General features: G+C 40.7%; 11 protein-coding genes and 1 long non-coding RNA gene across 31 annotated transcripts; 8 read left to right on the top strand and 4 right to left on the bottom strand.

Moving 5' to 3' along the window:
* The first annotated feature begins 34,342 nt into the window (after window positions 1–34,342).
* On the top strand, window positions 34,343–91,786 carry SHISA5 (shisa family member 5). 2 transcript variants are annotated; one of them, XM_020796666.3, is made up of 6 exons: window positions 34,343–34,592; window positions 60,425–60,596; window positions 62,077–62,154; window positions 86,083–86,198; window positions 86,374–86,592; window positions 87,584–91,786. In XM_020796666.3, exons 1-6 carry the CDS (start codon window positions 34,514–34,516, stop codon window positions 87,655–87,657), a joined length of 738 nt encoding a protein of 245 aa, XP_020652325.3. In that variant the 5' UTR covers window positions 34,343–34,513; the 3' UTR covers window positions 87,658–91,786. The 2 variants fall into 2 exon arrangements, with proteins under 2 accessions (XP_020652325.3, XP_072845852.1); XM_072989751.2 differs by lacking the exons at window positions 34,343–34,592; window positions 60,425–60,596; window positions 62,077–62,154 and adding an exon at window positions 78,086–78,254.
* Window positions 91,787–99,102: 7,316 nt separating this feature from the next.
* Window positions 99,103–104,377, bottom strand: LOC110080645 (three prime repair exonuclease 2). Of its 4 annotated transcripts, none has more exons than XM_020796707.3 (2): window positions 104,112–104,377; window positions 99,103–101,001 (listed from the first exon to the last, which is right to left on the bottom strand). In XM_020796707.3, exons 1-2 carry the CDS (start codon window positions 104,364–104,366, stop codon window positions 100,009–100,011), a joined length of 1,248 nt encoding a protein of 415 aa, XP_020652366.3. In that variant the 5' UTR covers window positions 104,367–104,377; the 3' UTR covers window positions 99,103–100,008. The 4 variants fall into 4 exon arrangements, with proteins under 4 accessions (XP_020652366.3, XP_020652368.3, XP_020652367.3 ...); XM_020796709.3 differs by having other exon boundaries at window positions 104,124–104,377; XM_020796708.3 differs by having other exon boundaries at window positions 99,103–100,979; window positions 104,112–104,269.
* A 4,951-nt stretch (window positions 104,378–109,328) lies between these two features.
* Window positions 109,329–134,137, bottom strand: ATRIP (ATR interacting protein). 4 transcript variants are annotated; one of them, XM_072989748.2, is made up of 14 exons: window positions 134,042–134,137; window positions 131,436–131,877; window positions 129,847–129,929; window positions 127,637–127,807; window positions 126,237–126,352; window positions 124,532–124,689; window positions 121,608–121,679; window positions 118,398–118,527; window positions 115,330–116,037; window positions 114,343–114,491; window positions 112,833–112,924; window positions 112,402–112,485; window positions 111,849–112,101; window positions 109,329–109,767 (listed from the first exon to the last, which is right to left on the bottom strand). In XM_072989748.2, exons 2-14 carry the CDS (start codon window positions 131,857–131,859, stop codon window positions 109,700–109,702), a joined length of 2,508 nt encoding a protein of 835 aa, XP_072845849.2. In that variant the 5' UTR covers window positions 131,860–131,877; window positions 134,042–134,137; the 3' UTR covers window positions 109,329–109,699. The 4 variants fall into 4 exon arrangements, with proteins under 4 accessions (XP_072845849.2, XP_072845848.2, XP_072845847.2 ...); XM_072989747.2 differs by lacking the exon at window positions 134,042–134,137 and adding an exon at window positions 133,735–133,872; XM_072989746.2 differs by lacking the exon at window positions 134,042–134,137 and adding an exon at window positions 133,710–133,849.
* A 13,169-nt stretch (window positions 134,138–147,306) lies between these two features.
* Window positions 147,307–149,169, top strand: LOC110085968 (protein BTG1-like). Its single transcript, XM_020806610.3, has 2 exons — window positions 147,307–147,607; window positions 148,533–149,169. The coding sequence occupies exons 1-2, from the start codon at window positions 147,490–147,492 to the stop codon at window positions 148,883–148,885; spliced, it is 471 nt and encodes a 156-aa protein (XP_020662269.1). The 5' UTR covers window positions 147,307–147,489; the 3' UTR covers window positions 148,886–149,169.
* A 48,023-nt stretch (window positions 149,170–197,192) lies between these two features.
* On the top strand, window positions 197,193–256,026 carry IPPK (inositol-pentakisphosphate 2-kinase). 4 transcript variants are annotated; one of them, XM_078385446.1, is made up of 14 exons: window positions 197,201–197,416; window positions 209,802–209,849; window positions 214,028–214,123; window positions 217,470–217,539; window positions 218,339–218,405; window positions 224,076–224,188; window positions 225,232–225,321; window positions 226,540–226,598; window positions 233,249–233,321; window positions 235,294–235,573; window positions 237,631–237,778; window positions 246,350–246,452; window positions 249,739–249,818; window positions 252,683–256,026. In XM_078385446.1, the coding sequence occupies exons 3-14, from the start codon at window positions 214,110–214,112 to the stop codon at window positions 252,906–252,908; spliced, it is 1,323 nt and encodes a 440-aa protein (XP_078241572.1). In that variant the 5' UTR covers window positions 197,201–197,416; window positions 209,802–209,849; window positions 214,028–214,109; the 3' UTR covers window positions 252,909–256,026. The 4 variants fall into 4 exon arrangements, with proteins under 4 accessions (XP_020662279.3, XP_078241572.1, XP_020662280.3 ...); XM_078385447.1 differs by having other exon boundaries at window positions 197,319–197,412; XM_020806620.3 differs by lacking the exon at window positions 217,470–217,539 and having other exon boundaries at window positions 197,193–197,416.
* On the bottom strand, window positions 253,033–478,198 carry CENPP (centromere protein P). Of its 2 annotated transcripts, none has more exons than XM_020806629.3 (9): window positions 477,909–478,198; window positions 476,670–476,825; window positions 475,131–475,288; window positions 472,606–472,697; window positions 470,455–470,543; window positions 451,793–451,889; window positions 263,391–263,470; window positions 259,544–259,635; window positions 253,033–256,156 (listed from the first exon to the last, which is right to left on the bottom strand). In XM_020806629.3, exons 2-9 carry the CDS (start codon window positions 476,804–476,806, stop codon window positions 256,038–256,040), a joined length of 864 nt encoding a protein of 287 aa, XP_020662288.3. In that variant the 5' UTR covers window positions 476,807–476,825; window positions 477,909–478,198; the 3' UTR covers window positions 253,033–256,037. The 2 variants fall into 2 exon arrangements, with proteins under 2 accessions (XP_020662288.3, XP_020662289.3); XM_020806630.3 differs by having other exon boundaries at window positions 477,990–478,113.
* Window positions 313,212–334,510, top strand: ECM2 (extracellular matrix protein 2). 6 transcript variants are annotated; one of them, XM_078385444.1, is made up of 11 exons: window positions 313,212–313,402; window positions 313,799–313,847; window positions 316,615–316,928; window positions 319,801–319,989; window positions 322,500–323,063; window positions 323,602–323,717; window positions 326,188–326,323; window positions 328,363–328,520; window positions 329,740–329,879; window positions 333,086–333,412; window positions 333,533–334,510. In XM_078385444.1, exons 3-11 carry the CDS (start codon window positions 316,637–316,639, stop codon window positions 333,753–333,755), a joined length of 2,145 nt encoding a protein of 714 aa, XP_078241570.1. In that variant the 5' UTR covers window positions 313,212–313,402; window positions 313,799–313,847; window positions 316,615–316,636; the 3' UTR covers window positions 333,756–334,510. The 6 variants fall into 6 exon arrangements, with proteins under 6 accessions (XP_078241570.1, XP_020662275.2, XP_020662277.2 ...); XM_020806616.3 differs by lacking the exon at window positions 313,799–313,847 and having other exon boundaries at window positions 313,244–313,402; XM_020806618.3 differs by lacking the exon at window positions 313,212–313,402 and having other exon boundaries at window positions 313,599–313,847; window positions 322,554–323,063.
* Window positions 349,934–373,898, top strand: ASPN (asporin). Of its 2 annotated transcripts, none has more exons than XM_020806625.3 (8): window positions 349,934–350,072; window positions 356,028–356,293; window positions 358,544–358,656; window positions 361,109–361,322; window positions 363,594–363,704; window positions 366,450–366,543; window positions 369,677–369,815; window positions 372,543–373,898. In XM_020806625.3, the coding sequence occupies exons 2-8, from the start codon at window positions 356,047–356,049 to the stop codon at window positions 372,738–372,740; spliced, it is 1,116 nt and encodes a 371-aa protein (XP_020662284.3). In that variant the 5' UTR covers window positions 349,934–350,072; window positions 356,028–356,046; the 3' UTR covers window positions 372,741–373,898. The 2 variants fall into 2 exon arrangements, with proteins under 2 accessions (XP_020662284.3, XP_020662286.3); XM_020806627.3 differs by having other exon boundaries at window positions 349,969–350,072; window positions 356,004–356,293.
* On the top strand, window positions 402,934–415,799 carry OMD (osteomodulin). 2 transcript variants are annotated; one of them, XM_020806623.3, is made up of 3 exons: window positions 402,934–403,022; window positions 410,930–411,888; window positions 414,582–414,985. In XM_020806623.3, the coding sequence occupies exons 2-3, from the start codon at window positions 410,952–410,954 to the stop codon at window positions 414,899–414,901; spliced, it is 1,257 nt and encodes a 418-aa protein (XP_020662282.3). In that variant the 5' UTR covers window positions 402,934–403,022; window positions 410,930–410,951; the 3' UTR covers window positions 414,902–414,985. The 2 variants fall into 2 exon arrangements, with proteins under 2 accessions (XP_020662282.3, XP_020662283.3); XM_020806624.3 differs by lacking the exon at window positions 402,934–403,022 and adding an exon at window positions 404,369–404,451 and having other exon boundaries at window positions 414,582–415,799.
* Window positions 429,113–450,216, top strand: OGN (osteoglycin). Of its 2 annotated transcripts, XM_020806628.3 has the most exons (7): window positions 429,113–429,498; window positions 430,030–430,264; window positions 435,774–435,864; window positions 441,811–441,969; window positions 444,770–444,972; window positions 447,596–447,691; window positions 448,660–450,216. In XM_020806628.3, exons 2-7 carry the CDS (start codon window positions 430,064–430,066, stop codon window positions 448,831–448,833), a joined length of 924 nt encoding a protein of 307 aa, XP_020662287.1. In that variant the 5' UTR covers window positions 429,113–429,498; window positions 430,030–430,063; the 3' UTR covers window positions 448,834–450,216. The 2 variants fall into 2 exon arrangements, with proteins under 2 accessions (XP_020662287.1, XP_078241575.1); XM_078385449.1 differs by lacking the exon at window positions 429,113–429,498 and having other exon boundaries at window positions 429,926–430,264.
* A 728-nt stretch (window positions 478,199–478,926) lies between the features above and the next one.
* On the top strand, window positions 478,927–502,363 carry NOL8 (nucleolar protein 8). Its single transcript, XM_072989743.2, has 17 exons — window positions 478,927–479,255; window positions 481,350–481,546; window positions 481,767–481,829; window positions 482,903–482,981; window positions 483,642–483,789; window positions 484,848–484,918; window positions 485,769–487,512; window positions 489,088–489,198; window positions 489,950–490,072; window positions 492,136–492,223; window positions 494,260–494,404; window positions 494,946–495,029; window positions 495,748–496,028; window positions 497,444–497,576; window positions 499,535–499,602; window positions 500,306–500,388; window positions 501,472–502,363. Exons 2-17 carry the CDS (start codon window positions 481,408–481,410, stop codon window positions 501,520–501,522), a joined length of 3,411 nt encoding a protein of 1,136 aa, XP_072845844.2. The 5' UTR covers window positions 478,927–479,255; window positions 481,350–481,407; the 3' UTR covers window positions 501,523–502,363.
* Window positions 499,032–504,617, bottom strand: LOC144586721 (uncharacterized). The gene is made up of 2 exons (XR_013541725.1): window positions 503,078–504,617; window positions 499,032–503,039 (listed from the first exon to the last, which is right to left on the bottom strand). It is a non-coding gene; the product is annotated as an uncharacterized LOC144586721 (long non-coding RNA).
* Between the last annotated feature and the right edge of the window lie 19,237 nt (window positions 504,618–523,854).

The following is a 523,854-nucleotide window of genomic DNA, read 5'->3' as shown; positions in this document are numbered from 1 at the left end:
AAACATTGTTTTGATGGAATAAACCTGGAATCTTGGCAAGAGAATTAAATTTACAGTGTAGATTAAAGAAAACACAATATTGGATAATTAAAATTACAATTACAATAAGATTGCATAACAAGAGTAATAACAATTTTCAGGAAAAGAAAGCATATTGAAAACATATTATTCAAATATATAAGCACAACATACTGCTAAGAGGCAAAAGCAAAAAACTTTAAGGTATACAGAACTTTTGCATAGAAATATGTGACACAGACAACTTCCCCACTGAAGACACACACACCATGGATTTCTTGTATGACACTTGACTGGAGAGATACATATAGAGCTTGGCAACAAAACAGAAACTTATTTTGAGGGATGAGTAGTAAAGAATGGTGCTTGTATGCATCTGCCTGGCTCTGGGATAAAGTTCTTAAACTGTACAACTGACTGAATTAAAAAAGTTGCCTGCTAGTGCCCTTAAATTTCCCCTGGACTGAAAATGTGTTTTTACAAGCATGTCAGATGGATTAGCATCACAGTGTTCAAAATTGCCTACTGTGGGACCTACTTGTAGGGAATAATATGTTTCTCTGTCTCAGGGATAAACAGACAAATTTTTCATATTACATTAGAAAATAATTTTCAAGGAAAACTGTGACATGTAAAAGAATAAACATACAGTGTCTACAACAAAATTAACTTCACTATTAGGAAAAGCTCAAAGGCTAAAACACTACAGTTAATTCTGAGCATAAAACTAAGAATTGCTTCTCTAAAATTCTTATCAACCTTATCCTGCAGAAAGAAAAACAAACATTTTTGACAATTTACAGCATTTGCAACAAACATTTTCTCAGGGATGTGACACTGTTACTCCTGGAAGGCAGAGACAGGAATGCAGGCTTGTATGAAGTCCCATGAGTGTGCAGGACATCATTTGGATCCTTACAAGTGGCTTGAGTGTAAACAATGCTTTCTCCAGATTGGAAGGTGATGGGGAAAAACTTTCTGGTTCGCCTCCTCCCACCCCAATATGCAGCATTAGTCTCTCTACTGTCCAGGTGGGAGGCATTCTTTGGTGATCTGTATAACTGCCATGTCTGGCTGAGTAGGATTTTTCACCCAAACAGGATTAGCACATGGAAAAAGCAGTTCAAAACAAGCTTCATGTTGGGTGTAGCAGTTACCCCCCTTAGATTCGCTTCCTCCTCCCCTTCCTTATATGATGCATCTAATGCTTGTAAAGCTGTTTTTGTACCTCAGTTCATGATATCAAAGAAATCTGGGCCTGGGTCCCAATTCGCTGGGACATAATGCAACTTTGGCTGAACCGGCGGAGATACTGAGGTAGCTGCTGATTCTTTCAGACCAGCAAGGAAGGGAGTCAGGCATGCAGTTTGATTTGCTGATTGGAATGCGTTTAAAGCTACTTCTGCTGCTTGAGTTAGAGCTGTGGTTGTGAAGCTTTGCTGAACAGCAGTAGCAAATGCAGCTCCTCCCATAAACATTAGAGGACTATCAGGGGATGCACCAGCATTAATTTTTGTTTGCTTAAATGCTAAATCTTGCCATTCTGGAAGGCAAGTGAGTCCTTCTGCTGGTGGAAAGGAATCTTTTATCAAGGCCTTGCAGTCATTAAGCCATGGGGCAGATAAAGAGTCCATCCCATTGTCCTGTTTACTGCTTTGCAGTTTGCGGATGCCTTGAGATGGGGGCAGTTCACAACTAGCAGAAACAGCTGGCACATCTCTCTGTGTTTCTGCTGCTCCCTCAATGACAGGAGGGGCAGAAATGACACCAGTTTCTGCACAAGCACCTGTTGTATCCATTGAAGGATGGTTATCAATCCCAGTTGCCTGAGGGACGGCAGAACTGGGAGGCAACTGAGTTTTCCAGGAGGTGTTCTCATGCTGCTCCAGGCAAGCCAAAGAGGCTAAAGGGAGCGGAGGCAGAATTTGAGGGAGTTGTTTGATTAGATTAGCCTCGAATTCTGGATCGAAAAAAATGTTACGTGTGTCTTGAAGGCAAGTACACACTACAAATTGTTCCTGAAGATTTGATAAAGAAGTTCCCATGTTGCTAAACGTGTAGGTGTCTTACTTGACAAATTCCACTCACCCGAGGGATCCTTGCGGATGATTGACGCGTCTTGGGGCCTGTGCCAGGCGAGATGAGTGCGAATTGTCGAAAGTTGACCTCAGTCCTACTCATCGGGATCCAGAGGATGCATGCGCGCGCTGTAGCCCTTCCACACCGGGCGTGATGAGTAGGATGATAGGTGAATTACCTCAGAGAGGGCACCATTTTGTCGGGATCTGCAAGAAGAGAGGAAGTAGGGGTCTTGCAGATGAAGCCTCAGGGCAGGGATCTTTCTCCTCAACCAGCAAGGAGAAAGGAAAAGACGGGACACTCGAGTGTGGTTTTCAGGGTGGGATCCGGATGAATACAGAACAGCCTGCCGTGAGGCACCTGTTCAGTGTCAGTTCTCCCTTTCGATCCAGCCTCCCCTCAGTTTATTGTATCCCCTACCTTTGAACAAGTTAATCAATACAGAGGTAACTAATTTCTTGAATACACAAAAGAATAACCAGAGTTAGAGGCAGCTAATTTCCTTGAATACACAGGCATCAGTAAACAGAGTGGTTGGTAAACAGACAGGCTGGTAAACAGACAGTTAATAGTAAACAGACACAGATAATGGTCAACAGATAATTTCCTGAGTACATAGACAAGTTAGACAAGTTCTTGAATACACAACAGTGTAGAGACTGTAACTACATTATCCAGAGACAATAGACAGCAGGTTAATGATCATCCTTACTGGAAACTAGTGACTTGCAGTTTTAGCATGAGGCCTGCCATTGTCATAGATATACATTTGCTACTGCCACAGACATATACATTGTAACAGCATAGCAGCATAAATTTTCCCCACAGTTCTGTGTGAACCAAACTGTGTGTATGTATGATTGAGACTAAGCCACGTTACTGTATCTTATTCACTTGATCCTTTTATTTTTCCCTGTGTGTTATTTAATAAACCTTGTTCTTTTATTTGTTAAAAATCCATCCCTGGTCTGTGTGACTTCTTATAGGGAATGGTTGGTGGCAGCTTAGTGAAACTGTGGCATATCCCAGTAGGTCTGGGTTTGTCACATTGATTGGTGTCCAGCGTGTGGGATACGACTGGTCCAGTTGTCCAGTGGTACAGCAAAGCCTTGGCAAGTGTGCCCAGAGCAAGGGGGGTCTAGTCAGGGACAATCTGAGAGCGCGTAGGTAATCTTCTAGGTGTACCTCACGGGGAGGTGCGCTAGTAGAAGAACGTGTAACCTCAGATTGGGGACTAGATTAGGGAGCTCTGAGGCAGCCTGTTTTGGCGGGAAAAAAGCTGAGGCAAAACTGTGTAGTAGCAGTGATCTAGCCTGCCTGCTGAGAGGCCTAGCAGAGGGGGGTAGACTCTGGCTCGCAACTGTTGCAAGTTAGTGCTGAAGAACAGCAGTAATCTATAGAAAGCTGGTTCTGAGGCAAAAGAAAAAAAAAAGTGGTCGCTTTATTTTGAGGCTTGACTTTTGAAAGCAGCCTGTTCTGGGGGGGGGATTATGCCCTTGACTCGAAGCCAAATGGCAGAAATGGGTGAAGTGAAAGACCCCCAGGTTGACCAAGGTTCTGAGGATGAATTTGGCTCAGTGCAAGGTGACAGCACGGGAGAGCAGAACCCAGAACTCAGGAAAATGCTCATAGCCCAACAGCATGAACTGAGGGTGAGGGAGATGGAGCAAAGGGAAAGGGAGAAACAACGACAATTTGAATGGGAGAGAGAGAAAATTGCTCTGGAAAAAGAAAGGATGGCATTTGAGTTACGAAAATTGGAACTGATGAACCAGAACAATAATAACAATAGGGATTCTGAGGGAGGCCAATTGTCTAAAGCTGACCTGAAGAAATTCCCTGTATACCACAAGGGAGATTGCCCTGAGGTGTTCTTTTCCTTAGTGGAAAGAGCGTTTGTGGACTTCTCAGTGAGGGAAACTGAGAAGATGACCATCATGCGATCTTTAATCAGTGGCAGCCTTGCAGAAGTCTATGCAGAGATGCCAGAGGAACTGATGAAAGATTTTGCAGAGTTTAAAAAACTGGTGTTTGCCAGACATGGGATAAATGCGGAACAGCTGAGGCAAAGATTCAGGTCAATCACCAAGAAACCAGAGCAGACTTTTACCCAAGTGGGGGCCCAATTGGTGAGGCTGCTAGAGAAATGGCTATCTCAGGAGGGGACAGAGACCTTTCAGCAGCTCAAAGACTTGATAGCGCTGGAACAGTTCTATTCAGTCCTGCATGGGGAACTGAAATTCCAGGTGAGGGAAAGGAAACCGAAATCTGTGGCAGAAGCAGCCGAGATCGCAGATTTTATTTACCAGATAAGAAAGCCCTTAGGTGAGGAGAAATCTGTAGGGAAACCTAAAGAAACCTACAGCAAGTACTCTCAGGGACCAGGGAAAAGCCAGCAAGGGGGAGGGGCCCATGGTGAAGGGAAGCCCTCAGACGTGAAACCAAGACCTCAGATTTTGGAGGGAAAACCAAAACAAGATGAGAAAGACTCCAAATATAGCAGAAAATGTTATTTCTGTCAGGGAAAGGGCCATCTAATCTCAGAGTGTGAGAAATTAAAGCAGCTAAAAGGAATTGTGCCTCAGGATTCGAGTGGAACCAAGCCAAAAGCTGTGTTCTGTGTCCAGAAAGAGCAAAGCCCCTTGTCACTGAGGGAGCCTGTTGCCATGGCTACTCAATCTGGAACAGTTACATCTGCTGATCAGGCTGAGGAAAATGGTCCTCTTGTGGAGGTCAAGCGCTGCTTGCTCGTGAGAACAGATTCTCAGTTGTTTGAAACCGCAGGGGTGGACGTAGGAATACTTGACCATCAGTATCGGGGGCTGAGGGACACTTGTTCCCAGGTGACCCTGTGCCATCCAGATATTATTCCTAGGGAATATATAATCCCAAATGAGAGCATGAAGGTGGCAGGGATTGAGGGGCAGGTGATCTCACTGCCAGTAGCGGAGGTACCTGTGAACTTTCAAGGCTGGAGGGGAGTTTGGCGGCTAGCGATTTCATCGACTCTGCCAGCAGCCGTGCTCGTGGGAAATGACCTGGCTGAACATGTGAAACGGGTGCTAGTGATTACACGTTCACAAGCCACCACGGGGACAGTTCAGGGGGGTACTGATGAGCCAGAGACGGAAGCAGAGGGGAGTTCAGAAGCTGTGGTGGAAACCTTAACCACAGACAGCCGATTTGGCCAAGAGCAAAAGGCAGACGCCACTCTCCAAAAGTGTTTTGAACAGGTGACTGACGCCCAGCTAACACCTGAAACCCCAGTGAGATTTCTAGAGAAAAAGGGGATTTTGTATAGAGAGACCCTGAGGAATATCTCAAAAGGGGGAGATGGGATCCGAAGTCAGCTAGTGGTACCTGAAAAGTATCGCCCCATGATCTTACAAAGGGGGCACTCTGACATGTTTGCTGCGCACTTAGGGGTGAACAAAACACAGCAGAGAATCACACAGAATTTTTACTGGCCTGACATAGGGAAGCAGATCAGGGAGTTCTGTAAACAATGTGATGTGTGTCAAAGGCAGGGGAATAACCGTGACAGGACCAAAGCAAAGTTGTGCCCTTTGCCTGTGATTGACACTCCGTTCAAATGCATAGGGGTGGATATTGTGGGACCTTTGCCCAAGGCCACAAAGAGGGGGAACAGGTTCATTCTCACCATTGTGGACCATGCCACGAGGTACCCTGAAGCCATTCCCTTGACTAACATTGAAACTAACACAGTGGCAGATGCCTTGGTGGGGTATATGTCCAGGATGGGATTTGCCTCAGAAATAATCACAGATTTGGGCGCATCGTTCACATCGAAGCTCATGAAACGCTTATGGCAAATCTGTGGAATTAAGCACAAGGAAACCACTGCCTATCACCCTGAAAGTAATGGGTTAACTGAGAAGTTCAATGGGACTCTAATGCGCATGATTAGGGCTTACTTGGCAGAGAATCCAAACAATTGGGACCAGAAGCTGCAATCCCTTTTGTTTGCTTATCGATCAGTGCCACAAGCCAGTACCGGGTTCAGTCCGTTTGAACTTTTATTTGGGAGAAGGGTGAAAGGGCCCCTTGATTTGATCAAACAAAATTGGGAGCAGATCACCCAGGATGACCCACAAGACGTTGTGACATACATAGACACCTTGATGAATGACCTAAAGAGAAACCTAGAGCTGGCAGCAGAAAACCTGCAAGCTCAGAAGGTCAGACAGAAAACATGGTATGACCACAAAGCTAGAGAGAGGCACTTTGACCCAGGGGAGGAAGTGCTTTGGCTTAGGCCCTGCAGAGAGAACAAACTGCAGCTCAAATGGGCAGGACCATATAGGGTCATTTCCAAGATGTCAGACCTGAACTACCTTATAGAGCAGGAGGAGAACCAAGCAAGGAGGGTGGTTCATGTGAATGCCCTAAAACCCTACTACAGAGGGGAACAGAGGGTTTTATTTGCGATAAAAGCAGCTGAGAGTGAGGAAGCTGAATTACCCTTCTGGGAGGGTAGAGGGGAAGTAAAATACAACCCAGAGGAGGTAAAGATCAGTCCTGCACTCACCCAAGACCAGCAGCAAGAACTAAAAATGCTGCTCATTAAATATCAACAGGTGTTTTCCAACAAGCCGGGGATAGTGAAGGGAGTGATGCATCGGATCCACACAGGGGATGCACCCCCGCAGGCAGTATCCCCATACCGAGTAACGGGACCCTATAGGGACAAGGTGCGGAAGGAGCTGGACGAGATGCTTCGGGAGAACATAATCGTCCCCTCTTCTAGTCCTTGGTCCTCTCCGATAGTCCTAGTGGACAAGCCTGATGGGAGCATTAGGTTTTGTGTAGATTACAGGAAATTAAACCGCGTAACCACTCCTGATGCCTACCCAATGCCCAGGCTAGACAACCTGATTGAAACCATAGGGGGTTGTCGGTTCATCTCATCATTGGTCCTGGTAAAGGGATATTGGCAATTAAGAATTGATCCCAGGGATCAAGAAAAGACCGCCTTTTGCAGCCCTTTTGGTCTCTATGAGTTTCGAGTCCTGAGCTTTGGTCTCAGAAATGCACCAGCCACATTCCAAAGGCTGATGGACCAGACCTTGGCAGGGCTCAGTGACTTTACTGTGGCCTACATTGACGACATAGGGATCTTCAGTAATACCTGGGAAGATCACCTGAAACACCTGGAGTTAGTGCTGCAGAGGTTAAGTGCAGCAGGGCTAACAGTAAAGGCGAGCAAGTGTCAGCTGGGTAGCCCAGAAATAAAATACTTGGGTCACATAGTAGGGGGAGGAGTGATAAAACCCCTCGAGGCCAAGATAGAAGCAGTTCGTGATTGGCCCAGACCCAACACCAAGAAAAAAGTCAAATCATTTCTTGGGTTGGTGGGCTACTACAGAAAGTTCATCCCGAGGTTTAGCGAGATTGCGGCTCCGCTGACCGATCTGACGAGGAAGAAGGCTGATGACTGCATCCCGTGGACCAGCGACTGTGAGGAGGCGTTCCGGAGGTTGAAGGAGGCGCTCATCAAGTATCCAGTGCTGCGTGCTCCAGACTTCGACCGGGAGTTCATCATCTACACCGATGCATCTAACAGCGGGGTAGGAGCAGTTCTTTGCCAGGAGGATGAGAATGGTGACCAGCATCCAGTGTCCTACCTGAGTAGGAAACTCCAGAAAGGTGAGAGACATTTGGCAACCGTGGAGAAGGAGTGCCTGGCCATAGTCTACGCGATCCAGAAGGCCAAGCCTTACATCTGGGGAAGACATTTTATTCTGTGCACTGACCATTCACCACTGCAATGGTTAAAGACAATGAAAACCCACAATAGTAAACTTATGAGGTGGGCTTTAAATCTGCAAGACTATGACTTTGAAGTGAAGGTGGTCAGAGGGTCAGTGAACTGTGTTGCTGACGCCTTGTCAAGAAGACCTGAAGAATGAAGACGGCGAAAGAAACATGGACTATGTATATATTTTGATGACAAAAAGTCAAATGTGTCTGTTTATTAAACATGTTGGTTTGTATGAATAAAGGTAACTTGATGTATTGTTAATGGTAAATGTTTAAATGCCTAATAGAGTGTAAGTATAAGTAAGTATGGTATTGTATGTTATTATATGACTGTTTTTGTTTGTTTTGGGTCCAGGTTGTTTTTTGGTGAAAAGCACCTTAGCTTTCCCCCTACAAAACAACTTATAAAGAGGGGAGGTGTTACATACAGCACTGATGTTACCTGTCTGTCATGTGTTTGGAGGGAAAGTTCCAGCCTATGGGGAGTGGAAGGCGGGACATCAGGAGGAGGGGCTGTACTGTATATATATGTGAAGCCTGTGTGGAGAAGTTTGGAAGAAGCTGGAGAAGAGCTGAGAGAAGAAGCTTGAGTGGGAGTCTGTGTGTCAGACAGGGTACTACTGTGTGTCAGTCAGTACCAACCTGATAGGTTCAGGTGTCTGTATGGTTAGCCAGAACTGATAGGTTCAGGGTCTGTGCTTCAAGTTAAGTGTTCTGTGTGAACCAAACTGTGTGTATGTATGATTGAGACTAAGCCACGTTACTGTATCTTATTCACTTGATCCTTTTATTTTTCCCTGTGTGTTATTTAATAAACCTTGTTCTTTTATTTGTTAAAAATCCATCCCTGGTCTGTGTGACTTCTTATAGGGAATGGTTGGTGGCAGCTTAGTGAAACTGTGGCATATCCCAGTAGGCTCAAAGAGCAAAATGGCATTCAAAAGTAACTTAATAACCCAAAACATATATGTATTTACATTTTGTTCTCCAGTGGATTCATACACTGCTGCGACTATAACAAAGCATAGTTTAAATCATGTATTGCAGGAAAAGAACATTACTTTATTTCAAGCAGTTATTGGAGGGGGAAGTTCCCTCTTTCTTTTGTTAAACTGCTCTCTGTACTCCTATAAATAAATAATCTGCTTGTGAAGGGCATTTTATAGATTGGTGCATACAAGTTATTTATAGAGCTGCCCCTTTCTAAGAGTCTCTTGTACTCTACCTTTAACAGCTGCTTAGAAGATGGAATCTCAGAAGGTTGTGTCCCCATCACTACCTTTTTATGTTATTCATCACCAAACAATTAAGGGAGCTGCTTTAAACAAGAATGCCATGGTATTCCCTTGTTATCAGACTGTCAGATATTGTCAAACACATCCCCATTCTCTAAGACTGTGCAGTGCTTTGTTTCCAATCAAATCTTGAATGTAATATAGGTAAGATATAGTGTTATATATACCTTATAGATAGATCTATCTATATCTATATGTATATCCATATATATCTCAAATCAAACAGATATATATAGATATATGTGTCTGTGTGTGTGTAATATTAATAGACAGATAGATCTATCTATCTTTAATAGATCTATCTATTAATATTAATATAATATCTATAATATATCTCTTAAAATGCACCTTGCAACACACTCTGAGCTTGTTTACTAATACCCAAGTAAAACAAATTTCAAACAGGGCCCCTAAGTGTTTTTAGTACATTAGACTTTCTTTACCTAGAGAACACTGGCGGCCCCTGTTCTGATATGTTGTTATGTGCCATCTTGTCACTTCTGACTTATGGTGACTACAATAGATGTTTTGAAGCATGACTGATGTTCAGGGAGTGATTTATTGTCACTGCCCCCCAGGGGGGTTTCATGACTGACTGAGGATCTGATCCATTCAGATTCCTGAATCCTAGTCCCACACTCTACCCACTACACCACGCTAGAGTTTTCTCACCCTAAAATATGGTGAAACCAATCTCTGCAAAAACAGCAGTAAGCAATGTCAGTGGGTCCATTGTGTCATTAGACACCATCATGGGCTACCATGTCCATCACAAATCATGTCTTATAACCCTGGGGAAAGGAAGAACTTGGTTAATTTTTACCTTGGTTAATTTTTACAACAGCCTGAGAATACATCTACTGTGGATGATGGCAGAGCACAAGCAGTGAGGGCAAAGGAATCATCCTGGGCATGCTTGGAGCCCATTCACAGACATTTCATATAAATTGCCACAAAGTTGCACCGTCCACTAATACTGCCTACCTGTCTGTTTCTATATTTTGCCTGTGAGAGGGTTTGAACCAACAGCCTCCTGAATATGTCTGTGGCAGTTGAAAAGAGTCGAGGCATCATGCTGGTTTGGTGTGCTTGCACCTGTTACCTAGTTCTATGCATCTTTTGTACTCTGGCATTATGCCAATGTGATGGAGGTGCTTCCTCCCTGCCTGCACTAGGATTCCAGATTCATGGGCTGGGACTTCTTTCCCTGAACTTCTGGTGTCCACCCAGGTCATGAATATTAATGTGCTATCTGCATGGACCAATGAGAGTGCTGGAGAGGCTTAATCACAAGATATAAGAGTCTCTTCAGCAGGAGGAAGAGTTCAGATTGATAGTTTAGTGTGGGAGATTGGAGTTTTAGGGTTTGAGAGTGGGAGAGTTTTGGCGTTTGGGGTGGATAGAGGAAGGGTTGGCGGTTGAGGGTGGATGAAGTGGGATGTTTTGTTAAGAGTTAAAGACATTGATTGTACCTTAATCACCTGTAACAATTAACAACTTCTGTTTGATTCTTTTTAAAATGACACACGGCCTGGACCTCTGTGATTAATAATAAACAGTGTTGATGTAATCAGCTGGTGTCAGTAACACGACACATAGCTTGTATCCTTTGACTGGTGGAATAACCAAGGGACAGGCGGGAACATGGCAATTTTGTTTTGTTTGTTTTGTTTTTTGGGGTGGCATATTCTCTCTGTCTTCCCAGGCTGACATGCACTAGGTTGGGAGACTGGCACAGTAGTGGCATATGTCTTATCCTGGCATAAGAACATGAGTATCAATAGTAGTGGCTTGCTAGAGCTCATTGTGTCACTGCCTCCAATAGTAGTGGAGCCAGGGGCAAATGTAGGCACGCATAAGCACAAAACAACTGGCCTGGCCATTAACTAAACCCGAAGAGACTGCCTCAGGTAGCAGAACACAGGGGTACTGTATGTGTGGCACAGCCGCTGCCACCACCTCTGCTACCTGAACTGGCTGCTGCCACCAGTCTCTATTCCACATAGCCCTGCAACGTCTCAGAGGAGGAGGGTGGCAGCAGCACTGCAGCTTGCAGAGATACACAGGGACCTTTACCACCACCACCACTACCACACAGGCAGGCGGGCAAACAACCAGGCATTCACCCCAATAATGTCCCCTTCCCCCTGTATTCATTCAACACAACTGGGATGCAGAAGAATACACTCTTGTCACCAAAGGGGAAATATCTGCTACCTCCTGCTGCTTCCCTCTGGGCAGTTGGCTTGGTCATGAACACTCTAGGGATGGAGACTCAAAGTCGTACAACTTGCTATCGAGTCACACTTAAGTCACACCACTGACTCCTCTTGAATTTGACTTCCGTGTGGTTTTAAAATGATTTGGACTCGACTCACGACCCCAAGTCTTTTTTCGAGTCCCAGTCCTTTTAGTTTTAATAAGATCTTGTTTCACTTCCCTTTTAAACTGCTCTGTTTTTCATCTGGAACCCTCTTGTTTAATGGGCTACACTGTAGAAGCCTCTGGGACTTCTCCTCCCAAGCAAAGGCCCAGGCTCCTGTGTGTATGTGACTGACGGGGGGGGGGGGGGGGGGGAGAGAAGCAGGCTGCTTCTCCGGGATGGTTGGGCAGAAGTGTTATTAAACTTGCTGCCAGAGCTCCTATCTGCAAGTTTTTGCATCGTTTTGCAAAGAGAGAGTGAGAGAGAGCGCATACACACAGGTGACTTATTTTCTTCCTGGGTTGCAAGAGACACACAGACTCCCTTCTCTGCAAAAAAATGCAAAAACGTTTCCTCATTTTGCAGAGAGACACACAGTGTGTGTGTCTTGCAAGAAGGCAGCTGAAGAAAATAACCCACACTCCCTGCAAAATGATGACAATGCTCAGACAGCAAGTTTAGCAGCAGCTCTGCTCACCCAGCCCCAGAGGGAAGCCTGGGCAAAGGGAGGAGGAGTCTCCCGCAAGCCACAAGAAGTTCATGCAATGCAATTTCCCTCTGTTTGCAGCCTGTTAAGAGAGAGGGTATCTGCCTGACAACTGAGCTGTTTAAAAGATAAGTGAAGCAAGATTTCTTACACATTTGAAAATTTATTTTTAAAGTTTTCAGGGGAAGGAAAGAGAGGAACAAATGTGGATGGTTCACAAGCCTCAGACCTCCCCACACACATCCCATGCAGATCCCACCCCTCCTTTTTTCTGTGGAAAAAACTTATTTTTAATAGTGACTTGAGACTCAGACTTGGGGTTTGGGGCTTGGACCCAAAGACTTGCAAAATCCCTGGTACACTCATTCTCTCATTTCCTTTCTACTCTTCCTTCTCTTATACACACCCACACAAAGTGGGAGGCTGAAAGTTTGATAGAAGGGAAATGCAAGCAGGTATAAGGTGGGGGAGGGAGTGGACCAAAACAATGTGCTGCCTGGCTCACTTCCATGCCCACAGCTGGCAAGTGGCATATTTATTTATTTATTTATTTATTTATTTATTTATTTATTTATTTATTTATTTATTCGATTTATATCCCACCCATTTGGTATATTTTGCCACTCTGGGTGGCTTATGTGGTAAAATATACTGTACCAGATTATGGGTCCAGATTCATGGTCTGTCTCTTCTTTCTCTGTCTTTTTTGCAGGTATATTTTCTCTTTCTCTTCCTAGGGTGACATGCACTGCATCCCACACCTTAGTGGATGAACCGCTGCTGAGTATTAGATTCCTCGCTTGGTTGTGCTCCTGTATCGGTCCATTCCTCACCCCCTTAGCCCTGTGGAATACAACTGATTTCCAAATAAATATGAAAATGAAGGTTTTGCAATGTGTATGAGTTACATTTCATACTCTGGTGGATGTATGCATTTGTTAGGAATTAGGGAGGCAGATTCTACATACAGCCATCCACTGCTTTTGACATTGAGAAACACATCACCTGCTTAATTCCTGCTTCTCGTGTTGTTGTTATAAATACAGGTGCCCAGGTCCATCCTAGATGGTAACTTGGTGTATAGTGGGAAACATAATGACACATAATTGTGTAAAGTACCAACAAAAATGTGATCCTAAGCCTGTACATTTAAAAAAGGATACTCTAAATAAACTTCATATAAAGAAACACAAAACAAAACACACAAAGGTGATATGTAATAAATGTTCTTTTTTCAAGAAAATGCATTCTTCCTCTGCCTCCTTTTTTTTTTTTTGGCAACTGTAATTTTGCACCGCTGTGTGCCTGCATTATTGATATGTACACTTGCTTTAGAGTCCAGGCACCTATTCATCTCAGCTAGTGTTTCAAACTCAGTGAAAGTTATCTCAAATTCATGTCCATTCTGTGAGCATATCCTCCGGTTAGTCTTGAGAGGGATGTGTAAAGATATGACAATATGATTTCACTCTTGTGCCATCATCTAATGTCTTAGATACGGTAGCAAAACATATCTCTCTCTCACTCCTTCCCTCACACACAGACATTTCTTTAGTCAAGAAATATGTTTAGCCTCATCCAGGTAGGACCAGTCACTTACAGATAATGAGTCTCCTTATCAGGAGAAATACAGCTTATACGTAAAATAAAATAAATGTTGAAATCTGCATTGCCACACTTTCACCTTTATCTCTAGCTAAGTAATCCATTTATAATAGAAATGCCGTAATCACTTGGAGGGTGCATGATGATTAGCACATTGCAGGCTATTGATTGGTCAATATGAATCCCCTCTCTCTAAAAACTAATGCTTCCATCAGTTATAGCTCTGATTGCAAATTGTGTGTGTGTGTGCACATACACACTGGAGCTGCTGAAAGCTCAAATTAAATTATCCCATACTTCCAAGAGTCCTGCCAGGACTCCTCCCTCTCATCCTTGACCAGAATGTGCTTTGGAGTTATTTTTATGGTCTCGACAAGTGAAATCTTAGCTAATTGATTAGATGTTTCATGTTGCTTTAAAAATAAAACAGCTAAGCCAGTGTCAACACATTAGTGTAAGGTCTGTCCTTCCTTCTTCCCCCTTCCCTCTGTTTCCCCTTTCTTTGCAGTAGGGCAGTCTGCTGGCCTTTGTACAATTGCTAGAAGAACACCTTTGAAAGTAAGTTTGCAGACCATGTCTCCAAAATCTATGGTTCATAATTATATTTAATTGTTCCAGAAATGCACAAATAATGTTACTGACCTAGCCAAGGACCATTTTGGAAAGTTACTGAAAGGGTACAGTCAGGATCAGCCCTGATCTGTGTGCTCTTTACTCAACCACAGATTGGGTCAGTGGGGACTGTATACATCCCTGTAACAACCTCCTTCTCTATTTCACCAAAGAGGCCTGTTACACTATATCAACACTGTCTCACACTTCAGGTAGACTGCCACCAACCATTCCCTATAATGAGTCACACAGACAGGAATGGATTTCAAAAACAAGAGAACTAAAATTTATTGATTGGTACACACTTGGATTGGTAAACAAATAAAACAAGAGACTATTTAAATCAAGGCACTAGCATAAACAGATTCGAAATGTTTGTTCATACAGAACACAGAGCTCACACAGAACTCCACAAAACTCAATACAGAACTGCTCCAGCAGAACTTAAAACAGAACTCCCTCATGACACACTTTCCCCAATATATATCCATCCCAGCTCCACCCACTGATGTCCCGCCTTCCTCCCACTATTGGATGTTAAACTCCCTCCAAAACCTTGAAGGACAGGAGACATCATAGCTGGCTGTAACACCTCCCCCTTATATGTTGTTTTTGCGGGGGAAAGCTAAATTGCTTTTCTCCCAAAAACAACCAGGAGCAAAATCAACAGATTAACATTGCAATACAAACATACTTACTTCCATAAATCACTTATTATTACAAAACATAAAAAACACATTACCAGCTTACCTCTATTTCAATTCACTTACCAAGACTATGCAACCTATATTTAAGTTATTCATTTCATATGCAAACACATAACAACATTTTAAACAACACATGTTTAGAAACATTTCAACCATTTTTGCCAAGTTGCACAGTCCATTGTCCATCCGGTGTCTTCATTCTTCTGGTCTTCGGGATAAGGCGTCAGCCACACAGTTCGCTGTCCCTTTGACGACCTTAACCTCAAAGTCGAACTCCTGCAACATCAGAGCCCACCTCATCAGTTTGCTGTTGTGGGTTTTCATTGTCTTTAACCAACTCAGTGGGGAGTGATCAGTGCAAAGAACAAAATGTCTTCCCCAGATGTAAGGCGATAATTTCCGAACTGCAAAAACAATCGCAAGACACTCCTTTTCCACGGTCGCCAAGTGTCTCTCTCCTTTCTGCAGCCTTTTGCTAAGGTAGGACACTGGATGATGGTCTCCGATGTCATCTGCTTGGCACAAGACAGCTCCTACCCCGACATTGGATGCGTCGGTGTACACGATGAACTCCCGGTCGAAGTCTGGAGCACGCAGCACTGGATGGTTGATTAGCGCCTCCTTCAACTTCTGGAACGCCTCCTCACAGTCGCTGGTCCACGGGATGCGGTCATCGGTTTTCTTCCTCGTCAGCTCGGTCAGCGGTGCCGCCATCTCGCTGAACCTAGGAATAAATTTCCTATAGTAGCCTATCAGACCAAGGAATGATCTGACTCTTTTCTTTGTATTGGGTCTAGGCCAATCACGTATAGCCTCTACCTTTGCTTCTAGGGGCTTGATTACTCCTCCCCCTACAACATGACCCAAATACTTGATCTCTGGGCTACCCAGCTGGCACTTGTTTGCTTTCACTGTCAGCCCTACTGCACCTAACCTCTGCAGTACTACTTCTAGGTGTCTTAGGTGATCTTCCCAGGTGTTGCTGAAGACCCCTATGTCATCGATATAGGCTACTGTAACCTCGCTAAGCCCTTCTAAGGTTTGGTCCATCAGCCTTTGGAATGTAGCTGGTGAATTTCTGAGGCCAAAACTAAGGACACGGAACTCAAACAAACCAAAAGGGCTGCAAAAAGCGGTCTTCTCTTGATCCCTAGGATCAATCTTCACCTGCCAAAATCCTTTAACCAGGTCTAATGAAGAGATATAGCGACAACCCCCTATGGTCTCAATCAGGTTGTCCAGCCGGGGCATTGGGTAGGCATCAGGTTTGGTCACCAGGTTCAGCTTCCTATAGTCAACACAAAACCTGACACTCCCATCCGGTTTATCTACCAAAACTATTGGAGCGGACCAAGGGCTTGAAGATGGAACTATAATCTTCTCTTTGAGCATCTCATCCAGCTCCTTACGCACTTTGTCCCTATAGGGTCCCGTCACCCTGTATGGGGATACTGCCTGCGGGGGTGCATTTCCAGTATCAATCCTATGCATCACTCCCTTAGCCTCCCCAGGTTTATTTGAAAAGACTTTATAGTATTTGGTGATTAACGATCTCAGTTCTCTCTGCTGATCCAGGGTGAGTGCAGGGCTGATCTTCACCTCTTCTGAGTTGTATTTAACTTCACCCCTCCCTTCCCAGAAAGGCAAGTCATGCTCCTCCCTATCAGCTGCTTTCATGGCAAATAAAACTCTCTGTTTCTCCCTATAGTAAGGTTTCAAAGAGTTAACATGCACCACCCTCCTGCCTTGGTGTTCCTCATTCTCTATAATGTAGTTCAGGTCATTCATTTTTGAGATGACCCTATATGGTCCTGCCCAATTTAATTGTAACTTGTTCCCTTTGAGAGGCTTTAACCACAACACCTCCTCTCCAGGGCTAAAGTGTCTTTCTCTCGCCTTTTTGTCGTACCAGGCTTTCTGTCTAGCTTTCTGAATATGTAGATTTTCTGAAGCTAGCTCTAAGTTCCTTTTCAGGTCATTCATCAGCGTGTCTATGTAGGTAACTACATCCTGGGGATCATCCTCTATGATCTGTTCCCAATTCTGTTTGATTAACTCAAGTGGTCCCTTCACTTTCCTCCCAAACAGAAGTTCAAATGGGCTAAAACCAGTACTGGCTTGTGGTACAGATCTGTACGCGAATAACAGTGACTGCAATTTCTGATCCCAATTGTTTGGATTCTCTGCTAAGTAAGCCCTGATCATTCTCATCAGGGTCCCATTAAACTTTTCAGTTAACCCATTACTTTGCGGATGATAGGCGGTGGTTTCTGTATGCCTGACCCCACAGATTTGCCATAGACGTTTCATGAGCTTTGAGGTAAACGTTGTTCCTAAATCTGTAATTATTTCTGAAGCAAATCCCATCCTTGACATATAATTTACTAGGGCATCAGCTACTGTGTTGGTCTCTATGTTACTCAAGGGAATAGCTTCTGGATACCTCGTGGCATGGTCCACAATAGTGAGAATAAATCTGTTCCCCCTCTTTGTGGCCTTGGGCAATGGCCCTACAATGTCCACACCTATGCACTTAAATGGAGTTGAGATCACGGGTAAAGGGCATAACTTTGCTTTGGTTCTGTTGCGGTTATTTCCCTGTCTCTGACAAACATCGCATCTTCTGCAGAACTCTTTAATTTGCTTCCCTATTTCAGGCCAATAAAAATTCTGTATGATCCTATGCTTAGTCTTGTTTACTCCTAAGTGTGCAGCAAATATGTCAGCATGTCCCCTCTCCAAGATCATCTGGCGATATTTTGCTGGCACCACTATCTGTCTTCTAATCCCATCTCCTCCTTTTGAGATATTCATCAGTGTCTCTCTGTACAATATTCCCTGTTTGATGTGGAACCTCTCTGAAGTTTCAGGTGATAACTGTGCTTCTGTCACGTTCTCAAAGCAATTTTTAAGTGTAATATCTTCTTTCTGTTCATTTGAAAAGGTACTGCTCTTGGGCAAATCAATTGTAACTGCTGCTGCCCCTTGTCTACCCTCATTTGCTTTCTCCTCATTCACCTCAGCAACTCCCCTGTCTGTCTCTGTGGTGTCTTGGGAACGTGTAAGAACTAACACCCTCTTAACATGTTCAGCCAGGTCAGTCCCCACGAGCACGGCTGCCGGCACCTCCGATGAAATTCCGACCCGCCAATTACCCATCCAGCCTTTATAACGCACTAATATTTCAGCCATTGGCAGGGTAATCAACTCTTCTCCTATACCTTTAATCTTCAGGGTTTCATGGGGGAGTATACACTCCGTAGGAATAATATCCGGATGACACAAAGTCACCTGAGAGCAGGGGTCCCTTAAGGCCAGATATTCATGATCTAAAATCCCAATCTGATCTCCAGCTGTCTCAAAAAGTTGGGAATTAGTCCTAACCAGAAGACAATGTTTGATTTCAGCTAGGGGGCCATCTTCCTCAGAGCAGCCCTCAGCGGATGTATCAAGTTTTGCTGGGGATGCTATGGCAACAGTCTCTTTCAGAGGAGAAGCTCCCTTATCCCTTTGTACACAATACACAGCTTTTGGCTTATTTCCACTCAAATTTTGAGGCAAATTTCCCTTTATGTGTTTTAGTTTATCACAGTTTGAGATTACATGCCCCTTTTCTTGGCAAAAATAACATTTTCGGTTATTCACAGCATATTTATCATCAAATTTTACTTTTCCCTCCAAAACTTGAGATCTCTGCTGCTTTTGTTCAGAGGACTTCCCTTCAACCTGGCCACCTCCACACTGCTGGCTCTTAACCTGTCCCTGAAAGAATCTACCATAACTTTCCCCTGCCTTCTTCCCATATTTTCCCTCAGAATATATGGGCTTTCTGATCTGGGTTATAAAATCAGCAATTTCTGAGGCTTCTTTAAGGATTTTCGGCTTCTTTTCTTTAACTTGAAATTTTAAGTCCCCATGTAGGATAGAATAAAACTGTTCTAAAGCTAAAAGATCCTTCAATTGCTGGTATGTCTCTACCCCCTCCTGAGACAACCATTTATCCAAATATCTAACCAAGTTGGCACCCAACTGTGTAAAGGTTTCATCAGGTTTCCTGGTGAGAGATCTGAACTTCTGTCTCAGCTGTTCAGCGTTGATGCCATGACGGGCAAACACAAGCTTTTTAAATTCTGGGTAATTTTTTAATAATTCGACTGGCATCTCAGCATAGACTTCCGCCAGGCTACCACTAATTAGTGACCTCACAATGGTCATTTTTTTCCGACTCTTCCACGGAGAAATCTATAAATGTTCTATCCAGCAGAGAAAAGAAAACCTCAGGACAATCTCCCTTTTTATAGACTGGGAATTTCTTCAGGTCAGCCTTTGACAGGCGTCCCTCAGAACCATCTGGACTCAAGTTATTATTGTTATTTCGATTCAACAACTCAAGTTTTCTGATCTCATATGCCATCTTTTCTTTTTCCAGAGCAATTTTCTCACTCTCTATTTGTCTTTGCCTTTCTCTCTCTCTCTCCTTTAAGTCTAATTCCCTCATCCTAAGTTCATGTTGATACGCTAAGTGCATTTTCCTATATTCTGCTGTCTGTTCACCACCAATATCCCCTTGCACAGAGCCAAAATCATCCTCAGACCCATTATCCACTAGTGTTGGGTCTTCCTGGTCCCCCATTTCCACAACCTGACTGCGGGTTAGAGGCATAATTTTCCCTCAGGCTTTTGTTCCAACTTACAGGCCTTGATTTTAAAAGGTACACTTTTTTCCTGTCAGTGGGTCTGTTCTACAGTTACTGCTCTATCAGCACTGGCAAACTAGCTACTGTTGCCAGGCTTCAGCCTCCAGCTAGGCCTCTTAATAAACAGAGTAAAATTTCTTTTTCTCTGTCTGTGGTACCAATCGTAAAATATACAGCTCTGCCTCTCTTTTTTAGGCTTGCTGTCCAAAATGGAAAGTTCCCTCAGCGTAGCTGTCTCCTGGCTTCTGCTCTGCCCCCTCAGAGTTACACAAACTCAGAACAGGCCAGCCACACCACAGCCTCTGCCCTTTTGGGACGCTTTTCCCGCCAAAATGTCTCCTCAGAGCTTCCCTATCTTTAGTCCCCAGTCTGAGTTTCAGCGCGCCTCTACTAGACGTTCTCCCCGTGAGACACGTCCTAGAAGGTAACCCACACCTTCACTCAGACTTCCCTGACTAAAACCCCTGCTCTGGGCACAACACAGCCAAGGCTTCACTGGATCTTTTCGAATCCCACAACGCTGGCACCACTTTATCATGTAACAACCTCCTTCTCTATTTCACCAAAGAGGCCTGTTACACTATATCAACACTGTCTCACACTTCAGGTAGACTGCCACCAACCATTCCCTATAATGAGTCACACAGACAGGAATGGATTTCAAAAACAAGAGAACTAAAATTTATTGATTGGTACACACTTGGATTGGTAAACAAATAAAACAAGAGACTATTTAAATCAAGGCACTAGCATAAACAGATTCAAAATGTTTGTTCATACAGAACACAGAGCTCACACAGAACTCCACAAAACTCAATACAGAACTGCTCCAGCAGAACTTAAAACAGAACTCCCTCATGACACACTTTCCCCAATATATATCCATCCCAGCTCCACCCACTGATGTCCCGCCTTCCTCCCACTATTGGATGTTAAACTCCCTCCAAAACCTTGAAGGACAGGAGACATCATAGCTGGCTGTAACAATCCCTATTCTGTAACAATCAGAAAGTCTGGTGGTAGCAGACATGGCTTTATTGCAGTCTTTTTCCAGCCAGACAAAATAGGTTCCAACTGTATGCTATCATCTGAGCAGGGGTCATGGGAACTAGAAATAAAATATAACTAAGGCAGAGCTTGGAAATATCATGTTACAAAATAGGAATGTTATGTTAAGTGCCTTACTTTGGAGTTAATGAGGCCATAGCAGTATTGTTTATGCAAAATGACATGGAGGGATGATGACAGTACCTTTTAAAAAAATGCAACATATGTTTATAGGTGACTTTGATTGTGTTCATTTTGGGGTGTTATGTGTATTTTGCAATTTCCCCCAATGCTTCTGTGTTATTTTGTTTAATACTTTTTGAAAAGCTAAAATGTGCCACTCTTTAAATAAGGTAACCAATTGCTTTTTAAAATAATACTCCAAGCTCTGCGTTGGGCACCGGGACCAATGGGATGCTGTTGTTTTTTGGAAGCTCAGAGTAATTTGAAACAGAAAAAAACAAGCACAGAAGTCGTCTCACCCCAACCTCACCCCGACATCTCCATTAAAAAATTCACCTCTTTTATTTTACATTTTTGTGTGAAAAATATATATGTATTAGTATCATGTATTAACTACTGCCTCTTCTCTGTTGATTTTTCAGTGCTAAGCACTGGAAGGCAAGAACAAATCTCACTGTAAATGTCACCAAATACAATTCTTCATTTGCCTTCTCCTACAGAGAAAGAATGACTAGTCAATCCCTTCTGTAACAGAAAATAAAGGAGGATTCCTTCACAGCAATGCTAAATTGTGCTGTGGGCCTCATAAGCCAAGCCACTGAGAACAGAGAGCTGTAGCATATGTAACACTTCAGACAACATGTGCTGCAGAAATGGCATTCATACCAACCTTCCACACAAGGCAACCATAGGTAAAGGTAAAGGTTCCCCTTGACCATTTTTGTCCAGTCGTGTTTGACTCTAGGGGGCGGTGCTCATCCCTGTTTCCAAGCCATAGAGCCAGCGTTTTGTCCGAAGACAATCTTCCGTGGTCACATGGCCAGTGCAACTTAGATACGGAACGCTGTTACCTTCCCACCGAGGTGGTCCCTATTTATCTACTCACATTTACATGCTTTCGAACCGCTAGGTTGCACTAGCTCAATTATAAATACTGGGTCTTGCACCAATCTTAATGGAAATTCCCCCAATAGCCAGACATGTATCTTTTGTTTTTTTTGTTTGTTTGTTTGTTTTTATTTACGTTTCTGCTGTAAAGTCTTAAAGTTACATTGTTGTTTTTACTGTAAGCCGCCTAGAGTGGTCTAATATGATCAGATAGGCGGGATAGAAATAAAATAAATAAATAAATAAATAAATAAAATTGTTGTTTTATACCACTTTTTTTTACAAGTTCCCAAACCTTTTTTCCTCCTCAAAAACTTTGTGGGTTTTAAAAAAAATTGTATGTTGGTTGATGGGACATTGTTTTGCATGAAGGAGAGAGTTTGGTATTATAGAACTTCCTAAGCATTGGGTGGCAACCAAAATGAATTTGACTCAACTCCAGGAGGCAGTGGAAGATAGGAGGGCCTGGCGTGCTCTGGTCCATGGGGTCACGAAGAGTCGGACACGACTAAACAACGACGATGAAGCAATGGGTCACATATCACCACCACCATCATCCTCTTTCTCTTTCCTTCTTTTCTTCACAGCTTCTTTCTGGTTTGTTCCCATGGAAAGGATTTAATGAACACACTGTAGGACCCAAAAATAGGAAATAGCAAAAAAGACAGCTAGAGCAACCAAGTTAGACCAGAGAGACTGGCATGCCCTTTCCTTGCCTTCCTGCATATAGGGCCTGTGTGTGGGCTGGGTGAGTGGCTCCTTTTTCACGGGGCATGTTCAGTGAGCAAAGAGGTGGGGAAAATCAAGCCACAGACCTCTGCTTGGGGCAAAGGGAGGCAGCCAGGTAAGTCCAGCAAATCCCGTGATCTATCAGAAGCAACTGAAGAAGGCAGCACACGTGCTCGGTCTCAAAGAACACTGTATCTTTTCTTCTTCACTGCATTTGATGGAATGCTACTTCCATTAATGAGAAATTAAGAAAAAGAAGAAAAGTGCAACTAAAAGCTTACTGTGATTAAATTTCAGAATCGGATCTGGTGTATGCATGTGTACAATGGACCACAGCTTAGAATCATAGAATAATTGAGGTGGAAGGGACCTATATGGCCATCAAATCCAATCCACTGTCCAATGCAGGAATCCAAATCAAAGTAGATCTGACAGATGGTTGTGCCATTTTCTCTTGAATACTTCCAGTGTTGGAGCATTCACCACCTTCCAAGGTAATTGGTTCCATTGTTGTACTGCTCTAATAGTTAATAGTTCTCTCCCCCCACCCCGATATTCTGCCTCAATCTGGTTTCCTTTAGTTTAAGACCATTATTATGTGTCTTTCCAGTCTTTCCTCATAGGGCTTGGGACCCAGGGTTCAGAAACACTGCTCTATACCAATGAAAAGAGGATGAGAACTTCCTGACAGTAATAGCTGTTCGACAGCTGGAATGGACTGTCTTGGAAGCCGGTGGACTCCATTTCATTAAAGATTTACAAGCAGAGATCAAATGGCTATAAATTGAGAATGCTACAGATGTTCATTCCTGGCTTAAGCAGCGAGTCAGAGTCAATGACCACTGGGGTCATTTCTAGCCCTACAATACAATTCAATATGAATTTTAATAGGGCTCAAACATTATTTCTGGCAAAAGAAGCAAATTGTCTTTGGCCAAAATCCTGTTGCCTAGCTGTGCTGGTGGGAAAGCATCAATGTAATTCATAGCAACAAATTATTAATAATTAATGAGTCCCTGCTTGCATTCCTCATAATAATAATAATAATTTATTGTCATTGCAAGTATATACACATACAACGAAATTCACAGTACCTTGGTGCACTACCAGGAATTCATTAATTAGGGGCAGTTTGGTCCTGCAAGCTGCACCATTGCCCTTCCACCGATGAAACTATGCAACAGGATTTTGGCCTTTGTTTTTGGATGATATATCCAAGTGTCATAGCAGGCACTACTTTAGAAAATGTATTCACTATTATGAGATAGAAAATGCTTCTGAAATGTCTATAGGTGCAGTACATAAAGATGTGGTGCAACAAAAGGGAGCTGGCTCAACCTTCCCCTGTGCTGGCAGGATCAGGCCCTGCTGCTCCCGGCTGCCTCATCCCCTACCAACACCGGCCACCTGGCCCAGGGGGAGAAAAAGGTTTTAACCGGAGCTTCCTTCGGGACCTGACCGGACGAGCGTGCCTGCTGACAGAGGGAACAAGAGACCATCTGCCGGCCACAGCCCACTGGGTGAGAGGCAGTGGAACTGTGGTCGGGCCCCTGTTGGATGCCAGCTCTTTCTCAAGGGAGCTGGCTCAACCTTCCCCTGTGCTGGCAGGATCAGGCCCTGCTGCTCCCGGCTGCCTCATCCCCTACCAACACCGGCCACCTGGCCCAGGGGGAGAGAAAGGTTTTAACCAGAGCTTCCTTTGGGACCTGACCGGACGAGCGTGCCTGCTGACAGAGGGAACAAGAGACCATCTGCCGGCCACAGCCCACTGGGTGAGAGGCAGTGGAACTGTGGTCGGGCCCCTGTTGGATGCCAGCTCTTTCTCAAGGGAGCTGGCTCAACCTTCCCCTGTGCCTGCAGGATCAGGCCCTGCTGCTCCTGGCTGCCTCATCCCCCTCTCAACATGAGCTACATGGCTGGGAGGGAGAGAAGGGGCTTTAGAAAAGTTTTATTTTATATATGTTTTAAATGTTTTTAAATTGTTATTAATTGCCATCAATGAAGAAGAGACCCACAGTGGATCTAATGGAACAGGAAGGGGGGAGGGTGTTGGAGGGGGCAGCCATTGAGGTGGTGCTGGGTAGGGGAAGGAATGGCGGTGGGGGTAGGACATGCCCGCGTAGGAGAAGAGAGGTTAGATATCTTACATCTATCCCCTCTTCTAGTCCTGCCCCCAACCAGATGGTATCAGGCGACCATATCAGCAAACCCTCGAGCCACACGGTGCTGTTGATGAACGCCAGGTCAGTACAAAATAAAACTGCCCTCATCCATGATGTAATTCTGGATGAGGGGTCTGACCTGGCGTGCATTACTGAGACCTGGGTGGGAGAGGAGGGTGGTGTTCCCCTCTCCCAGCTATGTCTGCCTGGGTACTCAGTCCAGCACCAGGGTCGCTCGGAGGGTCGGGGAGGGGGAGTTGCTATAGTCTATAGGAGTTCTATCTCCTTGACCGGGCTTCCTGTCCCTTTGAGAGGAGGTCTCGAGGGCCTGTATTGTGTGTTGGGCTCGCGAGACAGGTTAGGGATTCTGTTGGTGTACCGCCCACCCTGCTGCGTACCAACAGTCTCCCTGCCTGAGCTGACAGAGGTAGTCTCGGACCTGATGTTGAGGACTCCCAGGCTGTTGGTGCTGGGGGACTTCAACATCCATGCCGAGGCTGCCTTGACTGGGGCGGCTCAGGACTTCATGGCCACCATGACAACCATGGGGCTGTCTCAATGTGTCATCGGTCCGACACATGAGAAGGGCCACACCTTGGACCTGGTTTTCTCAACGGGACTGGAAGATGGTGGTTTGGATGTGGAGGGGCTGGTTGTGACCCCATTGTCATGGTCAGACCACTTCCTGGTCAAGTTCAGTCTATTAGCGTCTTCTTCCCTCTGCAAGGGTGGGGGATCTATTAAGATGATCCGCCCTCGGAGACTAATGGATCCAGATGGATTCCTGAATGCTCTGGGGGATTATCCGTCTGATATGGTCGGCGCTCCTGTCGAAGCTCAGGTCACCCTATGGAATAGGGAGATGACCCGGGCGGTTGACACGATTGCGCCTAAGCGTCCTCTCCCTGCTCGCCGAGCCCAGACAGCTCCTTGGTATACTTCTGAACTGCGGGCGATGAAGCGAGAGGGGAGACGGCTGGAGCGCAGGTGGAGGAAATCCCGCTGGGAGTCCGATCGAACACGACTTAGAGCCCATTATCGGGCCTATTTCGTGGCAATACGGCTGGCGAAACGGCAATATTTCTCCAGCTGTATTGCTTCCTCAGAATGTCGTCCAGCAGAGCTGTTTCGGGTGGTCCGGGATCTTCTTCAACCGGGAAATCCGGTGGAGGTCTCGGACTGCTCATCAGCTCGCTGTGATGAGTTTGCCATACATTTTGAGGGAAAAATCGCTCAGATTCGCAGTGGGTTGGACTCCACAGTTACTGCAGAATCAGAGGATGTGTCCAGTGCGCTGTGCTTAGGTCCAGTATTAATGGATGAGTTTCAATTGTTGAGACCTGATGATGTGGACAGAGTGCTTGGATCTGTCCGTTCTACCACCACTCCGCTCGACCCTTGCCCATCCTGGCTAATTGGAAGATCAGCCAGGGGGGTTCGCACCTGGGTCCAGGAGGCCGTGAATGCCTCTCTGAGAGAGGGAGTGGTCCCTACCACCTTGAAAGAGGCAGTAATTCGACCACTCCTTAAAAAGCCTAACCTGGACCCAAGGCTGGTGGTCAACTACCGACCAGTGGCGAACCTCCCTTATTTGGGCAAGGTGTTGGAGCGGGTTGTGGCCGGGCAACTCCAGGCGCTGCTGGATGAAACGGATTTTCTGGATCCATTTCAATCGGGTTTCAGGCCGGGTTTTGGTACAGAGACTGCCTTGGTCGCCCTGTACGATGACCTTTGCCGGGAGAGAGACAGGGGGAGTGTGACCCTGTTGATACTCCTGGACCTCTCAGCGGCTTTTGACACCATCGACCATGGTGTCCTTCTGGATAGGCTGGCTGGGTTGGGAGTTGGGGGCACTGTTTTACAGTGGTTCCGCTCCTTCCTGGCTGACCGTGTCCAGAGGGTGGTGCTGGGGAACAGTTGCTCTGCCCCATGGCAGTTATGTCATGGGGTTCCTCAGGGCTCAATACTGTCCCCCATGCTGTTCAACATCTACATGAAACCGCTGGGAGAGGTCATCAGGAGGTTTGGGCTGAGGAGTCAGCAATATGCTGACGATACTCAGCTCTACCTCTCGTTTTCCACCAATCCAGGTGAGGCAGTTTCTGTGCTGAACTCGTGTCTGGACCTGATAATGGACTGGATGAGGGTTAATAAATTGAAACTCAATCCAGACAAGACGGAAGTGCTGTTAGTGGGTGCTTCACCGGACAGGCTGGAGGGCCATTTTCCCGCCCTGAATGGGGTTACACTCCCCCTAAGGGACAGGGTCCGCAGCTTGGGGGTGCTCCTGGACCCCAGTCTAACACTGGAAGCCCAGGTGGACTCGGTGGCCAGGGGCGCCTTCCTTCAGCTGCGGAAATTATACCAGCTACGGCCCTACCTGGACGAGCGGAGTCTCATGACAGTCACACATGCACTGGTAACATCCCGCATAGATTACTGCAATGCGCTTTACGTGGGGCTGCCTTTGAAGACGGTCCGGCGATTGCAACTGGTCCAGAATCGAGCTGCGCGGCTGGTGAGTGGTGCAGCTGCCACGGAACATATCAAGCCGATTCTGTATAAGTTACATTGGCTACCAGTTGCTGCCCGGGCCCAATTCAAAGTGCTTGTTTTGACATATAAAGCCCTAAACGGCTTGGGCCCTGGATACCTGAAGGACCGCCTCCTTCCATATGAACCTACCCGGCAGTTAAGATCTAGCCAGGGGGCCCTTTTGAAAGAGCCGTCCCTTAAGGAGGTAAGAGGGACGGCTTGTAGACAAAGGGCCTTTTCGGCAGCTGCCCCCAGACTATGGAATGCCCTCCCGACTGAGATTCGTCTGGCGCCGACGCTGATGACATTTCGGCGCCAGGTCAAAACCTTCCTGTTCCAGAAGGCTTTTAATTGAAATAATATTAGCTGTGGGTCTGATGGCAATTTTAATTGTATTTTAATTGTATTTTAATTATTTTATCTTTTACTGTATTGAATTTTAATTATTGTAAGCCGCCCAGAGACCTCTGGGTAGTTTGGGCGGCATATAAATTGAATAAATAAATAAATAAATAAATAAATAAAATAAAATCAGATGCCTGTTTTTTAGATTGGAAAGGACTTCTTCCTAGGTAGAAACAAAAGGAAAAATATAAGTTACAAAACTGTATAAGACTACTCAGAAGTAAATGCAATTGACTTTTGTCAAGCTCAGCCTTGACAAGGTAAATTTAATGTCTATTCAGAAGAAGGTGCCGGTTACCGTTGAACAGTAACAAAACATCAACTTCCACCACGTCTAACTTGAAACTAGTCTAAACAAAGCAAGACTGCAAACTGATGTTTATAAATTCCAATAAGGAGAAAAACAACAGGAAATTGCAGAATTCGCTGTTCACAAATGCCTACAGCTCAGTGCGAGCACATGTGCTTCAAGCATACCATTTCACAATAAAAGAAAAATTCCTTGCAGGGTAGAAAAGGATTCTGCTTGAAGAATCAAAAGCGGCTAGTGACCACAATTCATCATACTGGGCAGGATGGACTCATTGTCTGACACTGAATAATATTGTTTTCTATGTTTCTTTTACTCTGGTCTGGATCCAGACTCAGGGTTCAGTTGAAATCGCAATTAGTGCTCACACCAGGACTATGGGTTGATTCGGGTGTTCACCATTCAGATTGGGTGTAATGTGAGTCACATCCAGCCCACAGCTCCCCTTCTTTTTTCCTTCCTCTGGTCTCACCTCTGCAGAATGTTTTATGGTTTGATGTGAAGAGCATTCTAATTTAAAGCTTCAAGCTACAATATTTCTCAAAAACGTTTCTCTAGAAAAATAAAATGGAAAAGTACTTAATAGTGTAAGAGTACAAAACATCAACAGTCTGAACAGTAATTTTGCAAAATGCATCATAATTTACATGTCATTATTATTCCATAGCAAGGATCACCGCTTTCCCTTTCCCACTCTTTTCTCATACTTTCAAGTAATGTATGCAGGTATTACCTCATCTTTGGCCACAGTTTATCATCCTAATAGTTTAAGGCATATGTGACCAGAGATGAAGTAATTTCTGCATGCCTTACCTTAAAATTTTATTTATTTATTAGATTTTAATACTGCCAATATAGAACATGTCTACTCTGGGCGGTTTACATATAATATTAAAATAAAATCCAAATTAATCCAAGATGGGAAAGAGAAAAGAAGAAAAAGAAGGAGGAGAAGGAGGGAGAAAAGAAAAGGGGAGAAAGGTTAGGTAATGGTTGTAGGGAAGGCCTGCCTGTATAGCCATGTCTTCAGGTTAGTCTTGAAGGCCCTCAGCGAGGGAGCCAGGAGATCTCTACAGGTAAGTTGTTCCAAAGGAGAGGGACCACTGCCTTCACCTTCCCATCTGTTTCTTTCAGACCTGTCAATTAAGTAATTAACAGCACTAAGCTTGTGCTTTATGACAAAAGGACTTTCACCAGAGTATTTATTTTTAGTCTAGGTCTGTCCTGTATTTCTAACTACAATAAGTTCTCATTTGTTTAACCAAAATCAGTATAATATAGAAATTAATTACATTCATTTGGGGGAAGACACCTGTACTTCAGTTGTACACCACATGTTTTGCATAGGCATCCTTCAGTCTCAAGAGACTATGGTAACATGCTCTAAATCGAGGAGTGTCCTCTCCAGAGCATGAAGCCCGGGTAAGGTAATATGGAGGATAGGCTGTTACCCAAGCAGCAGATCCCCCCTTCTCCACATTGCTGAAATGATCCAATGGAAAGGCAAGAGCCAATACAACTGGTTCCAGCAATGTTGCAGGAGTTGGCAGAACGACACATGCTGCCTTCGGGACTCCAGCTCCGGATTTTGCCTCGAGGTTAACTCCTGAAGCCTTTTCCATGAATGGATATAGCCACAAGGCAGTGGAGGTTTGAAATCGGAGTTTTCCTTCTCCTAGATGGGCTGCCTTCCATGGCTGACGAGCCCCACCTACCCGGCAGAGGGGATAGATGTAAGATATCTAACCTCTCTTCTCCTACGCGGGCATGTCCTACCCCCACCGCCATTCCTTCCCCTACCCAGCACCACCTGAATGGCTGCCCCCTCCAACGCCCTCCCCCCTTCCTGTTCCATTAGATCCGCTGTGGGTCTCTTCTTAATTGATGGCAATTAATAACAATTTAAAAACATTTAAAACATAAATAAAATAAAACTTTTCTAAAGCCCCTTCTCTCCCTCCCAGCCATGTAGCTCATGTTGAGAGGGGGATGAGGCAGCCGGGAGCAGCAGGGCCTAATCCTGCAGGCACAGGGGAAGGCTGAGCCAGCTCCCTTGAGAAAGAGCTGGCATCCAACAGGGGCCCAACCACAGTTCCACTGCCTCTCACCCAGTGGGCTGTGGCCGGCAGATGGTCTCTGGTTCCCTCTGTAAGCAGGCACACTCGTTATGTTGTTCTTGAGGATTTTTCTGCTCTTTGGCCTCTCTGTGGCCGGCTTCTTCAGAGGACTGGAGTAGCACTCTGTGCTCTGGTGCAGACTGTTTTGTAGGTGGACATTTGCTGCTTTAATAATCTCTGTTCAACGAATGATCTCAGTACTGAGAACTCTTGAGTTGTTGCCAGTCAGTACTTAGCGGGGCAGAGTCTGTCTAGTAGAGAAATACTCAACTCCCAAGCAAACTGCACCAGAGCACAGAGTGCTACTCCTGTTCCTCTGAAGATGCCGGCCACGGAGACTGGTGAAACATTAGGAAGAACAACCTTCAGAACATGGCCAAAGAACCTGAAAAACCCACAATAACCCTGTCTAGTAGCGTCACCTGTTCATCTTTCTAAATTTGGGCAAGTGGGCCATGGTATTTTAAGCATCAATGAAATTAAAGAAGGTTCCACCAACGAAGTGGATTCTAAATTATACTTGCTAAATTGTAATCCTACTTGAACACAGTAGGCCTTAATTAAGCATATATAGGATTGTGCCCGTATTTCCTTAGCTCACCTGGATCTCACTGAATGATTCAATAACTGGGTGATTCAGTAGAACTGACTTCTAATTTCAACAAGGCCATGCCCATAATGCCCATAATCGTTACACCCTGTTGGACTAAAGCCATACCGTGGCTCCAGTTCTTCAATCAGGTCAGAATGTTCTGAGCAATACATTCACATTGGATTGTTTCTTTCTTTAAGTGTAAAGCTAAGAGAATGTGCTAATTTAGGAAATAGACAGCAAGGACATCAGATAAAGGCAAGGCACTTGGCAAATATCTGCCAATTTAAATTCATGACATTAACAACAGAATTTGGACAGGTCTACTTGGAAGTAGGGATGACTAAATTCTCTTAGACTTACTTGGTCCTAAATACAGTGGTACCTTGACTTACGAACGTCTCCACTTGCAAACATTCAAGTTATGAATGGCTCCGTTCACAAAAAATTGCTTTGACTTGTGAACGGAGCCTCGACTTATGAACGAAAAAAAAAATTCCTGCCCTTTTTTTTAACCTAAGTTCATTTTTGGTGAAAAGAAGAAAAAATAAAAAATAAAAATTCACCCCTAGTGATAGAGTACAGATTAACCAGATTTGCATTAGTTCCTATGGGAACTAATGCCTGTACCTACGAGCAGCGCCTTGACATACCAACGAAAAACAGCCTGAATGGATTAAATGGTTTTCAATGCATTCCCATGGAAAAGTTTGCCTCAACTTATGAACTTTTTGACCTGCGAACGCCATTCCAATACAGATTAAATTCGTAAGTCGAGGTGCTACTGTAAGTGGGTCTACTGATTACTTTTTTATGCTCACTTTTATTAGGTATAATATTAACTCTGAGCCCTTCGATAGAAACCTCAACCAATGTTAAGCACAGCCCCACTGGTTGCACTAGGCTTAAGGGCACTTAATGGGATATTCAATGGCAGTGCTCAGTTCCCTTTCTTGTACTGAATTATGGAAAAATGGAAAGAGGGAGGGGGGAAAGAAGGGAGTAGAAAAAATGCAAAGGACAAAATATTGTGACACCTTAAAGACTACCAGATTTGTTTCAGTGTGAGCTTTTATGGAACAAAAGCCACTTCCTCAGACAACTAGATTTTGATCCATGAAACAAATGTTTCCTAATATGAACTCTTGTATTAGGAGACCGCAGTATGGAAGAAGTTAAAAGAAGACAATTAACTGAAGATATGGAAGAACAACTCCAATATGTTATTGCACCTGGTTTCCATCACATATCTACAGTATGTTGTGCCTATGCTCTGGCTTTACGTGTGATTAGGTGCAGCAGACAAACACTGCAAAGAGAAGGTGGTTAAAAAGTGAGATCTGTGGAATAGTCTGCAGCAAACATCCTTATCACCATTCTCTTATTAGAGGGATCTCAGGTGGCTGAGTGTCTGTCAGTTTAGAGTGAAGGTACAATTTCTACCATTTATGGCCTGTTTGGAAGTCAGCAGGACCAGCCCTTCTAAACAAACAGATTGCCTAGAGAAAAGTACACACGTTAGTGAACTGGGAGACCACAATGTTTAAAACCAAGACAACCAAATCATCTGATTCAAAGCTCTGAACCAACAAAACTGTGGATGAGTTTAGAGCCTCTCCCTACATCAGGGGTGGACAAAATGCACCATCCCCAGCTATTAATGGGCTCCACCTTCTGTCTGCCTTTGTTGGCACTGTCAATTGTGAGGATGGGTGGGAGCTGAAATAGAACAACATGTGAAAGGCAACACTTTGACCACTTCTTTATGTGGAGGAGAAAGGAGGGGCTGAAATAAACAAAAGCAGAGAGACTATTGCACTATTATTGGAGCAAGTAGGTATCTCACCATTTGAGGCTGAGCTGGGTAACTCCATCTGCTCCTATACAGTACTATGAATATCTGAGTGTGGGAGACTGTATGCAATATTTATTTATTTATTTATTTATTTATTTATTTATTTATTTATTTATTTATTTATTTATTTATTTATTTATTTATTTATTTATTTATTTATTTATTTATTTATACTCCACCCATCTAGTCAACTGACTACTCTGGGCGACTGTGAATAGAAACCTCACATTCACATGGTTTGCTGCACTTCAGATGGGAATCCAAACATTAACCCAACTACAGTAGACTTCTTGAACTGATGGATCTTCAACTTACATAACAATTGAATCAGCAACAACTGACTCAATGGATCTATTCTAATTTTCAGCTATTATGTGGAGGCAAACAGAACTATTACGTTAGTCACTTAAAAGAAATAGAAGACAATAGGCATAGAGGAAAAATGAGAGATCCCTCCCACAGGATCTAAGAAATGAAATAGAAATTTATTAACTACATTAGCAGAGCTGAAAGATCAACAAAGGAATACTATGTGAGTAGGATAAAATAAAGAGAGGGTGAAAACAATATAATGAAGAGATGCAAGGATGACAGATTATTTCCAAGAATAATGTGAAGTTTTAGAAAAAAAGTGAAAGCTGCTCTCAAAGTGCTTTAATACAATGATTTCAAGCTACAGGGAATGAATCTGTTCAAATTCTACAAAGAATATGGAAACAAATATGGAGAATAAAACAACAACCCACAGACTGGTAATATTCATAATATACTCCGCAGTATATACACCACAGAATATAGTAGCAATAGGACCATCATGTTTATTTCCCATGCAAGCAAAGTTATGTTCAAGGTGTTACAACAAAGACTTTTACTGTAAAGGGATTCTAAGAAATGACAGGTGTTCGGGCTAGATTCTGAAAAGGAAGAGACATTAGAGATTGTATTGCAAGTATATGTTGGCTTCTGGAGTGTACAAAAATTATAGAATAAAATAATTTTTGTTTGATAGATTCAGAAAAACTTAACTGTGTGAATTATGAAAATCTATGGACTGTTCTAAATAAAATGGGTGTGCCTCAACACTTGGTTGTCCTGGTGCAAAATGTGTACTCTGGACAAGAAGCTAGTGTTAGAATATGAACAAACACTGATTTTCCACAGGTATTGGAGTCAGACAATTTTTTATTCTTTTCTGTGCAATCTGCACAGAGAACAAATCTTACAAAAAATGGACTAGATGAAAGATGAATGAAAATTAGCGGATATGCAGATTACCCCATCCTACTGGTAGAAAGCAGAGACAACTTGAAATAAGGTCTGGTGAAGCTGAAAGAAGTACAAAAGAAAAGCTGCAGCTGAACATTCATTCAGAAGACAAAAATAACGGTACAGAAAAAAAGCGCCTATATTTAATGTGGACCATCAAGAAATTTGCCTCTGGATAGAAGCAAAAAAAGTGAAAAGCAAAGTTCTTAGATTTTTGGAGAGATCCTCAGAAGATAAAACTCGTGGGAAGAAACAGTAATCCTAGGGGGGAAAAATAAAAAACAAGAGGAAAAGAGGAAGGCCAAACAGGCGATGGATTGATTCCATAAAGGAATCCAGGATTTGGAAGAGCTGAGCAGGGTCGGACGGTTCGTAAGTCACTAATGTGGAAGCCCATTGCCCTGAGGGGGCGCTCCCTCGGCCTTCTGGCCCACCTCGGCCGCCTCGAGGGGCGCCTTGCAACGGGCAGCGCCAGCCCTGAGGCGGAGAAGGGAACCGCGGTCTGCCGCAGCACGGAACTCCCAGCCCGCGGTTTTTCCCTCGGTGTCCTCGGCTACGAGGGGAGGGCACGGGAGGCGAGGCGGGGCGGGGCGCTGCCTCTTCGCTGACGGGCAAGGGGAGCCACCCCTTTCCGAAGACGCGGAGCCGGGGACCAAGGCAGCGGCGGCCGCCACTTTTTTTCTTTTCGCCCCGTGGTCTTGTCTGGGGAAAGACGTCCACGATGGCCTTCGCCCCCGGGCCCCTCCTCCTCCTCCGCCTGGGCGTCTTTCTGGGGGTCTTGTCGCTGCTGCCGTCTCGGGGTGAGTGGCGCGGCACCAGAGTTGCGGGGCAAGTTCGCGGAGCGGGGTCGCCTTCTCGGTCACCCCTGGCGGGTGGGGTTGGAGGGGAATCGGCTGCGGACTCCTCGGCCGGCGGCGGCGGGAAAGGGGGGCGGGCGGCTTGCTGTCCAGCCGCCCCTTGAGACTTTCGTCCGAGGATCGGCCTGAGTAGCCAGAGTCGGGGGTTATTCTTGGACCGGTCGCGGCTGCGGCGTGTTTGGAGACGAGGGGCCGCCGCTCGCGGGGCGGCAACAAAGCGGGGTGACTTTGGCAGGGACTTTACGGTTGCACCCTCGGAGGAAAGCAAAGGCGGGGCGACTTTCTCGGAAGGTGCCGGGGATCGCCTCGCGCGCCCCGCGTTGTCTAGAAAGGGGCCCTGAAACGCAGGGAGACTCACTCGGGCCGGGGCCCCCTTTGCCACAAAGACCTCCCTTCTTCCCTTCTCTCTCTCTCGTCGGGATGTTTTACCAAGGGGGCGTTCTTTGCCTCTTCAGTCTTTGCGGAGGCCTCACTTGTGGCTCCTCAGCACCAGGCATTTCTTCTCCGAGGGCGCGCTTCTGAGGTTTTTCTCAACTGTCACTACTCTTATTGTTGTTGTTATGCGCGGAATCAAGTCGGAACCGACTTATAGCGACCCTAATAAGGGTTTCAAGGTAAGTGAGATACCGAAAGCGTGGGTTTACCGCTGCCACTCCCCCCCAGTGAGTTTCCATGGCTGTGTGGGGATTCGAATCCAGGTCTCTCGAGTCTTAGTCATTCAGTACCCGCACTGAGTATCTATTGTTATTAGCCTCGTCGAAATCAGTGTCTCCAAGGTTTGTGGGTAAAGGAGGCATAAGGAGATGTGGGGTCAATGTAGGTTTTGGTCATTTCAGGTATGTCCAAACGTGTCTGCTATATTTCCGTCTGTCTGCATTTTGGCATTTTGTGGGGTTAAAAAATATCCATTTTGATAAAGCCAGTGGTAGTGATATGATTTATGGGTTGGCCAGCAGCTACATTGCAATCATTGCAATACTTTCTTTGGTTTATGTTATTGTGAAACAAGTGGCCTTAAATGTCCCCTGATTTAAAACAGGTGAAATAAACTGGAATGACCAATCTTGTTTATCTTGAAAGAGAATTGTTGGCTCCACATACTTTTTTGTTGTTTAAAACAGCGGTCCCAATATTTTTGGAACTGAGGACCGGCTGAGCCTGACGAAGGCACTGGCACGCTCTCAGGTGCATGCAAAAAGTGGGGGGAGCACCCGTGTGCCCACCAGCACTGGCGTGAGCGCTCCCCCAGCCCTTCACGCATGTGCAGAAGTGCCTGCACACATACACGCTTGCACGCCCACTACTTCATGCAGGCGCTCAGGCACATGCATGAAGGGGTGGGGGAGCACTCATGCCGGTGCTGGCACGCGCACATATGCACAAAGCAGCTGTGGGGGGGGAGTGTGTGGGGGGGTGGGAGGTCTATCTCTGTGGTCTGGTCCAGCTCAGGCCACAGACTGGCACCTGGCCGTGGTCCAGGGGGGTTGACGACCTCTGGTTTAAAAAGAATCCAGGCTGCCTGGGCTGAAATATTGATCCTCCAAAGAGGCCTTTCAAAAGAGAAAAATAGTGACTTTGTTATAAACTGAGCATGTATGACACAGACTTGTCAAACGGGTGATACATGCTAAGGGAGAAATGCAGGTCAACAAAGGTCCACAGTTATTATACAATGAGTTTAAAAAAAACTGGTTTGCTTTAAAGAAAGTAATGACAGTCTTCCAGGAAGGGAGACATTTTGCCATATCTCTGGGAAATTGGCATACAGTTCTCTACGGTATATTCAAAGTATTTCTGCATTACAAAAGCATAGAGCAGTTATGTTTGTACCAGCTCTAAGTGCTTTTCAGTAGATATGGATAGCCAGTCCTTGCTTCTATCCTCCCCCAGCAACCATAGTACAGATCATGTGCTCATCTTCTGAGAACCTCTAGCACAGAGTTAATTCTGCATGAGGGAATGTTCGTTGGAATTTGTATGTAGTGCGTTATATTTCCGTTTTTAAAAGCCAGAAAATTCAGTTCTTTAAAAAAACAAACCTTCTGTTTATGAATATGGGATACATTATTGTTTTTCTGTATCCATGATTTGTAATTCCAGGAAAAGACCTGATATTGTTGCACAATACAGTGGTGCCTCGCATAACGTTTGCTTCGTTTAACGTTTTTTTCGCTTAACGTTTATTTTTTCAGAGTCAGATTGAGCTTCGTATAACGTTTTCCCCTATGGGCGATTTTCACATAGCGATTTCGGGACCATGCTTCGCTTAACGTTTTTTTTAGGTCCCCTGCTTCACTTAACGATGTTCATTTTTTCAATTACAAAAGTGTCTTAACATGTTGAAAAACGGTTTTAAATGCTTGGAATCGTTAGTGCACCTTCTAAAATGTGTGCATACTTAATTTGGCGTTGATCTGACTTTTCGTTAATTTTTTGTGAATTTTTTTCTCCCCCATAGGAAACAATGGAGCTCTCAGATTTTGACAGCTGTCAAAAGTTGGGGGGAAAAATTCACCATAAATTAACGAAAAGTCAGATCAAAGCCAAATTAACTTTTGCATCCGTTTTAGAGGGTGCAGAAGCTAATCCAAGCATTTAAAACCATTTTTGACCCTTTTATGATGCACTTAAATTTGCAAAAATTGACTTCGCAAAGCCATTGAAATGTATTGAGTCGGCTTCAATACATTCCAATGGAGGAAACATTGTATCGTTTAACAATGTTTCCTATGGGTTTTTTCGCTTAAGGATGCCAATCCGTGCCTATTGGAACGGATTAACCGGTTTCCAATGCATTCCTATGGGAAATGGTGTTTCGCATAAAGTTTTTTTCGCATAAGGTGTTTTTTTTTGGAACCAATTAAAAACGTTATGCAAGGCACCACTGTATAACCCTCGCACTGCAACAGGAAAAGGATGCTAACCTTTACGTAGGAAATGGAAGCATGAATATTGACACCACCAACAGTACCAGTCAAGATGATCTACAGAATACCCTCTTCTGCTCACTACCATCCACACTTGTTGAAAAACAACCCTGACAATTGCTTTGTGTTTGGGTGAGAGGTGGTTAACAGATGAAAAAAGGAGCAATTTCCGTTGCTTAGTGTCACTAAACTAATTACAGTATTTAAAACAAGTGAAACTGGAGGTTAAACTAAATGTTCCAAAAACAGTTTCCATATCTCATTCAATCTGAATGTCTTTAGAAAACATGTAGGAAAAAACAAAGAGTGAAAATGTTTCTGCATAAGGCTTTTCTCCTGCTGTCACTCAGGCCTTCATTCATGAAATTCCCCCATTTAGACCATCATTTTGCGATTCCAATTGTGGTCGCAAAAAGATCATCGTAATGCGGTTTCGTCGTAATGCAGGGCAATCGTAAAGCAAGGCACCACTGTGTAGGGATAGAACACTTATCAGAGATCTGGAGCTGTCTTTGAATTCAAAGGCTGGAAGGAACAATTGTTTAGTACTGGACAGATAAACAATCACCCCAGCCCAGAAAACAACCTCCCAGTCATTCAAATTACATGTGAGGTAGTGAATAAAACTCCAACATTGGCAGCATGCAATTATTGTAGTAATACAGGAAAAGATGTAGTAACTTATCTTACTTTAAAATTTTAAAATATTTAAAAAAATTTTTAAAAAATTAAAATAATTTCTGGAGTATAATTTCATGCCTTTGTTTGGCCTAGAAATTCAGGTATAAATGAGTGTTTCCTGCAGGAAGGACATTTGTCAGCCATGTTATTCTCTGGACTGGTATTATCAGAAATAGACCCTGATGTCAGCTACTTGATCTTCAGTGGCTACAAATGAATGTGGTTATCTGCTAATGATAATGGAAATAAACAAGCAATAAGGGAACAAATGCTATTTTTAACACACTGAACTAAATAGCTGGAAAAAGTAGGGGAAAAATTGAGCGAACACAAAGAGGTGTTCTCTGTTGTAACTGAACCTGACCGAAAAGTCCTGGTGTTTTGTCATAAACTATATTCTTATTGTGCATGTTATGTCCCACCTTTAGGCGCTACTCATGTTCCTCTGTCTCTGGGAGGTGTTGGATTATGAGTCACCTATTTTTAGAGAAGAAGAGTTAGAGAGCAATACGGTTTTCAGAAGTCCAGCCTGCTGTGGAACTAGTGTAGATAAAAGAAATCAAATACATGGTTCTTTTTAGGAGGTTGATTAGATCCGTATCAGGTGCCTTGTGTTTTCCCTTCTTGTCCTTATTTTCCAAATCCTCCACAGCCTTTCTCCGCTTCCCCACCATCTTTTTTATTTTGAAATAATCCAGGCTGAAATATTGATCCTCAAAAGAGACCTTTCAAAAGGGAAAATGGATAACTTTGTTATAAACTGAGCCTGTGTGACAGACTTGCCAGGCAGATGACACATCCTAAGGGAGAATTACAGGTGAGTACAATATAAGCTTCTGGGCTGCAAGGTTGAAAGACCAGCAGTTCAAATCCACGTGACGGAGTGAGCTCCCGTCGCTTGTCCCTGCTCCTCCCAACCTAGCAGTTCTAAAGCATGTAAAAATTGCGAGTAGATAAATAGGTACCATCATGGTGGGAAGGTAACGATGCTCCGTGTCTAGTTGCACTGGCCACGTGACTACAGAAACCGTCTACAGACAAACGCTGGCTCTACGGCAGAGGTCCCCAACCCCCAGTCAATGGGCCGGGCTGGGGCCTGCATCAGACCGGGGCTCGGAGACAGATCTCCCGCACCCATCCTGCACACACTCTCCCTGCACAGCCCATTTGCACCTGCGCGTTAGCACGCCCGCACGAGAGCTGCACCGTCCATTGAGCATACATACGATTGTGCACATGCCCACATGAGCACCCCTGCTCCTTTGCACATGCGCACGAGCACCCCGCATGATAGCATGCACACTACTTTGCACACGTATGCACGTGCAGGGAGGTGCCCCACCTTCCCCAGCCAGTCTGTGGGGCTAAAAAGTTTGGGAAAAACAGGCTTGCTTCAAAGAAAGTAATGGAGTGACAGTCCTTGAGAAAGGGAGACATTTTGCCATGGAGCTCCATGGAATTAGCATTCAATTTTGCAAGGTATATTTAAAGTATTTCTGCATTACAAAAACTTCAATGAGTTATTTATTTTACCAGCCCCAATTGCTTTTAGTAAACATTCTCTCAGGGTTTCTGAGACCAGGTTCCTGACACCAGTCTTTGAAAGAGAAATCACCTCCAAGTCTGGAGCAATCTGAACCTTTGACCCTGTCAGTCAAGGCTCAGTTAGCAGTTTGCCTAGGTGTATGTTGTGTAGCTGGTGATTTCAAGTGTGCCGAACCTAACACAAAAATAGCCCTCAGTGTCTTCCAACCTGGGAGTCTCATCTTCTAGCACTATGACTTGAATTGTTTTGGATTGTCTCACCATCATAGGATTTCAAGATGTAAAATATTCCAAAGCAGTTGATAATTGCTTTGTTCTGTTCAGTACAAGTAGGATTCAGTTTGAGTGTCACTACTATTGTCTACAACAAATCTCCACCAGGGTCACTTCCCATTGCTGCCACTGCTCAATAGCAGGAGTTTCCCTGCCCTAGCATCATTGGAACTCTGAATTCCCTTCCCCTGATGTGACTGTTAATTCCAGAAGAGGATGCATGTATTTTAGTCTGATGTCTCAGCTTTAATGATTCCGCCTTTGGTGACCCTGCTAGGTGTACCCAAATCTAGCCTTCTGACAATATTGCTCTCAGCCTCCCAGATGTATTCAAACCCTCTTACAGTCTTAAGGTATGCACCCTACAGAGGGAAGGTTCTTTTAGTTTCTACTGTATCGTTTCACTGCCAAAGGAATGTATTCTTTTGATAACACTGTATTTGTGGGCAGACATCTATGTAGCTGGGCAGGAGAACAGCCTGTTAATTTTCTGACACAGTGTCAGCAACTAGATTTCCTGTTATCTTGAAATTACAGTGTGCATTGTCTTGTGGCATTTTAGTAATCTTATTGAGATCATATTATTGGGGGAAAGTGTGGGTTTGAGTCTGACACATCTGCTTCAGGGGCCCATCTAGGTCATGATATAATCTAATCTGACTGCCAGTTGCACTATGGCCCAGTGTAGCTACACCATGTTGATAGGTTAACAGTGTTTAGCAGATAAAGAGTGTGGCTTTTTTAAAAAAATCTTTTTTATGTTACAGAATAACCAAAATGTTACAGAGTAACCAAAACAAACCAAAAACAAACATTAACAAATAAATCTGAAAAGAACTTATAAAAAAAAGCAAAGCGTGCTGCTTATATACCGCCCCATAGCGCTTCAAGCACTCTCTGGGCGGTTTACAATTTAATTATGCAGGCTACACATTGCCCCCCCAGCGAGCTGGGTACTTATTTCACCGACCTCGGAAGGATAGAAGGCTGAGTCAACCTTGAGCTGGCTACCTGGGATTTGAACCCCAGGTCATGAGCACAGTTTTAGCTGCAGTACAGCGATTTAACCACTGCACCACGAGGCTCCTTACCGTATTTTTCTGTGTATAAGATGTCCCCATGTATAAGACACCGCCATTTTTCTAATCCAAAATTAAGAAATCTAAGTGGGGTTTAGCAAGTGTAGGGGGAAAGGGATCAAAGTACTGCAGGATCACTTTGATCCTTGCTTTCCCCTCCACTTCTTTTTGTTCTCTTATCAGCTTACTTCCATGTATAAGACGACCCTCAATTTTAGTCTAAAGATTTTAGACAAAAGTATAGTCTTATACATGGAAATCTATGGTAATCCACACATTAATAGCCCAGTTTGCTCCTTCTGGGACCATTGGAGATATTCATTTTCCCTCCGTTTACAAACCCCTTTTCCCCTTCAAAAAATACATGCTGCTTGAAGAAATATACAGCCCTACCCTCTTTCAATACAAAATCAGTAAATTCCCCACTTTCACTTGAATTTGTGTCTCCTTTACTTGTTCGCATTCAGCATTACGCCGTTCTGTGCCTGTATTCATGCATATATTAGTCACAGTCTGAAAGCAGAGTCTAGAAGTGGCTTGTTAATCATGATAAGTATCTGTGCAGAAATAACATTCCCCCAAAGTTGATCCTGAAGTGGGAAGAGAAGTCTGCCCAAGACAGCAGAAGAAATGGGGCACGTGGCAGACTAGCTGTTCCTTTACCTGTGTTAAACTGTGTCCTCCATTGCAGTAGTGGTGTTTAATTTCCTATCATCATTTCCAGGCTGATCTTAAACATGTTTACTCTGAGGTAAATCTCACTATGGCCAGTGGAGTATACTCTTCAGTAGGTTCTGCCTGGAGATAATGATATCTAATGTTCCCAGCAATGGAACATTTTTTTACGCTTCTCTATTTGAAGCACACACCCGTTGCATCGGTAAATAAACCAGGATGAACTGCCGAACCAGCGGTTCCTGCCCATTTCTAGATCAGACCATTTATATACTTAGTCCAGTGTTGACACTGACACACAGCGGCTGTGCAAGATTTCAAGTGCAGTTCTCTCCCAGCCTTACTGGAAGACTCTGGAGACTAAACCTGGAAACATCTAGTTAGAAAGCATACGTATGTTCTGCTTTTCAGCTACCAGCCTTTCCTCCACCTGGCTGGAATCCATGACTGCAATGTCTAGAAAACTCATTTTTCTAGATGTGTCGTTTGGGCCTTGGGCTTTTCACAAACTGAGCAGAGTCAAAATGAAAGCACTTTGTAATCAATACGTATCTGTTATAAAAGCTTGTAAATTCCATATTGAATATTGTTGTATCTAGTTTATTTGCAGCTCTGTCATTTGGCTAGGGGCTGGAGCAATCAAAAAACATCTGAGTAAAAACGTCAGATTTTCAGATGGGGAGGAAGAAGGAAAATAGCTGTGTGGGTTGTTTTGGTTTCTTCCTCCTTGAGTACAGGAAATATTATATGGGCTAAAGAGGCAGAAATGAGGTGAAATAAGATCTTCAGTTGTAGAAAGCATACACATTAGACAAACTTTTAAAGACAAAAATCTTCCTCTGTTTTCCCTGCTATGAAAAAAAGAAGCATGGATTAGCCTAGGGATTTATTAAAAGGCCTTTGAATATCAGAAGAAATTAGAGGATCAAGATTGAGGTCTCCATCTTGTTTCAAGGTTATTTTTCTTTAAAAAACAGTTCTTTGTTTGTTTGTTTGCTTGTTTGTTTATACCCTGCCTATCTGGTCATTGCGACCACTCTAGGCTGTTTCCTCCTTGAGTTTCTGTATCAGTAGAACATTTTTATTAATAGAATCTTTTCTTTTAAAACAGAAGCATTTTTAGTCCTCCCAGTGGAGTCTAGTGGTTTGTAAAGCAAGTCCTGCTTTGGGAAATATTAAATTTCACGAGTCCAAATAATAAACTGTTTGTAAAAGCCAAACACAGACATTATGTCTCTTTGAAATAACTATACAGTAAAGGTGAAAGGGTGTGTTGGAGTTTCTTCTAGTACTGTATACTGTATTTAAAAAGCCTGATTTCAGCTACCTTTCTTGGCTTCTTGAAGCTCCATGGAATTCATATTAGAGCTTAGTATGTATACCTTGCACTGTGGTTTTGTTCCTGTCTGGTGTTAAACCAGACACTCCAGAGGACAAAATGGACTAAGGCTGCAGTTTTATATCATATGAGGGAACTGCTCCTTATCATTGGTTAGCAAACCATGATAATACGGTAGGACCTGATGGTGCAGACTATTCCAAAGTTTTCAGCTCATGGCCAGATGAGATCCAATGTTATATATGTGTGTCATCGTGTGTTGCACTGCTATAGGCCCACTGAATCAATGGTTATTTGCTGAGACATTTCCTCCTTGAGTTCCATCTAACTTTAGTGTAATAATTCATAGTTAGAGTAGGCCCATTTGAATCAATGGAGCTTATACAGTGGGGTCTTGACTTGAGAACTTAATCCGTATTGGAAGGCAGTTCTCAAGTCAAAAAATCTGTAAGTCAAGTCTCCATTGACCTACAGTGCATTGAAAACCGATTAATCCCGTAACAGGCCGTTTTTGTTCCATTTTGGTTTTTTTCTGGTCTGTAAGTCAAATCTCAGTCTGCAAGTCAAACCTAAATTTTGCGGCCAGAGAAGTCTGTAACTCAAAAAGTCTGTAAGTCAAGCCGTCTGTAAGTCAAGGGTCCACTGCAGAGGAATTGACTCACTGAAAGCCCATTGATTAAATGGGTCTACTGTAGTCTGATTTACCTCACTATGCAGCAGGATTTGGGCCAGTTTGTCTAATTGTGTCCCTATAGATAAAATTTAGCCTTCAAAATATGGAGGCACAATGACTGTAAACTACACAAAGATAGGCGTGTCTAAAGGCCACACACATTATTAGAAGTAGTGGACAGATGCCTATGTAGTACATACACCTATTGTGTTACCTTAAAAAAGGAAACAATACAGTGTTTCAAATCAAAATTGTAAACTGTTTAGATCCTACTTCAGCTGTTGTTCAAAGCAGCTCACACAGTTAATACAAAATCATTTGATAAACCAAAGATGGGAAGACTGCTAAATCTGAAAGTCTAATTGGTTTGAAATCTGAAAGTCTAATGCTGATGGCAGAAAGTGAGGAGGAATTAAGGAACCTCTTGATAAGACCTACTGGGATCTGCCACACGTTAACTAAGCTGCCACCAACCATTCCCTATAAGAAGTCACACAGACCAGGGATGGGTTTTTAACAAATAAAAGAATAAGGTTTATTTAAATACAACACACAGGGAAAATAAAATGATCAGGTGAATAAGATAAAGTAACGTGGCTTATTCTCATTCATACATGCATACAGTTTGGTTCACACAGAACCCTTAACTTGAAGCACAGACCCTGAACCTATCAGTTCTGGCTAACCAACAGACACCTGAACCTATCAGGTTGGTACTCTGACACACAGTAGTACCCTGTCTGACACACAGACTCCCACACCAGCTTCTTCTTCCCAGCTGCTGCTTCTTCTCCCAGAGTCTGCTAACTTCTCCACACACGCATCACATATATATACAGTACAGCCCCTCCTCCTGATGTCCCGCCTTCCACTCCCCATAGGATGGAACTTTCCCTCCAAACCCATGACAGACAGGTAACATCAGTGCTGTATGTAACACCTCCCCTCTTTATAAGTTGTTTTGTAGGGGGAAAGCTAAGGTGCTTTTTCCCAAAAAACAACCTGAATCCAAAACATACAAAAACATTTATACATACAATATCATACTTACTTATACTTACATTCTAAGTTAACCATAGCAATTAGGCATTTAAACATTTACCATATACATTACATCAATTTACCTTTATTCATACAAACCAAGTTCAAAAAATAGGTACATTTAACTTTTTGTCATCAATATATACACATAGTCCATGTTCTTTCGCCGTCTTCAATCTTCAGGTCTTCTTGACAAGGCGTCAGCAACACAGTTCACTGACCCTCTGACCACCTTCACTTCAAAGTCATAGTCCTGTAGGTTTAAAGCCCACCTCATAAGTTTGCTATTGTGGGTTTTCATTGTCTTTAACCATTGCAATGGTGAATGGTCAGTGCACAGAATAAAATGTCTTCCCCAGATGTAAGGCTTGGCCTTCTGGATCGCGTAGACTATGGCCAAACACTCCTTCTCCACGGTTGCCAAATGTCTCTCACCTTTTTGAAGTTTCCTACTCAGGTAGGACACTGGATGCTGGTCACCATTCTCATCCTCCTGGCACAGAACTGCTCCTACCCCGCTGTTAGACGCATCGGTGTAGATGATGAACTCCCGGTCGAAGTCTGGAGCACGCAGCACAGGATAGTTGATTAATGCCTCCTTCAACCTCTGGAACGCCGCCTCACAGTCGCTGGTCCACGGGATGCGGTCATCAGCCTTCTTCCTCGTCAGATCGGTCAGCGGAGCCGCAATCTCGCTAAATCTCGGGATGAACTTTCTGTAGTAGCCCACCAACCCAAGAAATGATTTGACTTTTTTCTTGGTGTTGGGTCTGGGCCAATCACGAACAGCTTCTATTTTGGCCTCCAGGGGTTTTATCACTCCTCCCCCTACCATGTGACCCAAGTATTTTATTTCTGGGCTACCCAGCTGACACTTGCTGGCCTTTACTGTTAGCCCTGCTGCACTTAACCTCTGCAGCACTAACTCCAGGTGTATCAGGTGATCTTCCCAGGTATTACTGAAGATCCCTATGTCGTCAATGTAGGCCACTGTAAAGTCACTGAGCCCTGCCAAGGTCTGGTCCATCAGCCTTTGGAATGTGGCTGGTGCATTTCTGAGACCAAAGCTCAGGACTCGAAACTCATAGAGACCAAAAGGGCTGCAAAAGGCAGTCTTTTCTTGATCCCTGGGATCAATTCTTAATTGCCAATATCCCTTTACCAGGTCCAATGATGAGATGAACCGACAACCCCCTATGGTTTCAATCAGGTTGTCTAGCCTGGGCATTGGGTAGGCATCAGGAGTGGTTACACGGTTTAATTTCCTGTAATCGACACAAAACCTAATGCTCCCATCAGGCTTGTCCACAAGGACTATCGGAGAGGACCAAGGACTAGAAGAGGGGACGATTATGTTCTCCCTAAGCATCTCGTCCAGCTCCTTCCGCACCTTGTCCCTATAGGGTCCCGTTACTCGGTATGGGGATACTGCCTGCGGGGGTGCATCCCCTGTGTGGATCCGATGCATCACTCCCTTCACTACCCCCGGCTTGTTGGAAAACACCTGTTGATATTTACTAAGCAGCATTTTTAGTTCTTGCTGCTGGTCTTGGGTGAGTGCAGGACTGATCTTTACCTCCTCTGGGTTGTATTTTACTTCCCCTCTACCCTCCCAGAAGGGTAATTCAGCTTCCTCACTCTCAGCTGCTTTTATCGCGAATAAAACCCTCTGTTCCCCTCGGTAGTAGGGTTTTAGGGCATTCACATGAACCACCCTCCTTGCTTGGTTCTCCTCCTGCTCTATAAGGTAGTTCAGGTCTGACATCTTGGAAATGACCCTATATGGTCCTGCCCATTTGAGCTGCAGTTTATTCTCCCTGCAGGGCCTAAGCCAAAGCACTTCCTCCCCTGGGTCAAAGTGCCTCTCTCTAGCTTTGTGGTCATACCATGTTTTCTGTCTGACCTTCTGAGCTTGCAGGTTTTCTGCTGCCAGCTCTAGATTTCTCTTTAGGTCATTCATCAGGGTGTCTATGTATGTCACAACGTCTTGTGGGTCATCCTGGGTGATCTGCTCCCAATTTTGTTTGATCAAATCAAGGGGCCCTTTCACCCTTCTCCCAAATAAAAGTTCAAATGGACTGAACCCGGTACTGGCTTGTGGCACTGATCGATAAGCAAACAAAAGGGATTGCAGCTTCTGGTCCCAATTGTTTGGATTCTCTGCCAAGTAAGCCCTAATCATGCGCATTAGAGTCCCATTGAACTTCTCAGTTAACCCATTACTTTCAGGATGATAAGCAGTGGTTTCCTTGTGCTTAATTCCACAGATTTGCCATAAGCGTTTCATGAGCTTTGATGTGAACGATGCGCCCAAATCTGTGATTATTTCTGAGGCAAATCCCATCCTGGACATATACCCCACCAAGGCATCTGCCACTGTGTTAGTTTCAATGTTAGTCAAGGGTATGGCTTCAGGGTACCTTGTGGCATGGTCCACAATGGTGAGAATGAACCTGTTCCCCCTCTTTGTGGCCTTGGGCAAAGGTCCCACAATATCCACCCCTATGCATTTGAACGGAGTGTCAATCACAGGCAAAGGGCACAACTTTGCTTTGGTCCTGTCACGGCTATTCCCCTGCCTTTGACACACATCACATTGTTTACAGAACTCCCTGATCTGCTTCCCTATGTCAGGCCAGTAGAAATTCTGTGTGATTCTCTGCTGTGTTTTGTTCACCCCTAAGTGTGCAGCAAACATGTCAGAGTGCCCCCTTTGTAAGATCATGGGGCGATACTTTTCAGGCACCACTAGCTGACTTCTGATCCCATCTCCCCCTTTTGAGATATTCCTCAGGGTCTCTCTATATAAAATCCCCTTTTTCTCCAGAAATCTCACTGGGGTTTCAGGTGTTAGCTGGGCGTCAGTCACCTGTTCAAAACACTTTTGGAGAGTGGCGTCTGCCTTTTGCTCCTGTCCAAATCTGCTGTCTGTGGTTAAGGTTTCCACCACAGCTTCTGAACTCCCCTCTGCTTCCGTCTCTGGCTCATCATTACCCCCTTGAACTGTCCCCGTGGTGGCTTGTGAACGTGTAATCACTAGCACTCTTTTCACATGTTCAGCCAGGTCATTTCCCACGAGCACGGCTGCTGGCAGAGTCGATGAAATCGATAGCCGCCAAACTCCCCTCCAGCCTTGAAAGTTGACAGGTACCTCCGCGACTGGGAGTGAGATTATCTGCCCCTCAATCCCTGCTACCTTTATGCTCTCATTCGGGATTATATATTCCCTAGGAATAATATCTGGATGGCACAGGGTCACCTGAGAACAAGTGTCCCGCAGCCCCCGATACTGACGGCCAAGTATTCCTACGTCCACCCCTGCTGTCTCAAACAACTGAGAATCTGTTCTCACGAGCAAGCATCGCTTGACCTCCACAAGAGGACCACCTTCCTCAGCCTGATCAGCAGATGCAGCCGTTCCAGACTGAGCAGCCATGGCAACAGGCTCCCTCAGTGACAATGAGCCTTGCTCTCTCTGGACACAGAACACAGCTTTTGGCTTGGTTCCACTAGAATCCTGAGGCACAATTCCTTTTAGCTGCTTTAATTTCTCACACTCTGAGATTAGATGGCCCTTTCCCTGACAGAAATAACATTTTCTGGTGTATTTTGAGTCTTTCTCATCTTGTTTTGGTTTTCCCTCCAAAACCTGAGGTCTTGGTTTCATGTCTGAGGGCTTCCCTTCACCATGGGCCCCTCCCCCTTGCTGGTTTTTCCCTGGTCCCTGAGAGTACTTGCTGTAGGTTTCTTTGGGTTTACCTACAGATTTCCCCTCACCCAAGGGCTTTCTTATTTGGGAAATAAAATCTGCAATCTCGGCGGCTTCTACCACAGATTTTGGTTTCCTTTCCCTCACCTGGAATTTCAGTTCCCCATGCAGGACTGAATAGAACTGTTCCAGTGCTATCAAATCTTTAAGCTGCTCGTAGGTCTCTGTCCCCTCCTGAGATAGCCATTTCTCAAGCAGCCTCACCAATTGGGCCCCCACTTGGGTAAAAGTCTGCTCTGGCTTTTTGGTGATTGACCTAAATCTTTGTCTCAACTGTTCCGCATTTATCCCATGTCTTGCAAACACCAGTTTTTTAAACTCTGCAAAATCTTTCATCAGTTCCTCAGGCATCTCGGCATAGACCTCAGCCAGGCTACCACTGATTAAAGATCGCATGATGGTCATCTTCTCAGTTTCCCTCACTGAGAAGTCCACAAACGCTCTTTCCACTAGGGAAAAGAACACCTCAGGACAATCTCCCTTGTGGTACACAGGGAATTTCTTCAGGTCAGCCTTAGACAATTGGCCTCCCTCAGAATCCCTATTGTTATTATTGTTCTGGTTCATCAGTTCCAATTTTTTTAATTCAAACGCCATCCTTTCTTTTTCCAGAGCAATTCTCTCTCTCTCTAGTTCGAAATGTCTCTGTTTCTCTCTTTCCCTTTCCTCCATTTCCCTCACCCTCAGTTCATACTGTTGGGCTATGAGCAATTTTCTGAGTTCTGGGTTCTGCTCTCCTGTGCTGTCACCCTGCACTGAGCCAAATTCATCCTCAGAACCTTGGTCAACCTGGGGGTCTTTCACTTCACCCATTTCTGCCATTTGGCTTCGAGTCAAGGGCATAATCCCCCCTCAGAACAGGCTGCTTTAAAAAGTCAAGCCTCAAAATAAAACGACCACTTTTTTTTTTTTTTTGCCTCAGAACCAGCCCTCTAGAGCTTGCTGCTGTTCCTTCAGCACTAACTTGCAACTGTTGCAAGCCAGAGTCTACCCCCCTCTGCTAGGCCTCTCAGCAGGCAGGCTAGATCACTGTTACTATACAGTTTTGCCTCAGCTTTTTTCCCGCCAAAACAGGCTGCCTCAGAGCACTCTAATCTAGTCTCCCCAGTTGGCACGTTCTTCCACTAGCGCACCTCCCCGTGAGGTACACCTAGAAGATTACCTACGCGCCTCAGATTGTCCCTGACTAGACCCCCCTTGCTCTGGGCACACTTGCCAAGGCTTTGCTGGACCGCTGGACAACTGGACCAGTCGTATCCCACACGCTGGACACCAATCAATGTGACAAACCCAGACCTACTGGGATCTGCCACACGTTAACTAAGCTGCCACCAACCATTCCCTATAAGAAGTCACACAGACCAGGGATGGGTTTTTAACAAATAAAAGAATAAGGTTTATTTAAATACAACACACAGGGAAAATAAAATGATCAGGTGAATAAGATAAAGTAACGTGGCTTATTCTCATTCATACATGCATACAGTTTGGTTCACACAGAACCCTTAACTTGAAGCACAGACCCTGAACCTATCAGTTCTGGCTAACCAACAGACACCTGAACCTATCAGGTTGGTACTCTGACACACAGTAGTACCCTGTCTGACACACAGACTCCCACACCAGCTTCTTCTTCCCAGCTGCTGCTTCTTCTCCCAGAGTCTGCTAACTTCTCCACACACGCATCACATATATATACAGTACAGCCCCTCCTCCTGATGTCCCGCCTTCCACTCCCCATAGGATGGAACTTTCCCTCCAAACCCATGACAGACAGGTAACATCAGTGCTGTATGTAACAGGCGTGTCTAAAGGCCACACACATTATTAGAAGTAGTGGACAGATGCCTATGTAGTACATACACCTATTGTGTTACCTTAAAAAAGGAAACAATACAGTGTTTCAAATCAAAATTGTAAACTGTTTAGATCCTACTTCAGCTGTTGTTCAAAGCAGCTCACACAGTTAATACAAAATCATTTGATAAACCAAAGATGGGAAGACTGCTAAATCTGAAAGTCTAATTGGTTTGAAATCTGAAAGTCTAATGCTGATGGCAGAAAGTGAGGAGGAATTAAGGAACCTCTTGATAAGGGTGAAAGACGAGAGCGCAAAAATGGTCTGAAGCTCAACATAAAAAAAAAACTAAGGTTGTGGCCACTGGCCCCATCACCTTTTGGCAAATAGAAGAGGAAGATATGGAGGCAGTGGCAGATTTTACTTTCTTGGGCTCCATGATCACTGCAGATGGAGACAGCAGCCACGAAATTAAGAGATGCCTACTTCTCAGAAGGAAAGCAATTACAAACCTAGACAGCATCTTAAAAAGCAGGGACATCACCTTGCCGACAAAGGTCCGCATAGTCAAAGCTATGGTTTTTCCAGTAGTGATGTATGGAAGTGAGAGCTGGACCATAAAGAAAGCTGACCTCTGAAGAATTGATGCTTTTGAATTGTGGTGCTGGAGGAGACTCTTGAGAATCCCCTTGACTGCAAGGACAACAAACCTATCAGTTCTGAAGGAAATCAACCCTGAGTGCTCACTGGAAGGACAGATTCTGAAACTGAGGCTACAATACTTTGGCCATCTCACAAGAAGAGAAATTCTTTGGAAAAGGCCCTGATGTTGGGCAAGTGTGACGGCAAGAGGAGATGGGGACGAGAGAGGACAAGATGGTTGGACAGTGTCATAGAAGCTACCAACATGAATTTGACCCAACTCCCGGAAGCAGTGGAAGACAGGAGGGCCTGGCATGCTCTGGTCCATGGGGTCATGAAGAGCTGGACATGACTTAATGACTGAACAACAACAACAATTGGTTTTGCTTACTCAGAAGAATGTTCACTGAGTCCATTGTAATGTACGCCTCACAAATACACGTAGGTTGCAACCTAAAAAGAGCATATAATAAATAATACGTGGTGGCGCTGCGGGCTAAACCGCAGAAGCCTGTGCTGCATAGTCAGAAGACCAAGCAGTCGTAAGATTGAATCCACACAACGGAATGAGCTCCCGCCAACCTAGCAGTTCGAAAGCATGCAAATGCAAGTAGATAAATAGGGACCACTTCAGTGGGAAGGTAACAGCGTTCCGTGTCTAAGTCGCACTGGCCATGTGACCACAGAAGATTGTCTTTGGACAAAACGCTGGCTCTATGGCTTGGAAACGGGGATGAGCACTGCCCCCTAGAGTCGAACACGACTGGACAAAAATTGTCAAGGGGAACCTTTACCTTTATCTTTACAATTGCTTTAGTATCAACCACAAACTGAGCCAGGATTCTCTAATTTCAGGTATAGTTCAGAAACTTTGGGTGACTTACAAAGTCAAGTTTCCCTTCATTGTAATTCTTATTGCTCTAGAACAGTGTTCCCAACCTTGGTTTCCCAGATGTTCTTGGAGTTGTAGTCCAAGAAAATCTTGACAAACACAACTAGTGATGAAGGCTTCTGGGTGTTTTATTCCAATTAAATAATGATTGTTCTTGTATTTGTGTATATGTGTGATTTATTTTTTAAGATTTTATTTGTGATCTATTTTATGTTTATGCTATTTATTGTGTTTCTGGAGAGAAACCAGGCAATAATATAATAACTAAAAATAAAAAAGTAATTAATTATAACATTTGATATGTGAATAGAAAATCTGTCTCAGAGGATGAAGGAAGCAATGAATAGAGTATATAATTTTATGTTTTTTTCTTTAGTTTTTTTAATTTTATTTTTCCTTTATTATTCATTTAATGTAATTGTAGTAAATGTCTTGTGTCTTTCGCTTAATAAATAAAATAATATTTTAAAAGTGTTGTTATGGTTCTGAGATGCTAGGTGGTACAGGCCTGTTATAGGGACAACCTTTGAAGACCAAATCAAATGTGACAATGTTTGTCAGATGCGCACAGATTAGGTTATAAATTGGGGGTGAAAGCAACAGCTTTTCTTCTTCAAGTTTAGAAATCAACTGAGTTAATTAAAAACTAAACTTATGGAGACTGTTGGGCTGGGCCTTGGAAGATGCAGAGCTTGGTTGCCACTGAGCCACAAAACTTGCTGGGCATCCTTGAACTGATCAACCTCTCTCTGCTTAATCCACCTTACAGTTTTATTGTAAGGAGTCTGGTAATTCTGCCCATTTGAGGACTGTTACGTTTTAGGTTATGTAGGTTCTATACTGTATATCAGGTTTGTGTATACACAGTTTTGATGCCTGCTTTGTGGATGGTCCTAGGTGTGATTTGCAGTTGAACAGCTGAATGAATGGTGATTGGTTAGTGTGATTGGAATGTTGTCGTCTGGAGGTCTGATGAGGGTTGAGATATGACTGTCTAAGAGGGCAACTGCATGGTCAAATTCTGCAGATATGAGTGAATTTTAACTAATTTTTACTGTCTACATCAGGCTTGTCCAACCTGTGGCCCGAGGGCCGCATGCGGCCCAGGTCAGCTCGTAATGCGGCCCAGTGCAATTTTTTATTTTTAAAGAAATTCCAAAGTTTCAAGTTACACTACTGGCGCTTGCGGCCGGAATATGGCCGGGGCATGTCACAACAGTAGAGGGGGAGAGAGGGAAGGAAGGAGTGGGAGGGGAGGGGACAGGGGGGCTGCATGACTGCATTGCGCCGTCCCCGTCAATAGGTGGACCCCCTCCCAGCCCCATAAAGCTGCCAGAGTCGAAGCTGGCAGCCTCTGCTGTCTGAGATCACAGCTGCCAGTAAGCGTGCTTGGAGCGAGGCTGCGGAGGACGGCTAGGGCTGCCCCCCATGCGGCCCAAACCAAATTTTCATCTTCTAATGTGGCCCAGGAAAGGTGAAAGGTTGGACACCCCTGGTCTACATAATGTATAAGGTTGATTAGAATTTTGATTCAAACTAGCTTCAAATTAGATGTCATCAGAGATCAGTAATTCCTTGAAAGTAAGGGAAGGGAGCAGTGGATGAGTGGTAGGAATGGGGTGATTCCGGATGAAATCATTCTGAGTTGTGGATCACGATGTATTTTGTAAAATTACTGTTCAAACTTTTGATGATCTATATTCTGAGACTGTGAAGTATCTTTTCCACATTTTTTTTCCACATCTATAGAATAGTTTTTCAGAAATTTTGTGGTGTGAAGTTTGAGTGGGGAGGATTCCTAGAGAGGATATTTGGCTAACAGCCAGGGAAGGTCTACCTAGCTTGAGTGCAAACAATGACTGGTGTACAGTATTCATGCTGACGTTCCTCCCCTCGAGTCCTCCTGAATCAGGTGAGGGGACGCTTGAAACTCTTCTCCCCACCCACCCAGCATACAACCAACACATCCACAAATCCCTCCTGTGCCTCTTTCCTGGCTGAATATATAAGAATCCTACTCTCACCTGGAGGATTTCCAGTTGGAGTTTCAGCTATTTCACCCTGATCCTCAGGCAAAGTCTCACTGCGCTTTGCAGGTGTCCCTGTGGAATAAACGTTTTCCTGTGGCGGCAACATTTTCAGTCCACAAGGGACCTGGGAGGGGGGAGCTTTGGGCTGGAATGTGACTTGCCTTGCAACCAGTATGAATAGTGAACTCTCAAATCAGTTTGCACCCCCTGTGTGAACCCTGTTTGCGATTTCATATGTAATACAAGTTGTGAATCAAATCACAGGAAAGCTGGATCATTTCAATTTGGCTCTCCAGTGTAGCCACACCCTACTCTAGGAAGAGACATAAGAAAGTTAGAGCAGAGAGCTGAAGGGAATTAGTAATCTATGCTAGAGTTTATGAAGAGAATTCCATCTACAGTAGTCAGAGTTTGAGTGCAAGGAAAGCTATGGATCTGTATCATATTGTTTTGAATTTTAAACTATTAACAAATACATTTAGATCTTACTATTGTTTTACCCCTATTGCTAACATCCAATCAGCTACCTTTCGGTTCATAGCTATTACCTATAGTATCTAAATAACAAGTCATATTAATTGTTTGAAGCAGTTTATCCTCATTATTTGTTTTATATGGAACTAAGAACAGGGAGCCTAGACTGCTAACAAAAGGAAATACACCAATGTCATATGCAGCTGTGCTTTCCCGCTAGGAACAAAGAGTTTTATAACTCTTTTACACAACACCTGAATTATCTGGAATACCAGCTTGGAGTGAAAGAGACTCTGGCTGGGCCAGTAATTGCAAAATACCTGGGAGGAGATTTTGAGGATACTTATTCTTGGAATTTAATGTATTTCTTAGGGGCACTACCTCCCCCACCTTTATTTTGCTGGGGTGGAGAACTTAATACAGTTCTCTTATCTTCAGGAAAGGAAACCAAAATAATAGCATTATAACATTATATGATGTACATATTGCAAACCTTCCAACAATACATACACTGCACTTTTTATATACTTGTCTTTTATAATTCTATCCCACATTTCACCTATCTTATTAAACTACAAAATAAATGTTAACATGTTAACTTATACTTGCTCACATTTTACAATTAAGGATTCACATTACATGACTTATTACACGTTTTCTCTTTAATTAAGTTACATTTGGATTACATCGTGTTACATTTTCCATCTTTACATTTTTCCTTGTTTAATAAAATTGTTTTATATCTATATAACATATCTATATGCATATGGAAGTTGAATCATGGCAACTGTACTTATTAGGTTGAAACATTTTGCTACCCTGTTTCCCCAAAAATAAGACAGGGTCTTATATTAATTTTTGCTCCAAAAAAACCACATGGGTTTTCCAAACTTGCTGGCATATTGAATGTAGCACCTTAACAGCGTCATCTTTTAAAATTTTAAATAGTTCAACTGGAATGCCATCATCTCCACTGGCCTTGTTGTTAGCCAGGCTTTCTAAGGCCCACTTGACTTCACTCTCCAGGATGTCCGGCTTAAGGTCAGCAGCCACACTATCTGGGTTGTCTGGGACATCCAGATCTTTCTGGTATAATTCCTCTTTCTGGTATTCTTGCCACCTCTTCTTGATGTCTTCTGCTTCTGTTAGGTCCCTACCATTTTTGGCCTTTATCATGTCCATCTTTGCACAAAAGGTTCCTTTAATATCTCCAATTTTCTTGAACAAATCTCTGGTTTTTCCCTTTCTTTTATTTTCCTCTATATCTTTGCACTGTTCATTTAAGAAGGCCCTCTTGTCTCTCCTTACTATTCTTTGGAAGTCTGCATTCAATTTTCTGTAACTTTCCCTATCTCCCTTGCATTTTGTTTCCCTTCTCTTCTCTGCTGTTTATAAGGCCTCGTTGGACAGCCACTTTGCTTTCTTGCATTTCCTTTTCTTCGGGATGGATTTTGTTGCTGCCTCCAGTACAATGTTACGAGCCTCTATCCAAAGTTCTTCAGGCACTCTGTCCACCAAATATAGTTCCTTAAATCTGTTCTTCACTTCCACTGGGTACTCATAAGGGATTTGGTTTACATTATACCTGACTAGCCCAGTGGTTTTTCCTACTTCCTTCAGTTTAAGCTTGAATTTTGCTATAAGAAGCTGATGATCAGAACCACAATCAGTTCCAGGTCTTGTTTTTGCTGACTGTATAGAGATTCTCCATCTTTGGCTGCAGGGAGCAAGTGTGTGTTCAGTCGTTTAGTCGTGTCCGACTCTTCGTGACCCCATGGACCAGAGCACGCCAGGCCCTCCTATCTTCCACCGCCTCCCAGAGTTGTGTCAGATTCATGTTGGTTGCTTCGATGACACTGTCCAACCATCTCATCCTCGGTCGTCCCCTTCTCCTCTTGCCTTCACACTTTCCCAACATCAAAGTCTTTTCCAAGGAGTCTTCTCTTCTCATGAGATGGCCAAAGTACTGGAGCCTCAGCTTCAGGATCTGTCCTTCCAATGAGCACTCGGGGTTGATTTCCTTTAGAATAGATAGGTTTGTTCTCTTTGCAGTCCAGGGAACTCTCAAGAGTCTCCTCCAGCACCACAATTCAAAGCATCAATTCTTCGGCAGTCAGCTTTCTTTATGGTCCAGCTCTCACTTCCATACAACACTACAGGAAAAACCATAGCTTTGACTATTCGGACTTTTGTTGGCAAGGTGATGTCTCTGCTTTTTAAGATGCTGTCAAGGTTTGTCATTATGCAGGAAGCATAATCAATCTGATTTTGGTATTGCCCATCTGGTGATGTCCATGTGTAGAGTCGCCTCTTGTGTTGCTGGAAAAGAGTGTTTGTGATGACCAGCTTGTTCTCTTGACAAAACTCTATTAGCCTTTGCCCTGCTTAATTTTGAACTCCAAGGCCAAACTTCCCTGTTGTTCCTTTTATCTCTTGACTCCCTACTTTAGCATTCCAGTCCCCTATAATTACAAGAACATCTTTCTTTGGTGTCAGTTCTAGTTGTAAGTCTTCATAGAACTGGTCAATTTCAGCCTCTTCAGCATCAATGGTTGGTGCATAAACTTGGATGACTGTGATGTTGAAAGGTCTGGCTTGGATTTATATTGAAATCATTCTATCATTTTTGAGATTGTTTCCCAGTACAGCTTTTCCCACTCTTTTGTTGACTATTTCTTCTATGGGATTCGTGCCCACAATAGTTGAGATGATAATCGTCTGAATTGAATTTGCCAATTCCCATCCATTTTAGTTCATGATGTCAATGTTTATTCTTGCCATTTGACCACCTCCAGCTTCCCAAGGCTCATAGATCTTACATTCCAGGTTCCTATGCAGTATTTTTCTTTGCAGCATTGGACTTTCCTTTCACTTCCAGGTGCGTCCGCAGCTGAGCATCCTTTCAGCTTTGGCCCAACCACTTCATTAGCTCTGGAGCTACTTGTACTTGTCCTCTGCTCTTCCTCAGTAGCATGTTGGATGCCTTCCATCCTGAGGGGTTCATCTTCCAGCTTCATATCTTTTAGCCTTTTGTTTCTGTCCATGGAGTTTTCATGGCAAAGATCCTGGAGTGGCTTGCCACTGCCTGCTCCAGGTGGATCACGTTCAGTCAGAACTCTCCACTGTGACCTGTCCATATTGGGTGTCCCTGCATGGCTTAGCCCATAGCTTCTCTGAATTACTCAATACCCTTCACCACAACAAGGCAGCAATCCGTGAAGGAGAATACGAGACCAAAGCTGATAGACCAAATCTTTTTTTTTTTTTGCTCCGGTTTTAAACAGTTTGTTATCCTGAGCTGTTTCCATTCTCATCTCCCTATAAATTTCTGCTTAGTCCACCATTGATTTGTGATCTAAGGTATCATGTTCTGTCTCCATCCTTAATATGAAATTCAGCACAAGTCCTCATAAAGCTTGTGGGGAAAGATTCAATGTTATCTTCCTTTTACTATCTAGGGAATATCTATCTCCTTATGTTACCCAGAAGGTTTACCTCAGGAGAATACTGCTTAATTAACTTGATCTTCCCCCAACGTTCCACTGATTCTCCTACCATTTGCTTTAAAATTATACCTCAGAGAATCGTATTAGCCGAGAGGGCAACTGACCTTTCTGAAATGATTCCTAACTCTACCAGAGTTAAAATTTCTAGCCATCAAGTCTACAGATCCACCTAGGATCTGCCTGAGACCACTTCAAGTGCTCCAAAATCTTCCCCAAATTCTTTGATCCTGCTCCTCTACCTGGTCTCTAAATCTTCTACTTTCGATTTTTCTCAAACCTCTCCTGGCTTTTAAAACAAAACAAACCCTCTACTAGATACTGAGGGGTTCATCTTCCAGCTTCATATCACTGCCACCAAAATATGTGACCAGCCCAACTGGCTAATCACTTTTCCAACGCTCTGGTCCCTTTGCTGGGCCATCACAGTCCAAGATATCCCAGGCATCCCCTTACCAGGAGCAAGGGCACCAGGACCCAGTCCACTACGCAGAGTACCAAGTCCAAAGCCCAGAGGCAGGAGCACAAGGCTGGGAACACGGAGCCAGAACAAGGCGCCGAGGTGCAGGAGGTAAGAGCAGGCGCTAAGGCAGGAACAGATGCAGGAATATTTGAACACGGGTCTCTGGAGCTCAAAAGCAGCAAAAAGCTCCACCAAAGACCTTTGTTGCTGAGGCAAGGTCTGGGAGGCAAAACCACTCCTTCAATAGGCCTTCCCTCCATGTTTCCAGGGGAGCCTCATGAGTGGCCCAGCAGCTGCTGCACAGGCCAGGGACCGAGACTTGCAAAAACCAGGCCATTCCTGGGTCAGGCTTGCCCCGATCCTGCATGATCTGTACTTAAGTCCAAAACATAAGACGCAAAGTGATTCAAATTTAAAACAAACAATAATGTATTTTATTTTATGAAGTGTAATCGTTATGTGGCACAATTCGTAGTCATGCAGTTTCTTGTATCTTACAGAACTAACCTTCTAACTATAACAAGTTCTTTCTTAACGATATAACTATGACAGACAATTCTCTTTTGGAAACCCACACTACTGTGCTGACAAACTATGCCTCAGCCTTCCTCCTGCTCTCTCTGTTAACTTTCTCTCCACTTAACTCTCTCCTTCCCAGACTCCTTTTTTCTCCCCTTGAACCCACTTGGGGAGTTTTGATTGGCTCAACCCCTGCCAATCAGCTTCTCTTTCCTGACACCGAGCGAGCGAGGTTGCCTGTCACAACTGGTATCTAAGGGTTTAGCTGTTAAAAGATATTAAAAGGTGGCAGAGTGGTTCTTGTGACAGCCTCAGGAGCGTGTGGTCCAGCTAGTGGGAAAATTGAGGGAGAAATCAGTGCCTCTTCAAGACAGAACATCATAAGAACTCTGGGCTTGAACTCATTGTCAGAAAGATAGTATAGAACAAATTGATTGAAATGTGGTTTCCCCTTACCAGCCCCCCAAAATATTCTGGACTGGAATGTGAAGTAGTGCTTCAGGACTCAGGGCTAAGGGAAAATCAGTGAGCATTTCCTATACTCATTACATTAAGAGCCTGTACTGGTGCTTAAGCAGAATGAGGGGCTCAGTTTGTGCAATAGCAAGTCTGGATCAAAACCCCAAATCATTAAAATGTTCTCTGCCCCTCTTCTGGTAGCAACCAGGGAGTAATGGTATGTGGAGTGCGGGGAGAGTTACCACTATCGCTGGCACCACTGCTTTGAAACTTCATGAAAACTTTTAAAGGGTTGGGGAGATTATTTTGTTTTCTTTTTTTGGTTAAGAAATGTGCTCACTGATCTCCTGCCTTATAGGTGGCATGCAGTTGTTTTGTCCCTGACTCTGATGGCTCCATCAGATAAAAGGCATTGCTGACGTATATACTGGCAGAAAAAAGTCAAGAAATATATCACTTGACCTTTTCTTTGGCAAAGAGTATAGCAATAAATTAGGTGTCACTTCTCTAGTTAAGAAATCAAAGGCCCAGAGGAAAATATTCGGTGAACAATACATGCAGGAATTCAGGTCAGGAAATTATGATAGCTATTGAAAGACAAATAGCAGCTATTTTAAAAATGCATTCAAGGAAATGACAGTAGTTCCCGATTGATTATTTCTGTCAAATAAAATCGGTAACATAATAGTACTGCACTGAAACAAATGGAAAGTAAATACTTCCAGTTGATATCAACCCTCACTGTGTTTTACTAAATGGTTTTCAAAAGATCATCCCATCTCTTAAAAGATATGCATTTTATACAAAGGTATAATATGCATTTTATACAAAGGTATAATTATGCAGCAGTCATACAATGTAGTTGTGCATAAAAGCAGATAATGATTCCAAGATGGGATGAGAAAAGATGCAGATAAGTGAGGTTGGTGGGAAATAATATACTGAGAGTTTGAGATGTAATGTATGTGGTGCAATGACTTCCTTCTTTTGCAGGTTTATGTGAGAACTGTAAAACATACAAGTATACCAATGGACGAATATATTTGGATACAACTTGTGAGGTGTTCTGCTGTGGAAACTGCAACGACCAATACTGTTGCTCAGACCCATCAAAAGAATTTAATGCATATGACCAGCTTATGTGTCATTTCCAACCATCAGAAAGGTATGTTTAGATAAGAGTCCTGCTACTGTGGTACAATATTTTTTTATATAAAATTGCTCAGATCCACTCTGACATAAACGCTACAGTTAAAACTGAATCCAAGTAATGCAGCCAAAGCATATGACTATGTCTTTTTCTTATAGAGGCTTTATTTGTGCAGCTTGTGAATGCAGACGGTATCATGTGTGTGCTTCACTCTTTGCCCATTTTGTTATATAAACTGGTTGCATCTGCTCTGTCGGATTGCTGTTAAGAATTATGAAAAGCTCAGTAGAGCAGGAGTGCATATCTCTGTAGCTGTGTAAACCAGTGATAAGGACTGATGGGAGTTGTAGTTCAGGAGTATATACAGGACCATACTGCCCATTCTTGCCATTTTGGAAGGTATGGTTCCTTCTACAGTTATGATGGAATTAAGCAGCCCCCTTTGTTTTTTAAAACATGGATCAAGGTCCTCCAGATGTTGTTGAATTCAAGCTCCCATCAGCCTTATCTGACATTGCCAATATTCAGTGATTGTGGAACCATCTAGTCCAGGCTTGTCCAACCCGCGGCCCCTGGGCTGCATGCAGCCCAGGTCGGCTTGTAATGTGGCCCAATGCAATTTTTTATTTTTTAAAGAAATTCCAAAGTTTCAAGTTACCGTGCCGGCGCTTGCGGCCAGAATGCGGCCGGGGCACGTCACAACGGTAGGGGGGAGAGAGGGAAGGAAGGAGTGGGAGGGGAGGGGAGAGGGGGGCTGCGTGATTGCATTGCGCCATCTCCATCAATAGGTGGACCCCCTCCCAGCCCCATAAAGCTGCCAGAGTTGAAGCTGGCAGCCTCTGCTGTCTGAGATCGCAGCTGCCGGTAAGCGCGCTTAGAGCGGGGCTGCGGAGGATGGCTAGGGCTGCCTCCCCATGTGGCTCAAACCAAATTTATGTGCGGCCCAAACCAAATTTTCATCTTTTAATGTGGCCCAGGGAAGGTGAAAGGTTGGACACCCCTGGTCTAGTCTAATAGGTTGTGGAAAGAAAGTGGCCCTTTCCAGTGTGCTTGAAAAGAAAAGTCCCATTATGCTTCCAGAGTCTTTTCCTAGCAATTCTAAGATCAGTTTTAAGATTTTAATTAACGTTATGGAATGGCTAAGAACTTGGACCAAACAGTAGTATGGCTTGTTACCGGCATCATTTAACGGAGCTAAACCTTTGTGCAAGGGAATGGGTGGTCCAAATAATGTCTGGTAATAAGATTCCTGCCTTTGGAGATGTCTTCCTCACATTATGTGCTCCTTTTCTAGCTTTAGCAAGTTCAGTTTGCTCAGATTTGATAGACAGAAGCATTGTTTTCTCGGACACAGTAATAAGAACATAAATGTTATGAAGCCAGGCTGTTCATTGTAATAAAATACATTATTTTGGCAACTGGAGATTATTCTTGCGGGGTGTGACATGATTATTTAACAATCTAATGCAGAGCTCATGTTTGCTTTTTCATACAGCAGCACATATCCACCGATTTTGGGAAAGCCAATGAAGTTTGGGACATACGTGGATGACTGGCGTCCTCCTGGGCCCAGGTAATGAAATGGATTTATGTATAGAGTTAACTAGAACAAAGAGTCTGGTGGCATCTTAAAGATTAACAAGTGTTCTTTGGCATAAGCTTCTGTGGTCTGCAAGCCACCAGCTGCCAGCACACTTTATGTTAAATAAAATACAGTACGTTAGCCTTTAAGGTGCGAAAAGAGCTTTGACTCTTTTCACAGCGAGTGCAGGAACACTCCTTTGAATTGTTTACACATAACCAGGTACAGTGCATTTCTTAGAATGTTAGAGTCTATAGTATTTAATTTTACTGGTGTTAGATGCTATCTCCACTATATTTTGTCGTCGTTTAGTCGTGCCTGACTCTTCATGACCCCATGGACCAGAGCACGCCAGGCCCTCCTATCTTCCACTGCCTCCCGTAGTTGTGTCAATTTCATGTCCGTTGTTTCGCAGATACTGTCCAGCCATCTCATCCTCTGTCGTTCCCTTCTCCTCTTGCCTTCACACTTTCCTAACATCAAGGTCTTTTCCAGGGAGTCTTCTCTTCTCATGAGATGGCCAAAGTATTGGAGCCTCAGCTTCAGGATCTGTCCTTCCAGTGAACACTCAGGGTTGATTTCCTTTAGAATTGATAGGTTTGTTCTCCTTGCAGTCCAGGGGATTCTCAAGAGCCTCCTCCAGCACCACAGTTCAAAGGCATCAGTTCTTTGGCGGTCTGCTTTCTTTATGGTCCAGCTCTCACTTCCGTACATCACTACAGGAAAAACCATAGCTTTGACTATTTGGACTTTTGTTGGCAAGGTGATGTCTTTGCTTTTTAAGATGCTGTCAAGGTTTGTCATCGCTTTCCTCCCAAGAAGCAGGTGTCTTTTAATTTTGTGGCTCCTGTCTCCATCTGCAGTGATCATGGAGCCCAAGAAAGTAAAGTCTGTCACTGCCTCCATATCTTTCCCTTCAGTTTCCCAGGAGGTGATGGGACCAGTGGCCATGATCTTAGTCTTTTTGATGTTGAGCTTCAGACCGTGTTTTTTTTTGCACTCTCCTCTTTCACCCTCATTACAAGGTTCTTTAATTCCTCCTCACTTTCTGCCATCAGAGTGGTATCATCTGCATATCGGAGGTTGTTAATATTTTTTCCAGCAATCTTAATTCTAGTTTGGGATTCCTCCAGTCCAGCTTTCCGCATTATGTATTCTGCATATAGGTTAAATAAGCCGGGGGACAATATACAGCCTTGTCGTACTCCTTTCCCAATTTTGAACCAATCAGTTGTTCCATGTCCCGTTCTAACTGTTGCTTCCTGTCCCACATATAGGTTTCTAAGGAGACGGATAAGGTGGTCAGGCACTCCCATTTCTTTAAGGACTTGCCATGGTTTGCTGTGGTCCACACAGTCAAAGGCTTTTGCATAGTCAATGAAGCAGAAGTAAATATTTTTCTGGAATTCTCTGGCTTTCTCCATAATCCAGCGCATGTTAGCAATTTGGTCTCAAGTTCCTCTGCCCCTTCGAAATCCAGCTTGTATTTCTGGGAGTTCTCGGTCCAAATACTGCTGAAGCCTACCTTGTATGATTTTGAGCATAACCTTGCTAGCGTGTGAAATGAGTGCAATTGTACGGTAGTTGGAGCATTCTTTGGCACTGCCCTTCTTTGGGATTGGGATGTAGACTGATCTTTTCCAATCCTCTGGCCACTGTTGAATTTTCCAAACTTGCTGGCATATTGAATGTAGCACCTTAACAGCATCATCTTTCAAGATTTTAAATAATTCAACTGGAATGTCATCACCTCCACTGGTCTTGTTGTTAGCCAGGCTTTCTAAGGCCCACTTGACTTCACTCTCCAGGATGTCTGGCTCAAGGTCAGGAACTATATTGTCTGGGTTGTCCGGGATATCCAAATCTTTCTGATATAATTCCTCTGTGTATTCTTGCCACCTCTTGTTGATGTCTTCTGCTTCTGTTAGGTCCCTCCCATTTTTGTCCTTTATCATGTTCATCTTTGCACAAAATATTCCTCTAATATCTCCAATTTTCCTGAACAGATCTCTGGTTTTTCCTTTTCTGTTATTTTCTTCTATTTCTTTGCATTGTTCATTTAAAAGGCTCTCTTGTCTCTCCTTTCTATTCTTTGGAAGTCTGCATTCAATTTTCTGTAGCTTTTCCTATCTCCCTTGCATTTTGTTTCCCTTCTCCTCTGCTATTTCTAAGGCCTCGTTGGACAGCCACTTTGCTTTCTTGCCTTTTCTTTGGGATGGTTTTTGTTGCTGCCTCCTGGACAATGTTACGAGCCTCTATCCAAAGTTCTTCAGGCACTCTGTCCACCAAATCTAGTTCCTTAAATCTGTTCTTTACTTCCACTGTGTATTCATAAGGGATTTGGTTTAGATTATACCTGAGTAGCTCCAGGTCTTGTTTTTTCTACTCTCTTCATTTTAAGCTTGAATTTTGCTATGAGAAGCTGATGATCAGCTCCATGTCTTGTTTTTGCTGACTGTATAGAGCTTCTCCATCTTTGGCTGCAGAGAATATAATCAATCTGATTTCGATATTGCCCATATGGTGATTTCCATGTGTAGAGTCGCCTCTTGTGTTGTTGGAAAAGAGTGTTTGTGATGACCAGCTTGTTCTCTTGACAAAACTCTACAGTGGTGCCTCGCTTAACGAGTGCCTCGCTGAGCGATGAAATCGCTTAACGAGGCACTCTGGGCCATCGCTGGAGCATTCGCTCAGCGATGGCCCCTATGGCGATTTTTCGCTGTGCGATGATCGCTAAGCGATTCGCTTAGCGATTTTCGCACAACGAAGCGGGGGAGAACAGCTGATCGGCGGTTCCAAAATGGCCGCCGGAAGGTCCGCGCCGCATTTTCGCGCCCTGCCCTCGCTTACCGAGGGCGCGAAAATGGCGGCGCTATGGAGAAACATCGCTTAACGGTGAGTTTTCAAGCCATAGGAACGCATTGAACAAAGTTCAATGCGTTTCTATGGCTTTTTTTATTCTGTTTAGCGATGTTTCGCTATAGCAAAGGTTAATCCGGAACGGATTAACCTCGCTATGCGAGGACCACTGTATTAGCCTTTGTCCTGCTTCGTTCTGAACTCCAAGGTCAAACTTCCCTGTTGTTCCTTTTATCTCTTGGCTCCCTACTTTAGCATTCCAGTCCCCTAGAATGAGAAGAACATCTTTCTTTGGTGTCAGTTCTAGAAGGTGTTGTAAATCTTCATAAAATTGTTCAATTTCAGTCTCCTCAGCACTGGTGGTTGGTGCATAAACTTGGATTATTGTGATGTTGAAAGGTCTGCCTTGGATTCGTATTGACATCGTTCTATCATTTTTGAGATTGTATCCCATTACAGCTTTTCCCACTCTTTTGTTGACTATGAAGGCTACTCCATTCCTTCTACGGGATTCTTGCCCACAATAGTAGATATGATAATCATCTGAGCTGAATTCGCCCATTCCTGTCCGTTTTAGTTCACAGATGCCCAGGATGTCGATGTTTATTCTTGCCATCTCCTGTTTGACCACCTCCAGCTTCCCAAGGTTCATAGATCTTACATTCCAGGTTCCTATGCAGTATTTTTCTTTGCAGCATTGGACTTTCCTTTCACTTCCAGGCACGTCCACAGCTGAGCGTCCTTTCGGCTTTGGCCCAACCACTTCATTAGCTCTGGAGCTACTTGTCCTTGTCCTCCGCTCTTCCTCAGTAGCATGTTGGACGCCTTTCGACCTGAGGGGCCCATCTTCCAGCGTCATATCTTTTAGCCTTTTGTTTCTGATCATGGGGCATTCTTGGCAAAGACACTGGAGTGGTATTGCCATTTCCTATTCCAGGTGGATTGCGTTTGGTCGGAACTCTCCACTATGTCCTGTCCGTCTTGGGTGTCCCTGCATGGCATAGCCCATAGTTTCTCTGAGTTACTCAAGCCCCTTCACCACGACAAGGCAGCAATCCATGAAGGGTTTTGTAACCACGTTCTTTTATTCTAATTTATGTATTTTTAGAAACTCCTCTATTCCAAATGTTTTCCAGTCCTCTTTATCTATCTTCCTTGTATCTGTCTCCCATAGTTTTTAAAAATCCTAACTATTCTCCTGATCTATCAAAATTTTATAAATTACCCATATTCTTCTTTTCTTTTCTTTTTTCATCTATCCCTGTCTTCCATGTTCTTTAGGATATCTTCAAACTTGGTCAATTTTCTATCCATTGTTGAATTTTTCTCTATTACTCACTGCTCCAGTTGCATTGAATTTAACCAATTTAATATTTCTTCTGCAAAATTAGTTCTTATTTGTTCTTTAGATTTATTTTTTTCTTTCTATTCTTCCCATTTATATATCTGTTTTGTTTTTAAAACACTAGTCAATTCCTTTATCCCATATCTTAGGAAATTTTCAAACTCTTGTACAGGAGTTAAAGGAGATATTCCAGAAGTTAATATCTGTCTCCATTTATTCCAAATCTCCATTACGTTATTTGTAAAAGTATTCTGGATCTTTTAAATTATTTTAAAAATATTTTTAATACCAAGAATGTTCTTCTACTTCTCCAATTTCATATAATTCTTGTAATTCAATATCATTCCACATAATCTTGTTGTCTGTTATAATTTCTAGGATAATTCTTAATTGCTTTGCAACATAATATTTACTAATACAGTATTTGACATTCCGAATCCTCCCTTTTTACGTGTGATAAATACCACAGGTTCTTATTTATCTTGGTTTTCTTTCCTTCATTACAATATTCATTTATTATTTGTTATATTTCCTTTATTTCTTGCTCTGAGAACTGATGGGATCATCCAATACAAAAAATTAAATTTTGGTAATATTTTGATTTTGGACAGTGCAATTATACCAAACCAAGATAATTTCAACCTTTTATATTTCTGTAGCTTATCTTTTACTTCTTTCCTTATTCTTCTCATATTTGTTTTATTTAAGTCTTGATTTTTTTGTAAAATGTTTACCCAAATGTATGCTCTCTGTCTCTTTAAATGTAATTTTATTTTTCAGTTTTTGTATTTATTTTCTACAATATTTATAAAACATCATTTCAGTTTTGTTCCAGTTTATTGTTAATCCACTTAATTCCACAAAATCCTTTAAATGTTTTTGTATCTTATCTATAACTCCTATTGGGTTTTTTCCTTAAACAAATTGTCATCTGCAAATCAACTTATTTTAATTTTCTGCTGAAATTCAGTCCCTTTAATTGTATCATCTGTTTTTACTACATTGGCCAATCATTGCATTATCAAAGCAAACAACATCAGAGATAGGGAGCATCCTTGTCTTGTTCCCCAACTTAGATTTATAATATCTGTGACACCATAATTTACTATCACCATTGCTTTATTTCCAGAATATAATTGTTGTATCATATTACAAAGGCTAATAGAGTTTTGTCAAGAGAATAAGCTGGTCATCACAAACACTCTTTTCCAACGACACAAGAGGCGACTCTATACATGGAAATCACCAGATGGGCAATATCGAAATCAGATTGATTATATTCTCTGCAGCCAAAGATGGAGAAGCTCTATACAGTCAGCAAAAACAAGACCTGGAGCTGACTGCGGTTCTGATCATCAGCTTCTCATAGCAAAATTCAAGCTTAGACTGAAGAGATTAGGAAAAACCACTGGGCCACTCAGGTATAATCTAAACCAAATCCCTTATGAATACACAGTGGAAGTAAAGAACAGATTTAAGGAACTAGATTTGGTGGACAGAGTGCCTGAAGAACTTTGGATAGAGGCTCGTAACATTGTCCAGGAGGCAGCAACGAAAACCATCCCAAAGAAAAGGAAATGCAAGAAAGCAAAGTGGCTGTCCAACGAGGCCTTAGAAATAGCAGAGAGGAGAAGGGAAGCAAAATGCAAGGGAGATAGGGAAAGTTACAGAAACTTGAATTCAGACTTCCAAAGAATAGCAAGGAGAGACAAGAGGGCCTTCTTAAATGAACAATGCAAAGAAATAGAGGAAGATAACAGAAAAGGAAAGACCAGAGATCTGTTCAGGAAAATTGGACATATTAGAGGAACATTTTGCGCAAAGATGAACATGATAAAAGACAAAAATGGGAGGGACCTAACAGAAGCAGAAGACGTCAAGAAGAGGTGGCAAGAATACACAGAGGAATTATATCAGAAAGATGTGGATATCCCGGACAACCCAGACAATGTAGTTGCTGACCTTGAGCCAGACATCCTGGAGAGCGAAGTCAAGTGGGCCTTAGAAAGCCTGGCTAACAACAAGGGCAGTGGAGGTGATGGCATTCCAGTTGAACTATTTAAAATCTTGAAAGATGATGCTGTTAAGGTGCTACATTCAATATGCCAGCAAGTTTGGAAAACTCAACAGTGGCCAGAGGATTGGAAAAGATCAGTCTACATCCCAATCCCAAAGAAAGGCAGTGCGAAAGAATGCTCCAACTACCGTACAATTGCACTCATTTCACACGCTAGCAAGGTTATGCTCAAAATCCTGCAAGGTAGGCTTCAGCAGTATGTGGACCGAGAACTCCCAGAAGTACAAGCTGGATTCCGAAGAGGCAGAGGAACTCGAGACCAAATTGCTAACTTGCGCTGGATTATGGAGAAAGCCAGACAGTTCCAGAAAAATATCTACTTCTGCTTCATTGACTATGCGAAAGCCTTTGACTGTGTGGACCACAGCAAACTATGGCAAGTTCTTAAAGAAATGGGAGTGCCTGACCACTTTATCTGTCTCCTGAGAAACCTATATGTAGGACAGGAAGCAACAGTTAGAACTGGTCATGGAACAACTGAGTGGTTCAAAATTGGGAAAGGAGTACGGCAAGGCTGTATATTGTCCCCCAGCTTATTTAACTTATATGCAGAATACATCATGCGGAAGGCTGGACTGGAAGAAACCCAAGCCGGAATTAAGATTGCCGGAAGAAATATCAACAACCTCCGATATGCAGATGATACCACTCTGATGGCAGAAAGTGAGGAGGAATTAAAGAACCTTGTAATGAGAGTGAAAGAGGAGAGTGCAAAAAACGGTCTGAAACTCAACATCAAAAAAACTAAGATCATGGCCACTGGTCCCATCACCTCCTGGGAAATAGAAGGGGAAGATATGGAGGCAGTGTCAAATTTTATCTTCCTGGGCTCCATGATCACTGCAGATGGAGACAGCAGCCCTGAAATTAAAAGGCGCCTTCTTCTTGGGAGGAAAGCGATGACAAATCTGGACAGCATCTTGAAAAGCAGAGACATCACCTTGCCAACAAAAGTCCGAATAGTCAAAGCTATGGTTTTTCCTGTCGTGATGTATGGAAGTGAGAGCTGGACCATAAAGAAAGCAGACCGCCGAAGAATTGATGCCTTTGAATTGTGGTGCTGGAGGAGGCTCTTGAGAATCCCCTGGACTGCAAGGAGAACAAACCTATCAGTTCTAAAGGAAATCAACCCTGAGTGCTCACTGGAAGGACAGATCCTGAAGCTGAGGCTCCAGTACTTTGGCCATCTCATGAGAAGAAAAGACTCCCTGGAAAAGACCCTGATGTTGGGAAAGTGTGATGGCAAGAGGAGAAGGGGACGACCGAGGATGAGATGGCTGGACAGTGTCTGCGAAGCAACCAACATGAACCTGACACAACTCCGGGAGGCAGTAGAAGATAGGAGGGCCTGGCGTGCTCTGGTCCATGGGGTCACGAAGAGTCGGACACGACTAAACGACTAAACACACACACACATCATATTATTAAATCTTGTTCCAAACCCCATTTCTTTTATTAATACCTTCAGTGTTGGCCATTGCACAAAGGATTTGAAGAGTACAAACTGTGGTATTTTGTTTAATTTGTCCACTCATAGTAGAACACTTTTTAAAAATCCGTGGAAGTAATATGTTGACATGAATTCATACTGTTAGCTTTCAGAACTGCATACCTGACATTCCTGTGACTCAGTGCATAGGAGTTTAATTAGATGGCATTTCTCCATCTAACCATGATGGTCTGCATTATTTCTTATTGTCACTCTTTTTATAATAAAGAAGTCAGAGTCACTGTCCTTGGATGAGGAATACACTTACAACAATTCATGTCTCATGCTGGTAAATACTTCCCACCCCTACCACAATATAATTATTACTGCTTGTAAGTTTATTTTCATGCTTGCTAAGAAACATGACAGATTAATTCAAGAGCAAGAAAATGCTAGGAGTTCTCTTTGTCCATCAAGTTAAACAGAAAGTATGACATCATAAATATTTGTCTTAACCTAGATATGCATTAAAATGATATTCATCCTCTTTGGTTCTTTTTAAATATTTCATTTGACCTTTTCCTCTAAGACAGCATATAGAGATAAATATTATAAACTATATCCACTCATAAAATCTAATAGAACTAATAATAAAATGGTAAAACTGCAAATCTAATTGAACAGTTTTGCCCCGAACAGCCACATTGTCAAGCTTAGTAAAATGCATGAGGGAATAAAAAAGCAAAGTGTGCTGCTTCTATACCGTCCCATAGTCCTTAAAGCACTCTCTGACCGGTTCACAATTTTTAAAATTACACAAGTTACACATTCCTCTAGCTTCTCCTTGCTGGAAGCTGGGTACCCGTTTTACCAATCTCGGAAGGATGGAAGGCTAAATGAACCTCAAACCGGCTGCCAGAATCCACTGGTGTCAAATACTGACCGTGAGCAGAGTTTTGGCTGCAGTATAGAGATGGGGGCATTCATATACGAATATCTGTAAGGGTTTGGGTTCAGGCTCCTGTTTTTCTTCAAATAAATTGACAGACCTCTTTGGTTTAGAAATCGGAGTAACATTTATTGAATTGTTTAACAAATAACCTGTGTCAACAAAGGTATTCCAACCATTTCCTCCCTGTAACAACTGGTTAGAGGGGGGCTTCCACTCTTCAATTTTAAAGGGGTTGCACCCCTGGGTGTTCCAGGGTCCCGGCCAGTCCAGCATAAAGTCCAAGTTCAGTAATTGATCTGTCTCCCCTTCCAGTAAGGGGACTGTGTCTTCATTCTGGTCATCTGTCCAGGCCTGGTCTCACGCGGGGGAATCCTCCAGCCATAGTCTTCTGAGGGACCCCTCCGCTGTAGCTCCATCATCCACCATTCTAATCTTTCTCGCCACCTTTTCCTTCTCTTCCCTTAACTTCCTCCTCCACTCCTTTGTCTCTCGCTCTCCCCAATAAGAGGGTTTAGGGGTGCTCTCACTTCTCCTTCTTGCATCCGCCTCCTCCATTAATATGTAAACAGACTCTTAGTTTTTCTACCTTCCCCATCCATTGATCTTCCAACCAAATCCACTCCCAACCACGAGGCAGGTCCCCATCCCCCCTTTTTATATCTACAAGCCCCGCATCTACCTCTACCTGGGGCTGTCACTCCACTCCTGCCAAAACATTCCCGCTTTCTTTAACAGTCATGCCTTTCCACTTTTCTTCTACGATCCCCGGGTCTGTTCCGGGTGGTCTTATCTTCCTGGGAGGGGGAATAGGTGGCGTTTGCACCTCCTTGTCAGCAGAGGGTGGGAGAGATGGCACTTCTGTGAGAGGAATCTTGCTCTCACCGTCAGTCTTCCAATACCTCCCACACAGTTGGACCTAATGAGCCTGATCCTCCCTCCCACTGCCTGGAGTTGGCTAGATGAGCGGAAAGAGAGCGTTGCTCCGAGAGTGATTGGAAGGCTGACTGAGGCTGCCGGCGGCAGCAGATGCATGAGTGGATGGGCCAGTCCCAGAGGCTGGACCCTCGTTAAGTCCAGCTGTGCGGGGGTACTTGTATTCGAGTAGAAATTACTCCATCTGTACTGCAGTACTACAGTTTAAACCACTGTGCCTTGAGCTTCCTAATAAGCAGATTTGTAATTGTTTGATAAACGTTAGTGAATATAAAATGTGTTGCCACATGGGAATGGCTATAAAGTGAAGCATTCCACTTCAAGTGGGCACCTAGCAAGGAGCCTCACGACACAGTGGTTAAACTGCAGCATTGCAGTTAAGACTGTGCTCACGACCTGAGTTTGATCCAGGGCTCAGAGAGCTGGTTGAGTGTTGAGTCAGCCTTCCATCGTTCCGAGGTTCGTTTGATTACACTGTAAGCCACCCAGCAAGTGCTTTAAGCGATATGGCGTAATATATAAGCAGAACACTTTGCTTTGCTTTTTATCACTGGGAAGCAGGGGATGAATGTGGTGCCCTGTGCTGCTTATTTCTACTGTCCCGTTTATAAAGGGAAACATAGAAGCTTCCACTTAATGGAAGCAAGAAGCAGCCCTTGGAGTTGATTTCAATAGTTGAAAGATGTATCTTCCATACATTTGTGTACCTGTCCTCACATCTTAAAGATATAATCCCTGGTTCAAGTCATGATGAATACAGTGATGAATTCCACAGATTTGCATTGTCCCCTGACATGTTTCCTGCCAGAAGGTTTTCTGCTTTCATCACAACTACATTGGTTATGTTGGTTGCAGCCTTGCGCTTTCCTGGGAGCAATTCCTGTTGTTCAAAGTAGAAGTGCACAGAATTATGTCATTCATATGACATTTTAATATGTAAACAGACTCTCAATTATAGCATTGTTTTTGCTGACCCTCCGAGGCAAGTCATTTCACATATTTATGTGTCTGCATTACTGCTGATAATATTGGTGAACTGCAATTTAAAGCTTAATTTTCAAGAAGAGTATGCATAAACACCAGCAATTAGCTCACTAAAATAGACATACATTTTAAAGTTAGTAGGATATATGTACATCTGTGTTTTGTACAGTATTCAGGATATAGCAGATGACTAAAAACTTCAGTGTAGGAAAAAGGGCAGCAGAAAAACCATATGCTGAATTGTCATTAGTAATGTAGGAGCTGATTTAGATTTTCAGAAACACAAATGTTGCCCACTGCCTTTACTGGTGAGAAACCTTTGGAAGTAGGGACCCGTCAGCCCTTGTCAAGAATGTGGTTTACAGAATTCCTCTCATTATTAGAACATTTGTTTTTTTTACATAACAATGCTTAGTAAGTAACAGGAGCACATCAGGGAAACCTGGGGCATAAAAAGTTGCAATGGCTGAACCTCCCCCCCCCCCTTGAAGGATGGGATTTGTTTCTGAAGGATGGGATTTGTTTCTGGTCTGCATTTCCAAAATTGCAAGTCTAAAGATGTGAGAAGCCTTTGCCTCCTGTCTCCAGCTCAGAGCTAGAACCACGAGGGCCAGTATGTTGCAGCCAAATTGTTGACTGGGGCTAGTTACAGGAACATCAGCAGCTGCACTGGCTGCCAATCTATTTCCGGGCACAATTCAAAGGGCAGGTTTTAACCTAAAGGTAAAGGTAAAGGTTCCCCTTGACAATTTTTGTCCAGTCGTGTTCGACTCTAGGGGGCGGTGCTCATCCCCGTTTCCAAGCCATAGAGCCAGCGTTTGTCCGAAGACAATCTTCCGTGGTCACATGGCCAGTGCGACTTAGACACGGAACGCTGTTACCTTCCCACCGAAGTGGTTCCTATTGATCTACTTGCATTTACATGCTTTCGCACCGCTAGGTTGGCAGGAGCTGGGACAAGCGACGGGAGCTCACTCCGTCATGTGGATTCGATCTTACGACTGCTTGGTCTTCTGACCCTGCAGCACAGGCTTCTGCGGTTTAGCCCACAGCGCCACCACGTCCCACTGTGTTTAGCCCACAGCGCCACCACCTTTAACCTATAAAGCCATAAACAGTTTGGATCCAAGCTCCCTCTGTGAGCCTGCCCAAGCATTAAGATAATCTGGGGAGGCCTTTCTCTCACTCCCACCACCCTCACAGGTGCACTTGGTGGGGACGCAGGAGAGGGCCTTCTCTGTTGCTCCTCCTGGGGTCTGGGAACAGCAACTCCCTCCCACAGGAAACCAGGCTATCCCCATCTTTGCTGTCCTTCCACAAGCAGGCGAAGACATTTCTCTTCAGGCAGGATTTTCCTGGCTGTCGGAGAAGGTGTTTCAAATGGATTCTTGTGCTCTTTTGTTTTAAATGTGTTTTAATATGGATTTTATTTACCATTTTACTATATTATGTGTTTAATTTTTTAAAAAATATTTGTATAGTTACTATTTTTAGCTTTTAAAGACTGTTTTTAATGATGTAAGCCACTTTGGGTCCTTTTAAAGAGAAAGGTGGGATATAAACAAACAAACAAACAACCATCGGGTACTCTCAGTTTGGACTTACTTGTCATAGGCAGGGGTAGAAGAGCTTTCCCCCCCTTGCTGTAGTTCTGATCTGTTAAGGGAGGGAAACTTGATTTTTTTCTCTCTCTCACTGATACCTACCAGCATGTATCCAGTTCAAATCCAGGGCAATTTTCTCTTAACATCTCATTGCATTGCCAAGTATGAAGGTAGTGACATTTGTTCCTTGGGAGGTGAAGATGATCCTGGCAATAACAGACTTTTGCTGTGTTAAGAAAGCCAACCAAAATTTATTTTACCCCATTGATCATGTTTGTGAAATGCTTACCAAGAAACAATCACTTGATCTATACCAAGAGGGTTTAACATTATTAGTGAGTGAAAGAGTTAATATGTACACATGCTTCCAAGTTTATAAAGGTGAATTATAGGTATCCACAGGGTCGTACGGCCCAAACCTCCCCTTGCCAAGGTAGAAATTCATATTCCTGACACATATACAAACATTTGAGTTATTACATTAGAGAGAGAGAGAGAGAGAGTTTCCAGATCAACAATGCACCATTCCCTGAGATTCAAGGCCAAAACTTGAGAGTAGGCCCTTGCCATTCTGCAAGGGTGGGTCCTTGAAGGTGAGGGTTGAAGGGAAGTACCTGAAACTGTTTTTAGGCTAGCTGATTACGGAGGTGGGCATGAAGGTCATTCAGGTGCATAGGTCCAGAATCAAGTTTTTGTTGTTTAGTCATTAAGTCATGTCCAACTCTTCATGACCCCATGAACCAGAGCACTCCATGCCCTCCTGTCTTCCACTGCCTCCTGGAGTTTGGTCAATTTCATGTTGGTAGCTTCGATGACATTGTCCAACCATCTTGTCCTCTGTTTCCTCCTTCTCTTGCCTTCAATCTTTCCCAACATCAGGGTCTTTTCCAGGGAGTCTTCTCTTCTCATGAGATGGCCAAAGTATTGGAGCCTCAGCTTCAGGATCTGTCCTTCCAGGGAGCACTCAGGGTTGATTTTCTTTTGAATGGATAGGTTTCTTCTCTTTGCAGTCCAGGGAACTCTCAAGAGTCTCCTCCAGCACCACAATTCAAAAGCATCAATTCTTCGGCAGTCAGCCTTCTTTATGGTCCAGCTCTCACTTCCATACATCACTACTGGAAAACCATAGCTTTGACTGTGCGGGCCTTTGTTGGCAAGGTGATGTCTCTGCTTTTTAAGATGCTGTCTAGATTTGTCATCGCTTTCCTCCCAAGAAGCAGGAGTCTTTTAATTTCGTGGCTGCTGCCACCATCTGCAATGATTATGGACCCCAAGAAAGTAAAATCTGTCACTACCTCCATATCTTCCCCTTCTATTTGGCAGGAGATGATGGGACCAGTGGCCATGATCTTAGTTTTTTTGATGTTGAGCTTCAGATCATTTTTGCACTCTCCTCTTTCACCCTCATTAAGAGGTTCTTTAAGTCCTGCTCATTTTCTGCCATCAAAGTGGTATCATCTGCATATCTGAGGTTGTTGATATTTCTTCCGGCAATCACCTCCACTGGCCTTGTTGTTGGCCATGCTTTCTAAGGCCCACTTGACTCCATTCTCCAGGATGTCTGGGTCAAGGTCATCAACTGCACTATCTGGGTTGTCCGTGACATCTTTCTGGTTTAATTCCTCTTTCTTGTATTCTTGCCACCTCTTCTTGATGTCTTCTGCTTCTGTGAGGTCCCTCCCATTTTTGTCCTTTATCATGTCCATCTTTGCACAAAAGGTTCCTTTAATATCTCTAATTTTCTTGAACAGATCTCTGGATTTTCCCTTATATTTTCCTCTATTTCTTTGCACTGTTCATTTAAGAAGACCCTCTTGTCTCTCCTTATTATTCTTTGGAACTCTGCATTCAATTTTCTGTAACTTTCCTCATCTCCCTTGCATTTTGTTTCCTGTCTCTTCACTGCTGTTTGTAAGGACTCGTTGGACAGCCACTTTGCTTTCTTGCAATTCTTTTTCTTTGGGATGCTGCCTCCTGTACAATGTTGCTGCCTCCTGTACAGTGTTACGAGCCTCCATCCATAGTTTTTCAGCAGTCTGTCCACCAAATCTAGTTCCTTAAATCTATTCTTCACTTCCACTGTGTATTCATAAGGGATTTGGTTTACATTGTACCTGAGGAGCCTAGTGCTTTTTCCTATTCTCTTCAGTTTAAGCTTGAATTTTGCTATGAGAAGCTGATGATCAGAGCCACAATCAGCTCCAGGTCTTGTTTTTGCTGACTGCATAGAGCTTCTCCATCTTTGGCTGCAGAGAATATAATCAGTCTAAGGTAAAATGTAGCTAATCAGGAAAAATGGCAACCCAAACCCAGATGTTAAAACCCCAACATTTTTAATAACTGCTGGCAAATATGCCCAGGAGCTGCAGCAGTCATTTCCGTCCCCCGCTGAGGCTCACATCTTGTGCTTCCTTACCATAACTTGTAGCGGAGAGGAAGTGTCCAGCAATATGATCTTTCTGGGGCCGGTGAAAGGCTCACTGCCAGTCCCAGGGGAGTTACCTCCACTCAGCAGTTCGTTGCTGCTACAAGGGCTTGTGCAAGAGGGTGCATGGCTAAGGCTATTGGTGTTCCAACAACATTGCACACTTAAATACATGAAGCACAAGTAAACATTCCAGTAAACCACAGCTAGGAGTCGGTGGATACAGGTGCACAAGTCTTAAAGTCATCTTAGACAGACAAGTCTTAAAGTCATCTTAGACAGAAAAATAAAACTTTCTGATACCGTAGCACAATTCACCATGAGATCTCTCTAGAGACGCAGGGAAGGAAAGCCATTACTGAGACTTTAAGTAGGACTCTGAGACTTGGCAACTGCAGTCACAAATTTAATTTCAACAAAATTAATTTCTAAAAGTGTTTTCCATCCCATACCAAGGGACAAAATTCATCTTTACTCATTTGGAGAAGACCTGTTTAATAATAGAACTTAAACTAGTATTGATCAGGCCCAAAATGGATGTAACTCTCTGTCTTATACACATGTACACATGGCCTATGATCAATGATCACTTGAGTTCGTGCGATTGTTGAAAAACCAGAGAAAAATAAACATGAGCAGAAAAATTTCAAAGAAACCAAAACTTTCCTTATGTTCTGTGGAAGGATCTCTCTTTAGTTTTTAGTAAAGCTCCACCCAAGCAGGTCCACATTATAAGCTTCTAACTTTGTTGGGTTGCAGCTGCCCTCTATAAATGCTGACCAACACGTGCTATGCTTTCTCATTCAAGGGACAATGCTCAGGTGGGCTCACTTTTGAGTAGACTAGGCCAGTGGTTCTTAACCTTGGGTTAGTCAGGTGTTTTTGAACTGCAACTCCCAGAAACCCCAGCCAGCACAGCTGGTGGTGAAGGCTTCTGGGAGTTGCAGTCCAAAAACACCAGAGTAACCCAAGGTTAAGAACCAGTGGACTAGGCTAGGATGGCACTGTCAACAAATCTTGCATGATCTCCCTGGAAGGATTCTTATGTGCTTTCATTGTACTCTATTTATGGCTACTTCAAAATATTTCCTGTGCAATAATCTTAAATTATATGGCAGTATTCAAAATGCTTCTCTTTTTTACATTTTTGGCACAAGATTGTGCAGAAAAAGGACAGCTGTACAACAACTCAGGGTATAGTTTTTGTCTTTCCTGCTGTAGTAGGGAAATTCATTGTGGTTCAGCAGAGCTCTGTGCCTTTAAGAAAGAAGTTTTGAGCATGAGGTGTGCCAAAGAAGCCTCCCCTATTTTCCTGTTGATGTCACCACAAACCAAACAGCACATAGACTCTTCAGCATATCACCAGAGATGCAGTTAGTTTCGTTTCTCAGTGGAAAGGAGATACGTAGTCAGAAAGAGAGCATTTTAAAAATACCATCTGTGGGTCTGCATTATAAAAGCATTTGTTAGAAACAAAGATGAGGTAAGCTTTCCTTGTTCTTCTTGAAAGCATGTTTTCTCTCATGCTGTAAACCGTGAGGCTTCCTCCTTTTTTTAACATAGCTTTAGGTTCACCATAAGTCATAATTGACTTGACGGCACACAATTATTATTATTATTAGGTTGTGTAACTGCAGAGTACATAGTATAGTTTTTATTTAATATTTTTATTTTATTTTTTTAACTAGTTAGCCAAATACAGGGACATGTTTCTGAGGAAACAGATGATTTCCTTGGATAGGCACAATAACAGCGGAAGGAGAGAAGCTGTTAAATCTCCATAATGTTTATTCTTATTCATTGGCTCACTGTTTAGTAACTAATCCACCACTGACCCTTAATTCCATCTGAAATTAATTCTCTTAAGCCTTTCAGTGAAGCTGACTTTGCTGAAATAGAACCATTTTAAGCCTGGAAAAGGTAGAATTTTATAACTTCAAGCTAGAAAGAGTTTTATTGTCTAGAGATTGCAATATTCTGGCTACAGTCTAGTTTGGTTTGACTTATGTTGAACTAAAAATATGCCAAATGTCAATCTATTTATTTGGAAATGGTGATTTTAAATAGCGATACATATTTATTTGAAATGGTTTATCCACAATAAAAGAGATGAATAATATGGGCAGCGCATATTCCTAGAAGTATTTTTAGGAATATAATTGAATAGAAAGCACTCTCCACTTGATTCTATTAGAGCCTCCAGTTTCCTGTTGCACTCCACTCATTTGTGTAGATAGCAAGAAATAATGGGATTTTGTAGGAAGGCACCCTATAGGTGGATCTGTGTATAACACACTAAATGTATGTAACAAAATAACATTTGCTTATCACAGGCAAAAAGCAGGTAGAGATGGCATACTTAATCTTTCCACTACCAGAGTCTAGCAATCTCCTGCAATTTCTTTAACCCTAGAAACTTTTTTCATACAAGGATGAAGATCCTGCATGTACACTTCACAAACTTGGGACTCGGAGCTCATAGAAAAACAATTGAAGAGAGAGACTGCAGAGAGATGCAGTTGAAATAGTATTTCTGTTTTGCAAGTTATCCTCTGATCCAGATGTTTTGTAGTAGAAAGCAACTGGGAAGCTAATGTTACATGGGGCTGCGTTGTAACGTGCAGTTGGGCTCGGAAGACAATGAATTCATTTTCCAAAGTGGAAGAGAAGAGGGGAAAAGGTAGCTATTTTTCTTAAAGAAACATTCCTAATACAAGGATATGATAGTGTGCTTGCGCTTTTCCCTCTATGCTAATCCCTGTCGGGCATGTGATAAGAGCAGTGATAGGAGCTGAGGCAGCTTTGATTAAATACTAGTCATCTGCAGAGTAATACTGGCAGAAATGCAGCATCTGGGCTCAGCAAAGGGTATGGTAAACTACAAAAATCTCTGTGAATGGGACTAGAAGGGGGTCTGTCATATTCTTTGTACTCATCTCCTGTTTTGAAGGACAGGCATATTCATGGAACCATTCAGTTGCCGAACAGCTGTACACATACGTGTCAGTGGTGCGGACCAAAGTTCAACCCAGGCAAGGTGTCCCTTCCATGTCCCCTAGTTAGAACCTTGTGTCTGTTCTTGCACACATACCTTACTTCTGCTTGAAGTACAGAGAGAGGTTAGCCAAATACTGTATAGGGGAAGAGGCGCTATTATGTGCATCCATAGTGTCCAAGGACTGCAGGAGCCCACATGTTCGTCTTGTGAACTAGGGAAGATCAACACCCTGGTTCGCTTTGAGATCTAAGCATGTAATGATTTGCTATGGATTTTGTGAGACATATTGGCCACTAAGGCATGCTGAAGAACCTCTGGGCCTGTATTGTGCCCAGCAGCTGAAAATACACTCAGTAAGTACCTGATAACTGTGGAGCCTGTTATAGTATAAATACTATTAATTGAGATAATTTTATAAAATGTTATAGAATTCTTTTGTGTTATAACAATTCTTAAGCCAACATTATAAAAATTATAAGAATTCAAATCCTTGTTTGGCCATGGAAATGTTTTGGAAGCTAGTAATAGTTAACTGCTCTTTGAGCGTCTTACATACCTCAGAAATCATATTAGATTTATGGTAAGTTGAAAACAACTTGACAACATATAACAGAATATTATGCAGATTGGAAATGAGGATGAGTCATAAGAGGCTACCTTTAGAATATATGATGGTTAAATCTTAGTTTATACCTTATGGAAAGCTAGCCAGGGGCCAAGCAGTATTTGTTCATTTATTTAGGAAAATTATGTTTCTTCAGGGGTACCATTGTTTTCAATAGGATTTCCAGGCACAAGTGCTTAAGATTTCAGCCAAAACTAATACATATGGCTATTATTTGATATACATAGTTGTTTATCTAAGTGAAGAACATGAAAAACCTAAATATAATTGAGATCTGTTGTATCAAAAATGTTTTTTGGAAGATACTCCAATGATTGTGTGACTAGGGTCATAAAAAATAGTGTGGACTAGGGGATTTTTCAGGACAATAAGTTGGGCCTCTCAAGAGCCATTCATGCCTCAATAAGTATGCAAACAAGGATTATTAAGGAAGCTTTAAGTCCATTTTTGTTTTTATTACCCAAAGTAATTTTGAAGCATATTTTTCAAAGTAGTCTTGAATCATAAACTTTTGTCTGTAGCAGCACTTCCTTCCTTATTGCAGTTTATCCTTTATTTGGCTAGATAACAGCATAGCAGAACAGCTTATTTATCGTTTCACTCTGTACTTTGAGAATTAAAATAGTTGTTCACTCCATAAAATGGAGCTCACATCAATGACTAGAGTCTGCCACTACAGTGGTGCCTCGACTTACAAACGTCCCAACATACGACCATTTTGAGTTACGGCCAGCCCCGGCCGCAAAATTTTGCTTCGACTTGCGGCGGGGGGTTCAAGTTACGATCAAAAAAGGCAGGGGAAAAAGGTGGAATTCAAATTGCTAACAGTTGGTAGGCGAAGCGGCTGCTTCTTTGTAGCTCTTTCACCCCAACAGTAGAGTGAGTGTGATTGGAGGAGGCTTGGGACTGCCTGTTAGGTAAGGTGCTGCTTTCTGCTTTTAATGGAACCCGCCCTGAGTAGACTTTGTCTAGGGGGGTGGGATAGAAATCTAATAAATAAATAAAAAATTTAAAACTGTTCTGGGTGGGTTTTGCAGCATGGTTTTGGGCTGGGTGGTGGGATTATGTTTCTATGCTGTGAAGGGTCTTGCAGTGTTTGTTTTTTTGGTGGTTTCCCCCCCCCCCCATTTCCGATGGGTCTTGCAGGGTTTGTTTTCTTTTGGGTCCCCCCCATTTCCGATGGGTCTTGCAGGGTTTGTTTGCTTTTGGGTTTTTCCCCATTTCCAATAGGTCTTGCGGGGTTTGTTTGCTTTCTACTTTGCCTTTTTTTCATTTCCGAAGGGTCTTGCATGGTTTATTTGCTTTCTTCTTGTTTTTTTCTTTTTGTTTGTTTGTTTTTTCATTTCTGAATGGTCTTGCACGGTTTGTTTGCTTTCTGCTTTGCTTTTTTTGCATTTCCGAAGGGTCTTGCACAGTTTGTATGCTTTTCTCCCCCCCCCCCCCTTAGGCCGGAACGGATTAATCGCGTTTCCGATGGGTCTTGCAATGTTTTTTGTGGAGTTTTTTGGTTATTTTTTTCTTTGGCTGGAATGGATTAATTGCATTTCAATGCATTCCTAAAAAAAAGAAAGAAAGAAAGAAAAGAAAATGGTGCTTCGACTTATGACCATTTTGAATTATGACTGGAGTTCTGGAACCAATTAAGTTCATAAGTCGAGGCACCACAGTATAGGATTCAAGACTACTTTGAAATAGTTGTTCACTACAGGAATCTCCTTCAGATAGTTTGAATACTGGGCCAGCACTGCTTTGAAGGCACTTATGAAGTCCCCCCCTTTTTTTTAAAATGCTGGGAAAATTTTACACACTTTGACCTGTCTGCATTTAACACACTCAGAAGAAAGAGGAGCTGAAATTGTCAGGATGCAGTTGGACTCTCTTCATATATTCATTAGGAGAAAAAGAGGCAAACTTACTAAGGCCTCACATTCTTCTAATAAAATCTAATCATGGAGGGAAATGATGAATAATGTTGCATACGAATCAAATGGTTCTCATTTCTGGCACCAGAATATGTCCCTGTTTAGGAATATATTAATTGGTTTTCAAGTTAAAATGGCATTTCTGCACTTGCAGGAGGCATTCAGTTCAGCAGATAAATTCATCTGATTAGTCTGTTCTTCAGCATGATCCGTACAGGCCCCATGCTGATCAGATTATTTTTAGATTAGAACTAGGTCTGTTACCAAACTAAATGAATTTTGTAAATTGACCTGACTAACATTAATCCATCACATCTTTACATTTTCATATCATTCTGACAATAATGCAGAAAGGGAGAAAACATTATTTTGTTTTATGTAAAGTGAGGAATCACTGGTCACCCAGGTATTTTTCACAGTGTTTCCCACACTGTCTCTTATCGGAGAGACTAGATACTGGATAGACTTTTTGAATTTGACATCCAAAACATCTGGAGGGCCAGTTCCCCACCCCTTTTTCAGACTTGTGTGCTTTTGTCTGGCAGCTGGCACCATCCCAGAGATGTTGCTTTTGATATGAGAATGGATTGGGTTTGACATTTCAAAGATTGCATCAGTCTTCTACAGTTTTTTACAGTCGTTTAAAAATCAGTCAAGGTTGTATGTCTAAGTATTCCTTCGATTTTTAGTTTATTAAAGTTGTAATCTTCTAGAAGTAAAGCCCATTTTGCTCAATAGTGTCACTTCTGTGTAGAGATGTATAGGATTACATTGCAAATAAATTAATCTAATTGTCAATTGTGTTTGTGTAGGCTACAGTGCCTGAACTACATTTAAATGAAAAATTTATATCTTTTTTTGTTGGGAAAATAATCCCCAAGGAACTTTTTAATATATAGAGTTAAATACAGAGCTACTAACTTGTCTCATCATGGTTGGCCAGCTAAGAATGATGCGGATGTAACATGATATTGAAGATTTTCCCGAGATATTCTACTTCCAATGATCATAAGGGAAATATTCCTTTCCACGGGAAGTTGGTGCCAGGTGGATCATAGGCAATACCCTTCTTCATTATGCATAAAAGAAAATGATCATGCAGGAACCGTATATAGCATGCACAGGATCTTTAGAAGAAAATGTCAGTAAAGGGTGCCAATTGGGATGTCCCCACACACCAGCAAATGCTAGCTTCAGAACAACTGTGGCAGGGAGAAGATGGTTAAATTCCCTCCTACAACTGCTTTGATCTTACTAATTATTCCTCCCCTCTGTGCCATTTGTGTTTTTTTTTAAATCTTGTGCTCAGATGGAAGTAAACATTTAGCGTTAACATCCATATAATTTGACTCTAATCTGCTACTGTCAAACTCAATTCTGTAGGATTTTGTATGGAGCTTTTACTAGTCCTTATAACTAGAGATGACTTCTTATCAAGTCTCAGTAACAAAAAGAAGAGCAACATAGATTATTACTGAGCTGTAGAATAAACAAATAAATAGGTAGTGGCCACGGAATCTTTGACAGATGTATTAATCCGGTCTTTCCCAATGTGACCATCGTTCACTCTCCCTAGGAACAATAGAGGTCACAGTCGAATACATCTGAAGGGAACCAGATTGGGAAAAGCTATGTTACCATCTGAAATCAGCATTCATTTGAATAAGATATGAAGAGACATGATTATAGCTTGCATCACAATGGACTTTATAATGGCCATATTTAATATTGCAACAAATAAGCACATCATCAGCCACAAATCTTTTTTCCCCATCCCCAGCTGCACTAGGCTTCTTATTTCTTGGTAGGATGACTAATGTAACACAGACTGCAAATAATTATGTTGTAGAACTTGGCTGTTTTGCAGTGTGCAATGTTCCTGAATAACAAAAGTAAGCATTGATTTATCATATTAAAAGAACAGTCAATGAATTCAAGCTGTATGTGGGTGTGGGTGTGTTCCCCCACTCCAAAATACTTTGGTAAAGTTTGAGAAATTATAAGCCCGTACTGACACAGTCCAAGTGGGTTGCTGCAGTGTGAAAGACTTACTATCTTATTTTCATGAGTAATTTTTTTAGTTTAGAGTTCAGAAGGTTAAAGTGCTTTCCGTTGCTCTGCTGTATAATAGAAATAGTATCATTGCAATGGAACATTAATTTTTAGTTTGCCTCCAGTGTATAAACTAAATTGAACATAGTGATTTGCTGGACGTGCTTGAATACAGTCTGCAGTTCTTGTTTTAACCTATTCAGCCCTAAAATTCAAGACACCAGTAGACACCACTGTGATATCCTTGAAGATTTTCTTTGTCTTCCTGTTTCTCTGCATAAATTGATTGATTGATTGCATTTGTGGATAATAATCCTGAGTTTTTAGTTCCTTGCCTTTTTAAAAAACAAATCAGCCCAGTTCATGTGATCAATGTGTTATGGAAAATTCTGCATGGTTATTTTTATCTCCATGTTTGCTGTTGATGTGCGGAGAAGTCTTTTTAACTTATATTGACTCTGTGAATCAGTGACTTCGAAAAGTTCCTATCATCTACAGTTCTTCTCAGCTGTTGCAAATTCAAGCTGTGTAAATAGGAAGACTAAATAAGAGGTGCAGTGACTCAGTAAAGGAATTTACTGAGTCACTGCACCTCTTATTTGGTCTTCTTATTTTTCTAGTCCCTTCGACTTTATTGCCTTTTCAAGTGAGTACTGTTTTCTCATGATGTACCCAAAGTACATTAACTAGGGAGAGTTTATTTCATTCTAGAACTTATCTGGTAGTATATGGTATCTGTTAAGCTCTCCATCAACACTATATTTCAAATAAATCATTTTTCCTATTAGCTTTCTCCACTGTACATCCTTCATATCTATATATATAGTAATCTGAATACATTAGCATAGAGGATGTTCAGTGACATATCCTTGCACCTGAGAATATTTTCTAGTTTCTTCACATAGCTGCCCCGCAGCATCTCCATTTTCTAATTTCTTGGCTGCAGTCTTCATTTGGATTTGATAATTTAACCAAGATATTAAAAATCTTTTAAAATTTTAATTTCTTCATTGTCAACATTAAAGTTGCATATGTCTTTTATGGACATGATTTTTGTTGTCTTAATGGTCAACTATGGTGCTTCGTTTGTATTTTCTTCTTTCATTGTCATCAGGAGTCCTTTCAAGTCACTGCTGCCTTTAGCCTATACAGTACTGTATATAGATGACTGATATTTCTTTCACCTATTTTCACTCCTCCATCAGATATAATACACTCTTGTCTGACACTTTTGCTTATGGGAAAGCATTCTGGTTTTGCATATTCTGTCATAACAGTAGCATTTTGTCCAGAGTGTAAGTCACACAGGAGGACAATCTAGTGTTGCGACGTGCCTGTTTCTTTTTGAACTAGCCATAGCTTTTAATGATCTACGTAGTCAACAGTTTTGTTGTAATATATAAAGCACAAAATTGTTTTCTTCTAAAATTCACTAAAATTCAGTCCAGTACCCAACATAACAAAGACTCCCCACACAGCATTCCGAGGCTCCCAAATGTTTTCTGAAGGCAAAATGGAGCCCTAGGGAGCCTCGGAACCTGAAAGAGGAAGATAGGAAACTTTCCATGAGCTTGCATTAATTATTTCCAGCTCCTGATCCAGGTTGCATTCGGGCAAAGTTATGCCAACAGGATTTTGCCTGCTGAATAGTAAAAGGGTGTTGTCTTTTGAAAATATTAGAACTTAATTCTCAAATAAATCTTTTCTCCTTTAGTGGGACTATTATAGCAGTTGGAGTTTCCATTTTCATCTTATTTATCGTGACCATTGTCGTCTGCTTCACCTGTTCATGTTGCTGCTTATATAATGCATGCCGGAGGTCACCACGGCGTAAGTACCACCTATAGTTTACCTTTTTGCAGTGTTCCCCTGGAAAGATAAATGTCATCAAACCTAAAAGAGAAAAAAATATATCCAATGGCAAGATACTTTTCCATGGATTACATGATAATGTTTCTTCCTTTTTTGCTTTCCTCCCTGACTCTGTTTTTGTGGTTTTTTGCAGCTGTTGTGACCACAACTTCATCCACTACGGTTGTGCAGGTGCCATATCCTCAGCAGCCAGGTGTCCCTGCAGCTTATCCTGTGGGAGGATATCAAGGATATAATCCTCTGCCAGTGCAGCCCCAGCCTGGAATACCCGCAGCCCCATACCCAACACAGTATCCTCCACCTTACGTTGCACAACCCTCAGGGCCACCAGCCTATCATGAAACAATGGCAGGTAAGACACTGGGCTCTTCTAGAAGAGAGCATCTGAAACCATTGATTTTCTTTCTTTGTGTTGCTTAGAAATTGTTCGATTGCCGTTATGCAAGCCCCCCTTCTTATAGAAGCTCTCTTGGCACTCACAGCAGTCTTCCTCTTGCAAATATGCTCAGAGAAAAACGAAATAGATTGTGCAATTAGTGCCTGTCTATGTAATTAATGTAAGTGGAAAGGTCTTCTGTGGTCATGATAAGTATACATTTCTCTCTTCAGAAATACTGGGGTTAGGAATGTCAGACTCCTATGTAGTTCAGAATCCATGTATAACATCCATCAACCACAATTCCCCCCCCACACACACGCGCGTGTATACACTCCTCTGCCAGAAACAGGTCTTTGTGCTCACGTCCAACTCCAGTGGCAGCACCAAGTGGGAACAAGTGCATCTTCCATCTGTTGCAGTGCATCTAACAAAACACACACACGAAGCATGCACAAGCAGTGGAAATGGGGCACTCTGTGTGCATGTGTCAATTTTGAACTGATTTCTTTTCTTCTTCCTTCTCCTCACTTTGCTTTGAATCACCCCGCCCTGCCCCTTTCCAGTGCAAGAGGGGGTTGCTGGCTGCCACGTGGAGCTGCCATGCCAGGAGATGGGAGGAAAAAACCCACATATAACCAAAACCATGCTCCTTGGAGCCGTGCAATCCAAGAAATAAGTGTAGCATTATTATTGTTAATATATATGATCTGTTAGCCTCTAGTCTCTGTGTGCCCCTGTGTCACCCTGGTACTGTGTGTTGAAATAATGCTGTACACAAGTCACGTTGCCTTTGGCTAGTGCTTAGGAGACTGTTGGCTTTAAATACATATAGAATAGGATCCTCTTGCCCAGGCTAGTGATTCTTCCAAGAGCATGGCAGGTGGTGCCACATTGAAATAGGCCAGAATATTATGAAATAAGCCTGGAAAAAAGTGTATGTTTAAAGTGTTATCTTGTTTTACAGCTGGTGCTGGAGCTCCCACAACTCAGCCACCTTATAATCCTGCATATATGGATCCTACGAAGCATTCTTATTAAATGGACTGACTTGCGTGTCTCTTTGTAACAGAGTCTTATCACATTACTTTCTTTAAATACCGCTCTTGTCTTTTGCTGGAAAGGTTTGAAAACCCAGACACAACGGGTTCTGCCCATGCCTTCATTACTACAAGGGGTGGGAAAAGCATCCTTGATGTGGATTTGTTTTTCTTTACTTCAGGGAATTAAGCTAGTTGAAAATTGGAAAATAAAATAAAATAGCAAAGGCTGAAGAAACTGCTTTACCACAGGGATCATGGATAAGTTGTACAAATTTTTGATGGTTATTAGAATTGTTATGATGAGGCAAGTAGTAACAAGCATCTTCTGCCATAAATTTGCCAGGAATTGTTACTCTTTAGAAAATGGGAAGAATACATTTCAAAAAAAAAAAATCTAAAATTGGAGATTCTGCTTCCAGTTTACTATTTTGACATGAGATTTATTATATTCATAAATGAGGGAAATACTCTTAGGTTGAATGTTGTTCAGTCTTTAGCAAGAAGTACTGCAAGTTGTTGAATTACATTTCAGTATTTATCCATTGTGCTGCAGTCATATAAGCATTCAGTTCACCTGTAGTTTCTCCATTTTAATTTCAACCTTGCTCATTTTTTCAGTATTTCATAGTATCCGAGAGAGAGAGAGAGAGAGTATCCATGCTACCACTGCATAGGTACTGTTGAACGAGTAATCTTAATTAGTGCAACAGAATGTGAAAGTGACTTAGGTATTTCCAGTAGAAGATAAAGTGTAAATAAGTATTTTTATATTATTTTCATGTTGTGATATGAGAGTTCTGTCTAGTGCTAGCTAGCCAGTGAACGATATCCTCCTTGGGGCTATTATAAGCATTTTAGTCCTGCCCATATTTTGGTTTTCCATTTGTTGTATTCCAGCAAACACTCAGCATTCCACAAGGAATATGTCCTGTTGTCATTGAGCTATTTGGGTGCATGTGTATGGTGACCTTTTTTTTGTTCTGCAACCTTTAGGGTAAACCACCCTCTAGTTTCTTCAGAGGCCTTGGTTTGTTTCTGGACCACCTCAATTTTCTTGTTAGATGAAGGGATTGTATCTCTTGCATTGGGTGCTGTTTCAAAATAGTTGTCTTTTTCTTCATCTACAAGATAATATTGCAGGCTGTTTCTGCCCATTCCCTTGAATTCTTCAGCAAGTAACCATGAACATTAATTGGAGCTCTGTCCTGTAATATTAAAATTATACTTGATACATGCAATGACCTTCATAGAAAATATAGAAACATTAAATGTGCTGTCTCAACAGTTGTGCATGGGAAGAATCTCTGAACAATAATCATATCAGACTTAAAATAACACCTACCCATTAATCAATAATATGTTATTATATTAACTGTAAGTGGGAACCTTGACTAATGGAAAGAATAGAATTGTTCTCATGAAAATAAGCAAATTCTGATGTGTCTGTAAAACTGTAGCTTTGGTTACCGTGGTGCTTGCAGTACTTCAGAATGGGAATGCCAACAAAATTGTATTATGAATGTATGAAACTGGAATTTGCAAAGCAAACTTAAACATTTAGTTTGAAAAAAATGTTTTGCTATCTATGAGTTTAAATACTTCCAAAGCACGCTTTTCATCTGGTTTTAAATGGTTTTCAAGTTCTTTAAAAATCTGTACTTGGATCCATGTATACTGTACTTTGTATAGCACTGTTACTATGTTGTATCATATGGCAGGTAAATGAAATTTTCTTCGTGTAATCTGTGTGATACCATTATACTGTATATAAAGGTAAATGACATGTAGCCTCCTAGGTATTTTTACTCTGCCAGGTCATGCAGTTGTACCACTGAAGTTTGGCAGTAAATCCGTGTTGCTGAAATTTATCAGAAAAACTACAAAAAGGTGTTGTTATCTTAAAGGTTTGGGGGTTTGTTTTTTAGGGTTGCCACTAATATTTGGTGGCAAATTGGGATATCACCTTTTAAAAAGCCACTTGAATTTTGAGCACGATTTGCTGGTAATTTGGGGAGTTGGGCTGGATGTAATCAACAGCCTGTCCCATGTGGTATAAAATTGCTTTTGTTGATTTATGTGTTTACTCAGAAATAAGACACACTGAGTTCATTGTGGTCTATGTACCATGGCACCTTAAATAGATTAACAGGAGTCTGAATTCCATACTTGACATTATAGACATGGAAGTCTGTGCTCAGTTGTGTTTGCTCTCTTTTATTTGTCATAATGATGTCTTACAAAAATCTGAACCATGTTTCTGCACTTAAAATATGTAATTTAGGGTATATAATTGTTTGAGGAAGCCTTTTGTCATCCCGTGTTTTTCTTGTATACATAGATGTACAGTTTTAGATTCTGTTTAGCATGCACAGTTAACACACAAGAAGAGTATGCAAAACAGAAACTGTGCTTTAAAAAAGCCTACATGAAATCAGGAATGCAGTTGGTATGAACTGAGATAGAGACTGGGCTATAGAATAACAGATTTTCCTCATTGTATCTGTCACAAATTGTTTTGTGTTTCATGGGAGTCTAGTCAGAAAATTTAAGAGTTACAGAGCTGTAAAAGGACGCATACCAGGAACATAACACAACTTATCCTCCACTGTGGCAGACTTCTTTCTTGTGGAAGACGATGATGAAAAGGAGGCATATTGTCCTAGTATATCCCTATTTTAAAAGCCAAACATTTTCATAGCACATTGCTTCTATATAGTTGTGAGAGATGGTAGTCTTGGCATTTTTTCTACAGGAATAACTTTTTTTTAAATGCTGTTACTGAGACTTTTGTGAATCCTTTCAAGTCTCTAGAATGTATATTGCATTTTTGTACTTGGGATGTTACTTGTAAAATGACTAAGGCCACAATCCACACTTACCTGAGAATAAGCCCTACTGAGATTTATTTCTGAGTACACACGTATAGGACTGTACTGTAAATTTTGTTGTGTGGGCATCTTTTTTTTCTTATAAAGCTGCAGTACCTTATCTGTACATCTAGGGTATTTAATATAAAGTGAAAAATTTCTAAAATTTAAGGTAGCATATATTTCCATCATATTTGAAATGATAAATGTGGAGAGAAGATCCATGATGGAATCAGATATGGTATTTCTTGTTGACATAGGCATCATGGTATACTAACCTATGCTTTGCTTTCTTGGCATCAAATAGAACTGAACTACCAAATGATTCCCAGAAAAAAAAACTTCATGAAAAGCATCAGTGGAACTTATTTCAGCAAGGTTTAAATTGTACCATTGTACCTGAAACCTTAGCTATACCCCTACACAAAATTACTGCACCGCATAGTTTGCAGAATTACACTGAAATCACTGTGCCCCTGTAATGATCCAGTTGGGTGGTATCTCTTGTGGCCTTCTTACTTACCTTGACTTTGCCCTTCATTTCCAGTTCTATGTAGAGGAATTGAAGACTGGCACCTCTTACAAGTAATGTACCTCATGGCCTATGAAATCATAATTCATATGGATATGATACTTAGGGAGAATAAATATTAATACAGGCCTAATGATAGAACTTCTCTGATAGGATTTGCTTTTTTATAGAAGATTTTTTTTCCTCTTGGCAGTCCTACTGTTACATATGAGATGTGTTTAGAGCAATGGTGTTTATATGCAAGTATAAGCAGGAAGGATGGTGACTAGTTACAAATTCTTCATGTGTCTGCTATATATAGCAATTCAGAATGTCAGTTATCTCCTAAACCAATTCCATGGTTTGCCCTATGGTCACTTCAGAAATGGAGAAATTACTGATACAGTTCAGTTTTTATATGTTTGTCCAAAAACAGTCACATCCCTCATGACAAGATATAATGGCTACTTTATTGAAAAACAAAAGAAATCTAATTTTGGATTTAAATTGTAGATGTTCCGTTTTTATTTTTGTATTGTGAACATTGGAAGTGCCTTTTACAGACTTTTCTAACTGCATTAGTAATAGAATCAGTGTTCTCATTTCCACGTACCATGCAATTTCAGTTGACTGTGTTGGCTTTGTTTTTTTGATAATTCTGCTTTGTATACTGTTGCTCATAGTTAAAAAAGATTTATCCAAAAGTACTGGTATGTTTGCAGCTCTTTGTAATAAAACATTAAAATGCACACTCATTTTATGTGATCAGTTGAATTATATCAAAATTAAAACAATGTTTATGTTATTGTACATAACAGACATTAGTCCTGGCCAAAAGAAAGTTGATTCCATAAATTGCAGTGGGACTCTAAGGCTTTTCTAGATTAGAGCTTTGGACATGCAGTTGGTGGTGACAGAGTCTTAAGATCAATACCTGCTAGTATTAGGCATTAATGGCCCTTCCTCCATACATTGTAAATGTGGTCTTACTTGTCACTAAAACCACCAGCTTTAAAGTTTTAAAACACTTTCCATGAACTAAGTTTTCAGCACACTTAATAAAACTGGAAGGCATTAGTTTCTTCATGTGCTGAGAACAGCTGTATCTTTCTAAATACTGAATGGCATCTGGTTCATGCATTGCTACATATTTTTAAATCTATTCAAGATACACTATTAAAACTCTGGAGATCTGGTGCATAGTTTATGTCATGCAAAGCTCAAGTATTCTCATGGCTATGTCCTTCCATGCTACTTATTTTCTAATGAGACAACTGGGATTTGGAATGTCTTAATGATGGAGCCATAATAATGGAGAGATTGATATTGAAGTGTTTTACAAGTAAAATGAGCCCCAAAATTCTGGTGATATTGGGCAGAATCCAGTACTGTCACTGTGATAATGGAGCTATTTCTGTAAGAGGTAGGAGGTAATTCTGCACACCACCACCATGGGATTTCCCATAAATTGTCTATCACCTACATGTAGAGATCTACTTTAGTGTGTTGGTTTGACTTACATTTAGTAAGCAAGTCTTTAAAGAGAGTCGTTTAAGTTTATGTGGCATGTAAATAATCTGTAAATATTTTCCAGACGTTTAAGGAGAAAAAATTCAAGCTGTTAAAACATTAATTCCAGAAGGCCTGAAAAGCCACATGTATAAATAAACAGATTTTACTGAGGTTGTCCCCTGGAGAAAGTTCCTTATAATTTTTATGCCCCCAAATATCTGGTATTCTGTCCATTCCAGCTGCCCAGTTTATCATGTGTCATTGAAAATACTACCAGTTACAGATTATTTTCATGAAATAATTTATCAAAGTGGGGAAAAAATTACCTGACAACATTGTCTGCAAATGAGCTGTGGACATTTTAGTGTGATTGCTGAAATGCCAGAAAACTAAAAATTATCACAAGAACTTCAAAGAAACCAAAAGAGCTGCTGTTTCTTTTCCTCTGGAAAGATACCTTCATAATTTTTAATAAGGTGACATCCAGAGAGCACTGTGCTGTGAGCTGCTCACCTTCTTGGGGTTTTGAAGACACCGAATCTGGACCGACTGCATAGTTATCACTGATGATTCAATGACTTCTCTTGTGAAAAGATAGGACAGCCATGTTCTCTAACATTGCACCACCAACAGCTGGAGGAAGATATGCTTCTCTTCATTGTGAAAAATACAGATTTCCAAATATTTTGAAGGAGAAGAGTGCATCTTTCTATATGGCTGGAAAGATTAGATTCTGTGGTTTCCCCTTTCCTTTCTTCACACTTGAGTAAACAACAGCAATTTGCAGAGGCAGATACGGGTAGACCTGCTGAAAACATTACATCAGTGCAGAGGTGGTGGTGGGGTGATGGGACGTCTAACCTTTTTCCTGCCACCTGCTTTTCCCCTACACATTTCTTCTCCTCAACTACTATTCTAGATGAAGATCCAAGGATGAACTGTATTTACTTCACAAACTTGGATCTCGAACTCAATAGAAGAAAAAGACAGGAAGAAATGCCATGGAAAATCTTCACTCCATTGCCAGTTATGTTCTCCTGCAGATGTTTTGCAATGGAGAAACAGCTGGTGGGTGAATGTTATGAGTGGTGGTTTTGTGATGTACAATTTTATTTTCTCATCACTGGCATGCCAGTAAAGAGGCGGCACCGGCAGCGGAATCGTGAGTAGTCATTTTCTGTACATTTTCTCTTGTTTTCTTCTGACTTTTGGAAAAATGTGTTATGGAAAAAAGATTGGCTAGCTATACAATTGTCTCTTCGTTGTGGACAACAGAAACACTCTGGCTGGAACCATTGTTTCTATTGTTTGATCCAGCACAGAATTACCAAGGACAATGGCCAGAAATCTACTGAGACCAATGATGTGTTTCCACTACAGCCAGTGACAATTTGGAGTGGCTGCAGGTGTGAGAAATGTGTTGCAGAGTTTTGAATGTTTAAATTCTTCTAGCTATGCAGCAGAAGTGAAAGGATTCACAAAACAGAATAGCTCCAAATTCCTCAGATTAGTCCATCCATTTTCTCTTTAACTGGCACTTACAGTCTCAATAACTGAGAGATTTGTAAGAGAAAGAATAAAATGTTTCAATTACTTATAGTTGAACAGCTTAAACAGCAAATGAACAAACATTATTGTATTGCCTTCAACAAGACTTCAAAAGACTTTAAAGCAAAACAAAAGCAATATATATCACCCCTTATAGCTCGTTCTGGGTGGTTTGCAATTTTCATTATGCAGGCTATACATTGGTCTCCCAGTAAGCTGGGTACTCAGTTTACCAACCTCAGAAGGATGGAAGGTTGAGTCAACCCTGAGCAGCTACCTGAGCCCGGGAATAAAACCAGGTCATGAGCAGAATCTTCACTGCTGTACCGTAGTTTAACAATTGTGCCATGAGACTCAATTCAGAGGCAGTGAAGGGACGATTGGCAGTCACCCCAGACCAGAAGGATCCCTCCCAGTCAAACCTACTGAAGGCGATGTTGCAAAAACTTCAAGTGAGGGATAGGATTTTTTTAAAAGCTTGGCAAACTTGTGGTGCTGGAGGAGACTCTTGAGAGTCCCCTGGACTGCAAGGAGAACAAACCTATCAATTCTGAAAGAAATCAACCCTGAGTGCTCACTGGAAGGACAGATCCATGAGAAGAGAAGACTCCCTGGAATAGACCCTGATTTGGGGAAAATGTGAAGGCAAGAGGAGAAGGGGACGGCAGAGGACGAGACGGTTGGACAGTGTCATCAAAGCTGCCAACATGACTTTGACCCAACTCCAGGAGGCAGTGGAAGACAGGAGGGCCTGGCGTGCTCTGGTCCATGGGGTCACGAAGAGTCGGACACGACTTAACGACTAAATAACAACAAAACTTGTCATGATTCGGAAACAGGTAAAATTAGAAAACTAGGATATTTGCATTGTACTTTGTGGCTCTTGGTAGGCCTTGTTTTCTCAAGTGAGAAAGTGCCTTGTAGAAATGCGGGTTTAGAAGGACAAATGCTTTCTGCTTACTTATTCCTATGTGGTGGGAGGCAAATCTTTGTTCAGGAATTCTATTGAAAATGTTTGGTAAGCATAAGATACGAAGGATACCCAGTGTGGTGTAGTAGAGTGGCTGACTAGGACTCAGGAGGGCTAGATTTAAATCCCTGCTCAGTCATGGAAACTCACTGGTCGTGTGGAGCTGGTAATATCTCACTTACTCTGAAGGCCCTATTAAGGTCAGTATAAGTCGGTTCTGACTTTATGACACACAGACTGGTGTAGTGGGGGGTTCTCCCACCCTACTGCTGTGCCCCACCCCACCAACGCATTCCATCACAAAGCTGGCACTTGACTCGTGCCCCCCAATACCTGCCTTGCCCTGTATGCTGGCAACCCACCCACTACACCACTGGGCATATAACAAATCAGATGTTACCCATTAGTGCATCTTGGGCAACTCTTTCCTTGCATTGTTGTCTGCCTGTATAGATTCTAAAAGCCATTACTGTATCTACCATAAGGTTTTGATTCTATTACTGGCAGCAGCTCACATGGATATTGTGAAACACTGGAAAGCTAGCTCCAGTTGCACAGTCCAGAGTTATACAGTCCAGGGCTGACCTGACAGAATCTGGCAGAGACACTGGCATATCCCACCAAGGGCCAGGGCCATTTCAGGACAACTTCACTTAAAATGGCTGTCGTTCTGTGATATGTGAACAATGAGGAGCCACCAATAATCCAGAACTCATTTTAGAAAAAAGTGTTGTCATAGATGTTTCAGTGTACATAAGGGAAACAAATTGCTGGCTTACCGTAAACTACGACAGCTGGGACTTTAAATGTCAGAAGAATGAAACAAAGGAAGTTCATAATTGTAAATAAATAAACTGCAAATAAACCGTAAAGAAAGAAATGGGATGCACGAACTGAAACAGACTGGAATAGAATGTTATCAATTTCAGCCATTCTCAGTGGAGGCCACACAGCCCCCCTGGGGGCCCCTGACAGGTCTGAAGCAAGCCACAGACTGGAAACAATTCTTCAAACATCATCTTATAAGGATCATTATGCAACTTATAAAAATTCTGATTTGGCCCATAATTCTTTCATATTGTATTTATGACCTGGGCCAAAAAAAGGTTGAGAATGGCTGAATTAGATCATCAGAAAGTGTTTTACTCTGAAAGTCATGTACTCAAAAGAAACGAGGTGGCTCTAAAAGCAAAGTATAACATAGCACAAGCAGTGTACCACAAGCATATATGACTAATAACAATAACTGCACGCCATCAAGTTGATTCCAACTCATGGCAACCCTTTCCAAGGTTTTCTATGTAGAGAATACTCAGAAGTGGTTTACCATTCCCTTATTTGGGGGCGCCCTGGGACTATGCAGCTTGCCTATGGCTACAAAGGATGCTTCTCTGTAGGCACAGTGGGGAATCAAACTACCAGCTTCTAGCTCCGCAGCCAGATACCTAAACCATTTAGCTATCTGACAAGCATAACATTACAATGCAAATCAGTTCTTTATGTGATTTTACAATTTTTCAAGAATTCTTCAAGAATCTAAAATTACAGTGGTGCCCCGCATAGCGACGATAATCCGTGCAGCAAAAATTGTCGCTATGCGGATTCATCGCTATGCAAAATTAAAAAGCCCATAGGAATGCATTGAAACCCCTTCAATGCGTTCCTATGGGCTTAAAACTTACCTTTTAAGCGAAAATCCTCCATACAGTGGCCATTTTAGCTGCCGGGTAAGTGAGGAATCTGTCCCTGTTTTACGGGGCGGCCATTTTGGAGCCGCCGATCAGCTGGGGAAAAATCATCACTATGCGAAAATTGGTAAGCGAAACAGCTTACCGATCATCGCAAAGCGATTTCTCCCCCATAGGAAACATTGTTATGCGATCGCAAAAGCGATCGCAAATTCTTCATCGCTATGTGGATTTGTCGTTAAACGGAGCGCTCATTATGTGAGGCACCACTGTATATTTTGGCACTAGTATTGTTTTATTGTGCTTTTTAAGTTTTACTCCATTTTTAATATTAACTATTCATTGTTTCTAACATTCATATTTTGTTCCTTGTCCTGTTTTGGTAGAAAGAATACAGCTTCTCCATCTTCTGCTTTCATTTATATAGTCTATCTGATCTGTGTACTGGCCATCAGATGACTCCATGTGTATAGTTGCTTGTACAATTCCTTCAAACATGAAGTTTGCTGCCTTTACAGAATTCTGTGTGCCACTATCCTTGCTTCCTTTCGAGTTTCCATACAAAATCTTCCAATGATGTTTGATTCTGCTATATTTCCTGCTTTTAATTTCTGTAATTATCAGCCCATCCTGTTTGGTGTGTAATTAATTTTTCAAATTAATTACACACACCAAAGCTTAAGCTTTCAATTTCTTCTTCTTCACTATCTGTAATAAAAACATAGATTTGAATAATAGCTACCTTGATAACCTTTCAATGAAGTCTGATCAGTATCAATTGGCCATATATGGTTATATACAGTATTTAAAAAATACATGCCTAAAGCAATTGAACAGACATGGAATCACCAGATGGCCACCTTTGCCCTTTCTTTTTTAACATTCATCAGGAGTCGCTTCGCTGCTTTCTTTCAGTAATATAGGACTATCTGCATACCTTAATCAATCAATGCTTCTTCCACCAATTGTCACTCCTCCTCATTTGAGTGTAACCCAAACTGCTACAAGAGCCTAGCCTCCTAAGGGTATACCATATTTTTCCGTGTATAAAACAACACTTTTTTCCTTAAATAATTGAGAAAATGTTTTGCCAAGGCAGGGTGGTTAGCAAAAAGGGAGCCCTTTGATCCTTGCTTTTTCTAATTTGGGGTTAGAAAAGGGGGGTGTTGTCTTATACTTTAGGTTGTCTTATAAACAGAAAAATACAGTACTGTACATATATTGTATTCTCGAAGGCTTTCACGGCTGGGTACATATATTGCTCTCGACTTTCCTGACACACTCAACCTGTCCAGCCCCATCATGTTAAGGTCTGCATCCAGGAGAGCATGCTTAGTTAACCCCATCTCCCAAGATGACTTCCACTGAATGTGTTCTGAAGCATTTTCCAAGCCCATAAGGATTTCAGTATATTGAGGGTTCACAGTAGGGTTATGGTTAGAGTTACCTTTGTATTTACCTTTGCATTTCTTGACCCCAGTGGGAATTCCAATGTCCTCATGAATACAGTGGTGCCTCACACAACGATGTTAATTGGTTCCAAAAAAATCAACGTTGTGTGAAACATCGTTCTGTGAAACACCATTTCTCATAGGAATGCATTGAAAACCGGTTAATCCGTTCCAATTGGAATGGATTGCCATCGTTCAGTGAAAATCCCCATAGGAAACATCGTTGAGTGAAACAATGTTTCCTATATTGGAATGTATTGAAGCCGACTCAATACATTTCAATGCCTTTGCGAAGTCCTTTTTCGCTTCTGTAAAAGTGTCTTACAATGTTTGGACGCTGTTTTAAATGATTGCAATGGTTAGTCCACCTCCTGAAACCTATGCAAACTGATTTTGGTGTTGTTCTGACACTTCGTTAATTTATGATGATTTTTTGTTTTTTCCATTGGAAACCATTAGACAGACCATCCAATGGTTTCCAATGGAGAAAATTCAAAAAATCATCATAAATTAACGAAGTGTCAGAACAACACCAAAATCAGTCTGCATAGGTTTCAGGAGGTGGACTAACCATTGCAATCATTTAAAACAGCGTCCAAACATTGTAAGACACTTTTACAGGAGCAAAAAGGGAGATCGTTGTGTGAAAATCCCCCATAGGAAACATCGCTGTGTGAGGCAGCAAATTTAACACAAAAAGGCATCGTTGTGTGAATTCATCGTTGTGTGAGGCACTCGTTGTGCGAGGCACCACTGTACTGAGAACCAGAGTACATCAATTTTGCTTCCTAGCATTGTCGTTCACAAAACAAAACAAAATCAGCATGGCACTTTTTGTTTGTTTGTTCCAATACATTACACTGTTGAGGAAGGAAAAAATTAGTCTGATAACAAGATTTAGGCAGTATTTTTAATTATGTAAATTTTGTAATTAATTATGTAATTTTAATTAATTTTAAAATGTACATGGCAAATAGATCAAACTTGGAGACATTGGTAACATTTCTGGCACCAATGTCACAGAATGCCTCCATTGCAGGTGCAGCACTGCAAAGATTCTGCAACAAAACAGTGTGTGGTTGCTTCTGTTTCTCCTGGTGAACTGCACTGGTGTAGTGGAGTCAGCTCTGCAAGAGCCAAAACCTGGGGACTTGGTGATTAGCAGGAACTACAACATCATCAGCCATCCCTGCCAGGCTTTCATGGTTCCTCTGAGCTAAACTGTAATTTTCAACACTAGTTGGTACAGAAAAGGGTTTTTCCCTGGTCTAGCATATTGTAAGCTATTCCTGCTTGATGCAAAACATTTTGAGGCTGGTGTAGTTTTGAAATCACAGATTTGCTATTTAGTTTTTGATACAGATTGAGCTGACTGCTTACATTTTTCAACTCACTTTATGAAGTCAAAGGGCAAGCTAAGGGGACTTACAATAAGCACCTGTGCTTTTAAACTTTTTACTGGCCTGTTCACTGTAATAACCTATCCTTTGCTTTACTAGTCCTGGTGTTGTGCTGCCTGCTTCGTACAAATGCCAGCGTATTCCAGACCTTACATTTTCTACAGATTTTCATTTTTCTATTTTTACATTCTGCTTTTTGATATTTGTATTGATTAGTTAACAAAAATTAGGCAAAATCCACTACCTTTACAATGCCAGTTAAAGAAAAAAACCTGTCAGAATCATGAGTTAAATTCAAATACATACATACAACAGAACTGTGAGTCAATTATATAAGAATGAACGCTGAAAAAAATATGATTTTGCAGCTTTTAACTTCCTGTGCAACTGTATCTTCCTAGATCACACAGGAGTTTTGAGTGCAATCCACGTAACTATTATTAACCCAAGAAACAAAAGCAACACATTCTTAATTTCATCAGGAAGGTCAGTAATTTTGTTGTGGAGTGGGATAAATTTACTATCCACTAGTTTAGTATCACCAGAATTGAATGAACTGATTGTTACTCCTCTTTGCTGCGGCTGCATCTGTAAGGAACTGGGAAGTATTTGGGGAAAGGAAGTGTACTTCTCGTTTTCTTCATACATGGCTCTAATAGTATTAAAAGGCCTTGCGTTTGAATCCATCCAACATATAAGATCTGTGGCACATTGCTGAAAGACACTTATGAGTGTCATGACATCTCCTTCTGCGCTGTGACTGTTCAGAGGATAGACGTTGTAGAACCTATAATATAAATCACGAAGGCTATATTTTTTCTTGCTGCGCAATGGGCTAGCTTGGTACAGAAGCTGGTGAAGTTGGTTGTTCTTGCTGTCCAGAGCCTTCATAGCTTTCAGAGTGTCCGCACAATAGATGTCATCAAGGCCTGAGATACCCAGGGCAGAGAGTTCAACTTTCAGCAAAGGGAAGTCATAACCACAGCCATTGTGTGCTACCAAACAGATTGGCGGGGACTGCCGATTGAAAAAGGCTGTAATCATGTGCAAAACATGTATGTTGAAGCTTTGCTTTTTGTTCCAGGCAAGCTCTTCATTACTCAGTCCTGTAATGGAACTTGCTGCTGGGGTGAAGGGCTTACCTGGATTAATGCAGAAACATAGCTTATCTACTAAACGAGGGAAGAGAGGCATTCGTTTAGAATCAAGGTTGTCGTACTGAGGATTCTCGAAAGCATGTCTAGCCACAGCAAAGAGGCACAGTTCTGTGATTTTAGGTCGCGAGGGTGGTAAACCAGTTGCCTCTAGGTCCAGAAAGACAAACGTCTCTATTGGTCTGGAGGGAGACTCAGAAGCAGCACACATGTTGAGGCCTAGGTGAAAGAACAATGAAAACTGTAAAAAATGCAGAGAGCATCCATCAAAAGCAGATTCTCAATCCTACTCACTAATATGACTGATAACAAAAATATGTGACATTAATAATTAGAAGTAGGATTAAAAAATACATAGGACAGAAGCATAGCTCCGAACATGTTTGCCCCTTTTAACACCAGCTCTCTACTCTCATATATACATCTTCAATATACTGTCAAAACATGAGGGGGAGGAATCTGAAGGATAAAATATTGTGGCACTTTAAAAGACTGAAGTGGGAGCCTTCAGGGATCAAAATCTACTTCTTCAAACAGAACAAAGGGAAAAAAACACAAGTTCTCATCCCCGCCTCCTTTATTTTGCCAACAAACTGAGACAGACTAATATTTCTCTGGAAACTGCTAAATGCATATACCTTCAGCCACTTTCCAGCTGCTTTAAGCATGCCATACACATGATAAGAGGAAACTCTTTTAGAATGAGTGATTTATTCCACTCATTAGTGTCTGCAGGGATTAGCAGCAGCTCTCCAGGTTTGCAGAAAGTACTCTGTCCCAATTCTGTCTGTCACCACAAACTACACAATCTTTGCCGAGAAGATATATGGCAATTGGATGGGAAGATAATACCACAATCTCTCTTTACTCTCCGTAATTGTGGTATGAGGTCTCTGTCCCCACTGTTTTATGGATATCGCCCACAACCAATTTCTTGCAGTACGATCCCTTCCTTCTGTGTAGGAAGCTGCATTTACATTAACTATGTGATAAATGCATCCAACGATCTTGTGTGTACACACAGCAACACTGACAGTAAAGGAGGCGGCACCCCTCTTCAGTCAGGATATTTGGCACTCTTGAAGTGCATGAAGACCAAATATTGCTGCTACATTTGTAAGAGAGGCAGCAATATTCTTAGAATTTCACGTACGATGTAGCAGAAAATACATTTCTTCAAACTATAAATCCACATAGCTGTTCAAACTATGCTGGACTCTGACAGAGATAAGCTTGACCACAGGTCAAGGGAGAATTTTAGATACCCCTGCGAGTACAGAAGAATGTGGCATGGGCGCTCCACCCACTTGAAGGGCACCCAATTGAGGAACTGGTGACAACAAAGAGCCGGGACCTGCTGTCAGTATGAAAGAAACCACTATGTGAACGCAACCAAACGTACATTGCTTCCCCACAAAAGTGGCTCCCTGAGGGTACAGAAAACATGTTGTCAAGCTACTTCCACAGCAGTGATCTTTGAGTTGGCCATACTAGATAGATGAGGATCATAGAATGATGGAGCTGGAAGGAGTTATCGAGTCCAACCCTTTGCTCAGTGCAGGAATCTGTATACCTGACAGATGATTGTCTAATTTTCTCTTGAATGCCTTCAGCAATGGAGTGCTCCCCACATCTCGAGGTAATAGGTTCCATTGTTGTACTGTTCTAACAGTTAATAACTTTTTGCTGATATTCAGTTGAGATCTGGCTTCCTGTAACTTGAGCCCATTATTAAGTGCCCTGCACTCTGGGATGACCAAGAAGAGATCCTGCCCCTCCATATATAGATAACCTGTCAAGTATTTGAAGAGTACTATCCCATCTTCCCTCAGTCTTCTTTTCTCAAGGCTAAACACGCCCGGTTCTTCCCAACTTTCCTCACAGGGTTTTGTTTCTTGTCCCCCCCCCCCCATCATCCCTGTTCTGGGAGTTGTAATTTTAAAAGAAAGAAAAAAGTGCCTTCTCTACATTTCAGAGATAGGGAGAGCATGCGTGTGTTGCCAGCGCCATAACCAGCCATTTGGGCATCTTGGTTAAGAGCGGCACCGTCTCCCCTCCACTTCATCCAAGGTATGGTTGTGAAGGAGGAGGAGAATGTCGTGTGTCTCCAAAAGAAAAAAAAAGTTATACTTAAAAAGGGGGGGGGAGAGAGAGAAAGGAAAGTGAATAGGGCTTGGACGTTTTGCTGGTTATCTTCCTACCACTCGTCAGCAAACTCTGCCTTTTGATTTCAGCACCCTATGAAATGGGGTGCCCTGGGGCAAGGCCCACAGTTGCTCCAACCTCGTTACATCACGCAAGTATATCTAAAAAGCCACTTCGCCGTCCCATCCTGGGGTAAGCAGGATTTTACCACACCGTGGGCCCCTGTCTCTTATGACCTCGCCTTACGGAGTGGGCGGGAAGGCCGGCCGCTCCCTCAGAGAAAACAAAGACGGAGTTTTCCCCCCCTTAGGGGGGAAGGGGAAGATATGGAGGCAGTGTCAAATTTTATCTTCCTGGGCTCCATGATCACTGCAGATGGAGACAGCAGCCCTGAAATTAAAAGGCGCCTTCTTCTTGGGAGGAAAGCGATGACAAATCTTGACAGTATCTTGAAAAGCAGAGACATCACCTTGCCAACAAAAGTCCGAATAGTCAAAGCTATGGTTTTTTCTGTCGTGATGTATGGAAGTGAGAGCTGGACCATAAAGAAAGCAGACCGCCGAAGAATTGATGCCTTTGAATTGTGGTGCTGGAGGAGGCTCTTGAGAATCCCCTGGACTGCAAGGAGAACAAACCTATCAGTTCTAAAGGAAATCAACCCTGAATGCTCACTTGAAGGACAGATCCTGAAGCTGAGGCTCCAGTACTTTGGCCATCTCATGAGAAGAAAAGAGTCCTTGGAAAAAACCTTGATGTTAGGAAGGTGTGATGGCAAGAGGAGAAGGGGACGACCGAGGATGAGATGGCTGGACAGTGTCTGCGAAGCAACCAACATGAACCTGACACAACTCCGGGAGGCAGTAGAAAACAGGAGGGCCTGGCGTGCTCTGGTCCATGGGGTCACGAAGAGTCGGACACGACTAAACACACAGGGCTGCCTCCCTCCTCGCCCTCCAAGCCGGAGCCCGCCTCCTCCGGCTGGGCGCTGCCCGGAGAGTGGAAACAAGGCCGGCTCTCTGGGCTCCCTTCCCTTTCCCAGACGGCCGAAAGCCGAGGCGGCGACGCGCTGCCCCAGCAGAAGGCTGGAGGCCGGCGATCCTGTGCCCGCTTCGAGGCGCCCTCTTCTCTTTGCCTGGGCAAAAAAAAAAAAGAAGCGGGCTGGGCGCGGGGGGGGGGGAGACGGCGGGATTAGGACCTTTTACTCACCCACTCCCTTACTTTCTGTGGCCCCAGGCGGGGGAAAAGCACGAGCAGAGATGTGCGCCCAAGGGCCCAGCGACTCCCGCGACTCCCAGGCGTCTTTCTAGCGAGGGCTCGGGTTCCCGCTCTTCTCTCCTCCTCCTCCTCCTCACTAGACCCGGAGTGCTGCAGCCGTGTGGATGCGGGTGTGTTCGTTTCTCTCACCCGCCCAGCCAGCCGCTCCCTCCGGCTGTTCAGCTCGCTCGCTTCTTGTTTCTGCATCTGCAGTTCGGCATTGGGTCGAGCCACGCCGGCTTCTCCAGGAGGAAATCGAAAGCGTAGCCCCACCGCGCCCAGGCAAAGCCGGATCGCGCCCCGTTGGCCGGGTCATCGCTTGGAAATGCGCGGTGCGCCTTAGAGTAATGCTGGGAGACGCCTCAGAAAGAGGCATCGGCAACAGTAGAAGCTCCTGCCGGTTCCGACACGTCGTTGACGCTCGAATTTTATGTAGAATTTTTTTTAGACTTAATGAATACGAGCGATATTTCAATGTGTTGCTCTCTTTGGCATGTCACAGGAAAGCCCAGAAAACGACAACGATGGAGTTCTCCGTCGCGCACAGTACAAAACAGTGTATAGATTAAGCTAAATCTTGATTCATAAAGCAGTACAGTAGAAGCAACTGTCCAACCGCCTTAATATAAGCAGCCACAGCTGTGTTGATTTTTAATGTCTATACTTTTAGACACAGGACGGAAAACATCTTTCAAGTTGATGGAGGCAGGGCACTAGCTAATGTAAGAGATAGACCTAGCCAGAATGTATGGTGCATACGTGGCACTGCATTTGATATTTAAGCCACACACTTGAAATCAGTGGGCAAATCTGAAACACAGGCACCCAAAGCGAGTCCAAAATTGTGGAGTCTCAAATGCATAACTTCAGTTTACTGAGGGATCGGTTTTTTTGAACCTAATGCATCTTAATTGCCCGTTCAGTACTTTGTACAGTATTACAATAAAGAGATCCTGGAAGAATCCACACATCCCTCATTGCAATGACGGCAGTGCATATAAGAGTGCCATTGATTTCAAAGTGTTAATGATGACATATAAAGTCCTAAACTGTTTATTTAGGACCTCGATATCTAGCAGAACGCCTCCTCCCACCTAGATCTACCCAAATCACTCATTCTAGGCAGGAAGGGTGGCTGAGGGGCCTGACGCTGAGAGAGGCCCGGAAAGAAAGAACTAGAAACCGGGCCTTCTCGGCAGTGGCTCCTCGACTTTGGAACAGCCTGCCGTCAGAGATCTGCCTGGCACCCTGGCTGGGTGTTTTTAAGAGCCAATTAAAGACTTGGCTCTTTAGGCAGGCCTTCCCTCCTGTCAAAACTTGACTTTTATTTCTTACTTAGTCTTTTGTTTATATTTTCCCATCATGATTAATACTTTATTGTCGATTTAATTGTTGTTTTAACTGTTTTATGAATAATTTCATTGCAAGCCACCCTGAGTAGACATTGTCTAGAAGGGCGGGATAAAAATACAGTATAATAAATAAAATAAATAAGCTACATTGCAGCTTGATTCGCAGTCTCTTTTATATTTGGTATAGGTGATCACATAAAGCTTTTGAGTTGTTTCAGTGTCCCCACTGGCTCTCAATCTGATGCAATTTGATACATGCCCTTCCTTTGATACCACCCACTTGCTAATTTCCTGGGTCTTCCTTCTCCTCCTCCTCCTCCTCCTCCTCTCTTTTGCAGAAGTGAACTAGTGCTAAACTTAGTTGTTTGTTTTTAAAAACATTTTTAAAAATACTTTGTCAGGACCAGAGAAAAGATTGTGGGGCTGGGTATTCCCACTGTCCCACGACATCACACCCTAGCTTAAGATGTCACCCTAACAACATCCGAGGTCACACACATACCCCATCCTTTTGTAGAATGAAACAAATAATCACACAGAGAGAACAGTTTGAATAATCCATGCCTTTAAAAAAGTAGAAGTCCCTAGAGGTGGGGGGGGACTTTAGGTTAGAAAGAAAAATGGTCTGGGCTGATTCACACTGGCTTTTGTATTGTGTAATAACTGAAAAATGGTTCAAATTCACCCATGTTAATTGTAGACCAAATCCCAAAGTAACTTCGTTACCAATGTAACTGTAGTGAAAGAACAGGGAAACCTGAGTGTGTGTGTGTGTGTGTGTGTGTGTGTGTACCAGATGATCTCATAGTCCATGTTAATTTTTAAAAAATCTTGAAATCCACAGGTTAAAGGAGGGATAATAGTGGTTTATTTGTATAACTTACATACCTAGTGCACATCTCAATATATCTGGATTTCACTTATCTGCGCATGCATGTTCTGAGCCTTACTTCCAGATTCAACAGCATTTAATTTGGGAGGATTAACTCCAACAGGAGAAAAATCTTCTGAATTTGGAATTAGACAGTGTTAACATTTAACACTGGGGTATAATCAATGGCAATAAAATTCGCGAAGGCTTTCACGGCCGGGATCTGATGGTTGTTGTGGGTTTTTTGGGCTCTTTGGCCATGTTCTGAAGGTTGTTCTTACTAACGTTTCGCCAGTCTCTGTGGCCGGCATCTTCAGAGAGACCAGAGCCAAAGTGCCCGAAAAACCCACAACCACCAATGGCAATAAAAGTTTACATGCAATGAGGTGGGGAGGGGGAAGGAGGGCAAAAAACTGGATGAATAAAATAACTAAGAATGTAATGGGAATTTTTTGGCATCATTGCCTTTATACCAACACTGACAATTTGACACAGCTGATCAGGAAAAGGACCACCATGATTTGGAATGAATTCCTTAACAGTAATAGCAGCAGTATGATGTGGATGCAGTACCTCTCGTAGGAAGAGGGGAGTGAGAAATAGCTTACTTGATCAGGTCTGGAAGTTCTGATTACACTTAATTTCCACATTGTAATCACTCACTATTTTACATCAGCCAACTTTGGATTTAACTGTGCTATAATATAGAGGAGCAGCATGTTTCTTACAAAAAGCAACCCCTAATACTCTAATAGAATGACTCCAACTGGGTGAACATCTGAGTACATTAAAAATATATACATTTAGGAGCCAGAGGGGGCAAGGTTCTGTCCCCTCCTCCCACAGACAAATAATGGGAAAAAATGAAAATAAATTTAGGCTGTCTTTATGAAAACACTTAGAATGTACACCTCATTTGCAAAGGTACTAGAAACCAATCAGTAACTCATTCCATTTTTGGGCACAGGCTTGCTATATAAGCATGGCAGAGTCCACACATTTCACTGCGACTCGTGTATACAGACAGGAGTGTATGAAAAGTTACATAGGAGGTCTACTTTAGTTGAGAAGTTATGAAAATCTATTTTTTCAGCCTCTCAAAATCTTCATTGAAGTTTAGACAGTGACATCCTTGTGGCTACATTGCTTTACTAATGATGATAAATTTTTTTAGCTTACTGACTTTAGTGAACGACTAAGGAATTTACAGATGTTCCCTTGCATTAAAGCAATATGGGTTATATGCTTTTATCTGTTTGAAGTAGAATTCGAAGGCTATTTGTTCTCACACTAGAGTTTTAGAACAATTAACTGGGAAAATGAGAAATAAAACAGGCAACATAGCAGCAAATGAGCACCTATAATTCACATGGGTATAATCTTGTCAACCAGGCTCCAGTAGCAATGTTTTTCAATTTTAATTAGAACTATATGAAACATCAATAAAACTGATCTTACTACAAGGTGCTTGCTCATAGCAGTAATTAAAATATACATGTAAGGTCCTGTTCTCAGTGACTCAGTTCCTAGCTCAGCATATTACTGTACTGGGAAAATGTAACACTCTTAATCCCTACAGATATGTCTCCCTTTACAGCTAGACAATTCTTATGTAAGCTGCCCATCTGGAAAGTCAAAGCAGTTCACTGGTACACTGTCTCAACCTTGAAATTCTATCTCTCTCTCCTTAGATATTCTGTTTTGCTTGGAAGGGAGAAATATGAGAACTAGTCCTGCAGGACATATGAATAGATGAAGAAAGATCCACATTGAAAGAAACCTGGGTAGGCTACTTCTAGCAAAAACATGTAGAGGCATAAAACAAACTGGTGCATGAAAGGGAGACCATTTTTTAGTGATTGGAAAGAGAGGCAGAGGGGGTGCTTCCCTAGCATGTGAGGCAATAGAAGAAGAATGAACAGCGGCAATTCTAAATCATGTCTGAATTCCACCTTCTACTCTTCTATTGACTTTAAAACATCAGCTTATACAAAGAATCTTTGGGGAGGGGAATGCACTGATCTTAACACCAAAACATTGTACTGTAGATTGTGCAAAGATTTTCCCCTGGCTTTCCTGGCAGCATTTCTAAGATGCATAAAAAGAGGAAAGATAGGTTTATTTTAAAAAAAATCTGCATGCATGAACAATCCCCTCCTTCTGATAACACTTTCTTCTCAGATGTCCCCAAAGAACAGAGAGACGTTGCCTACTTTGCTTCCTGAACAGCTCTCTGGCCATACTGGACTATAAACCCCAGAATAACCTAGCCTTGCTGTTGTAACCCAAGGGAGCAAGAGATCAGGCTGAGGGCAGGTTTTCCAGAACATCACAGAAAGGTGACATGCTGAGCCCTGTTCTTGATATCAGATCTCTATCCATCAACCTTTCTTCTGTCTAAATGAAGTCCCCAGATACACCAAGCTTTCACTTCATTCTACTTGAAAGAAGGTCTACTTCGTTTTTATGAAAGATAGTGGACAGAGTGATAGACTGGAGCTCAGGAGAACTGGGCTCAAATTCCTGCTTGGTCATGGAATCTCATTGGAATGGGACTAGCAAAATAATAATAATCTTCCACCAAACTACTCATTAAATATCTCACATACCTTCAAAACCCTATTAGGATCACTACAAGTTGCATGCCGCATGTAACTTACCTAATTTTTACACAACCCCACAGAGGTGAATCTTCTATATAAAATCTCTAGTTTTTCATTGATAAAGTGATTTCTAAACATAAAATAGTTGGGAATATGCTGCCTTTTTGCACATACGTTATTAACAGTACTACACATACTATGCAATTGTATGTACCGTAGTTCAAACTTAAAGGAACCTACTCCCACTTAAGTGGGAGCCTGACACATGAAGCTGATCATGTTTTTCAAAAACAAGTATTATTCTGAAAATAATTCAGTAAAAGACATACTTGGAATAACAATGTTCTTTTAAAAAACTGATCTCTATTAAAGAATGAAACTATTGCAAATTACACTTATGCCAGTAACAGTCAATGATCTAGAGAGAATAGCATTGCAAGCTCTTTGAAAAGTTTCCCTTCATGTAAATATAACAATTGAAATGTTTCAGATATCATTATTTTTAATATCATATTCTTCAGATAACTAGTATTTTATTTTTCTGTACTGGGCACAACATTCATTAATGATTTTTTTAAAAAAAAATACTGATTTTACTGTGATAGCTTCTGACAACTGATCTGGCCACATTTTCAGTTTAAACTGCTAATTTAAGAAACTATTCAGTTAAATTATAAAACTAGCCTCTTCTGCATATATATCATTGATCCAAGGTTAGCTGCATTCCATTTCTTGATCATCAGCTTCTTGCTCCAAAGGATATAGTTCATCCAATGCAAGTTCTGAAATAAAGTACATACATTTTTATGAGTGCAAAAATATTTAAATAATTGATGTATTAGTTCAGCATGACTTAAATGTGGATTATCAAGAGCAGTGGTTTCTACGGGTCCCCAGATGTTTTTGGAGTAAAACTCTCAGAAGCCTTCATCGCTATCTGGGCTGACCAGGAATTCTGGGAGTTGCCAAGAACATCTGGGGACCTGAGGTTACGAACCACTGATCTAAAGTGAAATCCTTGTGCATCTATGAAGCCAGATCATGAACATTTAAAGATAACTGAATGTGGTTACAAAGACAATAGAAGAAAAAATGTTACATTCACTGAAAAAATCCTACAACAGGGTGAAATAATAAAAAGAAACTAAGAATTAAAAACTGCACACAATTGATTGGGCAGCATGAATATATTAAGGCAAGGACGCACACACATATATTCAAATACTGATTATCAATGTATATTTTCACGAGTTTCACAATAAACTCTAAGACCTGATTTTTATTTCAAAGGCTGATACAAAGGTGAGAATGCACCTAAAACCACACTGTTCTCAGACAGCTCCTGATAGGGAAAGTCTATAGATCAGGACCACAGCCCGTTGTTTAAAGGCAAAAGATCCCAGGGTTTGTGCGCTTAAACCCTTTCTAACTTACTGCTACAAGAATGAAAAACAATGACACAAAGTGCCATGCAACTCCAGGTTAAAGATGTAGTGCTGTTACTTAAATGTGGCATGTGTTTAAATTCTTATGTTTTAATAAGGAAGAAAGAAATTTACCTTTGCTGTGCATGGACATTAGATTGGCACGAAACCAGCATGCAAGATTAACAAGTGTTACCGTCATAAGGTAAAAGGTAAAGGTTCCCCTTGATATTTTTTAGTCCAGTCGTGTCCAACTCTAGGGGGTGGTGCTCAAGCCGTAGAGCCAGCGCTTGTCCGAAGACAGTTTCCATTGCCACGTGGCCAGCATAACTAGGGAACACCGTTTTTACCTTCCCACCAAGGTGGTACCTATTTATCTATTCGCATTTTTACATGCTTTCGAACTGCTAGGTTGGTGAGGAGCTGGGACAAAGCGACGGGAGCTCACTCCGTCGTGTGGATTCAATCTTACACCTGCTGGTCTTCTGACCTTGCAACCCAGAGGCTTCTGCAGTTTACCCCACAGCGCCACCACGTACCATCATGATCAGTGCTAAAGAGAGCCTCCTTCCTCTGTTGTCATTCTCCCTTCTGATTCAGGGAGGCTTCTGGCACATGGCCAGCTGCTACTCCTCTACTTGTCAAAGTTAAAGTGTTTTTAAACTGCTTTTTAATTCACAAAAGCTGAACAAAATAGTCATCACCAAAACAGACCCACTAAATGAATGGGACCTTTGGCAATTCAACACATTAAAGTCCCATTGACTCAATAAGTCTAATTTTGGTTGGAACAAAAAACTGGATGTTGCCAATGGACAGAATCCTGTATGTCACTGCCTAACATGAAGTCCACAGGCACAACATTGCCAGGCACTGCACCTGGGCGACAGGAGTTGTGCAAGCTGACTGTACAATTGGCTGTGCTGTGCTGTTTTCCTTTGCTATCAGTTGTGCAATGCACCTGTGCAGGTGTCTCATGAAAAGCACTTCTCCCTGGATGCCATAACAGCTGCTTCTGGTGTAACACCAAGTTACACAGGCACAGCTACTCAGCAGGATTTCAGCCAGTGCTTTCATTTATAGTTTAATTGTGTCTTGCCAATATAATATTTTGTTTTATCTGTATCTATTTTTAATTGCCTAAGCAGGCTTGAGACCCAGTGCCTAGATAAGGGTAAGACAAAAATCAAATCAATCAAATTGACAGGATTAGAACTGCAACTCCTTGTACACCTACTGGGAAATAAATCCAACCAAGATCAGTACTCAATTATTTATTATTATTTATTTTATTTGTATGCCACCTTTCTCCTGATAAGGGGACTCAGTTGTTTTTCTCATCAAACACACAAAGAACAGGGTTGCAAGTTGTTTCAATAAAACATTCATTTCATGCAAGCAGCTTCACTAGAACACACGTTTCAGACAATTAGCCTCACCTTCACATGCTTTCAGATTTTCTGTTTTTCGGAGTATTGCTCTGAGGCCAGGCATGACATGATCATATTGATGGAGCACTTCCAGGCAATGTTCATGAAAGAGTTTGTCCCTTTGAGACAAACTGTGCAAGAGCAAAACAGTGCTCTGTAAAAACTGAATTATTTGCTTTGCTTGCACATCAAACAGCTTTCCTTCCACCTTTCTGACTGTCAGCCATTGTCTGTGTAACATTATGATTAGAGCCTTCACTACCTGCAGGAGAAAACACAGTTGAGTTCTCACATGGATTTGGAAGGGTTTCAATTTTTATTCCTGTCATTTTGTAAATGGTGGCGTTACAATACTGATTTATAGAATATCGAAGAAAAGAAGGAATATTCAAAACCCACAATGCAAAATATTGAAGTGTTTTCTGATGGCAAAACTACACTGACAACACATCATGGAGACACTTATTTTCCAGTTTTAAATTTTTCAAAAAGCACTTGCGATCTTAATTATGCATAATGAGGATCCTTCTAGCTATGTGAACCCTTTACATCCATAACTTACCTCAGAGTTGCACTGGCAATCTGTTCCAACAAGTACAACAGAGAGACTGCAACACTGTACACACTTGGTCAGGAAGCGAACAGTCTAATATCATAAAAATTGCAAAGACAAAACAATGTAACATATAACAAAATAAAGGAAAGTTCTTGAAATTTGAGGCTAAAATGGTAATCCTATCCACATTTATTACATGTCAGCAACCCTTTTAAAAGCGTCCCACCCCACCTAAAAGAGCTGAAACCTCGGCTGCATAATTCATGCAGGGAAAGGCTGGCTCAAGTTACATGCAATTCATGTGAACTTTTGTTTTGTATGAATGTTCTAGTACAATGTTTTATTTTAAAAGGATAATCAATTGTTTGCCTTTTAGATTGGAAACTAAACAACTTGCTAAACTGATTCAAAAACAAAGAAATAAATATACGCTTCACCTCTTGTTCCAATTGTAGCCAAAGCATCTCAGATGCGGATTTATCTGGTCTTGATGTAATATACATGTATACCGCCAAAAGGAGACACGTTTCTGTAAAATAATTATATAAAGCATTGCACGTCGTCAGTTACTAATCTTACTGTAATACTTCAAAAATGACAGTAACATTATTTTGAAAAACACTATACTGTATTTCATTCGTTCCCTGGGCACTTCCTATGAACACTTAAAATGTTAAAAACAACATTTCAAATTCAGTTCAGAAATGGCAAAAATTCTGTTGCAGTTACATCTGCAAAAAAAATAGTGGCCTAATTTGCACGGATAAATTGCTGCTGATTATCAAGTCCCCCTTGGATTCTTCATTATGTGCCTGTCAGGTTGCTTGTTTTATGAGCAGGTTGCTTCTTTTATGAGCATTAAGATTCTTTGACTAAAATCCTGTTGCTTAGCCTAATAAATCGCACTAGAGAAGAACCATTGAATCAACAGAGATATTATGAGTCATCTCCTTCCAACATCCTGCAAAGCATACTATGGCAGAAAATGGAAGCTTCTAATAGCTATCTCTCTATGTGGACAAAAGTGAGCACTTCTGGTCTCCACAGTCTACTTAATTGTCAAGAGGACTCAAAACAATAGAAGTTCCGCCATTCTCCTTAGAATTGTTTGTACATCCTGGATTGACAACAGAGTAGGGTACGCCAGCCATTGGTAAGTAAGATGAAGTGCTGTCATACCAGTACATGTACACCCGTTGTACAAACTGTTAGCTTCCCTTTAGAGTCCTGAAAAAGGCCCTGAAGTGAAACAAATGTTGGCAATGGCTCATGCTTCAAACTATGCTTCTCATGAAAAGTGTTGCCGCACAAAGGATTTCACTGTTCATCCACATTCCTGGAATTCATATCAGTTTCTTCCCACCTGACAGGTAAGAGGCCCACTTGTCAAGGCACTGTGTAACATTCACATACAGCAATCTTTTTTAAAAAAACAGGTTGGGCTTCTTAAAATTTATTTGATATCTTGCCTTGACTTGGATGTTAAGAGACAGAAGATGACTTTAAAACAAATGTCAAGTTGCCTTGAAGAAGAGAATGGCTAAAATACTGTTGCATAAATTACACTATGTAAGGGCCAAGGAAGTGATTCGCTGTGGCTAATAAGATAAAAAGCATTAGGGGAACAGGTAGTTTCCCGAGAAGCATCCCCTACAGAGCCTAATGAACAGAGACCCTACCGTCCCTTCATGCTTGACAGTTCTCGTGAAGTTCAGAAAGCTCCACCCAGGTCCTTCTCCATGCTTAACTGCCATCTCTGCAGTGAGAACTTGGGTAAGGACCGAATGTGAATCCTGAAACTCCTTTGAGGGTGTGGATCGTTTTGGCTGAAGTTACCAGAATGCCTGCTGACTTCTGGTTGCAGGGAAAAATAGTCTGAACGTTGCATGCTCAGAATTCAGTGTTTTGCAAAAGCAGTAAGATAGCAGACATTTTAATTTTTCTCACCTGAACTTGAACAAAACTTAGCAGCAAGCTCCTGGCGTTCAGCAAGCAAAGTTAACAGGCGAACAGTCAGGTGGACAGCAAACAAAGGGTTTTCAGAAGACAGGCAGCGGAGCAGGGTCGGTGTTTGGGTATTCAATAAATGCTGAAAGCTTTTTAGAATAATAATATAAATTAGAATTTTGAAAAGGCTATGATTTTTGATAGTTTACTACTATGAGGTGCACAAAAATAATAAAAGCACACACAGCAATCCTATGTAAGTTAACTTAGAAGGACATCCTACTCTGTGTAATTGAACTTACTCCCTAGTAAGTTCATTCATGAATGCAACCTCAGTATCTCCACAAAGACAAGCACATTGTTAAAGAGTCTGACAACAGCACACAGAATGTAATTTTCTCTTATACATTAAAACTCCACACAAGGAGAAAACATACTGGGAATTGTGCTAGGATTCGTATGTAAGTGTGAAATGACTTCAGTGCGGTGGACGGGACATAAAGGCAAACCAGGAAATTTTCCTGCATAAGTCCAAGTGCAAGGAATAGATAAAACCTTAACCTTTATTTTAGTGACATATAATTCTTTTTTATTTCTAAAAATCTCATTAATTTTGAGGGGGAGTATGGTTTAGTAGCCACTGTTAAAATTACTCATCCTGCCCACATGTGTGCAAACAACTGACAACCAACCTCACACCAAATGAAACGTTAACATTCTTGAAGACATCATAAGATTCGTTGCCCTAAATTTCTATGTGCTCCAGAAACAACTGTTCCTCTAACCTCTAGTACTTTGCAGCTGTTACAGTGGATTACTTAACAAAACGAGCTTTTCTATTCTCAGACTGGATCAAATTCAGAATTCCAGTTAACACTGCTAACCATGTTGTTCAACTGAGTTATGGTGACTATTTTAAATGAGGACACGAAGCAAACAGTTACTTTGAACTCAAAGGTAACTTGAACTCTTCAAGCTGTATTTTACCTTAATAATAAGTCAACTGTTGACCTTTCGGCTAACTTCACCAAAACTCTGAGGCACTGATTCATGATGCCACCCCTCTGGCATCCTGTGGCACAGGAAGCTAAGAGCTGCAGCAGCTTTTTAAACAAAGGTTGTTGGGAACAGTCAACATTAACTATGTCCAGTTCGGGGTTGGGCTCCTGAGGATTAGCACTGCACTGCTTACTACAAGCAACAGTGGTGTCCTTCTCAGGAACTTCTGTGCATCCCGAACCACAATCCTGTTTCATTTTAGGGGAGAGTAGTGTACAAACAACTTCCCAGCTATAAAATACCAAATAATAAAGAATGCCCAGAGATGCAAGTGCAAATTCTTCCAGAGTAGGTAAAAAGTCATCTATGCTTGATGCTGCACTTGAGGAACTTCTAGAAGAATAAACAGATTGGTTTCCTGAGGAAGTGTTCCCAGCCTTCGCCATTAACAAGAGGGCTTCATGGTATGAAGTAATGTGATGTTCCATAAGAGGAAGAAGGTATACTGCCCCTGGAATTTTATAGTATTTTGTGTGGGACGCTCCTCTCTTGCTTTCTTCTGAGCTTTCTTCCAATGAACCTTCATCTACAGCAATCAAATTCAGTCCAGTCAGGGCAAGTTTTTGAGCAATTCTCATCGAAACCTCCTCTTCTTGACAGCTTGCAATCCTGTCACCGAAGTTTCTGGTAGATCCTCTAGGAAAAGAAGAGCAGAAAAATGGTACCATTTGCGTGACATCATGTGCATCTCCTGAAACTCTGAACATATATTGTATGCCAAGTAAATGATTTCAAAAATAATCTTATCCTTACTTTTTATTTAATCGAATCTGAGTCAATGCCTTCACCAACCTTGGTTGTCAAGGTTTGCAAAGAGTAGCTCTCTTGGCTTATCTTACGGTTTCCTCTAGTGTAGAGGAAATCTGACTGACCAGTTTGGGAAACAAGAGTGTTACACCGGGTAGGATTCTGGTCTGATCAAAAAGAGCTCTTTTTGTGATTGAATTTGAGAGAAAATGTGTTTTGATTTGTAAAACAGATTTTGAGTTATAATCCTAGGTTCCAATGATGCCAACTAAAATAGTGCCTGGATATATGCCTTTGCCAGGATTCCAACACCACATTAATGTTAGAGATATCAAGTGGCCAGTATATTGGTGCAAGTCTCCCAGTGGAAAGGCTAAACATGAGATAAGGTATGTTGGGGATGAAGGGGATTAATCTGAATCTTGAATTCCCTCAAATCCTCTTCTTGGCTACTATGGCAATTGAAAACTGCACAAATAAAAAAAGGCAGAACAAGTGAAAACATTCCCATTGAATTCAGCGCAGACTGGATAGCCCAGGTACATAAACTGTATATGGGGTTATAGCTAGTTTCAGTACTGAGCTGCACTCAGCTCTGAGCCTGAACCCCTAGGTTTGGATTTTATACAGTTAAAGCTAATTACACCTGTTCCTGAGACGTCTGGTCTGGCCACCATGAGGGAGGCATCAATAAACCTGTTTAGATTATTATCATGTGCTCTGTGTAAGCTGCCTGCAAAAAGTGGAAACTTTAGGTAGCCCGAAGGTCTGTGGCCACACTATGAACTGTGCCCAGCTGATATGTGACACATTTATTACAACACTTATTGGTCTTTTTCTGGGTACAGTTCGAAGTGTGGCTTATGATCTATAGAAAGCCGTACACTATGCATCCTTTTGAAATTATGTGCTTCAATTAAACTCCTTTATGATTTCCATCATATTTGTTTTATTCATGTTACTGTTAAGTCACCTTTTGTCCTATTCTGAGAGGCAAAGTAGACTAGACAATACATTTTTATCTCAACCAAGACCAGTGTTCACAAAGAAAAACCCTTAAAACTATGTTGGCTATCCTAATTTGCATCACATGCTAAAAATAAGTGAAGAAGCATGCCATGCTTACCAAATAACAATTAAGTAAGAAAAAATTACAGTGAAACTTTAAAATCTTTTGCTTCATTCATTCAAAATAAAAGGCAAAACATAAATATTCCAGGTTTCTTTCTGTAGGTCATACAAATTTTACCTAACGTTGTAAATAATTTTTCATTTTTTCTCTGGCAATCAGTAAGAGGCAGAAATTTAAAAAAAATACTTCCATAAAATGTTTTTAACACATGTTTCTCTCAAAGTATTTCATCCTTATTCCATCTAACAACAAACTCAGATGGTAGAGTGGCTGCAACTTTGGAAGTAATGCAGATCCACCCAAAATAAGGTCAATATTCCTACATACAAGAGACCTCCCAAGGTAGAGGGACATTTGTAAACTGAAAGGGGAAAAAATCCTCCAAATTAAACTCTGAGACATTCCAAAAATTTAGAATTATGGTAGTTTTTTTAAAAAATGTAATTAAAAGGTAGGGAGAAAGGTTTGAAAGAACCAGCAATCAGCTGCAAGTCTATTCTTTACATCTTTGGGTGATAGTCGTGACAACAGAACCTTGTCAACTGAGGTGGAAAAAAGAAGGAAGATAGGGTTGGTTAAACACACAGTATTAATATTTACTATATATTTCATAACTGAGTACAAAGGTCTTAGCTGTTTAAACCCTGAGCAACATATTGTGAAAATCCTGTAAGGAGGCTTTGTATTTACAGAAGCAAGAGCATGTAATGGGAGTTTAAAAAGCTCCTTCTACCTATATTAGTTTCCTACTACCATAAAGCACAGTAAAGGGAAAGATGAGCGGGGGGGGGGGAGGTGAGGCATCTTTTCTCCCTTGCTGCCCCTCCTAAAACTCTCCAGTCTCCACAGGGGGACAGCTGAACAGGAGTAGCACAAGGCTCATTTTCTAGACTGTTCAGAGTATGGAACAAAATGAGTCCTCAGACCAAGAAATCTACAGATCCCACTTGATTCTTCCAAGGCCAATATTCTACTGAGAAGAGCGCTAACTTTTTTTTTCCAACTGCATTGCAAAAGCACAAGTTTATAATAAAAGATTACCACATTTCTCCAAAAGAGTATATTGTTTTGTTTGGAGTATGTTAAATATACATGAATTTGGTTGGTTAAAACCTACATATTGAAAGAAGTTGACTGTGTGACAGGAGCAGGCCATTCTTCAATGTTACGGCTAAGAAGGTGACAGAGTCCTAGAGATGATCCCGGAATAACAGGTTGCTTCATCAGGGCACTTATCAAAAGGGAGCCTGCAACAATAGAGGAATCCGGTGTTCAACACATGCATTGAAACAGGAACTGGAATGTGAGGGAAAGAGAAAACCCACAAGTTCCAAATTTGCTATATATTCCATGACTGAATACTAATGCTTCAAGTATTAGAAGAGTCTCATCTGCACATATCCATAAGCAGAGCAGTGTAGACAAGGCATACACACTTTCCCTCTTCTAGAGCTATTTGACGGGGAGGGGGGAAGGAACCAAGCCCATTAAGACCCACTTCATTTTGAAAGGTGCTTTTGTGGAATGATGCCTACCTAGTTCATTCATCGGATTGAACACTACGTTGCCATTTTGTCTTACTATTGGTGTTCAACAGGGGTGGGGAGATTTTAGACCTAAAAAAGTCATCCACAGCCATGCATGCTTTCTGGGGCTAATGGGACTGAAGAGTCCAGCAAAAATTTGAAGGCCATAAATTCTCCATCCCTTCTGTAAGGAAATGTGATAGGTCTCAAACTTGATGTGGCAATTTTGAGACTGTTTCGGCTGTCTTCAAAACATGAAACAGGTTCCATGTAAAAGAGAAGCAGACTCATATGCTGTCATACTTATTTAGTGAAACTTTAAGCCAAACTAAAAAAAATGCATCTATACTTAGAAAACGCCAGGTGCAACACAGAAAAGATGACTCATTATAGACAGTCATTACCTTGTCTGCTCTAAGCACAATCAGCCACAAATTACAGAAAATTAACAAACTAACAAAATTGGCTTGGGGAGAGTTAGGGGAGAGTTAAAATCAATTTCAGACTACCTCATTCAAAATGCTAACTTTTTAATTCAGGTTTTCAATTCACCCTTTAGAAGGGGAACTGGTCAAGCAGTTGGTTTTTAATCAATCCTCAGATGTCACTAATATGTCTATTCATCAGCTATAACAACCTTAGTTAGCTTGGTCTGAAACCAATAAAATAATATTATCAATATTCAATGTGCCTGGAAGTTGTATTGTGAATATTAGACCAAATATGTCATTAATCTATCCTGTTAAGAGGTCAGCTCTGGTTAATTCATTCATATCCCCCCCCCCCCCCCGAATTAAACTTTTAAGGCTTAGTCATAACACTACTTCAGCACAATCATTCTCCTCCTCTCTTCTTTTTCCAAACGAACAAGCCATAAACGGCTTATTCAGACACAGTAAAGTACAGCAAGTGTCCTGCTTCATTTATTTATTTATTTATTTATTTTTATTTAATTTATATGCCGCCCATTCTACCCAGAGGTCTCTGGGCAGCTTACAATAATTAAAATTCAATACAATAAAATGATTAAAATACAATTAAAATACAATTAAAATTGCCATCATCAGGACCCACAGTTGTTATTTCAATTAAAAGCCTTTAAAAGCCTTCTGGATTTATGAATCAGAGTTTGGGAAGCAGCTGACATTCTGAGAAATGGGTACACTTAGGCACACGTCTCCAAGAGTCTCTACCCTCTGACTAACTGAAACAATATTTGAGTGCTACTTTGAACCCAACAGCAAGGATGAGAAGATTATAAATAATTATTGGATTATGGAAAAAGAAATAGAGGTCCAACTCCCGTTCTTAGATGTCATGGTCATAATCAAAACTGACCTCCTATTGGGACACAAGGTCTACAGAAAACCCACCCACACAGACCAGTACCTACACAAAAACTCCAACCACCACCCACAGCAAAAAAGAGGCATAATCAAAACACTGGTAGACCATGCAAATCAGAACTGTGAAGCTCAATGATCAGCACCAAACTCAATCATCTGAATTGGGCCCTACAGGCAAATGGCTACTCCAAAAATGAAATCACAAGAGCCATCAAACCAAGAAAACAACACCAAACTGAAAAGGAAAAATAGCCACCCACAGATAAAGGATTTCTGCCATACATCAAAAGGGTCACAGACCGTATAGGGAAACTTTTGAAAAAACACAACCTACAAACAGTATTCAAGCCCACCACAAAAATACAACAAATGTTACAGTCAGCAAAGGACAAAAGTGATCCGCTCACTATTGCAGGAGGAGTATACCGGATACCTTGCAGTTGTGGACAGGTATATACTGGAACCACAAAACGCAGCAAGCACATGAGAGACACTGCAGACTAAAACAACCGGAAAAATCAGCAGTAGCTGAACATACCCTAAAACAAGCTGGACATGAAATTCTATTTCAAAATACTGAAGTACTGGACAACACCAGCAATCATTATGTCAGACTGCACAGGGAAGCCAATGAAATCCATAAATATCAACGGAACTTCAACAAAAAGGAAGAAGGCCTAAAACTAAACATGGCCTGGCTCCCAATATTGAAAAATACAGCCCGCAAAAGGTTAACGAACTCTACCCAGCCACAAGGACCAGGGATCATTGCACAAAAAAGACCAGCTAACAATACTCATCAATCACAGTGACAGATAATCTCTCCCCCTTATCACAACAAAAACAGCCTGATCACCCTATCTCCTGAAAAGGACAAAAGCTCTTCCCATAGCTATAAATACTCAGCTATCCAACAAACAGCAACAGAGCATGGACAGAGACTGGCGAAACGTCAGGAAGAACAACTTTCAGAACACAGCCCAAGAGCCCGAAAAACCCACAACAACAATCAATTATTGTATTATTTGCAATAAACTAGCAGGATCTACCTTCCAATTGCTCAAAAACACCACCAACAAAATGGATCCTACTTCTACCACACCCTAAATTATGTTGCTGAAATTGAGAAAGCTTAGGGTAAGCAGGAATAATTTTTACATGGACAGACTGTAAGCTTTGTTCACTACTGATAAATAAAGTAAGTTCACAATTCTTTAATTCTGAGTATACACCAGATTTTATGCCATGTTCTGATTTGTGGATGTTCAAAGACAAAGAAAAATAGATACCACAAGCCCTTGTTTGTTTTAGTGTGACACATTTTATGCTTCCCAATGAATATTCTAATTTTAATACTGATACTGAATACCACTACAAGGGATGGACTCAATGATCCATAGGGCCCTGTACAACTCTTCCTTTCTAAAATGATGATGATTTCATAGCTGGAATTACCTGGCCTTTGAACACAGATGTAGCGCATTTCTGGCTTCAGAGGCTCAGTTTCAAGGTCTGGCATTTTGCAATCTGGAAAACAAATAAAAATACCTGTTTTCCTTTGTGGTTTATGACATTTTCCTAATTTCTTTGTTTCAAATCAAAGTTAAATTCTCATGTTTCAGATTGGATACAAGTAGCTATGCAGCTGTTATGCCATCAAGTCAGAACTGACTTACAGTGACTCTAATAGGGCTTTCGAATTAAGAGAGAGATTTAAGGAGCGGCCATAACCAGTTCCACAGCCCCACTGAGTTTTCATGGCTGAGCAAGAATTTGAACTCAAGCCTCCTGAATCCTAGTTTGTCACTCACTCTATCCACGACAGCACACTGGTTATATAAAAGTCGTATTGATGGTTAAATAGTTTACATAAGAAGGCTACTCAACACATATTTTGACATCATATAATAATAGGTTAGAATACTGTAGAATACACATGATTTTATATACGTAAACATATATTTGGACAGAGAACATTTTATACACTGGATCAAGAAAATATTCCAGAATTCACCCAATACTGGGGGTTTTCATCCCAGCACATAAGGGATAACTGCTAAAAGTATTTATCTACAGTACCATCTAATACAGAGACTTCTCAAGATAGTTTACAGGACTCTTTTTAAAACAACAGAACTTAAAAATACAATGAATAATGGAGAATACTGGCTGTTGTTCACCAAATGTCTGCATTATACTGCTATGCTAACATCATAATACATTTGAAATATTAGGAGCAGAAAAACTCAAGACTTCAGAAACAAAGAAACATGCCAATTCATTTAAAAGCAGACATAATTATCTGGATCTTTAAATTCTGTTTAACTTTAGTCTAGGAATGCCATGTATACACCCCATTGTAGTATAATGCTACCGCTTGCCACCACACAAAAAGCACGCTCATCCTGATCAATCTTAGCAGTAGGCACATAAGCTAAGCACCTAAGATCCAGTCTGAGGACCCAGGCAGGTGCATGTGGGTACAGACAGTCCATCAGATAATCTGGTCTCATGAGCAATATGGTGATAAAAAAAATCAATGATTTTTTTTTCAAATAAATCAAATGTATTTAAACCCACAATTTAAATCAAATCCTCTCTGAGCAACCAGGTAGGTTACATTTTACATCAGTTGATGTAAAACTGATGTAAAACCATCTTTGCAGAGGGCATTATGCTAATCTAGCTTTAGCACAGACCTACTTTCTCCACACAAAGATACAGCTCGACCAAGTTTCACCATCCATGGGCCTTCTATCTCATTTGGATAAGGTTTTAGTTTGCTCTCACCCTAACCAATATAGCTCCAGATACCTGCCTGTGGTCACAGTTCCCACAGCCTTACTGAAACCAACTGGAGGAAGAAAAAGAATAGAGCTACGTATCACCTGCATACACTTTAGTCTAAACAGCTGTACAACTTGATCTATTGCGATTTCATGTAGATGTAAAAAGAATAAATAAATAGGGAATTAGATGGAACCCTTAGGCACCTCGAAGGAGATGGAGTAGAAGAGGAGTCTCTAGAATCATCTGTACACCCCCTTCCAGAAAGAGTTACTGCAACGACATGTCAAATACCCTTGGGAGTGACTGTATGGACGTGCCTGGATAACTCTGCACTCCCAAGAAGAGACCTAGTCTGAGAAAAATATCCAGCTACAACCACAGGAGACAGTGTCTTCAAGAAGCTATCAAGATCTATCTGTCTCTAGAAACACATCACTAAAATTGGCCAACCACCTATCTCTGCAAGGGCTAACAGGTCAAACTGTTTTTATTTTATATCTTCAGACCACAAGCAAAGCCCAAAGTGCAGTGCATAATGCCAAGGAAACCATAGTTAATACAGATGCCAGACTTGATATTAAACGAGACATGCCCATACATGTCACAGGAGCATGAAATCCTGAGCTGCCCCATTCAAGGTGGCCTCAGCATGTATTTGCTGAGTTTACTCTAGGCCTTATCAGTCTTTCTTTCTTTTTTTTTACACATCAGGTTTGTATACGTTGCATAATGACCCTTATAAGATGGTGTGTGAAGAATTGTTTCCAGTCCGCCCCCCCCCTTCAAATGGGCTCAGGGCCCCCATTGAGAATGGTTGCTCTACTAGACCATAAGCATACTTTTTCCCCCAGAAGTGTACCTATTTGGTTTCAATGGAACTTCCTTTTCAGAAAGCATATGTTCAGTAATGGGTTCAGTTTCATAAGTCATTACTGCCACTGCTGTACTGTATCCCCTTCTAATTGGGAATCTGGGTAGGTGTGGTCCACTTGCCTACCACAATCAAAGCCACTCCTGTTCTCTTCCCCAAATATAATGTGACAGTCAAGAGCCATTTTTAAAAGACCCACAATATGTTGGACCAGATGTCCAGTGTATTCCACTTTAGAAAACAGAGATGGCAGCTGCAACCAGACTGGAGAATTATCGTATTTTCCATGTATAAGACGCCCCCATGTATAAGACATCCCCACTCTTCTAATCCAAAATTAAGAAATCTAAGTGGGGCTTAGCAAGTGTAGGGGGAAAAGGATAAAAGCACTGCAGAATCGCTTTGATCCCTGCTTTCCCCTCCACTTGTTTTTGTTCTCTCCTCAGCTTACTTCTGTGTATAAGACGACCCTCAATTTTTAGTCTAAAGATTTTAGACAAAGGTGTAGTCTTATACATGGAAAAATATGGTAATAGGCAGCAATGGACATCAGTGTCATCAGAGACACTGGGCCCAGCACTTGCCTGATCATGCCACACTGGGATGCCAGAGCTGGCTATTATAGTGTATGCAAACACCAGCAATATTTACTTTTCTGTTTTATCAGTGTATCATCACTGTAGAAGAGTCAAATACGACTGACTAAAAATTAACCTACCCTTATTAACCAAAGGAGCGTCACCAGGCAATGCTGTTCTAGAGCTGGATGATTTAGGTAGTATCTGAGATTGAAAAGAACCTTTTGTGGGAAAACTGTTTTTTTCACTCTGGGTACATCCTTCAACTTTTGGAGTTTTTGGAGGACTCTTCTGAGGACTGGAAAATGAAATCAGATTCTTTAATTAGCCATGCAGAAGCATTTTTCTTCAAGTTTTTCTTCAACAGTTTCCATCACAAAAACATAATCCAATCAAATTATTTTGGTAGACTGTGCCACCAAATGAGTGAACATATATCACTATTGCAGTGGTTCAACGAAAAAGAACAAGTGAAACTAGACTGCTAGACTGCGTTACATATTAACATGTTCTCTCACTGAAGGAACAGCAAATTGGGCAATAAAAATCTAATTTGTTACAGAGGTTTGAAAATTAGAAGACATTCATCTATGAAGAGCTGTGCTATGTTTTTGTGAATGTATCCACACTACAGCTTGCAAGAGGAAACAGTAATGCAATGCCTTATAACCAGCTATGAAAATAGGGGTGTGAATAATGTGGCCCAGTTTCTTTAACTCACACATTCTGCTGTACTCTCACACTTCCTCACCATCTTGAAAAAATGTTTTGAAAGCCTCAAGAAGAGATGGACTAGGATGCAAGAAAAACTCTTTTCAAAGCCCAGCTTAACCATGGAAACTCACTGGGGGATGGCACTGAAAAATAACAGTCATGTGCCATCAAGCTGATTCTGACTTATGGCAACCCTTTCCAGGGTTTTCTAGGTACAGTGGTACCTCGACGTACGAACTTAATCCGTCTTGGAACGACGTTCATATGTCAAAAGATTCCTAAGTTGAAGTACCATTTCCCACTGAAATGCATGGGGACGGAATTAATCCGTTGCAGCATTTCAAAAGGCACAAAGGCAGGGGGAAAGGGGTGGAAATTCAAATTCCCTGTCTTTTTGCAGGGAGCTATTTACGAACAGCTGCGTTGGCAAAAAAATGGCATTGACTTGCGAACAGAGCCTCGATCTCGTTCGTAGTCGAGGCTCCGTTCACAAGTTGATGCCAATTTTTGCCAACAGCCGTTTGTAAATCGAAAAGTTAGTATGTAGGGATGTTCATAAGTCGAGGGTTGACTGTACAGAATACAGCAAAGTGGTTTCCCAGTCCCTTCCTCTAGGGGGCACACTGGAACTGTGCAATTTGCCCAAGGCTCCACAGGCTGGCTTTTCTCCCAAAAGGCACCGGGGGGGGGGGAACTGAACTCTCAACCTCTGGCTCAGCAGCCAGGCGTCTAATCCGCTGAGCTAGCCTGGTAAAACTCCTCCTTAAATATCTCATGTATCTCAGAAACTCCACTGGGGTTGTTGTAGGTCTGAATGGACTTGACACCATATAATACTAGGACCAAAATGCTTCTTCTAAACAAGGTGTGCCTACCCATTCAGTTTTTGAAAGTGAAAAACCACATTTTCGGAAATACAGAACTGGACTTCTGACTACTTCCAGTTTTGTCTTCTCCATTTTAAGCTAGCTGGGTGGTTAGTGTGGCCGCCAGCTCATACCAGGCGTAGGAGTTTGGCCATCAGACTATGACCTAACCTGTATCAAGAGGACAGACACTCAAATTAAAGGTCGATCCAGTTGCCTGAAGCATCATGGACTAGTATAGTAGCTGCTTTTAAAATCTTTTTACCTGTTATTTGAAACTGAAGGGCTAACTGGTTTAATTTTTTCAAAGTTCAGAAGCTTTGTTCTCAGCTCATTCATTTCAGCCTCTTTGAACTGTAGCTCAGACTGCAATGACTGTAACTGAAAGAAATTGTTTAATATTAGAATATGAATGAAAAAAATAAAACAATATCCAATGTCACGAAATTAAAAAGCATGCTTCTTTATTTGATTTTACAGTTCCCAATTACATCGAAATCACTGTGCTAGCTACTTAGTTGTGGTAGCTGGACAAAAACAGGTATGATTTTTGTATGATACAGAGATGCAACAGACAAATGACATAAGTTTTCCAGACAGCAGATATATTGCAGTTCTAAATATCCTAGTAACACATTTTTACTACTGTATTCAGAAAAGCAATGACAGTTCAAAAGCAAAGACTAAATAGAAAATATATACTATGAAACATTTAAAAAAATCTACAGATCGTTAACTTCAATTTGAAAATGCAGATGCTTGTTTAACAATACAGTCCCAAGACTTTCTTTGCAACAGTCTTAATGAAATGAACCACTATGGTTGTTTTGTATTAGCATCAGACTAGAACCTATAACAGTTCCTATCTGGGCTATAACTCCCCAGAAGCCAGTGAATCATGACTATGTTAGTGAATCATGACTATGCTGGGTGGGGGATTCTGGGAGCTATCTTCCAAGAAATAAATTTCCCCATGCTTTCCATCACATCAGCTGGAGGAGAATTTGCCTTGAAAGATACAAGCTAAAATCCAGTAGTCACAGTACTCTAGTCACAAGTAGAGTAGGCCTACTGAGTCAGTGGAAATAAGGTGAGTCAACAAACTTATTTTTTCTCTTTATTTTAAATGATTTCATTATTCAGTAAATCCAGTAATTGCCAACTAGAATAGGCCCACTGATTCAGTGGGCCTACTCTAGTCAGTAATTACTGGATTTCACCCAATGAAATAGTTTAAGGTAAAGGGGGGGGGAATCTACATTTAAGTAAGTCACCTGCAGGAATTCAGAAGTGTGCTATTTAATCTGCACTATGGAGCATCATTGTTACTTCTCTATTTGCATACTGTGATTAAGACTGCATTAGATGTGTTTTCCTTTTTTCAAAAATTGCTTTGAATAAACACACAAAATAATAGAAGAAACAGAAAGGAATAGGTTTGCTCCATACCTAAAAAGTCATTAATAATTTTCACTCCAATTAAAAATATAAAAATTGAAATCAACAATATCTAACAACTCCTTAATGCAGCTAAATATGCTTTCAATACATGGTTAGTGTTTGCTAAAAGGAAAAGAAGCAATAGATTTAGAAGAATTTTAAAACAAAGTACTTTTTCAAACAATAGGGTTTTGATTATTTTATTAAAACCGAAACAAACAGTACCTTCCTTGAGAACTCTTTTTCTTTTTCATTTAGACTCTGAGCATTCTCGTTTTCCAGAAGCATGCGTGCTTTCCGCTGTTCCTCCAGAGCAGATTCCATCTGCTGCATTGAATCCCGTAGAATTTTGATTTCTCCATTTTTCATGAGGACTTCATCCTGCATCTTCTTCAACTGCAAATTCATAGAAAATAATTGAAGCAGAGTTTGTGATCCAGTTCTTTTATAAGCTTTAGTAACCTTCTTGTTTCCATCACTGCTGTTTTAGGCTTCAATCTTATGTACATTACTCTACACTCAATGGGCCTTACTTTTGAGTTAACATGTACTGTATAGGACTGAACTGATCTATTTTTGCCCAGTGCCTTCTTTGTTTCATAAAGAGGCCAACCAGAGGACAACCTTTCCCGCTTTTGTTCCCCAGCAGCTGGCATTCATGCACCCACCATGGGTAGTAGCCATTGATAGCTTTATGCTCCAGGAATGTGTCTGGTTCCATTTTAAAATGGTTGCTGAGAAGCTCATCTATGTATTATGTGAACGCCGTGGTGTTCTTCAACACCTTGCCTAATGTTATGTAAGAGATATTTTATTTTGGAAAAAGCAACATCAGCAAGGGACCCAGGACAGCATGGTGCAAGATCTGTGATTCCCCCACTCCATTCTTTTATCTTCTTTCATTATAAGGAACAGTCTGCCAGGAGGGGCAAATTGATGATAAATAATATTTTGTTTCTGTAAATATCTGAATCATTGATTTTTGGCCACTTCCAAAGAAGTTGGCAGCCAAAAATGTTATTACTTAGACAGGCTGACATAGCAGTACTTCTGTTTTGCAATTCCTTCCCAAGAGAAGTCAGACTAGCTCCATCTCTGCTCAACTCTTAAAGGGCGGCTAAAACTGTATTCTCCCAAAAGGCTTCAGGTCTTCTGGACTATTCAAAAACTAATTTTCACAGACTGCCTACATGCTTTAAATCTATTTTTTTCAATGCTTTGCATATATTTTTTAGCAATTTCAAAGGCCAAAATCAAATCTAATAATTATACCAGCATTAAGTGCAACAACATAATTCAGAGAAGTAGACAGCTCCCGATTAACAAATCCCTGATTAAATTCCTAGTTATATTCCAGTATCAAGACTCAGCTCTGCAAAAGATCCGAGCATTGTGTAGTCCTTTCATAAAGGAGTCCAAAATCAAATTCACCAGCACATGTGAAACAAGGAGCAGTCCCAGTAGCAAAATAATCTTGGTAGGTAATCATCACTGTGTCATATAGCTTTGGATCCCTTAATTAAATAATACACTCTTTGAGATAATTTACACATTCAACTTCAAAGAAGGGGGGAAAAAACAGCAAGGCTAACTCAGATTATTCCATTTCCTGCTTTAGTTGAAAGAGTGGGAACAAAATACATTCATTTTTTAGTGAGTGCCATGAGCCCCAACAAAATTCTAAACTTGGAAATGCAATAGTACACTTTTCTAAATAAGTATGGGTGGAAAGCACATCTCTGAGGCCATCATCAAAAGAGGAAAACAAAGAAAAAGTAAACCTCTGTCCATATGATCTGTTTTCACAGTACATGCATGAAGAGTACACTATTTCCAGAAGCCTGAGGGCTTTGATCCAAGACTGCTTAACATCCTCCACCACTTGAAGAAAGAAGTTCCTCCTGATTTCGCTAGATGCTCCTCCCAAGGACCCTCAATAGCAGGCTGGTAGGAAAACTCCAGCTTTCCTCAGTGCAGCCAAGCTACCCTTGTCCTCATCTTCTCTGGAAGAAGGTGTGGGGCAGCACCATGCAGCTGTGTCACACTACCAACAACACCTCTGCTCTTTAAGGTTTCAGACACCCCACCATCACTCTTCCTTGATATGGGTGGGTACCACTTCATTTTCTCTTTCAGGTAGCAGGAGACAGTCCTTTTCAGACAGGAGGCACCTCTTCAGACAGGATAGTCCTCTTTCTCTTTAAGAGGCAGCTGCTTCTGCACTGCTGTGAGCAGCAATTGCAGCTCTGGAGAGTAGATAGGGCTTTGCTAGGATGCACCAAATCTATTGCCATCACCACTGTACTGCTTGAGCAGACCACCTGGTTCTGACAGGGACAACCTTGCTTGGATGAAGAACTTAACCACTGCAGACGTTGAAGGAGATGCCTTCATTAAACCCCACAAATTATTTAAAAAAACAACAACACCCTAACCTTTTCTGTAGCTTCCTCATATTGTGCTTGAAGTGTTTCAAGTCTAAATTTATCTTTCGATGGGGCTTCTTCTTTGCTACTTCCTGTTGACAAAAAGACACTGAGTAATGTGATCTTAATATAAGGCATAAGCAATGCACATATTAGCGACATGCAATGAGAAATTAGCAGTCCATTCTTGTGTCAGCCCAACTGCCTGCACATCCCAAAACAAACTGCAATAAGCAGTTAAGTACCCTTATCATTTAAAACAATTAACAATCTTTATCGCAGAGCAGAGAGTGTCAAAGCAATAATCAACTGTACCTAGGATTAATACCTTAATTCAGCCTCCTTGAAAGCAGTGCTGTATGGCTGCAGTCCTCCACACAACCCTACACAATGAAGCTATACTAAAATCTCAGGGATTCAACTGTGCTACAACTATGACCTGCAACAACAAACAGAAATGGCTGGGGCTCACCAGTCATGCCACATATCTGGGGCATCACAAGTGACTTAACAACTCAACAGGAAAGCAATACGTGCCACCTCTATATGCCACATTTAAGAAAACCTCTGGCTTTTGTCCCTGTCATGTGGTACACCACGGCACTTCAAGGGGAGTTCCATGAACCACAGGACAAGGACAGGACAATGCCCCACAAAATGATCATTGGTGGGGACACCTGTCAAGATTACAAGTGTTGCATGAACAATTGTACTGAAATGACAAAAGGGCTCTTAGGGAAATGTTCAAATGTCACACTTTCTCACCTGACATCTTTGGTGAACCAGCCAGGAGGTTAGTGGATTGATGCACCTAATTTCTGGGCTTGGTCAACCTGGAAAGATGTTACCTCACCGCCTGTGGGTTAATTCTAGGCCAAAAAAGGTCCCTCACTCCGTCTTACAGTGTTTTGTGCCAGGTTGGCTGAATAACAACCTGCACTCCATATCAAATTACCAACCCTTACAGACAGGAAAAAGAAGGGCTTATTGGTTGCTCTGATTCAGGAACGTTCCCTTTGCTAGAGGTGCCCCTGCTGCAGAAATGCATGACTAGAAGATACTACCAGGGGACGATCCCAAGTTCTATCCATATAAGCCTCTGGGACTTTTTTGTTTTCCTTGAGCATCTTTCATTGCATTCTAAAGGGACTGCTGAGGATTTTGGATGTTGTCGTTTTTGGTTTTAGTATTAATAGGTGGTTATGTCTGCTTTATTACTTTCAGTGCTGTTAGCGTTACCTGTAGTCAAGTCGGCTCTAAAGGGTTTTTAAGGTCTGAGAGATATCAAGGAGGATATACTACTGACACTGCCTGTGAATTTCCATGGCTGAAGAAGGATTTGAAACTAGGTCTCCTGAGATCTAGTCCAATGCTCTCCCCTCTACACCAACATGGTTTTCATTACTGTCAGCAGATTTTATTAATTTGGATCTTTACTGCTGCATTATTTTTATCTTGTACAAACTGTCTTGAGAGGGACTTGCACCCCAAAGGGTAGCTTTAAGATGTTTCAACAGGAACAGCAACACCAATCAGAAAGATGAAAACCACAGTCTCTTACTGATGCACATTCCAAACTGAATTTAAATTGCACCTACCAAACTGGCCCACAGATGCCGTCTCCATTCTGGGGGGAATATTCCATTGCTTAATTTGATCCAGTGTTTTGAAGGTGTTGTTTGGAAGGAAAGACACCTCTGCATTGCGGTCAGATCTCAGCGCCTTTGCTTTTAAAGAAGCGTCCTGCGTCAATGCCTGGGAGGCAATGATATCTATCTCCTCCAAATCATCTGCTGTAAAATCATCATTATCCTCAAAAGGATCATCCGTTTCCTCGGGTTCAGTTGCAGTGTGACTTTTGTACCGCTTGTTTGGTGGAAAGCCATCTCCAGGGTTTCCAACGTGACTTTGGCTTGTATCTCTCTGGAACACTGAAGATGCCGTAGTAACTTTTGCCTGATCCACACCATATAATATTGAGCTATTTCTTTTCTTATACCCAAAGAAATCATTCCTGGACATTCTGTGTTAACAAGTACTCTGGAAGATAAGAATAAAGTAGAAGTGACCCAAAAGAACCATGCTACTCTCCAAGTAGCAAAAGGTAGGATTTCAGCCCAATCACAGGGATATGAATGTGGAATTAAGTTCCAATCTGCATAAGTAGAACACATAAGTGGAACTGTGTATAGATTCTTACTCACATCTAAACATGAACAGGATTGAGATTTTGGGAAACTTAGTAGTAAGTCCAGTGAGCTGCCTAGTTCAAAAGAAATACTGGAATTTAAACGCAGGAGCAGAATTAGCACCGCTACTAACATTTGAAAACAACTACCCATCTCTCTATCAGGCTGATTTTTTTGGTCACAAACCTTATGAATTGATTTTTTTAGAACATTTTTTAATCAAGAGAGGAAATAAATAGCAATTATGTCCCAAAGTTTGAAATGACAAGATTTATACAAGACATTGTCAGCATTTGTTTAAGAATGTTTAGCAGGGCATATTCTGCAGGGCAAAGCAAAAGCTTGGGAGACAAAACCAACACACAAGCTTATTACAGAATGTGTCCAAATTGAGAGAGTCACCAACATGTAGTAGAGACGTTGTGCACACGAGCTGTTAGAAGATTAAAAATCTGCTTCTTTTGACATTTTATAATCCAATCCTATCCACTGAAATATATTTACCAAATTCAACAGGCCAGACTTCAGAGTAAAGATTACCAGGAGTCTTTTTAGTATTATTATAGCATGAAAATTCATATGCAACAGTCAATTTGTAACATATCTACCTGTGTTTGATTACAAGATCATAGTCCCTCGTTAGCAAAGAAACTGTTCTTCCCACATTGTCTTTGGCCTCTCACCAAGCAAATATAATTCCAGGGGCAAGACAAACAATATAAACCAATTTACATATATTTTACTGTTCCCTCCCCAAGTATGTTGATATTTCCTCATTCTTCTATAACATCATAAACCATTCAAAAACCCTATTTAAAATTTTTTTAAAACTCTCTTTTTCTACAATCAAAAGCATACACACCTGCTCTTCTGCAGTTTGTTTAACAGCTGAATGGGTACACACCACTTTCCCTACTGCTAAAAACAAGACATGGGGTGTGTGATGAGCTACAGGTCTAATTAGGACTGTCAAGTTCACTGAGATTTCTACTCATAATCTGAGATCAAAGAGAAGGGACCTTGTGATGTCACAAAGCTAGGGCAAGCAAGTGTTGGAGAAGAACAGAACCACCTGTGGGCCAACTAATTGTGGAAATAGGCATGAGGAAAATCCAGGTGAATAGTCCCAGAAGCTAAATAAAACCTGGCTAAACAGAGCCCTGGGAGACCCCCTTTTTTCCTTTTAGGGCTCAGACTGGCTGTAAAGTGTGGCTGCCACTGCCACTAGGGCTCACACTCTGAACAGCTTTACTTACAGAACACATGGCACAGTGGTGCCAAGGAGCTTTTCCCTGCTCTGTACTGCTTAAGGTTCACTACCAGCTGTTTTTAAGGAGAGTCACAGTGCTGGTGCTCCACTCTCCGCTTTGTGCCAAATGACATGATGGACCCAAGTGCATGCACCCCCCCAGCTCTCCCCCCCTTTTTTTCACTATTGGGGTTACCACAACTAACAACTTCTGTGTGCTGTGCTGGCAACAAGTGTGGACGGATAGCAAACTTGCAAAACTGATCAACACACAAAAACCAAACTTTTTTCTCCCCTGTAGCCTCTCTGTCCCTGGGATCCGTCTCCTTCCCGTGAGACCCAAAGTAGCACAGCCATTTCTTCGCGCTTCCAGCTGTGCCTTGGCGATCTCACTCCCTGAAGCTTGACACCCTCCTCCCCACAAGCAACGTTACCTTCGGCCTGTTGTGCTTCCTTCACCTGGGGAAGCAGGCTAGCCACGCCGGCTCTCTCCTCCGGAACAAGAGGAGGTGCCGTTCTTGTCCCGGCGTTGGACCCAAAGCCCCGGCTGCTGCCGCCGCCGCTTCACCTGCTGCTCAGCAAGCAGCTTTCCCTCGCTGCTCTCCCGCCGCCTAGCATCGCCAGCCCTGCCAGACGAGCGGGCCAGCCGGCGACCCCCGAGAGCTCCTCTGAGAGGACGCCACCGAGCCCCCGGCATCACCACCCGAACTAGCGCGCGGAAATCTCGATCGCCACCCCAAACCCTAACCAACCAATCGTTGGCTACCTTTCTCTCAGTGACGGCAAAGTCCGGTCAGTCCTACACAGGAAGATCGTAACCTTCAGCGGGAAGGAAGTAGACAAAGGCTGTAAGGCTCTCCCTGATTGGTCGGTCTGGTTTTCCTTTTCTTCTTTCTTCCTATTAATGGCTCGCGCGGGAGGGCGGGGGGGGGGACTTGTGCTTTTAGCCAAGAGTCTCCAGGCGAAAAATGCCGGGGGAGGTTTTTGCTCCTGCCCAGAAGGTGCTATTTTGTTTCAGGCTTTTTTTACTCTCTTGGAGCTCTCTAGATAAAAGATTGTTTTCTCTAATATCAAAGAGGTAGCCGTGGTAGGCTACTGTTAGGGCAGAATATGAAGCGACACAATTATTTCCTATAGGCAAACGTGTCAGACAAAGGTGCATTTTATCCCCTTATCTGTTCAATCTGTTAGCAGAACATATCATATAGAAAGCCAGAGATTCAGATGAAAGAGGAGTGATAACTGGTGGACGAAACATCAATAATTTAAGATATACTGTACCATTTTTCTGACAGAAAGCAGTAATGCCTTCAAAGGACTTTTACTGAAAGTGAAAGTGCCAAAGCAGGGCTGCAGTTGATCAGCTAAGAAGATAAAAATCGTGATTACAGAAGAACTACTACACCATTTTAGTTTTGACAATTAAGAAATATTTCTTGGTTCAGTCATCAATCCAAGCGGAGATTGCAGCCAAGAAATCAGAAGAAGACTGAGACTTGGAAGGGCAGCAATCAGGAATTAGAAAAGATAATAAAGTGTAATGACGTATCACCACAAGCCAAGACCACCCAAACTCTTGTACAGTATTCCTGATCGCTGCCTATGGGAGCGGAAGCTGGACAGTAGAGAAAGCTGACAGGAAAAAATTGATTTGTTTGAAGTGTGCTGGAGGAGAGCTTTATAAATACCCTGGACCAGAGGTCATCAACCCCCAGTCTGCGGCCTGGTGCCGGTCTGTGGCCTGAGCCAGACCAGGTCGCAGAGACAGACCTCCCGGGCCCCCTTCACGCACTCCCCACAGCTGCTTTGTGCACGCAAGCACGTGCCAGCACCAAGGTGAGCACTCCCCCACCCCTTCAAGCATGCGCCCAAGCGCTTCTGCACATGCACAGTGGGGGAGCACTCATGCTGGTGGGTGTGCGCGCACGCTCCCCCACCACTTCACGCATGCGCCCGAGAACTCTTTTCCCACTGCCCTTCTCATAGACAAAACATATAAATGCTGATCTCTGACCAGTTACTAAGCAGCATGTAGGTGAGTTGGATCACAGTAATGATATTTTTGTGAAATCTATTCTTCTCAATGCAAAAATGTCAAAGTAGCCACACAACTACTTTGGGGTTGCAAAGTAGAGGAGTCAATATCCTGTGACTTAGCACCATATCTTGTACTGTACTAGAGTAAGCCCACTTAATCAATGGGGATACTGTATACTGAAACAGCTTCTTTATAAGCTCTGTTGATTTAAATGGGCCCATTTGTATCAAGGCAGCTTATGAAAGAGTTGAATCACCAAATTCCCATTGATTCTGTGGGCCTACTCTAGAGCAATATACTATACCAAACAAGAAGATTTTAGCCTGTGCAAGATAGAGATACACTTGTGATTCTTGTTACAGAAACTGCATATCACTTCTAATATGGCTCATATTAAGCAATCTGTAGCTATCAGATACATTTTGGAGTCCCATGAAACCCACCTTACGTGCCTTGCAGAAATCTGAATAACCCATGAGAATCCAATTTACTTCTGAAGAATATTCACTTCCTTCCATAAATGAATTTGGATTGATGAGGAAAGCTATCCAGTCTCTGAAGGCTAAATAAAGAGTAGAGTCTCTGCTGTATATGTATGTATTCTAATAAACGGAAGAGTTCCAAGAGTTCCCATAGCCTGGGGCCTAGCAATGGAGTTGCAAATGAGACAGAGGAGGGAAACATGGGCGAGGAAACATATTGATCAAAACCAAAATTAAATAAAAAATAAAGAAGACAACAATGTTGTGGCAACCTTAAATACTAAATGCTATATTTTGATGTGAGCTTTTGTGGACAACTTCACTTCCTCAAAGTGTGGGACTACATGGGTGAGGAAGGATAGTATTGTTATACACTGTGACAAATTGCTCAGATTAAGGAAACAAACTAGAGGAATACAGGGCCAGCCTCTGTTCTTTCCATAGATAATTTACCCAGTTATGTTGGTAGGTTTTACTACCTTTTTTTTTTTTTGCAATATACAGAAGCCACTGCAAGATAGGAAAAGGGAACTCATAGTCCTCAAGATGTCTTTGAAACTACAAGTTTCATAATTTCTCATCATTGGCTATATGGCTAGGCTTGGTTAAAGCTTGGTGGTGGTGAATAGGTGACACATCTCCTATTCACCTATTCACCACCATTGTGCAAATCACGGCTTCACACCATGAACTGCCTTGATAGTGCAGGAATCCTTGCTGTTTTAGAGTGTTATATTAGCAGGAATAACCTGCTAAATACTAGGTTCAAATCTTGCAGGCAATATTTAGAGTGGATATTTGCAGAGTATGAAATACAGTAAATTTCAGTGATTTTGGAGCTGATGCTCCAGTTTCTAAAAGTGCACTAGGTCTTCCAAAACCAGAGGCTTAGGATCATTTAAATGTATAATCTTCCAAACTGAATGAAGATTATAAAATGGAGGGACCATTGTGTGGGTCTAATCACACTCTATTACTTGTGCAGTTTTAATTTACAAAGATCCAAATGACTCTGTAGTTTCTGTGCAAGTACCATTTGCCTTCTTCCTGCTACCCCTTTGTTCTGTGTAGGGTTTTTTGTGTGTGTTTTTTGCAACAGGACATAATGCAGTAGCCCAATAGGTTGCAGAATAAGGAGGGGGTAAACTGAATCAACACCCACTTCCTCAAATGAATGGATGTGATTTCCTCACACATGTGGAATACTTTGGATCCGAGCCATCATTTCTTCAGCTGCATAACAAATGTTTCACACTGAGCTGCAGAAAATACTGTAACAGATGTTTTAAAATTCCACTCCATATTTGTGTCTTCAATATGAAGTGCCAGTGGCATTATCAATCTGAATAATAACATAAATTGTGGATATGGCATTCTTGAATCATCCAGGATAAATAGTAAGATGGCCCATATTCTCCAACCAGTCATAATTGTCCAAAGTGACATTTGTGGCTATGGAAGTAACATCGTCCTCTTCTGACTGCTAATAAAATCTTAGCTCTGTCTCTTCCGTTCTGTTATTACTGACACAATGAACCAATCTTTTTAAAACATCAATACTTTTTTCTACTTCCAGTAACACTATTTATAGCTGTCCTAAGATGAAGAGGCATTGTAGGCCTCCCTCTTCCATTAGTAACTGGATATAACCATCATAAAAGAATTATTTCATCTTTTGTCCTGTGACTTTAGATGATACTCATTTGGGCAATGTTGCATGTTGGCGGCAACACCATGTCTGACATCTGCCCTGAATTTCTCTGCGTTACATCCACCCTTTTGCAAAAAGCAACAAATGCGTATCCTATAGCACTGTCAGGGTGAACATGTGTCTGTTTCTGAGATACCAGTGATATTATGCCTTCTTAGCCTGATCAATGGCTCTTCTGTCCTGGGCTGGTGGAAGATGCAGGCCAACATACCTGGAGACACTAGGCTCAAGTCAGTTTTCTCATGCTTTTTCACTAAATGTAAATACATTATTTGGATAAACAATAGGAAAACCAGGCTTGAGCAGGAGTGAAATGTTAGAAGAGCTGTGTGGCAAGTGGAATGTTGTTTCTTGTTTATTCATTCAATTTGTACCCCACTGGTATAAGCACAACACATTGTGGCTTTCAAGATTAAAACTTGCAACCCTCAAATTCCACAGTAACAAAAAATAAATTAAAAATGATACAGCAATACAACATACATACATACATACATACATACATACATACATACATACATAGAACCACATAAAATCTATAGTTTTTTTAAAAAAGATAGCATTAAGAGTTTTAGTTATTAAATCTGTATTTCTAAACATAAGGAGGAAAGGAGCCTAGCATATCTCTGTCAGCATTTTATTCCAGACACTAAAAGCCAAAACTGAAAGGGCACAATTCCTTGTACAGTATTCACCTTTTTGTCCTCTCTCAGTGTGTCCACTTATAACAACATGGAAGGGGTGGATGGAATGGATAGCTGCTTTCTGAGAGAGACACTCCAACAAGATTGAGGTCCTAACCCACCAAGGGCTTTATAGGTCTTAGGCCGCACCTTGAATTGAGCATGGAAACTGACATGAAGCCAACGAAGGCATACCAGGACTGCCAATATATGATGAAATTTACTAGACTCAATAATCAGTCTGGGAGCTGCATTTTGGACCTGCTGAAGATTCTGTACTGTTCTCAAGGGCAGCCCTAGGTAGAAAGCGTTGCAAAAGTCTATTTTTGAGATTACCAGTGCATGAACCACAGTTGCTAAGCATTTCTTATCTAAGTAGGGGCAGAGGTATCATATAAAAGACATATTAAATAAATACCTGTCATATTGTGCCAGACCCCAAAATTTAAATATTCTGCCAGTTTAAAAAATTCCCATTGTAATCATATTTTTGGCCTGTTAATAAATACCAAGAGGAGAGCAGAATTGAATTATCTTATTTATTTGGCTGTTTGACTCTTAATCCTGTTCACCAGATAATTAATTAACCTGTGTTTGTGTGCCCACAACCTAAGTGAGCAGTTCTGAGGGACAATGATGTAAAATGTCTGCTTGCCAGGCCTTTAATCTCCTTTCTAATGCTGCTATTCTGAACATTGTTATTCAAAGGTTCTAAAGATGAACATAATGGAGAACAGCTCCATTCTTACTTCCCTCTTCGAAACAGTAGATATTTTGGGTGACAAGTATTCTGGGCACTTGGGTTTTCTCAATGACTAGCAAATGCTTGGTAGCAGAAACGTAAAATATCCACTCCTGTTCCAACTGTGTGCCACTGAGAAACACTGCTAACCAAAGGAGTCAACAAAACAGTTCTTACATGTTTTGAGGCATTTGAAATGTAGTTCTTTAGGTGTTGCTGGACTATAATTTCCATCATCATTCTCCATTGGTAATGTTGACTGCGGCTGATGGGAACTGGACTCTAAAAACATCTGGAGGGCCACAAGTTCACAGTCTCGTCTTAGAAAATATAGGAACATGACTTCACTAAAGAAATGGATTGAGATAATAGGCTACTTGAAAGCCCCTAGTTAAAACAGTTTATCTGGTGGGAATGTAGTCTCTTATTTCAGAACACTCCAGCCCCTCAAGGGAAGCATCAAAGCACAAAGTTATGAAACTCAGGCTGATCAGATTTATTCCCCTTAACAGCCCCTAGCAATTTATGAAATATTTCTCTGCATTAGTCTTGCTTTTCCCCCCTAAGCCTTGTATGCCTGTGCTAGTTTCTCGTGTAACACTAAAACGAAGTCCATTGAATTACTAGAGCAACATATATTAGAACAAGATGTATTAGTGAATCAGTCTTGTTAATCACGTGTGACGTGGTGGCGCTGCTGGCTAAACCGCAGAAGCCTGTGCTGCAGGGTCAGAAGACCAGCAGTTGTAAGATCGAATCCACGCGACGGAGTGGATTCCCAGCTCCTGCCAACCTAGCGGTTCGAAAGCATGCAAATGCAAGTAGATAAATAGGGACCACCTCGGTGGGAAGGTAACAGCGTTCCATGTCTAAGTCGCACTGGCCATGTGACCACGGAAGATTGTCTTCGGACAAAAACGCTGGCTCTATGGCTTGGAAACAGGGATGAGCACTGCCCCCTAGAGTCAAACACGACTGGACAAAAATTGTCAAGGGGAACCTTTACCTTTACCTTGTTAATCACACTTCTTTTTATAAATGTTCACAACATTTATACAATTCTGTTTCCTTGTACTGTAGTTTGCAGCAACATCAATAGCAAGTATTTATGAATGCAGAAACTAGAAGACATGACAAAATATCATTCAAAAATATTTAAATACATTTCCTAAATGTTGTGCTTTATTTACATTGTATCAGCAATCCTTAACAGTCATAAGTACCCTCTGTTACATACAGCACTGATGTTACCTGTCTGTCATGGGTTTGGAGGGAAAGTTCCATCCTATGGGGAGTGGAAGGCGGGACATCAGGAGGAGGGGCTGTACTGTATAAATATGTGATGCCTGGGTGGTGAAGATAGGAGAGATGCTGAGAGACACTGGGATGTGACGAAGCAGCAGCTGGGAAGAAGAAGCTGTTGTGGGAGTCTGTGTGTCAGACAGGGTACTACTGTGTGTCAGAGTACCAACCTGATAGGTTCAGGTGTCTGTTGGTTAGCCAGAACTGATAGGTTCAGGGTCTGTGCTTCAAGTTAAGGGTTCTGGGTGAACCAAACTGTGTGTATGTATGAGTGAGAATAAGCCACGTTACTTTATTTTATTCACCTGATTGTTTTATTTTCCCTGTGTGTATTTAAATAAACCTTATTCTTTTTATTGTTCAAAAATCCATCCCTGGTCTGTGTGACTTCTTACAGGGAATGGTTGGTGGCAGCTTAGTGTAACTGTGTGACATATCCCAGTAGGTCTGGGTTTGTCACATTGATTGGTGTCCAGCGTGTGGGATACGACTGGTCCAGTTGTCCAGCGGTCCAGCAAAGCCTTGGCAAGTGTGCCCAGAGCAAGGGGGGTCTAGTCAGGGACAGTCTGAGGCGCGTAGGTAATCTTCTAGGTGTACCTCACGGGGAGGTGCGCTAGTAGAAGAACGTGCCAACTGGGGAGACTTAGATTAAGGTGCTCTGAGGCAGCCTAGTTTTGGCGGGAAAAAGCTGAGGCAAAACTGCGTAGCAACAGTGATCTAGCTTGCCAGCTGAGAGGCCCAGCAGAGGGGGTAGGCTCTGACTCGATACTGTTGCAAGTTAGTGCTGAAGAACAGCAGCAATCTCTAGGGAGAGCTGGTTCTGAGGCAAGAGGGAAAAAAGTGGTCGTTTTATTTTGAGGCTTGACTTTTAAAGCAGCCTGTTCTGAGGGGGGATTATGCCCTTGACTCGAAGCCAGATGGCAGAAATGAGTGGAGTGAAAGACCCCCAGATTGACCAAGGTTCTGAGGATGAATTTGGCTCAGTGCAAGGTGACAGCACAGGAGAGCAGGACCCAGAACTCAGAAAAATACTCCTAGCCCAACAGCATGAACTGAGGGTGAGGGAAATGGAGGAAAGATTAGAGAGAGAAAGAAGGCAATTTGAAATACAGAGAATTGAATTGGAATTGCAGAGAGAGAAAATGGCGTTTGAATTAAAAAAATTGGAACTGATGAATCAGAACAATAATAATAATAGGGATTCTGAGGGAGGCCAACTGTCTAAAGCTGACCTGAAGAAATTCCCTGTGTACCACAAGGGAGATTGTCCTGAGGTGTTCTTTTCCTTAGTGGAAAGAGCGTTTGTGGACTTCTCAGTGAGGGAAACTGAGAAGATGACCATCATGCGATCTTTAATCAGTGGTAGCCTGGCTGAGGTTTATGCCGAGATGCCTGAGGAACTGATGAAAGATTTTGCAGAGTTTAAAAAACTGGTGTTTGCCAGACATGGGATAAATGCGGAGCAGCTGAGACAAAGATTTAGGTCCCTCACCAAGAAGCCAGAACAGACTTTTACCCAAGTGGGAGCCCAATTGGTGAGGCTGCTTGAGAAATGGCTATCTCAGGAGGGGACAGAGACCTATGAGCAGCTTAAAGATTTGATAGCACTGGAACAGTTCTATTCAGTCCTGCATGGGGAATTGAAATTCCAGGTGAGGGAAAGGAAACCGAAATCTGTGGCAGCAGCCGCAGAGATCGCAGATTTTATTTCCCAAATAAGAAAGCCCTTGGGTGAGGGGAAATCTGTAGGTAAACCCAAAGAAACCTACAGCAAGTACTCTCAGGGACCAGGGAAAAGCCAGCAAGGGGGAGGGGCCCATGGTGAAGGGAAGCCCTCAGACATGAAACTAAGACCTCAGATTTTGGAGGGAAAACCAAAACAAGATGAGAGAGAATCAAAATACACCAGAAAATGTTATTTCTGTCAGGGAAAGGGTCATCTAATCTCAGAGTGTGAGAAATTAAAGCAGCTAAAAGGAATGGTGCCTCAGAATTCTAGTGGGACCAAGCCAAAAGCTGTGTTCTGTGTCCAGAAAGAGCAAGGCTCAGTGTCACTGAGGGAGCCTGTTGCCATGACTACTCAGTCTGGAACAGCTACCGCTGCTGATCAGGCTGAGGAAAATGGTCCTCTTGTGGAGGTAAAGCGCTGCTTGCTGATAAAAACAGATTCTCAGTTGTTTGAGACAGCAGGGGTGGACGTAGGAATACTTGACCGTCAGTATAGGGGGCTGCGGGACACTTGTTCCCAGGTAACCCTGTGCCATCCAGATATTATTCCTAGGGAGTTTATAATCCCAAATGAGAGCATAAAGGTGGCAGGGATTGAGGGGCAGGTAATCTCTCTGCCAGTAGCAGAGGTACCTGTCAACTTTCAAGGCTGGAGGGGAGATTGGCGGCTAGCGATTTCATCGACTCTGCCAGCAGCCGTGCTCGTGGGAAATGACCTGGCTGAACATGTGAAACGGGTGCTAGTGATTACACGCTCACAAGCCACCACAGGGACAGTTCAGGGGGGTAATGATGAGCCAGAGACGGAAGCAGAGGGGAGTTCAGAAGCTGTGGTGGAAACCTTAACCACAGACAGCAGATTTGGACAGGAGCAAAAGGCAGACGCCACTCTCCAAAAGTGTTTTGAACAGGTGACTGACGCCCAGCTAACACCTGAAACCCCAGTGAGATTTCTGGAGAAAAAGGGGATTTTATATAGAGAAACCCTGAGGAATATCTCAAAAGGGGGAGATGGGATCAGAAGTCAGCTGGTGGTACCTGAAAAGTATCGCCCCATGATCTTACAAAAGGGTCACTCTGACATGTCTGCTGCACACTTAGGGGTGAAAGGGCCCCTTGATTTGATCAAACAAAATTGGGAGCAGATCACCCAGGATGACCCACAAGACGTTGTGACATACATAGACACCTTGATGAATGACCTAAGGAGAAATCTAGAGCTGGCAGCAGAAAACCTGCAAGCTCAGAAGGTCAGACAGAAAACATGGTATGACCACAAAGCTAGAGAGAGGCACTTTGACCCAGGGGAGGAAGTGCTTTGGCTTAGGCCCTGCAGAGAGAATAAACTGCAGCTCAAATGGGCAGGACCATACAGGGTCATTTCCAAGATGTCAGACCTGAACTACCTAATAGAGCAGGAGGAGAACCAAGCAAGGAGGGTGGTTCATGTGAATGCCCTAAAACCCTACTACAGAGGGGAACAGAGGGTTTTATTCGCGGTAAAAGCAGCTGAGAGTGAGGAAGCGGAATTACCCTTCTGGGAGGGTAGAGGGGAAGTAAAATACAACCCAGAGGAGGTAAAGATCAGTCCTGCACTCACCCAAGACCAGCAGCAAGAACTAAAAATGCTGCTTAGTAAATATCAACAGGTGTTTTCCAACAAGCCGGGGATAGTGAAGGGAGTGATGCATCGGATCCGCACAGGGGATGCACCCCCGCAGGCAGTATCCCCATACCGAGTAACGGGACCCTATAGGGACAAGGTGCGGAAGGAGCTGGACGAGATGCTTAGGGAGAACATAATCGTCCCCTCTTCTAGTCCTTGGTCCTCTCCGATAGTCCTTGTGGACAAGCCTGATGGGAGCATTAGGTTTTGTGTCGATTACAGGAAATTAAACCGTGTAACCACTCCTGATGCCTACCCAATGCCCAGGCTAGACAACCTGATTGAAACCATAGGGGGTTGTCGGTTCATCTCATCATTGGACCTGGTAAAGGGATATTGGCAATTAAGAATTGATCCCAGGGATCAAGAAAAGACTGCCTTTTGCAGCCCTTTTGGTCTCTATGAGTTTCGAGTCCTGAGCTTTGGTCTCAGAAATGCACCAGCCACCTTCCAAAGGCTGATGGACCAGACCTTGGCAGGGCTCAGTGACTTTACAGTGGCCTACATTGACGACATAGGGATCTTCAGTAATACCTGGGAAGATCACCTGATACACCTGGAGTTAGTGCTGCAGAGGTTAAGTGCAGCAGGGCTAACAGTAAAGGCCAGCAAGTGTCAGCTGGGTAGCCCAGAAATAAAATACTTGGGTCACATGGTAGGGGGAGGAGTGATAAAACCCCTGGAGGCCAAAATAGAAGCTGTTCGTGATTGGCCTAGACCCAACACCAAGAAAAAAGTCAAATCATTTCTTGGGTTGGTGGGCTACTACAGAAAGTTCATCCCGAGGTTTAGCGAGATTGCGGCTCCGCTGACCGATCTGACGAGGAAGAAGGCTGATGACCGCATCCCGTGGACCAGCGACTGTGAGGCGGCGTTCCAGAGGTTGAAGGAGGCGTTAATCAACTATCCCGTGCTGCGTGCTCCAGACTTCGACCGGGAGTTCATCATCTACACCGATGCGTCTAACAGCGGGGTAGGAGCAGTTCTGTGCCAGGAGGATGAGAATGGTGACCAGCATCCAGTATCCTACCTGAGTAGGAAACTTCAAAAAGGTGAGAGACATTTGGCAACCGTGGAGAAGGAGTGTTTGGCCATAGTCTACGCGATCCAGAAGGCCAAGCCTTACATCTGGGGAAGACATTTTATTCTGTGTACTGACCATTCACCATTGCAATGGTTAAAGACAATGAAAACCCACAATAGCAAACTTATGAGGTGGGCTTTAAACCTACAGGACTATGACTTTGAAGTGAAGGTGGTCAGAGGGTCAGTGAACTGTGTTGCTGACGCCTTATCAAGAAGACCTGAAGAATGAAGACGGCGAAAGAACATGGACTATGTGTATATAATGATGACAAAAGGTTAAATGTACCTGGTTTTGAAATTGGTTTGTATGAGTAAAGGTAAATTGATGTAATGTATATGGTAAATGTTTAAATGCCTAATTGCTATGGTTAACTTAGAATGTAAGTATGAGTAAGTATAATATGGTATGTATAAATGTTGTTGTGTGTTTTATCAAGGTTGTTTTTTGGTGAAAAGCACGTTAGCTTTCCCCCTACAAAACAACTTATAAAGAGGGGAGGTGTTACATACAGCACTGATGTTACCTGTCTGTCATGGGTTTGGAGGGAAAGTTCCATCCTATGGGGAGTGGAAGGCGGGACATCAGGAGGAGGGGCTGTACTGTATAAATATGTGATGCCTGGGTGGTGAAGATAGGAGAGATGCTGAGAGACACTGGGATGTGACGAAGCAGCAGCTGGGAAGAAGCTGTTGTGGGAGTCTGTGTGTCAGACAGGGTACTACTGTGTGTCAGAGTACCAACCTGATAGGTTCAGGTGTCTGTTGGTTAGCCAGAACTGATAGGTTCAGGGTCTGTGCTTCAAGTTAAGGGTTCTGGGTGAACCAAACTGTGTGTATGTATGAGTGAGAATAAGCCACGTTACTTTATTTTATTCACCTGATTGTTTTATTTTCCCTGTGTGTATTTAAATAAACCTTATTCTTTTTATTGTTCAAAAATCCATCCCTGGTCTGTGTGACTTCTTACAGGGAATGGTTGGTGGCAGCTTAGTGTAACTGTGTGACATATCCCAGTAGGTCTGGGTTTGTCACACCCTCGTAATTAGCTATGCTGGCTAGAAGTGATGGGAGTTGTAGTTCAACATATCTGGAGGGCAGTAAACCTTTATTCATCCCAATACGCTTATGATTGTTATGATTTTGCTGTTTAATGATCTGTGTGCTTAGCCACATTGAATATCGTTTTACAGGTGCAAAGGTGAGAATAAAATATGATGAGCTAATAAAAATATTACAAATTATATGGAAGGGGCATGGGAAAGTTTGGCTTCCTTAAGGCCATTCAATGAAATTTTAGTCAGAAACCTAATATGGATAATTGTCTTATAATTTCTTTTTGAAAAATCAGTAGTAAGAGGATTACGTTGTACTCCATGCATCTGAAAAAGTGGGCCATGTCCAAAGAAGCTCGTACTAAATAAAACTTCTGAAAGGTGCCACAAGTAAACTTGTTGGTTTTGCTGCCAGAGATTAATACAGGCACCAGCTTGGCTGCCTCTACAATAACCTCACTGTAGGCCACACGAAAATAATAATGGTCGGCTGACAATGGTGGTTGGAAATAAAAAGTCCAGAAGTACTTTTAAGGCTAGGGGAAAAAAGGGATTATAGGGTGCATTTTCGTGAACTATCGTCAGATGCAACAGATGACGGGAGGGCTACAATCCATGAACTCTCCCTACTATAAAGCACTGAGTTGTTCTTCTCTCTCACGGCTCTCTCTCTCTCCTTCTCTCTCATGGCAATTACAAGCAGCGGCCACCGTATGCCTTGTCTTCCCAGCCTTGGCGTGACGCGCCTCCGGGTCCCCGGAGTCATCTCGCTGCCCATTTTCATTCGCCTGGCCCTTCGTGCTCCGCGGGAGCCTCGGCTTGCTTGCTAGCCCGTCCGGCCCCGCCCCTCTCGCCGCCTGCGCGCTTCTGATAACCGCCGGTTCTCTCAGGCACGTCCACACAATGAGGGGCTTCTGGTCTCCCTATCGGCGCGAGAGACTCGTGCCCCTCCCTCTCTTGCCATTCTTTGATCAACAAGACGGAAAAAACACTCCAGCCTCACCTCCAGTGACGTCTCTATGGCCACGAGCACGCCCCGCCCCCCGAAGTGTTCACTGGGGCTTTTTCTTCCCCCAAAGCCCCGCCCCGTCGCCTCCTCCCACGACTACTGGCTTCAACAGCCTTCTTTGGCCGGGACAGAAAACAAATACACGGACAGTCCTCTCTTGCCCCACCTCTCCGGCGCCTTCTTTCTTTCCATTGGTAGAAATCCACGTCCCGCTTCTTCCTGGCTTTTTTTTTTTTTTTTGCGGTGGAATGGAAAAATAGGCGGGGCATGAGAAACCCCTTCAACGGACTTTTCCTCGACCGCTTCCTACTGTTGCTAGCGGATCACGAGGGGCGTGTGTCATTTCTCGCCCAATGGGGAGGGGCGGTGTGGCGTCCTCGGAGGGAACGCCCAGTTTCTGTGATGCAGAGGCTAGGGGCGGTGTCATTGGCTGTCGTCGGCTCCGCCCCGTCCCCCTAACTGTGGTTGTGCTGGGTGGGGGGGGAGGAGAAGCCACCCCTTGTCTGTGGGGGCTCTCGGTCTGTTTACTCCTCTCGCGGCGGCTGCGGCAGCGGGAGCTGGACCGTCGGCGCGGATCGGCCCCTCTCTGCGCCCCCGCCCCCCCTCAAACTGCTTCGCCAGGGCCAGCCTTCGGCCACGCAGCCGCAGCCCAACTGAGGGACCCCGGGCAGGGACCGAGCAGAGCCAGGCAAAGTTTTGTGACTCGGCGAGGACGATGAAGACGGAGATCTCCACGGCCGCGGGCTTCATCGCCCGCCTCCTCAAGACGCCCGGCGGCATCGGCGACGAAGAGCTGCGCTGCTTCAGCGAGTCCCTCCAGGAGGCGCTACGAGGTGAGGCGGCTTCGGCGGGAAGGGGTGGCGAGAGGATCCTCGTCAGGGACGCCCCGCCGCCGCCACCCCTTCCAGCCATCCCCGCCGAAAGTGAGGGGCGCGGGGGTGGCGAAAGAAGAGGCCGTCTCGCCCGTGGCGTCGTGTGTGGGGAGGGAGTCGATGCCGCCACAAAGAGGAAGCAGACGCACACGCGCGCTCTCTCTCTCTCTCTTTCACACACGCACGCACACACACTCTCTCTCTCTCTCTCTCTCTCTCACACACACACACACACACACACACACACACACACTCCGTACACGGAAGGTGCCACTGCCCCCCCCCCGTCCTCCTTGCGTCGGGTCGGGTTCCTCCTAAGTTCCTCTCCCAACTCCTACCGTCGCCTCTCTGCCCTTCTCCGCGGGCCCCGTGACAGGACGGCGTCGGTCGGCCGCTTGGCCCCCCCTCCTTTTCGCCCCTTACCCACTCTGTTCAAATGCCTGAGGGGATCAAAACAACGACGACAACCGCCCGTCGCCGCCGTTGGAGCACCCTTTCAGTGTTAGGGAGGAGAGGGCGGATGCACGAGACCCCCTCCCCGCCCCTTTACCTTGGAGGGAGAGGAGTGGCCCCTTTCCTCAGCAAACCTCCCCCCCTTTGCCTTTCGACGTAATGAAGGTCCCATCCTCCTGCTCTTCGCCCCGTCTCCCCAACCAACCCTTCTCCCATCACCCCCCCCCCCGTTTCTGTTGTTCTCCTCTCCAGCCTTGCTTTCCCCTCCCCAAAATGTACACACACACACACACCCCTGTTTGTGTTTGGGGTCCCTGTAGGGATGGAGGGGCAGCTGAAGGACAGGGATATGGCGATGTACTGGAGCTCCTGAGCTCACGTCCAGAGGCTGTAACTCTTTCCCCCCCACCACCCCCTTTGTTCTCTTTCACAGACCACTATAAGCACCACTGGTTCCCCCTGATGCCCTCCAAAGGCTCAGGGTACCGCTGCATTCGGATCAATCACAAGATGGACCCCTTGATAGGAAAAGCAGCAGGCACCATCGGACTGAGCCACCAGAGACTCTTCCAGCTCCTGCCCAGCGAATTAACTCTTTGGGTCGACCCCTTCGAGGTGTCCTATCGCATAGGGGAAGATGGGTCGATCTGTGTCCTCTACGAAGGCCCTCAGCCAGCAGGGAAGAATGCCAAGACCCTTGAGAGCAGGAGCAGCTGTAAAGAGGAGTGGAGCATTGGCAGAGCCAGCCCTTCCAAGAACTACAACATGATGACAGTTTCCAGTTAAAAAAAAAGATTAACATTCCCTGTACAATGATGTATGTATCCCACTTTGATAATGAGGTTAGATGATGTAATTGATATGTTGATTTTCACCCCATAGTCATTAAAGTTGTAGTAGTACTGCCAAACTCTTTGTTTCGTGGCCAAGGGCTAATGTATAAACAACTTTTTTATTGTATGCTGTAAATGAAATTGTACAGTCAAGATGATTGTTTTACAGATTTATATTTTGGGGAAAAATCTTTGGCGATTTGTAATAAAAATGGAATTAACTCTTTTAAACAGTTACTTGTGGTCCACAGAAGCTTTCGACTTATCACCTCTGCACTTATTGGGCAATAATTTGAGAGTACAAGTAGGCCAGGCAGAGGGGTGGGAATTAGACACTGACCAACTGAAATTTTTAAATCTCTCCAGTGACTTGGCTGCATAGACTTATTTCAGGGTCATAAACACAGCTGCAAAGAACAAATACAATTTGTCTAAATATCCAGGCCAGGTTTCTCTATTTCTAAACAGCTATCAAACATGGAATCAGATTTTTCGGAAGTGAAACTAGAAGGTTATTCAATACTTCATTTCCATTTGTTCACTGAAATACTTTTTAACATGGTGTAAAACTGATGATTGTTGGTTGAAAATCTTTTAGTTGAAACATAACCATATTTCACAGTGAAATTGGGTGACTTAAGCCTTTCAACCATAATTGTTAAAGCTTTCCTGTAATTAGCTGTCTCGTCCTGATTTAACTGTATAGCTAGGTGCTATTTTGTTCCATTAATTCACAGGAATTATTTTCATTCCATTTCGGATAAACTACCTTGAAGCAGAATGCAACTTAAATATTAAAGCAATTGCTGGTTCACATTTTAGAAATACTTGGCTATGTTTAATAATCGTACATATTATTTGTTTATGGGCTATTCAGAATGCTTGCTACTAAATATGAAAACCCACTCAATACTAAGGTGTTGTTTCTTTTTGAAAGAGAGATTCAAATCCAATTAATGCTTTAGGACCCAAATAATTTCCTTAAGTGCATCCAAAATGTTGACTATGCCAAGTGGAATTCTGATTTTATGCAGTGAAGAAGGATATTGTAGTGTCAACACATCACCAGCAAGTCTTGCTAAATGTCACATTAACATAGTTAAGGATACTACAGTATTAAGGGGCAAGTCTGGACATATTCAGAGAAATAATTTCAACTAGGCTGAACAACTGGTAGGATTAAAATTCTAACATCTTAAAATATATCATGAATGTGGTCTGCTATTTAATGGTATTGTGGGTAGTTTATTTTAAGACATTTGGTAATTTCTTCCAGGAATACAGGCCAGTATTGCAGATCTCCCCACATTCCCATACTCTCCAGTAAACACTGAATTGTAGGGTTTAAACTATGATTCTGTGCATAGCTACTTGCAAATAAAACTTCTGGATTTAATTTTAGAGTTCTTATATCACGTTAATTAATGAGCTATAAGTTACAAATTGTTAGCTATGTTACAAGTCTAAGCAAGTACATGGACTTACAAATGCCTATAGTAAGCGTTCATTGACTTTCATATGAAAATTGGTATAGATAGGAAGTTAAGAATGGTGAGTTTTGGAAAAAGAAGGCAGTTGCAGTTCTGATTTTAAGACAAAGCAATTACATTTGGAAATACTTGTTTTGGAAAATGATTCCTGATGTGATTTATACAGCAAGATGTTTTCTAAGGAAAGTTGCTCTGAAGCTATCACATACTAAATTTGTGCACATATGGCACTAAAAGCAATTTCCACCTCTTCTACAGTTTATGTCATGTTTGACCACTGGTACGAGAGAAAGGTAAAAGATTCTATTTAAGCAGTTCTAACTGTTGTGTTTATGTAACAGAACAGCAAAACTGAACTGACTGAAATATTAAAATAACTATAATTTTCCACCTGCTTGGACACCCAGACAAAGAGGATTTTCGAAAGGAAAAGAACGAAGTACTATTCTTTTGTAGATAAAGCAGGTGGGTGGACTTGAGTTACTGTAAGTATCGTGTGCTCTCTGGTTGTTAAGAAAAGCACTTGTTTTGCAGAAAGCATCACAAACTCTGGATTTTTAAAGAAATATGCATTAGCAGTAGAAACATTTAAACTATACAGAAGCATTATTTAAAATGCTTGTTCAAAGGTCTTAAAATGTGTTTGCTGTTATACCAATAATAATCACATAGAGAAGCATATAATCTATGGCTAGTAAGAAGTTAGTAGCCTGTATTACATTGTGGACAAAGGGAAGTGCCTCCTTCTTGGTCAATATAAAAATACAGGCTATTATCCTTTGGGAATGCTAGTTTTTAAAATGGTCAGCAGATGAGATAGTGGGAGTGGGAAAGTTTACTCCTTTTTTTCCTGCCAGCTCACTTGGTTTCTGTGCTGGCTGTGAAGAAGGGATGGCAAGATCATCACTTCCCAGCTTATATGTGAATTTTTCCCAGACCCATAAGATCTGTTTCTTGAAGGTCCTCTTTGTTTTTTAAGAATGTATAAGCATAAGCTTGCTCTTAATTGATTTCTAAAATACAGTTTATCAGACACAACTAATAATTCACTGATATGAAATCACATTTATTTATGTCGAAGTATGATAACATTTACACTTGAGAAGCCAAGAAATTATAATGTCTATCTGTAAACAAAAGGAAAAAAAATACTATTTTCTGAAACAGATACCTTATTGTTTTCAGGCAGTTACTTGTTTACAACAGTTCTCTACATTCCTTCATGCAATAATAATGTATGCTTAAGACCAGAATCTGATTTTTTTTAAAAAAGGAATTAAAAAGCATGGGAGAAGGCCATATTACGTAGTCTGTTTCACTATCTAACAAAAACAACTATGGATTATATTCCTTTTTCCCATGTAAATTTTTAAAAAAGATTGTGGTTCTTTTACCATTAGAAGATTTGCTTCAATATGACCTTTTGTGGATTATAATCCACGTTGAAATTTTATTTACGGTGCCCATATCTACACGTCCCCATCTCCACAATGTAGAGTTATATAAAAACTTGTGGATAAACATTTCACTCTTTGTATTTGAGAAAGTGGGTTGTAATCCATGAAAGCTCAAACAGAAAGAAACATTTTTGTCATTAAGGTGCCACAATTTTTTTTTTTAAATTACATTTTTAAAATTTTGTTTTTTGTTTTATGTAGGTAAAAAAAGGAATATCATTCTACTGTAAAAGGTAGACTAAATGTTAAAGGGGGGAGTTAAATTAAATTGGCCTTAAAAATATTTTGCATGGAATGTGGAGTAACAACGTTTCAGAGAAACCTGCTATTCTGTCAATACCTTCATTTTCCAAGGTTTTAAAATATCTTTAAATGTTTGTTGCCACTGATAAATATTTACAAATATTTGACCCAAATATCATAATAACTTGTATCGGGTGAGTAGCTCTTTAGCAAGCGAGAAAGTCTGACTTGACATGACCTAAGGCTTACTCAGTAAAAGATGTGTACTGGATAATGATGTAAAAAGGAGAAACCAGGAAGGGAGGGGTATCAGACAACCAACAGAAAGTATGAGGTAGTCTTTCTACAATCACAGAAATCGCATGATTTAAAAGTCACCTCTGGGCTATACAGTTGCTGGAGCTCCAAGAGATACAGTTGTGTTCAAAATTATTCAACCCCCACTGAAATTGAATGTTTTGGCCATTTTGACATTGATTTTGATCATTCAGTCATCTTGCTTACATTTACATGAAAGAGGCACTTGTAGGTCAGAGAAATATAACCTTAAGTTTATAATGAAATAACCACAAATGTCTTTTCTGTGCTCACATCATTATTAGTTTTTATTCAACCCCCAAGTGACATTCAATCTTAGTACTTAGTACAACATCCTTTTACAGTTATAACAGCTTTTAAACGTGAAGCATAGCTTGACACAAGTGTCTTGCAGCGATCTACGGGTATCTTCGCCCATTCTTCATGGGCAAAAGCCTCCAGTTCAGTCAAATTCTTAGGCTTGCGCACTGCAACTGCTTTCTTTAAGTCCCACCAGAGGTTCTCAATCGGATTTAAGTCTGGTGACTGCGATGGCCACTCCAAAATGATCCAGCCTTTCCTCTGCAACCATGCTCTAGTGGACTTGGAGGTATGCTTGGGATCATTGTCCTGTTGAAAGGTCCAACGTCTCCCAAGCCTCAGGTGTGTGACGGACTGCATCACATTTTCATCCAATATCTCCTGGTACTGAAGAGAATTCATGGTACCTTGTACACGCTGAAGCTTCCCTGTACCTGCAGAAGCAAAACAGCCCCAAAGCATTATTGACCCTCCGCCATGCTTCACAGTAGGCAAGGTGTTCTTTTCGTCATATGCCTTGTTCTTCCTCCTCCAAACATAGCGTTGATCCATGGGCCCAAACAGTTCTAATTTTGTTTCATCAGTCCACAGAACACTATCCCACAACTTTTGTGGTTTGCCCACATGACTTTTGGCATACTGCAGTCGACTCTTCTTATTCTTGGAAGACAGCAAGGGGGTGCGCCTGGGGGTTCTGGCATGGAGACCTTCATTACGCAGTGTGCGCCTTATTGTCTGAGCTGAAACTTCTATACCCACATCTGACAAATCTTTTTTCAGTTCCTCAGCAGTCACACGGGGACTTTTCACCACTCTACGCTTTAGGTAGGGCACAGCAGTCGAAGTCAGCATCTTCTTTCTTCCACGACCAGGTAGCATTTCAACAGTGCCCTTTGCCTTGAATTTGTGAATGATGCTTCCTATGGTGTCTCTTGGTATGTTTAACTTCTTTGCAATCTTCTTATAGCCATTGCCCTTCCTGTGAAGACAAATCACCTCTTCTCTTGTCTTCCTGGACCATTCTCTTGACTTCACCATGTTTGTAACCACACCAGTAAATGTCTAGAAGGAGCTGAGTATCACAGTCATTTTAAAGCTGCCTAATTGGTGCTTATTATGCTTGATTGGTGCTCGGTGACATCCACAGGTGTTTTCAATACCTGATCGAAAACACCTGAATGAACCTCTCTTCTTCAGAGTGGTAGTCTTTAAGGGGTTGAATAATTGTGGCAATGAAGAAACCACAAAAGAAACATTTACTACTGTATTACATAAACAATTGATGTTATTTTAGTTGCATTTGGTTCTTTAAAACGTCCTTGTAGGATTTCATTCTGAATACAATTCCAAATGTTACACTATAGTCCCTAAACCCCTTTACAGCATTGGGGGTTGAATAATTTTGAACACAACTGTAATTCAGTGCAATAAAGAACAAGGAATACATAGCTGTATGAGTGGGGAAATGTTTTTTTTTTTAAATGTTCGGGCTAGTGTCCTGTTGCCTAAACATTGAAATTGTGTTTTCTCTCCCCTCCCCACCCCCAAAGCTCCCCATTATAGGTCTGTTTTCACACTGGTTGTGAGATCAGTCAGGCAACAGGAAGCCTGCCTGAGTAGGAGGAATGCTTACATGACAGTCATTCTACTCCATATTTAGGCAACAGGACACTTGCTTGACTCAGTTTTTGACCACTGTTATCTCTGTAGCCGACTGACACATCTTCCTCACTAGGTTGCATTCATCTGATGGCGTGCATTGCAGTCTAACAAAACTTATGTCAAATATACGTACATGGGTGTTTTTAAGGTGCCATAAGACTCCTTGTTGCTTCTGTTAAGTGCTATCTCTAGTCTCATTTCATACTGTATTATCAAATAGTCTATGCTGTACATTACAGTATTTAATTCATATTTGGACCTGTATTGAGAATATGCTGAAATCTAGTAGGTTAAAATATAATACTGTACCTAAATAAATAAACAGTTAAACAAGATATGTTCGTATATACTGAATAAGTCCTCACATGCACAATGAAAACAGCAGTCTGGGAGCTCTTTTAAAAATGCCAAATAACGCCCAGCTTAATTTTTCCCACCATCTTGCTTCTATCGATGTCTCATGTTGACCTTCCTGGCCAATATCTGAACTTCATGCATTATGTTTGAAAGACTTTGCTCCCCGCTTGTGAATCCTGGATGTTTGCCATTCCATCTTCCTAGGCAATTTCCATCACTTTTCTATACGTATGTTTATTCAGAAGAAAGTCTCATAAAGTCAGTGAGGTTTGCTAGCAAGGAAGTGTGCTCAGGAGTGCAGCCTTCCTTAATTTCTTCAGCAAAATCTGAACCTAGCTACCTCACAACCTCCACATTATCTCCTTTTCTATGCATGGATTGATGTTATTGTAGGTATATAGTTTCTGTAAGTGAAATTGTGCAAATTCAGCATTACACTGGTGGGATGGAAATATAAAATAGCATTGAAATAGCAAGAGTTAATTAAACACAACGAGGATGCTAGTTTAAGAAGACGTGGGTTTGTGGGAGGGCTGTTTCAAGACTGAAATACTGCAGGTGTTGAAAATAGGAGCCTTTTTCTTTCTTTATTCAGGTTAGCGTATCAATTCTCCCCCCTCCCCCAAACATTCAGCAATAGCTTGTTGCATAGAGTCAATCCAGTTCTTGGTTCCCTACACCCAGTCCTTTATTGTACTGGAAATGCTTGTAGTGTGGCATCTCACACGTGTAGTTATGCTACTGGCATGTGTTGTTTTTGGTTTTTTTCCTGAGAAACTTGGCTTTCTACTCCATTGCTTATGTTTACCAAAAACATCAGCAGAGGCATAAACAATCACCTACAGTCATCTAGCTTTTGAGTGGAACTTGACATTTCCTCAGGCTCTATGTTAATCAAAAACATAAGAAGAGCCCTGCTGGATCAGGCCAAGGGCCCATCTGGTCCAGCTTCCTGTATCTCACATTGGCCCCAACAGATGTCTCTGGGAGCACACGAGACAACTGGAGACCTGTCTCCTGATCCCCCTCCCCTGCATCTGGCATTTGGAGGCACCTTCCTTCTAAACCTGGAGATTATACATCCCCATCATGGCTTGTAATCTGTGATGGACTTTTCCTCCAGGAATCCATCCAATCCTCTTTTAAAGGCATCTAGGCCAGATGCCATCACCACATCCTGTAGCAAGGAGTTCCACGGACTAACCGCACGATGGATAAAGAAATATTTCTTTTGCCTGTTCTCACTCTCCCAACACTCAATTGAAGTGGATGTCCCCTGGTTCTAGTACTGTATTGTGTGAGAGGAAAAGAAATTCCCTCTATCCACTTTATCCATCCCTCCTTCATTATAGACGTCTCAGTCATGTCCCCCGTCAGACACCTTTTCTCTAAACTAAAGAGCCCCAAACGCTGTAGCCTTTCCTCACAAGGGAGATGCCCCAGCCCAGTCATCATTTTAGTCACTCTCTTCTGCACTTTTCCCCAGTTCCACTATCTCATTTTTGAGGTGCGGTGACCAGAACTGTATGCAATACTCCAGGTGCTGCCTTACCAGTGTTCTATACAATGGCATTATAATGATGGCTGTTTTATTTTCAATCCCCCTTTTTAATATTGAAAGAAGGGAGCAGGGAAAAGATAAAAAGTTTTGGCACTCGGCAGACTCCCCATCTGCTGCAAGAGTCTTGAGATAGCAAAGGACTTCTTCAAGATCAGTAAATATATTGTGGCATAAGCTTTGTTCAGTTAATCAGATGCAGTGTTTCCTGAGTTATAGGTCTGCATGTATGATTTGGGATAGGGATCAAGGTTGTGAAATGCCCCAGAAGGCATTTAAATGCAGAAAGTATGAGGATAATTACCTTACCAATTGCAGCCATTCATACATTAGTACAGTAGTTTGGTATAACACTGCCAAGGTGTCCCAAGTGATTAGCAGGCACAGGCTGAAATCTGCATTTGCTTGCTTCATACAGATTTGAAGAGTGGAGGCTGCTTTGTTGCAGGAAGTCTTGGTGCAAATAGAGGTTTTCTGCATTTGGCATCAATCCATATAACCTGGTCTCCCAAAGGCTTCCTGAATCAACATCTTAAGGATTCCCCCCCCCCAATGCAAGTATATACATTAACCTTGTGTGTAACGGGAATCGCCACGCTAGTAAAATCACTCTTGGTAAAATCATCCCCACGGCAACAGTTTTCAGAAATTAAAAACTTCCCCACAAACTGCAACAGTTTCTCCATAACAAAAGGCAGCCTTGAGACTTTCAGGGAGAAATCAGAAATTTCTCATTTTTGAAAAATTGTCATGGCTAATGACATCATCAGCCTTACGCAACAGAACAGGATTCCAGCCACGGCATGATAATTCAAGTCACACAACATGTTAACACACCTGTTCTGTCTGAAACAAAATCTTAATATAGTCATTCAGGAAGCCTTTGGGAGACCAAGTCGTATTAATTTATGCCAAATGCAGAAGATCTCATTTTGCGCTGAGTCCCACTGCAACGAAGAAACATCCACTCTTTCTTTGAGTTTATATAAAGCAAGGAAATACTTGATTTGTTTAACTTGATTGTTATCTCACTTTTTGGCCACTGCTGAGCTATTGTTTGGGTATTTTCAGTCACACCAATATGACCAGGTTGGTTTTGTTTCATTTTGTTTTACCACTTTTAAAATCAGACCTGTATACCTCTCTCTCTCTTATACACACATACTCACAAACTCACACACACAGTGCTCATGATGGCTAAAAATAATATTCTGTTGTGCTTATCTACAATGGGTAAGGAATAACATGGAAGCACGCCCTGCATCTCCTCCACATCTAGAAAGAGCAAAAAATGCAGTAAGCACTGAAGGATCAAAATCTTCCTGTAAATGTGATGTTTGTGTGTAAAAAAATAATTACAATGAGCTTGCAGTCAGGTGTGTTCTAAAGCAAAATGTGGTAGGCAAAAACCACTATGTACACAAAGACCACAGTTACACTTCCCTAAAACTGTCTGTTAAGGAATATCTTTAGTCAAACAAAATGTACTTGTCTATGAACTTATTTCTTTACTTGCTACAAGTGTTGTAATACTTCTGGTTAAAACGTTCTGAATTGCATCCTTGTGGGATATGCATTTATCACCACACCATGGTGGAGTCACACTCTTAGTTGGGTCTTGGAAATGAAACAGCAGCAACAACAGTAATTTTTTAAGCATGTTTAGTCAGAAGGGTGGTTCCCTCCAACCCTTTCATTTCTCAAGGCTGAACATGCCCATGCCCAGTTCTTTCAGTCTTTCCTCATAGGACTTGGTTTCTAGTCCCTCAATCATCCTTGTTGCCCTCCTCTGAAATAGTTCCAGTTTGTTTGCATCCTTCTTAAAGTGCCTAAAATACCATTTACCTTTTTTGCAGCCGCATCACACTATTGGCTCACAGTCAGCTTGCGATCCACAACAATTCCAAGATCTTTCTCACTTGTGTTGCTGAACCAAGTAACTGTGCATTTGTTTCCCCCCTCCCCCAGGTGTACAGCTTTGCACTTCTTTTTAATTTTAATTCTTTTGCTTTCAGCCCAGTGCTTGAGCCTACCAAGGTCCTTTTGAATGTTATTCCTGCCTTCCAGGGTATTTGTGTCATCCACACATTTTTATAAGCATTTACTTACTGCCTCAACCACACTTTATAAGCGTTTCCTGTACGTCCTCACCCAAATCATTAATAAAAAAATGTAAGCACACCAGGTCCAGAACTGACCCTTGTTACCTCCTACAGGTCTGAGAAGAAGCTATTGATAAGCATTGTCTGAGAACAATTCTGTAACCAACTGTGTATACACTTGCTCTATCCAGCCCACACTTAGTTAGCTTGTCAACCAGAGTATCATGGGACACTTCATCAAAAGCTTTGCTGAAGTTGAGGCATATTATGTCTATATAGCATTCCCACCACCTACCAAGGAGGTGAGTCAATCAAAAAATTAGATAAGTTGTTAGATAACGGCAGTTGCTTAGAAAACAGGGCCTCCCTCTCCTTATCAATCAGCCTTCTCTGGAATAGTTTGTGTTTTCCTGATCATCTGTTGGGCAGGGGCAATTCCTTGATGATCTTCAGATAGGCTATAGTGCCTGTTTACTTTAAAGATTCTTGCTCCATCTTTCCACAAGAATTGTATGTATTTCAGGTTCTAAAATTGCTGCCAAAGGCGAAGAAAATTCAACAGATCAGAGCAGTAGTGCCTATGGCTAACAAAGACACAGTGTTTGCATACCAAGAGCTTTGCATCAGAGGAACTGGGTGGCACCATATTATTCGGAAAGGCTTGTGGTTATTCTAGTTTCTTTTGTCTCTCTCTTGATTCTATTAGCTACCACTCTTCCAGAGCACTGAATCGGTGCTGGTATCTGTGGAGCCATTATATTTTGAAAATTATCTAGATTCAGCATTAGCTAGAGATAAATGCAGTACAAAGGCATGTATGGATAAGTCAGGAACTATTCAGCACATCTGAGTAACAGAATTAGTTCATGGAATGGTGACTAATTTAATTCAAGTAAATTGCAAACTAGCTGGCTGGTGTCATATGTTGGACAACATTTGAAGGGACAGCACTTTGCTGACTCCAGCCATATATGCCAAGGTATGTAATGCCATCTTTACAGTGGATTGCTGTAGCCATAACAGGACTGGCCTTGTACTTTGTTATCCTAAAATCTTAACTTTTAACAAGGAGTCTTGGAAGAAGGGGGGTACAATGTGCCATCGCCTGTCCCATGATTGGCAAGGACCCACAGATACACAACTGCTACTCTAGCCAAGGCTAATTGATAAAGGAGAATGTGGCCTGTTTTCTAGGGTCCAGCAATGCAGGAAATCAGATGAGAAAGCTAACGTGTGAAGAGTTCCGTATGAAAGAAAAAAAAGACAAACCACGAACAGTGGCAACCTATACTTCTGTCAGTCCATAGTATTCACTATGTGTTTTATTAGTACATTTGTGTTCTCTTCATAATTAAAAACAGATTATTATTGTACTGCCTAAGAAGCCAGTATAATGTCGTGGGTAGAATATGAGGTTAGGAGATCTGGGTTCAAATGTCTTCTTGGCTATATCTTGCATACCTCAGAAACCCTTTAAGGTTTACCATTAAAATCAGATGAAACTTGACAACGCATAGTACCATGAGCCCATTATCCCTCAGAAACACTGGATAATATCATTCATTCACTAATTGTGCACGTAGCTGTCTTCATTGTCACAAACTCAGCCATGGTGTAGGTGACTTTCTAGAGAGGTTCCAGTGGCTGTCCTAAAACTACATCACCATGAGGTTCTCCATCACTTGGTGAAGCATCCTGGTTTACAGGGAATATCAGCAATGGTATGTGATGAAGGTGTTGACATGGCATGTTTGAATCTGTGGATGACCATGGGGTGATAAAGGATAGTATCTTCATTTCTCCCTGGGTTTTCAGTGATGGAACACTCATTTTTGCCATCCTCTTCTACTTAAAAATGAGAGATAAGGTAAAGGAGGGACATTGTTTTTATAATGAGTGATTTAATATTGGGGGGTGGGAAGGAAGCAAAATTATTAGTTCCCGGTGAAGTAAAAAGCAGTATCTGCAACTAAACAGTGCAACAGGGTGTATTTTGAGAGATGAATATAGAAAGAATCTCAGAGAATACTATGTATGCAAAGCGTCTTTTCCACACTTGGCTGCGAATTCATAACATTTGGGGGAGATATAGGTAAAGGTTCCCCTTGACAATTTGTCCAGTCGTGTCCAACTCTAGGGGGGGGGTGCTCATCCCCGTTTCCAAGTTGTAGAGCCAGTGTTTTGTCTGAAGACAATCTTCCGTGGTCACATGGCCAGCATGACAAGACACAGAATGCCGTTTACCTTCCCACTGAGGTGGTACCTATTTATCTAATCACATTTTTACATACTTTCAAACTGCTAGGTTGGCGGGGCCTGGGACAAGCAATGGGAGCTCATTTCATCACGTGGATTCGAGCTTACAACTGCAGGTCTTCTGACCTTGCAGCACAGAGGCTTCTGCGGTTTAACCCACAGCGCCACCACGTCCCTGGTGGGGGAGAGATAGCAAGTGGTAAAATTCTGTTTCACATGCAATGCATATCATTTGAAACACAACTTGGAAAAGCTGCTTTTTTGATACCAGCTGTAGCTCTTTTTTAATGCAACTTTTTCTAATTCTGATTTGAAACCTCATCAGAAATTACAGGGGTACTATGTAAGGCAGCAGTAATGCTGTGAAGGCTAGATGTACAGAGCACTCTCACACGATGTTTGAGATCTAGAGGTAACTTTTCTTTCTTCTTTAAATTAACAGCGAGAGTTTGTGTCTAACATGTTAATCATAACCAATAAAATATATTAAAATTGAATCACGCCTTTAATGTCTCCTGGCAACAAACTGGAGCCCTTAGATGTTGATTTGAAAATTAATCCCAAATGTTGTGGCATTATAAACAGTAGGTGGTGCCTGGAGTCAAGTGCTCCGGTGTGACTGACTGCTGTTGGGTCCCAAAGGCAGTACCCCTTATTACAGATCCAAAATGCCAACAGACAGTGGTTGCACTCTGTGCCATACTGGGTTCAAGGATAAGGGCCAGGCTAGAGTTTATGCTAAAGATTTTCCAGAATCTGATCACTTATGCAATCCCAGAAGGCTAGTTGCACAAGTGTTCCTCCCTCCTCTAGCAGGTTCTTCTTCATATGACTGGTTGTGCACCAGTTGCAAAATTGGTTGTGTGAAGGAGAGCCTGCCAGAGGGAGAAATGTGCTGTACAGTTGTTCTTGCATGTATGGTGAATAGGATTTAGCAGTTTGCCCCTTAGGTCTCTTAAGAACACAAGCTGGTTTTACAAGAATGAATGAGGCAGCTCAACATCTAGCTCATTACATCTGATATTCAGCTTTTATAGACACATCCATAATAGATTTGGGGGGGGGGGGGTGATCATAATGTGGGTGAGAGCACATGGGGCTCCTTAGGAGAAATCTAGGTGGAAAGTTCTACTTTGCATCATGACAGTGAGCACTGAAGGGGAAATGCTCCCCTGGGGGGCACTTGGGGAGCCCCTTCTCAGATTATGCATAATTTATTTTATACCACTGATGGTAATGAAAATTGTTTTAACATTTTTAAATACATGAGACAATCTTCCTGTTTTCTTCCCATCCGCCCAGATTTTGGTCGTTTATATTGCCCACTAGTCCTCAGAACAGGCTGGTTTTTAAAATAATAAATAAAGGGGCAGCACAAAATACAGTACAGCCCACTCCGTCTAATATTCAGCTTTTATCCTCCTCAGCCAGTACATCACATGACCTTCCCACTATTGCCCACTCATTTCCTAGTGTGATCAGCTGCATGGTTGCCTTTTTGCACAATAACCAAGGGTAACTCTTTAGGGAGGCAAGGTATTATTATCATTAGTAGTAGTAGTAGTAGTAGTAGTAGTAGTAGTAGTAGTAGTAGTAGTAGTAGTAGTTTTATATGCTGCATTTCTGCCAACAAGGGATCCAAAGTATGAGGCAGTTGTGGATGAAGCCACTGCAGCTGCTGTGCCATGTTAAGCACAGAACCACTGGCACATGAGGGAAAAGGATAGTGTTATCATAGCTAAAAATCACAGGAGTTATGTAGGGAGGGAGCTGCTTGACAAAGCATTTTCAACAAAGTGTTTGGCTCTTAGCGTTGCCATCAGTTAACATTGCACAACTCGTTGCACACATGATTTGGGCATTAAAAGGATTTGTTCTTAAAATTCTCATTTCAAAGAAATGCATCCATGTTGGCATCCCAAGGAGGCTCACATCACTGTGTTTGAGAGGGCACACGGATGCCTCTTGTGCTCTCTCTTCTCACCGCCTCCTCCTGCATCGCTCCTCAACCCCTGCCATGAAAGTGAATATATTTTTCCTTCACTCACTTGTATAGGGAATCAAACCACTGCACTCCAGGGGTGGGGTGGATGGTCAATGGCTAGGCCTCATTGTACTGAGGATCTTCTAGGCAAGGTAATAGGTCTGCAGAAGGATTCTGGGAGTCGTATGCAAAAAGAGAACTTCTCCAAGCTCTGAGCTGGTTCAAAATTCCCCAGAGAATTGTGTTCACGGTTCTCTATTCAGCTTTATAATGCAAGATGCGATTCCATTTTTGCAACATGTCACTGAGCTTCATGTACAACTTACTGCCACGTTGCTTGAATGTAAATCCTGCAAGATAAATTTATTTGAGGTTAAGAGTTGGGATTAATAACTTTTAAATCATGGCAATATCTGTTGTCTTTCCATTTCTGCTGTGTGTCTTTCTTTAATAAGGCTTGAAACACACACACTGACATGCATAGCTGTTAAGACAGCTTGACAGGAACAAGGATAGCCTCATAGAAAATACTACAAATATATAGATCAAACATTTAAACAGTGTGACAGGCAAACGTCCAGAGAAACTATTGAGATTTAACACGCACACTGTGTTAAAGAAAACCACTGTCAGCTTTGATAAGTCTGGCAGAATTTTCAGGGTAATATGTGGGTTTCTCACTCCTCCATATTTGACCTAAATTTCTGAATGTCAACAGCAGCACCAAGCATGCAGGAACAACAAGAACAACAACAAAGGCTGCCTTATCATTGTAACCCAAACTCTCTTGTGGCTTGTGACCTTCTGCTTTTCTTCTGATGTGTTTGTCTCTAATTCAGCTGCATCTGTTCCTGGGCTGATGAAATATTACTGAAAACAGCAGTGAGCCAAACGTCTTTTCCGCAGATGCTGGGCTGAATGATTGCTCTATTGAACAGTACATCCCTCATTTTTGTCCATTGCTAGACAAATTATATTGAATGTCTGTCTCCTCTAAACCCATATGTGCTCTCCAACCCAGTGACCTGAATAAAAAGTCCTTATACAACCAAGTTCTTATATAACCTGCTCTTTCATTCTTTTTCACTTTCTTCCTCTTTATTTCTATGTGCAAAATGTGAGTATTATTTGGGTGCTGACCAACATGGCACAGACTTCCCCTTGTATAACAGGAACTTTCCCCTCCTCTCCTTTCTCTATGCTATGCCCCCAAATATCTGATCTGGAGGGTCTCCCAGCAACAAAAAGCAGGTGGGGTGCAGGAGGCTGCATGGGGATGGATACTGCATTCTTCTGAGGATCAAATTGTACTTGACAGATAGCACATACTTAGAGGTTGGCATGACATTAGTGTGTGATTAGGGTGTGCTTCTGGAGGACCTTCATGCCTGAGCAGACATAGCTGTAAGAATAACACTAATATTGGCCTTCTGATGACCAATAACAAAACAGAGCAAGCTAATTTGCAAACTACAGCAGGTTAAGAAGGGACGTGGTGGCGCTGTGGGCTAAACTGCAGATGCCTGTGCTGCAGGGTCAGAAGACCAGCAGTCATAAGATCAAATCCACGCAACGGAGTGAGCTCCCATCGCTTTGTCCCAGCTCCTCGCCAACCTAGCAGTTTGAAAGCATGCAAATGCAAGTAGATAAATAGGTACCACCTCAGTGGGAAGGTAAAACAGCGTTCCCTAGTCACGCTGGCCATGTGACCACAGCAACTGTCTTCGGACAAGCGCTGGCTCTACGGCTTGAAAACGGGATGAGCACTGCCCCCTAGAGTTGGACACGACTGGACTGAAAATGTCAAGGGGAACCTTTACCTTTACCTCTGCTGTGGCAAATCAGAACTTGTTTAGCAGTTAAGGAATTCCCTCTTCTAACAACTACTATCTGTGCCACAGAGTTTGACCCTGAGTGATGCTGATCTTTCAGTTGGTCGACACCAGTCAATTGTTCCTCTTTTGTTTCTTGCTCCTCCTACAGAAAGTCATCTGTCTTGTGAAGAAAAGAAGGAAACATTTATGAAACTTATGCCCATTTTTAGCTATAATGAAAGCTTTATTTGAGGCAGTGTTCTGTTTCGAATCTAGATATGCTTCAGCAAGTAAGTCTAGTCCTTTCTGGTATATATCAATTCACATTTTTCAAAACCCACAGGGTACACCAGTCACTTTTACCAACCCTCCAGTGCCGGTGCCTCCCCCAACACACACATACATATAGCACTTACAATAATTCTACAACTTCTAGCACTGGCATGTTGACCTTCGGAAGAGCAAAAAAAAAGAAGAAGAAGAAGAAGAAGAAGAAGAAGAAGAAGAAGAAGAAGAAGAAGAAGAAGAAGAAGAAGAAGAAGAAGAAGAAGAAGAAGAAGAAGAAACTGAGGAGGATGGAAGTAATTGAGAGGAAAAGAAGGATCAAGCACAGATTGAAAAAGGAAGAAGATGGCTGGGGGAGTTGGGAGGAGCGAGACGGTAGAAGATGGATGGCAAAAGGAAGAGAAATTCACATAAGCCTCATAGTGCTTCAAGCATTCATTAGATGATTTGCAATTGAATTATACAAGCTACACATTGCCCCCAGTGAGCTGCGTACTCAGTTTACTGAGTTCAGAAGAATGGAAGGCTGAATCAACCTTGAGCCAGCTACCTCAGAATTGAACTCAGTTCATGAGCAGAGTCTTGACCACAGTAGTGCAGTGCTGACCCATGATGCAGTAGTGCATCATGGGACAGAGGGACTCAGGAGGAGCAAGCAAAATGGCAGAGTATGGAGAAAGAGAGGAGTTTGGAGCGGAGGCTTGAAAATTGTCTGGGAACTAACCTCCGATTTTAACACTGATCCTAGTGAGAAAGTAGGGCTGGACTTAACCATGGCTTGCTTTACAGACTGTCATTGGGAAACCAATGAAATCATGAGTGTGTATGTGTGGGGGGGCTGCTCACACTCTTAAATTTCACAACTTTCTGTTAAAAATTAAGGTTATTCTTGATAATTACATCAAGCCCATCAAAACGGTTTCAGTGGCATTTGTACAGTTATAAGCCATATCCACTAAATATTGCTCCCCAGTTCTTAGAAAATATTAGATCCACCCCATAAAAGCAGTAACCTGAGAATATGCATGTGTTGAGTTCATAACACATGAGAAACAAATAAACATTTAATGCATAAAAATGGATGGTTGGGAAAGGAATTTGGTTTCCAAAACATGCAAAATTAACTCACAAAAGGTAACGAAACATCTGAGAGAAATTTTTTTCTCAGACCTATGTTACTCCTTTTCCCGGACATCTGTCTCTCTGAACAATACATCTTGCTGATCCCATCACTTACCGCTAGCATATCAGTAACCGTACCTGAGGGGGTTGGGAGGAGCAAGGCCTACTCTACCTAGATCATAGGCAGATGATTTAGCTAGAGTAGACCTTTGGTCTAGATGGGCAAAATATAACTCTAATTAAATAATTAAATGATTAAATAATTAAATAAATAAATGAAGAAACACTTTCCTTCTCTGTGTTGCTCTCCTTATGGGAAGCGATGGCTGAAATCTTGTTGCTGAGTAAAATGAATCACAACTTGGGTAGGTCCATTGAATCAGTGGGGATTTAGTGAGTCAACTCCTCCATATGTTCTGTTGATTCAAAGGGGCCTATTCTACTTGGGACTTGGTTCAGCATATTAAGTCCCAACTAGAATCAGCCCCTTTGAATCAACAGAAATTATGGAGGAGTTGACTCACCCCACTGACTCAGTGGGACAACTCTAGTGTGACTTACTCTATTAAGCAATGGGATTTCAACCACTAAGTCATTATGTCTGTTTTATTATTGATGCAGTAACTCTAAACCATATGCTGAACTCAAACCAATCCGGAGAGTTCCTCTACCATGATTTTGGACACCTTGAATACACTTACTGGATTCTCCTTGTTTTTTTTTTCTGTTGCAGGGGGATTGGATTGACTCTCGATTGCTCGTGGACCTTGCTTTGGTATCTCTGGGCCTTTGATTTGTCTGGCTGTCCTGTAACATTCTGTTTGCTAGACCTCTGAATTGCCTTGACGTTGATTCTGCCCACCACCAGCTGGACCTATTTGTTCCTCAGCTTACCTTACTTTGAGGGTCAGCCCACCTGGGAGCATGGGAACAAGTGAATTAATCACTCTTTTTAATACAGTAGTTGATATACCTGAGCTACATGGCAAGGCTAGTCATGACAGTTCATCCAGAAATTGATCCCTTTGTGAAGAAATCAGTGCACACAAGTAATATAAGGGTGCAAGTTTTTAGAATATGTAGAAACAAAATATTATTTTCAGTTTCATTATATGGCTTACTTGAAGGGGGAAAACAAGCCCCACCAAGAAAAGAATGCACACTGTGTATCTGTACACCTGTCCTAGAAATAATCCCTAGGGAAGAAAACTAAGTATGTCTTTGCAGCATACAGAAATTAAAGAAATTTTAATCAGTGAGAAAAGAAAACATAGTAATATACAACAAAAAGAAAACAGAGTAATAAACAGCCAATGGGACTTATGTCACAGCAAGGGGTCTCAGCATTTAGCAATTACTGGTCTGCTTTCTGCATTATTCTTGATTGGCAAGGCACAGACATCCTTTTCATCAATAGCATTTTGAAAGAAGGTAGTAAATCAAAAAGCAATCAAATTACAAACATGCAGCCTGCTAAAGAGAAACTGGTCCTTTGCCACCTCCCTCTAACAAATGAAAGGGATAAAGTTTTGATTTCTTAGAGGCTGACAGTAACGATCATTTAAATTGGTCTCAATGCACGCAGCAATTCTCTGCTTCATCTGTGATGCGTCAGGCGGATAAAATAAAGAACCTCATTCTGCCAATAATCCCTTTTTTACATTTAGAAATGTCTCTTAAAGCAAGTAGACATTTCCATTCTCTATATTTATTTATTTACACTGATGTGTTTGCCCCCAAACTCATTTTTATCTTCTGAAATTCATCTGTAGGAAAATAAAACAAGTGCTTTGATGATCCATACTTCATATCCCACACTTATTATTTCTTTTCTGGAATGAAATTGAATTTTTTCTGTGAATATCGTATTTTTCCGTGTATGCGACGATACTTTTATCTAAAATCTTTAGACTAAAAACTGAGGGTTGTCTTATACATGAAAGTAAGGAGGGAAAGGGATCAAAGTGTTGCAGGATCGCAGCCCTTTAAATATGCAGCCCTTTCATCGCTGCTTTACCCCTCCACTTCCTAAGCTCTGCGGGGCTTATGAAGTGCAAGGGGAAAGCAGCCATGAAAGGGTGGCAGGGTCAAAGGGCTGCGATCCTGCAGCCCTTTCATCAGTGCTTTACCCGTCCACTTCCGCAGCCCTTTGATCCTGCTTTTGCGGGGCTTAGGAAGTGGAGGGAGAAAGCAGCAATCAAATTTTCTTATCTGGGGTTGCAAAAGTGGGGGTTGTCTTATACATTGGGTTGCCTTATACAAGGAAAATACAGTAGTTTTAAAGAGAAGATTTGAACTATTCAGAAATTAAGGACTACATAAAAAATATCGAACAGTTCCGTGGCTAATAACCATATTAATCTTTGAGGTCTGATTCTATAATCACTGCATCAGATCTTGCATGAAGTGTCATCTTCAGTTTGCTAGGTTGTATATGTGCTTCCATGTGTGCACACACACAGAGAGAGTGTGTGTTTTTGCCCAAACACATAGTTATGTGCATATGAGTCCTAAGCTGTGGACACAGAGGGTAATAAGATGCTAAAAGAAGAGACAGTAACGTTAAATCTTAAGCATGACCAGTCACAAAGCAGTGTTGATGATAATGTAGGCATCCTGGCACCAGTAATTAGCACATACAATACTGTATGATAAAAACCCATTATTTGATGCATTATGCATTATCTGAGATAGCTGCCAAAAAAGAATATGGAGCCAATTGTCCTGTGGCTCTTCAGTACAAAACATAATGTAACCCTAATCCAGATAAAGGAAGTTATAATTAATACAGCCATCTTGTGATCCAGGTACTTTCGCTTCTTCTATCAATGTACAGCACTGGTTCCCAACTTTTTTCAAGTCGTGACCCCCTTTTAGAATAGCCAAGTATCCTGCAACACATACACACACAGCCATGCTTGTATAAAAAGGCATTTTTTAATTGGGGGGGGGAATTCATCCCTTCTCAGAAAGTAGAAGCTTTTTTCTCCCCATAAAGGGTCTGTTTCTCATACATACACATACATGCTAACTTTACTGTCCCACTCCAAAAGGTCGAGGGGGAAGTTATTTAACAAGGACTACAACACATGTAAGATGGCCTATGACCCCCCAGAAAACACTTCCCAACCCCCTTGGGGGGTCATGACATGCAGGTTTGGAAACACTGGTGTAAGGGTGTGAAGATGAGGGTACCCTAAAGGGCACTCCTCAAAATGTACCATCTACTTCCTCAGCTGAGGACACTGAAGGACAGATGCGCACGATGGAAGAGAACCCAAAGGGACTGTTTTTGGAAGAGCCTGGCAGAAAGGACTAGAAAAGAAGGAACTGCCAGAAGTTGTCATTTTGATGGGAAAGGGAGAAAGGATAAAAGGAACGGAGACAGGGGGGACAGTTAGAAACTGAGGAGGAAGAAGTGGGTTGGGTGAAAGAGGATGAGGAGGACAGAAAGAAGGATTGGGTGGAGATAGTGGAGGAAGACCCTTGGATAGGGCTGTGGACAGGGTTTAAAGTCCCAAGGGGCTGAGAAGGAGTGGAAGAGAAAGATCTATAGAACCCCACCTTACTGAGGCGAGACGGAAGAAAGAGAACAAAGGAGAAAGCTAAGAGAGTGGCAGCAACGTGAGGTACAAAGAAGGGAGAACAAACCATGGCCAGACCATCCTGTGAAACCCTGTGGGACGAGTCCATTCAGACTGAGGATGAGGCAAAACTTGGGCAAGAAAGTATGGGAGCCCGAGGTGGTCTGGGTTTTCCACCCTCCCCAATAAGGTCAGGTAAAAGTATGCCTGAGGGATCGGGCGTTACACTGAAGTGAGGTAACAGAGACTTGAGTTCTACCCCTTTGTAGAAAGAAGGAGATTTATTAGGGTTCAATGAGAATGAAAGAGGCACAACGTCTCTGAAGCAAGAGACGGATTCTGTTGTTACCATTGAAGTGAACAAGTTGTCGAAGAATAAAAGTTCTATGTTAAAAAATGCAGACATCCCTGAGTCATCTCTCCAGCCAGATCCAAATAAGGGAGAGGAGGGAACTACACAAGATCACAAAGGGGTAAGCAGAAAGAGGACTGAAATCTCTTGGAAAATCCTGGGATAATTTGCAAGGCTTTCTGATTCCCATATATCTAACCATCAAAATTATGACCAATCCCATCATCAAATTAAGTTGCTGAGAGAAAGAAAACTGAGGTGTAGGTTTTTAGCTTTGCTTGAGCAGAGATCCTGAGACACTCGTTCCTCTTGTGTTGGCAAATGGTCATCCTCCAGAGCTACTGTTTTTTACCGGATTCTGGTCAGAGGCTCTTCAGTTCTCTTAAATGAGTAAATACAATTTAAAGGAGAGGCCCCAGGCTTTAATCCCATGGTACAGTCTAGCTAGGTCCTGTGTTTACTCAAAGGAAAAAATTAAAAGTACAAAAAGGTAATTCGGAAGGGATAGCATTATCTTCTTTCCTCAGGGAGAAGAATATCTAGCAGAAGATAGACGAGCTGCAAAATGCCTTTGGATTGATAGTTTTTCAGAACACTGCATCTGGAAGCATACAGAGTCACCATCCACAAGTCATAATATTAGTTGAAAACAGTCCTGAGATAAAATCACACACAAGGAAAACCACGCCCAAGTCCCTGCAATGGTATAAGCAGCAAGTTTTCTGATCTACACCCCTTGCCATTCATCACTTAGAACCCGAGTGCCAAGAAGATGGGACAGAAGTACTCCCCATATAGAGACTCCCAGAAGAGAAATTTGAATCTTCCTATAAGACTACTCATGCCCATAAAATTGCATGCACAGAATGTGACAGGAACAAGCATTTTCCAAAAGAGCCTTACTATAGGATAGGTGGGCAGGGGGGGTTGTAGATAAGGGACAAGCAAGGAAATTACAATAGTAAAGCCATAGCACTAACAGTGCAACTCTACACATGTATCCTTAGAAGTAAGTCCTGCTGAAACCACTGAAGGTTTTGCTCCCAGTGGGTCAGTGGGTTTGGAAGTGCAACTGTAAACGCAGGATCTAACCTGTGGGAAAAGCAAAGCAAAAGAGAAAGGGTAGCGTTCCTGCTGAATGCTAAAGACATCTGGGGGCTGACCTGCTGGTAGCCATACAGTAACTTTGATAAGGAGGAGGCAGTGGAACTGGAATCCAAACCTTCTACTCAAACTTATGATACCATGATGATTATAGGCACAAGGCCGGCCTTCTGTGAATGTATCATCTCCTGGCATAGCTTGTGACCCATCTAGGGTCAAATCTATCATTAGCTACAGTGGGAGAGCTCCCCCAGGTAGCATAAGCTGAAAGGGAGCACTGGTAAACCTCCCCATTCATTTTTTCCTGTTATTCTTTGCTGTAGGACAGTACAGTGCATGTCGTGCATACAGTGCCTGTTTTAGAGTCTCTAAGTCAGGGGTGGACATCTTGTAGCCCCTCCAGATGTTGCTGGATTGACACTCCCAGCAGTGACCATGATGAGGGAAGCCGGGATGGGAAACTCTTTTGACTCAAGACTCAGATTAAAATTTAGACATATTTAGACATATTTAGACGTATTTTGCAGGGAAAGCATATCCATGGCAGATGATGACCAAGGGCAAGTGGACAGGATTTAAAATACTGGGATGTTTTAGCTTATAATTCTTACAGACAGTAACACTCAGGAGAACTATTTCGTCTTCTCTGGCCTATGCATCTCATATAGTTTTAAACTAGTTTAAATTAGTTTATGTCACAGGAGATGAGGTAATTCCTGGATGTGTTACTTAAAAATATGGGAAAGGAGTAATGGATTGGTGTTGGGAAGTGGTGGTACAATATGGAATCATACTGAGTTGTAAATCATGATGTATTTTGCAAAATTACTTTTCAAACGTTTGATGTTCTATATTCTGGGACTGTGAAGTACATTTCCATGTTATTTTTCTTTTTTTCTTTTTTTATTTTTAATATTTTTTATTTATTTATAACTATAACAAAAACAAATCATATACATAAAACATATACACTTACAACACAATAACAGTGTTCCCCACCACCATATACGGGACCTCTTGCCATATTCTTCTTTTTCTTCTTCTTCTCATTCTATTGTCCTCCTCTCCAGAACTGCATAGATTCTTGATTTGGAGCTCTCCCTTTTCCCCTTATTAACACATATTCCAAAAATTTGCCCCATATTACATAAAAATTGTTCTTTTTCAACTCTCCTTTCTTCATCTTTAAATTACAAGTTAATTTATCATTTAATGCTATATTCCATATTTCTTTATACCATTCTTCAATTTGTAATTCAGTCTTTAATTTCCACTGTCTAGCAATAATCAATCTAGCTGCTGTTATTAGATTAGTTATCAATTCTTTAATCATTTTGTCATATTCCACGTTCTCATATATTGATAACAAAGCAATCTCAGCCTTACATTCTATATCTTTTCCACAGATACAACTTAATTCTTTGAAAATTTGTTTCCAAAAACTTTGTACCTTTTCACATTCCCACCACATATGAAAGTATGTACCAACTTCTTTCTCACATTTCCAACAGACATTTGGATGACTGGTGTTAATTTTGTTTAATTTTACCGGTGTTAAATACCATCTTAAACTAAGTTTAAAAAATTTTCCTTTATTCTTACTGACATAAATCTTAAAATCCTCATTTTCCATATCCTCCTCCATTCTTCTTCATATATTCTTTTCCCAATATCTTGTTCCCACACCAGTTTCAATCCTTCTTTCTCACTTTCTTCTTCCTCTAAATTAAGAAGTGAATAAATTTTACTCACTGTACCTTTTACTGAGTCAGTCATCTGAATGTCCTCATATGAGAATAGAAATTGCTCACATTTTGTGTGTTCTCTACCTTTATTATATTTATTTGCCCATTCCTTAGTCCATCTTTCCAGTTGTACATAGTTCAACCATGAAATAGTCTTGTTTTGAAATACTTGTTTCATTTGGTCTATCGATCTCATTTTATACAGCCAATCTTTCAGTCTAATCACTTTTTCTTCTTTAAATAAATCCATATACACCTTCATATTGGTAGGAAAATCTTCTATTTCTGTCACTAATCCAAATGGAGAGTATGATGAACATAAATTCTTTTTATACTTATACCATATATTTAACAGTGTCTTTAAAAAAGGATTATTAACTTGACTTATTTTGTCTTTCTTACCTTTAGCAAATAAATATTTTTCTATATTTCCTTGTAATTTTGATGATTCCATTTCCCACCAAATTAACCTTTCCGGATTATATATAATTTCACCAATAAACCTCAGTTGGTTAGCTAAATAATAGTTTCTTATATTTGGTAAACCTATACCACCTTTTTTTGTTGTTTTATACCAATACTTTTTATTTATTCTAGATTTCTTCCCTTCATTACAATATTTGTTAACTATTCCTTGCCAATATTTCAAATCATCCTCTGTTAACTGCATTGGTAACATTCTGAATAGAAAATTAATTTTTGGTAAAATTTTCATTTTTACCAATGCAACCTTTCCAAACCAAGATAACTTGAACTTATCATATTCTTGTAGTTTCTTATTAATTACTTCCTTTAGTTTGTTATAATTATAATCCTTTATCTTTTGAATATTTTTCGCTAAATCTATTCCTAAGTATTTAATTGTTTTACATATTTTAAAATCATGTTTTTCAGTAAACTTTTCTTGTTCTATTCTACTATAATTAAACAACATTAAGTCAGATTTTTGCCAGTTTATGTTTAATCCGGTTATTTTTCCAAATTTTTCTAAGTGTGTTTTAATTTTATCTATACATTCTAACGGGTTTTTCACTGTCAATAAGGAATCATCCGCAAATAAATTAATCTTTGTCTTCTTTTCTCCTATACCTTCAATTAAGTCATCGTTCCTAATTACATTTGCCAACATTTCAATAATCAGGCAAAACAGAACTGGAGAGAGAGGACAACCTCGGCCAAGAGCTATTTGATCTGTCATCCCATCATTAACTATTGCTACAGAGGTATTCTCTAAATATAATTGATCTATTATCCCCCTAAACTTTTTTCCAAAACCCCAACCCTTTAACAAAGTCTTTAATGTTGGCCATTCCACACAATCAAATGCTTTAAATATATCTAATGATAAAATGCCTGCCTTCAGCTTATTTTTTTCTATATTGTGTATAATATTCAAAACCCTCCTAGTTAAGTTTTCCATTTGCCTACCTTTCAAAAAACCATTCTGATCCTCTTTGATATATTTTATAATAAATTTATTAATTCTATTTGCAAGTATTGCTGTAAATATCTTTGCATCCTGATTCAGTAAAGAAATAGGCCTATATGAACTTGGGTCTGTTAGATCTTTATTAGGTTTTGGGATAAGAGTTATCAATGAAGGTTTCCATGAATCTGGTATTCTCTCTCCTTCCAAGATTTCATTATAAAGCACTTTTAATTTAGGGCTCAATATTGATTTAAAGGTTTTATAGTATTCTGAACCTAATCCATCAAAACCTGGGGTTTTACCATATTTTAGTTTATTAATTATCTCTATAATCTCTTCCTCTTTTATTTCTTTATCTAAGTCTTTTTTATCGTTCTCTGATATTTCACTCTTAACATTTTCTTTAATATAAGTTTCTATATCTTCTTTTGATGCACTATTACTTTTATATAAATTTTGATAAAAATCTTGTATAATCTTTAATTTTTCTTTCATTAAACTGCAGTTTTTTCCTGTTTTATCTTTAATCACACCAATGTTATTTTTTGTTCTTTTGGTATGAACCATTCTAGCTAAAAGTTTTGAATTTTTATTACTATGTTCAAAAAAATTCCTTTTAGTGTATATCAGGTCCCTCTGTACTTTTTCTAATTCTAAGCTTTCTAATTCCTTTCTTTTAGCTTGTATCTCTAATAATTTTTATTATCTCTATCTATAAAATATTTAGTTTCTAAATCCTTTAATGATTCTTCAATCCTTTTTACGTTTCCTTCTCTCAATCTTTTTAATCTACAAGATTCTCTTATAGCAATTCCTCTCATAATAGCTTTCATGGTGTCCCATAACACGCCTATTTTGTTCCCACCCGCTTCATTAAATGACCATATTTCCAACCATTCTTTCTTGACTTTGTCTATCACCTCTGTATGTTGAAGAATATTGGAGTCTATCCTCCATCTCCTAGCTTCTCTATAATCTTTCTTCACTTTTATTTCCATCACCATCAATGCATGGTCTGTTATCTTTATCACATTAATATTTGTGTCTACTACTTTTGAAATTAAATTTTGTGATATAAACATAAAATCTATTCTAGAGTAACTTTTATGTACCGCAGAATAATATGTAAACCTCCTTTCATCTCCCTTCAATTCTCTCCATATATCTTTCAGATCGGTAGTATTTATTATCTTACTTAGGGGGGTATCCCTTTTATGCAATTCATCTTTTTTATGTGTAGATTTATCTTTCAACTTATCTAAGACCATGTTGAAATCTCCTGCCATAATCACATATCCTTTCCTAATCTTTTCCATTTCTTTAATGACATGTTTGTAAAATTCTCCTTAGTTCATATTCGGTGCATACACATTTACTAATGTGTATTCTTCTTCCCCCATTTGTCCTTGGATTATCAAATATCTGCCATTACTATCTTTTATTACTTCTTTTACTACAAATTCACAATGTTTAGATATTAATATTGCTACCCCTCTAGATTTGGATGTCCCAAATGTTTTTCCATATGTATGTATATTTTGCAATTTCAATTCATTGACTCCATCCTTTAATTGATGTGTCTCTTGTAGATAGATAATGTCAACTCTACTTTTTTTTAATAATAATTCTATTTTCCTTCTCTTTAATACAGCTCCTAGGCCTTTCACATTTAAAGTGGCTAGTCTTATGTTTTTCCCCATATCTGTTCAATCTTTTGCTTCTTAGTCGGTCCCTTTGTGCAATTCCCAAAACATAAACAAAAACAACTAAAAAAATTAAATTCACCTCTTTCTAATTCTCTATCCCTACCCTTCCTCCCTACATATAAACATTTTTCCTCCCTCCAGCTTCCCCGCGTCTCACTAATGTTAGACACGCAATCTGGGAGGGGGGGAGACGCCACTCCCACCAGTCTGGACCCCAGCTGAACCTCCACCTCTTTTCCACCCCACATCATATATTTATTCACATATATATATCTAAATGCCTTCCCTTTTAACTTTAAACATCTTTTCTTCTTTTCTATGTTATTTTTCTATAGAAAACTTTTTCAAAAATGTAATAGTTTGAAGTGGGGACGTGGTGGCGCTGTGGGCTAAACCGCAGAAGCCTGTGCTGCAGGGTCAGAAGACCAGCAGTCATAAGATCGAATCCACGTGACGGAGTGAGCTCCCGTCGCTTGTCCCAGCTCCCACCAACCTAGCGGTTCGAAAGCATGCAAATGCAAGTAGATCAATAGGGACCAGCTTGGTGGGAAGGTAACAGCGTTCCCTGTCTAAGTCGCACTGGCCATGTGACCACGGAAGATTGTCTTCGGACAAAACGCTAGCTCTATGGCTTGGAAGTGGGGATGAGCACCGCCCCCTAGAGTCGAACACGACTGGACAAAAATTGTCAAGGGGAACCTTTACCTTTACCTTTACCTAATAGTTTGAAGTCAAATGAGAAAACATCTTCACAGCAAACCATAATCATGATGGTTTGCTTTTGCAAGTCCTTCCCACCCTGATGCTAAATATTACACCCCAACTGCTACATCACAAAAATACTACCTACAGACACATCTCCCGCCTTTAGAAAATCATATCACAACTAACAACATGGGGGAAAGCCTGTTTGAACTGTTCCTAGTTGAAAAGGTAGAAGCCCCCCAGCAGGAGAGGGGAGGAAAGCCACTTTGGGAGCAAAAAAGGGCTGCATGAATAAGTGGAAAGAATTCCATAGTATTTGACCATGTAGTCACACTCTTAATTGTAATCCTCTTTTTTTCTAGTCCATGCATACGATTACACCGTTACACACATCCGAAAATATTCCAGAAGCATGGCCATGGTGGTACTACAAAAGACAAAGAGACATAATATTCTCTGGTGCTTTTAGAGAACAAGCAATTAGGTTTCAGTACAGTATAATTATTATGTGAAATATTCTTACTATCACAAGAGCCAATACACTAGCACTTGCACAATTTTTAAAGGTATTACTACAATGCTGAACTCTAATTTAACTTTTTCTTGTGAACAGTAGCATAATTATGTGGACTACGGTTTCCATTTTGTAGGATTATGTTGGATTTAATTAAAAACAGTTCAAAATGATATATAAAAATCCTTTAAAATAAGGATGGACAATTCCATATCTGTTCTGAATTATGTTTGCATCTTTCAAACACAGGATCTTGTTCTATTTCTGAATTAATATGTAAAGTGAAAAAAAATCTCTCAGACATATTAGTATTTTAACATGTATTTAAATGTGTATTATCCCAGTGTCTATATTTAAATACAAGTATTTAAACTGTTAAGAATTCTATCATAACGTTTGGAAAAGTGTGAAATGCGTTGGTTGGCTATGTCCTGATCCACACACTTGTCAGAGGTGTGGACTGGGTTGCTTACTATGACTTCACAATGATACAACTTCTCAGGCACCCGCACTTAAAATCTTAAGGGATATCTTACAATTTAATTATCAAGATATCCATAAATAACAGTTAGGCTCAAACACATCCAGATTTTTATACCTAATACTAGAACATTCGCCAGGGAATGATTAATATCCAAAGGCTGAGCAGGAAGCATTTTATAGTGTTTGGAAAAGGTATGTAAACCTGTGGTCTGGCGGTCGTCCTCTGGGAATGAATTCCACATTCTCAAGGCCACTATTGAGAGAATCATGATACTGAACTTTCCACCTTTTACCAGGTACAAAGGTGATATTATCAGCAAGGTGATCTTAAAAGCCCTTAGGACTCATAGAAGATGAAGCACTCCCTAAGATACACTAGAGCAGCCATTCTCAACCTTTTTTGGCCACAGTCATAAACATAATAAGAAAGAAATATAGGCCAAATCAGCATTGCATAAGTCGTAAAACAGACTTTATAAGGTGGTGTGTGAAGAACTGTTTCCGTTCTGTGTCCCCCTTCAAATATGCCAGGGACCCCCCCCCGGGGGTCATATGGTTCCCGTTGAGAATGGCTGCATTAGAGCCTCATGCACGTTGAGTTTCATTTTAAATCAATATAATTTACCTTGTGAACATTAAATTAGCACAACAGTTCCCCATCTTTTTGATGTCATGTTCCTTTTTTATTTTTCATAAACCCTCACGCCTCCCCGCCTCTTCTTTATCACAAGCCCTCCCCTTTTAACAACAAAAATGAGTTCATATTTTAAACATTAAAAAAAGAAAAATTGAATGAAATATTTTAAATTAAAAACAAGCACATTTTTTTTCTTGAGACATATCTATCAAAGCTCTCTCTCACAGAAATTTGTTTAAGCTGATTTTTAAAATGTGCAATTTTTTCCTTTATGAAATCTAATGGTCTTGAATTTACCTTGGATGTTTTTCACATTTCCCTAGGAAGACACACATACTGTACTCCCAATTTGGAAACAAACAAACCGGCAGATAGGACAGTATTCAGCATCTTGTCCTAAAAGAACAAATACATTGTAAGAGGTTTCTTACTTTTCTCTTTCCCTCCCAATGTTTTTTGATTTCTATCAAGAAAGATATAACATGGCCCCTGAAGCCTTGCTAGTTGAAAAGCAGGGTAGGAATTCTTTAAACAAATTATTAAAACTAGATACAGTACATATTGCTAGAGCTAAACGCACCACATCAGAATACTTGAACAAGTTTTTGCACAGGGTTATACAACATTAAATATCTTGGGTACATAAAACATGGTATTTTCTTAAGATTTAGAGTATGAAAGCTTAAATCCAGATTTTTAATGTTTTTTAATTCAAAACATCAGACTATATATGTTTGGAATTTGACATCCTATTGCTAGTAATTTTTATCTATTGTCCTAGAAAATAATGTTAATGCCAGCATAACCCACTATAAATTATTTTAAAAAGAAAAGAAAAAGAAACAGCTCCTTGTTTATTGTTCTTGAATAACATGCCTTAAGAGACTGTGAAAAATGAGAATGGGGCAAGGGGACTCGTGGCAGTGGAAGTCTTGTATTATTATTTCAACCACGAGGTGATGCTGTTTTCCACTGAATCTAACTGTGAGAAAGGCACAAAGTTTTCCCTTCGTTTGCAGAATATTTATCTACGCATGTTTTTCAGGACTGGTCTAGATCTGGAGAGCCAGCACCTCTTACATGCTCACTCTCATGTCCTGTCAATGAAACAATTAGGTCTTCTTGGTAATCAAATCTACTACTTGTTTTAAATACTCCTACAAGCAACCTTATATTAAATACATGCATATAGAAGTTAATACAACCCCTACCCCATCCTTAGAACTGCATAGCTAGAAGGGATCCTATGGATCATCAAGTCTAGACCCTCTCAAAGTGGCACAGTGGGGAACTGAACTCCCAATCTATAGTTCTGTAGTCAGATACTGAAACCACTGAGTTATAAAAGAACAACTAACGTATTGCATTCTTCCACCATATCAATTTTCTATTAATCTTAGCTGGCCAAGGAGGTAGTCCAGATCACACCTCTCAGGAATAATTTCCAAAATGTCAGCGGATGACTCTTGATTCTTCAACATGACTCTTCAATTGGTTGAACATGGGAGAATAAAGAAAGTGGAAATTACAGGACAAATTCCGAAGAAAAATGGGAAGGGATGGACATGAGTGAACAGGTTATGTTGTTCTAAACCTTTTTGCCACATGATAGCATTTTAATACTATTTGTACTTATTAACACATTAGAAGATATGTTACATGTGCTACACCTCTCTAGTACTCTGGGAAGTAGAATATTGGATTTGGATAGCATATAGAGAATAAGAATTATATACCCATGGAACAGGTGTAAGGCAGTAGCAGCTGGCAGACCAATAGACTGTATATCCTTCCAAGTAACCTTGAAATCCAGGGTGGCCTATGATATTTTGCTGCCTGATCTGGACCAGACTCCCACTCACCCTTGCCAGAGCACACCGTTCACAAAACCAGCCAAGTTACAGTCACAGAAGATCCATCAAGCACCTCTACCAGTCCCTGGCAGAACCCTAGCAAGTCAAATAACTAAGAATGTGTTGCCTTTTCATGTCACCCTAAATCTGTTGCTTGAGGCCTTGCCTGAAATGTTCAATTCTGTTGAAATTCCTAAAAACATGATCCAGGAGAGGCAACTGACGAGACTGAAATAATGAATTTGGTATCAGGTGACATGATTTGGACTGTGCATAAATAGGGCTGTTGTGCTGTCAGATTTGAACTTTGTATACTCCTGCAGTGGTGAGGGGGTCCCTTCTGTCCTTTGCTGACCGTTGTATTTGTTGTATTTTTGTGGTGGGCTTGAATACTGTTTGTAAGTTGTGTTTTTCCAGAGGTTTCCCCATGCGGTCTGTGACCCCTTTGATGTATGGCAGAAATACTTTGTTTGTGGGTGGCTGTTTTTCTTCTTCAGTTCGGTGTTGTTTTCTTGGTTTGATGGCTCTTGTGATTTCATTTTTGGAGTAGCCATTTGCCTGTAGGGCCCAAGGTATACCGGATATCTTGCAGTTGTGGCCAGGTATACATTGGAACCACAAAATGAAGCATCCACACCAGAATCAAAGAACATGAGAGACACTGCAGACTAAAACAACCAGAAAAATCTGCAGTAGCTGAACATGCCATAAAACAAACTGGACATGAAATTCTGTTTCAAAATACTGAAATACTGGACAACACCAGCAATCATTACGTCAGACTGCACAGGGAAGCCATTGAAATCCAGAAGCATCAACAAAACTTCAACCGGAAGGAGGAATTTATTTATTTATTTATTTGATTTGATTTTTACCCCGCCCCTCTAGACCATGTCTACTCGGGGTGGCTTACAAAATAAAACAAAACAGTATAAAAATATATAAAATCATAAAATTACAAATTTCAATTTAAAACAATTAATTTAAAGAGAGGATTACCAAGATGGAATAGCAAAGAAAAAAAAGAGAGAAAGACTTAATTGACTGGAGGGAAGGCCTTCTTGAATAACCAAGTTTTTAACTGGCTTTTAAAAACACCCAGCGAGGGTGCCAGCCGAATTTCTGTTGGGAGGGCATTCCACAGCCGAGGAGTCACCGCCGAGAAGGCCTGGTTTCTTGCTTTTTCCTTCCGGGCCTCTCTCGGCGTCAGACCCCTCAGCCGCCCCTGCTGGCTATGTCGGGTGATTCGGGTAGATCTGGGTGGGAGAAGACGATCTGCCAAATATTGAGGTCCCAAACCGTTTAGGGCTTTATAAGTGATCATTAGCACTTTGAAGTCAACGCAGAAACGGATGGGCAACCAGTGCAAAGCAGCCAGGGTGGGGGAGATATGCTGGTGTATTCTCACCCCACTAAGGAGCCAGGCTGCTGCATTCTGGACCATCTGAAGTTTCCGCGTCAGCCTCAAAGGCAGCCCCACGTAGAGTGCATTACAATGGTCTAATCTCGAGATTACGAGCGCATGGACTAGAGTAGTGAGGGCCCCCCGATCAAGATATGGTCGCAGCTGGGCAACCCGCCATAGATGAAAATAGGCGGAGCGGACCACGGACGCCACCTGGGTTTCCATGGTAAGCGCCGGGTCCAGATGTATTCCCAAGCTGTGGACCTCACTCTTTGCGGCAAGGGTCGTCCCTCCAAAGGAGAGGGAGTCACCTATGCCGCTGACGGAAGGGCCGCCCACCCTCAAGACCTCCATCTTGTCCGGGTTCAGCCTCAATCCATTTGACTGCATCCATTCCAGAACAGTGTCCAGGCAGCGCTGGAGGGACCGGACGGCATCCACTGAAGTTGGTGTAAAGGAGATGTAGAGCTGTGTGTCATCAGCGTACTGATGACACGATGCCCCACACCCCCTGATGACCCCGCCCAGCGGCCTCATATAGATATTAAACAGCATTGGGGAGATGATCGACCCCTGTGGAACCCCACAATTGAGATTCCACGGGGCCGAGACCCTCTCCCCAAGCTGTACTCTCTGGGGGCGGTCCTCCAGGAAGGAGCGGAGCCAGGCAAGTGCCAGGCCACCGACTCCCAACTCGGAGAGCCTCCCCAGGAGGATACCGTGGTCGACGGTATCAAAGGCAGCTGAGATGTCGAGGAGGACCAACAAGGACATGTTGCCCCCATCGGCCTCCCTCAACAGGTCATCCAACAGTGCGACCAGTGCCGTCTCTGTACCATAGCGTGGCCTGAAGCCCGACTGAAATGGGTCCAGAGCACTGGTTTCATCCAAGAGCGCCTGAAGCTGATCTGCCACCACCCTCTCAACAACTTTGCTGAGGAAGGAAACATTGGCAACAGGCCTATAATTGCCAATTTTGTCCGCCGCCAAATTTGGTTTCTTCCTAATGGGCCTAATGAGTGTCTCCTTGAGGGCGAGGGGGACCTTGTCCTCCTGGAGAGACCCATTAATTATTGCAGTGGCCCATTCAGTTGTTACCAGCCTGGCTGCTTTGATTAGCCAGGCCGGGCAAGGGTCGAGAGAAGAGGTGGTGGCCCGACAGCGATCAAGTGCCTTGCCTACCAAATCTGGTGTTACAGGCTGAAAGGAGTCTAGAATAACCGGGCAGGACGGAGCGCTGGACATCTCTGCTCGATCCATTGTATTTAAAAAAGGAGAAAGGTCACGGCGGATGGCCTCCACTTTGGATTTAAAAAACACTGCAAATTGGTCAGGTGAGATGCTAGTGGGAGGCCCTTCACCCTGTCCAATTCCGGATAGATCGCGAACTATACGGAAAAGTTCCGCCTGCTGGTTGGAAGCTTTGCTTATCCGGTCAGCGAGGTAAGATCTTCTAGCAGCCTTTACCTTGGCTAAGTAACGGTTAGTTGCGATCCTGACAGCTATTTTACTATAGTCCGTCGGTTTCTTTCTCCAAGCGCACTCTAGCCATCTCCTTATTCGCTTCATCGCTCGTAGATCCTGACTATACCAGGGTCCTGGCCGAGCTCTGCTCCTGAGAGGGCGTTTGGGTGCGATCGTGTCAACAGCCCTAGTAGCGGCGGAGAACCAACCATCGACCAGAGCTTCGACAGGAGCGCCAGACAGTTCTGCTGGAATCCCTCTCATGGTATCCTGAAAACCAATTGGATCCAGTAACCTTCGAGGGCGGACCATCAAAATAGATCCATGCTCCCTCCGAGGAGAGAGCGCCATTGTGAGGTTACATTTTATTAGGTAATGGTCTGACCATGACAAGGGGACTGACACAAGGTCAGTCACCATCAGACCACGGTCATTACACTCGGTGGAAAAAACCAAGTCGAGCATATGGCCACCCATGTGCGTGGGGCCGTTGACATGTTGGGATAAGTTCAAGGAAGCCATGGTTTCCAAGAACTCAAGAGCTGGACCGGATACCTCCGCCTCCGCATGGATGTTGAAGTCACCCAGGACCAGAAGTCTCGGGGACTCCAACAGTGCCGCGGAGACGAAGTCCGCCAGCTCCGGTAGGGAGGTGGCTGGGTCACGGGGAGCGCGGTAACCCAGCAAGATCCCAATACCATCCCTAGCCCCAATCCGCACATGAAGGGCTTCCAGACCTGGCTTCACAACCGAGGAGCGCCTAGTAACCTCTAATGATTTTCTATAAACAATGGCAACTCCTCCCCCCCCGCCCCTCCAGTCTGCCCTGGTGCTGGACTGCATAACCTGGAGGGCAGGAAAGGGTCAGAGGAACCCCTCCTTCCCCACCCATCCAGGTCTCAGTTATGCACGCCAGGTCTGCATCCTCCTCCAGAATAAGGTCTTGAATAAGCTGGGATTTATTGGATACAGACCTGGCATTCAACAGGATCAGGCTCAGAGTAGAGGGCCAGCTAGACTGCCTACCTCGATACTGGCAGTTGGTCACAGTGTCAGAACAGTGAACAGCCTTCAAACATCTGTTCACTGTTCTTCGAACACGAGTAGGCACTGTGCCAGCACCATATCTCCCTCTCCCTGTAATCACACTGATGTTGGAGCCCTCGCTGGGGGGGCAGGCCCTCCTTTCCATGTCAAATGTCTGAAACTCAACAAAACCTGGCTCCCAGCTCTCAAAAACACAGAGTGCAAAAGGTCAACGAACTCCACCCAGCCACAAGGTCAGGGGATTACTGCACACAAAAGACCAGCTAATGACACCCATCAACCACAGGGAAAGATAATCTGCCCTCCTTATCAAAACAATACATCCACAACAAAACACATTAGTCAACCATCTCCTGATTAGGACAATAGCCTACCTCACAAACTAGCCTTCTCACAGCCATAAATACTCCACCCACTCTCAAGCCAACCTAGAGCACAGTTTGCTGTCCTCTGAAGATGCCAGCCACAGAGACTGGCGAAACGTTAGGAAGAACCACTTTCAGAACACGGCCAAGAAGCCTGAAAAACCCACAACAACCAGTTCTCTCATACATTAACTTTCCAAGTGTTCTCTTTTAAATCTTCACTGTCTATCTATCCCTCTATACAGTATATCTATCAGTATACCCTATCCTTCTTCTCTCTAACTCTCTAATTGCCCTAACTTTTCATAACTGTCCACCCTGATTCCAACTATCGTCCTTTTTTCCCCCTTCTCTTTCTTGGTTCCGCCCTCCTGTCCTGTCATTGGCTCCCACATCAGGGTTCTAACGTAATGGACAGGCGTGACATTTGGACTGTCTGTCACAGTATGTTTTGAACTTGAAGAGCCCCATTGATGTTCCTGTTGCATTGTTTTCAATGTTGATAGAGCAGTCAGTTTAGGACCATTGGCATCAGGTACTATTCATGGCAGAGAGTTAATTGTTACTGATGCTTGGGGTTGGATTTCTTTCAAAATCATTGCAATTGATTGGGTCTCATAGGTGACTTCTGAATTTGTGCCTGGTGTGTTGCTGAATTTGGGCTGTGGCACTTGGATGGAACTGGCAACCTCAATCTTGATTATGGCACCTTTCACAATATTCAGGACAATGTTCTTTAAAATGTCATCAGGTATGGGACCAGGCATCGGCTATTCATAACCACCCCTGAAGGCAGGGGAGTGAAATGGGTGACTTTTGAAATGGAAATTGAAACTCAGATGAAGATAGTTTTACCTCCTTCTTTCTCAGGCGGTTTGATTCTGGCACAATCCTAAACTGCATGTGGTGGCAGCAAATCCTCATATGCAAACAGAGCTTGGAAAAACTGCCCTGGGGAGGGTTCTCTGTTGAGATGTTGGGGGAGCTGATTTTGACTTCAGACCACTTCCAAAAGACTTATGTGTGTTTTTTTCTTGGTAATGAAGAAGTCAATTTCCATTTCAAGCAGCTTCTAGTTGTTTTGCGTGCCCTCTTTCTAGATTGTGGTGTCTTTAATTTCAATCTTAAATGGTTTCACATAGTTCTATGCACAGCATGAGGTAGTCTTCCAGGAGACTTTAAGGGGTCTCATGGTGGCAACAAATGTTGAGAAATCGATCTTGAAGGGCTTCTGAGCTCACCTTCAGAGACTGAATCCATACACAGCACTTCTTCCATTTTGTAGACTGTGGTGGCTGCTACTGATGGGTCAGCTGTTGCTGATTTGGTTGGTAGGACTCCTACATACATTTTCAAGTTTCATCTTTTATGTTATTTTAACTCTCAATGAATCTCTTGTGATTTTATTTTGCCATTTAGATGGCTTAGGCACTTGCTCAGTTTCTGTGCTTCCAATTCAGTGTCAGTCGATTTTTTACGGGACGTTTTAATAGCCTTTCGTCAGAAGCTGGTTCTGAGGCATATTGAGATGGCAAAGTGGTCTCTGATGCCACTGATACTTATTTTTAAAAGTAATTTATGATCTGATTTCTGAAGTGACTTGTTTTACAGATCAGTGTTCTGTAACATTTCTGCTGTTTAAGAGCTTCAGTTGTTTTTAAAGACTTCTCCCACAGATAAGATTTTAACCTGGTTTGTCAATTTTTGAGAGCTAGTTTATTGAATTTTCTGCAAATGGAGCAACTTTGGAGGTAGAGGCCCTATTTCAAATCATAAAATATACTTTGCGTGACTGTTGATGTGCGGTATATCACTTTTCTACTTGGAGAACTTTTTGAATAAGCTGGTGGCAGCCACAAATGATAATAGGGTAAAATGGTGAATAGTAATAATGAGGAACATAAAGAAAAACAGACAAAAAGTATTATCACCCATAGTGGTGCCTTTGCACTAATGGGAGTGTGACATACATACATACATACATACATACATACATACATACATACATACATACATACATACATACATACATACATACATACATACATACATACATACATACATACATACATACATACATGGGATATTTATTAAAGAGAAAGAGAGAGAGCTGTGATCTCTAAAAGGAACTTTTCCATGCTCTTAAGATATTTTATTTGAGTTGTGGTGCTGGAGGAGACTCTTGAGAGTCCCCTGGACTGCAAGGAAAAAAAACCTAAAGGAAACCAACACTGAGTGCTCACTGGAAGGATGGATCCTGAAGCTGAGGCTCCAATACTTTGGCCATCTCATGGGAAGAGAAGACTCCTTGGAAAAGACCTTGATGTTAGGAAAGTGTGATGGCAAGAGGAGAAGGGAACGACAGAGGACGAGATGGGTGGACAGTGTCATCGAAGCAACCAACATGAATTTGACCCAACTCTGGGAGGCAGTGGAAGTCAGGAGGGCCTGGGCGTGCTCTGGTCCATGGGGTCATGAAGAGTCGGACATGACTTAATGACTAAACAACAAGATTTTAAAAAATAGATTATAGGAATAATTTATAGGAACAGAAGACAAACATGGGAAAGAAATCTATCACAAGCAATAAGCATTTCACCATCCTTTTAATGCAAGGACAAGGACACTTTGGTTACAACACTGATTAGAAAAAAGCTTTAGTTAACCTGAATATGGAAAAAAAAGAGAAGCCCTTACATTCATTTTTATTGTCTTTTATTTCACTCCAAAAGAGAGCCTATGACATCCAAATGCTTCATTTTAAGAAAAGAGAGGATCACAAAAACTTGGAATCTTTCCTCTTTGGTCCTTTCCTTCACCTCTTGTCTGCCACATTGCCTACCAAGTGTGTAATCAAACTGAATTGATCCTCTATTGTTTCATTTGTCCCCGCCTTTTTAAAGAGTAGTAGTTTAAGAAGGGTTCTTTAGGGCTTTTTGGGCAAGTGCCAGATAGAACCTGAATGGGGAAACCTGAAATGGTAGAATCTGAAAAAGCAGGTCCCTTTCCTGTTTAACAAAAAGACTGGTGCCTGACCCCAAGCAAATTAAATCGAAAGCTTTTCTTCAAACACATTGTTACTGTTGGGCATTTAATATTTTGCAGCTCCTCTGGGAAATACAATGCATTCTGTGACATGCTGTGATTCTTCTGTTACAAACTAACTGCTTATGAAATTATTTCAAATATGAAGATTAAATACTTAGTTATCTATTCTTAATTCTTAGTTGCTGATGATCAAAATTGAGGATTTCTGTTTATTAAGGGAGACATCTTTATGGTCATAATAAAGAAACTAAGGACCTTGGGTTGCCGTTTAAATGGTTCTTAATGTTTTGTTTACTCTCCTTGATGCAATCTAGGGTCTATTCTTTTGCAAGAAATATTGTGGTCTGACTGGTTACCTTTGTATGTTGCAGAAGCCATTTAGATAAAGGCTTAGAACCAGGAGACTAATTTAAAGCCATAGATATAGAAAGGATTACTGTGTATAGTGCTAAAATTCCAAAGTTCAAGGATATATAGAGGGGGAGGGAATCTCCATCTCAGGTACAATATGTCCCCAGTTCAGCTGCAGGGAAATGAAGATGAGGCCCCCAACACCCACCGAATCTAACTCAGGGCTTGTTCTACAATTTAGGAGAAGCAGGCAGCTGCCTCCAGCATCAGCCAATTGTTGGTTGTCTAGTTTATCACTGTAGTTATTACCACCAGGGAGGGGGAGAGGTACTTGACTTGGGCAAGCTGAAATGTCATTGCTGCTCCATCTCGGGCAGCAAATGTTCTTGGATTGGCTCAAATCTAGCCAGACATATTTTGCTCAATGTAACTAGACTGACCCTGCAGTACTGATAATCAATTGCAACCAGAACACAGCCCTGTGCTGCTGCTTAGATATCCAGCTTCCCAGCACCACAGCCTCACACTCAGGAAGCTGAGTCATCTCAAAGAGCCAAAGTTTGAAAACATTAATGGGGATGTGGGGGTTGATAACTCCTAGCATTCATCAGCTAGTATGGATAACACTGGTTGGCTGGAAGATTCTAGGAATAACATTCCTTTTGGCAATCTGCTTTTGGATTTCTCGAAATTGTTTTAGGGAAATTTACAATATCACTACAAGATTGTCACTGCCACTGAAGTCAAGGTGTGCAGTCTTATTCCAAAATCAGAGAATCTACAAAGCCAGTAAATTCTAACACACTGCTGATCTGCTTATTTACAAAGTTTACATCTGAAGATTTCAAAGCAACATATGACAACAATAAAATATACAGTATAATAACAAAATACACACAATGAAGTTATAATGTTTACTTTCTCCATCCCAGTAAGGTGGTAGACAGGACTACACTGAGGGACCTTGTGCCCAAAATACTGAATGTACTGCTTTAAATGCTTGTGGAGTGGATCTCATGAATAGAGGTAGGAAGTTACTTTTTAAAATCTGCAATTTCCTAAATAATCCAGATCGTGATAGCTGGGCCATCTGGGGGAGTTGTACTGTGTAAGGAAACATTTCCCAGCTCTCCTCAGGAGCTTGTAAGAAAAAAGCCTCTGTAGATGACCTCAGAACTGAGTACATTCCATAAAGAAGGTAAGAAACCGCCAGTTTCCAAGTTACTGTATTTTGTATTCAGTATACAGTACTAACAATACTGTAAAATGGACCAGGAAAATGGACATAGGCAGATATGTTGCTATGCTATAACTAAAGGTTGAAAACCCACAAAGTAAAGAGCAGACTTCTTTGATTTGAATGAACATTTGTGTATTACAGCCTACTTTGTGAAATGTAAAGAGATTTCACTTTATCAGTCTGGAAAAACTCAGAAGCAGACCTATGATTCCCTTTCATGAAGAAGACTAGGGGGTGTCTATGGGCTTCTCCACACCGAAATTTGGTACAATCTGACAGTGCTTAAAAGGTTATCTTCAGTGCAATCCATTTTAAACTCTTGGTACCCATTCACAAAGGCAGAACAAAGAGCATTTTACATCTCAGTGAATCATCCCCAAAAGACTGCATGCCCTTGCCCTGTGCCAGAAAGATGCACATCAGCTCTTAAAGGTGAAGGATTTATCGTTTTAAGTAGAAACGCAAGCGATGAGATCTTTTTTTCTGTGGCAAAAAGTGCCATCAGGGGACCATATACTGTACTGTAATTCTATGCCAGTCTATAGAGGTTCTTAAGTGTAAAGAAACACTGTAGATGTATTTAAAATAGTAATAAAATAAACTGAAAAAGCAAATTTGGGAAGGTAGAGTTCTCGGCAGAAGAGAAATATATGAAAGTAGCTTTCAATTTTCCTCACTGGTCATTTTTTTAAGCATAAAGACCCACCCCAAGGGCATTTTTGTAGTCCTAAACACATCTGCTCCCATATGCCCTAAATTTAAAAATGGGTGGACCATTACAGAGTATGGGGGTGCTTTTTGAGCTAATTAAAAAAATACACAACTTAAACATATTTTTTGGTTAACAAAAAAACTATTGTACCAGGACCCCTGCTGAGAACTGTACTTATGCCATTATTCTTCTAGCACCAATTCTGCTTAAGGAAAGTCAGACACCAAGCAACTTATATAGTATTGCAAGTTGTATGCTAGCAATTTCTGAAAACAGATATTAATTAATAAATTACAGTATACAAGCAAAATAATTAGACACACTGCTAGTATATCTTAATATGCATAAGGTGTATTAACATTTCAGGTATTTAGATTTCATTTTCATGAAGGTGAACTGGAGATGGACAAATATATTTTCATTCCCTTTTATTATCACACATCAATATATTTATTTTTAAAAGGTATGAACAAAATATAAAATTAAAAAATACAAAACTATCAGCCTAAACGTACATACATTTTTCAAACAGTGTTATCAATGCTCACCTTATCAGTATACTAAAATAGGTACTTACCTTACAGGGCAAACTGTATCAGTTCAGGTTTTATCACAACATTCTGAAATACAATCTAAACACCCAGCTTTGAGAACAATTAGCTCTTTTAAAAACAGAATCATGTAACTCATTAATGCGATGCCAAAAATATCTAAACTTATTTTCTGACAAGGGAACCATTCATCACATTAAGTTCCTCTCCCTTAACTGAGAACAAAAAAGAAAGCATTGTCTCATTTTATTAAAAGCATTCGATTCACATATATTCCTGGCACATGAGAAACGAAGGTATATGAAAATACTAACAAGCATTTCATGACAAACCGGACTGCAGCTTTAAAGCCTCTAGAATACCTAGTGGACAATACCTAGTGGACCACTCTAGCCGCCTAGAGTGGTCTAGCCCAGTGGTTCTTAACCTTGGGTTACTCAGGCGTTTTCGGACTGCAACTCCCAGAAGCCTTCACCACCAGCTGTGCTGGCTGGGGTTTCTGGGAGTTGCAGTTCAAAAACACCTGAGTAACCCAAGGTTAAGAACCACTGGTGTAGCCATCTAGAGTGGTCTGGTGGTCCAGAAAGGTGGGGTATAAATCGAATGAATGAATGAATGAATGAATGAATGAATGAATGAATAAACAAACAAACAAACAAACAAACAAACAAACAAACAAATAAATAAATAAATAGTGATGCAATAAAATCCCTTTGATAAAGTGTAGCATTTTTATTTCATGGATTAATTTAGTTGTCCTGAAAACCCAGGAACTCTTAATAGTAAAACACTGCAACCAGATCACTGCCAATGGTCTTGATTCTGAAACAGCATATAAACAAGTTACTGAACTAATGAGAAAATTAGACTTCTTCAAGTCTAAATGCATAGACCTGGTTTGGCAGTCACAGTAGAACCCTCACATTCATGGATGACTTCTACTAGAAATTGAGGCAGCTAAACCAACCGTGGACCTTATGTCAGTGGTTTATTTATCATAATGTCTGAACCTGAGCAGGCAAGACCTGGAACATACTGTGTGTTATTTCTCTGGATTATCTGACCAAAGACAACTCAGGACACTGGGTCCTACTGTCAGGATTAACAAACCACGAATGGCAGCTCCCTGGTTTTTCCTGCTTGCAGCAAGAGGGATTGTCAGCATGTATCAGTCATCTGATACTTCACAACATGCCACAATTCTTTAAAAAGCTGAATCATTGTGATGTCCCAAACCTTCCTGTATCTGAACTGTTCTAAATTGTTTCAACATTATTTTTCCATTCAAGGAAATGAGTCACAGCAAATTTTAGGTTTACGTAAAGGGCAAGAGTTGGGTAAATAGAACAAACTAATTCCTAGAAAACTATTGTCACATTTCATCTCCAGGTCTATATCTGAGGGCATTCAGCAACACAGCTGAAGAATCTGAAGCAAGATAATAATAATAATCCTGATAAATTATATAACCATAGAAATTTGTTTTAATGTGTCCATGCTACCTGGGGATCTTTTGGAGATGTGTTTGATAATGCTTCCATTGACAGAAGGAATTAGACTGATTCTTCTACAGACAGCATCCATATCCACATTTGCACAAGTAAAAATAGCTGAACAATAATCAACATTAGAGATATTAGTTGGAACTAGGTATGTGTCAAAGTCCCCCAACTCCTCACAATCTATTTTGTACTTTAATAAATGTCATACCAATTATTTTCAACTTGTGAATTATATAAATTATATATGATAATATTTAGTATATATCTGAGATTTTTCTCTATAATCCTCAGTGTATTTTTCAAAGATTAATTCACCCTCACTGTTCTTCTTCATAGAAATTACTGCCTTTTGTGTTTCTATGATCATGTTGTTTTTGCATTTCCAAGCCATGTAGCTTTTCACATTTCAAAAACAATTAAGAACATGCTTGTTTTTGAAACAGTGTGCCATTTGCCCGTAGTTCCTCCTGTGTTCTGGATACAATTATTAACTTTAACCTCTTTAGAGTACTTCCTCCTCTGTCTCTGGGTTTAATACCTTTGTAAGGTGGCTGTAACTACATTGTAAGCAGGGTGGGGACTGTTTTTGTTTGCTTTTATCTTAAAGATCCAGTCAAGAACCTTCTCGCAGCCAGACTTGCAGAGAAAGCTCTATCTTGCTCTGTATTGTTGTAGAACTGGCCCTGTAGCAGGTAAAAGTGCTAATGGTACAGGACCAAAACTACTGTACTGTGACCGTCAGGCAGCTGCTTCAGGCAATGTATGTGGGGTGTTTCAAAAGAGCAGCAAATTCTTAGCTGGTTGTTGTGGGTTTTTCGGGTTCTTTGGCCGTGTTCTATGGCCGTAATTCTTAGCTGTTTACTTTGTTGCTATTTAATTTGTATTGGCAGAGACAGGAAGAGGTATTTGTGTGATTTCCTGTTTCAGGTGCCAGAATAACTTGACTGGGTTAGTATATGATGCATTCTGACCAGGTGGGAGAGGAAGCACTTTCTGCAGCTTTGCCTCTGAAAATAACATATTTTAAGCTCACAATCTAAAGACAGCAGTGGGCAAAATCTTTCTTCAGACCACTAAAAAGTCACATGCATGAGCTATCTTTCAATGCCATATAATCAGGCTGGGTATCACAAAGCTGGGGTAGTGCAGAAGAAACACAAACGTTCCAAAATCCATTGGCAGAAAAGGCCAACTTTCCTTTCAGGCTGCAGAAACAGCTTGGAAGTGACAACTTTCAAATTTCAATGTATTAAAATTTCAAATTTGATGGTGTGCATGTCACTTCCAATCTTGTAAGACAAAGGATTGCTATGGGCTGGGAACAGAGGCTCACAGAAAAGTGTCAAACCCCATATCAGAGAAGTTGGGGAAGTTTTCATCTATATACAAGGTACACCAGTTGCAGTCAAATTAAAAGTATTACCTAGCGTCCTGAGCTGGTTAGTAATACCAACGACAAGGAAGCAGAGGGGGAGAAGGAATACAGTGATGTGATGTAATAAATGCTTAGTTTAAAATATTGAGTTGCATCTTTCACACTTCAATTCATTCGTTAAGGAATTTATGGCCTATGCATGCAATAAAATGCAGTGACAGAGGCCCATGGTAACATAATAGATTCCAAGATTCTTTATACCGACTCAGGTCATTGATTCATTTAGATCTGTATCCTTACATGCTCTAAGACTCTCGGATTGGGAAATAAAATACCTAACAGGCAATCCTCTGCATAACTACTCAGAAGGAACCATTTCGATTAATGAGACTTTCTCCTTGATAAGCATACTTAGACAACACTATTCCTGGCGACCTCTGCTGTCAACTTTACTCGGGTTCCGCTGTGTTATCTTCTGATTAGAATATGAGTAAGTACATGCAGTTTGGAAGTTTGGAAAACTCAACAGTGGCCAGAGGACAGGAAAAGATCAGTCTACATCCCAATCCCAAAGAAGGGCAGTGCCAAAGAATGCTCCAACTACCGTACAATTGCACTCATTTCACACACTAGCAAGGTTATGCTCAAAATCCTACAAGGTAGGTGTTACAGACAGCTATGACATCACCTGCCCATCACTGCTGAAGGTGTGTGTCATCTACCAATGGCATGACGGAGGGTGGGACATAAGGGGTGGAGCTGTCGCATATAAGGGGGAGTGAATGGTGGGAGAGTTTCAGATAGGGCCTGATAGGGCTGAGAGATAGGGCTGAGAGATAGGGCCAGATAGGGCTTGGAGATAGGGTTGAGATAGGGATTGGAGATACTGTGCTATATAGTGAGGTTCTGTGAGAGTGTGTGGGTGATTGTTATATTATTATAGTGATTGCTTTATTATTTATATTCAAGTGATTTACCATTCCTTTTGTTTGTATACAATAAACCTAAGTTTTTATTTTGAAATCATAGTTTGGCCTGAAGCTTTATTTGAGGGAATGGTTGGTGGCAGTGGAAACGAAAAGTGATTGAGTGTGACGTAACGGCCCCTTTGTGAGGTATAAGGTGGCTGTTACAGTAGGTTTCAGCAGTATGTGGACTGAGAACTCCCAGAAGTACAAGCTGGATTTTGAAGGGGCAGAGGAACTAGAGACCAAATTGCTAACATGTGCTGGATTATGGAGAAAGCCAGAGAGTTCCAGAAAAACATCTACTTCTGCTTCATTGACTATGCAAAAGCCTTTGACTGTGTGGACCACATCAAACTATGGCAAGTCCTTAAAGAAATGGGAGTGCCTGACCACCTTATCTATCTCCTGAGAAATCTATATGTGGGACAGGAAGCAACAGTTAGAACTGGATATGGAACAACTGATTGGTTCAAAATTGGGAAAGGAGTATGACAAGGATGTATATTGTCGCCTGCTTTTTTAACTTATATGCAGAATACATCATGTGAAAGGCCAGACTGGAGGAATCCCAAATCGGAATTAAGATTGCCGAAAGAAATATCAACCTCCGATATGCAGATGACACCACTCTGATGGCAGAAAGTGAGGAGGAATTAAGGAACCTCATAATGAGGGTGAAAGAGGAGAGTGCAAAAAACGTTCTGAAGCTCAACATCAAAAAACTAAGATCATGGCCACTGGTCCCATCACCTCCTGTTTCTACTCAGAGCAAATAGAAGGGGAAGATATGGAAGCAATGACAGATTTTACTTTCTTGGGCTCCATGATCACTGCAGATCGTGACAGCAGCCATGAAATTAAAAGACGGCTGCTTCTTGGAAGGAAAGCGATGACAAACCTTGACAGCATCTTAAAAAGAAGAGACATCATTTAAAATTAAGGCAATTTAAGATGCTAAACAGAGGGGTGGCTTTGGTCTTCCAGATTGGGTTCTGTATTATAGAGCTTGTATTCTAGACTGGATAAAAGAATGGATAACTCTAGAAAACGATAGATTACTCAACTTGGAAGGACACGATTTGCAATTAGGTTGGCATGCTTATTTATGTTATAAAAAGAATAAAGAACAAAAGAATTTTAACTTGCATATGATAAGAAGAGCTTTACTGGGAATGTGGAGAAAGATTACACAACAAATTTATTACAAAATACCTGTATGGGTGTCACCGATAGAGGCCTTTACACAACCTAATCTCATGACAAAAGCAAATCCTTTAAGATATCAAGATTTATTAAAAAAGGATGGTGAACTAAGGTCTAAAGAAGAACTAGAGTCACAGAATGTCTATATAGATTGCTGGCCTAGAGCACAGCTAGAATCTAGATATTCAAAAGATAAAATAGAAGGTTTCTACTCAGAGCAAATGATTTTTGATAAGCTTTTGCTGGGTTAAAAAGAACAAATTGTTAAGAAAATGTATAATTATATGCTGGAAATTAAAATGCAAGATGAAATGGTTAAGGAATGTATGATTAAGTGGGCAGAAAAAATAGGGCATAATATTGATATTGATCAATGTTTGAAAATATGGCAAAGTAACATAAAACAAGATCGGTTAATTTTAAAGAGAACATATATGTTTTATAGGTGGCACATGACCCCAGAAAAAATTGTCAAAGATGTATACAGATGTATCAAATAAGTGTTGGAAATGTGAAGCACAAGTGGGAAGTTACTATCATATGTGGTGGTCATGTGGAGTAGCGAAACAATATTGGAAAAGAGTACATGCCATGTTGCAAAAAATATTGCTCTGTAAGATGCCATTAACCCCAAAGTCAAAGGAACATATAGTTATACAGTATAGTTACGGCAGCCAGAATTCTATATGCTAAAAATTGGAAAAGTCTGACGGTACCGAAACAAGATCTTATTGAAAAAATACGGGAAATAGCAGAAATGGATATTCTATCAGAAGTCATGAAGGACTATCCCTTGCAAAAGGCAACAGAAAGATGGGATCTATTCAACAACTGGACTGAATTAACAGGCAGCGTGTAAATAGCATATATTGAAATGAGAACTTAATCTAGAAGGCAGAAAAGAGTAAACAGAATAAATTAAAATCTTGATATGGCAATAGGTATAGAATAGATGTTGGTATGTTATTGTCTCTCCTCTTCCTCATTAATTCCAATTCCCTTTTTCCTTTCTGTCACCCCTTTCTGTCCAAAAAATATTGGAAAAAAAAAAAGCAGAGACATCACCTTGCCAACAAAAGTCCGAATATTCAAAGCTATGGTTATTCCAGTAGCAATTTATGGAAGTGACAGCTGGACCATAAAGAAAGCTGAGTGCCGAAGAATTGATGCTTTTGAATTGTGGTGCTGGAGGAGGCTCTTGAGAGTCCCCTGGACTGCAAGGAGAACAAACCTATCAATTCTAAAGGAAATCAACCCTGAGTGCTCCCTGGAAGGACAGATCCTGAAGCTGAGGCTCCAGTACTTTGTCCATCTCATGAGAAGAGAAGACTCCTTGGAAAAGACCTTGATGTTAGGAAAGTGTGAGGGGAAGAGGAGAAGGGGACCACAGAGGATGAGATGGCTGGACAGTGTCTGCGAAGCAACCAACATGAATTTGACACAACTACGGGAGGCAGTGGAAGACAGGAGGGCCTGGCGTGCTCTGGTCCATGGGGTCACGAAGAGTCCGACACGACTGAACGACTAAACAAGTACATGCAACACCTTTGCGATTAAAAAGCTGGAATCCAAGTTGAAACAACTGAATGGTGTAACAGACCAAATTCGTGGTCGGCTTTTTCTTCATGCAGTGACACACACACTTTATTACACATACTGTACTCTTAAATTCTTCCCGATCGCCGATAACGCCTTCGGGAATACACGGTGACGCTTTCCTTGTCCTTTCCTGCCAAGACTAAAGATGGCGCTCATCGCTGTCCGCAGCGAAACCCACGTGGGAAGAGAAAAAAAATGGCGGCTGAAGCTGCTGCCCAAACAAAAGATGGCTTGATGAGGACATCCCGTCCACCCCCGAGCTCCTATTAATCTCTCGGGCTGGTGGCCTCCCTCTGTCCTTTGGCGGAAGGTGGGGCTTCCTATTCAGCTCCGGGTGAAAGTGCCGTGTGTGTCGGAAAACGACCGAGGGCTTGACTCGGGAACGTCTCTGTCCGAGAGCCAGAAAACCAGCTGCGCTCGTGGGCGCGCACGCACAGGAAGAGAGTAAAAGCGGCCGCCGCCGAGGAGGAAGAGAAGCGGTTGCTCGCCAGGAGGCAGGAGCCGTCGGCTGGGGGAATGGAGGCGGAGATGGACGAGAATGAATGGCGGTATCACGGCGAAGGCAACAAGAGCCTCGTCGTCTCCCACAGGCAGGTAAAAGAACTGTCGGACCCTCGCGCTCGTCTCCATGGCTGCCGCCGGTTCCGCGGTCGCTGCCAACGTCCGTCCTGGGTCTCTTTCCTCTCCCCCCCCCTTTCCTCCTGCGCGCCCCTGACTGTCGGTAATTCTGTCAGGACGAGGGTTTTTTTTGGGGGGGGGGAAGAAAGGGAGCGGGAAATCCCCTCGGCCCCTCCCTCGCCTCTCTTTCGCCTCAAGAACTCAGGGCGACACATGCTGAGGAAAATACTCTTTTTCTTTTGACCCCCGGTTAGCCGAGCATGAAGTTGGGGAAGGAAGGAGGCAGGAACACCTCTTTCCTCAGTTTTTGTAATCCATCTGGGAATGGATGGAAATGTGGTTTGAATGTAGTCTTCGGCAGCATCTTAAACCACAGAGATTCTTAAAACCTGCGCTATGTACGGCTTGTCTTCTTTTTAAAGCCGCCCCCCCCCCCCCGAAAGAGAAGTCTGTAATGGCTACACTAAAATTCACCGGTGGAGAAAAAGCACTGGAGTGTGTTGAGGAGAGGCAGACCTTCAAAACTATAATTAAATAAATAAGTAAATATTGAGAAACTCTTTCTCTCTCTCCCTCCCTCTCTCTCTCTCTCTCTCTCTCTCTCTCTCTCTCTGTGTGTGTGTGTGTGTCTGTGTGTGTAAGTGTGTAAAAAGCTTATGGCACTACCCAAACCTGGTACTACCAGTGTTCCATTCTTGAGTTTATCTCTTTCCTGTCAGTCCACCCATTTTAATCTTATTGTGCCCTAACAAATGCTAGGATTAGGGTAATCGGTGTACTGTATTATGGTTAGGGCTATTTAGTGTGTTAGGATTAAAGTAATTCAAATTTGGTAGTTTTCCCCATGCTGCTCTTAAACTGAAAATGGGTGGGTGGTGGGAAAGGAAGAGTGTTAAAAGCCAGTCATTTAAAAACTGTGAAGGGGCCTGAGTCATGGTTTTAGAGCAGTGAGATGGATGGCAAATAAGTGGGAAGGGAGGGTGTGATATTCTGTGAGAAAGACTGTTACTGTAAAATGACAAGGTGGGGGGAAGGAACTAGTAAATAGTGCATGTCAATATTTAATCAAGTTTCCTGATCTGCTGTAGCTAAGTTTTTTCTTTCTGCAGATCTTCAAGGAAGTAATTCAAAGGCCTTTCTAGATAACTGCAGAGTTAATGAGACTGCATGCAGAATTTTTATTACATCATTGTGCTTCATGTTTTGGTACCGTTGTCTTCCTTAACATTTTATCAAATTCTAGAGTCTAGATGTTGGGCCAGGGAGGTTTGCATTTACTTATTTCTTCAATCAATCAATCAGTTTGTATCCCACTCCCAGTAGTGTCACAGCGCTACAGTACTCTGCATCATGGCCTAGCTTACCTCACAAGTTCATTATGAGTGTGAAACAAGATGGAAGCTTGTATGCTTTCTGGAGTTTCTCGGATAAATGGATGTATATTATTAACAATGATGATAATTCTCTGTTGTTACTACTACTACTACTACTACTACTACTACTACTACTACTACTACTAATAATAATAATAATAATAATAATAATAATAATAATAATAATTCATTGTATCCTAGGATAGGATTTAGCAGTTTGGGGCATGCTAGGGTTACTGTATTAGATTGTATTTCTTCAGAACCTCTCTGCAAAAACTTCAGAATTTCACCATTCCATCTGTCAGAACTTAAATTATCCACATGCATTTTTCAGACACTAGAGAAAAGTGTAGATGTCCATGTTCACCTATACTGCAAATCAAATATTTTCTGGTAATTGTATATTCTAGAATCCTGGCCAGGGGTTTGGTGTACCAAAAGCAAGAACTGTTTGGCTACACTGTGCATCTCCTTTCCTACATGGGTTCATTCCTATTGACTTTTACAAACACTATGAATTTAATCCTCTTTGTATTTAAATAGGAAATATCTATAAGTAAGCATATATAGACTTTACACATCTACACACACCTAGATCTACTCGGATCACTCGCTATAGCCAGGAAAGACAGCTGAGGGGCCTAACACTGAGAGAGGCCCGGAAGGAAAGAACAAGAAACTGGGCCTTCTCAGCAGTGGCCCCTCAACTTTGGAACAGCTTGCTGTCAGATATCTGCCTGGCAGCCTCGCTGAGTCTTTTTAAGAGCCAATTAAAGACTTGGCTCTTTAGGCAGGCCTTTCCTACTGTCAATACTTGACTTTTACTTTTCACTTAATCTTTTGTTTCATATTCTCCATCTTGATTAATATTAATATTGTCAATGTAAGTTGTTGTTTAATTGTTTTTATGAATAATGTGAGCTGCCCTGAGTAGACATATGTCTAGAAGGGCGTGATAAAAATCAAATAAATAAATAAATATTTTAAAACAAAAATACTTGTGTATAAAGAAGCGTGTGTCGTAATTTATGAAATTCTGAGGCATGTGTCAGAATTTGTGACCCATATATTGCTTGGCTCTCCCTTCCCTCCTCTTCCTATGTCTGAGTGGCGATAGTTAGAGGAGCGAAGCCTGATCTAAGGGTTCCCCCACCCCCCCGCTGTCTTTGCAAAGACAGCGGGGGGGGGGTTGCTTGGGTCCCCTTTCCCTCCTCTTCCTATACCCAAGTGGGCATAGGAAGAGGAGTGTAGTTGACATGGAGAGGATGTCTGTTTTGCTGCTGCTCCACCAGTTCTTCTGCTTCAGACTGGGCCTGGGAAGGTGGTGAGTCTGGTGTACAACCTTGTGGGGGAACCCGTCATTCATTCATTAGAAAATTTCCCCCCCTTCAGCCCTCGAAAATATGTGAAATATATGACATGGCCCTTATACTGAAAAGTTGGAGACCTCTGGTCTAGATCTTAATCTCATTATTTGACAGAATTATAACAGTTCAAGTGTTACTAATTCCTTACTGAGAACTGTTGGTGACCAAATATCAGGGTGAATAAAAATAAATCATTTTTTAAAATCAAATTAGTTATATTGGAAGTAGGTGGTATGTACAGAAGATTGATCTCTCAAACTTTGATCTAGTATACATGTAGTTCTTCCCAGTTACCGAAATTTTCTCCATATCAGCTTTCATGTGTTTTCATATTAGTTTTGGATCCAACTCTGGCCAGTACACAACAAATGGAAGCTTTGTACCACGCTTAAAAGTAACTGCTTTATTGCCAGGTAGTCAGCATTACTTTCGGTAATGAGGTGATGCTAACCATAGTTTGTTCCAGAACAAATACAGGAAGGATATCTGCATGGCAGAGGAGGCATGTATGACCCACAGTAGGGCAATATACTGTACACTACTCCTTAAAAGAGGAAATGACTTTCCTAAATAAGGGGCAGAGCAGTGTATAATATATAATGGATCATACCCCCACTTTTAAAAAAATCTAGACATCTTTCTCATTTCTGCATGGTCAAATGTTAATGGTATTCACTATGAACAAGCAGGTTAGTTACTTTCTTCCAAGTACGTAAAAAGAGTATTGCCATGTCATTGTCATGTTGTCTAGGAACTGCTGGATAGGTATCTGGTTGTGAACCCCACTATGCCTCCTTCACATTGACTGGACTCAATGATCCAGCTCTACAGTTTTAAGACGATTTATTTATTTATTTATTTAATTTTAGTATATTCTGCTAAGCTGTAGTTTGCTGTGATTTGTTGCTTTAGCCATAAATTGTTCATCAAACCACTGAAGAGATCTTAGCTTGTTCCCCCCATATTTTGCTTCTCACCCAACCCACTTTGTTGCTTTCATTTCAGGGTAGACAGCTGGAAAAACATATTGTACAATGGAATACTAAAGGTTCTGTGTCAGCTATAATGGCATGCCATAATTTACACAAACTAGAATTCATCTGTGTTCAACCCAGTATTTATATGGAAGGCAGGGACATCAGAACAATACGAGATTAAAAAGTACACCATTAGCTGGTTCAAAATTAATGCTAAATCATGGTTGATAAAGCCTGATGATAGCTCTTCGATTAGGTTCGTTGTCTACCGTGTGTGACCCCTGTGTTGGTGCGGGAAGAAGAGTCGGAGGCTGTTCCTTATAATTAACACGACTTGATTTATTACTGAACAAACTCAACGGGTTCAAAAGGGTCCATCAAACTTAACTCAGGCAAAAGGCGATAACTTCGCACTCTAACATCCGGGGTCTTGATATCACTCCTCACTGAGGGGCTGGTCCAAATGAGCACTACTCATTTAAGGCTATGCTTGATGTTAAGAATAGAGTTGGCCTCCTCTGTGTTTTCAGTGCTGGCATAGGCTGAAACCAATACCCTGTTTCCCTGAAAATAAATCCTAGTATGATTTTTCAGGATGCTCGTAATACTGTGTAAGCCCTACCCCAAAATAAGCCCCAGTTATGTGAAACCTTGTCCTCCACCATTGTATAGCAACCAGAAGAAGATGACATGACTGTATTTGAATAAATGTAGATTGTTGTACATGAAAAAATAAAACATCCCCTGAAATACATTTTTGGAGCAAAAATTAATACTGTATAAGACACTGTCTTATTTTTGGGGAAACATGGTAATTAGAACAGAAGACTTGTAACTCTCTCTGTGGTGCCAGATACTAGTTCCTGCTGCACAGTAGACTTGGCATTAAGTTATTCAAAATACTGTATCAGGTGTAGGAATGTGCCTCTACATGGCACTGTGCTGGCGAAACACATCTTCAGACATAATATAATGTGGCTGTCTGTCTTCCCTCCTATTCAGTTGGGTAGCAGCCTGTCCTAAAACTGAGTAGACCTTGTTATTAGGAGTGAAAAAAATAGTAAACAACATTGCTGACCGATGCAGTGTAGCCGGGCCATAACGTTTTCTGCTTCCAGTGATACGAAATTGCTAGCTAATTCTTTGTGATTTGTTCATCTATTTTTAGAAGGGATGCTTGTTAACTTTCACATAAATTTCTTTGAGGCTACCCCTAATTGTTTACAAAGGTGTTACAGAGCAGCTGCTGCTACAGCATGCTTTATGTTGGCACAGTGAACAATTGATAGCAAACCTATGTTACAAGTCGCTCATTTCTCTTGCATTGTTGCCTGTTGGAAGAATGGGACTTGCGAAGTATTTGTGTTCCAATCTGTAATGATGACTTTCTGAAACTGTGGATAGGGTTATTTTCCCAATCAATTAGAGGAATGTTACATTGTTCTCTATAAAGCTATGTTCAGTATTTCCCATTGACTTCTCTACACAGGGCTTCAGGATTATATAAATAAATGATTAATATCTACTGTAGAAAAAAGTAGTCCACAATGAACTTCTGATGAACCTTAAACATAATTGAGTCTTACAGTACAGATATCAAAAGGAATTTTGATGTTTATAAATATGCTGTTATCAACATCAAGAAGCAAATTCTCACTAATTCTAGCTCACTAATGAATAGTTTATTCAGTGCTTAAAGCTGTGGTTTGCAGAGCTAGTGATGAAGTATTCTGGGAATTTCAGTCCAGGAACATCTGGGTTACCCAAGGTTGGGAACCACTGGCTTAGAGGAACAGAAAACCTATAAATATCTAGGCATCCATGAACATCTTAATATAAACCACAAGGAACTGTAATTGTTATTCAGGAACAAGTATTTTGATAAAGTATAGCCAGTTCTCAAAAGAACTGTATGCAAAAGGAAAGTTATTGCTATTAATAGCAGGGCAACCACAACATTAACATTTTCTTTTGGAATTGTGGACTAGAAGTACAGTTATCTTCTTGACTTAAATAGAAAAATCCTGTCAAAATGCCAGTGCCATCATTTGAAGGCATGTATGGAGTGCCCTCATTTGCCCTGGAGCATTGGCAGGTTCAGACTTCTTGATTTCTGTATGGGTTAGGTATAACTTTGAAACTACTTCTATGAGAGCAAGGTCCACTTGATCAGATGTATGTAGAAAATTATAAACGATTAACATTATTAAAATTTGTAAGTAAAACTCAGCCTATGTTAATATAAGACCACAGTGCAAGAATGCATGGCTTGAGAAATTGTTATATGAGCAGCACACCAGTTACCTCCTGTGGCTTAAATTAGACTGTCCTCAGGCAGCCTGATCAATCTCTGGTGTGTAGTAGAGTAAAACTATGAACAAAGGGATTGTATCACACGAAAAAGGAAGGAAGACCACATGTTGACATAAGCAAGACTCGTGATCAAAGAAAAGGGGAGGAATTTGCCGAAGCGCTTGAGGAAACCCTTCAAGGCCCGGCTGATGCAAATGCACCTGAATGATGGGAATACTTCAAGAACGCTGTGTATAACACTGCCTTGTCCACATTTGGCAAGAAGACCAAAAAGATGGCCAACTGGTTCGAAGCCCATTCAGAGGAGCTGATGCCAGCCATCAAGGATAAGAGGAGAGCTCTAGCAGCATACAAAGCCTCTCGTAGTTGAGTACAACTTGCAGGCTCTTAGAGTTGCTCGTGGAAAAGTCCAACACGTGCCCGCCTGTTTTGGAAGAGTTGGCCAGCAAACCAACTTTAGTAGAAATAAAAGCGGCCTCCGGCAAGGCACCTGGAAAGGATAGCATCCCTGCTGAAGTGCTGTAAAGAGATCATCACCACCAAAATGTATGAAATCTTTCATCTTTGCTGGAGAGAAGGTGGAGTACCACAGGACATGATGGATGCAAACACTGTCACATTGTTTACGAACAAAGGAGACAGGGGCGAATGTAATAACTAGTGTGGCATCTCTGTTCTCAGCGTTATAGGGAAGCTGCTTGCCCGTGTTGTGCTGAAGAGGCTCCAGGTGCTTGCAGACAGAGTCTATCCAGAATCACAGTGTGGATTTTGAGCTAATAGATCCACCACTGACATGGTATTCTCCCTCAGACAGTTGCAGGAGAAATGTAGGGAACAACAACAGCCATTCATTGTGGCCTTCATAGATCTCACAAAGGCCTTTGATTTGGTTAGCAAGGATGACCTTTTTAAAATACTTCCCAAGATTGGATGTCCACCTCGTCTCCTTAACATCATCAGGTCCTTTCATGAGGAAATGAAGGGCACTGTAGTTTTTGATGGCTCAACATCAGATGCCTTTGACATCCGAAGCGGAGTGAAACAGGGCTGTCTCCTTGCGTCAATCCTTTCTGGGATCTTTTTTGCTGTCATGCTGAAGCATGCCTTTGGAACTGCAACAGAAGGTGTCGTATCGCCAGACTAGATCAGATGGAAAGCACGTTAATCTCTCTAGATTGAGAGCAAAGACCAAAGTCCAGCTAAAATGCATGTTGGACTTCCTGTTTGCCAATGATGCAGCCATTGTTGCCCACTCTGCTGAAGACCTCCAACAACTCAGGACTCGTTTTAACAAGGCCTGCCAAGACTTTGGACTAATAATCAGCCTGTAGAAAACACAAGTCATGGGCCAGGGTGTGGACTCACCTCCCACTATTACCATCTCCACACAAGAATTGGAGGCTGTTCATGACTTTGTGTAGCTTGGCTCAACGATCTCTGACACTCTCTCCCTAGATGTTGAGCTGGATAAACGCATTGGCAAAGCAGGTAGACTCGCAAAGAGAGTATGGCTCAATAAGAAGCTGATGGCATATACCAAGATCCAGGTCTACAGAGTGTGTGTCCTGAGCACACTCCTGTACTGCAGTGAGTCCTGGACCCTTTGTGCATGGCAAGGAGAGGAAGCTGAACACCTTCACTATGTGTTGTCTCCGACGCATTTTTGATATCACCTGACAGGACAAAGTTCTAAATAGAGTAGTCCTAGATCGAGCTGGAATTTTTAGCATGTATACATTACTGAAACAGCAAGGTTTATGTTGGTTTGGGCATGTTGTGAGAATGGCTGACGGTTGGATTCCAAAAGATATCCTGTATGGAGAATTAGTGCAGGGAAATCGCCCCAGAGGGAGACCACAGCTGCGATACAAGGATATCTGCAAGCGGGATCTGAAGGTCTTAGGAATGGACTTCAACAGATGGGAAACCTTGACATTGGAGCGTTCAGCCTGGATGCAGGCAGTGCATCACAGCCTCTCCCAATTCAAGGAAACCCTTGTCCAGCAGGCCGAGGCAAAGAGGCAGTCCCAAACGCAGCAAAATCAGGGAGCTGGACAGGGGACAGATTGTATTTGTCTTCAGTGTGGAAGGGATTGTCACTCTCAAATTGGCCTTCTCAGCCACACTAGATGCTGTTCCATGTCCTCCATACAGAGCATGTTACCATAGTCTCTCAAGACTGAAGGATGCCTAATCTAATCAGGCAGAAATTGAGGGATTCATATATTGAATCCAATACCATTTTTTTTGTATTAGGTACTACAAGAAAATAATTATGAAGCAAGGTGTGATACATGTTGGGCCTGGTATGAATCCAAAGAAACCATTCATCATATCATATGTGGATGCCCTAAGCTAACCTGTTTTCCCCAAAATAAGACCAAACTTGAAAGTAAGCCCTAGTATGGTTTTTAGGATGCTTATAATATAAGCCCTACCCCAAAAATAAGCCCCAGTTAAGTGAAACCCCTTCCTCCACCATTGTGCAGCAGCCAGAAGAAGATGACATGACTAAATAAATGTACAGTGGTGCCTCGCTTAATGACGATAATCCGTTCCAGAAGAATTGCCGTTAAGCGGAAACATTGTAAAGCAAAAATAAAAAGCCCATTGAAATGCATTGAAAACCTTTCAGTGCGTTCCAATGCGCTTAAAACTCACCGTCCAGCAGAGATCCTCCATACGGCGAGGAATCCATCCCTAAACACAGCGGGGAGCCATTTTATTTACCCCACGACCATTTTGAAACTGCCAATCAGCTGTTGAAAAATCGTTTTGTGAAGAATCAGTTCCCGAAGCAGGGAACCAATCATCGCAAAGCAAATTGCCGTTAAGCAGATTCGTCGTAATGCGGGGCAATCATAAAGTGAGGCACCACTGTAGATTGTTGTACATGAAAAAATCCTCTGAAAATAAACCCTAGTGAGGTTTTTGGAGCAAAATTAATATAAGACCCTGTCTTATTTTCAGGGAAACATGGTAGCATCAGTGGATTATATGTGCAGGCATAACCAAGTTGCAAAGATAATTTTTCAGCAGTTGGCTATATCTTATGCATTACTTGCGTCCTTTTCTCCATGTTATAAATTCCAGCAACTCCAATTTTAGGAAATGAAACAGCAGTACTGCCCAGGGATAAGGAAGTTATCCTGGATAAAACAGTTGAGTTTCAATCAGCCGGATATTATACTTCTGGATAAGCAATGAAGGAAAACATGCCTTATAGGAGTTGGAGTTCCCTCAACAGGCAACCTCAAAAGTACAGCAAGTATACCAATAGCATAGTACCAAATATTAAGGCAGGAAATTAAAAGAATATGGAAGCAAGATCAAGTTGTCGTCCTTCCTGTACTAATTTCAGCAAACTGGTGTGATCCCAAATATTTTGGTAACCATTTAAAAACTATTGCCAGTAGCTGCTTCCTGAAATCCAAATCTATAATTTTACAAACATATTATCTCACCAGAAAATTCTTAGGTCTTGATTTCTAATTTTTAGGATTGACTCTTTGGTCTGCCCCCAAGCAATACATGGTATAAATTTGAAATAATTGCAGATAATATGGTAAAGCGGCTAAGAGACATGTTGCTGTTTTGGTGGAGGATCATGCCATAACCATAGCAGGTTATTTGAAAAAGAATATTTTGCAAATTTGGGGGGCTGCAAAAATTGACTTGAGGGCAGCATTCAGCCAGTAGGCTGTGTGATGCCGCCTTTCTAGATGAATTAGTGGGTGATTTTAAACAAAAAGCTATTTTTGTTTGGAATGTTCTGGCTCAGTTGTTCACCTTCTATATGCTATATAAATATTCCTGGAAAGGCTTGTTGTAGTGGCTGCTGGAACACAGTTAAATGTATTTATCCCAGTCTGAGAAGTCTTTACAAAGTTCCCATAAAGTCTATCTTCCTCACAACCAGTGTTCATTCAGCAGCACTATATCTAGATTCCGGCGTAGAGCAGGGGTTTGGACTTGATGGCCTTGTAGGCCCTTGTAGGCCCCTTCCAACTTCACTTTTCTATGATTCTAGATACTGTATCTGCCACTGTGTGAATATAGCTGAAGAACCAAACCCAGCATGTTTTGTATAGCATTCTTAACATTAAATTGGCCTAAATGAAATTTACTGAATTTGAAAGCAAGAGGACAATGCATGTATTAGTTTGGATAAAATGACTAATACATGAAAATTTTGAACTATGTGTGTGTTCTGTGCTGTTCGAACTGACCTATAGCAACCCTAATAGGGCTTTCAAGGTAAGTGAGATATTTAAGGGGTGGCTTTACCAGTTCCAGTGAGTTTCCATGGCCAAGTGGGGATTAAAACCCTGTTCTCCAGAATCCTAGTCCCTCACTATCCACTACATCACACTGGGAATCAGAGACCACAAAGACAGCTTTGAAAACCTCTCCTGCAGCTATAAAAAACAGAATTTATTGAATTCTAGCTTAATTATAAAAACAAGTAATTAACTGTATGCCTATGTGCATTGCACTATTCAGAGCAAATAGTGAATAATGTTAGACTAATAGTATAGACATGCAAATTCCAGAAAAATAATTTCTTTAGTGTTAGATTTAACTTTTTTCTTTTGACTTGTAAAGTGGCAAACTTGGTGCCATACTCCAAAAAAAGTGAACAAATGCTTGCTTCCTGTAGTGTTCAAGGAAGTAGTGCATATACACAGCAAGAGGCTCAAGATAAGCAAGAGACACAGAAATTAATTGAAAGAGAACTTTCTGTTCTTCCTTTCAAAATACTTCAGTTGATTACAAGAATAGTGGCCAAACCCTAAGCATCTGTTACAGAAAGATTTTGTTTACCACCTCTTCTTTGGATAAAAAACTGTAAAATAGATGCATATGCTATCTGTATCACACTAAAGCAGTGCCAGGTGACTTGCAGCCCTCAGGGAACATGCCACAAAACCAAATTTGATGCCTCTTGCTGTGTTAGTTTGCTGTTAGTTTCTCCAACAAGTGGCCATGAGCAAAGGGCAGGCAGTGTGGATTATAGTTGGTGGTTACTGACTGTCAACATTATTCATGATGCTTAACTGGCTCCCAAGACTGAGGCAGGTAATGTTTAGCTGCGGTATTGTGGCCTGGCTTGGGCAACATCCATTCATTCTCTGTCTTCTCATTTGTACTGTACCTTGTTGCTGGATTTCTCCACAAACCTAGAAGAAGTGGCATTTCACCCAATCAGAAAAACAGAAGCTGCCTTTTTAGTCAGAAAGGTTGAACATTCTTTATCACTTTAACTAATTGAAAAGCAGATTAATTAAGCAGCAACAGAATGAACGAGAGTGATTAAAACACACACAAACATACACACAACTGGAAGTTGAATGTATGTATGTGTAGGTGGCAGTGGTATGAAGAGAAAAGTATTGATTCTTTTGTTTGGCTTTGGCTCTGTCTGCCATTGGGGGACACTCTTTCCATTTGTCCATGGCCTAAGAAAGAAGGTTCTACAACATGGTCTAAAGCTAAATCAGGTGTATATTTTAAAAAAATACAAATTATAGACAAAGAGAGCTGATTTTTGCAATACAGACATGAGCTTTAGCTAGGCTTTTAAACACTCTGGGTGCAGTCTGAGATTTAGGAGTGACACAAGCTGCATGTATGTTTAATCATAAGACCACATATAAAAATGAAGTGAAAGAATGAAGGCAACAGGATAAGTAATAACATGAGAAACAGCTTAGCATAAAATAACGAGGAGTCTAAATCAAAGAAACCTTCTTATCCTATGGTTTTATATAGCTTATTTTCATCAGTCTGATAAATATGTATAAATCCATGTTAGGATTCTTACCTGTTTTGCATTGTTTTTAAATTGAAATTGTTCTTGTTTTCTAACAGTAGAAGTAGGTGGTAGTCTGAGTTAAATTGGCTATTAATTTAATAATTTTCCACCAAATGTCAGCCACTGGTGGATGTTTTTAGTACTGTAATTCCCTTTTTCTGTCCCACAGTTTCCATGTGATGAAATGGATTACATGGGGATCAGAAAAAGCATGGGGCAGAAATGGGAAGTAGGGATGGGATATTCAGTGAGGGGGAAGAATTCCCAGTCCCATAATGTGGCCTGCTGATGACAGTCTTACTCTTTCACAGGATTTCACCTATTATAATATTTTGTCAGTTGTCAATACAATAGGGAGTACAGTACAAAGACACACTAGCATATATACTTCTCCAGGGTACAAAAGAGAAAAGATATTTAGTTTGAGTGCTGCTTGCTGTTTGTTTTATTTAACTGGTGCAGTTCAGTTCATTGTTTACAACACTCTGCTAATTTGCAAATTTCCTTCCTTTTCAGCGTTGTGTGGTGCTACGCTTCTTGAAGTTTCCTCCAAACAGAAACAAGGTGAGATTTAAAATTTCTGGCTCTTTTAGTTTCACATTTGTGTAAAGAGAGGTACTGTTTGTTTCACATTTTTCCAAGGAAAGGGAATTATGTCAGCCAGTTAAAGTTTTAAAATAAAGATTTGTTTTTTACTGTGACTTTTTACAGTTTTAAGGAGGGTTTGAGGATGAAGAATACCATAGAAGATGGCGATATAAAAAAAAAATCACACATGGTATCTAGAGTGGTATAATGTTTCCAGCGTTCAACCAAAACTCTGGAAACGTAGATTCAAATACTTAGTTGAACATGAAACTGACTGATTGAGCAGTTTCTCATTCTAGCCTTCCTTACAGGGTTGTTAGGGACAAAGGGTGGGATACAAATATAACTAATAAATGATAGTCATTAAATACAGTATATGAAGAACAATAGAAAACCAGTAATAGTATCTTAGATCTGATATATGGAGTCTTTAGTATAAGTTATTGATTAGTCTGGCTTTTAACCAAATACTGTACAGTGGGGTCTTGACTTAAGAACGACTTGAGTTAAGAACATTTTGACTTAAGAACTGCTCTCATAGGAAAATATTGACTTGACTTAAGTACTTAGATTTGAGTTAAGAACTGAAGAAAACCCACGTGGGAGGCAGGGAAAGTGCAAAATTTGAACTTTCGGTTAACTGTTGGCCAGTGAAAAGGGTGCCTGTCTGCTTCCTCACTCCTCCCAGCGTTTAGAGAGTGGATTGGGAGTCTTCAGACTGCCTGGTACTGTACTGCCTGGACTGTATTTTCCCTGCCTTCCCTGAACCTTTCTTGACCTAAGAGAAAAAGAAACAAAATATCCCCCTCTAGTGGTCGAAGGCGGAATAGCAGCTTCCCATTAGTTTCTATGGACGGAAAAGAGCAGATACGGATCAAATGGTTTTCAATGCATTCCTATGGGAAATGCAGATTTGACTTGAGAACTTTTTGACTTGAGAACCACCTTCCAATACAGATTAAGTTCTCAAGTCAAGACCCCACTGTACCGTAATAATTTACATTGTGTGGTTAGGGAAAAAGGAAAGGGAAAGTATAGCCTTTGTAGATTAACATTCACATTAAAGACAGCCTCTGTGTCCTCTAACCCAGAATATGTTTTCATCCCAGAAAACAGCGGGCGGCCATTTGTTTTACCTGGTGGCCATTTTGGAACTGCTGATCAGCTGCTCAAAAATCATCGCTTTGCGATGATCGGTAAGCGAAACAGGGTACCGATCATCGCAAAGCGATTTCCCCCTATTTAAAACATCGCAATGCGATTGCAAAAGCGATCGCAAAATCTTTGTCGCTATGCGATTTCATCGTTAAACGGGGCGCCCGTTAAGCGAGGCACCACTGTACAAGCTTCATGACCCCACAGGCACGCAGATATTAAAGCAACCCTAGTCTGAAGGTATATTTATTTTGGGTTTGTATGCATTGTTATATATAGAAATGCCTAGTTTAAATTTAAATTTAAGTTTAAACATAAATTGCAAAGCTATAGTCTGGTCATGCTGACTGATGAAATTTTTGACTGACTGGTGAGACATTCTACAATTTTTCAAGCCCTGGTTATAACTATCACCTCCAGTATCAGAGGCATATGCTTCCAAATTCCATATTCTCTTTCCTAGAGAAAGAGACAGAAGGTTCCATTACACCAGTGTCCTGCTGGCAGCTGACTGTTGTGTGATCTAGTGACAAAAGAGGCATTTGGTCAGATCCAGCATGACTCTTCTCCTAGTCTTGTGTTCTCAAATGGAGATAGATAGCATGTACTTTCTTCAGAATCTCTCTCCATGTTGAATGGTGATAGGGAACCTCCTATTCATTCAAGTATCATACTATAAATAATATAGTAAAAGATATGTCCTATGATTCTTCTTCCATGCTGCAACTCCTGCTGCAACCTCAAAATCTGTTCTGTGAAGTTGGGAGACTGGAGTAGATTTCTCATTTCTCTCTCTTTTATTTTCCTCTGTTCTTTTCCCAATACGAAATATTTTTCAACTGTGCATTTTCAGTATATTCTCATGATATACTTTGAAAGAAGCATACGGTGGTGCCTCACATTACGACGTTAATTCGTCCCAGCGAAATCGCTGTAGAACAAAAACATCGTAATGCGAAAATAAAAAACCAATTGAAATGCATTAAAACCCGTTTAATGCATTCCAAAGGGCTGTAAACTTACCGTCCAGCGAAGATCCTCCATAGGGTGGCCATTTTCGCTGCCTGTGCAGTGAGGAATCCATCCCAGAAAACAGCGAGGGGGCATTTTGTTTACCCAGTGGCCATTTTGAAACCACCGATCAGCTGTTGGAAAATCGTCGTTTTGCGAAGAATCTGTTCCCAAAGCAGGGAACCGATCATCGCAAAGCAAAATCCCCCCATAGGAAACATCGTTTTGCGATCGCAAAAGCGATTGCAAAAAGTTCATCGTAATGTGATTTCGTCGTTAAATGGAGCAATTGTAAAGCGAGGCACCACTGTATATAGAAAATGCAGACTTTCTCTGGGTCTAATTAGATAGAAATCTATTATGCTGCTGCTTATGTCCCAAAGAAGATTTTTTGATTCCCATTTTGTGAAATGTTTCTTTTATGGAAATTAATATGCTAGGTAGCATTACTCATATTGTTTATAGTTTATATTCAACATTTTAAAGAGACTAGTCCTTCCAAGGTAGCTTACCGATGGTAAAACAAAAATCAGATGGTTTTGTGCGTGTAATTGGCCATTTTGGTGGTGGTATGTTGGGGGAGCTGGTATTTATTTATTATTTATTTATTAGTTTTATTTATATAATACATTTCTCCCAACAAGTCACCCCAAACGGATCACAACATTAAAATTCACACAATTTAAAAACACAATAAGTTAAATATTAAAAGATAAATTAAACAATATGTAATTTAAAATACAATTAAAAGATTGAAACATGAAAACATAAAAAAGATTAAAATTTCTGCTGAAATGGGATTCAGGGATTCAGTTATAATTGTTAAAAGCCTGCCTGAAGAGATGGGTCTTTAGCTTTTTTTTGGAAGGATAACAGGGGAAGGGGCCATCCTGATCTCCGGAGGGAGAGTGTTCCATAGCCCGGGAGCTGCCCCAGAGAAGGCCCTCTCCCGTCTCCCCATCAGCTGTGCTTGTGCTGGCAATGGGACCGAGAGGAAGGTCTCCTCTGCTGATCTTAATCGCCGAGAAGGCGCATATAGGGAGATAGGGTCCTTCAGGTAGCCTGGACCCAAGCTGTATAGGGCTTTTTAGATAATGACCAGCACTTTGAATTGGGCCTGGAAAAGGACTGGTAGCCAGTGCAGTTCTTGTAACAGGTGCGGTATATGCTCCCGATAGCTGGCCCCAGTCTGGCTGCAGATTTTTTTCACTAGCTGAAGTTTCTGAACTGTCTTCAAAGGCAGCCCCACATAGAGTGTGTTGTAGTAATCCAAATGAGATGTAACTAAGGCATGTGACACTGTAGCCAGATCCAACATCTCAAGGAATGGGCGCAGCTGGCACACCTGCTTTAGCTGTGCAAATGCACTCCTGGCCACCGCCGAGACCAGGCATGTATATGGGGTTTATATGTGATCCTGAGCTTCCTGGGAGACTAGAGTAGCCACCACGCCCTGATTTACGCTATCTAAATCAGAACAGTTCCACTACTTACGTGAGAATTCTGCTTATATTACACCTGATTTACAGATTCAGGCTTTTCAATCCCTAATTTACATTGTCTGGGTAAGAGAATGTCCTTCCATTGTTGCTGTATCATTTCATTTCATTCTTATGTTTTATATTATGTTTTATGTTATGTTATATTAATCATTTCCCCATTTCCTTCTTCTCCAATTATTCTGTCTTGCCCTTATCCTACCCTCAGATCTGTGCTCATAGTGGCAAAGATGTATCGAATGACAAGGAACTGTATTTGTTTATTAAAGAGGATAAAGTGGATCATCCACTTAATACATAGAAGAATTCAGCATTATTTGCACTTTGCTTGGAATTTATAGTGACATTCATAGACTTTGCAAACTTAAAATCATTTTCTTCCATAGAGGTTGACAGTGGCTTGTTTTCTATGTCAGTTGGATAGAAGTGTTATCTCTTACTGTTGCATAACCTGTTCATTTTGACAACAACTTATAATTTATTTTTCAGACACCAGAAGAAATTTTTCATCATCTTCAGAATATAGTGTACTTTGGGAAACACATCATGAAGCATTTTTTTGGGGAGAAGTATGTTCACCACGGGGTAACTATTATTTTATTATTTTTTTGTTCTTGTAAACCACTTTAGCAGGTGTGAGCTAAACAAGGCCTATGGGCCACATGCACCTCTCTATTAACCTCAGTGTTTTTGCCCTAGATGCCACCAAACCATCCAGAAAGATGTTGAGGAAAAAATAGGAAGTTGGGCCCTTAGCAGATAGGTTTGGATGTGGGTTTTTTTGCAAGTTAAAGACTATATTTGTATCCCTTTGCCCATGGTTGTTTCAGACCTAAAATGCTTCTTTAGAAATTAAAACCTGACTGGTAAATTATTGTGTGTTTCTAAAAATGACCTTTTCCTGGTCTAAAACATGCTTACAGAAAACGGAAATAAAATTCAAACAGTAAATTGCATATCCTGGAATTTTGCTTTTTTTTTAGGAGGGTGATAATGATTTTTGTAGAATATGTTAAGAGGACATATCAAGATACAGGGAAGGGTAAAAATGGACCCTTGTTGATTTGGCTTTTGCAAAATAAGAGTAATAAACTCTATTTATCTTGACCAAACTGCTTGAATATAATATAGAGCATTGGTTGAAGAGTATTGTGTATTTCTAGGATACCGTGTCCTTGTGTTTACAGCATAGACTAAACTGTGCAGTACCACCAGGACAATATTGATTTTCTTATCCATATTATGATACCTTCTAAATAGGAAGCTAGGTGGAGTTAGGCATAGCTAGGCTATAAAGCCTTCCAGATTATGTCTTTATCCCAGTGAGCCATATTTAGGTGTCTGTATGTTACGTGGAACTCCCAGAATGGTGAATTACAGGATTTGTACCCCTCCCCGCAAATTAAAAAAAAATCTCATGCATGTTGAGCATTAATGAAAAGTGAGCATGAAAACTAACTGCATGGCTAGAAAAGGACAGAATTCACAGGAAAAGAGGAAGGCCGGACCAGCTTGATTTTCTTGCTATTTCACAGAAGACAACTGGCCTACCTGCTTCTCTGATTTCGCACACATGCATAAATATGTGAATATTGTTGTCTTCATAAAAAGGACTATGGCCTGGAAGTAATTAGTTATAAATAAGTAAGGTAAAGGTAAAGGTTCTCCTTGATGTTAAGTCCAGTCATGTCCAACTCTAGGGCGTGGTGCTCATCCCCATTTCCAAGCCGTAGAGCCAGCGTTTGTCTGTAGACAGTTCCCGTGGTCACGTGGCCAGCACGACTAGACACCGAATGCCGTTACCGTCCCACCATGGTGGTACCTATTTATCTACTCACATTCACATGTTTTCGAACTGCTAGGTTGGCAGGAGCTGGGACAAGTGATGGGAGCTCACTCCGTCGCATGGATTTGATCTTACGACTGCTGGTCTTCTGACCTTGTAGCACAGAAGCTTCTGTGGTTTAACCTGCAACGCCACCACATCCCTTATAAATAAAAAGCTCCTTATAATTAATTCCTTTTCTCAATAAGGAAGGCTTAACTACTTTATGTTTGTTTGTTTATTTGTTTATTTATTTATGTAATTTATATGCCGACCACACTACCCAAAGGTCTCTGGGCGGCTTACAACATTTTGCAATAATAATTATTCTGTTTGTGTGCTGCAATGGCAACTTAATGATGGTGATGCTTTGAGTTGGTGGGGTAGAAGTCAGGGTCACTGGAAATGGAGCCAGAAGCCAGCTCAACTGTATACATAGTCACTAGCCTGCTGTCTTATCAAAAGCTGAAGGAATCAAGTAATATATTAAAAGTGTGTGATCAATGGGATTTAAGAGCTAGGAAGCTATGTCCAGTAATTTAAGAAAGTTACATCCTGTATGCAAAGTGAATTAGGAAGTTAGCAAAAGCAAAATAGTATGCATAGAGGTTTGCAAGTGAATTCAAACACACGTAACAGCTATAGCAAGCCAGGACGATACTGTCGTATCTAATATAGTTAGTAATATAGTTAGTAATATAGTAATATAGTTAGCCAAATGGATGTAGGGGTTAGCGAGAGTGGTGTAGCTACTGCCACATGTAACAGCTTCAGGAAGCCAGAACAATATCATTTTTGCCTGAAGTGGCCTGGAAACCTAAGATGCGGTAAGCAACATAATGTGGTGGTGATGGCCGGGATGACAAGTTAAACAGCATGCAGAAAATTAGTGGTCATATACCTTTATGTAATCATTCCTGGTGCCACAGCCACAGGAAGACTGAGTGTATGACATTGTATTAATGCATTTCTTCTCCCCTTCAGTCATACACAGACTCAGTCAGTAAAATTCTGAGTATTTTCTTCCCCAGTCAGATATGTCAGAAGTGGCCAAAGCCACGGTTGGTAATTCTCTGCAGTTGTTCCCTCGCTGATTCTATAAGGGACGGGTAGAAGCACAAGACAGTAGAAGTACTACTCAGTAGCAGTCCATTATATCAGGTCCCCAACTTTTTTCACCCCGTGGACCGATTGGGGAAGGCGGGGAACTCTCCGTGCTCGTGCGCATGTGTGAAAGAGTGCTCTCTCACAAACGGTGGCACAGTGCTCGCACGGGGTGCGCTGGAGCGTGCGCGCATGCACAAATCAGTGTGTGGGTGAGTGCATGGGGGGGGGAGGCAGGAAGTCTGTCTCCATGGCCCAGTCCAGCTGAGGGCATGGACTGGCACCAGGCTGCGGGCTGGGGATCGGGGACCTCTTCTTTATATGAGTTGTGCAGATGCTCTGCAGGGCAGGAGATCTAAATAATGCTTAGCTCATTGGCTCCAAGGCACTGGGAGGTTACTATTCACATTATTCTTCTACAAATAATTAGTTTCTTGGTGGTGATGATGCAAGGGTTAAATATAGCTATTTGGCAGTCTGAGAGAACAGTGTCTGTGCTCGCTGTCATTGTTTCTTACCCCATCTTAGAAGTGCTTTGTGAATGTTCATGCTCAGAAGTGCTTAGAGAGACAGACAGTGCTGGCAGTTCTGAGTCTTCACAAACTGTATTTATAGTCAGAAGCCTTCCAATATAGAAAAACAGCTAGGGAAATGATTGTTTTCTTCTACATGGTATGCTAACATAGGTATTTTTTCATTTATTGTTGCAGGGATCAGGGTTTGTGCTTCTTGGGTTCTTTGTTAGGAGGGGTGCCCCGTTGGAAAACATGTTGGGACATCATTGCTTTTATAGGTATGGGGGCGTGGCCTCACTAAAGGAGAGATGAGGAGTATCTCATGCGTCAAATGCTAGCTTGTGGTGGTAAGATAATGACTGGGTGGGAAGGTCATGTTTTATACCATAAGGCAACAGCATGTAGCCCTTGAATGTTTCATTAAAAGTAACCAAAAAAAAAAAAAAACCCCTGTTCTTTTTTTTGTCAACTTTCTTTAAAAAAATAGAAACTTCAGTGAGAATGGAACTACTTTGTGGGACCTTGGAAATAGAAGAACAACTAATTACTTTTCAAAAGTAAATTTCAACCTTTGAGATACCCTTTTATATGTCAGTATTAAAACTACCTACCCTCCTGGAATTTTAGATTTTTTTTTCATACCTTGCATGTAAAAGATTGGGAAGGACTTAAGTTCCACAATATATTTCACCACCTCATGGAAATCAGACCAATAGTAAGAATCTTGCAGACATATTCAGGAACAGTTTGAATATTCCATAACAAGTTCACCTTTATTTATGCTGGGAGCCTCCTCTGACTTCAGACAGTATGATTAATTTTGTCTCTAAGAAAAGGGAGTGGAACATGGGAAGTGGGTGCCTCCTATCCTGAACTACTACTTCAGCTGAAATGCAGAGTTTTCATGATTGTGCTTGACTGATAAAGTTAAATGAAAAAAACATTTTTTTCCATTCACATATTTTGGAAATGTGACTGTGAATGATTGATGGGAAAGGATATAAGGTAGCTTACAAAAAGATTGTATTTAATGCTTGGTGACAGAAAGCATGAGTTGTGGACATGGGAAGATTGGAAGAGATAACTAAGAATGCCAGCATAATTTGAAGAGCATTTTTTGCTTTCCTTGGAAGAATCAGATAAGGTTGTAATATAGATTTTCATTCTTTCCCACTGCTGTTCAGTGGAGTCAGTTTCATTTTTAATTTAATTTTACCTTCTATCCCAACTTTCCATCCAAATGGGTTGCTTTATGCTAAATCAGGATTCTTTTGACTATGTTAAAAATGGTGCGACTATTCTTTATCTACATGTAACAATTCCTTATGCTAAAATGTATTTATAATTTTATTTTAGGAAGTTGTACAGCTACCTTTCAACTTTGTAAAACAACTTTGTTTAAAGATCCAGTCAGAGAGACCAGGTAAGGAATTAAAGTAACACATAGCAACTTGAATAAAATGTTGAATATTCTTTCTGAATCCTGCATTTGAAAAAACACTCACACACTGTTGCCTCCTTTAAAATAGCAGTGAAAAGCATCACTTGCATGGCTTCATGCAACAAATCAAGGATATCCATATAAGGCAATCCTATGTGTAGCCTCTGTAACTTTAGAGATAGTGTCCAAAATCCTTTGTTCTGTGTAGTAAATTGCACTAAAATAGGCCCATTTGAATACATGGAACTTATGGAGAAATTGACTCACCAAATCCCATTGATTCAGTGGACCTCCTCTAATGCAATTTACTGCACTAAATACAGTGGTGCCTCGCATTGCGACATTAATTCGTTCCGCAAAAATCGCTGCAGAACGAAAATGTCGCTATGCGATATTAAAAAGCCCATAGAAACACATTAAAACCTGATTAATGCGTTCCTGTGGGCTTAAAACTCACCGTTCAGCGAAGATCCTCCATAGCGCTGCCGTTTTCGCTGCCTGGTAAGCGAGGAATCCATCCCAGTAAACAGCGGGTGGCTATTTTGTTTACCCGGCGGACATTTTGAAACCGCCGATCAGCTGTTAAAAAATCATCGCTTTGCTATGATCGGTGCCCGAAGCAGGGAACAGATCATTGCAAAGCGAAAAAAACCCATAGGGAACATTGCAAAGCGATCGCTTTTGCGATTGCAAAAAATGCATCGCAAAGCGATTTCATCGCTAAATGGAGTGATTGCTATGCGAGGCACCACTGTAACAGGTTTTTGGCCATTGACTAAAATCCACTAGTAAGATGCAGCTAGAGTAGTCCGATTGAATAAGTGGAACTTACATAGATGTTGACTCATCAAATCCCCATTGATTCGATGGGCCTAGTCTAGTTGCAACTGACTACAATGGTGCCCCGCTTAACGATTACCCCACTTGATGACAAATCCGCTTTACAGCGATGTTTTTGCGATCGCTATTGTGATAAAAAAACGATGTTTAAATGGGCAAAATCCACTTTGCGATGATCGGTTCCCTACTTTGGGAACTGATTCTTCACATTATGACAATCAAAACGGCTGATCGTTGGTTTTTCAAAATGGCCGCTGGCTGTTCAAAATGGCTCCCCACTGTGTTCAGGATGGATTTTTCGCTGCACAGGCATCGGAAAATGGCCGCCCTATGGAAGTATTTTGGCCTATATGAGACTGATAGATTTTAACAGTTACTGAAACAGAAAAGACAGATCTGTCTTCCTGAAATTCTGGGAGGAGAGTATAGGATTTTTAACCTGCTACCCCTATTTCCTCATCATGGAGATAAATAGCTATGTCCCAAGGCATAGAGTTTCTGGGTAGGAAGACTATGCTGCTGACTGAATCTCTTATTTTGGAAAAAGGGGAAAACATGCCACATGCTGCCTTTCACAATAGAGCTCTGTTTTAAATGGGACTATAAACCTTGGCTGTTGTTGTTTAGTTGTGTCCAACTATTCGTGACCCAATGGACAAAAGCACGCCAGACCCTCTTGTCTTCTACTGCCTCCCAGAGTTGGGTCAAATTCATGTTGGTACCTTCAGTGACACTGTCCAACCATCTCGTTGTAGGTCGTCCCCTTCTCTTGCCTTCACACTTTCCCAACATCAGGGTCTTTTCCAGGGAGTCTCCTCTTCTCATGAGATGGCCAAAGTATTGGAGCCTCAGCTTCAGGATCTGTCCTTCCAGGGAGCACTCAGGGTTGATTTCCTTCAGAACGGATAGGTTTGTTCTTTTTGCAGTCCAGGGGACTTTGAAGAGTCTCCTCCAGCACCACAATTCAAAAGCATCAATTCTCAGCGGTCAACTTTCTTTATGGTCCAGCTCTTACTTCCATACATCAGTACTGGATAAACCATAGCTTTGATTATGCGGACCTTTGTCAGCAAGGCAATGTCTCTGCTTTTTAAGATGCTGTCTAGATTTGTTATCATTTTCCTCCCAAGAAGCAGGTGTCTTAATTTCGTGGCTGCTGTCACCATCTGCAGTGATCATGAAGCCCAAGAAAGTAAAATCTGTTACTGCCTCCATATCTTCCCCTTCTGTTTGCCTGGAGGTGTTTGGCCAGTGGCCATGATCTTAGTTATTTTGATGTTGAGCTTCAGGCCATTTTTGGCATTCTCCTCTTTCACTCTCATTACGAGGTTCTTTAATTCCTACTTACTTTCTGTCATCAGAGTGGTATGATCTGCATATCGGATGTTGTTGATATTTCTTCCAGCAATCTTAATTCCGGTTTGGGATTCTTCCAGTCCTGCCTTTCGCATGATGTATTCTGCATATACAGTGGTGCCTCGCTTAACGAGCGCACCGTATAACGATGAAATCGCATAGCGATCCGTTTTTTCGGATCGCTAATGCGATCGCTGAACGTTTTTGTAATGGGGAAAAATTCGCTTTGCAAAGACCGGTAAGCGTTTCGCTTACCGATCTTCGCAAAACGAACCCCGATGATCAGCTGTTCGGCGGCCAAAATGGCCGCCGGAAGCCAGGAAATGGCCCGAAATGGCCGCGCGCAGCATTTTCGCGCCCTCGTTAAGCGAGGCGAGGGCGCGAAAATGGCTGCCGGCCATCCTGAAGCTTCGCTGAACGGTGAGTATTTGGCCTATTTGGAACGCATTAAACGATGTTTAATGCGTTCCAATGGAAATCGCTGCCCCGTTCAGCGATGCTTCAGCATAGCGAAGGTTAATCCGGAACGGATTAACCTCGCTATGCGAGGCACCACTGTAAATTAAATAATTAGGGAGACAATATACAGCCTTGTCGTACTCCTTTGCCAATTTTGAACCAATCAGTTGTTCCATATCCAGTTCTAACTGTTGCTTCCTGTCCTACATATAGATTTCTCAGGAGATAGATAAGGTGGTCAGGCACTCCCATTTCTTTAAGGATTTTCCATTGTTTGTTATGGTCGACACGGTCAAAGGCTTTCGCATTGTCAATGAAGCAGAAATAGATGTTTTTCTGGAACTCTCTGGCTTTCTCCATAATCCAGCGCATGTTAGCAATTTGGTCTCTAGTTCCTCTGCCCATTCGATATCCAGGGAGTTCTTGGTCCACATACTGCTGAAGCCTACCTTGTAGGATTTTAAGCATTATCTTGCTAGTATGTGAAATGAGTGCCATTGTATGGTAGTTGGAGCATATACCCTGGCTAGTTTCTTCCATCTATATTTTTGATAAATGACTGAACTCTTAGTGTTCATTTTAATCTCTATATGTATCCAGATGTGAACATCAGTTTTAGATGGGTTGTGTCACTGAATTCTTACCTGGTCCCCCAGACCTAATAATGATCTCTATCGGGGTGTAATTATATATTCATAAGCAGTTTTAATTGCCTGACTAAATTTTTCTCTTTGCTTATGTTCACAGAAATGCACTGATAAAAATAGGTAGTGTGTTTATCACTTCTCTGTTAAGTAATCATTTATTTAAATAATTGCATAAAATACATGCATGCCTAGTCTGTTTCTATTTGAGTGTGAAATGCTTAAAGGTCAGTTTTCCTTCAGTACAGACTATGATCACCTGTACCTGCCATTTAGTAGGATAAACTAAATTGGTTACTACTACAGGAGAGAGTTATTGTGAGTTTGTACACTCAGATCTAATTCTCTTAGGCACTAAAGTCTCTGCTGATTAATAGTTTAAGGTGGTATTTCTGGAAAGTTAGCCTGGACCATGCAAACATGTCACTAAAATGATAAAGATTTTTTTTCTCCAAAACAAAGTTGTCCTAAATTAAACTTGTCCTCATTAAGAATAAAAAAATAGCAGTACAATGTGTTGTTGTTTGGTGATTCAGTCTATGTTTGGATGCAAAGTAATAGGAAATCCCAGGCCTCATTATGAGAGGAAAAAATTACGCTTAATATTTGAATGTTGGATCACTCAGTCCTGGTGAAGTGCCAATCCTTGCAAATAATGGAGCCTAATTTGTTTGTACATATAATGTATTTTGGATAAATGGTTTGGTTCTGTTGAATCAGGTGTTGTACAGTGTTGCCAGGAAAGATAAATCCTGTTATAGATCTTGTTCCTGTTAAGAATCTGTACTGCATCACAGTATAGATTTCCTTGTGCTATGAAATAGTTTGTCAGTTCTAATTTTTCTGCACAGATGATTCTGCCCATATTCTGTTGAGCTGTTTGTCATGATCCAAGGCCTATGCTAAATTACAGCCAAAGATTACTCAGGGAGCAGGGGAGTCCAGAATAAATGAGAGGAGAGGAAGAGAGCCATATCTACTGCTGTAAGCTCACTGCAGGAGAAGTATGATAGAAATGTAATTAAAGCATAAAATAAATGGCAAACTGATTTAGAGCCAAAAACTGTGAATGTTGTATTTGGGTTTTTTTGGGTTGCAGGTCCCAGAATTTTCTAGGAATTCCTTAGGCAGAACTCTAGGAATTCCAGCCCACAAATCCACACCTACAGAAACAACTACATTTTACTCACCTGGAGAAGGGCTTAGCTTGAAAGCTCCATGTCCTATTAAACAAGGAAGCTGTCCTGGTGCTACCTGGAAATCCTAGGACTTTCTGGGAGATGTACTCATTGTCCATTAGGCTTTGTAGAGGGCAGTGGGTAGTGAAACTACACCTCCCAGGAAATCCTAGGAGGCCCATATAGCAGAGGTCATCAACCCCCGGTCCGTGGCTTAAGCCTGACCGGGCCACCAAGACAGACCTCCCCCCCACTCGCCCCTGCAAAGGTTGTTTGCGCCTGCATGCATACTTGTGCGCCTGCGCAAATGGCGGCGCGATCTCCCGGAGCCCGGCTGGAAAGCCAGGAGCACAGAGAGACCCCGCAGGAGGCAGGAGCCTGGGGGGAGGTCTTCTGAATTTTTCCCAGTCTCTGTCAGCTGGGGGTGCAGGGCGATGGTGCAAGGTGAGGAGGGCTCCACGCAGCCCTGACAGCCCGCCCGCTCTCCCTTGCAAGCCTGCCTCCCCCCCCCGGCTCGCCCAAGAGATGGGCATGTCATGCACGAGCATGAGGGGTGTGCCACTCATGTGCACAATCTCGACACGCCCACCAGTGAGCGTGGGGGGTGCCCCCGAAATGGTCCGCACATGGAGTCCATACCCCTCAACTGGTCTGTGGTCCAAAAAAGGTTGGGGGAACACTGCCATATAGCACTGGATTAGTTTCCTCTTTTTAACAAGAGGTTAGGCTGGAAGTAGACCATGGAGTCTTCAAGCTAGGCCTTTGTCCAGGTGAGTTAAATTTAAGTGTGGGTTTGTGGGCTGGGACTCCTGGAATTCTGCCATATCCCACAAATAAGCCCCATTTAAGTGAAACCCCACACTCCACCATTGTGCAGCAACCATTTGAATAAATGTAGATTGTTGTACGTGAAAAAAATAAAACAAATAAAAATAAGCCCTAATGTGTTTTTGGAGCAAAAATTAATATAAGACCCTGTCTTATTTTCGGGGAAACAGGGTAACTGTGACTTTAAGTACTCTGGTGCAATTTATTATGCTAAGCAACAGGATTTTGTCAACTCCTAGAAAGTAGTAATTGGCAGTGTGTTTAATTAATCTGTAATGCTCATAATCTATACATTATCACATACAATGTTGAGTGTGGATGAAAATAATTGTTTTCCTTTTATCCAGAGTCTCGCTGTAATAAAGAGATGGATGCCCTCAGTGGTTATGCTTTGTGCCTTCCTAACCTGACTAAGCTCCATTTTGTTGAACATCGACCAATGCTTTGTGTAGAGATTAAGGTGGGTTTGTTGAGTCTGTTGGACATATATTAAAATGTTTACGTGTAAATATTAAACAGAATTGGCATTGTAGCTGTTTTACCTCTTTGATCTGATTATCTGAATAAATTGAAGTGTTTGAAGAAGAATCTAAAAGTATATTTTTAAATGGTTGAATCCTGTTTAAAGAAATGTTCTTTCCAGTATTTAATAACTGTCAGTTTTCAAAAGTATGACTTAAAAGAATCTTCTGTATCCCCCTGCTTTTCATTTTTTAAAAGCTATACTCACATTATCAGTCATAGATGCTTAGAGCAAAACCAAATACTTAGAAGCTCAATCATGTTAGTCTGTTGCAGAAAAAAAATGAAGCCACTGAAAAGAACACAGTCTCATGTGTTCATTCTTGGAAATTTACTCATTTCTGAATAATCTACAAAGCTGAAAAACTGTACAATTGAAGAGCATGCTTAAAAGTTACTAGGTGTGTGTTGTATTTACTAAACATTAGTTTAATTTAGGTTTGTGATAAATTCAAATCTCTTGGGAGCATTTTAAAGCTCAGCATTAATCACAGAGCAAAAACAGGAATAGGTTTGATGTTTTTGTGTGTACACAACAAATATCAGGGCCTAAATTCAGTTGTTAGTACCAATTTGACTGGACCTACTGAATCAGTGAAAACTTTTAAGTCAAGACATATGTAAACTTCCTTGGTTCAGAGAATCTGTTTTTGTCAGACTACCAATTGGATTGGGCCCTAATACCAACAGAAGATTTAGCAGAAGCTCTAGTTAAAAGGAGACGTAAAAATTGATATTAGCTGTGTATATTCTGTATTTTTTTATATTAGGTTAAAGTGTATTTTTCAGCTATAGTCCTGTTGGTAATCTAAACTAGAGTAGTCCTGTTGAATCAATGTGAGTTATATAAATGTTAACACTCCATTCAATAAGTGATTCAATAGGCCTGCTCTAGTAGGGACTAGCAATAGAACTAAGGTGCAAGTATCTTACGTAAAATATATTTAGTGTATTTAAATATCTATTTGTTTATTTCTACAGCCCAAATGTGGGTTTCTCCCTTTCTCCAGCCATATTTCACAAGAAATAAAACACAAAGTGTGTCGTTACTGCATGCATCAACATCTAAAGGTAATGTGCTGTCAATAGGATGTTAGGTCTTTCTTCTGTTAATGGAGTTCCATGGTAGAATTAACATTCTGTCTTTGGTATAATCTGTTAAAGAATTAATTAGGACTAAGTCCCAACTAGATTTGATCTATCGAATGCCTGGGATTTGTTAAATCAATATATAACTGGCTTGGTTTATTCATCTCTTTACAGAAAATGCCATCTTAATTGAGGATTGTTATTATTATTATTATTTTATAATTTGTGTTTGATTAACCATTGTAAGACAAAACATATGGTAACCAATTTCAGAAACCTACTGGCTGTGTAAGCATGTAATGTTAAGCTATGATTTACTGTTGGATGTGTGTGTCTTTGTAAGCCAAGAGAAATCTTGGACTTGCAAGCTGTCAAGGAGGAAGGATAAATTGTAATTCAGTTTCACTTTCCAAGGTTACCCTCTTAATTTTCTGTAATTCCCAATTCTAACAGCTATGAATTAGGGTTTAAAACAAAGTAGACAGTTGCCATGGATGGCGTGCGAGCTGGCTACCTAACTGTGGAGCCAGAAACTGTGAGTTTTTGATTTACCCACTGTGCATCCTGGGAGAAGAGCTGGCCTTGTGTCACCTTGGTCAAGCTGTGTGGCCCCAGAGCAACCTCAGAAGGAACAGACTGTAAACCACAAAACCAAAGAAAGAGCCATTTTAAGTTGGAATCAACTTTATGGCATGTAATTATTATTCTGTTAATCAATTATTGAACAAGCAACAGCAAGCCCTATGTTATTCAGTTGTCCTGTTTAATAAACTAGAGAAGGAGAAATGGAGACGAGGCAGTAGAAACAAGAGATTCATATGGCATCTTAAAGATGAGTACATTTAAATTGGGGTAGCTTTTCATAGATTTCAACTCACTCCAGTTTAGTCTCCATTTGGTAGATATTTGTATGTATGCTGGGGTTAGTAAAGAAAAGTAGAGAAAGGGAAATAGATGATGCTAGCATGACTATGACCTCAATAATGGTTGTCATTGGGAAGAACATGAAACCTGGTTGATTGGCTTGTAATAATAATATGGAATTTTACATAACTGTTGAGCAAGTTTGCTCATCATCTGACTTGAATAGATTAATACCTTATTCAGAAATCACATGATTTAGTCAAAAATCTGTGCTGGATATAAGTCAATGGATAACTAGGACTTATCCTTGAATTAATACATGTTGTATGTTAACAGGTAGCAAAAGGAAAATGGAAACAATTAAGTAAATATTGTCCTCTAGATCTCTTCTCAGGGTAAGAAAGTCTTATGCTCCCTACAATGTATGTATGTATGTATGTATGTATGTACGTACGTACGTACGTACGTACGTACGTACGTACGTACGTACGTACGTACGTACGTACAGTGGTGCCTCGCTTAGCGACGTTAATCCGTGCAGCAAAAATCGCTGCTAAGCGATTTCGTCGCTAAGCGATTTTAAAAAGCTCATAGAAACGCATTGAAACCCCTTCAGTGCATTCCTATGGGCTCCAAAACTCACCTTAAGCGAAAAACCTCCATTGCGGTGGCCATTTTCAGTGCTTCTAAAGCAAGGCAAAACAGCGGGCGGCCATTTTTGAACCGCCAATCAGCTGTGCGAAAATGGGGGCTTTCCGATGATCGCTTCCCTGCGATCATCGCAAAGCGAATTTTCCCCATAGGGGCCATCGCAAAGCAATCGCTTTTGCAATCACAAAAACAGCATCGCAAAGCTATTTCTTCGCTATGCGGAGCAATTGCTATGCGAGGCACCACTGTATGTATGTATGTATGTATGTATGTATGTATGTATGTATGTATGTATGTATGTATGTATGTATGTATGTATGTATGTATGTATGTATGTATGTATGTATGTATGTATGTATGTATGTGTTACATAACAGCACTGATGTTACCTGTCTGTCATGGGTTTGGAGGGAAAGTTCCATCCTATGGGGAGTGGAAGGCGGGACATCAGGAGGAGGGGCTGTACTGTATAAATATGTGATGCCTGTGTGGTGAAGAGTAGATGCTGAGACAGACTGTGAGACACTGGGTTGGGACGAAGCAGCAGCTGGGGAAGAAGAAGCTGTTGTGGGAGTCTGGGTGTCTGACAGGGTACTACTGTGTGTCAGAGTACCAACCTGATAGGTTCAGGTGTCTGTTGGTTAGCCAGAACTGATGGGTTCAGGGTCTGTGCTTTAAGTTAAAGGTTCTAGGTGAACCAAACTGTATGCTGGTGTGTGTGAAAATAAGCCACGTTACTTTATTTTATTCACCTGATTGCTTATTTTTCCCTGTGTGTATTTAAAATAAACTTTATTCTTTTTGTTGTTTAAAAATCCATCCCTGGTCTGTGTGACTTATTATAGGGAATGGTTGGTGGCAGCTTAGTAACTGTGTGATAGATCCCAGTAGGTCTGGGTTTGTCACATTGATTGGTGTCCAGCGTGTGGGATACGACTGGTCCAGTTGTCCAGTGGTCCAGCAAAGCCTTGGCAAGTGTGCCCAGAGCAAGGGGGGTCTAGTCAGGGACAGTCTGAGGCGCGTAGGTAATCTTCTAGGTGTACCTCACGGGGAGGTGCACTAGTAGAAGAACGTGCCAACTGGGGAGACTTAGATTAAGGTGCTCTGAGGCAGCCTGATTTTGGCGGGAAAACGCTGAGGCAAAACTGCGTAGCAACAGTGAGCTAGCTTGCCAGCTGAGAGGCCCAGCAGAGGGGGGTAGGCTCTGACTCGATACTGTTGCAAATTTAGTGCTGAAGAACAGCAGCAATCTCTAGGAGAGCTGGTTCTGAGGCAAGAAGGAAAAAAGTGGTCGTTTTATTTTGAGGCTTGACTTTTTAAAGCCGCCTGTTCTGAGGGGGGATTATGCCCTTGACTCGAAGCAAGATAGCAGACATGAGTGAAGTGAAAGACCCCCAGATTGACCAAGGTTCTGAGGATGAATTTGGCTCAGTGCAAGGTGACAGCACAGGAGAGCAAGACCCAGAACTCAGAAAAATACTCATAGCCCAACAGCATGAACTGAGGGTGAGGGAAATGGAGGAAAGGGAAAGAGAGAAACAGCGGCAATTTGAATTAGAGAGAGAGAGAGAAAGAATGGAAATGGAGAGGGAGAGAGAGAGAATTGCTCTGGAAAAAGAAAGAATGGCGTTTGAATTAAGAAAACTGGAAATGATGAACCAGAACAATAATAATAATAGGGATTCTGAGGGAGGCCAACTGTCTAAGGCTGACCTGAAGAAATTCCCTGTGTACCACAAGGGAGATTGTCCTGAGGTGTTCTTTTCCTTAGTGGAAAGAGCGTTTGTGGACTTCTCAGTGAGGGAAACTGAGAAGATGACCATCATGCGTTCTTTAATCAGTGGTAGCCTGGCTGAGGTTTATGCCGAGATGCCTGAGGAACGGATGAAAGATTTTGCAGAGTTTAAAAAACTGGTGTTCGCAAGACATGGGATAAATGCAGAGCAGCTGAGACAAAGGTTCAGGTCCCTCACCAAGAAGCCAGAACAGACTTTTACCCAAGTGGGGGCCCAATTGGTGAGGCTGCTTGAGAAATGGCTGTCGCAGGAGGGAACAGAGACCTATGAACAGCTTAAAGACTTGATAGCCCTGGAACAGTTCTATTCAGTCCTGCATGGGGAATTGAAATTCCAGGTGAGGGAAAGGAAACCGAAATCTGTGGCAGCAGCCGCAGAAATCGCGGATTTTATCTCCCAAATAAGAAAGCCCTTGGGTGAGGGGAAATCTGTAGGTAAACCCAAAGAAACCTACAGCAAGTACTCTCAGGGACCAGGGAAAAGCCAGCAAGGGGGAGGGGCCCATGGTGAAGGGAAGCCCTCAGGCATGAAACCAAGCCCTCAGAATTTGGAGGGAAAACCGAAACAAGATGAGAGAGAATCAAAATATACCAGAAAATGCTATTTCTGTCAGGGAAAGGGTCATCTAATCTCAGAGTGTGAGAAATTAAAGCAGCTAAAAGGAATGGTGCCTCAGAATTCTAGTGGGACCAAGCCAAAAGCTGTGTTCTGTGTCCAGAAGGAGCAAAGCTCAGTGTCACTGAGGGAGCCGGTTGCCATGGCTACTCAGTCTGGAACAGCTACCTCTGCTGATCAGGCTGAGGAAAATGGTCCTCTTATGGAGGTAAAGCGCTGCTTGCTGATAAAAACAGATTCTCAGTTGTTTGAGACAGCTGGGGTGGACGTAGGAATACTTGACCGTCAGTATAGGGGGCTGCGGGACACTTGTTCCCAGGTAACCCTGTGCCATCCAGATATCATCCCTAGGGAGTTTATAATCCCAAATGAGAGCATGAAGGTGGCAGGGATTGAGGGGCAGATAATCTCTCTGCCAGTAGCAGAGGTACCTGTCAACTTTCAAGGCTGGAGGGGAGATTGGCGGATAGCGATTTCATCGACTCTGCCAGCAGCCGTGCTCGTGGGAAATGACCTGGCTGAACATGTGAAACGGGGGCTAGTGATTACACGCTCACAAGCCACCACAGGGACAGTTCAGGGGGGTAATGATGAGCCAGAGACGGAGGCAGAGGGGAGTTCAGAAGCTGTGGTGGAAACCTTAACCACAGACAGCAGATTTGGACAGGAGCAGAAGGCAGACGCCACTCTCCAAAAGTGTTTTGAACAGGTGACTGACGCCCAGCTAACACCTGAAACCCCAGTGAGATTTCTGGAGGAAAAGGGGATTTTATATAGAGAAACCCTGAGGAATATCTCAAAAGGGGGAGATGGGATCAGAAGTCAGCTGGTGGTACCTGAAAAGTATCGCCCCATGATTTTAAAAAGGGGTCACTCTGACATGTTTGCTGCACACTTAGGGGTGAAAGGGCCCCTTGATTTGATCAAGCAAGATTGGGAGCAGATCACCCAGGATGACCCACAAGACGTTGTGACATACATAGACACCTTGATGAATGACCTAAGGAGAAATCTAGAGCTGGCAGCAGAAAACCTGCAAGCTCAGAAGGTCAAACAGAAAACATGGTATGACCACAAAGCTAGAGAGAGGCACTTTGACCCAGGGGAGGAAGTGCTTTGGCTTAGGCCCTGCAGAGAGAATAAACTGCAGCTCAAATGGGCAGGACCATATAGGGTCATTTCCAAGATGTCAGACCTGAACTACCTAATAGAGCAGGAGGAGAACCAAGCAAGGAGGGTGGTTCATGTGAATGCCCTAAAACCCTACTACCGAGGGGAACAGAGGGTTTTATTCGCGATAAAGGCAGCGGAGAGTGAGGAAGCTGAATTACCCTTCTGGGAGGGTAGAGGGGAAGTAAAATACAACCCAGAGGAGGTAAAGATCAGTCCTGCACTCACCCAAGACCAGCAGCAAGAACTAAAAACGCTGCTTAATAAATATCAACAGGTGTTTTCCAACAAGCCGGGGATAGTGAAGGGAGTGATGCATCGGATCCACACAGGGGATGCACCCCCGCAGGCAGTATCCCCATACCGAGTAACGGGACCCTATAGGGACAAGGTGCGGAAGGAGCTGGACGAGATGCTGAGGGAGAACATAATCGTCCCCTCTTCTAGTCCTTGGTCCTCTCCGATAGTCCTTGTGGACAAGCCTGATGGGAGCATTAGGTTTTGTGTTGACTACAGGAAATTAAACCGTGTAACCACTCCTGATGCCTACCCAATGCCCAGGCTAGACAACCTGATTGAAACCATAGGGGGTTGTCGGTTCATCTCATCATTGGACCTGGTAAAGGGATATTGGCAATTAAGAATTGATCCCAGGGATCAAGAAAAGACTGCCTTTTGCAGCCCTTTTGGTCTCTATGAGTTTCGAGTCCTGAGCTTTGGTCTCAGAAATGCACCAGCCACATTCCAAAGGCTGATGGACCAGACCTTAGCAGGGCTCAGTGACTTTACAGTGGCCTACATTGACGACATAGGGATCTTCAGTAATACCTGGGAAGATCACCTGATACACCTGGAGGTAGTGCTGCAGAGGTTAAGTGCAGCAGGGCTAACAGTAAAGGCCAGCAAGTGTCAGCTGGGTAGCCCAGAAATAAAATACTTGGGTCACATGGTAGGGGGAGGAATGATAAAACCCCTGGAGGCCAAAATAGAAGCTGTTCGTGATTGGCCTAGACCCAACACCAAGAAAAAGGTCAAATCATTTCTTGGGTTGGTGGGCTACTACAGAAAGTTCATCCCGAGGTTTAGCGAGATTGCGGCTCCGCTGACCGATCTGACGAGGAAGAAGGCTGATGACCGCATCCCGTGGACCAGCGACTGTGAGGCGGCGTTCCAGAGGTTGAAGGAGGCGTTAATCAACTATCCTGTCCTGCGTGCTCCAGACTTCGACCGGGAGTTCATCATCTACACCGATGCGTCTAACAGCGGGGTAGGAGCAGTTCTGTGCCAAGAGGATGAGAATGGTGACCAGCATCCAGTGTCCTACCTGAGTAGGAAACTTCAAAAAGGTGAGAGACATTTGGCAACCGTGGAGAAGGAGTGTTTGGCCATAGTCTACGCGATCCAGAAGGCCAAGCCTTACATCTGGGGAAGACATTTTGTTCTGTGTACTGACCATTCACCATTGCAATGGTTAAAGACAATGAAAACCCACAATAGCAAACTTATGAGGTGGGCTTTGAACTTACAGGACTATGACTTTGAAGTGAAGGTGGTCAGAGGGTCAGTGAACTGTGTTGCTGACGCCTTATCAAGAAGACCTGAAGAATGAAGACGGCGAAAGAACATGGACTATGTGTATATAATGAAAACAAAAAGTTAAAATGTACCTGGTTTTAAATTGGTTTGTATTAATAAAGGTAAATTGATGTAATGTATATGGTAAATGTTTAAATGCCTATTTGAAATGTTTAACTTAGAATGTAAGTAAGTATAATATGGTAGGTATAATTGGTGTTGTGTGTTTTATACAGGTTGTTTTTTTGGGAAAAAGCACCTTAGCTTTCCCCCTACAAAACAACTTTTAAAGAGGGGAGGTGTTACATAACAGCACTGATGTTACCTGTCTGTCATGGGTTTGGAGGGAAAGTTCCATCCTATGGGGAGTGGAAGGCGGGACATCAGGAGGAGGGGCTGTACTGTATAAATATGTGATGCCTGTGTGGTGAAGAGTAGATGCTGAGACAGACTGTGAGACACTGGGTTGGGACGAAGCAGCAGCTGGGGAAGAAGAAGCTGTTGTGGGAGTCTGGGTGTCTGACAGGGTACTACTGTGTGTCAGAGTACCAACCTGATAGGTTCAGGTGTCTGTTGGTTAGCCAGAACTGATGGGTTCAGGGTCTGTGCTTTAAGTTAAAGGTTCTAGGTGAACCAAACTGTATGCTGGTGTGTGTGAAAATAAGCCACGTTACTTTATTTTATTCACCTGATTGCTTATTTTTCCCTGTGTGTATTTAAAATAAACTTTATTCTTTTTGTTGTTTAAAAATCCATCCCTGGTCTGTGTGACTTATTATAGGGAATGGTTGGTGGCAGCTTAGTAACTGTGTGATAGATCCCAGTAGGTCTGGGTTTGTCACAGTATGTATGTATGTATGTATGTTCAGCTAGTGTTATTAATTATTACTATGGTTGAAAGTTTGTGTAGTAGTAGATGATATAGATCTGTGGTACACACAAGGGCAGTGTTAATTGCTTGAAAGTTTTCCATTTGGTAGTTAGCACAGAGCTGTGTGGTGTGGATGAGACAGTATAGCAGGGGATGACTAATGTAACAACTAAAAGATTAGTGAAGGAAGGCGAGGTAGTTTCAGAAAACCTTTCCTGAGGAATGTACTTTGACGATGATTTTTAGGGGCACAGACATAGAGATAGGTAGCAGAAATGACCAAGACTAGTCACATATTGCAGATCGAAGAGAAACCTATTTTAATGTTTACCTCATCATTTTTCTCCATTGTGGTTTTCCCTTTTAGAAATAAACAACGAATGCACTTTGCCTTGAAAAGTCTGTTACAGGAGGCACAGAATAACTTAAAAATATTTAAGGTAAGAGACAATGAAAATATTAGGTTTCTGTTTCCCATCCCTGCCTGCCCCATCACTTTACATTCTTCTACTACTGTGCTTAGCTAAGCAGCTCAAAGGTGACCAGCTTCTAATTTCACAAGCAGTTCAAAATGGCATATTTTGCTGGGCACATATTGGATGCATAGTGATGCTGCTGAAAAAGGAGCTCTTCATTTTCTTCTCTGAAGACAGATCAGGGTTAATTATCTTGGCATTCCAAGGGGAGAGAGGGACTAAACTGGCTGAGAAAAAAATACTTTGAAAGCACATCTGTAGGTCAATATATTTGAATAGACACATGAAAAACTAATTATGGCTCTGATTGGAAAGATATTGAGTTGATATGGAAGTCATGCCGAACTATATCATAACCTCATAAAAACAATAGATGGAGGCAATGGAACATGTGACAAGAATAATATAGGTAATCTTATTGGTAAAAAATAGTGATGTAATCTTACATGAATGACAAAACTCTTATAAATACTCTACTTGTAATGACTTAATATGAAATCTAAAAATAATGCATATAATCAGGTTATTGTAGTGATTGCTGGATAATTTCTGTTTTCAGCACTCCATCAAATACAGCTTTAAGCATGGAATACATTGATTTTCTTAAAAGATAGGGAAATACCCTCTGGCTTCTTGCATACTTTCCATAACCCTCACTTCCTTGCAGAAGAATGGAATCATAGAATAAATTGAGATTGAAGGCCATCAAGTCCAACTCCCTCTTTGAATAATGCCAACAAAGCTATTACAGCAGTATAAAAAGTTGCCAAAACAACTTAAAACACCTAGAATAAATTATCACGAATAACTTAAACCTTTTTTTTATCGCAGACATAGAGTGGCATACATAAATTCTGCCTCCCTTTGCTGAATGACTTCATTTTTAATTATGATTTTTTTCTGGTAAATTCTTGATGTGTTTAGTGATACACATATACGTTTAATATTATAACATTAAATGTTTTGGATAAACTTGTAATGTTATAATAATAAACATATATATGTATCACTAAACACATTAAGAATTTACAAAAAAAGCATAATTTTGGATAAACTTTTAACTTTAATCAACATTTGTTGTACAGATTTCTCACATTATTCTAAAGACATACACAGCCAATGGGCTTAAATACTCCTAAACAAACTAATTCAGTGGTATTAATGACAGCCTTTCCATTTAATTAAGAAGTTAATTATTTCAAATTCAGTGCTTGGGGAAAAAACCCCTTATGTATCTGTATCTTTTCTGTAAAAATGTTGAGTTTCTCCAATATTGAAATTGTAATTGTAATTTTATGATTTTATATATTTTTATACTGTTCTGTTTTATTTTGTAAGCCGCCCCGAGTAGACATGGTCTAGAGGGGCGGGGTAAAAATCAAATAAATCAAATCAAATAAAATAAATAAATAAATATGATTTAAAATTAGTATCAGCCCACTGAATTGTGGATTAAGCTCTTACGCACGTCTAGGATCCAGGAACTGTGATTTAGAAGGGGCAAAATAGGGGCTTGGCTGTCTGATCCTGAACCAGGGCTTTGAAATGTTGTGTGGTATGGCTAGAAGAGAAAGGGACAAAGAGGAAGTGATCAGTGGAACATGGTTGAAATACCTGCAACACTATCTGTTGCTATCCTTTTTCTTGCCATTTCCTTCTGCCGCTTTTTCTTTTTTTCACTTCCCAGGTTCTCAGATTTGGATGTCAGTGCAGTGTTGCATCAATGTAGAGTAAATTAAGCTGAGAGTACTATGGCTGAGATTCCACAATGAGTTTGACAGCTGAGCATGGCTTGATCCTGAGTTTTTCATGTTAAGCTTCTACTTTCAAACCTGTACACTGCAAGACACATGAATGCAATGTCTGCAAATGAAATTATAAGAAGAAATACAGGTTGTAGAATATTAGTAGTGTAACATTTCCCTTCTTATTACAGAATGGTGAACTAATTTATGGTTGCAAAGATAATGATGACACTTTCTCGGATTTGAGTGAACTTGCTCATCATCTGAAGCCTTTCTTCTTCCCATCAAATGGCCTGGTCAGTGGGCCCCACTGCACAAGGACAGTTCTAAAAGAATTGATTCATGTGATAACAACAGTTTTACTAAGTACCACAGAAGCTTGTAAAGCAGGTGATATGAAGACAGTTCCCTCCTCACAAGGAAGGAGTTACTGTGAAGCAAGTGCTTTTAGTAAAGAGCTAGTAAAAAATGGTAAGATTTTTCAGACTTTCGTTGTTCAGCATAGAAGTCAAAGATTACAGGATATACTGTATATTGTTGTTCATCAGTATGATTGAGCTGCAAATGATCTGTGTCATCTACTCTACATTTTCTAGCCATGCACTGTGTACATATTTATTTATTTATTTATTTATTTATTTATTTATTTATTTATTTATTTATTTATTTATTTATCTATCTATTTATTTATTTATTTGATTTATACCCCGCCCATCTGGCCTAAAAGACCACTCTAGGCGGCTATATTTTTACTGTTCTTTTTGCTACATCTGGCCTTAATGCTTGATGGCAAAATAGTAATCTATGTATTTGCATAGTTTGTCTCTTAGTGATTCTATACCATAGAGGTCTGAAAACTTTAGAATGTAATGGTAAAACTACTCTGACAACAATCTCTGCTGTGAGTTTCTGGTTGCCTTTAACAGTTAAAATGCCACTTTTTCCTTTATCGTTCTATTTCTACTTTTACGATTGCCCACAGACTTTGTCTGGGCGTGTTGCTTTACATGCCTGAGCCCTGGGCTTGCATGTTTCACACTTCCCTCTCCTTTGGTGTTGCTACATTTCAGTTAACAGCAGTTTAGTGCTAGGTCTTGGCCCTAAATTGCGCTAAATCTTCACCAAAGTTCGTTGAAACAAGCCTACTTCGTAAATCATAGTTGAAGTCAGTCTGTTTCAGTAAGCCATGGTTGTTTGTTCTATTAGGATATAAAGCTCAAGAGCACTTTAAAATGGCAGTGGAAGCATGTATGAACTCAAGGATAAGGCATCACAGTGGATGGTATTAGGCTAAATGTGAGAAACAATTGTTGTGCACAGACAACTCTGGCTATGATTAAGAATCCTAACACAGCCATAGTTCCTGATTAGAGATGGCCACAAACCAGAAGGATGGTGGCTCGTGGCTACCTATGAACTGCAGACTTTCTGAACTTGAAAAAAAGAGAACTGGTTCATTTTGTAAAATAGTCTGTGCCTGGAGAGAAAGCCCCCATCCCCTCTGCCTGCTCCCACTTGGTCCTGCTGCCAGCTCTTCCATCGTCATTCCAGCTGCGACCAGAAGCAAATGTGCAGCCCCAATCCAGTGCTGTACGACTGCACAGCTTACAGGGAATGTTGTTCCTAGTTGATCTCCCTGATCAACTAGGACCCAGGTACATGCACAGAGATAGCAAGCCCGGCTCATGGAAGCCGGATCAGTGTCTCTCCGCATGTCCGTGCCTGTCAGCTGATAGATGGGCTTGTGGGCAGAGATAGCAGGCCTAGCTCCTGGAAGAGAATTTATATTTAGCTGAATGAATGGTTGGGACAAGGCTAGAACATGTCCATTTGATTTAATGAATATTGTGTAGAGTGGAAATTGAGTACATGCTTCTTAGCTCACATATATTTTTATCAGGGGCTTGGCATATGTTTTATAATCTTTGAGAAGGTTAAAGTATATATGCTAGTGAAGAAAATGGACAGTCCATGTGATCAGCTATGGAAAACTTGATGTCTTAGATTCTTTAGGCCCAAGATGTTGCTTCCAGAGCTACATTCCATGATATACTGCATTATTAACACATATGTTAAGGAAGTCTCAGCTTTATAAACTAAAACATAGCATTGCATAGATGTACAGATGTATTTTACTGGAAAGCTATTAAATTGAAAGCATTTTTCCTACTACTTTGTCTCCTGAATGACATGGGACAGAGTGGAAGAATCAGATATGCTAAAATATATATTAAAAGACTTGTTTAGATTAGGATAATTTCTATAGATCTTTGTCTACTATGGAGAGCAGTAAAAGGACTGATGTTACTCTTTGTCCCATTGGATTCTGTTTTCAAACTAGTGCTGAATTACAGTGGTGTTTTATTTCTTTTTCTGAATCTTTTTGGGATGCATAGTTTGGGGGCGGGGAATAAAAACCTTCCCTGTGTTTAATTCTTCCCTGGTCTAATGTTCTCTCCACTAATTTTAATGACAGTTGTTGCACATGTTTTGGAACAGCAGTTTTGAAAATGTATCTTTTTCCCCAGGTAAAAATAAAATGGAGAGTGGCTTACCAAAGGGATGTGTCCTCTACAAAACGCTTCAAGTTCAGATGCTGGATATGCTAGATATTGAGGGTGTTTATCCTTTACACAACAGAGTAGAACAATACTTGGAAGAGTTTCCCAAGGAGCGGTAAAGTCTTTTGTTTCTTGTTTTAAACTCAGTGTGACAGAAAGGACAGGATTACAATGAGGTTTTGATGAGAAACAGTTTATTTAGGTTAGGGTAATCATATGCACGGAGCAACTTTGTTACGCCCTTAAAACCTTTTTTCTAAGAAGAAACCACTTCTGTTTTCTAACAAGGGACCATTTCAACTATCTTTCATCAGAAATGTGGCAGGTGCATTAAGGCAGACAATACTGATGTTGTGTTTTGCTCCTTACAGGCCTGAGGCCTGCATGGACTGTGTGTTTCTATTCTTCAGCAACATTTATTCCAATTAAATATCCTTGAAGGGCTATTAACATATCTACCAAGCAATAGCTTTTTGTTGGTACAGTGGTGCCCCACATAACAAGCGATTCGTTTAACGATGAATCCGCATAGCGATGTGTTTTTTGCGATCGCAAAAGCGATCGCATTGTGATGTTTCTAATGGTAAAACATCACTTTGCGATGATCAGTAAGCTTTTCGCTTACCGATTTTTGCATAGCGATGTTTTTTTTAACAGCTGATCGGCGGTTCCAAAATGGCTGCCCGCTGTGTTTTCGCACCCTTTCCTCACTTACCGGGCAGCGAAAATGGTAGCCGCATGGAGGATTTCCGCACAACGGTGAGTTTTTTGCCCATAGGAACGCATTAAACATGTTTTTATGCGTTCCTATGGGCTTTTTTGCCCGGCATAGCGACGAATCCACATAGCGACGATTTTTTCGGAATGGATTATCGTCGCTATGTGGGGCACCACTGTATATCCATTTATTACATTTTCTTTAAAAATAGGAAGCTTGCTTTGTGATGCAATTCTCTCATCTTACAGATGAAGAAACAAGTGTCAGGTCAGGGAGTCTGATGCCTGAATTTTCCCCTACATAAATTTATAAGCCTCCAAGGAAAGATAGGAAATAAATGTTAGTCAGAGCTGGCAGTTTCCCAAAATGGTTAAGTCCAGTATGACCCAGAGGAATATTTTGCACTGTGTACAATTGACTCCCTCCTTATGAACAATCTGTTTCTTTGCCCCATGCAAGACAGATATAATTGTGTGGTTTCATATACTGAATTATCTGTTGATAATCCGAATAACTTTATTATAAAAATGTAATACTGAACAATGTTTTAGGAATAGAACTATGAAAACATAATGAACTAAATGGAAAATACAAGTAACTACCCTAACAAAACTTTAAGGTACTCTAATAAAAATTAATATAGTGGAATAAGACTGTAAAATATTTAAAAGGCACACTTTCTAAGGTATAAAAAAATTAACTCACAATTAAGTAATATCTGTGCAAGTATCTTAACAGACTATATAATTATAAGGCTAAAGCATAAGCAATTATAAAATCACATCAGCTTGTAGTAAAAGATCTTACTCCAGTAGAATTTTCTCCCTTCTAATGGTGCTCTCTTGGCATGCTTTGTTCCTTGCCCTAGGCTATATTTTCTTGCCATTATTTATACCCTTATCTCTCCTTCATCAACTATCAACAATCCTTTCTTCGGGCCTGGAGGTCGAGGGGCATGGTACATCGAAATTTTATAACAGGAATGTCTACTTTCCCTGCAGCTTCTATAACTACAGGGGCTTGTAATACAGAATCTGGCAGTCTGCCCTTATGATAACAAACATTATTGTTATGATTTAAAATGTGCAAAGCTTGGAGCAATAAAGGCCTGTAGCATAAAGGATCTGGTACACCAAAGTCTTGTAAAACCAGAGTACTGTATTATAGGACTTACAAACACAACCTCCGGTCATATTAACACATAAATATGTTCTACTTAATTCAATATATTTTCAGTTCTCTCTTTTGCTTACACTTTGCTATCATTTGTAAAATACGTTCAACTGTTAGGAATGCCACTTGGGGTTTCCACAGTAATGGTAGTATACAGCAGTGCTTTTGAGGACATCAGTGAATATATATTTCTTAGAGGAAATCCTTGGGTAGCCAAAATGGCATCACCATCCATACGCAAACAGAAGCCCAGTGAGAGCAGAGTGTGCTCAGCAGTAGGGATGTTCCATTCCTTGCTGTTGTTGCTTCTTCACTCCAAATCCCAGAATTTTCCAAAAATTCTCAGGTGAGCATTCTGGGAGTTCCAGCATCCAAATAAACACCTGACGACACCGTCATTTCATACACCTGGAGAAGGGCTGAGGCCTCCTTCTATGTGTTCTTCCAAGAGTTATTTCCTGCTACAGTGCTTCCTGGGACTGATAGTCTTGCGTTCAATGAAGGGTGCCTCCTAAAGATCCCCCTCCAGGAAGCACTGCAGCAGGAAATAAGGCCTAAAAGGTATAGAAGGAGGCATCAGCCTTTCTCCAGGTGAGTGAAAAGAAGGTGTCTGCAGGTATCTGTTTGTGGGCCTGAGAATTCTTAGAGACTTCTGGGAGCTGGAGTCTGAACAAGCACATCCCTTCTCAGGGCACAGAATGGCTGATCAGGGAGGGAAGGAGAAAGGAATTGTGATGGGAAATAATAAAATACAGTATTCTGGTAGTGTCATGGTTGACCGGCTGGAACTGTAAACAGTGGCAAGGCCTCTTGTTCCAAATATCAAAGGGTAGAGTTTATTTTGGGTATGTCTTTTGTAATTCTATGCTTTTGGTTGCTAATTGTAATTTCAGAGTATGGCCAGTAGAGGGTATAGTAATCTCATTTGTAAAATGAAATGTTGGTTGTAGGAATCAGATGTTAAAGACCCGATAAAGTGGAAATCTGGGAGAACTGCTGATACAGAAGTGCAGTATGTTGTTGCATTATGAGATGCTTGATTTTATTTGAACAGTTGTCTAAATAAATTTAATTTTTTCTTAGGAATATGTTACAGATAGATGGGCCATAACAGCACTGATGTTACCTGTCTGTCATGGGTTTGGAGGGAAAGTTCCATCCTATGGGGAGTGGAAGGCGGGACATCAGGAGGAGGGGCTGTACTGTATAAATATGTGATGCCTGTGTGGTGAAGGGAGATGCTGAGACAGACTGTGAGACACTGGGTTGGGACGAAGCAGCAGCTGGGGAAGAAGAAGCTGTTGTGGGAGTCTGGGTGTCTGACAGGGTACTACTGTGTGTCAGAGTACCAGCCTGAAAGGTTCAGGGGCCTGTGGGTTAGCCAGAACTGATGGGTTCAGGGTCTGTGCTTTAAGTTAAAGGTTCTAGGTGAACCAAACTGTATGCTTGTGTGTGTGAGAATAAGCCACGTTACTTTATTTTATTCACCTGATTGTTTTATTTACCCTGTTTGTATTTAAAATAAACCTTATTCTTTTTATTGTTTAAAAATCCATCCCTGGTCTGTGTGACTTCTTAAAGGGAATGGTTGGTGGCAGCTTAGTGTAACTGTGTGATAGATCCCAGTAGGTCTGGGTTTGTCACATTGATTGGTGTCCAGCGTGTGGGATACGACTGGTCCAGTTGTCCAGTGGTCCAGCAAAGCCTTGGCAGGTGTGCCCAGAGCAAGGGGGGTCCAGTCAGGGACAGTCTGAGGCGCGTAGGTAATCTTCTAGGTGTACCTCACGGGGAGGTGCGCTAGTAGAAGAACGTGCCAACTGGGGAGACTTAGATTAAGGTGCTCTGAGGCAGCCTGATTTTGGCGGGAAAACGCTGAGGCAAAACTGCGTAGCAACAGCGAGCTAGCTTGCCAGCTGAGAGGCCCAGCAGAGGGGGGTAGGCTCTGACTCGATACTGTTGCAAGTTTAGTGCTGAAGAACAGCAGCAATCTCTAGGGAGAGCTGGTTCTGAGGCAAAAAGGAAAAAAGTGGTCGTTTTATTCTGAGGCTTGACTTTTTAAAGCAGCCTGTTCTGAGGGGGGGGGTATGCCCTTGACTCGAAGCCAAGTAGCAGACATGAGTGAAGTGAAAGACCCCCAGATTGACCAAGGTTCTGAGGATGAATTTGGCTCAGTGCAAGGTGACAGCACAGGAGAGCAAGACCCAGAACTCAGAAAAATACTCATAGCCCAACAGCATGAACTGAGGGTGAGGGAAATGGAGGAAAGGGAAAGAGAGAAACAGCGGCAATTTGAATTAGAGAGAGAGAGAGAAAGAATGGAAATGGAGAGGGAGAGAGAGAGAATTGCTCTGGAAAAAGAAAGAATGGCGTTTGAATTAAGAAAACTGGAAATGATGAACCAGAACAATAATAATAATAGGGATTCTGAGGGAGGCCAACTGTCTAAGGCTGACCTGAAGAAATTCCCTGTGTACCACAAGGGAGATTGTCCTGAGGTGTTCTTTTCCTTAGTGGAAAGAGCGTTTGTGGACTTCTCAGTGAGGGAAACTGAGAAGATGACCATCATGCGATCTTTAATCAGTGGTAGCCTGGCTGAGGTTTATGCCGAGATGCCTGAGGAACGGATGAAAGATTTCGCAGAGTTTAAAAAACTGGTGTTTGCAAGACATGGGATAAATGCAGAGCAGCTGAGACAAAGATTCAGGTCCCTTACCAAGAAGCCAGAACAGACTTTTACCCAAGTGGGGGCCCAATTGGTGAGGCTGCTTGAGAAATGGCTATCGCAGGAGGGGACAGAGACCTATGAACAGCTTAAAGACTTGATAGCCCTGGAACAGTTCTATTCAGTTCTGCATGGGGAATTGAAATTCCAGGTGAGGGAAAGGAAACCGAAATCTGTGGCAGCAGCCGCAGAAATCGCGGATTTTATCTCCCAAATAAGAAAGCCCTTGGGTGAGGGGAAATCTGTAGGTAAACCCAAAGAAACCTACAGCAAGTACTCTCAGGGACCAGGGAAAAGCCAGCAAGGGGGAGGGGCCCATGGTGAAGGGAAGCCCTCAGGCATGAAACCAAGCCCTCAGAATTTGGAGGGAAAACCGAAACAAGAGGAGAGAGAATCCAAATACACTAGAAAATGCTATTTCTGTCAGGGAAAGGGTCATCTGATCTCAGAGTGTGAGAAATTAAAGCAGCTAAAAGGAATGGTGCCTCAGAATTCTAGTGGGACCAAGCCAAAAGCTGTGTTCTGTGTCCAGAAAGAGCAAAGCTCATTGTCACAGAGGGAGCCTGTTGCCATGACTACTCAGTCTGGAACAGCTACCTCTGCTGATCAGGCTGAGGAAAATGGTCCTCTTGGGGAGGTAAAGCGCTGCTTGCTGGTAAAAACAGATTCTCAGTTGTTTGAGACAGCCGGGGTGGACGTAGGAATACTTGACCGTCAGTATAGGGGCTGCGGGACACTTGTTCCCAGGTAACCCTGTGCCATCCAGATATTATTCCTAGGGAGTTTATAATCCCAAATGAGAGCATGAAGGTGGCAGGGATTGAGGGGCAGATAATCTCTCTGCCAGTAGCAGAGGTACCTGTCAACTTTCAAGGCTGGAGGGGAGATTGGCGGATAGCGATTTCATCGACTCTGCCAGCAGCCGTGCTCGTGGGAAATGACCTGGCTGAACATGTGAAACGGGTGCTAGTGATTACACGCTCACAAGCCACCACAGGGACAGTTCAGGGGGGTAATGATGAGCCAGAGACGGAAGCAGAGGGGAGTTCAGAAGCTGTGGTGGAAACCTTAACCACAGACAGCAGATTTGGACAGGAGCAAAAGGCAGACGCCACTCTCCAAAAGTGTTTTGAACAGGTGACTGACGCCCAGCTAACACCTGAAACCCCAGTGAGATTTCTGGAGAAAAAGGGGATTTTATATAGAGAAACCCTGGGGAATATCTCAAAAGGGGGAGATGGGATCAGAAGTCAGCTGGTGGTACCTGAAAAGTATCGCCCCATGATCTTACAAAGGGGTCACTCTGACATGTCTGCTGCACACTTAGGGGTGAAAGGGCCCCTTGAGTTGATCAAACAAAATTGGGAGCAGATCACCCAGGATGACCCACAAGACGTTGTGACTTACATAGACACCTTGATGAATGACCTAAAGCGAAATCTAGAGCTGGCAGCAGAAAACCTGCAAGCGCAGAAGGTCAAACAGAAAACATGGTATGACCGCAAAGCTAGAGAGAGGCACTTTGACCCAGGGGAGGAAGTGCTTTGGCTTAGGCCCTGCAGAGAGAATAAGCTGCAGCTCAAATGGGCAGGACCATATAGGGTCATTTCCAAGATGTCAGATCTGAACTACCTAATAGAGCAGGAGGAGAACCAAGCAAGGAGGGTGGTTCATGTGAATGCCCTAAAACCCTACTACAGAGGGGAACAGAGGGTTCTATTTGCTATAAAAGCAGCTGAGAGTGAGGAAGCTGAATTACCCTTCTGGGAGGGTAGAGGGGAAGTAAAATACAACCCAGAGGAGGTAAAGATCAGTCCTGCACTCACCCAAGACCAGCAGCAAGAATTAAAAATGCTGCTTAGTAAATATCAACAGGTGTTTTCCAACAAGCCGGGGATAGTGAAGGGAGTGATGCATCGGATCCACACAGGGGATGCACCCCCGCAGGCAGTATCCCCATACCGAGTAACGGGACCCTATAGGGACAAGGTGCGGAAGGAGCTGGACGAGATGCTGAGGGAGAACATAATCGTCCCCTCTTCTAGTCCTTGGTCCTCTCCGATAGTCCTTGTGGACAAGCCTGATGGGAGCATTAGGTTTTGTGTTGATTACAGGAAATTAAACCGTGTAACCACTCCTGATGCCTACCCAATGCCCAGGCTAGACAACCTGATTGAAACCATAGGGGGTTGTCGGTTCATCTCATCATTGGACCTGGTAAAGGGATATTGGCAATTAAGAATTGATCCCAGGGATCAAGAAAAGACTGCCTTTTGCAGCCCTTTTGGTCTCTATGAGTTTCGAGTCCTGAGCTTTGGTCTCAGAAATGCACCAGCCACATTCCAAAGGCTGATGGACCAGACCTTGGCAGGGCTCAGTGACTTTACAGTGGCCTACATTGACGACATAGGGATCTTCAGTAATACCTGGGAAGATCACCTGATACACCTGGAGTTAGTGCTGCAGAGGTTAAGTGCAGCAGGGCTAACAGTAAAGGCCAGCAAGTGTCAGCTGGGTAGCCCAGAAATAAAATACTTGGGTCACATGGTAGGGGGAGGAATGATAAAACCCCTGGAGGCCAAAATAGAAGCTGTTCGTGATTGGCCTAGACCCAACACCAAGAAAAAAGTCAAATCATTTCTTGGGTTGGTGGGCTACTACAGAAAGTTCATCCCGAGGTTTAGCGAGATTGCGGCTCCGCTGACCGATCTGACGAGGAAGAAGGCTGATGACCGCATCCCGTGGACCAGCGACTGTGAGGCGGCGTTCCAGAGGTTGAAGGAGGCGTTAATCAACTATCCTGTCCTGCGTGCTCCAGACTTCGACCGGGAGTTCATCATCTACACCGATGCGTCTAACAGCGGGGTAGGAGCAGTTCTGTGCCAGGAGGATGAGAATGGTGACCAGCATCCAGTGTCCTACCTGAGTAGGAAACTTCAAAAAGGTGAGAGACATTTGGCAACCGTGGAGAAGGAGTGTTTGGCCATAGTCTACGCGATCCAGAAGGCCAAGCCTTACATCTGGGGAAGACATTTTGTTCTGTGTACTGACCATTCACCATTGCAATGGTTAAAGACAATGAAAACCCACAATAGCAAACTTATGAGGTGGGCTTTGAACTTACAGGACTATGACTTTGAAGTGAAGGTGGTCAGAGGGTCAGTGAACTGTGTTGCTGACGCCTTATCAAGAAGACCTGAAGACTGAAGACGGCGAAAGAACATGGACTATATGTATATAATGAAAACAAAAAGTTAAAATGTACCTGGTTTTGAATTTGGTTGGTATTAATAAAGGTAAATTGATGTAATGTATATGGTAAATGTTTAAATGCCTATTTGAAATGTTTAACTTAGAATGTAAGTAAGTATAATATGGTAGGTATAATTGGTGTTGTGTGTTTTATACAGGTTGTTTTTTGGGAAAAAGCACCTTAGCTTTCCCCCTACAAAACAACTTATAAAGAGGGGAGGTGTTACATAACAGCACTGATGTTACCTGTCTGTCATGGGTTTGGAGGGAAAGTTCCATCCTATGGGGAGTGGAAGGCGGGACATCAGGAGGAGGGGCTGTACTGTATAAATATGTGATGCCTGTGTGGTGAAGGGAGATGCTGAGACAGACTGTGAGACACTGGGTTGGGACGAAGCAGCAGCTGGGGAAGAAGAAGCTGTTGTGGGAGTCTGGGTGTCTGACAGGGTACTACTGTGTGTCAGAGTACCAGCCTGAAAGGTTCAGGGGCCTGTGGGTTAGCCAGAACTGATGGGTTCAGGGTCTGTGCTTTAAGTTAAAGGTTCTAGGTGAACCAAACTGTATGCTTGTGTGTGTGAGAATAAGCCACGTTACTTTATTTTATTCACCTGATTGTTTTATTTACCCTGTTTGTATTTAAAATAAACCTTATTCTTTTTATTGTTTAAAAATCCATCCCTGGTCTGTGTGACTTCTTAAAGGGAATGGTTGGTGGCAGCTTAGTGTAACTGTGTGACATATCCCAGTAGGTCTGGGTTTGTCACAATGAGATGCTTGATTTTATTTGAACAGTTGTCTAAATAAATTTAATTTTTTCTTAGGAATATGTTACAGATAGATGGGCCATATGATGAATCGTTTTACGGGAAGCTACTGGATCTGTCATGTGAAGATGATGGGACAGTAGGATATGCATTGAGAAAGGTACCTCCTCTTTAAAAGGTCATATCTTTGCATGTGCCTTTTGAATAGGTACTGCTATTAAGTTCTGAATAATTATGACCTCATTTTATTACTGTTTCCGCTGCAAAGCACTAGCTAACCAGAATCTTAGACATGCCTCTCCCATCATCTGTTGCTTTATCATTTTAACTGTAGATGGCAGGGAATTCAGCTTACTGCCTTTGAATCATATGCTTTACCCCTCGGCTATCATGCTTCCAGGTTTTGAATGTAGATTCAGCTCTGTGTGAAGCAGGGCCTAAAATGGCTTTAGCTGGCAAGGACTTGTGAAAAGCAGTTTCATTTTAATAATACTTGTTTAAAAGGTTAGAGTTTTGCTTTTAATTTATCCATATACAGTGGTGCCCCGCATAGCGAGGTTAATCCGTTCCGGATTAACCTTCGCTATGCGGAATCGTCGCTAAACGGGTAGGGAAAATGTATTGAAATGCATTAAACTTAGTTTAATGCGTTCCAATACCTTTCTTACTTACCCGTTCAGCGATGATTCCAATTGCCGGCAGCCATTTTCGCGCCCTCGCTAAGCGAGGGCACGGCGTGAAAATGGCTGCCGGCAGCCGTTTCCGGGCTTCCGGCGGCCATTTTGGAGCCGCCGAACAGCTGTTTGGCGGCTCCAAAATGGCCGCCGCAATACCCGATCTTCGCAATGCGGGTTTTCCCCATTGCGAAGATCGGGTATGTTTCCGTATAGCGATCCCGAAAAAGGGATCGCTATACGGAAACATCGCTATACGGTGCACTCATTAAGCGAGGCATCACTGTATTAAATTGTTTTTAACTATGATCACTTTAATATAGAGCCACCCAGTGTGGTATAGTGGATAGAGTGGCGGCCTAGGATTCTGGAGACCAGTTTTCATTCTCAATTGGCCATGAGAATTCACTGACAGTGTGGAACTGATAAAACCACTCCTTAAATATCTCATGTACCTTGAAAGCCTTATTAGGTTCGCTATAAATCGATTCTGATTTGATAGCACATAACTAACTTACTTTCATATAGTTGCCTATATCTGTTCAAATTATCTATTTTCCTTCTTGTAAGTAGCCTATAATATTATTTGCCATTTTCCTCTGCATTAGCAGTTATGACATAAGTCTCTGTTTAATAGCTCCTTTTTCTATATTGGAGGTGATTGGGATATGTTCTGTATTACTCCCTTTAAATGTATAAAGGTCTGCCTGTTTGATTTGGTGTGTATGGTTACATAACATGAGCACAATGGATCACCACCTCAATCCTGCTGCTTGTAGTTTTATACAAATACAACAGGAAACTCAATTAAAGAAGTAAAAACTGATACATTCCCAGGAGAAAGTTCTGCTTTAATTTGTTAGTTTGCAATTGAATTGATTAAGAGTATTAGGTGTTAAACACATAAGAACTTTGTGGAAAAGTGATCTTTAAAAAAATAATTTTAAAATAAATCTACCTGTTATAAATGAGTACACTGTAGCAGATTTAGTTTCCTGATTTTTGCTGTTATGTTTTTGAATTCATGAGTCAGTTGAATGCAGGTAGGGCTCAAATTTTTTTATTCCTGTGTGATCTGGTGTAATCTAATGACATGAGTAAAATCTTATATTTACAAGATTAGGTGTGAAAACCTATATACAAACACAGGATTTTGCAAGGAACATAAGCTCTTGCACATTCTTAAGGGCAAACAGGCAGTAAAGGAGGTACTGGAGCAGAGACTACTGAGTGCAAGCAGGAACCCCATTAGAAAGTGGTCCAACACACTGAAGCCTACATATATTGCTGAGATTTCCATGTTTAATGTGTTATGTAAGACATGAGGCCAATGAAGATGTGTGGGGATGGAGCTAACAGTACAGTGGTGCCTTGCATAGCGACGTTAATTGGTGCAGCCAAAATCGCTGCAAAGCGATTTCGTTGCTATGCGATTTTAAAAAGCCCATATGAATGCATTGAAACCCCTTTAATGTGTTCCTATGGGCTTAAAACTGACCTTTAACCGAAGATCCTCTATACGGTGGCCATTTTCGCTGCCCGTTGAGGAATCCGTCCCTAAACACAGTGGGTGGCCATTTTTTTAACTCGGCGGCCATTTTGGAACCGCCAATCAGCTGGGGGAAAATCATCACTTTGCGATAATCGGTAAGCGAAACAGGGTACCGATCATCGCAAAGCGATTTTTCCCCATTTAAAACATCGCAATGCGATCACAAAAGCAATCGCAAAGAGTTCGTCAGTATGTGATTTCGTCGTTAAACGGGGCGCCCGTTAAGCGAGGCACCACTGTATAGTCCTTTCTCTTCAGTTGATTGAGCCACATTAACATGATTGACACACAAAGTCTTTTTCCTGTCAATCCTCTTATGCATGGATACAGCCAGCAGCCATTTCTGAAACATTGCAGTTGCAGAGAAGTTTTTTGAGACTTCCAGAGTGTCTCTGTATGAAAACGCAAGTTTTCATCAGAAGTGGGCAGTAAGGTATGCCAACCAGTCCTTCCCCCGCAAATCCCGTAATTTTCAATTCTGAGAGAACCAGCTGACAGATAGACATCTAATTGTGGCTCACCTGGGAGAAAGTCCTAAGCTGGAAGGCTTCATGGCCCAGCAGCACCCAACTTCTGGTTCAAAAAGGAGGCTTCAAAAAGGAAGCACCGGGGCACCTTCCTTTTTGAACAGGAAGCCAAGCAGAGCTAGCTTAGCCCTTTTTCCTAGGTGAACAACAACAGTTAGGTGTCTGTTGGTGTGTGTCTGTCAGGTGGAACTCCCAGAATGAAGTCTGGGTCTTGTACTTGAAAAACAAATTGGAACAAGCAAATTGAATGGCATGTTCTTAGTCAACAGCTGCAGCCTGCAATTTGTGTGCAACATCAAGGGGTTCAGTGCAACCCCCAGCTTCCCTAGAAATGCCCTGAACTCACTTTTTTTCCTTTTGCTTTAAACTGCACTTTTTGGAATTGTCAGTGTGGTGTTGTTTGCAATGTATACCTATTTCTCTAACACTTAAGGCCTTTAAAAAAAAGTAATATGGGGGAACTTAATTTCTTTTTGCACAGTTTGCATTTTGATTGACAAAATTTGTATGTGTATGGAATGGTCATAGATTGGAATTTGCCAAACCCTGGCTTATACTGGTGGTTTCTCTGCTGTGTTTTTGTTGTATAGGAGCAATTGCATGGCATAAAGAAAATTGGTTTGTTTGTGAACTGCCTCAAGGAGCTTTTTATAACTGTCTGTTAAGATGAGTCTTATATTGCTTTTGTTACAGGTTCAGCAATACAGAGTCGCAATGACAGCAAAGGACTGCTCGATCATGATTGCCCTTTCACCTTGCCAACAGGATGAATGGTACTACTGTAGCCCTTTTAACAAAGAGAATTTCAGATAGAAAATGCAGTATATTTTTCATATGGACTCCTCAGAATGATCATTTAGGTGGCACTTGAGTAGTTCTGTTGAAAAACATTCCAGTCCACTAACATTTCAAATAAGAGTAAATAAAGGTGACACATGAAACACCTTAGCAAAAAGCTTGTTTTCTAAGGTTTCTTGATGGTAAACAAATGTTCTTTATAGGTCTTGATATGATATCAAAATGTTTAAACTGAGTTCATCCATAGCTACTGTTCACTAGGTTTCCTGCTAGTTGCGCCTCTGAAGAAATATAATTTACCATTTCTCATTTGTCTTGATATATAATAACTGTGCTAGTTATGTTTTCATTCACTCTATCTTAAGTGGTACCTATATTTATTAATTTGAGCATTACATTATTGTCATGGCCTTTTAGTCGAACTGGCCTTTAGTTGCAAAAATTGCCTATTATGTGAAGTCTAAGATGTGGTGGCACTGCGGGTTAAACCACAGAAGCCTCTGTGCTGCAAGGTCAGAAGACCAGCAGTCGTAAGATCAAATCCAAGCAATGGAGTGAGCGCCCGTCGCTTGTCCCAGCTCCCGCCAACCTAGCCGTTCGAAAGCATGTAAATGCGAGTAGATAAATAGGTACCACCACGGTGGGAAGGTAACAGTGTTCTGTGTCTAGTCGTGCTGGCCACGTGACCACGGAAACTGTCCACAGGCAAATGCTGGCTCTACAGCTTGGAGATGGGGATGAGCACCGTGCCCTAGAGTCGGACACGACTGGACTAAATGTCAAGGGGAACCTTTAAGTACTTAGCATAACAGTCCCTTTTTCTTTGCCCGTTCCTAAAATTGATAGATGGCCTACTTAACAGGAAAAAGGGATTAATCAAGTCAGATTTGAGTAGATTATTAAGATTTATTGGCATAGGCAGGTGAAGTCTAACATTACCATTTTAAAAGAATAGCAGGGACTGTTTTTTATTTATTTGAAGTATTGTATGTTTTAGGAAGAAACAGATTTATTAAATATGCTTGTAGACTTTTTTAAAGCACAACATAAAAGCAACTTAATGTATGTGTTAGAAACTACAGTGTGTTAATCTGCAGTACATGACCCCATTCTTTTATTTCATGCAGTGGATTATTTGTGTGTTCAAAGTAACAAGCATCCACCCAAACAGCAACTCAGGATTTTCATACAAGGGAGGCAGGAAACTTCGTCCACTCATTCATGTCTGTAAAAGTTAATTTTTTCATGAAGCAGACTGAAAGTTTTTTGTTACTTAGCAAAAATATATACAGTAGTGTCACATTGACAGATTGAGAGATTAATTGTAGGTAATGGAGAATCCTACTGGAAATTCTAATATATATGTGCAGTTCAATAATTTAAAACAAATAGTTGATAAGTAAATCAGTGGATATATTTATATTTCTTATCTGCAGTTGGAAAATATTAAAAACATTAAAAGAAAATAATCCAGAAAAAACCCTATTTTCACATGTATTGCCAGAACTGGCCACTAGAGGGAACCAGAGACTGTGCTGTAAATACTTGTTAGTGAAAAATACATACAGTGGGGTCTCAACTTACGAACTTAATTGGTATTGAAAGGCAGTTCTCAGGTCGAAAAGTTCTTAAGTCGAATCTGCATTTCCCATAGGAATGCACTGAAAACCATTTAATCCGTATCTGCTCTTTTCGTCCATAGAAACTAATGGGAAGCTGCTATTCCGCCTTCTGCCACTAGAGGGGGATATTTTTTTCTTTTTTCCTTTTAACCTAAGATGACTTAGCTTTAAAAAAAAGGGAAAAAAAAGAGTTCGTAACTCGAATCTAAGTTCGTAAGTCGAGTCCATATATTCCTATGAGAGCGGTTCGTAAGTCGAAACGTTCGTATGTCGAGCCATTCGTAAGTCGAGACCCCACTGTAGTATGGTCTCTGGCCCCTTCTAGTGGTCACTTTTGGTAATGCATCTGAAAATAATAGTTTCTTCCCCTTTTTTTCTTTTATCATTTTGTTTGTATAGTAGCAAAAACTATATATATCCCCAGTGGATGGGGGGAGGGCTTATGTATTTCCAAAAGCCTTTTGATACATAAAAATGACTATAAGAACACTGAAGATAATTGCATTTCCCAATGTAAAGAATTTGCTTTTCCACCACAGCTTATGTTCCTTGTCAGTAATAGAATATATAAAGTCTTCATTCTCTGGGAAGGTGCTTTGCACACAGGTGATACACAAGTGACCAATTTGTAGCAGTGTGGTTGTACAGTAAACTGTAGTGGAAGGGGCATAGATAAGTGTACTAGAATTCCACCATGGCGGCAGCAGAGTACATAACTTTAGCAAAGAACACTGCATGGTGCCAGGTGTCATTGGTATTGTTGACTGAAAGATACAGAACATTGCATTTTGCTATCTCTCTGCACTAATTAGCTTTATTATCTCAATGACAGGAGGTTATAATCATAATTCCTCTGTTTTCAAAGTAATAGAATATAATTTGATGAAACTTCTTATATTAACTGTAAGATAAACAGATGGCTGCAGTGTTCCTTTGTGCAGCAGTAGTGGTGGTATAAAAAATTAGGGAGGCTTGGCAAAAACTGAGGTGGATGCACAAAGGAAAATGATGAACTGAATTCTTCTATGTTCCACATTTTGGACTGGAAAGTATTTTACTTGAGACCACAACTACATGAAAAGTGCAACATCAGCTGTAGTTTGTCCTGATTAGGTAATGAGTAAGCGGTGGTGGGATACTGAAAATCCTTTGAAACACCAGATTTTTTCCTTAGGATCAAGGAATAGTAAATGCCATTTTTTTAATTCAATTTGCAGCTCCGAGCAGAGGCCAGTGGTTCTAACTTCTAAATCAAGATTTATCTTTTCACTCTCCGTCTTGGACCTGGACCTTAAGCCATATGAAAGCATTCACCATCAGTACAGACTTGATGAGAAGATAGTAAACTACTATTTGAAGAACACACAGGCCAAAGATGACTCGCTGATGTCAAATCTCTTGAAAGAAAATGAAGACTGCACACTAGTTCTCCATAAAATGTAACTGGGTAAATATTTATTAAATGTAGAGATAGGGGAGAATTAAATTATATCAGTTTAGTGGGTTTTTTTTTTCAGTTGTGCTTTAAATCTAGATGCCTTTCAGACACATGGAATACCACTCAAACCAACCTGAAGGAATGAATTTATTGTAAAAAGAGAGAGACATGCATATTTTGCAACAATTAGCAAACTGCTTGCTGTGAAAGTAGTAGGTTCAAAGCAATCTATTACCCTATGAAGCTTAGAAACGAATGTTTTCAACTTAATTTTCAGTGCAGGGAGCCACCATTCCAATGAGGCATACAGATGCATTTCTGTGAAGAATATATGACTTGTTGAAAATAAAAAATTAAAATAGGCAGATGAATTCACATTTCAGATCACTGTTGAACTATATGTGGCACACAAGTGCTGTTGTCTGGTAGTTTCAATATGAACAGAACTGAATTTTTCATCATCATGTGAGAAGATTCTAAATATTGGCTGCTCTTGAAACAATGGTTGTTTTCAAATTTGAATTGAAGTAATGCAAGCAGACTTACAAAACAAAATAAACTTACTGGTACCTAGGTCATAGGGAAAAATTACCTTACTTCAATTGTGTCGGCTTAAAACTATCAAAACAAGCTCTTCCTTAACTAGGAGTTACTTTGAGAGATTCTATAGGACAATTTAATTGCAAACAAGTTTTTTCTAACAGCCCAATCTGAGCACAATTGTTCTCATCTATTTTCTCCAGTAATGATTAATTTCTTAAAAAATAGTTAATCCTTGTGCCTCTTTAGTGATAAGATGCCTTCCAATAAAGTAAATCACTCTAATGCTTAAAGGCTTAAACGTCTGGCTTTAATTTTTTTCTTCTAAATTGTAGATTTTATTTTTCTTTTCATATTTTGCTGAGTTCTTTAAGCATTAAAAAACACAGCAGTTTGGTTTTCCTGGGTTTGCAGAGAAATTATCTCTGTTTCTATGGATCTTAATTATCCTCAGCAAAGGGTCCTTTTGTCTGAAAGTACCTGTGCCTAACTTGTTGCTGCCTTTTGTACCAAAATAGGAAACAATGGAAATATACATTAGGTTGGGCAGAATGCTGGGCTCAGCCTTTCCTCCCTGTCTTTACCCACCACAATGGGTTTGACTTCTGCAGGAGTAGGAAAGCCACTCTTTTTGTATCAGCTGTGTGATGTAGAGTCTGGAATCAGAACTTTGGAAGTGCTGATCTCTTCTTACTGCAGAACAACAGGAGAAAATGGCATAAGGTTTTTTTTTAGTGGCAAGCCACTATGTAAACCTTACGGCAAGTGAGTGAGAGCCTCTTCTGTGTACAAGCTGTGGGAAACTTCAGATTCATGCTACTTCAGCCATTCACATAGCAAAATGGTGTGAAGCCAAAGGTGAGTTGTACCGATGGGATGGCACTTCTGCTCAACCGAGGCAGGCTCCCCATTTCTTGCCCTTCAGGTGCCGCAGTGTCATGCTGTTGCAAGAGAGTCCTTTGGCCCTCAGTAATGGCTTTTGGGGAGCAGGAGCCAGGAAATTCTCACTGAGAGAATGGAGTTCTGCTTGTGCGTCTCTGAATCCATCCTGGCTATGGCCATTTAGAAGCACTTTCTTAGGTTCTGACCGCCTTTTTCTTGTCATAAATAATAGGATTTTCCTATACTTCTGAAAGTATCTATCCCTATGACTAATATTTTCTTGCTATACCAATTAAGCTGCTACAGTAATCTTAACTGTAATGGTAAGATTATGAAACTTCATTGCTCTGAAATATTTTCTCATGGATACCACAGAATTCCTAGTTTTGTGAGTATCTTCAGTGACTTGTACCCATTCTGCCATTAATTCTGAAACCAACCCCGCCCCCCTTGGTATCCATCTGGCTTAGTTACAAGATTTTTGTCATACTGAGGTTGCACACGTTCATATTATAGTTTGTCAGATATTCCAAATATTAGTTCTGGCATAAAACTTAACCTTCCTTGTTTACATTATGACTTAAGAGTCTAGTAAACCTGCCATGCCCGATGACTGGTTATACAAATTCAGAAGTATATTATTGGGAAAGCTTCTGTGGTGTTAAGAGTTAATCTTACTGAAATATTAAAACTTCTGGCCTGTTCACCATTAAGAAAGAAAGCTTGTCAGCTCTATATATCCATAAATAACAAACAAAACAAGGAATTAGAAGAAATAGCTGTAGAGCAATGTGCATTTGAGTTTTCATACTATTAAATTCATTTAATCAAAGAGGGCAAATTAAGTATTTATATTGTATAGTTAGGGTGACAAGTGAGTTAAAATGCTGCTAAAAGTACTCAGTTTGGGGCTTGAAGACTGATTACAAAACACTTGTAGGAGACACTTACAAATTTTGCTTTTCGAGGAGACTGTTTCAAACAACAGCAAGAACTGTAGCTAATTTAACAGCGTTGCATTAAAAATTGTTATCAAAACTGAAGGTTGCAAGAAAACAGTTTGAAAAAATAAAATAAAAACACCTGGAACAAATTATATACTGTGTCATTGCTCTTTCTTGCTATTTTTCTATAGTCTTCTTGAATCTTAAACCAACATGTTGCATTTGTAAATCATACCTTATGCTTTAATCTGTCAAAAAGTACCACAATTCTTTCTATGGGAGAGGTGTGAGAAATCTGGTTTTGCTTTCAATCCTTCATTATGGAAGTAATTTTGCTACTTTTTGAAATTTTTTTGTATCATACACTTTATTTCATTAAACCTTTCAGCATCATTGACTAAACATCACTGTTGCATATATAGCTGTGAATTAAAACTGCCACTTTTTATAGACTTGAATTTATCTGGTTGATCTGAAGAACTTTTACAAAATGCTACAGAAAGGGGAAAACCACTTTAATTCAGAAGGTTAATTTTTAAAATGAAATTCATTCAACTTGTCTCTTATTATTTAGCATTTTGTATTTAAATGGCTATATTTATTTGTCTGACAATATATAATTTTATATATATATATATAAAATTATATGTGCCATAATTGTGCCATAATTGTACAGATAGCATGTTTTATGGGTATGGTTTCTAAATGGAAAATAACTTAATGTTTATATGCAATAAAATAACAGATGCATAACTTATGTACTGGTGCTTATTTTCCTTTGCAAATTGAGTTGATCAGTGTTTCGATGGAGGCCTCTATCCCAAGCACATGCAGTAGGCTTCGAAAGCAGTATGGAGCATTTGATATAAACTTGTTGGCCTTTTCAACTGTAAGAGGAAAAAGATATGACATTAGATTCCCTTCAACTGTACAACTGAGTAGCTTTCTTGTGTAGCAGTACAAGTGATACAGGACTCTCGCATTTCTGATGCTGGTGAGGTCCAATAGTATGCTTTAGAATTTCTAGGTACTGAGAGAAGAAAACACTTTCTGTTAACAGTAGCAGTATGTTTAACTGGAAACTATTTCTATCTGTCATTAAGATAACCAAGCTTGCACTGTTTAATGATGAACAGGTCAGAATTGCAAATCATCTTCATGCAACTCATATTTCGGTAGTACAGTAATAGATATAGCAAAATAGTCCTATTTGTTGTAAATCAGCTGGTCATGAAACAAGGGAGAGGTGAATGAAAGCTTTCCTAGCTCTTATAATCATGGCACTATTTCAGTCATCCTCGGATTAAAGTCAACCACTTCAGAAATAAGGAGCACCAAAAATGTCAGCATTTGTGCAGCACCTTGAAATGTGTCAATATATTAGCTGCCAGCAATCCTTACAACAGCAAGCCCAAACTAGTGATGGTGTAGAGAGATTCTCTTTCCATACTCTTCTGTGGGCTGGGTAATATCAGAAGATGCAGCCCACTGTCTGTCATCTTAGAGTCATGTGGAAATTTCCCACTCAGCACTTGGGCTGGGAATCATTTCTCCTTCCCCTGGAGGAGGAGAGCAGAGGAACAACCTGGCTCGTAAAACTCAGATGGTGCTTCAGATGCCTGATGAAAAAGGCTGGCTTCGCTCTTCAGCCTTCAGTTTAGTGGAAAGGGGACTAATTTGGGACAGTTGCTTTTTCAAATATCTCTATTACAGTCTTTCAAAAAGTGACATGTTTACATTCAGTGTCTCTTACATTCAGAATTGAAACAACTGAAATTGTTATAGCAAATCAATCACACAGTGGCTGAAATCCTGTTCAGCACTTTACACTGCATTAAGACTGATGATTTCATCAGCCATGGTGATTTTTCCAATTTCAGTATTTCAAATTGCACCTTCCAGAAGGTCCTGAGGCTCCTTTGGGATCCCTTTCACTGTAGGAAAGTAATTGGGTGGGATGTTTCTTTAATGTCTGAAAATCATTGCCTGGTAAAGTCTAGCCCACATTTTATAGCTTGGCCCAAAATTATCATGATATACGTTACTTGAAAGTCTTGTTGAAATCAAGATACACTACATCAACATCATTCACCTCCTCTACCAAGCATGTGATTGTGTCAAATAAAGAGATAAGATTTGTTTGGCACGGTTTTGAGAAACCCTGCCTGGGTCTTAGTAACAACTGTGTTTTCTAAATGTTCTCAGACTATCTGTTCACCTATCTTTTCTAGTATCAGTGTCAACCTGACTGGCCTGTAGCTACTGAATACCTCCTTTCTCCTTTTTGACAACATTTGTCCACCTCCAGTCTTCAAAGAAATCACCTATTCTCCATGAATAAGTACAGAATATAGACAGAGGCTTTGACAATACATTGCAAAATTTCTTTAGTACTTCTGGGTGTCAAGCTGTGTCTTGCAGACTTGAGTTCATTTAAAATAACTAGGTATTCCTGTGTCACCTATCAACTTAACTTGGTAGGAGTTAAACAGGGGTCAGTCGTTTGATGTTCCAGTAAAAAGTAAGATGAAAATGCAATAGAAGGTTGCATCAACGGAAATATAGTGTCCAGGTCAGAGGAAGTAACTGTAGCACTCTATTCTGCTTTGGTCAGACCCTGCCTGCCCTATGTCCAGTTATGGGCATCACAGTTTGAGAAGTGTATTAACACATCAAGAATACTGAGACATAATAGAAATTTAATATGGAGGGAAATGGTATTGTCGGAACATTTTAATAGATTGGAGAATCCTCTTTAAAGAAAAAATTGCAGAAGAAGTAAACAGAATAACTAATCCCTTTTTGAATATTATGTTAGAATGTTGGAAAGAATTCATATATATATTGAGTCCACATATCTCACCACTACAAGAAGTAGTGGAGACTCAGAGCTTCCCCCAAATCCTTAAAACTAAACTTAATATATTAGATATATTAGTAGAGAAAGGGTTAAATACTGTACAATAAGGGTTTGGATGAAAAAGATGAAAGATAAAAATACTATAAAGGAAATCTTGGGAGAGGAAGAGGGGATATCTTGGTTAAATATACTCCAAATGGAAAGTTGGGCAAGGGAGTGGACTAAAAAAGTAGGAGAAATTAGAAGACTAAATTTGAGGAGACCATAGAGCAAAGACAAGTTCAAGAGGAAGAAAATAACAGAAAGGGCACAGTAAGTGTGATTTATAAGATTCTAATAAATGTTGGATATGAAAAAGCTATGATGAAAAACCGATGGCAAGAGGATTTGGAGGAAGAGGTTAAAAGTGAGGATTGGAACAAAATATGGTCACAAAGAATAATGAAGAATATGTCTAAAAGGGTAAAAGAAAATTGTTATAAGGTTGCATTGAGATGGTACCTTACCCCAGTAAGATAGAATATTATAAAAAATGTACCATCTTAATGCTGCAGATGTAAAAAGGAAAAAGGAAGTTATTTACATATGTGGTGGACTTGCAAAAGAAGAAAGAATTGGCATTGGTTTTCAAAGAAATCAGAGAAAGTATTGGATATAATATTAAAATATCACCAACTATTGTCCTTTTAAATATAACCAAGGATGACCATCTTAAAAAAGAACAGAAAGAACAATAGTTATAATGGTCACAGTAGCAAGACATATTTGCAAAAAACTGGAAATTTAATCTTGAAGATTGGTATAAAGAAATGTGTTTAGCGATAAATGGTAAGCGAACGTAAAGTAAGGAGAGTGACAAAATACAATGATTTTAAAGAGGTATGGAATCTATATTTGAATTATGTTTTTATAAAAGGGAAAGGTCATAAACCAGCAGAAGAATCAATGTATTTTTGGAGTGGAATGGGGTGAAAAGAGATTAAAAGAATATATTTGGTTATCTGATCCCAAGGGTGATGGTGGCACGGGGGGGGGGAGATTTTTGTATGGTATATATGTTAGTATTTTCATTGCTTTTCCTTAATTAATAAACATTTTTTAAAAAGAAGGCTGAGATACGATGTGGTAGCAGTCTTTAAATATCTGAAGTGGAAGTCTTCTGCATCTTCAGACGGTACGACCTGAAGCAATTAGTTCAAATTATAAGAAAGGAAATTTTGATTAAATATTACGAAGAGCTTCATAATACCAAGAACAGTGAAACAGACTACTTTGGAGGGTGAGAGACTCTCCTTCATTGGGTAATATTCAGCAGTTTCTTATCTACCCCAAAGATTCCTAGTCAACAGAAAGCTACCAAAGCTGAATGAAATCGATGTGATGAAAAAGAGAAATATACAGTGAGTAAGCATACCGGATACTGGTATTTTGTGCAGGAGGTCCAAGGCTGGTATAACTTTTCCTTCTTCCTCCACATGTATCTTCCAAACAATCATTAATTCAAATCTGTTGAGGGCAAAGAATATTACATGTCAAAGTGTTCTTGGAAAATTTTGTATGAGGTGAATGGGCACATTGGGCATCTCATACAAATGCACTCCCTTAGCTCTCTCTATGAAGACATTCAGGGGCTGTATTACTGATCTGTGCTGTCAAGTTCTGCTGCTTTCAATTTTCCCCTGGCACTATTATCTTTTCTAGAGAGTTGAGTCTTATCACAATGTGCCTAAAGTACGATACTGTACTGTTAGTTATGTTATTTTTGCTTTTAGACAGAGAGAGTTCAGGCTTGATTTAATCTAGAATGGAAGGACAACCCAAGTTTCAAAAGAAGGCATCCTTAGTCTATGTCTGACACAACTCTGACAAGCAGGAAATAAACTGAACACGCTTATCACGATGTCCTCATCCATTGCTATGTGCTGTCGAGCTACTTCCAATGTAAGAGAATGGGGAAAGAAGTCGAGTGGCTTGCAGACCTTTTCTTTCACCCATGGGGAAGACAACGAAACCGCCTGAGATGAAAGCTGTTGCCTAAAGCTGATCTTACAAGGTTACAAACTCCATTTGGGAACTCACTTTGAACAAGAGCCTGGCCTCAGTAGTAGGGCATGATAATTTGGGGGACTCATCTGTTTCTTCTGCACCCTCACCCCAGCTTTGTAATACGTACCTGATTAAGAGACCTGCAGGACTCCAAAGGTTGCCTGTTTGTGAGAATCTAGTGGTTTAAGCATGCAACTAGATGGTATAATACCGCAGGATTTGCTTACAAAGTGAGTGAATTTGAAGTACTTTTTACCAACTGCATGATAGAAAGGGCAATTCAATTTGGCCCTGCCCTTTTTGCTCCCAAAGTGGCTTTTTTCTTCTTCTGTGGCACTGGGTGGCTTCTACACTTTTGAAGCTCGAACCTAATTTGAACAGGCTTTTTCCTGTATGGTTAGTTGTGAATGTGGTGCATCTCTGCTTGTGGTGTTTGGTGATGTATGCAGTTGGGACATAATGCTCACGGTAAAATGCAAAAGCAAAGCACCATGATTTTAATGTGGGGGAATTGGCTGCTAGTTCTGAATTCTGTCAAACGTGGTAAGCTTCCTATGATGTGGGAAGACCCTATTGCTCTGAAGCAAATGCTGTTTGAATTTAGCAACCTTTGTATGCTGCCTTTAAGTGGTTTTGGCTGGGAATGACCTATCTGGATGAGGGGGACTGTCAATCAGTCCAACAACAATCAAATGTTCCCTCACTGCCTCATATTTTGAAGAGAGCCACAGTAATCTAAGCAAGAGATATTCCTAGCTCTTTTTTCCCAGTCAGTGTTGGTCATTAGTCAGTTAGTCATGTAATTAATCAATATGCAGCTATGAATCAGTTAAGTTCAGTTCATGTAACCAGTCATTTGTTTTTACAATATGCTGTTTTGATCTGTTCAGAACTGTGAGTAAATGAAGCCTTTTAGTTCTTTCTCTTACCAGTGTCTCTAAGTGAGTTATTGAAACAGTAAGTGCCAGCTGAGGAGGACAATACAAAAAGGGAGAGTCTACTCTGGGAAGACTTGGAGCTAACTCTGCTCTGTAGGTTTCTGTAGAGCTTTAGACTGCTACATTTCTCAAAATCTTTTCTACAGAAAAATAACATCGAAAGGTATTCTCAGTCTAAGATTCTAGTACATCAAAAATCTGAACAATAATTTTGCAAAATACATCAAAATTCACACATCAGAATGGTTCTATGAAAGCGACCACCACCTTCCTCTTCCCGTCCATTACTCTTATTTTCCCTTACTTTCAAGTAAAGCATGTAGGAATTACCTAATCTCAGTGCATATGATTTTAATCTATTGGCATGGATTAAACTGAGAAACTGTGACCAAAGATAGTGAAGTTTGTTTCCATGTTATTTTTCTATAGAAAAGTTGTTGAGAAATGAAGCATTCTGAAGCTTTAAATGAGAAAAAGATTTCACAGTGAACCACAAAGGATCAGCAGAAGTGGGATGAGAGGAAGAAATGGAAGGAATGGGGGCAGTGGGCTGCAATGTGACTTGCATGAATGGTGAATGTATGAATGGTGAACCTGAATCAATCTGCAGCCCTTGTGTGAGCACTGATTGAGATTTCTAATGCAATAAAGGCTGTGAATCTAATTGCAGCAACGTATAGTTGCACCTTAATAGAGGTATCACCCATTCTTGTTTCTGGGTTCTGTAAGACTATGTGGCTTTTTTCTTTCTGCTCTGAATAAAGACTTTGACTGGTTTTAGTCTATGCTTCATTCACCCTCGTCCTTCAACACCAATGAGCACTGAAGTTTCCTTCTCTGACACCTGGGGATCTTGCTTAACCCTCCAAACATTTGAAGTGAGGATCTTTTTTACAGCAAAATAAAGCAAGACTCAAACCTGTCGAATACAGGCATAGTCTGCTTGTGTTCTGCTATTATACCATACAAAATTATAGAAAGCTAAAAACATTTTGAGAATTTTAGTAACTTTCTAGCTAAATTCTATGAAGTAAATAATAAGCCTTGTTTTAAGCACTGATTCTATCGAAATCAGGTCTTTCTTGCTTTATATTTCTGTTTTGGAGAGACTTAATTTGCAGATTCTAAGAAAAATCTAGCTTTGCAAAGCTTTTCCTTCTCAAATAAGTGTCCCTGCTTATTTTATTTATTTATTTGACTTCTACACCACCCATCTGGCTGCCAAGCCCACTCTGGGCAGTTTACATGTTAAACAAATATAACATCAAACAACAATTTAAAAAAATAAACATAGTAATTATGATATCAAAATTAAACACGTATACACCAACAAATGTATATGTGTTGTGCTTGATAGAGAACATTTCTATCAGCATCACTTTCATCTGGGAATTTCTGAAAACAGTGAGGTCATTTGTCCTGCCGTTTGATCCACTGCAGGGATGGGCTGGCTTGCTTCTTTTTCCATTGATGGATAGAGCAAACCATCCCATCCCCAGAGTGTTCCTATCTGCACCCTTCTGGGTCTCTGGTAGGCATTTCTACTATTTTGGTGAGGTAGGATTTCTCCATTTTGGTTTCCAGCATGTGCGATTGATGGAAAGAAACCAAAATGAGCTTGCGGCTGTCAAACTGCCTGTCGCTTTCAATTTCCCATATAGTGAAATGGCTTAAGAAGATAGCCACTTCAGGATATTGACCACTTAAACACTTCCTCTGCTCCATGGAAAAGTAAAGAAAGCTAAAAAAAGTTTTTATAATCTATTATGGCAGTGCTGATGTGCTGCATCACAAAACAAACAAACAAATTTTTTTAAAAAACCACCCTGAAAAATTCCTCCTGGAAGCATGGGGAGATAGGAGACAAAGAGGGGATATTTTTTTCTTTTCCTTGTGACATTTCTTAAAGGTCTCGTCAAGAACCTCCTTGCAGCTGAATCCATTGTTGAATACCAGCTGGTGGTGGATTAAGTTATGAACAGATTCCAAAAGAGCCTGACCAAACAGAGTCACCTGAGGTGCAAGGATCGCAAACTTAAGCAACCCTATTTAGCCACACTCCAAATAGCCTATATAGACAAGCCCTTAATCATACCATTGTGTTATTAAAACATGTGCTTCTGAAAACATCAATATCAAGACACTTTGCACCACCTCTTTTCCATCTAATTCAGCTACTTCCCCCTTTCCATCTGGTTCAACTGTAATTTGATTTCACTTGTTGCTTATTACAGTTTATAAAATGACTCCTCAAAAAGCATTATGAAGTTGTCTTACCCAGGAAGCTGAGTGTTTCTTAAGATCATGTAATCTCCAGACATTCCTTCAGGAAGTACAACAACATCAGGGTACTTGATCTATTGAAACAACAAAACAACAATCCACAGTATTATAGCCTCTTGTAAAGGAATATATATTGGAGTCTACAAAATCTGCTGATATGCCAAGTAATTATTAGATATAAAATTCATCTGTGCACCCTAGATCTAATGATATTTTAGTCCCAAAGAACATAAAACTAGCAGCATGTGCTATTTTATTAGGTGAGCTCCTTTCAGATTGTTTCTGGCTGTTCCAAAGGTTCAAGAGAACACATTTAGGGTGGTAGCAATGTGGGTCTAGGGCTTGGCACTCTGGAACAGCAGCAGTGTCTCCTGCTTGGCAAACTGGTCAAGCAGGCTAGTAGCATGATGCCAGCACTAGGCACACAGATTCATATTTGTGCAAATCCTTTGCATGGTCCTGGATGTGCTTTTTAGCTCTGTGGCCAAAGAGAAATGACAGAGAACACCTACATGCCCCCCTTGTAGCAACTGAAGCAGCCCATTCAACTGGGTGAATGCAGGAGAAATAAGCTGAAAGGGGAGTGCGGGATGGGGATTAGAAAAAGAGTTAAGAAAACTGCACATTAGCTTCACCTCCAACTGGATGGAGGGGGACAAACCCATATGAGAACGGGTTCCTCCACTGCACCACCCAAGGAATGCAGCTGTTACTATGCTGTGGGAAAGCCTTGAAAGTTCAGGGAAAAAACAGAGCCAACGGAGTGATGTGGCTACTAAAACGGCAAATGCTATTTTAGGGTGCATTAATAGAAGTATTTATTTTTATTTTCATTTATTTATTTATTCAATTTATATCCCACCCATCTGGTATATTGTACCACTCTACCACAGTATAGTTTCCAAATCCTGCAAGGTGCTAGTCCCCCTCTATTGTGCACTCGTTAGGCCTCACCTTGAGTATTGTGTCCAATTCTGGACACAACACTTCAAGAAGGATGCTAACAAACTGAAACAAGTTCAGAGGAGGACAACAAGGATGATCAGGGGGCTGGAAACCAAGCCTTATGAGGAAAGGCTGAAAGAATTTGGCATGCTTAGCCTTGAGAAGCATATGATAGCACTTTTCAAATATTGGAAAGGCTGTCATACAGAGGAGGGTCAGGATCTGTTCTCAATCATCCCAGAGTGCAGGACACGCAACAATGGGCTCAAGTTAAAGGAAGCCAGATTTCGGTTCAATATCAGGAAAAACTTCATAACTGTTAGAGCAGTACGACAGTGGAACCAGTGAATTTCGTTGTATGTGTATATACTTACAATGACAATAAATTATTATTATTATTACCTCAAGAGTTGGTGACTGCTCCAACACTGGAGGCATTCAAAAAAAAATCTTAGATAATCATCTGGCAGATATGCTTGATTGTATTCCTGCATTGAGCAGGGGTTTGGACTTTTAGGCCCCTTCCAACTTCACTTTTCTATGATTCTAAGTCTGTGAAGATTCTCAGTCATCCAGGTGGAGGTTATCTGGAAACTGAGCCATGGCAACTGGACTTGTTTCTTATAAGGCTGAAATGTTTTGCTACTCATCCACGTAGCTTCTTCAGTCAGAATGAAGAAGCTGCTTGTTTACTATATTATACTATATGGGGTTGGGACGTTCGCTGTTTCAGTAATGTATATATGCTAAAAATTCCAGCTTGTTCTAGGACTACTCTATTTGGGACTTTGTTCTACCAGGTGATACCAAAATGTCATATGGAAGGTGTTCAGCTTGCTCTCCTGCCATGCACAAAGGGTCCAGGACTCACTGCAGTACAGGAGTGTGCTCAGGACACAGGCAATTATGAAGAGCCTGAATTATTAAAAACTGATATTTTCACAGCAGTTTATATCTTGATCATTTATTCAAAAGAGAGATTGCAGTGATCTGGGCTGTAATTGTTTTAACAATGGCTGCATTCATAGACACGGTTTGAAAGGAACGTCCTCAAACTTCTACCACTTTCTTTACAGAGTAAACACATGTGCTTCACATTTGGCTGATTTACAAAATAAGGTATCTTCTTTAAATCATTTTGCACAGATCAAAGGGGACCGGTTAAAATATAGTAAGATTAGGTCATTTCTTGGAAATGCACTGGAGACAAATTATTTTGCAAGATTTCAGATACATCTGGAATATAGAAATGGTTGCCATATGCCCCCCTTGTTATTGTTGTAGCTTGCAGAAGTGATACAAAACAGAAGATGTGTTATTATTAAAAGTAAAGTGGAAACCTTGCTGCTGCTGGAATCTATATGAACAGGAGAAGTCATGGATCTTGGACGGAGCCAAGTCAAGACAAGAGATTCCCGCTTTCCAACAAAAGGCAAATACCAGGGACTGGCATAGTAGGTGGCTAGAGGAGTGAGAGAAGCATGGAGGGTGGGCTTTACTTTCAGGACTTTCTCCTTGGGAACACTGACTTAATGTGACTGACAGCATTTCAGCACCCCAGTTTCATAGCAAACTGCCATAAGCTACATGATTATGCTTTCGTGCTAACTTGAGAACTGTGATCTTGTAGTCAGTAAACACAGCCTGTAAAACAAAATGAATGCAGGCCTCTAGCAGACATGTTAGGCTGCATCTCATGTCACTCCTCCTCTGGCTGTGCTAGCTAGAGCAAATGGGAATAAATGCGAATTTTAGGCGAACAACGTCTGGAGGGTTACACTGCCTACCCTGGATGTGCCGGGATTGCATTTGTTTCTGTCTGCAAAATGTTCCATGAAAAATCCTTGTTAAATGTCCTTGCAAGGTGGCTAGAAAGTTTGGAGTAACAGTTACTGCTTAGTGTGGCAATGGAGAAGATACTGATTACACAGGCTGTTTTGCTGAGGCTGCATTTAAGTACTTTCATGGAGCGACTGGAGCAAAGAATTTAAAAATGCTCAGAGGATTCTACTGGGAGCAAAAATAACAATCCCGGATATTAATTTACAGTCGTAAAACTACAAAAGCAAATGCAATGAATAGTTGGGCAACCTCAATCACGTTAGTTACCAACCAAGCTGGCAACGAATGGCAGAAGACATAAGAGGTAGAGCATTCATGGCCACCCACACTGGTTTCCTAGTTTCCCAACTGGCCTTCTCAGAAGACGATGGAACCAATTGCACAGTGATTATGCAAAGCTCGGGGGGGGGGGATAAGGATTTTCCTTTGGTTAACAATTCAGCCGATGGCTAGTTGCCAGCCACCAAACAAGCCATCCATAAATCAGTCAAGATCTGCTCTAAGTCACGGCATTTCAGATGGTATTTTCAACTTCAAGTTGCTGAGCATTTTCCTGAAACCAATGGAAATTGATTTCTCAATTTTAAAGAGTCTTAATATATTCAAAAAGCACTTCTTAACAGAGCCTAAAGATGTACCCTTGGGGCCACTGTAGCTCCCAGCAGCCCTTGCTTTACAAAAATAACTAATGATTGTGTTAGAATTACCTGATGGGAATGGAAAATCCTCCACATTCCTGGTGGAAAGCTTTGTATGTTTTCACTCTAGAGATGACGACTAAAAAACCTCTTCCATCCACATTGGGCAAAACAGCAGGGAAGATTTCCAGTAATGCAAAACACATGCTTTTGTGCAGTACAAACAAGCCCATTTGCGGTATTTAAGCATTTCTCATAAGTGCAGCAAATGGCGTTTGAAGTCAGATGTTGTCAGATATGCTAAGACTCCTGTTCTATTAAGATTTGCATTGGAGGACAAATTCAATCAAGTATCATATTTTCCTATTACTGCAAACCTACCTTTGGTGTGTTTGTTTTTTTTAATAAAGGAAGAGTGATTCTGTGAAGGGACACCTCAATCATTGTGACACCACAGTTGGAAAAGCCATATCTACCAAATTCTATCTCCTGAATATGTGTGTTTTACTAAATACATGCATCTCCTTCCGTCTGGCTTTGGGCTCATAGCAAATAGAATAAAATGAAATTAAATAAAACACTTTCCCCCACATCTTCTGTGGCTGTCCCAGCATCTCTTATTATTTCAAAAGATCCTAGTAGTTGTAGATCAACAACACACAAGCAGATGAAGTCCAGGAAAATGGAAGAACCGAATACTGCTGGGACTCCCACCCCTAATTCTTCCTTCCCCTCTCCAGAGGTGTTGAAACAGTCTGTATTACCAACAAGCTACTAACCATCTTTTGTTATTTTCATGGGCTCTAAAATTAGTGGATGCTCCAAGCACACACTGTCTAAAAATAACATTCTGAACATTTTGCCCTTTCTAGAGAGAGAAAGTATGCATATAGCGATGGTGTGCATAACTTTCTCACAGAAAGTAATATGCCGGCATGGTAGAAGCCTTATATTAATCCGTGAAGCAGCCATTGATTGTTTATGATTCTGGTCACTGCATTTCAGAAAAAGACGCTGTAAATCCATCAAAGGTGCATAGAAGAGTAATCATCATGATCGACAAACTGCAACAGTCCCCCGTAAGGAAAAGTCACAACATTTGGGACTTCTAAAAATAAATAAAAGAAGGCTGGTAGGAATGTACACAGTGTAGTGAAAATGGCATCCTTTTCATGGTACAGATGGTGAGGTCATCTGTTGAAGGTGGTAGGAGATTTAGGATAAATAAAAACATCGCAATTTTTTTTACATAACAGCTATTAAATTCACTCTTGAAAGATGGGCAGAGGAACACCAATGAGAACAATTTCAAAAAGGGAGTGGATGAAGTCCTATGGTGTAAGGCTAACGATGAGAATTAGTTATAATAACTGCATGTCGCCTGCACTCTCTGAAGCAATATGCCTTTGATTACTAGTGGCTGGAGAACATGGACAGGAGTGGAGGAAGAAACCAGAGGGGCTATCAGAATGGCATTGGAACAGTCCTATCACAATTTGACAATGGTGTGCAGGAGAAGTGGGAACGATGGAAAGAGATAGAGGAAATGCATATTCCATGTTGCCATGAGAGCATCGCCAAGGGAGCCTTGACCCAGGCCTGCTCTGGAGAGGTACCGGATGCATTTGGTGTTGCTTGCTGTGGTGAAAATGTCTATGTCTGGATGACCCCATTTGGTGCACAGTTGGAAAAATACAGTGTCGTTGAGGGACCACTTGTGCATCTGAGAGTTTAGTCTGCTGAGAGAGTCTGCTAGTTGGTTGCGTCGTGTGGCAATGAGCACCGCTATAGGGAACATTTGGTGCATCAGGCACCACTCCCAAAATTGGACAACAAGATACAGTGGGGGCTCTACTTAAGAACTTAATCCGTATTGGAAGGTGGTTCTCAAGTTGAAAAGTTCTTATGTTGAATCTGCATTTCCCATAGGAATGCATTGAAAACCATTTAATCTGTATCTGCTCTTTTCCGTCCATAGAAACTACAGTGGAACCTCTACTTAAGAACTTAATCGGTTTTGGAACAGTGTTCTTAAGTTGAAACATTCTTAAGTTGAAGCAAAATTTCCCATAGGAATGGACTGAAAACCAATTAATCCGTTCTGGCTGTTTTTTTGTTATGTAGAGGTGCGTTCGTACATTGAAGCATTAGTTCCCATAGGAACTAATGCAAAGCTGGTTAATACGTACTCTACCACTAGGGGGAGAATTTTTTTTAACCTAAGATGACCTAAGGTTAAAAAAACAGCAGGAAAGGTTTTTTCCTGTTCTTATCTTGGATTTCTGTTCTCAAGTCGAAGCAAAATTTAGCAAATGGAGCTGTTCTTAAGTTGGATTGTTCTTAAGTAGGGACGTTCTTAAGTAGAGACCCCACTGTACAGAAGAGGTAAAGAGTGTGTACCTACCTGTATGTTGATGCAATAGATTGCTGTCATATTGTCTGTGGTCACTTGCACCGTGGTGCCTGCGATGAGTGGTTCAAAGGCACAAAACGCTTTGTAAATCACAAGCAATTCAAGGTTGCTGATATGCAGACCTTTCGCATAAGGAGACCAGCTTGCATGAACTTGCAGATTGTTGCGATGTGCACCCCAACTGACAAGGCTGGCGTCAGTTGTAATTTGAGCCATCAATTGGAGAGGAGCAAACGGTCTGCCAAGAAAGAGGTTGGCCGAGGTGATCCACCAAATTAACTGAGAGGCATGTTCGGGAGTGACCTGCAGAAGCATTGTGGGTGGGTCGAGAAGAGGGTTGAATAGGGAGAGGTACCATGATTGTAGCAAGCACATTTTTAGTTGAGCGTACTGGATAACGGATGTGGCTGAGGAGGCATTGTACTTGATGAGCTGTGACGAGCGCATGAGGCTGGAAGTGGTTGACAAGAGTATGTATCTTGACTGCACGTTCTCGAGGGAGATAGGCCCTCGATGTGAGTCCAGCACAGCGCCTATGTAAGTAACCCTTTGAGAGGTAGTTAGTACTGATTTGGTGACATTGACTTTGAGGCCCAGAGAGGGTGAGAGCAATGTCCTTCAGTGCTTGTGTATGTGACTGAGCTATGAGTAACCAGTTGTTGATGTATGGAAACACTGAGTTTCCTAGAGTGTGAAGGTATGCTGCAGTGGGAGCCATGCATTTCGTAAATACAGCGCGGTGGAAAGGCTGAATGGAAGGGTATTGAATTCGTAGGTAGTGTGACCTAGGGAGAAACGCAGAAATTTGTGGTGATCTTGTCTGATGGTAATATGGAAGTATGTGTCACTCAGGTCAATGACCAAGAACCAGTCTCCCTTTTGCAGAAGAGAAAGAATATGTTCTAGAGTCACCATGTGAAAATGCTTTTGAATGATAAAATAATTGAGGTCACAGAGGTTGAGAATGGACCCTCGACCACTGTCTCATTTCGGGACAAGGAAATAATGAGAGAAGAACCCCGGGTTGGAGGCACTTGGCCTGATGATTGAAATGGCTTCTTTTGAAAGGAGAGATTGAATCCCTAGCTCGAGGGGGATGGATGGCAGGGTTAGGACAGTCCACACTGAGGGAAAGGAAATGAACTCTAGTGCGTAAACGAGGGATATGGTTGACAGAACCCACAAATTGGTGGTTATGCATTCCCAAGATTGAAAATGGGGTGCTAGGTGGGTGGCGGGAGGAGTGGATAGGGTACGAATATAGATGGTAGGTGAGTCAAATATTCAGTTTGTTCTTTTTATCAGGATGCCTGAAAGATTGGTGAAGATGCTGATGCTGAGTGTGCTGATGCGGTTGGAACGTGGAGGATGAGTGAGGTAAGTAACGTTCTTTTTTCGGGAAAAACTTGTATTGGTGGAAAGGATATGGATGACACCAGTGATATCTCTGAGGACAATAATACAACTGAGTATTATATGAGCATGCTGTCTTTTTCATCTTTTGTAGGTTGTCAAGAATTTCGTCCATTTTCCCATCAAATAGGCCCACACCATCAAAGGATAAGTCATCAATACGCATCCTAGAGTCCTCTGATATTTGAGCGTAGCGTAGCCAGGCATGTCTGTGTAGAGCTATGGCTGTGGCTTCTATTATATGGTGTGCAGTAATGCGTTCTTGTCTCGCCAATGCCATAGTCTCCTGATGATAGGTGAAACCACAAGGCTTGTATTCCCCAGATCCTGACTGTAGTGACGGTATGGCCTTGTTCCAGAGGAACCTATGGTAGGCTCCCATTGCTGCTAAATAGTTGGCAGCACATAAGGTGAAAGATGCTAGAGAATAAACTCTATGGCTGATAATGTCCAACTTTCTGCCCTCTTTATTGTTTGGAGTGGTGTTAGAGTGATTATGTGCTCGGTTTTGTGTTGCGTCTACAATCAATGAGTTAGGAGGAAGATGTTTTGAGAGAAATTCTGTATTAGTGCCATGGGTTCTGTAGAGATTCTTGACTCTCCGATAAATCTGAGGCACTGAAGATGGTTTAGACCAAGATTGCTTAATCAGTTTGAGCAGTGATGGAATGAAACCCAACCCAAGTGGGGGAGTCTGATCCTCATCAATATCCTCATACACCTTACCAGATCCCGAATGAGTTGGCTACTGGATCTCAAGGTCCATGGCTTTGGCAATGCGGAGAATCAATTGTGAGTAAGATGAGAAATCTTCTGATGGAGATGGCGGATTGGTATCGGCCACATTGGAATCAGGAGTTGGAAGATTGGGTGTGTGTGTGATTCTAGTGGTGTTATTGAATCAGAATCTGAAGATTGTGCTGGTGAAAGTAAAGAACTCTGTTGATATGAAGAGGCCGATGTATCAGGAAGAGCGTCTGGCTGGTGTCATTTGGGAGCCATGGTATTGATTTTGCGAGGTATCAATTGAGTTGAGTGATCCAACTTATGCTTTTGAGGTTTCTTAGGTCTACGGTACTGGGCGAAGGGCCGGTATAAGTCATGACCTGTAGGGATGATGAACAGACTTGAGAAAGAGTAGGCGTATTGGCCATCGGTACGGAGGCCTTGGATGGCGGTTTTGGCTTCTTTGGTACCAAAGTTACCAGAAGTGGAGCCGCTTGAGCGTGCCATTTATGAGGTTTTTTTTATGGGGCTTCGGTACCGCAGGGGCAGGAACATCCTCATTATCTGAGGTTTGATCGTAATAGTAACCAGACCGTTACCGAGGTGGTGAGGGAGACTCTGAAGAATCCGAAGGGTAGTAGTAGACTGTAGTGTACTGAAGGCGCTTGGGTTCAGCGTAACGTTTGGTATCACAATGCCAGTACCGGTGTGGATGATGCTGATACCGTCTAAGCTGTGGTTCGTAGTAAGCCGGAGGCTCATAAACGGTGACTCGCTTGGGCCGGTTTTGTCGAGCCTGAGAGTCCCACGATACTGACAGTCCCGAAAGTCTCGGAGGCTGTGAGAGAGTGGTATCAGAACGGCCAGTGTCCTCAATGTGGTGGAGTTTAGCTCTCTTCTTCTGCAATGGCAATGGAGCAGAAGGGACAGATGCTGACTCAGACTCACACCTGGACATAGAGCAACCCAGGGATTTGGGGCTTGAACAGGCCAAATAAGGTAGTACAGTTACCTCAGCCGAGGTGTCCGCCCAGGAGGGAGATTGAGCCAACAGCGGAGAAGATGGTTGTCCGGACGGAGGCGGAATGGTTTCATGGTCAGTATCAAGATCGATAGATGGTTGATCCTGCAGGGGAGGGTGTTATACCAGTGGCTGAGCATTGATGGAAGACTTCTTTGGTTTCTTTGATTTAGGACTGACTGGTTTCGGAGTGGATTTCAGTGTTGGAGTCAATTGAGATGCTGATCCCGAAGACTTAGATTTAGGTATTTTTTACTTAGATTTACGTGTTGGCAATGGAGAGTTGGTAGCAGAAGGGACCAGTGGTGGTTGTGAACCCTGTGTCTCATCCATCTTGTACGGGGGAACGAAGAGACTACTCCCGCGAGAAAGATTTAAGGCGCTGTTGGTGGAGTTTGATGGCTTGTTTAGTAAAATTTTTACAATGGGAGCAGGAAGCAGGTTGATCCAATTCTCCCAGACAAAACAGGCAAGAACCATGGCCATCAGACACAGGTAACTTATTAGTGCACGAAGTGTACCTCTTAAGCGGCCCTGTGGGGGCCATAAATGGCGGGAACAGAAGGGAAGGGGGGCTGGGGGAAATAGTGGAAGGAAAGGGGAAAAATAAAATCCAAATCTCGCAAAAGAATAATGAAGAGAGTCTATTCTAAATAACAACAATATGATTATTATTATGTTTCCTCAGAAAAAAGAACCAGATTGTGTGAACGGAGAGCTCAACAGAAGATGAGACCTCAGCGGTGGCAAAAAGGAACTGAGGCAATCATAAGGACGGGTGGGCCACGTTTACTAGGGGGCGGTCTTAGCGAATGCATATTTGAGCTCTAGAATGTTCCAGAGACCTCTGTGCAGGCACAGATTAAACCCAATAGTGTGCATTCACAGAGACCACGAAGAAGAACCTAAAGGCACAAATACAGTGGTGCCTCGCTTAACGAGTGCCTCGCTGAGCGATGAAATTGCTTAACGAGGCACTCTGGGCCATCGCTGGAGCATTCGCTCAGCGATGGCCCCTATGGGGTTTTTTCGCTTTGCGAAGATCGCTAAGCGATTCGCTTAGCGATCTTCGCATAACGAAGCCGGGGAGAACAGCTGATCGGTGGTTCCAAAATGGCCGCCGGAAGGTCCGCGCCACATTTTCGCGCCCTGCCCTCGCTTAACGAGGACGCGAAAATGGTGGCGCTATGAAGAAACATCGCTGAACGGTGAGTTTTCAAGCCATAGGAACGCATTGAACGAAGTTCAATGCGTTTCTATGGCTTTTTAAATTCCGTTTAGCGATGTTTCGCTATAGGGAAGGTTAATCCGGAACGGATTAACCTCGCTATGTGAGGCACCACTGTACAAACAATTCCAAGAAGCAAAAAAAAAAAAAAAAGAGGAATACAGCAAAATAGATGAATGTGGCTTCACAAAAAGCTCACAAAGGATAGGAAAACAAAAAAAAGGAAGCGGAAGGAAGGCCAGGGAACAAAGGAAGAATACAGACAAGTAGCAAGGAATTGCAGGGACGGTGATAAGAAAGCAAAAACTGAGAATGAACTGAGGTTAGCCAGAGGAAAAAATTCTTCAAGTATGTGCATAGCAAAAGACAGAGAAGACAAACAGTGGCTCAGCTGGGGATGGGAAAATGATAACATGAGACAAAGAAAAGGCAGAAATGCTTAATTCCTACTTCAGCTCAGTCTTTCCCCAAAATACAGTCTATGGCCCTAAAGGCAAATGTGAAGTTCAAAGGGAGGACAGGACTGCAGCTTGAGACTGATAAACAAACAGTCAGGGAGTGCCTTACAACTTTAAATGAGTTCAAATCCCCCAGGACTGGATGAAATGCATCCAAGGATATGGAAAGAACTGGCCGAAGAGATCTCAGAACTACTTTCTATTATTTTCTTGAAACAATGAGAACCAGTGAAATGGCAGAGCATTGGAGGAGGGCTAACATTATCCCTATCTTCAAAAAGGGCAAAAATGAGGGACTGGGGAATTACAGACCAGTTGAGCTATGATCATTAGGTCCTTAGTCTTAATGTAAATCTCCTTTTATATTGCCTGATATGAGGTGAATAGAGATGACTGAGTGGTAACTTATCATGGTGAACTACAAGTTAAATATCTAGGAAGCCACTGTACTCTTTTGCAAAGTGAAGTCTCAGTACAGATAAAGTTCCTATGCAGTGGTTATATGTATGAAGTGATGAAAAATTGTTTAGTCAGTGGTCGTCTATATTCACTCCCTGAGCACATGCAGAGCTGCCCAAAGAATGAATATGAACAGTCCTGTCATGGATGGCATCCCAAAAGGTTTGACTTTGGACTCAAATGTCAAATGTGTGTGAATACACATAGACATGGGTGGAACAATGCTAGGTAAAGGTAAAGGTTCGCCTTGACAATCTGTCCAGTCGTGTCTGAATCTAGAGGGTGGTGCTCATCTCCGTTTACAACCCATAGAGCTAGCGTTTGTCCAAAGACAATCTTCCGTGGTCACGTGGCCAGTGTGACTAGACACGGAACACCATTACCTTCCTACTGTGGGGATACCTATTTATCTACTCGCATTTTGAATGCTTTTGAACCGCTAGGTTGGCGGGAGCTACGACAAGGGATGGGAGCTCACTCCGTTGCGTGGATTCGATATTATGACGGCAGGTCTTCTGATCTTGCAGCACAGAGGCTTCTGCGGTTTAACCACAAGCACCACCATGTCCCTTGGAACAATGTTCCTTACAGGTAAATAAGGGTCCTTTTCTAATCTCTTAACCACCACCATTACACAGCTAATTGGATTTTGACTAAGGGAAACTTTCCATCTAATTAATTTATAAACAAAACAAACAAATGAAGGTTGGGATGCTCGATTTAAACATGGCCCTGTGAATGCTGCGCTCTCCACTAGAAGTATGTTTCTTTAACTTCAGTGCCAATGTTTGCAAAGTTTTGGTTATGTTTCAGAGGAAGGGGAAAAACCCAACAAAATTTCTAAGAGCACAGAAAAGTAGCAAAGAAAGGCAAAACATCTGATTCATCTTGCTTCTAGTCTGCTTTTAAAAAGTGCATGTCAGACACCTCAGAATGTACACTGCATTTGTTATTGGAGGAACTGAGAAAATGGAAAGTATGCTTGCCTGGACTCACATTTCACTTCATTTTAAGATTCACCATTTTTCCAGGGGTTGGTTATATTGTAGCAAGCTGAGAGTTTAAATGGATGCTCTTCAAATTTTAGAAACATTAAGTAATCACCATGTCTGGGATGGTTTTCCAAGCCTCTCACAAGAACTGAACAGGAAGCCACGACACATGCCAAAAACAACTTGAAGAGAGATTGGCCTTTCATTTCCACCTAACAAACTTTCCCTACTCGTGCATTTTCCCATGTCGTAGCTTTATGTGCTGTCATTTCCAATTTATGGTGACCCTAATAGTGTTTTTGAGGCATGTGAGGGGTTCAAGGAGTAGCTTACCACTATTATATTTCCCCTACTGAGTTTCCATGGTTGAGTGGGAATTTGAATCCTAATTCCTTGACTTCTAATCTGACACTCTGTTCATTATACCACACTGGTTCTTCTACATAGATATTATGTGATGGCTGAAATCCAGTAGCCTAGCTTAACACCACATGGCAGGTTTTTTTTTAAATTATATATTTCCAATTTACTTCAAAGATCTTGAGACTCCCATGTGATCCCTTTTGTTCTGGGGAAGGTGTTGGAAGTAATGGGATGAGGGAATGTTTAGTTTCTGAAAATCACCACTATTGGGATAATTTTACCAGTGGCGACTTTTGAAAATTAAAGACTTCTTTCTATTTATTTATTTATTGGACTTATATACCGCCCCATAGCGCTACAAGCACTCTCCGGGCGGTTTACAATTTTAATTATACAGGCTACACATTGCCCCCCCAGCAAGCTGGGTACTCATTTTACCGACCTCGGAAGGATGGAAGGCTGAGTCAACCTTGAGCCGGCTACCTGGGATTTGAACCCCAGGTCGTGAGCACAGTTTTAGCTGCAGTACAGCGTTTTAACCACTGCGCCACGAGGCTCATACACTATCCTCACTATCTATACCAACTATCTATTTTGGAACACAATTATCACCTTCTACACAGAGTCTCAAGAACTTTGTTCGTTGTGGGTTTTTCAGGCTCTTTGGCCGTGTTCTGAAGTTTGTTCTTCCTAACGTTTCGCCAGTCTCTGTAGCCGGCATCTTCAGAGGACAGCACTCTGTCTCAAGAACTTTCTTCGGATTCCTGATACAATTTATTGTAGTGCTTTGTACGATTTACAGACTGTAAACACACAAAGCAACTTGAAGTGAAATTGGGATAGCTTTAGTACAAGTGTTGACATTACTTCACAGATGCCCATTGTAGCAAAACCAGCAGACCTAATGATTTTTGGATGTTTCTAACATGATTAACACTTATGAAGACAAAAGAAGACCAGAGGAAAAAGATTGTAACTAAAATCAGTAGCTAGTAATTGGAGGAGCAAATTTAGCCTTCAGAGTTGTGCTAACTTTTCTGATTTTCTAGAATGAAAAACATCAATGAAAATGAAAGGCAGTATTAATTATATTAGTATGTAGTGAGTTGAGGCTTCTGTCTCAGAGGGTCCAAACCAAAAGCATATAACCACATTTCAGGACAGAGCTAAGTGTGCTGAAGCCTGTTATTTCAATGGCCTTAGATGCACTCAGCACCTTGTTGGGTTTTGGCCAATATTTATAGGCAGCTGTAAATCTTGACTGTCTGGATTGCATATGATCTTCTCTACAAAAGAGGATACTGGCCACTGTCATACAGTAGTACCTCGGTTTCCGAACGCCTTGGTTAATATAATTTTCAGTTTACGAATGGAAAGCCATTGAAAATAATGCCTCGGTTTACTTCCCCCGCTCCCGGAGTATGAAGGAAGTTTCCCCAGGATGCATTGTGCCTGGAGGTTTATAGCGCCACCTTCATTCCTATGGCAATCCACATTTCGGTTTACAATTTTTTTGCTTTATGTAACATCCTGTAGAACACATTAATTTAGTAAACTGAGGTACTACTGTAGTTATAAGCTTTCACCAAAATACAGTACTTGTTTTCTGTCCACTGGCAATTTAAGACATAACACCTTAATTTTGCTCAAAAAATAACTAACTTTTAGTTACTTAAAAATATACGCACATCAGATTCCTATATACCACTGTCCTGTGGTGCAAAGCACACTCTTGTCCCATCCATCCCAACTATTGTCTCAACAGCCAGGCAAAGCACAAGGCAACGTAAGAGCCTTCTAGACCCTTCAGTAAGGACACTTCCCTGTAACGAGAAAAGGAACTAAGATATTAACAGTTGCAAATGGGATGAAGTTATCCCTCATTAAGTTACAATTCTAATGTTAACTCAGAGATGCCTTTCTTGATAGAAACAAGAATGAATTGTTTGAGATTAGCTCTATCGAAACTGTAAAAATACTCACGAGACACAACATATGCTATATGGAGAAGTGATCAGATGCCAAATGACTCTGTAATTCCCACAGTGCCACACTCTGAAAGGAGGTGAAAGTCTTTAGAATGCTTCAGGTTATGGCCATTTTATCACAATTTAGCATTCTATAGTGGGAATGTTGCTGTAGAACTCTTCACAATGTAAATGTTTATGCCACAGTCATTTAAGATTAGAATCAAAGCAAAGAAGTCTAAAATGTGACTATGTAAGCTGTGTGCCACATTCTTCTAGTTAACATGTCCCGACAAATTGAGCTACTGAATCATGAACAGAAAGGAGGAAAGAAATAGCACACATAAGGGTCTGTATATTTTGCTATTGGAAAAAGTGATGGAGTAAGATTTAAATCTCAAGGGTTTTAAAATAAAAAGCATCTGAACAAAAAAAAAAGTAAACTAAAACACATGTACGTTGTGTTTTAAATGCAATTAACATAGTCAGCAATTTTATATAGAATAGAGTCAAGGTTTGTTTGGGATACAGCATATGGATAATATTAAATGCAGACACTACTGCCGTCCAGATTTTTACAAGCTACAAAAAGAAACTTGTTACAGAGATTCTTTCTTTAATGAAAACCAAGAGGATGGAATCCCAGAACCTAGTATTTTATGATCCTGGTTCATGAACACTGGAACAGTGTATTGGTAGGAGGCATTGGGGAATTTTGATAAAAAAGGAGCTTCTAGGAATCTGGCTATTCCTTTAATTAGTGAAGTATAAGGCAGATAACAACAAGACCAGTGGAGGTGATGGCATTCCAGTTGAACTATTTAAAATCTTAAAATATGGCACTGTTAAAGTGCTACATTCAATATGCCAGCAAGTATGGAAAGTACCTTGGGGAAGAGCACCTCATTTTGTTGCACCCACTTGTGAGCGCAATGACAAATAAATTTCTTATGTCTTATGTCTTAAAACTCAGCAGTGGCCAGAGGATTGGAAAAGATCAGTCTACATCCCAATCCCAAAGAAGGGCAGTGCCAAAAAATGCTCCACTCATTTCACACGCTTGCAAGGTTATGCTCAAAATCCAACAAGGTAAGCTTCAGCAGTATGTGGACCGAGAACTCCCAGAAGTATAAGCTGGATGTTGAAGGCCATAGGAACTAGAGACGAAATTGCTAATTGGCCTCTAGTTCCTCTGCTAATTGAGCTGGATTATGGAGAATGCCAGAGAGTTCCAGAAAAACATCTACTTCTGATTCATTGACTACGCAAAAGCCTTTGACTGTGTGGACCACAAGAAACTATGGCAAGTCCTTAAAGAAATGGGAGTGCCTGACCACCTTATCTATCTCCTGAGAAATCTATATGTGGGACAGGAAGCAACAGTTAGAACTGGATATGGAACAACTGATTGATTAAAAATTGGGAAAGGAGTATGACAAGGCTGTATATTGTCTCCCTGCTTATTTAACTTATATGCAGAATACATAATGCAAAAGGCTGGATTGGATGAATCTCAAGCTGGAATTAAGATTGCCAGAAGAAATATCAACAACTTCAGATATGCAGATGATAACACTCTGATGGCAGAAAGTGAGAAGGAATTAAAGAATCTCTTAATGAGGGTCAAAGAGGAGAGCACAAAAAATGTTCTGAAGCTCAACATCAAAAAACTAAGATCACGGCCACTGGTCCCATCACCTCCTGGGAAACAGAAGGGAAAGATATGGAAGCAGTGACAGATTTTACTATCTTGGCTCCATGATCACTGCAGATGGTGACAGCAGCCACAAAATTAAAAGACACCTGTTTCTTGGGAGGAAAGCAATGACAAACCTAGGCAGCACCTTAAAAAAAAGAGACATCACCTTGCCGACAAAAGTCTGCATAGTCAAAGCTATGGTTTTTCCAGTAGTGATGTATGGAAGTGAAAGCTGGACCATAAAGAAGGCTGACCACTGGAGAATTGATGCTTTTGAATTGTGGTGCTGGAAGAGAATCTTGAGAGTAACCTGGACTGCAAGAAGAACAAACCTATCAATTCTAAAGGAAATCAACCTTGAGTGCTCACTGGAAGGGCAGATCCTGAAGCTGAGGCTCCAATACTTTGGCCATCTGTTGAGAAGAGAAGGCTCCCTGGAAAAGACCCTGATGTTGGGAAAGTGTGAAGGCAAGGGGAGAAGGGGACGACAGAGGATGAGATGGTTGGACAGTGTCACCGAAGCGACCAACATGAATTTGATCAAATTCCGGGAGGCAGTGGAAGACAGGAGGGCCTGGCGTGCTTTTGTCCATGGGGTTCCGAAGAGTCGGATATGACTTAACGACTAAACAACAACAACAAAAATATTAAACCAAGTTTTAATAATAGTGTATTAAGCTGGTAATTAACTGAACCTTCCTGGTCTATTCAGCACCTATTCAGAACCCTGCAGCTAATATCAATATTTTTGTTCCACTAGATCAGCAGATCCTACAAGGAGAAGTTAAAAATATTTTTTTAAAATATACGTTATTGGGTGCTAAAGCATACAGTGGTGCCTCGCTTAGCGACGTTAATTCGTTCCGCAAAAATCGCTGCAGAACGAAAACATCGCTATGCAATATTAAAAAGCCCACAGAAACGCATTGAGACTCCTTCAATGCGTTCCTATGGGCTTAAAACTCACAGTTGAGCGAAGATCCTCCATAGCACCGCCATTTTCAGTGCCTCTAAAGCGAGGAATCCGTCCCTAAACACAGCGGGCGACCATGTTTTTTCCCTGGCGGCCATTTTGAAACCACCGATCAGCTGTGCGAAAATGGGGGCTTTGCGATGATCGCTTCCCTGCAATCATCGCAAAGCGAAATTTCCCCATAGAGAACATTGCAAAGCGATCGCTTTTGCAATCGCCAAAACAGCGTCACTAAGCGATTTCGTCACTAAACGGAGTGATCGCTAAGCGAGGCACCACTGTACTTTCTTCAGGATAGGAATAACATTGGACAATGAGGAATGGTGCTAAATTCAGTAGCATGTAGTACTACTTTCAAAAAGTGTTACATCACCATAGGTTCTGTTAGTATTAATAGCAATATACTAGTTAATCATAGGGATGTGTTAAAATATAGTTGCATTGCAGCAAGAGTAACAGATTCAACCTGGTTTGTAATCAGTATTTCATTTCCCTTTCAGCCCCGCCTTTCCACTTCCCTGTTTTACATATTCACCCATCAGATTAGAACACATCTCTTTTTCATCCACCTGCTCCTGTCTCACACAATACAAATTAATTTTCCTGACCTCCTTTTTGAGGGTTTCACCCTCCTTTCTAAAAACAAATAAAGTCACTCTCTCTTCTGCTGCTTCCATTTCAATGTGCTGGTCTGACGAGAGCTCCCAATGCTCTGCCGTTTCCTTCATGTCCGAAAGCAATGTCTGAAGTTCAAAGAACTGGATTGTAAGATAGTTCAGAATGTTCATTTGCATGTTCTGAAAAGCATTTATTAAATCTTCTGTTAAATCCATCTTCGTTGAGAGGTAAATGGGCAAAGATGCTTTCTAATTTCAAGATATACATCTCACATAAAGAAACATTCCCTATCGTGAAGAAAAAGCCACCAAAACAGCTTGCTTACTTCTTCCAGCTGAGAACCATAAAGTACTTAAGTAATAAAATTCAGATCCTCAGCAGAGCTGATGATTTATTATGCTAACCCAGACTTCAACTTTCACCAAATAGCTTCAATTGTAGATTTAATCATAATAAAACTTCCATCAGGTTAAAATCCATCTCTTGCAGCATCTCACCTCCTTAAACCTCTTTTTTTTCCTATTATAAAAGTTTGTAAGAAAAGCTGTGAGTTATTCCAACCATCCGAGGACAGGGGATAAGAGGAAAAAGTCTCTGTGTCTTTATCAGTTTCAGTTTCTGTTTAGGCATGACGCAGTAATAAATTACCGATATGTCTGGGTTTAAAGCTTGTTTGCCACTTCCAAGATTACACTATCTTCTTTGAAATCAGCCACTTAAGTTTATTTTGTACTTACAAAAGCAATGTTGAGGTCAATTAGTCCCTGTTCATGCAGTCATTCGTAAATCTTCATGCTTCCCTCCTGCCGCGGAGCTTCACAGCTAAGACAACATTAGAAAATGGCATCGGCGGAATCCTCTGTCTGGAGAAAGGATGACCTGAGGGGTGGTTGCCTTCCCCCCCCGAGAAATCTCAGCTCTCCTACGACTCAGGGTGGGCCCCTCCTGGCTCTCCCTGCCCCCCAATTTCTTGGGGAGAGCCTGGATTCACGGCATGCAGCAGAATTCTGGAGAGCCCAGATTCTTGCTGCTTTGCTGTTTGTAGCTCCGCCCCCTCCTCCATAAATTTCAATCTCATTTGTGCTAGTTTTGCAGTTCTATAATACTTCTTTTCAAGTGCAATGACCAAACTACAGTGGGCCCTCGACTTATGAACAGCCCTAGTTGCGAACGTTTTGGGTTACGAACCCGATCTCACAGGAAACTATAGACCCTACTTGCGAATGCAGAATTGTGTGACGAACAAAAAAAAGGAAAAAAGAAAAAAAGAAAAGAAATTCTGCCCCTAGTGGTAGGAACAGATTAAGCAGCTTTGCATTAGTTCCTATGGGAACTAATGAATCGACTTGCGAACCGCCCCTCGACTTAAGAACCAAAAACAGCCGGAACTGATTAAATGGTTTTCAATGCATTCCTATCGGAAATGCTGATTCAAGTTACGAACTTTTCGGGTTACGAACGGACTTCCGGAACGGACTAAGTTCGTAAGTCGAGGGCCCACTGTATACATTTATACAAAGATAGTCTGATACTGGCAGTTTATTTTGATTCCCTTTCTAATTATGCTCAACATGAAATTTGCCTTTTTTAAACAGCAGGCATACATAGGACCAGTATTTTCATTGCGCTATATAGCTCAAATCCAATCTAGAATGCTTCACATTAGTATATTATTGTGGATGGAAGCACTATATCCAATCTTCCACTCTCATTATGTGAAAATTGGAAATACCTTCAAACTCACTGGATAGAATCCCATTATATTTTAATGCCAATGTCATGCAGTCACGAATGCCACAGTATTTGTAAGAGCAAATGCCTACATTGATTTTCTAAATTTGGTAAGATTTAAGCAGATTGCATTATGCCACTGGGTATAATTAACAGGATTCTGGGACACTGGTTAAATACAGTGCTAGTATGGTTTTGGCAAAACAAACAGGGAAGCCAATACTATTCTCTATGTTAATTTTTCCTTGCAAAAGATCAAGAAAATGAGACTGTTCCTCCTTGCCAACAGCGTTAGTAGAATTACAGCATCCTATAGCCCAAGCTGAGCTGGCTGGATAGCTCAGTGGTTTATGTATCTGGCTGCAGAACCAGAGATTTGGAGTTTAGTTCCCCACCCTGCCTCCTGGGAGATGAGCTAGCATTTATATTTATGGGCAAGCTGTATAGTCCCAAGATGCCCCCGCACCCCCGAAGAAGAGAACAGTAAACTACTTCTGAGTTTTCACTACCTAGAAAATCTCGGAATTGATCTGACAACATGCAATAGTCTGAGCCAACGTACTGCTTTTGTATCTGTTGCAGCAGTAAAGACAGCCACTATTTCTCACCAAACGTTAGGCCTTTGTTGACATAAAATGTCTAAGAATGTAAAGAGGACAATGAAAGAGATATAGCTCAGTAAACTATCTCTCACTTCTGTTAATGCAGATATTCAGCCTACTGAAGCTGGAGAAAACACTGCTCCACATTTTGGTATGAAACCTTACATTCCTAATCAAGTCATAAATATACTTTTTTTGGAGGGCTTGGGAGTCGAACTGTGGCCCTCCTGATGTTCTTGGACTTCAACTCCCAGAAGCCTTCACCACCACCTCTGCTGGCCAGGATTTCTGGGAGTTGAAGGCCAAGAACATCTGGAGGGCCACAGTTCGACACCACTGGCTTAGACACTGTAGGTGGCATGGCAGGAAAGACAATGTGCCAAATGTACTTTAGAAGATGGCATGATGACAAAGGCAGATGTGTGCATTTTCAATTTTTGATTCTACAAATCCCACAATTTTCTTTTCTTGAGGTCCCCAGGATCCAGACCTCACAGATACTTAAATTGTGCTCACCTGAAGAGAAAGCTAAACTGGCAGGCTTCATGCCTTGGAAAGGCCTAACTTCTTGTCTGAAAAGGAAGCTTCACAGAAGCCACCCAACAGGAAGTGGGGACTAGCTAAAGTATGAAGCCTGCCAACTGGGCCGTCTCTTCAGATGAGCATAAGTAAGATGTCTGTCTTGATCTTGAAGCTAGGACTCCCGAAAAGGAAAATTATTATTGCCTCATTTACAGACTGCCTTTCTCCCAATAAGGGGGAATTAATTAGGGGATCTGTGCTCCAAAAAAATCCGGAATGCACATCCCTACTACTGAGACTTAAGCCTTTGTGTCGAACAGCGTTATTCTAGGGGGCATCTTTTGTAGCAGTGCACTCACTAAGTTTAATTTTTTTTAAGGAGGGACAGATTAAAAGGGATCTAGAGGTGATCCATGAGAATGGAAAAAGGGCTCAAAATAAAAAATTGACATGAAGAAAGTCTCAAGCAGCAGGACATGATTTGCATAAAGAAGAGAACAGCCTAAAGGCTCTGAAATATGTTAACTTTTTCATACTTGAGAAAAAACTCAAAGTTGATACCATATGGAAAACATTCCTGATACTGCATTGTTCAATATAACATGCTCTTGTGAGGTAAGTCTGGATACAATTGGTCATTCTATTCAAACATCTTTTCTACACACATCTGTTAAAAGATTTCTAAGATTCGTTTAGGCTCACAGTTGTAAATTTGTTATATAATTTATGCATTTTTCATGTGGAGGGAAAAATAAACTGAAATGTCTTAATGCAAACATTAATAGACAGATTAAACAACAAAGTAGGAATCCCTAGAGTTTTTCTTTGAGAACCATAGAGACCACAAATATAAATTAAATTCTGAATTTCAGAATTAATATATTGTTTGTCAAACGCAAAACCTAAAGCTTTGTTATGTGTAAATATAACTTATGAATGGGGCTGAGTACTAGCATACACTATTTGCATGCAGATCATGCTAGAAACAGTCCCAACATTGTCATGTGTTGCTGGGAACTACTGTCAGAAAAACTGGAGAACCATTGCCATTCAATGTAGAAAATACTGAGCTCCACGAACTAATAGTATGACTTCTAAGCTAGGGAAAGAATTATGTATTCACGAAGGCTTTCACGGCTGGGATCTAATGGTTGTTGTGGGTTTTTCAGGCTCCTTGGCCGTGTTCTGAAGGTTGTTCTTCCTAATGTTTCGCCAGTCTCTGTGGCCGGCATCTTCAGAGGACAGCAACCTTCAGAACATAGCCAAAGAGCCTGAAAAACCCACAACAACCATTAGGGAAAGAACTGCAGGCCAGGGGCCACATTCCAGCAGCATGTATAGCTGTCAGCTCTGTAGCACTAGCGCTGGACCACTACATACTGAAGCTGGGACTTAGACAAGCACCTTGGGTAGTGAAGCTGGTGTTTTAGGCTCCCTCTTACTAGAAAGGCATCTCAGATAGCAGAAGTATCCATGCTGATAATTGAGGCTTTCTGTACTGAAGTTACAGTTTGGTACCAAGCCTGCTTGTAATGAGAACATCCATGGCATGCCTTCAGCCTAGTGACAGCTTGCTTGTTCTGCTGCCAGCTGCCTGTGGTACAAATGTTTAGGCCAGAAAGATAAACAAACCACATCCTATACCAGTTAGGCTTTAGGATCCTTTACACTGTTTATACTGTGCCCTTTGGTGGATTATCAAAGGCACACCCATATACTACGGAGAAGGTAAGAATAATGAGGAGTGACTACCAGGAGGAGTCTTGTTTGCTCTGTTCAGTATGGCTGGCAGTAATGCTCATTTTTAGAAGTGGTCAGAGTGTGTGAAACAGGAGAGCAAGGTCTCTCCTAGTGACAGAGGCAACACCCGCAATGACTATGACACACACGGGCTACCAGAAGATGAGGAGGAGCAACTAACTGTCAGCAGCGCCCTCACTGCTCTACTCCACCTGGCCACTTCTGCAAGGGACCAGCAGTGGGAACTTGTCCCACAAGCCACCAGAAAAGAGGAAGAGGAGAAAAAAGCAAGAGGACCTTCCCTCTCCACTATCCCTCGCAATTTTGAAAAACAAGCCACAAATAATGCTGGCTTTTAGAAGTAGCTTGAAGGTGCAAAGTAGAACAGCAACAATCCTCTTGGCAATGGCAGCAGTATTAACAGCGGTCTTGGCACACCCTGCATGCCATGTGATGGCGAGGAGGAAAAGCCTTCTACCTCTATCTGGTGGTGCCTTCCTGGTGATGATTGCATATGGTGGAGCCCCTGGATTCATTGCTCTGGTTCTTCTGATATCTAAGGTGACCACCTCAGTGGGGCTAATCACGAGATCCACCTTAGTTACAAAAAGCCTTATCAGTGGCTGCTCCCAGACTGTGAGACTCCTTTGCAACAGACACCAGCCCAGCCCACTCCCTGTCCTTCTGCCAGCAAGTAAAGATTTTTTTCTGTATGGTTAGATCAATAATAACTGCCAAGGAAGGGGGGGGGAAGCTTTATTTTGCAAAACAGAAGTTCAACATTTGTAGGGAATCTTTATAATGGATGATTATTAAAGGAAAACTAAATTGCCCTTTGAATAATTCATGTGCCTTGATACTAGAAAGTATTCACAGCATGGCCAAAGCCTGTCGCTTCAGATGAGTATTGGTATACTTCTCAATATTGTGTACAACAGAACAGTATTAAATTTTCTTTCAAAAGAGTTTGCACATTTAAAACACTTAATTCAAAAAACAATATGTTGTGTTAGGCAATGTTACCCTTTATGTAACAGATAACGTCTAACGGTTCAACCTGACACTAACATTATTGTCATTCAAGAAATATGATGAGCTTTAGAACTGAGCAATTTCTTAGGAATGCAGTTCATTTTATTTTTGTTTCAAAGAAAGCATCTGTGATATGAGAGTTTCATTACTCATTTTTTTCTACATCCATACAAATGAATTCTAATGTTTTCCCCTTTTCTTTTTAAACTCAAAAACTTTATCTTGAGTCATAATGTGATACGAGACACTTGACATTTCATATCACTTTGTGTTGGTTTACAGGAGGGAAGCAATCAAACAATCAAACCATTCTTCCTTTGTGTACACTGGGGATAAGAAACAGAAAAATGTATGACAGTCTTACTAACTAATGCTGTGGTTATTGTTAAGATTTTTTTTTTTACAACATTCATTGCCTGAAGAAAATAAAAAGATCCTGAATTGCAGTGGGGATACCAGCATTAGTCCAAACATAAGAAACAGTATTTTAATCTTAAGAAGCACTGATAGGGGACTCTAAACTCCTTGGTCAAGACTCAGTACAATCACACTCGGTTATAAAGTCAAATACAGGTAAACTTTGTTATTTTTTGTTGCCAATGTGAATCAAGGGCAGCACATCTGGTGCAACCGTTGAACCACACTTCTCCCTTGAATTGCACATATCTAAGCAGCATGGATTTGATTATGCACAGAGATTTTTTTCAATAAATAAATATCTCAATCAATCAATCAATCAATCAATCAATCAATCAATCAATCAATCAATCAATCAATCAATCAATCAATCAATCAATCAATCAATCAATATTTAAACAAACAAACAAACAAACAAACAATCAGTCAATACTGTACCACTGTTCCTTTCCACAAAGTGGCCTGAGAAAGGTGGATCTCAGACTTACTCAGGTCTTGGTTGTTGGTGCAGCAACCCCAGATCTGATAGTTGTGGCGGCTTGGCCAGCCCCCTCTCCTGGTATGGCAGCACACTGTGGTGGCCAGAAGGGTGCTGGGGAATGCCCAGAGGGAGGCTGACATGGGTCAGGGAAGATCTGTATGTGTGTGTGTTTGAATTAACTGTTTATGCTTTGTAAGTTACATTTTGGGGGTATAAGAATTAAACATAGATTTTTAACTACACGGGGGCCCAGTGCCCTTAACTCCTGTGTTGTTGAAGGGAGAAGGGAGCTTGTCCTGTTTAATACAAAAGTGACATTTTTAATGTCAACACATTAAATTAGCATGTTACTTCCAAGTTAAGTTATAACACACTAAATCTAAGAAACAATTGTCTCTTCTTTAAGAAACCATAACAACGTATCCAGTTACAATGTCTGTGTAAATCTCAAATGGTGACTCTGAGATCACCATGATGATGTCACTCCAGCCCCAGCCCTCTGTCCATATCATTTTATAATTGTTTCTACCTGTAATTCTTTCTTTAAATGGAGGTATTTCTTGATCCTGCTGACTGGACAGCTCAGTGAGTTAAATCAGGCTGAGGAACCAGAGGTTGGGTGTCTGATTCTCCGCTATGCCTCCCAGGAGAAGAGCCAGCCTGTGTAGCCTTGGGCAAACTGTACAATCCCAGGATGCTTCCAGAAGAAGGAATGTTAAACTGCTTCTGAGTACTTTTTACCTAGGAAACCCTGGAAAGTGTCACCATAAATCAGAATTGACTTGATGGCACACAGTTAATTAATCAATTAATCAATTGATTGATTTCTTGATCCTAAGTGAATTAAGTATATAAGATAAAAGAAGAAAATAAAAGAGAATGAAGGGAAAAAAGCTTATAAATGGTACTGGCATTGCTTTGAATTATTCACTGACTTCAGCCAGATGTTTTTTTTTTTTTTTTAGAAAAGGCAACAGAAAGAGCTCAGTGAATGATTCAAAGCAAGGCCAGTACCATTTGTAAGCTTCTTCATTCTCTTTAATTTTTTTCTTTTATCTTATACACAGAGTAGGCAAATCCACATATTTTCATTTTTAAAAACATCAATAAGAATTCTGGCACCAAATCTTGAAATATGAAGGAGTTGAGTTTTATTGTTATGAAGCAGGAAACAGAGTATTGGAAAAGCTTAATGATTAAAGCTGAGGCCTGTTTCTGCTTTCTTTCCCTGGGTTTAAATAACCTATAGTTAATGAGAGAAACGTGCTAGAATTCTGGGTTTCTTTTGAGCTTGACTGATTTTTAGTATAACAAAAGGACATCCTTCTTTGTTTTTTTTTTTTTAAATAATTTTTATTTTATACAAAAAAATACACAAAAGAACACATACAAAACAAAAATACAAAAAAATACAAGTAATAGTGCTTATTATAAACTAAATTCTAATGTGCACCCCATACCCACGGGACTCTATTTACTATAATAATTTTTTTCTTACAGATTACCTCTCCAAAATTGTATTGAGTATTCTTTAGAGGCTTTCCCCCTTCCTTTCACCAACACAAATTCCACAAATTTACCCCAAATATCATAGAAATTGTTACATCTTATTTCCCCTCTTTTTATTTTAAGTTCCATAGTCAATTTATCATTTAATGCAATGTCCCATACTTCACAATACCAGTCTTCAATTTTAATATCCTTCTTGTCTTTCCAAAATCTAGCTATTAATATTCTAGCACCTGTCATAAAATTAGTGATTAATTCTTTCGAGTGATGGTCCAGATCTGTATTATCAAAAATTGACAATAAAGCAATTTTGGCATTAAAATCAATATCTTTACCAAATATATCACACATTTCCTTAAAAATCAATTCCCAAAATTTCTTAACCACTTTACATTCCCACCACATATGAAAATACGTACCAATTTCCTCATCACATTTCCAACATGCTTTGGAGTATGTTGGATTTATTATATTCAATTTTACAGGAGTCAAATACCACCTTAGACAGATTTTAAAAAAATTTTCCTTTATTCTTGTTGACATTAATCTTAACACTCTCATCCTCCACATTTTTGTCCAATCCTCTATTTTAATATCTGTTTTTAAATCGTTTTCCCAAATTAATTTTAAACCTTCTATTCCCCATTCTTTTTCCTCTTGTTCCAAAATTATATTATATATTTTACTTACTATTCCTTTCAAAATTGTATCTTGCATATCTTCATGTGATGACAGAAATTGTTCGTACTTAGTAAGTTCTCTACATTTACCATTAGTTTTCAACCAATCCTTTGTCCAGGTGTCTAACTGAATAAGATTATACCATGATAGTTTATTAGATTGCAGTTTAGACATAATCAACTCCTTCGATCTCATGTTACCCATCCAGTCCTTCAATCTTGCAACCCTTTTATTCTTAAATAATTCTACTAAATCCTTTAAATTTATAGGAAAGTTTTCTGTCTCAGTCACTAGTTTTAATGGTGAAGTTAAGGGACAAAACTTCTCTTTATATTTATTCCAAATATTTAACAGGTTTCTTAAAAAGGGGTTTTTAATCTGATTTATTGAACTTCTCTTTAGTATATTAAACAAGTATCCTTCAGCATTTCCATTTATTTCTGAAGATTCCATCTCCCACCAAATTAATTTTTCTTTATTGAATATAATATCTCCAATAACTCTTAATTGATTTGCTATATAATAATTTTTAACATTGGGCATACCTAAACCTCCTTTTTTTTGAGCCTTATACCAATATCTTTTATTTATTCTAGATTTTTTGCCTTGATTACAAAATCCATTAATTAATCCCTGCCAATATTTAAAATCCTCTTCTTCTAATCGTATTGGGAGCATCCTAAATAAAAAAGTGATCTTCGGTAATATTTTCATCTTAATTAAAGCGATTCTCCCAAACCATGATAGTTTCAATTTGGCGTACTCTTGCAATTTATCTTTAATTTCATTTTTTAATTTATTAAAATTTTTCTCTTTTAATTTTTGAGTTGTTCTAATTATGTTTATACCTAAATATTTGATAAGATTACACATTTTAACGCTATATTTATTCACAAACATGTCTTGCTCCTGTATATTATAGTTAAACATCATCATTTGTGATTTTTGCCAATTAATCCTTAAACCTGTTATTTCCCCAAATTTTTCTAAATGGTTTTTAATGTTTTCCATACTCTCTAATGGATTTTTAATAGTCAGTAAGGAATCATCAGCAAACAAATTAATTTTAATCATTTCATTTTTACCTGTTCCTTTAATTAGTTTATCATTTCTTATTGCGTTAGCTAATAATTCTATAATCATGCAAAACAATATTGGTGAAAGTGGGCAGCCTTGTCTAGTACCTCGGCCTAGAAAGATCTTTTCCGTTATACCATCGTTAACTATTATTTCTGAAGTATTATCTAAGTATAATTGATCTATAACACCTCTAAACTTTTTACCAAATCCCCAACCTCTTATAAGAAGTTTTAGTGTTGACCATTCAACACAATCAAAGGCTTTAAATATATCCAATGATAAAATCATTGCTTTTATTTTTTCTTTTTCTATTTCATGTATAATATTTAATACTCGTCTAGTTAAATTGTCCATTTGTCTACCCTTAATGAAACCACATTGGTCTTCTTTAATATAATTTGCTATAAATCTATTTAATCTATTTGCCAATATAGCGGTAAAAATCTTAGCATCTTGGTTTATTAAAGATATAGGTCTATAGGATCCTGGATCTGTTTGATCCTTATTGGGTTTTAGAATGAGAATCGTTAATGAATGTTTCCATGAAGCTGGTATTGTCTCTCCTTCCATTATCTTATTATAAATCATTTTTAGCTTAGGTATCAAAATGGTGCTAAAGTGTTTATAATATTCTGGACCCAATCCGTCAGGACCTGGTGTTTTACCATTTTTTAATTTATTTATGACTTCAGCAATCTCTTGTTCATTGATCTCTTCTTCTAATATTCTTTTATCATTTTCCGATAATTTAGTTTTTAAATTATCGTTTATATATTTTTCTATACATTCTTTCTTTATGTTATTTCCTTTGTATAGTTTCTGAAAAAATTCATGAAAAATCTTCAATTTTTCTTTCATTATATTACAATTTTTACCTGTTTGATCTTTAATTATCCCTATTGAATTTTTTGCTCTTTTATTTTTACACATTTTAGCTAACAATTTTGAGTTTTTGTTATTAAATTCAAAAAAATGTCTCTTTAAATACATCAGATCTCTTTGAACTTTCTCTATTTCTATATTATCTAATTCCTTTCTCTTAGCCTGAATTTCTATTAATATTCTTCTATCTCTTTCTGTAAAAAATCTATTTTCTAAGTTTTTCAAATCTTCTTCTAGTTTTTTCACATGTCCCTCCTTAATTTTTTTTAATTTACACGATTCTCTTATCGTTATTCCTCTTGTGATTGCTTTCATTGTGTCCCACAACAGGCCTGGGTTAGCACCTCCTGTTTCATTTATTGTCCATAATTCTAGCCATTCCGGACATCCTTCTTTGTAATGACATGCTATATACTTTAATGTTTCACTTTTAGTGACTTACATTACAACTGCATGTCCATTACATATGTTTCTTATCCACTGGGAAATCTGATTAAAGTGTTTTATTTGATGTCTAATATTTAAACAGAATCACGTTCAAATACTAAAAAAGGTACATTACCTATTTCAAGACTACAGTACATTGTTTGAATACTTGTGGGTAATTTCTAATTAAAATAGAAGTGAGTATCAGAATATAAATCACGTGGAGGACAAAACAGAATAATTACTATTTTGAGACTTCAGATTCTGGTGCAATTAGCAAATGCATTGTGTCAGTGCAACCTGTTCTGTTGGAAGAATTTTAATGAGAATTTAGAACGGATAACTCAACCTGTACAAGTGCTTCAGTAATATCAAATCCCCCCAAGATGTTTTCAGTAGTTACTTTATGTGAGGCTGCAACAGAGTAATATTGGAACAAAAGCTTATGTCAAATAAAAATTGTTCACTTTTAAAGGGCTCTTTGCTGTTTTATTTTTCTGAAATAGAGCAACATGGCAACACCTCTGGATACTTTAACACCTTTGTCTTGTAAAAAAATCTTTACTGTGACAATTTTTTTTTGGTATACGTAAGATTCCTGACCTATAGGATTGCTTCTGTTCAGTCTTGCCTTTGCAATGAGTTCCTCATCACAATGACTGAAATCTTGTTACTTAGCATAGTAGGTCTCAAGTAGAGTAGGCCTGTTAAATCAGTTAGGATTTGGTGAGTCAACCACTCTGTAATTTCAGTTGATTCAATGGGCTTACTTTAGTTGCATCTTACTATGCTAAGCAATAGGACTTTAGTCAAACTCGTGTTTCACAGTGTTCATCTGCCAAGAGAACAGATTTTACTGTTGGATAAAATTTCTGTCTCCATAAAGTTCCCTGCATCCTCTCATCTGCTCTGAAGGTTAATGAGCCTTTCAAATCAGAGTTGGGGGCATGTGGGTGGGGCTCCAGTGAGGAGGCGGGGAAAGCAAACTCTTGTTCCAGAAGAGCAATTCTTTCCATTCATAACAGAAGGGGTACTCTTAGTACAGGATTCTAAAAGCAATCTCAATTTTAACTTACATTATTTAAAAATAGCACAACATGATATATAAGTGTAGTAGTGCAAAAGATGATGCCATGAAATAGAAAGCAAAAAACAAAAAACAAAGATTGTCATGTTAGTCTATGACCAAAAATTAAAATAAAATAAAGCCAACCCATAGTTGAACTATAGCATAATTAGGACAGTACAAAATGCCACAGAAAGGCTTGCGCAGAATGTAATGTAAGTATTTTGAAAGCAGTGTAAAAGCAGATATACAAAGGCAACCAGCACAGTTTTGAATTTTTAAGTACGGTATCACACTGTGTACTTTTTCCTGGTAATTTTGTATGTGCCCATCTAAATTCACACAAAAAAGACTTCATGCTCTTCTCAGCAGTACTCCAGTCCAGCTGTTTTCAATTTATTTCACTTGAACCATAGAGAACTATGTGCAAACTAAAAATGAGTGTTTGTAAAATTGTCAGTCCACTTTCTCTTGCTTAGTCAGTAGAAACTAAAGAACGTCTTGTTCAGAGATGAAAATACAACCAAGAAATGATTCATAATAAGCTGAAATACATAGCACCCTGCCCAGCATAAACAGATTCCTTATTACTTCAGAAACCATGCTAATTTTGAAACATAATATATACTATTTTCATAACTTGGTCTCAACATTATGTATAAAGTTATGTAACAGGATTCTTTGGACACTAGCAGTACAGCATTATGTACCTTACAAAAGCATGTTCTTTAAATACAGATTTCTCAAATAGTAACCACATGTGCATAAGCCTAAAATATTTCATCTTTGCTATAAACCTAAATGGAGGCAGAATGGAATGGATTTTGGTGATAACAATGACCAAAATACTGCTGCTTAGTGATCTGAAGCAATGGGGATTTGGTACATCAACTTCTCCATAGGTTCCACTGATTCAAATGGGCCTACTCTAACTATAACGTTCTGTACTAAGCAACAGGATGTTGGCAATATGTGCTAAAACCCAATGGGAGGCCATAAAACTGTATTGTGTTTTGTTTTCTATTTGTGAGCAATTACTGAGTAACTAAAGACCATCCCCTCCAGCATTTATAAGTAAGAAACAAGGTGTATAGGCAGAAAAATGAGGTGTAGTGGCCAGTGCAAGTATGGCTACTGATTAGAGAAGTTTCCTGAAAAACAGGCAAATTAAACCAGCAGCAGCTTCCTCCCTGGCTGCCTTTTAACATAGCAGTCATTTGGTAGCCAGAGACAGACCTGGAGCTTTAAAAAAGTTTTTAAAAACAGACATACTAGACTTGTGTACAAACTTTCTCCGAAAAATGGAACTCAAGATGGCTCACAAAAAGACTGAAAAATACAATTAAAGCATAGATAAATTCAAATACTAAAATACAACCAGATTAAAAACATAGAATTTACATCCTGTTCATGTAAATTCCGCAGCCTAGGGCTAATTACATCACCACCCAAGGCAATTTTCCTCCTCCTATTCCATGGCTCCCACGAGCCTTGAGTAACTCCTTTCATCATCAGGAACCCATGGGAGCTGTGGGATGGGAGGAAAAAGTTTTTAATTACTTTGCCACCCTGAAGATAACTCTTTAGTTCCTAACAGCTGCAAGACTCCCCCCCCCCGACCAACCAAAAGTGGGAGAGACAGAAGTGGGAAAGTGTCACTACATGCTCTGCATTACTTCTGTTCTCCCAGCTTTCAGAGAACCGTAGGAGAGTTCGCAATGTTTTTCCATCCTGCTGTAGGCAGCCACAATGCATGACCTTGTTACGTTTGGTGTGAATGCCTAGAGACAAGAGTGCCTTGTGTATTGTTGCCACTTACATTAATGAGGAGGAATAGAGTTAAGGGGGTGGGCGGGTGACGAAGAGACCAAAGGGGTAACAGAAAACAGGCTGTAGAGAGACCTGAAGATGGGAAACAGAGCTAAATGGTGGGATGAAGGGGTCAGCTTACTTGGAACTGCCTCATCTGTGCCTTGCACTCTTTGCCTTTCTTGTTGGGGAGAAGGGTGAAACGGTGCTTCTTCTCCTGGCAGCCATGCACCTTCCTCCAGGAAGTGTCAATGTATCTCCTTCAAGAGGTGCCACTGGGAAGCTTCTTCAGGGAGTGTGGCTGCACAGGCACCCTGGGATGGTTTCGGGCTGGCCAAGCCAGACATAGGAATGGGTCCTTCCCAGGTCTGCCAGAGCAGTATTTAAACATCCTGACTCAGTCCTTGCCAGCCAGTTGTCTGGACTTTCCCACTCATTCCTCCCAGTAGGATATATTTTGTAAAATGTCTTATTATTTTAGTGTCTTAATAATGTTTTGTGTATTCTTTTTCTTTTCTCAGTCACAACTTAATTGGTGGATGGGGGCTTGTGGCACTGGATGAAATCTAGAAAGAGGCAGAGTACCCCGTCCACATCATATTGGATTCCCTTGTAGACCTGGGGAACAGATTATGGCCATGTCTGGCTTGCAGGGTGAAGGTCTATTCCCTACTCCCACACGACAGGGGAACCACAGTGTAGTCATGTCCCTGTGTGGTCTCCCATTCCCATTCACAGGGCCATTCCTGACTGGATTGGCAACTGGGCTGCCCAGTGATCTATATCCTTGCCCTTTGTGGTGCCGGGGGTAATGCTTCTGTAACCAATTAAACTGTGCCTTTTAACAGTCCAGATTTGGTGGGTTGTGTGTGATTTGTCCATCAGAGAAGAGAAGTTCCACTACTGGATGCTAGATGCACAAACAGAAATATGAAAGTCTTGTTAGCAGAGGAACAGGCAGAAGGGGCTACTGTAGAAATGCCATAGCAAATTAGAGTACATGTACTATGTGGTGCAGGACATAAAACATGCCTTTTTAATTGGAGAGATAAAAGTAAGGACAGTAAACAGGGTGATTCAGAAAAAGAAGTCTGTTTTACTAGGTACACAGAGAACAGGGAAGTTAACCAGGAATTGATTGAGAGAGAAACAGAGAATAAAAGAAGAAACCATTTTTTAGGAAGAGGGCTTTGCCTTTTCAGCAGGGTGAACATTGGCCACGAAAACTGAAAATAATTTTTGCAGTGACTTTTTTCAGTTGTCAGAAGTACTTATCACCTTGAGTACTTATCACCTTGAGTTTTAGAAGAGGTAACCATGTTAGTCTGCAATAGCCTATGAAGCAAAAACAAAAGAAAATAATTAAGAAGACAAAATGTTGTGACACCTTAGACTTAACTGCTATATTTTAATGTGAGCTTTCATGGACAAGTCCACTTCTTCAGATAACTTGAGAAAAATTTAAGATTACTGGTGCCACTGCAATCTTCAAGGAACTAGAGGGCAGAAAGCAGAAAGCTTAGATTCAAAGATGGACAATCTCTCCATAAAAGAAGAAAAATACAGAAGATTTAGAAAGGATGGGAAACTATTAGCAGGAAAACTGCATGAAGCTTATAATTTAAATGAAGAGTCCAGACATAAACAAAGAACTCCAGTAACAAGAAAGACATTTTACCACAAGTCAGAGTTAAGGAACAATGAAACATAGTACCATTATGTGGCTGAAGAGTAAATATATATATATGAGAATTACAAAAATTATATGGGAGAAGGGATAGACGAATTCTCTTTGTAATTAAAATAGTTCTAGGTTTCTTCAATCTTAACCACATTGTGATGAGAAGAGATTCTAAGTGACTTTTTGCTAACATTCTATGGGGAAATGGTATTCTGAGATTCTCATATATTTCTGTTCTCTCAGTGGCATAATTCTATTATGCTTGATTTAGAGTTAACAATCTCTCTCTCTCACCAGATATTTTGTGAATATTTGACAAAGATAAACAACTCCACCACCACCGCATAAAGTGACACTGTCTAAATAGCACAATTTCATCTACTTTCATGATATCAGGAGCTCTTAAATCAAAATGCAATTGATTTTACATTTGTTCCACAATCAGTAAGCACCATGCAACCCACTAAAAGACAGTCTCGGAAAATACATGCATATCACAGACTGTTTCATTCAAACATGCAAAACACACATGCAAAATATTTACAGCATTACTGTGAAAGAGTGAGTGAAAATATATTTTTACAAGGAAAGATTGGACAGTATGTGGCCCTTCAGATATTGATTTGTGCCTCCCATCTTTCTTCACCATTGATTATGCTGGTCAGCACTGATGAGAATTGTAGTATAACATCTGGAGAGCTACATGTGGCCCACCCTTGTTATTGCAGAGATGTCTGTGGGCCACGCAGGGACTCTCAGCACTTCTGGGCCCCCAGTAGTTCCATAAAACTTTGTTCAAATTGGGCCCTGTAGGGGTTAAAGTCAGAAGTTAAGCCAGGTTTTAGAAGTGCCCAAGGACTCATTGAGTCTCACATATCCCTATTTGTTTGCAGTCAACCCTCGACTTACAAACTTAATCCATTCCGGAAGGAAGTTCATAAGTCGAATCATCATTTCCCATAGGAATGCATTGAAAACCAATTAATCCGTTCCGGCTGTTTTTGGTTCTTAGGTCGAGGGGCAGTTTGTAACTCGAATCATTCGTTCCCACAGGAACTAATGCAAAGCCGGTTAATCCGTTCCTACCACTAGGGGCAGAATTTTTTTCTTTTTTTCCTTTCAACCTAAGATGACTTAGGTTTTAAAAAAAGGAAAGAAAAGAGGGAGGGAAGGAGGCAACAGATACCTTTTCAACAGAACACCTTGAAAAGCACCTTTTCAGCCAAGACAAGCACCTTCTGGGAAAAACCAAGCACCTTTCAGATAACACATCAACTTGAAAAGCACCTTTTCAATCAAGACAAGCCAATACAAGCACTTTTTTTGGGGAAAAGGGGACAGCAAAGGAGGGAGGGAACACCTTTTAAAAATTCAAAAATCAATTTTTTTTAAAAGACAAAAAAATAAAAATACAGTCCATGCAGCACTGTACCAGGCAATACCAGGCAGTCTGAAGACTGTCTCCAAATCCACTCTCAAAACGCTGGGAAGAGCGAGGAAGCAGACAGGCACCTTCTTCACTGGCCAACGGTTAACTGAAGGTTCAAATTGTGGGAAAGTAGCCAGGGAACTATTACCAGGCCTGCCCGGCAACAGTTGATGAGAGAACTCTCTGATAAAAAAGACACTGCAGACTTTATCTTGTTAGTATTCAGGTACTGGTAGAGAAGAAGAAGATGGCTACCTTCTTCACCCCAGACGTTTTTATTAAGCACGCAAAACAAGCAAAATTAGCATAAGATAAGAATTTGGCCATAGAGGCGTCGTGTGGTTATCAGTCTTAAGGCATTCCACGCCTGCGCACAACGAGAATCACATAACAATGGGATGATTATAAGGAGAATCACAGGAGAATGCATGATTATACTAAAATAATGATTATGTGAAACATCACTGATGTATCCCTAAACAACCACAAAATGGAGCTCTAAACTACAAAATCCCCACATCAAATTTTGCGCTTTCCCCAACTCCTGCACATTTTTTTGGGTTTGTAACTCGAATCTAAGTTTGCAAGTCGAGTCAATATTTTTCAATCAGAGTGGTTTGTAAATCGAAATGTTTGTAACTAGGGCCATTTGTAAGTCGAGGGTTGACTGATAAGGTCACGATGAGGCTTTTTCAATCTAAAAAAATCTGTATTGGTAAGTGGTTTTTGTTTGTTTGTTTGTTTGGTTTGTTGTTGTTTCTGTATATTTTTCAATCTATGTTACTGACTTCTTACTAACAACAATAATTACCCCCCCCAAAGACTCTTCCTTTGGCTCAGAGAGACAATCTTCCTTATCCAATCTAGAAACTGATCTACCTCTTCAGGCATCTCATGAATTAGTCTGAAAAATAAAACTGACAAAACTAACAAGCTTGGTTTTTTTAGTAGAGATGGGCATAAACCGCTGGATTGGGAGTTCAGCATGGTTTGTTTACCTGCTGCACAGCTGATTCACGGATCGGCGCCCTGCCCCCATTGATGGGTGCCCTCTCAGGGGCAGCACCCATAGGAGGAGGGGCAGAGAAGCTGGGGCGCTGCCTCTGAGTGGGTGCCTGGTGGAGGAGGAGGGGCGTCAAACCATGATAGAGCCATGTGGCTAGTAAACGAACTGTGCTGAACCACCAACTGGCACTTTGTATTGATCTGTTTTTTAGACATAACAATGAAAGATAATTTAAGGATAATTTAAGGCCATATCTAAAATCTTATTGCCTTAAATAAGCCTGCAAAACCCCGATAACATAATCTGGGGGGGGGCATGATGTCCAGTAATTAAAACCTTCCTCCTCCTGTTCCATGGCTCCTATACAATGAAAAGGCTTATAGCAGCAGGAAGTGTTTTGAAAAAAATCACTTCTGCTGATAACAGACAATCAACTTTCTGCAGGCAAAGGTACGCCAACAGGATTTCAGCCAGTATGTATATGATTTCAGTGAGAGAAAACAAGACATGTTTATGATTTTAATCTTTATTTTAATATTGAAGTTCCTAGTCTTAAAACACTGATTGTTTAACTAATCTTGTAGGTAATCAGTATATAATTCCAAGGCAAGCAAACTCTGATAGAAACCAGAAATTCAACCAAAATATCAAGATCATGTGCATTCTGGTTGTACATCTATTTCACAATTATTATATCCTCGCAGCACTACTAACACAATGGCAATATTTTTTTGGGGGGGGGTGCAGAGACAACTTTAATTGTCCTAGTCTGAGGAAGTGCACAAGATGGTTGGACCAGATCGTCTCACCACTTGCAGGCCTTTCTCTTGTTCACCTTGGCTGATATGATCCAGCATCAAAGCATTCACTGTGTGTATTGGGAGGGTGGTGCCTGTTGCCTGTCCTCAAAAGAATCTCTGTGGATTCAAAGATATATGTGAATTATTGTCCAGTTGTCAATAGGCCCATTCTGGAGAGACCTATTTGAGAGAATTTTGACCAGTCAGTTCCAGACATTCTTGGAAGAACAAGGTTATAGACACCTAGTCCAGATTTATTACAGGCTGGCTTGAGGACCAAAACAAGCCTAGTTCCTTAGGTGAACGATTTCTTCCCAAAATGAATCTATCATAACTGAAGCCAATCAAGATAGGCTGAAGACAAAAAACATATTTGCAAACATCCTCCCTCTCTTCCAAGTAAAGAAGAAATGTTATAGTTCCTTTAGGGGTCTCACTTCCAGGTGGGACACATTGGAGTGTATCTCAGTCAAGCATTTTCCTTTTTAAAGGGAAAATAAAGGCACAGCTGTTCTTCCTTTCAGTGAGGTTCACCTGTCGAACAATTCTGTCTATTAAATATGACCTTAAAATCCTGCTCTTATTTATTGATTGCAACATGAATAATTTTCTCACAAAGGCCGACATTCATGTTTGAAATACATAATCTAGGCAGGTTTTAAAAAAACAGCGTGGCATTTTATTGTTGGGTTATTGTTGCTATTCAAAGTGTTTACGTCTGGAATCAATATACAAGGACACAACATGTCACCCTTGCATTAAATTTGAATGCCAGGAAAGGGACCAGGTCTATAGCAAAGCCTTGACTGCCAGGATGCCGAAGTTGAGGTCAGAAGGAGGAAATTTCGGCTTGCTCGCAGAAGGGAAGGATGAAAATTAAATAACACAAAGGACTTGTTTATTACATTTGCATCCTTGCCTTTCTGCTAAAGAGTTCAAAGTTGCATACATGTGGTTTCTAGGCCATTTCCCTGCCAGACCAACAAATGGAACTTCCAAATCATTCTCTCAGGCCAACTAATTTTTTAAAAATACATTTAATCGTCTCTACAGCCAGGACACTGAAAGATTATTATTATTTCATCATTCCTCTTCAGTCTATATTCCTATTTGTTTTTAACACTCTTGTAGTTCTAGCCATTTTCTTGAAGCTATGAGAAAAACTACTGTCTGTTGCTACTGTCCCTAATGTATTAGCATGTTCTTTCTTATTCTTTGCATAATTCAACTATGTCTAGCTGCATGGCTGAACAAAGAGGTTATTACTCTGCCAACATGTCCTTAAAGAAACAGAAGAGAAACAAACTTTGGACTCTCCCTAAAAAATATGCTACTGACATAATACACATAAAAATAATTTAAAGGGAAAGAAAAATGATTCCTTTTAAGACTTCTGGATCTATTTTGAATAGACCACAAAGCGGGGGGAGGGTGTACTTTACAACTTCATTTCCTGTCAGGCATTCTGATGTCATATGTCCTTGGTAGTTATAACACAAAGAGAACAACATGCTTCAGATTGTATTCTCATTGACTGGTGCATAAATGAAACATAAGTTCATTGCTACTAGTAGTTAAAAGGGTGTTATATAAATACAGCTGAGTTCAGAACTGGGCCACTGTTATAGCGTGTTACAATTTGTAATGTCTGAAACAAAATCTTGCTAACAATACTATGTTTCATAAATCCAAAATAAACATGCCTTTGAAATGACAGGGGCATGGCAATTATTTCCACTATTCTTTGTCAACACTCCTAACACTGAGGCATCAAGATCATAGCCCTTTCTTTCTTTATCCAACACCAACCTCTTTCCCCATACGGATGGGCTAGCACCAAAAATATATATATATATATATGACAAGAAGTTCCTGCAGGAGAAATCTGATTGGGAGGTGCAGGATAAGATGCTGCTCTGCTCTAATGAGAATTGCCCTGTGGTGCTCTCACAGGGCGAGACTACCTAAACAATAGCCACCCTCAAACTCCTGAACTACATTTGAGGTGCCATTTAAACTTGTGAACAAGAACTTTCTCTTGGGTTATGCTTATGACCAACTCAGACAAAAATTTAGTGTTCCCTTTTATACTGCTGCTATGGCTTTGTCTCAGGTAACAGCTAACTTTCACAGTGTCCTCTAAAAAGCAAGGATATTTTAGGTGAAATACAGCTTGGTTTATTTTAGTGAAAACGAATAAAAACCATATGTCATCATGACTAAGGGTACATATGGATGTAATATCTTCTGACTGCTATCTATAAATAATAAGCAGGGTTTATGCACTGAAAAGAGTTTTATAAAAAAACAACACAAGGAATAAAAAAGCTTCAGTGAGTAGTTTAAAAATATGAAAAAAATTAATCTGTCTGTTTATTCAGTATGTAATCACAACCCTGTTTTCTTCTTTATAACTGAAACATTTTTGCTCCAGATGAAGAGACAGACAGATAGACAGAGATACTTCTTTTGACACAAGTACTAAAAATACCACACTATTATTCATAGTTTCTTCACAAAAAATCACAGTAATTATCGCTAAATAACTCTCAAACTCTATAACTGGCAACACTGACTTTCCCCTGCATACACAACACATTTGTTTCATAATACAGAACAAAGCCTTCCTAGCCAGGAACCAGGGAGACCAATTTGCTTGTAATTCCATTCATAAACATTCTTTTACCCTTCTCATTTGTTATACAGTAACTGTCACTACTGGCATACATTCCACACAAAATTGTCAATCAAGGCCACGAAAACAAATTCAAACCTATACACAATACATATTTTAAGGAAAAATTGCCATAGGCCTATTTAAGAAAGAGTACAGAGACATCACATTTGTATTCAAAATTCAGTGTTGGAAACCACACATTTTCACAGGGAGGAGTAAGAAGCTACAAAAATTTATGTGTAAATCTCTCCATAACTACTTGTGAAATAGGTTTGTTTCAAGGTTGAGCAGAAGGCAGGGTAAGAGGAGGAATTCAAAAGGTATGAGAAACATTGCTCTTCTACAGAGTACAAAAAAGTCATGCAAGAAAGATTTAGAAAATAGGGAATTTTTGAACAAAATTCAACTTTTGTCTCTGCTATCCAATATCCTGTCTCCAGGTGCAAAAAAGAGGATGAACACTATTGTTAACTAAGGGTTAACTACATTAGCAACATGGAAATTGATAGGTTTGTTCTCTTTGCAGTCCAGGGGACTCTCAAGACTCTCCTCCAGCACCACAGTTCAAAAACATCAATTCTTCGGCGGTCAACCTTCTTTATGGTCCAGCTCTTACTTCCATACATTGCTACTGGAAAAACCATAGCTTTGACTATGCAAACCTTTGTCAGCAAGGTGATGTCTCTGCTTTTTAAGATGCTGTCTAGTTTTGTCATCGCTTCCCTCCCAAGAAGCAGGCATCTTTTAATTATGTGGTTGCTGTCTCCATCTGCAGTGATCATGGAGCCCAAGAAAGTAAAATCTGTCACTGCCTCCATATCTTCCCCTTCTATTTGCCAGGAGGTGATGGGACCAGTGGCCATGATCTTAGTTATTTTGATGTTGAGCTTCAGACCATTTTTTGCGCTCTCCTCTTTCACCCTCATTAAGAGGTTCTTTAATTGCTCTTCACTTTCTGCCATCAGCGTGGTATCATCTGCATATCTGAGGCTGTTGATATTTCTTCCGGCAATCTTAATTCTGGTTTGGGATTCACCCAGTCCAGCCTTTTGCATGATGTATTCTGCATAAAAGTTAAATAAGCAGGGAGACCTTAGATCTATGCAAAACATTTACGTAAATTTGAAATTTCTTTGCCTTCTTATCATCAGTTGGAGATAATAGCAGGGAGCTTGTTTGATGAGCAACCTCATGGGATCACGTCAAGTCCCCTGTATATAATCAGCAGGATTCCTGATGTGTGTGAGCAGTTTCAGCCACAACAAGAATGTTTTGTGTTCAAGCGCCTATTCTGTAACTTTCTTCAGTGTTTCCAAAAGTAGACAACAATCTTTTTGTTCTACATTTTTAGAGTTCTTACAAGTGGTTATGTTACTGCACTATATTTTTTTTGCTTTTATCTCTGTTTTAGATTTACTGTTATTTTATTATTATTTTCATATTTTATTGTGAACTTGGTTGTACTGCTGTATCTTAGATTTGTGTTTTGAACAGTTTAGGAGAACTTTAGGAGAAAAGGCATGATATAAGTTTAAAAACTAAAAAAATGCAAATTCTACTTTTTGTTCTCATTGAATTATGTAGCAGATAGGAAGTGAATCAAGCCTAGTTGTCTGTAACAGATGCCAACCTGAATACATTATTGTTTAAAAATAATAATAATCTGCTCTCAATTTATGATGATGAACTGTATAAACTAGAAGCAAATTTATTAAACCAGTTAAGAATCTTGTGGTGAATATTTTGACTTCATACATTCTTGGCTTTACCTTCTACTGCTCCCCAATGACTGATAATTTTCTGTTTTTAAAAGGTATCTGGAATTTCTCTTTTATCCCTACAAATATTTTCCAAGTATTGTCAGATGTTCCTGAGAAATATTAGACAGTCTCTTCTAAGGTGGTGTACTAAACTGCATTTGATTTATTATCACAGTTATTAAAAACAGGAAAGCAATTTTTGTCTTCTGGCCAAAAATAGAAACTTAGAACCTCATCTATTCAAGTGTTCAGAAAGAGTTAAACCAACACATGAGCAAATGGAGCAGTGCCGTCCTTCTTGCCCTGTCACAGCTCTCTTCCTGTGAAAGAAAAAAGTCATTGTACATTAAAGACTAACATTAATTTCAATATGCAGTTTCATGGATTATTATCTACTTCCTAAAACTGGGAATTGTAATCACTCTCTACATCAACCAACCCTCAAACTCTATAACTGACAGCACTGACTTTCTCCTGCGCACACAACCTTTATTTCAGTTCCTTCTGAAATAACTCATTTAGTGTTTCATGTTCTGCAATTTTTTTAGTGTTTTTGTTATACATGATGAGACAGATGATGAAACCTGTTTGAAAACAGTTTCACATAGAAAGTGGTAGTCTTTAAAACAGCCTCCACTATTGTCTGATGATTCTCTGCACAATCATGGATCTTGAAAAATGAAGATTCCTTATCGTGAAGAGGCTATGAATGCCCACAGCTGTTGATGTTATATCCTCATCATGGAATGGGATTTCATTCAGTGTTTCAAATTCCCTTCATTCAATATTGCAGCAGCTCCATGTCTCCCATTTGCAGAAATAGACTTGAGGCTGCCATAATTTCATCAGTCAAGAAAATTAAACAAATCTCTCTCGGTCAATGTAAATGTGCCACTGGAAAATAATCTACTCAGACATTCATATATTACTTGTTACTGTCTGTTATTTAACAAAATTGTCTTTATACTTGAAATGAAAAAAACAGGTTAAAAATTATAGATTGCCTGAATGTGTTACACTGAATGTTTACCAGTCTTTTGAGTTTGGAAATAATAAATAATTTGCTTCTTTAGCAATGCAAACTGCTGTCCCAAAATACAGTGGTGCCTCGCTTAACGGGTGCCCCGTTTAACGATGAATCCGCATAGTGACGATGTTTTTGTGATCGCATTGCGACGTTTTAAATAGGAAAAAATTGCTTTGCGATGATCGGTACCCTGTTACGCTTACCAATCATTGCATAGCGATGATTTTCCAACAGCTGATTGGCGGTTGCAAAATGGCCACCGGGTAAAAAAAAATGGCTGCCTGCTGTGTTTTCGCCCGGATTCCTCACTTACCGGGCAGCGAAAATGGCCACCATATGGAGGATTTTTGTTTAAACATGGGTTTTAAGCCCATAGGAATGCATTGAAGGGGTTTCAATGCATTCCTATGGGCTTTTAAAAACCGCATAGCAACGAAATCGCTTTGCAGCAATTTTTGCTGCACGGATTATCGTCGCTATGCAGGGCACCACTGTATAGAAAAAACAAAGAACAAAGCTCAGGACTGCTGAACTGAACACTTCCTCTCTGCAGCTGCATCACATTTCTATTCTATGTTTATAGCATAATAACTATTCATATGCTTCCATTATATGAAACATGTTTAATGTACTTTGATAAAGAACATATTGTGAACACCAGTGACTAGAAGTGGCAGGAGGTAGGCTGGTAATTCAGACAACTTAGAAGTCAAGAACTTTTATACTTTTTCAATTAAAAAAAGACAAAGAGCAGAGCTGAAATGACCAATGATGCAGGAAGTGCAACCTTATAACAAATACCTTTATACTTGACATTGAGGTTGCTAAATACAATGACTGGAGAGAGCATAGGAAACAATTAGCCATGGGTGCTTCGTATTCATATCCAGGGAATAGAAATATGAAGCTATCAGCCCAGTCCATTCAGGCTCCACGTAGTGCATGTGTCCATTAGCATCATCATCACACCAATTGCGGAAATGGCCTGACCAGTGCTTCTTCACCTCTCCCCACAGGACTCAGCAGCTGAGTCCTCACTGGAGTGGTCAGCTGTGGGGAGAGATGGGGAACTGCCAGTTGGGCTACTTCCGTGACTGGCACGATAACGATGCCGATGGACACATGCACCATGCGGAGACCGGTGAGTGGATTGGGCTGGTTCTGGGGGGAGGGAACGGACTGTTGCGGCACTTGTGGTGCCAAGCTTCATATTCATATTTCCTGGATACAAATACAAAGCACCCATTTCTAGAGACAATCTGTTTCAACAACTGCTGAGGTTCAAGATCTGAATATATCCCTGCACTCTCAGAAAGGTAACTGATCTTCTCAAAATTCCCTTTCTGTCCCCAGCTACTTGCTTTGTATAAACAGTTGAGAATTTTTGAAGTACAGTATGTTTGAAGGTGAGGACAGTACGGTTAGAAAGCGAGAGACTTCATGAACCTATTGATCCTGTTCATGAAGTTTAAGCATCAAGTAGCAATACATGTTATTTTGCCAGAGTGTAGAATTTGCCATGACTGGAGTGGGAGCTCTACCTTTCCTCAACCGACAGGAGGATTAAGTCTAACAATTTTCCATTTTTTAACTCCAGCTGGTGCTGACAGTAACAGGATACATTGCACAAATAGTTCTGAAAAATGGAACAAGAAGTCTGTTGTCCTGCTGAAAATAGGCTCAGTTGCATTTAAGCTGAATTAATAATGAAAGCAGTCATGCTGACCTTTTACTCCCCAAGGAAAAATACAGCTGAATATTCAATGTACTCGGCAAATAGGAAAAAAACTGTTAAAACAAGACACATTTTAGATATTACTAGAACATACATTTGACCAAGCCATTTCTTCAGTAGTGGAGAACGGGTTTTAAGGCTCGCCCCTTGGCTGCACTATCAAGAACAGAATGCCTGTGGTTTATTGGAGGACTTCCAGCCTATATTAGCAGGTTGGGGGAACCTACATAGATCCTAAATTAATCAGCTGGGGATACAACTACTATTTCTGAGAAATTATGTAAATAAGAAATCAAAGATAGAGTCCAGAAACAAACAAACACACCCTTACTTAATCTGGGTTCTCAGCTATGTGAGGAGGCTCGGCAAGCACTGGAAGCTCTTTGCTGCAGAAGTTATGGTGGGCGTAGCAACAGCTGGGATAGAAAGAACGGCATGGCTTTGGGCTTGAGGTGAAACACATGGCTGAATTGTGCATTTCACTGAAAATACTTGCTTCATTGGAGGGGGTGAATAAGGCTTAGGGGCAGAATCAAATATTGCGCAGCTTCAAACATCTGCTGTGTTGACTGCAGAAACAGTAGCAAAAGCACATGCAATACTAGACAAGTAGGGTAGCACTGCAACCTTTACTACTAAGCTTACTATGTACTGTTATTGTTTTGCTGATGCTAAGGCAGGGGTGTTTTGATTTCACTAAGACATCTGTCTACATTTTAACCGCTACTGACTTAGAAGCTGTAAGATCAGTGTGCCATGCACTGAGTGTGCTGGACGTTTATACAGGAATGTCTATCTATGGTGGTTATCGTGCCGGCACTGGGATTTCAGTCAGCTCTAGAACTAAAGGAGGGTTCCTGCTGCCCAGCTATATTGAACTGCCTGACAGTCTTCTCAGATAATTCTTTGTGCCTCTGTATCATTAGACAATGTCTCACTAGCATATTTTGCTATATGAGGATTCGAAGCTTTCCTAAGTAAAACTACTCAAAAAGGTATCTGAGGATAAACATAAACATTATTCAGATAACTTCTATTAGAGGTATAGGGTGGAGTAGGGTTTTTTTGTACTTTAGAAAACCAGCTTGAGCCTTATACAAAATGTAACTGGAGTTACATATAGCACCAAAAGCAAAGGCCCTGCCTTTTTCCTGACTTCAACAATATGTCATACAGGACAATATATGTGGCATGATGTCACTGTGTATCAGTTTCCCCCATTTTGGCTTCCACGTTTAGTTTTACAGTCTAGAATTAACACTACTGGGCTGTAGCAGATGCTTGTAGCAGCAAAGTCTCCTCATGCAGCCTTTGGACGTGGTAAAAATTGCCCAAGGCTACATAGGCTGGTTCTTCTCCCAGAGGCACTTGAACTTTTGATCACCCAATGCACTGAGCTAAAGTACATGTAAAGGAAATATGCATAAAAGAAATAATAAAGCAGCATTTTATGCAGGTAACTACTTATTGTGTGTCATAAAAACCAATGCAAATAATGATTTGAATGACAATACAGTCTGTATTAGAGAAGTAATAGATCCAGTAGAAATACATGAAGATATACTGCCAAGAGTAGAACCACAGTCCAAAGCACTGTGTGTGCTCACATGAGAGGGGTTTATATCTGTCCAATGGAATGTTTGACTTTTTCTCTTGGATCATATGACATCCTCCTCAACATTGTATTACAATCTCCTTCAATATATGTACCTTGCTTGCAAAGGCAGCGCATCATGCTAGAGGAGGAGGGTGCTGTTTAGAAAAATACTGTAAGCAGTTCTGGGCTGATAAAACTAATCTTGCAGTTCTATAAACCTTGATGAACTGAACATTTTATGAACAACTACTTGGAAACATATTAGATAGTTCTTTCCTTACATTTCAAAGGCCTAAGAAGCCATGTATTATTTGAACACTTGGAACTGAAGACATATGTTTCCAATGTCACAAAGTGTTTTCCTCCTACACTTAGGTTATAACAGCATTAAAGACCACTTGTTAAACAAAATAATGCAAGTAGCCTAGGTTTCATATGTATACTTTACTGTGCCAAGCCACTTCTTACTTGTGTATTTTGCTGACTCTTGCAAACTTAAATTGCTTGGCGTTTGTATTCTCTACATAGAACAAATCATCTTTTTGTTTTGTTTTTATAAAGGCGGCTTCCTTTTTTGGCTGCACTTAAACTTTTGCTTTTATAATTTACCATTATTTTGTTCATTGACAGCCTTTTATCTTTACCACTGGAGGCTAATCCAACTTGTCTTGTGGTTGGATTAGCCTCCAATGGTAATGATAAATGGCTGCTGACCAACCAACTCATTTAGTTGCAGAATGTATTGATAAGCTTTGTTTCTGCTTCCTGTTACAATCTGTGAGGAGAGAAATAAAATAAAACTCCAGTAATCGTTAATACTCATCTAGATCATCCTAACTGGAATGTGTTTACAGCTGTGAGGGATAATTTTTGCACACATAATCATTTCCAGAACATATCATAACAATGTGACAAATAAACCTATGGCAGTAATACTGATGAGAAAACTTCAGTTTTTTAAAAAAATTTGTTTATTTGGCTTCCCTGTGTTGTGCACCAATCTTTTTTCTGTCAGCCACTGATCTATTCAGTATTATGGTTTCATAGACAGCTTTCTGTGTATACCACGTCTGCTAGACCGGTTTGCAAATAAAAAACTAGATGGGCTGAGATAGTTGAGTTTTAAGCTCAAGAGAATGATAGGGATTGTCTGACTGGCATGATTACAGGAGAAAAACAACAATCTGTAGCAGGTGAAGAAATAGCTTAATAGCAACGCAGCACAAGTACTTCCCTTATGTGCTTGGGAATCATACTACCCTCCCTTTTGGAGGAACTCATACGAACAGAGTCTGTTTGCGATTGGCCAGTGTGTAGAAGTACTGGCTAACAACACAAGAAGTTACCATCTTGACAGAGGATTCTGGCTGGTTCACAGTAGCTGAAACCACATTTTAAAGGCTTGTTTAATGGGAACCTGGACATAGAACTTCAAAAGCATGTGAGCTAGTCAGGCAGTCCGGGTAGGTGGGGCTCGTCAGTCATGGAAGGCAGCCCATCTGGGAGAAGGAAAACTCTGATTTCAAACCTCCATTGCCTTGTGGCTATATCCATTCATGGAAAAGGCTTCAGGAGTTAACCTAGAGGCAAAATCCGGAGCTGGAGTCCCGAAGGCAGTTCTTGTCGTTCTGCCAACTCCTGCGACGTTGCTGGAACCAGTTGTATTGGCTCTTGCCTTTCCATTGGACCATTTCAGCAACGTGGAGAGGGGGGAATCTGCTGCTTGGGTAACAGCCTATCCTCCATATTACTTTACCCAGGCTTCATGCTCTGGAGGGGACACTCCTCAATTCAGAGCATGTTACCATAGTCTTTCGAGACTGAAGGATGCCTATGAGTCAGGCAAATACAGTGTTGTTACTAATAATGCCTTTACAATATCTTCATATTTGACTAGCACAATGACAACAAAGACCAGAAGAGCCTCCTCATTAGTGAAACTTAATGTTCTACCCTCTAAGCTCATGGAGGGAAGATTTCAACATACAGTGGTGCCTCGTATAACGAGTGCCCCGTTTAACGATGAATTCGCATAGCGATGGCATTTTTGCCATCGCTTTTGCGATTGCATACCGATGTTGCCTATGGGGAAAAAATCGCTTTGCGATGTTTTCCCCGTAGGCACCATTTTCCCCCAGCTGAGCGGTGGGAGCCTCCGAAGGAGTGCTCCTGCAGCTCAGCTGGGGGAAAATGCCTGCGGTGGCCTTGGAAGGACCCTTCCGAAGGGTCCTTCTGATGCCACCACCTGGGATTCCTCTTCCCCGCAGCCGGCTTCCCCGGCCATGGTCGGACTCTCAGGAGTCCGACCATGCCTGGGGTAGCCTGCCGCGGGTTGGATCCAAGCCGCGGGGGGAGGGTGGGGGGACTCTTCGGCAGCTGCCGCAGCTCGGATCCGAGCCGTGGCGGCTGCCGAAGAGTCAGCCATGCCTCCCACCCCCCCCGCGGCTTGGATCCGAGCCGCGGGGGGAGGGTGGTGGGATTCGGATGCCTTTCAGGCATCCCGGGCTTGGATCCCACCCGCCGCCGGTTACCCAAGCATGGGTAACCGGCGGCGGGTGGGATCCAAGCCCGGGATGCCTGAAAGGCATCTGGATCACCCCTCCCTCCCACCCTCCCCTCGCGGCTTGGATCCAACCCGCAGCGGCAACTCCCGGCCATGTCCGATCTCCACCCCCACCATTGGGAGCAGCGGGAGAAGCCGCCCGGTGTGTGTGTGTGGGGAGATCGGATCAGCTTCTGCCTTTCTTCGGAGCAGCCCGGCTGCTCCCAAAGGGCTGCCCCGACTGTGCTGTCAGCAGTGGAGGAGGTGCCCGGTGGAGGAGAAAGGCCAGATCGGCTCCTGCCTTCTCCTCCACCGGGCACCTCCTCTGCTGCTGCAAGCACAGTCGGGGCAGCCCTTTGGGAGGAGCCGGGCTGCTCCGAAGAAAGGCAGAAGCTGATCTGATCTCCCCTCCCAACCATCGGGAGCAGCGGGAGAAGCCGCCCGGTGTGTGGGGGGGGAGATCGGATCGGATTCTGCCTTTCTTCTCCACAGCCCGAAGCAAAAGAACATGTTGAACTCCCCCTCCCTAGTGCTCCATTCACTTCAGCAAATCAGGATGGCTCTGCTGCCCCCTTCCCACTGCCCCTGTTGCTTAGCTTACCTGCTCCTGCTGCCGTGCCACCACCACCATGCCATACTATGAGGCAGTGACTGCACTCCTTGCAAGGAAGCTGGCCACTGCCTCTGAGCATGTACCTGCCTCCCAGCTAATCAAGGCGATCAGCTGAGGGTTGGGCACATGCTCAGAGGCAGGGGCCTGGCTGCCCTGCAAGGAGTCCAGTCACTGCCTCAGAGCATGGCACCTGAGGAGGAGGAGGAGGAGGCGGCACCACAGGAGCCCCCACCAACCAGGCATGAACAGAAAACGAAATCACAAACTAGCTTGGTTTTCTGGTTAGTTCATGGTGGGTTGTGATTCACGGCTAACCACAAAACATGAGCTGTCACAAGCCATTGTCTTTCAGGTTCATGCCCACCTCTAGTCATATACATCAAGGAAAATATTGATTTCTATTTCAGTACTTCAGATTCACAAATCATCAAAAAAAATCTCTTAGGTCCTACTTTCACTTCAGAGGAATTATACCAGTCCCTTTCTCATATTAAGGTAACAAATTTCAGGGCATGGGCAGTTAATAGTTTTATTTACTCAAGGAATTCTCCCTGATTGTTTTTCTAAGTTTTTCCCATGGGGGAACTCATTTAAAAGTCTGGTTGAATTGAGTTCAATATGCTGTACCTGTCATTTCCCTAATTCTTGGCGGATTACTCAATGGCTGATGTTTGAAGGGAGTTCAAGGACAGATGGGGGCTGTTAATTAATTCAAGCATGATGAGGATACTGTGGATAAGTCTAAAAGTACTTTTGGGAGACCTCTTAGATTTGACACTACAGTACTTTGCCAGCAATGCCCTTCTGCACTCTACAAATAGGACAATTTCTACACAAGAGAATTAATGGAGATAAATCTGACATCAGGAACTTTTAAAGGAGAGATCTGTGCAATGTTACAGAGTTACTGTTTTTTTCAAATATGACACTATGTTTAAAGTAGAAGGGTCATTGTCTATTTATGGCAAGCTAAATAACGTGGCTTCAAACAAGAGAGTGTTGGTTTTATTTTAAATATATATTTGTCATTTCTGAAATTTAGTAAACCCCAAAAATGACAAAACTGAGCCAAACAAGCAAAATAATTAGAGGAGTTCACCCCTTTGGCATAAAGAACTTGGGGGAAAATGTACACTTTCCTTTTTTGGTAACCAAGCTATGTTTGAGTGTCATATTTCAAGACTTTTTACCCTTTAATGACTAAAAAGACAAGCAGAAATGCATGCTCTCCTGTTCCAGATCCTTTTATGCCTGATTCCTTTCTTTAACAAGACAAAGGTTGTTAAATCCTGAACAAGTCCTGCTGCATAGAAAGACAACCAGAATAGATAGTGCTACCAGACAAACACGATCTTTGAGTAAGAAAGTGACAACTTTGGGGGTGCTTTTTCTGAAAGCTTAGCTAGGTATGTAAGCTCTACCTTAATAAATCTGCATTGAAATAAAGATGGGGGAATGTTTATAGCAAAATAAAAATTAAATTATCTGCAAATGATTCCTAGGTTCTATGAAAATAGTCCTGTTTTCTTTACTTATGTAAGCATATTGTGTGCAGCTTCCAGCTGCGCCTTGTCAGCCTAAGGACCTAAAGTATTGTGCTGCTTTCCATTTTCTCAACGTGAAGTTTGTACTATTCTCAACAGCTTTATTAGCAGAATCTCTACACACAGGACAGAACAGAGCTTTGTCCCCAGGAAAGGAATTATTTCAGACCCTAAGGAGCCATCTAATATGTTTCAACGTAATTCTACTGCTGCTTTCTTTATTTTAAAGACAGCAGCATAGATTTCTTTCTTTTGCAGCTGGAGATTAAATAAACCAAGCAGAATCAACTCATAGATTAGATTCCAGGTAATATATATATTTACATTTTAAATTATTGCTTAAAGTCTAGTAGTTGAATTATTGTGTTTATCAGTTGCAAAAACTGCAGTTGTGCTGGTAAGTTTATAACATTATTTTTTATATATCTTAGAGAATAAATTGAAAATGTACAGTATTTGCATAAAGTATAGTGCATTCAGTATTATTAATTTTAATTATTATGAATAGTACCATTAACACTTTAAAAAGGTTATAAGCATTGCTAATTTTTATTCAGAATAAGTATCCAGTTGACGTTGTTTTAACAATCAATATGCAGTTTAATCCACTTCTGTGAAATTATGAAATAAACTAAAATAAACAGAGTATACTGTTAAAAATCAAATCTCATTCATTAGTAGATTCTGTACAGGATTTTTGTTTTTAAAGCAGTCCATCTGGAAATGTTGATTTAATGGAATAATTTATGTAAACAACAGGACTTGTGATGAAGGATAAACCGAATATATTTAACCATTGTCACTATCCTTTTGGCAAAAGAGAATGATAAAGAACTCACAATGCAATATTATATACCTGCAAAAGTATCATGTTTCCTGAAATACTGCATACATACTGGTATGAGCAACATATGTGTGCACTGTGGGCCAGGGCAGATGTTACTTCCTTAATGAGATTACGCTTAACATGTGGTCAGCCACAACTGCTCACCCCACCCCATCCCTTTCCTGAACAGAAAATAAAGTTTGATTAAGCAGATAATTATATTTATCTCTATTAATCAAATGTAATTAAGCATACAACATCATAATAATGACTACTGGCACAATGGCTAAACTGTGCCTTGTGGTGCAGTGGTTAAACTGCAATACCTAAGTCAAAGCCTCTGCTCATGACCCCAGATTCAACCCCAATGGGCTCAAGTAGCCAGCTCAAGGTTGACTCGGCCAATCTAAGGTTGGTAAATTGAGTACCCAGTTCACTGGGGGGGGGGGATGGGTAGCCTAATTCAATTGTCTATCACCCAGAGAGTTCTTTAAGTGCTATGAGGCAGCATATAAGCAACCCCTATATTTCATGTGAGTACAATGTATTGGGTTCAAAGAAAAAAAAAGTTAAATATTTGTCAAGAAATGCAGAAGCCTGGTCAGCTCCCTCTTTTACTTTGACCAGGTACTGATAATAACCATGTTCCATAGAAAAATATCCATATATCTGGACATGTCCAGTAAGGTAGCACTTTGTGTGCCTTTTGTGTTAAAGTTGTAAAAAAAAACAACTTTCCATTACCCCTGCCCCTGCAAAAAAAGTACCCAACTCCATCCGTTACGTTTGAATATGACATCAGAGTGTTGCCATGGGAGTACCACGCTTGACTAAAATGAAAGGAAGAAAAATTAAAATGTAAAGTGGGGTAAGGTGCAAGACTATCACAAAAGTTATAACCTCTTTCTGTTTTCAGATATTTTAAACAAGTACTATATTTTCTGTTGTAATCTTTCAACTCAATTTCTAAGATGATCAAGAGAACAACTAACAATTAAAATTATATAAAAACAACACAGAAAGCTGCGTGGTCCTCAAATCAATTTTGACTTATGGCAACTCTTTTCAAAGTTTTATAGGTAAAGAAAACTCAGGAGTGGCTTACTATTCCCTTCTTCTGGGGGCACCCTGGGTCTGTGCTGCTCGCCCAAGGCCACACAGGCTGGCTTTTCTCCCAGGAGGCACAAGGAGGAATCAAACTCCCAACCTTTGGCTCTATAACCAGATACCTAAATCACTGAGCTATCCAGCCACGTCCTTTACACAATAGAAGTACTGTATAGAAGGGGTGATATCTTTTTTAGAAGACTAAAAATGAAACATTCAGTGTTAGCCTTTGTGAATAAATTAACTGCCTCAGGCATGCATCAATATCTTGTGGAAAGTAAAGAAAAATATATAAATAAGTTACCATGCCAATTGGATTATATTTATTTCAGAATAATTTATATACATTATATTATCTAAGGCAAATATGAACAACTGGAGAGACGATAAATACTTTCACTTGCTGCTGAAAAGAAGTCAAACCTCCTGAGACAATAATCTATAATTCCAAGGACCACCCAAAAGACTTTGTTCCTTATGGAGGAGAATGAGACATTCATTGGAACTTGTATCAGGCCATTTGCTTTTCTTAAATGTGACATTTTACATAATCCTGTAGGCCAAATAGTATTTTAAGATGAATGATTAATATATGTTTATAGTCTATTTTTATATCACTGTGATGTTTGTGCTGCTATTATTTAATGCTGCTATTTTTATCTTATTTTGTTGTGAACTGCCCAGAGTGGTCTAAGCAGCCAGATGGGCGGTATACAAATTAAATAAATAAATAAATAGTTGTTGCGGGTTTTTCGGCTCTTTGGCCGTGTTCTGAAGGTTGTTCTTCCTAACGTTTCGCCAGTTTCTGTGGCTGGCATATTCAGAGGACAGTACTCCTCTATAAACAAACAAACAAACAAACAAACAAACACTCTCATCCAGTTACACTGACGTAACAGCATAACTTTTGGAAGTGAATTCCCTTAAGAAATCACAACAGACACTGTCTGTTGCATACCAAGTTGTGTAACTGAGCCTGCAACTGAAAATTTCTATGGTGGCGTCTTACCTTGGGCCAATTTGCCTCTAAAGGTTATGCTATTTGCACAGCTACAGAGGAGGATATTAGCCTATATTTTACATTTTCTGAAAGGGCATTAACCTTTAACCCCTCCCCAACTTTTTCCATGTTCTGTCATAGGATACAGCATTACAAGGATAAAATGCAAAAAAAGATGCTATTCTATTATCTGCTGATTTATTCACTGTGTATTGCTCTTGCTCAAAATGAACACAATGGAAGGCCTATGGCAAAGAGGAGAATGCGCTATAGAGGATTAAGAAGGGGCTCCACAGGATACCGTAGACTAAACAAGCAGCCCCAAATCAAACCCTCAGTCCGTACAACCCCAATACCAAGCATTCCATTTATTAATATTGATGGTGATATTACTGGAATAGTTGACTCTTTTATTGGTCTGGATGGACAAGAGTCAAGTTACAATATTTTACCAGGTAAGCCAAGGAAATTTACTTTTTATTTTCCTAGCTGTCCATCTGTTTTTCATTTAACTCTGTGTACCATATATGGTTTTTGTCCATTATACAGAAGCGTTACAAGCCTGGCAATCAATGCTTTTTGGCTCCATAGGAATGTATCTTAGAGTGGTTTATTTATTAAGCTATTTTTAATGAGTTCAGAGTAATCTTTTGAATATTGTATGTCCCATACAATGGGGACAATGCAGAAGAATACTTTTTTCAGGAGAAATGATTACTTCAGGCAAAATAAGGGGGTGTGAACCAAGACACAACAATGAAGTATTGTAGATAAGTAGCTGTACCATTAAGGTTGTAGTATTTCCAGTAAGGATGTAAGAAGTTGTAAGTGAAGTTAGGTGAAAGCAGGAACATTTTCCAAGTACCGTATTTTTCTGTGTAAAAGATGATACTTTTGTCTAAAATCTTTATAGTACTAAAAACTGAGGGCCGTCTTATACACAGAAGTAAGCTGAGGAGAGAAAAAAACAAGTGGAGGGAAAAGGGATCAAAGTGATCCTGCAGTGCTTTGATTCCTGCTTTCCCCTCCACTTGCTAAGCCCTGTTTACATTTCTTAATTTTGGGTTAGAGTAGGGGGGAGGCATCTTATACACTGAAAACTATGGTAACTTGACATCCTACTGACATTCTTGTATTAGACACCTTCTTCTCAGATCTGATGATACTGAACATACAATGGTGCCTCGCATTACAACATTAATTCGTTCCAGCGAAATTACTGTAGAACGAAAACGTCATAATGCGAAAATTGAAACGCACTGAAACCCCTTCAATGGGTTCCAATGGACTGGAAACTCACCGTCCAGCGAAGATCCTCCATAGGGTGGCCATTTTCGGTGCCTGTGCAGCGAGTAATCCGTGCCAGAAAACAGGAGGGAGCCATTTTATTTACCTGACGGCCACTTTGAAACCGCCAATCAGCTGTCCAAAAATCGTCGTTTTGCGAAAAATTGGTTCCTGAAGCAGGGAACCGATCATTGCAAAGCGAAAACCCCCTATTCAGACCATCGTTGATTACAAATCATGCTTAGAGCAGAATGATGCTTGCTTACCATTAGCCATGATTAACATTGATGTTGTCATAGCCCTTGATCATATTTATAGATGACAAAGGGAATCCAGACATGAGAGGAGGAAACATCTGCTCCTACAGCTTACTCTGAATCTCACAACCATGATTATGGATCAGGTACCAGCTATTCAACAAGAGATAAACTGAGCTGATTTTTTTTTTATTCTGATGGGTAGCTTTACAAGAAATATCATATGAAGATGCTGATTTCATGTTACAGGAAGGCATCCAATAACATAAGACATCTTGAGCCTGTGGGTACCAAGAGGAGGTCTTGCTAAACAGCCCAGCACTGATGTACAGAATGGTAGGCAGTAATTTCTGAAAGACAATTCAAATAGAAAGGAACAAACCAGACAAACCTTTAAATATTTTCTAGTATTTCTATATGAACAGGAAGTTTGGGATCTTCTAGGATTGTTGGATGGAGATTAAAATAATTTACTTGGATTGGGAACAAGATTGAGCATATAGGCAGAGCCTATTGCTATAATTCTCTGTAGCTCATTTGGTGCTACCACATTTTAAATTTTGTCTTAAATGGAATATCTGGCTGTGCACTTACAGATATGTAGAACAGAACTATAATACTGTAGCAGGAAGCAATTGCCACTTTCATTTACATATTATATTTTAATATGTCACAACATCACATCTTTCTATGCATATCCACAAGATCTTAAAATATATCTTAAAATCCAATCTATGGTGTTCCCATTTTTAATACCACTAGCATTCAACATTTTTAACGCCAATAATTAGGAGTCTAAAAAGCAAAGCATGCTGCTTATATACCGTCCCACAGCACTTAAAGTACTCTCTGGGCGATTTACAAGTTAATTATGCAGGCTACATATTGCCCCTCCCACCCGTGAGCTAGGTACTCATTTTACCGACCTCAGAAGGATAGAAGGCTGAGTCAACCTTGAGCCGACTACCTGGGATTGAACCTCGGGTCATGAGCATAGTTTTGGCTGCTGTACAGAAGGTTAACCACTGAGCCACAAGGCTCCTAAGATAAAAACATATTAAGACAAACTAAGACTGAAATTCTGTAGATGTTCACCAAGTAAAACTCTCTTCACTGCCTACTTAGAAAGAGGAATTGTTAACTTCTGAGTTTATATCATGCCTCCTTCTGTTTTTCTGATCTTAAGCTACCTCAGACTAAATCCAGAGTACATTCTGAAAAATATTTCTCTTAATTTAAAATGTGAGTAAAAGGCTGAAGTTTCAATAAATTCCACCCATTAAACAAAAATTTGGAACAGAAGGATATAGACTTAGAGAAACCAGAAAATATTTGCTATCCAAAAATGAAAACCTTTTCCAGAAATACTGTTTTCCGTTTAATTATGCACTGAGAACTTGCTTAGACTGGGGAATATTAATTGGTCCAAGGTTAGCCAATGAACCTTATGGCTGAGTATTTGGCCATGGGCTTCCTAAGCTTCAGCAGCCTTGGGTCCTTTTAAGGAGAAAAGGAGGGTAAAAATAAAATAAAATAAATAAATTCTGAGATTGAAACCACTACACTATACTAGTTTTTGCATGCTGGATAGTGTTGCATAGCATCCCTGTTACATGTGGTGCATGTGGTCTTGACACTGAAATGGGAAGCCTTCACTGACTTGTGTGTACGAACTTCCACAGAAACTTGTGTCTTGTTGCTAAAATCACAGAACGGCCATAGTAAACTGTCATTTTATTTTACACATTAAAAAAATTCTTTTGCTTTGTTTTCTGTTCATTAGGAAAGGAAGGACGCTGTTTTGCAAATGGAATGATTATGTATGACAAGGCTGTGTGGTCTCCTAAGCCTTGTATGACATGCCTCTGCTCAAAAGGAAGGGTGTTATGTGATGAAACCTCATGCCCTCCTCTAATGTGTCACAGACCCAAGATACCTGAAGGAGAGTGTTGCCCAGTTTGTACAGATATTGGTACAGTATATCACTTTCTCACACATTTGTAACTTAGTATGTACACAAAACACATTTCAATGTAGACAGTGTGACACATGCAAATCATAAAAGCAGCAGAACCTTTAGTATGAACTTAAGCATTTTCATACTTAAGCAAAGGTTACAGTGAACCCTAAGCACATGGGTCATTGTACCCATAGGTGCTCTCACTACTTATGCTTAACACTGTCTGAGCTACTATTGTCATGGGGCTGTTGCAACTACTCTTCATACTGTCCGTGTGAATGCTACAAGGTACATTTTCTTCCAGTTATCAACTCATCTCTTAATACATTAGCATTTGGATGCACATTTTATTCCCACTGGCATGTGCCAGAGTCTTGATATGAACAGACAGATATACCGTATTTTTTGCTCCATAAGACGCACCTTTCCATAAGACGCACCAATTTTTTAGGAGAAGAAAACAGGAAAATACAATCTGTTTTCTTCGCTCCATAAGACGCACAGACTTTCCACCCCCCTGTTTTGTGGGGAAAAAGTGCATCTTATGGTGCAAAAAATACGGTAAATAAAGCCTCAGTATGAATGAACCTGGCTAAGCCTAAAACCTAGCAACAGTCTTGACTGGTTTTAAAGGTGAGGTATTTGTATTATATACTGGTGTACTGGTATGAACAATATTCATATTTCTCCTGATAAAATGTAGGCTAGCCTTAAAATCTGTCAACAACAAACAGCCTTGTATTATAAACCTATTGTAATGCCTCCCTGGTGTCCCATTTTGTAAAACGTGTTGTGAGCTTTCCAAGTGTTTTCTGGAAAAGGAAAGGTTAAGCAAATTCTTCAAGCAAATGAGACATGATTACTTGATTTAAAGTTTATTAAACAAAACTTTTCAATACCCAAACCAGCCCATAAGTATTTCAGCTGAAATATTTGATCAGGAGGAAAACATATTTAATATGGCTTAAATATTACATCCAACCAACTGCAGATCTTTTTGTGGGCATTTTAATTGTTTTTATTTTTAATTATTATAATAAGTATTTATAAATAATTATTATAAATAATTATAATAATTATTTATAAATACTTATTTATATTATTTTTATTATTAGAATCTGTGTCTTTACATTATTACATTATTCAACAATATATAATGTCCTTATTTAATGTATTTAAATGTACAAAAATTGTTGATGGTGTAATTTTCATACAGAAAATGAACTATGCATAATAAAGGGCAAAATCCTTTTGAGTCAGTTATGCTTTACTGGCAGGGAGAGAATTCTGCTGATTAAAGAGTTCCTACTTCTACTCCACCACTTATCCAACTTGCATGCAGTTAGTCTCATTGCATACAAGCTGTAGGAGCCCTGAAACAGAAGGAACAACTCTTTAATTATTGACCATCTCCCCTTACTTATCACTTATGCAACAGAATTTTGACAACTGTGTGATAATCCACTCATTTGTTTTCAAAAGAATGTAACTCATTGCCACTGAGGTCAGTGAGGCACCTCTGAAAAGTTTGAAAAATAACATGAAAAAAGATAACATTATACACTGTACATAAGTGCAAAGCAATCAAGTTCTGTGTACAAATTACATGATGAAATCCTGAATAAGGCCTTTCCCCTTAGTTGTTGTCTAAAACTCAACAGAATAGAGGCCAAAGGTAATTCTTTGAGGAAAGAATTCCACTTAATGCAGCTGCTGAGAAAGGTCTCCCCTCCCCACAAATTACCACACCATAGGCAGCCAGTACAGTGTACTGGGAATTGATATGACACTGTCCCACTTAGTTGCCCTATGCAACAATCTGGTGGCTGCACTCTGCATCACCTGCCACTTCAAGAATATCTACAAAGGCAGTACACATACAGTGTATTGTAGTAATGTAATGATCAGATATGAGGAATAATATGCACGCTGCATTTGAAAATGTTGGTGCATATCATGTCCTAATTTGCAATTAATAAAAGAAACATCATTACAAAGCAACTGGCACATGACTTTATTTATTCCCAATAGTTTTTACTCCAGATTTAACATAAGAGCACTGAAATTCTTAGCCATCAGATGCAGTCAATTTTTGCAATCAAAAGCCATGCATTTTAACTAGATCTCTTAAAACTTTTGTTTTGAACCTTAGTATAACTATGTTACAGAAAGTAACTACTACACCTATGAAAACAAGGGGCTTGAAGAAACAAACATGAGCTGATCTAGTAAAATCAACACTAATAGAAATTTTATAAATATATATATATTTAAAAACATACAGAGACAAACTGTTTATCGCTAACTACTGAAAAGATAAATCACTCTGAATACCTTTTAACCTTTGCACTTCTATATTTAATATTCATCACTCTTACAAGTTCTTTTCTCTCATACATGAATAACTACTATATTTCAGCGGATATATTAATGCTTAATACTAAAAACTGTATTATTACTTCTCTTTATATTGCCATCAACTGTGTCTTCATGCGCATCACCCTGATGTCCTTACATTCCAGTACTAAATAGCATTTCACTAGATGACAAATCTCAATTTTCTGGTGATTCTCCAGCACCCAGCAACCCTACAGATTTGTTGCTACATGATATACAGACACAAGTTAAAAGGGGTCAAAAGAAAGAAAAACTACTTGAAAAGAAAGGAGATAATACAATAAACAAGAACAGGAAGAAGAAAAAAATAAAAAGCCACAAACAACGGAGAAAACAAGGACACACAAACAACCAGACAGAAGAAGAGAAGAAAATGAAAGCAGAGGAAGAGAAAAGGAGAGCATATGAAGAAGAAGAAATAAGAATTGAAAAAGAACTCAAGAAAGAGGAAGAAAAGGAAGAGCAAGAGAATGAAAACAATGAAGAAAGTGAGGAAGAGGAAGAAGATATTTTGCGCGGTGATGTATTCAGAATGCCCCCACGTTTCCCGATTCCTGAACCTTCTGCTGAAATTCCTCCATTGCCAACTGGGTGCTCCATCTTGGACAACACAGTAAGCTGCATTAATGCCAAGCTGACACAAATACCTCCAATAATGGATAAAGAACTTACAAGCATAGAGCTTGTAGGTAAGGAAAAAGTCTGCCTACAATTTAAAATATTTCTTAGTTGCCCTTCCCCTGATGGATTCTACAGGGTAGTCATTAATAATATTAATTGTGCCGAAATAAATGCATTATGATATTAATTAGGAGTGTTTAGAACAAATAAGAAGCAGGTATAATACCCAAGAAAGGTCTCTGTAGAAAAACGTGACAAGTTGATTTCCTATCAATTTAACCAATGTTCAAAAGCTCCCTGTGTTAATGTTACTCTTACTATGGCAGACCTTGTTCTTTTGGTGAAGATTAATGGTGGGATGGAAACAATGTGGTATAATTTGATCTGCTATTTCAAATCCTTCCACACTGAAAAAGTGGCATGGAGAATAAGCTTTGTCCCTCTGTAGAAGAAGAATTAGATAAAATGTTCAGTAACGTCTCCTTGCGGTACTGAAAGATTGTGCAGTAAAACTGTAGACAAGATTTAAACTAATCAGGAAGACTTAATAAGTAGAGGTAAAATTTTCAAAATTCCTGTAGCTAATATATATTTTTCTTTTCTTAGAGAATGCTATAACTTCCATTCCGGATGGAGCTTTTAATGGAATTCCTAATTTGGAAAGGATTGATCTTCGTAAAAATAATATCACCTTATCTGGCATAGGGCTGCATGCATTTAAGGTAAGAAAATCTTGGTTTTAACTTGCAATAACATGGCACTGTATCCAGTGTAGTAATGTTTTGTAATAGAACTTAATTCATATTGCACAGTTTAATATTATTTTAAATTGTTGTTCTGTACCATCAAGTCAGAACTGACTTGTAGTGAGCCTAATAGGGATTTCAAGATAAGTGAGATATTTGAGGAATGTTTTTATCAGTTCCACATTCCCTGTGAGTCTCCATGGCTGAGCAGGGATTCGAAACCAGGCCTCCTGAGTCCTAGTCTGTCACTGTATCCACTATACCACACTGGGTATTATAAACTACTGCCTTTACATGATATTTTGCCCTGTTCCTAATCAATCCCATTTCATACATGTCATAGAAAACAGAGAGGAAAAAAAGAAATGCACACAACTTCTCTGCTGAAATACAGCGGGAGGGATCAGTTCCACAAGCTGGATACCTGAAAACTGTGGATATAACAACCATATAAATACAACATACAAGACAGAGGGACAAAGGCAACAACAGGGCACACCTGTATGTTGTATATTGGGCTGCAGTAGACTATGGTCAAGTGAAACCATGGATATTGGTCCCATGGATATGAGGGTCCTACTGTAAATGAATCCTTAAGGAACTTAACAATGACCAAAGATTAAACCAGTGCTGGGACAGCTTCCTGTCCATCCTGGGACTGTCTGGCTGCCAGTGTTGTTCTTGTCAGGGGAGTGGAGACAGCACTCAAACGATTCCATTTTTGCTGCACATCAACCTTGCTGCTCTCAGCACTGGTAGAAAGCTGCTAGCCCAGTGGCTGGCCTGGCAGTGGCGTCATGCCCTGCTTTAAAGCAAAGAATCGCCTTGACCTGTAAATCAAGTGGTTTTATACTTGTTTTCAGATGGCCAGGGTTACTGCAGGTATCTAAAATGTGTAGTTCTTGCCAATATAGCTGCAGCACTAATCACTATCCATACTTTCTATACTAAAGACAATTTAGGCAATATAGGCTACATTTGTAAAGCAGTCAATGGTAACACACAGCAAGTGGTGCTAGAATACATAAACATTAAGTTAAATAGCGCCCCTAACTACAAAAAGGTCAAAAAGGAGGAACCTGGGAACTACAAGCCAGTCAGCCTGACAGATTATAAAGCGTATGTAAACACCTAAAAAACAAAGCAGTAATAACTAGAAGTCAACAGGGAGCTGTCACGGACAAATCCTGCCGGACATCTGATCTTATTTTTTGATTGGGTAACGTCCTTGATAGAATAGAGGGAATGCTGTAGACATAGTCCAAGTCCATATCTTGACTTCACCATTTGGCAAAATGTCCCATGATGTTCTGATTAGCAAGCTAACTAGGAGTGGGCTGAACTGAACAGATATCAGGTAGATACACAGTTGGCTACAGAATCTTAGTCAGAGGGTGATGATTAATGTCTCCTTCTCAAACTGGGAGGAGGTTACAAGTGGGGTACCCCAGGGATCAGTCCTGGGCGCAGGGCTATTCAATATTTTTATTAATGACCTGGATCAGGGGATACAGGGAATGCTAATCAGATTTATGGATGACACAAAATTGGGTGCAACAGCTAATAACCTGGAAGACAAACGAAATTCAAAATGATCTAGATAGGCTTAATCACTGGACTGAAAACAACAGAACGAAATTCAACAGGAATAAGTACAAAGTACTGCACCTAGGAAAAAGAAACTAAACACACAGTTAAAAGATGGGGAATACCTGGCTCAGCAATACTGTCAGAAAGATCTTGGAATCGTCGTAGGTCACTAACTGTATATGAGCCAAAAGTATGATGTGGCTACAAAAATAAGGCAAATGACATTTTAGGATGCATTAATAGAAATAAAGTCTCCAAATCCTGTGAGGCTCTAGTTCCCCTCTATTCAGCACTGGTTAGGCCTCATCTTGAGTTCTGTGTCCAGTTCTAGATACCATACTTCAAGAATGATGCTGAGAAATTGGAACAGGTTCAGAAGAGGGCAGCAAAGATAATCAGGATGCTGGAAACCAAGCCCTCTGAGGAAAGACTGAAATAATTGGTCATGTCTAGCCTTGAGAAAAGAAGGCGGAGGGGAGATGTAACAGCACTTTTCAAATCCTTGAAAGGCTGTCAGACAGAGGAGGGACCGGGTATGTTCTCTATCATCCCAAAGTGCAGGAAAATGGGCTCAAGTTACAGGAAGCCAGATGTTGGTTGAATATCAGGAAAAACGTCCTAACTGTTAGAGCAGTACGGCAATGGGAACCAATTACCTCGAGAGGTGGTGAGTGCTTCAACACTGGAGGCACTCGATAAATGTTCGATGGCCTTATAAGCTCTTACGACTTCATGATTCTATGATTGTGACACCTTAAATACAAAGTTTAATAAGTTAATCTGAAATTTCCTGGACAAGTCTTCTTCTTCAGACTTCCTATTTTGTTTTTAAATGTTCTATATCTGAATGATTCAGAACTTGAAGAATCTGCAGCGTTTATATCTGGATGGAAATGAACTAGTTCATATTCCTACTGGTTTGCCACCAACTTTAGAGGAACTTAAAATAAATGAAAACCAACTACATGCAATTGATGAAGACAGCTTTCAAGGTATTTTATAAATATAAATTCAAATAAATGAATTGCATCTTTAAAATTCATAGCAAGAAAAAGAAAAGAGAATTCTGAAGGGTGGCGGGAAGCAACTTTTTTGTTATTTAGAAAGGAACATATTATTTGTTTCATTAAGATACCGCAGATATGTCTGTCTTTTTAACCTTAGAGATGTCTTTTAATTCATAAAACCATTCTATATCACAGAGCATGCTGAATTTGCTGCCAGCATCCATGGGAATGTGTTAATAGAATCAGTGGACATAGATCCTATGAAGGCCCACTTTAAATGTGTGAAACAAACCTCTTGCACTACAGTGTTCTAGATCTAATTGTCCACAAATTGTATTTTTTTTTTTTTTGTATTTTAACAGTATAATTTACAGTGGCATTCCACATTTTACACACTTTTCAAGAGGACAAGCATTGTTTTATGATTAATGTAAAGACAAGTGAAGATGTAGATGCAATCTGGCCTGGGCCACAGTAAGAGGACACGTATTAGCCTACATGCTAATACAGATTCTTGTGGTAAGGGACTGTAGGACTCTTGGTCCAAACCCCTTAAAATCCTCCCCCCTGGTTTGCAATCCTTTTTTTATTTTTAGACTAAACTCCAATTGCTTATCCCATCAAAGTAAGCGAATTTCCACAATGGCAAATTCTCTCTTTCCAACAGCAATGGAAAAACACAGCAATGTTCCCAAGCCTCAGACCAAAAGCCACACAGGCCAGTGCTTGTTTACCAAAGCGCTGGGAAGTGTCTTACTCCACATTGACCCCTGAAGCCTTAGAGCTCTTCTTCTGAGGATGTCTGATTCTGTGTGAACAGCACAGTTTGAGCTAGTTTAACATAATGCTATGACACCACATTTAGCCTTTCTAAATGATGTTCTGTGAACTCTGAAAGAAAAGGATAGTCCTGGAAACTGCCAGAAATATTGTTCCCCTTTAGAACAAAATGCACACACCCTCCATGCACCATTTCAAACACAAATAATAGTAGATAACAATCACCCAAAATCCATAACATTTAAGATCAAAGTGTGGCTTTTCCAGTTTTTCACACTTCTTTGCAAGAACCTAGTACAATATTTGCATGTGTATCCAATGGTGGAAAGTCGCAAAAAGTTCGTCGCTATGCAGTTTCGTCGCTAAACGGAGCGCCCGTTAAGCGAGGCACCACTGTAATGGTAGCTTGTTCTGTGAGGCAAACACTCCACAGAGGCTATCAGTGCAGAAAATTAGTTTCTTAAGTCTAGTAGAAACTCAAAACATAGGTCCTTCTTCTCATTCATGATTCCTGAACCCCATATATCTGTGTTGTGCAAAAGTGTCATATAATGTTGCTATGTAAAACCAACTGTGTTACAACTGGAACTGTGATCAAAATGTTCATACAAATGGAGTTTCACTAAAACCAAGTCCTGGGGCACAAAGTTTATTACTCAATGTGGACACTATATAAAATATTTAAAAATATTTACTGCATCTATTGCCTTCCATTTACTGGTCTTCCCAGTGGATTCCATATCTACTTATCTTCAGCTGTGCTGCAGCATCAATTGTTCCAAGACAATTCACTGGAATTTTATTAGGTAAAGGTTCCCCTTGACATTTAGTCCAGTCATGTCCGACTCTAGGGGGTGGTGCTCATCCCCGTTTCCAAGCCATAAAGCCAGCGTTTGTCCATAGACAGTTTCCGTGGTCACGTGGCCAGCACAACTAGACACAGAATGCCGTTACCTTCTCACCGTGGTGGTACCTATTTATCTACTCGCATTTTTACATGCTTTCGAACTGCTAGGTTGGCAGGAGCTGGGACAAGCAATGGAAGCTCACTCAGTCGCATTGATTCAATTTTACGGCTGCTGGTCTTCAGACCTTGCAGCACAGAGGCTTCTGCGGTTTAACCCGCAGTGCCATGACATCCCTTGGAGTTTTATTAGTTTACTTTATTTTAATTTATTGGCAGAAACCCTCCTGCATAGCTTCATTATGTGAGTTCTTGTAATGGTTCTTTTATTTTTCTAAAGGTTTTAAAAAGTTGGTGACGTTAGAACTTGAAGGCAACAAACTCAGTGAAGCAAATGTCAGCCCTTTAGCTTTCCAACCTTTGAAGAGCTTGTCATATTTACGGCTTGGGCGAAATAAATTTAGAATTATTCCACAGGGTCTTCCCCATTCAATTGAGGTAAGACTTCTTTTTAGGATGCTCACTTTTATTTTTCATAATACTTAAGCCACAAGAGACATACATTTATTAGCAATGATTTCAAGACCACGGGAATCAATTCCGGCATATTGCTCCAATTAAATGCATATCAGCCCAGTATAAAGACGCACGCCTTGAAGTGGTGCACAGATAGCATATACACTTCTCAAGTTTCATTATTTCCACAGATAGTGATCATCCCAAACTGCTGTTGTGAGCATGCTGGAGTATATACTGTAACACACACACTTAGATATTTTACCTGGTGCTTTCTAAATTCTGAAATGAATGTGTTGCACACCTTATTCAAACTGAAGAATGAGCTTATTCATAAGAGCCACTTCTAATGCCATTTTGAGGAAGGCAATGAATATCTATTACTTAAATCAGTAATTAGGTTGCTTTTGTAGCAGTTGGAATGGAAATCGTTGTTCACTGCAAAGATTCTGGGAGGCCCTTACTGAAAACGCACTGGGGTAGAAAAACTTGGGTAACTAAATCTTGCCTAGTTATGCTGGTATAACACAAACAGCATAACTTTTGCGGCAAATAGCATTAAGAAATCGTTATAGACATTATCAGTTGCACACTGAGTTGTGTGAATCAGTGTGCAACTGATAATGTCTATGACAATTTTTAAGTTGGAAAATTGCTTTCAAAATATATGCCATTTATGTAGTTAAAGCAAAAAGATTTTAGCCAGAAATTCCTTTGTAAATACCAAGTTCATATTTGTTATATATATGAATTTATTTCTTTTCCCTATAGCTGCAATAAATTGTTATTAAAAGTTCTGTCTTAGAATTTAATTCTAGTCACATGAGAACTTTTCTTAAATATGAAGTATATTTCATACTCATGCTTTGATGCAAGCAATATGATTTATGAACCTGGTTTATTTCTTTATTTCTTTGGCTCAATGTTTTAGTAAAACATTAAATTTAAAAAAGAGCACCATGTCATAGTTAACTGTTCTCAGGAACATAACTCAAGTTTAGAATTGGCAGAATATATAAGGAGGAAAATGTGTTCCTTTTGTTTTTATTTGGATGTCACATGTTTTAAGCAACGTTGTCCTGAAACAGAAAAGAATGCACAGCAATTTTAAATCACTGATTGTACATTTTAAGAAATTGTTTTTAACCTATCAGTAGTATGCTGCTCACTTATGTCCTTTTCCTACTATGTGTTTATACAGGAATTATACCTTGATAATAATGAAATAGAAGAAATTACAGAAATATGCTTTAACCATACAAAAAATATAAACACAATTGTCCTAAGACACAACAAATTAGAAGAAAGCAGAATAGCTCCTTTGGCATGGATCAATCAGGAGTAAGTGAAAACTTTTTATTTTCATTGTTTTCCTGTTCAACCGATTTACCTGAGTTAACTTGGGAGGTGGTGAGTGCTCCAACACTGGAGGCACTCAAGAAAAACTTAGATAATCACTGGGCAGATATGCTTTGAGCAGGGGTTGGAATTGATGGCCTTGTAGGCCCCTTCCACCTTCACTTTTCTATGATTCTATGATTTAACTATAGGATCCAAGCGCAGTGGAAGACAAAAAAGAATGTTTTATGCTATGAGTCCTTTCTCCTGTAGTTCAGCTGAAATGCATGCAGGACTTTCTCTTCACTGATGATAATGCTGTTCTTGCCCATTCTGCTGAAGAGCTCCAAAAACTTATGAACTGTTTTAGCAAGGCCTGCCAAGACTTTGGATTATCAATGAGCCTGAAGAAAACACAAATCATGGGCCAGGGCATGGACTCACCTCCCTCTATTATCATCTCTACACAAGAATAGGAGGTTGCTTATGACTTTGTGTACCTTGGTTCAATGATCTCTGACACTCTGTCTCTATATGTCAAGCTGGATAAACACATTGGCAAAGCAGCTACCATGTTCTTTAGACTCACAAAGAGAGTATGGCTTAACAAGAAGCTGACGGCATATACCAAGATCCAGGTCTGTAGAGCCTGTGTCCTGAGCACACTCCTGTACTGCACTGAATCCTGGACCCTTTGTGCACGGCAGGAGAGGAAGCTGAACACGTTCCGTATGCGTTGCCTCTGACGCATTTTTGGTATCACTTGGCAGGACAAAGTTCCAAATAGAGTAGTCCTAGAACAAGCTGGAATTTTTAGCATGTATACATTACTGAAACAGTGACATCTACGTTGGCTTGGGCATGTCGTGAGTATGTGTGCAGGGAAATCGCCCCAGAGGGTGACCACAGCTGTGATACAAGGATATCTGCAAGCGGGATCTGAAGGCCTTAGGAATGGACCTCAACAGATGGGAAACCTTGTCATGTTCCTAGGAGATTCAGCAGGTGAAAGTCCAATAAGACAGTCCAAGGTCAGAAGTCCAGAAGATACAAAACAGATGCCAAATTGTCAAAGCCAAAGACAAACTGTAGTCAGAAGTCAGAGTCCGAAAGACAAGGGTCAAGAGAGCAAGGTTCAAGATAAGCAGGAACGTGGGTGTGAGCCAGAGAATTGACTTGTTGCCTCCAGAAGCTTCCAAGCCTCTGAGTACAAATTATATAGCAGCAACAATCACCTAATTTCTAGGAACATTCCATCCTGTTAAAACTCTTTTAATTGAAATAAAATCAACTGTGGGTCCTGATGGCAATTTTTAGAGTATCTATTTTAATTGTATTTTAATTGTTTTGTATTTTTATTGTATTTTTATTATATTTTAATTGTTGTAAGTCGCCCAGAGACCTATAGGTAGAGCGGGCAGCATATAATTTAAACAAACAAACAGACAGACAGACAGACAGATAAACAAACTCTGGGCTGGTCGACCTGATGTTCCTGTGAGAAGCATTCATGTGAGCCTCAACCCTCCGTATTGTGAGTCTCTGTCAAAGCTTATCGCTCACTCTGGCTAGTGGGGGAGCAGAATCTGGCGGTGATTCAGCTTTCTGTGATACTAATTGCTCAGCATTTTCCTCAGCTGTAATTAACCCTTCTGATCCCAGGCCTTCTTCGGCTGAACTCATGACAAACCTTGATATCTGAGCGTTCAGCCTGGAGGCGGGCGGTACAGCATGGCCTCTCCCATTTTGAAGAGAAACTTGTCCAGCAGGCTGAGGCAAAGAGGCAGTCCCAAAACCAGCAAAACCAGGGAGCTGGGCAGGGGACAGATTGCATTTGTCTTCAGTGTGGAAGGGATTGTCACTCTCGAGTTGGCCTTCTCAGCCACACTAGATGCTGTTCCAAGGCCTCTATTCAGACCACGTTACCATAGTCTCTCGAGACTGAAGGATGCCTACACACCATCTATTAGTAATCTTGTTTTCTTATTCAAAGAGGTCTTTTTAACACTTTAGATTCTGATGGGTCAGTACTCCAAATTACAAAAAAAATAACAACTAGTAATCACAGTTGCTAATACAGTCACTGAGAGAGGAAAAAGTTATTCTAAAGCGAATCAGTAAATAAATCATACTGCAATTTGCTAGATGGGTGGTATATAAATTGAATAAACAAATAAATTGAATTCATACAAGTTTTGAATGAGTGAAGATGGGAAAAATAAGATGTTTGGGTCTGTGAATACGCTCATGAATTTTATTTTCGGTATACAGTCCAGAAGAATCTATCAGTGTCTGGAAAATGATCATTATGTTAAAAAAAGTGTGGGGAACAGCTGTGGGAAAAGAGTAGGCAGTAGGAAAAAAACTGTCTTTTATGTGAGCTTGTTTTGGGGAAAGTTAAATGGTTGTTAATGGCAAATGGCTTGCTGACACTTCTCTGCCTACAGCCTTATCCTTGTATTAATTAATTCATAGCAGGAACTCTCTGTTACAGGACCACATATATTGGTGGTAAAAAAAAAATACCATCACGCAACTTGATGAATTCAACATTCTTCCTTAGAGCTCTGAAGAGTTACTACTAGTTCTTTAAGACTGGCCATGTGCCAAGACATGCCCCCTCTCTCTTCCTGATAGGGAAAAAATAGCATGACTATATTTTGCAGTTTACATACCAGGGGTCACCAAAACGTCCAGTTCTGCCTTTAAGCCATGCTTCATGCATAATGGGAGGCTAAAGCACCTTCTTGCATAACATCACAATTTTGCATCTGAATGCATCAGAAGAACAAAGAAGAAGCGGAAGCCTTTCCTCTGTCCTGTGAAGTTAAGGCTAGAAGGCCTTAAGAGATCCAGATGGACCTGCTGTTAGTTCCAGCTTTTCCCTCCAGAAAATGACAGTGCATGTCACCCATGCCTGCCAGCTATATAAAAGCAAGGGAAAGAGGGGAGTGAGATGGAACTTCAGTGAAAAAGAGGATGCACAAATATCTTTGCTGATCATTTGTAATGCTAATTAAATACAAACACTCCTTTCTATAAAAGGCACCACAGTGTGTCCTGAGTGGTTGCTGTTATTTTGTTAGATAACTGTGTGCTTCAATCTTCCTTGATGGCTTTTTTAGAATGACTGTTAGTTTGTATCAACATAACATCAGTCTGGCTTGTGCTCTTACTTCTGTATTTCTTTTTCTCTCTCTTTATTTTAGGAACTTGGAATCTATTGACCTTTCTTATAATAAGTTATATCATGTTCCATCCTATCTGCCAAAGTCATTAGTGCATCTTGTACTTATAGGGAACCAAATTGACAGAATTCCAGGATTTGTTTTTGGACACATGAGACCAGGACTGCAGTATCTTTACCTTTCATTCAACAAACTTGATGATGATGGAATTGACCCTGTGTCATTCTATGGGGCATACCAGTCTCTTAGAGAAGTATTCTTAGATCACAACCAGTTGAAATCTGTGCCACTTGGAATTGCAGAAATGAGGTCATTAAATTTTCTAAGGCTCAACAACAATAAAATAAGGTAATTAAGCTACTTACAAATTGAAAATGCAGTAACTCATAAAGCACAATAGGATTTTTCTAATATAATATTTCATTGATGTATATCAAAGTTTATCGAATTTCTGTATGGCTTTTACAGAACAGTCCCTCCAGAGCGAATATGTAGAATAAGGGCGGCTAATGAGGAGGAGGAAGAGGAAGAAGACGACGACCATGAGGAATATAATGATTATGAAGATTCACAGTTAGAACACCTTCATCTGGAATACAATCATATAAATACAAGGGAACTTTCTCCATATGCTTTTTCATGTGTCAGATCATATTCTAGTGTGATTTTGAAACCTCAGAAGATCAAGTAAATGGACTGGCTTCCATCAAAAAATATGTAAATAAAATACTTAGAATATTTGTTCTTCATTAGTAATTAAACCAAATAAAAATTATAAAAGATATCTGAGCCACTATTATTGCTCAGTTTCACTTGTAGCCTAATTCTCTTTCCAAGTAAGATAAATGTCACATATTAAGATCCATTTAAATTTCAGTGTTGTAGGGTGCACAATAAATCATGTTTTTATTGAACTTCTGATTAATTTTAAATAGCTTCCTTGATCAAGACATTTAAAGTGATGAACTATAGTACTACAGACACTTCTAAAACTGTATAAGAACTTGGATTTCCAAATAAGCAGAAAATACTGTAAGTTTTACATGGAATTTAATATTGTACCAAATAATACTGTACCATATATATGTATTTCTTCTATGTGGTTTCTCTCTATGTACACACATGTACACATTCCTGTTGTTAATTAAAACAAATGAAGGTTACTAATTGGAATTGCATTTTTAAAAAGATTGGTTCATTTTAATATTGCAAATTACAAATTCAAACATCAATTTTTTTTGTTTTTTGGAAGAAGCATTTGTTTTGGTTTCAATTTAGGTACCTGTTTAAAATGTTTGTAGTAAGCAAACATTTGAAGCTTAAAGCCACGTAGTGTATGTTCTCTTACTGTCACATTACTTTCATTTTATCTTTTGTATGGTTAACATGTATTTGCACATTTAATTTTAAAAAAACAGATAATAAAATAAAGCAATAAGATATGGACACCTCTGTTAAGAAATGTGCTCTATCGAGTAGTGATTATGCGGTATAACTCCAAAAATGTGTTGCTTACAAAAGCAGCCATGTCTGATGATATAGCATATATGTGAAAGCAGGTTTTTAAGAATACAGTGGACCCTTGACTTACAGACTTTTTGAGTTACAGACTTCTCTGGCCGCAAAATTTAGGTTTGACTTGCAGCCTGAGAATTGACTTACAGACCAGAAAAAAACCAAAATGGAACAAAAACGGCCTGTTACGGGATTAATTGGTTTTCAATGCACTGTAGGTCAATGGAGACTTGACTTACAGACTTTTTGACTTGAGAACCGCCTTCCAATACGGATTAAGTTCTCAAGTCAAGACCCCACTGTAGTATCTTCTTGAAGGTGGTGGAGAGATGTTGTAAAACAAAAGAAAGTTAATTACTGGCGTCATGGCAGGAAAAAAGGGGCTCTATCTGAACTGGACTAAAGAAAGCGTCAACATCATAATCTGAAATACTACCTCTTGAAGCCAGGTTGGCTGGGATGATAATGTAAATTTGGTCATGATCATAACTATATTTCTTCTCAGCCTACTCTTCTTGTACTTCATTCAAAAATGCTATAATCGTTAATATTGTGCAAAAACTATGTGACTTCGATTATAATCAAAAGACCCTTTTCTTATCTAGGAAAACCCAAGTACAGTTGCCTCATGGTAGAAAGGGAAACGTCTGGGCTTCTGGCACATTGAATTAGCAAATGTGTCTGCAAAAATCTTCACTTAAAAATAGTTGACACTTGTTTATATCACTTATGTGGTCCCAAACACACATTCTAAAAATACAGAACAAGCACTATAAAAACCCACTTGCAATTACTGTCAAGGTTCCCTGTGGCAATGTAAAACATGTTCAGGAAAAACAAGCTGAATCAGAAAGTCATCTTACCAATCTGTGTTAACTGAGATGATGACAAGAATGAATTACATTACTATGATGTAGTAGCAACATGGTTTTTCCCCAGTAATTCACATACCAGATTCTGGAATTCATGGAAAACAGCCATAAAATGATGCAGTTGTTCCAGAATAAACATTCCATTTCCAACTGCGGAAGCTGCTGTTGAAATCATCATGTGTATGTTCTAAAGATTTTTATTGACTTAAGTTTTTCCTAAAAGTAGAGATTAATTCCACATCCATTAGCCCTGTTGTGGCTATTTTCACTGAAGAAAAGAACAGGTAGTTCTATAGTTCAGTGAAGCACTATACAATATTGCACTTTTTTGGCAAGAAACCACAAGAAAGCACAGGAAAATTAAGGTAAGGTACATGACAAAGAATTTTGTTTTTAGCACTGTCACTGCCAAATCATATTTTGCTTGATCAACTTCACTATGGATTGAAACACGATGCTGCTGCCCATAGGGTACCTGAACATTTGCTACAAACAAGCATCAGAGAACATCTTCTGACTTCGCTGGTTTTGACAATGAGGCAATTCTCTGTCTTGGAGCATTCCACACTCAGTGGTTATCCTTCCTTTCCCAATTTTCTTAGCATTGCTTCCACTCTCACATGAGTTGATTGATTGATTGATTTGATTTGATTTGATTTGATTTGTACCCCGCCCATCTGGTCTATAAGACCACTCTAGGTGGGCATCTAGATGCCAGGGCACAGGGCACTAGACACTTTTGGGTCTTTCTTAAATGAAGACCCAAAACATGGAAGAGACTCTCTTTTGTGTAATTTATGCTCTTTTGCTAATTGCTGAAAGAGCCTCTAAAACACAAATGATTTATATTTACAAAAGAAGATACACAAAAACATTCACATTTTCTTTTGAGTTGCCTCTTTTGTGTAAATCTTTCTTTCACCCTTTACTGTCAGATCCCCCCAGTAAAAAATAAATTACTATATCATCTGCAAACAGTAAAAGATAAAATTACTGTATCATCTGAACAGCACGGATCAGTCTATTCACAAGTTTAGGTGGATGAAAATCAGAGGTTGTCTAGATATGACCCATAGTTCCCATGAGTCAAACTACATTTTATACTGAAACAGCTGCTCCACATCTTAAAATATTATATCATACTGTTGACATGTAGAACCATAACATACTTACAAATGGGTGCTGTCATCTGTGTACCAAATTATCAGTTAGGCCTTAAATATGATTCATTACTTGCTAATATGTAATTTCCTTTAAAAGTTCTGATCTATTATTCCATTTATCTCACCATTTGAAAAACAAGATGATTTGTACAGAACAGTAATAAGGTGGCTAAAATATTAATTTGACAGGATCTAAAAGAAATCACATACAAGCTTTGGTATGTATTATATCATTGACCATTTTGTAAACTGTTTTGAAGTTTAAAAGATACTACTACATCTGTAATATTTTGCATTTTTGCCTTTTATTTCCACTTGTAAATTACCTTAGCAACAAGGCCCTGCTTGAAACTTTGTTTAGTGGCATACATCTTTGTCATTAAGTGTACAAAGAGTGTGAAGTGCAACTAGCTCAGGTTCTTTGACATGCATAATATCATTGTCGTTTAGTCGTGTCTGACTCTTCGTGACCCCATGGACCAGAGCACGCCAGGCCCTCCTATCTTCCACTGCCTCCCGGAGTTGTGTCAAATTCATGTTTAATATACATGCTTATAATTATGTTGTGTGTGTCTACGTATACTGTGATCCAAATCTCAGGAAGTAATGGTACAACATTTCCTGCAAAAAAAGCCTTTAATTGAATGAATGGCTGAATGGGAAAAGCTGGAATTGTTCAAACTCAGGCAGAAAAGTGGCAAGAAAAGACAAATAGCTAGGTTTTGGAAGACATATTGTTATAAATTATAGGTATTTTGGTATATGTGGCTATGGTCCGCATGTTTGTACCCAGAATGTAGTGCTGGGAGAGGTGCTGGAGTTGCCTGGAAATGCAGTTGTAATTCAGATGTGCATGACTCAGAAGGAAAAAATCATAAGAATATAAGAACACAAGAGCCCTGCTGGATCAGGCCAAGGGTTGATCTAGTCCAGCTTCCTGGATCTCACAGTGGCCCCACCAGATGCTTCTGGAAGCACAGAAGACAACTAGATACCTGTCTCCTGATCCCACTCCCCTGGATCTGGCATTTGGAGGCACCTTTCTTTGAATTCTGGAGATTATACGTACATCCCCATCATGGTTTGTAACTTGCGATGGACCTTTCCTCAGTGCTCATCCCTGTCTCCAGATCATTTATGAACAGGTTGAAAAGCACTGATCCCAGGACAGATCCCTGGGGCAGAACGCTCTTCACCTCTCTCCATTCTGAAAATTGCCCACTGACACATACTCTCTGTTTCTGGTTCTCAACCAATTCTCAGTCCATCAAAGGACCTTTCCTTCTTCTCCCCCGACAGGAGTTTTCTCAGCAGCCTTTGGTAAAGGACCGCATCAAATGCCTTCTGAAAATCTAGATAGACAATATCCACTGGTTCGCCTGCATCCACATGCCTGTTGACCTTTTCAAAGAATTCTAAAAAGCTTGTGAAGCAAGACTTACCCTTACACAACCCATGCTGATTTTCGTAAGCAACACTGGCCTGTATGCTGTTGTGTAGCTACACCAACACAGCAAGTATGACATGATGGGGTGTAGCACATTGTTGCTAATTAAATAGTTCCTACTATGATTTTGGATTGTGTGCACCTTTGTCTCATTGTTTGCAAGTCATGCATCAACTGAAATCATACCGGGGGTACTTTAATTAACAACAATCTGCACCATTGATGAAATCATTCTTGCCACACCTATGCAGTTATGAAACAGCACATCTGTCACTGTTCTCTTTCACACTCCACAAATAGATGTGTGTGAATGTGCAGCGGCAGAAACACAAACAAGCCTTGCTAATATTGCTGCATTATGTAATAGTGGTTGACTTTCAGTAGACTATCAGGAAAATTTTAAATAGCTGAAAATGAGCTACAGTCATATGAAAAAGAAAATACACTCACTTTGAATTCTATGGTTTAACATATCAGGACATGATAAAAATAATTATTTTTGTAAAATAAATTACGACATGTCATCTGTTGTTATCCATCTGAGGGTGTATTTACCTAATGGAATGTGTAACAATAGATTAGGCATCCTTCAGTCTCAAGAGACTATGGTATCATGCTCTAAATAGAGGACTTGGAACAGCATCTACTGTGGCTGAGAAGGCCAATTCGAGAGTGACAATCCCTTCCACAATGAAGACAAATACAATCTGTCCCCTGTCCAGCTCCCTGATATTGCTGGTTTCGTGACTGCCTCTTTGTCTCGGCTTGCTGGACAAGGGTCTCTTCAAATTGGGAGAGGTCATGATGCACCCTCTGCCTCCAGGCTGAACGCTCAGATGTCAAGGTTTCCCATCTTTTGAGGTCCATTCCTAAGGCCTTAGGACCCCGCTTGCAGATATCCTTGTATCGCAGCTGTGGTCTCCCTCTGGGGCAATTTCCCTGCACTAATTCTCCATACAGGAGATCTTTTGGAATCTGACCGTCAGCCATTCTCACAACATGCCTGAAGCAATGTAGATGTAACTGTTTCAGTAATGTACACATGCTAAAAATTCCAGCTTGTTCTAGGAGTACTCTATTTGGAATTTTGTCCTTCCAGGTGATGCCAAAAATTCGTCGGAGACAACACATATGAAATGTGTTCAGTTTCCTCTCCTGATGTGCACAAAGGGTCCAGGACTCACTGCAGTACACAGGACACAGGGTTTATAGACCTGGATCTTGCTATATGGCTTCAGCTTCTTATTAAGCCATACTCTCTTTGTGAGTCTAGAGAACATGGTAGCTACTTTGCCAATGCGTTTATCCAGCTCGACATCTAGTGAGAAAGTGTCAGAGATTGTTGAGCCAAGGTACACAAAATCATAAACAATCTCCAATTCTTCTGTGGAGATGGTAATAGAGGGAGGTGAGTCCACGCCCATGATTTGTGTTTTCTTCAGGCTGATTGTTAGTCCAAAATCTTGGCAGGCCTTGCTAAAACGAGTCCTGAGTTGTTGGAAGTCTTCAGCAGATTGGGCAACAACGGCTGCATCATCGGTGAAGAGGAAGTCCCAGGTGCATTTCAGATGAACTTTGGTCTTTGCTCTCAATCTAGAGAGATTAAAGAGCTTTCCATCTGTTCTAATCCCGAGATAGACGCCTTGTCTTGCAGTTCCAAAGGTGTGCTTCAGCATGACAGCAAAAAAGATCCCAAACAGGGTCGGTGCAAGGACACAGCCCTGTTTCACTCCGCTTCTGATGTCAAAAGGATCTAATGTTGAGCCATCAAAAACTACAGTGCCCTCCATTTCCTCATAAAAAGACCTGATGCTGTTAAGGAGTTGAGTTGGACATCCAATCTTGGGAAGTATTTTTAAAAGGCTGTCCCTGCTAACCAAATTAAAGGCCTTTGTAAGATCTATGAAGGCCACGAAGAGTGGCTGTCATTGTTCCTTACATTTCTCCTGCAACTGTCTGAGGGAGAATACCATGTCAATGGTGGCTCTATTAGCTCAAAATCCACACTGTGATTCTGGATAGACTCTGTCTGCAAGCACCTGGAGTCTCTTCAGCACAACACAGGCAAGCAGCTTCCCTACAACACTGAGAAGCTAGATGCCATGGTAGTTATTGCAGTCGCCCCTGGCACCTTTGTTCTTGTACAATGTGATGATGTTTGCATCCTTCATGTCCTGTGGTACTCCACCTTCCCTCCAGCAAAGACAGATTTCATACAGCTCGGTGGTGATGATCTCTTTACCGCACTTCCATAACAGGGATGTTATCCTTCCCAGGTGCCTTGCCAGAAGCGAGGGAATCCATAGCCGCTTTTATTTCTGCTAAAGTTGGTTCACTGTCCAACTCTTCCAAGACAGGCAGGCACTCAATGTTATTTAGTGCTTCTTTGGTTACTATATTTTCTCTGGAATATAGCTCAGAGTAGTGCTGCACTCAGTGGTCCAACTGCTGTGATTGGTTCTGGATAATCACTCCTGTAGCAGACTTCAAGGGAGCAGATTTCTTCTGTATTGGACCTAAAGCCTGCTTGATAGCGTATCTGAGAGCAGAGCTGAAGCCAATAATTTTAAGAACATCTCCTGGTAACGTGTTGGACTTTGCTACGAGCAACTCGAAGAGCCTGCAAGTTGTACTCACTAGGACAGGTTTTGTATGCTACTACAGCTCTCCTCTTATCCTCATCAACTCCTCTGAATGGGCTTCGGACCAGTTTGCTGTCTTTTTGGTCTTCTTGCCAAATGTGGCCAAGGCGGTGTTATAAACAGTGTTCTTGAAATGTTCCCATCGTTCAGGTGCATTTGCTTCAGCTGGGCCTGGAAGGGTTTCCTCAAGTGCTTGGGCAAATTCCTCCACTTTTCTTTGATCACAAGTCTTGCTGATGTCACTATGTGGTCTTCCTTTCTTTTTTGTGTGATACAATCTCTTTATTCACAGTTTGACTCTGCTACACACCAGGCAGTGATCAGTATCACAATCAGCACTATGATAACTAAGTGTGATCATAATACTAGCAAGGCTAGAGCATCCTATGTCAGGCAATCTCATCTCTTGCAGGGCAACAATGTCCATCTGCAGCCTACTCAATAAAAATTTAACACTAATGTAACAATGTTATATGTCGTGTTTTGTTATTCATCTGAGGTTGCATTTACCTAATTTTCAGATCTGCTATGGACCAGATGATTTTTTATGTCATGATACATAAAACTATAGAAATTGAAGAGGATGTACTTTCTTTTTACATGACTGTATGTGAACAACTGCTGCTGTACCACAAAAGATTGCAGAAAAAACTGAGAGAATAGAACTATGGTGTAGATGTCAACTATGAATCTTTCAGGGATATATATAAAAACAGATTTTTTTTAAATCCTGCTGCTTCTTTGAAACTTTAAATGTTTTTGCCTCTCGAGCTGCTTAGAAGATTCTACTTTTGAAATTTTTCATAGCTAATATTATTTTAAAATGTTTTATACTTTGTGAAAAGTGAAGCGCAAATCCTTAAACAAATACATAGGAGGAGGAGGAGATCCCCAGGATACTCCTGCAACCATTTATTTTTCCTGCCAAAAACCCAGAGCCCTATTAACTCTTGTTTATCAAGTTCATGACCCTTTGTCTAAAAGACACAATTAATTCTACATTTGCTCACTGAGTTTAAAAAAAACAAGAGATTAAAGGATAGAGATTAAAAGTAAAGTCTGGAAATGCCTTCAACTGTCTTTACTTCCTTTGTTAAATACTGCATTATACATCTGACTCATTGCACTTGCAATCATCTATGGCAATTCCCTAACCACAGTATAAATATTTGCAAAGCTGGTAGAAGGATGAATGTAAAACACTATATTTTCAGTAAATTACAATATGTAGATTACATATCTACTAACCAAATAATATTTTAGATTTTTATTTCACAGGAGATGATTAGATGGTTTATAACTTGAGCATCATAATACTAGACCTTAAAAGAGGCCATTTTCAATCAATTGTATAGTTTGAGTAAGAAACTGAAGTCCAAAAATAGTGTTATTCAAGAATACGTTTATACATGATTAGTGACCAATACCCAGTGTTTTTGCTGTAATGCTGGCCAGCAAAAAGAAAACTATAATGGGAATAACATAAACTCCTTGCATCAAGAATCATATAATTGTTAGGTTTTGCATTTTAGATAGCTTTTGTAAAATGAAAGTTTCATTTTCCAGACTACGCAAGCATAAAATATAAATGACTGGTCTCTTTTGAATTACATGAATGCTGCCACAAAATAGTTTCAAAATATCCACATATCTGAGGCTTCTTGGAAGGGGGGCAAGGCAGGGCAAGCAAGCACCATTTAGAATGCTTCTTCCAAGCAATGCAAGGCATAAACCATAAAGGGTAGATACTTAGTGTAAAAATCTATTGACTTTCAAGTAAAAATGAATAGAGCCACAGACTTAGGTGAAGAATTCACTCATACTAGATGCTGCCATATGATCTTGGTCCTCTGGCGGCATCGCAAACCAGAACCTATTCCATTCTCAGCGTCTTTTCTTGGCTGCATTGTAAAATTTGTCAGAAAGGCCATGCTGTACCTTTTCACTCTCAGTTTTCCTCATATACTCAATCCCATATTATCAACTGAATTGTTCAGCCCTTAGATTCCACCAACACAGCCTCAACCCTCAATGTGTTCTGATTTGGCAAGAACAATAAAAGTCATATAAAACTTTCAATCTTCCTAAGTCTATCCCATGAGCATCATAGATGAACCTCAACTTCTTTAGTTCTACTCAAATCCTTTATTCACTTTACCACGATGGCTCTCTTCTACTAGTTACACCTTGTGCAAGACTAGCATAAAGAATCAGTACCATCAGATGGAAAAGATACTACTAGGAGAAAGTAACAATGACGTAAAAGAAGAAAGCAAAGAAAAAAGTTGAATTGTAGTTGATTATTAAGAAGACATAATCATGACTAGAGAAGTGTAACATAAATTTAATACTGACAATACAGAAATGGATATTGTTAAAGATTTTCTGCAACTGAGTTCAATCATAAATCCAAATGGAGACTGTGGTCAAGAAATCAGAAAGAGATTGAGACTTGTAAGGACAAACATAAAGGAACAAGAAATGACCCTCAAGTGTAAGGATTAGAGATGGGGACGACTCACCATTTTGGCGAGCTGTCCTGCTTCGTGAGTTGTCAAAAGTTGCCCCCATGAAGCGACAAATAATGAAGTTATTTTTTAAAAAACACTCCTACCCCTACTGTCATCCCATGCTACCACTGCTATCCCCCGCTGCCATCCCGCCCACTGTCGCACCACCGCACTGGACCAGGTTGCCCTTTGTAAAGATGGCAGCTGCAGCTTCCCTACCCTAAATGAAGCTGCAGCCGCCATCTTTGCAAAGGGCAACCAGTCTCCCTTTTTACATGCTGTGGCTGCAGAGGCCAGATGGAGACCTCGGCAGTGGCGGCGATTATGGTAAGGGGGTGTTGGCGGGGGTGGGGGGGCTAAGGTAGGGAGAGGAAGGAAATGGGGGTAGGCTGTGGGGGTGGGTGGCTGTGTGTGTGGGGCACCTATTGGCCTGCCGATCAGTTGATCAGTGGGCAGAATGTATTTTTTTTTAAAAAAATTTTTTAAGAAGGACAAATATAAATGGAAAAATATTTGTCGATCCATATTTGTCAGGACTTAAAATTTGATGAATGCAGATCAACGAATATTTAGCGAATTGGCTATTTTCGTTCATAAAGCTGATCTGTTTTTATATTCACCCCATCTCTAGTAAGGATGTAAGGAGACAAAGCCAGAATCATGCACATTTTGACATTCCCAATTATTATGACTGAATGTGGAAGGACAGTGAAGAAAGCAGGCAGGAAACACAATTCGATTAATTTCAATTATGGCATTGGAAGAGAACTTACAGATCACCAAAAAGACAAATAAGAGGGTACTAGATCAAATTAGGCCTGACTTTCTCTAGAAGCAAACATGATAAAACTGAAGTTATCACACTTTGAGTACCTCATAAAAATACAGGATTCACTAGAAAAGACAATAATGTTGGGGAAAGTGGAAGGCAGCAAGAAAATAGGAAGACCAAATAAATAAATATATATACTCAATAACGGAAGCCATAGTTTTAAGTTCGCAGCAAATAAGCAGGGCTGTTAATGACAAGACCTTCTAAAGGTCACTAATTCTTAGGATCATCAAAAGTCAATTATGCCAATATGATCAGTCATCAGATAATAGCCTTTCAAAAAACCCCTTGTTTTCCTTCTGTTGAGCAGCTTTAAAAGAAACAGTTCTCACACTGCTGTCTCAAATATGTGTCCCCTTCCCACTACTTTGGGGGGGGGGTCTTGACAGAGTGGTGCTCCAGACAGATACTTTGTTAGGATTCCAGAGGAACCGTGAGAGAGTAAAAATACTGTATGCCAGAATGGTGCAATCTGCATTTGATGAAATGGACTGTAGCTCACTACAGCTTATCAGGCTTTAAACTGCTATTAAAACTCTTCTTTGTTTTTGCTAAATAGACTGATATACCTACTTCCCCATAAATATGGCAAGTCCAGAGATCTTGAACAATTTAACAGATTTACCTTTAGCATGACATCTTAAAAAATCATTAAGTTTTACAACTTTCCCGGAAGACACTAACAAGGAATTACTTACTTGAAACTACATGCCAACATAAGATGATTATCTGGTATTGTTCATGTCAAAGCATTCCTTTCTAAAGTAGTAATTTTTGACTAATATTTGAGTAATATTTGGAATTACATCACATTTTCCTCATTAAAACATATTTCCTACCAGTCTAAAAATGTGTAGTTTCCGCACAAGAGACTATAACATGGATAGCATTCTGTTCACTTGTGTCACCAAACTGGTCTTCACAGGCAGTGTGGGCCAGTGGATTTTATCCACAGCTTGTAGGAGTAATTTATACAGCTTTTAACAAGAGGTTAGCTATAGTGGGCCCGACATTAATATCTTGTTGGCATTGTGGGAAGCTGGATGCTGTGTTAAAAACAACCTTTGCTCTCAGGGTTTTCTGATATTTACAGTATATGCAAAAAGAAAGCCACTGCTTTATATTTGCAAGACCTTAGCAAGGCAGTAATAACAGGACCATTTGGACATTATCAATTCTTAGGGTTGCCATGAGGTAGAAAACGACTCGGTGGCACATAGCAACATATGACTTTTGGAAAACAGTTTCATAAATCCAGTAACCATAATCACTAAGTAGAATCTCCACATTCTGAGACATTAAGTCTTTGATATTAGAAACAAATAACTTGGGTGTGTAGTTATCATCACTTTGAGCTTTCCAGAAGTAACTGTAAGGCCAATGGTGAGGAAACAGAGGTAAACTAAATAGATCCTTGGTCTCATCCTGGCAGACAAGAGTGATTCCACATATAGTAGTGATTATGTATCTAGAGTACATGCTCTTGTATAGATCTGAAAGAGAAAAAGAGAGAGGCTGACTGCTTAGTCATAGGGCAGTTTTCTTTATATTTTAAAATGCTGCCCTTCAAAATGTCAGTGTAACCTTAAACCCAATCCTGCACAACTTGGTATTCACAACTACCCTAGCAGCCAATCATAATACAGCAATAAATGCACCTAAAATATATTAAGAGAACACATCTTGCTTCCCAAGCACAATGAATCATGGCGAGAACTCTTGTACTCGTAAGTGTGCACAGTTCAATCCCGTACAGGGAGAAAAGTAGCATGCAAATAAAACAAGTACATAAAAAAATCATTCAGGTAAAACTTGTTTCCAAAAATCTCAAGTAGCTATATTTATCATCTAGAAGCAACTTTCAAGAAAAAATATCCTGTGACTTAGCATACAGATCTTATTTTGGCTATCTAATGCAGTATACCAGTATATCTCAAGGCAACAGTCATGTTCCACTCTTCCAGCAGTTTCAAAATGGTTCAATTTATAAAGCACAGAGAGATGTAAAAGGTACAATGTATGAGTTGGATCTTCTTTAAAAAGGCTTCTCTGAATATAGCTATTGATAAAACAGCATTAAAGCTTTTGCTCAGTGTCTGTGGTTGTCTAAATATTTACTTCTGCTTGTCAAGAAATGTTGAAAGATCAAAAGTAATCCCACAACTGAAATAATGAATTTTCCATAAGCAGGCAATACAAACAATGTGCTGCTGTTTGAAAGAAGCCAGATTCAACTAAAGTCAAAACAGATCACTAGATGACTATGTCATACATTAGATATCTTGGCCTGTTTCCAAAACTAGAAAATGTGTAGATTTAAGTCACACTGCATTCAGAAAACACCCTCCACTTAAAAAAAAATCAATGAAAAATGTTTTGTAAAATGTTCATGCAGAGGTGTCCTTTTGAAAATGTGAATATTATTGGCTTATACTAAGGAACAGGATTTTGGCCATCATAAATATAGCTTGTAATGATCCTGGTCAGGGAGTCCCTCTGGGCACAAAACTACCACCTTGATTTCCTGAAGTAGGTCCTTTAGGCCTCAGAAGTGTGTAGGAAACCCCATAGACAAGTCTGAACCTTAAAAGTAACCTTGATCGCTTCCAAAGCAATAAAACATAGATTATGTGTTTCCTTAGAATACACTCCAGCCTTATAAAGTAGGATAGTAGGACCTCTATTTACAGTAGCAACTATTAACTTTCTTCCATCCATACCGGATTTAGATAGTCCTGCTGTACCAAGGGACTAGTCCTCTGTTGAAGAATTATATTTGTTTTATTATGAAAATAAAGTCTAATTAGAATACAGTTGTAGCTTTAAAGCATAAGCATTGAGCATATCCACCCATTACAATGTTTAAATAAACTTAAAATTTCTAATTAAAATATAAACAGATAATCATCTTTAAGTCCCTACATGTTGGCATCTAGAAGCTGGGCTATTCCCCCCTCTCCTTCTTAAAGCCTCTCTGTCTCACATTTCACAGCATTCATGGACCTTTCCACATACACAGAACCTCTCATTTTACATCTCTTTAGGAATACCTTCTTCATTACACTTTCAAGCTGTCAACCAATTAAGTCCAAGTAGGCATAATTCAGAACACTCCGATCACTGCCCAAAATTCTCGTGATCTGAATTCCAGGTGTCTTATCTTCTCCCAGTTAGTGGTTTTTGTTGCATCTCTTCTCTCTGGACTGTCTGACCTTGTGACTTTGACAAACAACTCTGCACAAGAAGCTCATGAAAAACATCTTTTTCTGAATTGATTTTACACAGCTCCATGTTAGTATAACTATAGTTCCCAGTTTCCTTCCATTTCCTTACATAGCTAGTAAATGGTGACAGTTTCCTATATTTGCAGTGGTATATTCTTCTTCAAAAACACCAGGCACAGTCAAAATTATAAAAACATGGACTGATATTATATAGCACAGTGGTCCCCAACCTCTTCCCAACTGTGGACCAGTCAGGGGGGGGGTATAGCGCTCCCACAGTGGGGGGAGCTCTCATGTGCATGTGCACATTGCACTTGCCCCCCCACTCACGCACATGTACACAAGCACACTCACAGGGTTGGAACTTGCTCGTGTGCATGCGCACAACAGCACTTGTGGGGGCTGCCATGCACGCATGTGCACAACACAAGCACAGGGGTAGAATGTACTTGTGTGCATGCGTGCGACAGCACTTGCAGGGGGTGGGTGGGAGATCTGTGTCCACGGCTCAGTCCTGGATAGGCCATGGACCGCTGCTGGGTCACAGAGCGGGGGTGGGGACCTCTGATAACAGATAGAAGTTTTAACCGAAAACATAAGTATCTGTTAAATTTTGCCATGGTATGTATGCTGTACCTAATACTGCTGTTTTTCGTATCTCTGATGGTGTGTTTTCCGAGATTTGCAAATGCTTATAGCATTTTGTGAAATTTCTTCATATTGTTCCTAGAGCCCTGATGATCACTCAAGTGTGTTTCTTCCAGAGGCGAGATGTTTTGATTGGCAGCTCTCTGCACTTTATTAGTTTTTCAAATTCTTTATTTTCAACTCTGGCATCCCCTGGAATTACAATGTCAATGATCTGGACATTTCTTGATGATGATGATGATGATGATGATGATGATGATGATGATGATGATGATGATGATGATGATGATGTTTTATAAAGACCTGTTACTTAGTCTTTCTGTTGCTTTCCTATGATTCTCGTTGCATGTAATTGCTGGCACAGATATCATGGTTTCTTTTAAATTTCAGTTCTCCATTATGTCCAACTCACAGAACTATGGTTTGTTTTAAAGAACAAGGGTGATGAGCCCAAGACTTGGTAAAGCTGAAAATGTCCAAACTAGTCCAATTTTTGTGGACTCCCTTGCTTTCTCCATGTATCAAACCAGAATAAAATTGAAAGGATGCTTTGTTGTTAATATAGGCCAACACACACTATTGCGTACTGACAAGAGGACTGTTTTTTCCCTTTCCACTTTTAACATGAAACCAAGAATTTAAAACCACAAAAGTTAGGGAAGGAATGCTTATTATCAACAATACCACCTTTAAATGCAACTGAACTATTTCTTTTATCTCAAAGATGCTAATTTGTCATCTGAAATTACATCAAGCTCAATATCTCGTTGTGCAGTCAATGCATAATAGGAATGATGTCATCACAGGCTATCACTAAGTGTCACTTTTTCATTTAGGGGGTAAGACAAACTTACACACACCCTGAAATTTAAAAAAAAAAGAGATTATTTTTATTTGCAACTATCAGCTGTCAATGACATCATTCCTTTGGGGCAGGTGGAGCTCCACAACAGCTTGCTAACTATAAAATATTTCATTTGTGTCTGCAGTGCCCTATACCCTGTCTTAAAGTGCTCAAACTCAAACACAGTCCATCATCAGACCCACAAAGAATCATGTCTACAACCCTGATCACACTGGGTAGAATCCTTTTTCCCTTTAAATATGACTCCCAACATCCACTTGTACAGTATAGTATCACAATGTGCTTTTTGAAGTTTCTCAAATTTTAAAATATTTTCAATGTGGCATCTGTGTTCACTATTTAAGAAGCATACATCCAAAATACGTTCTAGTGAGCAGAATTAGTTGATTAGTTCATTATCCAATATGTTTTCAGTAAATCTGATGGAGCATGTTTTTATGGACAGAGGGTTATGATATTTTGGCCTTTTCAAATAATTTGAGTTAGTTGAATGTCCTTCTTTCATGTGCCCTAAAATTGTATATCACTGATACAGGAGTATGCTTGTTTCTCTATCCAGCAATCATTTAATGAGACAAAGTTCAGCATGTAATTTTAATTGGATACACTTTGGAGGAATTAACATGCTTCACAAGTCACTGTGTACCCAGTGGGTTCTTGCTTCCTATTTGAGAAACAAAGCAACATTGATAAAATAAATCTAAAGATCACTGTGAACCCCAGTACCTCATTTGTCTACACATCTTGCTCCCGATTCCATTGCTAGTCCCTTAAACTGCACCTTTATTTAGTACATGTTATCAGCTATTAGGTTGCTCTTGGTGAACAGATGCACACTTCTTCATTAAAGTAAGAAATGGCACACTTCAGAGTTGTTTTTAATTAGGTGCTTACTTGGCATATCAGAAATGGACTTGAATGAACCATATATGGGGTTTCCATTGGCTTCGTGCCATCTACTATTAGGTTTCAAATTTAACCACATATTTTTCTTAGACGTCTAGAGTTAAGCTAGAAGTTTTGGCTGAGATTCAGGCAGTGATGAAAAACACATGAGTAGTAACACATTTTCTTAACATCTTTCTCCAGTACTCAAGATAGACTAATCCACAGAAGCAGTTTATTCAAGTATCACCCAGAGTGCCAGGAGGAACAGGAACTTTAAAGTGCTTTTATTTACTGTTCGTTTTACAAGCTTGAATCTGAATTCTATACAGTAAGAAACTGGAAATAAATTTACCAGGTGGAATATTGGGATACTGTTTTGAAAGGACTTGACAAACGTGAAAGGTATGTTTTTTAAAAAAAATATCAACATATCAGAATTTGTATTTTACAATGTGCTTTTATTATTAAAACTCTAACCTGCTGACCAACCTTCTGAAGTAAATATTAGAAGAATATACACTGCAGTTAAAATGCTTTTATATTCGATAAGAAAAGAAACAGAAAATTGTATGTTTTGAACTCAGTATGAAATAGTTATTATGTAATAGAAACAGATTATGGTTCTGTTACAGTTTTTAGATTCTAGTTTATATATGATCGAAGCTCAGACATGTCTACTCAAGTAAGCCCTATGCTATACAACGGCACATACAACAAACTGTGGGCAAAGGACTGCAAATTCAATGGCTCTTATTTTAGTAACGATTCCAGGTATTCATAACCCAAACAGATTCAATTGCTACTATGAAGTAAAACAAGATTTAAAAACAAGAGGACAAAGAGTTCATTGTCTACCATAACATGAAAATATTGAGTTAGTATAAAGTACTTTATTTCTGATGTTTTAAATAGATGACTTTAGAAAATTCGCTGTGCAATGTTATAAAAGTAATAGTTCTGCAAGACTATTAAAACTTTGTGCTTTGGAAAGATATGTTATTTCTGCAAAAGAGGTGAATACAAAAAGGGCTTAAAGGTTTGGGAAGAAAGTATGAATGATATACTGTATGTTGAGCTACTTAATAAGTTCTTTGTTCAGTATTCTTATGGTTTTGGGTTACAAACAAACACGGATTTGGGCATCTACACAAGGAAACCACATTATCCAAGCTAATTCTTTAGGGGCCAAGTATGTACCTTGCTCCAGACTGGTAATTTTAAAAATCTGCCTTTAACAATCTGCAATACCCTATTGACAAAGCCCTCAGTCTTAGCTTCATTATCAAGACAAGCCCCACCTATTACAATATTCTGTATCATGTCCAGGGATTCCCTTCCATGAATGGAAGCTCTGTGTGGAAGAGCTTTTCATGTAGTAGAGGGCTCTACGAACAGAAGAGGCAGTAATTTTCAAGTTTCTCCTCCTCCCTGCAGTCTCCTGTGTCACCTTCCAATCTCTTTTAGGGGATCTGCAACTCTATGGAACAGATTGAGAGGGCTGAACAGGGAATTTGATGGAGAAACCATCCTTGGAATAAAATTAGTTGTCTGTTCACTAACCAAATATGTGGTGTTGTTATTGGTTATATCATACACTGCAAAGGATTGCTTTCACACTCTGTTTCACATTAATAGAATATAATTGAAATACCCTTCATCATAGTGTTTATAAATGTAGACTGTTTAAACCTGGCTTGGTTAAAAGCTCCATAGTTACTCCAAATATATTAACTAATACAGTATTTTAAATATGCCAATAAGTAAGTAATAAACATTGTATTTTGTACTAAACAAAGTGTGATGAAACTACCTGTGCTCTAGCCCAGGTGATTCTTATTTTTAATTATATGTTCTGCTATGATAAAAGGTGCAGCACTCTGCCACATTTAGCCTTAAAAAGTGTAGTTTAAGGTATGAGCTTATCATGTGAAAATTATTTTGGCTGAAGTCCTACTCATTTACCTGAAAGCAAGTCCTTCTCAATGGACTTGGTTCGTAACAGACAAGCACAGAATAGTCCTATCAATCAATTTATCAGTTCTTTCATCTATTCGGGTTTTTTTTTAAATGGGGAAGCACCTACACCTCAGTGGTCTGACTAGTTGTCTTTAACCTCATGCCATCAAGGTTATGGCACAAGGTCAAAAACAAGTGGTCCAAACAAGAGCATGTAAAGGATAAGCATTATTTGGCAAACATTAAACTAAAACAGATCCTTTCTGATGTCAGCAAAGCATGCTAGTACAGTAGTACAGAATCTCCTACTTATGCAAATGTTGCCAGGACACAAGCAGAGATTGCCATTGTGATTGTAGTTGGCTACAATCAAGTCCTACATAAGTGCCATAGAAACCAAACTTTTTGTGCTACATCTGAAGCGTCAATTGGACACAGTCCTGGCCAAAAGACATATACGAGTTTTGCTTTATGTTTCAATAAGCTGGAAGCAGATGTTCCCCAACCTGATTTAACTCCCTGATGTCAATGTAAACAATTTCAGTCTAATATGGGAGCATGAACCAAAATTCTACTCTTGCATTAAATAATGAATTCCTATGTCAAGATCAAGCTTTCAGAGATTTTGATAAAGGTGTGACCACAACCAATTTGGAGAAATATATAATAGGAGTTCATTTACCACACAGCTGTATTTATTTATTTATTTATTTATTTATTTATTTATTTATTTATTTATTTATTTATTTATTTATTTATTTATTTATTTATTTATTTATTTATTTATTTATTTATTTAATATACCGGCTATCTGGTCGGTTAAGACCACTCTTAAATGTATGTTGTTGCTACGTGCTGTCAAATTGCCTCAGACTTCTGGTTACTTTATGAATGAGTGATCTTCAAAATGTTCTGACAGGAACCTAAACTTGACCTCAAAGAGATTTAAGGCCAATAGGAATACACTATTACCTTATGGAGAACACAGGACAATAATACCAAGGGTTACAGAAGTTTATTTGAAAGCAAGCAAGGATTCCATCAGTAGGAGGTACAGACAGAAATCTGTAAAATGTGAAGGGGGCTCCATTCAGGGATGTTCTATGGTCTTCTTTTCTACAACATCCAAACATTGAAAATGGACTGTATACAGTGGACCCTCGACTTACAGACGGCTCAACTTACAGACTTTTCGAGTTACAGACTTCTCTGGCTGCAAAATTTAGATCCGACTTGCAGCCAGAGAATCGACTTACAGACCAGAAAAAACAAAACAAAAAAAACAAAATGGAATAAAAATAGAATAAAAACCACTGGTTATGGGATTAATCAGTTTTCAGTGCATTGTAGGTCAATGGAGATTCGACTTACAGACTTTTCGACTTGTAGCCACCATTCCAATACGGATTAATTTCTTAAGTAGAGGGTCCACTGTAGAGGAAAAAGTATTTCGCCCTGCAGATATCCATGCATAACATGCAGATATTAGAGGAGGAGAATCTGTGTAACTTTGCTATGTGAAGACTCCATCATGCATATCACATTTCACAACAATGCTAAGGATATTTATTTAGCTGCTAACATTTTCATCTGTTCCACAGTGTAAAGAAGAAACCATAAAGGCCCAGATATTTGTTTTAAGCTCGAATAGAGGCTTTTTTGATCTGCTGCTGCCAAAGCATATAGAATCCCAGATACTAATTTAATAGCTCATTCACTAGAAGGGACAGAAAGGCAACTATGGATTAAATAAATGGTTGAGATCAAAGAACATGGAAGCATCTGACAAAGTAAACTCTGGTTATAAAATCATATGCCACAACACATTCCAATCTCAAAAGTGATTGTTATGGCAAGTAACTACAAATATGGAATCAGAGAGCAGATGTTTCCTTGAATTAGTTAATTCCAAATTATTTAAAATGAAATTATTCAAATGCATTACATACCCTAGAATGGCAACACTGAGGCAGTTCATGGAAAGCCACTAAGAGTTTCAGTAGAGCTTTCTCTTTTCAGCTTCCACTATACCAGCAAAAGCTCTGTACGTCTTTAGACAATTTCATATGCCTAGCACTATTACTATTAATTTTCCTTTACTTGGTAAAATCTGGCCATTTGGTACCAAAAACTGGTATTTGGTGATGTCTGATACTGGCTTTCCGTCCTTCCTGTCACCTTATTACTGCTCAGTCACGGAAGTTCACTGGGAGTGTGGAACTGGTAAAACCATTCTTTAAATACCTGACTCACCTTGAAACCCTATCTGGGTTGCTGTAAGTCAGCTTTAACTTGATAGGACCTAACAATGAATTGAATACCCAATAATTAATGGTCTGAATTAAACTAGTAGTCCAACACAGAAAAGAACTATTGAAACAATGGGATTTACTCAATTGTTGACTCATTATTCATTAGTTGATTCAACAAGTCTACTCTAGTTAGGACCAGAAATTGGATTTAGGCCATTATCATTATCATCCCCTACATTATTCTCAGCTGAATCAAGTAAAGGTCCTCTGCTTAAGAAAAGAACTCAGAAATTATTTTTGCAACATAGTGTTGTTCCCAGTCTGTCAAAACAACATTCAGAGATGTGTACAGAGCTATGTTTCACATTTTAAGTCAAGCAGCACCACTTTGATTTTAATACAAGAAGTTTGGAGACACCCCTTCTGAGGCTACAGTGGGAAACCTGTGGCCCTGCAGATGTTGTCCAGTGCTGCTACTACTAGCCAGCATAGTGAAGATTTATAAGAGTTACAGTGCACTGAAAATAGAAGGAATCAAAGGCAAATCCATCCCACCCCTATTCAAGCAGATTCCCAGTGGCAGGTGCATCCACTATTCAAATTGATGTTCCAATAAGGAGCATCAGTGTGCTGACCTCAGAAGTATCAGGATGTAATTAATGGCTTCTACTGTTTGATTGGCAAGATCTCCTAAAACAGTAGGAGAGTGCATATTTTCTGAAGATTTTTTTTTAATCCTACAATTTTCCTCACAACAATGTGCAGGCTCCTGTTCCTGGGAAGTAGGAATTGAACTTTAACCCTCTTCTGCATTACATTGTACAGTGAGTTCTCTACTTAAGAACTTAATCCGTATTGGAAGGTGGTTCTCAAGTTGAAAAGTTCTTATGTTGAATCTGCATTTCCCATAGGAATGCATTGAAAACCATTTAATCCGTATCTGCTCTTTTCCGTCCATAGAAACTACAAGTTGAAACATTCTTAAGCTGAAGCAAAATTTCCCATAGGAATGGACTGAAAACCAATTAATCCATTCTGGCTGTTTTTTTGTTATGTAGAGGTGCGTTCGTACATTGAAGCATTAGTTCCCATAGGAACTAATGCAAAGCTGGTTAATACCTACTCTACCACTAGGGGGAGAATTTTTTTTTTAACCAAGATGACCTAAGGTTAAAAAAAAAGCAGGAAAGGTTTTTTTTCCCTGTTCTTATCTTGGATTTCTGTTCTCAAGTAGAAGCAAAATTTAGCAAATGGAGCTGTTCTTAAGTTGGATTGTTCTTAAGTAGAGACGTTCTTAAATAGAGACCCCACTGTAATGTAATGGCATTCAACAATGTTTTGAAGGCAATCATGACTTCACCATAGTAGTCCTATTCAAAACCAAACCAAGAGACCAAACATTACTCATTTGGAATAGCTAAGTACCTGATCCTTGAATTCCCCCCCCCTCTTGATTACTTACTGCTATTCTATGCTAGTCTGTAATTAAAGTTCTCTGGTCAAGTCTTAAAATACATTAAAAAGCAAAGTGTGCTAGTTATATACTGCCCCATAGCTCTTAAAGCACCTTCTGGCTGGCTTTCAACATAATTATGCAGGTTACACATTGCCTGCCCCCCAAATCTGGCTATTCAGTTTACTGACTTCAGAAGGATAGAAGACTGAGTCAACCCAGACCCAGTCACCTGAGCCTGTCAGGATCAAACTCAGGTTGTGAGCAGAGTCTTGGCTCCAGTACTGTAATTTAACCATTGTGCTATGAGGCTCTCTTCACACTATTTCCATGGGCTCCTATGCTGACCAACCATCATTTAGCATTTAGAGCTTCACATCCCAAGTCCAAGTGGACATTTAAACAAAACAAACCTATCACACTGCAACTATTTATACTGACATTTAGGTAGAAGATAGAGTTCCAGGTCATCATAAAGCGTGCATGCACCCGCACGCACGCACACACACACAGACACACACACAAACTTTATGATGATCTGGAACTTTATGATGAAACAAATCAGATTCCCACAAATGAGTTAATATTGACAGTCTACATATTTGTACACAGTCACTTAATTTTAATGGTACTGGAATTACAAACTTGGTGAAGGTATTTTCCATTCTGCAGGTATTAAACTGCATTTTGTTCCAGGTCAGTGGACTCTGGAATTATGAGGGAATATATGCTTCTGCTCCTCCTGGCTTTGTGCTCTGCTAAACCTTTCAAAAGTCCATCACGGTTCAGTTTAAAAAATGTAATGCTCATGGATATGGACGATCTTGAAGATGATGATGATGACGACGACAACGATGACAATGATGATGATAATTCTCTTTTTCCAATACCTTTTGATTTATTTCCGGTATGCCCTTTTGGATGTCAGTGCTACTCAAGAGTTGTTCACTGTTCTGATTTGGGTAAGGTTAAGCAATTATATTTTATTTTCATCTAAATTTGGTTTTTTCCAGACATAATGTTCACATCATTATTACTACACTTACACAATACATGTGTGAAATTCCACTACAAGGACAAAATAAACCTTTCATTTCCTTGAATATTTTTGAGGCTTTGCATAGGAATATTGGTCTAGAACAATGCTGTACAGCAAATTAACATGCATACAATGACGTTTCACAATTCTACGCTCCATCACCAGGTTTAGTTTTATATCACCAACTTTAAGTTCCCTGGACACCAAGCAAGCAAGCCACATCAAATGCGCAGTGAAACTTCTTGTTGGACCCAAGTTGTTACATACTTTCATTGGCCTTGAATGTTTCGTATTGGGCTCCCTCAGCACAGTATTATCCATTTCCTTTCAGCAATGGATGAATTAATAAAATGTTCAAATAAACCACTGGTTCTTAACCTTGGGTTACTCAGGAGTTTTCGACTGCAACTCCCAGAAGCCTTCACCACCAACTGTGCTGGCTGGGGTTTCTGGGAACTGCAGTTCAAAAACATCCGAGTAACAAAGGTTAAGAACCACAGAAATAAACAATCTTAGGCCAAATCTTAACGTAGCTAACAACCTTCAGATAGACTGAGTACAACCTTCCATCAAGTGTTGTCAATTCCATCCCAACGAGCAAAGATTGTCCACAAAAGATTTTGTACAAACTCACTGAAGTTGGGATGGGAATACGTCTGTTTCACTTTCTCCCACATTTAAATAATCAGACTCCCAAATCTGCAAATTTTGGGAAATCTTTGAAGATCCTGGAAACCAAATTCTCTCCTAAATTCAGTTACCTGAGGTATCTCAGCCTGGACAGGATCGTGTTGTAACTGCCTATAGCAAGGATGTTAAGGATGAGCGCACCTCAGAAAAAAAAGAAGTGACAACTTTAATTCAGCATCAACATGGTTGACTATTCAGGGATTTGAATCCTGGGCCTGGACTGACACTCTGACTGTGCTCTAGTTTCTCCCATGCTTTACTCTTTAAGATCTCACATTATTTCTTTTCCAGATTGTGAAATTTTGTGTATTTCTTTAAAAATGAACTGAACTGAAATTCTCTCCCAGTAGGATTGCCAAGTCTCAGGTTTCAGCCATGAAACTCAGGTTTAGAGGTTCATTTTCTGAATCTCAGGCTTTGGGGCTGCATATTCAGGCAGTGGATGGTGTCAACCTGGTAACACAAATTCTAGGGTTGATTCTCATGGCTTCAGGACATGCCACTAGACATAGTTAGAAGCATTCTTCTAGCATGTTCCAGAGCTGCTGCTACTGCTGAAAGTCTCCCATTAGCCTTCAAATTCATCATTAAGCTTCTATCTTGTGTGTCTGACAGACACATCATTTTGCTATTGCTGCTGTAAGGACCACCCTATAACATCTCAAAGATCCTCTAGCTTCTGCCACTAGGCTTTGGTGCTAGAAATGTCTGGAAATAACACAGCAACCCTGTTCCCGCCTTTATAAGAACTGCCCTCAGATACCTGCAGTGAACAATATTTATTTTCTTCCCCACCTACGAATTTGTCAATGTGCTAGAAATAGGTTATTCTATGCATCATACAAGCTTTGAAACAACAATACTGAAAATAAAGAGTCTATGGAACCAATGCATTTGCAGAGCATCATACTCTGATTTCTTTAATCATTCAACAACAACCAACTAGTATAAGACTACATATGTAGATGGTATGGACAGGATAACCTCACAAAAAATTTTATGGCTTCCTGTGACTCTCAAAAAGCTACTCCTAGAAGTTGGGGGAAGCCTTTGAAAAAGTGTGAATTAAACCTGGCACATGCAATTCTAGGAACCCTGGTATACATCTGAAACTCCCTAGGGATTCATAAAGGCATGTACAGACACCAACTTTTATGATAAGAACAATTAACTATTTTTGATTCATGAAGTGATCTTAGTCCTTTGGTTGCTTGCCTTTTTGAACTCAGATCAGTTCCACCTTCTGAGAACTGGATAATAGTTTTGTGCATATTTTAGAAGAAAACAAATATTTTGAAATCAAACATTCAACATGGACAACATTTTTACAGCTAGTTTATTTTTGGTAAATTAATACATTTGCTGAGATAACATTTTTACTTATTGAGTGACAGAAACAAACATTCATAACGTAAATATTTGGAGATGTAAGATGTAAGTGTACATTCATACTCAAATTTTATTTTTGATTCCCAATAAATAGGCTTGACTGCAATTCCTAAGAACATTCCATTTGATACTCGAATGATAGACCTTCAAAACAACAAAATAAAAGAGGTTAAGGAAAATGATCTCAAGGGACTTACATCATTATATGTAAGTTTGTTTTCTCACGTTCTTTATATTCCTTTCAGTTAAAATTGTGACAATAATTCATACTGTGTTTTCCTGAAAATAAGACAGGATCTTATACTAATTTTTGCTCCAAAAATGCATTAGGGCTTATTTTCAGGTGATGTTTTATTTTTTTCAACAATCTACATTTATTCAAATACAGTTATGTAATCTTCTTTCAACAATCTACATTTATTCAAATATGGTTATGTAATCTTCTTCTGGTTGCTGCATAATGGTGGAGGGCAGGGGCTTATTTTTGTGGTAGGGCTTATATTACGAGCATCCTGAAAAATCATACTAGGGCTTATTTCAGGCTAGGTCTTATTTTCAGGGAAACAGGGTAGCTCAGGATGCTATAAACTAGACCTTGATAAATAGCATGAAAGGCATGACAAGAAGGTAAATAAAATATTAGGTACTATATACAACAATGTCATTGAATACACTTGTGCTAGTATTGCACATACTCAGACTTGGCTTAAGCTGGTATTCAATACAATATTTGTTATGCAACTTCTTGTGCAACAGTGCACATTTCAGAGGTGGCTGCACTATGAGTGTGCTCATCTAAGGTTCAGCAGTGATCATGGGATATTACCCAGTGTAATCCAGCACAGCTGCACCACTGCAGATTTACAAATAAAATAATCAATTATTATCTACTAAGCGAATATCTTGGTTTTGCATTATCTGCATAGGATTGTTTGTAGCTGATGCAGTGTAGCAGCTAGAGTGCTGGATTATGAAGGAGAAGCCTTCATAGTTGCACTTAACCAAGAAGCTCACTGGGTGAACTGGTTTAGTCACTATCCATCACAACCTAGCAGGGTTGTTTTGAAGATGGTGGGGGAGGAACACATATGATCCTTAAAGCTTCTTGGAGGAAAGATAAAATAAAAATTTAACAAACTAACAAATAAAATCTCTTATGTGCTATCAAGTCACCTCTGACTTAGGATGACCCTAGGAAGGAGTGATCCCCAAAGTGTCTTGTCCTCAGTTGCCCTCCTCAGCTCCTGTAGACTCAAGCCTGTGGCTTCCTTTAGGGAGTCAGTCAATCTTGTATTTGGTCTTCCTCTTTTCTTGCTGCCCTCCACTTTTCCGAGCATTACTGCCTTTTTCCAGAGGATCCTGCTTTCTCATGGTGTGCCCAAAGTAGGACAGCCCCAGTTTCACATTTTTGCCTCTAGCGATAGTTCAGTCTTGATTTGATTTAGGGCTCATTTGTTTGTCTTTCTGGCAGTCCAGAAACTGACTTAACTGTTATCTACAGCAGCCTGAGGCTGCTTATGTGACAAGGAATTGAATATCATCAAGCACAGACTGGATTATCTCAGCTGCCCCCTCTTCTGAACAGTGCAGTGAGAATTCAAACTTCCACCTCCTGCCTCCTATATGAGCTCTCTATTGTTATTACATCTGCAATCTTACATTTTACAAAAACCCTCTTTCTATGAAATAATTACCATTCTGATCCCAAATATGCTCACAATTTCAATCAAAGGCAGTGTTTTCAAGGTAAAAGAGAGAGTTAAAGAGCGGTCTACCAGTCCCCGTCCCCCTTCCCTCACACACACTGTCACGTTTCCAAGGATGAATAGGGATTTGGACCTAAGTGTACTGAGTCCATCACTCTATCTACTACAGAATACTAGCTGAAATCCTGCTTGTAGCATAGGCCCAATTGCAACTCTCTGTTCATTCTTCTCTTGTAAACAAACCACCACTGCACAATGCAAGTGCACACATGCTGCCCATTATCACAGCAATGACAATTTGTTTGCTAGGGACAAGCAGACAGAAAGTTACACTTGGACTTAGACTTTGAACAGGATTCCAGCCACTGGGTATTTTCCTTTGTATATATTTCTAAACTTGGTAAACTGCTAATGCCATTGAGAAAAAAAAGGTTTACATTTCGGCTGCACAAGTCATTTATGAACAACTGAGTGTTGGTTCCTATTTGCCTTTGTGACTACTTTCACTACTAAAAATCACATAAGTAACATGTGAGGCTAGAACTTTCTCACACATGTAAATTTTTCTTCAACTTTAAACATGCAAAGAAGAGGGTATACTAAATCCAGTCACTAATCCCAACTAAAAAGATCCATTGCTGAAATCCCGTAGGAAGGAAGCTACAACTAGAGAAGGCCACCCAATCAATGGAGCTTAAACAGGATTTAACTCCACAAATCCCCAATGATTCAATAGACCTACTGTAATTGTGATTTACTACTGCATTTTAGTTACTGAATCAGTCGGAGTTAAGAAGTCTCCTTCTTTCAATGTGGTCTCCTCTAGCTGGGGCTAACAAATGGATTCATCCTAAATAGTTACTCAGTCTTTAGAAATAAAATATTCTGCTTCTAAGTAAGAATCTTAGAAATTTAAATACTTTTTCTAATTTATTTTCTCCCATGTTTCCTAGGCACTTGCCTTGAACAACAACAAGATAACTAAGATCCACCCCAAAGCCTTTCGATCAGCAAAGAAGTTGCGACGCCTCTACTTGTCCCATAATCATTTAACTGAGATTCCTGCAAATCTGCCAACAAGTTTAGCTGAGATAAGAATCCATGATAACAAAGTTAAAAAAATACACAAAGCAGCATTTAAAGGAATGAAGTCTTTACACGTTCTAGGTAAGTATACTATTTGTGTCATGCTGCTATATATAAGAGAATAAATGAAGTACACTACAATATTATTAAAGCCATGAACAATGTGAGGGGAATGACAGGTTAAATGAGCCTCATATGAAAAGAAAGGCTGGAATACTAATATTTGACTGGTAGGAAGCAGAGCCTTTTAGCAAGCTGTCTGCACCAGGGATGCAAATTACATTTCCAACCAAATGAAAAAAATATATATGAAATAGGCTTTCTTTCATTTTCGTTGTCTTTTGTTGATCTGCAAAAAGAAGCCACCCAATGACAACTGTTTCATTCAAATAAACAAGGGTGTGAGCAGCCTCTTACAAGACACCACAATGGGTTGCTCTAAACATGAATCTTTATTTAACTGATTAACTGAAAATAGGCTTGGCCAACAGGGCCTTGCCAAACTCTGCGTCAACCTGATGCCAATATCCCAACTTTCCCAACCTGTCTGTTCAGTGTTGACCTGTTGAGATGGAGAGAAGAAGCCACTCTCCTTCACCAGCTTCAGCACTCCATGCAGGTGGGCAAGACAAGGGGTACCACAAAAAGGGTGCTGCACAGAGATATTCACCTGCCCTTGGAGATAGGAGGCTTGAGTTCCGGCATAGCTGGGGGTCCGAGGATGAATGCTCCTGATCTCATGGATATGAAAGGCCTCTTCTCAATTGTGAGGTGAACCAGAACCTGGTTTGTTTTTGAATGCACACAGTGTGGTGTAGCTGAGCACACTGCTCTGGATTGCTGGTCTCCAGACCATCCCACAGTCTCCTGCTGACTTCTGGTACTGACTTTGACCTTGCTGGCATCAACATTGGGCTTGGCATTGATTCTCCATCCAATGAGCATCCCGGTGCAGTCAGGTTGCCTCATCAGGTGGAACCAGGAGGTCCATGTATTCACCGTGGTGAAGGTCTGGTTGAGCACTACTTCCTCTGTTTGGCATTCCTCCCAGTCAACAGTGTCCACCCATAGGTCCTCCTCGTGCATTGTCAACCCCTCCCTATGTAGCACCCCTGACAGTGCCACAAAACTCATCCAAGGCGCTTCCTGCAGCTGTCATCTATTCCCCAGTCGACTGGTGAGCTGCATATTGTTAATGTCAAGGTATCCAAGGTGGGATGCCCAGGTGCTGGGGCACAAGCCAAGATTCCCTTTAAGGCGCGTGCCTGCGACTCTGCCTCTATCCACGTAATTTTCCTTCTCATTTGTGCACCTACAAAGATCATTTTCTCTCCTGTTGGTTCCAGTTGCAATGGAAACCCCATGGGGATGGAGTTGCACATGTGCAGGGCAAAGTCACATGCATGAAGGGCAGAACCCCGCCCAGCGGGACTGAAATTAGAGGGAACATTGGCACTGGTCCAAGAGGTTAGGCCCTTCTGGTCCGACAGAGGGATAATTTAAAATTTCATCTCATTCATTTCTCCTCTTTCATCTATCCTTTCTTTCATCCAGTGTCTGTCTGTGAAATTACCCAGAAGTGTTATCAAACAGCACTGTGAGTGCTGCTGTAAGCCACCTATCAGGAATAATTTCAGACTGGAGTCCAGGAAAGCTCTTACTTTCTCTGCTACTAGCATGTCTGCTTAGTCAAATCTTCTCTCACTACTGCCAGCCTGCCTTCCCACGCCTTTGGAGAAAAGCCAGCAGCTCCCCTCTCACTGACACTTTGGCTTCTTGAGCAACTGCTGTACAGTATATCCAAATAAATACAGGCACACTGCTGAGCCAACAACACCAACTAGCTAGCCAGACTCCCTTGAAGGGAAACCCTGTAGAATTGTTGGTAGAAATTCCTGTGGGATGTGGGAGCTTTCCTTTCCTTTCTCTGGTGGAGGAATGAGGAGGGAGCAAAAAGGAGGAGAAGGAGAGCTTCCTATAGATATCTGGTGAGCCAAGGGGGGCAAGAATGGTGGGGAGGTATAATGGTGCATTCAATAAATAGCTCTTTGGTCTGATCCAGCACAGATCTCCTTATGTTCTAATTCTTTTAATTTGGGGGTGTAAGCAAGATTACTGCCTCCTAATAATGGATCTGTCTTCTTTTAACTCAAGAACCCTATTAGTTTCTACCTGACAAACACAAAACAGAATAGGTCGTCTTCCTTGGCAATTGTTCACAGACACCTGCTGAGCTACTGCATGGAACTTTGCACATGTCTTTGGACATATTTTTCCTGGCATAAGGAAGGGAGGAAAGCTGTCTTAGAAATTGAATCCCTACCACCCACAGCAAGTGCTTTCTTTTGGCAGAAATGAGTGCAAATCCTCTTGATAATGAAGGAATCGAACCTGGGGCATTTGAAGGTGTGACAGCCTATCACATAAGAATTGCAGAAGCTAAATTAACCTCTATCCCCAAAGGTATAGTGTATTTTTATTTTTAAATCAACTGTATTTTAAATTTTGTCATGTGTATTGCTTCCCAGTATTGATGCATGGATGAAATAATTGCGATCTAATTGACTAATAACCCAGTGTGCAAATTTAGTCACAAATTAAAATAAGAGATTCAATATGAAGTTTTACAAATGAACATCTAAAAAGATCTATGTTCAGCTGAAAAAAATAAACTGAAAATACTGGCAAATAGAACAATACATGTAATACATTTTCTGACTGATGTTTATAGAGGAGCAGTGGCAAATTATTTTGTATCCAATATTATACAATGGAGTGTGATGAGAAATACAAGTAGTGACTTCTGACAATTTGCCTTCAGGGTTTACACCATTGCACTTTACACTGTCACATATAAGCAACAGGATTCTGGGCACTAAATCCAGAGTGGCACACTCACAGATAGGGGTGCACAGGACTCCAGCTGTATAAACTCACTCATTTCTATAGACCTAGGCATACTGAACTTCTATATTGGACTGGGGCCCAAATATGGAGCTTCATATTTAAATGGGTGTCACTGTTACAGTACGAAAATCTTTAAAAACATTCTGATAAACATACTGATAAAATGATCCTCCAACTATTTAATCTGCCTGTCTGAGTAAATATTAAGACTATGGCTGAAATCCTGTTCGTAGTGTAAACCCAAGCGCAACTTACAGTGTTTCTCCCTCATAAACAAACTATTCCTGCAATTCTTGTGAAGGACACCCATGCACATGCCAAGCTAGTCTGTGTGTGTGCCCTGCATGGCATCAGTAGCTTGTTTAAATGGTAAGAAGAGATGGAAAGTTACCCTTAAGCTTACTTTACAAACAGGATTTCAGGCAAAATGTTTCGTGACAACGAATTTTGTAAATCTTGGTGTGGTCTAAATCCCCAGCTGTCTGGCACTGCAGTTCTAGTATGACCACCCCTTCTTCTGCACTTTGCAGGCTTTAGCATAACTCTAGAACCTAACTCTAGAAGGTTTCCTAGCCTTACAGAAAACGTTTTTTGGGAAACCCACATAGTTGCAGGGAGTAGAGGAGATTCATCCCTTCCTGATTCTGCTGAAGTAAGCATTTCCACCAGCAGATAGACCGCCTTGGATCCTGGCATCTGTGAACATTTTTGTCTAATATACCAACTTATGATCAGCAAAGCATATTACCAACAACATTAAAAAAATGTAAGTAGAACAGGGAGAACCACTAAGGAGAAGAAACTGTTCTCTGCTGTTTTCATATTCCTGTTGCCAAAACGAATAGTACTGAAGAGTTAGTATTTTCCTAAGCCACAATGGAAACCAGAAATATGTTTGTGGTTATGGTACAGTATTTAAAAAACCCAGATAAATGAAAATAATAAACAGCAAACCTTGGGAATCTAGAAGTACTCAATGTTTTCCATCTCTTTAATTTTAAAGTATACCACATAAAAACATATTTTGGCTATTTGTTGAATGTAATGGCCAACAGTTCTGAAACACTAGGATCTGCTTAGACAGAACTTGGAAAACTATTCTACAGATCAGCATGAAAAGAGACCAGAATTGATACTAATGTATTACTTTCCATAACCTATGCTGTCAAAACATCCTTAACAACTGTAAAACTTAACTGCTACATCCTTTGGAAAAACCGTACATATGGTGACACTTATGTATTTTTATGAGATAAAAACGAACTTACCCATCCATTTCTGAGAAGCTGTTTACATTGTACACATTTGGTTTTGCAGATATTCCTCTTCAATGTTTAAAACCAGTAGGAGGTTTATAATGACATTATAGGGCTGAATGGACAAATGCAGTGACCTAGTACATGGTAGCTTTGTGTGAATCATCGTAGAATACAGAGGCTTATCTACTTAAAGCTGAAGAAAACTGGCCCTCAGGATGTGGAAGCAATTTGTTGTCATTTGTGGCATATCTAGTTCAACACTTGGGGGGGGGGAGGGCACTTCCTTCCAGGTAACCGGGGTCCCTGTCACAACTGAATGGGGCATATCACTCCCCTGTTACAGCAGCTTCTCTGTTTATTAGTCCATTTCTGGGCCCAATTCAAAGTACTAGTTATCACCTTTAAAGCCCTACATAGTTTGGGTCCAGGAAAGCTAAAGAAATGCATCTCCCTGTATGATCCATCTCGGCTCTTAAGATCTTCACCAGAGGACCTTAGTCGTACTATGTTCACAGACACATCTGGTGGGAACATAAGTGAGATGGGGTTCTCTGAGATTGTAGAATCCCCCCCCCCCGGGTGGCTAGGTTGGCCCCTTCCCTCCTGCCCTTATGGCAATAGGTGAAGACTATATCTTTTGGATACACTCTTAACTACTAATTGTGCAGTTTTTAATCCATTGGGCAGTTTTTAATCTGGTGTACTGAATATAGTTATTATTTTATATGTGTTTTTAATGCGTATTGACATGTTTTAAACAGCTATAATTGTTTTAATATAGTGATGTGTTTAACTGTTGTTTATGCTCATAATTTATTCTACTTTTAGTTGGTTTGTTTTTTAATAATTGTGAGCCTCCTTGTGTTCCTTAACTGAGAGAAAGACATCATGCAAATAAAAATAAATTAATAAAACTAGTTGGCAATAAACTTATGTATGTGCATGGCAATGCTACTTCCACATTTCATCCACATTTAACAATTTATTAGTTCTTGGTGTTTGTGTGGAATGTCCTCTCACTCCATATTTCTTTTCTTTATAGGGTTGCCATCCAGCCTACTGGAACTTCACTTAGATGACAACAAAATCTCTAGAATTGAGCTTGAGGATTTCATTCGGTACAAAAATCTGCAAAGGTAAAATTTAAATATGGGACACCCTACATCCCACTCAGAATTAAATTTCTGCCACTATCCCTTCTGCCATTATTCCTTGATGCAATGAAGTCTGTTTCTATGATCTATCATGCCATGGGTCTAATTGAGAGAGATGCTGATTTTCTGATGGATTAAAACAAGCACAAAGACGAAAACAGGCAAAGTGCAATGCACATACATATCTCAAATGACTGACAGAACCCCTTACTAGTTGATGACAAACATAATGAAACTAGTCTACTTCTTGTAAAGATTATTGATTGGCAACAGGGAGAAGCCAAGCAGATAAGAGCAATAACCTGACAATGAGTATTCTGCAGCACCAATAAGAGTAATATTTCATGAATGCCTTCAAAGAAAGTGCACAGGATGATAATGGTGAACGTCATAGACAGTAATATTACTGTCCTGGCTATGTTTATACTACAGAAGATGAAGATTGGGGAGCTTTGGCCTGTCCTATAATTTGCAATGTATGACAGCCTGTGAGATTGCCAACTCTCTTGGGTCTTGTGAAGTGAAAAGCATTTTTGAATGCTATGCCTTCAGTGTTGTTCTGTCGCTATGGCACATTCTAAAGGAGGAAGGTAAACTGACATGCTGGTGTAGCTGAATATATTTCAAAATGCCACTTGTGCAATTACATCTATGGCAAATTCACTGACAATAATAGCAAACAAACGCCAAATTAGAGTAAGAGAACAGTGGCAACAATGCAAGGATGAGTCCTGTTGATTTGTCACTCTATTGGGTTGGAAATTTGTTGTATAAAATTTGTTGATACACTATTTCATGAATGTCAAGTTGTCAGATTAGATAAACTGATGCCTGAATCCTCCATAAGAATCCTACAAAGTTGAGGAAGTGGACTTGTCCATGAAAGCTCATGTAAAAATATAGCAGTCTTTAGGATGCCACAACGTTTTGTCGTCTTCTCTTTTTATTTTTGTTTTGTTTTTGCCTGATATGCTAGCACAGACTAACTTGGTTACCTCTACTAAAACTACAAAACTTCATAGACCTCCAGGGGAAAAAAATCAGAAGCCTGTGTTAGTCACAGCTAGTGTTTATTCCAAAGAAAAGATTAATTCCAGAATGAAACAAAAATACATAAATATTATATAAATAATATATAAGTTAAAACATTTCTTAGCCTTTAAGCATATTATTTAAAATACACATAGAAAAATTGCTTTAAATGCTCACCTAGCCAAGCCAGTCATTATTCCTTTATATAGGAAAATCCATGATGTTTTCTATCCATGCGATGCCATGATTATTGCTGTCCAGTGTGTGGGAAAGCATGGAGCTACCTTGCAATTATGAGTTCGTGTCTGTGCGTCTTGTCTTCCTATATTTATAATTCTTTCTGCTGTCTACATCTCCAAACGTCCTGCCAATTTGTAAACAACCTTATCTCCAGGAGCCTGGAGATCCAGGGGTCTTAAGGTTCAAGAAAAAAAATTCAATAAGAAATGGTATTGTTCCCAGTCTTTGTAATTTCAGAAATATGTAACCTGAAATCTGGCAGGTTACCCCGTTATTGTTTTGACTACATCTTGAAGAAACCAGAAAAATAAAACTCTGTAGCATAAAACCCTTGTGACACCAGGATCTTATAATACCAAGATTCTAGATTGCCAGAATATTGTCCCCCTATAATGTTGAAAGACAAAACCACTATGAACTTTAAAAATTATCATCACCAAAAGAGTGCACTATAGGACTTACAAATGCTGATTCATGTTTAGTCACTGTAACATGAACAAATTCATTATAACAAAAGCAGTTCAGTTGTCAGGAATTGTTTTTGTTCAGTGACTGTAGGTAAAAGTAAAGGTTCCCCTTGACATTTAGTCCAGTCGTGTCAGACTCTAGGGCATGGTGCTCATGCCCGTATCCAAGCCACAGAGGCAGTGTTTGTCCGCAGACAATTTCCGTGGTCACATGGCTAGCGCAACTAGTCGCAGAATGCCATTACCTTCCCACCGTGGTGGTACCTATTTATCTACTCGCATTTTACATGTTTTCAAACTGCTAGGTTATAAACATCTGAATGTGCAGCCTTAGCCATTCTGTACAGAACTTCATGAGAATCTCTATGTCTGTTGCACAATATATTACATTAATCTTCTTCCACTCATATTGAAAAATGGGCATTGCTAGTCAATATTTGCATTTCTTCTACAACTAAAATTATTTACAACGTTGTGAGAACCCTTGCAGCAATTTCCGTGCATCTGTCACAAAAGGGTGCAGTCCTGATCCAAACTGGTATGTAACACCTCCAGTTATAACTACAGCAGATTTAAATTTTAGCCTAAGGATGAGAAACAATGTTAGAAGAAAGTCTGCTGGTACAGTGGGGTCTTGACTTGAGAACTTAATCCGTATTGGAAAGCGGTTCTCAAGTCAAAAAGTTCTCAGGTCAAATCTGCATTTCCCATAGGAATGCATTGAAAACCATTTGATCCGTATCTGCTCTTTTCCGTCCATAGAAACTAATGGGAAGCTGCTATTCCACCTTCGACCACTAGAGGGGGATATTTTGTTTCTTTTTTTCTTAGGTCAAGAAAGGTTCAGGGAAGGCAGGGAAAATACAGTCCAGGCAGTACCAGGCAGTCCGAAGACTCCCAATCCACTCTCTAAACGCTGGGAGGAGTGAGGAAGCAGACAGGCACCCTTTTCACTGGCCAACAGTTAACTAAAAGTTCAAATTTTGCACTTTCCCTGCCTCCCACGTGGTTTTTTTTCAGTTCGTAACTCAAATCTAAGTATGTAAGTCAAGTCAATATTTTCCTATGAGAGTGGTTCCTAAGTCAAAATATTCTTAACTCGAGCTGTTCTTAAGCCAAGACCCCACTGTAGTAGTAAGGTAGCGAAAAAAAGGGTGGACATTCTGCAGTGGAATCGTCAGTATTTTTCTGTTGAGTCAAAAGGACTTAAAAGGGACCTTGGCGCTAATTCCTCAAGTCTGAGAAATGCTAAGAGGGCCACTTTACTGTAATGCAACTATAGGCTATTCATAGCATTTTCTTTGTATCAAACAGATTTCAAATTCTATCATAAAACAACTTATCGCAGCTATTCACATTTCTTTATGTACCTCTAGATTGGGACTGGGAAACAACAGAATCAAAGAGGTGGAAAATGGAAGCTTTGTGAATATACCAAATATACGAGAAATACATTTAGAAAAGAACAAACTGAAAAAAGTGCCTTCTGATATTCCAAGTCTGAAGTATCTGCAGGTAACATATATTTTTAAAATCATTTAACATTTTGCCGTCTCTTATGATCTTATTTCATAATGTATGATCTTTTTATTACCTCCATGTATAAGACATGCCCACTTTTCTAACCCAAAATTAAGAAATCAATATTTTAGACATAAAACAGACACATAAAACATTTTTATTTAATAATCAGGTAACATTTACATACCAGTATTATCATATTATGCATCACATTTTAACTTTATTCAGCCTCTGGGCTCAGAACACTCGGACATTATGAGTTCCTGTTGCATCTGAGCACTGTTGTAATGGGTTTGTTCAGCATCAGCTGACATCAGTTACATAAGGCTCGTGACTGTAGAAAACTAAGTCTCCTGACTGTAGGAAGCTAAGCCTTGTGACTGGTGGCAGCTTTTTTTTTGCAGAGGCAAAGTATGGGCTGTTTTGATTCCTCCTCAGCTTACTTCCATGCATAACATGACCCTCAACTTTTAGTCTAGAGATTTTAGACAAAAGTGTCATCTTATATATGGAAAAATACTGTACATATAGGTTAAATCCAATGATAAGTTTTGACCAGAGTAGATCAATTGAATTGGATTTACTAAGTGTTGACTTACAGTTCAACAATTGATTCTATGGCCAAAATCTTATTGGAGTTAATTTGTATTGTGCAAGCCAGATGACATCATCATCATCATCCGCACTGGTATTATTTAAATTAGTTGAAAGCTTCCTATCCTCTTCCTCAAGGTTGTGAGGCTGCCTAGGGCTCCCTTCTGTGCAGGGGAAGCTTTTAATAGCCAAAAATTACTGCCAGAGTTTAAAATTAATTTAGATTAAATATGTCCAGCATCAGATGACAAAATAATCTGGCTTGTGCAATATAAAGTTGCACAAGAGGATTTTGTCCAGTGTGTCTACTTTAGTTAGGACAAGCCTTGGTTTTAGACCAATAATTATTGTAATAAAGATATTTTCTAATACAGTACATACAATATTATGTATTAGAATATTGCTTTGCTTTGCTTTATTATGAAACTGATAATAACCACATTTAACACCAGTTTTACAATGGATGTCGAATATATTACAAAAGACATAAGCAGAGAAGATAATATGAAAGTATGCAGTGATGACAAAAACTATAAAACAAATACATAAGACACAGCACTATTTTAATACTGTTTAATTGACCAAACGTGGCTTAGAGCAAAACTACTGTGTAGGCGTGCAAAATCCCCCACCCTCACCCACAATCATTCCTCATAGACAGCTATGCTTTCAATCTCAAAAAGTTATCAGTGTACGTTTTCATCCATCTCCATTTATGTCTTCATTATCATTTGCAGTATAGGCTCCAAATCCCATAAAATATTAGTTACCCTCTGTTTGACACTTGTGAAGCCTCATATTGAGTACTGTGTCTAGTTCTGGTTCGCTCTTTAAAAATGATGCCAACAAAATGGAACAAGTTAAGAGGAGGGCAACAAGGATGGCAAACAGGGTGCTGGCAATCCAACCCTATGAGGAAAGATGGAAAGAACTGGACAGGTTTAGCTTTGAGAAAAGAAGACTGAGGGAAAATATGATAGTACTCTTCAAACACCTGAAAGACTGTTAGACAGAGGAGGGGCAGGATCTGTTCTCAATCATCAGAGTGCAGGAAACATAATAATGGGCTCAAGTTACAGGAAGTCAGATTTAGGCTGAATATCAGAAAACAACTTTCTAATTGTTACAGCTTTATAACAATGGAACCAATTACTCCAGGAGGTAGTGAGCACTCCAACACTGGAGGTATTCAAGAAAAAATTAGACAACCATTTGTCAGATGTACTTGGATTCCTGTATTCAGCAGGGAGTTGGATTTGATAACCTCATAGGCCCCTTCCAAATATTTATTCTAAGGCAGCTACACTGTATGTATGTTTTCAATGTTTCTTATTATTCTCATTATACTCAAATGTATAGTGAGCACTTTTTATATGTTTGAATCTTCAAACATATACAAAAAAGATTCAAACATACATTCCAAGAAGAATCTATGTGAAAAGTACGTTTGTGTTTAGTCGTTTAATCGTGTCCGACTCTTCGTGACCCCATGGACCAGAGCACGCCAGGCCCTCCTGTCCTCCACTGCCTCCCGGAGTTGTGTCAGGTTCATGTTGGTTGCTTCGCAGACACTGTCCAGCCATCTCATCCTCGGTCGTCCCCTTCTCCTCTTGCCATCACACCTTCCTAACATCAAGGTTTTTTCCAAGGATTCTTTTCTTCTCATGAGATGGCCAAAGTACTGGAGCCTCAGCTTCAGGATCTGTCCTTCAAGTGAGCATTCAGGGTTGATTTCCTTTAGAACTGATAGGTTTGTTCTCCTTGCAGTCCAGGGGATTCTCAAGAGTCTCCTCCAGCACCACAATTCAAAGGCATCAATTCTTCGGCGGTCTGCTTTCTTTATGGTCCAGCTCTCACTTCCATACATCACGACAGGATGTGAAAAGTACAGTATCAGTAAATCAAACCAACAGGAAACAGCATATTTTCCTTGCTTCCTGTGTAAATCTTGTTTTTGCCCAAATTCTAGATGTCTAAGATTGTATTCATATTTATTTAAGTACAAGGCCCAGTAATAACAGGGTTTACACTTCTTTCTAATATTCAAAAAATAGATCAACAGCTGCATCATTATTTAATATATCACACAGAATACTCAAGACTTATTTTCCTTTTGCCTTTCTACAGGTCATCTTCCTTCATTCTAACAGCATTTCAAAAGTGGGAGTGAATGATTTTTGCCCAACAGGAGGAAGGCTGAAGAAAACATTATACAGTGGAATTAGTCTATTCAATAATCCTGTAAAATACTGGGACATCCAACCAGCAACATTTCGCTGTATATTAAACAGAAGCAGTGTGCAAATAGGAAATTATGGAAAATAAGATCCAAAACCTAGTTCAAGCATAAATGCTGAAACCAGTATCTGAATACTTGAAATCTGTTGAAGATGCACAATTTATATTGTCCAACTGTTCAACAAAACACTTACAATTATTTCAGAGTCTGTTAATCCGTAATGTACTATAGCACACTATTCCTTTAATCTATACTTTCCAGTTTACGATTCCTGTAATTAAGCAAATGTTTGAGATGAAAGGCTTTTTGATCACTAAACTGGAAATTATCATTGATTGTACCTTATTATTATTGTCCAAGCCATTTATGTTGACTTTTTTCTTAAAAGAAAATAATGTAAAGTTTCAGAACTTAGTTAAGCTAATTATCTATGTAAAGGTCTCCTGTATAAGTATTTATCAGACTTCAAGGGGGCGCTTGTGAGGTTTTAAGATAACAAAAGTAAATTAAACTGGCTGAATATAAATTTAAAAGGTACTGTACTATTAATTTGATGGAATATCATCAAGTCAGACTAGATAGTATTTAAATAATCATTGTAAACTGAAAGACACGATTGATACCGTACACTTAATAGCCTCAAAACCTGTAGTATTTATTTATGTAGTTTCCCAGTAAAATTGTACACTATTTTAGCATACAGGCTAAACATATAGGAAATGTATAGGGTGTTGTTGCTGTTGTTTTAGAAAATAATACATTCTCTGTAGGGCCAGTACAAATATATCATTTTGTTATATATTAAAAGAAAAATCCTTTCTTCTAACAGATAAATCAAGGCACAGTGCAAATGTGACCACATGAGACTCTTTGTTGATAAGGCAAATGTCTATGTACCCACAGTGATTCTGAATATATGTAGCATTATCATGCTGATAAATGAAAAAATAAGCTGCTGCATGTCGATATGAAATATGGGCATGTGCAAATTGGAGCCACTAAATTTTGGCCATAACATGTTGATCTAGTTTTTCAATTCCATATTACTGTTTGGGTACTGTAACTTTGTAGAATACAACCTGCATTTAATACAAAAAGTATTTCATCATAGTTGGTGACAGTACTGTATGGAAGTGGCAATCTTAACTATGTATTTAGTGCACATGTGTTATTCAGGTTAACAGTAAGTTAAATGAATTTAAAAATTATAAATTGTATCTCATTAAAAAATACTAGACTCAAAACTAGTATTGTCATGTCATTGGCTCTTCCATTTAAGTTAAACATTTATATCATAAATATGCATGAAGATTTTGATCCTACTGCTTCACTTGCAATAGTATCCCTCTAATAGAGTTCCATTCACTGGGTACTTCCACTGATGAAAAGGGGGGAGGGGATAATTTTTGCTGATTCTCCTTTCCATAAAGCAAGATGTTTTGGTTTCAAAATTCCACTCCATAATTTATTTAGAACAATATAAGGGTGGATGCAGAGAAGAAAAAAAATTACTGAAAATTGTTACCCATTTTTGTTCCTCCTGAGAATATGGAACATATGGGAAGTTACTTTTGAATATGTTTCCAAAGGTCTATAAGCCTTCATTTTTGAGAATACTGAGAAACCTACTGGGAGAGTGAGAGGAGTCTCCCATTCCATACTCAGCTTGACAGAAATAATGGAAACAAAGAGAGAGGTATGTGATGTTGGTTCGTGGAGATTATAATCTTTCATAAAAGGCTGAAATCCTGTTGTGTAGTTATGCAAAATGTGTAACTTTTACTGATCAACTGTCATAAATTAAGAAATCTGTAACCATTATCTGTTACATGTTGAGTCATGCAACTCAGTATGCAACAGAGAATGCCTGTGGCATTCTTAACAATGCAACAATTATGCTGTCCACATATGGAGAATTGGAATATGGCAACACGAAGTAACTCCACTTTAAGAGTGGAAATATAGCCACTGCTTCAGAGTTTACAGACAATAATGGCTGTAGGTATAATATTCACTTGTGAAATAACTTTGAAAATATGTAATGTAGCTTCTCCGCACAGATGCTAACTTGCTGGGAAATGCAGTTTTGATTTATTCTTAAGAACATTTCCATGGTGCTCTCTACAAATTCACTTAGTCATTCTAATAGATTTAAAAACCAAGTTTCAGTAGTCAGCGTGGCTCAAGCAGATTGTTTAGTGTTTGAAACATGTAGCTATAGAGTCTGTCACAGCTCCTTCTTCAAAGTTCTAACGAGCAACCTCTGTTGCTACACGTTTTAATAAACAACTTCTGTTAGTACAATCGCCACAACCCCAATTTCAATTCAGTCCCTTCCAATAAAAACCAGTGTTTCCAAAATGTTTCTACAAGGATTATAGAATCTAATTATACATAATAATCCTATGTAAATGTGCTTCAACAGCACCATCTATTCTAGTTACAGAATTTGGACACACTCTGTTGCCTATATCCCCTGGTTCTTCAGAATCCTTGCTGCTTCTTTTATGATTTGGTATAAAATAGTACTTAGTAATATACTCAGCTCAGGCTGAACCAAATTATTAAGCAACTTCACACATATATTTTGGGTAATTGCTACTAAAAATTATATTATGGTGTCTGATATAGGTATTTTAAAGACTTTACCATCTTTACATTATATTTTAAATGTGCAAACATTTAAATGTTTATTTATCACTTTTACACTATAATGGTTTAAATATACACAAAGGTGCTCTGTTGAGACCACTTAAAACTGAAATGTACTACACTTTAGCCAAGTTAAGTACTGAGACCATGACAAACCACATTCCTGGAGATATCTAAACCCAGTGTCTGTGTTTATTTTGGAAAAAAATAACTCTTGGAATTTTGAAAGATAATCTAAAGGGTCTTCCTCACGTTGGGCTATTTCCCAAACTTTTGGAAAATATTGGGAAACAGACACTGAAATATGTCCCCCATTTATATCTACCAGACTGCTCAAGAAGGTAACCAAAAATGCAAATAAAAGAAGACAAAACTATGAGTCACAAAATCCTTAATATATTAGGTATGGTTTCATAAGAAAGCATGTCTCTTTGGCTATTTTAGTACAGTACAAGTGGTCAAAATCCTATTGGGTATGTACACCTCTTTAGCATGAAGTTCATAAGCAGATGCAAAATTTACACTAAGATGGAAGTTATATCCAGCAAGCAGTTTTCCACGTACAGCTTTCCATATACTAGTTGTGCAACCAATTTCTCAATCAATTATGCAATCAGGCATGCAAAACATCCTAACTGGGTGCAGCTCCCTGAAAACTTATGTAGGTACTATATAAGGTATAACCTTAAGCTTTACCAAGTGCAATAGAATTTCAGCGATGGCGTGATTCCAGTTGGGCTTTAGGCTGTTTCATGCTACTTAATTTAAATTTATAAAATTATATGAGGGGAAAGGGGAGAAATCCCTTTCTCTTGTTCTGTTTGAATGACCTAACAAAACAGGTAAGCTTCAGATTTAAGACAGAAAAAAGGAGGACTATTTTGAAAAAAAGTAAACTTTATTTCATGCAATTCACTGCCCCAAATTGTGGTGATTTAAAAGGAACTTCCAAGTTCAAAAGGCTGCATTAAATACTAATTGCTAGATGTGAGGAAGAGTACAATAGTGTTATTACTAGGGATGTACCTTTTGGATTTTTTAATATTACAAATCCCATATATTCTCCATTTTGGGATATATACCTGCCACAGCATTTTGTTCACTTTTGAGAAGAGGCCTGGTTAGCAGGGTTCATGGCCTAGGAGAGGCCTAACATCTTGTTTGAAAAGGAAGCTGCTTCAGTAGTTGTTGGGAGACTTCTACAAGTTTCCATTAATCACTGGGGACAGCTTCATTTTCCAACACGAAACTACATCTGAGTTTGGTCTATCCTGAGCCAGGAGGCCTATCAGCCCAGCCTTCCATCAGGTGAGCAGAATTTAGGTGTCCACCTGGTGGACTCCTAGAATGGAGAATTGGAGGTTTGAAGTCCAAACAAAGATGAATATACATGCGTAGCTACATACTTCATCCCTCTTTTTAGGCCTCCCAGAACATCTGTTTGGCCACTGTAGAAAAGATAATGCTGAACTAAATGCTGGGTGATCTAATAGCTCTCATTTCTCATTATTTAATTAGATTTATATCCCATCTTTCTCTTGTAAAACTGATCAACATATACAAAGGGTTCACTGATAGTCTCCTATCCAGGTACTGACTAGACTCTGGCCTAAAAGATTTTAATTACAGTATTGTATGTCTTCAGGCTATACCTTGTACAGTTTCTTGTGCAGAGGGTGCCAACAGCTCTAATTCAGCCAGGTCAGTGGAGTCCAGATGCAGACTGTGAAATACATGCAATTCCAGATAGTACTTGCTCCAAGCATGGAAGTCTGGGTCTTTACTGTTGAATCTAAGTGAAAATGTTTTGATGACTGAAAGGCTCCTTTCAAGCTTTATTTTATTATCAATTGTAAATCTGCTCCTATATCTACTCAGGAAATCACCATTACATGGACAACTTAAGCTGAAACCTCATAGGTTTATGTATAGTATTGGCTTAGATTTCAATATGAAATACAGTTTCGTTCCATCAGTACTGTCCTAACTTCTATACTGTACAGGACAAAGAGGTATGTCTCTATAGAAAATAATTAATGAACATGGATTTGATATTACAAAGAGTAACATTAAGTAGCCAGTAGATATTCCACTGATATACAATTTACAATTTTTTAACATACGAATTTCAAGGGGAGATGAAAATACAATATTAGAATGCTTAATTCCATTATTTTGGTATGAAGAACAATGATTTGTTTCCACCCCGTTCCACTCTGAGGTGCAAGCTATCTCAACAATGTTATTACTCTTATTTTACATACTTTTAAACACTAACTGATAGCTACTGACTTATCCTTCGCAATTTCTCCAGGATGATGAACAGGCAATGTTTACTTTTTAAAGCTACTATATATAGGGACATTAAAAAAAGATTCAAGATGAACATGTTGGCAAACAGAAGTGCCTTGAAATATGGTTGAAACAATATTGGGATCACAGTCACGAAATTACAGACATGTCTTGGAGCTGTCTCTTTAGAATGAAGAATGTAATATATGACAAAAACATAAAATTGGCTTATAACACAGGCTAGTCTTTTAAAAAGCTTTTGATATGTGCATTTACTGCCAAGATTTTTCCGGATAGGGTGAATAGCCAACGAAGAAGTACTAAAGCAAATGAATATAGACCAAGAAATTATCTAATATTTCAACTGCAGAGCTGGAAGAGTCTCTATGGATCATCAAGTCCAGCCTCTATCAAGGAGGAACAGCAGGGAATCAAACCTACCTAAGCCACTGAGCTATCCATAAAACACATAAAATGCAGAAAAACAAAATACTTCTGCTTGCGATGACAAATGAAAAGTACAGATTGTTTCAGCTGACCAGTGAAAAGAAGATGAATGGGAAAAAAAGTGTAGAAAAGAGAAGAATTTATTAGCTGAAAACCCCCGAAAACTGGTTTGGAACCAATGCATCATCATTCTTTACAGCAATGGTTCTCAAACTTGGTTCCCCAGATGTTTTTTGACTAAAAGAAGTCTTCACCACTAGTTGTGTTGTCCAAGATTTCTGGGAGTTGTCATTGAAGAACATTTGAGGACCCAAACTTGGGAACCAATGCTTTAGAGCAGGCTTGTCCAACCTGCGGCCCGAGGGCCGCATGCAGCCCAGGTCGGCTCATAATGCGGCCCAGTGCAATTTTTTATTTTTAAAGAAATTCCAAAGTTTCAAGTTACACTGCCGGCGCTTGCGGCCGGAATGCAGCTGAGGCATGTCACAACAGTAGAGGGCGGGAGGGAAGAAAGGAAGGAGTGGGAGGGGACAGGGGGGCTGCGTGACTGCATTGCGCCGTCCCCATCAATAGGTGGACCCCTTCCCGGCCCCATAAAGCCACCGGAGTCGAAGCTGGCAGCCTCTGCTGTCTGAGATCCCAGCTGCCGGTAAGTGCGCTTGGAGCGGGGCTGTGGAGGACGGCTAGGGCTGCCCCCCCCATGGCCCAAACCAAATGTATGTGCGGCCCAAAACAAATTTTCATCTTCTAATGTGGCCCAGGGAAGGTGAAAGGTTGGACACCCCTGCTTTAGAGCTTCCAAAGCCAGAGTCAGCCATGACAACATCTAACTTCCAACAGAAAAGGAACAAAAACCAGAAAAATTACACACAACATATTTTGGAGTCTTTAATTACTGTCATACAGTCTGTACAACAAATATTTATTTATTTATTTATTTGATTTATACCCCGCCCATCTGGTATATTCTACCACTCTGGGCGGCTAGCTATCCTACCACCTCAGGGAAGAAAGCTCTTCCACACTAGAACACTTTAATATATAAGTCTACAGTGGTGCCTCGCTTAACGAGCGCACCGTTTAATGACAAATCCGCATAGCGATGTTGCTTTTGCGATTGCAAAAGCGATCACATTGCGATGTTTACATAGGCAAAAACTCGCGCTGAGATTATCAGTAAGCATTTCGCTTACCGATCTTCGCATTGCGATGTTTTTTTAAACAGCTGATCAGCAGTTCCAAAATGGCTGCCGGGTGCCCAAAATGGCCGCCGCAAGTGTTTTCGCGCCCTGCCCTCGTTTACCGATGTCATGAATGCTTCCGAAGATCTGGACCCAGAAGGGTTAACTGTGGCTGAGGAGAATGTGGAGAGATCGGAAACAGCTGAGCAGCCTCCAGGTTCTCCCTCCACAGCAGACAGGCTTTGGGGCAGGCTTCGGAAAAGACTCAGGGCAAGAAGAGCAGAGGATCACTCTAAGGCTTTCCACAGGGACCTGCGTTCACCTAGCCCTGAGTACTAGCAGAATACAGAGCTTTCCAACAGCTCAAGGAGCTGCTTTAGGATAAAACAAGCTTCAGCAAAGCCAGAAACTTCGTGGAAGCAAGGAGTCAACATCTTGGCTGGCATCCACGTCTCTTGTTCCTGAACTCTGGACCTTGACCCTGGACCTGCGCTGGTATTGAACTTTGGACCTTGGCCCTGGACTACGTACTCTGAACTTTGGACTCTGACTGCGTATCTGACCCTGGACTTTGACTTTGGACTGCACTCTGTAAGTTTGTTTCGGAACTCTGGTTTGCATTCTTGGTATCTCTGACCTTGGACTGGTTTATCGGACTTCGGCTATTATAACCCCCTGGAACGTGACAACCGAGGACGCGAAAATGGCGGTGCTATGGAGCAACTTCGCTGAACGTGAGTTTGGGCCCAATAGGAACGCATTAAACCAGGTTTAATGCATTCCTATGGGTTTTTCGATCTGTTTAGCGATGTTTCTGCATAGTGACGATTAATCCGGAACGGATTAACGTCGTCATGCGGGGCACCACTGTATATGAGTGACGCATGCCTACCTATATTATTACAATGTAACCAACACTATTGTACTATTAGCGTGCATTCACATGGTTTTTATAGAGCTTTATATGTGGGGAAACTCAAGAATGTTTTAACTATTGAATTAAATATTTATAGTGTGAATGTATTTGGTTTCATGCCATGTTTTTACTGTAACTACAGCAAAAGGCATTTAAGTAATGTCATAGCAAACACTTCTGCTCTTTTGCTATGCACTTCTGTACCTTAGCAACACTTCATGGGCTGATCTGCTCATTTTATCAGTGTGGTATGATAGCTCAAGCATGCCAATACATTTTACAATGATGACTAATGCAAAGAACAACTTCAGTTATTCAGTAATTCCTCCATACTGCTTTAATCTTTTTCATATATTACTTTGTCATCAACAAACTATTGCTGCCTTCCAAATCCAGATTCACTCACAATTTTGCTTTTAGGACTTTAACCAATCTGATCTTCACAATCTGTCTGGAACTGCCTTACAATACATTTGAGAGCTGCAAGCACTGTATGAGAGAGGAAGCTACATATGTTGTGCTTCAAGAAGGGAGAAACCAATCAAGCGAACCCCTCTAGGCAGTTCTGCAAGAGAAGGTATACAGTTGGGCAGTGTCATCGAAGCTACCAACATGAATTTGAACCTATTCCGGGAGGCAGTGGAAGACAGGAGGGCCTGGCATGCTCTGGTCCATGGAGTCACAAAAAGTCGGACACGACTAAACGACTAAACAACAACAATGTCCTGAATATCAGTGGAATGCAATGGACATTTTGCTAACAATAGTTAGCATCAGACATAAAAAAACTGAGCCATGTTATTTCTGCAGTAAACGTGGGAAACTGTACCTACTGGGATTATGTACCATTGTACTGAAGTACTGTTTTATCAGGAAAAAAAAGGTATGGAATCAATTCATCATTCAATAATAAAATAAAATGATCATCAAGAGAGAGCATAGGCCCACAGAATACATTCATGATGTATTGTCCTCCTATTTTTCCTTATATCCCATTATCAAACAGGGATTAAGCCTAGAAATTTCTTCCCCTCCTCCACAGAAATATTTTCACCTGTACCAGCTAAGGAGGTCTATACACAGAAGCACACTCTTTCATGCACAGTGGTGCCTTTCTTAACGATGATAATCTGTTCCAGGAAAATCGCCGTTAAGCGAAAACATCATAAAGCGAAATTTTAAACCCCATTGATACGCATTGAAACCCGTTCAACGTGTTACAATAGGGTAAAAACTCACTGTCCAGTGAAGATCCTCCATACGGTGGCCATTTTCGCTGCCTGTATAGCGAGGAATCCGTTCCTAAGCACAGCGGGGAGCCATTTTAAGTACCCGGTGGCCATTTTGAAAACCTGACGATCAGCTGTTTTTGATCACCGTAAAGCGAAAATTGGTTCCCGAAGCAGGGTACTGATCATCGCTAAGCAAAATTCCCCCATTTAGACCATCGTTTTGCGACTGCAATTGCGATTGCAAAAAGATCATCGTAACGCAGATTCGTCGTAATGTGGGGCAATCGTTAAGCACGGCACCACTGTATATCATCCCTTGCAGGCTTCTAGAACTGCAATCCTAAACCGGACAAACATCCAAATCCAACAGTGTTTTCAAAAAGCCATTTTGCTAGAAACCCAGATGCCAACTCTTTCCTCACATGCTGGACACTATCAAATGTAAACTACTATGATAGTTTTGCTATATATGTTGTATCTCCCAGCTATAGTTCCCTTTTAAATACCATATCCACCTTAAATGCTTCAAAGGTAATTTCTTATTCATTACCATGTTGTTCTTGCTGTCATTTTTTAGTCTGGAGTAAATTAACAACCTTCCATTTTATTTATTTAATATTTATTTATTCAACTTACGATATCTGCTGCCGACACTACCCAAACTGTCAAGCCCCCTAGAAAGGAACTGAGTATCAGACAGGGGTTGTTAAAGCCATTAGAAGGTGTGAAATGCCAGTCTCCTTTATTTTTAGCCATGTATAATTAACAATCATGGTGTTTCTATTGTTATCCTATGTCTGTGGTTCTTTCACCCACTAACCACTGTCGCTCTTTACTTTCCAAGGATTCAGTGAAAAAGATCTGAGTATCAAATGGAAGTTACTACAAGGTGTGAAATACTACACTGACTTACACAATTTACAACTTATGTCTACTGATCAACTAACAACTGTCTCTTTATTCTGGTAGCATGCATAAATGTATAAAAAAATTGCCATGTCATCTCACTCATGTCTGAGGAAGTGGATTTCATTGACAAAAGCTCAAATGAAAATATAAGGTTTTTCTGCTGTCACAACATTTTTATCTTTTAATTTTTTCCCTTCATTTTTTGCCTGAAGTTCAAAAAGACTCTAGATCAGAGGTCGCCAACCCCCGGTTTGCAGCTCGGTGCTGGTCCATGGCCTGAGCCAGACCAGGCCGCAGAGACAGACCTCCTGCCCCCCCCCGCATGCACTCACTCCCGTACAACTGATTTGCACATACAAATCACAAATCACTCCAGCATATGAGTGCAAGGGTGCCCCGCCTTCCCCAGCCAGTTTGTGGGGTGAAAAGGGTTGGGGACCCCTGCTCTACATGGACCATGTGGAAGTCACTTAATAAACTTTGAAGCAAGGTAGGAAGATCAAATAATAATCAAGTAATCTAATTATCTTAATATTTTAATCTGTTTTTCAATTTTACCTCTTATCTACGTCCATAGTTTTAAATTGTGCAACACTCTGACAAAAATAAAGACAGAAAGTGCAAGAACTCTACATTTGCTTTCACAGGCAGACAATATGTTGGTTGTTGTAGGTTTTTCGGGCTGTTTGGCCGTGTTCCATCAGGTTTTTGTTCCAAACGTTTTGCCAGTCTCTGTGGCTGACATCTTCAGAGGACAGAAATAAGAATTTTGTGTTCTGGTGTAGTGTAGTTGAGTATTTATAGCTGTGGGATCAGCCTTTTGTCCTTTTCAGGAGAATGGGTGATTATGGTGATCAGGGTGTTTTTTGTTATGGGTGTATTGTTGTGATAAGGCAGGGAGATGATCTGTCACTGTGATTGATGGGTGTCATTAGCTAGTTTTTGTGTGCAGTGATCACTGGTCCTTGTGGCTGGGTAGAGTTCGTTGACCTTTTGCAGGCTGTATTTTTCAATGCTGGGAGCCAGGCTTTGTTGAGTTTTAGACTTTCTTCTTTTTTGTTGAAGCTCTGCTGGTATTTGTTGATTTCAATGGCTTCCCCTGTGTAGTCTAACATAACCGATTTTTCTGGTTGTTTTAGTCTGCAGTGACTCTCATGTTCTTTGATTCTGGTGTGGATACTGCGTTTTGTGGTCCCAATATATACATGGCTACAACTGCAAGGTATCCAGTATACTTCTGCAGTGGTGAAAAGGACAAGCTGATCCCACAGCTACTCAACTACATTACACCAGAACACAGACAGAGTCCCAACTCCTGTCCTCTGAAGATCCCAGCCACAGAGACTGGAGAAATGTCAGAAAGACAAACCTTCAGAACGCAGCCAAACAGCCCAAAAAACCTACAACAACCATCTGATCCCGGTCGTGAAAGCCTTTGAGAATACAAAGAATATGTTCTTAAGTCATCTGTCTTTTAAACAATCTTCTTTGTACTTTAAAAAAAATGGTGGCACAGAGTTTTCCAAGGCTGACTGCTCACCTTCCTATGGATCTTTTAAACTACAACCCCTCACCTAAATGAAATGAACCCCATTTGATGTGGTTCATCAAGTGATGGAGGTCTTGCGGGGAGGAGAATTGGCTTTAGAGAAATGGGGCCTGAGAGTTCTCTTTCAAAGGCAATGCCTTATGTTCCCCAGTCCTTTATGCTGCAGAACTGTTCCCTTACAATTTCAACACACATTTTTCAGAGAGGAAATTGGGGTAGATGTGTGTGTTCCCAAAGGCTTATAAAAACTTGTGTGCTCTCACTTTCTTGGTTACTTTGGTGATAAACCCAATGTAGCATGCTATTCTTCAGAGCCATGTGATAATATCTGTTACATTCTAACATATCCAGTCGGTCTCTGACCCACAAATTGTTGTTATAACTAATAGAAAATAAATGCTATGGCTTTTCTAAAACTAATTCTTATGTAATAGCACCACCTAACAGTAGAATAATTAAATGCACAAACCCTGCAGTCCCTAACGTATTGCTTGTGACAGACAGAATAGAAATGCTAGCCCCTGAAAAGTATGAACTGCCTGTTTGGATTTTTTAGTACGTACTGATTCTTCTGTCAAGAAGTTTTCAAAATAATGTATTCATTTATTTGTTTATCTGATTGATTAATTTCCCACCTTTCTTTCAAAACTGGAACTAAAAGCAGTTAACAGGATTAACTCAGACTGAGACACTGAAATGAAAAACATTATTATGTATCTCCAGTGTGTGCAACTGTATTTTTTTCTTTTGCCTTAAATCCACCTTAAATTCCTGAAATGAAAAAGCTAGGAGTGAAGGGGTCTGATCTTCCGTCCTTAGTGACTAGCTATCTGGGAGGGTTTTAAAAAAAAAGATTATTGTGCCTTGTTGCTTTTGAATGTGCTTTTTGTGCTGATTTTGTTTACTTTTTTGGGTAGGATTTGAGTCTTTTAAAATATTACTGTTTTTAGCGTCTTTTAATTAATCTTCTTCTTAAGGAAAAAGATGGGGCAGACATTTTTAGATAGAGACAGAGAGAGGGGGGTAAAACAGCCTGCCAGCTTCTAAAGGTGAGCTCGAGGTCTCTTCTAGTTTCACCATCACTGACCACAGCTCATTGACAACTAGGGTTTCCAGAAAAAATGTTTCTCTTCCGTCTGAATCTTAAAAATTTCCTAATTGCTGTTGATACTGTTAAAATTGTGAAAATTATCACAAATTATGTCTTGTTGTTATTGTTGTTTAGTTGTTAAGTCGTGTCCGACTCTTCATGACCCCACGGACCAGAGCACGCCAGGCCCTCCTGTCTTCCACTGCCCCCCAGAGTTGGGTCAATCTAATTGAATGGATTTGTGAACTTACCTTGTAGGGGAGATACCATGATTACAAAACTTAATTTCATTGACTGACCGCTGCCATTACTGAATTTGGTTCACAAATCCATTTAATTAGATTTATTTAGTTATAAGACACAATTTGTTTCTGTCCAAACAAACTAAGATCATGGCCACTGGTCCCATCACCTCCTGGCAAATAGAAGGGGAAGATATGGAGGCAGTGACAGATTTTACTTTGACAGCAGCCATGAAATTAAAAGATGCATTTTAATGCACCGTTATTATACAGCTATATGGATAAATGTGCAACTGCTGTTATGAATGAAAATGTTTTCATTTTCTAAATTTTGCAAAGTAATGAGTTATACCAACAGATGGCAGTATAATCCCAGTACGTCAAGGCATTTTCAAAAAGTGGGGAAATGGAATGCAAATGAACAAGTCTCCATAAAATGAACATCACAAATACTAGATTATTTTATAAAGTATTTTGATATATCTGAACACAGTACATTTGCAGGCCAAAAGGGACCCTGTCCCACATGCAACCTCTTCTTCTGAAATGTACACAGAAATTTGCTTTCTATAATTATTCAAAAAAAGGCAACCACATACATATTTACAAAACAAGCTGGGGGGAAAAATCAACTTTCTCCAGAGGAACTATGTGTAAGAACTGCTGTCATCTGCAAATAATTTGTATTGTTAAGGACTTTGATATATAAAAGGACTTGGCTAGAGTGCCAGCCCAACCCAGGCCTTGATTAAGGTATACTCTAGTTCAAAGCTCAACAATGTTTCCTTGTAAAGGAAGACATTATAGAATTACCTGAAACTCTAAGAAACTGAGAGGGAATGTATAACTCTGTTGAAGAAAACAATTCCTGAAGGATTTGAAATATATACAGATATAATCTAGGATCCTCTGTTTCTTTTTGTTTCTTATCATTGCTGATAATTCTGACGTCAATATTCTTTTGAGTCTTATGAAATTCTGTGTCCATCAGAACTAAAACCAGACAGTCCTGAATTGATAGTCATCTTTATTTGGTTGCTACATGACCTGGAGTTGACAAAGAAATATATTTTAGTTATGGTAGTGTATGAGGAGACTTTAAAGCAGCAGCATACTGAGGTCTGTCAGATAAGCCTTTCCTTCCTTTACTCCAACAAATGGATCTTATTGTTCACAACAGAAGCCAACTAGCATATTCTTTGGGTGAGCAGTCTACATATTTACATATTTATAGACATTGTGCTAAAACAATTACAGGGACCCAAAAATCAAGGCATCACAGTGGGGAGAGTGGGGAACTACTGGCATAGGAAGAGGAAGAAAGTGGTGGAAGTGGGAATCCGACTTCATCTGATGCTCCTACATTCCTCACCCTGTTAGATCAACAATAAATCTGTTTTTTTTTTTGCAAAAATAAAAAAAATAAAAAATAAAGTATTTAGACAGTATTGTAATTACACTTTGATGGGGGGATAGCAACAGAATTTAAAATAACTTTTAATTGGTTAATTTTTAGAAACAAGTAACTTAGAAAATGTGTTTATAAAGTTCTGTAGGATTCCTAGCGGTATGTGTATCATCTATCTAATCTGACAGATATATTAATAAATTTTGTTTCTGTGTATGCAATTTTCATTGGAAGAGTTTGTGTTCTGCTGTAGCCCCCATTTCTAGCAAATCTCTCCTGTACAAAGTGGGATTGTGGTTGGTGGGAAGTCCCCTTCAAGTACATACACATCTGAAGCAGTGCAGAGGAGGCTGAGGGGACCCAGGTGGTCATTGTTTCAGAAGCATGTAGCACTGAATTCATCTCTGCCCCTCCAGTTGGATTTGTCCCACCAGTTGCTGGAACTGGTACTGATGACAAGTTGGCAATTCCGGTTAGGAACATGCATTCAAAAACTGCAGCTCTCAATAACTCAATAATCTGGAAGCATTTCCAACAGTGTGCAACAGATGCTTGCATGGCTGAGGGCATGCACTGCAAGATGGTAGCATGCTAAGTTACGTGAAGATTCAGCACATGGTATTGCTGCTGGCAAATGAAATGGGTACTGTAGGAGCAAGCGACTTCCTTATTGTGAAGGGTAAGAATCATCAGAGGGCAGAAATTGAGCCACTAGCCCAGGAAAGAGATTGAGACACTAGCCCAGGAAAGTAGGGAGATGGCAGAGATTGAGCCACTAGTTCAAGAAAGTAGGGAGGTAGACGGGAAAATAGCAAGAGGTGGGAAGCAGTAAATACCAGACCCATATCTCAAGAATAAGTTCCAGGCTGTCCTGCAAGAGATTGGACGGGTGCAGGAAAAGGCTTTCTGCAAGTGTAAAACTGCCAGGACTACTCATTGACAAAAGGTGATAGCCCTGGATGACCAGCCATTGTCTCTGGTGGAGAACACTGATATCCACAGGCTTGTGGCAGAACTGGCACCTCAGAACCATCTGAAACAACCCTTTGGTGCAAGATTGTGCCAGATTTATATTGGCCCTGTCAGGCAACTAGTACAACTGCAGTTGGCCAAAGTACAGGAGATACCTTTTACACGTGACATCTGGAGTAGCCAGGATGAAAACAAAATGCCTATCTCTCCCTCACAGGACACTGGTGGAAGGTGGAGGCATCAGGCATAGGGCAACACACAAGGGTAGGATGTGAACGAGGCTGTGATGGAGGGCAGCCACACAGCTCACAACATTCAAGCGGCTCTGAGTTTCTGCAGCAGTAGCTACAGAAAGGCAAGGTCTGTTTGTCACAGGCAATGGACCAAACATGGCGGCAGCACTGCAGCTGAGAAGATAGAAGGGGTGTGGCGTAGGCCCTACATTCTCAACTTAGTAGTTTGGGGTGCTTTTTTGGCTATAGAAGACACATGCCTAATATAACGGAATGGACCTGAAAGGTGGCAGGGCATTTTCACCACAGTGTCTGGAGCAGTGAGCTGTTACAACAGAGGCAAGAAATATTCGGGTAGAAAGTAGGTTTCCATCAAGTTGTCAGGAATGTAACAACTCAATGGAATTCCACTTTCTTCCTGATTGACAGAGTGCTGGAGCAGCAAAGGGCATTCCATGATTTGGCACTGGAGACTTATTTTCGTTAAGGTCAGCCTATCACTGTTAGGCTTCTCTGAAGCCCTCTTTAAGGCACACTCTCAAGGATGGCACACTCGGCTCACAGTACTAGGTATGCCATGCTTCAGTCTGCTGCTCCCCCTTCTGCCTCTTTCGTTCTACCAAATGCTTGTCCAAGATTGTGCTCACTCACTGAGCTGTGCTGAGCCCCATGCAGCTGGCCCAGTTCGAACCCACCGTAGGTGATCTGCTGCTGCAGTCTGTCTGCCAGAACTGCCCAAGGTGTTTGCCCACTTCCCAGTGTGACCTCTTCTCTTGTTCCCCAATGCTGCTGGCATTCTCACTGCCCAGGGTTCAATCAATAGGCCCATTACAGTCTTTTCCTAATACCGAGGCCCTGCTGAGTCTTGGTGTGCACTCTTCCTGTTTGGCACAATCACCAGGAAGGTGTTAGAGCACACAGAGAAATCCCTTTAAATTATTTTGCCTGTTTGTGTTATTTTAAAGGGGAAAGTAATGACTACATTGTACAGTGGTGCCCTGCTTAACGATTACCTCGTTTCACAATGAAATTGCTTCATGATGTGTTGATCACTATTGCGATTGCAAAATGATGATTGAATGGGCTTTTTTCATTTCATGATGATCGGTTTCCTGCTTCTGGAACCGATTTTTCACTTTATGACGATCAGAAAACAGCTGATCGTCGGGTTTCAAAATGGCCACCCGCTGTTCAAAATGGCTCCCTGCTGTGCTTGGGATGGATTCCTCGCATTACAGGCACCAGAAAATGGCCACCCTATAGAGGATCTTCACTGGACGCTGAGGTATTTCGCCCATTGGAACGCATTGAGTGGTTTTCAATGCGTTTCAATGGGTTTTTTACTTTCGCTTGACGACGATTTCGTTCTACAGCAGTTTCGCTGGAACGGATTAACGTCGTCAAGCAAGGCACCACTGTATTCATATTGACTAGAATGATGTTCTGGAGATCCAGAAATTCCAAATCTAACTGGGTGTAACTCTGAATTCTGAGCTTTGGTGCTAGTGTACATTCCTAGTTTCTACTATCATTCCAAAATTGAATGAACAGTGGTGCTTCTCCACGAACATTTCAATAATCCATGGCTGGAGCTCCAGATTCCCCTTCTGCAAACACATGGATCGTTTCCAATGCAGATGGAACCATGATCTGTGAGCACAAGCATTCCTGGCTTCCATAGGAGAGTCCTTGAACATCTGCTGACCCAGAAGAGCACAGTGTGAGAAACAGATAGTCCTGCTGCATATTCTCTCTTTTGGACTCTGGCCTGTGGACCCTAAATCTTAGAAGGACTATGGCCTTGCTGTAAGCCAAGTGCCTTCACCTTCTTGTCCCACTGACATCTGCCACCTGATTGAGGGAAAAGACACCTTTACAATAGGAGCTTTTGTGGGGTGAAGGGCTGGAATTTCTGCTTGAAGGTACTCATATTTATTTGCTTTCCATTTGTTATTGCATAGTCTGCTATATTAATAAGGTCACTGTCTGCTGTGGGAGGGATGTGACTTTCAAACTGGGAGGGTGATGAGCAGGGAACAGCCACTGAAACAATACAGAGTAGAGGGAGATCTGGGGGGAAAAGGGGGAACTGTATCATCGTAGGAGTGGGGAAAGAGCAGAATCCTGGTTACCCCCAAATCATTTCCCAATTCAGACAGGTTGGATGGGTTTGGCGAGATTCCCCATGGGTTAAAAATGCTGTTGCTGAAAAATACTGGCCATCAGGACTGGATCCCTTATAAGCATGCCGCCCTAGTCTGTATTATGGAGACCTTGTTAGAGGAAGGTGGGGGAATTACCTTTGTTAGCTTTGCCAATCTATGCTTTCTGTGCAGCAGCAGGCCAGACCTGGGGGTCAGAGAGATGGACTTGCTGTGGTCTATTGTAATTCTATTCCCCTCACCGGATGCCCTGTTGCACAGTTTGATGGGTTTGTCTACCTGAAATTGGCTGCCTGGGACAGAATAGGGATTCTGCTTGTGTGTGGCCGACATCACTGCTCAACAGTCTTCCCACCTGAGCTAGCTGAATTGGTTTCAGGGGTGATGCTGGAGTCCTCTAGGCTTGTAGTATTGGGGCTTCAACATTCATGCTAAGGCCACCTTTATTAGGAGCAACTTCATGATGACAACGAGTCTGTCCCTAGTGGTATTTGGCCCCACTCATGCTGCAGGGCACACTCTGGACGTATTCTTCTGTGCAGGGCAGGATGATGATGATCTGTGTGTGGAGGAACTCTCTGTCGTTGTCATGCATCTGCTGTCGTTTAGACTTATAGGAACTCGCAAACTCTGCAAGGACAGGGACTGATTAGGATGGTTCACTCAAACATGAGTATTCAGCTTGGATTCTGGGCTATATCTATTTCTCTTTTAAGGAACATTGTGATGTCAGTGTTAGAAGAGATATAGCCAGCCCTTTGTTATCATTGCTGAAACTGATTATCATATTTCAAGTTTCTTTCATACCACTGTATTATCACACAAAATACTACACTAAAATTGAGCTATAAAAGCCCTATAAGGGCACTACAAGAAAGTCTTGTTTGCTGCTTTAATGAAAAGTCAACATGAACTATTGTATTTGTTAGCTCATCCATTTCAAATTAAAGGTATGATTTTAAAACCTTTAGTAATCTGTATAGTGATGTACTGACCACTGGCAGCAGGACTGTTCCACACACATCACACAGAAAATTGGATTAAGTTCAGATGAAGGCAGAATGAAAGGTGGTGGCAGAAACATCAATTTATATTACTGGCAGAAAGCAGCACTGACTTGAAATGACACTTGATAAAGGTGAAAAAAGAAAGTGAGGAAGGAGGATTGAACATTAAGAAGACAAAAATTATGAAAAATACAAGAGAAATACATATGCATTACTTCACTGTCATCACTGTTAGCATTAAAATTCTGTATGCCTCTGTTCAATCATAAGACTGAGAATCAGAGAAGCAGCAATGAATGAACTAGAAAAGATCCCTAAATGTAAGGACATGTCACTGGAGAAAAACCAATATCATCCACACTATTGCATTCCTGATTATTAGTATGTATGGACATGAAAGCTGGATATGAAGAAAACTGGACAGGGAAAAATAATCAGTTCATTTGAAATGTGGTGCTGTTGGAGAGTTTTATGAATACTACGGCCTGCCAGAAACACAAATAAGTGGGTACTAGGTCAAATCAAAAGTGACTAAACTGAAGCTGTTGCATTCTGGGCATATCATTAGAAGAGAAAAAGGAAAAGACAATAAAGTTAGGAAAAGTTAAAAGCAGCAGGAAAAGAAGAAGAGCAAATATGAGGTGGATTTTGCCATGAAGGAAGTCACAGTCTTGAATCTCAAACAGCTGAGCTAATGAGGTCACTCATTCATAAGGATGTCATAAGTTGGAGGCAACTTGATGGCACATAACAAATAGGGGTGTGCCATTCATTTTCTTTTGATTCAAGAATTCCCTAGGCAATTTCTGGAAATTCCAGCCCACAGACACACAACTATATTTCACTTATCTGTAACAAGGTCCGTGATCCAGCTGTCATGGGCCTACTTTCTATTGTTAATTGTTACGCTTCTGGCGCAGAGTAAATGAAGACACTTTACCAGTTCTTCTTTGACGGTTATATTTACATATATGTACACTTATATACAGGCAGGTCTCTACAGCACATCTAGAAGTATTCACACAGTCCGACAGCATGCGTGGCAGAAAATCACATCAGAAGAAGAGAACATTTTACAAACACAGTCCATATTTATACATAATCTTGTCTCTGTTCAGTCCAATCGGGTTCCAGGTGACCTCATCTCTGCACCTGGGCTCTTTCTGGTTTCACCTCATTGCATCAGCTTAGGATGATTCAGCTTTTCTCTCATCTGCACATAATGGCAGCTCGTTAATGAAACATATATGGGTTCAGGCCTATAAAATTCTATACCCTGACATTAATGTGTAAAATAGATGCCCTGGAACTTTCTTGGAGGTCTAGGTTTTAATGGGAGATGCAGTCATGTTGCCCATTAGGCTCTAGAGGTATCTGTAGGTTTTTCTCTGTGGGTTGGAACTCTCAGAATTCTGTCTGGAGAATTCTGGAAACTATATTCCAAAAACAACAATAAAAAATTAAGCAGCACACCCCAAGAACAAAGTTTCCCTGAAATCAGTGGTGTTTACTTCTAAACAAATATATACAGTATTATGCTACAAATCCACAATAAATATATTTTTAAAATCCTTCTCAGAGTTTTTCTTCTTTTCTAATTTATGCAACGATTGATAGTTGCCATTCTGTTTTTAGAGGGTTATGCTCTATATGTTCTATATGCTATAGAACAAATGGCTATCAGCATTAATAACTGACAAATGCAAGAAACAGCATTCAAGAATATTTGTAAGCCTTTCTCTTTGTCAACTGTTATTGTATATACCTCAAGAAATATAGTCAATGAAAAGAGATTGAGAACACTTTTTGCATTAATTTGTATTTGATAACATTTGAGAATCTGCTTTCTATTATGTTTCTGGGGAGAACTGAGCTTTGAGAACAAAGCTGCTAACAGGAAACATATGGAAAAGTTCTACAGTAAGTGAACAACTATCTGGCTTCAACTCGAAATGCCACGTATCACATTCCAGTGTCTCAAACAATCTGGGAAGAACCTTGTAACATTTAACTTACATTTTATCATCCAATAGTGCACACAGCATGTGAATTTTATATGGGTAATAGGTAGAAATTCTGAAAAAAAAACTTTTTAAAACTCAAACTTGTAAATCAACAAAGCTAGAGCAATTTTTCAGAAACTTGATTTTATTTAAAGAGTTGGCCAGCAGAAGCCTTTCATAAAAATTAGCTCAACAGCATATGCTGCCAGGAGTCAAACTTGCTGCAGTTTGTTTACAAAATGTGAAAGTACAAATATTAACTATATGGCTGCTAGGAACAAAAAATCAAATGTAGTAGGGTGGCAATGTGGCTCTCTCAATCTGATCTGGAGGCCAACTCAGATATCTGGAATGTATCCTGATTTGGTCTGGAGTGGTCTGTACTGCACTCAGTTTAATGTATGCTCCTAATCCAAGCTGATTTGTAAGCCTCCTAATGAGCTGCACTGGAAAACCAAAATGGCTGTAACTTTTTCTTTTTGTACTAATGTATATGAAAATTGGAGATGTGGTAGTTCTCAAACAGGGGAGAAAACCTGCCAAATTTGAGACAGCTTCAGGTGAAGGATACCCAGTATGCTATAGTGAAGAGAGTGATGGACTAGGACTCCAGAGGCTTAGATTCAAATCCCTGCTCAGCCCTGGAAACTCACTGGGGGTGTGGAACAGGTAAAACCACTCCTTAAATATCTCACTTGAAAGTTCTGCCGAGGTAGTTATAAGTTGGTTTCAGCTTGAGGGCTCATAAGCTTCTAAACTTTGCATACTAGCAAAGTTAGTTTTTCTTTCTTCTGTGTCAGAAGAAAAGTCTTGAAACCATTTGTACCCCATATAATTCCAAGACAAACCAATTTGTAAACCCACTTTGCCCCACAAATGAATCTGGTAATTCTACTTTGAGCCAAATCACACACAAACTGGTCTGAATCAGTACAAATCAGTTTGAGATTTGTCTTAAACAGATGCACAACCCTAAAAAAAGAGATAACTCTTCCCTAGATTTAACATGCCACTTCATTAATAAAAATATATTTATTCTAGGAGACAAGTTCTTATTTCAATTGAAATAAATGCATGTAAAATGATCTACAGAGTGGGTGTTTCTTCCCTCTGCTTTTAATGAAAATCCATGAAGGTGATAGATTGAGGGTTCAAATGAGTTTATCAAATACAGGACAGTTTTCCACAAATGAGTTATTAGTTTGTAGTTGGTACAGTTTTTTTCTAAAGCATCTTTTAAAATAGAAGTCCACAAAAGCAATCACTATCACAAAGATGTTTTACATACCAGCTGGCATTTTATCATAAATACAGAAATATGACTAGTTTACAGAATACTATTCTGAAATCTTTGCTCACTCCTATTTAGAATGATCATGAAAAAAAAGATTCATTCCTTTTACATTATTGTTTTTAATCTTTCCATCTATTCCTTCCAGCAACTCAGGTACTAAGAAAATTCCTAGCTCTGAAAAAAAAATGCTAATGAAATATTGTAATAAAGATGAACTGAAGGTTACAATAACCACAGACATTTTCTCTACTACAGATTCTTTTTCAGTGGAAGGACTGTGATCCAACAGGGAAGGCTCTTGCTGGTGGAAGAGAAAGATAATCTTCAATCTGCCCCTTAGCCCCAGTATTATTTTTCAGGCTGCTCTGGAAAGTCCTCTAACCCTAAAATTAGAGAAGGGCATAAATAAATACAGTAGTCACTTTCCTTCTCTTCCACAAGTAAGTGTATAAGTGGAATTCCACTCTCAAGATACTAGGGGGAAAAACCTAAACTTCTGCTTTAAACGCTAGTGTTCATTTAATAAAAATATATAAAAGAGAGAGATACTGTACCAAAATATGAATAAACATGCACTAGTAAAATACAACGGCCTATCTAGTCTAATATCGTACAGTTTAGTGACCAATCAGATGATAAGAAACATAGAAACAAGGCACAAGGGCAACAGCCCTCTCAACTGCTATTGAGAGGCATTGTGCCTCTAACAGACTTAATGTTTATGGATATATAATTCTCATTCAAAGTCATCTGATATACATCACCACATCTTGTACTATCAAAGTGCACAGTTTAGCTATGTGCTGTGTGAAGAAGTGCTTCCTTGTGCCTGATTCACCTATTATTCTGCCTTCAAATGAAGGACAGGATTTTCTGTGAGATCATGGTGAGCTTCCCAAATGCTGTATGTTCTCTTGTCTACCCAAACAACTTGAGGGACATACACCTTCTTCTAACATATATGGCAAAGATTTTCCTCTGGTTCAGAGGCACATAAACATTCTTTTTCTGCTAATTGTAGAGAGAAGCACGGTTGAAATGATGTTCTGAAGAGACAGCTCTATACACCAGGAAAAGGGACTCCAGAAAAATATCCATAAAAATTTATTAAGTACTGAGGAGCCTCCTAAAAGAAAGTATTTGACCATGAACAATGTCATTGTTTTGAAGATGATGGTCCAGATGTTTTCCAGCAAGGTGTTCCTCATAATAGTAACCAGCTAATTAAAATTGTAAGTTATAATAAACATCAAAGGTTATTAGATATGCAACACTGTATTGCAAGCAACAGATTTTAAGATATAATTTCTAATGGTATGATTAAATTCATAATCTGTTTTATTCTGACAGTCAACCAATATGATGAATTTTTGCTTTCCATTACTTCATTCTACCACCACATTGCAGGAAGTCCAATATTCATGGAACTAGCCTCTTTATCTTACCAGACAAATTCATATGTCTCTTCCCATTTTTCAGTTCCAGACCCGAACTGCAAATTTAAGGGAATAATCTGGGAACTTCAGTGTACCAGAGTTCCAAAAGATAAGAATCACAGCAAGTGGGGCCAAGCTTATTCATTTATTTATTAATAAAAATTAATGCTCAGAGAGTTCAAGCAGTATCACAAGGCTGAAATTCAAAGCTGTGTCTGCCTAAATGGACAAACAGTTCCCATTTCCACTTCTGGACTCAGGATGAATACATAGTTTACTGTACTCACCTTAGAAATGAATTCCCCTGATAGAGTGATCCAGCCCGGACTCTTCAGTACTGTTTTCCATGACCAAATCACCACACAAATACAACTTAAGCACAGCCTCCCTCACTAAGCAATTAAGCTTCACAGTTTTCCTGGGTTGTTTTTTGGTTTGTTTGTTTGTTTTTGGCTTTTATATGTTCTCAGCTGCACACCATATACACCTTATAATCTTCTCCTTCAGTCATCACTTTGTGTCTCCCAGTTAAGGCTGCCTCATTAATCTGACCAGAAGTAAGCTATTGCCTCCATCTTCTTCCAGCCTGAGATTTGTGACAGCCAAAGCACCTCAGTAGCTTCCAGGACTTTTCTGAAAAATCATACTGACTCAAAGTTTAGTTTTCCCCTTACAAATTAATTGGGGATGGGTGGGTGGGTGGGGGGAGACAGAGTTATATTTCCATTCCATTATATTAACATGACAATGTTATGTGGCAGGAAGTCTATAGGAATTCTTTGCGTTTCATTGAAGAAAGAATGCAGTTAAAGGGTGGGGAGCTTTAAGAAAAGATATATTGCTGAAAGCAGTTAGGATTATTGCAATTTATGAAAGAAGCAAATCTTCCTGATACTATCAGGATTTCCTCCATGTTACTACCAGGGTATCAAGGAGTGCAGCAATTCTATGATGCGAGAGTCCAGTAATGTATATTAAAATGACTATGACAGTGAATTCGGGTAAAAATGGAATTTGTAACCTTTACTTCATCTGTATTTACTTCCTCTACTTGAACAATGTAACTGTTAACTGTGTGTTCACTGTGAAACAGCTGGGATTTACACAAAGTAGTGATCAAATGGTGAAACACCCAACCTGTGTGACACAAAGAAATACTATCTTGGGCTTTGGCAAGCAGTGGGGGAAACCTGGATCTTCCACGTGTCAGTTTAAGTCCACCAACTTGAGATCACACTCACCCAAATAGGCATTCCGTTTGATCCATTTAGTTCAAGCTTGATTTGAAGAGCTACTACTGGAAAAGATGAATATCAACAACAGAAACCTCTCTGATGTTAGCTAATTTGCTGACTGGCCATCATGACAATCATGTAGCAGCCCTTAAACAGTTCAGGCCCAATACAAATCATATACAAGAGTTGGTTTAGTTACAGTATTAATTTTTTGTATTTTTTGCATTATAGTCCTCAGTTCTCAAAGGATCTGTATTTTCACCTTCCCCTATTGCTGAAGTTTTGATATTTTGAGGAACTGTGGCTGGTAAGTAGTCAGGGAACATCAGTGTCGACTAATTAAAAAAATACAACAAAATGTATTCAAACAAACAACTTGTTTTTCTGTACTGTCAAGTTGCCTTAGATGTATGGTGATCCTACGAATAAGTGATTCCACGAAATGTCCTTTCTGTCACTGGTCTGCTCAGACTCAAACTTGTGGGATGCAGTCCATCTCGTACTCGATCTTCCTCTTTTCCAGCACTATTGTCCTTTCCAGATAATCCTGCTTTCTCATGATATTCCCAAAGTAGGGCAGCCTCAGTTTCAACACTTTTGCCTCCAGAGATAGTTCAGGCTTGAACTGTTCTACAACCCATTTGTTTATCTTTCTGTCAGTCCTGGATATCTGCAAAGCTCTCCTCCTGCACCACATTTCAAACAACTTACAAAGCTCATTTGAATAAGAGTGAGGAAGCATAGGCCTTGAGCTTCGACCAACTTGCCTGAGATTCCCTGATGGGACATCAATTAAAAACATTGAAGTTTCGGCAGGCCTTCCCCCCAGTTAATTCCTGAACCCCTCCTCTTTTCTTTCCTAATGTTTAACCCAATTGTCGTAAGTTTTTCTTTATGTAATTCTGCTGTTTTTATTGTTGTATCCCTTGTTGTAAGCCGCCTAGAGTGGTCTACCGACTAGATAGGCGTGATAATAAATAAATAAATAAATAAATAAATAAATAAATAAATAAATAAATAAATAAATAAATAATGTACCTGTTTTTGTATGCTATTCCCTGATTCTAAAAGATTGAAATGCCTCTCCCCATGCTCAATGACTGCCAAAACAGCTTTATACTGCCTTTATTTATTTATTTATTTATTTATTTATTTATTTATTTATTTATTTATTTACTTACTTACTTACTTACTTACTTACTTACTTACTTACTTACTTACTTACTTACTTACTTACATAAGAGCATTGCACAATTTAAAATCATGTACCTATATGAAATACAGGTAAAATTAAAGACTACTTAAAATGTTAAGATAATTAGACTATTTTGACCAGAAGAGTAACTTCATCTTGGCCATTTGCTAGATGTTCTTTTGTACACGTGGTGGAGCATAAACTCCATAAGTGCTGCATTGACTGAATTCTTCCATTGTCACAAAAAAAATCTGTCAAGCAGCCCCATTTTACTTGCTTATTCTTTGATCTTCCTCTGATGGTCCAGCTTTAACCTAAAATATGCTCATTGTTTGGGTCCTACCTTTTGGGGTCTGAACAGCAGTGGAATGCATTCACCCAAGAACCTCTCTGAAATTCAGTTTGGCCGTTGGATTAAAACATATTACCCACCCTTGATCTATACTATAGTAGTAGCAATGTAGAAAATGTTTCCATCACTTCTACCACAGGTCCATTTGCTCACTGCTATCCAGAGGAGTTGTTGCAAGCATATAATAAGCTACTTAATAAGACCATGCTGGACTGTCTACACAGAGATAAAATTGCCAGGAGACTCCCGTGATAATCTTTTTCTTATTTAAATAGGGATTAATACAGAGTCTAAGCCAAAACGATCATTAGCTGAATCATACTATGTCTGCATGGATTTGTTTCAGTCTGGTTTTTTCCAGTGCAGGCAGGTTGTTTACAGAGGTATGATAAGAGACATATGCCTTAAATCCATGTGTATCACACATGATGCACATTTGTTGGAAAAACGCTCAAAATAAGAAGAGCCCTGCTGGATCAGGCTAAAGACCCATCTAGTCCAGCTTCCTGTATCTTACAGTGGCCCCACCAGATGCCTCTGGTAGCACATGAGACAACTAGATACCTGTCTCCTGATACCGCTCCCCTGCATTTGGCATTTTGAGGCACCTTCCTTTTAAACCTGGAGATAATACACTCTTATCATGGCTTGTAACGTGCAATTGACTTCTCCTCCAGGAATCTGTTCAATCCCCTTTTAAAGGCATATAGGCCAGATGCCGCATCCTGTGGCAAGGAGTTCCACAGACTAATAACACTCTGGGTAAAGAAATACTTTATTTTATCTGTTCTCGCTCTCCCAACACTCAATTTGCGTGGCTGTCCCCTGGTTCTGGTATTGCGTGAGAGGTAAAAGAGCTTCCCTCTATCCACTTTATCCATTCCCTGCATCATGTCTCAGTCATGTCATCCCCTAGGCGCTTTTCTCTAGACTAAAGAGCCCTAAAAGCTATAGCCTTTCCTCATAAGGGAGGTGACCCAGCCCAGTCATCATTTTAGTCTCTTCTGCTCCTTTTCTAGTTCCACAATGTCTTTTTTGAGGTGCAGTGACCAGAACTTTAACTGTATGCAATACTCCAGAGGCAGCCTTACCAGTGTTTTGTACTAGGATGTTGGCTGTTTTATTTTTAATCCCTTTTAAAATGATACTTAGCATGAAATTGGCCTTCTTCACTGTCACCCCACACTGGGTTAATACTTTCATCGACCTGTCCACCAGCACATCAAGATCTCTTTCCTGATCCATTACAGACAGCCCAGAACTCATCAGCTGATAAATAAAGTTTTCATTTTTTGCCCCAATGTGCACTACTTCATATTTTCTTATATTGAAACACATTTGACATTTTGCTGCCCATTCTCTCAGTTTGGAAAGATCTTTCTGGAGCTCTTCACAATCCCTTCTGGTCTTCACCACCCAGAAAAGTTTTGTGTCATCTACAAATGTGACTACCTCACTGCTTATCCCTGTCTCCAGGTCATTTATGAACAGGCTGAAAAGCACCGGTCCCAGGACAGATCCCTGTGGCACACTGGTTTCCACTTCTCTTCATTCTGAAAATTCCCCATTGACACCTACTCTTTGTTTCCTGGTTCTCAACCAATTCTCAGTCCATAAGAGGACCTGCCCTCTTATCCCCTGACTGTGGAGTTTTCTCAGCAGCATTTGGTGAGGGACCGCGTCAAACATCTTCTGAAAATCCAGATAGACAATATCCACTGGTTCACCCACATCCACATGCCTGTTGACCTTTTCAGAGAATTCTAAAAAGTTTGTGAGGCAAGACTTGCCCTTACAGAAGGCATGCTGATTGTTCGTCTATGTATTTTAAGATTTCATCTTGGATGAGGCTTTCTACCATCTTCCCTGGAACAGATGTTAGGCTAACCATTCTGTACTTTCCGGGGTCCTCCCTCCTTCCCTTTTTAAACTTTGGCATGATATGTGCTATCCTCCAGTCCTCAGGCACTGTGGCTGTTTTAAGGGACAAACTGTATATTTTAGTTAAGAAATATTTAGTTTAAAATATTTCTTTAGAAGGAGAGCATACCACTTAAAGGAAGTCATAATTATACATCCTTAATTTCCTCCCTATTATTAATATCATCCCCTATTATAATATCATCTATCTGAACACAATTTCTACTTTGGATAAGTCTTTTGCAATTTAGCACATTTCTTTAGCAGTTCACCTTCTAATATGGTCAATCTTTATTTGGAGATATCCAGGATTAATAAAACTCATTATCATCATCTAGATTTGGGATTCACTGCTACCAATATACATATGGAACTGAATTCTATTTCTTTTTCCTCTAGATATGAAGAAGCTAACTTGATTCTAAACCTGTGTCCAACATAGTAAATGGAATGGATAAGGGTAAAAAAACCTGAATAAATGAAACATAATCCAGTCAGGACACCACTGCTCCTTGTCTGTTGAAAGGCAGACCTGAAAAGAAGGACCCAGTCTGTGCTGGAGAGAGTTACACTGCTCCCAACAAAGGCTCACATCTGGAGTGTACTGGATGCAGCATTAAGCCTGCATGCCCAAGCAATGTCCAGGAGTGCACCAATGTACCAACTGTGTTTGTTCCTCTGTTGTTTTAGAAGTCTGATCTGGCCACAATCATACATGTCTTCATTATATTCTGTTTAAAGCACAGTACTGAAACACATTCTACAAGGGTCTGCCTCTGGAAAGCATTCCAGTCTCCAGCAGCTTCAAAGTTCTGCAACGGGCTGTTGATGGGAGCCAGTTACACTAAGAATAGAAACTTGCTTTTGCAACAACTTCTGTGGCTACTGGGCATTTTCCAAGGACATTCAAAGTGCGAGTTATGGACTGTAAAGCCCTCTATGACTTGGGTACAGGCTTTTTGAAGGACTGTAGCTGTCTTTATGTGCTTCCACAAGTCTTAAGCTCTTCAACAGAGGTCCATCTCTCTGTCCCAGTTACAATCACATGCACTCTTGATGAGGAAAAAGAGGGTCATCTTAATGGATGGTCCCAGGCCCTTGAGCTTCTTTACAATGCATTCTAGTTTGCCCCTCTTTGATGTCCCTTCAGTAGCAAGCTGAAACCTTTCTATTTAAACAGGCCTTTGGCCACAGACTAAGTCCTGTTAACGGCAAGTGCTGTTTTTGTTGTTGCTGATGTTCTGTTTAAAATGAGGTATGCTCATTTTAAATGGCTTTAATTATGTCTTTCTTTTAATCTGATAATTTATTTAATATTGGGCAGAAACCACTTGTATATTTCCACCGTTGTAACACCGTGGCTTATGTTTCAGTAGCAAATTACCCAAAATTAAAAAGGCACAGTTGACATTTTCTATTGCACTCCAAGTCACCTGATTGGTGTGTGGTAGGAAATGTTTATGCAGACTTAATTAATGGCAACTGATGCTGAATGTTGCACTGTTGGCATTACACTAGAAGGTGTAACTTACTTACACTATACCTGAAATCAGTGAAAAAAAATTAGTCATGCTAATGCATTTATGGTCTAGACCAGTGGTCCCCAACCTTGGGCCCCAGATGTTCTTGGACTCCAACTCCCAGAAGCCTTCACCAGCACCTCTGCTGGCCAGGATTTCTGGGAGTTGAAGTCCAAGAACATCTGGAGGCCCAAGGTTGGGGACCACTGGTCTAGAGCAGTGGTTCTTTACCTTTGTTACTTGGATGTTTTTGAACTGCAACTCCCAGAAACCCCAGCCAGCACAGTTGGTGGTGAAGGCTTCTGGGAGTTGCAGTCCAAAACTCCTGAGTAACCCAAGGTTAAGAACCAGTGGTCTAGAGTCAACTGAGACATTACTGGGCTTAAAGTTGTAATGTTAAATGAACTTACTAAATTAACCCCACAAACCACAGAGACACAGACTTCTGAATAAGAATATACAGAATTGCATTGTAACTGGATTTAATGCCACGTATTATTGGTTTGTGGCCAAAGCATTTAAACAGAGTAACACAATCAGCTTTGAGTCTGTCAGTATTCAGTAATCATAAATGACAAGGAGCAAGGTCATGTCTATGTGTATCGTCTGTAAAATTCAGACTACAAGCAGAATAGAACATTTTTAACATAGAACATTTTTAACAGTTTTAGATATATTGGTAAAAATTTTAAGTGTCCTTATAAAAGACTGGAGGGAAATATACTTTCATTGGATTTTCAGGTAATAAGCCAATTGTTTGAACATAAAAATTTGGAAGTGACAGTAAATCAAACAGTTTGATGGATGATGCTAAAAATAATGTTCTGCTACCCTTGTGTGAAAGAAGTTCCTGCCACACCTCAAACCAAAAATTATAGAAAGAGAGCTAAACCACAACATTTCACCACAGTAAAAGTATACCCTTACTGCAGTAAACTGTTCGGTATAACAAGCATCATTTCAAATGTCTCCAGAGCCTTTTGCAACAGATGATATTCCATTAAGTACTTAAATCCAGAAGAAGAAGTAGGTATTGTCACTTTTGATTCCAGAAGTATTGCCATCTGACATTCTCTAGACCTTATGGGACACTCATTGGCTGACTACTAAGCAATTTTCAGGTAGGAAATTATTTAATACTTTTATTTCTTCATCTGTAACATGCTTCAGATTATGATGCAAATTTATTGGCCAGAATCCTAATGGTATTTGCACGACGTTTGCAGAAGCCGCCACAGCTAATTGATGAGGTGACAAGATGCATATCAATTGCATAAATAAGCAAATGACTGAATAGAGGACAAAGATGTGCCCCATCAGGAAGATAATGTGAAAAGATATTCAAAAATTGCATGACCACCAATAGTCCCAATTTATCAAATATTTGCTGGGTAATTTTGTTCTTTGCAACATACTATGGGATTCATCCAAATGCATAACTCCAAATCAAAGAAAATTAAGCAATGTAAATAATGTATACATTAGTCTGATTATTAATTAATGCAGAAAGTTATATTAACTTGCAGCATTATCAATGACTACTATCACAGTGCTCCACACCATTTTACATAGGTATGTAAATTAATAGCAAAAACATGAAATGTTACATGTGTCTTGTGCTACCAAGTAATTCTGACTAAAGGCAACCCTTGTAGGGTTGCCAGGGTATGTGAGATATTTAAGCAATGTTTTTACCTTTGCCATAGTCAGTTAGTTTCCATGGCTCAATTTTGAACCCAGGTCCTCTGAATTCTAATCTGACATTTTACCTATCACACTGCACTAACTCTCACAATATGAAGCAGTCCTTAATAATAAGTATGTAATCTGGCCTCGTGTTCTTATGCCCTAACAAAAGCACAGCATAGGATCTGTAGCACTATGACATCGCCCCTTTTCTTAATTATTCTAGGTCACTAGTATCAGGAATTATGGTACACACTATAGGTGCACCCACAAACGCTTTAGTCACAAGTAGACAAGGAGGTGGTTTAGAAAGTAGTGATGCTGAAGATTCATTGCATATATCCAAATGACTGCTAATTACTTCTTGTTTCTTAACTTAATGACTACTATGGTACAGTATATCCATTCCAGTGATACTGGCATCATAATTTAGTAAGACATGAAAAACACAAGTAAGGCATGTTTGAATGGCACTGCTTTACTTGACCTGTGTGTTATTAGGTAGATGAGGTGGGCTTAAACTATTATTTTATTATTTAAAAATTAGTAATTTTTATCTAATGATTAAAAAAATGTAACTTCCATCAATGTGGATTTTAAAATTTCACAAATGTATTGAAGAATTTTATTTAAATCATTACAATTCAAGATCAGAAATGCACAAAGAAGCATAAGCAATGGAAAATGCATGAAGAGATATACAGGGCTAAAAGCAAGACCAAATCTAGATAAGGAAAACATGAGATGTGAGTTAACTGGAATTGATCCAAGAGAGTGTGTGGGTGGACAGTCCCTTTAGCAACAAACTGGGAAAGAAAGAAGGACCATCTTCATCTTCTTGCTTTAAATAAGACGTATAAAAAAGTAAGCATTTAATTGCATGTTCTTAACAATTTTTGGAAGGGTTTGGAGGATGTAAAGTGGAATGCAGAAAACACAGGAGAAATTAGCCAGGCAGAAAAGGAGAATATTTCTAGAAAGAAAAAGTTCTATAAGCTTTTACCAGCAGAAGTAATACAGTGGGTTACATAAAAAAGGGAAAGCACAGTATGTTGCAAGTATGAGAAAAGACTCTTAAAATAGGTTTTAGCATTATTTCTCTGATTTTGCCATAGCAAAACCTGGCAAATATTACAGAAGTGACAGTCTACACAATTGAAAAATAGTAATATGGTTTATTGACACTTTATTTTATTTTATTTTTTGCTCTGATTCCTCTTGCTCCTTGAAGAAGTGTAGTGGACATTTACTTGAGAACAGAATAAGGAAGATAAAAATAGACTTTTTGTGGTTCTTATATTGTTTCTAAATAATTTATTGCATGTTGTTTTATGATGATTTAGTTTCTTAACCTTCAACAGTACAAGGAGACCAAAGGGTAATCTCCGTTAAAAAATTGGATTCTAAACCCACTGTGCTGCCAAGAAGGACAAAGCAAAGCTATCTGTTACTTCCTTGCTTGTATGCAGTACCTGTTGAGCCATTAGCAAAACTTCTTAGGCTGAATTCTCTAAATGGGAAACTTCATATAATCAGAAAGAACAAGGATGAATGTGGATGATATCCTTATTTATTTTAAAAGCCCAGAAACAGCTATTCCATAACACAAAACAACCCTGATTACATTGGAAAACACAACTTGATTAAAAATAAACTATTAAAACTATTAAAAATAAAACTAATGTATTCGCGAAGGCTTTCATGGCCGTGTTCTAATGGTTGTTGCGGGTTTTTCAGGCTCTTTGGCCATGTTCTGAAGGTTGTTCTTCCTAACGCTTCGCCAGTCTCTGTGGCCGGCATCTTCAGAGGACACACTCTAAATTTCTATGCTTACATACCGTATTATCATTACAGAATAAACTGCAAATAGAATAAGAGTCAGTCCTTTTGTTCACTCCAGCTTTAATCATTAGGGTACTGAAATAAACAAGGACTTGAAACAACATTATAATTTATGAAATAGGATCATAATTTACAGAAATTATAACCCTTTAATCTGATGGATTAAGCAAAACCTTAAAAAAGGGAAGATTACTAAATCATTTCTGATAATGAGTACATACATTTAATTGGTTACATGTAATGTTTTGGAACTATAACTTGTATAAGGACACCTGTTCAAACTGGAAATGTTCTGTAGAGTAATGAAACCAAACCTTATGAGGATAATTTAAGCAAAGCTGCAGCAATGAATTCTGTGGACGTGTTGATACTGCTGTAACACTGCCTGTTTCAGAGGCAAGTGAGAAGACTTCAGTGCTAGTAGACTTTGTGGAAGGAATGGAAAGAATGGTTTTAGCTTGGTTCAGTAACTAGTAGGAAGAGGTGTGGCCTACCTCAGAGACAATGACAATATAGGGACAGGTCTCCTTAAGGTCAGATATTGCACTTTGTTCCAGGAGGTTCAAATAAATATTTCAAAATAGTTAAATAGCGCTGTTCACCATATATAAAAGAGATGCAATAGGATAAGTAAAAATGGCTGACTCTGGCTTGAATGAATAGGAGAATGACATCAATTCAGGATAATTTAACAGAACTTTGGTTTTAAAAAACAAATTGAGAAAAAGAATACCCTAGTCTCAAGCTGTACAAAGGAACTTTCATTTAAAGTATCAGCATTTGGATACAAATGATGTAATGGTGGCAATGCTAAAAATCCAGCAGTGAGACTTCTGAAACAGGGATTGCACAATAAGAAGAAATTTAATTATAGAAGCTGAACATAAGGGCTCTACTGAAGGAGACAGACAATATGTCCGAAAAGACAGTGAAAATAATCACCCTTAATTCGTCCTTGGCTATGGATGATTTGGGAGGAAACATTCAAAAGGTGACAAGACCTGGCTTTCATAGAACTGAACAATCCTGTCTAAATTCAAAAACTAAAGTTTCAAACCAAGAATTAAACTCCTGATCATTAAATGCAAGGAAACACCCCCTCAGTCTACATCCCAATCCCAAAGAAGGGCAGTGCCAAAGAATGCTCCAACTACCGGACAATTGCACTCATCTCACACGCCAGCAAGGTTATGCTGAAAATCCTACAAGGCAGGCTTCAGCAGTATGTGGACCGAGAACTCCCAGAAGTACAAGCTGGATTCCGAAGGGGCAGAGGAACTCGAGACCAAATTGCTAACATGCGCTAGATTATAGAGAAAACCAGAGAGTTCCAGAAAAACATCTACTTCCGCTTCATTGACTATGCAAAAGCCTTTGACTGTGTGGACCACAGCAAACTATGGCAAGTCCTTAAAGAAATGGGAGTGCCTGGCCACCTTGTCTATCTCCTGAGAAACCTATATGTGGGACAGGAAGCAACAGTTAGAACTGGATATGGAACAACTGATTGGTTCAAAATTGGGAAAGGAGTATGACAAGGCTGTATATTGTCCCCCGGCTTATTTAACTTATATGCAGAATACATCATGCGGAAGGCTGGACTGGATGAATCCCAAACCGGAATTAAGATTGCCGGAAGAAATATCAACAACCTCCGATATGCAGATGACACCACTCTGATGGCAAAAAGTGAGGAGGAATTAAAGAACCTTGTAATGAGGGTGAAAGAGAGTGCAAAAAACGGCCTGAAACTCAACATCAAAAAAACTAAAATCATGGCCACTGGTCCCATCACCTCCTGGGAAATAGAAGGGGAAGATATGGAGGCAGTGACAGATTTTATTTTTGGGGGCTCCATGATCACTGCAGATGGAGACAGCAGCCCCGAAATTAAAAGACGCCTGCTTCTTGGGAGGAAAGCAATGACAAACCTTGACAGCATCTTTAAAAGCAAAGACATCACCTTGCCGACAAAAGTCCGAATAGTCAAAGCTATGGCTTTTCCTGTCGTGATGTATGGAAGTGAGAGCTGGACCATAAGGAAAGCAGACCGCTGAAGAAGTGATGCCTTTGAATTGTGGTGCTGGAGGAGGCTCTTGAGAGTCCCCTGTACTGTAAGGAGAACAAACCTATCAGTTCTAAAGGAAATCAATCCTGAGTGGTCACTGGAAGGACAGATCCTGAAGCTGAGGCTCCAGTACTTTGGCCATCTCATGAGAAGAGAAGACTCCTTGGAAAAGACCTTGATGTCGGGAAAGTGTGACAGCAAGAGGAGAAGGGGACGACAGAGGATGAGATGGCTGGACAGTGTCTGCGAAGCAACCAACATGAAATTGACACAACTACGGGAAGCAGTGGAAAATAGGAGGGCCTGGCGTGCTCTGGTCCATGGGGTCACGAAAAGTCGGACACGACTAAACGAACAAACGAACAAAAATGCTAAGGAAAATATTTTGAGAGTACCTAGAAACACAGTTCATTTAAATATTTAACACTATAATGTTTTTCTACTTGTTTTGCATTTCTTATTCTTTGTTGCTCCCATTGTTGTAAGATTATTATTAAAACATACTGAAAATAGAACTGAGGAGAAAGACAGTACATTGCATCAGTTGTCTGAAATTAACTTCTCTATTATTCTCAGTTCAACTGTCTCCATATTTGCTTTAATTTTGCCTCCTTATCTGAAACCAACTCTTCAGGCATATAAAATCATAAATCCATACAACATTTACTCACTAACACAGATGTAAAGATAACTAGATCAACAGACTAAGATAAATAATTTCAGGCACTGTTTTAAATCCAAAATTGCACTAGCTAATATAGATTCTGCTTGCAGCATAATGGGTCTTTCCTGATCTTCTTCATGCATGAAAATCTGTGGTGAATTTCCAGCTTGCTGAAGCAGATTTTGAATGGTGTGTGACTAGCCTTTTCCTGTTTTCCTGACACACGCTGTCTTGTGTGCAGAATTACACACCTAGATTCTGCCACAATGTCTGTGTTGATTGTGCTTTCTTTTTTCAGCTCCATGCCTTGACCACCCATTGCTTCCTCATTCCCAAATGTCATCTACTTTATTGTCCTTTCGGCAAAATGATATCCAGCCAATGATATCATATAAAATCTTACATCATCCTGGAGATCTTCTGCATGATATTTTCTATATGCCCATCTTGTCATTAGCTCCTGTCTTCGTTATCTCCTGTGTAAATTGGCATTTTTATTTCATAGTTATTCTAGTAATTCTAGTAAAAAAGGGACATGGTGGTGCTGTGGGCTAAACCGCAGAAGCCTGTGCTGCAGGGTCAGAAGACCAGCAGTCCTAAGATTGAATCCACGCGACGGAGTGAGCGCCCGTCGCGTTGTCCCAGCTCCTCGCCAACCTAGCAGTTCGAAAGCATGCAAATGCAAGTAGATAAATAGGGACCACCTCGGTGGGGAAGTAAAACGGCGTTCCCTAGTCATGCTGGCCACGTGACAATGGAAAACTGTCTTTGGACAGGCGCTGGCTCTATGGCTTGAAAAGTGGGATAGGCGCCACCCCCTAAAGTTGGACACGACTGGACTGAAAATGTCAAGGGGAACCTTTACCTTTACCTAGTAATTTTATAATTTCATTATAACAATGTTTGTTTATAATTGTGAGAAATATTTCTTCAGTGCTGTACACTTCCCATTGAGCATTGATAATAATGGTTAAAGGAAACATACATAGAATGAATAAATCCTTACCTAAGCTTCTCTGTCTCATTTACCTATGCTTTCCTGAGATGCATAAGATGCCATATGCTGATTCTCATCACTAATCTCTCAACCCAAAGTTTCCCTGTTTCTTGAGATCTCTTTAAACTTACCGCTTCAGTCTTTAGCTTACTATACATGACTTCTCCCTAGCAGCATGGAATTTTAAACACATCCAGACAAATAATTTTCCCTTCCATCACTATAGTTAAAGTATGAATATTCCATTTGGTATTTTTTTTCTTGTTGTGTATTTATATTTCTCTTTATTCCATAAAACCAAACTACACTAAAATTTTGTGGCATCTTTTGGAAAGGCTTCTTGTAGAAATGGGTCACACCAATTACGTAAATGCTACTCAAAGGGCCTAAATCTTCCTTTGTGGCAAAAGGTTCTCTATTTTCCATCCTTTTCAAAAGACACCGCAAAATACAGTGTACTGTAAATGTTTGCCCTATTCTTATTTTAGCCTACTCTTCTGAAATCATCTATTCAATAACTTTTGCATTTTCAATTTGACTCTTTGAGAACTTGAATAAATGTGGAATATATTCTTACACTTTGAAAGGTGAAATACCTGGAGGCTTTTACAAAGCCAAATGTCAGAGAGAAAATGTTATAAAATGCTTGCTTATTTACCCAAGGTTTATCACACAAACAAATTAAGCATAGCACAGTAAATGCTTTATGAATTTTCATTCCTATAGTTACCCTTACATAATTTACAGATTTTTCTGACACATTGATTTTGACACATTACATGCACTGTTCTCTATAAATATAGTAAAAGGTAAAGGTTCCCCTTGACATTTAGTCCAGTCGTGTCCGACTCTAGGGTGCAGTGCTCATCCTCGTCCCCAACCTGTAGAGCCAGCGTTTATCCATAGACATTTTCCCTGATCACGTGGCCAGCGCGACTAGACACGGAACGCCGTTACCTTCCCACTGTGGTGGTACATATTTATCTACTCGCATTTACAAGCTTTCAAACTGCTAGGTTGGCAGGAGCTGGGACAAGCAACGAGAGCTCACTCCATTGCATGGATTCGATCTTACAACTGCTGGTCTTCTGACATTGCAGCATAGAGGCTTCTGCGGTTTAACACACAGCACCACCACGTCCCTACTTCTATAAAGATATATTTATTTCTATAACTATACTAGCATGCTAATAACCAGGTTCTTATTGCACTAAAAAAAATGCTTAAGATACAAAACAGCACGGTTTAGGCCAGCACACTGTCCCTTCATGCTGCAGAGGCAAGTTAGCATGAAGATAAAGAGAGGGCCAGAAAAGGCAGTGAACTGAACCACAAATAAAGTAATTTAAAATTTAAAAATATGTTGCATTAAACTTTAAAATATGTTGAATTAGTGAAATGTGGGTACATACTCAAATTGTTTAGTATGGAGGCTTTGCATCTTATCTAAAACACTAAAATGTTGCAGATAATGAAAGCAACTGGAGTTCTCTGTTACCTCAGCTGCAAATGGCTGCAAATGGCTGCTCAATACATTATTTGTACGTAGCAGACCTCTTCACTGCACTAATGCAGGTTGTTTTCACAAACCAGGAGTTTTTGCCTCCAAGCCTGTTTTAGCTTCCAAACATGTACATTTTTTCACTCCTAGACAAAACATTTTTTTAAAAAAATTAAAGCATGCTGCCAATTGAGCAAGCAGTGGTATTTCCTGAACACAGCCTTATATATTATTATCAATATATTTCATGTTGTTTTCTTCCTTTCACAGGCCGCCACATCAAAGCTTGAACATGGGAATCTTAAGTCAACTGTTGATCATCTTTCTTCTCTTTGGAATCACAGTGTTCTGCCAATACGAAGCCGATTTTGAGGATGAATATGAAAATGAAATAGATAATGAATATCCATCCATTTTTCATCACATTCCTAGTGTAGAATATGTCTTTCCATACTCTACCATATCTACAGAATGTGCCAAAGAATGTTTCTGCCCGCCTACTTACCCAGTAGCTATGTACTGTGATCACCGTAAACTTCAGACCATACCAATCATTCCCTCTCATATCCAGCAACTGTATCTGCAGTATAATGATATTGAAGCTCTGCCACTGGAATCCTTTGCTAATGCTACTGCTTTGAAAGACATGAACCTCAGTCACAACAAAATCAAGTCACATATGATTGATAGTGGTGTCTTTACCAAACTGTCAAATTTAGTGCAACTTCATTTAGAATACAATCAGTTAGAAGAAGTTCCATCACCTCTACCTAGAAGCTTAGAACGCTTGATCCTAGGTTTCAATCAGATTTCCAGACTTCCCAGCCAAGCAGTAGAAGGTTTAGTAAATATGACTATGCTTGACCTTTGTAACAACTATCTTGATGATTCTCAGCTCAAAGGAATACATTTGTCAAATCTGGGAAACCTAATGCAGATTAACCTCTGTAGCAACAGACTACAGTCAATGCCTCCTGAACTACCAGATTCAGTTATGTATCTTTCCCTTGAAAATAACTCAATTTCTTTCATCCCATATAATTATTTCCAGAAACTTCCAAATCTTATTGCTCTAAGAATGTCATACAACAATCTAGAAGAAGTTCCTTATAATGCCTTTAACCTTCCTCATCTTATAGAACTTAATCTTGGACATAATAAACTGAAGCAAGTCTTCTATATTCCAAGAACCCTGCAGCATTTGTACATAGAAGATAATGACATAGAAGGTTGGTCCATTTTTTAAAAAAAATTCTCTTTATCTTATATGCCAGTCATTGTTAGATTTGAAATAGTTCTTAAGACTACTGGGGACAAACTACATATGATACATTATTAGCAACATCAGGGGTTTAAAATCAATATTAGGTGCAGTCACTTCCTCTCCATTTTCATTCGTACGATGTATAGTATACAGGGAGATTTAAGCCTTCTATTCTCAGTTTTGAACACAAAATTCACCATTTTGCAATTAAACTTACAGGAAATTTTAAAAACTCACCACCCAAAATTTCCAATTAACTTTTATAGTCCTAAAGATATCAGCAGCATGGGTGATCAATTGCTACTGGAAGGGAAGGGAGTGGTTAATCAATCTCATGGATTGTGATTGTGAAGAAAATAAGCCCATCCCTCATCACTATTTTTTTAAAAAAAATAGTACACAGCTTTATATGACAGAAGTTACCAATAATTAAGATGGGATCTTAACCTGAGATGGGCCATCACTACCTTAGTAGTGTAGCAGTCTCCTCTAGAAAAACAGAACAGTCAAATTTTTACAAAGACAGGCCTTTGGCATTTAAGCTGCACAAGGCAATTTTTAGCAGTTGGGGGACATTTATTTGTTTTAATTTATATATTTTAACTAGGTTTTAGTCTACCTTTATACTTTGATAGCCCTTCTGTTTTTTAGTATTTTACTATTGTTAGTCACCTGGGATGTCCCTTTTAGCAAAAAAGGTGGGGTAGAATTAAGAAACCTTGCAGTTTTAAAAGTAAAGGAAGAACTGAAAAGCAGAGGGACTATGCTAGAAGGAATGAAGCTGAAGCACAACCACAAGAAGAAAGAAGTAGTTTGGAGAAGAAACCCAGTGATTTAGGAGAGACATCAGTGTCTACCAGATCTTGCAGTGTGGCACTGATCGCAAGGTCAACTCCACCACTTGACAAGCAGAAGCTTTTTATTAGGCCCACCTGAGACTGCTCCTTTCCTTAGATATAACCATGACCGTTCCTACATACGTAACGTCCACAACTGATACTCATATGCTCTTGTGGTGAAACATCTCTTAAGTTTGGAAACATTTGCTAATAGACAGTATAGCAGTCCATCTCCAATAGGTATACAGGGTGAAGAACATATAGAGCTAGAATTGCAGTCTTGACCTAGCTTCCAATGAACCTCAATGTTGGTATTTCTGACTGCATGTATCAGAAAACACCTTTTCTCATATGACTTCTCCTGCATTGAAATGGTCAAGAAGATTAGCACTCAAAAACTGATCTATGGGAAGAAGCAGGGTTTTTCTGTAGTAGTCATGAGGTTTTAGGAAAGCCTTGCCAGAGAAAATTTACCAATGCTGTTTTCTGTTTAGTTTGAAACAAATGTCCAGCTATATATTTTGCTCATGTCAGAGCAATGCCAGGATCACAGACTGAAATTATATTCAACATTCACTTTCACGTGTTCACTCTTGCTTTCATTTGTTTAGCAGCTTCTACAGAGAAGCCCCCAATTGTGAGTTATCAACTCAGCACATTATATTAATAAAAGCTGTGGTTTGCAAACCCACTTCAAAATTCTTGGTTGGCAACCAGCAGCAACTCGTCCATTCAGACATGAAAGTAGCCCTGCAACATTTAATACTTTAATGGTTAGATAAATTAATTTGAAGAGTTGGATTAATTAATTTATATCATTTCCCAAGTCACAAATATTATCAGTGAAGTTATTTTTTTCATATACAACCATTCCTACTCATACAAACTTAACTGTATGTCTTAACTGAACTGTAGCCTTATATGAAACTACAATTAAGTTTCTTAACTTGACTTTGACATGATGTTTAAATTGGGTTCATAGTATTACTTCTCTTTGCTAGTTGTTCTTATGTGCTGTCAAGTCGAAAGCGACTTATAGCAACCCTGACAGAGTTTTCAAAGTACTGTAATATGTTATTTAAGAAGTAGTTTTACCAGTTTCACTCCCCCAGTGAGTTTCCATGGCCAAGCGAGGAATCAAACCCTGTTCTCCAGAGTCTGTTACTTTATCTGCTACACTACACTGGGTACACTTGCTAGTAGGGAAGTGTTTTTCACCTGTCATAATTCTGATCCTATGGCAAAATGAACTGTGCCAATATACTATTGAAAATGAAAATAGAATTTTACAAGAAACATGAACCTACAATGTTTAATTTTTAAAAAAATATATTAGAATTGCATGGCACACTGTTATTTTAAATAAAACAAGAACAACATTACTACAAGCATAGATATATTCAGATGAACCAGCAGTTCATGCTGGTTCATTCACTGGCCCAACAAGTTTCCATGGTTCAGCAGGTGCACATTTGGAGGCCCCACCCCAGCTTCCATGTCCCACCTCCTCTGGGCACTGCATCTAAGTGGGTACTCAGTAGAGGGGGCGGGGTACTGAAACGTGGAACACCTATGGGGCTGGTAAATTAACTTGCAGTTCCTTCCATTTCCATTCAGAAGTCCCATTTATTTCAGTTAGGCTCAATTCCAGATAGGTGAATACAGAATTTTTGTACTGAAGTGAACCAACAATGACTGAAAAATGTTATCAGCTGAGTTCTTTGATACCCTTTTGCATTTATAATGGAGAGCCAGTATTTCGTAACTCATGGGATGCATAATTCCATCTTTATAACACTTTCTTTTTGTCTTTTTACAGTTATGAACATTACATTAATGTGCCCTTCTATGGATGCACTGAATTTCAGACACTTAACCTATATACGAGTGGACCAAAATAAGCTCACAGCCCCAATAAGCACATATGCTTTTTTCTGCTTTCCGCACATACGCAGCATTTATTATGGTGAACAAAAAATTCCTGCCAATCAACAAACACGATTGAGAACTCCAGTGTTCCGAAGGTATCTAACACCAGAAGAATTTGATGAAATGGAAGATGACTATCAAGAACAAGATCAAGATCACAGTCTCAGAGGAATGGATGAAGATGATGACTTCGATCCTTATTTTTATTAAGTGATCATAATATGTAGTGACGTTTCTTTAAACTGGGTAATATGCTGATTTTAAAGCTAATAGAATAATTTGGTAGATGTAAAACATTTGTAATCCATTCAGAAATGGAGCTTCTCAAACATTTCTAAATATTACACCAACACAACTAGAAGTATTCATTTATATAAAACAAGCATAGTGACCACTATGCTTGTATAATGTTTGTCTGATACAACTATCCAATAGCAAGCAGGAAAGAACAGAAAAAAGGAGTTTCTGCCTACAAACATTTCATTTATTATTATTCAATATGGAATGATAGTGTCAGGAAACATAGTTGTAGAACAGATAGCTGTGTTAGTCTGTGGTACTATATCAGGCAAAACCAGAAGAAGAATGAATAAAGAAGACAAAAATGTTGTGGCACCTTAAAGACTAACTGGTAAATTTTAATGTGAATTTTCCTGAATAATAAGAAGTGGACTTGTCCACAAAATTTCACATTAAAATATAGCAGTTAGTCTTTAAGGTGCCACATTTTTGCCTGATAAGAACGCACATTATTTGTAGCTAGGTATACAGATTCCATAATGCCAAAGACACATTCAAAGGTTCAGTGGCAAAGCCAGTACTGACTTTAAAGGACTGGATTACACTTTAAAGAAAAATGTTAGTATTTAAGTATTCACATGCACATATATATGTATGTGTATCTATGACAACCAACTAAAAATAAGTGTAAAACCATGAATGCATTAGTTTCTGCCAAAATTCACAGTTTGTCACTTCATCTATATGAAGTGACTGAAGTAACTGTCCAACAGCTCTGAAGAATAAACTGCAACAGTAGTTTTAAAAGATGGCTTGTAGATAGCAGTTTACCTACACAATATGATAAAACATGTTTCTTTGAGGTGAAGTTGAAGATCTGCTGCCACTATAAGTTTTCTAAAATGTGTCAAGTACATTTAATGTAAATACTGTATAACAGAATATCATAATATGAATGGACCTAAAAAGTAATCTACATTAGTATCTACCAGTCTCTCAATGCTTAATGTTTTAACCACACAGGAAAATGGGCTACGTGGGTGGAGAAATGGCTTACAACCAGATTTGTGACAATATGCCATACTTTTCCATTTATAAGATGACACAAAGTATAAAATGACCCCCCCCTTTTCTAACCCCAAAATAGTAAAAGCAGGGATTAAAGGGCTCCCTTTTTGCTAAGCCCTGTGCCTTGGCAAGGCAAGTGGCTGTCAAAATGACTGCCACTTTTCCTTGCCTTTTGGGAACATTCAGCTTAGCAAAAAGGAAGGGAGCCATGGCTCCCCTTCCTTTTTGCTAAAGCTCCGTCCCTTCGCAAAAGGCAGTGGTAAAGAGCTGCCTTAACGACCCTCAATTTTTTCTCAAATTATTTAAGGAAAAAGTGTCATTTTATACACGGAAAAATACAGTACGTGCATGGTAATTCTCTTCCTTGCTAATTCTTTCCACTGTACACATAGGGTTCTTGTACACATAGAGTTCTTCAGGAAAGAGGAAAAGTCCCCCCCCCCACTGCCCTTTGTCACAAATGGCTGGAGGGTTTATCAAACGTACATCGAAACTATCCTGGGCAAAACACAAGCACAAGATCTCAGGTTTAACCCCTGGAATGTACAGCTACCAGCATTTAGAATGACTTCTGAAACATTAGGAAGGATGCTGCTGCCAATCAGAGTAATTAAAATGTGACAATGGTGGCAGCAGCACAGTTTCTTCACTTTACTCTCATGCTAGCCTGTATGCTGCCCCTACTGCTACTGTGGTTGGGCTGAGCAGATGGAGAGAAGTTACAAGATATGGAATGAGTTGGATGCTTGGGTTCTTGGGCACAGATGGGGAAAGCAAAGCAAAGTGTGCTGCTCGTATACTGTCCCATACTGCTCATATACTGTCCCATACTGGGAGGTTTGAAATTTTTTAATTATACAGGCTACACATTGCCCACCCACCCCTGCAAGCTGGGTATTCCGTTTACCGACCTTGTGTGGGTGGAAGGTTGAGTCAACCTCAACACGTCTGTCAGATCCAATAGTATGGAACACTGACCATGAGTAGAATTTTGGCTGTATTACTACAGTTTGATCACTGTGCTACGGGGATCTCAAGCAAGGTGGGGGGGGAGGAAAGATGAATGGAGGCTAAGAATATTTTATGGAGACTATTTCAAATAGTATTTTAAAATATGTTTTGAAAACCATGCTGTGCCATTGCACTAATGTCTGCATCTCAGGAACAAACAAAAAACAACAAAAAACACCATGACTTCAAAGGGAGGGGTCACAAAATCATGGATTTTGTCACTGTTTGGAGACAAGCCTTAAAGCATGTAGATAGTGGGAAAAATATCAATAAAATCTGTGACAGATCAGATGCATTTTGGCAAACAAGTGCTCCATCTGGAAGAGCCCATACTTTCATATCAAGAAGCTAACATGCAAGATTAATACTTTTAAATAAATGCAATTACTGGGTTAAGAATTTTAATCAGTTAGATAACATTTCATTATATATTACTTAGAAAAGTAGATCAGATAATTCACAAATATACAATCTAATATAGAAATGTAGCTGATTACTGCTAACAGATGTTTTTATATTAAAATAGCATATAAATAAATATTGATGCACTGAAAATGCAGGATTTAGTTTTGATTCCCTTTTCCTTTTAAAAAATCATTTCTTCTACTTTTCAAGACACTGAACATTCTGTTTTTATGGCATTGTCTTCAGATACCTAAGAAGAAATACCAGCTTATGTCAAGGAATTGACATTTAATTGTGTGCCAGCAAGTAAATTCAAATGGATGGCAACCTTTTCCAGGGTATTCTAAGTCAAAGGTCCCCAACCTTTTTGGGACTGCGGACTGTCTGAGCCTCCGAGGGAGCCGGGGACCCCCTGCAGGTGCGCGCTCTTGGGTGCATGCGTGAAGCAGTGGGGGAGCGCCCGCCCACCTGCCAGTGCCGGTGTGAGTGCTCCCCAATCCCTTAGCACATGCGCAGGGGCTCCTGCACGCACGCATGTGCGCACACTCACCCCTTTGTGTGGACACACATGCGTGAAGTGGTGGGGGAGCCCTCACGCCGGCGCTGGCACGCGCGCATGTGCACAAAGCAACTGTGGGAAGGGGAGTGCATGCAGGAGGGGAAGTCTGTCTTTGCAGCCTGGTCTGCCTCAGGCCACGGACCAGCACTGGGCTGCAGACCGGGGGTTGACGACCTCTGTTCTAGGTAAAGTACTCAGACGTGGTTTACCCATTCCTTTTTTCTGGGGCCAACCTGGGACTCTGAAGCTCACCCAAGGCCACACAGGCTGGCACTTCTCTTGGGAGGCACAGTGGGTAACTCCCAAACTCTGACTATACAGCCAGATACCTAAATGAGTTATCTAGACAGCTTACAGTATTGACATTTAACTGATTTTTAAAAAATTCTCAGTGTTCTATTTGTAATGTGTTAGCCCTAAAGTACAATATCCTTTCTTTTACTGTTCTGAATAGAAAAACAAACAAAACATCCTATAGGAAACATTTCAACAGATACTTTGATGAACTGAAATCGCCAAGTCCATTTTGGGAATATCGGACCGCATACTTACCATATTTTTCTGTTTACAAGATGACCCAAAGTATAAGATGACTCCCCCCTTTCTAACCCCCAAATTAGAAAATTTCCATGCTCACGCCCCTTTGATCCTCCCGCCCTTTCCCGTCTATGTTTCCCGCTTCCTAAGCCCTGCAGAGCTTAGGAAATGGGTAATGCAACCATGAAAGGGCAGCGCGCTAGTGCCCCTTTGATCCGGATGCCCTTTCACGGCTGCATCAGGATCAAAGGGGTGCGAGTGTGATGCCCTTTCACAGCTGCTTTACTCTGTGGCTTCGCAAAAGGCAGGGAAAGCGGCTGCTTGCCGTGTATAAAACAACCCTTAATTTTTAGTCTAATTATCTAAGTAAAAAGTCTTGTTTTATACACAGAAAAATACGGTAAATTTTATGAAACAAACTAGCCATGTATCGGCAGTTACATGTATTGGTCAAAGACTTTAAGCCAGATGTCAATATTTGTAGAATACTAAATACTATAAAATATTAAGCCAGTAGAAGTTATTGCTATGTAATTTGAAGCATAATTAGTATTATTTTCAATTTTTAGACTATATCTTGGTTTTCTAGGAACCTTTTCAGCCCATCTTATACATCGCCAAAGTAGAGTTTCAACTAAAAAAAAAGTATCACAGTTTTCATAGCTATGAAGATGATGCCTTTTTCTCCCTCTCGTATTGTTAACTTTGTGTAATGTTTTTTATTTAATAATTGTTTTATATATCACTTTTATTGTATCACTAATGTTGTTAGCCGCCTAGAGTGGTCCTGACACGACCAGATAGGCGGGATATAAATTAAATAAATAAAATAAAAAATAATAATAATAAAATAAAATTACAAGGCAAGATAATGGGGGCACTTAATCCAGCATCCTTTCTGTAATTCTGGTGAAGTGATGACAAGCAAGAAACATTGGGTACAGTCCTCCTACCCCTCTACCATTTAAAATGCAGTATGTTTTATTGATTTCAGTGTTCTCTGTCTCCACATGAAATGCATTTTCACAATAAAAACAATGTCATCATTTTTGAAGTTTCAGCCTTTATAGCCAGTTAAATGTGTTTAGCTCATCTACTATACTGAGCTGCACTCTTTCCCTCAATTTTTATATATCACTTAGGCAATATCCCTAAGGCAACTCACATTTTACATGGCAATGCTGCAAAATGTGAAAGCAAGGAATGGGTCTTTGCATTTGGAATGAACACAACGGGACAAACTTCTGCAGACAATAGTCAGTCCTGCTCATGAGAAGTAAACTTATGGAGTTAATTTAGTTTCTGTGTCCTATGCTAAAACACTACTAGACATACAAGAAGATTTCCCCCTAACCTTCTTGCTTGCTGCAGCTAGCAGACTGCTGCTACAGTTTCTTCTCTTGAGATTTACTTCTTGCATCAGACCAAAGGTCTTGATTGGCATTTTGTCTCAAGCAACAACCAAACAAATATAGCTCACCATTAAAATACAGTGGTGCCTCGCTTAACGATTACCTCATTAAAAGGCGACCGCTATCGCGACTGCAAAACGATGTTCCTATGGAGAAAATTCACTTCACGACATTCGGTTCCCTGCTTCAGGAACCGATTCTTCGCATTATGACGATCTAAAAACAGCTGATCGTCGGGTTTCAAAATGGCTCCCCACTGTGTTAAGGACGGATTCCTTGCTATGCAGGCACCAGAAAATGGCCGCCCTGTGGAGGATCTTCACAGCACGATAAGGTATTTCGCCCATTGGAACACATTGAACGGTTTTCAATACATTTCAATTGGTTTTTTAATTTCGCTTGATGGCGATTTTGCTTAACAGCGATTTTAACGGAACACGTTATCATCGTCAAGTGAGGCACCACTGTACAATGGCAACACTATTCACTCTTTTAACTTGAAGGATTACTATTCATTATTCAAAAACATAAAAAATCTAGTAATGCTGCACATAATGTAAAAACAAGCAAGACAGATGCATGCACACCTCTGCCCACACGCCCCCCACATGCACAGGGTGAAGGGAATGGGCTGGCTAAAATGGAAGGCGGGCCAAACATGGCCCAATGACCATAGTTTGGAGACCCCTACTGTAGACTATTCTTGCTACAACTAGGTAAAAATACAAAATATAGCATTACCCGTATTAGTTCTCAGCTACAAGAAGGCCTCATTACTTCATGAGGCCTTCTTGTAGCTGAGAACTAATACGGGTAATGTTATATTTTGTATTTTTACCTAGTTGTAGCAAGAAGCCCAGATTGGAAGTGAAATGCAAACTCAGTACTCAGTAGGCATCCTTCAGTCTCGAAAGACTATGGTATCGTGCTCTGTATGGAGGACTTGGAACAGCGTCTAGTGTGGCTGAGGAGGCCAATTCGAGAGTGACAATCCCTTCCACACTGGAGACAAATCCAATCTGTCCCCTGTCCAGCTCCCTGGTTTTGCTTCCTTTGTGACTTCCTCTTTGCCTCAGCCTGCTGGACAAGGGTCTCTTCAAATTGGGAGAGGCCGTGATGCACTGCCTGCCTCCAGGCTGAACGATCAGATGTCAGAGTTTCCCATCTGTTGAGGTCTATTCCTAAGGCCTTCAGATCCCGCTTGCAGATATCCTTGTATCGCAGCTGTGGTCTCCCTCTGGGGCGATTTCCCTGCACTAATTCTCCATATAGGAGATCCTTTGGAATCCGACCATCAGCCATTCTCACAATGTGCCCAAGCCAGCGTAGACGTCGCTGTTTCAGTAATGTATGCATGCTGAAAATTCCAGCTCGTTCTAGGACTACTCTATTTGGAACTCTGTCCTGCCAGGTGATACCAAAAATCCGTCGTAGGCAACGCATATGGAAGGTGTTCAGCTTCCTCTCCTGCCGGGCACAAAGGGTCCAGGACTCGCTGCAGTACAGGAGTGTGCTCAGGACACAGGCTCTATAGACCTGGATCTTGGTATGTGTTGTCAGTTTCTTATTGAGCCATACTCTCTTTGTGAGTCTAGAGAACATGGTGGCTGCTTTCCCAATGCGTTTATCCAGCTCGACATCTAGAGAGAGGGTGTCAGAGATGGTTGAGCCAAGGTACACAAAGTCATGAACAACCTCCAATTCTTGTGTGGAGATGGTAATAGAGGGAGGTGAGTCCACACCCTGGCCCATGACTTGTGTTTTCTTCAGGCTGATTGTTAGTCCAAAGTCTTGGCAGGCCTTGCTGAAACGGTTCATGAGTTGTTGGAGGTCTTCAGCAGAGTGGGCAACAATGGCTGCATCGTCTGCAAAGAGGAAGTCCCTCATGCATTTCAGCTGGACTTTGGTCTTTGCTCTCAATCTAGAGAGATTAAAGAGCTTTCCATCTGATCTAGTCCGGAGATAGACACCTTCTGTTGCAGTTCCAAAGGCATGCTTCAGCATGACAGCAAAAAAGATCCCAAAAAGTGTTGGTGCGAGGACACAGCCCTGTTTCACTCCGCTTCGGATGTCAAAGGGATCTGATGTTGAGCCGTCAAAAACTACAGTGCCTTTCATTCCATCGTGGAAGGACCTGATGATGTTAAGGAGACGAGGTGGACATCCAATCTTGGGAAGTATTTTGAAAAGGCCATCCCTGCTAACCAAGTCAAATGCTTTTGTAAGGTCTATGAAGGCCACAAAGAGTGGCTGTTGTTGTTCCCTGCATTTCTCCTGCAACTGTCGGAGGGAGAATACCATGTCAGTGGTGGATCTATTTGCTCGAAATCCGCACTGTGATTCCGGATAGACTCTGTCTGCAAGCACCTGGAGCCTCTTCAGCACAACACGGGCAAGCAGCTTCCCTACAACGCTAAGAAGAGAGATACCACGGTAGTTATTGCAGTCACCCCTGTCACCTTTGTTCTTGTACAACGTGACAATGTTTGCATCCTTCATGTCCTGTGGTACTCCACCTTCCCTCCAGCAGAGACAAAAGATTTCATACAGTTCGGTGATGATGATCTCCTTACCGCATTTCAGCACTTCTACAGGGATGTTGTCCCTTCCAGGTGCCTTGCCAGAGGTGAGGGAATCCAAGGCCGCATTTATTTCTCCTAGGGTTGGTTCGCTGTCCAGCTCTTCCAAGACAGGCAGGCACTCAATGTTATTTAATGCTTCTTCGGTTACTACATTCTTTCTGGAATATAGCTCGGAGTAGTGCTGCACCCAGCGTTCCATCTGCTGTGCTCGGTCCTGGATGATCACACCTGTAGTAGACTTCAAGGGAGCAGATTTCTTCTGTAATGGATCTAAGGCCTGCTTGATACCATCATACATTCCTTTGATGTTACCTGTGTCCGCTGCTATCTGTATCTGAGAGGAAAGCTGAAGCCAGTAGTCATTGGAGCATCTCCTGGCAGCCTGTTGGGCTTGGCTACGAGCGGCTCGAAGAGCTTGCAGGTTGTACTCGCTAGGACAGGCTTTGTATGCTGCTAGAGCTCTTCTCTTATCCTCAATGGCTGGCATTAACTCCTCCGAATGGGCTTCGAACCAGTCAGCCATCTTTCTGGTCTTCTTGCCGAAGGTGGACAAGGCAGTGTTGTAGACAGTGTTCTTGAAGTGTTCCCATCGTTCAGGTGCATTTACATTTGCTGGACCTGGAAGGGTTTCCTCGAGTGCTTGGGCAAATTCCTTCACTTTTCTTTGATCGCGAGTCTTGTTGATGTCAATACGTGGTCTTCCTTCCTTTTTCATGTGATACAATTTCTTTGTTCGCAGTTTTACTCTACTACACACCAGGGAGTGATCAGTATCGCAATCAGCACTCTGGTAGCTGCGTGTGATCGTAACACTAGGAAGGCTAGAACGTCTAGTGAGGATCAAATCGAGCTGATGCCAATGCTTGGATCTTGGATGTCTCCAGGAGACTCTGTGTTGCAGCTTCGTATTAAAGAATGTGTTGCTGACACAGAGACCATAGTAACAGCAAAACTCCAGTAAGCGTTGGCCATTTTCGTTCATCTTTCCAATGCCAAAACGGCCTAGACAAGTGGGCCAAGAATTGTGATCAGCACCAACTCTAGCATTAAAGTCTCCAAGAATGAACAGTGACTCTCTTTCAGGGACTTTTTTGATAGTAGCTGCCAGATCGTCGTAGAATTTGTCTTTCACTTCTGGAGTGGATGACAGTGTTGGTGCATATGCACTGATGAGGGTTACTGGTCCTGCTGATGAGTGGAGCTGCAGAGACAGGATTCTTTCACTCCCCACAGTGGGTGGAACAATGCATCTCAGGAGAGTGTTTCTGACTGCAAAGCCAACACCATATTCCCTGGTCTCATTCGATGGTTTTCCCTGCCAGAAGAATGAGAAGTTTTTTTCTTTGACAGATCCCGAGTCTGGCAGTCTTGTCTCTTGCAGGGCAACAATGTCCATCTGCAGTCTACTCAGTTCCATGTCAATGACAGCTGTCTTGCGCACATCGTCTATTTCTTGCAGGTCGTTAGGAAAGCCATAGTCAGGAAAGCCAGGGGTCATTGTCCGTACATTCCAGGTGCCCAGCTTTAGGGCAGAAGTTTTCTTATGATTGTTGCATGGTGCACGGTTGTCGATCTGCTTGTCGGGTTTCACCCTAAACCCCACGCACCCCATGAGGTTAACAGACCGTGGCGAGGTAGCACCTTACTGGCTGGGGGCTGCCCAGCTTAAGGCGGGCGGTATCTACCTAGTGAGGTGCAATGACCTCTCCCACCGTCAGAAGTAGCCCCTGGCGTCCTGCTCTACGCCAATTGAGCAGAGACTTATAACCGGTAACTGCTACTTCCCGTGTTGTTTCTTTTTACCCAAATTTGGTAAATAGGAAAACCAACTAACATCTCGTACACCTGGGGGGAGTATACTTTTAAAGGTCAGATCATACTTCCATATCATTAGAGATCAGGCCGGGTAGGTGGGGCTCGTCAGCCCTGGAAGGCAGCCCATCTAGGAGAAGGACCACTCCGAATTTAAACCTCCACTGCCTTGTGGCTATATCCACTTATGGAAAGGGCTTCAGGAGATAACCTCGAGGCAAAATCCGGAGCCGGAGTCCCGGAGGCATTTTCTTTCATTCTGCCAACTCCTGCGACGTTGCTGGAACCAGTTGTATTGGCTCTTGCCTTTCCACTGGACCATTTCAGCGATGTGGAGAGGGGGGATTTGCTGCTTGGGTAACAGCCTATCCTCCATACTATTTTACCCAGGCTTCGTGCTCTGGAGAGGACACTCCAGCTTCGCATACAGCGCAATGCAAACAGAGGTTGGCAAAATCACACCAACGTTTCAGGCATAATAGAAGATTGATTCTACTTATTACACATACTGCTACACTGTAGTAGCTACAGTACAGTATTTCCCAAACATTTACCATTTAAATTGAAATTAGAATTGCATCTTAATCTTACAGGTGAAAAAAAATAATACTTTTGAAGTATGCAAGAATTAAAACCAGCATGCCACAGTAAATATATTGAAATTTATGGTACTATTAGCGCTAGACCATACTACACCCCACACAGATCTTACCAATGTAAGAGTTCTTCATCCAGTTCTTATCAACCCTCTGAGAGCTTTTAGGAGAAATAATGTAAAGGAAAGAAACACATAATAGTGATGTATACACAAGGACAACAAGAGTCTTTCAGCAGGCATATCTTTCTGTACCGTCTCTATATCAGAAGAAGGGAATGGAACTTGTGTTAATACAAATGGGGAAAAACATGAAAGAATCTCTTATTTTCATTTTCATGTTTTTTCTTCCCTTCCAGACATACAATCTTTGAAACATGAAGGATTTCTGTTAATGAAAAAGGGGAACCCAGGCACGTAGTGTTATTTTGGCTTTCTTTTCTCATTTAGCCTTTCTTTGTTCTTTCAAATGTATGTGTCTGTCAAACTGCACAGTAAACATTTAATACATTTAATAATGTATCAAGAACTGCTGTCAGCACCCAATCAGAATGTTCATAAATAGAGGAGCGGGAATTTTGAAAGTGTAGAAGACCCTAGACTGGATGGAGGAACTTAGGGGAATGTGTTGGCTTCATTGTTGGGTCTTGGTTTGGTTGTTGTTTGCCTGCTTTTGTTGTCTGCATTTGGAACATACTGATTCTCTGTTGCCTGGCCCCTGCTTTTTAAACTATTTTTGTGCATTCTTGTTAGTGTCAGAAAAAGAACAAATACAGTAGGAGAAATGAAATGGAAGTGCATGAAAAACTCAAGCCCTTTCATGTTTAATGAAAGAATTAGGGCACAAAAGACCTGAAAAAGAAGAAGGCACTTATCTGAAAGAACTCAAACACAAATGGTTTTTCCCGTGTACATCCCTATCAATCATATACAATTCAGACACCCACCCCTAGTTGAGTCTGATTTGAAGAAGGCAAAGCCAGAACAATAATTTAAAATGAGACATAGTTTTCAAAAGCACTTTTAGATTCACTCCAGCTACAGTTTTTTCTCCCAGTGGTACACAGCTATGGTTCTGTTATGCAACAATACTATGCCCTGGTGCAAACTTTTGAAATTAGTGAAGCATTTTGTTTGTTTTAAGCCAACTTTTATCACTACAGCACATAAAAGTACAACCAACATTTTCTTACATTACACAATAAGGTAACAAAGAAGAGGTGACAGATGGGAAATGAGCTATGAGCAGAGCAAACAGGACAATGAAAGTTGCATAAGTAAAACTGCTGATTTCCCGAAATGTCACATCCTTGTACCTCACATTTCTTTTTTGTTCCCTGAAGAGGTCTGGAGATGTGTCCAGGGGTTGCAATGGCCTATGTGCATTTACGACCTTTGTTAGTAACTTCTATACAGAAGATGAGGAATATAGAATCCTTTTACAGATATAGACGTTTAAAATACACAAAAATTAAGTACTTCGGAAACTGGTTAGAGCGGTTATGCATGATCAAAGCATTTTTCATAGGCAGAGGTCCACAAATGAGGGCATAAGAACCCCGAGAGTAGTCTGCAAAAGAGGAATTCAATTCAGGAATAGAAGTGCCTGGTCAAGCAATGTTAGAGTCTTGTATATCAAGGAACAAAGCAAAATACTGTATGATGAGTCATGTCATTATTTAGTTCGTAACTACAGATGAGGGTATCCCCGTGCAGTCGGACCATCCACTCATGTGTCTGGCGGTGGCGGCAGCCTCGCTCATCCTTCCAATCACTCCCAAAGCCCTGCTTTATTCCTGCTTGGCTAAACACTCCAGGCAAGAGGGAGAAGGACAAGTCTCCATGCACGGCTGCCAAGTTGCTAGCCAAACAGGAACAGAGTGGGGCTCCGAGAGCAACTGGAAGGATGAGCGAGGCCACCACTGGACACGTGAGTGGACGATCCAGCCCCAGAGGGTGGACTCTCATTAATTCCAGCTGTGCGGGGATATTCATATTCATATACAAATACCTCCATCTCTATTCATAACCAAAACAAACAAGGATCTTTTTCATTGGGATATCCACAGCACAGCTTGGAATGTTAAAGTTTAAAATGAACTTGTTTCCTTACTCATCACTCCTCATCAACTGGTTATCATTCTACATACCAAACACTGATTTGGAGGTCACTAAAACAGATAATATTGGGCATCTGGTGACTAAAATATAAGTCATATAAAAACATATATCCTGGGGAGAAGTCAAATGTGATTTTCTTAGGTAGAGGAAACAAGATAAAGGCTTTAACAAAAAACTTTTGAATTAAAAATATGATAATAAGCTGTAATAGAAAAGCATGTATGAAAATGTCAATCACATTGGGCAAGGCTATTATCCTCTCTGCCCGCAGTCTGCCAGAATACAAACCTTGTCTAAAAAAATTCATACATCATATCATAGTAAATCTAATTTTTTTCACAAATAATCTTAATAAGTTTTAGATGATTGCCATAGAACAGCATAACTGCTGGTCTTCAGAGAATGAAATGATAATCCAGACTTAAGAAGGTTTTTAGTGAGGTTTTGTGCTTGTTTCACTTGACTGATCAGAGTGTCTGCCATTGTATTTCAACAGATTTACAATTCTTTCATAAAATTCTCACAGTACACTATCAACTTAATGCAGGGAATTCCTACCTTTAAATCAGGAAATTGGCTGAAATGCTTCTTAAAGTGTCTCTGTCAGATCATCCAGATAGCATCTGAACCTAGTGTCTAGACTTGGAAATAAAGGTGCTTCAGGATTGGGCCATATTTCCTGGCAAGAGTGGATTGGCTAATAAAAAAACACTGTTCTGGATTTTTCAGCAGAGTCATGGCATAACAATCAGGCAGTTGCTTCCATGACTCCATAGTTACAGGAGTACAGTATCTTCTTTGATTCAATCAGTGGCAAATATTCAAGGTGACTGTGCATCTGTCCAAAGAATTATTGACAGCTGCACTTAGCAGCCTTCCAAGTTGCAAACTGTTAGTGATGCCAATTGAAAACATAATATGCATGTGTTCAGAGAGCTAGCATAGGTAAAGCTGCATGATAACAAAGCGGGGGTGAGGAATTTCTCTTGCATGAACACTGCCTTGGATGTACTGTACTTCATCATATTTATTTTGGATGTTCCATTAGGGAGAACTGCAAGAATAGCATAAAAACAAAGACAATGCTATCACTGGTAATAATTGAATTAATGAAAAGAAAATGGAACAGAGGACAGAAACAATTAGTCCTTCTTATGCAGTACTATTCAAAAACAAGATTTACATATTTCCCTTTTTCCCCCAGGAGAACCTTTTGCAAAAAAAAAAAAAAAGTTTTGTGACAACTTAAAGAGACTGAGATAAATTTTTGTGGACTGCAACCTACCTCAACATTTAGGTCCATGCCAAATCTGCATGGGTCTCAATTTTGCATTTGACAACCACTGTTCTCCAACTGCACAGTGAATGCAAGAGAAGCAATTATATTCAGGACACATCAAGATTCAAAATGAAGAATTATAAGCACAGATTGTACACTAGGAGATGTACTAAGCCAAAACATCCAACTCCAGCTGTGAGGGGAGTTCCAGAGCAAACAGCTGGTTTCTGAACTTTGGCTTTTGTGAGGGCAATAAACATCCTACAACACTCTACATCTGAACTAAAAAAAAAACTCAGAGGTTTAAATATTCTCAGATGATAATTTTTTTTGTTTCTTTGTTTAGTGACTTACACAAAAATACCATAAGAAAATCATAAGATATCAAAACAGCTGAGCTTTTAAATTTACAAGCTGTATATTTTATTAATTTTTACTACTTCAGTATAAGACAAAGAGAATTCTTTTAACAGAGATGCAATATTAGACACACATTTCATGTCAGGACATTAATCTTAAATAATTTTAATAAAATGCCTACATATTCAAACCTGCTTCTACTACAAGTTATTCAAATGAACATGCATTACAGTGTTTTCTATAATGAGCTATTAAGGCTGGAATGCTACTCAGCCTTCCAAACATTTAACCCTAACTTTGCTAACAAAAGGGCTGCAAATAAGCAATGGAAAATACTGTCCATGCTGCAAATGTAAATCTTGCGTTTCTTCTGTGTGTATCCTGAGTCACAATGTTTTACAGCACAAAAAAGTGGAATGCACTGTTTCATCTAAAACGGAAGTCAGCTTCTTTGTTTCCCATTAAACGCTAAACTAAATGAAAAGCACATGACTATGCTTAAGTCTTTATTGCATGAAACTGCAGTTGTTCCAGTAAAAACTTTCAACGATAAGAGCAACTAGATTAACATATTAAGCTGGATCTATTCCAATATATTAGCTGAGCAAGGCTGATTTATTATTTAACATTATTTTGCATGTAAGACTGCATGGTGACGCAGTCTTCCTTACCCCAGAGAAAGTACTTTTACAGGCGGCCAATTTTTGCAGTAGCATCATTTTAGTCTGTTGAAAATATTCTTTAACTTTTCTCTGACCATTTGGAGCTAATTTACAGAGCATTATATTGAAGACAATCATAAAAGAGATCGCCATCAGCAAGAACGGTAGGTATTATTTTCCAAGAAATTATTTTAATACAATCATAATAGTTTTCTATTATATATTATTTAGGTAACAGTTGGTTTGATTTTAGTACTTTTCTTCAGTTTCAAGAATATTTAAATAAATATTTTAAATGCATGTTATTTCTTTGTTACACATTTCAAAGTTTATGTTATACAGAAAGATTTTTGGAGACAAAGAAAAATATTTCTTTTCACTCTTGAGCTTGCACTCAGCCCTGTTGCCTTAACTATTTCTTCTCTGTACAATTCAGATCTCAAAAATATTTTGAAAATATTTCTAATTAGCATTAAACGCACAGACATCATACTCTGAATATTTTTTTTTGCTGCTATAGACTTTACCAAGTTTTACATTTTAGGAGAACTTAAATAAAGAACACAAAGAGTTAAATAATCTTTCCATGTTCCTTGAGCACAGGAATATCGCTGCCAACTACTCTTCTAGGCTTTAAATATTGTTTTGTCAGATTGCTTTTTTATTTCCAGTCACAAAGAAACTATTCTCCTTAGTTCTTCCAGCTCAATACAAGCCTGATCTTCTGAAATGAAGACTTTGCAGAAGCTTGGTCTGTTTTTCTATTTTTTTATGCCCTTGGTGAAGTTAGCACCACCTAATCAACAACACACAACCCCGTTTTATGACCATGGTTTGGCCCCTCTTGAAGATCCAATATTCAAGCAAGGTAACGAAGACATATTATTTGAGGAAGATTATGAAGACAAACCACAGGATGCTGTGTACAAGGTAGTTTATAAGTTCTATTTTCCTTTTTCCATTCTGTCAATGTATGCATTAGCCATATATGCATGTGTGTATGTTCTATGTTTCCCCCCCCAAAAAGCAAAAGCAATGAAGATAATGATGGTAACCCTAAAATAAAAACATAACAAAGTTACAATATTGTTTCAACATGCTTTGTCCCTTTCTCCTAAAGCAAAATTGTTTGGGCTTATATTAGTATGCAATATGGCATACTATGTGAGAAGAACCTAGGAGAGTTACTTTTTTGGACTACAACTCCCAGAACACTCAAGCAAGCACAATCAGCAGTCCATCTGGCTGGATGTTCTGAGAAATGTAACCCCAAAAGTAACTTTCCCATGCTCTTTATAAAGCCACAAACTACAGCTAGTCTAAGTTGACATTATTGTTATTACACTTTTGTTCTTAAAAGTTCAATTTTCCAAAAATGTAATACATGATGGTAAAGAATTATCATTCTATACCCATACACAGAAAATCCAGTGATGTCCTTTGATTAAATATTCATTGACAAATCTGGGAAACCTGCCATCATGCACTTCTTTTGTGGCCTTGGCAAGTCATAAGCTTAGCTCCATTCACACCCCCTTTATAAAACAGATTAATGCTAGTATATTTTATAAGGTCAAAAAGAAAAACTATCAGGAATTTCCCAAATTAAGGCTATAATCTTATGATCCTGGAAATGTGTCCCAAGGGCCATTGGGAAGAGTATGTCTTCCTTCCAAAACCTACAATGAAAGTTGATTTTGGACACCCTATCCTAGCCTCTCTCAAACACTGCAACTTTTGATGGCATCTCCTTCCCCTGGTTGGAATTCCAACCTTGGATGTTATGTAGGGATGTGTGCAAAGTTTCCTTTAAGCGCTTGCTCTCTCTCTCTCTCCCTCCCTCCCTCTGTGCGTGTGTGTGTCTGAATGCGCATACACACACAACTCCACCTCCCTCTATACAGCTTTCTTCCTCCTCTGCACAGTGATCATGTTCAACCCCTTTGGTTCCAGTCATGATGGAACTTTGAAAGCAGGGAAAGGTGGAATCCCACCCAACAGGGTTGAAAATTAGAGGGTACACTGCATGTGTGTGTGTCAACCTGTTCAGTCCATGGACCATTCTCATGCACCCAATACAGTGGTAGACTGGAGCACCTCCAGGTCTAGTCTAACTCCTTTCCATCCCACTGAAGGTCTGACAGACTGGAGGTCAGAGTGTCTACTGGGCGTTGTCATCTTTAGGTTTGCTCCCTGAGTAAATTCCTAATATATAATATAATATATATCATAAGCAGCAGTATTTCTATAATGAGATTCTCATTGTTCTGAATGAAACATAGTTCTGTAGCATTAACAAACTTCATTAATTACAGATGCATTTAGTCTGAGAGTTAACAATGTACTGTACTACTGTAGCATCCCTAATTACCAGCATTCAGAATGTTATTGTTCAGAGTATTAAGACACTGCTGGCAGAAACCCTAGGGCACTGATGGCGAACCCTTTTGATCTTGATGCCCAAACTGAAAAAAAAAAAAAAAACAGTGGGCGGCAGTGGTGGAAGCGGCGGTGGAAGGGGGAATCGTGGGCACAGAGGTGCCTCCAGACCCCACTCTGGGTCCGCCTCCTGTCATGCCTAACCCCACCACTGCCTATAGCTTGGCCAGCCCGCCGCTGCCAGCGCCAGCTGCTCCGGATCCTGGCCCACCACCTGTATGGGCACTAGAACCACCGCTGCAGCCGCCTCCTCGTGTTTGGCTGCTGGGGGTAGCGACCCAGCAACTTATGGCTTGTGTGCCCAAAGAGAGCGCCCTGCGTGTCTGCTGTGGCACAGATGCCATAGGTTCACCATCGCTGCCCTAGGGTATATCAATAAACTTATGACAATGAAGAGAGCCAATAATGAAAGAAAGCAATACACAGAATTCTTCTGGTTAATTACAACTGCATAAATGCAAAGGCCTAAACTGCAGTGGTAAATTGCCACTAGGAAACACATCACACTTGTATCTATCCTTGCATGCCGAGCAATATAAGCAGCAACTTGTTATAGTGGTGCCTCGACTTAAGACCATAATCCGTTCCAGAAGATGGGCGTATCTTGAAATGGTCGTACGTCAACACACCATTTTCCATAGGAATGCATTGGTATGCGATTAATCCATTCCAGCATTTAAAAAAAATACAAAAAACAACAACAAAAACAAAAACACTACAGCCAGCCCCATCGGAACACGATGGGGCTGAAAAAAAATTCAAAAAGCACAAACAGAGCAAGCCCCATCGGAACGCGATGGGGCTGAAAAAACACACACACACCAAAACACGAAAAAACATCACAGCACAGAAACATTACCCCCCCAACCCAAACCCACCCTGCAAAACAAAGTAAATGTACTTACTCAGAAGCAGAAAGCAGCACCAGGCAGTCCGAAGCCTCTCTTCAAACGCACACTCTCTAAGCGTTGGGGCGAAAGAGCTACAAAGAAGCTCTTCGCCGACCAACAGTTAGTACTCTAATTTGAATTCCCCGCCTTTTTCCCCCTGCCCCCCCTTTTGCAACTCGAAACTCCGGCCACAAGTCAAAGCAAAATTTTGTGTCCGGAGCTGGTTGCAACTTGAAATGGTTGTATGTCGGGACGGTCATAAGTCGAGGCATCACTGCAATTAATGACATTTCACCTCTGCAATCTACAACATTGTGTGTGTGTGTTCAGTCGTTTAGTCGCGTCCGACTCTTCGTGACCCCATGGACCAGAGCACGCCAGGCCCTCCTGTCTTCTACTGCCTCCCGGAGTTGTGTCAGGCTGATGTTGGTTGCTTCGCAGACACTGTCCAGCCATCTCGTCCTCGGTCGTCCCCTTCTCCTCTTGCCATCACACCTTCCTAACATCAAGGTTTTTTCCAAGGCCTCTTTTCTTCTCATGAGATGGCCAAAGTACTGGAGCCTCAGCTTCAGGATCTGTCCTTCCAGTGAGCACTCAGGGTTGATTTCCTTTAGAATTGATAGGTTTGTTCTCTTTGCAGTCCAGGGAACTCTCAAGAGTCTCCTCCAGCACCACAATTCAAAGGCATCAATTCTTCGGCGGTCAGCTTTCTTTATGGTCCAGCTCTCACTTCCATACATCACGACAGGAAAAACCATAGCTTTGACTATTCGGACTTTTGTTGGCAAGGTGATGTCTCTGTTTTTTAAGATGCTGTCAAGGTTTGTCGTTGCTCTCCTCCCAAGAAGCAGGCGTCTTTTAATTTTGGGGCTGCTGTCTCCATCTGCAGTGATCATGGAGCCCAAGAAAGTAAAATCTGTCACTGCCTCCATATCTTCCCCTTCTATTTCCCAGGAGGTGATGGGACCAGTGGCCATGATCTTAGTTTTTTTGATGTTGAGTTTCAGACCGTTTTTTGCACTCTCCTCTTTCACCCTCATTACAAGGTTCTTTAGTTCCTCCTCACTTTCCGCCATCAGAGTGGTATCATCTGCATATCGGAGGTTGTTGGTAATTCTTCCAGCAGTCTTAATTCCAGCTTGGGATTCCTCCAGTCCAGCCTTCCGCATGATGTATTCTGCATATAAGTTAAATAAGCAGGGTGACAATATACAGCCTTGCCGTACTCCTTTCCCAATTTTGAACCAATCAGTTGTTCCATATCCAGTTCTAACTGTTGCTTCCTGTCCCACATATAGGTTTCTCAGGAGATGGATAAGGTGGTCAGGCACGCCCATTTCTTTTAGGACTTGCCATAGTTTGCTGTGGTCCACACAGTCAAAGGCTTTTGCAAAGTCAATGAAGCAGAAGTAGATGTTTTTCTGGAACTCTCTGGCTTTCTCCATAATCCAGCGCATGTTGGCAATTTGGTCTCAAGTGCCTCTGCCCCTTCGGAATCCCTCTTGTACTTCTGGGAGTTCTCGGTCCACATACTGCTGAAGCCTACCTTGTATGATTTTGAGCATAACCTTGCTGGCGTGTGAGATGAGTGCAATTGTCCGGTAGTTGGAGCATTCTTTGGCACTGCCTTTCTTTGGGATTGGGATGTAGACTGATCTTTTCCAGTCCTCTGGCCACTGTTGAGTTTTCCAAACTCGTTGGCATATTGAATGTAGCACCTTAACAGCATCATCCTTTAGGATTTTAAATAGTTCGACTGGAATGCCATCACCTCCACTGGCCTTGTTGTTAGCCAGGCTTTCTAAGGCCCACTTGACCTCACTCTCCAGGATGTCTGGCTCTAGGTCAGCAACTATATTGTCTGGGTTGTCCGGGATATCCAAAACTTTCTGATATAATTCCTCTGTGTATTCTTGCCACCTCTTCTTGATGTCTTCTGCTTCTGTGAGGTCCTCATTGTACTCATGCCAATTCTGGCCAGCAGGATGAACAATTGTGTGGTTGCAGCTCGGCGTGTTCAGAGTCAAAGGTCCTCTGACTCTCTGCATTCAGAATAATTGCTAGGTGAAAGAGTGATACAGTGGTGCCTCGCTTAGCGATTACCTTGTTTAACGATGTATTCACTTAGTGATGAGGTTTTAGGAGCAATCTTGCGCACCGTTTAGTGATGTTTCCAATGGAGGAATTTCGCATAGCAATGTTTGGGACTTTGCTTCGCTTAGCGATGACAGTTTAGGTCCCCCTGTTTCGCTTAGCGATGTTTTTGACAGCTCCGTTTTCACAATTTTAAAAGGTGTTAAATTGTTTTAAAAGGGTTTAGAGTGCACTTAATAAACCCTTTGTTAAACTAATTTGGCTTCGTTCTGGCTCTTTTTGAATTTTTGGTGATTTTTTTTCTCCCCCATTGAAATGCATTGAAAAGGTTTCAATGCATTCCAACGGGGAACCGTGTTTCGCTTAGCGATGTTTCCTATGGCGATTTTCGCTTAAGGACGGCAATCCTTTCCCATTATCTGGTTTTCAATGCATCTCTATGGGAAAACGTGTTTCGCTTAGCAATGTTTTCCCATAGCGATGATTTTTTTGGAACCAATTAAAATCGTTAAGCGAGGCACCACTGTATACAGTAGGACCCTCATTTTCCATGGGGTTATAGCAGGAGAGACAAGAGGGCCTTCTTAAATGAACAGTGTAAAGAAATAGCAGAAAATAATAGAAAGGGAGAAATCAGAGATCTGTTCAAGAAAATTGAAATGTTAAAGGAACATTTGTGTCATTTTCATACTTTCTTCAGTTTAAGCTTGAGTTTTGCTATGAGAAGCTGATGAGCAGAGCCACAATCAGCTCTAGGTCTTGTTTTTGCTGACTGTATAGAGCCTCTCCGTCTTTGGCATAAAGATACAGTAAAAATAAAAATAAAGCATAAAAATACTGTAACATAAAACATTCAAGACATTTAGCATTTAAGATGGCAGACTTGATCAGGCAGACTAGCTAAACTCAGCTGATTTTGTGGATATAACATTTTCATTTATGACCACCATAATTGAATATTAATATATTAATACCTGCTGTTATTTTATGTGTTTTCATAACTTTCAATGTAAAAGGGAAAGAATGGCATGATCGTTTTCCATGAAAATGAAATACAAATGCAGGGAGATGAAGAGGCAACTGGAGAGGGATCAACGAATTATACAGGTAAGTTTTAATTCTTTTTATTTAAAATCAACAAACTAGTTCTAGAAACATTAGATAATGTATGCATCAAGCACTATTGTTCAGTTTGTCACTTATATGTGGGACAAGTAACAGGTACCTTGGATAAGGATAAACAGAAAGCATTAAATATCACACTGTTCCTCACCTACCTCTCTCATATCCATGACATCTCTCCAAGAGAAACAAGTTGTGGCAACTTTGTACATCTCTTGTAGATTTTCTGTAAGCCGTTTAAAATCTAAACATCAAGTATATTCTCACAGAGAAGGTGGTGGTTGGCAACTACCAAGTAGCTGCATTTCCCCAAACAACAATGGTACATGGGATGCATCCGAAACAAAACTCAGCTCTGAGTTTTAGTACTGAGTATATGAAGCACTATGCCTAAAATTCAGTTATTCCCAACCTTAGGTCTTCAGATGTTTTCACCTGCAACTCCCAGAGATCCTGGCCAACACAGCTAGTGGTGAAGGCTTATGAGAGTTTTAGTCCAAGAACACCTGGGGACCCAAGGTTGGGAACCAGTTGCCTAGATAGTTCAGCATCATTGTTATCATATTTCAGCTAGTGATGGTTAACAATAGGCAATGATGAAACAGATAGGAGTTAACATACCCTCCAAAGATATTTGCAAGACTGTAGGAACATATTTTGTAATCTCCAACAAGAGGACAAGTTCTGCAGTACAGTATGTATAAAATAGAAAAAAAATGTTTTGGCAGAATGTACATACCCGTATTTTTCTGTGTACAAGATGCCCCCATGTATAACATGACCCAATTTTGACCCTTTTGAGCCTGAGTGCCCAAATCAGCAGGCACCCTCCAGGCCGGTGCATCCTCCGAGGGTGGACAGGACGCTTTCCCCCTCTCCCCAAATATAGTCAGGGCCTTCATCTAAGCTTCCTACACTTTGCTGCGCTGCGTTCTGCCCTGCTCGCTTTCCTGCGGCGCCGGAGTCACAGTCAATGGGCAGCAGCGATTTCATGCTGAGGGACGGCCAGGCACAGCTCCTTCTTTGCCTCCTCCTCCTGCTGTCACCACCTGATCACTGCCTCCAGCACCACTCACAGGCTGCTTTCGGGCAGGGGACGAGGCGGTGGTGTGAGCTCAAGCTGAGCCCTAGCAGCGACTGGCGCGACACCCTGCACCAGGCTGGCATGGGCAGCAGCATGGCTCATGTGCCCACAGAGAGGGCTCCGCGTGCCAGCTGTGGCACACGTGCAATAGGTTTGGCTTAGGTAAAGGTAAAGGTTCCCCTTGACAATTTTTGTCCAGTCGTGTTCGACTCTAGGGGGCGGTGCTCATCCCCGTTTCCAAGCCATAGAGCCAGCGTTTTGTCCGAAGACAATCTTCCGTGGTCACGTGGCCAGTGCGACTTAGACACGGAACGCTGTTACCTTCCCACCGAGGTGGTCCCTATTTATCTACTTGCATTTGCATGTTTTCGAACCGCTAGGTTGGAGGGAGCTGAGACAAGCGACAGGTGCTCACTCCGTCGCGTGGATTCGATCTTATGACTGCTTGGTCTTCTGACCCTGCAGCACAGGCTTCTGCGGTTTAGCCCGCAGCGCCACCACGTCCCTTTAGGCTTACTTCCATGTATAAGACGAACCTCAATTTTTACTCTAACTATTTTAGGAAAAAGTAGCATCTTATACACAGAAAACTACGGTAGCTCAGAATCTGCTGGTAGACTTCGGATTAATTTGAAAGAAACATCTGCAGCCCTTGTGTCACCTGCCTATCTCTCAGCCATACCTCTACTCTAAAATAGGAGTATTCTTCAGTGGCCTTTACAAAATCTTAACTCTATTAGCCAGTTTTAGAGTTATGTATTGCAGTTTTTTATTTGCAGTAACTCTAACAGACTTAGACATATCTTGATTCATGAAATACAGTAGATCAGTGGTTCTTAACCTTTTTGAAAGAAACGCCCCCTTGAGCCATTGAGGAAGTTATCATCGCCCCCCCTCCCCGCGGTGATGATATCTTATTTATTTATTTATTTATTTATTTATTTATTTATTTATTTATTTATTTATTTACTTACTTACTTACTTACTTACTTACTTACTTACTTACTTACTTACTTTATTTATTTATTTAAGAAAGACACTTAAATCCAATGACCCCTGAAAATAATATTCAATTCCAAGAAAATGAAATGCCCCCAAAAAGTAACATTTAATGATTTAGTTGCAAGCGAATTTTAAGACTCAAAAAGAAATATTAAAAGGGCATAAAAACAAACCTCAATGCAGGAACTAAAAATTTCAAGACGAAAACTCTGAAACTAAATTAAGACTGGAGGAAAATATATATTCACGCACATTGTAAAAAGGCTGCAGCCATCTTCACAGGTTTGGCTTGCTCCAGCGCCCCCCTACCGCCCCCTTCTGCTCCAGTGCCCCCTTGCCGCCCCTTTTCGTTCTACCGCCCCCCTGAAAAATGAAATCGCCCCCTGGGGGGCATTATCGCCCACGTTAAGAACCACTGCAGTAGATGATTGACTCTAACACAACCATACGATTTTATGGCTGCATCTTATTGACTGACTTTGTCATTCTAATAAAAATCCAAAATAGATCCAGCAAAAAAAGAAAAAAAGAAAAAAAAAGAAAAGAAGAAGAAAAGAACCAATGTCACTGCCAGTGGTCATAATCCTGGTAGCAATTCAGCAGCAGTTTTTGGCAGTTAAAACCCTCCTTGTTCCAAGGCTCCAAACAGCTTTTCTCAGAGAGCCTCAGAATCTCAAAAGGGGGGTGGGTTAAACATTTAATTAATTTAAAATAAATTTTACTGGAACTTGCCTTTGATATCATCAGCATATGCTGCACAAAGTTACACAAACAGGATTTGGACCACTATATATGTAGCAATGGCATTGTTCACAATACCTACATTTGGAATTATGCAGTTAAAAATAAAAGTTTTGAGCAATGCATATTTTACATCAATTTATACTGCCTTGAAGGACATTGCACCAATTTTTAAACCTGAAAAACAGAATATAGTACATATTCATTGTAATATTACAATATCCAAGCAAGATAACTGTTTCAAATATGTGCATAGAATACAAGGTACTCATAAAATAGTAGCAATTTGTCACTGTATTTATGCTGTAGTATGCTGGATGAGCAAAAGGAACTAGAAGCCACCTTAGAGGGATGCTGAAACAGGGAATCAGGTCTTGCAACAGATATTAGATGCCAGCTCTGTCTCCATATTTATTCAGGCAATGCTATCATAGGAACTCCAAGCAGCAGCCGATGTGAAACTCTTTTCCCCATATTTTCTTCTGCTCAGAGTGATACTGTATGTATATGCTATTAAATGCTAGCAATGCTTTTCTACATGGAAGAAACAGATGAGATCTAAGCAGAAATAGAAACAAAGCTACCCTAAAAATGCCATATCGCAGATGCCAGTTTGAACACATTCCAGTGTCTCAGTACTCTGCTATCCTGAAAACTGCCATTCTTCAACTAGAGATTTAAAAAATGACTGTGCGATCTAAACAGACTAGAGATGGGGATGAAGCACCAAAATGAACCCCCCACAAATTGCCCCCCAGTGACCCAATGAACAACTAATCAATTCATTTTTTTTTTTTTTTTGCTTTCCCTCGTCTTGCTATGTCTTGGGGCATAGGAAGAGGAGAGAAAGCAGGGATCAAAGTGACTGGGCAGCCACAAAAGGAGGGGGAAAGGGATCAAAGCAATCCCGCAGCGGTAGCTGCGCTATCGCTTTGACCCCTGCTTTCCCCCTTCTTGATTAGGGATCAAAGTGATCCTGTAGAGCTTTGATCCCTACTTTCGCCCTTCTTGCTACGCCACACGCGATTTAGCAAAAGGGGGACAGCAGGGATCAAAGCGATCCTGCAGCACTTTAATCCCTTCCCCCTCCTCTTGCTAAGCCCCACATGGCATAGCAAGTAGAGGGAAAGCAGGGATCAAAGCGATCCTGCTGCAGGATCCCTTTAATCCCTTCCCCTCTCTTCTTATGCCCTACAGGCATAGGAAGAGGAGGAATGGGGAACCAAGTCATTCCTCAGCCCCAGAGGTGGGATTCACTTCAGGCAGGTTTTAGCAAGCAGCCCAAAGGGGAACCCACTCTCTGCTTATGCCTCCAAGGAACAGCTGATCCGCGGGGGCATAAGCATATAGGGAATGAAGGGACAAATATAAAAGGGTTACATCCATTGCTTCGTATTTGTTGAGGTCTCTGGACCACAAGAATACAAAGCAACGAATATCTGACAAATCAGGGATATTTAATGAATATTCTGATTTGTTCTTATATATGTCCCCATGTCTAATCCAGACCAACAAGGTCACTAAGAATGTACAAATAAAGCCGCCTAGAGTGGTCCTCACCCGACCAGGTAGGCGGGATATTAATTAATTAATTAATTAATTAATTAATTAATTAATTAATAAGCTGCTTACTCCTCCAGATTCCTTCACTAAGCAAAAGAAAGTATAATACTTGGAGTTAAGGCAATGTTTGCACTATTTCCCATAATCCCAAGTTTTATGCCATCTTTGTATGATGAAATGTTCTTGGAAAGTGTTTAGCTTATTGTACATGGATACTTAGTGTTGTTCAGTGGATAGAGTGACATAACAGAACTCAAGAGGCCTGGGTTCAAATCCCTGCCATGGAAGCTCAGTGAGGGTGTGGAACTGGTAAAATCATTGCTTAAATATCTTGTGTATCTTGAATTCTTATTAGGGACACTATGGGGGCAGTCTGACTGGATGGCACATAACAATAACAACAAACATGTAACTTGTATTCGCGAAGGCCGGGATCTAATGGTTGTTGTGGGTTTTTCGGGCTCTTTGGCCGTGTTCTGAAGGTTGTTCTTCCTAACGTTTCACCAGTCTCTGTGGCTGGCATCTTCAGAAGACAGCAACCTGTGTTCTGGTGTAGTTGGCTTGGAAGTGGCGTATTTATGGCTGTGAGATGGGCTTTTGTCTTTTTCTGTAGATGGGTAATTAGTGTGTCTTGTTGCGGGTGTATTGTTGTGATAAGAAGGAGAGATTCTCTGTCACTTTGGTTGATGGGTGTCATTAGCTGGACTTTTCTGTGTAGTGATCCCCAGTCCTTGTGGCTGGGTAGAGTTCGTTGACCTTTTGCACGCTGTATTTTTGAGAGCTGGGAGCCAGGTTTTGTTGAGTTTCAAACTTTCCTCTTTTTTGTTGAGGTTCTGTTGGTGCTTGTGGGTTTCAGTGGCTTCCCTGTGCAGTCTGACATAATGATTACTGGTATTGTCCAGTATTTCGGTATTTTGAAATAGAATTTCATGTCCACTTTGTTTTAGGGCATGTTCAGCTACAGCAGATTTTTCTGGTTGTTTGCAGTGTTTCTGCAGTGTTTCTCACGTTCTTTGATTCTGGTGTGGATGCTTCGTTTTGTGATTCCAATATATACCTGGTCACAACTGCAAGGTATACTCCTGCAGTGGTGAGGGGGTCCCTTCTGTTATTTGCTGACTGTAACATTTGTTGTATTTTTGTGGTGGGCTTGTAGTTGGCCACTCCCAAGCCAGCTACACCAGAGCACAGAGTGCTGTCCTCTGAAGATACTGGCCACAGAGACTGGCGAAACGTTAGGAAGAACAACCTTCAGAACACAGCCAAAGAGCCCAAAAAACCCACAACAAACATGTAACTTCGTAGTCATCCAATAAAAATAATGCTCAAACGCTGACTTTGTTGAACTTCGAAAAGAAACTTTGATTGACTGATAACAAACTTCTTTATACAGTCAAATACAAAAATTAATATAAATTTGCTGCAAAATGGATACAAATCTAATTGTCACAATTTTGTTCTACAAAACCTTGCCACTAGGGACTGAATATTCCTGCCTTTTACTTAAATAACGTTTAGCCTTATATTTATGTACTTAACAGACTTAGCTACTTGCCTGCTATGTGCTTGTTTAAGCGGTTCAGTTTACTGTGAAGAAACAGATATCGAAAGTGTCCCTCCTCTACCAAAGGAAACAGGCTATCTTTATGCACGTTTCAACAAAATCAAGAAGGTGAAAGTCTCTGATTTTGCTGACATTCGTAAGTATATATTTAGAATTACATTATTCTTTTTAACTTAAAAATATTTGATTATTATTTAATTGTTAGTATTTTAGGAACACATACTGCGAGGAGGTGAATTACACCTTATTGTGAGAAATGTAGTTGCAATCAGCCATCTAACCTGGCATACCTCCACAAGCAAGTTTTCTAGAGCATCACAGCAATCATCGAGAAGGGCCGGTTCCTAGTTATTTTATTATTATTTATTTAACTTATATTCACACCCATTTAGACCGGTCTACTCTGGGTGGCTAACAATGGTATTAAAATAAAATATTACTACACTAAAGGATGGAGAAATAGGTTAGGTATTGAAGGAGGAAAGGCCTGTATGAAGAGCCAAGTCTTAAGCTGGCTCTTAAAAACGCCCAGTGAGGGAGCCAGACAGATTTCTGGGAGGAGATTGTTCCAAAGCCGAGGGACCACTGCTGAGAAGGACCGCTTTCTTGTTCTTTCTCTTTCGGCCTGCCTCAGAATTAGGCCCCTCAGCCGCCACCACCTCCCCCAGGCTAGAGTGAGTGATACAGGCAGATCTAGGTGGGAGGAGGCATTCTGCCAGATATTGAGGTACAGTGGGGTCTTGACTTAAGAACGGCTTGAGTTAAGAACATTTTGACCTAAAAACCACTCTCATAGGAAAATATTGACTTGACTTACATACTTAGATTTGAGTTAAGAACTGAAAAAAACCACATGGGAGGCAGGGAAAGTGCAAAATTTGAACTTTCAGTTAACTGTTGGCCAGTGAAAAGGGTGCCTGTCTGCTTCCTCACTCCTCCCAGCGTTTAGAGAGTGGATTGGGAGACAGTCTTCAGACTGCCTGGTACTGTCCTGCCTGGACTGTATTTTCCCTGCCTTCCCTGAACCTTTCTTGACCTAAGAAAAAAAAAGAAACAAAATATCCCCCTCTAGTGGCAGAAAGCGGAATAGCAGCTTCCCATTAGTTTCTATGGACGGAAAAGAGCAGATACGGATCAAATGGTTTTCAATGCATTCCTATGGGAAATGCAGATCTGATCTGCGGACTTTTTGACTTGAGAACCGCCTTCCAATACGAATTACGTTCTCAAGTCAAGACCCCACCGTATTAAACCGTTTCATCATTAATACTTTGAAATCAATGTGGAAATGAACAGCTAACCAATGCAAGGCCGCCAGAGTGGGGGAGATATGTTGATGTTTTCTCACCCCAGTAAGAAGTCTGACCGCTGCATTCCGCACCATTTGAAGCTTTCATATCAATCTCAAAGGTAGCCCCACGTAGAGTGCATTACAGTAGTCTAAATTCGAGAGTACGAGTGCATGGACAAGAGTGGTGAGGGCCCCAACATCAAGATAGGGATGCATCTGGGCAATTTGCCAAAGATGGAAGTAGGTGGTGCAGCCCACAGACGCTACCTGGGTTTCCATGGTAAGCGCAGGATCAAGATGTACCCCCAAACTGTGAACCTTGGTCTTCATGGTGAGAGTCACACACACCCCGAAAGTGAGAGAGTTTCACAAACCACCAACGTCTGGGCCACCCACCCTCAGGACCTCTGTCTTGTCCAGGTTCAGCCTCAGACCATTTGCCTGCATCCATCCCAGGACAGCATCCAGACAGCGCTAAAGGGACGGAGCGGCATCCACTGTTGTAAGAAAAAAGGAGATGTAGAGCTGGGTGTCGAAGCCCCACACTCCCTGATGACATGACCCAGCGGCCTCATGTAGATAATAGCATTGGGGAGATAATCGAGCCCTATGGAACCCCACAATTAAGATTCTACAGAGCCGATACACTGTCCCCAAGCTGTACTCTCTGAGGACAGTCCTCCAAGAAGGATCGGAGCCAGGCTAACGCCAGACCACTGATTCCCAACTCGGAGAGCTTCCCCAGGAGAATACTGTGGTTGACGGTATCAAAGGTGGCTAGGATATCAAGAAGGACCAACAGAGACATTTTGCCCCTGTCAGCCTCCCTCAGGAGGTCATCAAACAGGGTGACCAATGCCGTTTCTTTACCCTGGCACAGCCTGAAGCCAGACTGAAACGGATCCAGGGCATTGGTTTCATCCTAGTTGAAATTGAGCTGCAGATATCTCTTTTTATTCCCAGCCTGGCATGCTGGGCTAGGTAAAACAAAATTCCCTTCCTAACACTGCCATTTACAGCCACTGTAGGCACCATGAAGTGGCAACGCATGATGGAGCCAGCTCCTGTTAGCTGAACTCCAACTCTTCCCCCCCCATCCCATGGCAGGACAAATTAGATTCAGCAGAAGCTATAGTATATCAATTGTACATGCTGGGAAAGAAAAAGCCAATATCCAAAGCCCATCTATGATGGCAAAACTAGGAACTAATTACAATCTGTGTTAAGTGTGATCAGCAGCATGATCCCTACTTAAAACAAAACAACAACTATCTGGCAGGTACCTTGGTGCGAACATAATATTGATGACAGTTGAGCAAAAACAGACAGAAGGAACCAAGAAGTAAGCAAACTGTGCTCTTTCCTTTTAAAATAATTTATTTATTTGATTTGTTTGATTTCTATCCTGTCTTTAACTCAAGGTGTCCTACCCATTAATGGACTACCATGACACAATTAGAAGATTGTATGGCCTTGCCGCTGAAATGGCTTTAATGACAACTGTTGGTGTTATATAGTACTATATAAGACAGAAGGGAAAGGGTGGGGAAATGTCGTATCTTTAATCTCTTTCTCAGTGCTGAAATTCAAGGCAATTTATTTGCAAAGACTACTGCAACCTAAATTAATACTTTTTCTTTTCAAGCCACCCTACGAAGAATTGATTTCACTGGAAATAGGATTCAAGAAATTGAAGATGGAGCCTTTGCAAAACTCCTATTATTAGAAGAACTTTCCCTTGCTGATAACGCAATTGTCAAACTTCCAGTTCTGCCACCCAAGCTAACTACAATGAATGCGAACAACAACAAAATCAAGAGCAGAGGAATTAAAGCAAATGCTTTCAGGGTAACAGAAACTAGGACAATCATGCAGAGGGGTGGGGCAATTTCAGCAGGGCTGAGGATAATTTTTGAGATTTGCCAAGAGTCTGAGGACTGTATTCAAAAGGGGCTGAGGCTAAATGGTTTTTCTCTCTTTTTCTCTTTTAAATTAAAGCAACAGATAACAAGAATACTTAATAACTGCCTCAGGTTACAGGAAGCCAGATTTCAGTTTAATATTGGGGGGGAGTGGAATTCCTAAGTGTGAGTGTTATGACAGTGGACCCAATTACCTTGAGAAGTGGTGAATACTCTAACACTGGCAGCACTCAAGAGAAAGTTAGGCAACCATCTGTAAGATATACTTTAACGGGCATTCCTGTGTTCAGTAGGGGGTTGGACTCAATGGCCTTATTGGCCCCTTGCAACACCATCATTCTATGATTAAGGTTGCTACAAGGGATTCTTGTTAACTGAAAAAATGGCTTAACTTTTAAATTTGGGTGTTTAAAATTTTAAAAGTCCTCTAGTGACAATTCTTTTTTTAAAAAATTAAGGTGGTGTGAGGTCAGGAGGAAAATTAACCCTCATCCCTAGATGTCACAAGAGGCCTTTCTGAATAGCAAACTCCCAAATTATTATTATTATTTTAGATTTTGGAGCCATGGAGGGTCACATGCTAAGGGTTGAAAATCTGTCATCACAGGCCACATATTGGCCACAGCCTGCAGTTCATGAAAACTTTGGGAAAATAATACATATAATTTATATCCCATTCTTCTCCTTTGCTGGACCCCAAAACAGGTTCAGCCAAAAAAACCAACAAATAAATTAATTACAGTGGTGCCTCGCTTAGCGATGTTAATCTCTGCAGCAAAAATCGCTGCTATGCGATTTCATCACTAAGCGATTTTTAAAAGCCCATAGAAACGCATTAAAACGCGTTTAATGCGTTCCTATGGGCTTAAAAACTCACCTTATAAATCCTCCATAGGGATGCCTCTAAAGCGAGGCAAAACAGCGGGCAGCCATTTTGTTTATCTGCGGCCATTTTGGAATCGCCGATCATTTGTGCGAAAATGGGGACTTTGGGATGATCACGGGGAAGCGCTTCCCCGTGATCACCCCAAAGCCCCCGCCAATCAGCTGTGCGAAAATGCGGGCTTTGGGATGATCGTGGGGAAGCGCTTCCCAACAATCACCTCAAAGCCCCCGCCGATCAGCTGTGCGAAAATGCGGGCTTTGGGATGATTGTGGGGATTCCCGCATTTTCGCACAGCTGATCGCAGGGGGCTTTGGGATGATCGTGGGGAAGCGCTTCCCCACGATCATCCCAAAAATTGGGGCTTTGCGATGATCGCTTCCCCGCGATCATCGCAAAGCGAATTTTCCCCATAGGGGCCATCGCAATGTGAGGCACCACTGTACACTATTAAAAAAGCACTGTATATTGCTAGTTCAGATATCATATCAAGCCAGTTCCGTTAAAAAATAAATAATAAATTCTGACTTGCTGTGAATGAGCCAAACCTCTGGCCTATTCTGTTTGTTTGCCCCCGCTGGGCTATTCTTGCCAGTCATAGTGGCTAACAACCAACCACAGAACTTTCTACCAGTAGTTTGTTTTGCAGAAATTCAAACCAAGCACTTTGGTTTGTCTCTACCCCGACAAAGTTAGCATAAATAAAGAACAAAGCCTGGGCTTTCACTCTGAGGTTTCTGTTTTGTTTTGTTTGGAGGGGCAGTCAAGCCTAGTTCCTGGTTTGGAAATTATGCTAAACAATTGATGCAAAGTTCCTAATTTAGTCGGCTGCTCTAGATGGCCAGACCCCAGTGAGAATGAAGGAGTAGCGTACAATACTCATTGGAACATAATGAACCAGATAGAAGCTGGTGTTTTTTAAATTAAGATTCTGGTTCAACACGGTATGGAAACCAAGCCTGCCTATATAAGACAGCAGCTTCAGTTTGTAGGCTTTATAAGCAAATTGGATATGACTTCCATATTTCTACAGTATCTAACACAGAGATATTAGCACATGAGTTAAATGCTGAGTACCACTACTGATGTTATCACTTTAAAAATAATAATAAACTGACACTAAATAAAAACGTTTTCTAATAGTACAGGCTTCAGACTTCTAGGGAGCAATTGTTGTATACTATAAAGCAGGGGTTTTAAACTCAATTTACCTGGGGGCCGCTGGGGGCAGAGGCTGGGTGAGGCTGGGCTGCATCAGATTTTTCGCCAAGCGGAGCAAGAGCCCAAGGAAGCCGCCCAGGAGTTTCCTTAGCCAGCAGACAGGTGGCCCGGCTGGCGGGCTGCAGTTCTGGATGGAGGGTGCAAGAGGTGCTGTCTTGGGAGAGAGCCGGTGAGCGAGGCAAGGCTTTTTTTTTACTCTTGACAGCAGAGGATGTGTGGGCGCTTTGAGGGGGCAGGCAAGGCGAGGGCCACAAACTATCATCTGGGGGGCCGCAAATGGCCCCCGGACCGCATGTTTGAGACCCCTGCTATAAAGCAACTGCATTCAAACATATTTGTGAATAGCATCTAACCAGTTGTTACATTTGAAAGTCTTTCTTGCAATGGATCATCTTCTGACATAATTTATCTTCCTTTCCTCCCTTTCTCTTTTTCCTCCCCACAGAAGCTGACCAATTTGGCTTATCTCTACCTCGCACATAATGCACTGGAGACTGTTCCTCTTAACTTGCCCGAAAGCCTGCGTATTCTGCACCTTCAGGTCTCAAAACCTCTTTGTTGCTGCTATACAAACTATAAGCATTGTAAATAACTGCCTGTAAAACATTTATTGCAATTTTTAAAACTTTGCTTGTGAGGGACACAGAAGACGTTTCCTCAAATAATGTGAGGACTGTGAATACAGTTGGAGATCTTCTGGGCAACAGCAGCAGTACCTGCTCGCTGATCCTTCCACTCCATAAGCTCCATTGGATTGCTTTTGACATAAACAACCATCATTCACTACTGTTGCTAATTTCCTCTTACACATAAACTGACAAAACAAGCAGTAGTTATGATGATAGCACTAAAAAGTAACATTGCTTCATCTTGTAACTCTATTACCTTTATGACAGAGGAAAACCACTGCACTGAAGAGTGTATGTACTCAGAATTATGCAACACCAGAAATCAGATTTCAGTTTAGACAAATTAAAATGCCAAGGTAACAAGCTATAGAACTACAGTTCTCTACTGTTTCCTAATTCATTCCTTGGAAAGGAACACCAGGATACCAAATTGTGACCTTACATTAGAACTATGAGCTTCCATGGAGAAGATGTCTTATAGCACTTCCGAAGAATATTCACAAGACTGCAGTTCAAGCTAACAGAGCTGGTAGAAAATTCTGGTGAAGAGACATGTTAGCATAGGAACCTCTGTTTGAAGTATACAGAAAATGGTTCTTTTACATTGATTTCACTTTTCATCCTATCAAATTGTTGCATTTCAGAACATCATTCCTGCATAAATACTGTACCAAAAGAGCAACTGAAGAGCCAGACAATAGAGAAAAGATTTTAGGAAAACCATGACTATATAAACTTATAATGGGCATCCTTATAATAATTTTTTAAAAAATGTTAATGATACTTGAAAAAAAGGTGTTTAATAGTTAAAATATTGAAATGAGAATCTATTAATTTACTGGATATTCTGATTTCTCAAATTCACTTTTTTGGTTTGCAGTACAACAACATAACCAGCATCACTGATGAAACATTCTGCAAAGGAAACAATCAGACCCGTTATGTTCGACAGCGCATGGATGAAATAAGAATGGAAGGCAACCCAGTCATTTTGGGAAAGTACCCAAATGCTTATATGTGCTTGAAAACATTGCCTATAGGTACATATTTTTAATTGCAAAAAAAGGTGAAAAACAGGTAAAGATTACCATTATATCACTGTTTAAATATGTCTTTCTATGTTAATATCTTTCCAGTATATCCAAAATGTTTAGCAATTTAATGTATATAGTTATGCCTTAACTTGATGAAACTACAACTTGTATTTTAATAAGCCCAAGCCTTTTTTATTTCCAAAACAGAGACTCAAACACTCTTGATTCAAAAGGACATACTCAATTTTTCAAATGACTGAAGGCAACTTAAAAGAAAAACGTTCACACTGAAAATTTAAAACTTTATGAAACAATAGTTTGGCGTGTTTGAAAGAAAAATACTGGTTTGAGTACATATGTGGCAAAAGAATAGTATAGGGTACGTGAAGCAAACCATATTTTTTGGTTGTGGCCAGAAGATCTTGACGTTTTCAAGGGGCTTACTTTTATAGTACTGTACTTGCTGTCTATTCTGTTCCCAACTGGCAAAAACTGTGATCTCTGCACACAAATCTAACTCAACATCATTATGAAAGTATGTGCAATCAAAAATAAACACAACCAAACTATCTAAACCTGATTTGGCACTGTAAGTACTGGAATAAACTACCCAGGAAATATAGAAAACACAAAATATTCTGTTTCAAATTGGCTGTTTTCTAATACATTATACACTGAAGTAATTGAAATAATTGGAGGGATTTATGACAGTAAGATCAGAGAAAGAAACTATTAGTTCTAGCAGAAATGTTTTAGCTTGAACATTACAGATTAAAAAGAGTCCAGAAGTTGTTAAGCTGCTTAGGAAAGTTATGGAACATTTATTAAAGGTTTTCCTAAGGTGGAGAAATTGTAAGTACTTTGGATGGTTTTAGTTTAGGATAAACTGCTCTGAACAGGAAACTCCCCACTTATTCCACTGAGTTTCTTAGAAAATTTTAACATGCTAAAATAACCAGAAACAGCTAGATAGTAATGTATAATGTTAACTAGTTGTGCATTCTTCTTACATAATATTTGGAAAGTTAAATGTTAAAATTAAGCCTCAATTAATACAACTACTTAGGAAAAGTGGGGACCTAAAACATCAGTATGTGAAATAGAAGCTTCCTTGCAGGCATCTTCTTCCTCATTAAATTCTAATTTGCACTCACTCTCTTAGCATATATTTGGTTAAGATACATATATTCTTTTTGATTTAATTATTCACTGGTACTGAAAACAATTGTAAAGCTAATAAGCTCTACTGTAACTATGTTATCTTAACAATGTAATGTATCAGATCTCAGTTACATGATGAATTTATGATGTGAATCCTTTAGAGAGTTGTTTCATTTTAGTCTGCACTTGCTCCTTATTGTCTACAATACATGTCTAATAAAACCAATCACTAGAAAGAAAAAGAAGTCAAGCCATCCTACTCTTTTGCAATTATCTTATATTACAGCATTGTCCAAGACAGTAAAGCCCTTTTACTGAGAGTCTGTTCTTGTCAAAACACATAATACCATGGCAATGACACCATCCCCAATTCCTGTTCCATCATCTCAACTCTGCTGATGTTGGACCTCCTCAGTATAGCCAGCAATACTGGACGTTTAAGACACTCCCTTATTCCATATATTGATGTCATATGGTTCTCTGCTCCTTCTACTGCATCAAAAAGGACAAAAGAAAGGAAAGAAAGAAAAATCCTAGATACATTCACACTGTTCTTTAGTCTATCTTCAGTATGGAAAAACTTCAGAACACTATGAACAAGTCACCATGAAAATTCCAAGCCATGATTATCTGTTCATTTAAACTGTATCAGCTGGGATACAGGGATCATTAGTTCCCTGACTTTTTGGATCCACCTGAAACATAATCCAATTACTGTAAATGTTTTTTCCAGTCTCATAACACCTAGCTAAGGCTAGCCATAATTCCCACTCTAATCATTTGAAACCTAAAGCTGTTTTAAAGTCCTCTGCTTCCTGTAGAAACCTGGTTTGCCATAATTGCTGTCAACATGGTTGCTAGCATAATACTTACATGGGGTTAAGCTTCACAACTGGAACAAACTCTGCTTCAGAATGAACAGGATCAAGACATTATGTTTGTATTTCTATGTCCCATTTTAAACACATTTTAAACACATTTAGCCATCAAGCAGCCACATAGATACAGTAACTTTTTTGCATAAGTGTTCAACACATCAGAAATAACCTAAAGACATTTATTAGAAAAAAGTTTTATAGTAACAAACAGGCCTTATCCAACAGTGCGCTAGCACAATTTAACTGTCTTCCCCCCTTCTCAGCAGACAAGCACGCTACCTGGAAATGGCTTCAGAATGCTTCCCAGCTCTTTCGAGATGTTTTAGGAGTGCACATAGGGCTGAAGGGAACTAACAGAAGCACTTCAATCAACAGGAAAAACTCACTAGATATTCACTAGTGCTCACAACAGTCAGAAACAGTGGAAAAATCAAGCATTTTCATTACAGTGTAGTTATGTTTGATGCTGTCAGTTAAATTATTTTCTCCAAATCCTTCTATAAACATAAACAGATAGTGATAAGCATTGGTACTACAAGATAATTATCCAGATGGTTCAGCACACAATCGATAACGGCTACAGTAATTTCTTAATTCAAAGTAATTCATTTTCAAAAGCTATACCAGTTGCATGACGCAGGTGTAAAATCCTAAAAGGTCTTTGGCCATTATGTCTTATAAATAAAATAATAAAAGTTCTAAATGATACAAAAGTATAAAGCATCTATCTAAATTTGAAACATACACTTATTTCTCTAAATGGCAATACAGAGGTAAATAAAATAGTCTCCCAAACTGGGATAGTCACAATATCATTTCACTGCCCTAATATTTTGCTACACTGGACAAAGTAGAAGTATTACCTCAATTCATTGTTCTTTTACTCTACAATTGTAGCAATTAATACAGCAACTGGAAATAAAACATTTAAAAACAGTACCTTGAAATAGTTGAAGGTGCTTTTCCGATGTTCACACCACTTGGAGAAACAAGAGAGACTTTTGAAGAACATCAAGAGATTCCCAGTCTCCTCAACCCTAAAATAGAAGATAAACCATAAATATACATGTTAGTTTTTTCTACTAACTAACAAGAATTGCTTACTTGGCTTGACTCTGCCATGCACATTTAAATTTATTTATTTGTTTGTTTGTTTACTATCATTCGCATTGTACCTTTCTCTGTTCTGGAATGCAGGACAGCCTAGTACCGTATTTTTCCGTGTATAAGACAATACTTTTGTCACATCTTTAGACTAAAAATTGATGGTTGTCTTATACACGGAAGCTGAGAAGAGAACAAAACAAGTGGAGGGGGGAAGGGATAAAAGCAATCCTGCCGCACTTTGATCACTGCTTTCCCACTCCAATTGCTAAGCCCCACAGGGCTTATCAAAGGGAGGGGGGAAGCAGCGATCAATGGGCTGCAGGATCACTTTGATTGCTGCTTTCCCCGCCACTTCCTAAGCCCCATGGAGCTTAGCAAGTATTTCCCCCCCCCGGAGGGGGAAAGCAGCAATCAAAGTGATCCTGCAGCTCTTTGATTGCCGCTTTACCCCTCCTTTTGCTAAGCCCCATGGGGCTGAGGAAGTGAAGGGGAAAGCATCAATCAAAGTGATCCTGCAGTCCTTTCATCACTGCTTTCCCCCTCTGTTTGCTAAACTCCAGGCTTAGGAAGTGGCGGGAAAAGCAGCAATCAAAATTTCTAATTTGCTGTTAGAAAAGTGGGGGTCATCTTATACATCGGGGCATCTTGTACACAGGAAAATACAGTAAGTTTGCTTGGAAAGAGGATCAACCAAAAATACAGTGAATTGCCGTATTTTTCCGTGTATGAAACAACACTTTTTCCTAGAATAATTATAGGAAAAATTGAGGGTCATTTTATAAATGGAAGGCAGCAGCAGGAGGCGGAGGCTGAGGCAAAGAAGCAGCCCATTGACTGCTACCACCGCTATCCAATTGCCGTCTCCTCCTGCCAAGGCTTACCTCCAGCTCACGTCGCCACCTTGTCCCCTGCCCGAAGGAGACAATCGCTGGAGGAGGTGATCTAGTGGCGGCGGCAGTCAATGGGCAGCAGCAAGAGGCAGCTGAGTGTGGCTGCTTCTTTGCCCCCATCTCCGCCTTCTGCTGCAGTCTCCTCCAGTGCCACTTGCAGGCTCAGCAGGAGGAGGAGGAGGCGGAGGCGGAGACGGGGGCAAAGAAGCAGCCACGCTCGGCCACCTCTTGCTGCTGCCCATTGACTGCTCCTCCACCTCCTGCAAGGTTAATAACTGGTGGGTCATCCTATACCTTTGGGGAGTCATATACATGTACAATACAATACAGTGGTGCCCCGTATAGCGACGTTAATCCGTTCCGGATTAACCATCGCTATGAGAAAACATCGCTATACGGATAGAAAAATGCCATTGGAACGCATTAAACATCGTTTAATGCATTCCAATGGCTTCTACACTCACCGTAAAGCGATGTTTCCTCATAATGGCAGCCATTTTCGCACCCTCGTTAAGCGAGGGCAGGGCGCGAAAATGGCTGCAGCCACCGATCAGCTGGCCGCTGGCCGAAAATGGGGCCGGCGCTAGGGCAGGAGGGCGGGGGAAGGCTCCCACGCCCTCCTCCCCAGCTCACCCCTGCTTCTTCAGCCGGCTGACCGGCCGGCGATCGGCCAGGAGAGGAAAAGAAGCCTCCTTTCCCCTCCTGCCGAGCGCGCAGGGGCGTCTGTGCCAGCGATCGGCCAGGAGGGGAAAGGAAGGGTCCTTTCCCCTCCTGCCGAACGCCCTTCTGGCCGGCGATCGCGATCAGCCAGGAGGGGAAAAGAAGCCTCCTTTCCCCTCCTGCCGAGCGCGCAGGAGCTTCTCTGGCCGGTGATCGGCCAGGAGGGGAAAGGAAGGGTCCTTTCCCCTCCTGCCGAACGCCCTTCTGGCCGGCGATCGCGATCAGCCAGGAGGGGAAAAGAAGCCTCCTTTCCCCTCCTGCCGAGCGCCCAGGGGCGTCTGTGCCAGCGATCGGCCAGGAGGGGAAAGGAAGGGTCCTTTCCCCTCCTGCCGAACGCCCTTCTGGCCGGCGATCGCGATCAGCCAGGAGGGGAAAAGAAGCCTCCTTTCACCCCCTGCCGAGCGCGCAGGGGCTTCTCTGGCCGGCTATCGGCCAGGAGGGGAAAGGAAGGGTCCTTTCCCCTCCTGCCGAACGCCCTTCTGGCCGGCGATCGCGATCAGCCAGGAGGGGAAAAGGAGCCTCCTTTCCCCTCCTGCCGAACGCCCTTTTGGCCGGCGATCGCGATCAGCTAGGAGGGGAAAAGAAGCCTCCTTTCCCCTCCTGCCGAGCGCGCAGGGGCGTCTGTGCCAGCGATCGGCCAGGAGGGGAAAGGAAGGGTCCTTTCCCCTCCTGCCGAACGCCCTTCTGGCTGGCGATCGCGATCAGCCAGGAGGGGAAAAGAAGCCTCCTTTCCCCTCCTGCCGAGCGCGCAGGGGCTTCTCTGGCCGGCGATCGGCCAGGAGGGGAAAGGAAGGGTCCTTTCCCCTCCTGCCGAACGCCCTTCTGGCCGGCGATCGCGATCAGCCAGGAGGGGAAAAGAAGCCTCCTTTCCCCTCCTGCCGAGCGCGCAAAGCGATTTTTCCCCATAGGAAACAACGTTATGCGATCGCAAAAGCGATCGCAAAATCTTCTTCGTTAAGTGAATTCCTCGTTAAACGGGGCACCCGTTAAACGAGGCACCACTTTATTTAATACTATTCCTAGAACTGCAGACTTGGAAGGGACTGTATGGATCATTTAATCCAGCTGTCAAGAACCCACAGTGGGGATTCAAACTCCCAGCCCCTGGCTCCGCAGGCATATGCCTAAACCACTGAGTTATCCAGAAGTTCTATCCAGCAAATATTTAATACTGTAATTAAATGACATAAATTTAATATGGTAATTAAATAATTAAACAATCAGATTAAAATCAGTAAACAATTAATAAAGTCTAACATAAATTTAAACTATTTTAAAATAGCAGCAGCAGCGGAACAAAACACCTTCCACTGAAAGGTCCAATGAACAGCAAAGGTTTGCTTAAATGAAAATATCTTGGCCAGCCAACTAAGGATCATAAAGGAAAGGCTAGTGAGCCTTCCTCAAAAGAAAATTTCTTAGCTTGGAAACAGCCACCAAGAAGGCTCTCTCTCTCTTGTCCTCACCAACTGCCTGTGAGGGTGATAGGACAGAGAAAAAGGCCTTTCCTGAGGATCTGAAGACCCCAGAAGGCTTATATAAGCAGCCATCGTATTTTTGCTGTTGTTTAGTCATTTAGTCATGTCTGACTCTTCGTGACCCCATGGACCGGAGCACGCCAGGCCCTCCCGTCTTCCACTGCCTCCCGGAGTTAGGTCAAATTCATGTTGGTAGCTTAGATCTCATATATAGAGATTTAAAAGAATATAGTTCCCCCAGATTCAATTTTTGATTCAATTGTTGAGACTAGTCATAATAGAAACATTATACATTTTAACAAACATGTTTTTTAAAAGTCTATCAACTACAAGCTACTTGTGATAACTTCTTTTTCCCATTTTTAGAAAATTAAATAGGTAAATAGTTCAGAACTTCTGTTTACTAGCTTTTGTTTGTTACAAAAAATAGTTCTGAGAGTTTAAAAAATCTTATTTCACAATCAGATTAATAAAAGAGAAAAAAGAATGACTTTTTCCAGCTATGGCAAGAATTGCTTCATGTTTTGCCCTATTCCACTCCAGACAGATGTTAAGAGTCTTGCTATGCCTAACTGAATCCAGATGTGGTATAATACTCATTTTGGCACACCAAGAATAGACCAAATGTCAGCTGACAAGTTGACAAAACTCAAATTAAAATACTTCAGAAGTTTTTAAAAAAACTTTTAAGAATAATTATGCAAGGAGTTAGCTGACTGTGTGATTGTGATACAATAAACAAGCTGAACATAAATTTCAAACACCCACATATGAACCAATTTTTTTTGTATGCACCATGAGATACATATACTGTACTAACACTGGCATGCACATATGACAATGTATCATCTACAATTAATATGATAAAATCACCTGATAGAAAGTAAACAGTGGCTGAAAACCTATTGCACAGCTCTATGTTCCCAACAGTGATACCATCAATACTGGCAAATTTATCACCAAATTTGAGTCTAAATCAGAAGTATCCTTAATCAGCTGCGATTTGCCTTTACTTGCTCGCCATTTACCACTGATAATGATGGCATCATTGTTGCGCACCCGGAGCTGCACAATCAGCTTTCAGCCAGTATGTCATACAAAGAATTGGCTATCTTTTGTTCAGACATACCTCTGAAGATACAAGCAGCATGTGGACAACCCTTTTGCCCATTCATGCAACCCTTCTGGCCATCTCTTCAGTATCAGACAACAATTGTGTTATTGCATTTATTATTATTACTAGCTTATTCCTTTTGTTAGTTTCTTTGTTCACCTAGACATGTACTCAAGGAGTTTACAAAATAGTTAAAAAAACAACTACGGTTAAAAATATAAAAGTCAGCTAAACACATATTAGAACACCAGTAAATTAAAAACACTTTAATAATAATCATGTATAATCAAGTCATTTCTGATTTATGGTGACCTTTTAAAGGATTTTCTAAGTAGAGAATACTCAGAAGTGGTTTACTCTTCCCTTCTCCTGGGGGCACCCCGGAACTGTGCAGTTTGCCCACACCAACACAGGCTGGTTCAGTCGGGAACTGAACTGCAATGTTCTGGCTTCTCGGCCAGATACTTAAACCACTGACTATCCAGCCAAAAGAAAAAACACTTTAAAACACTTTAAAAGCTTTTAAAAAATTAAAAACAGTCCTATAAAAAAAGGAAAAGAAAGCACAGCATCACCCATAAAAAGTCTGTTCCTAGTTAGCCTGTTCATTTCCTCAGAAGCCTGCCTTGAAAAGCAAGGCCTTTTCCTGCTGGCTGAAGGAAAGCGAGAAGGGGCAAACCTAGCTTCCTTGGAAGGGAGCTCCACAGCCTGGGAACAGCCACAGAAAAGGCCATTTTTTTTCTGTCCTGAGCTCCTCAAAGTTCTTAGAATTTGGCAAGGTTCATATGTGGAAATGCAGTCATTCAAATAGCCTCAGCCCAAACAGCACAGAAACTGACCGGTAGCCAGTGAAATTGTGGTAACAAGGAATTTGTGGTCCTTATAGCTGGCTCCAGACAAGAACCTGGCCAAGTCATCTCGGACCTGCTGAAAATTAAAAGTATTTTCCAAAGGCAGCCCTGTATGAGTGAATTACAGCAACCCAATTAATGTGTAACTATGGCGTGTGTTACCATGGCTAGATCAAACTGCTCAAGCAACAGGCACAGCTGGGTTCCTACCTTCAACTATGCAAATTCATAAGCCACAGCCAAAAATGGGGCATTCAGATTCAATGCTGAATCCAACACTACACACAAGCCTGAGTTCTCAAACATAACAGAACCCCATCCAGCAGAGTTTACTATTCCTTCTCATGCTTTTTGACAGATACGGAACATTTTTGTCTTATTGGGATTTAGCTTTTACTCATCCTCGTTCATCCAGTTCCTGGCACAAAGTACAAGCCTAGAAATAAAACAGCTTTCTCAGGTTTAGGTGGAAGGAGTTATTTATACAGTGGTGCCCCGCTTGACGACGATAATCCATTCCAGCAAAATCGCTGTAGAACGAAATCATCATCAAGCGAAAGTAAAAAGCCCATTGAAATGCATTGAAAACCACTCAATGAGTTCCAATGGGCGAAATACCTCATCGTACAGCGAAGATCCTCCATAGGGCGGCCATTTTCTGGTGCCTTTAAAGCAAGGAAACACAGCGGGGAGCCATTTTGAAACAGCGGCTGGCCATTTTGAAACCCGACAATCAGCTGTTTTGATTATCGTAAAGCGAAAAATCAGTTCCTGAAGCAGGGAACCAATCGTCGTCAACCAGATTTTCCCCATCTAAACATCGTTTTGTGATCACAATAGCGATTGCAAAATACTCATTGTGAAGCGATTTCATTGTCTGCCGGCATAAGCGTCTAGCGGGGCACCACTGTATTGGTGGCATCATACCTCAAAACACTGGACAGCCACTCACAGCACTTTCGTGTACATGTTAAATAGCATGTAGAACAGAACAGAACCCTCAGACACCCCAAAGACCACATCTGAGCTCACTTCTCTAGAAAAGACTGGAGCCACCATTTCTAAATCTTGCCTCAGAAGGGGAAGTCAGAGGGAGATTATGGTTGACAGAATCAAATGCCTCTGACTACTTAATATGTTTATTCATTTTAAGAGCGTATTTTATGTGTGTGCACTGTGAGGGTTCAACTTTAGGCCCCTTCCTTTGCGCAAAGAAATCAGGAGATTTTTGTTGTTTGGAAACAGGTGTGATATTTATTGGGGTATTCAACAAATGACCCATGTCAACGAAATGGTTCCAACATCTTTCTCCTTCTGACAACGGGTCAGCCAGGGGTTTCCATTCATTGTCCAGGAACGGGTTCCTTTCATCAAAGTTAAATGGACCTGGCCAATCTATTGATAAGCCTGTCCCACTTCACCTTCCAGCAGGGGCACGGTGTAGTCGTCCAGCCATCCACCCACACGGGACATCTGACAGGTGTGAGGGTCTTCCAGGGTCCTCCCTGTATCCCTTCTTCCTCATTTTGTTCACCCTCCATTCCAGCCTCCCCCTCCTTTCTCTACTCTCTCCTTTTCTTCTCTCAGCTTTCTCCTCCACTCTCTGGCTTCTGCATCTCCCCAATAAGATGGTCTCAGGGGGATCTCTCTTCTTTTCCTATAGTTGGCCTCCTCCTTCGGCACTCTCAGTCTCTCCCATGATCTGGTCCAGGGATCCTCCATCCAGGCCCACTACCAACCTTGTGGTAACTGCTCCTCTCTCCTTTTTATATCCACTGTCCCCGCCTCTATCTCCACCCTCTTATTCCGCTCTATTCTCGCCATTTTCCCCTGAGTCCCTTCAACAGTTAGCTTTTGCATTTCTCCTTCTATTTCCTTTGTTTTTGTCCCTCACTGCTCTGTTCTTTTGGGGGATGAGGCAGGCTGGGTTTGTACCTCCTTCACTGCTGTATGGAGGAGGGATGGCACTCTGGTGAGAGAGATACCACTCTCACCCCGTCTCACATGCGCATACACACAAGCACATGCGTATGTAAGTATCACAATTTTTAAAAACTTTTAAAATCAGTTATAAGCTATCCTGAGTTCCACTACAGAGACAAAGGCAGGGTAGAAATTAAATAATGAATTAAATACATAAAGATCCAACAAGAATAATAGGGGCACACTCCCCTGTCTAGTTTCCAGAACAGATCATATTGCAAAGTGACCAAAGCCATCTCTATCCTGTAACTTTGCCTGAAGCTTGATTGAAATATACAGTGGTGCCTTGTATAACGAGCGCCCCATTTAACGACGAAGCCGCATAGCGATGGCTTTTTACCATCTCTTTTGTGATCGCATTGCGATGTTGCCTATGAGGAAAAATCGCTTTGCGATTTTTCCCCATAGGCCCCATTTTCCCCCAGCTGAGCGGCGGGAGCCTCCAAAGGACCACTCCCACCACTCAGGTGGGGGAAAATGCCGGCGGTGGCCTCAGAAGGACCCTTCCGAAAGGTCCTTCCGAGGCCACCACAGGCATTCCCCTTCGGAGGGGGCATGTTCCCCGAGCTGAGCGGGAGCCCAGCCGCTCAGCTGGGGGAAAATGTCGGCAGTGGGCGGCGGCCTCGGAAGGACCCCGAAGCCACCGCCAACCGCCGACATTTGCCTTCCGAGCTCTCCGACATTGGAGAAAGCCCTTTGAGAGCTTGGAAGGCTCTCAGCAGCGGCGGAGGCAGGGTGGATCTGGATGGCTTCCAGGCAAAGCACTGGAAGCCTTCCGGACCCCACCCACCCACCCTGCAGCCGCCGCTTGAAGTCTCCCCGCGCCGCCTAACCCAGCCATGGTCGGACTCCCGCTTAGCTCGGGGAAAATGCCACCTCCAAAGGGGAATGCCTGCGGTGGCCTCAGAAGGACCCTTCGGAAGGGTCCTTCCGAGGCTACCGCCGGCATTTTTCCCCAGCTGAGCGGCGGGGGAGACCGGCCTCGGCGGCGGCAGGGTGGGAGGGATCCGGATGCCCGGAGCCGCTCCGCGCCCAGCTATCCCAGCCGTGGTTGGACTCCCGGGAGTCCGACCATGGCTGGGGTAGCGGGGTGTGGCGCGGATCCAAGCCCGGGATGCCTAAAAGGCACCTGGATCCCTCCCATCCTGCCCCCGCCGCCGGGATATGCGCTGAGGAGGCGGCGGGCGAAGGGAAAGGGCCGGGCGCCTGGCTCCCCTTCTCCCGCTCCACCTCCTCTTCCTCTGAGGAGGAGGCGGCGGGCGCTCAGCCCAGGGCCAGCGGCGAGCAGTGCTTTGGCCGGCTCGCTCCTCCCGGGGCAGCGGAGGAGGCGGGAGAAGGGAAATGTCCAGGCGCATGGCCCCCCGACTCCCCCTTCACCTCCTCCTCTTCCTCCAAAGGCAGGCCACCGGCCAGCTTGATCTTCCCGGGGCAGCGGAGGGGGAAGGGGGAAGGGAACGAGCCCTGGCGCGGCCGGGCGCCTGTACCCCCGACTCCCCCTTCACCTCCTCCTCTTCCTCCAAAGGCCGGCCACCGGCCGGCTTGATCTTCCCGGGGCAGCGGAGGGGGAAGAGGGAAGGGAACGAGCCCTGGTGCGGCCGGGCGCCTGCCCCCCCAACTCCCCCTTCACCTCCTCCTCTTCCTCCAAAGGCCAGCTGCCAGCCGGCTTGATCTTCTCAGGGTGGCGGAGGGGGAAAGGGGAAGGGAACGAGCCCTGCCGCAGCTGGGCGCCTGGCTCCCGGACTCCCCCTTCACCTCCTCCTCTTTCTCCATAGGCCGGCCGCCGGCTGGCTTGATCCTCCCGGGGCGGCGGAGGGGGAAGGAGGAAGGGAAAGAGCCCTGGTGCGGCCAGGCGCCTGCCCCCCGACTCCCCCTTCACCTCCTCCTCTTCCTCCGAGGAGGCGGCGGCGGGCACTCAGTCCAGGGCCGGCGGCGAGTGGCGCTTTGGCCGGCTCACTCCTCCCAGGGCGGCGGAGGCGGCGGGCGAAGGGAAATGTCTGGGCGCCTGGCCCCCCGATTCCCCCTTCACCTCCTCCTCTTCCTCCAAAGGCCGGCCGCCGGCCAGCTTGATCTTCTCAGGGCGGCGGAGGGGGAAGGGGGAAGGGAACGAGCCCTGCCGCAGCTGGGCGCCTGGCTCCCGGACTCCCCCTTCACCTCCTACTCTTTCTCCAAAGGCCGGCCGCCGGCCGGCTTGATCCTCCCGGGGCGGCGGAGGGGGAAGGGAAAGAGCCCTGCCGCAGCCGGGCGCCTGGCTCTCCGACTCCCCCTTCATCTCCTCCTCTTCCTCCGGAGGCTCCTTCCAAGCACCCGCCGGCCAGCTGGGGGAAATGCCAGCTGATTGGCGGTTCCAAAATGGCCGCCCGCTGTTTTCTGGACGGATTCCTCGCTTACCGAGGCGGTGAAAATGGCCGCCCCTATGGAGGATCCTCGCTGAACGGTGAGTTTTTGCCCCATAGGAACGCATTAAACAGGGTTTAATGCGTTCCTATGGGGTTTTTCTTTCCATTTAGCGATGTTTCCGGATAGCGACATTAATCCTGGAACGGATTAACGTCGCTATGCGGGGCACCACTATATATTGAAAATGTATCTCACCCAAAAACATTTGGAGCTGAGGAGCCTCTAGAACAGGGGTCTCAAACATGCGGCCCAGGAGCCATTTGTGGAGCCACACTTCCTCTGCTGTCAAGAGTAAAAAAAAGCCTAGCCTCGTTCGCCAGCTCTCTCCCAAGACAGCACCTCTTGCACCCTCCATCTGGAACTGCAGCCTGCCAGCCAGCCTGCAGTTCCGGATGGAGGGTGCAAGATGCACTGTCTTGGGGGAGAGCTGGTGAGCGAGGTGCGCTGCCAGCCCTTTCCCCTGAGCCGCCACCAAGCGATGCCTGAGAGCGGAGCTCACTCCCAGCCTGTCCTCGAAGAACGCCTCCAACAGTGCCACCAACAGCAGCTGCCGCCTCCTCTTCCAGGCAAGCGGCTCTCTGGCTCTCTTTCTCTCTCGGCACCCCCAGCACCAGCCTAGCCAGCAACCGCTGCTTCAGCCACCTCGGCTCTGGAGGCTGCCTGGGCTCGCCTCGCAAAGTTTGCTCCTCTGGTGGGGGTAGCTGCTGCTGCTGAGTGCGCCTTTTTTTTGAGGGGGGCCGTCAGAGGAAGGTTGCCAGACCTCCGTGTGTGTATGTGTGTTTGTGTGCGCACACATACACACAAGCACCTATGGGGCCCCGCCCCATTTTGTTTAATTTTGCATGTAGATGTTGTCTAGAGGGGCGGGATAAAAATCGAATAAATAAATAAATAAATAAAAATCAATGTACCGAGAGGTGCTTTTTTCCTTTGGCAAGGTGATTCTGTGAGGGCTTTTTAAATTTTATGTCATGCCCTCTTCCCCCCCCCCCCGCAGCTAGGCAGTGGCTGGTGCTCCCTCCCTTCTCTGCTTCTTCATCCTGCTGGTGGTGGTGGTGGTGGTAGTGAAGAAGGAGCCAGAGGAGGTCGTGGCCGGCGAGGAGGGCTCTCGCACCCATCCTCCTCCTCCTTGGGGCCCCAGCGGCTTCCTTGGGCTGTTGCTCTGCTTGGAGGAAGATCTGATGTGGCCCAGCCTCACCCAGAATTTGCCTCCAGCGGCCCCCAGGTAAATTGAGTTTGAAACCCCTGCTCTAGAACCTTACACGACAGTACAATATCAGATGCTAGCCAATAATTATCTAATTCAGGGGGGTTCAAGGATGGATATTCTAGTAAAAGTCTTACTACTGTTCCTATTAGGCAGGTTGGAATTCTGCTTTGTAATATAATAGCAGCCACGACTCCTCTTCACCTCTTGTCCAATCCTCCCGGTTCATTTTTATGAACCAGGAAAGGCAAGTGCATCCATGTAAAGTGTGACCCTCACCTGTCTAAGAACCCTGTGCATATCTCAGGCTACACAAACCAGGAAAATCAGGGCCAAAGTTACACCCCCTGCTAATTGTAGCAGGCATGCCAAAGTAGATCCACAAGGTTTCTCTTAGAAAACAATGTGCAAATGTTTCAAAACAAGCTAGTGAGTGGGTTGCATTCTCCTTTTGACAGCCAGAGAATAATACAGCATTGATTAATCAAGCCAGCTTCATTCAATGACTACAGACACAATGGAGGCAGAGAACAGTAATTCCCTCACTGCCATGCCACCACAGGATAAGACTTTCAATAATCAACTCAGTTCTTTGGACTTCAGTCTTCCACTATCACCACTCTAATCTCTGTCCTACTCTTTCTATCACTGTCAGCTCCCTATTAAAGCTGGCAGCTAGTTTAACTCCCTTCACTGGCAGAAACACATGCCACTTTCCACCTCCCAACCATTTACTGGATACAGTGGTGCCTCGTTTAGCGATCGCTCCGTTGAGCGATGAATTCGCATAGCGAGGGGGTCCGGGCCATCGCTGGAGCGTTCGCTCAGCGATGGCCCCTATGGCGTTTTTTCGCTGTGCGACGATCGCTAAGCGATTCGCTTAGCGATTTTCGCACAACAAAGCGGGGGGAAACAGCTGATCGGCGGTTCCAAAATGACCGCCGCAACTTTTCCCACCGTGCCCTCGCTTTGCGAGGGCCCGAAAATGGCCACCCCTATGGAGAAGCTTCACTCAACGGTAAGTTTTGGGCCCACTGGAACGCATTAAACCAAGTTTAATGTGTTTTAATGGGTTTTTTTGTTCCGTTGAGCGATGTTTCTCATAGCGATGGTTAATCCGGAACGGATTAACCTCGCTATGTGAGGCACCACTGTATTTGTAAGAAACAGTTCTTTGCGCATTCACAAGTATGCAAAGAGACCTCTTACACTTGGGGAGGATGCCCGATTGGGCAGTGTCCCTCTCTCAAGCGTAGAATTCTCTTTATGTATATGAATAAATATACATATGTATTCATAAAACTTCTTCATAAAGCTCAACAGATTAGTCAGGTGAATTAAAGGCAGCACACAATTACAACAGTGTGAGGGCTAACCTCACTACCATTTCAACAGTTGAGGGGAAGGGAATTAAGCTGACTGAGAAAAAAGAAGGAAAGAGGGCTAAACTGTCAGGAAATCTGGCATCTATGAAGTGCACAAATATGAAAATTATTTATTGTAAAATAGCCAGATTTTAGCCAAATATATTTGCAATGTATTAGATACTTTTAAAAAAATTCAACATATTTAGGTTGCCTGGGCATGTGTTGTGCAGGAGAACCTCTTTTTGAAAATTATATTTTCAAGAGAATAGAATTTTAATAGTTACCAATTCTAAGGCCTTCCTATGACACAGTCTCATGGCATTTTTGAGACTATTGTTGTGGACTATAATTTATGAAAGCTCTTTGTTGTCTTTACGTGATGTCAAGTCATTCCCAATTTATAGTGATCCTATGAATGAGCAAACTCCAAAATGTCCTGGTCTCAACAGCCCTTTTCAACTCTTGCAATTCAAGCTTGTGGGTCCTTTTAGGATAGAGTTGTCCAACCTTTTGGCTTCTCTGGGTCACATTGGAAGAATTGTCTTGGGCCACACATTAAATACACAATGCTAACGAAAGCTGATGAGCGAAAACAGGTCTGTGCATAATTTTCAGGCTATCTGCCACCATGTATTTTAAAAGGAGTCTTTTAAAATTGTCGAGCAAGTCCCAAGTTTGCGGTCATTAATATAGAAAATGAACATATTGAAAAAATAAAGTTTCACTGATTATTTTAAATATTTTTTAGTTTTAAAAGAAAAGAGGGCAACTTAAAACAAGTGGGATATTTGACATCGTATTTGAGAAACGAATGCATCGATATCTGGTTTTATGGAAGTGGTTGCAATTCTCAGTGAGTTCTCAGGGTGCTCACTGAATGTGTTGGTTCTAATTTTACTCTTCATGTTCTTCATTCTTGAAAATAGTTGCTCACAAATGTAAGGTAAAGGTAAAGGTTCCCCTTGACAATTTTTGTCCAGTCGTGTTCGACTCTAGGGGGCAGTGCTCATCCCCGTTTCCAAGCCATAGAGCCAGCGTTTTGTCCGAAGACAATCTTCTGTGGTCACATGGCCAGTGCGACTTAGACATGGAACGCTGTTACCTTCCCACCGAGGTGGTCCCTATTTAACTACTTGCATTTGCATGCTTTTGAACCACTAGGTTGGCGGGAGCTGGGAGAAGCGACGGGAGCTCACTCCGTCGCGTGGATTCAATCTTATGACTGCTTGGTCTTCTGACCCTGCAGCACAGGCTTCTGCGGTTTAGCTCGCAGCGCCACAAGGTCCCTAGGCTCACAAATGTAGGTGCTGCCAAAAAGCGATGACATGAACAAAGCATGATCGTGAAGCAAGGGGTATATGTCTCTGGCAAGATAGAACCTATAAAAGTGCAGTAAAGAGACATGATCATTTTTTCCTTTAAGTTGAATGCCAGCATGCAGCTATGCATTCCATTCGAAAATCGGCAGTAACGTATTTATGTCAACTGAAAGTGGAGTGGCAAATATACCAAAATATTGATTATTTTCCTGAAAATCTTGAAATCCTGTTTTCAAATTCTTGTATCAAATTGAAAAGCAAGGCTGCATATTTTTCACTGTTCACAGAACTATGTTTAGCCAACGTGTTGAAAGTCATAAAATTGTTAGACTTAATTTAAACTTGCCATAATTTCAGTTTCATCTGGAATGCTGTTACAGTTTGAAACAATGTATTGATAAATTGTTTTTCACCTTGAAGATGCATGTTTAGCCTGTATAATTAAAATTGTAAACCGCCCGGAGAGTGCTTGTAGCGCTATGGGGCGGTATATAAGTCCAATAAATAAATAAATAAATAAATATTTAAAGGAGTGGTTCAATCCACTAAAAATGCTAAATCTGTAAGCCAATTTTCATCGTCATGTTTTGACACAACTTTTGTTTTTGATACCATAAACGACTTAATAACATGTCACAATTCATAATCTTTTTAACATTTGGCCTCAACTTAGCTATCCTATTTCTGAAAAGTAAATGATGTCACCATAGTCAGCATCAATATTTTTCAAGAATTCCTGTAATTGGCAATGATTTAATTCTTTGGCCCTTCTGAAATTCAGTCTGATGATTTGCATGACGTTATCCATTTTTAAAGCTTTTGTGCATAAATTTTCTTGATGTATGCAATGATACTTCATGAAACATGAGTTTTGGTGGCAATTACATTGTCTTCTATAAATTTTACAAGTCCCTCTTTTTTACCTGCCATCACTGGGGCACCATCAGTAACTATACCAGATATGTTGATAATGGACAAAGAAAATCACTTTAACATATTTGTAGTGCTTCATATAAATGTCTTACTTGAGTCGTGTCTTTTAATGGCACTAAAGAAGCAATTTCTTCAGTGTTATTATATTTGTCATCAATACGCTAATAAAAATGGCAAGTCGAGCTATATTTGTAGCACCAGTGCTATCATCGATTGCCAAATTTAAAATTAGTAGCTTTGCTCTCCAAACTTCTTTCGATAGATTTTCCAGTTTCTTCAGTTCGCCTACCTATAGTCTGGTGAGACAAACTGATTTTAGAAATATCCCCCTTTTTTCAGGGCAAATTATATCTGACACATTTTTCATACATTGCTTAATAAATTCATGGTTTGTTGAGAAATTGTTGAGAAGACAGACTTTTTAAAGTTCTGCTATTACGACACAATCCTTGATATGAGCCAAATTTGGCAGAATGTTTTTGAATATAATACCTTTTCAAATTGCAGTCTTGCACAAAAAACTTGCACAAATTACCTACAAATTAAGCAATACATTATTTGCCTCAACAAAAAACTAGTAATTGTACTTTTCATTCAATGATCTTCCTTCATCTGTATTTTTTCTTTTTGGGGGGTTCTTTTGAGATGCTGTAGAAGCCATGCTTGGATTAGAAAAACAATAAAAGGGACTATATGTACTTTTCTTTTGAAAATTAATTGACAGGAAAATACATGTGGGCCCTTCCACATCTCAGATGCCAATGAAATGCGAGGCAGAGGGCTGATTGTAAAGCGTGGCAAGAGATGCATGAGATGCCGCCAAGGTGTGAAATTACCCTTAATAATCAAATAAGAATGCTTATCTGTCTTCTAAATAACATTAAATGCACATTGTTTGCAATGGTAGGTCCCACAAGCAAATGGTGTCAATTTGACTGTCTGAGTTGGGGGAAAAACACTGGAAGTCGCACACAGCTGTAAAACTGAAGCCGTGCATATGTACAAAGAGCAAGAGTATATGTACATCTATTTTACGTGACATTGTGACACAATGTTGTCATCTACAAAGTTCATGCTCGAGAACTGTGCAATCAAGTTACAAAAAAAATTCTCATAATGTTTTACTGTAAATAAGTTTACGATTTTGTGTGGGCCGCATTCATAGCCATCCTGGGCTGCATGTGGCCCGCGGGAAGCAGGTTGGACACCTCTGCTTTAGGAAGTCAATCCAGCTCGTATTTGGTCTTCCTCTTTTCTTGCTGCCTTCAACCTTTCCCAGCATCACTGTTTTCTCCAGATACATTACTGCCTTTTCCAGAGACTTTACTTGATATTAGAGATGTCATGAGGCTCTTCTTTATTTAGCTGCAAGAACTAATATGGCTACCCCTTTGGAAATTATGTACAGTGGTGCCTCGCATAGCGATCGCTCCGTTTAGCAATGAAATCGCTTTGCGACAATGTTTTTGCGATCGCAAAAGCGATCGCTTTGTGATGGTCCCTATAGGCTATTTTCGCTTTGCGATGATCGCAGGGAAGAGATCATCGCAAAGTCTCCATTTTTGACCTGCTGATCGGCGGTTTCAAAATGGCTGCCAGGTAAACAAAATGGCCACCCGCTGTTTTCAGGCATGGATTCCTCGCTTTAGAGGCACCGAAAATGGCAGCGCTATGGAGGATTTTCGCTCAAAGGTGAGTTTTAAGCCCATAGGAACGCATTAATCACGTTTTAATGCATTTCTATGGGCTTTTTTTATTTCGCTTAGCGATGTTATCGCTTAGCAGTGATTTTTTCAGAACAAATTAACATCGCTAAGCAAGGCACCACTGTACAAATAAAAACTCACAAAAATTCACAGAAACTTGAGCTTACATGTTCTGTTTTCTTTATACAGTCGCAAACAGACTTCTTTCACATATATTCTCAATGGCTAGGTTTTTTCAGCTATTTCATCCCTCCAAATATGACAGGAAAGTCCACTGATAGCTTCAATAAGACAGCCAATTTGACATTTTTCCAATCTCTATGCTTTACAAGGCAGTAATTATCTCTAACTACACCAGCCACTAAACAGGACTGGTTTGTTCTAAATTCATTCATGTCTCCACTCCACATACAAATGCCTGAGAACTTCCAAAATATTTTCCACCCCCTTGATGGCTATCCACTAAGAGATACAAATACCTTCAGAGAAGCTCTGACTCTCCAAATTCAATTCCACTAATAGCAGATAGGCCCTTCAGACCCAATCAAAATTTTGTTCAGTGGTGCCCCGCATAGCGACGATAATCTGTTCCAAAAAAAATTGTCGCTATCCGGATTCATCGCTATGCGGGGCAAAAAAGCCCATAGAAACGCATTAAAACACATTTAATGCGTTCCTATGGGCAAAAAATTCACCGTTATCCGGAAATCCTCCATGCGGCCGCCATTTTCGCTGCCCGGTAAGCAAGGAAAGGGCACGAAAACACTGTGGGCGGCCATTTTCTTTACCCAGTGGCCATTTTGGAACCGCTGATCAGTTGTGAGAGAAAACATCACTATGGGAAAATCAGTAAGCGAAACGCTTACTGATCATCGCAAAGCAATTTTTGGCCATCTAAAACATCGTTATAACACGACGCTATGCAGATTCGTCGTTAAACGAATTGCTCATTATGCGGGGCACCACTGTAATACTATAACCCAAATAATGCCCATTCAACTTCCTCTGCTCAGTATCTACTTCTCTATAGATCCCATTGCACTTTTAATGTATCCTTTCCCCCACTCATTTTTTCCAGACTTATCCAGACCCCTTGTTGCTTACCAAAATTTCCTTTTCTTTCCTGCACAATTTCCTCCAGTTCCAGATAAAATTCATTATAAATGCACACAAGAACTGATTTTAGAAGTATTTTGTATCCCTAGTTGTATTTTCTCTGTGGCTTATTCTATTTGCTTTCTGTACTATATTTAGTAAATGTCTAGTAACTGGATCATGCCTCATTGTACTCTCTACTTATTGATCTTTATCCTGAGAAAAGAGCTACTTTTGGAGTACTACAAGATTACATCACAAACTATTACCCATATTTCCTTATTTGGAGTACTAACAAAAATGCTGCCTCATAAAAATATATATAAGAAGGAAGAGACTTATTTCAGATGCGAACAACTAATTTTTGCCAGATGTTTTCATGCTACAAAGTATTTATTGCCAAACAGTGAATCAGAAAGCTACTGGTAGTATATATAAGACAATATAAAGGATAATAAAGGATAAAATTTTATTTATTTATTTATTTATTCTATTTATATCCCGCCCATCTGGTCTGGTCGACCACTTGACCAGGATATAGTCTATGTTGTCATGATATCTCTACACTCACAGCAATACTTTTCTTTCGGCTCTCATCACTTTAAGAGGCACCCAGACCACACCAAAAGCAGCATGAAATCAAACATTACACTTTCTCACTAGCCTAAAACTTCAGAGAAAGGCCAAAGTTACAATGCACTTTAGGAAAACTCAGAACATTTCCAAAATGTACCATAAAGCCAAAAGGCACTCGGAGAACTATCGAAGTGCAGAATGCCTTAAATATCTGAGCATCTTTAATCTGGAGAAGAGAAGATGGAGAAGTGATAGCAGCAAGATAGTTTTCTAAAAATGGCTTCAAATGGCAGGTCCTGAAATAATGCATTTAAATTACAAGAAAGAAGATTTTAACTAAACATCAGAAAGAAATTCTTGACAATTAGGGATGACAGTGAAATGGACTTTTTTTAAAAAAATGTGGACTTTCCTTGCCTGAAAGTTTTTAAACAGAAGTTGGATAGCCATCTGTCAGGGATGTTATGGCTGCAGATTTTCTTCAGCAGAGGGATGGATTTAATCACCCCTATGGAGTCCCTTTCAGCTCTACAAGTCTGTGATCTTGTGATAAAACTAAATGATGATAGCAACAGCCTTCATAGATTAATCACATAAAATAAAATGAACTCCATTTAACAAATAAGATAGCATTTCTCTACAAAATGAACTATAAACAGCATTTCTGGATAGAAATTTCTAAATTTTCAAGCATGTCCAAAACTCAAAATCTGAATAAGCTAATAACTAACATTTTCTTTCAAAAATCACTATTACGACAACAGTGCTGAATAATGCCAATGATAAACCCACACTTGGACAACAAATTAATTAACAGAACAGCTTAAAATGTATTGCTTGATATTAATAAAAGTCTCACCTGGATACAAGCCTGCTTAAATCAGAATGTTCCTCAGATTCTATGATAATGTTAAGATCAGAAACAATGGCTGAAAAATTTTTGCTATTCTGAAAAAAAAATTGAAATGATCATTAAACAAAGCTGAGATAGAAAATATTCAAATTTCTATGCAAATTAGAGTAAAATAACATCAACTTACATAATAAAACGGTAAAATAAACTGGATGTTATCCTGAGATTTGGATGTTTCAACATGATTGTTCAACTGGAAAACTGAATGAAATAGATTTAAAATTCTGGCTACTTGCTCTCAAGCCTGCAGTTTCCTTAGGCTCAGGGTATTTGCAGGGCAATTTTATACCTCATGAAGAAAAAGAATTGTGATCCTAATTCCCTGTAAATATGAAAGATTTACAATTTTGGGGCATGTTATATTATGTATGATGCCTAGTACCAGCGACTGCATTACAGTAGCATGCCACAGCATAGCGTGTAAGATAATGGAAACATTAATTCTAGTATTTGACCTGACCTAAATAAAGAAAGAAAGGGCAAGAAACTACCAATCAAAACACCAGAACACAGATGTCCCTAAAAAGTCTTTCCAGAAGAGAAGTTTGTATTATAATGTAGGAGTGTTGGGACAGTACACATGTTCTGAGTATCCATTAGCCCTCTCATAATAATTCTGCTAAACAGTGGAATCCTACATGAGTTACTACCACTGAAGCTAAGGACACTAAGAGTGCAGTACCCTTCTTTTTTAGCACACAAAAAATGCCATACTGGCAATTTCCTGATGGTAAGTTACAATTTAATACTTCTTACTACTGGAACTCACACACAACCCTATCTACCTTGAAGATTCAGCATGAACTATTAGTGTTTCTCTTAGCACGTCTGGAAGAGAAAGCACGAATGGCTGGGAGTATAATGTAGTTAATTCTATTTTCTTGGGTAAGGTCTGCCATCTGTCTTTAATTTACAAAGGACCATTAAATAACCAAGAAATAATACACTTCCTCCTTTGCAGTGAAACAAAGACACGGTGGGTTATTCCTAAGGAAGTAGCAATAAAACACGAAAGGGATGACCTGCATTATCAGAGCAAGTTGATACTGTTTTAAAAAAACTGTTACGTATGTTCATCTTCTATCTGACAAATGTGTCATATCTTCAGCAAAATCAATCTAAAAGTCAAGTTTGCACATTTATATCAAAGCACCCTCTGGTGGTCAAAAGAGAAAATTATAAAATTTCAGTTACCAGATAAGGACAATTTAGTTTAGGTCTGCTGTCTGCAAAGCAATTCACAGCTTATTTTAAGCACTCAAGAATCAGAACAAAACAAGCTACTAACTCACCTTTCATGTGTTTTGGAATAACATAAACAGAACAAAGAGTCCTGTCAGAACTATCTTCTGTCAGAAAGCATTATAAGAGATGAGGGAAACACTTTGCGTGACTACTTTGTCATCTCTATTAAGAGACCCACTCTGCTTGGTTTCCTCCTCTCACCTGTTTCCCATTAGAGAAGATTATCATAAATGTTTGAGACCATATTAGATGCTCAGTTTCTTTTCCTTTCCTTCCTCATTTCTTTTTCCCTTTGTATCTTATTTTATACCTTGCAACTCTGTGGACAAGGACAATCTTGTTTCTATTCATACTTATATTTACCCACTAATATTTACCCTTCTATTTGTCTATTTTATCATGTCTATTTTTATGTAAAATTGTTTTATATATATTCACTGTTCTATTTTATGCTGTTAGCCGCCTAGAGTGGTTTTAACCAACCAGATAGGCGGGATATAAAATAAATAAATAAATGACAATTAAAATAATAATAATAATTGTTGTGTACAGTTAAGTCAATTAAGATTTATAGTGACCATTTCCAGGATTTTCCAGGTAACAAATACTTAGGAGTAGTTTACCATTCCCTTCTTCTGGAGCATCCTGGGACTATGCAGCTTGCCCAAGGCTACACAGGCTGGCTCTTATCCCAGAGGGCACAGCAGGTAATTTAAATCCTAACCTATGACTCTGTAACTAGATACCTAAACTATTGAGCTACTTAGCCAGCAAGGAAAATAATAGTTCAATAATTTTCTTTGCCATCAAATCTACTAGGTTTTCTAGAAAAAAAGGATTGCTAAAAATTACCTGATTTCCTCCCAGAAGTTGAAATTCCACCTGAAAGGACACTGACTGACAGTTTCCCGATAACCTATACTTATGTGCAATTTTAATTCCACCTGCAATGAATAGAAATTTGAAAAAATATATGATAATTAGAGACGTCAGTTCTTCCTTGTCTGTATCACAAAAATATCTGAAATACAGATGGGGGTATTCAGGATCTGAAGGCGTTAGGAATGGACCTCAACAGATGGGAAATCTTGACATCTGAGCATTCAGCCTGGAGGCAGGCGATACAGCATGGCCTCTCCCAATTTGAAGAGACCCTTGTTCGGCAGGCTGAGGCAGGCCCGAAACCAGAAAAATCAGGGAGCTGGAAGAGGACAGATTGTATTTGTCTTCAGTGTGGAAGGGATTGTCATTCTTAAATTGCCCTTCTCAGGCACACTAAACACTGTTCGAAGACCTCTATTCAGAGCACGTTACCATAGTCTCTTGAGACTGAAGGATGCCTATATTTGTATATGAATATCCCCACACGGCTGGACTTAATGAAGGTCCGGCCCCATCCACTCATGCATCCGGCGGCCTCGCTTATCCTTCCAATCACTCCTGAAGCACCACTCTCTTTCCGCTTGGCTGGCCACTCAGCAGCCATGCAGGGAGACTCATCCACTCTCCCCCTGCCTGGAGTGGCTTGCCAAGTAGGAAGAGATCGGGCTCCAGGAGTGGCTGGAAGGCTGACCGAGGCCGCCACCAGACGCATAGGTGGACGGGGCCAGACCCTTAAGTCCAGCTGTGCATGGATATTTGTATTCATATACAAATATGAATACCCCCATCTCTAATCTGAAACCAGTAACACTAAAACATAGCTAAACATAAGTAAACACTAAAACCAAGCAAATAATAACATTAAAAGCACTAACCTATCTAACAAAAAGCAAGTTGCTTATATACCACCCTATAGTCCTTAAAGCATTCTCTCGGTGATTTACAATTTAATTATGCCGGCTACCTGGGATTGAACCTGGTCATGAGTAGTTTTGGCTGCAGTTTAACCACTGTACCACAAGGCTTCAGAAGAGTCCTGTCCTTGCAACCAGAACACTAACATAGTTCCGCAAGAACCTTTGCACCATTATATAAATAAATAATAAGCAAACTTTTAGAAAAATGCATTTAGTTCCAATGAGCACATTTTAAGTTGAACACTATAGTTCACATGCTAGCCAAGAACCTGCTTAGGTTCATGTAAGGTATGCATAACTCGCAGTAGCCAACTATAGCAAACTATAGTTAAAGTTGCCTATATGCCTGTCACATGCCAGCCCGAACAACCAAGATGCACCCCAATAACTTATCAATTTGCTAAAATTAACCACTGAAAGTTACATAAACTGTGCATGAACATCAGTACGATTCTGGCTACTGAATGGAAAAACTAAATTGTGGAGGGGTGGCACCTTATATAGAAAACAAAGTAGCATATTTTCAAAAATGATACAAAGTGATATATGAAAGCAGCTTCCAAAAATTAAGAATGATGCAGAGAGGGAACTTAACTGAGTTGTTCTATCAGAACAAAATAAACACCTGTCAACTCCTAGAAATTTCATTATCTAGTAAAAGAGATTTCATGTTTTTGATAATGAAAGAGATTTCATTATCTAGCAAAAAAATCAAAACCCACCATGCTCCTGTTCACCCCGATCAGAAGCATCTATGTTGCTTTTACAGTAACAGTAATTTAACATGCCATCCTAATCCTGAACTGTTCTTACTCTTCCCCGTGGTTCAATTCAACAAATCAGATTCATAAACTAAGATTTAAAGCTGTCAAATTTTGACAAACCATAGTTAAGGTATCAAACGCTTGTCTAAGAATAGACATCACAATAGTGAATGTAGAATAAAAATAGTGGAAGGGCCTGGTGTGCTCTGGTTCATGGGGTCACAAAGAGTCAGACACGACTTAAAGACTAAACAACAACAACAAAAACAAAAGCTTATGAATTCATTCTATTCCACACAAGAAAAGAGAAGACCAAGGTTAAAGGCACCTTGCCTTCATAACTTTAAGCCATAAAGCTAACAAGGTCTGCATCTGTCTGACTACCAGAGATTGGGACAACCAATTTAAAAAGGTTTCCCAATATGACTGATCTGAGAGTCTATTAGGGCATCTACCCAATACTTTTTGGAAAGCAATATGGTGGATGAGATAAAGCAAAACAATTACTGTATTTTTTTTAAAAAATGTAGTTCCTGCTATTGATTTCTTCCCCCTGTTAAAACCAGGCAATGCAAGACAAAATGTAATTATTGTCTAGATTCACCACCAAAACAAGCCAGAATACTGTAATAAACTGGTTTAAGCCAGTACATCAACGAAGGTGAGTGAATATGCCACTAGCAATCATACATGTTTATGACTATAGCCCCATCTTCCAAAAAGATAAACAATATTTGTGTTCTATACAAAACAAATCTCATACAGAAGCAAGATTTTCTAGGCAAATAATGGCATAAACAACCAAAACACTTACTTTTCTCCACAGGTTGTCTGGAATAATATGTGAAGCAAATGCCTGTAAGTTTCATTATGAAAGAGAGATCAGATTCTAATAAATCAAGCTGAGCTTCCAAGTCTGGAAATGATTCATAGTGCTTAAGATCTTCCTGGAGGTTTCCTTTAAACGACTTCCTGCAACAGAAAACAAGGCAAAATTATCCTCTACATCCCTTTGAAAGCACAAAGATTGGAATCAAAGTGTTTCATAATAGTGGTATTTAAAAAAATCAGGACTACTAGTGCTAAAGCCAAGTGCACAGGGGAAGGAAAGAACAAGTATCATGATTATTGATCATTATGACTGAATCTGATTCATATAAATAATGTTGCCATTCAGCTACAAATTTACCAAATGCAATAATTTGTGTTATAATACCTACTCAACTTCGTGAATGAGTACAACAGAAGTTGACAGCAATGACTTCACACATATGTACTGGCTTTAAAAACGGCAAAATATTGTGGTGCTTTAAAAGCTAACCAATCTATCTTAGTGGGAAGTTTCATGGGGAAAAATTACTTCTTTAAACACGAGTACAAGTACTGCACTCTGCTCATATATTTATGTGATGCTGAGAGTGAATACTGAGAAAACAAAGTGAAAATGGTTCATTACCACAGGAATAGGACTATGTTAATTACATGAAGCAATAGACCAATTCAGAATGATAAGGTGCATACCAGTGGATTTGCCATAAGTTAATAGTTGTTTCTGGAGATGAAAGCAAAGTCTTTCAGGGCAGAAAACAATATTACAAAAAGCTAAGTTATTAATATATAGTCTGTGTTAAGAAAATTTGCTCTCTATTTTGGCCTTCAGAGATACACCGGAACTTATTTATACAGCCAGTATCTCTGCTGTCTTCATGCATGTAAGGTAAAGGTAAAGGTTCCCCTTGACAATTTGTCCAGTCGTGTCCGACTCTAGGGGGCAGTGCTCATCTCCGTTTCCAACCCATAGAGCTAGCATTTGTCTCAAGACAATCTTTCGTGGTCACGGGGCCAGTGCGACTAGACACAGAACACCATTACCTTCCCACCATGGTGGTACCTATTTATCTACTCGCATTTTTGCATTTTGCATGCTTTTGAACCGCTAGATTCGTGGGAGCTGGGACAAGCGACAGGGGCTCACTCCGTTGTGTGGATTCGATCTTACGACTACAAGTTTTCTGACCTTACAGCACAGAGGCTTCTGCGGTTTAACCCGCAGCGCCACCACGTCCCTGTAGTAGTATGCATGTAGTAAGGTATAAACTGAACTCACTTGTTCCCAGTAGTCTAAGGCAGTGGTCCCCAACCTTGGGCCTCCAGATGTTCTTGGATTACAACTCCCAGAAGCCTTCACCACCACCTCTGCTGGCCAGGATTTCTGGGAGCTGAAGTCCAAGAACATCTGGAGGCCCAAGGTTGAGGACCAGTAGTCTAAGGTAAGGAAAAGATTCAAGTCCTTGAAAAATTAGGTACAAGAAACACCAGTACAAACATATATATAGACTCTGAAATTGCATACATATCCATCCTTATCTCCCCATCAGAATAAGCCATTGAACCATGTTGACTACATTCGTATTCTTCTGCCAGCATCTTAATTTCTTCCTCCAAAGATCTGATTTCATCTTTATAAACTTGAATATGATTGTTATCCATTTCTCACATGCTTGAGTTCCTAGAAGAAGAAAAAACCACAGTAACAGCAATTAAGAAAAATATAATAATATTTCCCCAGTAAAGTAATAGTAACAACAACATTCTGTCAAATCAATTCCAACTTATAGCAACTCTTTGCAGGGTTTTCTACGTAGACAGCACTCAGAAGTGGTTTACTATATCCTTCTTCTAGGAGCATCCTGGGACAAAGACTGGTTCTTCTCCAGGGACAAATAGTGGGGCTATGGAAAGGTAACCATTTTTGTACTTTACTCTTTTTAGAAATAAAACAACACCTATTTGCTTTCTTGTCAGATATCTAGAAACTTAAATTGACTTTAAATGAGACTCCCTAGTAAACTCAACATATAAATTAATGCAGAGGAAGTGGATCACAGGCCAAGACACCTTCTAGGAAAGAAATGCCTGATTTTGAAAGAAACCTAAAACACAGATGAGCCATAAACACACTTCATCATGGAGAGGAGCGGTGATGAGGTAAGTTAATTAAATAAAAAAAAGGTCTAGGGTTTCTCCTCAATAAACAAATAATCAATAATGATTCAATTAAAGGGTTTTTGTTGCTGCTGTTGCTTTGAGAGCCCTGAGCCGGGCTGTTAATGACAGAACCTTCTTGAGGTCACTCTTTCAAAGGAACTTGAGGGTTGCACATCAGAAGGACCACAACAAAAAGTCTCTGCCACTTGCGGGGGTCGCCCACAAGAGGAGGACTCAGCGTGCCATCATCAGCACCCACGGAAATCCTCTCTTCCCCACCCACTCCCAGTGGATTTCATGAGGCAAAAGTCTGCCAACTCCCTTGGCCTGAAAAGCCCAATAAGCGGCCAGGGCGGGGGTTGTGTGTGTGTGAGGCAAAAGGAAGACTGTACATGCTCAGAGATATTCTTGTCAAAGCAGCTGGGACCTGGCACTACCGAAATAATAATAATAATAATAAAATAATAATAATAATAATAATAATAATAATAATAATAATAATAATAATAATAATAATAATAATAATAATAATAATAATAATAATAGCAGCAGCAGCAGCAGCAGCCCCTCCTTTTCTTCAAAGAGAAAAAACAAACCAACCGACCCCGTCAGGCCCACCAAAGCGACTCGGCGCCACTCGCCCTCTCTGAACGAACCGCCAAATTCAGTCCGTCTCGGACTCTACCATCACGTTGCATAGGCGGGGAGGAGAAGGCATAGACATAGAGGAAGGGTAAGGGTCCTAAAAACCCAATACCGGACCTTCGGCCTCCCTCTTAGTCCTTCGACTCCGTAGTTTCGCCTGTTTCCGAACAGAAAATCCTTCGCAGCGACGCAAAGGAGAACCACTGCGCCCTCCCTCTTTCCATCTCCCCCGTTTCCTATGCATCAGATAGTTCAGTCCAATAGTGTTCCGAATATACCTGACCGGCTAGGAAACAGTGGTCTCTGGTTGGGGTGTCGAGGAAAACAGGGGCAGAGCTTAAATTTCCGACTGAAAAAAAAGGGGGGAGGGAAGAGGAGCCGCGGGTTGTATTTGCGTTTTTCTGCAGAATTTCGAAATAGCCAACGACTGGAAAGCGATGGGAACAGCTCTATGGCTTCCGCTAAAACGTTGCTAAACAGTATTTGATTCTATGTATTCGCGAAGGCTTTCACGACCGGGATCTGATGGTTGTTGTGGATTTTCCGGGCTCTTTGGCCGTGTCCTGACGGTTGTTCTTCCTAACATTTCGCCAGTCTCTGTGGCCGGCATCTTCAGAGGACAGGAGTCAGAACTCTGTCCATGCTCTGTGTAGCTCCTACCTCCTGTCCTCTGAAGATGCCAGCCACAGAGACTGGCGAAACGTTAGGAAGAACAACCTTCAGAACACGGCCAAAGAGCCCGGAAAACCCACAACAACCTTTAGGATTTGATTCTATTAACCTCTGTACAAAAAGCGGGCTCCCAGGGCTGCTTCCGAGGAGGGCACTTTTTCATTTCTCTCCACCACCACCCCCCACGGCTACGGCGGCAGGTGCTCAGTCGTCAGGCGGAACCCAAGCGTAGAGCCGAAGTGCTGCCGGACGGAAACACAAGCGAGGAACACCCGCCCCCCCCCCGCACGCGCGGCGCCGTGACCACGCCGTGAGTCTTTGCCGGGCGGGGAGACTCCGAGGGGGAGAGAGAGAGAGAGAGAGAGAGAGAGGGAAGGGGGGGGAAGGAGACCGACGGAGCGGCAGGCACGGAACCCCCTGCGGATCTTCGGGTCCGGGTCTTTCCCGCCGGGATCGTGGTGTTTGGGAGAGAAGGCGATCTTTCGGAGCCCAGCGTTGAACTCCTCCTCGTGGACAGCCAAGCCCCGTTGGGTTCAGTGGAATTCACTTTTCCTTTAATATCGGGGGTTAACCGCTGGGCTGAGCAGCTCAGTGCGTGGGCGCGCAGGCACCCGTGCCTCTGTTCCCCAATAAGGTACGTTTCCCGGGGGGGGGGGGTAAGCCGGCTCGTGTCGCCTTGCGCCCCGTGTGGGTGGGTGGGTGGGGGGGTGGGGGTCATCTCACGGCGCCCCCCCCCACCCGAAGGTCTGAGTACTCTGGGACTAGAAAAAGGGCCGCCCCAAGTTGAAGTCAACTTGTCAGCATGTAATTGTTATTGTTAATAATAATGTATTGATTGATTCATGTCATTCGCTGTTGGGTCACTGAAGGATTAACAACATGGCCAGCTTTTCGAGTTCTCCAGTGTACTCCTGTTTGTCTGTGGGGAGGAGTGTTTCCATTTCTTTCCACTATGGATGCATCCCATTATGTGATTCAGGAATAAGGTGTACCAAACAAGCATTACAAGGACTGGTTTTTTTGTTTTAGTAGCCTTTATGGGTCCACTTTCTTGGTGGAATTTGGAACTGCTATATTGCAGTTGAAATCTCCAAGATGTAGGCTAGATTTTTGTGGTATTGTATCAAAAACAGAAGTATACCTTTTTGTGGGGAAGTTCTTTGAAACGTGAATGGTAGCTGCCTACTAAGGGCTTTTAACTATCTTTGAGCTACCTTTTCTGGCTGCTGCTCACCATGGTGTTCTGGTTCTATCTGTTTTTTCATTTTTACAATTCATAGTCTGTTCTGCTTATAATAAAACATCAAATGCACAGTAAAACACCATAAATGCAGTAAATTTCAGTTACAACAATGGAAAAGCTGGGGGAGTATTTGCTTGTAACACAGTTTAGTGCCCTGAATTTAGTTCAGGCTCGTTAGGAGAAGTAGTAACAATACAGTAATTCGGTTCAATTTAGGAGTTTCTTGACTTACTGTTGCCTTTGAACCAGGAATTTTGGTTAAAATAATCAATTGCTATGCAGGCCAACAACAAAACTTGGGTTGTTTAACTGCAATTTCTGATTAGCTCATAATAGCAAACGAGGAGTGTGTTAAAGTGGTAGAGTCTTCTGGCTTCCTTCTCCGTTCTTCTGTATGAAGGAGGCAATACTTGAAACCTATGCTTTATACATGCTGTTTTCTGTTAGTGCCAAACTGTAATAAAGGATTTCTTATAAAAACTCCCATATAAAATTGACCTGGCTACATAACTAAGCTAGGTCAGTAATAGTAAACTGTTTAAAATGTAGACTGTGATGTTAATGTTTGGCATGTCTCGCTTGCTCGTTTGCCAAAGTGCTACTTGTTCAGTATCCTGCACACTTATAATATGTGGCATATATTGTTACAGATTATTTGTGGGCAATGAAATATTGGCTTTGCCTTTCATATATCTGTCGCAGTTGTCTAGACAGGATTCCCCCAAACTGGCAATTGTTAAAACCTCTGTAGATTTGGTTGTTCAGCATTTTCTTCAGGAAAATTTCTTCTTACTTATACTTCCCAAAGTAATTCTGTAGTCTGCTATATTATGTAACATATTCCCAGTGTGGTGTAGCAACAGACTAGGACTCTGGAGAGCAGGGTTCAAATTCCCACTTGGCCATGGAAAGTCACTGGGAGAGTGGAACTGGTAAAACCACTCCTTAAGTATCTCATTTACTTTAAAAACCCTGTTAGGGTCAGTTCTGACTTGACAGCATAAAACACACACAGTACTGTTACATTATAGAACTGCTGCCTATAGGCAAGAGGTTTAGACTTCAGCCTCTGGGCGAGAGAGAGTGTGCTAAGCACTGCTTCTATCATATTCTTTGCAAGGAGAACCACAGTTTTAAGAGGAAAGACTCTACATATGTGGAACCTCTCCACACAGCTGGGAACCCTGATTTTCAGGAGGGTCTACGGGAACAGCAGAGACTTTCCTTTTTAGAATCGGGTCCTCTAGGTTAAAAGCAAGTGAAGGAGAGAAACAGGCAGCACTCTTCCCCAGTTTTCCTGAAAATTTGAATAGGACATTAGAGATACGGGTTCTTTCAAGAGTCCTTGAACAGAACAAAATTGCACAAAAAGGTTGTTGACTAGTTCATACACTGTACTGATATGGCGTATCGGGCAAGTGTGCCTTAGTTTCCTGCTGCTTAAAAATATGAATGAATTTCAGTATTAAATGTCTCATTTTACAGAAAAGGGCATGTTTGGAAAAGGTTGTGACATACCAGAACAATTGTTGGATTTGTTAATATGGAGCAAACGGCAGCTGTAAAGCGACTCTATGTTGGAGGACTTGGCCATACGATCTCAGAAGAGGAACTGCAGGAAAGATTTGGCAAGTTTGGAAAAGTTACAGGAATAGAAATTGTGACTCGAAAAGATGAACGAGGTAACATTTTAAAACTGTTCAAAAGTAGTAATATTTCGTTTGCAATAAGATCTGTAGCCTGTAGTCCCGTATAAACATACTGTACCTTGGAACACTGTCCATTGATCTTAATGGGAGCCACCTCTCCAAGAACATGTGTAGAATTATGTTGTTACTGTAACTTTTTCATTAAGTATTTTTATTGCAGTTTTTGAGTAACTATGTTTTCATTCTCACACAGGGAATCCTACAAAAACCTTTGCATATATTAATGTCTCACTTTCAGAGAAAGAACTTAAAAAGTGTAAGTATATGACACTGAAATGTGTGGATAGAAGAAAGTTCATTCAAGTTTGTAAAATTTTGTCACTTTTTTTCATCAACATTTTTGTGCATGTGTAATGTCTGTTTTGTTCAACTTAATTTTGCGGTAAGCCACTCATAAATATTTAAGTCCCTTAGTGTTTTTGTGTTGACCGTAAAAAAATGCCTTATTGTCACTGAGATCCACTAGTGAAAAGACTTGAAACAAGTGCTGTAATAAAATGACCCTTCAAGGTATCCTGATCGACTCTCCTATCTCACTCGAGGGCAGATACATGACCAGCTTTCAGCCATCTGGGAGCCATTTTTGCCTTCCTTGTAAGAGACCGCATCCTGACTTCTCTGCTTCCCTAAAACACATTGGAGAAAATTTGGCCCCAAAATGCAAATTCTCCCCTCTTCCAGCATCTGGAGGGTGCGAGTTGCTGGGTAAACCAGCAGAAATTCCATCTCTCTGGGCCCTATTTTATCCCATAGAAGGACTTTCTTTTCAAAACAGGAGGTGACCACTGGTTGCTTCCAGCTGGTTAAAACAACATTTTAACCCTAACCCTAAATCAGCCCAAGATGCAAAATAAGTGTACAGTACAAATTGCATACACCAGAAGCTTTGGGGACCAGGATTTGCACGTCTCCCTCCAGAATTTTTTGCAGCTGTTCAGGAGGCTGGGGGGTGGATGGAGCTCATCCCTTTTCTATTTTCACCTGTTCACAAAGTCGTCATGTCATTCAGCTCCTTATTGATGTGCGTGCTCTCTATCAGCGCCAACCTCCAAACATTCAATTTTTCCACTTTGTCTTTGCCTGCTTTAATTATTGGGGTAGTCTTCTTTCCCACTTACTCTAATGTGAAAAACTGTCCATGTAAAGAAGCTAGTTTTTGAGCCTGTTTTTCTGAGCTCCCTAAGCCAAATTGTCTGTCACCTGGACCACAGTAGCACCCATTCTTTTATCTTTTCCAGCAGTGCTTGAGATACTTTGGAAGTAGTTGCAGACAAGGCCCAAACGTGTATGCAAGTTAATAGCTGTCTTTGTTTTCTTTTTGTTCGACAGGTATATCTGTTTTGAATAAGACAAAGTGGAAAGGTGGGATACTACAAATAGAATTAGCCAAAGAGAGCTTTTTACACAGGTAAGTCTTTGCAAACAGGTTTTAGTGAAAACTGTTGGGGTGCTGCATTGCAGTAATTTTTTTTAAATAGTCAGTATAACAAGTGAGCAATCTTGAGGATCTTCACAGAAATAACTGTTTGCATCTGTACAAAGGGAGCCATTTAACCCTTTTATTAAACCTCACAAAGTAATATTCAATTATTTTTATTGCCTGGAAGGTGTCCACAGAATGTACATTGTGAAAAGTTATTTTTGTGACGAGGAAGGAATTTTCATGAACTAACCTCTGTAAGGTTAGGAAGCAGGATCTGCTTTATGTCTGGTGCAAAGTGGTTAGAGGAAAAGAGAGAACATGCATTTAGAATTAAAAACAAAATCCACACACAGAATTCAACTCTTGCTTTTTCTGATTTAGCAGCCTAATACAGTAAAACAAAAACAAACCTACTGACTGTTGGCTTTGCTGTTGCTAAATGGCCAGATGTCAGAAGCCTGTGTTGATTTATAACGTAAAACATAAAAACTTACTGTTGGGTTGCAGCCTACACTACAGAGTGTACAGTCTGTGTAAATTTACATTCTGTGAACGTAGGGGCAACAAGAATACAAATATATAGGATGAGTCTTTACATTTTTTTAAGAGAGATATAGAAAACTGCAATTATTTGCTTTTATGCAGACTGTCTCGGGAGCGTCAAGAAGCAAGCTTAAAAAAGGAACAGCTAGCTAATAATGGCACAATAGATGTTGTAGAATCTATGAAAAAATCTGGAGTTGTGGATTTTCATGTGAAAGCGGTACCAGGAACAGAAGTACCAGATCATAAGGTATGGGCAATTCTATTCAGTTCAGGAATGACCCAGCTGGTTAGTTGCCATCTGTAGCTTAAATCAGATTTTGGTCCCAACTTCAGTATGGCCATTGTAAGAGAGAATGACACCTCTTAGCCTGCAAGAACATTGGGAAATATACTTTACAATTTGTTCCAGAATTGGCATGACTAAATTCAAAGTATTTTTCAGTGATTACATAAAGGTCAATATGAATCAGCCTGTTCTTTTTTTCTTCCACTTTGGGCTTTTTTCCCTTGCCACCAGGGGCTTCTACTTTTTTCTAACCACAGCGATTTGAACTGTGTTTTTCATTCATGATTGTTTATACAAAGTTTCGTTCTACAGAAAGACACAGTGGGCATGACTTTGGGAGGTTTTCTCGTGAAATAGTTTGTTGGGATGTGATGGCCCAACACCGACCCTTGCAGTCTCTCTCGACCACCTTATCACTGCATTGCTTCATTAGTTTAGTGCTAGATCAACTTGGCACTGATAAAAAAGGCCTCAATATAACATCAAAACAACTTTGACAAATTCCTGCAGACTTATTTCCATGGCATATGTGTTTATACTTCCATGGAAAACTTTGGAAAACTGTTGCTTTTTCCTTGCTGCAATGCAGCCCTCTAAACAGTCCCAGTGGCTTGAGAGCAGACCATAAAAGGAAAGAAGGGGATCAACAGGAGGGTGGTATCAAAGGAAGAGGGATTTGGGGTGTGGATCAGATTGTATTGATTAGAGAGGCTAGTGTAGATAGTGGCCTCAAACACCCCAAGGTCTGCATGTAGTCACCTAAACTGAATGCAATTGCAAAAGAGACTGGATCAAACCGATGCGAATCAGACCAACAGCCCATGTAGTCATCGTCTTAGTGAAAATAGATGTTAAGTCCTGTTGGTTTCAGGAGGTCTCTTCACTTTGAGCAGGATTTAGCCCAATCTGCTATTAAGATGATGCTTAAAATGTGCCCTTCACTTCATAACACTAATTTGTTCAAGCTCTTGCATTAAATTTCCAAAGCTGTGGTAATTTTTTTTCTCTCTCTTTAATAGGACTGGGTTGTTAGTAAATTTGGTCGAGTTTTACCAATCCTCCACCTCAAAAATCAACACAGAAACAAGATATCCTTTTCTACAGATGATTTTTAAAAAAAAGGAAATTTATCACATTTTTCATGCTGAAATGGCACCATACTTCTGTCTTGTTAAACTTGGACAATCATTTGAAATAGTTAATCTGGGGTAATGAAGAGTTGTAAGAACCCAAGTATGTCATCCAGTGCTTCTGAAAATATTTCTGTGCTTTGCATAGCGTGTACTGCAGGTGCCTTCATCAGTGGCTCAGGACTGGAGTATGGCAGCCTCAGCACCACCCAGAAAATTTGGATTGAGACTCCCCCTGCCCTGACTTGGTCCATGAGCTGAGCCAGTATCCCTTAAAATGTTATTTTCACTTGAATTTGGAAGATGTGGTGTTAGTGACACATTACTGAGGAGATGGTTTTCTGTGAATGCCTGCATATATTTATTTTCTTGCAACACAGTTTGTTTTGTTGTTTGGTGCATAAGTAGCTTGCTTGTCTGAGAGCATCATTTGGTGTGCCAGCTGTCAGTTTACGACACTTTATAATGTGGGTTGTTATTTGGGCAGCTTGGCAGAGATTAAGCCTTGCAGTGTTAGTTTGAGAACAGTGGCCTTATGGTGTCTTGGCTCCTTGATTTGAACACCATAGAAAACGTGCTGCACATGTTTCTTCTCCTAAATCATATATCTTCATTGGACAATAGCACCCTGCTTATGCAGCACCATATATCCGAATTAAGTGTACAACTACTTTGGTTTTGGACCGCAGGCTCATATGCAGGATTCACTCCTAAGGTGATTTCAAACAAGTTCTATCTCTCCCCATAACGTTTGAGCTTTTTACAGGGCAAAACGTCTGTTTGTTTTTTCCTTAATTCAAGCAATAACATCATTAAGTATGACCCTTCAAAATATTGCCACAATCTTAAAAAACTGGATCAAGATCTTACTGAGCCCATTCCCATTTCCCAGCTCACTTGGCATTTAGAAGAAGAGGGTGATGGCAGCATCAGTAAGAAACGACAAGGACAGTTTCCTGTGACAAAGAATCTGCCTAAAAAGAAAGTGAGAGTACAAGACCACGGCAGTTTAAGCAGGACAGAATTGAATTCATGTGGCCAGTTTTCATTGGGAGCAACAAACACCATCCCAACAAAATTGCAGCAAAGCCACACACCAATCAGCAGAAAGCAGGATAAGGTGCACTCTGATGGTCAAAGGCCTGGGGCTAATTTAACATCTTGCAAGAAAATAAACGGCCTGTCTGAAAGCGATGTGGATTCTGAAGAAGAAATCAGAGCACTAGCAGCAAGGGAAAGGAACATAAACGTAGTGAGCCCTAACGTTGAACAGGAAGATAGCATGGAAATTGTTGGAGGCAACTTTGAGTTGAAATATAGCACTCACTGGTCTTTACAGAGAGCACACGGTGCCAATGGTGTACTAAGGACCACTGAAAACAAAACTGACTATGATTCAGCTGACACAGATGAAATTATAGCTGTGACTAAAACACCAAAAGGAAAGGAGAAAAATGTAACTGTCAAGGAAGCTAAGACAGATAGAGGGGGAAAGGATGTGGGGCCAAGTTCTCAGTCATCTGACTTAAACGGTGCAAGGTCAGGGAAACGAAAGGGAGGGGAAAGGGCCACGTCCAAAAGGAGAGCAGATTGCAAAGCGGCTCCTAAACGGAAGAGCAGCACCAGTCGTGAGAGGCCTGAGGACAATAAAAGTTCTGATTCTTGTTTTGATACCAGTGAGTCTGAAGGGGATGAAAATTATGAGACTATGATGCAAAACTGTTATCGACTAGAGATCACATTAGAGGACTTGGAAAGACTGGCCAGCAAAAACACTGAGAGTACAGATCCAGATCCTGAGAGCAACCCAAGTGGCACTCAGGATGAAGCCAGTGTATTGCCGGTTAATAACACCAGCAGCGTTCCAAAGACACCCGCAGTTACTCGTGTTGCAAAAAAAGGCATTTGCCCCGAAGAAATCATTTCTTCCCTTTTAGAGGAAGATTCTGATGAGGAGACTCCAAAGAGGAAAAGGACAGCTTTCGAAATTCAGCCTTTCAGAGGAATTGGGTCACTTTGTGGCGAGGTGACAAAAGGTGAGCTCGGCATACAAAAAAGTACAGAGAAGGAGGCTTCTTCCGGTCACACTGATCTGGAAGCCTTTAGAAGGGCTTCAGACCCCTGGCACTCAGGCGCATCGGAGAAAAAGCAGGCTTTCAAATCACTTTCAGTAAAAGAAATTGACTCCCACAAAGGGAGTTCTACCGGAAGCTCAGGTGAGGGTTCTGGCTGCCATACATCAAATGAAGGAGACAGTAAGGTGGAAAGCACCAGTGCAAGCGTGGTTTCTCAAAATGAGCCCTTGAAAACCCCCAAATCTTTTCCCAAGAGCACAAAGTTAGATGGCAGCGTTAAAGGTCAAGTGCAGAGCAACAACTCAAGGAGCTCTTGTGAAAGGGAAGAGGCCTCTTTGGATTCTGCCAGAGCTACACACAAGCAGAATATGGAGGAGAAGCAACTGCAGGATAATCAAAAAAGGTTGATCGCTCTCCAGGAGAGGCAAAAAGAACGAGAACAGCAGAAAAAGCTCATTCAGGGAGCTCTAACGAGTCTGGTAGGTCACTGTGTGTGTGTGTGTGTGTGTGTGCGTTTGTGGTACTGTGCTGTGGGAGAAAAGTTTATCAGATACTGTTGGTATGAAATTTGGATGCAGGACAATATCTAAATATCACTTAATAACTAAAAGGTCTGGCATGCTCCCTGTGGCTAGTTATAAAACCCTGAATTTCATGTTAATGGGAAGGAATTTATTCACTGTATTCATTGAATATAATGGGACTTAATAAACACAAATGAGATCCTGAAGATCATCATAGACATCCTTCAATCTCGAGAGACCATGGCAACATGCTCTGTATCGAGGAGTGTCCTCTCCAGAGCATGAAGCCCGGGTAAGGTAATATGGAGGATAAGCCCTCTTCAGTTCAGTGGGGCTAATTGCCAAACAAGTGGCTAAAGCATTATAGTCTCACAGTTGGGAAAGTTGCCTAGACAATCTGCTCCCGGATATTGATAGTAATGCCATAATTGCTTTAGGACCATAGGAACTTTCCTTAAACTGAGTCCGATTATGTTCCGTTTAGACCCCTGTTGTCAGTTTTGACTGCCAAGGATGCTGCAAAGTTTGAGACTGATTTTTTCTCCTTAGCCATACGTATTTGCTAAGGCCGGGGGGGAGTGGTCTCTTAGCCCTTTACAGCAGAAGCAAATTATTACAGCAGTTTTTGCATAAGCTTGAAAGCTAGAATTCATATTATCAGATGCATAAAGTGTAATCCTAAATGGACGGTCTCTGTCACTAATCTTAAATGGCTGTCCTTGAGCAAAGGACATTCAATTGGAAATTCCAAACATAAAACAAAATAAGGAAATTCAGTTTTCTCAACTATGCCTTGAATTAGGATGATAGATTATTAATTCAGTGGCATGTTTATTCATTCATTCATTCATTCATTCATTCTATTTATATACCGCTTATCTGGTCTTGCAACCACTCTAGGCGGCTTGCAGACACATAATACAACAATAAATATAAAAAAGAATTACTACATTAAATAGCCAATTTTTCAAGATGGGAAAGAAAACATGAAAAATAAACCACAAAAGAAAAAGAGAAAGAATCAGATATTAACTGGAGGGAAGGCCTGCCCGAACATCCATGTTTTTTATTGGTTTTTAAAAATATCCAGCGAGGGGGCCGCGCGAATCTCCTGAGGCAGATTGTTCCAGAGGCGAGGAGCCACTGCCAAGAAGGCCCGGTTTCTTGTATAGATCCCTCACACTGCCTTGTAACATAATTTGACCACATTGCTTATGCATTATTGTCACTGTTCATTTTGCATTTGTCTCTGTTTGGCCTGGGTTGCCAGATGGGTGGTATAGAAAATAAATAAATAAATATTTTCACTTCTCATACCCACATCCCACCTCCTTAGAGCCATTATAAATATATTGGCTACCATTTTAGGATTGCACCATGCATATGATTAGTTAGGCTCTATTCCTGAAATGTGGTAGTTTCTAAAGTGCTGCAAAATATCTTGTTCACCTGCAATAAACCAGACTCTGTTCAGCTGATTGGTATTTCCATGTCTACTTGGAATGTTTCATTTATGAATTGATTTTGTAGGAAATTCAGTCAAGAAATAAACAGAAACACATAGTATTTGATTCAGACAGTGAAAATGAAGCTGGAGTACAAGAGGTTGCCAGAGAAGGAAGCTCTAAAAATCTTGGGAAAGTAAGTTGACTTTGACTGTATCCCATGATATTGTCTTGGAATGTCAAACAAATGTCTTGTATACTCAGTCACGGATAGAAGAATCCTGTATACTTGTCTGCCAGGTTGTGTTTTTTTAATGATTACTTCCCTTTTTTAGGGAAACAAAGGTTACTATGTTTTCCATGATGCACAGAGTAACAACAAACACAAAGGAAATGTCTCAGTAAGAAAAACTATTAAAGGCAAACAGTGTTTTTAAAAAACAGACATTAATAAGCTACTGAAAGACACAGGTACCTATTTTACCAAAGTAGCTACTCTATTAAACAAAGATGGGCAAGATTTCTGGAACTCAAGTGAAGCAGAATCAGAAGATGTCTAGTGATCCTTCCGAATTAATCCATGCACGGTCAGGCTGGTCCCTGCTTTGCTGCTTTCTGTAAGCAGGGAAAGGCCTTTCAGACACTAACTGGCTGCCTGTGAGGGGTCTTTTTTTAAATGGGACTGTTGTCCCATTTTAAGGTGTTTTTAGAATTATTCTAAACAGTTTTATCCACTTGTTTTAGCATATCTGTTTCATTGTTTTTAACCCTCTGAATAATTTATTTTACTGCTTTTAATGTTTTTTTTAAAAATATTGTAAGCTGTCTTGGGTCCTTTTGAGGAGAAAGATGGGGTATAAATATTTTAAAGAAATAATGAATCCCAGAGCTTGGAAGCAGGACCTTTAATAAATCCAATAACGTGTGTATTTCTTACTTTACCAAAGGAATTCACCACTAAGACCTCTGGAAAGTTGTTTGAGAGCAGTGAGGATGAATCAAATACTGAGAATGAAGACGACGACAGATTCAGAATCAAACCACAGTTTGAGGGTAAATCTGGTGAAAAGGTTAGTCAACCTACATAGCATGTCACTTCCTCCTGTATTATTTTATAATATTCCTCTGGAATTCTCTGAAATGTTTATATAAGCATGCTCAGAAATTCTCCCCAATATGTATTTCAGTGTTTAAGCTCACTTTAAATCTTTTTCATGTCATCATTTCTTGACCATGGCAATATTTTTCCTGTGAGCTGACATCTTTTTCTCCTTGCGATTATTCTTCAGCAGCTTCATCGCCACTGAATTTACACTTAGTTGTGCTGTTCTTGTATCTGATTCTTATTCTGTCTATAGAATAAGAGTTCTATTTTACATGCAAGACGGTTTGAGTCTCTAAAGGAAGCCACAGGCTTGAGTTTGCAAAGGCTGAGCAGGCCTGTTGAGGACAGAACATTTTGGAGGTCACTTATTTATAGGATCGCCATAAGTCAGAGGCAGCTTGACAGCACGTAAGAACAACACCACCACAATTCTGCATAGTCAGTCATGCAGGGACTGTGGCTTTCTTTGGCACTCTGATGTTGCATAAATGTACGTGTGACAGATTTTTATATTTTAGGATGAGGTTTTACCCAAGATGTGTTATCTGTAGTTTGGATGCTCTGGAGTAGGTAGTTAACTGAATATACTCGGATTCCTTTTGCCTGATAGGCTTTCCCAAGAAATCAGCTTGCACAGTTAAATAATAAGGAATCGCTCTGGGTCCAGGCTTAAACTCATCTCCTTACTGTAAAAATTTTTGGAAAATAAAAGAGTTGAACAAGTCTAAATAGGGAGATACAAACATAAGCATATCTGGAAGTTGAGTCATGGCAACTGGACTTCTTTCTTGTTAGGTTGAAACGTTTCGCTACTCAGCCAAGTTGCTTTTTCAGTCTGAGAAGAGTTTACATACTGTTTGTTTGTTTGTTTGTTTGTTTGTTTGTTTGTTTGTTTATTTATTTATTTATTTATTTATTTATTTATTTATTTATTTATTTATTTATTTATTTATTTATTTAGCTTATATTCCGCCCACTCTAACCAAAGGTCTCTGGGTGGCTTACAACAATTAAAATACAATAAAAAGATAAAACAATTAAAATGCAATTAAAATAGATACTCTAAAAATTGCCATCAGGACCCACAGTTGATATTATTTTAAGCCTTCTGGAACAGGAAGGGTTTGGACCTGGCGCTGAAATGTCATCAGCGTCGGCGCCAGACGAATCTCAGTCGGGAGGGCCTTCCATAGTCTGGGGGCAGCTGCCAAAAAGGCCCTTTGTCTACAAGCCATCCCTCTTACCTCCTTGAGAGGCAGCTCTTTCAAAAGGGCCCCCTGGCTAGATCTTATCTGCCAGGTAGGCTCATATGGTAGGCTCATATTAAATAAATAAAACAAACACAATTCCAAATAATGGCCATAATAATATAAAATCAGTGTAGTGACATGTGTTAACTTTTCTGCAAGGAAGAAGGACGAAGTCACAAGTGCCCTAAGCACATTTCAGGGCCAACCTTGTGCAAGAATATCCCCTGGAGCCTTAGCAGCCTGAAGCAAAGCTGCCCTCTGGCTGATATCCAGAGGTTTAAGGTTATGGGAGCTGAGTAGGAGCTTCCTGTGCTTTGAAGGTCAGAACGCTCTTAGCGGTACTTGTATATTCTGTATGGCACTTATGTCAAAAAGTTACTAGAAGCTCATTTCTAATGCCTAGTGCAAACTTATTAGAATTTCTTGGGAACATCATCCAGTTTGTTCTTGCAGTTACCTCTCCAACGCTGACAGTCTTAATACCATGTTGAGTTTTTTTTTAAAAAAAACTCCTTACATAGTTTGGGCTGTTTGTTTCTAAATTGCTTTAATGTGTTTGGTATTCTTTTCTTTTTTATGACATCAGCCTTTCTGAACATGGAAACAAAGGAAATCTTTGTGATATACATAAATATCCAGAGTATCCAAAGTTGTGTGTGTGATAAAAGTGTGTGCAACTCCACTTTTGCCACCTAGAGATTACTGAAAACAGTGCTCATATCTCATCTAAACTAAGGAGGAATGCATAGGGACATTATCTTTTGTTTTGTTTTTGTAGCTTATGCGTCTGCAGTCACAATTTGGCACAGATGAAAGGTTCCGTATGGATGCTCGCTTCCTTGAAAGTGACAGTGAACAAGAAGAAGGTCAGTTGTTTTCCGCTTTGTTGCTCTGCAGAGTGCCTTACAAAACTGTGTTGAAACAGAACCGTCATACTGTAATTTTGTTGAGTATTTAACATTCTTCATTACCTGCTTCTCCTAGATCAGTGGTTCTCAACAATGAGTTCACAGATGTTCCTGAACTAAAACTCCCAGAAGCCTTCACCACTAGCTGTGCTGGCCAGCATTTCTGGAAGTTGCAGTCCAAGAACATTGAGGGACCCGAGGTTGGGAACCACTGTCTTAGGTGACCCAAAAGTAAATTAACAAACTCTGTGTGTATGGTGATGTGGCAGGTAGAAAGGATGGAAGCATATGACACAGTTGGATAAAAATAGGGTCTTTCTCTTGGAACATTGTAATGTGTAATAAAATAATACAAGCAAATTGACTAGCCAAAATCCTGTTGCTTAGCATCATTAAGTCCCACTAGAGTAGGCCTATTGAATAAGTGAAGACTTGGTAAGTACTTCATAAGTTCAAATGGCCCTGCTCTAGTTGTGACATATTTTAACGTTTTAAGTCACAACTAGAGAAGTCCCCATTGAATCAGTGCAACCTACAAAGGACTAGATTCACTAAATCCCCGCTGATTCAGTGGGCTTACTCTAGTGGGACATAACAACACTAAGCAACAGGTTTCAACCCCTGTTTTAAGAGAGGCAAGATAATTTTTATAAATGGTATGTTTTTATATTTTTGTGACAGTAGTAAAAATAGTAATGACAATGATAGTAGCAATAATGTTTCGTCAATTACATTTCAGTTTCTGATAACCTTCATAGAGTTTTGTAAGTATAAAGTACTTAGAAGTGGTTTATCGATCCCTGTTTCTGGTGACCATGCAACTTCCCCAAGGCTGCACAGGTGGCAGAGCAAGTAATCACATCAGTCGTGCATGTTTCAGTAGGTCTCAGTTGACCCCTCTTCTGGGAGGCACAGTGAGCATAGGAGCAAAAATCTACATTACATTTTATTCTTTAAAATGTTCCTGGAAAACCTGCACCACTGTAAATGGGGAATCAAGTATATTTGAAAGCATGTAACTATAAATGTCTTGAATTAACTCTTAAATTATAATTCTTAGATTCTTGGTTATAGAAAACACTGGGCAGCAGTTAAATCAGTCCTCAGTTCTTTTATCTGATATATAGAAGTTTATGTCTAGATTTGTCTAAAGCAAAGATAGTGATGATAGGGGCAAGGGGGAATGGCTGCAGGTGCAAAGGAAAGCTGTACAGCTTTTCTGGATGTAATGCTAGACTATAGTCTGTGATGGATGTTCCTCCTGCTTCCTCCAGTATGCCACAAGACGAATTTGAGAAGTTTTCTATTTTGCATTATTTGCTGCTTGTCATGTTATCCAAATTCTGGTACACTTGGGTTATCTTCACTATGGTTAGTTGAAAGAAGCCAAATTTCAAGCTTTAGTTTCTGAAGCTGGTTTGTTATGACTCATCATTGTTGAGATCTTTACTTAAGAATTTAGAGAACATGGAAGCAGGTCATTTAAAGGATAAAACTAAATGTTCTGATCTCTTCCTAAACACACTGAAGAAGTGGGAGGGTGCAAGAGTCCAGGGCTCACTGCAGTGTGCTCTTCTAGTGCTAAATGTCAGCACAGGCTCCTTTAAAGTTCAATTTATAGTAAGCATATAACTATGGGTTGAACTTGGAACTGTACAACAGACTATTTGTCTGTTCTTTTTTTCTGTCTGCTTAGTGCTCGGCTTTGTAAATCAACAGAACACTGAAACAGCAGACTGTTAACTGTGCTTGGTCTACAAATTCAGTCATCATGGTAAACCACAGAGAATGTAAGCTGAGGATTACAAACTGTTTTCAGCCCATTACATGCCCTGCCTTGATAGCTGTGGTATAATATGTGATATGGGTTCAACAGTAAAAATAAAGCAGAATTTGGTATGATAAATACTAGTGCAGGTAGTGTCGCTCTGTGATAGTGGTTCAATGAAGATTCTTCAAGTTCTTTTTAAATTTTTCTTTCTTTCTCCAATTAGATGCATCCAGGAAATTGGAAGCAAAGGAAGAGGAAGAACTTGCTTTAGAAAAAAAGAAAAATCTTGAGATCTTGAAAAATCTTGTGCATATTGGCGTAGAACCTCCAAAACCTAGCAAGCAGGCTGCAAGTGCCAGAAAATTCAAGTATGGAAATTATGCTTTGGTCTTCTGTATCCAAAAGAAGGAATTAATAAAATGCACTGCTTCTCTTCAGTTTGCTGAACCTGAATCTGATGGTGGCTGAATGCAAACAAAAAATGTGCTCTTGTCTTAGCAGCACCAGGTGATCCTTGCTGGATCAGCCCAGAAGCCTGTCTGGTCCATGGCTGTCTTCCCAGAACTGTCTGTTTGAGTCCCACAAGCAGGGCATGAGCACAACTGCACCTTCAGTCTTGTGCCTCTTTGTCAACAAAGGCTGCACCCCGAAACCCAGTGTTCTCAGTGTATGGCTTATTGAACACCACAGGATTTTCTTCTGAGTAATTGTGTATAGGATTGTAGAACCCCTCTAGATTATTTATTGTATTTTATCCTTTTTGTCTCCAGTCAAAAAGAATGCAAACATGTATGTTTGTTATGTTCATAATACACAGTAGGAGAAAATCATAGGTCTCTTGAAGAACAGTTGAACTTCATCAGTGCCATCTGTGTTGAATAATACTCTGTTCATTTTCTGTCTCTGTAGAGATATGAATGCCCTGCGCTATGATCCTACAAGGCAAGATCATGCAATATTTGAAAAAAAGCTAGAAACGTCTGAAAAGGAGAGGTAATTATTCTTTCTTTCTGTACTTTGTTTCTAGGGCTAACTTGCTATTCACTTTAAGAGTTTATCGCTTTGTCTCTCCGCATTCCAGATACAAGTGGTACTATAAATCTAATTTTGGGGGCATATTTGTACTTTGTGCAGCAGTAATACTGTGATTAGTTTGGTGGTTGTTCTGCTTGCTTTGTTGTTTAAGTAATAAGAATTGGATGAAAGCCCTTGGTTTGGTTTACTTTAGAGTAGGGAAGGGTAGACTAATGGTGATTTCAGGGCTATCTGTTGCTGTAAACATGACCTCACAGAGGATGATGACCTCCCTCAGTTAGAAAGAATTTGTTGAGCCCTCAATTGCTGGGATCAAACAGTACTATTTTTGAATATGGGACATGGTGTAGCACAATTGTTTTACTATATGAAGTGGCTGCCCCGCCTGGCAACCTCCAGCACCCCCTAAAGTTTCAGAGAGGGAAACTCTGTAACCTTTCCAAATGCAAAGGGGACTAAGGGGGGGAATCCTCCAAAAAAGAGCAAAGGCAATATGTTTATAAAGTACCTCCACCCAACTTACAGAGATTCTCTGTGCAACCTTTTTTTTCCCAGGAGGGTCCTTATCCCTGTCATGAGACAGTTAACTTCCTGGAGTTCCCTTATACCAAAGGAATATATGCTTAAAACTGTAAAATGTAAACTGTACAGATTTATTCATGTGTAATTCTTCTAGTAAAGCTAAGAAGAAGAGAGAGGAAGCTCAGAAATTGCCTGAGGTGTCTAAAGAAATATTTTACGATGTCTCTGTGGATTTGAAAGAAGTATTTGGATCTACAAAACATGAGGAGAAGACAGAAGTATTGCCGTGGGATAAGCGTGATGATGCGGAACAACAGAGCCCAGATGGTAGAGAGGCATTAAACTTTAGTGCTGGAAATAACACACAGGAGGAAAGTGGCGGCTTCACATTTTCCTTTTTTGGTGCTGAAGAGGAGAGGCTGCCTGTGAAAGAAGGTACCACTGCATATTCTGAGGGTGTAGTTTTAGGCTCGGAATGTAGGCAGAAGGTTCTGTAACACGTCTTTGTGCTTTCACAACTTTGAAGCATGGGAATTGTGGCATATTTTGTATAGGCCTTCCATTTATACTGTTTTAAAGTAAGTGTGCACTTTCCATTGGTATGTGGGCCAATATTCTGCCTCAGGATCCTCCCGGGACAATGTGGGTTGTCCAAAATGTGAAGAAATGAGCCAGTTTCAACCATTGTCAGCCATGTTTTTGATGGGGATGGGCCATTAACATATCACACCACTGTTCCAGGATCTGTACTGGCCCCCGGTTCCATTTCAGTTGCAGTATCGGCCTCAGTCTTTACCTGGAAAGCACTTACTACAGGTGAACCTAGCATACTTGAGAAAGCACGCCCATACCATGTTCCATTATGAACTGTAAGACTGACTAGAAACAGTTTTTTGCTTATATTCCATCTGTACACCAAGTCATGTCCACAAGGTACAGTACTCAAAGGTAAATTCTCCATAGTTGGCCCACTGAGTTTTACATTGAAATCTGCACTTGCTGGAGACTGACACCGGGCCTAAACATCTATTAGAAGGGATGTCAGAAGTAGGATTATTAACATAAGTGTTTATCATTCTCAAACCTTTCGATGGGACAAGATACAGGCCCCGTTTAATATACACATGGACAGTGAGGCTTTCTCCATGCCTAGAATAGAATATGTCCATTACAAATCCAACTGAGATTTGCATTATGATTATGTGTATGTTACACTTTTAAGCAAGTCTCCAGCTAATGTTCTCTGGGCAATATACAGTATTTTTAAAATGCAAAAAGCAACAATAAAACTGTAAAACAGTGACTGAAGCAGCACCATATAAGCCCGGATAAACTGCAGAGCAGAGCATGAAACATGTTTGCATTTAAAGCCAGCAGGCGAAGGACGTAGGTTGTACATGGTAGAAGTGCTCAAGCAGTCTTAAAATGGATGCAGGAATAAAAGGATGTTCTCCTGTTGGTGGAAAGACTATGACTAAGATGCCATGAGAGTGTCTCTGAAGAGGGTTTTCTACTGCTGGGGTGCCAGCATCTTGCCTCCAGTGAAATCTGATATTAACAGGAACAGGGTTTCAATGATGTCCTCAGAGCTCAACATGGGAAGACACGCTCCTTCGGGTAACCTGGACCCAAGCTGCTTAGAGCTTTAAAAAATACAAAAATAGTCTGACAATGATTTCTGTATTAAACACATGAGCACATGAGGGAAATTATTTAGGGAGTGCTAGTGTTTTGCTTGAAAACAAGACAGCAGCCCTGTCCTGTGCCTCTGTTCTGTATCGTAAACTGTCTCTTGTGCTCAAACAAAGGGATAAACTGTGTTAATCTCTCCCCCCCGCCCCCCCCCCCAGAACCCTACACAACTGAAACAATAAAGCCTGCAAGAGTTGCATGGCAAGAAGATCCACGGTTTCAGGACAGTAGTTCAGAGGAAGAGGAGGAGGATGAACCAGAAATAGTTCAAAGTGAAGATGCTGAAGAAACGTAAGTAACATTTATATATGAGTATTCAGGTTTAAAAAACTTGGGTTTGGGGCTGCAAATCCCAGATTTCCCCCAACCATCATGACTGCTTTTCTAAGCTTTGCGAGTATTTATGAAGAAGTTGTAGGATCAGTAGAACCCAAATCGGACACAGTGGAACAACATTCACTAGACCATAAGTAAGCAAACTGAAGCCAACATAGCTGTTGTGGGGAACACTGAGAGTTGAAATTCAATCAAAATCTGGAAGGCCACATTATACGTGCCCCACTCTAGGCCAATCCCATTATGTTCCCTTCTAAAGTAACTATATTATGTAAATTACAGAGTATCAAAAGCACTTGGCTTAGCCGAAATGCTGGATATTTCTCCTTCTGCAGTACTGTAGTCAAGACTCAAGACTCCTCTGACCTGAGTTCAAATCCCAACAGGTCAGGTAGCTGGCTCAAGGTTGACTCGGCCTTCCAGCCATCCAAAGTTAGTAAAATTAGTATCCAGCTTCCTGGGAGGGCAGAGTCTTCCTTCTATATGTTGTAAGCTGCCCAGAGAGTGCTCCAAGCACTGGGGGGAGGGGGGGAGTATGTAAGTTGAAAGCATAAATAAATAAAATATCCCATTCAGAAGAGGCTTGGGGAGGGAAAGGGGGGGATGTGGCAAGAAGAAGAAGAGGCAGGAAATCCTAATCTTGTTTCTCCTATTGTGAAGTCTGTATGCAGACCTTAATGTTCACTTTCTAAACATCACTGAATAATACACTCTTCAGATTCCATTTTAAGGAAAAAGGTGTTCCAAAAATAGTTTAAATAAATTAATTAAATTGATTCCCTAATATTTTAATCAGATTCTAGTTATTAGATATTTGTTCATTCTTCAAAGCAATCCCTTCCAACAAATGTAATACTAAATAAATCTGTATGTTAAATTCAATTTAGTTTACCCTGTTTCCCCTAAAATAAGACCTAACCTGAAAATAAGCCCTAGTATGATTTTTCAGGATGCTCATAATATAAGCCCTACCCCAAATATAAGCCCAAATTAAGTAAAACCCTGCATGCCATTATTGCGCAGCAACCAGAAGATGACATGACTGTATTTGAATAAATGTAGATTGTCAGGGCTTGAAAAATGCACTTGTCTACTCATCCGTGATGAGTGAAAAATGCTGCTTGATGAACCTCTCTCTCTCTCTCTCTCTCTCTCTCTCTCTCTCTCTAATCCTGCAGTCCTCTCCTCCCCCCTCCCATTACAAAAGGAAAACTGCCCTCTTCTCGTGAGAAGAGAGTTCGAGCGGCACATAGATATATAGCTCTGCAGGAGAATGTAGAGTAGCCCCATCCTGGAGAATATGGAGATTCCCTGCTCCCAATTTCAATCGAACAAGAACACATCCTGGGGTGGGAGGGAACTGTGGCTCCTTAAGAGGCCGGGCGCTTTTGCTTTCAGTTTTTTGTGGGGTTTTTGTTGTTGTTTTTGTTTGTTTTGTTTTGTTTTGCTGGAGACATTCAAAAGAAAGGCATTCAAAATACAAGCTTCATGACCCCACAGGCACGCAGGTGATAAAGCAACCCCAGTCTGAGGGTATAAATCAATGATTCCTGTGTACATAATGCAAATTATTTTGGGTTTGTACATATTGTTATGTAGAAATAAAAGTGAATAAGTGCCTAGTTTAAATTTGTTAACATAAATTGCAAGGCTATAGTTCAATCATACTGACTAGTGAAATTTCTGACTGACTGGTGAGACAGTCTAAAATTTTCAAGCCCTTTAAATTGCTGTACATGAAAAAAATAAAACATCACCTGAAAATAAGCCCTACTGCATTTTTTGGAACAAAAATTAATATAAGACCCTGTCTTATTTTCAGGGAAACATGGTAGTTGTTGGTTTTAAAATCCTTGTTTATTCAAGCTGAAAATCACCTTATCTTTTCACTCTTATTTTCTTGTGTTTCTCAGGTCACCAGTTCAACCACGGTCCAGTGTTAGATTTTTCTTCTTCTCCCAAGATGATGATAGATTGAAAGGTGAAAGCTAGACATTTTTTCTTCATTAAATTAATGTCAAACAAATGTGTCAAATACGTATTCCATCATTAGCTGTATTCCTTAGATGTTAGTGCCCAAGGTATTTCAATACCAGAGCTTCAACACAGCCTGTTTTGACCTCCTTCCCTTGCACATGGTTTTTGAACTTAAGTTTCTGGAAGGTTTTTGAAGTTGCTTTTCATATCTTTGTCTTGGGACACTGAGCATCTTTTAGTTGTTTAGTCAGCAAAACTCACATCACTGGTTTTAAAATAGCATGCTTTATCTGAGGACAGAAGTTGCTGTTTCTGTTTCTTTCTTAGAAGGTGTTTGTTGGATAGTGTTAGGTTGTGATCTCTCCTCCTTGGGTGTTAATATGTTCCTTTGCTGACAAACCGCAATTTCTAAAAGAACGAGCCCAATATTGGAAACACCATATGGCAGGAAGTTGCATATGCTTCAGTTAGGATGTGGACAACCTAGATAATCGTTGTCTTTAACAAGTACATAATTCATATGGAATTTAGTAGGGAAGATAAAGCGAGCCACAGCAGCATTGGGTCAGTAAACACAAGCACGGAAACACATCAGCACCAGCAGGCCTTGAGATCTGTGCCTTGCTGGGATAACATCCTTCTTTCATAGGGTGGCAGAAAGATTAAAAACATAAGATGTTTAAGCTTTTCTTTATCTCCTTTCTTAGAGGGCCCAAAACTCTTCTGTAAATCCTCAGACCTCGATGAAGACAGAGATGATTGGGAAACCAGGCGCCAAATGTTACTTGAGGTATGTGAGGAAGGGAGTTGCAGGTTTGTGTCAGAGATTTTCTAGGTGGCTGTGTGGACTACCAAAACAGTTTGAAATTGCAAGATTGCTCCATTTGTTAAAGTGTGGGGAAGAATCCCTTTTGCAATCTTTTTTTAAAAAATGCAGATCATATTTACATGCCTGCACCTAAAACACGCAGTTTAAACATGATCCTTTAATTTGTTGTGTGCCTATAATAAGTTAAAAAATTTAAATGGGTTTTCAGACTTTCCATTTGTTTCTTTTTAAAAGCCAAAGTTTTGTCATGAAATGTATCTGTTATGAAGTTCTGCAGTGTAGATCTGAAGGTGAGAAAGATGTCTCATCTGAAGCTCTGCTGGGCAGAAGGGAAAGGACGTCTTACCCTTTCCTCTTTTCCTTAAATATTATAATAATTTTCTTTCTATTAATCCCTCCCAAGGATCGTGGAACTTCCACTGAATAATCCATAGCCGGGCCCTGGTGCATGTGAGCAAAATGTGGGGTTTAAGTGTGGGTTTCTGGAGTGGAATTTCCAGAATTGTGCCTGGAGAATACTTGGGGAATTCTGGGAGTTGGAGTTTAAAAAAAAATTAAAAACACATTTCTAGTAGTCAACACAGCTTTTCAAAAGAGATTTTCATTGTGTCTACTGAGTCCAGAATGCTTCTACTGTCTGAGTCCTAAACATTTGTGTAACATCTACCCAAAATAAAAGATGGAAAACAAGCCGTAAAAATACAGAGTGGGCTGAGATATCAATCTCCATGTCATTCTTTGTACGATATTTATCTGGTAATATGGGCTTAAACACAAAGCCCAGTTAAAATGGATCAAGGATGTGCCATGACAAAACACGGTGCATAGTCTAGGAAAAAAGCCACCTTTTTGCAGCTTGGTCATAGGTGCTGATTAACGGCAACACATCTCTGTCTTTCCTGAACAGGGACAATGTGGCATGTATAATTTTCCATTTGTGCTTTTCAAAAAAGCACGTGCTATGAAGTTGGCTGGTTAATAAAGCTGAACATATTTAAAATCATAACTTTAAATGGTAACTTTAAAAATCTGCAACATTTCTAGGATTGTCGAAAGAAACATAAAGATGCAAGAAGGAAAGTTAAAGCAAAATAATGAATCCAGTAATTCTGCCAAGAATCAATAATTGAAAATTGTGGGCATCCTTCCATTCTACGTGGCAAGAAATGCGTCTGCAGATGATTTGATGCTGAACATACACAACTCTGTGAAATGAGAAAAGGTTTGTGACTTGCAAAGATTTTAATACTTCCTCCTTTGGACAGCATGGATGCCTGCATTGTATATTACGGACATCTTAAATTTTAAAAGAGCATGCATTTCTAGTTTGAAGAAAAAATCTTTAAGCTAGAAAGAAATCTGTTATATTAAGCCCTATCTTTGTGTACTTGTAGGTATGTGGAACAAATTTTGATATACAGCTGGATAAAACAATGTTTATGTATACAATTGTACAGATCATTTCGTCTACCATATGTATTTGTTTCAAACTGTTATTTCTTGATGCTTTTTTCTTACATTGAATTAATTTCTATGTCTTGAAAAACAGTCCGAACTTCTATGTCATTACAGTCATATTATTTAACAAGAAGCAGGGCTTACCAAACTCAGTAGGGTTTGTAATAAATATATCTCAGATGGAACTGCTTGGTGACAGTACAAAGCCATTAAAACAAGCATTTTCCTTGATTCAATCGGGATGTGCATTACAATTTTAGATGGAATTCAGTTGTGGGTGTACAGGTAGCAAGTGAGGCTAAATTCTTTATTGCCTTGGGTGGTTTGACTAGTTTTATATGTCAAAATTTCAGTTTCTATTGTAAAATAAAACTGTACATTGTTTTTATGATGAAAAGAAAAATCAGCTAACATCAAATATGTTAATGACCGAAGACTTTAAAAATGCAAATAGATGATTTTGTATTTTCTATAATAACCTAGTTGATATGCGCGTTTTTCTCTTGAATGACAAATCCTCATACACAGCACACAGTTCTCATTGTACAGTTGCAAGGAGCTAAGGGAAAAGGTGTTGTACAGTAAAACATAAGAGACACTGTTTGCATTTAAATCAGAGGTAACTTTACTTACTTAAAATGCTGCTGTGCCCTTTTGATGTGGTTGAGTTCAGTTTGCGGAGGCTACATAGCCTAAATTTGCAAAGCAGGTGACTTAGGCAAGAAGGCTAAACCTCTTAAAGTGGTTAAGTCAAAACACTGGAAAAGTTTGGGTTTGCTGATTGCTGAGGACTACAAAAGAGAAGTAGTGTTGTGTACCAGCTCTTCAGAAAACAAAGCATATGACATGGTCTTCAAGAGATGACTGATTTTGCTGGTGTTTTTTTAAACATCTTTTTCTTAATTGTTAACTAGAATTGTTGCAGAACAAGTACAGCACGCTTACCTGGCATATTATTTATAGTTAAATGGTTCATGAAAAAGCACTGACATAATGCTCTGGCTGCACAATGTATGTTGTCCCTGAGCGTTCTGGAAACATATTGTCCATTCCTGGGTAAGGACATACTAGAAGCTCCACGCATGTCTGACGTTTGGGTAAGCTAGGCCATGCCACTATCGTTTTGTAACAGGAGCAACTACATTTTGCCTTACCTAATTTGATTTCCTCCTCCTGTTTAGTGGTATGCCACAGAGATATGGTTAAAGTCATGAAATCTGGATAAAAGCTTTTCTGATTTAAAAATGATCATACTGGATACCACAGACAAAAATCATTGCTTTATAATGGACAACAAAATTAATTGCCTGTTGTCTGCCTTTCTAAGCCCTTGATATTTTATACTTTTCTTACCAACCAAATAACTGATCTTTCTCAAGCAAGAGTAGATTACAAATGTGTTTCCCTCCAGAGACCCACACAATGGACTGATTTAGATGTAACAATCTTGGCTTCAGGATGAGTGTCATGCTTACACATCCCCCTTTGCTCCTCCTCTTGTGTCCACGTCAGGTTTGGATTAAGCTATAATTCCTTTACTTGCATGTAAAGAGTAATAGTGCTGCAAACATATTATACTCTCACTGGTGGAAATGTACATAATCTCCTTGACATCATAAATCACAGTTTATGAAGAACTGATAGCTATACCAGAACCAGCCTAACTGAGAGGGTGTATTTCACTTTATCCATTTTACAGCTTTTTCTTATTCATAGCTTCAGCTATTAGGTAAAACAGAATAAAAGCAAAAGCAAAGAATGAAATCAAACGAGCCAACAAACCAAGAAAACAGCACCAAACTGAAGAGGAAAAACAGCCACCCACAAATAAAGTATTTCTACTATACATTAAAGGGATCACGGACTGCATGGGGAAACTTTTGAAACACAACCTACAAACAGTATTCAGACCCACCACAAAAATACAACAAATGTTACGGTCAGCAAAGGACAAAAGGGACCCCCTCACCACTGCATGAGTATACCGGATACCTTGCAGTTGTGGACAGGTATATATTGGAACCACAAAATGCAGCATTCACACCAGAATCAAAGAACATGAGAGACACTGCAGACTAAAACAACCGGAAAAATTGGCAGTAGCTGAACATGCCCTAAAACAAGCTGGACGTGAAATTCTATTTCAAAATATTGAAGTACTGGACAACATCAGAAATCATTATTTTAGATTGCACAGGGAAGCCATTGAAATCCACAAACACCAGCAAAGCTTCAAAAAAAACAAAGACTAAAACAAGGCCTAGCTTCCAATACTGAAAAAAAACAGCTTGCAAAAGGTCAACAAACTACCCAGCCACAAGGACCGGGATCATTGCACAAAAAAGACCAGCTAACGACACCCATCAATCACAGTGACAGATAATCTCCCCCCCCCCTTATCACAACAAAAACACGCTGATCACCAAGGATGATTTTACTACAGTGGGGTCTTGACTTAAGAATGGCTCGAGTTAAGAACATTTTGACTTAAGAACCACTCTCATAGGAAAATATTCACTTGACTTACATACTTAGATTTGAGTTAAGAACTGAAAAAAAAACCACGTGGGAGGCAGCGAAAGTGCAAAATTTGAACTTTCAGTTAACTGTTGGCCAGTGAAAAGGGTGCCTGTCTGCTTCCTCACTCCTCCCAGCGTTTAGAGAGTGGATTGGGAGACAGTCTTCAGACTGCCTGGTACTGTACTGCCTGGACTGTATTTTCCCTGCCTTCCCTGAACCTTTCTTGACCTAAGAAAAAAAGAAACAAAATTTCCCCCATCTAGTGGTTGAAGGCGGAATAGCAGCTTCCCATTAGTTTCTATGGACGGAAAAGAGCAGATATGGATCAAATGGTTTTCAATGCATTCCTCTGGGAAATGCAGATTTGACCTGAGAACTTTTTGACTTGAGAACCGCCTTCCAATACGGATTAAGTTCTCAAATCAAGACCCCACTGTAGTGCTGGTGATTTTAGGAAACTGAAGACTATCCCAATCTTCCTGCCTCCAACAACAAAAGGCATCTGACAGAAGACTTGGGACCTTCGGGGTGAAACTGGATATTTTTTATTTCCAAAAAATAATTGCATCTGATTATATCAATGGCATAAGTTACAGGGCATGCTTTCAACCTGTTCTTGACATTGCATTATAATAGTTTGAAAGAAGAGCTTCGAAATTTATATATTCTCCATTCTGTTTCAGACATTCAGAGGGTAATATATAATGCATCAGTACTTTGAAATAAATTAAGGTTGTGCAAGACCTTCTAAAAAGCTGATGGTCTTTAGCGAAGATTTGAATATGGGTGTCTGATTTTACTCTAGTCAGCATCTTAATTGCTTTTCACTCTTTCATCATGTCAGAGAAGAGAAGGGGAAAAGAGCAGTATAAAAATGAGGAATGAAGACAGTTATGCTGCCTGTTATAAATGTGTTCTATCTAGCATACAGCTTTCTGTTGGATAGATCAAAGGAAGTCACTGGAAGTGGCTTCAATTTTTAAAAAAGCCAAATGCAGTCACCTTAACTTACAAGGAGGTGGTATTGAAATGGACTCCACTCACACTGAAATAAATCTGTAATCCATAAAGTGCTACAGTATTTTGCTTTCTCTGCTTTTTTCCAACATGCTCACATAAATTAACAGAGCTACTGTTTTAGAAACTGCTACTCTTTTATAAAGTTGAGTCCACTATTTCACCTCTCTAGATGGCACCCTTGAGCAGGATTCATGAAAGGAAACACTTAAGTCTGCCTGCAGAGAGCAGCCGCCAAAGATGCAGCATCCAGATCAAAATAGCTTAGAAATAGTAGTACACAAGGGATCTTAGTAACATACTTCCCACATAAGTATTTTCCCTGTCATAAACCTAATACTTTTAAAGTGTTTCTGAAACATTACTAGCATTGGATTTTGTTTTCATTTTGTGTTTCATATTGCCACCCCTGTAAATGCTGAAACATGAAAAGCTTGGGCAGATGCTGGTAGAGCTTGGTCCTTCTTGTAACTTCACATCTGTAAAATTCGCAGCAGCTCAATTTTCATTTCTCAGTCTATGGAATTGAGAGTGAGAAAATGGTGCTGTGAAGGCTGTGAAGAAAACCACTCCCACAGTTCAAAATAATATTTTTCTTTCTTTTGATTTTTGGTCCTAAAATATGCCAGTGAGGAAGGGAGCTAGGGAGAACCCTGGTGATGGAAAAGTAGAGTATGTGGCCCCATATTCACCCCAGGTGTCTCTTTGCTGTCTGTTGTGTGATGTGACTGTTGTCTCACAGTCCTCACCACCTCATTTGTTTCTTCCAGAAGCCTCTCTAAAACAGTCAAGTGTCTATTCTAAACCTTAGCTAACCAATGTCACCATTTTAGGATGTGGCTTGTTCCTAAACACACTTGTTCTTCCCAGAGCACTGTTTCCAGGACCAAACCCTGACTGACAGCAGTGTCTTAACCACTCTCTTTAAAACTTGAACTGCAAAAGTCCTTCAGAGCATTCCTTCAGCAAATATTGTAAGGGAACCCTTCTAGGCATTAATTTTGCAACTGACTTCATAGACAGGTGGAAGAGGAAAGGGCACACACAGATTTGGCTTCCTTTGATGCTTCTGGTCTTTGCTCCTGAAATGTGTTTTTCAAATACTCCACATCTCTTCTATAAAGCTGTCTTTGAAAACATTTATGGTTTACATCATGGCACGCAAGCTACACAGAGATGGGATAATGATGAATGAGCCTTTTGGTCATTCATCAGGACAAAAGGAAAGGTTCACTTTTAAGCAGTTTCTCAATGCATAGAGAGTATGTAGTAGCATGATGTGTATGTCTGTAAAATATTCTGATTTTTTTATATGCATGTGGTTGCACCCTAAAATAACAACAATCTTTATTTGCAGTCTCCAACCCATTAAAATACATACATATAATATTTATATGTATGAGGAAGCACTTAAAACATTACAAGACAGGTAAAACAGTATAAAGTAAAAGGTAAATTGCCTATGCGTTTTTTTTTATATTAATATTATATATGATCAGTCAATCTTAGTTTTGCGGTCTCTGACTCAATAAAATACATTCATATAATATTTAAAATAAGAGAAAGCAGTTAAAACATTTCAAGATAGTTAAAACTGTATAAAGTAATAAGATAGATTACCCATACATTGCTTTTGTATTAATACTATATACAATCCGTCAATCTTAATTCTGCAGATCCTGGCCCATTAAAATACATTCATGTGATATTTAAAATAGATGAAAGCAATTAAAACATTTCAAAACAGCTAAAACAATAAAACTGATAAAATAGATTACCCATATATTGGTTTTTTATTTTTGTTTTTGTTTTTATTTTTATGACGGGGTTAGGTAGAGGTCAAGATCGTTTTTCGTATTCTTTGAGCAGAGAAAAGGAATTTGGCCACTGATTCGGTGGTTAACTTGTTTGTGTCACTTAATAAATATTTTGTATACCAAATCAGAGTCCTACCTGGAAAGATATTCATGATGGGCTTGAGGAATTTGATAGGCTCATTTCTGTAAAAATCACATTCCAAAAAGACATGCTTCAGAGTTTCAATTTCTCCATCCTTACAAGGGCACAATCTTTTTTCATAGGGGGTGCCAGAGTATCGCCCATCTAGAATTGCGCATCCTAAAATATAATACGAAGGAAGCAACCTTTGATTCGTTGGAAGTCCCTGCTAATGGATGTTGATGAGGGAGCCAATTGTCACCCGTTCCCACTCCTGCAGTTCCTTGGCCTGCCTCTTGCCCTTTGGCAGGCTCCCTCAACTGTCGTAGGCAGAGTGGCTGTAATCTTCTCCCCTTTCCATTACATGGGGAGATGCTGAAAACAGATGTGAAAGGGCAGGGATTTGATAAGGCAAGAGCTATCCCTATATTGCCAGTTCTTTTTAGTGAGGGGATGCCAGCCCAGAGAGGGCAACTCTCCAAGGAGGCAGAAAGGAAATACAAGGGAAGATAGCCTTTTCAGTGCACCTGACCAAGGCTGGCTTGCTTCCTTTTGCTAATAATAAGGAGCACTCTGAATTTTGTACGGAGAAGCTCTGAGCCGTCCACTACAGATCTGGAAGCATCCGGTTAATATCCTTCGGACAACACTTTTGCACACTGAACTGCTGTTTTCTGTGCTAGTCTGGCACTTCTCATTGGAAATGGCAAATAACTGCAGTGGTGTCATCGTTACGACTATTAATAGTACTGTCGTCCTCATATTTATGCACCAGCCTTTCTTGTGTAAGTCCAGAGCATCTGCCAATTTGCAGTTAAAATCGTAAATATCTGTCTTGGAGATGTGAGAGATAGTTGCCAGGTTTTATTTAACCATGACCACTAGAATAATTGCAACTGGATCAGACCACAAACTCGGTTTCGGTTCAGTCCAGTGTCCCTTGTTAGGAATCTGCCTCTACAAAGCCCATAGGCAGGGCTAGACATTGGAAAAGTTACTTTTTACATGATGAGGAGCCACAAGCACACAAACACCAGCCAGCATCACCAAGGACCATGCTGTAGGGGATTGTATTCCAATAAACAACTTTTCCAGGCCCTAAGCAGAGCTTGAGGACCACACATTTGCCTTCCTTTGGTAAGTGCCAGCATCTAATCCTTAGAACTGAGCACCCTCTCTTCTTTTCCTGTAGTGGCTGGAAGCAGGCAGATTGACGTCAAAGTCCCCACTTGGCCAGGAAACTAAAGTCTGTAAAAGCTACTTTTTGAATGACGACTTCAAGAACCTCTGGTTGGGAGATGTCATTGGAAAAGTAGTTTTTTCTGGGCTTTGTGAAGCTCATTGGGTAACTTGAGCCAGTCACTATCCTAATTCTATCTCACTTTGTTATGACCATTTAAAAATGGGGTGGAGGACCATTTACACTGCAGTGAAAGCATTATAGGAGAGTTGGGATATAAATGTGGCACTGAGAAAGAAATAAATGGGGGGGGGGAAGGCATTTACAGCTCACCTATGATACTGGAGAGATGCAGACAGTGACATGTTTCTGTCAAGGATCTATTGTGTCACACCAGCAACTGCCACATACAGGTTTGCTTTTGGCCACCAAAAGAAAGCATAACATCTCATTTTTTAACTATTCTGCATGCAGTGTATTTCCAGTTAGCTTTTTAAATGAATGGGGAGCTGTGTGTGTACGCGGATAGGAAGCTCACTAGTTTCCTATTAAAATATATTTGTGAAATGAATAAGAGAAAAGTGAGTAGGTGAGCTTTTAAGTCCTGCAGAATTCAAAAGCTCCCTTGTTTCTTCTTCTCCTTTGTTTAATTGTTTTGACAAATGAATAACCCATCCTTGTTTCAGATTTTGGATAATGATCAAACGGTCTTTTCCCCCCTCTCGTGAAGTAACTGTTGTTGCAACATTTCCATTCAGTTAAGGTTGGGACATGTTTACCAGCTGAAGTTCTTACAAAGGGAGAGCCAAGGCTTGCCTCCACTGCCTTTCCTTCCTCCTCTTGTGCACAAAAAAACACTGACCTCTTTGAGAAGCTATGATTTAAACAAAGTGTATAGAAACAGGATTCTTGGTCCCTAATGGCTACAAGAGGGAGGAGAGAGGTCAAGCTACTCCAATTCCAGATATAGTTTTTATCCCATCCTTCCGTTGCCGTTGGTCTGAAGACTAGACTCCTCCCTCCCTTCAGCCAATGGGACCCATGTTTGCAACTCTCCGAGCCTGGATTTGGGCCAGCTGGAACATGATTTCTTTTTTCCACATTACCAGGCCTGGAAGCCAACTTCAACAGATCAGGGTAGAAACTAGATGCTCCTGTCAGGGCGGCCAGAAGTTGACTTGGTGAGACTAAAGCACAGAACAAGGGGGTAGCCAAAGGCGCCTCGTTTTCTGTGCCCAGAATGGTTTTCTAAGCAGCAGCTGTCATGCTTCCTTCAGGATTCAATGGTTAAACAAAGAAACAAGAAACTGGAAAAGTTACTTCCTGGGCAACAATTTCCAGATTTCAACAGCCACATTTTTCCAAGCTCTGAAAGACACAATACTGTAAAGTGTTAACTTATATAGGTTAGATTTGCAGTAGCAAAGCATCTTAATAAGTACATACACAAAATAAAGATGAGAAATATAAGAATAAGTATAAAATACAAAATCAATTTTATATTTCACCTTCCAAAACATTAAGAATAATTAAGCAAGAGTAAAAATTAACAGATACGAAATAGTGAATAATTAGAGATTATTGTTCTGTAAATTTGGTTGACACCTCTCTTGCGGTCTTGCAAATTCCCTTGTCTTTGCCGTCTTCTTTTAATGATTTAGGGATTTCCAACAGAGAACAATACCAGTTCTTTCTCCAAAGGAGTGTTTGGTATTAAACTCTATTGTGTAATATTTTTCCTTTTGATCTCATTCAGTGAGGCTTTGTGGCATGAAAATGTTGGTACCTCCTCTAAACTCAGGAGACCTCAACAGGAACAAGGAAAAGACCCAGATTCTGACTGTGCCCTTGACTCAAAATCGACTATGAAGTAACCAAATGTGGTGTAGTGGTAATTTTTGCCAATGCAAAAATACAGTATTTATATCACTTTTTTAAAAAAAACTTTTCTAGATAGCAGTATTTTAACTGCCAAGAGAGCATGCTTGCCATGTCAACAGCTTCCCGTTCCAGGGCAAAACCATGGGGGTGGCTCTTCTAAATGTCACAGAGACAAACCTTTTCAACCATAGGGAAGGCCCTCATGAGACTCGCAAGGAAAAGCTCAGTGCCATTCCATCAGAACTTGTTTCCCTGGGTCTCATGTTGCTGCTAGTGTATGTACCACAAGAAGGCCAAGGAGCTGCAAGGCTGAAGCTCTGCTCCCTGTTTTTCTCCGGATGCATGATGGCCCCAAGGGCATGCACCCAGTGGCTCTCTCTCCGGTTCCCTTCCATCTCTCAGATTTTTGATGTTTTGTCACTGCATGACTACAACACACAACATCTTTGTGCTCAGCCAGTCCGCTCTGTCAGTGCCTGGGAATAGAGATGGATGCCCAGGGGATATTCACAAAAATCAAAGTTTCTCCTCCAGTGTAATTTGCCTTAGGATTTGCCTCTTTGTCTGGAGAAACAGAAATTCACTGAGACTGGAAATTGTAAAAGTGGAAATTTCTATTATTAATCAGTCTATTGATTTAGAAGCAAGAGTTGCTCTGCTTCCCGCCCCCCCCCCCCAGTGGCAGAACAGCATCATAAATAAATTTACAACTAAGGTATGGCTTTAAATTCCAGTGGTTTGTCCCCCCCTCCTCATCTTTAATTATTTTGGTCAGTCTCCTATTGAGCTTCTGCTGGGCAGGAAGTCCCAACGTCATAATAATATGGGATCACCATACTTGTGCAAACATTACCATTATGCAAGCAGAAGCTGGATTTTTTCCCATTGGAGATCACTTGTCCAACGGTGACACTACCCCGTGTTATTCTGCTAGGAAGACTTTCAATTTAGTGAAAACCCAATAGGAAGGAGGGCTTGCATACCTGGGCTTTTGTCCTTGATGATGATTCACAAATAGAGATGGGGTTATAGGAAGTATTGCAAAGCCAGAATATTATTATCTACTAATGTAGGGGAGGGGTATCAGGAGACAGGTATCCAGTTGCCTCGTGTGCTCCCAGAGGCATCTGATGGGGCCACTGTGAGATCCAGGAAGCTGGACTAGATGAGCCCTTGTCCTGATCCAGCAGGGCTCTTCTTAGGTTCTTATGTACGTACTAGATGGCATGCCATTCTGCACAGGCCTATGCACAACCTGCATTTTAGATGCTTGAGAAGTAAGATCCTATGTGGAAGGGGATGCAGGTTTTCTCCAAAGGGCCCTAGTTTTGCAATACAATTAAGAACTATATTTCCCCCAATGATTAAAGTAATCAATTCCCTTTGTCATCTGAAGGGGTCTGAAATAATGCTTTGCTAAATGAGTCACATCATTATTCAAAGCTCCCAGACCTGTCTAGCTAGGACCAGCCTAACCATTGACCAGAAACTGGAAAAATGAATTTTGAGACGTGCAGTTTAGTGCTGTTTTTGCCCTCTCCGCAAAATATATTGTTCCATTATGCACTATTAACATGTCCCAGTTGCCTCTAGTGGTTAATCCCAACATGGCACCTTAAAAATAAAAAATAAAATCATAAAACAAAAAAAATGAAATAAAGCAATACTTCACTTGCCACTGAAGATTCATAAGAACATGGCATAATATTTAAATATTGAAAAAAAATCATGTCAAAAGGCCTCTACACAAAAAAATTCTCCTTTAATGAGTAATGAGATGTTTTAATCTTATAAATACTATTATACCAGAAAGTAATTTTATAATTACTTCTTGTAGTGCTTAATTAATTAATTAATCAATCATTTATTTATTATTGAAATATAACACAGTTACACCCACATTTGCTCACAGATTAACAAGTGACAGGCAACGCTGCCGCTCGCTACGCGTGCCTTCCAATCTCTGTCCTAGAGACAGACTCGCCTTGGCTGCCAAGGTTTCAGAGGGGCAGCTGCCTCAGCTGTGCAAAGACCTTGGAGAGAAGTCTATTATTTGCAGACACAGGTGTAAAAGGAGCAAATAAAGACGCAACAGGTGACATAACAAGTGGGCATGAGACAGAGAGTTGTCAGATCAACTCACAATTAGTTTATGAGCTATTTCCAGGCAGCTTCACACAGAAAAAAATAAAATAAAATAGGTGATGGGGACAATTATTTTAATTTACTGAGATCACCAAAAACAACAATCGTAGGCTGACCTTGCTTACATCCTTCGGATCTGGACACGTAAAACTGTTTTATTGGCTGATTGGAAGGAGCGCTGAGGTTCATGTCTTTGCTTATCCTGAAATCTCATGTTTATGAATTCCATTTCTCCTCCCTTTTCTGGCATGTATGGCCATTATGCCCTGTGCAAATAGCACCTAGGAGTGTACAGGCTTGTCCTTGCACTACTGCTTTTAGCCTTAGGTCATTCCAATACATGAGCTGTCTACAGTAATAGAAAACCTGGGGCAAGGAAAATTGTAGGTTGGTCAATGTACAAAGGCAGGATTGGTTCATGACACTTAACTGCTGGAAGCAAACAATGAAATAGCAAAAAACACAGTTCTTTCTATGTACAAAAACTGTCTGGAATATATTAAAGATACATCACAAATCAATTTCTTCTATAATAATCTTATAATAATAATCTTAGAACTGCAGAACTGGAATTTTATTTATTTATTCACACATAAACATTCAATTCCCACATAAACAATAGGAATTGACTCTATGGATCATCAAATCCAGCCCCTGTCAAGGAGGCACAGTGAGGAAGTGAACTCCCAGCTGCTGGATCCACAGCCAGAAAACTAAACTACTGAGCTGTCCAGCAGTTCCTCATTGTTATTAGTTAATTGGCATCCTGTTTGTTTTATTGTTTTATTTGTATTGACTAATCAATGCTCTTTCTTAAAAGCTCAAACACACAATAACTACAAACAATTTTTCAAAAATATAATTAACGGTTAATTTGGATGGTATTTTTTACTTTAAAAGCACAATAAAATACAAGCTATACAAATAAATAAATAGTTTATTGAGGTTAGGTTAGTCCTCTCCCTGTTATCCTTGACAATACAGACCCATCTCTTCAGGCAGGTTTTTATTAACTACGTATAACTGAGTCCCTGGATGCTGATCTTTTGCTTTACTAAGTTTGCTTTTGATGTTTTTACTTTTTAACTACTGGATTGATTTTTTAAATTAGTATTGTAACTAATTGCCTTGTAATGTGTACTTCATTGTGCTTTTACCCTGTTTCCCTGAAACAGGACCTAACCTGAAAATAAGCCCTAGTATGATTTTTCAGGATGCTCGTAATATAAGCCCTACGCCCAAATATAAGCCCCAGTTACGTGAAACCTTGCCCCCCACCATTGTGCAGCAAACAGAAGAAGATGTCATGACTGTCTTTGAATAAATGTAGATTGGTGTATATGAACAAAATAAAACATCCCCTGAAAATAAGCCCTAATGCAGAGCAAAAATTAATATAAGGCCCTGTCTTATTTTTGGGGAAACACGGTAGCATTACTTGTTTTAACACTGAGAGCCACCTGAGGTCCCCTCACAGGGAGAAAGGTGGCCTACAAACGATACTAAATGAATGAATCAATGAATACTGTACGGTTAATAAACCTTATAGGATAGTCATAAAAACTGGTGGTCATGAGATTCTGTTGTTTATGTTGAAGCAGATGAGAACGTCATCTGGCGGCTGAAATCCATTTGCACAGTTATGCAAAGGGCATAACTTTTAGAAGCAAACTGCTGTGAGTTAAGAAATCTCTGTAGACATTATCTGTTGCTTGCAGCATCATGTGATTCAGCAGGAGGGGGAAGGCATGACTTAGGGTTGCAGAAGAAGACAAGAAAAAGAATGCGTGCGAGAGCCACAACTGGCACAAAAATGTCCTTGAGCCGCATATGATACTGGACGTCTACCAGCATGGGTTAACTTTAAAGGAGCTGTGAGGGAGGAGAGGGTTGCCTTGAGATGAGGAGCAGCACGGACAAGAAAAAGTACTTAACAATTTCTCAAAGACTGTTTTCAAAATGTAAATTTCTTTCCCCCCCCCCTTCCCATTCTTCTGCCAGCCCCAAAGCTTCTGTGAAGCTCAAAGAGGGAAACAGTACCTATTTCGGGGCTCATATTGGTCTCAGGAATAGGACAGAAATACATAAAATAACAACAAGGGAAACAGTAAGACTACACACATATAAACACACATACCACAAAGGCTGGCCCTGTGAGACAGAGTAAGGCAGCCACCTCGTGCAGCAGACTTCAGACGTCATGAAAGAACAATCTCATTCTTAATCATTTTACTTGTTATTAGTGTATTTTTAGAGGCAGACATGGTAATAGCTGCCTGCAAACCCCCCTCCCATATACTGTATGTACCTTGATTTGGGGGCATGGGTATTATTTTCTACTCTGCTGCAGGAGGCAAAATATTTTGGACCAGCCTAGCACATATGTACACATGCACACACATGTAAGCACGCACACACACATGCTACTGCTGCTCTGGCAGAAACTCGAGCCCAAGAAGCTGATTTAAAGATAGAGGGTTGGGGACAGTCAGAAGATTTGGTTACAGAACAGAAATTAACTGTAACAAGGCAGAAGACAGCCATACGTTCAAATGTAAGAACTGTTGCATGTTAGACCTCTTTGCACATGGTGGCTTCTTTTATTGTCTGAAGACAGAAACCAATGTTCATTCAGGTAAAAGTATACATAAAAGCTTTCAGCATGGTCATGAACAAACTATCCCTTCAGTTAAGCCACCATCTCTCCGGTCCTCCTTATCTGTAGTATGATGCTTGATCACTGAAATGCAAAGCATTTCATAAGTGTCCGGCATTCTTTATTATTACTGCTATAGAATCTGAACAAATTATGTCAGAATTGCTTTAAGATTTTACATTCTGCCTTTGAACGCTGAGGGTCACCCCTTATCTTACAGAGCGTAAGTTATTACAGTAGAAGAGGTCAAACTATACATTACAGAGAACAAACTGTTAGAAAAGGGAACTCCTTAAGAGCTGAAAGTGTTCAGTTTTCACAGAAGGAGCCTCTCACACCTATAATTTCCAAATTAAAAGCAAAGTAAAGTGCACAGCTTATATACCGCCCAGTGCACTTAAAGTGCTCTTGGAGTGCTTTCCAATTTGATTATGAAGGCTAAACATTGCCCCCCCCCCCTTGAGCTAGATACTTAGTGTGCTTTGTTTTGTGATTGGTCTTTGAAAAGTCAATACCAACTTCATTTGTACTCAAATAAGCTAATCCGCCAGAATCACATTTGTGAAACATTAAAGTCGTTTCATATTCTATTGATCACAATATGTGCAATTATTAATTTATTAATTCTATGATTAGTGGGTAAGGATAGTCATTTTGGGTCCTTTTATGGAAAAAGGCCCAAGATGACAATTTTGCCTCTTTTATGGGATAAAAATTAATTAATTAGGCTCTGAGATTTCAGATCAGAGAAAGTGTAAAGCATTTTTCCAAATATAAGTCTGTGCCTGTGGGTAGACCTTACACTATTCAAAACGAGGGTCCCCTAAAAGCTCACTGCAGCAAGCAAGAGTACCTGCAGGCCTTAAAGGTGCGTATCACTTATTCCTTCATTTGTACTGTACTGTATACCTTATGGTTTGCGTGCGTGTGTCCTGGGATTCCATAGTCGCCGTTTAAAGAAGCCACCTGCACATTTCTCGCAGTTCTCCCTTTCCCCAACCCTGATCCCTGTAGTAATTCTTGTTCATCGAGTCCGGAGTTCTACCATTGTTTTGTATGAAAAGAATGCAGGAAGTTCAGTTCCTCACAAAGTTAAAAATTAAACTACCAGTATAAGCTCTAAGTATTCAATTGCACAACAAGATACCAGCATGTTTGTTTTCAGAAGTAAAAAATCTTTGAAACATTTTCTGAAAGCTCCTTACCTATATGGGCTGGGGAGTAATGAATTTGCACACCTGCTTGATTGGTTCCTTAATATACAACAGTTCGCCTTACAATAGCTTTACAAAACCTTTTTTAAAATCCCAATATAATATACAGGAAAAACAAAACAAAAAACAGCTTTGATGAAAAGAGTATGGTGAACTCATCTATCTATGGACAGTTCACTTCATCAGTTCAGTACACCAATTTAAAATTTCTGGGATTTTGCCCTGCTACTTGAAGAATGTAGGGTTTTATCTAATACTGTACTGGCTATTGGCCAGTTGAATGAAAACTGCAGATTGGATCCTCTCTACCCTACCCAGAATCATTCCCTCAACAACTCAAATTGGGGCTTGCAATCCACAGAATTAACGTGGGGCTCTCCTTCAAAGCAGTTTGGAAACTGCAGCTACTCCAAAATAGTTGCAAGAATTATTAAATGGAACCAGGTGTTATTGTCTGTGCAGCAATTTTATGGAGTGTTTTCTCAATCTATTTAAAAGGGTTGATTTTGACTCTCTAGACTTCTGGAAATCTGAAAGAAAGAAAAAAGCACATATATTTACACCATGTAGTCTTACTCTCATTTCTGAAGAAGTGGACTTAATCCAAGAAAACTCTCATTAAAATATAGCACTTGGTATTTAAGGTGCCATAATGTGTTTGTTGTTGCTGCTGATGCTTCTTTTCCTATTGCTTTGTTTCTTGTCTGACATGCTGGCATAGACTAACATGGCTACTATTTTGAAAACTATGTTCTAGAAATCTGTATCACTTTAGCTGTTGTTCAGATTTCTCAAACCATTCCTGCAAGCTGTTGGCATGATTCTATTGATGGAGACTGGGCGGCACTGCTGCCTGGCCTTGACTGGGGTCTTCCATTCAAGGGTCCTGGATAATGCTGCCATGGACCAAGATCACAGCTCAGAAGGAATGTGGAATGTGTTAAAAGTAACACCTGCAAGGAGAAAAGGAGCCCTCTGTTTTGGTTAAAACAACAAACCAAAATAAATAAGCAATCCACTTCCAGACTGAAGAAGTGTTTGTCTCTAAAAAATGTGGAATGCAAACACATAAATGTGTTGGGCTTTAAAGGTGCCACAATACCTTTTTGTGTGTATGTCTACCTATAAGAAATTACATCTGAGAACAATGAGGACATAATAAAATGACATTTGAAAAGTAAACAAGCAGGAGTTAATTTACCTTACCAGTGTGTGAAATACAAGTTGTCAGTGTGTGAGCCTCTCTGAGGGAGCCTATTTTCTCTCTTCATATATAGTTTCCAAATTAGCTTCCTTTGTTTTGTGGTTGGTTTTCAGGACTTATGCATGGAATTGTTCTGTTTTCTCAAAGGCAGCAAGACTGCTTCAATAACATCTCACCACTGCAAACACACTTTCGAGTCTAATGGCAATCTATCATGCCTGTTTCTGCCTGTAGACTACCCTGAATGTATTGTGGATCAGGTACTGCATTTGGGGGGATAAACTTTGCATGATAGGGAGTTGTCAAAAGTACAGCCATCATAGAAACCCATTTGCTCACTGGATGTGGGAGTGACTCGTTCGAGGAGCGTGCAGAAGCACCACGAGGGGTCCCCAGTGCAAGTGAATGTACAAATATGGGAGTCAGCAGTGAGGGTTTCCTTGAGCTACATGGCGGTAAAGTGGCAATGGACTCTTCTGAACCTCAGCATCATCAACAGGTGTTTTGTGCTCGCCTTCCCCTCCAGAAGAAAGCAATACCAGTTAGACACAATGCTGACTTACACCTTTGTGATTTGGGACTGGGATGCCCGAAGGACCTTTCAATTCCAAAGGATGTGTGTTTACCATACTCTCAAGATCCACAGCAAAGGCTTTTGTTTGGGTTGGCCACACTATGCAGTCTGAGGGTTAAACTAGTGATTTCTGAGAAAATACTAGGCTGGGTCATCAGATTTGTAAATGAAGCTTGAGTTTACCTTCCACTGACCAATTACAAAAGAAAGCTTACTGGAATGCAAGATGTGGGGCTGGGCGAAAGCACATGCTATGACAAACAACTGCTTTTTAGAAATCCATGTTTCTAATGATGTCTTAACTGCAGGAGCAGTGGATAGCTAATGGTGAAAAGGAAAAGGGGATACCTGGTGGCACTGCGAACTCTGGGATGATCTCCCATATGCTACTCACCTCCCTTGAATTATTTTGAGGTCCAGGCCATATCTTTTTACTTTGGACAAAGGAGTTTTTAAATTAACAGGCAGGATGGTCTTTGCATTAACACTGTAGTTTCATAAGTGGCAGCTGGAACTGCCAGGACTCCACTTGAACAGAGAGATGCAGCCACCTGTTGCAGCAGATGGTAAGGAATGGCGAGGGGAAGGAGAGGGACAGCAGCAAGACTTGAGACGATGGTGTTTAGTTGCTGGCAGTGGTGGCGCTGTGGGCTAAACCACAGAAGCCTGTGCTGCAGGGTTAGAAGACCAGCAGTCGTAAGATCGAATCCACGCAACGGAGTGAGCGCCCGTCGCTTGTCCCAGCTCTCGCCAACCTAGTGGTTCGAAAGCATGCAAATGCAAGTAGATAAATAGGGACCACCTCGGTGGGAAGGTAACAGCGTTCCGTGTCTAAGTTGCACTGGCCATGTGACCACGGAAGATTGTCTTCGGACAAAACGCTGGCTCTATGGCTTGGAAACAGGGATGAGCACCACCCCCTAGAGTCGAACACGACTGGACAAAAATTGTCAAGGGGAACCTCCACCTGAGCTAACCTATTGCCTTGGGGTGTAGAATGGCAGTTGTTGGCTTATTTGCCCTATCCAGGAAAGTTTCAACGGCCACTCTAGATGGATTCTGTCCATGCCATGCAGGGGTGTGAAACGTGGCCCATGAACTGTACTTGGGCCTGGAGGCCTACATGTGACCCCTCAGAACCCCAAAAGCTCCACTCACTTACTATTATTATTTTTAATGGATCCAAAAAGAGAAAAAACACCTTGTGCCTTCGTTTTTGCCATGATCTGAGGGGGCACCAGTACCTCCTTTCCCTCACCTACAAATATCTTTTTTTCTAATTAAAAATAAATATTGGGATGCAAAAAGGTGAAAGAGGAGAATTAATTTTTAATTAAAACATTTTAAGACAGAATGAAGGGAAGGGGTTTTCACACATGTGGGTCTGGCCCTCCAAGTCTAAGGACGGCCTGTGGAATCGCTGGATGTCTAGAGTTCACTCAAAATGGATGTACTGGTGAGGATCACTATCTTTTATTTTATTTTTATTTTATTTTATTTTATTTTGCTGCTTCCCAGAGCAGTATATCGTGGGCCAAGGCTGCGGCTGAATTCAACATATATAATATATTGCTTTCCAAAAAAAAAAGGGGGGGTGAAGGAGTAATGATAACTGGTAACCATCCCAAATCTCTGGACTTTGACTGAAAAATATGCTGGAATCCAGCCCTGCAAGGTTGAGAACCAGAAATAGACAGTGTCAGTGGCTTTATGAGACTGGAGAACACTTCTAAAGAATAGGGGCAGCAGGCGTGGTCTTTATGAATCCCCCTGCCCCATACTGTGAAGTGCAAGGAATGCTGGATCCCAGGCCTGATTTGCCAAGAGAGGGACGGATTTGCTGAACCCTTGCCTGCTTCTATCTCTAGCATCCCCTTAAGAAAACATTTGCTTTTTTTAAAAAAAAGAACCCTGGTACAAAGGAAGCAGGGGGACTGTAATCAAGCCCTCAGGATGCAGTTACAGCCCCCCCCCCCACCTGTGGCATTCAGAAAAAGGCAGAGAAGGTTTTTAAGAGCACAAACTGCCCTCTATTTCTCTGGACACTCGTGGGCTCGGCACAGCTTGGGCTACAGCTGAGTCTGCTCTTTCATGCAAGCTGTCTTCCCTTGGCCTCCTTTCCTGGCTGTTTTTATTTAATAATAATGATCAAGAAATCTCACCCCTTTCCCTTTCAAAAGTTTGATCTGATAAATACATGAGCCACATCTGTCGGTTGCTTTAGAAACAAGCAAAAAAGAGAACCGCTTACAGGGCTTAACGTAATAGCTTTGCTAGCTTCGAGGCTTCGCCACCCACTAAGGGGACCTGAATACATGGGGTCATTTTCTGGCAGAAAAGGGTAAAGCAAATATTAACTCCTTTAAGGAAAGCGCAAACTGCAGTCAGTTTGAAGCCACACAGAAAGCAACAGCAGTAGCATGGAGCAACACAGTGTTGTAATATGACAACACATACATTTGCCTGCTGGAAGCGTTGTTATAATTACATCCTGAATTCAGAGTCTAAACTTGTCCTGTGCAGTGAACAGCCCTCCCAGTTGATTTTTTTTAAAAAAAGAGAAAGTGGAAATATCTGAGGCATTAATTTCCTGTCTTTATTCTGAATCATTAGTTGCAAGAACACACCCATCCGACACCCAACGGCTTTGTGAAGCATGTGCCACAATCCATTTAAGACAAAAGGGAAAAAAGGGGAAGGGAGCAGAGAAGTGAGGTTACCTTAGATAAAGAATGAGAGAGAGAGAGAGAGAGATGTTTGAGTTAACATGCTTCTAGATTCTGTTTAGGAAACTACCTGAAATAGTCAATTCTGAGTGAAGGCAATGACATACCTCACTGTTCAATGTGTTATCCTAGTACAAGCAGCTGTAGAGGGTTCTTGTTACATAGGCATGTGATGTGTAGATCTACCCCAGGGGCGTGAGTGAGTGAGAGAGCGGAAGAGAGAAGTTGCAACAGTATCCAGCCAATTTTTAACTGAGGCATATAATCATGCAAAGCTTTTGGCTTGGTGGGAGTCGTATTTCAACAATACATTGAATGGATCAAAATTGGTCCACTCTTGCTTTGTGATATCTCCCAAAGATTTATTTTTTAGTAGTCCCGTGCTGCTGTTTTTTACACAGGTGCTGTGCTTTGTCAAGTTGTCCACTTGATGCTAAAAGAATCATCCACTTGACGCTAAAAGACTGCTTTTTTGCATTACTGTGCAAGATATTTCAGATTACTTTGATCATATCTACTCATTCTATGTTGGAGTTTGATTTACAACCACACATGTTGTTTGTAATTTGAGGGACTGGTAGAGACTTTTCTGGGCTGGGGCGATTGTCTACTGTCCAGTACTAACCAATTGTTCTTTCCAGGTTTTGAAATTCAGAGACCCCCTCCTCTCTACTGGGTGTCCTGCCCCTCTGTTTTGACAGTTGATGCCAGTTGTTTTGTTGCTGTTGATCTGTTCAGTTGGTTGATAGTATGTATGCAGTAAAGAAAGCAGTACTGTATATAAAAGTCTGTAATTTCAAGCAATCCTAAGATTTTTTTTAATTCTTTCTTCTACAAATGTTACAGAGTTAGTTATTGAGACTTTAAGTACAAGTTAATGAAAAGGGGGTGGACTCTGGGAAACATATAGCTATTCTCCTCAGTGCATTTTTGTAGATCTGTGTAGCAAAAATATAATTTTACCAGAAATTAAAAAGTCTGGAACATTCTATACACACTGATACTTTTTGGATGGCCTGTCACCTTCCTCTACTGCCCAGTTTATGCTTGGGGCACATGTTACAGCCAGTACATAGAGGCCGTTATAAATCATCCTATACTTGGCAAGCCATTTTGTCTGCATTTTCTTACCACAAGATTCAGACAAGCTTATCCAAACTGTTCTGCAGAAAAACGTCTTCTGTCAAAGACACAGTCATCTTTTAAGGAAGCTGCTTGTTCCACCAGTAGCCTTTCCCCCCCCTTAGCCAGGCAGCTGTCAACTGCAGTTCAAACAAAGGGAGAACAGCTTCATTAGAAAAGAATAATGACAGCTAGATTGTGTAGATACTTGTGCAGGTGAGTTAAGTATTCATGTGACACTGCAGCTCCTCCTCTCCTTCTCCCTCTCTTTCCATCAGACTGGGGACACACCTTTGTGGTAGGTCACAGTAAGGGGTTGATTAATGCAAGGTAAACGGGGCCCAAATCAGACAAAGGCAGAAGAAACAGAATTGCAAATGGGCTGGAAGTCAGCCACCAGATCAACTAAGGAAGAACCAACAGCCAGAGGCGAAGGCATGGTTAGAAGATGGGAGGAGGTTCACTCACCAGGCGACAACCAAGGCACCAGAAGCAGGAACATAGTCCTAAGCAAAACAAGACAGCTGTTGCTCTGCGAGATACATGGCTCAGGCTGGGAAAACCCTCCTTGGCAAAGAGATTATATGACAAGCAGCCAGACTCGCTTCAGTTCTCTGATTCTAGCACAACTGAAGAACTGAAGTTCTAGCTCTGGCCACTCCGTATCAGGCAAGAGGGCCCCGACTGGTTAGACCTTTAAGAGAATGGCCTTGATAGCACAGAGAATAGTCCAGAGCAGGGCAGCAAAATTCTGTAACCAAAACAAAACAAAAATAAAACAAAAACCTTGTGGCAAGTGCCCAGGAATGCAACAAACACATTGTTAATAGGCTGCTATTTGCCACCACAACTGAACTCATTTTTTCTTATACACGTGTAAACCACCAATGGGATTCTGCCCATCGTCACATTCAAATTTATTTTTTTCTGGGCCTGTATCCATCTTCACCAGGGTCCCCCCTCCCCTGCGTATACTATGTGCTGTATATTTCATTCCATGGCTGAAATCCGGATCTTTCCACAGTATGTAACAACTAGAGTAGGCCCATTGAATCAATGGACGCCATCAAGGAGTTGACTCACTGAATTTCCACTGATTCAATGGGCCTACTCAATTGCAGTTTACTACACTAAGCAATAGGATTTTGGTCTGTGTGTCTGAGATAGCAATAGTATTTGTGCAGATACATATATGTATATATAATTATTTTTCTTTTGTTTTTGTTATACATATGTAAGACTTTCTGGTTCTATAGCTCTCTCTCTATGCGCGCGTGCGCGCGCACACACACACACACACACACACACACACAGAGATGTTTTTTCATGTTTTACAACTGACGAAGAGAGAGAGACACAAAGAGAGAATATAATGAAATATAATGAGTAGTCCACAAAAGCTTATGCCCAATAAAGTGTGTGAGCCTTTAATGTGCTACATACGTAGTTCTTTAATATTCCTTTAGGATGGACACTAGGGCTGCCAGACAATCACCATCCTATTTTTTGACATTTCAGTGTTGAAACCTGAGAACAGGGGCAGGCCCTTACGATGTCAGAGAAGCAGGGCAGGTAAGGGGAAAGAGACAAGCCAATACTGCTGCTGGGCCACATGATTGTGGGAATTTTGGTCAATGTGCCCCAAATCCAGATAAAATTCAGTGAACCAGATAATGGCCATAATCGTGTTGCATAATGTAAGCATTAGAAATTATTGTTCACATATCTAATTCAGCAAATTTTATGTATCACTGTTTCTTGTGGTCCTGCTTTATTTATCGTGTTGTTTAAA

The sequence above is a fragment of the Pogona vitticeps genome, chromosome 2, assembly GCF_051106095.1.
Source record: "Pogona vitticeps strain Pit_001003342236 chromosome 2, PviZW2.1, whole genome shotgun sequence".
In the NCBI taxonomy this organism is placed as follows: Eukaryota; Metazoa; Chordata; class Lepidosauria; order Squamata; family Agamidae; genus Pogona; species Pogona vitticeps.
This window is presented reverse-complemented; position numbering and strand designations above follow the sequence as displayed.

What these genes read in the sequence shown, in the direction of transcription:
- IPPK (XM_020806620.3), top strand. Translation starts at nt 197,339, where the DNA reads ATGGAGGCGGAGATGGACGAGAATGAATGGCGGTATCACGGCGAAGGC. An exon ending in GCATGCATCAACATCTAAAG is followed by an intron (nt 225,322 to 226,539) that starts GTAATGTGCTGT and finishes GTATGTTAACAG; the next exon opens with GTAGCAAAAGGAAAATGGAA. An exon ending in GAAGAGTTTCCCAAGGAGCG is followed by an intron (nt 237,779 to 246,349) that starts GTAAAGTCTTTT and finishes ATTTTTTCTTAG; the next exon opens with GAATATGTTACAGATAGATG.
- SHISA5 (XM_020796666.3), top strand. Translation starts at nt 34,514, where the DNA reads ATGGCCTTCGCCCCCGGGCCCCTCCTCCTCCTCCGCCTGGGCGTCTTT. An exon ending in GTCGCTGCTGCCGTCTCGGG is followed by an intron (nt 34,593 to 60,424) that starts GTGAGTGGCGCG and finishes CTTCTTTTGCAG; the next exon opens with GTTTATGTGAGAACTGTAAA. An exon ending in TGGCGTCCTCCTGGGCCCAG is followed by an intron (nt 62,155 to 86,082) that starts GTAATGAAATGG and finishes TTTCTCCTTTAG; the next exon opens with TGGGACTATTATAGCAGTTG.
- CENPP (XM_020806629.3), bottom strand. Translation starts at nt 476,806, where the DNA reads ATGGATAACAATCATATTCAAGTTTATAAAGATGAAATCAGATCTTTG. An exon ending in CAGACAACCTGTGGAGAAAA is followed by an intron (nt 472,698 to 475,130) that starts GTAAGTGTTTTG and finishes TATTCATTGCAG; the next exon opens with GTGGAATTAAAATTGCACAT. An exon ending in GCACCTTCAACTATTTCAAG is followed by an intron (nt 263,471 to 451,792) that starts GTACTGTTTTTA and finishes TTGTTTCAATAG; the next exon opens with ATCAAGTACCCTGATGTTGT.
- OGN (XM_020806628.3), top strand. Translation starts at nt 430,064, where the DNA reads ATGAAGACTTTGCAGAAGCTTGGTCTGTTTTTCTATTTTTTTATGCCC. An exon ending in CTCTGATTTTGCTGACATTC is followed by an intron (nt 441,970 to 444,769) that starts GTAAGTATATAT and finishes TTTCTTTTCAAG; the next exon opens with CCACCCTACGAAGAATTGAT. An exon ending in TTAAAGCAAATGCTTTCAGG is followed by an intron (nt 444,973 to 447,595) that starts GTAACAGAAACT and finishes TCCTCCCCACAG; the next exon opens with AAGCTGACCAATTTGGCTTA.
- NOL8 (XM_072989743.2), top strand. Translation starts at nt 481,408, where the DNA reads ATGGAGCAAACGGCAGCTGTAAAGCGACTCTATGTTGGAGGACTTGGC. An exon ending in GAAACGTCTGAAAAGGAGAG is followed by an intron (nt 495,030 to 495,747) that starts GTAATTATTCTT and finishes TAATTCTTCTAG; the next exon opens with TAAAGCTAAGAAGAAGAGAG. An exon ending in GGCGCCAAATGTTACTTGAG is followed by an intron (nt 500,389 to 501,471) that starts GTATGTGAGGAA and finishes CAACATTTCTAG; the next exon opens with GATTGTCGAAAGAAACATAA.
- ASPN (XM_020806625.3), top strand. Translation starts at nt 356,047, where the DNA reads ATGAGGGAATATATGCTTCTGCTCCTCCTGGCTTTGTGCTCTGCTAAA. An exon ending in TGTTCACTGTTCTGATTTGG is followed by an intron (nt 356,294 to 358,543) that starts GTAAGGTTAAGC and finishes CCCAATAAATAG; the next exon opens with GCTTGACTGCAATTCCTAAG. An exon ending in CGGTACAAAAATCTGCAAAG is followed by an intron (nt 366,544 to 369,676) that starts GTAAAATTTAAA and finishes ATGTACCTCTAG; the next exon opens with ATTGGGACTGGGAAACAACA.
- LOC110085968 (XM_020806610.3), top strand. Translation starts at nt 147,490, where the DNA reads ATGAAGACGGAGATCTCCACGGCCGCGGGCTTCATCGCCCGCCTCCTC. An exon ending in CCTCCAGGAGGCGCTACGAG is followed by an intron (nt 147,608 to 148,532) that starts GTGAGGCGGCTT and finishes TCTCTTTCACAG; the next exon opens with ACCACTATAAGCACCACTGG.
- LOC110080645 (XM_020796707.3), bottom strand. Translation starts at nt 104,366, where the DNA reads ATGCAGAAACAAGAAGCGAGCGAGCTGAACAGCCGGAGGGAGCGGCTG. An exon ending in CACAGAAAGTAAGGGAGTGG is followed by an intron (nt 101,002 to 104,111) that starts GTGAGTAAAAGG and finishes CATTTTTTACAG; the next exon opens with TTTTCATTGTTCTTTCACCT.
- OMD (XM_020806624.3), top strand. Translation starts at nt 410,952, where the DNA reads ATGGGAATCTTAAGTCAACTGTTGATCATCTTTCTTCTCTTTGGAATC. An exon ending in AGAAGATAATGACATAGAAG is followed by an intron (nt 411,889 to 414,581) that starts GTTGGTCCATTT and finishes GTCTTTTTACAG; the next exon opens with TTATGAACATTACATTAATG.
- ATRIP (XM_072989748.2), bottom strand. Translation starts at nt 131,859, where the DNA reads ATGTCCAGGAATGATTTCTTTGGGTATAAGAAAAGAAATAGCTCAATA. An exon ending in CCTTCAGTTTCAAATAACAG is followed by an intron (nt 124,690 to 126,236) that starts GTAAAAAGATTT and finishes TTCATTTTCCAG; the next exon opens with TCCTCAGAAGAGTCCTCCAA. An exon ending in TAAGTTTTGTTCAAGTTCAG is followed by an intron (nt 112,925 to 114,342) that starts GTGAGAAAAATT and finishes ATTATTTTACAG; the next exon opens with AAACGTGTCTCCTTTTGGCG.
- ECM2 (XM_078385444.1), top strand. Translation starts at nt 316,637, where the DNA reads ATGCAAAAAAAGATGCTATTCTATTATCTGCTGATTTATTCACTGTGT. An exon ending in TGATGAAGACAGCTTTCAAG is followed by an intron (nt 326,324 to 328,362) that starts GTATTTTATAAA and finishes ATTTTTCTAAAG; the next exon opens with GTTTTAAAAAGTTGGTGACG. An exon ending in GTCTTCCCCATTCAATTGAG is followed by an intron (nt 328,521 to 329,739) that starts GTAAGACTTCTT and finishes GTGTTTATACAG; the next exon opens with GAATTATACCTTGATAATAA.